The sequence below is a fragment of the Phocoena phocoena genome, chromosome 1 (assembly GCF_963924675.1).
Source record: "Phocoena phocoena chromosome 1, mPhoPho1.1, whole genome shotgun sequence".
Classification (NCBI taxonomy): Eukaryota; Metazoa; Chordata; class Mammalia; order Artiodactyla; family Phocoenidae; genus Phocoena; species Phocoena phocoena.
The window spans coordinates 31,511,402-32,062,730 of record NC_089219.1 but is presented as its reverse complement, the minus strand read 5'-3'; the positions used below and the strand labels follow the sequence as shown (position 1 = coordinate 32,062,730).

The 551,329-nt window shown below is 45.0% G+C and overlaps 7 protein-coding genes, 1 non-coding gene and 3 pseudogenes across 14 annotated transcripts; 4 read left to right on the top strand and 7 right to left on the bottom strand.

Annotated features, from left to right (window-relative positions):
* The first annotated feature begins 16,290 nt into the window (after positions 1-16,290).
* Positions 16,291-29,746, top strand: HEYL (hes related family bHLH transcription factor with YRPW motif like). Of its 2 annotated transcripts, none has more exons than XM_065892066.1 (5): positions 16,291-16,375; positions 23,226-23,288; positions 24,333-24,416; positions 25,647-25,728; positions 28,535-29,746. In XM_065892066.1, exons 2-5 carry the CDS (start codon positions 23,226-23,228, stop codon positions 29,191-29,193), a joined length of 888 nt encoding a protein of 295 aa, XP_065748138.1. In that variant the 5' UTR covers positions 16,291-16,375; the 3' UTR covers positions 29,194-29,746. The 2 variants fall into 2 exon arrangements, with proteins under 2 accessions (XP_065748138.1, XP_065748128.1); XM_065892056.1 differs by having other exon boundaries at positions 16,296-16,375; positions 23,222-23,288; positions 28,535-29,193.
* Positions 29,747-61,831: 32,085 nt separating this feature from the next.
* Positions 61,832-76,549, top strand: PABPC4 (poly(A) binding protein cytoplasmic 4). 4 transcript variants are annotated; one of them, XM_065886866.1, is made up of 16 exons: positions 61,832-62,155; positions 64,945-65,138; positions 65,864-65,979; positions 67,224-67,363; positions 67,724-67,818; positions 68,484-68,621; positions 69,231-69,326; positions 71,050-71,322; positions 71,673-71,760; positions 72,190-72,261; positions 72,812-72,898; positions 72,993-73,120; positions 74,494-74,587; positions 74,702-74,832; positions 75,096-75,198; positions 76,238-76,549. In XM_065886866.1, the coding sequence occupies exons 1-15, from the start codon at positions 61,963-61,965 to the stop codon at positions 75,183-75,185; spliced, it is 1,935 nt and encodes a 644-aa protein (XP_065742938.1). In that variant the 5' UTR covers positions 61,832-61,962; the 3' UTR covers positions 75,186-75,198; positions 76,238-76,549. The 4 variants fall into 4 exon arrangements, with proteins under 4 accessions (XP_065742938.1, XP_065742927.1, XP_065742948.1 ...); XM_065886855.1 differs by having other exon boundaries at positions 61,963-62,155; positions 71,673-71,745; positions 72,190-72,309; positions 75,096-75,155; XM_065886876.1 differs by lacking the exons at positions 72,812-72,898; positions 76,238-76,549 and adding exons at positions 72,054-72,056; positions 72,345-72,350 and having other exon boundaries at positions 61,963-62,155; positions 72,190-72,309; positions 73,005-73,120; positions 75,096-75,185.
* On the top strand, positions 69,597-69,731 carry LOC136141008 (small nucleolar RNA SNORA55). The gene has a single exon (XR_010657694.1). It is a non-coding gene; the product is annotated as a small nucleolar RNA SNORA55 (small nucleolar RNA).
* A 901-nt stretch (positions 76,550-77,450) lies between the features above and the next one.
* LOC136137516 (peptidyl-prolyl cis-trans isomerase E-like) lies at positions 77,451-99,655 on the top strand (annotated as a pseudogene).
* A 5,512-nt stretch (positions 99,656-105,167) lies between these two features.
* BMP8A (bone morphogenetic protein 8a) lies at positions 105,168-140,867 on the bottom strand. Its single transcript, XM_065895914.1, is given in 8 exon segments — positions 105,168-105,317; positions 107,543-107,653; positions 108,211-108,290; positions 109,073-109,100; positions 109,102-109,268; positions 122,546-122,694; positions 123,134-123,323; positions 140,531-140,867. Coding segments are annotated over 8 exon segments (1,212 nt in total).
* On the bottom strand, positions 119,276-120,863 carry LOC136137494 (succinyl-CoA:3-ketoacid coenzyme A transferase 2, mitochondrial-like). The gene is given in 2 exon segments (XM_065895908.1): positions 119,276-119,671; positions 119,673-120,863. Coding segments are annotated over 2 exon segments (1,587 nt in total).
* A 5,077-nt stretch (positions 140,868-145,944) lies between the features above and the next one.
* Positions 145,945-487,709, bottom strand: MACF1 (microtubule actin crosslinking factor 1). 3 transcript variants are annotated; one of them, XM_065881162.1, is made up of 101 exons: positions 386,081-386,189; positions 365,092-365,153; positions 352,140-352,229; positions 350,293-350,388; positions 348,176-348,253; positions 343,016-343,108; positions 318,783-318,949; positions 317,882-317,994; positions 317,674-317,780; positions 317,134-317,253; positions 316,893-316,988; positions 315,784-315,911; positions 315,608-315,701; positions 315,256-315,410; positions 314,296-314,572; positions 313,193-313,321; positions 312,401-312,478; positions 311,518-311,679; positions 310,057-310,161; positions 309,183-309,278; positions 307,565-307,690; positions 304,944-305,096; positions 303,340-303,494; positions 299,754-299,880; positions 299,172-299,355; positions 298,586-298,755; positions 292,811-292,989; positions 290,890-291,028; positions 290,031-290,224; positions 288,635-288,797; positions 287,739-287,822; positions 284,521-284,628; positions 284,234-284,332; positions 282,225-282,377; positions 281,830-281,918; positions 278,775-278,910; positions 269,795-275,230; positions 269,109-269,258; positions 267,579-267,794; positions 267,339-267,491; positions 264,086-264,319; positions 261,709-261,858; positions 260,552-260,785; positions 259,253-259,456; positions 256,494-257,012; positions 255,531-255,707; positions 255,153-255,276; positions 254,141-254,349; positions 253,443-253,760; positions 242,479-242,645; positions 241,076-241,232; positions 239,052-239,169; positions 235,504-235,566; positions 234,606-234,847; positions 233,663-233,792; positions 232,749-232,948; positions 229,366-229,861; positions 227,214-228,685; positions 199,129-199,290; positions 198,785-198,955; positions 197,985-198,151; positions 194,565-194,724; positions 193,893-194,219; positions 192,868-192,952; positions 192,124-192,365; positions 190,904-191,110; positions 189,414-189,533; positions 188,865-188,972; positions 187,694-187,912; positions 186,300-186,503; positions 184,401-184,632; positions 183,557-183,783; positions 182,345-182,467; positions 182,146-182,247; positions 181,223-181,324; positions 180,956-181,129; positions 180,708-180,863; positions 180,347-180,544; positions 179,664-179,792; positions 178,687-178,860; positions 176,110-176,265; positions 175,799-176,005; positions 175,541-175,660; positions 174,954-175,123; positions 173,789-173,948; positions 172,509-172,703; positions 172,052-172,180; positions 170,734-170,877; positions 170,080-170,268; positions 167,450-167,570; positions 166,731-166,894; positions 165,177-165,339; positions 163,007-163,161; positions 162,044-162,118; positions 160,957-160,974; positions 157,913-158,030; positions 157,017-157,085; positions 150,908-151,119; positions 150,277-150,387; positions 147,626-147,755; positions 146,225-146,481 (listed from the first exon to the last, which is right to left on the bottom strand). In XM_065881162.1, the coding sequence occupies exons 1-101, from the start codon at positions 386,187-386,189 to the stop codon at positions 146,225-146,227; spliced, it is 22,635 nt and encodes a 7,544-aa protein (XP_065737234.1). The 3 variants fall into 3 exon arrangements, with proteins under 3 accessions (XP_065737242.1, XP_065737249.1, XP_065737234.1); XM_065881170.1 differs by lacking the exons at positions 150,277-150,387; positions 157,017-157,085; positions 160,957-160,974; ... (5 more) ...; positions 350,293-350,388; positions 386,081-386,189 and adding exons at positions 185,577-185,585; positions 487,490-487,709 and having other exon boundaries at positions 145,945-146,481; XM_065881177.1 differs by lacking the exons at positions 150,277-150,387; positions 157,017-157,085; positions 160,957-160,974; ... (57 more) ...; positions 365,092-365,153; positions 386,081-386,189 and adding exons at positions 185,577-185,585; positions 206,118-210,242 and having other exon boundaries at positions 145,945-146,481.
* Positions 279,409-281,391, bottom strand: LOC136130119 (cytochrome c oxidase subunit 7C, mitochondrial pseudogene; annotated as a pseudogene).
* Positions 487,710-520,905: 33,196 nt separating the features above from the next.
* Positions 520,906-524,263, bottom strand: NDUFS5 (NADH:ubiquinone oxidoreductase subunit S5). Its single transcript, XM_065896952.1, has 2 exons — positions 524,048-524,263; positions 520,906-521,127 (listed from the first exon to the last, which is right to left on the bottom strand). Exons 1-2 carry the CDS (start codon positions 524,261-524,263, stop codon positions 521,029-521,031), a joined length of 315 nt encoding a protein of 104 aa, XP_065753024.1. The 3' UTR covers positions 520,906-521,028.
* Positions 524,264-527,326: 3,063 nt separating this feature from the next.
* On the bottom strand, positions 527,327-527,869 carry LOC136128144 (rho-related GTP-binding protein RhoG-like; annotated as a pseudogene).
* Positions 527,870-535,536: 7,667 nt separating this feature from the next.
* On the bottom strand, positions 535,537-547,635 carry AKIRIN1 (akirin 1). The gene is made up of 5 exons (XM_065878325.1): positions 547,309-547,635; positions 543,097-543,237; positions 540,667-540,801; positions 539,262-539,333; positions 535,537-538,596 (listed from the first exon to the last, which is right to left on the bottom strand). The coding sequence occupies exons 1-5, from the start codon at positions 547,526-547,528 to the stop codon at positions 538,586-538,588; spliced, it is 579 nt and encodes a 192-aa protein (XP_065734397.1). The 5' UTR covers positions 547,529-547,635; the 3' UTR covers positions 535,537-538,585.
* Positions 547,636-551,329: the final 3,694 nt, after the last annotated feature.

Genomic DNA, 551,329 nt, shown 5'->3' with positions numbered 1-551,329 from the left:
TTATTAACAGCACACACATCCTTAAGTTCTAGTTTCTACCTAAAAGCATCTCTGTACCCTCAATTTAGCACAAGATTTAAAATGAAGTCTCGACACATAGTAGGCTTGTATCTACCTGTCAGAAGCCCTATTTTTTTTTTTTTTTTTTTGCGGTACGCGGGCCTCTCACTGTTGTGGCCTCTCCCGTCGTGGAGCACAGGTTCCGGACGCGCAGGATCAGCGGCCATGGCTCACGGGCCCAGCCGCTCTGCGGCATGTGGGATCTTCCCGGACCGGGCACGAACCCGTGTCCCCTGCATCGGCAGGCGGACACTCAACCACTGCGCCACCAGGGAAGCCCCAGAAGCCCTATTTTACACCATTTGGTTTATGATAGGTCTACTTCTGTCTTTTGTAAACATGGGCTGCCCTCGTCTTCCTTATAACCTAACTTCTCTGGGTTGCTTTCCATGGTAAACCCATAGGTGCCTCCTTAAACAGTTGGGGCCTGTGTTTCTTCATCTGTGGGACTTCCCTTGCCTGGGGGTGAGACTGCTCACACTTTTCCCAGCTGGGTCCCTCTGTGGTCTGCCCTCAACCTCCAAAGGCCCCAGCTCAGTCTGGCTCTGCGGCATTTACCAACTCACACAATACAGGGTGCTACGTGCTGGTCAGTGTGGATCCCTCTCACTACTCATTCTTGTCCCGTACCTAATGTTACGACCTGGCCTTCTGCTTCTCAAAAGCCATTCAAATAAATAGAAGACTTTTTAAAATAAACTTGGGTTGCCTTCTTGTCCCCCCTCACAGTTGTATTCATAAACTGGCTTAGGGTCCCTTTAAGAAATGCCAATGGGAAGAGTGGATATATGTATATGTATAACTGATACACTTTGCTGTACACCTGAAACTAACACTACATTGTAAATCAACTATACTCCAATAAAAATTTTTTTAAAAAAAAAAGAAAGAAATGCCACTGGGGACGCAAGGAGTGAGCAGGCCTGGGATTGGTTCCATCCGTGGGTGCCAGTGTCTCTCCGTAGACCCTCCCCACCCACAGGAAGGCCACCCTGAGGTGAGATTCTGTGATGGACAGCAGCCTGAGCCCATCAGAAGGCAAGCTTCCTCCAGCAGTGCTCTTGGCGTGGACTCAACGTCCCCATCTGGAACTACCAAGGCGGAGGGGCAGGGGGATGCAGTGGGAGGAAGAAGAGGCACTGAGAAAGCATGTGAGCTGGAGGACGAAGGGGCTGACTCAGACTCCAGCCTCAGCCCTCACATCGTCCTTCCTCCTGCACCTCAGCCCCCTCCACAACAAACCCAACCTAGGGCCAACACCTCTCTTCCATCCTGTCCATCACCCTCATTTCTCCCACGCTTCCCTTCACCTCCATCCGCTGAGGCCCCGTCAAGGCTCATCTCACACACAACTTCCTCAACTAGGCTCCCTCAAAACTGTATCATGAGGGACAGATCACTTCCTCCCTTGAACAATATTGAGGTCTGCGGTTCTTTCTCCCATAGCCCAACAGAGTATTAGTTATGGGAGCCAGACTAAGTGGCTGTGAATCAACCTGCCTATAACTGAATGATTGAATTCGGAGCTGATAGGACTGGGCCAGTTGTCTGCAGCCAATGTCGTTTCTGAACTGGTTGTAAAGTATTTTGAATATCTCTCTAAAAAGTAAACCAAAGGCATGGGAGTCTTACAGTGGATTAGTTATCTGTTGCTATGTAACAACTTAGTCCAACACTTAATTGCTCAAAACAACAAACATTTATTATCTCACAGTCTTACAGGGCAGGAATCCAGAAGCAGCTTAGCTGGGTGGTTCTTGCTCAGAGTGTCTCATGAGGTTGTCATCAAGCTGTCAGCAGGGCTGCAGTCATCTGAAGACTTGACTGGGGATGGAGGATCTGCTTCCAAGATGGTGCACTCGCATGGCTATTGGCATGTGGCCTCAGTTCCTTGCCACAGGATGGCCTGAGTGTCCTCCCAACATAGCTGTCGGCTTCCCCCAGAGTAATCCAAGAGAGAGCAAGGCAAACTTGCTTTAAAAAACTGTCTTTTGTGGTACATATATACAATGGAATATTACTCAGCCATAAAAAAGAATGAAATTGTGCCATTTGCAGAGACGTCGATGGACTTAGAACCCTCATACAGAGTGAAGTCGGAAAGAGAAAAGCAAATATTGTATATTAAATGCATATTTGTGGAATCTAGAAAAATGGTATTGATGATCTCATTTGCAAAACAGAAATAGAGACTCAGACATACAGAACAAACGTATGGATACCAAGGGGAAAAGGTGGGGCTGGTGGGATGAATTGGGAGATTGGGATTGACATATATACACTACTATGTATAAAATAGATAACTAATGAGAACCTGCTGTAGAGCACAGGGAACTCTACTCAGTGCTCTGTGGTGACCTAAATAGGAAGGAAATCCAAAAAAAGAGGAGATATATGTATATGTATGGCTGATTTACTTTGCTGTACAGCAGAAACTGATGGCAGTATAAAGCAACTATATACTCCAATTTAAAAAAATTAAGTTTTGGGGGCTTCCCTGGTGGCGCAGTGGTTGAGAGTCCGCCTGCCAATGCAGGGGACGCGGGTTCGTGCCCCGGTCTGGGAAGATCCCACATGCCGCGGAGCGGCTGGGCCCATGAGCCATGGCCGCTGAGCCTGCGCGTCCGGAGCCTGTGCTCCGCAACGGGAGAGGACACAACAGTGAGAGGCCCGAGTACCGCAAAAAAAATAAAAATAAAAAAAAAATAAAAATAAATAAAGTTTTGAAAAGGCAAAAAAACAAAACCCAAAAAGTCTTTTATGACCTAGCCTCAGAAGTGACATGTTATCATGTCTACCGTATTCTACTGATCACAAAGGGCAACCTGATCCAGTGTGAGAGGGGATGACACGAGGGTAGGAAATGCCAGAGAGTGGAGATAGTCAGGGGCTGTCTTGGAGGCTGGCTCCCACGTATTATTATACCCCCATCAGCCTGGTATAACTAGGGGCCTCTACATTTATCTTAATCATTTCCTTTCCACTCGTTAAGACTAGACCCAAGTGCAAAAAATAAAATAAAATTTTAAAAAATACTTAAAAAAAAGACTAGACCAAAAAGTGCCTCCTTGATTCTCCAACCTGAAGTTCCCCACTTCCCACCCAAGTCACCAGGGATAAGGAGAAATGTGACGCCTCGTCTTATTCCTTCCTGATACCCCCCATCCAGCATACTCTTTCAGGAGCCCTTGGGTCACCCACTTGGACACGTCATGGAAACTTTGTGTTCTGAGACGTCTTGTTCTCACTGTGAAGTTTTTACAATGTCCGTAAGGCCGGTGGTTACACTGGTTTGTAGCCAATGGACCATGTTTAAGGTGAGGGGAAGGGCAGAGGTGGAGGGAGGGGAGGAGAGAGGGGTGGTGGCCTAAAACCCTTTCCTACCCGGACCTTGGATGAACAGACTCAACCCTCTGGTGCCAGAACTAAATCTTCTATTTTCTGACATGATCTTGGACCAGATTTGGGAGCAAAACCCCCATAATATGGTAGAGATGTGGCTGTGGCTTAGAACAGAAAAAGAAGGAGCAATGGGACGGAGAAATAGAGGAAAAAAGTCCTTCTCCTCCTCTGTGCACCCCCTTTTCCACTTGCAAAGCTCTTCCAAGACCTGAGAACTACGTGCTTTCTTTCTTTGTCTTTTTTTTTTTCTTTTTTTTTTTTTAGAATACTTTAAATTTATTTTATTTTATTTTTGGCTTGTTGGGTCTTCGTTTCTGTGCGAGGGCTTTCTCTAGCTGTGGCAAGCGGGGGCCATTCTTCATTGCGGAGCGCAGGCCTCTCACTATCGCGGCCTCTCTTGTTGTGGAGCACAGGCTCCAGAACCGCAGGCTCAGTAGTTGTGGCTCACGGGCCTAGTTGCTCTGCGGCATGTGGGATCTTCCCAGACCAGGGCTCGAACCCATGTCTCCTTCATTGGCAGGCAGATTCTCAACCACTGCGCCACCAGGGAAGCCCTTTTTTTTTTTTTCTTATTGATGGTCAGTTTTACTTGCCCATGAGTCATTTTAAAAAAAAACCATTTTTTATAAACAGGTCACTCAAGAAATAAAACTACAAATTCATGTCTTAACAGTGAACAGAATAGACTCTGTTTTAAACACTTAATCCAAACCAATTCATTTCATCTTCACGATAACGCTATGAAGCAGTTACGACTATTATCCTCATTTTACAGATGAGGAAACTGAGGCTCAGAGAGGTAAGGTAACTCACTCAAGGTCCATAGCTAGTTAATTGCAGAGCTTAATTTAAACTCAAGCTGTCTGGCTCCAGACTGTGTATCTTAAGTGCTACACTATACTGACTTTCTCATGTACATTTTAAGATTAAACACACATAAGAAAATTTGAGCTTACATTGTTTTTTGTTTGTTTGTTGTTTGTTTGTTTTTGTCCGTGCCTCGAGGCTTGTATGTGGGATCTTAGTTCCCTGACCAGGGATTGAACCCAGGTCCTCGGCAGTGAGAGCACGGAGTCCTAACCACTGGACCGCCAGGGAATTCCCAGAGCTTACATCGCTAGTTTGAGATATGCCACCCTGAATCGCAGAGGAAGTACAAATAATTTTCTGCCATTTGGGTTACTCCAGGGGAAAAGTTTGGTCTTTAATGGGTACCGCTGTAAGAAGCCGAGCCATCTTTCCCAAGATAAAGCTATTGGTTCCCCTTGCCCCATTGTTTCTGGATCTGGGCAGGAGAAGCATGGGTGAGCTATTTCCAACCACATCAAGTAAAAAGTGAAAACGCAGTCTTAAGAGATGGGAAGCAACTTGTCTGAGGACACATATTAGTAAATGCAAAAAGGAAATTTAATGCCAGGCTGTTGTTCCAAATTCAGTGCTATTCTCTCTGAAACACAATAATTTCACCCAACTTTACCCGAATCTTCATTCTTTCATTTGTCTGACAAAGTCCCCCTTAGAAGCCCTGTGAAGATCCAGGTGGCTTAAAGCTCACCCCTGTGTCAGGATACTGCAGCCACAGCCCAGGCATGAGAACTTGTCAACTGCTTGCTGGGCTGGGTGACCTTGCAAAGCACGTACCCTCTGCAGCTACCAGGAGGGTACATCACTGTACCTGCCTTCGAGAGGACTGGCTGCAAGGAGTGTCATTAACCCCTTCAGCTGCTGTCTCTGTGGGTCTGCGTATAGTTTGCATTCCCTAGGCTGCTCTGGGTCAGTGACTGGGGCTATTTCTTCCCTACATGAGGCTCCTCTAATGCACAGTTTTTACCCTGTGCCTGACCAAGACTTTCTCAGAGCTGCATTGCAGTCTGGGGCTCTTCCTACCCAATCCTCCTGCTTGCTCCCTCCCCTTCACAGGTGTCGGACTATCACGGTCAGAAGGCTCTTCCTGCTTCCTCCTGTTCTTTCCCTCTATCCTTACAAGCCATTTCCTCAACAAATCTCTTGCACCTCTAATTCACCTTAGCATCTGTCTTCTAGAAGACCTAAATGACACACCCTCTCCGGGCCGTAAGCCCTACACCCATCTGCCCCTCAGGATAGCTTGTCTGATGGTCTTACAAGTCTCCATCATTACTGAGTGGCGGAATAGAAGTGTGATTTCCATGTCACCGCTAGGGGGCATGGTGGAATCCAATTACAGCCGTAGCCAGAGGTGAGGGACAGCTGCTTTCCAAGCCTGGGGCTCCCACCCAACCCATGCCCGGCCTCGACCCCATCATCACTTCCCAGCCTCCAATCCTCTGTCTGGGAGGGAGGTTCAGAGTAGAGAAAAGGGCCTCGGGGCTTTGGACTGGGGTAAGAGACCTCAGTTCTAATCCTGTCCCTGCCGCTAAGTTCCCTTCTCTGGGCTTCAGTTTTCCCCATCTGTACAGTGGGACTTTGGCTTGGCTGGCCTGGGTGGGGAAAGGGGGATTTAAGGGCTCTGGGTTTAAGAAATGCCTTGGCAGCTGGTGAGGACTAAGCTATTTCTTCTGCTTGTTAAGACCAGACCAAAGGGTACAGGTGGGAAGTTCTACCCGGCAGCATTAGAGCCGAGGCCAGAACTAGAGCCATGTCCTGATTATGGTCTGACACCACAGGTTGCAGAGTGCTGTGCCTGGGCTCCTGAGAGCCCACCCCAGGGAGGACAGCTCTTTGAGGAGCCACAGTCAGGGGAGGTAAGCAGACAGCAGCGGTATGGGGAGGGAAACACAGAGGTACAAGGAGGCAGTACCAGTGCCCAAGGGAGGTTGGACAGGCTTCCTAGAGAGAGAGACTTTTGTGCTGGGCTTTGGAGGCTGAGTAGGAGTTTTCCAGATAGAAAAGGGAAAGACTTTCAAAATAGACAGAATACAAAGACTCAAAGACATGAACCTATGTTATGTGTCCTAAAGCATAAGAGAAATGGCAGGACTGGGGTGGAGGTCAGGGAAGTAGTGAGTGAGCTGTACCCAGACCATGAAGGACCTCCATCAAGGCTGAGGATTTTACAGCCTTTCTATTGCCCTTAGACAGTGGATGCTAGTCTTAGTTCCATTTTACAGATGAGGAAACTGAGACCTCCAGAGATGGTGAGGGGCACGAGAAGGCACAGGGCAGTGTCAGGCCCTAGTCAGGCTTGGGAGCCACAGGCCAAGTCGCCCTCTCCTTATTTGGTGGGCAGTACCAAGGACCAGGCTCTCCCCCACCCCACCCCCTCATGGCCATCTGACTCCAGGGAGCACGGTGTCCCCAGTCCCTCCCCTCCCTCCACTACCAGTGTCCTTGTCCTGCTGACATCATGTACACAAGGAAGAGAAATCTGTGGAGATTCCAGAAAGGCCAGAGTGTGGGAACCAGGACAGATGCCGCTGGCACCACCCCAGCAGCGGAACCTCTGGAAGCTGCCAAGGGGGCTCTGGGATGTGTCTGAGGTCTCCGGATTCCTCTGTTGCAGGCCACCCCCCAGGGCCTGAGAAAGCTAGGAAGGCCCTAATCACCCAGCTGGACGTTCTGGCCCCAGGCAGCCTCTGTGGATCTTTGTGCTGCCTGCACACAGGCATGGGGAATATATGAGCATCAAGACAGCTGGGCCAGCCCAGCCTGTCTGCTTTCAGGGGTCCTGAGCTGGGGCCACTGGACCCCTGTAGATGGAGCAAGACCTCCATGAATTCTGCAGCCTGGGGATGGTGAAGGGAACCAAAGCAATACTGTGCACCACTTCCCCTGAACAAGGAGCTGTGGATTGTGTGTGTGTGTGTGTGTGTGTGTATGTGTGTGTGTGTGTGTGTGTGCTGTACGCAGACAAACAGACACAGACAGATGGTCCCAGCTCCCACCCCCAGTGGCCCCAGGGGTGGATGTGCACCACCTGTTCCGCACATGTGGCTCTCAGCAGCTGCACATTCCGTCAGTGACCAGCTGTGGTGGCAGCTGGGGAGGTGGGGAGTGAGCACGGATGGGTCCCAGGGGAGCAGGGGAGGAGGGCAAGGGGAGGACAGGAAGGGCCTGGGGGGAGCAGGGGTCAGGAAGCACGGGAGGCAAGGAGGCTCAGTTTGTTCTCAGGACAGAACACTGAGCAGGAATGTGGTGATGGGGGTACCTGACATCTGGGCTGGAGGCTCTGTCCGTGTGGGCCTTGGCAAAGAGAGCCTGGGGGACATCCAAGGCAGGCCTGGCACACCCGGTTAGATCTTGGCGTATAGGTGGGCCAAACTGAGTGTAAGGAGACAGACGGTGCAGTTGGATGAGTCTGAAGCTCAGAGAAAAAGTCTGCATTAGAGATAAAAACTGGGGAGTCATTGGCTTATAGGAGGTAAAGGCATGGGAGTAGATGAGTCACCTAGGAAGAAAACACATGGAGACAGAGGCTGAGTCCAAATGCTAACATTACCAAGTGCTCTTTCTCAACACCAGGCACGGGACTTCCCTGGTGGCACAGTCGTTAAGAATCCGCCTGCCAATTCAGGGGACACGGGTTCGAGCCCTGGTCCGGGAAGATCCCACGTGCTGCGGAACAACTAAGCCCGTGCGCCACAACTACTGAGCCTGAGCTCTAGAGCCCAGAAGCCACAACCACTGAGCCTGCGTGCCACAACAACTGAAGCCCGCGTGCCTAGAGCCTGTGCTCTGCGACAAGAGAAGCCACAGCAATGAGAAGAGTAGCCCCTGCTCGCCGCAATTAGAGAAAGCCCGCACATGGCAACGAAGACCCAATGCAGCCAAAAATAAATATAATAAAATAAATAAATAAACTAAACTTTCAAAAAATAAAAACATAAAAACACCAGGCACTGTGCTATGCATCTTACCTCATCTAATCCTCACAACAAGCTTACGGAGTAGCTTTGTTATCATCCCATTTTACAGATGAGAAAACCAAGGCACAGGAAGTCCTTTCTTATCCTGGCTCACCTCTTGCCTCACTGTGTGGCCCTAAGGATGTTTTGCTCCTCTCTGGGTCTCAATGTCCACAGACACAAGGAGAGGGGCAAGGGCCTAGAGAGGGAGAGCTGAGTGGCACCCAGGTGCTCCAGCCACTCCCCCCAGGCCCTGGGCCAGGATTCTGCCTATTGTAACTCTGCTGTTTTCCCTGGGATTGGGCACCACCTCCTCCACAGAGAAGGTAGAGGCCTTCAGGAGCCCCCCAGCTCCCCCCCCAGCTCCCCCCCATCACTAGTCACTCGCCAATATTTACCAAACACCTACTACATGCCAAACACTGCTAGGCATGGGGAGATGATGGGGAGCGAACAGCTTGGGTTTTGCCTTTATGTCCCAGAGACAGACATAAATTATTGCACAATTAATAACTACCAACAGCTGCCCGGAGCATCTCTGTGACAACCATCCTCTCCCCTGGGACCCCCAATACCTCCATCACTCAGCAGTTAGGTGCTCAGTGTCTGGCCCAGCAAAGGGCTCTGGAACCCTGTTCCAACATATGGTCCACATGCAACCCAACCATTGGCACCCAGGCCCTGTCAGTCTACTAATCTGAATACCAGCCCTGGGAGAAGAAGGGGGCTGACCTAGTGTGGGATTAGGGATTGAGAAAGTGTCGCTGGAGCTGAGACCTGCCCCTGAAAATCTCCCCTGCTCATTCTGCTCTGGGGCAGGGGGATGGGAGAAGTGGAGAGGGTACAGGTTCCCTCTCTGCCTCCCTCCCTTTGGACTGAGGCTAGTTGCTACTTCTGGGCTCACCCCTCTGCCTCTCCCTGACCCCTCTCCATCAGCAAGCAGATTCCTCCTGAGGACTTGCCGGCCTCTGCAGTTGCCTGTGTTGCCCTCTCTCATTCACCTGCTCCTTCTTCAAACCTGCTTCTGCATCCTCCACAGACACTTCCAGATCCCTGGGGTACGGCCCCTGCCTCTGACTCCTGTATTCATGCCAAGGCCTCTGTGACCTCATGTTTGCAGGTCTTCCTCTTAGAGCCCCTGAACTGGCCACCGAGCCCTTTACTCGGCATTCTCTGACCTCGGCCCCAGGTGCTCTATCCTTGTTCAATTTTCCTCCTCCTCCCAGAGTTTCTCTGGCTGTTTTTCTCAGGGTTCTATGCTAGGTTCTCCTCCTTCTTGCTCTGCACTAGCTCCTTGAGTTACCTCATGTACCTCATGGCTTCAGCTACCAGTCCCCAAATCTCTACTCCAGCCCAGACATCTCCCCGGGCTCTCCTCCTGGGTGTCCCATGGGTCTCACAAACAGCATGGCCACACTGAGCTTACCTTCTCCTGTGTTTCCCATTGGTGCCTGTCACCTTCACCCATCAGTCATGCAGACAGGAGCCCAGGATCACGTGAATTCGTTCTGTATTCTTCCCCTCTAAACCAGTCCCTATTGCCTGGCCTATCGTAGGAGGCTTCTGATTGGTCTACCCCACTCTAAATGCACAATGCCGCAGTTTCCAGAAAGAATCTGGTGCCGGAACTTCCCTGGCAGTCCAGGGGGTAAGACTCCTCGCTCCGAATGCAGGGGGCCTGGGTTCGATCCCTGGTGGGAGAACTAGATCCCGCATGCTGCAATAAAGATCCTGCGTGCCGCAACTAAGACCTCATGCAGCCGTAAGTAAATAAATAAATAAATATATTTTAAAAAACTGTATTGAAAAGAAAAAAAAAGACTCTGGTGCCAGCCTGTCTGGGTGGAGTCCCAGCTCTACCACTTACTAGCTGTGTGATCTCTGACAAGTTGCTTAACTTCCCTATGTCTCAGTAAAATGGGATTATAATAGATAATAGTAGCAACTTCTGTTATAGGGTTGTCGTGAAGTTTACATGAGTTAACACATGTCAAATAGTACAGTGCCTGGTACATGGTGCAGTAAGGGTGCAATAAGAGTTTATTTTTACCGTTGTTATTATTATCATTTATTTATTTCACAACAATGTTTAATGCTTACTATGCGCTAGACACTTTACTAGGCACTGAAAGACATAATAATGAACAACACAAATGATTCCTACCCCCAAGAACTTCACAGTCAAGGTGGAAGCCTCTTCATAAAATCCCACAGAGGGATGGTTTCCTGCTGCTTGGACCATGCCCTACTCACTTCCATTTTAAAACAAAACGAAAGGGCTTACCTGGTGGAGCAGTGGTTAAGAATCTGCCTGCCAATGCAGGGGGCACGGGTTCAAGCCCTGGTCTGGCAAGATTCCACGTGCCGCGGAGCAACTAAGCCCGTGCACCACAACTACTGAGCCTGCGAGCCACAACTACTGAGCCCGTGTGCCACAACTACTGAAGCCCGCGTGCCTAGAGCCCATGCTCTGCAACAAGAGAAGCCACTGCAATTAGAAGCCCATACACTGCAATGAAGAGTAGACCCTGCTCTCCACAACTAGAGAAAGCCCGCGCACAGCAACGAAGACCCAACACAGCCAAAAATAAATAAATAAGTTTATTTTTTAAAAATTCTCTTTCAATAAATAAATAAAACAAAACAAAAGCAAAAACAAACAAACCCAGACTACACATCTCCCTCCAGCTATTGTCCTAGCTTACTTTCCCATCACAGTCAAGCTTCTTAAATGAGTTTATTCTGCCAGCAAGTACTTATTGCACACCTACTGCATGGCAGGCACTGTACTAGGTGCTGGAGAGTCAGCAGGGAAAAGGAGAAACCAGTGTCTACCCTCAGTGAGTTTATCTTGTGGTGGAGGACCCAGATGATAAATATATCAACAGATAATGTCAGTGAGGTTAATAGATGCTATAAAGTATTGGGTTGGCCAAAAAGTTCCTTTGGTTTTAAAGTAAAAATAAAAGACATTTTTCATTTTCACCAAGAACTTTATTTAACAATGTATTCACCGTTTTGTTCCACTACCTTCTGCCACTTTTCAGGCAACTTCATAATTCCATCTTCCCAAAACGTTTTATCTTTTTGAGCAAAGAACTGTTCCAGGTGCCTTTTATAGTATTCCAGGGAACTGAATTTTTTTCCATTAAGAGGATTTTGTAAAGACCGAAATAAATGGAAATCCAAAGGTGCAGTGTCTGGTGAATACAGCAGATGAATCGGAACTTCCCAGCCCAGCTGTAACAGTTTTTGCCTGGTCATCAAAGGAACATGTGATCTTGTGTTATCCTGATGGAAGATTCTGCGTTTTCTATTGACTAATTCCGAACGTTTTCGTCGAGTGCTGCTTTCAGTTGGTCTAATTGGGAGTAGTACTTGTTGGAATTAATCGTTTGGTTTTCTGAAAGGAGCTCGTAATAGAGGACTCCCTTCCAATCCCACCATGTATACACATCACCTTCTTTGGATGAAGACCGGCCTTTGGTGTGGTTGCTGGTGGTTCATTTCGCTTGCCCCACAGTCTCCTCCATTCCACATTGTTGTACAGCATTCACTTGTCATCGCCCGTCACAATTTGTTTAAAAATGGGACATTTTCATTACGTTTCAGTAGAGAATCGCATGCGGAAATACGGTCAAGAAGGTTTTTTTTTTGCTTAACCTATGTGGAGCCCAAACATCAAAGCGATGAACATAACCAAGCTGGCACAGATGTTTTCAGCACTTGATTTGGATATTTTATGTCCGCTATCTCCCACGTGGTATAACGTTAATTTTTCTCAATTAATGTCTCGATTTGATCGCTGTCAACTTCAACTGGTCTACCCGACTGTGGAGCCTCGTCCAGTGAGAATTCTCCAGCACGAGACTTCCCAAACCACTTTTGACACGTTCGATCAGTCACAGCACCTTCTCTATACACTGCACAAATCTTTTTTTACGTTTCAGTTGTCTTTTTACCTTTCTTGAAATAATAAAGCATAATATGCTGAAAATGTTGCTTTTTTTCTTCCATCTTCAATATTAAAATGGCTACACAAAAATTCACCAATTTTGATAAGTATTTTTTTAATGCATGCTGATATGACAGCTGTCACAATACAATCTAACATAATTGTTTCGAATGAAGTTAAAGACAACTAAGCGCTACTAGAGCCATCTGACGGAAAAAAACAACCGAACGAACTTTTTGGCCAAACCAAATAAGATGATGTGAAACGGGACACAGAGTGAGCAGGAAATCGGTCGCTGTTTTAGACAGAGGGTCAGGAGAGTTCTCTCTAAGGATGTAACATTTGAGCCAAGACCTGAAGAGAGTGAGATAATTAATCTGAGACCATCAAGGAGAAGAGGCTTCCAGATAGATGGAACAACGAATTCGAAGTCCTGCAGCAGCTACAAGCGGGAAATTTCGGTGGAAGGGCGGGCAGGAAGGCTCTAGTGGCTGAGTGAGCAGGGCAGGGGCAGGGCCCAGGGCTTAGGGTGGCCATACATCCAGTAATGCCCTGGACTGTCTTGGCATAGTTAGTGTTGCCTCCTTTCACTCTCAGAGGTGCCCCAGGCTTAGATGATAAATTATAGAGTCACCCTATGTATAGGCCACGGTAAACAGTTGGCATTTCATTCTCAATGTGATGGGAAGCCTATGGATGGTTCTGAGCAGGAAGTGATGTGATCTGACTGACATTTTAAATGATCATGACCGAGTACTTGCAACGCTCTCTGGCTCCTGTGACACCCACCCTTGGCTCTCCTCCACCTCCCGGCTGTTCCTTCTCAGTCTCCCCTGGCAGCTCTTTCTCTTCTACTCAACATCTAAATCTTGGGGTTTCTCTAGACCCGTGGTTCTCAACTGGGGGTGATTTCTCCCCCAGGGGACATTTGGTATTATCTAGAGACATTTTTAATTGTCATGACTGGGGCAGGTACTACTGGCACGTAGTGAGTAGAGGGCAGGGATGCTGCTAAACATCCAACAATGCACAGAACAGCCCCACCGATAAAGAATTTTCCAACCCAAAATGTCAAATGGGACTGAGGTCAAGCCACCCCTGTACTAGATTAGCACCGTCCAATAGAAATAGATTGGGGAGGAGCATAAACAATTAATTTTAAAAACAACTAAAAACAAGTGAAGTTAATTTTAATAATATATTTTATTTAATCCAATATGTATAAAATATTATAATTTCAGGGCTTCCCTGGTGGAGCAGTGGTTAAGAATCTGCCTGCCAATGCAGGGGACATGGGTTCAAGCCCTGGTCTGGCAAGATCCCACATGCCGCGTGGAGCAACTAAGCCCGTGCACCACAGCTACTGAAGCCTGTGCGCCTAGAACCCGTGCTCTGCAACAAGAGAAGCCACCGCAGTGGGAAGCCCACGCACTGCAACAAAGAGTAGCCCCTGCTCACAGCAACTAAAAAAGCCTGCGTGCAGCAACAAAGACCCAACGCAGCCATAAATAAATAAATTTTTAAAAATATTATAATCTCAACATGTTATCAATATTAAAAATATAAATGAGAACTCGCCCTTTCTCCCTCCCTCCCTTCCTTCCTCCCCTCCTTCCTCTCTCTTTCTTTCTTTCTTGAATCCGGCGTGTATCTCACTTATTAGCAAAGCAACTCAGTACAGGCACATTTCAAGCGCTTAGTGGCCACACGTGTCTCGTGGCTATTGTATTGATGGCACACCTCTAGGCTCAGTACTAGATACTATAGCCTGATGTTTAAGAGCTATACAGGTAGTAAAGCCTGGTGGTTTGGCTCCGGAACCAAACTGCCTTGTTGAATTCCAGCCCTTCCGTTTACCCTCTGTAGAGTTACTCCACCTCTCTGTGCCTTTTTTTCTCATTTACAAACTGGGGATGATAATAATCTTACTACTTTATAGAGTTGCTGAGAATGAAGTGAGTTAATACTTACAAAACAGTTTCAGGTGTTATAAGTGCTTACCAAACGTTAGCTATTTAGCTAGGCCCCATCCACACTTTCTTTCTGGGTAATCTGTCTACTCCTATAGCTTTAAGTGCCACCTATTACCTAATGACTTCCAAATTTAAATATTCAGCTTCGACCCCTCTTCTGAGCTCCTATTTATCTGTGCACTCCTCTTTTTGGGGGGGGGCTTCGTTGCTGTGCACGGGCTTTCTCTAGTTGTGGCGAGCGGGGGCTACCCTTCGTTGCAGTTTGCAGGCTTCTCATTGCAGTGGCTTCTCTTGTTGCAGAGCACGGGCTCTAGGTGTGCAGGCTTCAGTAGCTGTGGCTCGTGGGCTCTAGAGCGCAGGCTCAGTAGTTGTGGCGCATGGGTTTAGTTGCTCCACGGCATGTGGGATCATCCCGGACCAGGGATCGAACCTGTGTCCCCTGCATTGGCAGGCGGATTCTCAACCACTGTGCCACCAGGGAAGTCCCTATGCACTCCATTTTGATGACCCGGGGCATCTCACACGAACATACCTACAACGGAGCTTGATCTTCCCCTGCAAATCTGCTCCACCGCCAGTCCCTGTGACCTCAGTCACACGCAGGGCAGATCTCTGGGCAACATGGCTGATTTCTGCCTTTCCAGGGAATGCAGAGTACACGGACTGCACAACTTCTGTGTTGGTTGAGGTTTCCACTCCACAGGTACATGTCCATGGAAGTTATGTGAGTGCTGAGGGCATCTGGAAAAAGAGAGTCCATAGGTATGGCTGGGGTGAACACCAGGGCCTCCTGAGGAAGTCCAAGCTGCAGGTCTGACTGCGCATGCCAGCTGTGTACCCGTGCATGTCTATACCTACATGTCCATATACTTGGCCACGTGGTAGTGTCTGTGGACACGTGTAGAAGCGGGCACGGGATTGTTCTGTCCCACCACCGTAATCAAGTGTCCCCAGGCAGCTCTCACAGTGGGAGTGGAAGTGCAGTTATTCTCAGATGACTAACCCCACTCTCCCAACTGAGGTGATGGCTTCCTCTGTGTCCTGGGGGGTGAGTCAAAGGGAAAGACTTCATCTCTGACCCACCACATGGAGACCACCTTCCCATCTCCTCCTCCCAACTCATGAAGTCCACCTTCCAGGATGCCCCCGTTCCATTTCCTTCTGAGCTTTGGGGGGGTCTCTCTGAGGCACTGGCCCATGAGGATCGCAGGTGAATCTCAGAATCTTCCTTGAGTCTCCCTCCCTAGGGGCAGGGCAGTCAGAGCCCCTACCCAGTGAACAGTTTGGTCTGTTGTAGGTGGCAGGAGGGTCCCAGGAAGGGAGGCTGGAGGGTGCCACCCACCCCCTTTTGAGGCCCTGCAGCAGCTTCAGGAATGGGCCCTCTCCAGGCACTCTTGGCCTCCCAGGACAGCTCTGCCTCTGGTGAACTGGGAACTAATTCCCAGGGACACCCACGATCAAGACAGGTCTTCAGGCACCTTGGCCAGAGCTGGTCCTGTGCAGGTAGTGCAGCCACAACTTCAGCCATCCCTTTTGGGGATGGCCCCCTCACCCACATTCTACTTGCTCTGGACCCCTTTGGGAGAAGCTGCCAGAGAATTCTGGCCGACGGTCAGGCCACAGCCACTCCACTGACCTCCCCAAACCGATGTGTCTGCCGCCCCCAGAACCCCAGGAGGCAGGAGCCGGCGAGGGGACCTCTAAAGAGGCTGGGGCATAGCGGAGCGGCGCCTCCACAGGCCGACAGCGCCCCGGGGGCGAACCAGGGACAGACGGGGACCCCTTGGCTTCCCCAGGGGCCTTCAAGGGCACCTGTCCAAGGCCACCCAGCGCGCGGCGGCCGAGGGAGCAGAGCCGGACCTCCCTGCCGTCGGCGGGGCGGCGACCTCCCGGGGCCTTCCCACGGCTCGGCCAGCGCGTCACGGAGGGGGCGAGGGGGCGCCCGGGGCTGCGGCTGCGACGCAGGAAAAGGCCCTGGGAAAGGGCGGTGGCTGCGCCCCCGGGGCGGGGCCGGGGCGGGGCCCGACTTCCCGGCTCGCCGCCCGCGCCGCCGGCCGGGGACCCACGCAGCCCGCGCTCACGATGAAGCGGCCCCGGGAGCCAAGCGGCTCCGACAGTGAGTCCGACGGACCCATCGACGTGGGCCACGAGGGCGAGCTGAGGTAAGGCTGGCTGGGGGCGCTGGGCGCGCCGGGGCGAGCAGGCTGGGGAGCAAGCCGACGGGCAGGCGAGCGCGGAGCCAGTCCTGGAGCGACCGGGGTAGACGCAGGTGTGGCGCCACCGTTACGCGCACGAGTGCCCGGGATCCTGTGCGCTCTCGGCCGTTTAGGGCTCGAGATGCTGGGACGGAGGGAGAGTTCAGCTCGGGGTCTGAGGTCCGGTTGGAGATCTCTTTCTGTCCAAGTGAGGCTACTGGCGAGGACTTTTTTTTTTTTTAATTTATTTTTATTAAATTTATTTTTGGCTGCGTTGGGTCTTTGTTGCTGCGCGGGGGCTACTCTTCGTTGCGGTGCGCGGACTTCTCATTGCGGTGGCTTCTCTTTGTTATGGAGCATGGGTTTCTAGGCGCGTGGGCTTCAGTAGTGACACGTGGGCTCAGGAGTTGTGGCAAATGGGCTTAGTTGCTCCTCAGCATGTGGGATCTTCCTGGACCGGGGCTCGAACCCCTGTCCCCTGAGTTGGCAGGTGGATTCTTAACCACTGCGCTACCAGGGAGGGCTTTTCCCTGAAGATCTTAGGAAACCCTCATGAACTGTTGGTATCACACCCCCGGTCCTGAAGTAGAGTAGTCACTACTCTGCAGTGACTATGCAGAGTAACCATACTTTCTTAATTTTACCCTAGATGGGGTGCACTTTTCATAGAGTACACACGCAGACACAAAACTTCCAGGGGAAGAAAATCTTTGGAATTAAGGTTTTAATATTGAAGAAAATAATCGCTGACTTGCCCATGGTCCTTGCAAGCGCCTAGACTCTGATTCCAGTGCTCTTTCAACTGCACCAGTCTGCTGTCAGTATCTTTTAACTCTTGGTACGTTTTCTGACCCTGCTTCAAACCTGTAGAACAAACTGAACTTGTATAAGTTCTGTTACGTCCCAGTTCTGTGACCAATCTAAGCTTCAGTTTCTTCATCTGAAAAATGGGTATAAATAATAGAACTGACCTCATAGGATAATTAGGAAAATCAGATGAGATAACCTATGTCAAGGGCTTCACACAGAGCCCAGCACGGAGCAAATGCTTAAGAAGTATCAAGCACCCAATATGTGATACTCAGAACCCTGAAAGAGCAGTAGGGACTGACTGGGAGTCTGCAGACTTGGGTCCCAGCCCCAAATCTGCCACCAAGTTACCGTGTGACCTTGGGGCATTGCTTTCCCTTTGTGAGCCTGTTTTCTCATCAGTAAAATAAAGGAGAACAGGGAGTGGGAAAAGGAAGCCTATCTGGTCCCTCCTGGCTCATCCAAACCTGACTCTCTAGAATAGATTTGAAAGGGGGATTCAGTTCATTCTTAGGGATGTTTCTGAGGGTATTTCATACTTTCAGTGATATCCAGTTTTCTGAGACCAGGGGGTCCTGCCTCAGTCACAAGTCCCAGTAAAGTGCCCCCAGTTTCCAATTCTTTCTAGCTTCTAATAGGAGGTAATTTCCTGTCCATGAGGTTTTGGGGTATATAATAGCATTCCCTATGCAACTTAATAGCCTTTTAAAATTGTTTAGCAGAAACTGCTCTTCAGAGAATCAATTCTCTGAGTCTGTGCCTGCTAGGAGCAGGGGAAGGGCCCAGCACCATGGGGTGGGGGGTTGGCGGGGAGGTGTCTCAAGCTCAGTGTCATTGGGTCTTCATGAATCAGAGGCATGAAATTGGTGTCAGAGAGCTGGGCTGATAGGAGCTGCCTTCTGTCCTCCAAGAATTTGCAGCCTGGTCAGTGACCTGCCAGGTCACACAAAGTCCATGGACAGGATGGAAGATGGAAGGAGAGACAGACTGTGGGCTGTGAGGGCACCTGAGCAGGGAGAGGTCACTCACAACCAAAAGTGCAGGGAGGGCTTCCCTGGTGGCGCAGTGGTTGAGAGTCCGCCTAACGATGCAGGGGACATGGTTTCATGCCCCGGTCCGGGAGGATCCCACATGCCGCGGAGCGGCTGGGCCGGTGAGCCATGGCCGCTGAGCCTGCGCGTCCGGAGCCTGTGCTCCGCAACTGGAGAGGCCACAGCAGTGAGAGGCCCACGTACCGCAAAAAAAAAAAAAAAAAAAAAGTGCAGGGAGAGCTTCCTGAAGGTGGTGGCGTTTAGACTGTGGCATTTGGACTATGGCATAAAGGATCAGTAGGCAGTTTTTTTCCTATACATTTTGTCCTTTCAACTAGAGCCCATTTTTTTAGACTGTCTAGATTCTTAGGCGAGCAGACCGCCCCCCCCCCAGAGGAGAGAAACAGTTGGACATCTGGCAGAGGCCAACTTATAGACCCCTCTTTGTAGCACTCACCAAAGGGCCCTCCCCCCAGCAGACATCAATGCTTCAATTCAGGGAGCGCTGAACGATGCCTGCTGTGGCCCAGACCCTGGGCTGGGCGTGGGGGGCCCAGATGTATCCTGCTCAGCCTCTGCCCTCAGGGAACTCCCAGAGAAGAAGAGCTTCATGAACAAAGAAAGCCAGATGAACATTGGCAAGGGCCAGGGGACTGGAGCAGCCAGCCTCCCCAGGGTCAGAGGCAGGGTGCAAATCCGCCCCCACCCCCCGTAAGAGTAAAGAGCAGGTTGTGTTCCATTGCCACTGTAGGCATCTGCCTGGTGGCAGTGTCCTGCCCCATATATGGGAATCACCCTGAGAGCTCCTATCTGAACACAGCCCCCTGACACATGGGGGTCCAAACTGAGAATATTGTCTCCCCCCTCCCTCTGCAAAAATTTAATGAGCACCTGCCACGTCAGGCACTGGGTCAGGGTCTGTGGGTCATTTAAGGCACATGGTGGCCTTTGAAGTCTCACCACCATTAACTTGGGTAAGTGACTACCCTTTTCTGAATTCTAATTTTCTCCTTTACAAAATGGGGATGCTAATACCTTACCTCATAGGGTGAGGCTTTGATGAGGTAATGGACTTAAGGCACACAGCTCCCTGCTTTGGCACAAGGCAACTTCCAATGAAAGCTGCTCTCTAAGGGGTCGCCGTTCAGTTGGAGGGTGCCATGTCCGTGAGGCAGCATGGTCTAATGAAAAGCCTGGACATCTGAAGACTGGACTTTGTGTCTCTGTCACTCCAGCTATCAAGTGATTATTTTTCCTAAGTGTGAAATGGCCCAATAATATACTTAACTCATTGTATGATAAATGAGACAAGTGAACGTGGAAGTGCTCTCTAGAACAAAAAGTACTGGCTATGAAATGTACATGGGGGGACGATGGCTGTATGGGGAGCACTGGATGAAAAGCCAGTAGACTTGGCTCCAGTTCTGGAATTTCCTCTAATTTGCTGTGTGGCCTGGAGCAGATCGCTTCCCCTCTCTGAGTTTCCTCCTTTTACAAGTAGGCTCAGTGCTCTCTGAGAGCCCTTCATTGGAGACATTGTGATTCTGCCTTTGGTTGATGGAAAATGAGCGGGGTCACCTGCAAGGGCTCCTCGGCGGAGTTCCCAAAAAGGAAGTGAGGGTGAGCGCTGAGGGTAGTCAGGACTAGCAGCCAGACCACCTGGAAAGCTGCGCCTCCCCCAAGAGGCCACCCCAGAATTCTGGCTAGGGACCCCTTGAGGCCCACGGAGCAGATCTTGGGGGTCAACATATCTTCCCTGGGTCCATGAAAATCTGCCTTATTTTCAGACTCTCAGACAAGAATCTCTCACACCCTCTCCCAATGTCAGGGCCAGATCCCAGCCTGGAAGAGAGCTAGCTCTGGCTGAGCTCTTGGGAGCTTTAAGGCTAAGGGGACTGGAGGGCTATTCAGACAGACAGGAAATAGGAATCAGGAGGGAAAACAATGTTGATTTTGAAGCCAGAAGATGTGGATTCCCATGCTGGCTTTGCTCCTCAGCAGCTGCGTAGGCTGGGCAAGCTGCCTTACCTCCCCAGTGCCCGGCATCCTCATGTGTAAAATGGGGCTTCCCCTCAAAGGAGGAAAGTATATGTAGGGATGCCGAGAAAGCTGTGAAGTGAGGTTTGCCTGTGGGATACGGGAGTGGGGGGAGAGGGATAACACCGCAGAGACCCAGGAGAGTGGAAAAAGGGTGGCTGAGCTGAAAGGGGTGTGTCAGCCTCCAACAGATGGTCCCTGAGGAGGAATCAGGCTGAGAGGCAGTGACGTGAGCAGTGGTAACCCAATACCCCGGGAGACACCTTATCCAAGCTGCGGGGACAAAGGCCGTGTTTCTTAGTAGACCTTGGCCCTTGTGGCTTGTCCATACTGAAGCTTTGTAAACAAGCTGCCCTACAGATCTCAGGATCTGGCCACCTGAGCCCTGGATCTAGCTTGCTGACCCATCCCTCCCACGAGCTTTCATAGGCCTCTTACATTCTTGTCCAGATGTTTGGATGGAGATATCCTTTTCCAGATGTAGCTAGATGAAGCCAGGGACATAGCAGTGGGTTTGACAAATGTTGATCTGGTCTCCCATGCAACCTTATCTCTTTAAGCAGTTGATGAAAATGATCCAACCTCTAATGCCAAGAGGGTCGTCACGTGGGCTGGGACCCTCCCGGTGAGCCACACATGCCCCCATTCCACAAAGGCCTCAGACATAGATTTTTTTTTTTTTTTAATATTTGTTTATTTATTTGGCTGCATCAGGTCTTAGTTGAGGCACGCGGGATCTTGGTTGAGGCCTGCGGGTTCTTTCGTTGCAGCACATGGGCTTCTCTTTAGCTGTGACATGCGGGTTTTTCTCTCTCTAGTTGTGTAGTGCAGGCTGCAGGGTGCGTGGGCTCTGTAGTTTGCAGCGCGTGGGCTCTCTCGTTGAGGCGCACAAGCTCAGTAGTTGTGGCGCGCAGGCTTAGTTGCCCCGAGGCATGTGGGATCTTAGTTCCCCGACCAGGGATCGAACCCGCATCCCCTGCATTGGAAAGCGGATTCTTTACCACTGGACCGCCAGGGAAGTCCCAAGACATAGATTCTATGGTCTCACCTCTGTGTTCTCCGGTGATGCCAAAGATGAGGGCAGGAGGAGGAGCTCAACCACGAGCTCTGTCATGTCACTTGCTGAGTACTGGGTACAGCTGTGAATGAGACAGATATGGTTCATGGCCTCATGGAACTTACAGACTTGATGGAGAGTTAGACATTCATCAAATAATCATATAAATATGGTGTGTACCCAACAAATGGGTTACAAATGCTATGAATGCAGGATGCTAGGATAGTGTAAAGCAGGGGGTATCAAGTGGGACGGGTGATGACATTTGAGTTGAGATCTGAAAGGTGGTAGAAGTTACTAGGCAAAGGGGCTGGGGCTTGGGGGTGGGGAGAGGGAGTGGACCAGAGAGTTCTGTGCTAGGGGAACAGTATGTACCACCACAGGAAGGAGTTAGTGCATTCACAGGCTGGAGCACACAGAGCAACAGAGAATTGAGTCTAGGAGGTGACAGGGGCCTGTGGGGCTACCTGGAAGATGGTAGCCTTGATCCTAAAAGCATTGGGAAGGCCCTGCAAGAGAGTGACACGATCAGATTTGCATTTAGATGATCACTCTGCCCACTTGTAGGAAGTAGTGGGTGTAATAGACTCCTGCAGTCTGGAAAGATGATGGAGGCTTGGTCCTGAGATCGGCAGTGGAGATAAGGGGGACAGGTGTGAGATGTATTTTAGACATGGAATGGGCAGGTTTTGATGGGGTAGGTGAGGACAGAGGAGGAATCAAAGATGGTGGCCGGGTGTCCACCTTGCAGAAGTGGGATATGGGTGCCTTCGCTGAGATGGGAACCTAGGCAGAAGAGGAGAGGTGGAGGCAAGCTCTTGGGTTCCTGTTCAGATGGGTGGCATTTCGCGTTCTGAAATAGCAGGGGAGTCACCTTGTCTAAAGTTATTTGTGGCTGTGATGTCTCCAGTGGGAGCTGGGCTCTGGAGGGCTGGGGCCTGGCTGAGGGCATCCAGTCCAGCCCTAGGTCTGAGTGGGGCCTCTGGCGTGTTGGCCAAGTGAATGATCCTAAGTGCAACCCAGAGAATCTCCTTCACTCCAAGAGAGCCTCTGAAGTGGGAACCATGAAAAGGGCAAGCAGTTGGGCTGAGGAGGATTTGGTCAGTCTGGGCAGGAAAAGCCCCAGAGGGCTGAGCCTCCTCCCGGTTATGGGAACTCCTGGGTTGCCAGCAAACATACATCCTTCAGCCAAGCCCGGGGACCGGAGGCCTGACACGATGCGGGGCTGGAGCCTTCTGGGGAGGCTGGGGCCACGTCCCGAGAGTCCGAGAGGGCCCTGTGACCCAGATGTCGCCTCCCCCTAGCCCGGGCCGCGCAGCGTGGGAGGAGGCGGCAGCTGCAGGCCGGGTGGAGGGCGGGCGACCGGCGCGCCCGGCCCGTGGGAAGCGGCGGCATCTGTTCTTTCCACGCTCGTTCCCAGCGGCTCCCTCTGAAACCTAACCCGCAGGCCCGGCCCCGCCGCCGCCGCCCGTGCCCTCGCCCGCCCCGCCCGGGGGATCGGGTTGCAGGAGCGGGGCGGCCGGGCTGCGGTTCCCCCGACGGCCGCGGCAGCAGCGAGGGCGAGGGGCGAGGGGCCGGAGGCAAGGCCGAGCGGGTCAGGTCGGGGCGAGAGCCAAGCCCCCCCACCCATGGCCCCAGCCGCCGGCGACTCTGGGGCAGGAAGCTCTGTGCAGGGGAGGACTTGGCCCGGGGAGAAATGAGCCCCCGGGGAGAAGGGGAGAGAAGGCGTCCCCACCCACGCCTGCCCTGCGCCTCTTCCCGGCCTGGGAGACCTCGGCCGCCTGGGAGGGGTCTGTGCCCGCCCACAGCCGGCCTCCGAGGTCAGCCCAGGCCAGGGAGATGGTCCTCTGAAAAATCAGTCTTTCTTTTCCTCTCCAGCCAGATGGCCCGGCCGCTGTCCACCCCCAGCCCTTCACAAATGCAAGCCAGGAAGAAACGCAGAGGGGTGAGTGTGTATCTCAGCAGAGCTGCCCTGAGTTCGCAGGGGCCTGGCGCAGAGAACCCTGGTCAGAAACACCACCAGGAAGCGACCCTGCCTGGGTTCAAGTCCCAGCTTTGCCAGTAGCTAGCTGGGTGACTTTGTGCAAGCCACTTAGTCTCTGTGTGCCTTGTTTTTTCATCTGTGTAACTGAGATAATGACGGTACCTACCTCAAAGGGTTGTTTTGAAGTGAATTAATGTAATGCGCTCAGAACAGAACCTGACGCACCATTAGCCACCATCGTTTATTCCAGCCTCCCCCTGCTTCTCTCTGAGCTCAGAACTTTCCTTCCCTCTTAGTGTGCTGAGGGGTAGGGAAGGGGGACAGAAGAAGGAAGAGCCCGTCCTTGCTCTTGGCCCTCCTTTTCCCCCAGGATGCAGCTGTGCTTCTGCCCTGGGAGTCCAGAGACCGGAATGTGGCAGAGACCAGCCCTGCCACTCACTAACCAAAAGACCTTAAGCAGCCACACCCAGCCAGCCCTCGTTCTCTTTATCGGTAAAATGGGTGTTGTCATTTCTGTCCTGCTCTCAGTATTCCGCTGCCAGTATTGTGAGATGAGAGTGAGCTTGTGGGGATGAAAGGCCTTCCCAGCTGGAGAGAGCAATGCCTGGGACTCCTCAGACCTCATGACCCAGCACCTCAAGGGGTCTCCCTGGCCCAGGAGGGGCCTCCAGGACCTGCTCCAGTGCTGTGGCTGGTGTTCCTGTGCTAATTGGTTGGTGCCCTGCTGTATCAGTGGTTAAATGTTTTGGATACCACCCCTTAGATCAAGACAAGAGATCTGAGTTCTAGTCCCAGCCTCGCACTTCCTTGCTGTGTGACCTTAAGCAAATCCTGCCCCTCTCTGAGCCTCGTTTTCCTCTTCCATAATATAAGAATGGATTTATCTCCCTGACAGAAATATTGTGACGGAAGATATGAGTCAGTGCCTGTCGAGGCATGTTGGAAACTGTGATGAAGTGCCTACTTGGTTTTTGTTTGTTTGTTTGTTTCATCATTGTTTTTTAGATCATAGAGAAACGGCGCCGGGACCGCATCAACAGCAGCCTTTCTGAACTGCGGCGCTTGGTCCCCACTGCCTTTGAGAAGCAGGTATGTGACATTGCTGAATGTGCTAGAGGAAATGCTGTGCGGGTGGCAGATAAGGGTCACTTCTCACGGCATCTCTTATCGATTGGTGGCAGCTGCCTGAAGTGCTGTGATATCATTTACTGATATCTGTTGATGGCCAAGAATAAGGGGGATGGAAATTCATATTTACTGAGGTGTCTCAGGGGTTGTGGCTTTATGTCCATCATCTGGTTGCACTGAATGCTCAGAATGATCCTGAAGGGTAGGGATTATTATGCACATTGCACAGGTAAGGAAACTGAAGCACAGAGAGGTGAAGTAACTTATACCAGATCACACAGCTAGTAAGTAGCAGAGCAGAACTGGACACAGACTGTGTGATCCTAAAGTGCCTTATCCCTCTGCACTACTGACATTTCCAGAACTATCTGAAAGTAGAACAGGCCACTTGGGGAGTGAAGTCTCTGTCATTGAACATGCTGGGGTGGAGGGACTCCAGTGGAGAGTCAGACAGTTGAATCAATCAGACAGCCTCAAAGATTCTCACCGTGTGCGCCAAGCCATGGTCATAGGTCCTGTGTCTTCCTTTCTGCTGGGGAGAACAAGTCAGTCATTCCACAGACATTCACTAAAACCTTCACAAGTCCAGCCATGAACTAGACCTGGTACCTACCTTCAAGGGACTCACATGGAGAGTCCGACCCTCAGGTTTCATCTGGGAGACCAGGTGATGCTGGAGGCTTCGGAAACACCCCTCAAGAGGAGAGAATGGAGGAAGAGCAGATGCTTTGGAATAAGACAGTGAGCCCGATCTTGGGTGTGTGTGGCGAGTGTGAAGTTGGATTCCCGGTAAAGCTGGTCTAGGAGGCAGGTGAGGATGCAGGAGTGACATTCTGGTGATGGTGCCTGAAGCCATGGAGGTAGAGGGGACCCTCTGAGGAGAGCGAGAAAAAAGTGAGCCATCACCCACTGGGAACACCACCGTTTTAAGAGACAGAGCAAGAAAGCAGGGGAGGGGGGCTTTCAGGAAGGATGGTCAGCAGTGTGGTGGACAGGTGGGCTAAAATGAGAACTGAAGAGAATGGGTTAGATTTGGTGGGCTTGGCTAAAGCAGAAGCCCGATCGCAGGCAGTGGTGGAGTGGGGGGAGGAGGAGAAAACTGAGGTCGTGAGTGCTGATGACGCCATGCTGGGGAGGAGGGCAACAGAGGTCAGCTGAAGGCCGCCACTCTTCTGTCTTCTGTACACACAGGGCTCCTCCAAGCTGGAGAAAGCCGAGGTCCTGCAGATGACGGTAGATCACTTGAAAATGCTCCACGCCACTGGCGGGACAGGTACTGATGCTCTACTTTCCTGGAACCATTCCTGCAGCCAATATTTGGGGGCTGGGCCCTGGGAATACTTTGGTGAGCAAAGTAGATGTGGTCCCTGACCTCATGGAGCTCACAGTTCGCAGAGGGGCTGAAGGAGATCCAGGTGGAACGTTCGCAAAGCTTGTCTTTCTTCTTTTGGCATTGCCCTCTGGGCTTTTATTGTCTCCATGTGTCCTAGCCCTTTCCTCAACTCCACTCCTTCCAGCCTTGAACCTTGGAGGAGCTCTTCTACAACAGATTACTGATCCCCCTGCCACCAGGGCCTCGTTGAGCATCAGCCTGAATGAGCTTATTTTCACTGTGATCCCAGTGGGAGAGACATGCCTGAGATTTTTAGCCACAGCACTTCGCTAGTGTGCCAAGCCACCGGTCTAGGCTTCTGAGCTCGTGTCCTTGGCAGTGCTGGGGGGATATGTCACGCTCACCGCTGAAGATCAGTCGTGGGATTTTAGTAGGATGCGAATTTAGTAGGATGCATTCTGTTATTTTGAGCTAGTCCACTACAAAAAAGTCACGGAATTGTGGCTTTTAAAAGACTTCTGGACAGATGGAAATTCTGTGTGCCTGAAGCCGCTCTGTGTGGTTCGGTAATTTCACAATTGGGAAACCTTGAAAGCTCCGCTGACCTTGGCTCCAAAGCCTTAAGTCTTGAAGCCTTAACTTGCTACCCCCTCAAGGGGATGGTTGCATGTGAAGCAGCCCAGCCTGGTGCCTCTCGAGCCTCGGCGGGCAGCGGTGTCATGTAGGGGCTGACAGCGTCGTGGGTCACAGCCCAGAGATCCCGAAGCAGTAAGTGTGGATTGGAGGTTAGGAATCTGCCAGTTTAGCAAACACGCCCGATGATGCTGCTGCAGGTGGTCACTTGGAGAACTTGTGCCAAAGGAATGCACAGCCAACGGTGGAAACTGTCTCTAATCAACCAGTGGGGGAGGAATTTCAAGCTACATTTATATTTATCCAATTAAAGGAAAACTAGTGACTAATATTTGGGCAGCATTTTATAGTTTTCCAAATGCTTTCTCTAACGTTATCTCATTTGATTCTCACAAGAACCTCGAGGGTGGGTGTTGCTGTCCTCACTGTTTTCTGGCTAAGGGCTGATGGGAAGACAGAGAATTGGCTTGGAGCACTGGCTTTGTATGTGAACACTGAGTTTACTACTTACTAGCTTTAGGACCTTGGACAAATGATTTAAGCTCTTTATTCCTCAGTTTCCTTATCTCTAAAATGAGAATAATGCTAGGGGTTTTTTTAATATAAATTTATTTATTTATGGCTGCGTTGGGTCTTCGTTGCTGCGCATGGGCTTTCTCTAGCTGCGGAGAGTGGGAACTGCTCTTCGTTGCGGTGCGCGGGCTTCTCATTGCAGTGGCTTCTCTTGTTGTTGAGCACGGGCTCTAGGCACGCGGGCTTCAGTAGTTGTGGCACGCGGGCTCAGTAGTTGTGGCTCGTGGGCTCTAGAGCGCAGGCTCAGTAGTTGTGGTGCATGGGCTTAGTTGCTCTGTGGCATGTGGGATCTTCCTGGACCAGGGCTCAAACCCGTGTCCCCTGCATTGGCAGGAGGATTTTTAACCACTTCCCCATAATGGTTACAATGATAGGTTTTTATGAGGTTTAAATTAGCTAATGCAAATTAAGTGCTTAGGAAGAACTCAGCAAATGTTAGTGAAAAAAGAACAGTGAACAGAGAAAGGTGATGGGATTTGCTCAAAGTTGCACAACTAAGTAGACAGCAGAGCCAGGTCTCACCGCCTAGGAGGCCTGGCTCCAAACATCATCTCCTGCCAAGCTGTTCCTCTGTGGGGACCTCAGCCGTGAACCAGGGACCCGATATTTGCTACCATGATCATGAAGCCAGTGCTCACTGGGGCTGTTCTGTCTTTGCCCAGAAGGTGGTCGAGAGACGGGCAGGTGTGGAGAAGCTGTGAGAATGTGAATACTTCTGCAGGCAGTCCCCCTGGTCATCCCACACTGAAGTCAAACCAAAGACAGGGTCCCTGGCCTGAGGGCAGCAGCTGAGGACCAGAGTGGGGTCCTGCTTTCTAGACTGCCCTTTGGGCTGGGGAACAAACTCCAATGCTTATGGGGGCCAAACCAGTCATATAAATGATAGCTAACTTTTCATTTGTTAAGCATTTCTGTGCACCATTTCATTTCGCCCCCCCGCCCCGTCTGTACATGGCAGGGCCTGTTAATATACCCATTTCACAGCTAAGGAAATCAAGGCATGGAGAGATTGAGACTTGTCCATAGTCAGGGCGCTAGTTAAGTCCATGGTCAAGCAGCTGGCCCCCAAAGACCTCATGCTTCATTGCTACCCTATGCTCTCCTCTCCAAGGAGTCTCCCAGCTCTGATGGCTGCTGCCACCACCTCCCAGCATCTGCCCCCATCAACAGGCAGGGTTGTTCTACACCTCCACGTGCACAACGCTTTCACATCTGGCAGGTGTCTATTTAAATGAAGTTATCTGGGCCGCAGATTTCCTTCTTTGGGTTAATCATGAATGGTGATGAAGTTAACACTTTACATTTTATAATGCTTCACAGTTTAGTGAACTCATTTGATCCGCACAGTCCACCCGCTCTACCCCAGTAGGGATGATTATTCCCACTTTAAGATGGTGAGACTGGGGCTCAGAGAGGTGAGGTGACGTGCCCAAGGTCACCCAGGGGGTGAGTGGGGAAAGCAGGTCCAGAGCTCAGTGCTGACCCCAGGCTCAGTGCTTGTCTCCTGCCTGGCATGCCCTCATCGTGCCTCACTTTGCAGGATTCTTTGATGCTCGAGCCCTGGCAGTCGACTTCCGGAGCATCGGTTTTCGGGAGTGCCTTACCGAGGTCGTCAGGTACCTGGGGGTCCTGGAAGGGCCCAGCAGCCGTGCAGACCCGGTGCGGATTCGCCTTCTCTCCCACCTCAACAGCTATGCAGCCGAGATGGAACCTTCACCCACGCCCACTGGGCCCCTGGCCTTTCCTGCCTGGCCCTGGTCCTTCTTCCATAGCTGTCCAGGGCTATCTGCCCCGAGCAGCCAGCTCGCCATCCTAGGAAGAGTGCCTGGCCCCATCCTCCCCGGCACCTCCTCTCTGGCTTACCCCATCCCGGCCTTCAGAACCAGTCCCTTGCGCAGAGCCACTGGCACCATCCTGCCAGCCCGGAGGAATTTGCTGCCCAGTCGAGGGGCATCTTCTACCCGGAGGGCCCGCCCCCCCGAGAGGCCAGCCGCGCCCCTGCCCCCCAGTGGCAGGGCTGCCAGGAGCAGCCACATGGCACCCCTCCTGCGATCCTCTTCCCCCGCCCCTCCTGGCATTGTGGGGTCTCCTGCTTATGTGGCTGTTCCCGGGTCTTCCCAGGGGGCAGCTGGGAGGCCAGCAGGAGCTGTGCTCTGCCACTCCTGGGTCTCTGAAATCACTGAAGTCGGGGCTTTCTGAGCTGGCTTTGCCCCCAGGAATGAGGAGAGTTCTTTTTCCAGGAGCTCTAAAGATGGCGTTGCCTTTTCTGCTCTGTTTTCCGGACTGGTTCATATATGAAGGTGTCTTCTTCACTCAGCAGAGGCCCCCTTCTCCTTTGGCCCCTCTCCCCTCCTCACTGCTTGTCCCAGCTTCTCCTGGGGCTGTTCTGATCTCAGAAGCTTGGTCTCATGTTTTCCCTGGAGAGATGAGTCCCAGGAGAGCCCCCCAAGAGCTGTACCCAGACCCCTCTCCTGCCCCAGGACACATGGGCAGTAGGCATTAATCTCAGGTTGGGGAACAACGCTTTAACCTAAAAGGCACAATGACCTAAGGCACGCTGCTCCCCTAGAGATCAGACCCCAGCCAAGAGCAGTGACTGCCTGGCTGCAACCTTCCCAGGCCCCCAGGGGTCGGAACATAGTGTCTGTCTCACTTCCTGAGACAGTAACCACACAGGGGCCACAAAGAGGTCTCCTGGGAACCCTGTCTGCCCCAGCCCACCTGTCTCCCGCCCACTGCAGTGAACCCAGAACAGACCTGCTGTCCACCACGGCCAAGGCTGGGGACTGGGAGCCCAGCAGGGCCCATTCCTGACCTCTTGCCAGCTGCCGACACCTACCCTCCAGCTGACCAGCAGTTCCCTGCACACAGCTGGGAGGTCTCTGGGCTCCGTGACAGGGTGTACTCACCACCAGGCCTCGGACAGCGTCCCCAGACAGGAGCCAGGCTTGAGCCACAGAGAACCCAGGTCCCTGCCTACCACACGGTCACCGTCCTCCAGGCCTGTAGTCCCGTCAGATGCACAGTGCGGAAGGCCATGTTCCCACGTGATGGCGCCCCGAGAGGAATCCTCTTGGGATTCAGCACCAGACGTTTGTGCTGCCTGTTTTGCATCCGACTCACGGGGCCCAGACTGCGGGGACCGCCAAGGGCTGTCAGGCTGGACGAAAATAACTGCGAGGAGGGGCGAGAGGAAGGACAGTCAGAGGCGGCTCAGCCCTTCAAGGTCACACAGTGGGTCGAGGGCCTGAGATCCTGTTCACCCGGGATTCCATGCGGCTGGCTCCGCTCAAAGGCCATGCATGGCGTTACCCAGCTTCAGCCCAGGCCACTTTCCCTCTAACAGAGGGAACTAATGGCCCAGAGACCTTTCCCAGTGGAGCAGCAGGAACTGGACAAGACAGGGGCAGACCAGAAGCGACACACAGCTGGCCCAGTGCTGCCAGATGGTTGTTAAAATGTAGAAACACTTCTGTGCTCACTGACAAAACCTGCTTTCCCTGAGTGTTCCCACCACATGGCTTTTCTCCCAGGACCCCGTGCTGGTTAATGCCCGGCCGACCCAAGGCCGTGGGGCCCTCCAGCTGGCAAGTCGTTGGTGCTTATTCTGCACTGGTTATTAAATGCTTCTGATGTCACCCCTGGAAGAGTCTCCCACTCCCGTCCTTTGATGGAACTGCCCTCCCCAGAGGCTGAATTGAGGAGACTCCATGAGCTCAAAAAGTAGAGTCTGCAAAAGCCCTGGGGAAAAAGGGCCCTTTCAGAGAAGTGGGTAGGAGGGCAGAGATCATTTAAATGACCCAGAAAGCTCTTTTGAGAAGGCAAATTCCTCAAGGAGGGATAAAGAACTAAAGTCGTTCTTTTACTCCTCAGTGTGAGGTCGTTGGATCAGATATTGCTCTCCTCCTGGACCCATCTGCGTGTCCAGCAGGGAGGAGGTGTCATTTCAGGGAGTGGGTCACTGGCCAGGAGTGCTCCTGAGGTAGACAGAGATAGAGGGAAATAGCGAGGGAGGGAAGGCAGTCAGCAGGCTCCCAGGATTTGGGAGGGGGGGCAGAGGGAGGTGGCAGAAGGCAAAGACCAACTTCACTGTTTTCACAAGGGGCGGGAAGAACGGTGCTCCCCACCCCTCCCCCTCCTCCCCTGCACTCTCCCCTCCCCCTCCTCCCCTGCACCTCCCCTCCCCTCTCCCCCTCCCCCTCCCCTGCACTCTCCCCTCCCCCTCCCCTCTCCCCCTCCCCCTCCCCTCTCCCTCTCCCCCTCCCCCTCCCCTGCATACTCCTCCTCTCCCTCCTCCCCTGCACTCTCCCCCTCCCCCTCCTCCCCTGTACTTTCCCCTCCCCCTGCTCCCCTGCACTCTCCCCCTCCCTGGCCACTGCAGGTGGTGCCTCACTGCTCCCAAGATACCAGGGCAGTTTTCCAGTCCTGCAGTTTGACCACTCCCTAGCCCAAGAATCCAACATTACTCATGGCGGGACGGTGGGAAACACATTTTCATATTTCAAATACCCAACTCCAAAAGAACCAGTTGACACCGTTGAATGAGGGGGAAATGGCCCAGAACTTTGAGCATCTTAGTTGCTCTTAGGTTCATTCTCCCTGAGAGATTGTGCGGGGAAAGGTGACTGTGTGTATTGGTTTCTGTGGTTGAGAACTCATATGTTTGTTTATATTCCCAAGCCTTTCTGGTGCCCCTGACTCCCACCCCATCACTGGGGTTGTCGCAGACATTCAATAAAGTTTTTTTTTTCTTTAGCTCTTCTGGAAACCTCTGCAAGGTTCTACTTCTTAAATATCTCTGGAGTCCATCTACTTCTCTCTGATCCCACAGCCTTCACCCTGGTCTGGCCACATCACTTCTCCCCAGATCACTGCCCTCCAAAAGGTCGCTTTGCTTCCTTCCTGCTTTGCCAATCAGTTCTCAACACAACCAGAGAGAGCTTTAAACACGCAAACCGTATCATATCAACTCTGGTTTAAAATCCTTACCCTATTATTCTAAGGATAAAATCCAAGCTCTTCCTCATCTGGTCGCAAACTCACTTCCAGCTCTTTTCTTGCCAATCCCAATCTTGTTCCCTGTGCTTCTGCCGCCCTGGCCTTCCTTCATTTCTTCCACATTCCAACCTCATTCCCACCTCCAGGACTTTGCACATGCTGTGTCCTTTGCCCAGAATGCTCTTCCTCTGCCCTTTGCAGGCTGAGCTCTTCATGCCCTCAGGCCTTGGCATAAATGCCACCTCCTCAGAGAGGCCTTCCCTGACTACTGGGCTTGAATCTATCTCAACGTCCTCTATCTTTTTGTTGTTGTTCTCATATGGAAATGACCATTGCACATCCATTTGTGTATTTACTTGCTGGTTGCTCCCCCACCAGCACGTAAGCTCCGTGAGGCCAGGGACCATGCCTGGTTTGCACTCCACCCTGTATCCAGTGCCAGCCATGGGCTCAACGTCAGGGTTCAATATATATTTGTTGAATAAATGAACTGGGGGAGGTGAGGAATCTTCTAGACTCGTGTTGTTGGATGGTACACGCTCCTCTAGGGGTGAATCTCCTGCTGGCCAACTTTAGGGGGGGGCTGGAGAGCAAAGTGAGAGCCAGGGCCAGGGGCCTGGAAGTCCTGGCAGATGGTGAAGGGATTCTGGCCAAAGAAAAGCACGAGTGTGCTTGCTCTGGAGTGCACGCTGACAGCTGAGAACAGGCGGGCCGTCCCTGCCAGAAGGTCTTGTTCTCCACTCTTGGCCCAGCTCTCCCCCATGGATTTGGCTTGCAACAAACCCAGGCAACCTTCGCAGAGGTCTGCTCCGTGCCAGGCCAGGCATGGCAGAGCCAGAGGTGAGGAGGACTCTGTCCCCCTGAGGGGGTGCACCCTCTGTCTAAGTGACAGTTGGGTGGGATGAGAGTGGAGAGAGAGGTCTGTTGAGAAGGCTGAGGGGTATCAGCCTCTGCCTAGGGGGGTCATGGGGGAAGAGAGTGCTGGAAGGAAGCCTTCCCGGAGGAGGACGAAGGGAGGCGTTCTAACTGCCGGGGTGGGGGTGGGGGGACGTCGTCAAGGGCAGCTCTGGAAGTTGGCCTGAGGTGAGCACTGGCCTTCAGTGGCAGAGCGAAAGGCAGGCTAGTCTGGGCACTGAAGCCAGACTTCCTGGGTTGAGGCCCCATCTCTGTTCACTTATCAGGGCTGAGGCCTTGGGCGAGTTACTTAACACCCCTGAACCTCAACCCTCTCCTCTTTAGAACAGGGATGATGCCGTAATAGCTACTGTTAACTGAGCTACACACCAGACACTGTGCTAAATGCTTTTCTTAGAATGTCCCCATTTTACAATAAGGAAACTGGGCCAAGACATATTCTCCTAAAGTTAGGTGACAAGTGAATGGGATAGCGCATATAAAGCCCTTGGTACGATGCCTGGGTCAAGTGAAACACTCAGTCCATCTTAGCCATTAGTGTCATTAATGGAAAGAGGCTGGATCCAAGTTGTGAGTGTCATGCAGAGTTTAGACTCCAGCCTGTAGGCAGTGAGAGCCATGGAAAGTGTTGCCAGGTGAATGCCAAGTCTAGACCTTGTTTAAGAAACTCCTGTTTGGGGTGGTGTGGACGACTGGGAGGAGAGTATTTGGACTCAGTGCCACCTATTCATTGGAAACACCTAGATGCTTTTGAGACATATCAGTGTCCAGGCCCTAGAGGTGATGATTGAACTCACCTGCAGTGGGGCTCAGGCACCCCATAAGGAAGTGTGAAGACTCAGGATTTCTTTCCTAGTCAAGGTGAATTTCAGTTCCATTATTGAGCTGGACTCCAGCTTATGAGCCTGAAGAGGCTGCTGCTTTCTGAGAAGTGAAGCAGAACTTAATTTCCACAAGGGCATGTCTGTCCTCCAGCCCCATCCCAGTCTTGGGCCTATAGTAGATACTTAAGAAACTTTATGTGTTGAAAGCCTTAGGAACTTGTGCAGTTGGCCCTATGTGTTTGTGGCTTCCGTATCCACAGATTCAACCAACCACGGATCAAAAACAATTTTTTTTAATTCCAGTAACTTCCAAAAGGCAAAACTTGAATTTTCCCCAGCCAGCAACTATTTACATAGCACTTACATTGTATTAGGTATTATAAGTAATCTAGAGATGATTTAAAGCACACAGAAGGATGCAGGAAGGTTACATGCAACTATTACACCATTTTATATAAGGGACTTGAGCATTTATGGATTTTGGTATCTATGGGAGGTCCTGGAACCGATCCCCATGGTTATTGAGGGATGACTGTAATTCATTCAAGAGTCACTGAATATCTTATGACTTCGTGGAAAACTCAAGACATTAGCTTCCTTCCCTCCTTCCTGTGGAAAGAGGGCAGGAAAAATCAGGTTTGGATATCACCCGATCTCATTAATAGCAGCAAACATTTTCAAGCCCTTGACCTACATTATCTCATATAATCATATGAGATGATATATATTTCATATAATGGTAGGTTCTGTTATCCCCGTTTTACAGAAGAAGAAATTGATACTCAATTTGTTGGTGAAAGCGCCCAGAGTTTGTGACGCTAGTGAATGTCCTAGCCAAAATTAAAACCTAGGTCTCAAAAAAAAAAAAAACCTAGGTCTCTCTGATTCCATCTTAACCAATACAGTACACGGCTTCCTTCCCCAGCTGCCTCTTGTAATACAAACCCGAAGCCATTCAGTGACAGGTCATACAGGGCTGGTGGACTGGACTCTCATGTTAGCCTGGGAAGCCTTCAGCTTGGCCACGTTCTTCTCCCCTGTGCTAGTCAGAGCAAAGATCAGCTGCTGTAACAAAGAGGCCCAACAATAACTCAGTGGGTAAAGGAAATAGAATTTTATTTCTCTCTCATCTAACTGCCTGGTGTACATTCCAGGTCAGCCAGAAGCTCTAATCAATACAGACATTCCAGATTCCTTCCGTCATGATTCCCTGCCATTCCCCAGAACACTGTCCCTGCACCATTAAACTAGGTCTCCATGGATTCAAGCCAGCAGGAAGGGAAAGAGGACTTGGTGGAGACATGGCCACAGACTTAAAGCCTAGGCCCTGAAGTAGCACATGTATGTCCAGTCCATCCAGATTCCCCTGGTGAGATCTTTGATGAGTGGCCACATCAAACTGCAAAAGAGGCTGGGAAATGCATTTCTGCCCTGTTCTCTGAAATGAGTGTGAATGGGTATCGGTAGATAGTCTCTATCACTTCACTCTTGCCTCCCAGCCTGGGAGGTTGAGAGGAATGTGGGAATCAGAGTCATCAGTAGCTACCACCCAGCTTGTGTGTGTGTGTGTGTGTGTGTGTGTGTGTGTGTACATGATCTGGAGGGCAATTTACTTTGAGTTGGAGGAACCAGGTATAGGGGCTCCACCTATCGCTCTCTGATGATACAGGGGTAGGTTGGATACTCCTGAATGGAGTTGTATCTACTGGACCCAGCTCCCTGGAGAATTCCCCCAGGGAACACAGTGTAAGAAAAGAGGGTTTGTTGCTCTAGGATGGCCAGTGAGTCCCAAGCTGACTGATGATCAGCATTACCTGAAGGGATTGTGTATCACATGGTGCCCAGAGGGCCTTTCCCCATCCTGGCTCCCACCTGGGGAGGCACTGACAGATGCTCACACCTTCCCTGACCCAGACGCTTGTCACGCTTTCTTGTCTTCCCAGCTGCCAGGGACACAACCAGCCCAGGAGCTCTGGGCCTCACAGGGCTGTGGGTTCTGTTTGTCAAAGTTGAGCCTCTCATGAATAGGGCTGCTGAGATGCCCTTGTTAGTTACTTGACAGTGGCAGGTGAAAAGGGGCCAGGTGTTAGGTCTCCAAAGACAGACACCCAGGCTCCCTGGACTCTTTTTTTTTTTGCTTCACCTAGGAGTGAAAAGAAGGAAGACTGTCATTCAGGCCATCAGTCTTAGAAAGCTGGCTGGCTGACCAATGCTGCCCAGAGCCCGGGAGCCATTTAAATTCAGGTTTGACTCAGGCCTTTGGGCAAAATCTGGATTCCACTGCTCTGTTCAAGGAAGTCCAGTGTGGCAACACCCCATCCCAGGCACCCCAGATGTTCTGTTGGAGCCTCTGACAATTAACAAACCACTCGTTGCCTACAACTCCAGCAACCCTGAAAGGAACCAGTCAACAAGCACGAGAAGTGATGATCCTTTACATCGTACAGCAACATGACATTTCAAAGTGCTTTCACATGCATCACCTCACTTACAGCTCTCAGCAGTTTGGTCAAGGGAGTCAAGGACAGGAATTATCTCCATTATGCAGATGAGAAACTGAATCTCGTTTCAGGTAAAATGATCCACCCCAGATCAGAATAATAGTAAATGGCAAAGCTTGTTTGGACAGTAGTGGAAAGTCACAGATTGTAAGCAGGCACAGAGAAGTAATATAACATGATCCGATCACTACTAAGCATGCACTATATGCGGGCCCTGGACCACGTGCTTTACATGCAGAGTGTGGGTTTATCTGTGTAACTCCATGGTTTAGATTTTGGTTCTATCATTATCTCCATTTTACAGGTGAGGAAACAGGCTCAGAGAAATTAAGTAACTTACCCAAGGTAACACAGCTATTAAGCACCATAGCTCTTAACTGTCAGATTCTACAGCCTACCAAGCGCTGTATCTTCTGTGTCACCCCTTCCAGACCTCAGATGGGGTATCCGGGCCTCTACCACAGCTCCTGGCTTGCACCTCAAGGCTTTGGCCTCAGACCCATCAGGATTAACTCAGCCACCCCTCAGGACACAGACACCTGCTCTGTCTGGCTTTACAACAACACTTAGGGAGCTCTGACCATGTACCCAGCACTCATCTAGGTGCTGGAATTCAGCAGTGGATAAAACAAACCCCCAGATTCCTGGAGCTGACTTTCTCATTGAGGGAGATAGACGATAAACACCCAGACAAAGACATACATGAAATGCTTGATGGGGAAGCAGGATAAGGTGGCTGAGAGGACAGAGAGTGATGGGGGAGAGGTACTATTTTACATAGGATGGACAGGGAAAGCCAGGGGGAGCAGTTTGAACAGACACTAGAGGGAGGGAGGGAGCCTTGAGGCCATCAGTGAGCAGGACGTTCCAGGCCAGGAGCATCAAGGGCTGGTCCCAGAGGCCAGTGTAGCTGGAGTGTGGACAGCAGGGGGAGAGTGGTGAGAGATAAAAGTCTGAGGGGGGTGGGGGGCAGCTCATGGGAGGGTGTTAGATTTTACTCTGAGTGAGGCAGGAAGGCGTGGAGGGTTAAGTGTGGAAGAGACGCGTGATCCCATGTACACATTAGGAGTCATGGAGTGAAGAATAGACCTCAAGAGGGCCAGGGTGGGAGCAGGGAGACCATCTAGACCTCCCCATTTCCAGGGACCTCCTTGACACCACCTAACTGCCCACTCCCACAGAACTTACCATCCCCCCAAATGGCTCCTCTAGGAAATCCTGATTTCACACGTCCCATTCTCCAGACACTACATACTCTCCTCCAACCTCCCTCTCCTCAACCTTCCCGTGGTAAAAACTCTCAAACTTAAGAAGATCTTCAAATCACCCTACGACTCCCTCCCCAGCCCTTGGTCATTTACTGGCTTGGCTTCACTTCTTACCTAGCTAAGGACCCACGGACCCTCATGTCCAAAATCACCCCTTCAAACGCCCTTACTCCTTGTCCCATCCCTGTCTCCATTGCAGTCACCAGGTGTGGGGACAGACTTTAGAGTGGACCCCGTGACCCCACCTCCTGGTGCCCACACTCCTGTATAATCCCCGCCCCTTGAGAGTAGGCAGAAACTGCAACTTGCTTCTAGTCAATAGAATATGGCCAATGTGAGAATTGTCACCCCTTGTTTAAGCTACATCATGTGGCAAAAGTGGTGGGCGGTCACTCCCATGATTACCTTACCTTATATAAGACTGTGTTGTTGTTTTTTTTCCACCCTTTAAAAACTTTTTAATTGAAGTATAGTTGATTTACAATGTTGTGTTAGTTTTTGGTGTACAGCAAAGTGATTCAGATATATATATTATATATATCTATATATCTTTTTCAAATTTGTTTGCATTATAGTTCATTACGAGATATTGAATATAGTTCCCTGTGCAACACAGTAGGACCTTGTTGTTTATCTATTTTATATACAGTAGTTTGTATCTGCCAATCCCAAACTCCTAAATTATCCCTCCTGCCCCCTCCTTTCCCCTTTGGCAACCATAAGTTTGTTTTCTTATGGTTGTCTGTGAGTCTGTTTCTATTTTGTAAATGAGTTCATTTGTATCATTTTTTGAAATTCCACATATAAGTGGTATCATATGAAATTTGTCTTTCTCTGTCTGACTTACTTCACTTAATATGAAAATCCCTAGGTCCATGCATGTTGCTGCACATGGCATTATTTCATTCTTTTTTATGGCTGAGTAATATTCCATTGCATATATATATCCATTTACCCATTCATCTGTATAAGACTGTGTCTTATGTGAAGATCAATGACGATTCTACATGCCCAGAAAGTAGAAGGTACTCACTATTATTATTGGCATTGTTTTGTCTACACTGGCTAAATATTACTCAAAATGGCAGAATATTGGTCAATATTAAGGAGAGTGTTTGCTCACATGTTATGAATCGTGTGTAATGACTGGTTATCATTCTCACTTAAACAATGAAGCAAATACAGGAAGTACCTTGGTGTGGTTAAAAAGATCCCTGGACTAGGAATCAATTAATTTAAATTCTAATTTCATTTTTGCTACCAATGGTTAAATACGTTAACTTTTGTGGACCTCAATTTCCTTGAGCTTAAACTGGATGATCACTGCAGGACTTTCCAGCTGTAAAACAATTCTCATGGTCAGATACAACTTACTTTTTAAAAAAAAGGAGTCTGTCTTAGCCGACTGGTGGGAGAGGCTCTCCCCTCAGGCTTGATGAAGTAAGTAGCCACTTTGGAGCTGTGTATGGTCTCTAGGGCCTCAGGGGCGTCCTCCAGCCAACAAATAACCAGGGCCCCATCATCCTTCACAGGATGAATTCTGCCAACAGCTTGAATGAGGTTGAAAGTGCATTTTCCCTCAGGAGAGCCTCCAGATGAGCCTGGCCAACACCATGATTGCAGCTTCCTAAGACACAGAGCAGAGGACCCAGTTAAGCCGTGCCAGGATTCCTGACCCACAGAACCATGAGGTAATAAGTGTGTACTGTTTAGTGTGCTAAGTTTGTGGTCACCGTTACACAGCAATAGATAATTAACACATCAGGCAAAACCTGAATCTTGGTTACAACCAACTTCCTGCCTGTCTTACACCTGCTAGAAAAGAGTCATTCAACCGACTAGAAAAGCCCATGATTTGATTTATTTCATAATCAGAAACCTCAAATGAGGGGGGCACCCTGCTCCTCCACCAGGCTGGCTCTCCGGCTTTTCAAGATAACTACATTATTACTTGGCCTCTCTCCTCACAGCCCCATTCCCCTTCCCAGATCATTGCAGACGGTGATCCGCAAAAAGCAAAACAAACAAAATAAACAAAAAACCAAAAACAGAAGAGGATGGTCCTACTTCATTCCTCACATTGAATACGGAGGTTTGGGGCGACCTTGAGAATAGTATTATTATTATTATTATTTTTGGCTGTGCCGCACGGCGTGCAGTATCCCAGTTCCCTGACCAGGGTTCGAACCCGTGTCCCCTGCAGTGGAAGCGCAGAGTTTCAACCGCAGGACAGCCAGGGAAGTCCTGAGAATAGTATTACTTTCTAAAATCAACAGTATTGAGGTGTAATTTACATACAATAAAATTCACCAGTTTAAAATGTACAATTCGGGACTTCCCTGGTGGTCCGGTGGTAAAGAAGCCGTCTTCCAATGCAGGGAACGCGGGTTCAATCCCTAGTCAGGGAACTAAGACCCCACATGCCGCAGGGCAACTAAACCCATGCGCCTCAACTAGAGAGAGAAGCCCGTGCACAGCAACGAAAGATCCTGCTAGCCACAAGGAAGATCCCGCGTGCCGCAACTAAGACCCGACGTGGCCAAAAATAAATAAATATTTAAAAAAATAAAATAAAATGTGCAATTCGATGAGTCTTGATAATGTACACATGCAGGTAATCACCATAATTGTGATGTAGACCATTTCTGTCGCCCAAAAAGTTCCCTTTTACCTCTTTGGAGTCAATCACCTCCTCCTACCCCAGCCCCTGGCCATCATTGATCTGCTTTCTGTCACTACAGTTTTGCCTTTATAAGAATTTTCATGGGCTTCCCTGGTGGCGCAGTGGTTGAGAGTCTGCCTGCCGATGCAGGGGACACGGGTTCATGCCCCAGTCCGGGAAGATCCCACATGCCGCGGAGCGGCTGGGCCCGTGAGCCATGGCCGCTGAGCCTGCGCATCCGGAGCCTGCGCGTCCGGAGCCTGTGCTCCGCAACGGGAGAGGCGTGTAACAAAAAAAAAAAAAAAAAAAGAATTTTCATATAGATGGAATCATACAGTGTATAACCTTTTCAGTCTGGCTTCCTTTACTTCGCATCATGCTTTAGAGATCCGTCAAGTTCTGTCAGTCAGGTGTTCCTTCCTCTTTACAGCTGAGTAGTATTCTACTCATTGATGGAGCATTGATGGAGCACAGTTTGTTGATTCGTTCACCTGTTGATGATCATTTGGGTTGTTTTCTGAGAGGATGGTTTTTGAACGCAAAAAGACTATTTACAAGTTTATTTTGAGAGTACACCATTCGTTTCTATTCATTAACGTTACTAATTCAAAGCACTAGTTCTTTCTTAACCTTTAAAACGTAGCCTACAGGGGCTTTGCTGGTGGCGCAGTGGTTGAGGGTCCGCCTGTCGATGCAGGGGAGGCAGGTTCGTGCCCCGATGCGGGAAGATCCCACATGCCGCGGAGCGGCTGGGCCCATGAGCCATGGCCGCTGAGCCTGCGCATCCGGAACCTGTGCTCCACAACGGGAGAGGCCACAACAGAGAGGCCTGCGTACCGCAACAAAACAAACAAAAGAAAACTTAGCCTACCAATCATGTTTGAGAATCTAGCAGATTTTAGCAAATGCTCCTAAAGGGACTTTTTACACACTTGCTTCTTCAAACATTTTCAAGTGCATTTGTAAATGAATAGCTTTGATTTCCTTTTTCAGTACCTCACTTATCTGATAGAAACAAAACCTTCCTGAAGTTTCATTCTTATAAATCTAATAAATCCAACTTATAAAAATTGTTAACCTTAAGTTCTTTTAAAATTATATTTATATAAAAAGCTCAATGTATGGAGATTTCCTCTTTAAACAGAAATATTAATACTCAAGCTCTAATTCTTGGTTTAGCATGATATACTTAATCCTAAACCTTCTGAGGTTAAGTTGTATATCAGGTACTCTCTAAGGAAGAAAATTCCATCCAGGTAGCAGAAGTTAATTAATTCTTCCTCTTCCTAGGGCTGAAAGATGTATTTCTGCTTTAAAAAAAAAAAGACCACAGCCCTCTCATTCATTGAAGTCACCTGTCCACTAAGAAAGACATCTGTGGGGCTGTGGTCACCAGCCACATCCTCGCCGGGGCCCCAAATTCTGTTTGTGAAGTTGAATCGCTGATTCAACCAAAAGGGCTGCTGAGAGGCACTCATTATATAGCTGGTGGGATGAGTGAAACAGTGACAAGTATTGGCTTTGGGTGCTCTTTCCGTTTGATTCAGGAAAGACTGAAAGCTTCTCACTCAACCTGAGAATCTCAGGAAGCTGGCTGACTGACCACACTGCATGGTGGCCCAGCAGGCCCTTTCAAGCAAAAGCCTATGAGTATTTGAAGCTCAATTAGGAATAACCAATATCTGCTACATGAGCAACTACTCCCCCATCCTGACCCCATGGCAGACATTGCTAATCAATCAATGCACCCCTTCCCCGCTGTTAAGACAGCACTACCCAGGGCCAAACCTAATTAATTGAGGTTGGCATGTAAGATGCCTTCCCTGGACTAGCCAGCTTTGATGAGAAAGTGAGGCCTGTCCACTTGGCTCTTACTCAGGGCTTGGTTAATGGGTAGCTGGGTTTGGGGTTTGTTCCTGTTTTCTGTGAGTAACCGTGGCCTGCAGTGCAATGACCTGTGAACAGCGGGGAGGAGGCCTGGGTGTTACCCACCCCGCCTCGGGCATGGAGGTCGGTGCTTCTGTTGGGAGCCCCCGTATGGGGAGCTGGGGGCGCTGCAGCAGCCTCCCTAGGACACAGGCCACGCTTGAGGTGCAGAGCGGAGAACTCAGGCCCTGGTCCTGGGCAGAGCTCCGCAGCCTCCCTGTGTGGTCATGGGTGAGGCTGGCTCAAAGCTGCCAGAGTTACATCTCCAGCCCAGACCGCTGAAGTCCAGATCCGGAAACCCAACAGCCAAATGTCTCAGAGGCATCCAAAACTAATAGGTCCAAAAGCAAACTCCTGATTCCCATCCCGCTCCCCTCCCTGACACTCTCCTCCCCAGATCCTCAAGGTCTCAGGGAATGACAGCTGTGTCCTGCAAGCTGCTCAGACTAAAAGCCCTGGAGTTGTCTTTGACACCTCTTTCTCTCACAGCCCACATTGGGTCTGTCAGCAAATACTATCATCTCTGTCTTCAAAATAGCTTCAGAATCTGGCCACTTCTCACCGTCGGCACCTTTATCCTCCTGTCCAAGCCCTCAGCACGTCTGCATCTCCCCTCCGGATTCCATCAGCGGCCTCCTCCCTGGGCTCCTTGCCTCACCCTGCCCTGCAGTCCATTCTCCTCACAACAGCCGGAGGGGGCTTGGAATACAGAAGTCAGATGAGGTCACCCATTTGTTCAGAACCTTCCAATGACTTATCAGCCCACATACAGGCCAAAGCCCTCCCCAGGCTACAAGGCCCCCCATGGCTGTCTACCTATTTCCACACCTCACCTCTGGCCCCATTTCATAGTATTCACCCCATTGCCCACCATCTTCTGCTACCCTGGCCTCTTTGCCATTCCTTGAAGGCGGGCATCACCCCATCTCTGGGCCTTTACCCTTACTCTCCTCTCTGCCCAAATGCTTGACTTCCAGACATCCACATGGCTCCTAGATATCCAGAAGGTGGCTCCCTCTGCTCCTCTGGTTTTTGCTGGATGTCACTTCAATGAAGCCTTCCCTGACAGCCCCCATTTTATTTTCTTTCTTTTTAAAGATTTTTATTTTGATGGGGAAAGTCTTTATTGAATTTGTTACAGTATTGCTTCTGTTTTATGTTTTGGTTTTTTGGCCCCAAGGCATGTGGAATCTTAGCTCCCCACCAGGGATCAAACCTGCACCCCCTGCATTGGAAGGCGAAGTCCTAACCACTGGACTGCCAGGGAAGTCCCTGACAGCCCCATTTTAAACTGCAAGTCCTCCTCCAGTCCCAGCTCTCCCTGTCCCCCTTCCATGCTCTATTTTTGGCCATCCTCATTACTTATACTAAGACAAATAAAAACTTTTTCTTATTGTATTTGTTGTTGCTCTCCCTCCATAGAATGTAAGCTGCAGGAGGCAAGGAGGTGTGTGTGTGTGTGTGTGTGTGTGTGTGTGTATGTGTGGTTGCTCCAACCCTGGTAACCTACAATGGTGGCGGTATTAGAACACAGAAGCCACTTAATAAATACTGGTTGAGTAAATAATAACAATAACTGAAATGCGTTAAGTACTTACTAAGTGCCAGACGCTGTTCCAAAAATACTTTTCATGTATTATCTCATTTCACTTTTGCAATAGTTTCACGAGGTGAATCCTAATATCCCCATAGACAGACAAGGAAACTGAAGCACAGAGCTCTTATGGTGCTTGCTAGTATGTGATGGGGCCAGAATTTTAATCCAGATGGCTGACTCCAGATATTAAATTCTTAGCCACTCTGCTATATTGGTCTCAAATGCATGAATGAATAAATGAATGCATGAATGAAAAAAATGAATGAAAGAAGAGTAATTATTTATTGTACCTGCACCAGAACAATAAAGTTTAGAATTAGACAGAAGTAGGGTAAAATTCTAGATTTTCTATGTACTAGAATACAAGATTTGGATAGGTTTCTTATCTTCTCTAAATCCCAGGGTCCTTATGGGCCAAAAGGGGGAAATCTACCTTTTTATCTACCAAGTGTTAGCTGTTTCATACAGTATAGATGTTTTTGGTCAGTTACTGCCCTCTAGTGGTCGGTTAAAATAACTCATACCTGCTCTGTGAAATACGGAATCCCTAAATGGTGTAGCCCCAAAGCCGATAGTTTCTGCAAATAAAATAGTTCAGGATTCTTGGTTCCTTTAGTCTCCTGGATCCTATTAGTCTTCAGGGGCTAAATGAGGATAAGGCCTCCTCAAAGGGAAACAGGAAGGACTAGCCCAGGTGGGTCCCTGAAGGGCAGAATGGCTCCAAGGAAATGATCCTCATGAAAAATAAGTTACCCAATCTCCCTGCCCAAACAAACACACACAAAAATGATGACAGGTTAGGTAGGTTTCACAGTTGAGTTTTCCACACCTGCCAAGAACATATCCTCCTTATGTGACAGTTACTTTTATGCGTTAACTTGACTGGGTTACAGGATACCCAGACATTTGGTCAAACATTATTCTGGGTGTGTCTATGAATTTTTGGATGACATTAACATTTGAGTTGGTAGACCGAGTCAGCAGATTGCTCTGCATAATATGGGTGGGCCTCATCCAATCAGTTGAAGGCCTGACTAGAGCAAAAAGTCTGAGTAAGAAGAAACTTGGCCTGCCTGACAGTTGGGCCAGGACATAGGCATTTTTCAGCCTCCAGACTCAAACTAAAACATCAGATCTTTCTGGGTCTCGAGCCTGCTGGCTTTTGGACTGGAACTTATACTATTGGTTGTTCTGGTTCTCAGGCCTTCAGACTCAGAGTGGAACTACCCTAGAAGCCCTCCTGGGTCTCCTGCCTGCCAACTGCAGGTCTTAGGACTTCTCAGCCTCCATAATCACATGAGCCAATTCCTAATAATAAATCTCTCTTTCCCTATAGATAGATAGATAGATAGAGATCGATATAGACGTAGATATAGATACACACACACTCACATACATCCTATTGGTTCTGTTTCTATTTCTCTGGAGAACCCTGACTATTTTATACAAACTGTTTTAGGAGATGGAAAAAAGGGAAAGCTACCTAACTCATTTTCTAGTATTAGTATGACCTTGACATCAGGCCCAGGCAAGGGCAACTAGAGGTAAGAACCTTATAGAACAAGCTTAATTGTAATTATAGATGCAAACATCCTATATAATAAAACAGAAAACAAAATCCATATTGTATAGAAATATAAAAACAGGGACTTCCCTGGTGGTCCAGTGGTTAAGACTCCGTGCTCCCAGTGCAGGGGGCCTGGGTTCAATCCCTGGTCAGGGAACTAGATCCCACATGCCGCAACTAAAGATCCTGCGTGCCGCAACTAAGACCCGGCTCAGCCAAATAAATAAATAAATAAATAATTTTAAATGTATATAAAAATGCAGAAATATATAGTAGAGTTTAGCCAAAAATGCAAGGACAGTTTAACACCAGCTAACAACTCCTGTATTCTGAACCTTAATATATTAAGAGATAAAAAGCGTATGATCACTTTAATAAATGTGTAAAAGTCATTTGATGAAATTAAACACTCATATTTTTTTTAGTTTTAGCAAATTAGGATTAGCATGGTAATACGTCAACCTGATAAGGATTTGACCAAATGCCTAGACATCATACTTAAGGGTGAAACTCTAGTATTCTAGCATAAAGATGGAAAAGAAAGTAAGAATGCTCTCTAGTCTCAACTTTACTGGCACTTCTAGCTAATGTAATAAAAGAAAAAAAGTAGAGGTTTAGAAAAGAGAAAGGAAGAATTACACTATCCTTATATGCATATGATTTATTTTCTTCCCAGTAAATAAAGGAATCTACCTGCAAAGTATTAGAACTAATAAGAGTATTTAGCAGGATTGCTGAATACTAGAGCATCCTACATAAATCAGTGACATTCTTTTTTTTTTTTTTTTTAAGAACTGGGGCTTTATTTATTTATTATTTTTATTTTTTTGCGGTACGCGGGGCTCTCACTGCTGTGGCCTCTCCCGTTGCAGAGCACAGGCTCCGGACGCGCAGGCTCAGTGGCCATGGCTCACTGGCCCAGCCGCTCCGCGGCATGTGGGATCTTCCCGGACCGCGGCACGAACCCGTGTCCCCTGCCTCGGCAGGCAGGCTCTCAACCACTGCGCCACCAGGGGAGCCCGAATCAGTGACATTCTTATTGAATGCTTACTGGATTAGCAACAGGAAACAAGAAAATATAATTAAAATGTAATCAAAAGCTATTGTTCCAATAGCAACAAAAATTATAAGGGACCTAGGAATACATATACAAAAGATTTCTAGATGTTTTGTCGGGAAACTGTAAAACATTTTTTAAATGTAAAGAAATACAAACCAAACATACTTTTTTTAAAAAAATTATTTATTTTATTTTTGGCTGCACTGGGTCTTTGTTGCTGCACCTGGGCTTTTCTCTAGTTGAGGCGAGCAGGGGCTACTCTTTGCTGCGGTGCACTGGCTTCTCATTGCGGTGGCTCCTCTTGTTGCGGAGCGCGGGCTCTAGAGCGCAGGCTCAGTAGTTGTGGCGCATGGACTTAGTTGTTCCGTGGCGTGTGGGATCTTCCCAGACTAGGGCTCGAACCCGTGTGCCCTGCATTGGCAGGTGGATTTTTAACCACTGTGCCACCAGGGAAGCCCCCAAATGTACTCTTACCATACGACTTAAGAATTGTGTTCCTTGGTATTTACCCACATGTGTTGAAAAGACGTCCATACAAAAACCTGCACCCAGGTGTTTATAGTAGCTTTTTTCATAATTGCCCAAACTTGGAAATGACCAAGATGTCCTTCAGTAGGTGAATGGGTAAACTGTGGTACATCGAGACAGTGGAATATTATTTAGCTCTAAAAAGAAATGAGCTGTCGAGCCTTGAAGACATAGAGAAAACTTAAATGCATAGTATTACTAAGTGAAAAAAGTTAATTCTGCTACATACTGCATGATTCCGACTATATGATGCTCTGGAAAAGGTAAAACTCTGAAGGCGGTGAAAGACCAGTGGTTGTAAGGGTTTGCGGGGAGGAGGGTATAGGGAAAGGCAGATCACAGAGGACTTTTAGGGCAGTGGAACTATTCTATATGATATTATCATGGTGGATACATGCCATTAATACATTTGTCAAAGTCCATAAACCGTACAAGACCAAGAGTGAACCCTAATGTAAACTACCGATTTTGGATGATAATGATGTGTCAGGGCAGGTCCATCGATTGTAACAAATGTACCACTCTGGTATGGGGTGTGCAGACATGCAGGATGTTGGCACTGGAGAAAGCTGTGCGTGTAGGGGGAAAGGAGCCTATGAGAGCCCTCTGCACTTTCCACTCAATTTTGCAGTGAACCTAAAATTGGTTTTAAAAATAAAGTCTATTTTTGGACTTTTCTGGTGGCACACCGGTCAAGAATCCTCCTGCCAATGCAGGGGGCATGGGTTCAAGCCCTGGTCCGGGAAGATCCCACATGCCACAGAGCAACAAAGCCCATGTGCCACAACTACTGAGCCTGCACTGTAGAACCTGCGAGCCACAACTACTGAAGCCCACACGCCACAACTACTGAGCCCACATGCCGAGGCTACTGAGCTCGCGTGCCTAGAGCCCATACCTGCAACAAGAAAAGCCATCACAAAGAGAAGCCCACACACCACAACGAAGAGTAGCCCCCGCTTGCTGCAACTAGAGAAAGCAAGCACGCAGCAAGGAAGACCCAACACAGCCATAAATAAATAAATAAAGTCTATTTTTAAAAGTAAAGGAAGATCTATATAAATGGAAATATATTATTTGTTCATGGATGGGAATACTCATATAGTAATGATGCCAGGTCACCTGCAAGTAAATCTATGATCTCAGAGCTGTTCCCATCAAAAATCCAACAAGGTTTTTCATGGAACTAGACGAAGTGATTCCAAATCCATATGGAAGTGTAAAGATCCAAGAACAGTCAAGAAAACACCGAAAAGGAAAGGAAAGAAGGAATGAAGAGAGGTTAGGAGGCAAGGGAAGCAAAAGAAAATATAACCAGAAATAAAGGAAACACCACTGCAAATTAAAACGGCACAACCATCAGATGGGTAAAAATCAAAGTCGGATAATGACAAGTGTCAGTGGTAAGGACCTGTGGAAACTCACAGGCTGCCTATGGGAGTGTAATTGATACCACTGACAATATTGTGAAAAGTTGTACTCCCTACCACCCAGCAATTGTATACCCTAGAGAAATTTTCCCCAAATGTGCCCCAAGAGGCTGTCAAGGCCATTCATGGGAGCACCGCTGACAGAAAAACTGTATCACTGATAACGCCCACTAGTAGAAAAATAAACTATGGCATGTTCCTCCAATAAAAGATAATTGAGCAGTTAAAATAAATGAACCAGATTTACACGTATCAATATCATGCTGAGAGAGTAAACAAGGTGCGGAAATGTATCTGCAGTGTGAAAGCACTTAGGAAAATATTTGAAAATCACATTCCGTTTTTCTTATTATTGAGATAAAATTCACATAACAAAATTCACCATTTTAAAGTGAACATTCAGTGGGTTTTATTATATTTGCAGAGTTATGCAACCATTGCCACCATCTAATTCCAGTACAATTTTTTCTTCTTCTTTTTTTTTTTTGCGGTACACGGGCCTCTCACTGTTGTGGCCTCTCTCGTTGCGGAGCACAGGCTCCGGATGCGCAGGCTCAGCGGCCATGGCTCACGGGCCCAGCCGCTCCGCGGCATGTGGGATCTTCCCGGACCGGGGCACAAACCCGTGTCCCCTGAATCGGCAGGCGGACTCTCAACCACTGCGCCACCAGGGAAGCCCCTCCAGTACATTTTTATCACCCCAAAAAGAAGCTCCGTACCCACTAAGAAGTCACTTGTCACTCCTCCTTCCTCCTCACCCCGCCTCCGGCAATCATTCATCTCTTTTCTGTGTCTAAGGATTTGCCTGTAGATAGGGACTCACACAATATCTGGCCTTTGGTGCCTGGCTTCTTTCACTGATAATGTTTTCAAGGCTGGTCCGTGTTAGCACGGTAGCACTGCATTTCTTTTTATCGCTTATTCCATTATATAGACATACCACATTTGTTTATTTGTTCATCAGTTCATGGATATTTACTTTGTTTCCACTTTGGGGCTATTGTGAGCGGTGCTACTCTAAACTGTACATTCTGTTTTGTGCCAGAAATAGATTAGAAGGATACACATCAGATTAATAATAACAACCGTGCCTAGGAATGAAAGGGAGGGAGAGGAATTGGACTGGGGAGAGGAACGGAGTGACCTTCAGCTTTATCTGCGATGTTCTATTTATTTTATATAAAAAAGTCTATCTGAAGCAAAAATGTTAATAGTTGGTTATGCTGGGCGATGAGCACATGGGTGTTTGGAATATTATTCTCTGGGCTTTTCTGGAATATTCTTAAATGCTTTAAACTGAAAGACATATTCTGGACCTAAACCCTCCTGCAGCAAGGGTCTGGCATCTGGGGGCCGCGGGGGCAAGCACTGGGGGGTGGGGAGAGGCCCGGAGGAAGAGGCCCAGCCCAGGCCCAGGGAGGAGTGGCTGGAGGCCCACGGAAGCCTGGCTCAGAAGTCCCTGACCCTCCCAAATGTCTCTCCTGGGCCCCCCGGGAAGAGGGCTCAGATCTGCTCTCCAAGACCTCTCGCTGGTGGCAGAGCCAGGACCAGGGAGGGAGAGAGGGAGGCTGAAACCCCATCTCTCCTTCCTTCTTAGCCATGCTTCTGGAAGGAGTCCCCACGCCCCCCCATCCCATCCCCCATGTCCCCACTTCCCAAACTCCTCCACCCTCCGCTCAGGACCAACTCATTTGTGAGGCCAGCGCACGATGGCAATGTGGAATCCCTCGTTCAAAGACTGGTGAGGGGCGATGCCTAACTCCACAGAGGCAGCCCCAGCTGGGCGGTGTGAGCATGCAGGAGCCTCTAGGTCACTGGGTTCATTCGTTCTCTCGTGCATCCATTCATTCAGATGGGTGTTTAGTATGAGCCTGGCGTTGTGTAAGTGCTGGGCTTACAGTGGTGAGCCAGACACATCCAGCTTCAAGAAGCTTACCTTCTGGCAAGGGCCTCAGGTTTAATCCCAGACACAAAACAGATCGTCACAAACTGCAGTTCGGAAACACTATGAAGGACAAGGAGGCAGGCCTGACCACGAGATGCCCCCACGAGAGAGTGACACTGGAGTGGAGATCTGGAGGATGAGTGGAGTTATCTTAGCAAAAGGTGGGGGCAGTGGTGCGGGCTGAGGCTGGGAAGAACATTTCAGAACATTCCTGGCAGATGAGGGGGTGACATCTTCAAGGACCTGCAGGGCGATACAGCTAGAGCCAGGGAGGGAGGAGTGAGAGGACCGGATGAGATTGAAGAGGGGCCTTGAGATCGAGCACCCCCTTCATGGGCCTCCAATTGTACTCTCATTGCCTTAATTTTTTCCTTTAAATTGGCTTCCTTTGTATCCTTACTCTAAGCACAAATATTCGTGACATCAAAGAATTGGCATACCACATCTTTTTCCTAATACACAGTTGCAATAAAAAAATGTTCCTCCATGCCTTACCTAACATCATCCCCCTTCCCACCTCAGTTTGGAAAACACCATTTTATCACCAACTCTATCTTAAGAGCCATGGGAAGCCTTTAACAGGATTTCAGCTGTGTGAGGCCAGTGACGTGTCTCATTTACATTTTTTAAAACGCATTCTGGCTGCCCAGTGCAGGGTGTATGGCAGGGGCTCCTGAAGGAGATGTATGAGGGAGTCATTGCCGGCATCCAGGGACAAGCCATGGGGACCCGAGGGGAGAGGGAACCAGCCCTTCCCACCAGCACTCAAACGAGCCCCACCCTCTACCCAACCCAAAATCTCCTTTCTTTTATCTCCCTGTGCTGATTCATGGCCTTTCCAGATAAGTAGATTCTTCTGTGATCCTCCCATCTCAGTATCAGCCCCAGGATTCTGGACTATGTGTCTGGTGCACTCACGAGAGCCCAGCTTCCTGGGCCAGTGCAGGCTGATCACAGTTAGGACTTCGGGGTCACATCTCATCAGGTCCTGTGGCCTCCAATCCAGCAACAAGGGCTCCCGTGTATGATCACTCGTGCTCAGGAGCTGAGCGGGTTCCATGAAGGTGGCTTTCTATCACCTATATCTTGATGACTTGGACCCCACCCTTAACCACTGGACCGCACTGCTTCATTCACCCTCATGACCCACCCTCTGTAGCCTGCCTCACTCGAAAGCTTTCTACCTACTGGAAGTCTTGACTCCCTCTGCTGCTACCTCCCACCCCCACTGAGAGTGGTCCTTCCCCACAGGTGCTGGAAAACCATTACTCCTCCACTCTCCTGCAAAACAAAACTGCCCTCCGTGCCTCCGGTTCATTAGCTATTTGATGAAGGGGTTGGGGAAGGAGGATGCTCTGTGCCGCCTTGTGCTAAATACCAGGAGTGTGATGGTGAGGAAGGTGGACAACCTGGCACCCCCAGGTGGTGGGGGAGGAGCCCTTTCCAGTACAGCCACGTGAGGAAGGAAAGGGACAGAGTTCTGAGCTGGATTTCGAAAAGGCTGGAGCTCTACTGGAAGGCAGAGGGCAGGGCTATGGGGCAGGAGGAGAGGAGAGCAGAGGCAAAACTTTGGGAAACTTTTAAGGCATTTAAAGTGTATTCCAAAGGCAAAGAAGAGTTCTGGAAGGGGTTGAGCAAGGGAGGGGCAGGGCACGATTTGCACTTTGGAAAGACAGCTCTGAGCTGAGAATGGGAGGGATGAGGAGGACCCCCAGGCTGAGAGCCCAGCAGGAGTGGAAGGGAGGGTTGGTAGGTCTGGAGGTTCTAGTAGGTGGGACCAGGGTCCATGACTTGGTGTTTGGCTGAAGGTGGTTGGGGCAATGGGGTGCGAAGAGACACCGGCTGATGCCTGAAATGGGAAGGGTGCAACTAGATGAGTGGGGGGGGGTGGCACTGGGCACCTGCTGTATGCGAGGAACTGAAGATACAGGCTTGCGCAAGACCTCCAGGCCTGCCCCACGGAGCTCACAGTCACGATGAATGGTGCCTTCTAGACCTTCATTCATTCTGGGAAGGAAGAGCGCCAGGATAGAGAATTGCAGAGGCACCTCCTAACAGAGGTGGTCTCTTGCAGGAGGAGATACCTGAGCTGAGACCAGGAGAATGAGAAAGGTGCCTGCCCGGAGAAGTTGCAGCTAATGCAAAGGTCCTAAAGGACCAAGAGGCCAGTGCAGCTGGGGTGTATGTAGGAAACTAGGGAGGACTGCTTCCAGAAGAGTCTGAACAGGAGCCCTGTCCTCTCCTCCTAAGGAGGGACCACGGAGGGGAGTGCCATTTCTCGGTCCCAGGCTAATCCCTACTCTAGAGCCACACCCCCTCCTCACCAGGCCACACCCCCTCCTCATGCCGTGGGGACCTTGTTTCATGATTCTTCGCTCCACCTGGGAGCTTCTATTTCTTCCAGTGGCTCATCTTCTTCAGTAACGAACACCTCTAGGCACCACCATCTTAGGAAGCCTCCCTGGATGGATTTACGGTTTGAAATCCCAGCCAGCGAGCACCACCGTCACTGTTCTCACCTCTCTGGATCCTCCTTAGTCTCCTTCACTGCCCCTTCAAAGTGGATGCTCCCCAGGGTTTCGACGTCCTACCTTCTCCCCTCCACCGACTTCCTCCGTCATACTTATGGTGATGACTCACAATCCCATATGGCCTTTTGTTCACTCAGCCAAAATTCAGGGAAGCCTACTCCAAGCCAGACATTGTGCCAGGCATTGGGGATACAAGGGTGGACAAGACAGACACGGCTCCTTGACTTGGTGCAGGTTATAGTCTAGTAAATTGGCCTTACTAGAACTGACAGACAGTGATATGGGATGTGAAGGAAATTGACAGAGTAAAGTGGTGGCCATGCTGCCTTAGACAGGATGGACATGAAGGGCCTTTTGGGGGAGGTGGTATTTAGGGTGGCACCTAAAGAATGTGAATAAGCCAGGCAGGGAGTCACTGGGGGGAAGAGCCTTCCAAGCCCAGGGAGAGCATGTGCAAAGGCCCTGAAATGGGAAGGGTTCAAAGAACAAAAAGAAGGGCTGTGTGGCTGGAGCAGCTTAAACAAGGCATGAGGTGAAATGAGATTGGGGAGAAGGGTGTCAATTAGCTCGGTGCAGGGCTTTGTAAGTTACAGCAAAGAGTCTGGTATTATTTTAAGAGCAATGAGAAAACTCGAAGAGTTTTATACAGGGGAAAAGATTTTTTAAAGTCTACACTGGCCGCTGTACGAAAAGTGGATTGGAAAAGCAACAAAAACTGGAGCAGGCAGCCAACTAAGAAGCTATGGTATTGGTCCAGGTGAGAAATACTGGCCTGCAACCTCTCTTCTGCGGGGCCACCTGGGCTTGTATACCTAGCTCTTTGCTGGGCATCCTCCCTCCCCACTGAGTCCCCATCTATCCAATACCCTAAGCTGGAAGTCTGGAAGTGTCTTTTTCTCCCTCACCTTCCCTTGCATTTGTAGGGGGAGAAAAATAATTTTCTCTCTATCCTACCGAATTCTGGGCTGAGACCCCTGTAATAAAAGACAGGTTAAAAAGGGAAAAACAAATAAGTTTATTAACATGCATACCTCAGGTACACATGGGAGACACCCAGGGAAAAATGAGTAACTCCCTGAAGTGGTTTAGAATTTAGGCTTAAATACCATCTTAACAGAGAAAGAAGAGGGGAGATCTAGGCCCTTTAGAAGAGAGAAAATGATTTCTAGGAAAGTGAATGGGCCCTTAGAAGATGGAAGATATAACAGTTTGTGACGAAGTTGGTCTCGGTGCAGTGTTGATGTCTAGTGTCTTCTCCTATGATGAGAGTCAATCTTTCCTGGGTGATGAAATGTCCAGGGAGTGGATTTTTGACAATCCAGTTCCTTCTGGAAGATCTGTCTTTAGGCAGATAAGGGGAATTCAGAGAAAGCCTCTCCCTGCGTTTACTGTTTTTCAGGTGCCTACAGATCAAAATAACCAATATGCCAAAGTAGCATATTCTGCCACCCTTCACATTCCATCACCAACTCCTGTTGATTCTACTTCCTAAATTTCTCTGGGATGCATCCTTTTTTGTCTGTCCTTGCTTTCACTGTCCTCATTTGAGCTCCATTAAACGGCCTCTTTATGAGTACCCTTTTCCCATCCTTATCGGTTGAATCGAGTACCCCCTCTCCTGCAAAAAGCTATGTTGCAGTCCTAACCCCCAGTCATTTCAGAATGTGATCCTGTTTGGAAATAGTTTCGTTGCAGATGGAATTAGTTAAGATGAGGTCATGCTGGAATAGGGTGGGCCCCCGATCCAGTAAAGTTGGTGTCCTTATAAGAAAAGGGAAGATGATGTGAAGATGGAAACAGAGGGAGAATGCCATGTGAGGACAGATTTGGAGTGATGCATCTACAAGCCAAAGAACACCAAAGACTGTAGGTAGGTACCACCAGAAGCCAGGAAGAGGCAAAGATAGATTCCCCTACAGGTTTCAGAGGGAGCCTCCAGAGCTGTGAGACAAAAAATGTCTGTTTTTTCAAGCCACCCGATTTGTGGTACTTTGTTACAGCAGCCCTAGGACACTAATGTACGCACTGTTTCAAACTCCTTACCAGCCATCCAGGTAGAGGTGGCTCTACCACCTAGGGGATAAAGTCTAGGGATTCTAGGGGTATGGCATGAAAACACTTTAAAATCTGGCCCTCTATCCACATATCCAGTTTTATCTCCTGCCATTCTCATCTTTCTGCAAAGTTATCAACATTAAACCACTTATAATTCTCTCAACAGATTTCCTCCTCTGGGTTCTTTGCACAGACTCTACGCAGAATGTCTTCTGCTAAGGGTCCCATTTGCATTGTAAATGCCATTTGCTTGTTTCAAACACAGGCTCAGTCAACTCACAAATAAAGACAAGGAAATGCCAATAACCATATGAAAAGACAGTCACCCTATTAGCACCAACAGCATAACAGCAACAAAATACCATTATCTATTAGACTGAGGAAAATATTTAAAATTGATAACATTCAGAGCTGGCAAAGATGCAGGGAACTGGGCCTTTTCATACATTTCTCTCGGGAGACTGAATTACAACAAACTTTTGGAAAACTCTGGTAGTGCCTGTTAAAATTTAAAATACATGTACTCTTTGACCCTTGCAATCCCATTTTTGAGACTCTATCCAGCCAAATTAAAGGCCCTGGTAATTAAGGTCAAGATGTTCATGGCAATATTTTACCATGGCTCCAACCTGAAAACAATGTGTGTCTGTGAGTAGAAAATGTTTGAGCAAATTATGGTTCACCCTCATTAGCAAGGAACAAGTTAGATCTACCTGGGTTGACCTGAGTGCATGCCAGGTCACACATGACACAGTGCCAAGTAGATGTACATTTCTATGACCACAGAGAGAAGTATAAAAGAAATCCACAAAACAGTGATTCCATCGGGGAGAGGGAAATTTGCCTTTATTTTTATTCTCTTCCTCAGAGTTTAGTTTGTTTCAATAAGCAAGCATTGTTCTTTAGTTTGAAAGGAAAAGTAGGTTAGATCAGAAAAAAGAGAAGGGCCCAGCTGTTCCCTTTTGGAGAGACCCTTTCTGGCCTTTTTAGTTAGTTAATTACACCCCCGCCCACCCTTGGACTTACACTATGTCCTCTCCAAGGCATTTATCATGCTGTGATGGAACTTATATGTTTGCATGCCCGCCTCTCATCTATTCATCTCTGCTCCCCATATCCAGCATATAATAGGTGTCAGGCAATTACTGGATAGATGAATAGATGGATGGATGGATGGATGAATAATCAAGTTACTTCTCTCTCTTACGATCTGCCCGACATGTTATCTGTACCTAATTTAGAGATCATTATCCATTCATTTCTGGATTTTTGGTTTCTTATGCCTGTGTCATTTCTTTCACTAGACTGCGAGCTACTCAAAGCTAGGGTCTGTGCCTGCTCCATGGTAGCTATTCTTGCAGAACCAAAGCTCTATACGCATGGGTTTATTGAGTTCTCACAACAATTCTTTGAGGCAGACCCTTTTATATATATCCCAGTTTCACTGAGCTATAATCCACAAGTCATACAATTCACCCACTTAAAGTGTGCAATTCAGTTGTCTTGAGTGTATTCACAGAGCTGTACAACCATAATCACAATCAATTCTAGAACATTTTCATCAACCCAGAATGAAACCCCCCATCTGTTAGCAGTCACTCCCCATTTCCTTCCAGGGTCCTCCCACCCCCAGCCCTAGGAACCACCAATTTACTTTCTGTCTCTATGGATTTGCCTCTTCTGGACATTTCATGTAAATGGAATCCTACAATATGCTATCTTTTGTGACTGACTCTTTCATTTAGCCTGATGTTTTCAAGGTTCATTCATGTTGTAGCATGTACCAGTACGTTATTATTATTATTCGCTGAATAATATTGCATTGTATGGATATCATAAGTGCCCGGGGACTGGGCCAAGCAAAGTGGTGGTGAGTAGGACACAACAGTATGGAGCTTCTACAACGTTATTGGGGATCTTGATAAAATGCAGATTCTCATTCAATAGGCAGGGGGTGTGGCCTGAGATGCTGTATTGCTAAGAAGCTCCCAGGTGATATCGAGAGATGCAGAGGGTTTCTACCAGCAAGGCAGGGGATTTGGGCTCTTCCTCATACACGGCACCTACTGGCTTTAACCCTGCTAGCCACCAAGATCACCCCTTTCTGGGTGGGTGAGTTCTTTCCCAACATCAGAGATTTCACATGAGGAGTCAGCATGGTGAGTGAATTAGAGCAAGGGCAGCTGGCTACTTTTGAGGGATGATTTCGTCCAGCTATGAGTGGAGCCTGCTGAGGCTTCCTTCTTTTCTCTGGACCTATTTCTGTGTCAAAGCCAGACTATGGGTCAGGAAGCCAAGCTGCAGCCTGCAGAGCTACCCTGGGCTCTGCTGACTGCAGCACACACATCCATATTCCTCCTGGGTGTCCATTTCCCTGCTTATGGCCACCAGGATTTCATGACAGGTTCCTGTTCACTGGTGCTCAGACACAGAGTTGCTGAACATACTTCTTGCAGACATGAAAGGATTAGTGTGCGTGAACTGCTTTGTCAACCTCAGGGGTCACCCGCAAGAGGCAGGATTGTTAAGAGTCTGTAGCACATGGTCGGTGTGTTAGAGCTTCGAGAGGCAGACACCAAGATGGGATTAGGTGTGCAAGAGATTTATCAGGAAAATGCCAATGAAAGATAAAGGAGCTGGGAGTAGAAGCAGGCAGGGAGAGCCTTCAGACCATGATGTAGATCTGACACCTGGTGGGAGAGTGGGAAGGAAGGATTGGGTAGGAAAATCTTCACACTACAGCGTAGCTTTGAGAGAATCTTGGCCAGGTAGATGGGGAGTCCTAAAGCTGAGGATATCCTGTAGGAGAGACTCATGCTAGGCAGGAAGAGGCCGGCACTCATACGTCCTCCATGCTCGTCATTGGCTGTGGCCCCGGCGTGAACACGATGGTGGAGCCAGAGGGGCAGCAGCTGTCAATCAAATACACCCCTACAGCAGGCTTTCTGGAAGGAGTTAGGATGGCATGTTTCCATGGCTCCCAGTGTCCCACCAGCTACCAGGGGTCAAGCCGCGGACAAGTCACTCAACCTCCCGAGCCTCAGTTCACTCATTTGCAAAGTGATGGATGATAGCACTGACTTTCTATGACTGTTGTGAGCATGAAATGAAATGATGTGTGTAAGCCTCGATACATGTTAGTTATCATTATTAGTACAGGCAGACCTTGGAGATTGGGTTTCAGAGCACTGCAATAAAGCAAATATCACAATAAAGCCAGTCACATGAACTTTTTGGTTTCCCAGTGCATATAAAAGTTATGTTTACACTATACTGTAGTCAAATGTGCAGTAGCATAATGTCTAAAAGAACACTGTAGGGAGTTCCCTGGTGGCCTAGTGGTTAGGATTCCTGGCTTTCACTGCCGTGGCCCGGGTTTGATTCCTGGTTGGGGAACTGAGATCCCGCAAGCCACGTGGCACAGCCAAAAATTAAAATAAATAAAAGAACAATGTACATACCTTAACTGAACAGTACTTTATTGCTAAAAAAAATGCTAACCATCATCTGAGCTTTCAGCACGTCATAATCTTTTGGCTGTCATAACATCAAAGATCACAGATCACCATAACAAATACAGTAATGACGAAAACGTTTGAAACACTGTGAGAATTGCTAAAATGTGACACAGAGGCACCAAGTGAGCAAATGCTGTTGGAAACATGGCACCAATGGGCTTGCTTGACACAGGGTTGCCACACACCTTCAGTTTGTAGAAAACTCAGTATCTGTGAAAGTGAAGTGCAATGAAACAAGGTCTGCCTGTATTATTTTAGACAGCGTGAGATTTAGAGCAAGAAAAAACTTAAGCCTCAATCTACTCTTGCCAGCTTTTTCATCTTGGCCAGTTACTCTACAGAGCTTGGAATACTGCCTGGGGTGTAGGAAGTACTGTGCAGTGTTAGCTGTTAATGTCATTATTTCCAAATAATAGTATTTATTGGATCAATTACTCCTGGGAAATGCCACACTCTAGAATGGCATTCAAGGACCTCTGCAAGATTTCAATTCTGTTTTGCAGTTTCCTTCCCCACTACACACACATACACACACACACACACACACACCCCTACGTTCTAGCCTCATTGGGCTACTCATAGCAACCTTGAAAATGTCATGTTGTAATAATACAGTATTATATTATCCACTGTCTATCAAATACTTCTTGTATGCCTGGCACTGTGTAAAGGTATATGTATACTATCTCATATCATATCTATTCTACCAATGAGGAAACTAAGCCCCAAGAGTGTAAAATGACTTACTAAGCTAACAAATGGTTTATCCGTCTCTGTACTTCTGTCTGTAGAATGATCTCCCTGCCTCCATCCATTTCTACCTTCCAAAACACGACCTTCTTTTAAAGGTCCAGCTTCATTGCTACCTCCTCCAGGAAGCTTTCCTTGGAGGATAGGAAGGGAAGAATATCTTCCCTCTAGTGGGCAGATACTGGGCCCCTCTTCCTTAAAGGGCTGACTGAGCCCATCATACAGATGGAGGAGGCCCAGAGATGTGACAACGGTCCAAAGTTGTGCTGTCTTTTGCCTGGACCAAACCTCCAAGATCTCAAAGACCCTGTCTGTGGACAAGGAAGGGTCTTCCTTCCTGAGGGGCAGAGCCATTGTTGCTTATAGGAAATAGAGCTTTTGTAGGTGGAACTGACCTCCTGCTGGGAGGATGGGGCTGGGTTTCCCCTGCTCTTACACTCAAAAAGTCTCTAGATTCAAAGCCCTTTTCACAAGTTCTATACACACCCGTATTTGCTTGCTTTTCATCTCTCTCCTTCATAAGGGCAGGATGGTCCATGAATGTTTAGCTCGCATGTCTTCCCCAGCACTTGGAACAGAGCAAGACTGGCTCTTATTTTTTTTTTTTTTTTTTTTAAGACTGGCTCTTAGAAATGCCACATAAAGTTTGTTGAATGACAAATGAACGAATCCAGAAAACAAAGCTCTGACATTCCTGCTATACTACAGAGACCTCACCTGCAGCCATGTCCTCACCATGAAGTTTTTTTTCCTTCCTCTTCCCAACCCTGGACTCATTCTTTCTCTTGACAGATCATACCATCTATCCAGTACAGACCCACTGTGCTGGGATGAACAGTGCTGGCAGGCTTTAAACCACTGGGTGGTCTAGGAAGTCTTCCCTGAGGAGGGGATCTACCTATAGATGGAGTGCTCCCTAAATGTTTCTTGATTTAATACACTAACTAGAATATAAACTTCATGAGGGAGAGAGGGACTTCCTCTGCCTTGTCCATCATGGTATCCCCCAGCACCTTTATCTGGTATTGACAGAGAGTGAGCCCATTTCTTTGAATGAATATATAATACTAATATTTCTTCATTCATTTAATCAAATCAATGCTTTTCAATGGGAGTGTCTGTGTGCTTTTAGTAATTTCCATTTTTGGTCATCACAGTGATGATGAGGGTGGTTCCTGGCATTTATGGAAGAAGAGATGCCATCTCTATTATATCTTGCAATGCACGGGGACAGGGCCACATGGAATAGACTTGTCCCATGTACCACACGGCTTTCTAATGACCTGCCAGACCCTCATGCAGATGAAAAATCTTTTCATAACTATCAGAGCTTAGACCCTGACTCCCTTTTACATGGGAACAGAACATATTTTGTGCCCTTAAATATCAACTAAATTTCCAGGAACACCACTACCTTGTAAATAGAAAGATGATTGTATTTTGTTTTATTGAAGCTTTCCCCAAATTTGTTCATCTTTCCAGAGAATCCCGTCACCCACGGGCACTACTGCATTAGTAGCTGTCGTGTTCCCAATGATTCTACCTTTAGGTCCCAGTATTCTAAAAACTTCAGAACGTCTTCTCCGTTATTTGGGCCCAGTCATTTACATAGCGGAGCACCTATTATGTAACTATAATTTATCTTATGTCATCTTTATTTTACAGTTAGGCAAGACATCGATTATAAATATGATGCGTGCCGGTGGGTAACTTTATCCCTGGGTTCTAGTCCCGGAGGGGCGGGTGATTTACTCTCTACCCACTCGTAGGGAAAGCGGCCGTTGGGTCCGGCGGAGGCCCCAGCGGAGCGGTCCTCCGCGCGCCAGGGGTCGCTGTGGCGCCGCGCGGCCGTGCCGGGACCCTCTCGCGTGGCCGCCCCGCCTCGGGCCCCCGGGCCGAGTGGGCGGGCACGACTGCGCCCAGGTCGCGAGGCGCCCTTCGACCAGCAGCGCCCGGGGCGGGCGGGTATAAATGGAGCGGTGGCTCCCCCGGCCGCCTCTCTCCGCCCCGGGTCGCCGCAGCCTCCGCCGCTTTCGGGCCTAGCAGCCTGAAGGAAAAAAAAAGAGAAAAAGATAAAAAAAAACCCCGAAAACCCTTTAAAATCTTAAAAAAAAAAAGAAAGAAAGAAAAAAAAAAAGAGCGAATCCTCCTCGGAGAACCCGCGGGGAAGTCACTTTTGCACGCTTCCGGCCTGCCCGACGCCGCCGCCGCCGCCGCACCTGGGCGTTCGTCGGTCCCCGTCCGTCGGTCCGGTGGTGAGCCGCTCGCGCGCCCGCGTCCACGCGCCTCAGCCCGCCTCTCGGCCGCGCCGCGTGGCAGCCCCGCGCCCGCCGCCCTCGCCCCCCGCGCGCCGGCCTCCGCGCTCCACGTGTCCGCGCTGCCCTTCGCCGGCCCGGCGTGGGAGGCGGCTGCGCGCTTCGGCTGCCCGGGGTTTGCCGAGTCGGCACCGACAAATATTTGGTTTCCCTCTTTCCTGGGTTGCTGTAATCTTAAACCGTCGGGAGCCCGAGGCCTATATTTATAGAGAAACGCACGTTCCGGAGGCCGCCGTGGGCACCACTGGGTTGCCTCGGGAAGAATTTTTGTAATTTGGAGGACAGTCCCCGTTTTCATTGTTTTCATTTTTTGCAATTGGGAGCTTCCAGACCAGAACAGCTGAAAATTAACAAACTCCCAGGGAGGGCCATATTGTTTTTGAGAGCCTTTTGTCTGCGGGTGGGCAGTCTCGTCCGAGCCGTCCCCGCACTCCTCTCCGGCCCTCGGAGCCGACTCCAGCTTCTCTGAGCTTCACTGCCACCTGTGGGCCGCGGCTCGGAGCGGAGCCCCCTTTGTCCTGTGTGGCCCCCCCTAAGAAGTCCTCCTGGCGGGGCTCGGGGTGCTGGGGGCTGGGGAGATGAACGCTGCGGCCAGCAGCTACCCCATGGCCTCCCTGTACGTGGGTGACCTGCACTCGGACGTCACCGAGGCCATGCTGTATGAAAAGTTCAGTCCTGCGGGGCCTGTGCTGTCCATCCGGGTCTGCCGCGACATGATCACCCGCCGCTCCCTGGGTTATGCCTACGTCAACTTCCAGCAGCCGGCTGACGGTGAGTGTAAGCGGTGGCCACAAGTCCGTGGGCTCTTTGGGGACCCTAAGATTCCTTCTCCGGGCAGGTCCCCACCCCCGTGGAGAGGGCATCGCGACAGCACGTTGCCACAGAAGCCCTAGTCGGGGACGAGCCATGGGAGTTGAGAACGCGGGATCCTGGGATCAGACGACCAGAGTTTCAGTCTTGCTTCCACAACACTTGCTAACAGGGTGACCTTGGGCTAATGGGTGCTGGTGGGGTTGGAGCCCAAGGAGGCTGTAAAACAGGACCAGAAGGAAGTCGCTGTCATTCCGTATGTGGGCGGTTTGCTCTGTGAGCCTTGCCTGGTCAGTGGCCAGGTGTTCGGGCCCCTCACAGGCCTGCGGAAGGGACAGGATGATTGAAACACAATTACTTAAAAACTTTTACCTAGGCAAAGCTGTTGCCCCCTCCCCTTACTGTACCCTGGGCTAAGAGTCTTTGACTTTGTGCTGGTAAGGGGTTTTTTCCGGTCAGGTAGAAAGTAGGGGAACAGTGTTGTGTGTTGAACTTGAGCAGGCACTTGTGTTAGCCCCACCAGAGAGTGTGTGGTGCTGGGCCAGCTCCCTCCTCTGCGTGTTTGCCACCGGGGCGGAGGAGTTCTTTCTCTGGACAAGCCCTGGGCTGTGGAGCGTGGTCCGCAGGTAGTCTGGGGAAGCGCCTCTTGGAAATCCGCTAGGCTGGTGGGGATTATGGCCTCAACCTGTGCACAGTGCTTTATACTTGACAAAACCCTTTTACTTCATCCCATCTGAAGAAAATAGGACTTCTGAGGGAGAAAAGCAGCTGCAAAAGGTGGGAGGCTAAGCTGGGACTGTGGGTGCAGTGCTCTGCCAGCCCTGACTGGGGCCATAGCCTGGAGCGTGGAGAGGTATGCTGCAGGCCTGGCCCGAGTGAGGCCAGAAGAAACCTAATCAGGGGCTGCACGTGACTCCAGAATAAAAGGGAACAACTGTAGAGACCATTACTGGGAGAAACAAGCCATTCTGTGGCCAAGGATCTCCGGGTCCCTATTTTTGTCACCACTTTGTTCACTGTCCGTGAAGCACAGAGAATGTCACTTGCCCAGGATGCAGCTGAGACCAGAGAATTGGACTTGTTGAGAGACACAAGGCACTGCTCCCGTCAGTTCAGTGTGCTCTGAGTTGTGTCTGGCCACAGGGCACAAAGAAGGTAGCTGAGTGTGGCCTTTTAAGGGGGGAGTAGTGGGCACATTGGCTGTTGTCTGCCTCCTTGACTCTTCTGAGCAAAAGTCCCGTCACTTAGAGATAGTAGCAGAAGCCATTGGTTAGTGTGTCTGCCAACACATACCTCTGCAGGACCTCTCCCTGCTATAAATAAGTGCAGCCAGATTTGTCAGACTAAGCCGAGTTGCCTTGTGCAGCCCTCTCCGGAAATAGACAGGAGCTGTGTTGAAATGGGCTGCTAATTCACGCAACACAGTTAGGGGTCCCAGGCTGTGGATCACAGAGTCCTCACAAGCAAGCCCTTCTTTCTGTCCCGGACTTGCACTGACTTGGATCTGCCGTCCCCACTTTCCCTGATCTCCTCCCCTCTCATGCTGAACCAGCCCACCTGAGGAAAGTGGGAAAGATGGTTGGAAATAGGGCAAAAGAGATACCTTGCTGGCTGACTGGACAGCTGAGCCTGTGGAGGGGCAGAGTTACGGATTGTGTCCCTGTTTTAAGTGAGATGGTGCCTTGAGGCGGGAGAAACACCCTCTACCCCCATCCCTTGATGGAGGAGGAGATTCTGGGAGATGTCGGTGCATAAGTCAGGGGAAGTGGGTGTGGGTCCTTTTTACTACCAGTAAAGAGAAGTGTTCTGCTGACAGGTAAGGGTTATTTTGGTCTCTGGTTCTTTAAATGGTCTCCGTGGTGTATACATGGATTGGGTTGGGAAGCTAAGGAAGCATCCCCAAGCGCTGGGTTGAGAACTTCGTTGGGCACCAGGGCGTTTGAAAGTCCTGGAATTCCGTAGAACGCAGATGAAGACTTCTAGGTAGCCTAGAAACCACTAGGTGCAGGGCCTGCCTCCACTGTCAACTTAGGCAGAAAGGGGTTGCAGTTTCATCCTTCTTGTCCTGATGATACAAAGAACATTTCCATGTGTGGCCATCATTTTGATGATTGAGGCTTTTTTGTCAGAATCGATTTCTGTTCTCAGAAATTGAAAATATAAGAAACTGGGCTGAATTTGGAGATAGCACATTTTCCCCAATCGAATGCTCACAGGTTTTTTTAGTCATTTGTCTCATAGACAGGCTGTAAACTAAGTGACAGCTAGTTGATGATGCTGATGCAATACCTTACTGAAAAATAATCAGAAAGTCTGCCATTAGTTTCTTAGTCAGTAGTTAGCTATACCGTTTAGCCATCCTGAACATAAGTTTGTCCATTTTATAAGAGGGATCATTTCACCTCTTCCACCTCCATCCTGGTGGGCACTAGGCTGCAAAGTCCTTTATAAATGATAAAGCTTAGTCAAATGTGAGGCGTTACTTGATCCTGGTGCTATAAACCCATTTAGATTATCTTGCATATAACCTCCTTACCCCAGAGGGGTTGAGACTTCTGCCACGAAGGAGGACGATTAGCTAGAACTTAGCCTCAGTAGCACTGCAGCCTAGAGGAATCTGATGTCCTTTAATTTTGATAGAGTTGAATTTCATCAGAGTGCTTACCTTGAAAGTTCTGGAGTTATCTGTTCCTGGGATGGTGGCAGGTAACGTTTTATATCCTTGACTGAAATATGTTTCTCTCTTGCAGCTGAGCGGGCCTTGGATACCATGAACTTTGATGTGATTAAGGGAAAGCCAATCCGTATCATGTGGTCTCAGAGGGATCCCTCTTTGAGAAAATCTGGCGTGGGAAATGTCTTCATCAAGAACCTGGACAAATCTATAGATAACAAGGCACTTTATGATACTTTTTCGGCTTTTGGAAACATTCTGTCCTGCAAGGTAAACACTGATTAAATGATTTCAGCAGAATAATTACAGAATCATGAAAACAAATACCAGATGGGGAATTGCTTGGAATTGGGTGACCGGGTATGATAATTTCCAAAATGCTGGAAATGGCTCTGAAGTCTAAAAGTTCACTGCAGCAAACCTCGGTGCCACAGCCCAGCATAAACCAGCAGGCGCTTTCGTGTCTTTGTTTATTCTTCCCTCTGCCTGAAATATCCTTCCTGTTTTCTAGCTTTGGAAGGCATCAAAAGGTTTCTCCTGGGGAGTCGGGGGCTGGAAAGTACCAGAGCAATGCCTCTGGTCTCCAGGAAGCTGTACTTAGTCATGTTAGAAGCATGAATTCACCCTCTTCCTTCTCCACGCACCTGTTTATGTGGAGCATTTTGTACAGCTCGTGTGGTGGTGGTTTACATGTCTGACTCCACACTAGACTGAAATTCTGTTGTGGGCTTGGAAACTGGTTTGTCATTCTGTAGCCCTGTGGTTTTGCACCCAGATCTTAATATATTTTTTTAATGAAGTAAGAAAACATTTGGAATAGAAGGAGCTTAATGGTGGCTACCATTTTTAAATGGAACATTATTGGGTACCTGCTGTAGTCTCCTGCCTTTTGAACATGGATGAGCTAGAGGCCTCTCAGACCCAGGAGCCCACACGGCTCTCGAGTCTCTGCAGCTGGGCAGTGGCGCTGAAGTGGCCCGCCTTGTTTTTGACAGGTGGTGTGTGATGAGAACGGCTCTAAGGGTTATGCCTTTGTCCACTTCGAGACCCAGGAGGCTGCCGACAAGGCTATCGAGAAGATGAATGGCATGCTCCTCAATGACCGCAAAGTGTGAGTGTCCCAGTCCGGAGCAACAGCCGTCGCATGAGCCAGCCGTGGCCCCACCTCGGTATTAACTGGCACACACAAGGCGGCTACTGGTTCTCGGCCCAAGTGTGGCCTGCTCCTACCTCTCCACTCCAGGGCTGGTGAGTCTCCCTGCCCGAGCCATGGCAGCCCTTTTGACTCGCCAAGGTGGGCTTTCTGCCCAAGCCATGGCTGGCCTGCCGCCTCTCCCTTAAAAGCATCCGTCTGTGGGTTTTGTGAGCGTCGGCAACAGGGGCTGGCTGGAAGGCAGCTCTTAAGCCCACTCTGAGCAGGGGTCTTGGCCAGCAGCAGAGTGGAGAGGGCCCTGGACTGACCAGGAGCTGTGTACTAGTCATGTGACCTTGGCCTTCTGTGATTCAGGTCTTTCCGTGGGGTCACTCGCTAGGGGTTGATGCAAATTGTCCCCTCCACGTGGCTAACTTATGACTCAGTGGTCTTCAAATACAAGGCTGGCTCCACAGCAATAATTAATTTGGTTACAATGAAAAGTCTTATCCCATTGCAGAAGACTGTTCGTAATAGACCTTGTTGCTTTGGTGTGGTTATTTCAGAATGGAGAGATGGGGATCTTAGTTAAGCCATGCAGGGAGAGAAGGGACAATAAATCTTGGTTGTGACAAGCAAGAGTCCTTTCTGTCCTTTGTGTTACCGCACAGACCAGGGGATGGCTTGTGTTAGTGATGTGCGTGTGCCCAGTGGTCAGGTCTTCTAAAGGTATCACTGGAAAAAAGCCTAAAGGTTTTTCATGTATGGATACCTTTCCCTGTTAAGTGTAAACAGCACCAAAACAAAGTAAGAAAAGCAAAGGCTACCTCTTAGTTCACTCCGACAGTCTCACTCCTAGGATTAACCACTGTTAACAGTTTGGTTTGTATCCTTCCAGACCTTTTCTATGCATTTACATAGATGCACAGAAATGAACGTTTTAAAAACATGGTCTTCAGGTTTCTTCACGAAGGCAGTGTGATGTGGTAGGAGGAGCCCTGGCCTGAGCCAGGAGCCCTGGGGCTGGTCCTTGTAGGACAGTCCTGCCTCTTTCTCTTTCTGCTGGGGAGTTGGGACGTCTCTGAGCTTGCTCTCTTGGTGGTTGGATGGGAACTCGTGTGTTTTAACCTCTCCTGTCAGCCTTTAACCTGCGTTCCTTCGGGCCCCTGGAAATCGTGTTTTGTTCCTCTGAGTGATCACTGTTTTTCACGGTTTCTTTTTAGGTTTGTGGGCAGATTCAAGTCTCGAAAAGAGCGGGAAGCTGAGCTTGGAGCCAAAGCTAAGGAATTCACCAATGTTTATATCAAAAACTTTGGGGAAGAGGTGGATGATGAGAGTCTGAAAGAGCTATTCAGCCAGTTTGGTAAGTCAGGGTCCTTTGTCCCATGTGTCCCCTTTCACGGTCCACCAGACCTGGAATTCCTCTATTTTTACTTAACAGATGAGCCCACCCAGACCCAGAAGTAAAATGCCTTGTATGACAAAGGCCACAGGGTAGATAGGAATAGACTCCAGGCCTTGGCTCTTGGCTTCATCCTACTTTGTCCCATCCCCAAGGCCATCTCAGCAGCTTGGTCAGAAGTAGAAGGCCAGGCATGGTGCCTCTTTCTTAGAGTCCATCTGGGCTCAGCAGGAGCTTGTTTCAAGTGGGCTCCTAGAGAAGCCTTCTCTCCTTGAGCTGTGATAGAGATGCTGTTACTAATAGTTCTGTCTTTGGTAACAGGTAAGACTCTAAGTGTCAAGGTGATGAGAGATCCCAGTGGGAAATCCAAAGGCTTTGGCTTTGTGAGTTATGAAAAACACGAGGATGCCAATAAGGTGAGAGCACCATGAGGGTCGGGGAGGATTTGTAGGGAGTGGCCCTAGTGTGTGGACAGGGCCTTGCCAGCACATGGTAGAGCTGAGCTGTAATTGTCTGAGTACCTAGTAGTGATGCATGGTCACTGTGCTCTGGAATTGTCTTCCTGAGGGATTTCACATTAACTGTTTTCAAAGCACTTGGCATGTGCCCATCACCTCAGCTGTTCAGCCCTGTAGGTTGAAAGAGTAGGGCAGGCATTTGTTCCCATTCATAGGTGAGGGAACCAAGGGCCCCGAGTTGCTGATCTGATAAAAGAACAGTAGCCGCTTCCGGGAGAACCATTGTGCTAGGCCCTCAACGTGTATCACTCAATACCCTGAAAGAACGTAAGGAATTTAGTGGCAGCCAGATGATCAACCTAGGCTCATGTCTACCGTGCTTGTATTTATACAGCTGTACAGTTTTTTCACTGAATTATCTGGACCAGTGACCCATTTAAATATTAGCCCCATTTTACTGATGAGGAAGTTTGGATTGGCTTAGCTGACTTCAGAGTGAAATTAATTTTTAGCCCTGTAGGGAAGATTTTTTTCTCTCAGAATATTTGGTGGGACTTAACAGACCTCCAGAGCAAGGCCCCTGCCTCTGCATCTTGATTTAAAATCATGTATTTCCTCTTCAGGCCGTGGAGGAGATGAATGGAAAAGAAATCAGTGGGAAAGTCATTTTCGTCGGCCGTGCACAGAAGAAAGTGGAACGGCAGGCCGAGTTAAAGCGAAAATTTGAACAGCTGAAACAGGAGAGAATTAGTCGGTATCAGGTAAGAGGTGGTCGCAGCCCAGCCTACCAGCAGGGGCTGTACCACGAGATGTTGGCAAAAGCATCCTTAGTTTGGCAGGCTTTCTTTTTGGGGACCATGAGTCTCCTCTTCTCATTTCTCTCAAGATCATCAGGTTTAACAGGATGTACCTACCAGATACAGCAGCGGTTCTGGAACAAGGATGAAGATAATTTATTCATTTAGGGACTCTATTCTGGAAGCCTCAGCCTGTTCTTAGTCATGTGCGTTCTGTTTACTTAAATGATACCACTTTGTTTGGAACGGTGTAAGGAGAGCCCTGCTAGGTCAGTGGTCAGCCAGACCAGCTGTGAGAAAGGCTGGGACTGTATCGATGGTCCTGTCAGAGTCTTCAGCAGTAGATTCTCAGCCTTGAGCCTGCATCAGAATCCCCTGCAGGACTTATGAAAACAGATTGCTGGGTCCCACAGCTTCTGATTCATTAGGTGTGGGTTCTGGCCTGAGAATTTACATTTCTGACAAGTACCCAGAGATACTGCTATTGCATGTCTGGAGCCCATATTTGGAGAACCACTGTCTTAGGAAATGTGTGAGGTATAGAAGTGCAATTAACAGATCTTTCTGCTTCAGGGGGTGAACCTCTACATTAAGAACTTGGATGACACCATTGACGATGAAAAGTTAAGGAAAGAGTTTTCTCCTTTTGGATCAATCACCAGTGCTAAGGTATTTTATACTGAGATGTGGGGATTGAAAGCAGAAGTTGTAAACTTGCAGAGGTTTATTGCATTTGCTTCATTGAAGGAATAGGATCTAAATTTTCATTTCTGAGAGTAGCTACCACATTCATCTAGCAAATTCATCCTGGCATTCGGTTACCCATCTGAGTATATGCTCTGGAAAATGACATTTTGTTAGGTTAACATTGCACTGTCTCCCAAGTACTGGGATGTGGAGATGCATCTGACTCAGTGCCTCCCTGCCAGCCCCCCAAGAGCACCTGAATCTTTCCCATTCTTTGCTGCTTTGTGCTGGTGTGGGGACAGATGGTGCCACAGCATGAGCAGGGGAAATCCAGACGGGTTGTCTTTCACTTGTCTTGAGGCCTGTCTCTACAACTCTGCCACACTTATTCCTTGAACGAAGGTGTTTGAGGATTTTGGAGCTGGGGTTGGGAACTTCCATCTGGTGTCCTAAAGAAGGAGAGGGGAGTGGAAAGTTTGTTTTTCCGTGTTTTGCATTGTGCGTCATCTGCTTGATTTTCTTTGATAATGATAGCAACTGAGTTAGCTGGGGGAGTAAGTACAACCCCGCTTGTGAAGATAAGGATGAGAAGGGAATGCTGGTTAGGTGAAGAGTTGTATTGTGTGTCCTTGGTGCTTTGGGTGTGTGGTGGGCACTGATGGCATCGGAAAGTTTTGGGGCATAGCCTGTTGCAGACTCTATACCTGCTCCACAGAGGTGAGGCAGATGTCACAGAGTCCTCCAGGGGATGAGAAAGGAGGTCAGCGGGCCGGTAAAGACTTGGTGACCCTGCCCTGGCCCTTAGCTTGTCACTCACAACCCAGGAGCATTATCAGTGGTCGCAGGGCGTTGGCCAGAAGCCACCCCCAGGAATTACCTCAGTTCCTCACCCCCTCCCTCCTGTCACCCCCGTGACGGGCCTCCAGCAGCACAAGGAATGATAGTCTCTCTTAGCGGACCGGCACAGGAGTCAAGATGGCATTTGCAAGAAGAGAGCAAAAGAACCGTATCTTGAAGTTTCCCGGCACCATGCCCAAGATCAAGGTGTCACATTACTTTCACACACCTTACTGGTCCACCTCGTTGGTAGACAGGTGTTGGGTTGATACACATCTTTACTCCCATGTCCTCCACTTCAGGAGGCTCACCAGGCGGTGAGCTAAGACATGAGTGAAATGTAGAGATTACAGAGTGAGACTAGAATCCAGCTGCTTGTCTCCCGGCTGGTTGTAGTTCTGCTGTGTTTATTCTCATTGAATTAATGGTGGCAGTCATTGATTTTATGACTCCTGCCCACATGTATTTCAAAAGCATGTCCTAACCTTGCTAAGAGCTTACTAAGTTTTGTTCACCAAGGTCTTGGGCAGATGAGTTTTACAAATAAGTTGCTTGATGCTAATGTCCAGATCTCTGTGAGTTCTCAGAGATAGCTATGCTTCTAGGTACGAGGAAACATCTTCGGGTTCCTGGTTCAACCATTAGCCATATCACAGTATTTGGGAACTTGAGTCACGTGGGGATCTAAAAAGGAAAAAGCTTAGTTTCTCCCTTTAGACTTTGTGATTCAGTTGGTGACTCAGTTGGTCTGGGGTCCATTGTGGGACTGGACTGTGAAGCCTTGACCTAGACCTGGTAACTCTTGGAGTGGAACCCAGGTTTTAACACACAGACACCTTTGTGCTAAGTGGCTGGTCTCGTTTTGTAGGTGATGCTGGAGGATGGGAGAAGCAAAGGGTTTGGCTTTGTCTGCTTCTCATCCCCTGAAGAGGCAACCAAAGCAGTCACGGAGATGAACGGACGCATCGTGGGCTCCAAGCCACTGTACGTCGCCCTGGCCCAGAGAAAAGAAGAGAGAAAGGCTCACCTGACCAACCAGTATATGCAGCGGGTGGCCGGGATGAGAGCGCTCCCCGCCAATGCCATCTTAAATCAGTTCCAGCCTGCAGCTGGGGGCTACTTTGTGCCAGCAGTTCCACAGGTGGGTATGCAGTATGCTCATGTCTGCTTGGAACCTGCCTGCTGATAGCTGCTCCTATAGTCCGCAGTGGTTGGGGAGAGGGAGTTTTGGATATTGGATTCTAGAATGTCACAGTAAAGATCCTTCAAATAAAACAAGGAAGGACTTAACTCGTGGTTGTGCACACACAGTGACAGGGGTAAAGTAAGAGTCCCTGTTAACTGGCTGTCCCTCCCCCAAGCTCGAGTAGAGAGCGCCTCTGTCCTGAATAATTAGCCTAGGGCCCGGTAGTGAGATGAGGTGAGATGAGATACTTCTCGAGTGTGGCTTCAGGTCCTTAAATAAAAGGGCTTGGCTGCTCTTTCTTACAGGCTCAGGGAAGACCTCCATATTACACACCTAACCAGTTAGCACAGATGAGGCCTAATCCACGCTGGCAGCAAGGTGGGAGACCTCAAGGTAGGTGGTGGGGAACAGTGATTTGATCGCCCAGGATGTACCTGTCCTGGCCTCCCCTCCCTGCCCCCTCTGAGGCACAGCCTAGGTTCGGCTGTGTCGTTCATCAGTGACGTGCATTTTTTAAAATTTATTTATTTATTTTTATATCTTTATTGGGGTATAATTGCTTTACAGTGGTGTGTTAGTTTCTGCTTTATAACAAAGTGAATCAGTTATACATATACATATATCCCCATATCTCCTCCCTCTTGCGTCTCCCTCCCTCCCCCCGCCTCCCTATCCCACCCCTCTAGGTGGTCACAAACACCGAGCTGATCTCCCTGTGCTATGTGGCTGCTTCCCACTAGCTATCTGTTTTACGTTTGGTAGTGTGTATATGTCCATGCCACTCTCGCTTTGAGTGACGTGCATTTTTTGTCTCTTCACCAGGCTTCCAAGGAATGCCAAGTGCTATACGCCAGTCTGGGCCTCGTCCAGCTCTTCGCCATCTGGCTCCAACTGGTAATGCTCCGGCCTCTCGTGGCCTCCCTACTACCGCTCAGAGAGTCGGTGAGCAAACTGGCCTTGAAGTGTGGCCCGGGGAGGAGGGAGTCAGGACGACTAGGCTCTGCTCAGGGTTGGTCAGTTCGTTGGGCTCACCGTGTTGTCCGGTCCTGGTTCTTTACTCTTAGCTGTGTGCTTAGGTGGGTACTTAAGGAGCAGGGAACCAGTATGAGTTCTGAGTGTTGGTTCCTTTTAATATTCTTTGCCTCATCGGTGACTCACCTGAACAAGGTCAGTTGTAGAAATTTGTTAGCTGAATGACGACAGAGGCAGCCTGTTCTTTGGGTGGGGTTGGGAGATTCAAGGGACTTTTTTGCAGATTATGTCCTGTGTTCCAAGAGGTGGCAAGAGTTGTATGTTTTCTGTTGGCTCTTCCTCGAAAGTAGCGGTAGTGGCCCCATGTGTGATGTGTGCTGTATGAACATGCTTTGGAATTGCTCCTTCCGTGGGACGTGGCCAGTTGGACATCTGCTGCCAACACTGATGTGCATTTGCTGGTCTGTTGTAGGGTCTGAGTGCCCGGACCGCTTGGCTATGGACTTTGGTGGGGCTGGTGCCGCCCAGCAAGGGCTGACTGACAGCTGCCAGTCTGGAGGTGGTATTGGATGCACACAGAATGGGGAAAGATGGGATTTGACGGGTCTTTGCCCAGACCGATGGGCTTTAATTTTACTTGTCCTTTTCCTAAGGTGTTCCCACAGCTGTGCAGAGCCTAGCGCCTCGTGCCGCTGTTGCCGCCGCTGCTCCTCGGGCTGTTGCACCTTACAAATACGCCTCCAGTGTCCGCAGCCCTCACCCCGCCATCCAGCCCCTGCAGGTGAGGTCCATCAAACAGAACCCTAGAAGGGTCCCCCCTGCTTCCACGTGATTCAAAAGCTGCCTTGCTTGGATTCCCTCAACGGGTATTAAATGCCTGCTCTGTGTCAGGGAGCCGTGTCCCGTGTGGTGACCCTGCCCTTGGGAGACTCTCTAGTGGGAGAGAAGGGGCTTGCACGTGTTCTTCTGATAATGGTTGGCTTAGTAATGCCCCCGAGGAGGCAGCTGTGCTTCCTGCTTTCCTCACCGCGTGCGTGGGCTCTCTCAGCTCTTTGAAGCTTCCATTTCACTTTCACATCCAGTGGTCGAATTGATCCTTAGCTGCTCTCCAGGTGACTGGGTGGCAAAGAACATCTTAGATGAAAGGTTCATCTTCAGAGGTATTAGGCTGGGTGGAGGAATTGGACCTGGATCTCAGGTTCTCTAAGCTGGAGCTGCTATCTCTAGAGTTGTGCCTCTCAGGCAGGCCAAGCAGCGAGCTTGTGGCAGAACTCTGTAGTTTGCTTGGAGGAGCTGTGCTGGGCCTTGCTTCCTCCTGCTCTGTGCTCTGAGTTGGAAATTTCCCAGAACTTGGCACTATGAGAAATATTTTTGCCTATAAGACCCTACTTTTAGCACTGTGACTGGTATTGACGGTCCTCAGCATTTAATACAATAAAAACATGCGGTTCATGGGCTTCCCTGGTGGCGCAGTGGTTGAGAGTCCGCCTGCCGATGCAGGGGACACGGGTTCGTGCCCCGGTCCGGGAAGATCCCACATGCCGCGGAGCAGCTGGGCCCGTGAGCCATGGCCGCTGAGCCTGCGCATCCGGAGCCTGTGCCCCGCGGTGGGAGAGACCACAACAGTGAGAGGCCCGCGTACTGCCAAAAAAACAAAACAAACATGCGGTTCAGTGAAAGTGATACAGGATGTAATTATAAGCATTTTCCTATTCATGTCCTTTGACCCAGTCTCTACTGGGAATTCACCCTAAAGGAAAACTAACTTTCAGGAAAGGGCTACACATACAAATGTTCATGGTATCTTACTTATTAACAAGGCTTCAATGTCTTGGGCAGCCTTGGGTAAATTATGATCGTTGTAGCCTTGAGTAAAGTAAAATCATTTGGTAAATGACTGTGTAGCATTGTAGGTTTTTCTTAGTCATTTCCCTTCTCCGAATAGCACGTGGCATTTTAACTGTGGTTGGTTGTGTTTTTTGCTCACACCACTCTGTTCCTCTCCCTGAATCCCCAAGACTGCAGTCAGTTCCCTGACAGCAAAGACAACTACCTCCTTCTCCTCTTTAACTCAGTAGACCCGAGTGGTTGTGCACATGACCACTGTCCCTGTACTTACCCGGGTGCTAATCCGCCGCCTCTCCTGGTTCCCAGGCACCCCAGCCTGCGGTCCACGTGCAGGGGCAGGAGCCGCTGACCGCCTCCATGCTGGCTGCAGCACCCCCGCAGGAACAGAAACAGATGCTGGGTGAGTGACCCACGTGCTTGCAGAAGAGGGGGCCAGAGCTGCTACTGACCTGGACACCAGCGTCCCTTCTCTACTGGGATGCCACTGGGTTTTTCACAGAATACCTTCCCACAGGTGAACGTTTGTTCCCGCTCATCCAGACGATGCACTCAAACCTGGCTGGGAAGATTACGGGGATGCTGCTGGAGATTGACAACTCGGAGCTGCTGCACATGCTGGAGTCCCCCGAGTCTCTCCGCTCCAAGGTGAGCAGGTTCCCAGACCCCCGCGGCTTCCGCTCACTCGGCTCAGGAGGACAGGGGGTGGCCTTGGACACCCAGGGGTGGCAGAGAGAAGGGTCTGCTGCCCCTGTGACCTCCTCGTGCCTCGCCTGTGACCTGAGGGCTGCTGGCGCGTGGGTATCTGGGAAAGCGGTCAGCACCAGGAGAGGCCACCGCTGGGCCTGGGCGCCAGGGAGGGGCGGAGGGGCTCTCCTCAGGTGTCACTGACCACCTGGAGCTTCTCACAGGTGGATGAAGCTGTGGCGGTCCTACAGGCTCATCATGCCAAGAAAGAAGCTGCCCAGAAGGTGGGCGCTGTTGCTGCTGCTACCTCTTAGACAAGGACAAACCGTATGTTTGGCTCTTTATTTTCTGCAATGGTTATGACTCTTGAACCATCTCCCTGAAAGATTAGGGGCAATGTATATGTAGAGTCATGTTTCTATCCCTTAACCTGATAACTTGGGCAGGCTGTCACCTGGGTTTTTTCTGTCACCTGGATGAGTTAATATGCAACAAAGAGAGTCCTGGTGGTAAATTAGAAGACACAAACAACAGTTTTCTCCATAAAGAGCACCTGGTTAGATCTTTCTCAAGAATCACCTTGTCTGTCTCGAATAATGGTGGATATATGAGGCATTGTCGTAAACCGATCCCACAGCCTCATTTTGGCTTGAGGTTGTGAGGTCAGTTGTGTGGCATCCACAGTTTAGCTCTGGAAACACAGCGGGCAGAGGCCTTGGTGTCAGAGTGAGAGAGACAGACACACCTGGCTACAGTTACAAGGTGTGTTCCCATCGACTTCTGCATTTGGGGGCCAGGGCCTCTGTCTGCAGGGACTTGGGGCAGTGAAGCTTAACTAGGACCTCTGACGAGGACTGGTGGTTGCCTCCAGATGGGGAAAAGAGAGGACCAAATGAACATGGGCAGAGGCAAGGGAAAAGAGCACATGGTAAGGGCCAGAGCTCGTGTGTTGGTAGGGTTTGACTTGGCATAGTCATAGCCCCTTGTCAAGGGCCTGAGCCCTGTCATTTTGAGTTTAAGCAAGGATGGCCAGGAAGGGTCAAGGTTGGGGCTTTACATACAAGTACCCTCGAAGGCACTGGTTCTTAACCAGGGGTGCCTTCTCAGAGGACATTTGCCAATATCTGGAAACATTTTTGGTTGTCACAACTGGGAATATTACTGGTATCTAGTTGGGAAGAGGCCAGGGATGCAGCTAAACGTCCTGCAATACACAGGACAGCCCCCACAGAAGAATTATCTGGGCCAAAATGTCAGTGGGCACCAAGGCTGAGACCCTGCTCTACAGTACTTACATCAGAGATTTCCGTGCATCTCTGAGGTTTTTTTGATTTTGTATTCATAGTGTCGGTGCTTTTCTTTTCAGGATTCAAAAGCCAAATAAACCCTCATGGAATTCAGCTCAAGGTTTGAAGACGTCCTAGCTTGTCCTATGGACCTCAACACCAAGAACCACAAATTGCAAATTTAATAGGTCATTTTGTATCAAAAGGTCAATTATGAAGCACCTAGAATTTTTCAATTAAAAGAATATATTCTCTGGGTTCTGATATGGCCCAAACAGTGTTAACTTTTTTTTTTCTATTGTGAGTTTGATTTTTTTCTCCCCAGAAACTGGTTTTATTTGATGTACCCAAGTTTTAAGTTTCTCAATAAAGAAAAAATCTCCATAAAACTGCCTCTGTTTTTCTCTGACCACAGTTTTCTGTATAAATTCCAGTTTTCACTGCAAGTAATTTTTGGATGTAAATAGGGTCAAGTGAAGTTCTGTATATCTTGCCATCCTTTCCTGATGGTTGTAAGATTATTTTGGATTAGCAAGGTGTGCAGAACTGTCCCATTGTGTTCTACTGTGGGAGGACCTTTATAGTGGGAACAGAAGTCTAGTACAGCCACAGCAGACCTTGGGTCTGGCACAGGAAAATCGGGTAAAGGGTGGCATTGGCGTGCTTTCCAAGGACACGTGGTGAGACACGCAGAACCTATCTTGCCTCTCCCTTCTTGGACTGTGTTGCTCGGGGTTTGCCAGTCCCCTCTTATCTCCTACTGTCAGTTTATCCTGCAGGCAGGTCCACTTGCTCAGATTCTGCAGCTGGCAGTAGGAAAAGTTTCCAGAGATCCAAGTGGCTGGAGGCCTAAATGTTCTGTGGTTCCTTCAGTCCTTGAAGCGACCTTAACCTGGTCAGGGTCAACTACTCTACTTGCCCTCCCTGTCCTGCAGCAACACTTTTTCTTCCCTTCTTGAAACTTAGCAGGCTGTCCTTCCTCAGGGTCTTACCCAGGTGGTCCCTTTCCCTGCAATGTTCCCTGGTTTGTGCCTCTTGGTAGGTTCCCCCTTTTTCTCAAGGTATGCTTTCACCTTAACCGATGTAAAGGCCCAGTCTAATGTAGGTTCCCCTGTTTTCTAGTGTCCGCAGTTAATGCGAGTGTGTGTGTTTCTTCTATTAACGTCAGACTGTCCCTCCAAACCTAGCTTCCTGGGACCTGAGCAGTGTGGGAGCCTGCGTGCCAGCCGGTGAGGGAGTGGGGCGTAGGCGGGGCCCAGGTAACGGCTTCCGGCGGAAGAGCCGAGGAGCAAGATGGCTGCCACCAAATGGGTCCTGAACTAGGGTGAGCTGGCGTGGGGTTGAGGCGGGGCTCGGACTGAGTCCAAGTTGGGGGCCGTGTGGACTGGGTGCAGGCCCAAGGCCCCAGGCGACATGTGGCAGCCTGGGCCGGGGTCTCTTGTGGGGGTCTACCCCTCAGCTTGTGAGCAGCATCTGTGACCTAATGGCTTTGCAGGCCCTAGCTCTGCTCAGAGCCCTTTTCCCTCTGACCCTGGACCCTGGGAGGTAGTGAGATCTGTTATTGCGACCTCAGACCGCATCCCAAACTGTCATGCTCATTCATTCCCTAAATTCTGCAGCCCTGCCCACTTAGGTAAAGGAACTCCAAGAATAGTTGGGAAATTACGGAAGTAGCCTTGCTACGCGGGTTGGTGAACTCTATGATGCTATTGTATGGCAGTGTTAACAAGAGGCGGGTTGGGGGTTTTGGGAAATGACCACTCCATCCAGAGAGGTAAGGGCAAGCTTCCTGGAGGCACAGGGGCCAGAGATTTGAAAGATTAGCAGGTAGCTAAGCTGGAAGAGGCTGTTGCTTGAATGGAGAGCAGCGAGAGTGAAAGCCCAGAGGGATGAAGCAGTCTAGCACTTGGGGCAAGTAATTTGCATTGGGGAAGCAAGGAGAGAAGAGGCTAGAGAGGTGGGCAGGGCTCAAGTTCTGAAAGTCTTACGTGCCATGCTAAGAATTTGGATTCTGTCCTGTGGTCATTGGTGAACTTTTGGAGACTATTTGGCAGGACAGTGATGTAATCAGATTTGCCCTTTCTTGGAGACATTCTAGTGGCTGTGTAGAGAGAGAGAAACTGGAAGCAGTCAGCCCATTTACAATAACCAGGGGCTAGATGTAGGTCTGAAGAGGGATGGGGAGAGGAGTGTACCTCACAAGTCATTTGTATACCCAAAAGACTATAGGGACCCCTCCTTGCCCTCCCTGTGGCTGTCTTGCTGACAGGGTGTTACAGCAGCTGTACCAAGAGTGTGGGGGACATCGGTTCAGAAAGCACTTGGTGTCTTTGCAGGTGGGCTGGCAGAAGAGATGGATGGCAAAATTCTTCGTGCTGCTTTTATTCCTTCTGGAGACATCACAGATACTCAGATTCCACTGGATTATGAAACAGGTGTTTATTCAGTGTCACATTCAGCTGCCTAATGCCAGGAAAAGAACTTGAGACATTTTAAGTCACGAACATTCTGCGTATGGCTGGTATGTATTGAAGTTCAGGAGGATATCTCTCTAGGCCAGTGTGACTGTGATCTTGGTGATGGAATGTTCTGAGGACAGCAAGGCCAGGATGGTGGGGTGGTTATGGGCTGAAATTGACAGAGATTGACAATTTGTTGGATTTGAGGAAAGGCTTTCTCTACCTTGGAATCATTTGGGGGCTTTGATTTCTGATCATTTAATATATAAACCATATAGTAAGAACCAGTGGTGGGGGAGGGGGTGTGGGATGAATTGGGAGATTGGGATTGACGTGTATACACTAATATGTATAAAATGAATAATAAGAACCTGCTGTATAAAAAAATAAAACTCAAAAAAAAAGAAAAAAGAGCCAGTAGGAAGATAATCTTAGAAATATCTTAAAAGGTCTGGGTGTTCTATCACCCCACCGTCCCTGTTGACCAGACCTCCCTTCTTGGCAGCTATGCTTTTATTTTTGTTTTTATTTTTTTTTAATTTAATTTAATTTATTTATTTTTGGCTGCATTGGGTCTTCGTTCCTCCACACGGGCTTTCTCTAGTTGTGGCGAGCAGGGGCTCCTCTTTGTTTCAGTGCACAGACTTCTAATTGCGGTAGCTTCTCTTGTTGCAGAGCACGGGCTCTAGGCGTGCGGGCTCAGTAGTTGTGGCTTGTGGGCTCCAGAGCGCAGGCTCAGTAGTTGTGGTGCACGGGCTTAGTTGTTCTGCAGCATGTGGGATCTTCCCGGACCAGGGCTCGAACCCGTGTCCCTTGCATTGGCAGGCGGATTCTTTTTTTTTTTTTTTTTTTTTTTGCGGTACGCGGGCCTCTCACTGTTGTGGCCTCTCCCGTTGCGGAGCACAGGCTCTGGACGCGCAGGCTCAGTGGCCATGGCTCACGGGCCCAGCCGCTCCACGGCATGTGGGATCTTCCCGGACCAGGGCATGAACCCACGTCCCCTGCATCGGCAGGCAGACTCTCAACCACTGCGCCACCAGGGAAGCCCGGCAGGCGGATTCTTAACCACTGCGCCACCAGGAAAGCCCGGCAGCTATGCTTTTAAATAGCAGAGGGCAGCGGACAAGCTTAGCCTCGGCAGGGGAGCCTTGGCCTCTGCTCACCTGGGTGAGTTTTCCCTCAGTTGGTGTCACAGTTATATGCACGTTTCTATTTCATCCTTGGCTGTTATTTTCTAAGATAGGAGTTTTAGACCCAGCCTTGCCACTAACTTTGTGCGACACTTAAACTCTCTGAGCCTTCATTGCCTCAATGCTTAAATGAAAGGATAAGATTGGCTTTTTGGTCCTTCTACCTCTGAGTTCTATAAATTAGTAACTCCTATTGCTCTTGCTCTCCACCAACTAAATTAACTTTTTCCTGAGGCCAAGCACTGTGCTTTAATAGTCACCTAACCCGGTAGTGAAGTCAGTGCTCTGTATGCAGTTGATGCTCAGTTGGAATGAGTAATTGACAGATCAACAACTTTTTCTACTTTCTGTAAGTCTTGTAAACAAAGATTCCCAAAATGCTTGGAAAGTAACTTAAATCTTTCATTCTCTTAGTGGTAGAATTGAATACTACAAAATTTAAAAACTTAGTTCACTATTTAGTATGTTTGTTAAAACACACAAAATGACTTTAATATTTCTGGAAACATTGTTGAATAAACCAAGAAAAATGTAAAAATTAGATTTTTGCTTTTTGAATGGCATCTGGATATGGCGTATTTCCTCCTATTGCCCACATATTAACTACCCATTTCTGCTATTATAGAAAAGCACCGAGGATTTGCTTTTGTTGAATCTGAGTTGGCAGAGGTAAGAAATTTTCCCTGGTTAGTATTTGACTAGTGTTGCTGTTGTCATTGGTTACAAAAGGTGCCACTCTCCATTTGAGCGGATGTAGTAATTTTCTGGGGCTGCCATACAAATTAGTACAAACTTTGTGGCTTAAAAAAACAGAAATTTATTCTCATAACTTGGAGTCTAGAAGTCTGAAATCAAGGTATTGGCGGGGCCGCGTCCCTCTGAGGAATTCTTCCTTGACTCTTCCTAGCAATCCTTGGCATTTTTTTGGCTTATAACTGCATCACTTCAGTCTCTGCCCCCGTCTTCACATGGTCTTTTCCACTGCGTGTATCTCTCTGTCTTCTCTTCTTATGAGGACACTAGTCATTGGAGTTATGGCCCACCCTAATTCATTATGACCTCATCTTAACTAATTTCATCTGCAAAGAGTATTTCTAAACAGGGTCACATCCTGAGGTTTGGATAGACCTGAAATTTGGGGGGACACTATTCAACCCTCTATAATGGCTTGGTGGTGACAGTTGCCAAGAGACAGGAAGTTCTGGTTGAAGGAAGGCCCACAGGCCCTGGTTGAGAGTTCTCTTCATGTTGTCAGAATGTGAAAGATAGGCCCTGCAGAGCCCTGAGCCTTCTGGCCTGGCACTGCTCTTTCCTATTTCCTGTGTGTATTCTGTCTCCATAAACTGAGCACCCATCTTTACACCACCAGCTCCAACAAGCAGTTAGTACATGCTGTTTGTTAAATACATACAATCTAGGCCATAGCAAGGGAAGTAGCATCTTTTTTTCCAAAGCTTGTGGTACTGAGTTTTAATTTGCGTGCTAGCTACAAGAAGAGTTGAACTACACACATCAACTTTTCCCTTGTATTCTTTTGGCAGGATGCTGAAGCAACTATCAAAAACATGGTATGGCTGAGAATCTTGCTTTTCACTGAAGCTGTTTTTTGGTGCTACATGGGACCCTGATGCACATATTGTGTTTCCAGTTTCCACAGTTTCAAAGTTATAGAGGAAGCAGAAGTTGCCGTTATTTGAAAGTATTCACTAGGAACTGGCTGCTTATAAAATTAACTCTTATTCAGAAATCCTCCCCATTTAACATTTGTATAAATGTCAACCATCTTATTGGCCAATCTCTCCCTGACATTTTTATATCTATGTCAAGAGTCAGCAAACTAAGTCTATGGGCCAAATCCATTCTGCAGGCTGTTTTTTTGTTTGTTTGTTTGTTTTTGTTTTTTGCAGTACGCGGGCCTCTCACTGTTGTGGCCTCTCCCGTTGCGGAGCACAGGCTCCGGACACGCAGGCTCAGCGGCCATGGCTCACGGGCCCAGCCGCTCCGCGGCATGTGGAATCTTCCCGGACCGGGGCACGAACCCGTGTCCCCTGCATCGGCAGGCGGACTCTCAACCACTGCGCCACCAGGGAAGCCCTGCAGGCTGTTTTTTATATGGCCTATGAATTAAATGGTTTTTATACTTTTAAGGGTCATAAAAAAAAAAGAAGAAGAAGAGGAACATGCAGCAGAGACTGTATCCCACAACGCCTGAAATATTTACTATCTAGCGCTTTATAGAGTTTGCCAACCTGTAGGCTAGGGCAAAATACTGCAAATAAGAGTGTAACTTGACTGCAAGGTGAAATGGTGAATCTTGTATAAGAGGCAGGGTCTCATGAAGCGTATGGAGGGGATTGTGGAAAACTCCTGTAGTTGGCTCTAGTCAAAAATGTGAGGCTTTTTTGAGCCATTGAATAGTGATGCTCTCATAAAGTTAAACCAATTAACAACTGAGAAAGAGAAAACCCATAGAAGGATTATGACAGGTTGGGTACTTCAAAAGAAAAGGATTTGAATTCCTGTTGCTGAATTACCACAAATTTGGTGGCTCAAAAACAACACTAATGTGTTATCTTACAGTTCTGGAGGTCACAAGTCCAAAGTGAGTCTCACTTTGGAGCTAAAATGAAGATATCAGCAGAGTTGTGTTCCTTCTGGGGGCTATAGGGGAGAATGTTTCTTTGCCTTTTCCTCAGCTTCTAGAGAATGGCCATATTCCTTGACTCTTAGCCCCTTCTGTCTTCAAGCTGGCAATGGCAGGGTGAGTTTTTTTCACAGCGCGTCACTCTGAAACAAAGTCCTCTGTCTCCCTCTTCACATTTAGAGGATCCTTGTGATTATGTTGGGCCCATCTGAATAATCCAGGATAATATCCTTATTTTAAGGTCAGCTGACTAGCAACCTTAATTCCTTTTTGCCACATAATATCACATATTCATAGGTTCTGGGGAGTAGGTGAACATCTTTGTTTGTTTAATATTTATTTATTTACTTAGGCTGCACTGGGTCTTAGTTGCGGCACGTGGGATCTTCACTGAGACATGTTTGGTTGCAGCATGTGGGATCTTTAGTTGTGGCATGCGGACTTCTTAGTTGCAGCATGCATGTGGGATCTGGTTCCCTGACCAGGGGTCGAAGCCGGGCCCCCTGCATTGGGAGAGCAGAGTCTTACCCACTGGACCACTAGGGAAGTCCCTAGGTGGACATCTTTGGGCAGGCCATTAGTTTGCCTGCCATAAAACCCTTAAATGCTTTTGCCCTTGTTAAAAACCTTTGTGATCACTCTTCATGACTAAATGTGAAATAAGGATGTTATTTCATGCCATCATTCAGCTTTTCTTAATCACTAGAAATAAAGTTAGTACTTCATTTGTCTGTTTCTAAGAACAAAGACATAGCTATAATTTAATCTTATTAAATATAATTTAATCTTATTAAATTAAGGAATCCTTTTTTCTTTCTTTTTTTAGTTTTCATGAAAAGGCCCCAAACAAAACTTTTTTTTTTCAAGTATTTTATAAATTTATTTATTTATTTTTGGCTGCATTGGGTCTTCGTTGTTGTGCGCTGGCCCTCTCTAGTTGTGGCGAGCAGGGGCTGCTCTTCGCTGCGGTGCCCGGGCTTCTCACTGCGGTGGCCTCTCTTGTTGTGGACCACAGGCTCTAAGCACTTGGGCTCAGTAGTTGTGGCTCACGGGCTGTAGAGCTCAGGCTCAGCAGTTGTGGCGCACGGGCCTAGTTGCTCCGCGGCATGTGGGATCCTCCCAGACCAGGGCTCGAACCTGTGTCCCCTGCATTGGCAGGCAGATTCCTAACCACTGCACCACGAGGGAAGTCCCACAAACCTTTTTTAAAAAGCTGTCTACCCACCTTTTCCTGGTATCAGTTATTCTTGGATTTTGAAATATTCTTAAACATTATTCCATGTTACCATGTTCTCTGTCATTCTTTCATCAAACATGCCCCTCAACAGTCAGCAATACTATCATTTTCCAGTTCAGTACTGCTCTTGTCTTTTTAAGGTGGACTCAGGTATTTGGTAACTGCGTTTACCCTTTTAATTTCAGAGTCCTGAGCTCAGATCCAAAGCTTATGCCATCACAGACCTTTCTGTTGTTGGTGGTGAAACAGAGGAAGTGTGTGGTGGCCCAGGGGCTTTCTGTGGTGAGCCTTGTGCTTAGCTGGCCATTGGAGGTTGCAGGCTCCCAACTTAGGACTAATCATGAGCGAGTCTCAGGCTTCTTAGAAGTAAATGGAAGGCTGCCAGGTCTTCTTTCAGCCTAGCAAGGTTTAAGCAGCTGAGTTGTATTGCACCCTTTTCAGAATGAATCTGAAATGTTTGGGCGGACAATCCATGTCAGTTTGGCCAAAGCAGTGAGAATTAAGGAAGGCTTGTCCAGACCAGGTAAGTGGGGGCAACCACAGATACTCCATCACGTCCTCAGCTGTGGCCTCTGTTGCATCTTTATCTCTGTCTTACTTCCTGCTGTGGGGTAATGTGTACATGAGTAGAGTGGTGTAGAGTAGAGAAGAGAATGCAGCACCTCCAAGGAAATAAAGAGTTTGAGTTTCTCAGAAAGCTAGAGGCCTTGTCCCCATGAAAGTCTTGCTTTGGGACATAGACATAGACTGTGCCCTTCCAGCCTTGACAAGGGCTGGGACTTCCCCTTTTGACACAGCTGAGTCCTTCCTCCTTATTCTCACCCACCTGTGCTAAGAGCTGGACTTGAAGGCCCGACATTTCCCAGTGACAGCTTTCATTGCCCTGGGGAGTTCCTAAGATGTAACTTCTTTTCTATGACCTGTGAGAGCCACGTAGTGTGTCCATGTAGTGAGTCCACGTTATGCATCCACGTAGTGCTGACCAAAGCAGCAAAGAATTGGACGTGGCTAATGAGCACTTGGCTGATAGCTTGAGTTTCTTAACATCTGTTTGATTCTTCCCTTTCATTTTTGTCAGATGATGACTGGTTGAAAATGTTTTCTAGGAAGACTCTTGAAGAGAGGAAAGAGGAAGAAGGGTCAGAGCCTCCCAAAGTGGAAACCCAGGAGGTGAGATTGCAGGCTGCGCTTCCAGAGAGGCTGGCGCTCTGCACCGAGCACACTTCTGCTGTGGATGGTGTTGGGGGAATTGAATGGAGAAAGTGTGGGTGTCTTGTCCTTGTAGGGCACTGGGTGAGAAATGCCTTATGTGTGCTTGGTGTCGATTTGTGACGGCTGTTCAACGAGGGGGTATCTCAGATGAGAGAGGACACCACCAGTACCCGTCATCCACCGATCTTGCCCGCTCCATCGCTGAAGACTTTGGCTCCAGACTCCCTGTCTTCCTGCTCCTACCCTGATTCCACAGAGGCCCTCCCCCAGGTCCAGGGCTCCCCACGCCTGGGCGCTTTCTCCTGCTTCTTGACACACATCTTGACCCTTGCTCCTCAGAATAATACAGGGGCTCCTTCTCCTCTGGCCACCCTTTCCACAGTGGTGTTTCTCTGAGTTCCTTCCGTAACGCTCGCCTCCTTTCTCCACACCGTCCTTGTGCATTTCAGCCACTTTTCTCCCTTGTCTGAGGTTACCACAGCCACTCAGGCAGGGTTCTGGTGATTTCTTTATCTCTTGTCCTAGCCCTGACCTCTCTCCTGGGTTTCACATACTCCTGCCTGAATGTCTCACAGTCACCATAAGTAAACAAAGCACATCCCAGGTGGATTTCCTCTTTCCTTTCACTGTGGTCTCCCTGAGTGCCTGATTTTAGCTAATTTTGCTGCCTTCTGGTCACTCAAACCAGAAGCTTCAGTTTATTTTAATTCACACATGATGCGTTGCCATATTCTGCTTTTATCTTTTAAGTCTTCCTGACTCTTGCCTCTCTCGTTTGTTCCTACTACATTACCTTGGTTTAGCCTCCATCTTCTGTCCTGTGAATAATGATAGTAGCTTCCTAACTGGTCTCTCTGTCGCAGGCCTGCTTCCTCCTGATCTGAGTAGCCAGGAGGAGCTTTCTGAAGGATGGATCTGAGGATAATTGCTCTCCACAAGCATTTTAAGGACCTCCCTCATGTATAGGATTAAGTCTGGGCTACATCAGAGGCACAGAAGGGCTCTCCATGTTCTGACCCTGCTCATCTCTTTATATTGTAGCCCATTTTGCATTCTAGGAAACAAGAGACTATAGTTACCTATAAATCTGTAGTTATCTACAAATTTATAGTTACCTACAAATCTCATGTGTTGTTTTGTTTTTTTAAATTGGGCCACGCTGCGTGGCTTGCAGGATCTTAGTTCCCAGACCAGGGATTGAGCCTGCTCCCTCGACACTGAAAGCGCGGAATCCTAACCACTGGACCGCCAGGGAGTTCCCAAATCTCTTGTGTTTCTGCATAAGCAGTTCCTTTGCCTAAAATGACCTTTCCAACATAATCTGGCTAATTCCTACTCACCTTTCATCCCTCCCTTCTGGGCTTGCATGGCCTCTGGGCTTCCATGGGACCCACTATCCTAGCATTTACTGCATTGTTTTGACATTACTTATTTAACGTATTTTATTTTATTATTATTATTTTTAAACAGAGAACAGGAGTATTTATTTATTTTAAAAATTATTTATTTATTTTTGGCTGTGTTGGGTCTTCGTTTCTGTGCGAGGGCTTTCTCTGGTTGTGGCAAGCGAGGGCCACTCTTCATCGAGGTGCGCGGGCCTCTCACTATCACGGCCTCTCTTTGTTGCGGAGCACAGGCTCCAGACACGCAGGCTCACGGGCCTAGCTGCTCCGTGGCATGTGGAATCCTCCCAGACCAGGGCTTGAACCCGTGTCCCCTACATTAGCAGGCAGATTCTCAACCACTGCGCCACCAGGGAAGCCCTATTTAACGTATTTTAAATATTGCTTACTCTTTGCCGGGCACTAATGGCTTTACAAATATTTAATCCTATTGGCAGTCCTTTGAGGTAAGTACTATTATTATCCCCAAGTCTAGGTGACAAAACTAGGGCACAGTGAGGTCGAATAACTTGTGGACGTTACATAGCTCAGAAGTGGTGGCGCTGAGGTTTGAACCAAGGCTGTGGGGCTCTAGGATCTGTGTACCTCTCACAGTTGTGGCTGCCCCTCCCTCACTGAGTAGCCAGTCCTTCAAGGGCAGAAGCCCTATCTTATTTAATAACCTAGGGCTTGGCCTGAGAGCTTATACCTACGTGTTGACCTAATCCACACTACAAAGAGGTCAGACAGAGACAGTAGAGTTTTCTCTGTCAAACAGGTGGGAAGGTTTCTATTGAATGTTTTATCATCTAATCAGCCTTGTCCATTTGGAGCACTAAGCAAGGCCCAACTTCCTCCACTGTCTCCTCTCTGAGCACTTAGGCCCTCCTTGCTTCCACTGCAGCCAGCCTGTGGATATGCAGGGCTAAGCATAGAGGAAGGGGGTGGTGTTGCACAAGTGGGTCCGTTTAACTGACTAAGGTGGGTGGGCTTGAACTGGAAGTTGAAGTTGTTGAGAGTTGTGTGTTTTGAGCCAGAAAAGCGTTGTTCTGTGACTGCAGGGGAGAGTGAAGGCGAAGCGAGCTGACGTGTCTCAGGGAGTGAGATGAGATAAAATGCCTGAGGGGTGGGGCTCCGGGTAGACAGTGCTGAGGTCTCCTGTCACTGGGTGTCTGGCTGGGGGCCGTGGCCATGGCCTCCGCCTTCTGCAGCCCCATCAGGGCCTAAGGCCTTTCCTGTCGGTGCCTTGCTCAGCCCGCTCGCTGCAGTGGGTTCTGGTGTGTCTTCAGAAGAACACTCGCTCTCCTAGTCAGGGAGTCAGGCTGTTCTCTCTAACCTGGCCATTTCTCCTGCGTCTAGGGAGAGCCCGCTGTAAAAAAGGCCCAGTTAAACCCTCAGGTGTACATGGACATCAAGGTCAGGAACAAGCCAGCAGGCCGCATCCAGATGCTCTGCGTTCAGACGTCGTTCCCATGACAGCAGGTGAGCAGGACTCCGGTCAGGATGGCCGGGAAGCTAGTGGCTGAGGAAGCTGCCTGGACTCCTGGGCCCTTGACTATTTCTACCTGAGTCTATCTGAGGCATCTTAGATCCCAGCATCTAGTGACAAATGAGGCAGAACAGGCTTTTCTTTCTTTTTTTTGCCACGCCACATGGCTTGTGGGATCTTAGTTCCCCGACCAGGGATTGGACGCATGCCCCCTGCAGTGGAAGCATGGAGTCCTAACCACTGGACCGCCAGGGAACTCCCAGAACAGGCATTTTTGAAATTCCATAAAGGCTTAGGACTGTTAGAAAGAGTAAGCAGTTAAAAGTTTTGTGATTTGTTTTAATTGCTCTCCCATTTGATTTTATTGGGGTTTTTAAAAATAATTTTGTTTTGATATATTTTCAAATTTACAGATAGAATAAGAATTCTATACGAATAGTACAAGGAACTCTCATATATCCTTTAACTGTTGATTAATTTACTTTTTTGTCCTTATGCTTTATCATTTTGTTTATATACATACATACATACATGTATTTTTTTACCCCCATACTAGTTGAGAGGAAGTTGAAGACATACATCATTCTTCAGTATGAATTTCCTAAGAACAAGAATATTCTCTTACATAATCATAGTACAGCTATCAAAATCAGGAAATTTAACATCAGTATAACACTATTAACTAATCTTCAGGTCATATTCAAATTTCATCACTTATCCCAATATTGTTCTTTATAGTAATGTTAACAATTTCTGTTCCTTGACAAGGAGTCACACATTGCATTTAGTGGGGGGGGGGGGTGTCTCCTTAGTCTCCTTGTATTTCTAACAGTTTCTCAGTTTTTTATTGTCTTTCTTGATCTTGACATCTTTGAAGAGACAGGCCAGTTGTTTCTAAGATTGTTTCTCGGTTTGTCTTTGCCTGGTACTTCCGCGTGATTAGATTTAGATTATGTGTTTCGGCAGGAATACCTCAGAAGAACGTTGTTTCCTTGTTAGTGCATCGTATGAGGAAGTACTTGAGGTCAGTTCCAATGTTTGTGATGTTAACTTTGACCACTTGGTTAAGGAGATCTCTGCCAGGTTTCTCCCCTGGAAGGTTACAATTTTTAAGTTATAAATTAAAAGCTAAAATTTTTCTCCTCACTCTCTCCAGCCCATCTCACAGAGGTAACTACTATTGACAATTGTTGTATGTTGCCTATTTCCTTAAATATTCATAATTACTCTTTTTACCCATGATCCTTTTTTTTGTTTCAATCTAGCTTTTTTTTTTTTTAATGCTTATCAAAGTCATAATTGCATACAGTTTAAAGAAAATTGTTCTTTGGAGTTTGTTACAAAACATGACATTCTTCTGCTCCCCCATCGTCATAATTTTTCTGCCCTGCCAGAGGCAACATTCTTTTCTTTTAGGTGATTATTTTGACTTTTATTGCTCTATCTCTGAAAAATATATTCATGTTACTGCTACTTGATTTTTCTCAGTTTTTGGCTGTTATAGGTCAGTTTTTCTGGGAAACAGACTCATGGAGAGGTGGATGCAGGAAGTTTATTGGGGAGTGATCTCAGGAACAACTTCTGTAAGAGAATGAGTGGAGTAGATGGGGCAAAAATAGAGTAATTGACCAGCCTTGCAGTCACACAGAGACCTCAGCTGATCCCATGGGGAGTTTGGGAGCTTGGATATCCCTCCAGAATGTCCAGCTCTGAATTTTAGGCCAGGGGGCCAGGCTTTTGTACCCTCATATGGACCAGTCATGAATTCTGGCTGATTCCCAGGAGTGGTGAGGCAGCTCTCTTTGGCCAAAGGCATTTCCTGGGTGGGACCCATCCTGGGGCTGGTAGCATCCAACACTCCTGGGAGGTGAGGGGGTGAGGGAATGCGGGTCTTGGTCTTGGAGAGGATCTGTGGGCTTAACCACAGCATCCATTGCAGTCCACCCATCTCGCAACTCAGATCCACTTACTTCACCTGGGAACAGCTCCTCCAGGACTCTGGTTGGTCTCTTTTTCTGGGGAAACTTCTAGAGGAATGTTAATGGAACTATAATCCCATTGCTGCTCTTGGTCTCAGAACCACAAACGATACTTGTCATCTCCCTCCTTTACTTTATTCCAGATTCCTCACCCTCACCTCAGCTGGCTTCTCTGCTTGTCTACATGGCTTACCTGATGAGGTGACCTAGACCTTTATCCAAGGGGATTTGAGCTCCTGGTCATTGTGCCCTTCCCAGGCCATGGCTGCCCATCAAGATTGGGCAGGGGAGTACAAGAGAGGTCCCATGGGTCCCCCAAACGTATTCTGACCAGCCCTGTTGTGTAACAGCAGACCTACCTCCTAAAGACCAAGGTCAAGAATCTCGCCAAGATCATGACTGCTTTTCTTTCCTGCTTGTCACCTGGCACAAGGAGCCTGAAGTGATCACCCAGTGGCATAGCTTAAAGTGTAATGGGAGTCTGGTTGTCTCCACTGGTGAAGGTGTGCCCGCTAGGAACCAGGACCTCTAGATCCATAGAGGCTTGAGTTGCAGGGATAGAAAGTAACAGGAGTGATGGTAACCAGGACCACTCCAGCTTCTACTTCTTGGTTCCTGGACCCCCAGGGACATAGCACTCGCTAATGAGCACTGATTTAGGGCTGTCCTTACAGGAAATCTTTTTTTTTTTTTTTTTGGCCGAGGCATTCAGCATGCAGGATCTTAGTTCCCCGACCAGGGATCAAACCTGTGCCCCCTGCACTGGGATCACAAGTCTTAACCACTGGACCACCAGGGAAGTCCCCAGGATATCATTTCTGATATCCTAATACTGTCCTTCATAGAAACCTTTCTCCCCCTAATCTAGAATCATGCACTGTGTTTGTTGTGTCAGTTTAATCTCCTTTAATCTGGAACTGTTCCTCAGCCTTTGTCTTTTATGACATTGTCGTTTTTGAAGACTCCAGGCCAGTTGTTTTATAGAATGTTCCTCATTTGAATTTGTTTCCTCACGATTAGATTCAGGTTATTTTTGGCATTCTTTGCAGTACTCCAGAAGTGACTTGTCTGTCTCCCTGTCACTAATGTCGATTTTTCCATTACTGGTGAGGGTTACCTGGTTAAGGTTGTGGCTGCCAGTTTTTCCCCACTTACAAGGTACTTTTATTCCCCTTTGTAATTGATAAGTGACTTTTAAGGAGATACTTTAAGACTTTTTACCTGGTGATTTTTGGTATTCTAGACTAAGTCAATTATTACCGTGATGGTAATTTTCTAATTATTGCTCCCTCTGTATTAAAAACATTAGCATTTCTACATTTATTCTAATTAGCCATCTGCTCTGAATAAGAGCTTTCTCTTCTTCCTTCCCCCTTTATTTGTTTTGCGTTAGTAGGTCCGTGTGTTAGTGTACACTCGTGAGTCTTTTTATTCATGTTCTACTCCATTACACTCACTCACTTGTCAGTTGCTCAGACTGTCCTAAGTTTGGCCATCAGGAGCCCCCTCAAGTCTGCTCCTATATCATATCCATTTGACACTCATTTTTTGAGCATTTCCTTACTTTCTGGTACAATAAAAAGATCTGGGCTTATCTGGTACTGTCTCTGCTCTGACCCTGGAATCAGCCATTTCTCCAAGAAGCTCCTGTTCCTTTTAGTAGGAAATAATAATTAGAAATCAAGATCTGGGGCTTCCCTGGTGGCACAGTGGTTGAGAGTCCGCCTGCCAACACGGGGGACACGGGTTCGAGCCCTGGTCCGGGAGGATCCCGCATGCCGCGGAGCACCTGGGCCCGTGGGTCGCAGCTGCTGAGCCTGCGCTCTACAGCCTGTGAGCCACGGCTGCTGAAGCTCGCGCGCCTGGAGCCTGTGCTCCGCAACAAGAGAAGCCACTGCAGTGCAAAGCCCACGCACCGCAAAGAAGAGTAGCCCCCGCTCGCTGCAACTAGAGAAAGCCCATGCACGGCAACAAAGACCCAACACAGCCAAAAATAATAAATAAATAAATAAAATAAATTTATTTAAAAAAAAAAAAAAAAAAATCAAGATCTGGATCCTGAGTAGGTACACTGCTTCTGGGGTGTCACTGAGCCTAGGCCCTTTCAGCCTTTCAGTAGGAAGTGTGTGTGTGTGTGTGTGTATGTGTGTATGTATATCTTTAAGTCATGAATTCATACTGATACTCTAATTTCTGTCTAATACTACATATTTATATCACCTTTCTCCCACAGCAAGAGCCTTGGCTCCCAATAACATCAGTATATTCACATACTGTTCAATCCTACAGTACAAAATAGTTTCAGAATTGCTACATTTGTACCACTACCAACAAACAGTTTTTTTGCAGTTCTTCTTCTTCAGTCTGTAAAGGGTCCAAATACCGTGTTCAAAGAGTTCTTAGATTCCTTTCTTCTGTATGGCTAAGTTATCCATTTAACTTAAGTTCTCACTTGTTTCTCTTTGTGTTCCATTTTAGGGGTTCCACCCCCACCCCCGGCCTTATTGATTTAGTTTTATTTCTTGAATAAACACTGACAGGCTTCAGAAATCAAAACTATACCAAGAGGCACACATGGAGTTGTGTCACTCCCTCCCACTCCCTCTGCCCCTATTCCCACCCACCTTCTATGAGTAACCAATTTCATTAGTTCCTGGTTAATCCTCCTTTTGTTTCCTTTTGCAAAAATGAACAGATATAGGAGTATTTCCTTATTTCCTTCCTTCTTTCACAGCATGTAGCATATTGTGTATTCTCTTTTGCACTTTGCTTTTTTCACTAAACAACATATCCTGGAAATCACTCTGTATCAGTTCACAGAGATCTCCTATTCTTGTTCATAATACTTCACAAGGTGGACATACCATAGTTTATTCAACAAGATTCTGGTGCTTGGGCATTTAGGTTGTTTCCATTATACTGCCGTTACAAATAATGTGTATGTGGATTTCATATCGTTGGAGGTATACCTTCAGGGTCATTCCTAAAAGCAGGGTTACTGGGTCAAAGGGTAAATGCACAAGTAGTTTTGTTAGATATTGACAAATTCTCCTACAAAGAGGTATCATTTTGCATTCCCTCTAGTAATGTGTGGGAATACCTGTTTCCCTGACTTCACTCACAGATTGTGTTTTTAAGTTTTTGAATTTTGGCTAGTCTGATAGGCAAGAAATGGTGTCTCAAAGTATTGATAGTTTTAATTTATGTTTTTCTTATTATGGTTGTCAAAGAATATCTTTTTATATATTTAATGACTTATAACAAAAACTGTCCCCCCAAAATGATTTTTTTATGTCTTCTGTCGCTTTTTCTGTTAAGTTTGATCCTTTTTTTCCTTCCACTTTTTAAGAGTTCTTCATATATGGGGATATTAGATTTTCTGTGGTATATGTTGCCAATGAATATTTCTCCCAGTTTGTCATTTTTTGTTGTTGTTTTTACTTTGTTTATAGTTTTTTTGCCATGCAAAAGTTGTTGAATTTTTTTTTTTAATTGCCCCTGGGTTTTGAGTGATAGTTGGAAAGTCCTTCCTTACACCCAGGTTATAGAAGAATCCAACCCATGTTGTCCTCTAGTACCGATAATTAATTTTTTCTTTACATTTAGATATCTGATCCATTTATTCTTGCAGTGAGCTAAGTTGTAAATCCAGCTTCACCTTTTTTCAAATGTTTGTTCATATGTCCCAGCACCATTTTAGAAAATGTCCATTTTTGCCCCAACGATTTTAAGATGACAACTTTTATGAAATACTGAATTATATGTACCTTGGTCTGTTTCTGGACTGTCTGTTCTATTCCCCTGGTCTGTTCAGTCCCTTTGTGTGCCATACCACTAGTAAACGTTTACTTCAAGTGAAGGTAATATATACTTTCTTAGATTCTGAGAGCTGGAGGTTTAACTCTCCAGTTAGATATTTTTAACCTGGGTACCTTTTCCTTTCTCGGTGCCAGAGAATTTCCGCTGCCTGTGCATCCATGAGAAGGGCTTTGGCTTCAAGGGCAGCAGCTTCTACCGCATCATCCCCCAGTTCATGTGCCAGGGCGGCGATTTCACCAGCCACAATGGCACTGGGGGCAAGTCCATCTACGGGAAGAAGTTTGACGATGAAAACTTTATTCTCAAACACATGGGACCAGGTGGGACCCGATCGGTGGGAGGTGATCGGCGGGCCGGGCTGGGGCCAGGTGGCTGTGCGGGGGGAGTGATGGGCTGTGGTTCTTTTCTCCAGACTGCCACCCAGTGAACGGAGGAGAGGCGTTCAGCCTGGCTAGAGCTTTAGGCTTCTAAAGGTTTTTTGTTTTTATTTTGACTTACTCAAGTTCATGCTTGCCTCCTTTTAAGAGGAAAAGGCACCCAGTGAACGGAGGAGAGGCGTTCAGCCTGGCTAGAGCTTTAGGCTTCTAAAGGTTTTTTGTTTTTATTTTGACTTACTCAAGTTCATGCTTGCCTCCTTTTAAGAGGAAAAGGCATATAGCCTGCTCCTGCTGCCACAATGATGTGTTGTTACTGTTTTTGTAACTTTTTATTTTATATAATTTCAAGTTTACCAAAAATTTACCAGAACAGAACAAGGAGCCCCTGCCTGTAAACCTTTATATGCCGTTCAGCCACATCACCAGTTGTTTGCTGGTGACCATCGTTCCCCACTTATTCTGGTCTCTTTCTGTATATATTTATAGACAATGCCTATTTGGGAGCAGCCATTTGCGAGTAAGTCAGAGACCTCACGCACTTTCACCACTAAATACCTCACTGTGTTATTTCCTAAGAACAAGGGCATTTTTAGTATTACCACAATATATAGTTATCAAAAGCAGAAAATTAACACTGATACAATACTGTCACCTACAGTGCATATTCAGGTTTCATCGTGGTCACAGTAATGTCCTTTCTGAGGTATTTATAGTTGAAGTGTATCATCTGCTCACACAGTCGTGGCCCAACCCCTCCCCTCCCCAACCCCCAAAACACTGATGTTTGTTTGCGTCTGCCTCCTCATTTCCCGGGCTCCGTCACCAGCTGTGCTTCCCTCACTCGCCTTCCAGCCACACTGCCTTTGCTTGCTCTCTCCTGCTCACCTGGTACAAAACTCCCGTGTGCTGGAGAAAAGCACGTGCCCACGCACCGGATCCCCTTCAGGCTGAGGAGCACGCCCAGCAGTCCTCGCAGGTCACTGATTGATCCTCACCCACAGGCTGAGAAGAAAACACTCCTTTTCCTCGATCCTCAGATCTCCAGCGTTGCCCCCTCCACTCGCCCTCCCAGCTAATGATCTTGCTTCTTATTTCACTGAGCGGTAGGAACAATGAGAAAGATCTGCTGTACTCTCTTCTCAGTTCCCATTAGACCCTGGGTCCTCCCCTCCCTTTACTGCCTCCTCCAGTCCCCCTCATGCTGCAGTGCTGCCAGCCTTCAAAGAAATAAAATAACTCTCCCTCGACCCTGTGTTCCCCCTCCAGCTTCCACATTAATTCTCTGGTCCCTTTTTAGCAAAACTTCTTGAGAGTTGTGTAAGCTCATGGCTTCTGTTTCTTTCCTCAGCCCCCTCCAGTGAGACTTCCTTCCCCACCACGCCTTGCTCTTGTTGAAGATGCCAACAGCCTCCATCTTGCCAGCAGCCAAGGCTCGGCCCTCTTTTTCCACCTCTAAGTAGCACTTGATACTATGAATCACGCCCTTCCTGAACCCCTTTCTTCACTTGCTGGCAGAACACCTCATCTTCCGTTCTCTTTGTGCCTCATAGGCTGCTCATCTTCAGTCTCCTTTGCTTTCTCCTCCTCCCCACCTCCAAGTTGCTAGAGGGACTCAAAGCTCAGCCCTGGTTTTTCTTCTCTGTCTACACTTACTCTTTACTTAACGGTGCTTAACGCGTTAGCCTCGTGCCCACCTCTTAGAACTGATACTTTCCTATATGCTGAAATGAAAGTCACAGCTAATATATCCTGCCAATACCTAATTTTTAAAAAGTAGTATTATAACATAAAGGAGGGACTTCCCTGGTGGTGCAGTGGTTCAGAGTCCGCCTGCCAGTGCAGGGGACACGGGTTCGAGCCCTGGTCTGGGAGGAACCCACATGCCACGGAGCAGCTAGGCCTGTGTGCCACAACTGCTGAGCCTGCGCTCTGGAGCCCACAAGCCACAACTGCTGAGCCCGTGTGCCACAACTACTGAAGCCCGCCTGCCACAACTACTGAAGCCTGTGCGCCTAGAGCCTGTGCTCTGCAGTAAGATAAGCCACCACGATGAGAAGCCCGCGGACTGCAACAAAGAGTAGCCCCCACTCCCCACAACTAGAGAAAGCCCACGGGCAGCAACAAAGACTCAATGCAGCCAAAAATAAACAAATAAATAAATTTATAAAAAAAAAATAAATAACATAAAGGAAAGTAATTTAGAATAAAACAGTATGCATTTCGGTATTTAGATGCTTGGACACAACTGCATGTATGGAATATTTAAACACATGAACTTCTGCCTGGAGCAGGTTAGCAACGTGGACTGACACTGGCATGTCATGTCACCAGAGTCACGGCAACATGATTTTCTGAAACAGTGAAAATCTCTTGGTAATATTCTGAACGAAAAGAAAGTGACTCTTCCCTCAGTTTATGTGGTAGGTCCATTTCTGAAAAAATTCTACATAATAAATCTTTGGATTTACATGTAAAATGGAGTTAGGTTCTAGGCTTAGATCATTATAAACAGATATTTGTCATCTGCATGAATGTTTGTCTGGGCATTGAAAGTCTAAGAGGATTTAGAATAATTCTTCATTAGGTGGGACATTGCAGGACATGCCTGCTTCCTCCCCAGTATTACTGACAACCAAAACCATGCCTTGAACTTTCCAAATAGCCTCGAGGGGGCAGCATTACCCTATTTAGAGTCACTGCCCTAGACAATCCTGTCTCGTCCCGGGGCTTTCCCTCATGTCTGCTGAATTTCTCTCGGCCCCGTGTATGTCTCGCTGCTGCTCTCCAGCTGTCTTCCCTGGACATCCCAGCGGGGTCGCAGACCTCACGTGCCCAAGCAGCTCTTGCTCTTCACCCCCGAGCGCTCCCTCGCCATCTCCCCTGTTTCAGCCACCGTCTACCCGGCTGCTAGGTCAGAAGCTTAGGACTCATCCTTGCCCCCCTCCTCTGTTGCCTGGATGGCAGGTCCATCTGTCTTCTGTTCACCTCCTGGTGCAGCTGCTCTTCACCTTCCTCCACCACCACCAGCGTCCCCGAGCTTATCTCCCTCCTTCCACTCTTGCCTCTTCCCCCGCAGAGTCTAATCTCTGCAAGGTGGTCAGAGCAGTCCTTTTTAAGAGTAACTCTCATCACGTTGCTCTCCTGCTGACAGCCCCCCCGTGGCGCATCTCGTGTAGCGTCTGGTCCTACAGGCCGGCTGCCCTGGGTCCTGGCCCCTCTCCAAGCTCATGGACTGTGCTGCTCACCCTCTCTGCCCCCACTGCCGTCTGGCTGTTCCTCAGACACCCAGAGCTCACTTGCCACAGGGCCATGGCAGGTGCCAGCTCCTCTCCTGGAGGCTTCCTCCTCCAGCACCCACAGGCTTCACCCCTCATCTCCTCTGGGCATCGCCCACAGGTCGTCTAGTCCAAGAAGCCTGTCCTTGCCTCTCTGTCTAAAATGGGCTTTCCTACCATCTTGCGCTTCTTTTTAATCAGCTTCATTTTTCTTCACGCACTGGTTACTGGTTACTGGAAATCATATTATAAATTTACTCTTTTACTTAATTATTGTCTTATTTCTCCTGAGAATGTCAGCCTCATGAGGGCAGGATTTAGTCTTTCTTGTTCACCATTGTATTCTGGAACAGTGTCTGACACATAGTAAACCTGCAGTAAATATTTAAATATTTAAAACAGATATTCACAGGGCCAGTCCATTATGTGTCAGGCACCCTGATCAACTCCGGCCTGAAAGTAGAGTGGGACTCAGTCCCCACTTGAAGGGAGTACACGTTTTAGAGGCCCAGCCACGGTGGGTGGAGTTTCTTGTTGCCACAGATGAACTGCAGCTCCTCATGCTACACTCCATCAGCCCCTGCCAAACCTGGGCCTTTTAGACTAAACTCGGATGTCACTTCCTCCAGAAAGCCTTCTGTGATACTGTCACCAGTGTGTGTGTGTGTGTGTGTGTGTGTCTGAGGTGACTGTCTTTTGTGCTCTCATTCGCTGAGCAAACATCTCTGCCACTAGGCTTCACTATTTCAGGGCATAATTATCTTTATTTTTTAACAGTTTCATTGAGATAGAATTCACGTACCATTCAGTTCACCCATTTAAAGTATACATTTCGGGACTTCCCTGGCGGTCCAGTGGTTAAAGACTCCACGCTCCCAAGGCAGGGTGTGTGAGTTCGATCCCTGGTTGGAGAACTCAGATCCCGCATGCTGCATGGTGTGGCCAAAAACTAAAAATACACATTTCAGTGGTTTCTAATGAATTCACGTAGTCACGTAGCCATCCCCACATATAATTTTAGAATGTTTTCATCACCTCCAAAAAGAAACCCCACACTCTTTAACAGTCATTCCCTAATCCCCTTGTCCCCCAGCCCTAGGCAAACACTAATCTTCTTTGTGGATTTGCCTATTATGGGCATTTCATGTAAACAGAATCATAAAATTGTAGGCTTTTGTGACTGGCTTCTTTTATTTAGCATAATGTTTTAAAAAATGTCCATCTACAATATAGTGTGTATCAGTATTTCATTCTTTTTGTATTGCCAATTAATATTCCACTTATGGGTATACCACAGTTTATTCATAAGTTGATGGACATTTGGGTTGTTTCTAATTTTCGGCTATTATGATGCGGCTGTGAACATTCATATCTAGGTTTTTGTGTGGGCATGTGTATTTATTTCTCTTAAGTATATACCTAGAATTGGAAAACTATGTGTTTTTTTGTAGATATCCTTTATCAGATTAAGGAAGTTCCCTTTTATTCCTCGTTTGTTGGGTGTTTTTATCATGAAAAGGTGTTGGATTTTTTTCCTGCATCTATTGAGATTATTATGTGGTTTTTGTTCTTTATTCTGTTGATACGGTTTATTACATTGGTTTCTGGATATTAAACCAAGCTTGCATTCCTGAGATGAATCAATATTTAACTTGTGAGTGACTCTTTTCCGCTAGACTGTGGGCTCCACCAGGCCTGGGACCAGTGTCCCCAGGGTTCAACAGGTGCCTGGTTATGAAGTAATAAGTATTCGTTTAATGAATTAATGAAAGGACAAACTAGTATAAAATGATTGAAACAGCCATGCGTAGAGTTTCATTGACTATCAGTTGAGTGGAAGACAAGGCATCCAAGACTCCGTACATCCCAGAGTCTGAGCCTGACTGAAAGGCTGACAGCAGTGTGCACAGACACCCTCTGAGGGCCAGACATCCCAGCAGCATTTACACTCCTCCCTCTACTACCAGACAGTCCTGAGGGCCGGGAGCAGGGTGGAGGGGGTCCATGTGGTTGTTCTCTCCCCCAGGCCTGCTCTCCATGGTCAACTCTGGCCCAAACACCAACGGCTCCCAGTTCTTCCTGACGTGTGACAAGACGGACTGGCTGGACGGCAAGCACGTGGTATTTGGGGAGATCACGGAAGGCCTGGACGTCTTGCGGCAGATTGAGGTGGGCGGCCGCCCGGGCCCCCGGTGCACAGCCGTGTGGGAGGGCAGGAGCGGGGGCTCCGGGGCCTGGAGAGAGAGGCCACGGCTGCTGCTGCTGGGGGTGGGGGGGCAGGGGGCGGGGCGGGTATCCTGAGCTGCCCTTTCCTCTCCACCCTCCCTCCCTCCCCTGATTCCTCCTCTTCTGTTTTGCCTGCAAGGGCCCAGGGCAGCAAGGATGGGAAACCCAAGCAGAAGGTCATCATCTCCGACTGTGGGGAGTATGTGTGAGAGGGCAGCTGTCAGCCCGGGGAACCGGCAGCCAAGGTGTCCCGTTTGCAGCAAGCAGGGCTTTGTGTCCTGGCCCTTCCTTGGGGTAAGCGTGGGGCAGCTCCTCTGCAGGCACGGCCTGGGCCGCCTCTGGCTCTTCCCCAAGTGGGGCCGTGGGCCAGGGTGCTGCCCTCCCCACCGTGGACGGCTGTGCGTGCCCTGTCCAGGCCAGGGCCTCTCCTGGGCCCGCCTGTGTGGATCTTGGCTGTGTCTTCTGGTAAAATTAATCCTAGTTCTTGTACTGCTGCCACGCAGCCAGGTCCCAGGTGTTTTCAGAGGTTGCACCTGTGACTGACCTGTCCTGCTGCAACGGATGACAGACCGTAGTCCCTCCCGTGCTGCTTCCCTCCTCTCCAGGCTGGCCCAGAAGGCACACCCTTGCCAGACCTGCAGGTCAGCTGAGGTCAGAGCTGCTGCAGCAGTGCCTCTGTGTCCAGTCTCTGACCTGCTGCCAGGCGGGGGGAGGTGGCTGAGCCAGGCCCCGTTCCTGCCCTCACACCTGCTGGTCTTGAGTCTAATGGGCACAGTGGTCCGTCTCAGCGACCCGTTCACTTATTGTTCATTCGGTGAACCAACAGTCAGAATTGTATTACAGCAGAGTCCAGGATCCTTCTTTTGCCAGGCCATGAGCTTGGTGCCGGGGAGATACAAGAAGCCAGAGGTGGTTCCTGCCCCGCCCGCAGTCCCACCTGGAAGTTGCGCTCTGACGCTGCGGTCTGTCACTTGCTCTAGGCTCGCCTGTCACCCACACCATCCAGGCCACCTCGCAGCAACCCGCTGTGCCGAGGCTGAGCCCCGTCAGGTGCTCAGTCACCAGAAACCTTGTCCAGGGCTGCCACCCGCTCCCCTGCCGCCTGCGAGTGGCTGTCTGGATCGAGTCTCAGCGTTCAGAAACTGCTGCGCTGGGCTGGTTCCCTCAGCCTTTGTCTCATTTTGGGCTGAGATCAGGTTGAGTCGGGGGTGGGTGGGGCAGCCTGCTGGCCCCAGTGCCCCCAGGTCAGTTCCTGCGGTGGGACGGATGCCAGGCTTGCCTCTGCCGCCCTGTGCCAGCCTGGCTTTCTGCTTCAGGTGGGGCTTCATCCCCTTTGGCTGGCTGGGGTCCACTCCCGTGGCTGGGATCCACTGCTGCAGTATTCCTGGCTGGGGCCCTCACTACTTAACAGAGGTGTCCCTCTCACTGGTGGTCAGCTGTGGCTGTCAGAACACGCAGCAGTGAGGCCAGGAGAATGCCAGCCACTCGGGGCTGGTGTGATGTCCAAGAGACAAGGGAACGTGTGTGAAGTACTCAGGAGTCGGCATGGCTGGCCCTAGGGATGATGTGGGGATGGGCAGCAGGCTGGCCTGAGGCCCCAGGAGGGAAGACTGGTCACAAAGCCCTTGTGAAACAAGGGCAGGGTGGGGGCAGGGGGACTTTGTCACTGGACCTCCCTGATGGCCCTGGGAAGGGGGGACCAGTGGACCGGCCAGAGAGGCTGGTTGGGGGATCATCAGGGGCCGATTGCTCACCCTGGCCTGTGTAAGGGCTTCCCCAGAAACTACTGCATGGTCGTCACCTGTGACCCTTGTGCAGGTTGTGACCTGAGCCTCAGAGCTGAGGTTCCCGGCCCAGGTGTTCTGGGCTAATGGCCAGCCTGGTGGCCGTGCCCTGGCTCCCTGCCTTCCCGATGCTGGGCCAGGGCTGCAGGTGACAGGATCAGGGGGCCGCACACCTGCCCTCCGGGGAAGTAATAGTGAGCCCTGGTTTGTAAGTGACAAAACTAAGGCAGAGGTCAAGGGATGGAGTGCTACTGCAAACTATGTTTCCAGAGAATATTTAATAAGAGAAATGTTCAAAATATGTCATAGATTGAATAATTCAGATCACCAAGCAGCACATAGAGTACGATCCTAACTTTGTAGAATACCCATATATTACATAAAGAGACCGACAGGAGTGTGCTAAGGAAAGAAGCCTGGAAGGAATTACTAACCCCGGTGGTCTCCACGTGGTGAGATTGTGTGTGTTTGTATTCTGCTTTTGATTTTCAAGAGCGTCCCCGACACACATGTAATATTTTAAGTGAGAAAAACTTTTTTTTTTTTTAAAGAGGGCCAAATGCTTGCTCAAGGCTTCCCAGTGAGGAGACAAACCCCAGGAAGTTTCCCCTTGAGCTTTACTAGTGAGCAGGGCCGTGGGAGGACAGAGAGGGGGCAACGCTGCCATGTCCCCTGCTGGCCGCTACGCCCCCCCCCCCCCCACGGAGGGGTGGGCAAGTCCACACCTCACCCCAGGAGACTACCAAGTTTTTATTTTTTTAGGAAAAGCACAGCTTTGAAGTAAGTACAGCAGCACCTCCAAGGACACATTCTGGGAGGAGTGGGTTTTAATAGGAAGGCACGCAGGAGAGGCCCACATTTGCAAACTCATTTAAAATAAGGCCACTAGGGCTTCCCTGGTGGCGCAGTGGTTGAGACTCCGCCTGCGATGCAGGGGACACGGGTTCGTGCCCCGGTCCGGGAAGATCCCACGTGCCGCGGAGCGGCTAGGCCCGTGAGCCATGGCCGCTGAGCCTGCACGTCCGGAGCCTGTGCTCCGCAACGGGAGAGGCCACAACAGTGAGAGGCCTGCGTACCGCAAAAAAAATAATAAAATAAGGCCACTAATAATGCTATTCATTCAGCGCAGGTGTGCAGACCCAGTGCCGAGTGCTCCGAACAGACCTGCTCCCCGCGCTGGCCTTGCCAGGGCAGAGCCAGTAGCCCGTTCTACAGAGGGAGGAGCCGGCTTCCCGGTGCGCAGTGTGGTCAGATCAACAAGAGGCAGAGCCAGGGCTTGTTGCCAGCGGGTCTGTGAGCTACAAAGCTCACCCTCTCCTGTCACAGCTTCCTTCCCTATGAAGTTACAGGGAATTTCTTGAAGAATGTCACCTACTTCCCTACATAGAGATACACAAGGATAGGGCTTCGCCCGATGAGCTGGCATCTGGGCCAGGATCACGCTTCGGTTATGAAGATGCGCACCAGGGGTGAGGTGACAGAGCAGTGTGCCCACACAGCGTGGCCCCAGGCGCTGCTGTTCCTTTGGGCCCACCCTCTCCGGCAGTGCTTACTTTGCCACCAGTGGGCCTGAGTTGACCACCCTCATTTATGCTTCTCATGTACAGCCTTGAATGTGACCCAGACTGCCAAGGGCAACCAGATAAACGAGGTGGGCCTAGTGACTGACCACTGCCACCTCATCGGCTTTCCGTCCTTAACTCCCTTCTCTGAAGCCTCTTCTATTTGATTTCATTTGGTGGCCACCTGGATGGCTGAAGGTGCCAGAAGTGTCAGGAAGGCCGTGACTGCTGGACTGTTGGCTTTATTGCATGAAACGGGAGTCGTGTCACAATCCTGTGTTCCTTTCGTTCTACACCTCTGAGGGCAGGGCAGTCCACATCTTCAACACATTCACTTCATAAACTTTCCTGGTGCCCCAAACCATGCCAGGTTATGTGCTTGGGCACTGAAGAAACCTAACACTGACATTTGTCAAAAGTTTCTAAGCCTCCACTGCCCTTGATGTTGGGAGGAGAGAGCTCTGAATAAGGCCCTGAAATGGCAGGTTTCAAGTCCTAGGACAGCTGGGCACTCAGGCCATGTCTTGGCTCTCTGAGAAGAGATGGCCAGAGTGGCAGGCGGATTCTCTGGCTGGAACGGCCTTTGGAGACGTCAGAGTCCTTGTATGTCCTCATGCCAGAGACAGGAAACTGAACCCTGAATCAGGGGGCACTTGCCCAGACATCAGTGGCTGAGCTGGAGCCAGAATACGGGTCTCCTTACACTTGGGCTGGTACCTGGTCCGCTCACTGCCAGCCTCAGCTCAAAGCCCCAGGCTAAAGAGGAGACCACCAACTTCCTCTGTCCATGGGGAGGGTCACTTCCTGTGCCCTGGCTCCCAGAGGCCCTCCCAGGTCCAGGCGGAGGGGCTGCTGTCCTGCAGCAAGGCCCCAGCCTCCACCCCTCCTGCCAGACCTGCGCTCCCGGAGCCCCTCCTTGGGGCGCAGAGTGAATTCCAGGGCTGCACGTCCTGGGCTGTGCCTGTGGGTTGGGGCGGGCCCAGGCTGTGCTTTTAATGACACAGTATTTCAGGGTTCGGGCAGCTGGACGCAGTCTGCTCCACCAGGTAAATTACAGGCTTACCAAGTCAGAAATCAAATAAACACTCCAACTGCCGGCAGCCGCTCCAAGGAGAGCAGTGGTTTCCGGGAACCGCCCCACCCAGCTCAGCTTAATTGCTGCCTGTCACTCCCCTGGGACCGGGGTCTTTTCTCTGGCTCACAGGCCCCAAGAGACAGGACGGGGCTCCTGGGCACACAGGGTGACGCAGACTTGGCTGAATAGTCTGTTTCTGACAGCTTCTGGACACGGGCAGGTGCTAACAAGCCTTGCCCTCGCCCCACGCCTGGCCCCAGGCTGCCCCGTGTCCCAGAGCACTGGAGGCAGGAGATGGCGAGAGTTTTCACTCCACATGCCAACTCTAACCTGTTGGTGGTGGCCACCTGGAGTTCTGTGCTGGTCATTTTGAAATTCCAGATTTGAAAGAAAAAATATCAAGGTTGATTATTGATGACTGCCGTGCAGAAGGTTAAGGGAAACTATGTCACCCGTGCTGGGCATTGTCACCCTGGGCCACCCGATGTAGCCACCATACTTGGCTCAGCAAAAAGATAACTTTTCCACAGACCTGAACTCCTGATGGTTCAACATGGTGACAGACAGACGGGGTCAATAAAGCCCCCAGGATTTTTTGTTTCCCTAAAGTGTCCGTGCCCTGCACGTCTTCCCCAGACAGCAGAGGCAGGTCAAGGGAGGAAGACAGGGAAGATGAATGCCATCGGCCTTGGCCCTAAATCATGCTGTTCATTTAGCTCTTTCTGGAGGCGACCCACACGCCTCCTTGTGGCCAGCGGTTTGGTAATTCAGATCCACAAATATAGCCCACCAAGGGCAACTCCACACTCTAACAGAAGTGACCAGAAATGCCCAGTTTTGCACCTGGGAAGGGCAGGCATCTGGAGATGGACCAGGACCTGTCTACACATCCCCAGACCCTGTCGTGGACGGTGAAGGGCCTGAGGTGGCCATCCTGGGCTGCAGGTGCCTCTGAGTTCGTCCCACATCCTCCCACAGCTGGGCCAGCAGTGGACAAGGGCAGGTCCTCAGACAGGACTCTCTGCCAGCCCCAAAGAACGGTCAGCCCGTGCCTCTGGGGAGGGGCTGGGGTAGGACCCTGCTGCGGACGCAGACCACCAGGCCGCAGTTCCACCACCGCCTCAGGCGCCGGGCGGGGGCGGGGCAGAGGGGCCTGGGGAGGACCAGCCCCTGGCAGGATGTGGGCAGCGGAGGGGCGCCCTCGCTGCCGCCCTGCCTGAGCTGTGAGGGCGCTGGGGGGTGCCCCCTGCGGAGGGCTGACCTGACCCGGTAAGGGCGGCGCAGCAGGCGGGGCGGGGCCTCAGTGGCAGCCGCAGGCGCGGACCACCATGTTGCGGTGCTTGCGCAGGATGACGTTGTTGCTGCTGTCGTAGTAGAGCACGGAGGTAGCGCTCAGCTTGGTGGGCGCGCAGCACGCCTTGGGCACCGCGTCAGGCTTCATCAGGTGCACCTGGCGGGGAGGGGGCGGCAGGCAGAGGCGTGAGAACCGCGGGGACCTCGTCCCAGCCCCCAGCTCCTGCCGCCCGGGCTCCTGCCGCTCGCCCCTCCCCGGCGCCATCTCGCCCCGCAGCCCGGCAGGTGCTGGCGCGAACTCTGCCCCGGCCCCGCCCCCTTGGCCACCCCCCCCACCCCTCCCCCAGCCCCGCCGCTGCCCTCAGGCCCAGCCAGGGCACCTGTGGCTTCTGTCGCAGCCCCTCCCGTCAGACAGGACGACCCTTACCCTGCTGGCCCCCGGCACGTGTCCCAGGTCCTGCCTGCGCCCCTGCAGCGCCCCCCCCCGGGGTCCCCTCTGCTCCTCTTTTGTCCCTGCGCTTCTGCAACGTCCCTGATCGTGTCTTGTCCGCATGAGCTGTTTCTGGTCCGTCTCCCCCTCCAGACTGGGAGCCGGTGAAGGTCCGTGTTACACCTGCTAGCGGCCAGACTTCTAGGCTCACCCTTGGGGTGTCCGACACTGTTGTTCCTCAAAGCACCTCCACCCTTCCTAACAATTTCTAGGCAGGGATTGTTCTGGGCAGATGACCACTGAGGGCACAGGGACCGAGTCACCTGCCCAGTTCCATGGCTGAGGCCGAGGCCGCGGCACGACTGGGACCTGGCACGGGGATCTCGCTACCCTCCTCCAAACAGCTCTACCCCTAAAGACAGTCCGACTGAGTGAGCTCTTGCAGCCTCTACAAAAATATTTATCTGGAGACTCGGCAGGATGAGCTGCCGTTCACCCTGGACTCTTCATCGGGGCCCCACATGGTAGGGCCCGGAAGGCAGCCCCCCAGCCTGTCAGGGGCTGGAGAGAAAAGGGAACCTGCTTCCATCCACCGGGACCTCCCAGGCCTCACGGAGGCCGCTGAGCAGGACCTGGGCGAAGCCGTCTCATGGGGGGCCCTGTCCGGCAGCCTGGCCCCCGGTCCCCAGAGCCCAGCCTTACCCCAGAAGCCCCAGCTCTGAGCAGCCTGCTGCCAGGACAGGCTCCATCACCCCTGACCTTCTTCAAGGAAGGCAGCTCCCCAGGGGTCCAGCAAATCCCATGTGACCATTGGGAAAGGAGGCATTATCCTGGGGTCCATGCTGCCTTAACTCATTTGCTCTAGGGCATCACCTTGAACAACCTGTAACTACAGTGTCCAGGTCAATGTTCTAGAAAGAAGCCTCAGCACTAAAAACATTTCAAACACTTAGCGGTAAGCAGCAGCAACAGTGTTCCTGTCAGAAACGTTTTCAGCGTTTAAAGTTTCCCCAGACACCGGGGCATCAAAAGCCTGAAGAGGCACAAAGAGCCCAGAGGGACCCAGAAAAAAGAGGCACGGGAAAGGAACAGGAGGGGAAACCAGAAGGGCACGGGGTACCTGGGGACTCGTGCACAGGAAGAGGGGGCAGAACCCACACGTGTGCCACCCCGACCCTGAGGGCGTGTGTGACACACAGGAGGCCGAAAGTGCCAGTGAACATGGTGCACGTGTGTGTTCCGAGGGCACAAGTAGCCGTGTGGGATGCCCGCCTATCATGCACGGGCTGTGCCTCTGACCACCAGCAGGCGGGCCTTTGTAAGTCTGGTACCCACCGCATGGACGTGCAAGTCCCCCACGTGCACGTCTGTTTAGGTGCACGGGTTGGGGGTGGCCCACACGGGGACCAGTTTCTGCAGGGCTGTGGGATTTCACTGCACGTGCACGCAGAAAGGTTTTTGTAAGGCCAACTGGCCTGAGGCAGCGGAACGCAATCAGACTCACAGGTTGCAGCCGACCGAAACTTTCCGGACCACCCAGTTCCAGGAACTGACCTGGGGACTTTCCACCCGGCCCAGCCTTCCCGCCTTTCGAGGGGCGGGACTAACGGTCCCTCACGATACCGAAAAGACCACCAAATAAGGAATACCCTGCGCACTCCCGGATTCACCACACCCCTTTCCCTTCTTCCCCTATAAATTCTGCCCAAACCCTCGCCCGGGGCGCGACTTCTCTGGCCCCTTTCTCTTGGACCAGTGAACCTTGCCCGGGAGCGTACCCCGGGAGGAGAGCGTGTTTAAGCTCTCCTCCGTTTTTGGTGCCGTTCCTTACAGTTTCCATGTAGAGAAAGCTCCCTGACACAGCACTGCTGCCATCACCTGCTGGCTGCACGCGCCCCTCTCCTCCGCAAACCCCTCCCCTGGGCGTCCAGGCAGAGGGACGCGGTACTGACCAGGGACTGCAGGATGGCGTGGTTGGTGGCGTTCATGCAGGAGTCCAGTGGGAAGGAGCACTCCCCTTCACAGTAATAGGCTGAGTAGCCTTGGGGGGCGATGACCCAGTCCTGGGGGCAGGTAATGGGAGAAGGTGAGTCCCATCCATGTGCCCCTCCCGAGCCCCCCAGTCCAGCACCTGTCACAGCACAACTCAGGGCTGCCCCTTACCCTCCCTCAGCCTCAGGGCCCACCAGCCCACCCTCGGGCCCCTCCCAGGGCAGTTTCCCCCAGAGGTCTGACAGCCACCGGAAGACCCTCAGCAGACAGGGCTGGGCACGATCTCCGTCCCCCTCATGCGCCATCAGCGCTCAGCTTCATCCTCCCCAGCTCACCCCCAGTCACAGCAAAGGCCAGAGGCACTGCCCACCCTGGCCTCAGTTTTCCTGCTGCAGCTCTGACATTTTATGGCTAAGGATTCAGACAGTCTCCATTTTCATGGTTTTCACAAAAAAGCACTTTTCACTACAGAAGCAACACATTCTCCCTTTAGAGAACTTGGGAAAACACAGAGGAAAGTAAAACAAGAAAATGCAAATCCCCCATGTTTCTACCTCCTCTTGAACATACACTTGCCATCATCAAGGTGGGGACTGTCATTTAGGAAAGAAGGAGAGTCAGGAATTACCAGCCAGCCAAGGTCCTGGAAGCTGACATAGAGCTCATGCCGACGGCACACCTGTCGGCCGTGGGAGCCGTGGACGTCGTCTGCGGGGGACAGAAGGGGCAAGGTCTTTGCTGGGGTTCCTGCTTTGTGCACCTACCACGGGGAGCTCCTGGGGCGGGGGACGCCCTGATGGGCTCATTTGTTGAGTAAATGAACGATGGGAAACTAACCCATTGGGTCTCATAAAGCCCATCTCTGCAGCTCTGCTGGCACCGTGACCCTGGTCAAGAACCTTCGATGGCTCCAGATGATCCCCCGTGGTTACAGTCACCCCACGCTCAGCCCAGCCTCCCCTGACTTTCAGCCTGTGACTCCCCATGGTCCACTCAGCAGCCCGGGGACCCTCTGCTGCCCAGCAGCCCCTCCTCCTTTCCTCTGGAGACACCCCCGACCTCATCCGCCTCTCCATGCACGCCCATTCCACAGGACAAGTGGCTCCCACTGAGGCCAAGCAAAGCCTGGCTCCCCGTGAAGGAAAGGAGGGCACCAGGGGGCTCTGATCCCCAGGGGCTTGGCCTGGTAGGGACACCTTCACACAAACGCTTGGATCCTGCATGGCGCCCGGGGCAGCACCGAGGGCCACCAGGGGCACCTGATTTTGACGGGGGGGTGGGGGGGGTGGGGGCCTGGTGAGCCAGGGAGGACAGGAAGGGCCTTCAGGGTGGCGAGGGCAGATGCTCAGAGCCCTGGAGACCGTGCCGTGGCTGGTCCCCAGGGTGCAGGGGCAAAGTGGTGTCAGGAAAGGTGGCTGGGTGACGGACAATCAGCCTGACCCCACTGAAGCCAGGAGGGTTCTGTCCCCACCACCTGGTCCCAACCTCACCGAAGATCCCCGGCAGTTTGTTTTGGGGGCGGCAGCTCGTTGGTTCTTTTCGGCAGCCTCCTCTTCAGGGGCCTCACCGCCCGAGGGGCTCGGACGGGGCCGGGGCTCGCCCTGAAAAAGGTGACCACGAAAGGCTGTTTGGAGCGCGGTGCCTGTTGCCCCAGCAGACCGGCCAGGCCAGGATCCACGCTGCGCCCTGAGACGGAGAGAGCAGAGAGGGCGGTCACTCGAGGGTGGGGCCCTGCATGGGGACACAGCAGGAACCTCTCTGGGGGCGGGCCAGGAGCACGGAGCCTGAGGCTGCAGGGGACCCACTGGGCCTCGGTTTCCTCCTCTGAAGACCCGAGTCCCAAGTCCAGCCCCAGCCCCCAGCGGGCAGGTCTGCAGGAGCGGGGGAGGGTCCTCGGGAGCACAGGCTCGGGATTAGTGATGGTCCAGGGCACCGCCTGTTGGGACAGCGCTTTACAGCTTTCAGTCAGTTCACGTGATGATCTCAACCAGTCTTCATGGTGACGCCAGACCCATCACTTCACTGAGAAGCATCAGAGCCCCTCGGTGACGGCTCAGAGCACCACTACCGGGGACTCTCAGAACCAGGGTTCCCATCCATCTCGGGGCCCCGAGGCCCGAGTTCTACCTTCCACCCCATCCTTTCTGGGGATGAGTGTAGGATTTACAACACCCGGCTGGCGGGAGCGGCTGCCAGGACCCAGTGCTTGCTCTCCTGAGTACCGCCCAAGAGTAGGCCACTCACCGATGCCCCCAAACGAGACCCCAGGCTCCGCGGGCAGAGCCATTTACCCCAAGTCCACGTTCAGACACGTGCACCTAATTCCAGAGCCCTTCTTATCCATTTAAGTTCTCAACCAGTGGGTTTGTGGTTTGAAAAGGAAGGAAGAGAGAAAAGGCTGTGGGCAGAGACATGACTGGGGCCTCAGCCTAGGAGTAGTGATGCTGGTAAAGCTGGGATTTTACCCGCAGCTGCTGAAGCCTGAGGAGGCCGGAAAAACACGCTGCTTCTCCCCGGAAAAGTCACCTCCACCAGTAGAACTATCTTCCTGTACCTCTTTGCAGTTCCAATGCCCTCTTGTGTTTTAATTGTCAAAGCGATATATAACAACTGTAAAGAACCTTAGAAAAAATATCACCCATAAAACCCCTCCCTTGCTACAACGCATCATTTTCATTTTTCTGGGCTATTTTCATGTTAATTTAAATTGTGAGCGTAAGAAAGAAGTCTATATTTTTCCCCAATTTTTCTACATAAACTTTTTCTCGGTTGTTAAGTCTCAACTATGAACATTTCAAATGTATAAAATTCCTTTGAGTAGATACATCTGAATATTTAGATATTAGTTCATCTTTAGACATTTATTTCCTGGCTTTCATCATAAAGATGAGAATGTTCTAGAACCTCTTCCTTTCCTTTCCCTGTGGAATTTTCTCACACTAAACAGCAGGGCATGACTACAAGCTCACTGTTAATGTTTCTTAAAACCCAGGGCCGAACATCCCACTTCCAGCTACATTTCACCCCCGTGTTGCAGCAGTGATGCACAGGCATAGACACACATGCACATGTATGTATGTGTACACACACGTGTGCATTTATACAGCTAGTGTACACGTGCACATACATAAACATGTGTGTTCTATTCGTGGGTCTCATGAGCCTCCACTGCACGTTACAGGTCAGGGACATCACCGGCCCTTACACAGTTGTGCTTTAGCCCTGAGTCCATGGGCCAGGGTTGACTAAACAACCTTTGACCTATGACATCACCTGCCACAAACATGCACTGGGCCCATCAGAGGTGCCACTCAGGGATGACCCTGCTGAGACAGGAGCTGACACTGGAAGGGGCCCAGGGAGAAGCCGTTCGGGGAGTTTGGGTCATGGCAGGTTAGGGTCACGAGGAAGAACAGCAGGCCCGTGAGGAGGCAGAGCCACAAGACACACAGCAGCCCTTCCACAGAGGGAAAGGCTCGTGAGGGCACCAGGAGGAGGCCGTGGAGCGATGGGGGCAGGCGGGCGGCTGTCCACGCGGCACTGGAGCAGAGCTCCACACCTGGTGGACGCATGGGGTGGCCTTGGCCCGGCAGCCCTCCAGGCTTGCGTGTGCAGCAGCCCTGTCCTGTGAGTCCCTGGAGAGCCCTGTCCACTGAGAGGGCAGGGAGACCTTCGGTGCTCCCGAGGCTGTGCTCACTGTCGACTTTTCTTGTGCAACTGTCTGGTCAAGGATCGTATTGGGGTCTCCTGGGCGCAGAGAGATTGGGTCACAGGGCAGGCCCCGGCTGTCCAGGAGGTGGCCCCCAGGCTGCCTGGCTCTGGCGGGACCCTTTCCAGAAAGCAGAGGCAGGAACTTCAGGAACCTCTGAGGCCCAGGGTCCCTGCCTCTAGACCTGAACTGTGAGGGTGCTGGCAGGCATGCTGTCCCCTTTGTGAGAGACGTGGGGTGTGTGGCCACACCTCGAGATGGGGGCCACACTGTGGCCTCCCCTGGCACGCAGACCCAGATGAAGATGCTGCTCCTCTGGCCAGGAAGGCCGCTGACACCTCCAGCCTCCCCCCATTTCTGAGTCTACCCCATCAGGGCCCGGATGTCTTGGCAGCTGCCCTGCCCTGTCCCAGCCCTGGGGATTCACGCCCCCTCCCCTGGGCCAGGCCAAGATTGCTCCCATCTCTCCGCAAGGCCTCTTTCTGCTCTGGGTGCCACCTGCCCCTTCCCTGCAGCCCCTGCCCCACCTCAGCCTGCGGTCATGGATGTGACCCTAGTGCCGCGTTGAAGGACAATCAGGACGCCTGGCTGAAACCCTTGGAGGGGAGCCAGCTGTGACCAGGTGTGCTTTTGTCCCACAGGGTATTTATTTCCTCACCGCATGAGAACTAGGAACTCAATGCTTTTCCTTCTTGCTACTGTTGAACAGACCTGTAACTCGTCTGCCTCTGGAAACCTCTGCCTGTCCCAGGCTGATGCTGGAGGATGTCTCCCACCAGGCAGGGCAGATCAGTCCTCCTCAGAAGCCCCAGAAGGTGTTGCACAGTCCACTCGATGGCGTCCATCCACTGCCCGCCTGGTCACGGTCCCCTGACACTCTGCGGCTGTCCCCTCAGGTGCACTGTCTCTCCACTCCAGGATCCGGGCCTCCCGTCAGCGTGAGGCCGCAGGGAGCCTCTCTGAAAGGCCTTCCTTGACCAGCTGGAGCTTCCTGTTCTTACCCACGGGCTCCCATCCATTTTGTGCAGCCCTAGAGCCGCACTGAGAAAGCGCAGCCTCCATGGCAGGCCTGGGTTTGAAGCCCACACACGCATGCACGCACGCACACACGCACGCAAACGGAAACTCATTTTTTTCTGTTTAGTTTGTGAGACTGTGGATTCAGGATGAAGTACGTCACCGCCCCTCATGGGTTTCAAGGGAGTATGAACAAGAGGCTGGTTTAGGCTCCGTAACAGAGAAGACGGGAATAACTGTCTGATCTGGACGACACAGGAACGCTATGATTTAAGAGAAAACCCATCTAAGTCCACCGACCGGGTTTCTAGAACTCCTCCCATCCTAAGCCTCAGCCTTTGGCCACACACAGGCGGCCGTTTATTCACAGAGGAGACTTCTCGGAGAAATGTCTGCACCAACGGTCTCTCCCCCTTCAGTTGCCCCTATTACCAGTTTACTGGCCGCCTAGACGGTCTTGCTTCCCTTCTAGAGACATCTTTTTAGCTACATGGAGGAGAAATGTGAGAGGCAGAGGAGGTGAGGCTACAAGGAAACAAAACTTAGCGACAAAATGAAAGTCCCCAGAAGGAAAGTCAATAGAGCCAAAGGAAAAACATCTTACATTCAGACAGCGTTTCTCCCAGTTACAAATTCACATGTAAGCGTGTATGTTTTTATGGTTCTAATAAAACGGTGCCTTACATAGACTCTGGGTGGAGTTGTTCTGTAATAGGGGTGGGGCAGGTGCAACCTAAGCAGTCCTGCTCAGCCATTGGTCAGTGCCCCAGTGAGCCCTTCCCCCAAGCAAGCAACTGTCAACAAGTGACCGTTAGTGGTCCCGCTAAGCCATTGGTTGGCACTGCAGTAGTCCCCTCCCTCTCCTCTTCTGTATAAAAGGAGCCCAAATTCGGACTGGGACAAGATAGTTTTTTGAGACACTAGTCTGCCATCTTCTCAGTCTGCTAGCTTTCCAATTAAAGCCGTTCTTCCTTGTCCCAACAACTTGTCTCCTGATTTATTGGCCTGTTGTCTGCTGAGCAGAGTGAGCTTGGGCTCGGCAACAACTTTTGGTGAGCCGGCCAGGACCCTTGGTGCTTGTGGCTAGTTGGCCTCTGTTGGGGAATTTTCAGGCAAGGCCCTAGCAGCCACCGGGACCATTTGTCCTGAGGATCTTTCCTTCAGAATTCCCTGAAGTGGCACCGGCTGCCCCAGCGCCGGGCAGCTGAAGTGGGGAATCAACATTTGGGGGCCAAATGGGTCTCACATAGTAGGGTAAGTAGCTCCAGTATATACAACTGGGAACATTTTCCCCTCTCAGTTTGGGCATTTTTCCTTTAAGGGAAAAGCCAATTTGTTCATTTGATTGGGGTACCCTGCTGGAGAGCGGAATCGTTGTTGGACTCTACCTACTTTGTAAACCAGTTTGTTGGCTTTTGTTTTGCATTCATTCTTTTTTTTTACATCTTTATTGGAGTATAATTGCTTTACAATGGTGTGTTAGTTTCTGCTGTATAACAAACTGAATCAGCTATACTGCATTCATTCTTTTTTTTTTTTTTTTTTTTTTTTTTTTTTTTTTTTTTTTTTTTTTTTTTTTTTTAACGGTACGCGGGCTTCTCACTGTTGTGGCCTCTCCTGTTGTGGAGCACAGGCTCCGGACGCGCAGGCTCAGAGGCCATGGCTCACGGGCCCAGCCGCTGCGCGGCACGTGGGATCTTCCCGGACTGGGGCACGAACCCGTGTCCCCTGCATCGGCAGGCAGACTCTCAACCACTGCGCCACCAGGGAAGCCCCTGCATTCATTCTTGATGGAATCTCTTTGTGCTTTTGGTATTAGAATTTGCTTGTGCTTTTTGTGTTTTGTTGTTCTTGAACTTTTTAAAAATTTTATTTATCTAATTTATTTATCTTTTTGGCGGTGTTGGGTCTTTGTTTCTGCACGTGGGCTTTCTCTAGTTGCGGTGAGGGGGCTGCTCATTGTGGTGGCTTCTCTTGTTGTAGAGCACAGGCTCTAGGCGTGTGGGCTTCAGTAGTAGTGGCGTGCGGGCTCTAGAGCGCAGGCTCAGTAGTTGTGGTCCACGGGCTTAGCTGCTCCACGGCATGTGGTATCTTCCCGGACTAGGGCTCGAACCCGTGTTCGCTGCATTGGCAGGCAGATTCTTAACCACTGTGCCACCAGGGAAGCCCACTGAACTTATAAATATGGGAAACACTCCATCTGTCCCTAAGGAAAGCCCTTTGGGGCGTATCTTAAATAAATGGGCAAAATATAGCTGTGGGTCTATGACTAAAGAAGAGATGATATTTTATTGTAATAGTGTGTGACCCAATATATGTTAGGATCAGGACAGCAGTGGCCACTGAATCACTCACTTATTATACGATCTTGCAGTTAGAATTGTTTTGTGAAAGAGCAGGTAAAAATGATGAGATTCTGTATGTAGAAGCATTTATGCTATTGTAACAGGAGGAAAAGAAGTCAGACTGCTGCCACCTTATGGTACAGCAGTCGAAAGAGAAAACCAAGGGAAAACCTGTTCTACAAGAGGAAGGGGAGAAAGTGAGAGTGGGGACATGTTATTTTGAAACTTACACCCCCCTGTGGCCAGCCTGACTCCCCCACTGGCCGAGCAGACTGCACCAGCAGTTGTTCTGGCCACCCCCCGCCCACATGCCACCAACATATTCACCGCCTCCTGTTTCATTTACTTATGGGGACCAATTAGAAGTTCCTATGCTAACCTCCGGGGCACAGGGGCCAGGTTTGGTGTCACCATCTAAGACCTGACAGGGCACCCAGTTTGGACTAGGAGCCACTTCTGGAGCAGGGCAGTTTCCCTTGCACCAATATCCTATAGGAGGCCTTAATGCAGATGCGTTTCTTAAACCAGCTGGGTTTCTACGGATGCACAAGCCATTCTCAACATCAGATTTGTTTAAATGGAAAAACTATAACCCTACTTACCGAGAGGACTCCCTCCACATGACTGAAATTTTCACTTCTATCTTTGCCACTTACCATCCCTCTTGGGCATTCACACTCGTATGAATATGATACTTACTGGGGATGAAAGAAGGATGGCCACTGACAAGGCTAAAGAGGAAGCACACTAGCTTCATCCAGCAGATCCAGATGGAACTCCAGAAGCAAATCTGACAGTTCCTGCCGCTGAGCCTGACTGGGAGCCTAATAATGGAGGTATCCTGCTCCTAAAGCATTATAGGAAGTGTATCTTAGTGGGTATTCCAAAGGGAGTACCTAGGCAAAAGAGCTTAAACAAAATTCAGGAGATACAACAAAAACCCACTGAGGATCCATCAGAGTTTCTAGAAGGAATTTATCAATCTTATAGGTGCTACACTGATGTAGATCCTGAGACCCCTGAAAATATGAGAATGGTAAATATGACCTGCATTGGGCAAAGTACCCAGATATAAGAAGAAAATTACAAAAGTTAGATGGTGCAGTTGGAATGAACCCTTCTCAGTTGGTAGATGTTGCTTTTAAAGTGTTCAACAACAGGGAACAACGACAGAAGCGAGGGGATGCAAGACAGAATGCCACTTTTCTGGCAGCAGCACTGCATTCCTGGAAGGCAAGTAACTGGAAGGGAGGTAAGTCACCACTGAGGAGGGAACAGTGTGCTTACTGTAAGGAGGAAGGGCATGGGAAAAAAGATTGCCCTAGACTAAAGAATAAGAAAGAAAACAATAAATGAAAGATGGGAGCCTCTCATATGGTAGAAAGAGAGGAACACTGATGATGAATGAAGAGGCCTGGGGGCTCCCTTGAACTTGAGGTGTCCAATTACAATTTCCCCACAGGAGCCCCAGGTAACTTTGATAGCGTGGGACAAGTTGATTGACCTTCTGGTAAATACGAGTGCAACAAACTCTGTGATAAACACCAAGGTGGCACAGAAAACATCTCAATCCATCCAGTTCATGGCAGTTTCTGGAGAAGTACAAAATTTTTCTTTCTTACAACCTCTATGCCAATGAGGGGACCTCACCCTGAAACACGGTTTCTTATGTATGCTGGTGTGTCCAATCCCTCATTTGGGCTGAGGTCTCCCTTGTAAGTTAAATGCTCAAGTAACTTTTTGCCAAGACAGCTTGACATCAGGGTCCCACCAGCCCACACTGTAAGCCTACAGATGGCATTCATGGATGCCCCAGAAAAGGAGACAGAGCTCTTCCCCTGCACCCACCAGAGGTCTACGAAAAGGTAAGGCTGGAAGTGTGGGCAGAGGTCTACGAAAAGGTAAGGCTGGAAGTGTGGGCTGATGGCACACCAGGGAAGGCCAAAAATACATGGCCAATACAAATTCCATTAAAAAGGCACACTGGGACATCTAATCTAAAACAATACCCTCTTTGGCAAGAGGCCCAAAAGGGAATTTAGCCAGTTCTCAAAAAGTTTGAAAACAGGACTGGTTAAACCTTGTAGGTCCCATTTAACACCCCTTTCCTCCCAGTCAAGAAGCCAAACTCAACAGAGTATCACTTTGTACAAGACTTGAGGGCTATTAATGAAATAGTCCACGATCTGCGCCCTGTAGCATCTAATCCATACACTCTGCTCACAACTATTCTGGGAGAATTCAGCTGGTTCTCACTTTTGGACTTGAAAGATGCTTTTTTTCTGCATTCTTATTGCAGAAGAATCCCAGAAGCTGTTTGTTTTTGAACGGCAGGATCCAGAAGCACAGTTACTCCAACAGTATTGCTGGACAGTCCTGCCTCAAGGATTTAAGAATTCCCCTACCTTGTTTGGGGAAATGTTGCCTAGGGACCTTAGAAACTTAATATTGGATGAAGGACTCTTACTCTAATATGTGGATGATTTGCTCATAGCAATCCCTGCATACGATGCGTCTACAAAATACCATAAGAACCCTGAATTATTTGGCCAATTGTGAATATAAGGTCTCCCAGAAAAAGGCCCAAGTATGTAAGAAACAAGTCACATACCTGCGTTTTGTCATTCCTCCAGGACAGCGGGGTCTTTTGCCTGATAGAAAATGGGCAATTGCAGGCTTGGGAACACCCAAGACTCACAGACAAATGAGGGGGTCTCTGGGAAGGGCAGGGTTTTGTCGGATTTGGATCCCAAACTATGGATAGGCTCATACTAAAGCTCCTCTATGAGGCTTTAAAGGAACGTGAATTTGAGCCCCTTACTTAGACTACAGAGTACAAAAATATATAATGGGGCCTAACCTACAAAGGACCAACCAGCAAGTCACTCAAAATTGCATGATTTGTGCTAAAAATAACCGAAAGACTGCTATCAGGCCTCCCCAAATGGGAACTCAACACAGAGGAACCTGCCCCACTGAGGACTGGCAAATAGACTTGACTCAAATGCCTCAAGCCACAGAAAATTTCAGACACCTGCTAGTATTTGTGGACACTTTTTCAGGATGGGTGGAGGCATATCCCACCAGGACAGAAAAAGCCTCTGAAGTGGTTAAAGTCCACCTTAAGGAAATTATCCCCCTATTTGGACTGCCTAACCCCCTTCAAAGTGAATAATGGGCCTGCTTTTGTCTCTACCATAACCTAACAAGTAACTAAAGCACTGCGAATGAACTGGAAGCTACATTCATCCTGGTGGCCACAATCAACAGGAAAAACTGAGAAAATGAATTACATATTAAAAAGGAGCATTGCTAAAATATGTCAAGAGACTAATTTACCTTGGGATAAGGCCTTGTCAGTTGCCCTGCCACGGATCAGAGGGGCTCCCAGAAGCAGCTCAAGTTACGCCCCACTGAGACATTGTATGGTAGGCCATTCCAGGTGTCTGCCGGGGAGGGAGAATCTATAAATGCTCTAAAAGATCTAGCAGTTGCCAGTTATGTTAAAACTCCGGGCACTATACTAACCTCTGTTCATGAGTTTGCTTCCAGGAGGTCTGCCTATCCAACTGAGGTAGCCTTACATCCTTTCCTGCCTGGAGTCCTCCTTAAAATCTAGAGAGAACAAAGCCCTGAGCACCATCTGACTACAAGGTGGACAGGACCACGTGTGGTATTACTTACCACGCACTCATCTGTCAAGTTAGCTGGAGTAAAGTCATGGATTCATCACGCTTGGGTTAAAGTAGCCCCACTGTCATCAGAAAATGACCCAACTCCTGAGAGGCCTAGAGAGCAATGGGTTTGTGAACCCTTAGAAGACTTAAGGTTGCTCTTCAAAAAGCATAAGTATTGAGATTACAATTTCATTGTAGAAGAGATTTCATCAGGTTCAAATAGTTGTCGATAAAGAAAGAGAATTGTATTGCTCACTAAAAATTTTAAGGAATATTCCTGACCCAAAACTGATCAATTCCATTTCACAACTACCCCCTCATCACCGCTGTTCAGTGGGAAGTAGCCAGAAAGATCATTGCCCCTTTTTCCCACAAGATCGTATTAAAGGAGCCTGAATTGGGACTAGGACAGGATGGGTTTTTTGAGACGCTAGTCTGCCATCTTCTCCATCTGCTAGCTTTCCAATTAAAGTCGTTCTTCCTTATCTCAACAACTCATCTCCTGATTTACGGGCCTGTCATGCAGTGAGCAGAGTGAGCTTGGGCTCGGTAACAGTTCCTCCCCCATCACTTTTCCCTATATTTCATTATCCACTCATGAAAGTAGGCACTTCAGTGAAACCTTTCCCATGGGATCATCTCAAGCTGCATAGAATTTAATGTAAATACCACAGACAGGGAGGAGGGTGATTGGAGCAGAGCTTTCTCAGAACTCACAGGACATATAAGGTCAGTGCCTCTGTTTTCCTTTTGTTTTTAATTAAAAGCATGTCCCTCTTGAGAGAACAAAGCCTATCCAGTGGCAGCCAGTCTGGGATGGCAGGAGAAAGCCGGCCAGATGCTGGTGAAATGCAGAAATGTGATTGCGGCTTTCTCAGGATGCAATCCAGGAGGTTAAAGGGAGAAGCACACACTCTGGGACCAAGGTTCATTTTCCGGCTAGGTTTAGACGTGCTGCATGGGGCTGAGATTCGGGGAGATGGCAAAGGTGCTCCCCGTGCTCTTTTTGATGTCCTCCACCATCAGGCCATCCCAGAGCTCAATCAGGGTCAGTCCTCTCACGTCAAACACGGCCTTCTCGGTGATGATTTCACCTTCTCTGTCAAAGCGGTCCACGCACCAATTCCCAGTCAACAGTCTGGTGCATTTCTCTAAGATTTTGGGTTCACTGGCCTTGGTGGAGTGCTCCATGGTGACCATCACTCTGGTCTTGGTACCGGACACCAGATCCATCGTACCCCCCATTCCTTTCACCTTCTTGCCGGGTATCATCCAGTTAGCCAGGTCACCATATTTGGAAACCTGCATGGCTCCCAGCAAGGTTAGGTCGATGTGTCCCCCCTCGAATCATGGCAAATGATTCATCGCTGGAGAAAAAACAGCCCCCAGGAAGAAGGGTGACTGTTTGCTTGCCCGCATTGTTGAGACCTGCGTACACCTCCTCTTTCAGTGGAAACGGACACAAGCCCAAGATTCCATTTTCACTGTAAAGATGAACGGTTATGCTGGGGCTGATGTAACTGGTGGCCAGAAGAGGGATTCCTATGCCCAAACTGGCATACAGGCCGTCCTCAAAGTCAAGAGCTGCCTGCTTGAGGATCCGTGTCCTTATACTATCTGCAGACTTGCATATTTCATCATCCTCTTTCCGGATCATTAAATGCTCGTTTCTTTTCTCATATTTTCCCCCCTGTATTCCTCGACCTAAGTAAATGTTAGGAACATGGATGTCCTCTAAGTAAATGTTAGGAACGTGGATGTCCTCTGGGGCAAACGACACCAGGTCCACAATTTCTTCAATCCCCACCACTGAGGTTCTCGCAGCTTTGCACATGGGCACGTTGAAGTTCCTGGCGCTGGCCCTGAAGACGACGTTTCCTGCCCGGTCGGCCTTCCACCCTTTCACCAAAGCAAAATCGGCCGTGACGTCGTGCTCCAGAAAGTACTGCTGTCTGTGGAACTCCCTCACCTCCCTGGGCTGACTCAGGATGGAGATGTGGCCGTCCTCTAAGTACTTGCTGGGTGCGCCTCCCTCCTGGGCCAGGGTCCCGCAGGCTGTGGGGGTGTGGAAGGCCGGCACGCTGGCTCCCCCCGCGCGGATGCGCTCGGCCAGGGTGCCCTGGGGTGTGATCTCCAGCTCCAGCTCACCTGCCAGGTACCGGTGCTCGCAGAGCGAGTTCTCCCCCAAGTACAGGCAGACGATGTGGGTGATCTGCTTGGTCCCCAGGAAAAGGCCGAGCCCGAAGTTCTCCTCCCCCACATTGCTGCTGACCACGGTCAAGTCCTTCACGCGGGTCTTGAGCAGCGCCCCTATCATGTTCTCCGGGATCGCGCAGAGGCCGAAGACCCGGACCATGATCCTCGCGCCGTCCGGGATGTCTCTCACGGCCTCCACGGGGTCCGCGTAGGACTTGGCACGCGCGCGGGCTCTACTGGCGAAGCCGCACACACCGCCCGTCGCCAGCGCGGGCACCGAGCCGGGGGCGGGGACCCGGCGCCCGAGCGCAGACTCCAGGAGCCGCAGGGCTGCCATCGTCCGCTCCGCTCCGGCTAGGGCTCCGGCCCCGGGCCCAGCGGGGACAGGCGGCGGCTGTGCGCGCCCCGCCCGCGCGTCACAGGGCAGGGGGTCCCCAGCGGTGACGCGGCCGCCCGGCTGGCTCCCCGCCGCCCCTCTCCGTCTCCGCGCTCCCAGGGCCCGAGGCGCCGAGCTTCCCGGGCCGCGAAGGCGGGAGGCGGGACCGGTCCGGACCGTCAGGCGGGACTGGAGGGATCTGGGGACTGGCGCACGGAGGCCCCGAGTCGACGTCCCTCCGGGGAAGCCTGGGCGCCGTCTCCTTCCTCTTCATCGTCACCCTTCCTCCCCGGCGCGTTACTCCCGTCCCCCTGCCCCCAGATCCACCTGCACGTCAGCCGTTCCCACACCTGTGTCCCCAGCACGTACTGTCCTGGAACCACATTTGTCACAACTAATCAACCAATACTGGTATCTTATTATTTACTAAACATCACGATCTACTCAGATTTCAGTAGTTTTCTCCAGCGTCCTTTTTCCAGGATCCCACCCAGGGTCCCACATTGGCATATAGTCATCACAACTCCTTAGGCACCTCTGGGCTGTTACAATTTCTCAGACCTCCCGTGTTTTTTTATGACCTTGACAGTTTTGAGAAGTACCGGTCAGGCAGGTGTTCTGTAGAATGCCCTTCAGTTTCAGGTCGTCTGATGTTTTTCTCATGGTGAGACTGGGGTTCCGGGTTTTGGGGACGAAGACCATGGAGGTGAAGTGCTGTTCCCACTCCGTCAGATCAAGGGTGTCTGGGAGCTACATGACGTGTTCATGGGAGCCTGAGCACCCAGCTGAGGGGTGCCGCTCAGGTTGCCCCTGCAAAGGTACTGCCCCAGCCCACGGCATACTTTGGGAAGCAAGTCTATAAGCGCAGCCCACACTGAAGGAGGGGGAGAGATGCTACACCCCCTTGAGGGGGAGTGTCTCAGAGGGTTGTTTTATAGAACGCTGAATCAGATCCTGTCCCCCTCCACTGCTATTAAATAAGATGACATTTATTTCAGAGTTACTGTTTTGCCCACTTCTCTCAGCCTCCTCACAGCCGTTGCCTAGCCCTCTGTGTTCCAGCCGTGGTGGCCCCCGCTGTACTGCAGACACACCAACCCTGGGCCCACCAGGAGGCTCTGCCCCAAACACCCGCTAAATGAATGAAGGTGTGAATCCTCATTCTACAGATGAGGAAACCGAGGCTTAGGAAGGTAAGTAACCTGCCAAGGTCACCGAATTAGAAGGCTGCAGAGCTGAGATTCACACCCAGGCCTCTGCCTCAGAGCCTGAGGGTGTGAGCGCTTCCCCTCGCCCAGCCCAGGACGGAAACTCCTGGTGCAGAAGGCAGCTCTGTAGAGTAGAAAGAATCTCCCATTTCTTGGGGAGGGAAAACGTGGACTCACTCTGAGCAACACAGCTGTTGGTCCTGCAGAAGGAGAGGAGGGACTCTCGGCTGGTAGGGGGTCTCCTGCTGTCCTGCACTGCGGAAACCTCACTCTCTACGCACTGAGCCCCCGCGTAGGGGTGGAGGTATCCCCCAGCAGCACAGGTGGAAAAGGCCAGGCCTCCAGGGCCCCGTGAGGGCCTCGAGCTGTGCCTGCTGCCAGCAGCTTCCTCGGAGGAGCCCCCAGGGGAAGGTTCGCTGCTGACCCGAGTCTTACCATCATCTGTTTCCACATAGAGGCGGAGTCCCAGGTCCTTGTTATGGTTCAAGAGCCAGCGGTCACTGGCTGCTGTCACGTCCAACACCAGCCAGCCCTCGTCCCCAGATCGGAGCGTCTGAAGATCCAAAAAGAACAAGTCAGACTCCCTGTGGACACGAAAGAACAATTAACCGAGGGCCGGCACAGCTGCCTATGTGTTTCCAGTGCCCTCCTGGGGGACCATTAGTGGGGCATCTACCCCGCCTGGCTCTGACCTGGGTGCCTTACATGCCTTTTCTCACTGCGGCTACTGTACAAAGGTGTTACTGTGCCCGTGTACAGATGCGGAAACTGAGGCTCAGGAGCTCAGTGACCTGCCCATGTCCCACAGCTCGGACAGTAGGGTGGGGACTTGAATCCAGGACTGATGCTGGGCCTCTCCCCACGGTGACATGAGGCCTCGGGCCAACCATCTTTGTCCTTTGAGGGTGGGCTGCCCAGGAAGCTCCCCTTCTGTCCTCTGGGAAATGTACCCCCTGGCACCCAGGGCTGGGCCGGACCCTCCAACAGAGGCTTGAGTGGGCCCGTGGGGCTCAGGGCAGGCACCTGTTGGACTTCTCCAGGACCACCTCGAACATGCTGACGTGGAGGGTCCAGTTGAGCAGGTGGGTACTGGGCAGCTTGTAAATCCGGAACTCCGCGGCCGTGACGGCCTCCCCCGCCGGGATCTGGGTCAGGTCAAAGCGGAACTCCTTCCACTGGGGCTCCTGGTGGCCCAGGGTGCGGTCCCGCTCCACTGCAAGACAAAGTGGGACTGGCCGTCACTTGTGGTTCCAGCTCGGGCTCCGGGGTGGGCAGGGCCGGGTGGGACCTGGGGGCCCGGGCAGTCTGGGTGGGACCGCTCCCTCCTCGAGAACAGGCTTGTCCCAGCTCTGCCTCCTGGGTGCCGAGAGGGCTTGGGGAGCTGTGTCGTGAGGCGCCTGGCACGGCACCTGGCACACGGCGGTGCCACAAGGGCAGTGTCCATGTCTGGTCCGCAAGCCCCAAACCCAGCTTGCCCCGCTCAGCACCCTGCTGGCTCTGGGACCCACAGATGGGGCACAGGACAGGTCCCTCCTCTGGGGAGATGGACATCAGACCCAAGGCAGGAAAGCGCCACGGTGGCAGCAGGGACATGGCTGAGTGCACTTGGGCAGGACGGGGCTCCCGGAGTCAGCCGGTATGTGGATGGGAGTTGAGGGGAGAGAGGGCTTTGGAGCTGGGCCTTGAGGGGTGAGAGTGAATTTGCCACGATGTCAAGGGAGAAGGATGCTGCAGAGGCAGGGTCCAGCCTGAGCAAAGGCCTAGAGCCAAGGAACAACAGCACCGGCAGGGAAAACAGCAGCCATAAAGCCCAGCAAAGGGTGAAAGGACGGCAGGACCCTCTTTGGAACAAGGGGAAGCAGGAAGGGGGGCCGGAGGGAGACACGGAAAGAACCAGGAAGAGGCGAGGTAGGATGACAGCTCCTGGAGATGCTGGGTCAAGTGCTGGGGAAGCTGGAGGGTCCCACGGCATGATCTGAGCAGGCTTCCCAGAGGAGGTGACGCCTGAACTGGCCTTGAAGGATGGGACTGAGTCTTAGTAGGTGGATAAGGTGGGGGAGAAGACATTCTAGGCAGAGGTCCTGCACAGGTGTGAGGTGCTAGGGCCGCCCATCATCCTGCAATGTGCGGCTCAGGGCATAAGTCTGGCTGTGGCCTGACTGCGGAGAGCTGGAATTCTGGCCTTGGAGCGTGGGCTGTGCTCTGGCCAGTTGGGGGGTCAGGGCTCTGGGCAGGAAGGGAGTGTGGTTTAAGGGTAGAGTGGAAGCTATGTGTGGAGGCGAGGGTAAAGCCCAGGCTGGAGGGGACCCGAGGCAGGCCAGTGGCAGGGCTGCTCTAACAGTCTGGGCAAGAGACCACAGGAGCAGAATAAACCCCATATTTCCCCAGCTGCCCGGAAATGCCCAGGACGGTATATTTAGAGCGTCTCACTTTAGCCTCCTGTCACTTTCAAACACTAAAAATCTGTATTTCCGCAAAGCAGAGGCGGAAGCCTCCCAGAGCCTTCCCCCAAAACCAACACTGAGATTTTAATTACATGTCTGTGAGTCTGTTTAAAAATTCTCTGACTACTGTACTCAGTGACCACAAGTCACCAGCCTGGTGGTGGAGGTGGATGGGGGACCACTTCCTGTCCTTGCGGTGGAGACCTGGTCCGGTGATGGATGGGCAAACAGCTGTGCTGGGCGGGGCCAGTGGACACATGTTTGGGCAGGAGATGGGCGTTTCATCCCCTGACCAGGGAGGAGGGAAAATAGAACCTCCATCATCTGACAGGGTGCTGGACCCGCAGTAAATGCCCAGCCACGAGCCAGGCTGTTCCAGGGGCAGCGTGACACAGGACGGATCCGGGTCCTCCCATACAGGCAGGGCACGGAGGGCAGGGTTCTGGACGTTTGCCGAGTGATGCTCGCCATGAATATCACCACACGAGTCCCCTCCTCCCTACACACTCCCACACAGAGCTTTGGGGACAATTTCCGTGGATTCGGTAACTGCAGAGACCACCTCGGTTACGTGACTGTGTAAGCATCCCTGATCTGCAGGATGAAATAGGTCCAGGCTGTTGGCTGTCACAGGGTGTGGCCCCAAGAATACGGAGGGGTCACTCAGCCATGCCCTGAGCTTGACCCCTCTCAAAGCATTCTTAAGTATGTCTGCCCCCAAGGCACAGTGGGTGACCCTTGGTGGGTCACTGGGAGCCTCTGTCTGCAGGCCTGACACTGACTCATGTTGGATCCAGGACTGAGGGAACAACCACAAACCTCCCAGCTCCTGCGGGCACCAAGCTCTGTGGCCTCCCTCCCTTGCTGACCTGGGGGCCCGCCTGTGCTGAGTCGAGCCCTCTTCACCTGGACTGACCTCAGATCCAAGCTTCTGTCCTGTGGGTTCGTGAAATCGATACATGCCCCCCCCAACCCCCCACCCCTGCCCAATAGTTCCAGCACGGGAAACTGCCTGCCCCAGTGTTCCAGGCAAGCATGAGAGGTGGGACATTTTTAGGAAAATGATTTTCGTCGGAAATTGATAAAACTTCTGGGAGGCGTCATTAAACTGGACATTACTGTAAGTAGCCGAAGGAGAGCACTCCATTTCTTTGCTGGAACCACGTGAATGTACAGCTTTTCAGTAGTTGCTTCTGTGGATTAGGGGAAGATGTTTCTCAAAAGCTGGTGTTAAGAAACAGCATTTGTTGGGACCTAGATGTCCCCTGTGGTAGTTCCTGGGCTGGCTGCCCCTGCTTTAGCCACTAAAACAGCATTGAGAAGGGTAGATGCTCTGACCTGCAGCTGGGGCTTCTGGTCCCAGCCCTGACCCTGTCAGCAATCAGGTACTTACCCTGGGTGGCCTCAGTCTGCTCATCTGGGAAGTGGGGATCCTAGGATCCTTTCCACATAAGGCTGTGAAAGGGCTTTAAAAAGGACAGGGATCATGGGATAGGAGGGATGGCCATTCCTTAGGGGGTGGGAGGGGTGTTGACCTCTAATTTCCAAACTTAGTTGACATGTCAAAGTAATAACATCCTGCCAGCACCATTGGGAGTTTCATGTGTGAGACTCAAAAGCCATGGAAGAGAAAAGAGAGACATTCAGTTTTCTTCCTCTAAATAAAAGTACGAAATGAAAGATTATATAAAATAAAAATATATCAATGCATCTGAACGGCATTTGGATGGCTTCAAATTGCCTCCTTTCCACCTGCCTGACCTTTCTGAAGACACTTGATCCTGTGGGCCTCGGAATCCACATCTGCAAAGTGTTTGATACAGAGATGAAATTGAAATTAAAGTGTAAGAAGCCCTATCTGCTACCGTGGCCGCACTTGGTGTGGTCCAGCAAAGGCTTCTAACCTATTATTCAGGAGCATTTCCTTTTTGGTGCACATTGGTGTCCAGTTTCCACCTTCCCCTATAACCAAGGTCTGGAATCTCCCAAACATGCCCAGGCCTGGAGAGGCAGCCCTTCAGCAATGCCAGTGGTGCCGTCCACTGTGTTCCAGCTCGGGCACAAAGCAAAAACGGATCCCTTCTTTATGAAAGTGAAGATTCCAAAACATCAGAGCTCAAGGACAGATCACTGCATACAGTCTCCTCTCACTTTATGCACACGTGGAGACAGATCCCAGGAGTCCTGGCTCCCATCTGGGCTCCTTTTCACTGCAGTGGCCCTCCACCGTCCAAGGCTACAAAACAGCATAAGCCCTCCACCTTGGAGTTGGCAGGTCCCTGCTTCCTGCCCCGCTGCTACTGTGGGGTGCTCTGTAGAGGGAGTTTAGGGGAAAGGCCAAGGTCTGCACAATGTGATTTCTTGGGTTTTCCTGGTAAAATTTGCTGCAGGTTGTGGAATTGGGAAGTTCATTCCCGGGTCCCCTGGCAGATTAAGACAGGCTGGGGGGTGCAGGGAAAGGGGTGCTCCCTGCCTGGCCTATGTTCTGGATCCTGGCCATCTAAGTCCTGCCAAGAATCTTCTCTCCGTGGTCGTCCTGGGGGGACTGCTGAGTCTGAAGCAAGAGGATAGTAAATTACTCCCCCTCTCTGCAGAATCTGGTGGTATCTGCCAGGTATCTTCACTGTAATGTCATTAGTTTTCTTTTGGAAATAATAACTATCTGTAGGGAGAGATTCTGAGATTTGCACGTATATTTCTCCTCAAACTTTTGCCCACTAATTTGAGCAATTATTACTGTCATGTCTGCAATAGTGATTTTCTATTTCCTTCTTTCCCTCGACTTTTATTAACTGGAATTCTTTTGAAAGGAAGACTTGCCCTTCTTCCCATAATTATTGTTATTTATTTATATCATTATGGGTTCACGGATATTTCATTTATTCTGCAGGTTATAATCTAATACAATTGCTGCTCAGATTGTTCTAGCTTTGCCCATTGGGAGCACCTTTGGGTTGGCCCCTTGTCCCTTTGACATGCCCCCCCTCATCCTTTTTTTGAGTACTTCCTAATTGTCTGGCACCACCAGATGCTCCAGGCCCATCTTTTGATTTCCCATTCCCCGCCACTGACATCAGTCACTTCTCCAAGGAGCTCTGGTTCATTTCATTTACCATTTATAAAATGGGGATTTAAACACCAAGCTCTGAGCACAGGGTGTGCTCATTAAAATAAAGTGTCATGCTTTTAGGCGCTCTCAGTGGACAGAGCTAGGAAATATATGTGTGTATACTAACCCAGGCATAAACACACATCTGTATTTATTTCTATTTTTTCTGGATATAACTATTTTAAAAATTGGAGTTATACCTTTAGTTCCAGTTCAGTGTGGGGTTACTTTATTTTTTTAAAAAATCAATTTATTTATTTTTGGCTGCATTGTGTCTTCCTTCCTGCACGTGGGCTTTCTCTAGTTACAGTGAGTGGGGGCTACTCTTCATTGCAGGGTGCGTGGGCTTCTCATTCTTGTGGCTCCTTTGTTGTGGGGCACAGGCTCTAGATGCACGGGCTTCAGTAGTTGTGGCATGCGGTCTCAGTAGATGTGGCTCATGGGCTTTAGAGCGCAGGCTCAGTAGTTGTGGTGCACAGGCTTAGCTGCTCCATGGCATGTGGGATCTTCCCGGATCAGGGCTCAAACCCGTGTCCCCTGCATTGGCAGGTGGATTCCCAACCACTGTGCCACCAAGGAAGCCCCCAGTGTGGGGTTACTTTAGATGTGGTACTTTGGAAAAATCTTTCCAGAAAGACACTCTAAGACTGGATCACGCACTCGTGCATTGCTGGCAGGAACGCAAAATGGCATAATCCCTATGGAGCGGAATCCGGCAATATCTAGCAAAATTATACATGTTTTGACCCAAACATCTCATTTCTAAGAAATTGTCCCAAAGACACACTCACAAAAATACAAAAAGATGTACATACAAGACTATTTGTTATGACCCAATTTTGTAACTTGTTACAGAAAAAGACTGGAAACAACCCAAATGTCTATCAACAGAAGATGGAATAAGTGAACCACAGTACCTCTTCATGATGGGGTGCTAAACAGCTGTAAATTAGAACAAAGAGATCATCTATATTCTGCAATAAAGTGATCTCCAGGAGACAGTTTTCTTAAAGAGAGCTAAAGTGGGGCTTCCCTGGTGGTGCAGTGGTTGAGAGTCCGCCTGCCGATTCAGGGGACACGAGTTCGTGCCCCGGTCCGGGAAGATCCCACATGCCGCGGAGCGGCTGGGCCCGTGAGCCGTGGCCGCTGAGCCTGTGCGTCCGGAGCCTGTGCTCCACAATGGGAGAGGCCACAACAGTGAGAGGCCCGCGTACCGCAAAAAAAAAAAAGAGAGCTAAGGTGAACAGTACAGATAATATACCTTTTATCTAAGAACAGATCAAAATACAAATATTATAAAAATGCATACACATCATAGGTACGTATATATGTAATTGTATTTTTAAAACGGAGATAAACTACAAACTAATAAATTAATTAAGAAATAGTTGGAGTGGGTGAAATAGGTGAAGGGGATTAAGAGATACAAATCTGCAGTTATTATAATAAATAAGTCATGGGGTGTAATATACAGCATAAAGAATACGGTCAATAATATTGTAATAACTTTGTACGGGGACAGATGGTTCCTAGACTTACAGGGATCATTTCATAATGTGTGCACATGTCAAATCACTATGTAGTATACTTGAAACTAACATAATATTGTATGTCAACTATATTTCAACTTAAAAAATGTAGTTATCTTTTGCTGGAGGAAGAGAACAGAGACAGAGTGTAGGAGACAGGCATGGAAGCCAGGCCTCTCTGAATGTCCCTTGCTTTGTAAATTTTGTAAATATTTCACATAAGTATAAAACAAGAATAATTCAAAATACAAAAGCAAAGAGTAATACCTAAGACTAAAATGCAGAATAAATAAATGGTGGGTATATTGAGTTGGTGGCTTACCCACACAGTGAGGAATTATTTCAAGTCATTTTCAAACAGAGTAATTTGACTGTAAATCCCTAGTGGGATAGCTTAAGGACAAAATAAACTAAAAATAAATCTTAATTTTTCAGTAATCGTATTGCTATGATGACGTTATTCTACACCTATTACACGTGTAGGATATGTTTGATTATCATATTAATGTTGTTAGGACCAAATTATTCAGTGCAAAAGAAAATAGAAATATAAAATATAAAAAAAAGAATTTAGGGCTTCCCCGGTGGCGTAGTGGTTGAGAGTCCGCCTGCCGATGCAGGGGACGCGGGTTCGTGCCCCGGTCCGGGAAGATCCCACATGCCGTGGAGCGGCTGAGCCCGTGAGCCATGGCCGCTGAGACTGTGTGTCCGGAACCTGTGCTCCGCAACGGGAGAGGCCACAACGGTGAGAGGCCCGCATACAGCAAAAAAATAAAAAAAAATAAAAAAATAAAAAAAAAAGAATTTAAGTAAGTCTATAATCCTAAGCTTGAATTGGAAATATTAGTTTGAGGGATAGATTGGGAGTTTGGGATTGACATATACACACTGCTATATTTAAAATAGATAACCAACAAGGACCTACTGTATAGCACAGGGAACTCTGCTCAATATTCTGTAATAATTTAAATGGGAAAAGAACTTGAAAAAGAATAGACACGTGTATGCATAACTGAATCACTTTGCTGTACACCTGACAATATTGTTAATCACCTATACTCCAATATAAAACAAAAATTTAAAAAAAGAAATATTGGGCTTCCCTGGTGGCGCAGTGGTTGAGAGTCCGCCTGCCGATGCAGGGGACACGGGTTCGTGCCCTGGTCCAGGAAGATCCCACATGCCACGGAGTGGCTAGGCCCGTGAGCCATGGCCGCTGAGCCTGCACATCCGGAGCCTGTGCTCCGCAACGGGAGAGGCCACGACAGTGAGAGGCCCACGTAGCGCAAAAAAAAAAAAGAAATGTTTGGGGACTTCCCTCGTGGTCCAGTGGTTAAGAATCCGCCTTCAAATGCAGGGAACGCAGGTTTGATCCTTGGTTGGGGAACTAAGATCCCACATGCCGCGGGGCAACTAAGTTCACTTGCACAACTACTGAGCATGCGGGCCACAAACAGAGGAGCCCGCGCGCCACAGCGGAGGACCCCACATGCCGCAATGAAGATCCCGCGTGGGGCAACTAAGACCTGACGCAGCCAAAACTAAAATAAATAAATAAATATTAAAAAAAAAAGAAGACGAAATATTAGTTTGGGGAATTCCCTGGTGGTCCAGTGGTTAAGACTCCGCACTTCCAAACTCCGCATGGGTTTGATCCCTGATCAGGGAACTGAGATCCTGCATGCTGCCTGGCGTGGCCAAAAAATAATAATTTTTTTAAAAAAGGAAATATTTGTTTGAACTCATGATTTTTTTCTCTTAGAAAATACATATTCCCTAGCTCTGTCCACTGAAAAAGCCTAGAAATGGTGGCCAATGAGGGACAGTGGGGAGCTCTAATGCCCCGAGTGTAGTCTTAAATGATCAACTCCACCACAAGGCACCAGGGCTCTTAGAGAAATGACCCATTTCTGACCCAGGGCAGGAAATGCGTAAGCACAGCCTGGAACATCTCATCCCAGAAGGCAAGGAAGCTCCCTGAACCTCCTAGAAGAGAGTTAAAAGTACTCTGAAGCTAACCTGAAGAGGCTTCATAATAGCCATGGAAGGGACAACTTGAGCATCAGAGAGAACTGTAATAGATTGAAAAGTATCACGTATATTAACATCCATTAGGTCATCAGCAGCGACACTGGTCATCTTTGGACAGAATTTCTCAAACTTGGCACTATTGACATTTTGGGCCAGATAATTCTTTGCTGTGGATGACTGTACAGTGTACTGTAGAATATTTAGTAGCATCCCTGGCCTCTGCACTCTAGATGCCGGTGGCACCACCTTCCCTTCCCCAGCTGTGACAACCAAAAATGTCTCCAGATACTGCCAAATGTCTCCTGGGAGACTGAGAACCACCGCCTTTGCAGAATGTTAGGAATCAATTCACTCTTCTAAACCCTAAATGAGGGAAATAAATAGTCAAGTCTGGAGGAGGAAGAAAAACCAGTCATGTGAAGAGGTGGTGGAAGAGCCTTCCAGGCAGATGGAACCACAAATGCAAAGGCCCTGAATCTTTGAGCAACATCCAGGAGGTCCACAGGGCTGGAATCTAGTGGTCCAGGGTCTAGGTGTCCAAGATGAGGCTGGAGTGAGAAGCAAGGCCAGTTCATGTACAATAAATCCTACTTCTCAGCCTTCAAGAATTCATCACAGTGATTCAAAGAAGTTCTGTGACCTAGGAAGAATTTAATAAAGTTCAACTCTTGCTGATGCTATGACACTTCATGACCCTGTGAGGTGGGTTGGAAGCCACTTGTAGTTTCTTGAAGCCAACAGAGACTCTTGACAGCCAGCTCCATTGAGATACCTGAGTGGTGAGGCATGGGCCCAGCACTGGGGACGCACGATGCCACGGCTGGTTCCACAGGTACCTTCTTTTCTACAAAGCTCCACTTGGGGAAGCAGTCAGAGTGTTTACTTTCTTAACCCCTTATTGTGGCTCTAGGAAAATAAGCAGTCTCAGACACTCGGCCTTCTCCTCCAGCCTCTGATAAAATGGCCTCCAGATCCCACATTTGCAGAAAGAGCCTGCCGGGGGCACGAGGCAGCCTCCACCACCACAGCCACCATCCATGTTCTGCCTTCCCATGTCTGAGGGCTGCACCCTCCACACAGGCTAGATCTCTAGATGCCACACCCTGTATCCGCCAGCCTGACACCAATAAAGGCTTGGGCTATTTTTGTGCCCTGGACCAAATTTAGAGTCACTGAGACAACCCAAATCTGTCTTGTTTCTGACTAAAATTTATCGTTTCAAAAGACACCCTCTTCTTCCAGTTCAGCATGCCTATTAAGAGAATGGGATCTGCTTCCCTGGTGGTCCAGTGGTTAAGACTACGCGCTTCCACTGCAGGGGGCTTGGGTTCGATCCCTGGTTGGGGAACTAAGATCCCGCATGCTGCACGGCACAGCCAAAAAAAAAAAAAAAAAGAAAAACCGAATTTTTGGACAGCCACCTATGGACTGGGAGAAAATATTTGCAAATGATGGGACCAATAAGGGCTTAATTTCCAAAATATATAAACAGCTCATACAAGTCAATAACACACACACACAAAAAAAGCAACAACCCAATCAAAAAAATGGGAAGAATACCTAAATACACATTTCTCCAAAGAAGACATACATCCAATAGACACATGAAAAAATAATCATCATCACTAATTATTAGAGAAATACAAATCAAAACTACAATGCAGTACCACCTCACACTGGTCAGAATGGCCATCATTAAAAAGTCTACAAATAATAAATGCTGGAGAGGGTGTGGAGAAAAGGGAACCCTCCTGCACTGTTGGTGGGAATGTAAATTGGTGCAGCCACTGTGGAGAACAGTATGGAGATTCCTCAAAAACTAAAAATAGAACTACCATATGATCCAGCAATTCTCTTCTTAGGCATATATCCAGACAAAACTATAATCTGAAAAGATACATGCACCCCTATATTCACAGCAGCACTATTTACAATAGCCAAGACATGGAAACAACCTAAATGTCTATCAACAGATGAACGGATACAGAAGATGAGGTATATATATAAAAAGGAACAAAATAATGTCATTACAGCAACATGGATGGACCTAAACATTATCATACTAAGTGAAGTAAGTCAGAAAGAGAAAGACAAATGCCATATCACTTATACGTTGACTCTAAAATATGACACAAATGAACTTATCTATGACACAGACTCACAGACATAGAGAATAGATTTGTGGTTGCCAAGGGGCGTGGGGGAGGGAAGGATTGGGAGTTTGGGATTAGCAGATGTAGACTATTATATATAGGATGGATAAACAGCAAGGTCCTACTGTATAGCACAGGGAACTATATTCAACGTCTGTGATAAACTATAATGGAAAAGAATATAAAAAGAATATATATAACTGAATCACTTTGCTGTACAGCAGAAATTACCACAACATTGTAAATCAATTATACTTCAATAAAATTTTTAGAAAGAGAGACAGAATGGCATCTTCTGATCTGACAGTCCTTCCTGCCCTCAAACCCTTCCCCAGCCCTTCAGGGCCCATGGGAGGGTCTTACGCTTGGCTCTGCTGTCCAGCCTCCGCCCCTCACCCACACAGGCTGGCCCTGCCCATCCTCACGGCCTCCTGGGCCTTCTGGTGCAAACACCCTCCCCCTGGAGTCCCTCCTCGAAGCCGCTCTCTCCGGGGTTGCCCCATCCCGCCAAGTATAAAGGCTACTTTCTTCTCGGTCCAGCTGTGAAAGCCCCCTTGCCCGCCTCTGAGCCCACACACATCAGCCTGCCGGTCTCTCCCTGTCCCTGTCCCGGGGGTCCCCGTCCCTGGCTCTTCTGCCCTCTGGACGGTGACCACTTTGAGGACAGAGACTGAACAATGTGGGGTGGAAACGGGAGGCCTCAGCAGTCTGCTCATCCCGGGGGCCCAGAGAGGGGAGGCCCGGCCCCTCATCCCAAGGGCTCCTGGTCCCCAGGACAGCGGCTCAGCATACAGCAGCGCAGCCCCTGGGCTGGGGCGTCCTGCTGGTCTGGGAGTGGCTTCCACGTCACCGAGGGTTTCCAACCCAAGCCACCCATGTTCTCACTTTACTGTGGGACTCGCCTCCGTTCACGGCCCGTCCCCCGAGGTGGAGGACAGGCTCCCTTGGGGCCCCGGAGGCGGATGGGCTGGGCCCGTCTGGCTGGTCCTGCCGGTAACAAGGCCGAGGGGCCCCTCAGACCTAAGGAAACACCCGGATCTTTGCGGCCCGTGCGGGTGTCGAGTGAGCTGTAGAATCCATCACCCCCACGGTTCTGCCCCTTCAGGGCTTCCTCCCGCCCAGGAATCTCAGCGCTGCCCAGAGCAGGCCCCCTGCTTCACTCCTGGGGGTATTTTTAGTCAGTTCTCATTACTGACTTTTTCAAGAGCTCTTTCCATAAATGGCTCTGTGCTTATAATTACTGGTCCAGGCCTCGGCCGGCTTCAGAGCCCAAATTAAAAGGGAACAACCTGCCCACTGCACCACATCAAGCCCGCCAAGGCCAAACATAGATCCAAGGAGATGTGAGCAAGAAGGATGCGGTTCCTCCAGTTCAAACCCAGGAAAGGCCTGAACTGTGGGGCTTTCCAGAAGGACGTGGTCACGGTGACACATCCCCTCTCTCCCGTGGGGAATGGGTGCCCGTGAGGAGTGGCGGGTGTCCTCCCGCCCTGTGCCTCAGCCCTGGAGGAGCCCCATCAGTGGGCAGGGAGGGTGGGGGACACATTCTTTTGTGGGAGCTGGAAAGGGCTTCGTGGCAACCCTGCGTAGATGGGAAACTGAGGCCCAGAGGGGCAGAGACTTGCTGGGGGTCACGTGTCAGGTTAGGGGCCCTTCACGTGGACTTGCAGACTTGGAGCCCATATAAAATGAGTGGCCCTGGACTATCTCTGGGTGGCAATTCTGAGATGGGGGGGTCACCTGTTCACAAGATTCTTCCGTCAACAGGTACCTGAGAGGTGGCCTGCTGAGGCCACTGTCCCCCAGGCAGGGCCCTGCGGGGACTCAGGTCCCAGGGGAGGGACAGGGTGATCTGCAAAGACGGGGAGGCTGGCCCTGCTTCTGTGCCACCCGCCAGGCCCAGCCTCCTCCGCCTGGCTCTGGGCACTCCCTGCTTTCCCGCCGCCTTCCTCGTTCCCTCAACTTTGCCAGGCTGCCCTGTGGCCATGCGGGGGCGGGGGGTGCAGTCTGGGGGTTGCCGTGAGACGCATATTTGGCCCCTGTTCTCAGGTTATTCATGGTTTCCTGGGGAGTAGCAGAAAGAGGGGTTAGATGTGCCCCCAGATCAGACAGGCAGAATCCTAAAAGGAATCCAGACGAGCAAGGCTGAGGGCTCTAACCATGGGAGGAGTCTGTCCCTTCGGAGGAGGAGCCGTGGGAGGAGTGAGGCTTATGGAAAACCCTGCCCATCCCTTTTAAAAGAAGAAATGGGGGTGAGTATATTCTATGCAGAGGGTCCAATGTGAGCAAAGGCACGGAAGTCGGACGCAATATATCAGCTCCCATTTATTATTCTCCTACCGTGTGGCAGGCATGAGGCTGGCCTGACTGCATGTTTCACTTAGTCCTACACAACCCTGGGAGGTAGCCCTTATGAACCTTGTTTTAAAGGTGAGGGAATGAGGTGCAGAGACTTTAAAATGAAACTGTGTGATGTCTCACAGCTCCCCAGTGGCAGAGTCAGGATGAAAATCCAGGTTTAATATATCCACAGAGGAATGTGTACAAGCACGTCCAGATAGCTTTATGAACAACCAAAAACTGGAAACAACCCGAATGTCCCTTAATAAGAATGGTTTGCAATGCAAACAACTCACTTATATGAGAACAACATACATAACAAAAGCATGGATGAATTTCAAGAAAATATGTTGTGTGAAAGACTAGACCCAGAGTAGGGAATGTATGATTCCATTCACACGAAGTTCAAGAACAGATCAAAGGAATGTTTCGTGATAGAAATCAGAAAGTGGCTGCCTGAGGAGGCTGGCTGGTAGAAATAGGGTTCCCAGGGGCACTTGTGTTATATGCTGCTCTGTGGTCTGAAGTTTGTACAATGGGCATGCGTTATTTGTAAACCCCAAAGCAATAAAGACACTTTCAAAACAGGATTCTCAGTTTACAACACACATTCAACACAGTCACATTCAGCGGCATGTACTGCACCTAACGATGGCCCCTGGACTCGGGGGAGAGGACACTTCGGTGTAGGACAAGAGCAGAAGATGTGCAGGCAGGGAACTGACCAGTTGTGTGGCCTTGGGAAAACCACCTAGCTTCTCTGAGCCTCACTGTCCTCTTATTAAAGAAAGATGTGACAGTAAATGTGAGATGAGATGAAAGGACAGACAAGGAGGTTCTGGGCATGTGGTCATCCCTGTGTGTCATCTCACACAATCCCTGAACAGCCCCTAGGGTGGGTACCATGAGTATCTCCATTTTACAGAGAAGACTGAGGTTCCTAGAGGTGGACTGAAAATCCAGATCACACTGAGAGTAGTGGGTGGAGTCATGATGCAAATTCTGTTGAGTCCCAGGCCAGAACCCCCAGCCCGGTCCTGCCTGCCCTCCCACTGTCCATCCGCTCCCGGTTTCCAGAGAGAGGCGTCACTGTCTAGACCACGTGACAATCACCTGTGGCTGATGTACTGTTATCTGTCTCTCTCTCCCACTGGAAGGTCAGCTCCACAAGGGGGGACTTAGTTTCATTCCCTGTCATATTCCAGGAACTAGAACAGAGCCTGGCACAGAGCAGGTACTACATGACAATTTGTGGAGTGAATTCAGGAAAATATGCAAGAATTGCCTACTAAAGAACCAAAGAAAGTGACCCCGGGGCTCACGGAGGTGAAGGTCAGGGGGCTGAGCAGGACCCGGGCCAGGTCCCTCGCTCACACTGAGCCCTGCGTCTCCCGAATCCGACAGCCTCAGCTCATCCCCACCCGTGTCCTCAGCCACCCAGGATCACGGGAGTGAATCAGTCCAGTCCAGGGAAGGGTCAGGACAAAAGTGAAGATGGCCCATCCAGTTCTGACTACACTTCTGCCTGCAGTGCTGTTTGTGCCTCAGTTTCTCACTCTAGAGCATGGGCACCTGGTGCTCCAAGGAGAGGATGCGGAGAAGGGCTCAGGAGGAACATGCAGAGGTGGCCTCTGCTGCCTCATTCCTCCCTCAGGGCTGGCTGGGCCGGCTGAGGCCCTCGGGGGTCCAGCCAGTCACACCGAGCTGGGTGGAGGGATGGGTGGTGGTGTGAGAAGCTGCCTCCGAGGAGCCACAGGGCCGGACAGGAAAGCAGAGGCCCAGAGAAGGGAAGGGATGTGGCTCGGGACGGGCAGGAGTCCACGGCAGGCCCAGGAGGGACAAGAACCTGGGCGCTGCCTCCCAGATCAGGGCCTCCTCCCCTGAGCTCAGGCGGCACCAGGGACAGACTCCGTCCGCACCTCGAGGGCACCGGCCCCGTCACTGTGTCCTGGCCAAGGGGAGCCAAGAGTCCACAGGCGGAGATCGACAGGCAGGCCAGGCAGGGCCCAGCTCTGACTGCAGCCCTGGCCCCCAACACAGGCCCTGTCAGTCATGACACGGCTCCTAAAGCATCTGCTCAAAAGCAGAGGCCTGACCCCTGGACGGCAGGCCCAGGCCTCTGGGTCCTACAGGTGCCACTGACGGTCAGGGGCCCGGCAAGCACCAGGCCCGACTGGCTTCTCAGGAGCTGATGAGGCCAATAGCAGAGGTGGAGCTGGAGCCAACAGGTGTGGGAGCCTCGGCGTGGGCGCTGATGCCACAGCGACTCTGCTATTAGACTCCACGGTGGTTCAGGGGCCGCTGACCTTCAGGGGCCTGGAGCCGGGGCCTCCAAAGGAGGAAACAATCCTGGTAGGTTCTAATCCCCCACATCAGCCTAGGTAATTACCAGTTAAAACTACTCAAACTGAAGGAGTTTTACTAGTGCAATTAGTACGTGAGAATAAAGAAGGCCCTCAGACAGCTGGCTGGACTGCCCACAGGCCAGGCTTCCACTGAACAAAGATCTGCTTGTTAATCCACAGCGTCAGAGGCTTTAGATCTTCATGAAACACACAGAGGTGGTGTGGGAAGAAACTGGGATTTGGAATCCACAGCCTGGATTTTGCCATGGACGTGCTGTGTGACCCTGGGTTGGTTATTTAACCTCTCTGAGCCCATGAAATGAGGCTGCTAAAACAGCTTCACAAGTTGCTGCATGGGTGAAATGAGTATTTATAGGACTATGGAACTTCAAATGCTAGTTTTTATTCAAAAACAGATAAAAACACCTTTGGCTGACTTTAAAAATCTGTTTCTGGGTTTCACATGTCTATAAGACATGTGGGGACATTTCCATCACATCCACACCAAGGCTGAGCAGCAGCTGGGAGGGTCTGGTATCAGCACTGACCAGGGCCAGGTTCACCCTAAAAAGGGGGCTGACTTTCTGCCCCTCCCCCTCTATCAACCTATCACACAACAACTCTGAGGATGGATCACTAGGAGCCCCATTTTACAAGCAGAGATCTGAGGCTCAGAGAGGGCAAGGGACTTCCCTAAGATCACAGAGCAGAAGCTGGAGGGCAACCAGCTCCTCCTGAGCTCAGGGTGCTGCTCGACTCACAGCAGCAGCTCCCACCAGGGCTGTGCACCCCTTGCCCCAGGGGATGCTGAGGGAAGAGGGGCATGGGCTAGGCGGTGACTCACTCAGATGGACGGCTCCCCTGGAGGCATTCTCAGGGTGACTGCATCCACAGCTCTTCTTGGTCCTGAGCCCGGGGTCAGCTTGCCCCCAGCACGGAGCTCCAGCCTCAGTTCCACATGTGGTCGCCTCTGTCCCAAGTCCCCACCCCTGCCCTCTAACCAGGAAGGTGGCATCTAGAACCCGCCAGCCCAAGTCCTGTGCCTGGCACTGGGCTCTCCGCAGAGGTTAACGGCTGCCTCCTGCTGCTCGCTCCCCCACCTGAGCCCATCACAAGCTCTGGTTTGGGGGAGACGGGCCTCCTTTAGGCAAATGGCTGAAGACCCACAAAACTTACTGTCACTCTGACCCCTGGGTTCCTCTCCCGAAATCCCTCTGAAAGCTCTCTCCACCTTGAAAGCCTGCCCTCCTGACACAGAAACGTCACCTCCTTGAGCACTGGATGGAGGGCCAAACAACTTGGGCTTGTCCTGGCTTGGCCACATAGAGGCCACATTGTCCTGAGCAAGACACTGCCTTTCTGAGCCTCCCTGTCCTCATCTGGGAGATGGGGATGAATGTCATGTTGCTAACAAGGTTGCTGGGAGGGTTAAGAGCGGTGCTGTAGGTGAAGGGAGGCTGGTGACCATGGCAAGGGTCCTCTCCCTGCTCTGGGTCCCACAGCTCTCCCCACCTGAGGCTGAGCTGTAGTCCTTGGGTCCCCAGGTCCATCCTAGTGTCTGCCTCAGCCCAGACTCCTGCCCCTCACTGGCCACAGACAGGAGGCAAAGCAGGTGGGGGACATATGTTCATGAATGTAGATTAAAGAGAGTTTAGTAATGGAAAACTTATCTTTGAGAACTTTAAGGGTAAATGGCTCCACGATTTGGAGTATAATTTCTGCAGAGAGGAAAAGCTGGGCTTTACGTGGGAGAACAAAGAGGGTCCAAGCTGCCCATCAGGTCATTCAATAGCCTGGACACTCATTCCATGACAAGCCAAGTCCCGGGTGTGAGCCCAGGGTGACATGACCACAGTCCCTGCCCCGCTGAGCTCAGAGTCTACTCCTTCTCCACCGTCCCACCCCGCAGCAGCACCCCACCCCTAGGCGGCCCAGGGAAGTGGCTGCTGTGGACTCAGAACATCTGGGTCCTCATCTCTACTCTGGTGCTTTGATGATGTGACCACGGTTTTCCACGCTGAACTTTGTCCCTCTCTTCAGTACCGCCCTTATCAACGTGACAGCATCACAGCCTCTGTTTACTCATCTGCCTCCCTTCCCAGTACCAGACTGTCTTCCTGGCACTGCCCGCATCCACCCAGCACTACATGAATCTTACCATCGGGTGTGTTTGGCCGCGGGTGAATGTACGCCTCTGGGACTCACATCCCTCATGTGTCCCTGCTGGATAAGCAGCTCACCACCCCCCACCCCCCTGAGACTTCACTGCCCTGACCCGGGTGGTTTACCCTCCTGCGGTACCTTGTCCACGACAAGGGGATTCCCCACTCCCAGCAGGGCGCTCGCCCTGCCCGAGGTGGCGCACACGCCCCTGCAGCCCGCGCTCAGCCTCCGAGGGGCCCCTCGGCCAGACGTCCCCAACGCGCCTTCTCGCGGGGTCGCCGCCGCCCACCCCGGGCCCGCTCTCACCCATGTTGACGAAGCTCATGACCAGGTCGGCGCGGCCCAGGCGCCGCTCGGGGGTCCCGCCGTCCTCGTCGTCGTCGCCGGCCATGGCGCGATACAGGTCCAGCATGAAGAGCGGCGCGGACGCGGGCAGCCGGGCGGCGGCGGGCGGCGCGCGGGGCCGGGGCCGCCCGGGCAGCCGGAGCACCGCCAGGATCTCGCGCTGCAGGTAGCGGCGCTCGCGCGGGCCCAGGCGCCGTTGCGGGCAGCCGGGCGACGGGCGCGGGCCAGAGGCGCCGCCGCCGCTCAGCGCGCACAGCGCCAGGCCCAGCAGCCAGAGCGGCCCGGGGCGCGCGGCCATGGCGGGACCCGGGCGGCCTCACCGCGCGCGCATCCGCTCCCGGCCGGGATCGGGGCTGGGGCCGCCCCGACGGCGAGCGGCGGGCCGGGCTTGGGGCCGGCGGGACGGGGCGGGCGTCGCCCGCGAACGCAGCGCGGTCCCTAGAGCGCCCGGCCCGCGGCGCCTGTCGTGGCTCCGGGTAGTCGGATGGGGCCGCACCTCCTCGGGCAAGGGCTCATCCGGGGACCGGGGACCGTCGGCTAGTCTGTCTGTGCCGCCGCGCCAGACAGTCCGGCTGCTGCCGAGGCAGCTCAGCTCAGAGGCGGAGGGCGAGCTCCCGCCGGGCTCCGGGAGGCGCGGACCCTCAGTCTGTGCCGCGCGCCCCGGGCCGAGGTGGCCTCTCTCAGTCCAACTTGCAGCCGTCGGGTCCCGCCCCCTCCGAACTCGACCAATGGGGGCACAGCGGCGGGACCAAGGCCGCGGAACAGACGCTCCAGGAAGGGGCTCTGGATGCCAGGTGTTGGCGACCTGAGATGCGACCCGCTGGTAGGTGGTCGGCGAGGAATCCCTAGCCCAGCCGTCGGGGGCCTCGAGGTCGTCCTGGGCTCCCCTCCCGCCGCTGGCCGCGCTGTCGGGCGGGCGCGGGGACTCGGCCTGGGGACCCAGGATAGCGGAGCGGTTCGGGGAGATCGGACCCTGCCCTCCCGCGGGGCGTGTCCTTGGTCTCCCTGCCCGGGTGGCATCCCAACTCTCGGTCCGGCCCGAGGACTGACCCCGCAGCCCCTCCTGGTGCACGAGTGTCGCTCCAGGACCGGAAATGCCTCCGTCGGGTCTAGAGGTAGAGGGGCCCCGCGGGTGACAGGCAGGCCCGAGAGTGGGGCGCATCCCTCTGCTAGCAGCCGGGCCCGGGTTCCCAGCCACCGCAGCTCCTCGCCGGCCTCTTGGTGCCTTCTCCGCAGTCCCCTTGCGTGCGCCTTTGGGAGCTCTTTCCCGGACACCTGACGCCTGCTCCGTCACTGCTCCTGGCGCGCCCACCCGCCTGGTTTCCGCGCGCTCCCGGCTGGCGCCTCCGGCGGGCCACCGCTAGGTCTGGCTGGGCGCCCTTCGGATCCCGGTGCACGCGGGGTACACGCACCCGCTTCCCGCCTCCCGCCGGTCAAGGAGCTGTGGTGCCCTTCCTGAGCCTTTGCGCATCTGAATTGTCACGGCCCTCAGCGGCTTGCGAGAGAAGGCTCCTCACGGAAACTCCTCCATTGACTAGCCCCGATTTGCACACCCTGCTCTTCCCTAGGCGCCTTCTCACCGCATTTATTCGTTTATGGTTAAGGCGCCGCGCTGAGAGGAAGAGACACTTAGACTGAGCTCTGAAGGCCGGGAGGAATTGGTTGGGTTGAAGGAAAGGTCAGTGGGAGGAGAATGTTCCAGGCAGAGGAAATAGCTTGTGCGAAGGCGGAGACTCCAAGAAGCACAACAGTGGCAGGTGACAGTGAGCACTGTCCATGTGCCAGCCGTGTTCTGTACCATTTCTTCGTGCTCACACGTTGTCATAGGGTAGATACCTAACCGCCCCTCCCCCACCTCATTTAACAGACGAGGAGACTGAGGCACACAAGGGTTAAGGGACTTCCCTCAGGTCACACAACACCGGAGCTGGGCTGCAGCAGGTGGGCACATGCAGGTGAGCTGTTCATGAGCTGTTCATGTGAGGCTCTCATGGAGAGCCTGGGGGGCAAATGGCCAGGTGAGGGGCTGGTTATGGCGTCCCAACGTGGGTTCAAGATTAAACTTCAAAATAAAGGTATGATGTCCAGTAAAATTCACATTTCCCCAAGATCACTTCAAACTTAAAAAATATCAAATCTTAAATCCAATCATTTGCTGGTGACTTAAGTCTATGCCTAGTCTTCCTTCTACTCAACAGGTAAAACTCCACCAGGCTGCTGAAGCTGGATGAGAATGCTACAGATGAGCCAGTGAAAGTTCTCAAGAAAAGACCAGAGCCTGGATGCAGAGGGGACTATGGATTGGAGGGAGGGAGATTGGAGTCAGGGCCCACAGCTGGAGACAGGTACAGTAATGGGAGGGGTCGGGGGATGTTGACAATGATCCTCTAATGGAGAATCATTAGAGGAATGGAGGGCAGAGAAGTCTCTTAGGAGGGCAAGTCCACAGGGCTTGATGACTGCATGCAGAGGCAGGGGGCAGAGTCAAGGGGGTGTTCCCTTGTCAGAGTTGGTCAGGGTCTCTGAATTTCCTGCCCCCTTCACTATCCCTGGGCATCCTTCTGCATTCCCCCGAGTCCACACATCACTGGAGGTCTCAGATCTAGCCTGTAATTCTCCAGTTGTGTATTGTAAACTGCTGGCCTCCCAGCAAGACTGCAAGCAGCCCAGTGCTGGTCTGATTCATAGAAGTCATTTATCTCAATTTAGGATGAGTGAAGATGGCTGTGCTCTTTAAACAATGGCTTCACATTCCCATAAACCAGTGGTGCTGCTCCGTGTTGTGGCCTGAGCCAGAGATGAAGCTGACCAGCTCCCTGCCCTCTAGTGGCTCCCAAGGGTCACCCCAGGGGTGACAGGTGAACATGCAGTCTTTTTGAAGGCAAAACAGAGGTTGTGCTCTGACAGAGGGGCCGGCAAATTGCCTGGATGGGCAGAGGAAGTGGGGACAGGCGATCTGTGAGTGGAATCCTGGAACTCCTCAACTGGATGGGAACTGACATGGGGAGGGTGTCTTGGAGAAAGTTCTGTCAAACAAGGGCTTCCCCAGCCACCTGGCAACTCTGTGACTTTGGGCAAGTTACTGAACCTCTCTCAGGCTGTCTCTCATCTACCAGCGAGGCTCACGATTGTAGGACTGTGATGGGAATTACATGAGAATGTACACAGAGCACTTAGCACAGTGACTGGCACACAGGAAGCACTCAATACATGTTAGCTATGGTTATTCAAAGCCCCAGAACCTGCCCTCCTCTATCCTAGCAGACACCAAGTTTGCATTGCTTATTTAGCACTTGTATCACAGAACTGCAGTTTTAACCCCTTTCCCGCCATCCCTATATTTCCCACATGGTCTTGCACACAGGTGTTCACTGAATGGAAATACACTTCCTGCAGATTGCACCACTAGCTGAGCTTTGTTGCAAAGACTGAGGGAAAACCTGAATTACTTGGTAAGAAAAACAAGTGACCACGGTCCAGACTTTGAGAAGATGGAGGTCAAGCTCCTTTCAGCATGCTTCTGCAGCCAGAAGGCCGAGAGGGGGAAGCAGATTTGGGTGGAAACGCCACCCTACAAAGTTCTGGCAGCCTGAAGTTATCCAATTCCATGGAGAATACAGTAAGCACTTCCTTCAGAATCCATCAGGCTGCACATTCCTTCTAATCTGGGTATTTGGCTTCCAACAGCTTTGGCAAACATGTGTCCATCTTACCAAACTCCCCTATCACAAGGGGAGTATGGCCTAATGACGAAGAACACAGGTGGCTGATGTTCAACCCCTCTTCTCTCTCAAGTTCCCTAGTTATTTCTTAGTCTAATTCCTGTCATCAGGATTAGTTAATATTTGGCCATTCTAAATATTATAAAGCCAACCAGGGACTGGAGGGAAGAGAACTGCTTGACTTGGACAGGGAGCTGAGGACTAGATTCAAGGTCCTCTTCTGCCATTTATTCATTATGTGATCTCAGGCAGATGACTTTCTCACCCACTTTCCCATTCGTTTCTCCTTCTGTAAAACAAAGGAGGTAAGATTTGATGACCAAGTTTGTTTCTACCTCTGAAATTCTACCACTTAACCAGAAATAACAGCATACTGTGAGAAACTGGCCCCATTCTCTCAAAACCCAGGATGTGTGATTTCTAAAACAAATATCTTCTTACATACTGGTTATTTGTTTAATCACATAAGTGGGCCAGACAGCCCTACAGATTTACATAACAACAGTCTGATCCTTTGTTCCCTTGTTAAATAAAATTAATGAGGATAAAATATATAAGAAGAAATCTATTAATGAGCTCCATAATTTATCCATCAAGATATCTGGATTTGAATAATGCACCGAAGTACCTACAAGAGTAATGTTATACATAAGGTAATGGTTCAGAAGTAAAGCAGGAAATACAAAATATTTGTTACTGCAAGCAATTTTAATACAAAAGTGTGTCTTGTTTTTAAACAGTTCATTGGTAGAGCTTCAGTTTCTGCCTCAATTAAAATCAATTGAGATAATCACACAGCAACATGGTCGGAGCTGAAGAGGAACAGCAGCTAAAAACCAGGAGCCCCAGACAGCCCCTCTTCATGATCACTTGGGCAGCTAACTTTATTACGCACAAAAGAAAAGACGGAAGAAGCAAACGGGACTTCTTAACAAGTGTGCTGGTGAACTCCTTTAAAGGACGAGCGAGTGTTTTATGTCCACATTTTCAGAATAGGCTTGTGGAATTCATTCCTCAGTTTGTGGGAAGTTGATCGACTGTTTTAAATAAATAGCAAAAAATGCAGATAAACAAATCTGTAATTCATGATGCCACCAAGGAGTCTCCCCTTGCCGACGGCCTGGGTCCCGGTGAGCACAGGAGTTATTGGTGGCTGGGCTGGATAGGAAGTTATAAACCAGGACTCTTTTTTTTTTTTTTTTTAAAACCAGGACTCTTAAAAACCCCAACGTTCTCACGTTTTCTGAACAGTTATATTTACCCCTGAATTCTAGCAGCTATTTGTCCTTTAAACACCTAGTACTGAAACAGTATTCAAAGACAGTATTGCAATGAACTCCTTTTGCTGTATCATGTGCAAACATTACCTAGATGAGGTTCCCTCTCTTCAGCTAAAATTACACAATATTAAAAACAATGGAAAAAGCAGTCAGAAGTGCCCTCCCCTCAGTTCTTGCTAATTGAGGTGGCCATGATTTACAAAAAAAGAGTTCCTTAAACACTGAAGGATTCTTATTTTTTTTTAATATAATTTATCTTGCTGAGACAGCAAGTCAAGTTTATAAAGAAGATGCATTTAGGAATAATCCTAAAAGATAAAGCAGGTTTACAACCCTGCACCGCACAGAAACCCTATTTAGAGGCTTTTTAAAATTTTAATACACATTTGCATCTTGATCTTTTCGCTTATTTTTCTCAAATATTTCATTTCTGGACCCCATCCATTACAGGGTTACCAGGAGGCAAATTTTATCTACATAAATATTCACATGAAAATAGTAACTTACAAAAAGAAAAAAAATAAGGCAGCTTCATAACACAATTATTCTTTTACACTTTTAACAATATAACTTCTCCCATTCAGAATAAATATACACCCAATGTGTGGAGCAGGATTCAAAGTGGACAGAGGCTTGGGGGTGCTTGTGCAGTGTTACCGCTTGGGACCCGGAGTCCTGGGGGAGGCAGTGGTGGTCTTCTTAGACATGGTGGGGATTTTGGAAGGCTTGTTTAGCCCTCTCCTCGAGCTGCCCTGGCCCCCTGCGGCACTGCTCTCTGAAGTGTCTGAACAAGCAGACTGCGTCTCTAAAAGGTCAAAGTCAGAGGCATCGCTTCCTCGCCGGCTGCTGGCCCGACTCCCGGCCCGACTCCCGGCCCGACTCCCAGGGCGACTGGCTGACTTTTTAGGGTCTGGAATTTAAGAATAAAGCCACAGACTTTAATAGAGACAGCACTGGAGGGGGCGGGGAGCTGGGGGGTGGGGAAACAAGTTACCAGAGGCCGGGGTTCTTTTTTTTTATTTTTTTAAAATTTTTATTAGAGTATAGCTGATTTACAATGTTGTGTTAATTTCTGCTGTACAGCATCTCCTATTACTTATTAATTTTTAAAAACAGCTTTATTGGAGTATAATTGCTTTACAATGTTGTGTTAGTTTCGGCTGTATAACAAAGTGAATCAGCTATACGTGTACATATATCCCCGTATCCCCTCCCTCTTGCATCTCCCTCCCACCCTCCCTAACCCACCCCTCTAGGTGGTCACAAGAGGCCAGGGTTCTGATCCTAATACCACCTGATATGCTGTGTGACCTTGGGCAAACCACAGCCTTTCTGAACCCCGGTCCTCTCACCTACACAGAAGTTGCTGACACCCTTTCTGGCTTTGTGCTTCTACTTGAGAAGCGTCCTGAGAATTAGAAACCAGCTTCTATCAGCAGCACTGTTAGCTCACACGCCCCATGGTGGAGTTGAGCAGGGCTGTCCCATGGCCTCGGCACAGAGGAGAGAGCCTGCTAGTTGCATGGGCAGACTGAGAATGGGGGCGAAGGGATGGCAAACAGAGAGCAGGAAATGGAAGCCAAATCCCTAGGCTCCCAAAAGGAACATCAACAGGTGAGCAGATGTAATCTTTCCCTGACTTCCTCAGCTCCCCGGCAGCGATAATAAATATGGGGTGTCGGAAAAATTACTAGCAAACTGCCAGGTCCCATACTGGACGGGCTTCTGAGGAAGGCCCCGCTGCAGGAGGCCCTTTTCTCCTTCTACTTTCAAATACTATCATGTCTGATCAAGAACAGGTGGTCTGGCTTTGGCTGTGAGAGCATCTGCTCTCAGAAGGCAAGGTTCGAGCTACTTGTACTGACAGGAGAAGAAGTCAAGGTCGGCAGGATATCTGCAGGGCTGTCTTTCAGCATCACACCTCAGTGCTACTCTCATTATTTGCTCCTTGGGGAGCAGTGAAGCATTGCTGAGAGGCTGCTGTTTCCAAATTCCTAGCCTGGCCACTCGCCTCACCCTCATCCTGATGCAGAAGTGCTGGGGCAGGTACTTACCTGCCCGATTGGTTTTGGCACCTGTGGAGGCTGGGGAAGAACTATTGCTAGTATCGCCAGCAAGCGATGTTCGACTTGAATGAAAAGTTGGTGTTGGTCGTTTCAACTTGCTGCCTGTTGATGGAATAATCTTAAAAAAATAAAAATAAAAAGGTCATATTTACTTGGTGTAATCTTTGGTAGAAATTCCACTTTCAAAGGTCTACTTAAGCCCTCCTTATGTCTAATCAATTGAAAAGCCAATTAAAAGTCCAGGAAAACAAAGATTTATTTTGAAAGTGTCCTAGGTCATGTATTTTGAGGATTCCCAAAATAAAGGTTTCATGTCCCAATTAAAAGTTTTAAAATGTCTTCCAATACCTTTTATCTTACCGACAAATTTCTACTAAAAAAAAAGATCCTCAAATGGTAAGATTATAGTAGTTATAACAAACAGAAACATGGTAAATGAGTAAAGGAAAATAATCCAAATACTCCCAAGTATCAGAGTTTTGGGGTTAGAAATGTGACATATGAGTTCTAACCCCAAATATTTAACATGGAGATCCAAATATTACTCCAATCCCTACTAGATAGATGCAGTAACTTCAGTCAAGTAAAGATCTATTTTCGCACTGGCAGAATGCAGATTAAATTACTTGACTTGATCGAATAAGTGATTAGGAGAAGCACACATGAGTGGGGCTGTGATATCAGGAACAAGGCTCTGAACAAGGAGCCAGAAGAACTGAGCTTGGGTCTGGGCTCTTGGCTTATCTAAATTGGCATCTGTGCCTTCATTTCTCCCAGTGGAAACCAGAGAAGGATCCTGCCTCTGAGACCTCATTCCTACCACACTCCCTCTCGTTCAGTCCACCGCTGCAACTGGCCTCCTGGCTGTTCCTACTGTAACAGCCCAGGAAAGTTCCCTGTTTGTTGCCTGAATCTCTTGTATTAAAGCAGAAACTCCACAAAAGCAGGGACTTTGTTTTGTTCCCTGTCACACCCTTGGCACCTAATACCACGTCTGGCACAGACAAGGGGCTCAATAAAAACTTGTTGAGTAAATAAGTCATGTGTGGAAGCACTTCCTAAACTGGAGAAGAGCTGGATAGACGTACATAATCATTACTGCTGCTGATAGGAGCTCCATTTCCCATTTGAGTGTATTTTTTTTTAAAGATTTAATTTGGAGAAAGAATATTTTAAATCTGTTTTAAGTATCACTCATGCCACAGCATGCTATTCCAATTTTTCTTTGAAATCAATCGTGCAAATTGTTTTCCAGGACTTTTAAGATGTTTATACAAAGAGAAGAGTAAAGCAACCCATTGCATGGTGTTTCTTATATCTTCAATTTATAAAGAAAGAGCAAAAGCGACAGAGAGGGATTAACATTCCAGCACAAACCCTCCTGGCCCACACAGGAGGAAGAGCACAGCACCAGTTTCAGAAGCTACTGCTGCTGGGAAGACGTGGCGCCAGAGATGCCGGGCTGGGCGTCCGCGTCAGGACACAGCCTGCAGAACACCAGTGGGTAAGGAAAGATGAAACCTCGAAATGAAATGAAACCATAGGTAAAACCTTAAGATGAAACAAAAATGCTGATCCATCAGAATCCTATGAGAATTGGCACTTCATAATTAAAACATTAAAAATTTTAGAACTTTTGAGACTTTCATGAAACTGGAGCCATTTAAGGAGAAGAAAAGCAGGATAAGCAGGTTGAGTTGTGGGGTTTTAGTGTCAGTGGGTCCCCAGATCATGTTCGAAGCCAGATGTATTTCTGAATTGGAGTGGGATGAATCCCAAAGCAGCAAGTCCATTCGTGGGCATTGGCTTCTTGTGCCTCCTGCGTTTATTGGCTGAAGCTTTACATGACTAAAGGCAACGCTACCTTTTGCGGCACAAGAACCCAATGTTTCCCAGCAGGAGCTAGAATGCAAACTGTAGTGCTATCACACAAGCCTCTAGTCCACATTTTATTTCTGAAACACTGCTCTTCCAACAGTACTTGGGCATTTTAATGACTGTACTTGAACATGCTTAATTGCTGGCATATGTATTCAAATCAAGGCTATAGAAACCCAAGTGCCTAGGCCAAGGAATTCGAAGCTAAAACCTGAGCCTCAGAGCAGTGTTCACTGATACTGTGTTTGGCTGAAGGAGACGGCACCCACACCCGGATCACTGTGGCGATACCACCATCCCGGGGATGTGGCTCGGGCGGGGGGCGGGGGCACCAGCCACTCTTCTGTCCTAAGCAAAGATAGAACACTGTTGAACATGCACCGTCGTTGAATTTCAAGTGTTCGTAACTCGTCTGTGTCAGATATGACGTTTGGAGGCTCCAAGAGGCCTGATTATAAACAATATCAATCAACAAATCACCACAAATGACCATTGTTTCTCACCCTGAACAAATATCATTCTAAAGACTGTTAGGAAGTTGTTAAACAATCCAGTCTTAGGCACCTCTTATTTATCTCCAATTTTGGTGAATCCGAGTTAGAAACCCCTGAAAAACACTGGACGAGATGAATCAGCTGTGAGAGCAAGCACCACAGAGATGGAAAAGAGCACGGACTCGTGTCAGGAAGAAGAGCTGGTCAAGTCCTCGGCATGAGCGAGGGCCTGGTCTTGACTGTGTCCTTAGCAAAGCCATACTCTACCTCGGGGCTGGGCAGCTGGAGGTCAGGATAGTGGCTGTCCCTGACAGGGGTGCCAGCTTTACTGTTTACCAACCAGGGTTTGTCATAACAGCGAGAGAACTGAAGTGGAGTCTGTGAAACGGAAATCCAAAGGGAAGGACGGGAATAATTGAAAATGGAACAGAAAGGGAGCAAATTGGGAACATAAAAAAAAAAATAAATAGAAGACACTAAATTTTAAAGAAATAGAAGACAAAATAAAATGCGCATCAGTCTAACGGGATGAAAGGGACCAGGCAGAAAGGCAACAGCATTCTTCACCCATCACCCGTCGTAACAACAAACTTCTCTGTTAGCTCCAGCAGCACAGATAGTGCCTGGATTTTCAAGATTAGTAACTGGATGGGCTCAAACTCAAAATGGGAATATGTGGAAAGAAGCGCTTTGGACTTAACAACCCGAGTTCCTATTTAATAATGTCCTCTTCAGTCATGTTAAAGGTCCGGATCTGTGTACCACTAGGGGCTGGCCAGCCTGGTCTGCATGTCTTCAAGTGCCTCTCCTCACTGGGGTCTTTCAGAGGCTACACTGAACAATGGACATCCGCAAAGCTGGGAGCGGGGAAGGAGGTCACACTGCAGGTTGTACGTACCTTGGTGCCACTGGCTGGGGTGGCTGGAGAAGACGGCATGGACGTACAGCTGTGGTTACTCTGACTAGCACTTGAGCTGGAGCGGGTAGGGGAGGCTGCCCGGGAAGATGGTTTGGACCTTCGGCCCCGTGATCGGAAAGGGGTCATTCCCTGGGATGCCCCCTCAGGTAGGATGAATTTCTCTCTAAGTTCGATGTTAGTTCTACCTCGTGCTAAAAAGGGAATAAACACACACATACAATAACAGTTAACCTTGAAAAAAATATATCTTTGATGGTCATACAGATGCTTGGCCCCATGATAGCAGTTGTATAATTTATAGGTTTAGTACCATCTGTGGATTCTTTTAGAATAGGGATAAACTCATGATTTATCAGCCTTGTCATGATTCTCACCCACAGCAGACACACTAACTAATAAGCCCCTTGGTTTGCTGTAATAAAGAAGTCTTTGTGTACAAAGCACCATCCCATGCTGTGGTCACGATCTTGCCTTGCCACTGTCCCCTGGGGTCAAAAGAAAGCAGATGAAGCAGTTCACAAACCTCTGAGGTTAAATCAAAACCCCTCTTTTCTCTCTCATAGTACATGTGTACTTTTTGCTCAACTGTTGCAGGATACACAGTAATGAAATAGTAGAGAAAAACAGATCATTGAAATTGACATCACCTAGACTCTTCTATTTGAATTCAGTCAATAATATTATTAAAGAAAGGGGTCCAGGAACTCAGGACAGTAAAAAGATCTGGACTGAATCATTAAGAAGTAAACATGTGGGAGGAGAGAGAGAGATCAAGACCATGCACAAAACTTGCCAGTGAGAAACCGTTAAGTCAAAAGCTGAAAGCAATGAGAAGCTGAAGGCACACCTGCAGTGGGAGAGGAACATCCAGCTGGAGAGTCTGGAAACACCACTGAAGGCCAACAGTGCTGTCCTGGGGCTTCCTGGAGCCATCAGACCAGAACCCAAAATCTGGATTCGGTCAGAAGATACCAAGTACAGCCAACACAAACATTAAATGTGAAAGACGTTATGAATTTAGAAGAAATAATTCCTCTGGAATGTGTTCTTAGATTATTCCTCACTGAAAGGTGCTATTCTGCAATCACCTTCTGTCTGCTCATTCATCCCCAAGCTGCTCACTTTTTAGGATGTACTAGATAGATCTAGACAAACAGGACTGCTGGTAAAGCCTGGGAAAAGGGAACCATTAGAAACAAAGTATTTGTCTTTCTTTCCTCTATTAGATTTTTTACTTTGGCCAGAAACTACAAGTTTAGAAAATTTCAGGTAATTGTGCCTACCCTCTCCTGCCCAACTCCACATGTCCTCAAGAAATTTGAGGAATCTTGGTAGAATCGGATTTTAAATCAGGTTGCGTGAGTGTCCAAGCAGAGAGGTTCTAAATTCTTAAATCAAATCAAAATTCTTTTCAATACACTCAGTTGACGTAACATATCAAAGTATGAGGTTAAAAGGACTAACTTGCATCATCAAAACCCCTGAATTACAGTCCAGGCTCTGCCCCCAACTGGGATCCTTCCCGCTCTGGGCCTCCGTTTCCTCAGGCTCACTAGAGGTGATCAATCAGGCTCACTGATGTCCAAGAGTCCTTCTTGTCTAGACGGTCTAGGATTTTTGGTCCCTGGAATGCTAAGCTGTCTCCTCCCTTCTTAGGCTCCAACAGAACATGCCCTTCAAGGTTCATTCCTTGGCCCTCTGTTCCCTACTCTAACCAACCAGGTTACTCATCCATTTTCCAAACAAACTCCAGCACTTTCCTCCATGTCCAGTTCTCAAAGGGAATTTCCTTCAGCGCTAACCTGGGTACTTCAGTGAGATTCCACGTCGCTAAACACTTATTTATCTTATGTTTGCTAAAGGGCCAAGCACAAGGGTGGACACACAGCAAGCACTGAGTTAACAGGGACAAATGGAAATCATTACTCAGCTGAGGACTTGGACCCCAGAAGAACTGTTTATGGCCCTAAGCCATAAAGAACTTCAGACATGTGGTTTAAACCTAGTAGAGATTTAACAGTTCACTGAGCCCACCCTCCCAGAAAACAACACAGTGATACAAGAGGAAGACTCTGAAATGGCATCGCAGATGAGGGCAATGACATCTTAAGTGTAACGATAATAACATGTTCCCCATGCACCGTACAGTTTACAGAGTGTGATCACGTGTAATACTGCACTTGACTGTTATCAGCGACCAGTCAGCATCCCCATGTCACAAAGGAACCGAAGCATTCAGAGGCTGAGGTCAAGGGACACTGTGGCAGAACTGGGACCAGAACCAAGGTCTTCCACCTGAGCTGCCTTCTGCCCGGCCCAGCTCCTTGCATTCATCTACGCTAGCTCATCCCACTCCGCCTTCCTTCCCCACCACACTACTGTCACCACTGGCAAAGGTTACGGACAACTTCTGCCTTAGGGGGATGCTTTTAGATTGTAGAAAGGTTGAGATCTACAGAAAAGTACAAAGAATAAAAATTGCTTAATCTTAGGGGACAGCACTATTAAAACGCTGGTGTCTTTATTCCTTTGCACAACGGTGTGTGTATATGTGTGTGTGTATATAAAAGATACAAAAATATCAGAAACATTCCTCCATGCCTGAGGAATAACTTGCATAACTCCAGCTAGCTGAAAGTATTGTTTCATCATATCGACAGAATTTATTTCACCAACCTTGTATTTTGTTCACAATTTTTAAAACACTGTACACAACGCTGCGACAAACTACTTGTAAAAAGTTTTTGTGCCCACCCATGATGACTTCCTTAGGATAAATTTCTACAAGTGGATCTGCTGGGGAGAAAGGATACACACTTAAGGTTTTTGATACTTGTCAACTGACCTACAAAATTTTATACCAATGTACACTCTCAAAAATAATGTATGAATATATTCAATTTACTTCACTCCGGCCAATGCTCTCTGTATTAAGAGAGAGAGAGAGTGTGTACACATATGTGTGAGGTAAGAACCCCGATAATCTGACAGGTAAAAACACCTCTCTGCTGTTGTCATTTGCACTCGGGGGAGTTACTATTTTGTTCTTGAAACACTCTCCTCCCTCAGCTTCCAGGGCCCCCGCTCTCCTGCCTCTCCCCCTTCTCCCGACTACTCCATCCCACCCACTTCTCAAACGCCGATGTTCCCCTGGTTCCATCCACAGTCCTGTTCTCCCTCTTAGACTTCTGACCTGGTGATGAGTTCATGCATCTGAGACTTCAGCACCATCATACGGTCCTGCCTAACTCTCAAATACATCCCCAGCATAGACCTCTCCTGGATGCCAGAGCCTTACACCCAACTGATTAGACACGACTGAAGCCTGACACCTGGTTGTTGACGTAGGTCCCTCCCTCCTGATGGCAGTTCAGTCTACTACTGATTCCACCTTCTAATGCCTCTTGAATCCCTGAGCCCTCCCTGTACCCCTTACAATTACGTGGTTCACGGAGTATCTCCTCCACCCCGGACCACTGTAACAGGCTTCCAAATGGTCTCCTTGTTTCTCATCTTAACGTCATCCCTCCCTCACTCCTCATTCCCCACACTGAATTTCTAAATAAAAACCTGATCTCTCTGAACAGCTCCAAATCTTTCCATGGTCTTTCACTGCTTACAGCAGAATTTCCCAAACTGAGGGGTTTCCTATGAAGAGGAGTTTCGTAAACACTGGATTCTACATTTCTCTCCCTAATGCAATCAATCAGCATTTTATAAGCTCTAAGAAGTCCTGCAGCAAAGAAACCTGTTTAGTTTTAACTCAGTGTCTTTCAAACGCATTTGACCATGATTTTTTTGGTTTTTTGAAGATCACATTTTGGGGTCCAGACCCCAAAGACAGCCATTTCAAGTTCAGTTTTTCAACCACTGGCGAGACCACCATTTTCTAAGAGACTGACCACCGATGTTGGCTGGAACAGGCTTGTTAGTTAAAATTCAGTTCTATTGTTTAATGGGGAGAGTTTCGGTGTAACAAGATGAAGAGCTTTGTGGATGGGTGACTGTGATGGTAGCACAACAGTGTGAATGTACGTAATGCTACTGACCTGTACACTTAAACACGGTTAGGACGGTAAGTTTTTATGTTATGTGTATTTTACCATAATAATAAAAAACCATCAGTTCTAAGCCAAATTGTGTCTTCTAAATCTTCACAGAGTTTTTCTAGATTTTCAGTAAAATTTGGGGAATTAATTTGTCTAATGCTCAGAAACATTCACGGAACCCTAAGGTAAATGTGCACCTATTCGTTAGGCAGGGACGTTGTTTCACCTCCATCCAAACATCACGATTTCCTTTGCCATGGCTCAATTCAGAAAGTGAAATCTCCAGTTCTGGCAGTACCAGGAACCTACCTAGTTGAATACTTTTACCTTTTACACTTGGCTAAAGCAACGTGCAGTCTGAGACAACTTTCATCTTCTTCAACAACTGTGTAAAGGCAGATAACACGATTGTGCAACACTGGTATTATAACCCCGTCATACATTTGGTACTGTCCTCAGAATAACATTCTCTATGGTGCAGAGAGCCAAGGAAATGCAACCCAAATGAATAAAAAAAAAAAAAATCCACCCCAAGTGGTGCTTCTGTAAGCCACAGTAATCCTCACAGAACCCTAGGTAGCTTCAAGGAACTTTTCTCTTTGTGATGTTCATGCCCTTCTAAGTCATGTATTACATCCACCTGGGCCTTTAAGTGTTCCCCTCGTAGCACAATTTTTTATGTGCTTAGATGTAGCTCATCCTGTCCCTCACTAGTATTATGAGGGATTATGATATCTAAGGATTACGATATCTAAGACTGCTGGGAGTTCTTGACCCTGGAGTCAATGGAATTGGGATGAGGGCATTCCTGGAAAGGCACAGGGGAAAAGCCTTACCTTGTTTGCTCCAAGGGATGCTGAAAAAGGCTACTATGTTCCATAGAAAATAGCTCCTAGATGGCCCTCCCAAATCTCCTTGGGGTTCCAATGTCTAGCTAACAAGATAAGGAAAAAGCAAGCAGTGTTCTCCTTGGCCAGCAGCACGATGTTATCGTAAAGAGAGCAAGTACAGCAGGCAGCAAACAGGCAGTCAGAGACTCCAAAGTGTCACATGCAGTATCTCTTCTGTTTAGTTCAATCACACACAGCATGAAAAATAAAACCTTATTAATAGACTTGGAAAGGAATAATGTTGCTTTACTGAGTTAAGGTTAAAAAGATATATATATATATAGCTCCTCATTTAAAACAATCAGAGGGTACTTTTATATCAAAGAAATTGGTTTGCAATAGAACTAAGTTCTAAAACTAATTTAACCCCGCTCTAGTTTTTATCAGAATAGGTGTTCGTAAGACTACTTTATAAAAAGGAAATCCTAATGAAAATTATTACTCTATTTTTATTCTGGTTTATTGGAGTAAATGCAGAATGAGTTAAGAGGAACTAATTCATGAGCGTATCTGAATTCACGTGAGAACCTTTAGCTTCAAATGCTTCAGATTCTGACTATAAATCACTTCCAAAGAAGTGACATAACAGTATTGTAAACATTTCTGCTCAGTTTATAAGTAAGCCTTACTAACTTAATTATGTAGTTGGAACCAGTAAAACACATGTAAAAAAGGGTGGTGGTGGGTATGTTAGCATCTGAGACACAGCATGGAGGTCAGGAGCCAGACTGTGTTGGATGTGAATCCTGTCTCCGCCATTAGCTGCCTCTCCTCGGGCAAGTTATGTAACTTTCCTATGCTTCAATTTCCTATTCTATAAAATGGAGATAATAATAGTAGCTACACCTCCTAGAGGTGTAAATGTGTTATTATTATTTGTAAGGTCTTATAATAAACAGTGTGTGGTATATAAAGCTATAAGTATTTGTTAAATAAACAGAAACTCAGAACAAATTCCACAGGTACTGTCTCAACAGGCATATTTTGTTTCGTCAACTTATAATAGTTAGAAAAGCTATGGTTTGGCTATTTCAAAGCATTCATAAAGGCAGCAGATACCACAGAGCCAAGAGATGCTACAGTTTAAAAAGCAAAGCCATTCTCAACGGGCTGGGATGTGGGTAAGAGGGACAAAGCTTAAAAGCCAACCTATGGGAGACTGGCTGGAAATCGAAGAGCTGGAATCAGAGCGCTTTATTTTACTCCCAGGATGGTGAACTAGAATAAAAAATATATAAACACAAAGAAACAGAGCAGGAAACGCAGAAACTGGTCAAGAAAGACAAACTGGCAGACAGTGGGGGAGCCTCCTGTGTACCCACATGCAGCTTGGCTAACAGGAGGAAGGAAAGGAGCAGTTGAACGGGATGTAGCAATTGGAATCTGATCATCCCCTGCTTGCTGCGGCCCTCACACGCCCCTAGCTGCAGATGCCATCACTCACATTGAGTTGACTGTTATCTTTGGCCTTTGGGCTAAAAGAGTAGACCATTCTCTTTGGCCTTTGGGCCTTTCTAGGTTGAAGCAGACTGAGACCCCATGGACTTACTTAGGTGACCGTATGCCTCACAATGCAGTGCCCAGGCTCACTGCTAGGTGCTCTCTATTCCTCTCCCTGGTTAAGGGAGCTCCCAGCCCTCCCCTGCCTAGGAGGGGCCCAATACCCTCTCTGAGTTTCAGACACAGGAATGACAGGCAAAGTCATCTGCAGCACTAACAGGGAACCGACAGGGCTTTATAGGGCTTCTTTCTAGGCTGGGGTTAATTTAACCCCTCACACAGAAACATCTGATGACACCAATAAATTCCCAATTCTCGTTAGTGTGTCCCTGGAAACCCGTCTCCCCTCACAGCATCAAACCCTCCTGCTCTCTCTCCCTGGTCTGCCCTGCACCCAAGTCCCAATCTGTGCTAGTGGGATGACACCTGGCAGCTTAACAACAGAATCAACAAACAGACCCCACCACCAACACCCTATGGAAGCATGAAAGATCAGCGGCGAGGGCGTAGCTAACAAGTAACACGAGCTCAGAACGGCTTCTTACCTCGGCAGGGGTCATTTTTCACGAGGAATTCATCCAGGGCCATCCATCCTCCCCCAACGCGGACCATCACCGTGCTGCGCAGGATGCGGACCAGCCGCAGCTGCTGGGAGTCCCCAAACTGCAGGGCCGAGGGGAAACGGTGAGCGAGGGCGCCCAAGAGCAGGGCTAGACTTTCCTTCCTAAGCAGACTGTATTCAGATAGAATGACAATTTCACAGTTTGGGGGCAATTTTAATTCTCACTATTTTGCATTTTTCACAAAAAACTTAAAATATGGAAAAGCTAAAGGTCATTATCTTGACGTTCTTTCTGTTCGGATAAAGTTAACTGTTGATGGTTGCGACCTTGCTCCAGAGGGGAGGAAGGAGGACAGACAAGGCATTAGCTCACTCTGATTCTTTTAAAGATTCTGCCCAAATTTAAATCCAATGATACAATTCTTTGTTAAGCTAGCTTGTTTCCATAAAAGAAAAGGTAGCTCTAAGGTGGATGTCAGCTTCCGAATACAGTGTGCTCAAAAGTTAAATGGAGAACAGCAAATCATATTTCAAGTCTCAAGGAAAACCTTGCAAAGCATCATCATTATTACAAGCTTAGAAAGAAATTTGATTTTCCACATCATTTTCAGAAATAAACCCCTAAGTATTCTCTAATTGTGTTGTCACCAGCAGAAAATTTTCTTCAGCTGAACAAATGATTAGTGTTTACACTAAAATTTAGTTGAAGAAATTAAAATTTATATCTACCATGCTGATTGTAAGTAGTTTTCAACAATCATTTTGGGATGTTAAAACAAGCATGATTTTCTGATATTTATTTTTCCTTTTTTTCTTGCCAAATATTCCTACTTCCCAGCCCTATCAACATCTGGAGTTTCCCACTGCATAAATTATCCTCTTCCCAAAATAAAAGTTAAGAGGTAACAAAAGAGAACCATGCTGAGATCTCAAAACAAAAATCAAACATATGGTTGGAGAAATGGAATTCCTAAAATTGTTTAATTTAAGGAGAATGCTGAGGGGGGTAATTTCATCACTTAATCAGGATTTTCAAAGTTATAAAGGAGAACCATAACTTTGAAAGAAGGCACAAAAATTAAAAATGCCAGAAAGGATGTTTAAGAAGGACCCGTAACCAACCCTCGTCAAAATTAATATTTCTGTGGTAATTCTCTGTATTACTTTGCACTGATTCAAGCTCACTGTTTATACAGGCAAGGTGATTGAAAAAAATATCATCCCCCACCCAAGCCCTTTTCTTTGAAAATAAAAATGGTCCTACATCTTTCATCTCATGCAGGTTTTAGGTTTTCATACAAAGTGACTGCAGCCACAGCATGGTGTAGTGTAAAGAGCACTGAAGTCGGGACCCAGAAACATGAGGGAATAAAGGTCCTGTCCCGGGAAGGAAGCTGCCCTCAGACACTGGCCCCTTGGCGTGGGAACGGGGAGGCCCCTTGGGAGGAACTGAGGATTCCACCAGACCCAAGGGTAGTGCCGGCCCGAGTCACTGTTTGGGGTCCTCTCTGGATAAGTGAGGGGAAGAAGGAAATAAGGGCCTATGTGTCCTCCAGAGGGAATCAGGAAGGAACCCCAAGCTGTACTTTATTCTTACATTACTGTGCCCTGTAATTTATTTGTCAACCTTTAGAATTAACTCCACTGATTTCATTCTTGTTTCCCCCTTAATTTCTTACTAAAGCTCTCTCTGAAAGATTCTAACTTGCTTTTACTGAGCTATAGGGAAAAGGAGGTTTGACCCAAGCCGGGGGCCAAAGTGTCTGGGGGAGGCGAGAGAGATGAATGTGGAAGGAGTTATAGCAGCTCTAAAAACAGGGACCTGCAGAAATCTGGCAGAGAGGGGTTGCCAGTGAGGCAAAAACCTCCTAACAGTCTTACAGGCAACAACAGTAAGCTCTGTTTCCTTCTCTGCGTCACTGCTCTAACATCTGCTGTGTGACTGTTGGCACAGTGGTCCTTAAGGCCTCAGGTGCCTCGTGTATAAAGTGAAACTTCATAATTCTGTTCCAAACATTGGAACTAACCCTCTGACCCTCTGCTGGTCAGTGGAGTAGAGGACGACATCGGTGCCACTTCAAAGGGGCCCCTGGTACCCACATGCAGTCATTAGCAAACAGGTACAACCTTTAGGTACTACTTGGCACTCTTATGCAATGACTTATTTAAAGCCAGTTTGACTGTTCTTGTCTTTAGTTTCTTTCCATCCTTCGTTCTTCCCACTGGCCCAGAATGTTACTGTAGTTGGTGGTTAAAGCAGTGCCTGGAACTTTGAGTGAAGACTTCAAATCAACTATTAGTGTTTCTGATTTCATATCACAAGACAGATTGTACCCATGCAACTTCCTTCCACTTTAAGACATAGGACCCCAGAGCCCTCAAAAAGATCTAAAAGGTTAGAGTTACCAAGTGGAGTCAAAAGCATTCAATCTTTGCAAGTCTAATTTGATCCCATTAGATTATGCTGGCTGGCCATAATCGGCAAACGTCAGGCTACAAGCCAAGTATGAGTTCCACATTCCTTCTCACATCCCTTATGATTATAAAATGTAACGTAAGCACAGGTAACTAAAATTTTAGTAAGGTATTTAAACCAAGTATCTTAAATACCCTAAGACTTTTCTGACTTAGTGTGCATTATAAAATTTGTGTTAACGGTCAAAAGACTTGGGTGTAAATCAGAACTGTGCTGTCTGGTATTGACAAGACTGGGCTCTTTTTTAGAAGTGGGATGGATTGATACCATAGCTTTAACTTCCCCAGAACCATACTACTTTTAACTCAGCCCACCAAAATATCGTCTTCAGCCAATCTAATTTTAAATGGAAAATTATATATACTTATATCCTTTTGCTTCTGAGACAGCTTTACAATACTAGCCCTGCTATCAGTTTCTCCACTTGGTAAGACTACCAGACATGACCCAGGCATGCTTCAGATTACGTCCTCTCCCCATAGCAAAGAACAGGCAGCATTAGCCACACAGACTACTTCCACCAAAAAGAACGTTTGCAAGGCACACTGTACCTGATTGCCGAGGAAGAACTACAGACAGTAAGAGTAAAGGATGGAGGAAAAGGAAGAAAAAAAAAAAAAAAAGAGAGAAAAGAACGTTTTGTCAAATTAACACTAAGGAATGAAAATCACGTAATCATATTACCAGTTCCAAGCAGAACAACACATACTGACCATATGCTTTGTTAACTCATTTCTCTCACAGGTAATTAAAAAAAAAGAAAGAAAACCATTATAAGATTGCTTGGAGCCTTATTAACGCAAAACCCTGGGCTGGATCCAAGGCAGAGTCACCCAACACTCCACTCCCTGGCTCAGAGCAGCACAGTGTGGCTCTGCTGGACCTTGAAGACAGTTGTGACGTGCCAATGGAACCTCATTTTCCTGTTTCTAACTGGGTGCACGTAACTGTGCTATCTGGCCATCTAAATCCTCTTTGACAATCCTAGATCTTCTTTAGGACTGTAGAGAACCCTGACAAACTGCTGGATACATTTTAGGGGTCCTGTCATAGATCCCTTCTGTGCCCCACCCTGGTCCCCAAAGAAGCTAAAACACAGCACAGTTCACTCAGTTATGGCCTCGCTCGGCACAGCTTTCCAGGGAAGACTACTGAGCAGGCTGAGCGTCCTGTGGGGCCTGGACAGAGCTTCTCCAGCCCTTTCTGAGCCTGCGAGCCACTTGGGCTCACAATGACCAGCTCTCTGGGGGCAATGGTCAGTCATTAGATAATTGTTTCCTTATCTTATGATAAAGGTGCCTCCATTTCCTCAAAGACCTGTTTGGCAGTGAAGAGAGGGCTCTGAAATGTCTCCTATGTTGGATCCCATACAAGCTACTGCTGGCTAGATACGGCACTATTTTCCAGATACAACTATGTGCGGCACTAAAGCTCAGCCCACAGGACACCTGATAATTGACACCTACAGAGGTGAGGGCCAGAGACTGATCGCATTGCAAGTCTCCACTGGCTTTGGTACTCCAAGCATCGGTAACGGGAAGGTGGGATCAGCCATCTGCTGTGTGTCAGGCTGCTTTCACCTGTAAGGGCCACACAGCAGGAATGACCACCACAAAGGACTGGTTTTCTCTTTCTTACCCGGTATTTATTCTCTCCAATCTGCTCCACCTGAAACCTTTTTGCACATTTACACTGAGCCACTTGTCTTGTGACCTATTGGTTGTGAACAACAGAAAAAGAGAAACGTGTGAAGGGTAAAGCAAGACTTCCTCTGCAGAGAAACAAAGATTTTTATATGTCATCAGAGAAGCTCTTCATTTTATATTTTTTAGGCACCTCAGGCTTTTGACACATGTGTTTATCTTCTATTGTGAGTCTCACTAACTGGGATACTCAGACGCTGAGTATGAAAGAAATTCCCCAGTAATGATACAACAATACATTCTTCCATCCTGCTTCAAAATTTCCTCAAATGTGCTAATACGCACACATCAATATTAACCGACTAATAAAGCAAACTATGAGCTGATTTAAATTTCAACCTAGGAGCCCAAATTCCCTGGAAGTCAGTCCTGGGGTGCTCCAAGCCACTCTCCAAGACCAGGCCCACTGCCTCTCCCATCCCAGGATGTGCTACCAATGGATTCACACTTTTTGGTGTGATACAATTTTCAGTGTGATACAGTTCTTAATTAGGCAGAAAGTCTGGTGGGTACACATCATCTTAAACATTACTTTTATGTTTCACCCCTTAAATGCTACACATGAAGACGCTCTCCTGCATCCCGAGGTAGGATCTCAGGACTGAGAGATGAGTCTCTTCTAAGCAACATGGTGCCCTGGAGAGGTTCTCTGCAAGCTGCAGAGCACCACACGGAGGTGACTCACTTAGGTAACAATTCATTGACACTGAGCTACAGCTCAAGAGTCGGACATCCACTGGGGCAACACCATCCAAAAGGGGATCCCCCAAAAGAACTCCAGATAATCACCTCCCAACAGACACGCTAAAGGGCTGATACGGCAATTACACCCAACCAAATTCAGGACAGTAGTAACCTATGGCCAAAAATGTACTCCAAATACAACTCTTTCCCGTACCTCATCTTCAATTTTATCTGCATCAGTTGTTGGTCGATAAGCATCCTTGTTGGGATGGAGAGCAGCCACGAATTCATAGTAATCAATGTAGCCATCCCCATCGCGGTCAAAAATGTCAGCAACAGCAGTCATCTCTAACTTGGTAGTAGGGAACTCTGGAGAAAATTAATCACATTTTGGAACGTTAACTAAGAGGGCTTACTTGGTTGGTTGGTGGTTATATAAATACTTCTTTAAAAAAAAATCTGTCTTGATTTTTTTCTAGAAAACAGTACATAGTCCTTTTAGAAAACTTAGAAAATATAAAATATTATAAAGAAGATAAAAATCACCAAAAAAAAAAAAATTACACAGAGCATACTCAGGTTTTTGGCATTTTTGCTTATAGACTCATCTACCCCCCTCCCCAATGCAATTTAAAACCAGAGGCCTACCAACAAACTTCAGAATCTACTTATCCACTCCACTGTTGTTGGATATATAGATTATTTCAGGAGAGCGACAATATGGAATTAATAGGATAAAGTTTTTCTACATTTAGATTACTGCCTTGGGTTCTTGACAACTGCTTTCCAGAGTGTGAATGTTTACAATAGCCAGAGTGACTTATCAAAACGTAAACTGGACTATACTGTCTCTCAGATGGAAACCTCTGCTGGCTGCCCACTGACTTTAGAATAAGATCTGATCCGTTCATGATGGCCAACAAAGCCCCGCATTAATGGCTGTTTCCTACCTTTCCAACTTCACATCTTACCATCTCTAAGGTCATGACACTCCAGCCGTGTTAACCTTTCCACTCCTAGAACATGCCAACTTCATTCCCATCTCAGCACTTTATATCTGCTGTGGCTCTGCCTCTATCTCTCCCCCGAAATCTTGACATGGCTGGAACCTTATCATCACCTAGGTCTCAGCTCAAATATTACCTCCAGACAGGCCTTCCTGGGCCACCCATGTGAAGTAACACAGATGTGAGATGTGCTCTGTGATCTTGGCAAGTCACTTACAACTTTATGCCTTATTCCTTCTGCTGAAAATAAATGCGATCATACATTTTGTAAGCTGTTATGCAGATGCCAGAAACTGACATCATGAGGGACGTGATGTACGACATGATAAATGTAATTAATGAGCACTGCTGTATGTTACACATGAAAGTTGTTGAGAGTAAATCCAAAGGGTTATCATCACAAGGAAAACAAATTTTTTTCTATTTCTTTAATTTTGTACCTATGAGATGATGGATATTCACTAAACTTATTGTGATCATTAGTTCATAGTCTGTAAATCAAAACATTATGCTGTACATCTTGAACTTACACAGTGCTGTATGCTACTTATATCTCAATAAAACCGGAAGGAATAAAAATTTAATCTGAGAAACTGATATTGTAAAAAACTTATTTTAAAAAACATTTTACAGGCGTATCTCATGTTACTGTGCTTCGCTTTACTGCACTTCACAGATATTCTCCCTCCCCCTTTTAAAACAAATTGAAGGTCTGTGGCAACCCTGTGTCAAGCAAGTCTGTTGGCACCATTTTTCCAACAGCATTTGCTCACTTCATGTCTCTGTGTCACAGTTTGGTAATTCCTGCAATATTTCAAGCTTTTTCATTATTATTATATTTGTTATGGTGATCTGTGATCAATGATCTTTGATGTTACGATTGCCAAAAGGATTATGACTTGCTGAAGGCTCAGCCGATGGTCAGCATTTTTTAGCAATAAAGTATTTTTAAATTAAGGTATGTACGTCGTTTTTTAAGACATAACACTACTACATACTTAACAGACTACAGTATAGTATAAACAACAGTTTTATATGCACTGGGAAACAATATTTGCTCTATTACGGTGGTCTAGAACCAAACCTGCAACATCTCCAAGGTCTGCCTGTACTTAGAACCTCGTTATTCACAAGAGTTAGCTTCTTTTCTATACCTCGAATGTGTTTTGCTTGCCATAATGTGTCAAACAAGACCTGCATTTTTTATTCCTAGCAAAATGATGGAGGTTCTTCCCTCCATCAAAACAATAGACCAATTTCAGTCAGCAGGTACATTACTTCTTCCCTAAGACTACAGCTTTAACTTGAGAAAGACTGTTTAGCCAGAATTTAGCCTGCTTCTACAAAGTAGGTGCAAGGAATTATAACTGGACTCACTGGATGCTAGAATGCCATCGATAAACTCCTGACGTGTTATCTTCCCATCCTGGTCCTTGTCAATTCGCCGGAAGAAATCCATCACCCGAGACTTTTTGTGATTCATCCAACGCATATACTTTTTCCTCCAAACATCAAAGTCAAAGTTGGCAAATTCCTTCAACTAGACAGAAATCAGAGGTGTCAACAAGACCTACTGTTTGGCCTTCAAACCTGCCCAGAGCATACGAAAACTTTCAGACATCCAGCAAAGCCATGCAGGCCTTTCAGGGGGGGACCAACAATGATATCTGTGTATTGCATCTTTTGGGAACGCACACTCTGGCTCCTTCACTTAAAGCCATGATTATTTACACAAGCTGTGGTAAAATGGAGCAGCGAGAGAAACGGTAACTGAACAACCACCATGGAAAATACGGAGCACGCAGAACAAGAATGGGTGGAGCCAGCCTTGCTTTCCCTTGGCACTTTTTCAAAAGATCATCCCCTTAGATGTAAGAGAATGGATTCTATCCCAGAAAAGACGTCCTTAGCACTCCTCACTTATGTGATTTTGAAAGGAACTATAATCACACAGAGGCCTATGTTTTCGAGGCTCAGCCCCCCTCCCCACTGGTCTTCTGAGATAATTTGAGTTCCGGTTGGAAGCATCAAGAATCCAGTCCTGCACCCAAGCACATTTCTTTGGGATGGCAGCAGAGGGAGTGAACTGTCCTTCTGACTCCCATTTTAAATATTTGGCCCTGGTAGATGGCAGCAGGTCTACGCAGTGGGCAGAATGATGCTGAGCTACTTGGACTATGTCAGCGACACAGACTCAGAATGACTTCAACAGTGCAGCGGTTTTCCCCCTGGTCTTTCAAACTCCAAAGTTGGAAGGAATGGGGAAAAAAGAAAAAGCCAAAACCAAATATGCTTAAAACTCAACCGGATCTACAGAAATAACAACAAAAAACACAGAACACTCACTTCTGGGCATAGCTGCTTTGATACGCACAAATAAAAAAATATAAAAGATATTAGAAATTTGTTTTAGAAACTAGGAAGTGAAGTACTTTATTTTTTAGATTGGTTAATGATACTTCAAAAATAGATTCGCTTTTCATAATCTACTGAAGAAAAATACTGATAGAATGACAGGACGATAAAAAAATCACTCTTTTCAGAAATGGGTAGCTTATATCTACACAAAAGGCTCAGTAATGGTCATTTTTGTGAGAAGCTCCACACTTGGCAGTAACCTTGCAAAGTTATGCCCCTTGATCCTCAACCAAGGCCAGGTGCCGAGGAGGGTCGCGTCACAGGCTGGACCCTCCTGGACTGGCTGGCTGCCTGCTTTCCACCACCAGTGCTACGGCCTATCTGTTGTTGGTTTCCTCACATGTGTCTGTCCTCCCAGGGGGCCTGGAGGACAGAGTCCTGGCCTACACTGCTCAGTTCCTCCTTCTGCATAAGGGGGTCAAGGCACACAGGTGATGTTCAGAGGGCCTCGGAAGGGCTGTGTTTTGATAAAAGTCACCTCCCTCCAGGGAAGGCTGCTTGGCGGGGCCTCACCTCCTCCAGCCTGTCCAAGGCGTCGTTCAGCTTCCGCTGCCGCTCCAGTGCCAGAAGCCACACCTGCTGCCAGCGGGCAGAGAGCTGGTTGATCCGTGGGTTTTTTGCTTCAGATTGTGAAAGGATTGGCATGGGAGGAGGTGTGGGCTGACTCAAAGACTTTCCTGAAAGGAAAAATAATCATGAGATTAGAAGAGCTGGTTTAGTCAGTTCACAAAGAGAAACTGCCATCTGTGTGAACCTAGAAGATCTTCATAATGACGTCTGGTCAGTAACCGAGAAAAGGAAGTCGAGACCTGGCTACACTTAGACATGGAAGCACACTGACTTAAAAGCTATCGGTGCTCTTCCCCAGTCAACAGGTACCTGTCTCATACCTTCAATCAATTCTGTCCTACCTTAGCGAACTGAGGAAATGTCAGTGGTTCTACAGGAGCAGATTTATTTTATGATGAAATTAGCGCAACAGTCAGCACTGATGACCCAAACATGGAAAGGTCACTGCAAAAGAACCTGCTTCACCACTCCAAATTTCTACCAATTCAAAAAACTGGAGTCTAGTTATTGTTTGTCAGTGTAAGAAAAGTGAGTTTCAAAAAAGATTTTTGTTCAAATCCAATATGGTTTTTGAAAATGGAAAAGAAATTTCTGCTGGGCACTTGGGAAGCACTCATCAGTGAGCAGGAAGGAAGCATCCTGCACAACAGGCGGCCACGTACTGCTGCCACCGCGGGACTTCTCCATGAAAGGCGCATGGGCTGGCTCTATGATCTTCCTTTTGTACGTCTTGGTGACCCGGTCCACGTCAGGCTGTTTGCGAGTCATCTCCTCCATAAATGTCTGTTAAACACAAACAACAAGGAAAAGGGTTGAGAGTTTTCCTGGACTAAGATGGAATTAGGCAACTTCTTACTAACAAGGGCCAAGCCTGTGACAGATGGAGCAACTGCAAATGCCTTCGTACACGGCTGCACTCCTTTCAAGAAACATGACTGTGGCCTTGAGTGAGGCACTTCATCAGGTTCTGGAGACCTGAAGGAATAAGACATGGCTCTGACTTCCAGGAGCTCACAGCTGAGTGAGGAAACCAGGCAGTCAGAGCAACGAGTGGCACCCAGGGCTCCGAAAGAAGGCCTAGGACAGGCACCCACAGCCCGAGGTGGGGAGGAAGGCTGCCCGGAGGCTGGTGCCTGAGCTGTGTGCTGCGGGATGAAGAATGAGCCAAAGCGGGGGCAGGGCAGTCCCACGGAAGCCTGACAGCGGAGCGAGCCAGAGCCCTGCTGATCACTGGCTGAGGATACAATCAGAGGAGAGGCAAGAGGGACAGCTGGAGAGGTAGGCAGGAGAAGGGTCCAGAAAGGCCTTGTGTCAGGCTAAGGGACTGGGGTTTTATTCTGAGAGCAATCTGTGTGTGTGGGGGGGGGGGGGGGGGGCGCGGGGGAGGTGTTTACGGGTGGGTGGGCAACTGAAGGATTCCGATCTAGAGAAGAGACACAATCAGATCTCTGTTTTAGAGCTATCACTCTGGCCTCAGTGTAAGAGGGAGGATGGAAAGGGGGGAGGCAGGCAAGTTGGGAAGCCATTGCAGTAATTGAGGCAAAACACAGTGAGGGCCTGAGCCGGGGCAGGAGAGAAGGAGCCAAGAAGTATTTTGAAAGTAGGACAGGTAAGACCTGATGACTGGCTAAATGTACGGGGTAAAGAAAAAGGAGTCACTCCTGTGTTGGGTGACTGGGTGGATGAGGAGAGAGGAGGCAGGTGCGGAAGGGAGGGGTGGGGTCAGGGCCAGGAAGCAGGGATGAAATGGAGTTTTAGAGCTGCCTCTAGCTTCCTGCATGCTGCAGACAAGCCAGGAGATGTGGAAGCCCTGGGTGTACAGGTGCTGGCTGAAGGTGTCAGGCCAGATACAACCTCAGGTATGAGAAGAGGGTCAAGAATGGAACTTTGGGGAACAACGTTAATTAACAAGTGGATAGAGGAAGAGGAACCAGCTAAGAAGACTGAGAAAGAGTTGTCAGAGAGATGGGGGGACACAAGAGGGGGGAGCTTAAAGGCACAAGGAATGAGAGGTGATAACAGAAGGGAGAGGGACTGGCCCTGATGGAAGAAGATAATCTCACTCAGGAGAGAAGGGGTCAATGTAGGTAAACTTGATGGGAAGTACAGGGAGTCCTCACTGGCCAGGCTAATTACATATGCTAAAAAGACCTTATGTCCACAGTATAACTAGGCAAGATCCATGCTTGCATTTGGTGTAAATTATCATGGTTAAAAACCAAATTTGTCTCCTAACTGAGCTTTCCTCTGTTCAGTTTAGTTTGATGTGTTGTCTGGCCCATCTCTGAGTACATGCAAGACGTCTTTCTGAATCCAGGTGTAATGGGATAGGTCCCAAGTAATGGGACCTTGGCACAGAGGCAAGTCAATAGGAACAGGATGTGGCAGGCAGATTTCTAAGCCAGGCCCCAAGACTCCTGACATACATGTCCTGTGTACTCTCCCCCTCAAGTGTGGGCAACACCTGTGCAAAGCGTGGGCAGCCACTCCCTGGATTATGGTTTTTTTTAAAAAAAATTAATTAATTAATTTTTGGCTGAGTAGGCTCTTTGTTGCTGTGCGCAGGCTTTCTCTAGTTGCAGCGAGCAGGGGATACTCTTTGTTGTGGTGCGCGGGCTTCTCACTGCGGTGGCCTCTCTTGTGGCGGAGCACGGGCTCTAGGTGCACGGGCTTCAGTAGTTGTGGCTTGCGGGCTCCAGAGCACAGGCTCAGCAGCTGTGGCGCACAGGCCTAGTTGCTCTGTAGCATGTGGGATTTTCCCGGACCAGGGCTCAAACCCGTGTCCCCCGCGTCAGCAGGCGGATTCTCAACCACTGTGCCACCAGGGAAGCCCTGGACTACGTTTTATCATATAAGATCTGTCAGAGCAGGATGGAGGGTCTCCTGCTGGCTTTGAAGACAGATGCTGCCATACTGCGAGACTGCTGTGTGCCTAAGACCTGAGGGTGGCCTCCAGGAGCTGACAGCCAGCGAGAAAAGGGAGACCTCTATCCTACACTGCAGTGAAATGAACGACACCAACAACCTGAAAGAGCCTGGGTGGGAACTGCAGTGTTGGCCGACACCTTGATTTCAGCCTGGTAAGACGTCCCCTGGTCCCCTAGACGGGGAACCAGCTACTTCAGGCCCAAAGTCCCGCCCCACGGAAACTCTGAGACAGTAAGCATGTTTTAAGCTGCTAAGTCTGCGGGAGTATGTTCAGCAGCAATTAATACACGGATGCACAGGGCCAAGGAAACGGGCTCCATGAGCCGTGCAGGAAACACGCGACCACACCATGTGGTGAGGATACCTGATGCTCAGCGATAAGGGCTTTAACTCGGTCGATGTTCTGAGGGATAGGCTCCTGATCCCGTTGAATGAGGGTGGTCTCGGCCCACTGGATCCATGCCAGAAGTTCTTCCAAGAGCTCGGCGTTGGCCACCAGTTCTGACAGGGCGGCTTCGAGGCGCTGCTGGTGCTGCTTGGCCCACGTCAGGACCTGCGGGGGAGGGAACCCGTCGGCTCTCAGCCAAGCACATCCCTCGTTTTCAAAGCCCTTTTTTCTGTGAGCCTAACAATGACTTTTAGGGGAAAGACCACCCAAGCAGTCAAGAGGCTTCACTCTTATTCTGGAGACAGAGCTGGAATAAGAAATCAGCTCCCCCGAAACCACATGTGGCACATGGTATTAGACACAGAATTCTCAGGAAGGAGGGAAGAACACACCACGTGTCCACCGGGCGTCATCAAGGAACACATCACAACACCAGCACCATCCTTCCAGGTTTCTGCACATTATCAAGAAAACAGTCACTACTAAAATGCGAACAACTTGATTCTTGTTGAGATATTCACAGTGAGTGAAAGATTCCTTACGTGGGAGTGGGGAAGCTCTGGAGTATTTTACTGCTGTTCACCCATTTTACGGGGCACGTGCGGTCTTCCTCTAAAACTAGTAACTCACCTCCTCAAAGCGAGCCCGGATGATGGTGATCCAGTGTTTGATGGTGGTGATGCAATCAGGATGGCAGACCACCAGGATGACTTCTCCCATGGCCACTGCTGTGTTAACATCCACGCGCTTTTCTTCCACTTTCTTCATGAATTCCTAAACAAACAAGATTTGAAATCAAAACCTTAAACCTAGTCTAGCAGCGCTGTTAGTTTACACTGAGAGAGGTAAACAACTTTAGTGTGTTTTTCGACTCTATGCTGACACAGAACTCTAAAAGCCTGCATTTAGGCATCTCTGTCATTTTCTTTCCAGTTCTCAGAGGTGGGGGGAAGCGAGGGATTTCACAAAGATGACTTTCTCTGCACAGATGATAAGGACTAGAGAGACACAGGCATGACCCTATTCCTGATCTCTCACTCTTTTTATAAATTCCTGCTTGGATTCATTTCCATATGTGTAAATGGTGTTGTCTTGGACACATATAGTGAGAGCTACAAAACAATACGACATTTTTGTCATTGTTGTTGTTGAAGATGAGATAGGAAAAAGATTATGAATACTACTAGAACAGAAGGCAATCGAATGACCATAGCTTTTCTCCTGGACTCAGAGACCAAGTGTCCTTCCTAACAACCAGAGAGGAAGCTCCTGAAGACACACGTCTGGGAGTTCCACCAGCTCCCAGCCCTGTCTTCCCATCAGAATCACCCCAGTGCCTCAACCCCCTCTTCCCAAACTTCATATATGCACATTACATTACAAATTTCAAAGGCAAATAATCTGCTTTGTTGCCAACACTACAACATTTTAAAAATACCTACAACACAATGCAATGACAAAACCATGATTAAAATCTCTCGGTGGGAAACACCAGAATTAAAAAAGGAAACATTTCCCACCTTGTTAGCACAGTCACACTGAAGCCACAGACACTGTATTATATTCTGCAGCCTGGTGAGCAGTTCTAGGGGCACAGATCAGGGCCTGGAGCTGGTAACGTAAGGCATGTCACACAAGGCGTGTGCAGGTGGGGCGTAAAGGTAGAGCAGCCCGTGTTCTCCTCTATAGTAACACCAGCTGTCTGACTTGTTTACAACCAGCATGTGCTACTTTTATAAGAATGAGTGGATGAGTGGTCTTTAAGGGGTCACAAAACCCACCAATCGTTGCCCTCTCATTCCTGATAATGAGTAAGCTGGGCCCATTCTGGCTTTGCTCCTTTTCACATGAGGTCTAACGTTTCTGAACAAAAGCTGCTTTCCGTTGCTGGCGTGGCCACCCTCCCCATGTGGGTGGCATGGGTCCCTGCACCCGGGGGATGGATTACCTTATGAGTGTCGATGAGAGACCGCAGGGCCTCTGTGTCATCAGGAAGTGCCCCCCGAAAACGCAGTGTCTGCTCTGCTTCAGAAAGCCACTCCAACAGCATGTGAATTGTGTCCCGAAACTCTTCTGCCTGAAATAACCAAGCACAAGAGACTGAACCTCTCTCTGCAGCCAAGGTCCTGGACATGGTATGCCAGGGAACGGTCTGGCCTGAACTCAGTGGAGTACCACGGCACTTGAAGGCTCTATCAAAGCCCCACAAAGGTCACCTTTCATCTGTGCAACTTGAAAAACCAACTAAATTCATTATTTCTCTTATATGGATGTGGGTTAAAATCTTGTTGAACATTTAGAATATCAATTTTTGACTTTGTGTTCCTTACAAGACTGGCTGAAACCAATCCTGATAAAGAGGCTAGACTGACTCTGCTCAGGCCCACCCCCAGGTGCTGTCTGACCTGCTTCAAGGCCTGCTCAAGCCGGCTCTGTTTGCAGACAGAGAGTTTACACACGGTGTCCCAGCGAGTGCTCAGTTCCTGGAGCTGCCCTTTCACCCAAGTGGTGTCATCTCGACTGTTCTCAATCAGCTCCCGGCCTGATCGCTTTAGGACCTGAACGGTTCCCGTTCGCTTTCCCAGTTCCTTCTGGAAAACCTGGAAAAGAAAACAGGAGAATTAGTTTGTCTTACAAATGTTTTGAATTCAAGAAGTAAAACCACAGAGAAAGTAGTCATTTCCTTCAATTCTCCTTGGTAGGTTCCAATTGTGTGTCTTTTATGCACAGACGGAGGTGGGACCACAAGTAAGAAGGAGCCACCACAGGATGTGGCTCTGCATGTGAGAGGCACGACTTCGGGTAAGCTGCTTAACTGGAGCCCCAGTCTCATCTGTGGAACAGGAATTATGCTGTACTAGCATCTCCAGAATTGGGGGAGTCTTTTTTTTTTTAATTAATTTTTATAGTTGATTTACAATGTTGTGTTACTTTCTGCTGTACAGCAAAGTGAATCAGTTATACATATACATTTATCCACTCTTTTTCAGATTTTTTCCCCATATAGGTCACTACAGGGTATTGAGTAGAGTTCCCTGTGCTATACTGTAGGTTCTTATTAGATATCTATTTTATATATAGTGGTGTGTACATGTCACTTCCAATCTCCCAATTTATCTCTCCCTCCCCCCTTCCCTCTTGGTAAGAGCCCACCTGCTACGCACATAAGAATCTGGTGTAACTTCAAGGTAAAGCTCAACGCTTCGTGCTGAAGCAGGAGGACAGTATGTAGTTCAACGTACAGGTGTAGGTTACACTAAATGCTGGTGTGCACGGAGCGGGCCTGTCAGGTTCAGAAGTAGTTTAAAAAACACTTATTTTCATTTTAAGAATCAGTGGAAATGGATATCTTGAGGGTCTCCTGAATTTAAATCCATTTTGACTCAACTGAGAGATATAAACAGGAAACTGGGGGGGGGGGGGGGGGGGCGGCCCTCAATGTGAAGTTTACACACTGGCAAATCTGAATCAAACCAACTTTGGTAAATTCCTTGTGGCTGATGCAGAAACCCTGCAACAGTTTGTTTAAACACACAGAGCAGGGAGCTGCCTCTCTGACAAGCAGAGACACAGGCTCTTTCAGACTTTCTAGGGGAGCCGTAGAAGGGTACCATGAGCTGAAGGCACACACAGGTGCAGGACCCAACGGCTTTGCCCTCCACGCAGCCCAGATCTCGCCCCTCACCTTGTGGGCATCCATGAGGTTCATGACGAGGTCCAGGTCCCCGTGCACAGGCTGGTCCTCAGCCAGCTGCGGCTCTACCTTGTACAACCAGTCCACCAAGGCCTGCAGAGCGTCCATGAACTGGCCCGAAAACAGCAGGGCCTCCTCCAACTTGTGCTGCCTGAGAAAAGCACACAAACTTCACTGGTTTCAGAGGTTCTTTTATGAATGGCTCACAATTCTGACCACTGAACAGGAATACTGCTTGAACTTTATCTAGAGAGGGACTGCTGTGTTAGAACAGTTAGAAATACTGTAAAAAGTGACTAAGAGATGTTTAGACATTTTAAATTAAACCACTCTCTAAAATGGATTAAGCATAGTGCAGGAGACCGGTGTAGATGCCCTTCTGGCATTTTAGAGTCCAACTGCTATGCACACGGTATGCTATGCACACCCTACAAGCCAAGGTCTTTTTATTTACATTACACCACTCCAGTAGAGGGTGGTGGTTCTATTAATGATTTGGAGCCAGGAGTTCAAGTCCTAACTCTCCACCAGTTGTGAGACTCTGGCTGTCTCTTTGAACCTCAGTCACTTCATCTGAAAAACTGGGAGTACAAATAACACAGAGGCATAGCATAACTGGTACAAGTGGATAAAAGTACAACTTTTAGAACCAAATCTCAGCTCTGCTGCTTAGTAGCTGAGTGAGCATGCCGGAGTTAAGAAACCTCTTTGTGACCATTTCCTCATCTGTAAAAGGGGAAGAACAGTACCCACACCTCAGTGGTTGTTGTGAGGGTTAATGAGCCTCAAGACGGTTAAATGAGATACTACATTGGAGGCTTTGTACAGTGTCTGACACAAGAGACACTCAGTAAGACAGCTACTGGCATTACAAATTTGTGATTTACATGTATTTACAGTTACAGATCTTCTTTTACTGTTGGCCTGATTTTATAGGCTTCTCTCTGTAATACAGTAAGGTTCAAGTTTAAAATATGATAATTTTAATATATTTGATTCAAATTATTTCATAACTCTCACTGAATTAACTGGAGATAGCAAGATGCTACTGTTACTGATACATTAGCTTTATTACCACTTTCTAGAATCCTGTCACTGTCTCCTGGTTACTTTGGGGATAACACACAGATCCACGAAAGGGACATTTCACACTCACCTCTCCACAGACTTGCCACAAACAGTATCCCATTTGTCTCTGACTTCTCCCAGTAAGTTGTCAAGTTTCTGAGTATCATCAGGAAGCAAAGTCTTTTCTTTCAGTGCTCTGCCTGTTCTAATTGTGGTATCATACACAGGCTGTTTGCCACCAAGAGTTTTCTGGAACTCCTGTTCTCAAAAAGATTAAAAAAAAAAAAAAAAAAAACCACGCTAAAAGTCAGATGACATCGAGTTTTCAGGTGGGTAACCAGTAATAGTATGAATGTCACTACTTCTTGAACTAAAATTAACAACAGCTTACCCTGAAGAAATTTATAAGGTTTTGTCTGTGCCACATACAGCAGTGCATGACTATTTCTAAAAGCCCACAGTTTTAGCTGGTTACTCCCACAGTCACTTTGTTTGAACTCTTATTTAAATGAGCAATTGTCATGGTTAGACACTGTCCAGATACAAAATGGCTCTATGATCTTGGCTGTTTAACATTAACCGATTAGTTTTCTTTTGACTAGTTCTGTGTTTTTATCAAGCTACAATCATCAGTGAACACCAAGCTTAGGACCTAAGAGCAATGAACTGCTGTACCTTATGCTTTGAGAGCTGAAGTTTAATTTTGTCTGGGTCGTTGGATATCTCCAGTTCTGAGTCCAGGTGACTCTCTGCATCTTCTAGCCAGTCAATCAGTTTTTTCCAAGCTTCATGGAACTAAAATTATGTAAGAAATACGTTATAACAGGAATGAATACGCACACTACACAGCACTGTTATGTGAACCAATGCGGAGACTCAAAACATGCAGCCCAAGGTTGTCCAGTAAATTAGTATCTTCCTTTAATAACTTACTTGTTTTGCTCGCTTTCTGGCATCATCCAGCAATCGTCCTCTTTCAATAGATCGCTGGACAACCTTCTCCCATCGAGACTGGACGCTAACCAGCAAATTTTTGATCAGAACAACGTCCTGTTTCTGGCTAAGGAACTTTAACTGATTCCCGGTTTGATCCAGCTCAATGATCTGGTCTCGATGAGCATTTACTTCATTAGCAAACACCTGAGGGGAAAATATTGCTCTTTTTAAACTGGAGATAAGATCAAGGAGCATCACTTTCAATTGGCGCTTTCAAAGGGAAGGCAGCATCGTAATGCCATTGTTACCTTGTGCTCCTCTATCTGGGAAAGGACGGTGTTTAGAATCAGGCTGGGAGGAGAAGCGATGTTTAAACTCTGCTCTGCTAGAGTGAGCCAGTTGATAAATTCTTGCAGGGAATTCTGGAATTCTGTTGCCAGGTTGAGGGCCTCTTCCAGCTTTGACTAAATTTTAAGTAACACACACACACACACACACAGAGAAAAGTGCCAAATTCAAGAATTATAGTTTTAAGGACAAAGGCGTGAATTGTACACCAAATGAAATGACTTCTAAGAAGGAAGCCTCATTTAATCAACCTCCAAACATGCCCTGTTTGCAAAGAAGGGGACATTTTAGTGCTAGTGTTTGAAACTGAAACAACTGTGCTTGGAAAAGGAAAGAGCACAGTTTGCAGCTAAGTTGCTTTCTCTGCCATTCCCCACTTCCTGAGACATTAAAGAACAGGAATAAAGGCATTCAAGCCATTCAACAAATGTAAGTGAACAGACCCTTTAGTGGTGACAGCTGCAGGATCTGCAACCTACTTTGGGCAAAGTCTCAGTTTCCTTTAATGTCCTTTTTGTGGCATAAAACAACTAAATGAAAAGCACTTGACTGTGAAGATGACGGTCACTGCAGTGCTCTCTATTTGAATATGTTTTCAGAAAATATGGCACTTGAAAATGTCTGAGTCTGAAACTTATGCTTATGCTACAGCAACAAAGGTAATAAAAGCCAGAATATTTCAAACAAAAATGTGACAATTTACATAGATGTAAATTTTTAGTCATTATGATCTAAATCAGAATGACAAAAAAGAGTGGCTCATTCAGGGTGTGTGCTACTCTCCACGAGGACATCCCAGTTCCACAGTCTACAAGCTCCATCCTCAGAGACCTCTATCCCGAACATCTGGGTGATAGCCTCTGACCCTGGCCCGTCTACTAGGCAGGCAAAGTAGAATAATGACAGGTTGTTAATAATGAATATATGCAAAATATTCACTGAAAGAAACCCCAGAAGTACACTAAAAATGTTCATTGCCGTTAAATGGGCTGTGTATTCTTTCTACTTTCCTCTTGGTATTTTCAGGTTACTTCTGTAACCTAAAAAACACTGTGATGAATGTTATAAAAATGCATAGACCAGACCAGTCTAAACAAGTTCAGTGGACAAAGGATATCTACCTCAAATCTATCATAGAAATGCTTAGCAATAAATATATTGCAAGTTCCTACATGGCAGGAAATCTTTCCACATCATTTTATCTATATAGTCTTCAACAGGGCTTAAATAATTTTAGCGATCCTGGAATGTAATGTTCTTACAAAATCAGAAATAACTATCATTGACAGCTAGCCTTTGCTCGATCAATTCACCAACTAAAGCTGACCCCTTAACAACATGGGTTTAGGGGTGTCGATCCGCCGAGAAGCTGGAAATCCGTGTGTAACTTTAAAGTCTGCCCTCCACATCCACGGTTCTGAATCCAAAGATTCAACCAACTAGGGATCATGTAGTACTGTAGGTATACTTAGTGAAGAAAAAAATCCTGCATACAATCAGACTTGCGCAGTTCAAACCCATGTTGTTCAAGGGTCAAAACTATATTCCTTGAGGCAACTTGTTCCACTGTGGCAAAACCCTCTAGAAACTACTTGATTTTGAGCCAGAATCTACCTTGGTTTCTTTAATTAGTCTTAGCTCTACATTCAGCAGGAATTATAGACAAGACCCTGTCCAAGAATTAGAACACAGCCATACACTCAGGTCCTCTGCCCACTCTTCATGTAACGAAGTTACCAGACCCCACACTAGAGGGACCCTAGGAAATTAATGCTTCTCTCAAAATGTTCATTTATATGTGTGAAGATGTGGTTTACTTCCTTCTGCACATTAAAGTTCATGATGACAGAGTTCATGCCTTTATTGTTTTCCACTGTACACCTAGCACAGTGCCCGGTACATACATGCTTAACGACTACTTGTTCAATGGATGTGGCCAATGGATTTGGACACATAGTTTACCGTTTCAGCTGCCCAGCACAGAAACTCTATGCAGAGTGATATTCTAGAACTCTGTACTCATAAAAAACAATGTTTGGGGGCAAATGCCTTGATCTCTGATCACTTTTCGTTTGAGGAGAATTTGACTTTTTGAGGAAGAGTAAGAAGAGGACATACAATTTACTGCTCTTGAGTTTTAGTAACTAGACATCAAATTCCGTGTGAGGAATAATTAGTGATACTCCCTGCATGCTGTTCCCAACCTCCCAACTCCAACAAAACCTATTTTTAAGTCCATCACTGAGCAGTAACAGGCAGTAATGCCTTAACTGGTAGATGCAGAAAAGGAATGCAGTATTATAAAAGCAAGTATCGGCAGAAACTATCAGCATCAATGCAATTTGACATGGATGGAAAATAGAAATGTAATGGCAGAAAAGATGGCTTGATTTAGCACAAAGCCAGTTCTGAGGGTATCAGTTCTGCTAGCTTGCTACAATATAATGAAAAATCTTCCATGGAAACTAGATGATAATTGCATGTAATCATTAAGCAAACTACTCAAACAGTAATCAAACTGAATTTTGTGGTGATACCTTTCTTTCTTCCATCTTACTGCTGACCACATGCCACTTCTGTTCCAAGAGTGCTACGCTCTGTTCTGTCTTTGAGCCAGATCCAGAATCATCACGGCTGAGAAGCATGAGCCTGCCCTTGTCAAGCAGTTGATTGTAAGTCTCTTCCTTGGCTTTGAGCTGGGAATAGAGTTCCTATAAGGGCAAGAAAGAGATCAGTAATGCCAATTCCCTGAAAGACACCCTCACAGATTTACAAGCACAGTTTGGGAAAGCCAAGAAAGGTCTCATTTTGATTAAAATCCTTTCTTTTGGATTCAATTCAACTGCTGAACAATTAGGAAATGAAACCCACCATTCTTCCTTAATATAAAAATAATTTTGTCACCAACAGAATTTTTAAGGATCAGAGATCACAAAAATAGCCCCCAATAATTTATTTCTCCTTTTCCTGAGGGATATGCCTAGAAATTATGTTGCCCCTTGTCCTCAGCCACTTTCTGCAAATACTGTCAGCTTCTACTGGATTTCCCTAAATCCCCCCTCAAGTAGGTTTTTCCTTTAGTTTTTTGGCTGCTCCATGCGGCATGCGGGATCTTAGTTTCCCAACCAGGGATCGAACCCTCGGACTCTGTAGTGGAAGCACAAAGTCTTAACCACTGGACCGCCAGGGAAGTCCCAGCAGTCTTTTTCTTAAATACAACCATATCTGTGTCACTATTTGTCTTGATGCTCTCACCTTCACATCAATATTCTTGTGCCAGTCAATCTGATTAACTCAAAATCTGCCAGCTCCCCAGGGCATTTCTGGTTCACTCTTTCCTGTCGCTGCCTATCGCAGGGTGTTAAAAGCCTGTACCTAAGCAGCAATCCCCAAGTACTATATTGTCAGTAAAAACGCACTACTTTGTAGACTCCCAACTACATATATGTCTGTGAATTCGGAAAGGAGATACTGAAAATGCGATGCTTATGCTCAATTTCAAGAAATCTGTTACCATATGTGTATCAAGCTGCTCCCTAGCCGTTTCAGGAAGTCCTCCTGTGGGCTTTGATGCAGAAAGTTGGGTCTCCATTCTAGTCAGTTCCAAGAGGAAATCTTCAATTTCACTATGGAAACCCTGCGCCTTTTGAGAAAAGACATTAGCAAGGTCAGTAGTCAATTCTAGTTTCACAAGTAAACTTTCTAAATGACCACATGAGGAATCTCTTTGAGGGAGGAATTTTAGGCTGCTCTCACGCAGGGCTGTTCTGTTGCTGGATGATTATGGGGCCAATGTATTTACCTATTTTCAGAATTGAGCAGAATCCTTCAGACCTCACTGTAACAGAGATGCCTGATATAACCTGATGAATTGACTGACTAAGTAAGGTACCGTTGAATATGGATTCGGAGGGACCTGACTTGATCCAAAAAATAACTCAATCTGTGAACAAGGTTCGTTACAGCAAAGATCTATTAACTTTGAATAGTAGATAGAGGGACGGGACCACAAACTAATCCAAAAAGAATGACCCAATTAAAGGTTGTTCTTTCCAGACAAGTCCAGCACAGAACTGACCCTCAAGGCAGAGGGGGTTCTACCCCAAACTGCTTTTCTTTTGTCGACTTAGATGGACTTCCTTCTGAATGGTGTCATGTGCACAGCCCCACCCACCTAACCTGGATAAGTGCATGTACCTGCTGCAGCGTCGACTGAAGCTGCTGCTCCCTCTCCTCTGTTTTTTGTAACACTGACTCCCAGCACTGGTTCATGGTTTCTAAACGGCTCCTTAAGCTGCTGGCATCATCTCCAGCGCTAGATTCAAGAAGCTCATTGCCAGCTTTGTTGACTGTTTCCACTGTGGCTTGATGGGCCAGAACATCATTTTTTAGAACCTAAAAAATGTTGAACAACATAATTTACCTCTCTAGGTATCATTAAGCCTGGCTCTCTAAGGTACACACAACATCAAAAGGTACAGAAACATCAAAAAGCTTCTGATGGCAATATCTGGTCTCAAAACCAATAGGCTTAGAGATGAAAAATGAAAATACTTACGTGGTGCTTTGCGAGCTCAACTTCAATGACTTTTGGGTCTCCACTTATTGGTCTCTGAGCATCTAGCAACTCTTCAGTGTGAGTCAACCAACTCATTAGCTCCTCTAAGGCATGCTGGAACTGGCCAAGGGCCAAGAGAGCACCTTCCAGCTTATGCTACTCAGAAAATGATTTAAAGGGAACGTTTGTTAGGAAATTAGAAAACAGTAGATAGTAGTCCACTTTATGTACTCTACCATTTGCCTTACCTGTCTGTGAGCAATTTTCTCACCCAGGTTCTCCCAGAGGTGTTTAAGTTCCGTCATTGGTTCTCGTATAATGTCTCTGTCCGTTTCATCAGTAGCTTTCTTTAACATCAGTTCACCCTGGTGATTGAGCTTCTCCATCTCAATTTGCTGTTGGTAAACTTCCACTTTGAACTCCTGTCAAAGACATAGTGAATGTTAACATCAAACCAAGTCTTTAAAAATGAAAAAGAAGCAACCCTTCTTCAAAAACCCTTCCCAGGTACAAACCTTCATTTCATTTAACTGATCTTTAACAGTGTTGAGGTCAGTGCCGACAGGGGGCATTGTGCAGAGTTTAATCACAGTGTTATCTAGCCAGTCAAACATAGCCTAAAATAAACATACAAATAAACAGTCAAAAAACAAAACCATGAGGACTTGGGAGACAATTAGCATGATCTCTGCTAATACAAGCAGAGATAAATCAAAATATCAATACTTTGTGCTGTTTGTGCTCTGAGGTTGGGGGCAGAAATAAGGGATAATGATCTTTATTTCAGTAATATGGGGACTTAAGGATGAAGCCAACATGACTGGAATAATGTCCAAAATAAACTACTATTTCTTATGGCCAGCTAGCAAGCCCACAATGTGCTGAAGCTACCGTACTGTGCTGTGCTTTGAGATAACCTGGGTTGGGACCTCTAGCAAGCAATGACTTTGACAGCAAGGCCAGCTTTACTCTACAGCCACTGTGACGATAGATAATATGATGAAAAACACGGCGAGAAGACTAGAAATTCGGATGTCAGAACTTTTCTTGCTACAAGTGGGAAACTTTGGCTAGAAATAAAGAAATAGCCTGTCTTTGGTTCAAGAATGTTGCAGTCCTGTGAAGATGACCAACTCACGCTGGACTCAGAATATGACAGAAACCACGGGGGGCTTCCCTGGTGGCGCAGTAGTTGGGAGTCCGCCTGCTGATGCAGGGGGTGCGGGTTCATGCCCCAGTTCGGGAAGATCCCGCGTGCCGCAGAGCGGCTGGGCCCGTGAGCCATGGCCCCTGGGCCTGCGTGTACGGAGCCTGTGGTCCACGACGGGAGAGGCTGCGGCAGTGAGAGGCCCGCGTACCGCAAAAAGGAAAAAAAAAAAAAAAGAGAGAGAGACCACGGAACCTGTGTTTCCGTGGTGGTCACCTCATGGCCTCTCACCTGAAGAGTGTCCTGATACTGCACAGCGGCTTGCATGGCATCCTCAAGCTTTTCCAGTCTCTCTCTCCATGTTTTGTTTAAGTTCTCCCAGGCATTATTCATCTAGGGTAAAAACAGTGGATCAGACTCTCCAATTAATCCCACTCTTAGTGTGAGTCCAGTAACGTTTTGTCTGAACCCCTTGTCCACTTCTCCACACCTCATCTATGCTCTTCTTCACTTCCGGCTTCTCAGTTTCTCCACAGGCAAAAATCAAATCTGCTCCAAGGATTCGAATAAACTCCAATTCCTCATGCAGACCATCTGTCTCTTCCTTAATAGTCTACATGTAAATGAACAGAACATAAGCCAAAACAGAAAGCAGAAGAGAACTTCCCAAACTTTGCAAATGTAATTTATACCCCCATCGACAGCAGATGTTGAACAGAACGGTCAATTTCATTCAAGTCTTCCAGTGTTCTTAATATTTCACTCATCTAAATAGTGAAGCTTCAGAGTCTGGTTATTTTTCTTATATATACATCAAATATATTTTTATATATTAACAATAAATACATAAAACAGTCTGAGAAAGGTGCAATGAGCTTCAATAATTTACCAAAGGTCCAAAGAGATTATAATCTACAACCAGAAGTCTATTACAGAGAAGAAAATTAACTAGGATAAAATAATAGAGTACAAAAGTCACATATCTAAGAGCTGGGAGATGAGCATAATAGGAATGCTAGGCTATATAATCTCAAAGAAAGTCAGTTCTGTGCCAGATCCTAAAACATGGTTCATGGACTGGCAATGACAGGGGTGGGGAGGTGGAAATGGCTGAAGTAAAAGAAAGATATGAGTGATAAGAGAGAGAATATAGAACAGCAAGACAGTCTTGCCTAAATGGACAAAATGAGGTGAGAAATGCATTTAATAAAAACTAGGATCCCCAAAAAGGCTAGAAAAAGGTATGTGGAAGTAACAATTGTTATTTCTGGATGATGAGTCCAGAATTTATTTTTTCTACTTTCTATTTTTCTACAGTAAATAAATTTACTCGAGAAATAAGTACACCAAAGAGAAGACTAAATTCAGAAATGAAAGCAAAACTGGATTTTTAAAGCACATGCTACTAATATGAATTAAGTTTAAAATTGATGACAGAATTACTTTTGTGTGATGGATCTGCTCTACATCATGACCAGTGGAGGTTGTACGTACCTATACAAAGTGGTAAAACTTGTACATTAAAAAAAGAAAAATCTATAACGAGCAGGTATTTTTTTTCTAGTGTAAAGACATACTATTAAGCTTAAAAACAAAAAAACCTTTTAAGGCACTCAGCCTGGCTAAGCAGTTAACACAACATAGTTGGATACAGTGCTTTCCCATAGGACAAACACACGAGAGAAGGGGTTTTGTTTCTTACCTCGGCGGCTTCAACCTGTTGTTTGATAATGGATGGGTCAATGCCAGGGCTTTCCAAGTCATGGACGATGTCCTGGGTGTCTTTGATGGTGGTGAGGAGAGCTGCCATGTCATACCAGAACTTCTCTGCTAGTTCAAGGACATCAAGGAATTTAATTTCTCGCTCTTCAGCCCGAGCTTTGATGTCCTCCCAGAAGAATACCATTTGATCCAATTTGTCCTGGATTTCTGAGGGGTACAGAAGAGTGAACAGGCCTTTTCTAAGGACTTAAAATCAGCCTCATCAGGTATTAGATCTAATTCTATTTTCACTGAAATTATCCTTAAAAGGCTCTAAAAATGTATAACTGAAGGATCGTTTTCTATCTTAGCTTTATTATTAATTATTTCTATATTCTCATTTATCACTTACGTTGGTCTCCCACATAAAGAGATCACAGAGGTAATCTGGAAATGAGTTATCATCTACTATAAAAGTACTGCTAAGACACTTATAAAGGGGCTGAAATGAGAACTCTGTTTCCAGTCTTCTGTGTTGAACCTGCTATGTTTCCCATGGAAAGTGTTATAAAAGGTAGTTATGTTCTACCCACTACTGGTACTGCAGTTTCCTCGTACTAGGGGGTAAAGGAGCGTTTGTTTCCTGGTCTGGGAATCTAACTACCAATTGTAACCTTATTTCAATGGGGAGATGTGTTCTGAATTCTAAATGACTTCGTGGAATACTCATTACTTGGGAACTGCCTTTGCATTCCATGAAGTACATCTGGTGGGATGCTGGAGGTTAACCACAGCCTAGAATTTATTCTATCGACTTTTAAAAAATGATTAGATTAATCAAGCACCTTTTGCAGCCAGATCCTTGTCAGCTCCCTGAGATCGCCCAATGAGCTCTTCTCCACGGCGCTTCAGGGCCTCAAAGGATGGCTGCAGTTTTTCCAGCTCCACAGTGGCACTCTTGTTGTCACTGATGCACTCTCTGATCTTGTCTACTTCAGCAGGGATCAGGGGTGGCATACGCAGGCGAGAGGAAAGATTCTCCAGAGTCTCCAACATGGGCTCAATTTTATCATGGAACTAAACAAATATTGGACCATTAGCCATCACAGCAGTACTTCGTCACACTTCTGGGGTAAATGTTAGGGATTAAGGCCAGTGTATAAATCTACTACTGTTTAGGATAAAACCTATGCTCAGCCTAGCCCCATGGCTGTCAAGTGTTGGGTTTGTCTAAAAAACTGTTTTGGGCATAGTACACCAGAGCTGGCCCATCAGAAAAAGTAAATGTTTAAGAATCAAAAAGCTATTACCTACTATACGAAAAATCAACTCAAATCCTTAATGCTGCCACAATACTTCCCCAATTCCAACTAACGTGATGAAAAAGGGACAAGACTATGAAATCAGTGAGAGTCAGTGTGTCAACATCTCAGATGACAGTTGCATGCAACAGAGTAGACCAAGAAGTTAGATGCCCTCCACCAACTGTATAAATGGATGGGGAACTCAATATGCTACATGACTTGGAGTTTAAAAGCATCATGGCATGCAGTCTGACAACCCACCAGTGTAATAGTAAGAAACTAAAATGTCGGCATGATGAAAGATAATTAGGGAAGGCCAAATCTAACCTTATTCCGAGAGAACTACTGCCCTTTCCACTTTTCTGGTACTTTGAACAACATATCTATAATTGTAAAATTTTAATTTGTAATATGAAGCAGGGAGGGGACAAAAGGGAGCAAAACAGACAAGTCTGCCCCCTAAAGCCAACTCTGGATTCATTAATTAGAATAACGCTTACCAACTGTTAAATGTCCTATAGGAAATAACATGGTAAACAAACAAAATCCCTTCCCATCACTCCCTCACATCTAGGTTCTGCCCCAAATGAAACTGGCATAATAAACTGCATTAATAAAATTCATTCCACTAAAGTTAAGGGAAGTTTCCTTATAAATAATCCTCTCAATTCTCAGCTTCATAAGAACACCCTAATCCCAAGGGGGTGGGTACCTTACCTCTGTAATCTGTAATGGTGGGCGCGGTCAACACAACAATGAAATGTGACGATGTGGGGAAGACAGGAGCAGGCAGCAACAACACAAAGTAACACATTCCACAATGTGAGTGAGAGATGGGACGGAAGGTGGGGGGGAAAAACTTGAGTAAGTACAAATATTAACCAAGAATATTGACCAAACATAGGAATAAATTACCCAGACATAACAGTAATATATTAGTTGGAAAGTATGTAGTTACATGCTTTAAACTCCACTGCTGGTGGTTTGTTTCTCCTTGACTCTACCTTCTCCCTAGTCAAGCATCTTTCTCTGAACTAGGAGCTAGCTGGTGGCCTCGTGAATAGGAAAACGAATGTGCTGTCTAAATCTCGAAAGCCACAGGCCCAATAGGAATCTGACTTCTTGAGGCATTTGTTGCTTCAAGATGAATTTACCCAAAATCATCCCTGCTAAAGGATTATCACAATACAAAATTTTCAAGGAAACCATCAACAGGCAATATATACCAGCCAAGATGCATTTCACCCTTCTTATAGTTGTCAGTATAACCAATGCTCCCTGGAATAAAAATGCAGACATGCAAAGGCTCCCAGTCTCCTGATAATGTATCACCAGCATACTCGTCTGGACATTCCTGAGCACAGGGGCATACTGATACAGAGCCTCTTGCTTAGACTAAAGGACAGTTGAAGGTTATATGAGTTTAAGACACACACATACCTGAGCTGACTGGGAAATAGCCTCGTCCAGAGCCAGGGCCCGCTGGCGCACCTCCTCTTTAATTTGGGCATACATATTTTCTGCTTTCTGGTATTTTTCTTGCACCATTTCCCCCTCTTCAGGGTTTAACTCCTTTAGTTGAGGGCCTATCTTTAGCAGCTTATCGATATGAGGTTTGTGTTCGGCAATGGATTCCCTTAGTTGCTATGCAAAGAAATACGGATTCAAATAAAATGAGCCTTCTTATACCAGTTTGTTTAAATACTTTGATCAGAGCTCATACCAAATGAACAAACTGAGTTACTAAAACCCAGCAAGTCCCACCATCTCACCGTTTATGGAGGGAACAAAATCTAAGTCTTGGACTCTGACTCTAATTCTCTTCAGTTTCAAAAGCCAGTTCACATGTTCCGCCACCCAGGAAACTTCCCAGAAATCGTCTCTCACTCTCACCCTCCAATACAAATGTATTCCACTGTCTTCTGTACTTGTAAATACTTCTCTGTACTCCACTGTAGTTTGCATGATTTAATGTCTGTCTCCCTGCCCAGACTGGGAGACACTAAGCAGGACCAGCTACAAACAGCAACATTTCTGGTAATCCAACCGCTCCTTGACTATACTGCTGGCTACTTCCAGTTTACATCCTTCCTCTTACAGGAATACAGAGATAGCAATAAACATGAGTCATACACCACAAATAAAATAAACATTAAAAAAACTATCTTTAATGGTAACAGCATCAGTTGAAGTGTCTACAAATTTCCCTTTCATCTCAACTGTAGGCAGCAAATGCTTTCTGATACTCCTGAGTGAAGGCTCTCACTCCAGCTAGGGCCTAACCACAAGGAAAGGGCCACCCAACCACAACCAAGTAACACCCCACTGTCACTGGGAAAATTTTAAACTCCCTTGATTTTTACGTGGTGCTTTGTTTACTTCTGCAATACCCAGGTGCCTGACATTTCCATAATCTTTTTTTTTTTTTTGCGGTACACGGGCCTCTCACTGCTGTGGCCTCTCCCGTTGCGGAGCTCAGGCTCCGGATGCGCAGGCTCAGTGGCCATGGCTCACAGGCCCAGCCGCTCGGCGGCATGTGGGATCTTCCCGGACTGGGGCACGAACCTGTGTCCCCTGCATCGGCAGGCAGACTCTCAACCACTGTGCCACCAGGGAAGCCCCATAATCTTATTCTTTAACTGATTCATATTAAAGGACAAAGGAAATAATTCAGATATGTATTTTTACTGTGCAAAAAAAATTCTAACTGGTTAAGAATTAATTTCATAACATTTACTTATACTCAGTAGGTACTAATAAATAGGCTGTTTTTGAATAAATTGTAGAGCCCATTTTCAGTTCTGTGATTAAATAAAACTCGGCATGCTCCTTACCCTCATTTCCTCTTGTTGCTGCCTGAGCTGCTCATGATCAATAGCCGGAGGAGGTAACTGTGCTATTAGTGTCCGAGTTTCCTCAATCCAGGGGCTGAGCTCCTCATATGTTTCCCAAAACTGGTTCACCAAGACCTGTGCCCGTTCTAGGCGGGCGTAACGCTCTGAATTGAGCAGACTAATGGCTTCATACTGTTGTATTAGAGACTCTGTCTTTTCCTGTGAACAACAAAAAAAAGTAAGCATTATTATCATGATGAACCCTTCTTTAAAGTAAAAATGTAAGTATATATAGGTGTGTATATATATATATATATATATATATATATATATATATACACTAAAAAGTTTAAAGGAATACACACTAAAATGCTAAAAAATATGGATTAATCTAGTAAGATTACAAGTGATTTTTATTTTCTTTATACTCAACTGAATTTTTCTATCATACATAATTTTATAATTTTTAAAATATGAAAGTAGTTTCACAAACAGTAAAATAGCACAGGCACAACACACCAAAATTAACCTTTTAGTGAATACCTTTCACAGCTTTAGATACAGCACTATTGTAACAGGCCAGTTTGACTGAATCTCTCAGGGGCTAAGATGGGTATTTGCTCATCAAGTTTCATTTGTCTTTTTCCCTCTGATAAAAGTCTCCACAAACCTGGCATTTATGCTTTATATGTTTAGGATGAGCAGCTCAACTTATGAAGACTTCTGAGGAAACAGTGGTTACCCATACCCTTTATAAAAAACAAAACTGGTGTACAAACGGACTCTGTTGGTCAATTCTTTTAGAAATGGGTAATGATTTTTCAGAAGGACCTGAAGCAGGAATTAATATCTGCACACGGTTCTGAAAAATATATCTACCTGGAAAGGTAACTCAAAGATAACTCATTAGGGACTGAGGATGAGTAGCAATTCCTCTGTTATAAAGAAGATGGATTTGCAGTGTATTTCACATTATACAGTACGGCTGTTTAGACATCTGTGAACACAGGGTTAGGAGTCTCAATGCCCCAGAACATCAAGCTGGACTTAAGTTATCACTACCAGTAACAGAGGGAAAAAAAAACTTCTTAAACTATCATTTCACAATTGTACTTCTAATTTACCATGATCAAGATAAGAACAATATGGTGAATAAATAAATGTAGTTTACCTGTAACATAGCTTTTTGCTCCTCCCCACATGTGCCAAAGATTTCACCACGATGACTGAATAGTTCGTCCATGGAATCTTTGTGTCGAATGATGTCAATGGAGAAAGCCTTTGAAAAGTAAACTATTGTTAAGTCAAGAAATGTAAGAAGCCCGCACCTGTGTTAGTGAAAAGTTAGACAAACCCTATGAAAAATTCTTTGCTTTAAAAAAGCCACATCAAAAACCGTTCTTATAAAGTTTGACACTTTGCCTATCCACACAACTTCAATGCTTATCTTTTAGTAGCTTACAAGAATATCTTCCCTCCTGAAAACCAGGAAGAAAATTGCTAACTACTCTTTCCTGGATTAATGGGCCTATTTCTACCCTTTTCACAAAGCAAAAAATCTCTTCCTCATCCTAACCAAATATTTATATAATTAGTCTCTACCCACCATCATGACACTGACTCATTCTACTTTACCTGGGATAGTCAGAAACTCTCTGCTAGTCACTCTTAAGAGACTGATGATTCTTCTAGCTCAGGACACAGTGAATACGTCACTTACCTTCTGTACCTGCAGCTGAGCTGTGGTCTGGTCCTGTTCCAAGCGGATTGGACCCAGCGCCAGCAGTTTCCGTTTTGTTTCAGCAACCCAAGCTAGCTCTGCATCAGCAGCTTGCTCATACTAACAGACATATTGAAGAAAAATGGACATATTACAGCCAACGTCCTCCTTCTGAGAATTCTAATTTATTCAACATAGAAAGGCCTAGATTTTCAGTAATACAGTTTACATCTCACAAAGTAAAGCCAAAATTGGTGAGAATTTCATAAAATCACAAATCAAGATGCAGACAATTTAGAGTTGATTATACTTCAACAAATATGAGTTGATCTTATTTCAACTTCTTTAGAAAGACGTTACAGAACCCAGTGAGTGGTTCTACAGCTAGAAACAACCATGGAAACCAAGACTCTTCAAAAGAAATACACTTTCTAATGAGAGTACTTTTTTGAGGCTGTGCTCTTTTTCTGCCAATCCTCTTTCCTACCCATGCTCTAAACAGTAGCAGTCATGTGTTTAAATACAAACTAACATGGCGGCAGAGGGCTGAGTCAAGTTAACTTGAAGTACTTGCTCAGCTGAAGAACCCCAAGGCCCCAGAAGAACACCAAACCTTTAAATAGAATGCAATAACGTATGCAATGCCATCAACAAATACAAAACCTAGGAACATGTTCTATGTGACCATTGTTTAATGAGGTCCCTCAATCTTTTACCTCTTCCTCGTCAACGTTGCCAAATTACACTAATACTTAAAGGAAAGTGAGTTCCCAAGCGTGGTAAATTTCACACTGAAATATCTGGCCAGGATGAGGGATATTAATTAAGACATAACAGGAATGCACCTGGCATCAGAGCAAACTTCTCTGTGGTTCAGAAAGCATTTGCTTATCACTATGAACTCAAGGAGTCATGTTATATTAATTTATTTTTTGCACCATGGCACATTAATAGGTGCATATCCAACTACAAAGAAAAGCAAATAACTTTTCCCAGAAAGTAGGAAGGAAAAAGGATTGAGGGAAATATGACACCTGTGTTTACTTGGGAGGGTTCTATTTTGGATGGCTCTGCTATTTTGGTTAGCATATTTGATAGTAATTATAGTTCTTGGTTCTGTCCCCTTTTCCATCTAATGCTAAAACAGCTGATTATGTCAAACTAAGATTGGGATGCACTTGGACCTTTCGGATCTACATATTATCTACCCCCATCACCATCTGCCTCTTAGCAGGGCAGTAGCAAGGAAAGGGCTCACACACTCTCTTCTCCAGGTTCTTTTCTGCTCAAAGCGGTCAAGTATTTTTGGTCAAACCTAGATCCATCCTCACTTACCTTTACCTAATCAGTTCCCACCACTGAAATGATTCGTTGCATCAGATTTAGCTTGATCTCATTTATTCCTATTCCTGAGCCCGTATTTATGTGGGTCATAGTTTTGTACTTCACGCTGCCTAAAATATTAATGCAGAGGTGTTGATAAAGATTACCTGTTGTGATCTCTGAATAGCAGCATCGATTTCATCCACCCTTTGTCCAACAGTGTCACTGACCAGCTTGTACTGCTCATTGGCATCAGACACAAGTTTATCCAGCCCTTCTCTGGCTCTCCAGGGCACCAGCTCTAAGAGAGCACGGCTCACCTCATTCACTGTGTCCAACACCAGCCTGTGCTCCATGACCTCCTTCTTTAGCTCCTAAAGAGGGAAAAGAGTTTTCAGGCCATCCCTTGCTAAATTAAGCCCATTAGCAGCTGTGCTGGGTGGAAAGTGCTCTCTCTACCACACATCCCAGCAGGGTTCTGACCTCCTTCCTTCACTTATTTATTTTTTTTCTTGTCTCAGATTTTTCAATCACTCCACAGCCTGACTTTAGGCTTAGCCGCTTAGAACTGTCTGCAAGACTTCTCAAGCCAGACTGTCGCTGGGTAACATGAATGGTGCTTTTTGCTTTTTTTCTCCTTATTTCAGTAGGAATGATAAATAATGCTTTAATCATAGGTATTTACCTCAACAAGTACCTACACAGTATTTCTGCACATCTAGAACTGCACTAGATCCTGCAGGAGAATCAAACATAACCATGAAGTACTCTTTTAGAGAATGAACTATGACAGTAAATTCTAAAATGTTGCATATAAAGCAAGCTTCTTACGGTTTTTTTAACAGTTTTTTAAAACATTAGTTTTATTTATTTATTTTTGGCTGCGTTGGGTCTTCACTGCTGCGTGCAGCCTTCCTCTAGTTGCAGCGAGCGGGGGCTACTCTTTGTTGTAGTGTGCGGGCTTCTCACTGCGGTGGCTTCTCTTGTTGCAGAGCACGGGCTCTACGTGCGCGACCTTCAGTAGTTGTGGCTTGCAGGCTCAGTAGTTGTGGGCTTAGCTGCTCCACGGCATGTGGGATCTTCTTGGACCGGGGCTCGACCCCGTGTCCCCTGCATTGGCAGGTGGACTCTTAACCACTGCGCCATCAGGGAAGCCCTTCCTAGGGTTTTGAGAGTCAATCTTTTCTCTTCTTCAGACCATAACAAGTGCTCTTATATAGGTCTGTATATCAAATTTTATTTTCCAAGAATAAACAAAAAATGAGGCAGGCAGAAATTTTTGGTTTACACTTAAGGTATAGATAGTTGGTATTAAACACAAGAATTTGAACTTAAGTATTCTAAGAGGAAAAATTTTTTCCCTTTACAGTGTGAAATGACAGCTCACCTTCTGCCTTTGCTGAAACTGGGGTATTTGCTCCCCTGTGGGAGACTGCCCTCCACTGGCTGCCAGCTCCTCCTCCACTCCCCTCAGCCACCAGGTCAGTTCCTCATACGTGGACTGGAACTTGGCGGCCAGCTGCCGAGCTTGCTCTAAGGTTCTGAGGGCCTTGGAGCTAGTGAGTGTTATGTCTGCATAGCGAGTCTTTATGCCATCCAGTTTCTCTTGGATAAGCAATACCTCTTCACCTGTGGGAGACAGCACACAATTATTCACATTTAATAGGATATGAGGGAGCCCTCTTAACCTCCCTTTCTTCAAATCAGAGCTCAACTTTTATAGATGCTCTCTCCCTATGGCAGTGGTTTCACCTAGCATCCCACACTAAGGGAGGTGGGAAATACACCTTCAATCAACAGAAGAAGTGACTTCTGAGATTATTAAGATCTGAGTTTGACTGCAGGTGTTCCTACACATTCTCAGCACCTTTCAGTAAATGCTGGCATTCACCATATTGGAGGGCAGGGGGAGCCTTCATCTATAACCAGATCTGAGACAACAGTGTTTTAGTTTTCAAAAATTGAGCAGGAAATAGGAAGCCAAGCTGCCCGTCACCTGGGAGCACATGGTAATACAATCTTAGTGAGTACTAAGCTCCTCCTATCTGCAAAGAGAAGTGGCTACTGCAGGGTGCTGATGTAATTGTCTGTGGGACCATAGAGGTGCTAAGAGATGCACTTTTCAAAGTACCTGTGGTTTGTTTTAGAAGAGCCTGGCCATTTTTAATAGCTTGATCTACATTCTTCTTTCTATTAACAATTTCTTCATTTAAAGCCTGAAAGGAAAGAATACCATTAATCCTAAAACTATGGCACAACAAAGGGAAAGAAATGTGAGCCCTTTAAGAGACCAAATTTAAAGTAAAGAGATCAATACCAGTTTAGTTTAAACATGAGCTATTTGATTCCTTCATTTTCTCTTTCGTTACCCCCTTCTTTAATTACTCAAAACAATGAAATCAGCTACCTGTAGGCAAACTTTCCTTTGATGAGAAGAGATTTAGGACTAAATCCACTTTACTAATCTATTGGTACCAAACGTGAACCCAAGAAAGGTAGAAGTAGAATTCAGCAAAAATGTCTACTATGTCCAAAATAAAGAATAAGGCGGAAAGTTCAACAGAAGAAAGTCAGCAAGAACGGGCTGACTTAAATCAGGATCCTGGTTAAAAACTCTCAATACCTGAAGTCAACGAAGCAGAACAATCTAAGATTATTAAAACCAAAAAACTGCTTTGCTGATTTTTACCATCTCCAAGGAAATGTCACAAAAACGAAAACAAAAAGGGGCAAATTGTTGTTCCTACTCAGATGACACAGAATCCCTGGAATTCGAGTATATAAATTCTAGAACCATTAAAAAACCCTAGGCACTACTATTTAGGTAATCTGGTTTTGTTACAGAACATTCTTTCACATAACTGCTCAAGTGGAAACTGAATGATAATTCCTTGATTTTGTAAAACACGAGCTGGAATCGAGATGGCCCGATTACATTCTGGATCATCTTCTAGGATTATTGATTCAGTCTGTTAAGTACAAGTATTTCCATGTAAATCATCAAAAAATAGATTAGTCCAGTCTGTAACTATGCACTTGTGTATAAAATAAAGTTGAAATGTTTGGAATTTAAAAAAAGAGAGAGAAATGAAGAGAAACATGAATCAAAATTACAAAATAACTTAGTAACATAATAAGAATGGAAAACACGAATACCAGGTGGTCAGCATGCTGCTTCTGCAGGACATCCTGTCTGTAATCCTTTACGAACACTGAACTGAGCTTGTCCTCAACCTCAGCCAGCCAGTTGAGCACCTCCACCTCATCCTCCCCGAACAGCCTAGCGTTAGACAGTGCTTGTTCAAGCAGGGCTGCTTTCCGACAGCACCGGTCTTGAATCTCACTGAATCGGGCCTGCAATGAGTCTAGCTTTTCAGACAGTACACCCTGCTCTGCAGAACATGTCAGGGAGGAGAGGGACTGCCCAATTTTGACTGCCTGGTGCACATCTGTTGCATGGCTTTCTATTTCTTCCTCCAGAGCCTGGAAATCCAGATGGAAAAAATGAATAACAGAAACAAAATAAATGAAAAGTAGACATGAAACAATGAATCACAAATGATATAATAATAATATAAAAGTTCACCTACTGAAGGGCAAAAATAACATAAAAACAGAGAACAAAAGCGGCTTTTCCTGATAGCAGCCTATTAGGCCATTTCTATTTTTACTTCAAGAATGTGACTAGTCCAATTAATAACTGGACCATATTTTAAATTAAACTTATTAAACCCCCCCCACAAAACACATCTTATAGAATGCTGCGGGCAGTTTTCTAGGCTTTCTGGTCCCAGTTCTGTGTTTCCATTTACCGTAACTACCTCCTACCTTGTGGCGAACTATCTGCTGCTGTACTTTGGCGGCCTGAGTGCCAACAGGCTCTGAGTTAGCGAGCTTTTTCTCCGTGACAGATAAGAAGTCAGAAATAGGCTCAGCTGTCTCATGGAATTGTTTGGCCAGAACCAGGATATCTTCCAGCTGTTTTTGCCTACACAAATATATAGAACAAGCTGCTCAGGCAAAAAGTCACATTAAGACTGATAATAGAACTATATTCAGTAAAAGACCAACCTTAATGAGGCACATTTGAAATATCAATAGTAAACAGAACACACATAAACAGCACTTTGCTGTTTTAAAGGCTTTCATAAGCAGTACCTTATTTTGATTCTGTCATGCCCTTGTAAGGTAGGCAGAATTATCCCACTATTACAAAAGAGAAAAACAACCCTGAAGGCTTAAAGAAAGATCTGTCCAGGTCGCCCACTGGGTAGCAATAGTACAATGAGGATTATAATCAGACCTTCTACTACTCTTTCTCCTATTGGATGTGGTACGTGCATCCTCTGTAAAGGTGACCAAAATAAAGTTTAAAGGAGTAAAAAAAAAAACATCAGTTTTCATTTCTCTTTCTCCATCAATGCTACCTTCACTTGTGAGTGAAGAGAAGAGAGAGCATTTGAAGAGCAAAGGCAGACCAAGCTATGAATGAGAACCCCCCTTCCTATCTTCCCCAATCCAGTCAGGCTTCTAGTAATTTCAAGCCCCAGAGCATAATTTTGAATTCTGATTCAAGGCAAAAAATGACCTCAAACTAGCTGAATTTGCCAAGGCAAACAGCAGCCAAAAGATCTATGGACTTTATAAATGGAATCTTAAATCTGGAATCTTAAATCTTATTTAATGTAACATCCACACTTAGCTTGGATTTCAAATACCCTGCAGATTAAAATCAGCAAATTACAAAAGGAGAGAGGAAGCCTGAATGCTGGAGGCAGCCTAATAAGCAACAGACAGAAAAACCACCGCAGAACTGCCTGAGCACACAGATTAACAATCAAAGGCCATGATGATGACGTTGGAGCATTAAAAACAGACTCAGTGCTATGTCATCTGAAAAGGCCCTGGAAGCATGTGACTTTTATTTCAGAAAACCTTCACTGAACACCTACTCTGGACAAACTTATCTTAATAAGAAATGATTTAATATAAAGATCTGCCATCTTAATTATCTGGAAATTTAATTATGCTCGAGTATAAAGAAAAATATATTTCTAGATGCTATTTTTAAATGTCAATATGAAGTACAGAACTTCCTTTCTTAGTTTATGTCCACTTGCAAAATACATCTTGAATTAATAATACAACTAAAACATATAATCTTAAATATTATTAATCAAGAATTTCATTTTTAAAATATTGCCTGGTGGGTTATTTTAATTGGTTAATGACCTGCTTATAGATTTTATTCTTTTTTTAAAAAAAGAATAAAATATTATATTTCATACTGGAGTATAGTTGAGTAACAATGTTGTGTTAGTTTCAGGTGTACAGCAAAGTGATTCAGTTGGACATATATATGTACCTGTTCTTTTTTAAATTCTAAATTAAAAAAGTTTCATTCTTAAAAAAATTGCCCCTAATTTCTATGTCTTTCTTACTCACCTCTGATTTTGGAATCTGTAAGTTTGAAGAAATCAATGTAATAGGATTTGGGGTAGCAAAGAGAAGAGCTAAAATAATTCAGAGGCATCGAAAATCCAATATTAAAGAATCTAAACAAAAGTCTTTAGGATGTCTACAACAAATGACACTGCTCTTGGTATTTCTCTTTAAAATATTGGCTCAGAAACTGTGTTAGACTAGGAGGATGGAAGCAAGTAGGGTAGAAGGAAAGAGTCATAAAAAGATACATTAGGAACAAACCAAGACTTCAGTGAGCTTAAGGATCTAGGAGATAAGTACATAAACTAATGACCATAATACAAGGTACAGATGATGAGTTATGGCAGTTAAGAGGAAAGTGAAATTGTTCTATGCTAGGGGAATAAAGAAAACCTTCATAAAAGCAGGGGAGATGAACAGAAGTATTTCATGGAAGATGCAACACCATCAGCAAAGACAGAATTAGGGAACTGACAGAAGATACTGAAGAACCGAATACGGTTTACTGTGCCCACAAGGAATGAGAATAGTGGAAACTAAGAAAGATAGGTTAGGGCCAAACAGTAGAGGGCTTTGAATGTTGGATGAAAGAGACTTTATTTTATAGGCAACAGGGAGTCATTAAATGTCTCTGAGCATGCAAAGAGGGGAAGGCCTGAGGGTAAGCAGCAGTACAGTGATGATCAGGTGAGCTACCTCATGAGAACTGGCCCAAGTGAGAGTTTGTAAGTCATGAACTGAGGCAAGTGGGAATTAGAGAAATGGACAGAAAGGAAAGACACTGTAGAAGTGAAATGGACAGAATTTAGCAGCCTGATAGATATGGGACACAAAGCAGGGGGGAAAAAAAGGGTAAAAAATGAGGTTGAGGTTTTAAGCCTAGGAAACTGCAAGGTTAATGGTGCTATTTATTAGTGGAAATGGATGGAGAGGCAGAAGAAAAGTGGTGCAATTTGGAAATGAAAGTAAGTTGAATTCTTTCATTTGTTTCTCCCACTAACGTGGAGCAAGCAAATACTTTGTAGCTCAGACAAGAAATAAGCAAGCCACGGATGGGTAGAAGTAAAGAGACTGAAGAGGAGGTTATCTGAAGATGGCCCGTGGCTACCTAGATAATACATGATCAGCTCTACAACTCTCAACCTGATTTCTGATTAGTTATCATTTACTTTTAAAACTGAGAACAGTATAAGGTAAAAGTAAAGACATGGTGTGACTTATTAAAAGCTCAAGTGACACTGGGCTAACTTATAGCTATGGAAAGAGAAAGCACTTCCTTGGAGGAGAAAAGTATACTGCCTGTCTTGTGGCCATTTAGTGAAGAAAGTCCATGCATCTCTTGAATGCTCATTTAACAGAACCACAGACCAGCTCCTAGATATAAGAACATCTAATACTAGGATACGCTAACAGAAAAGAACATGATAAATTTCAATTCCAAGTATCGAAAACATTATTTATAAATAGGAATGGAAAAAATCTGTTTCCAAAACTCAGAAAATAACTTGGCTGGATTGTAGGATCTGCGTCTGCTGTTTGGAACCAAGATCATATTGCAACAGAACACCACCAAAGAGCAATGAGTCTTCCAGGTCTCAGAAATTTATGGAGTAGCTGAGGCTCATTTCCTGAGTTACTCTGGTTATGAGGATCACCTCTAAAAACTTATCTCTCTTCAAGACAAAAGCCGTTAAACACCTACCAAAGCACTGTATGAATCATCCAGGGGCTTTTAGAGCACCTCAGTGATACAAGTCAGAAACCGCCTCGGACCTATATTCCTCAAAACCCCAGTGGCTTTACCTGGCTGCTGCCTTGCTGAGTAGTCCTGTCCATCTACTTTCAAGACTCTCCAACTGCCCAGTGATCTTCTCTCTATCAGCCCGCTCAGCTGCCTGGGCTATTCTGCCTCCTTCTGCTTGAAGCATGTCTACTGTGGCCTTTCGATCATCTAGGAGCCGCTGGAGCAACTGATGTACATGTTTAAAAGGAACGAAAAGTGATAACATGGGGTCACTTTAAAATCTGAAACAAGGAAAACGAACAAAATCCAAAACCTCACCCCACTGAGCCCTACGTTTAATTGAATAATGAAGTTTTTTTTTTTCATCCTAAGGCAAAACATGAGATATAATTCCTACCACCCATATAAACTTTTCATACACTTAGGGTTTTAAATGGAGCAGTGACTATCATTATGTGACTGATAGGGAACTTAGTTTGAACCAGGAGAAAAAGGCACTGTAATGGAAATTAAACCAAAAATATATACATATATAGATAGAGCCTTATACATGATATACATTATTTAAATATTGCTGACCCAAAAAACACTAAAAACCTCTTAAGATAAAGTGGTGACTGAAACACTGAAATAGGATAAGTGAACAAGCAAAATGGTTCAGTTCAATACGTGTCATGGTAATCTAGGAGATTATAAAGTAAGATGATGAAAATCAATTTCTGTCTTTCTTTTCTGGATCACACAAGGTAGGTTAGGATTCTACCAAAACTCCTGAATATGCTCCTGAAACCATAAGCAAATGTGTTGTCTGTCATTCCCTACGGCTGTTACAGTTCACTGCCCCAACATTCTCACTTACCTTCTGTTCTTGGATCTGTGCTTTCACCACTTTATACTCAGCAGATGGGGGTTTCTGATTGGCTATGAGCTCCTCAGTGTCTGCCAACCAGCTGAGCAACGGCTCCAAGGCATCTTGGAACTTCCCACAATGCAACAAAGCCTCCTGGAGTTGTGCGATTCTTTGTGCAACCTGTATCACAGACATGGAGGTTCATTACGAGAAAGGAGAGAGCTTTTAAATGACTACTCACCCCTTTTTGTAACTACAGACTGGAACTGCAAATTTTTATTTGCATTCAGGTGCCAGGGAAACCAGAGATTGCAATGTCTCTTTCCTCTGCCCTCCATCCCCAGTATACTCACCTTTTTATTCAGTGTGTTCCACCGAGCGTTGATCTCTTCCATGTCATGTTCCAAACCCTGCACATCACAGTTTTTTCCGGCACTCTGGATCAAACCCTGGCCGAGTCCATTCACCTGCTGTAGTTTCAACTGAAGAGGATCCACCTGTTCTTTCTGAAACATCTAGATAATTGTAAGCCAAAGAAGATTTAATCTAAAGGCAATGAGATCCTCTACACCACACAGTGACTGGTTATTCTTGGGAGATTTATGATTTAACAAGGGAGGGCCAGGAATAACAAGAGAAAACGAGCCATTTGTACAGGAAAGTATCAAGGAAACGTGGTTTCATATTTCAATACATACATTCTCTTATGGACAAGTAATTACAGAGAGTTACAGCACTACTTAGGCATTTAACTCAATGACTCATGGTTTGTTTTTGTTTGTTTTTTAATCTTCTTAATTTTTAATGCAAAAAGCTATAGAGAATAAAAGCAGCACCAGCCTCAAGATATCATGAAAGTGTGATGCATTATCAGTCCTAAAAGGGAAGACTGACTAGTATTTAAGATTAAAAATACCTTGGGGAATAGCTTTAATTGACCACTGATACATGCAATGCTCTTCTCTGACTTGGACTAATAACTCAATTAGTCAAAATATATTAATGGTGTGAAGAACACCAACCTCATAGCTTAATCCCCCTGTGGCTATTTAACTCCATTCTGTTCCAAGGCCATAGACCACACACGGCCAATAATCTTGAAATAGTATTCTTCTGATTACAAAGGGAAATGGGCCAGTAATACTGGGAGATGTCCTTAACAACTTCAGGCACCTACTCTGAGTAAGATGCAGGTATACATAAAATACTTTTAAAATAATGATACTATATATCCATGTTCACCATGAAACAATGGAATTTTAAAACAATATGAACAAGTGTAACAAGCAATGTGAATGTTTCTTTCTAATGCAGTCAAGGTCCATTATTACTCGGAACTTTCTAAAAGGAAACAAAGAGTCACAAGAGAACAGTACTTTTGCCACTCTAATGGCATTAAGGAAAAGAATGAGATAAATATTCGTCCCTAAGATCAGATTTCTCTCAATTATCAGAGGATAAAATGAGCCATATTTCCACTAGTCTAGATCTATTTCCATTCTTTTCTCTTCCATAAAAAGTTCCTTCAGTTTCAGTGAGACAGGTGAGCCAATTAAAGCCAAAGAATGACAGAAAATCGAAGAGGACAAAAATAAATGTGAAAGAAAATTGTAAGTTTGGGTAAGACTAATTTTGGCCTATGTGAGACCACAGATCACACTAGGATTAGGAAACTGATTCTAGCAAGAGTGGTCTGTGGCTGAACAAGTGAGTCACCAGGGAGGAAAGGCTCCAAGGAACACTGAAAAAGGAAGGTTATACAGGTACTCACCAGTGGGCTTCATTTTACACTATAATCCGACTACACCATATTTTGTTAGGCAACACAAGGCAGTTCAGTTAAAAATGACTGTTGCTCCGACAGCATGGTTCCCAGAGAAAGCAAGTGCTATGTATGATTCTATTTTGCGTTAAAGATGTTTTCACTGCAGAAAAATCAGAGCAGAGGGGGGAAGAAACAACTCCCACGGCTTAAGCTGCTTGAGTGCAACAAAACGGCTGTGGGGCAGGGGTTGGAAAGGCAAAGAAAGCAGAAACGCCTAAGGTACAGAGAGAAGATGTCAAGTCCACACCGAAGAGCCCCCTTTTACTCGGTAATTAAATCCTGTCTCATGCTATGACTGACATTTAATTCTTTCTCTGTTGTGCCAATATGGTAGCCAACAGCTACTTGTGGCTCTTTAACTAGAAATTCAGTTCCTCGACCACACTAGCCACATTTCATCGGGTCAACAGCCACGTGTGGCTAGGGCCTAATGTATTGGGCAACCCAGAAAACACCTCCTCTCCTGGCAAGAAGCTCTATGGGCTATCAATGTAAATGACACAGAAAAGCAAAAATAAAATTTAAATAGCTTAACAATCTCTTTCATATAACACAGCGAATTCTTTTCTTAAAATTTGGATTTACTTTGTTCGTGAACATTTCACATAGAAGCATTAGAGGTTACTTCATTTCCCATGCCCACTCTATGGATTAAGTTGACAGGGAATGGGTATTTGTCTCATTTTTTTCCCCAGAAGTTAAAAAATATATGAAAGTGCCTCTAGATACTAAGTACTGTTTAAATATTTATACTGAACACCAGTGAAGAGAATGTTAAAGAAAGTAAATTTGAAAACACTTGCTCCTTTTCTCTCAACTCCCAAATAAAGCTGTTGTGCAAAACCAGTGCTTTTAAGGTACATTAAATTCCTACTCCTTACTATTTCAGTGGGACTGTGCCATGTTATTAACTAACCAGTGCTGGCAGACATTTCCCAGAGCAGAACACTAGTAAAAATTATTGCAAGGCCGTAAGATGCAACAGGGACATAAAACAGAAAACTTCGCAAAGAACTTCTTCAAATGCTTTTATCTTTGGTAACACCACAGTCTCCCAGTTTTCATCCTGACTGATCCTTTTTTGATGTCCTTTGCCCGCTTCCTCTTCTACATCTCCAAATGCTAGCCTTTGTGGGTAGGGATAAGAGTAGCATGTCAGTCCTGAGCCCTCTTCTCATTCCACACTCTCCTCTAGGCAATTCTATCCATTCCTACGGCTTTAAATGCTTACCATGATAAATGCTCATCACTCTAAAATTTATATGTATCTTTTGAATTTCAAATCTGGATATCCAACTACTTGCTTAATATTGCCATACAAATGAATCACAGGCATCTTGAACTTAACCATTCCAAAATCGAACCTGCTAATTTCCTCTTCCCCAAGTCTGTTCTTCCCTAAGCAATTTACTACTGCCCCCATTGTATGGCTGTGAGCATAACTGACGCCATTTTGGGCCTTTAGAGCTTCTCGCGTCCTTTTGCTGACGCAACCCAGGACTGTAACGTACAGTAAATCACTTCTCTATTGTCACAGGCTTTGTAGATAATAGATATTGTTTAATAATCATCAGGACCCAGTAGCCCCTATGCTCTGTTAGTCCCCAATGATGAAAACCTTCGCTGACATATATTCCTGGCACCCATGAGACTAGTACCCATTCATAAATCTTGACTTAGGAATGCACGTCCTGTTTCCAAGCACCTGCTGCCCCCACCCCATAAACCCCAAACCCTAGGTTAACTGCAGAATTGTCCCAGTGGCCCCCTGGGCGGGGCAGAGTGCAGCTGCGAATGCTTCGAGTTGTCTGTCTAATCCCACCCTGACAGTAAGTTACCCTATAATAAACTGATCCATTGATTATATGGAGCTACCTGCCTCCGTTTTTGGTCTCAAGATGCCTTCTCGGTTTAATGAGTACTTTTTGTTCCCTCCACCCTCCAACACCCATCCACTCAGTTGTGCAAACCAGAACTAGAAGCCATCCTTGATAACTCCCCCTCACTCCCTCCCAATATGAAAGCCATTATCAGGTCTTATTGATTCTGCCTCCAAACTGTATCTTAGATCCATCCAATTGTCTTCAAATCCACTGACATCTCTCTAGTCCAAGCCACCTGGACAATTGCAGTAATCTAGCAGGCTTCTTTACTCTGTCCTTGATCCCCTGCAATCCACTCTAAACACAGTAGCCAGTGTGATTTTTTTTTTTTAAGTTGCAAACCACTCTGTGTTTTCTGTATTCCATGTCAATAATCATAATACGAACTAACAAATATAAGACAAAAGAAATCTGAGATTTATAAACCCCGGATAATGTTGAGAATGTTTATTGTCAGTGTGAACCAGTTTTCTCTATCTTTAAGCTGAGAGCCATCTTTTAAAAAATGTAAATGAAATCATTTCACTCCCCTACTTAAAATCTTTCAATAGCTTCTTACGGCTCTTAAGGTAGAAATCCTTTTGAGGACTTCTTTCTCAGCCCCTGCATCATCTGGCCCCTTCCTAACTCTCCAGGTTTACTGCAAGGCACTCTTGCGGAACCCTTGCTCACTGTGGTCAAGCCACTTGGCTTTCTTTTAGCTCTAACATGCCAAGCTCTTCCCAGTTACCATTTCCTTTGTCTGGAATGCTCTTCCCTCTGACTCTCTAAGTAACTAAATAACTTATCCTTCAGGTTTTAGTTTTAAAATTCCTTCCCTGACACCACAATTGAAGTTAAATACCCCTATTGTTTCTCATCATAACCTTTATTTTTTATTCAAAACATTTGCCATATGTGTAACCATGTATTTGTGTCATTTTTGCTTAATGCCTGCCTCCCCTACTACAGTATACGTTCCACAAGGGCAGGGACCATGCCGATGCTATTCACTGCAGAAGCCCCAGTGTCTGGCTCAGAGTAGCTACACAATAAATATTTATCCAGTAAATGAAGGAATCCTTGCATAGAAATGGTGTTAGAGAAAGCAAACAAATCCATAAAAGTTCTGCTGATCAGCTGAGTATTCAGACACTGAAGTTGCGGGGCTCCCCAATTTTTGCTTAAAAAGACTTTCTTGGCAAATTTTAATTTTATAGAACCACTGTTTTTATACAAAAGGTTTTTTTGTTCCATTGAACCAACGACTGGAAATAAGACTAAGGAAGTCTATACATGAGGAGAGGGCTTAAATAACGACATATTGTTCTTAGTGGGCCTAGGATCCCACTACAGAAATAGCAAGCAAGTTCTGGCCTTTTGTTTCCTCTATCACACCTTCTTGTCATTGCAACTGGAAAGCTTATATCTATTTTAACCATGTATACATGTGCACATTTGTACATACACATGCAGAGGATCTAAAGCAGTTCATTTTAAATCATAGATTTTGCAGCTGGGCTACTATTTCCTTCTCCTGTCATTTATATCAGGCAATATTTCATAAAATGACAACCTGCTGTAGCTGGAAGGATCCTTAGAGATTACCTAGCCCCACCTACTCATTTTGTAGATGGGGAAACAGAGATCCCAGAGACTGATATTAAGGGTTTCTCTGAATATTCTTCCTTTATGCAGATTTGACTGGCTCTTTATAATGTAATCCCTATATTTCATTGATTATTGCTGTAGGCTTTATACTAGAAATATTCTGTATAATCAAGAATGCTGGTGACTTTGGATAGGTTGCTGGGATCTTAGTGTCAATCCCAAATTCAGTAAAACTCTGAAAACTGAATCAAATCCCTCAATCTGAAAGGTGATGCATTCTAATTTGATGGGATGCCTAATTACAAAATAACTGGTGAAGCCCAGGTGACACTACCATCACTCAGCTAAGCAGGAGGATCTGTGGCACAGTTGTCGGCTTATAGCCTACTATCAAGACGATTTTTCATTGCTGGCAGCTGCATGTTTAATTGGTCCGCCAGCTAAGGCTGCCCTGAAAGGTTCTGCAATGGGGTGAACCCATCTTTCTTGCAGCATCCATGGATATTCAGGAGATTAATATTCATCCACTCGCAACAGGGAAGGCATATTATGAAGAAGGCACTGTTTTGGGTCCCGGGGATGGTGTAAAATCAAAACCACCTCCTCAGTCAGTAACCCCTGACTGTATTTGACTAAACTTCTAACTTCTTCACTGCTTACCAGCGACCAAATGATGACAGGACAGTGAACTGCAGAAAGCTGCCACTCTCAAAATCCTTTGACTAAGAATGCTCAAGGATAGGAAACCTGGGAAGAGGGTTCACAACACATTCTGTTTTCTAACATCAGGAATCTCAAAATCCTGGAGCTAAGAGAGACCCAGGAGGACATCAGCCCAATTCTCATTTTATGGATTAAGAAACAAGAGGCCCAGGAAAGGAAAAGTGATTGCTTCAGGATACAAAGTTTGACAAGATGACTAAAATGCCTCTTTTTCATAAATATTATTGTGCCTTATTAGGCTTTTAAAAACACACATTTGTATTAAAAAAACTGTTATTCACACATCTATATATGGCTTTCCTCCAACCCGCCTTGGTGAATTCTTTCAACTAACCAACATATCTGTTTGAAAGGGAAAGGGAAAGGGTAGGGGGGCTTCCCTGGTGGCTCAGTGGTTAAGAATCCGCCTGGCAATGCAGGAGACACGAGCCCTGGTCCGGGAAGATCCCACATGCCGTGGAGCAACTAGGCCCCTGCGCCACAGCTACTGAGCCTGCGCTCTAGAGCCCGCAAGCCACAACTACTGAGCCCATGTGCCACAATTACTGAAGCCCGCGCGCCTAGAGCCCCTGCTCCACAACAGGAGAAGCCACCACAATGAGAAGCCTGCACACCACAACGAAGAGGAGTCCCCACTCGCTGCAACCAGAGAAAGCCCGTGAGCAGCAACAAAGACCTAACGCAGCCATAAATAAATAAATAAATAGATAGACAGATAGATAGAAAGGGAAAGGGGGGGAGCATATCGATAGTAATTGAAATCTTCTGTTTGGTGCATTGAATGGATTATCTCATTTTATCCTCACAACCCTCATAGGGTTCTTCTGCCTTAACAAATGAAGAAACTGGAGCCTCAGGACATTTAACTGTTTCAGAGTGGTTACAAAGTACTCCAGGTCTCACTCCAAAGTCCACATTCTAGCCTCTACCTGACTGCTGACATCACCGATGAATAAGCAGCCTCTTGATTTAGGAAAGAACATGCTTATTGTAAAATTCAAAAGCAGAATCACCCTTTCTTGTTAATAATCTTTTTCAAAATGTAAGCCAAAAACTGTTTACATCCCTGTTTTCTTTGGGTTTTGCTTATGTCTGAATTAAAAACAATGAGAGAGTCTGAATTATGAAGTTTTTCAGCAGATAAAAACACATTTTCCCCATAAACTCAATAAAAAGACCAAAAAAGCCCAAGAAAGCCCAGACACCCCAAAGGGAACCAGAAAGAACAATCTGTGCCCTTTCTAATCACCACCAAGTCAGAGAACTTGCCAACCTCACTTTACTCTCCAGATCCTTCCCCAACAACACGAGCAACAATTACCTCATTTGAATTTAATCCATCAACTGCAGCCAGAGGCACTTTCCCATGCAGCACTGTGCCAGTCACCTCTTTCACTCCAAATGCTGGGGAATCAAGGTCCTCCTTGATCCACGTTCCAGCAGGGGAAGCCTCCTCTAGAACAGGACTTCCTTCTTCTAAGACAGGCACTGAGTCAGTATGGGCAGTATCTCCCTGGAAGGGTACGCCAGCAGGGAACACTTCCTCCACAGCAGGCACTGCAGCAGCCGGGGCAGCAGGCTCCCCTGGGGTGGGCACTGCAGCAGCTGGGGCGGCAGGCTCCTCCGGGGTGGACTCTGCAGCAGCTAGGGCTGCAAACTCCCCTGGGGTGGACACTGCATCAGCTGGGGCTGCAGACTCCTCTGGGGTGGGCACTGCAACAGCTGGGGTGGCAGCCTCCTCTGGGGTGGGCACCACAGTAGTGGGAGGTGCAGGCTCCTCTCGGGTGGGCACTGCAGCAGCAGGGGCAGCAGGCTCCCCTGGGGTGGGCACTGCAGGAGCTGGGGCGGCAGCCTCCCCTGGGGTGGCAGGCTCCCCTGGGGTGGGCACTGCAGCAGCTGGGGCGGCAGGCTCCCCCGGGGTGGGCACTGCAGCAGCTGGGGTGGCAGGCTCCCCTGGGGTGGGCACTGCAGCAGCTGGGGCTGCAGGCTCCCCTGGGCTGGGCACTGCAGCAGCTGGGGCTGCAGGCTCCCCTGGGGTGGGCACTGCAGCAGCTGAGGCTGCAAACTCCCCTGGGGTGGGCACTGCAGCAGCTGGGGCTGCAAACTCCCCTGGGGTGGGCACTGCAGCAGCTGGGGCTGCAGGCTCCCCTGGAGTGGACACTGCAGCAGCTGGGGCTGCAAACTCCCCTGGGGTGGGCACTGCAGCAGCTGGGGCTGCAGGCTCCCCTGGGGTGGGCACTGCAGCAGCTGGGGCTGCAAACTCCCCTGGGGTGGGCACTGCAGCAGCTGGGGCTGCAGACTCCTCTGGGGTGGGCACTGCAGCACCTAGGGCTGCAAACTCCCCTGGGGTGGGCACTGCAGCAGCTGGGGCTGCAGACTCCCCTGGGGTGGACACTGCAGCAGCTGGGGCTGCAAACTCCCCTGGGGTGGGCACTGCAGCAACTGGGGTGGCAGCCTCCTCTGGGGTGGGCACCACAGTAGTGGGAGCTGCAGGCTCCTCTCGGGTGGGCACTGCAGCAGCTGGGGCAGCAGGCTCCTCTGGGGTGGGCACCACAGTAGTGGGAGCTGCAAGCTCCCCTGTGGTGGGCACTGCAGCAGCTGGGGCAGCAGGCTCCTCTGGGGTGGGCAATGCAGCAGCTGGAGCAGTCCCCTCCAGGGAGGATTCTGCAACAGCTAGTACATCCTCCTCTGTGATGGCCACTGAAGCAGGTGGAGCAGTCCCCTCAGGAGCAGGCACTGCAACAGCTGGGGCAGCAGCCCTCTCTGTGGCTGATACTGCAGCAGCTGGGACATGTGCCTCCATGGTGGCCACTGGAACAACAGGTATACCCTCCTCTGGGAAGGGCACTGTAAGAGCAGCTACAGCAGTTCCCTCTGGGGCAGGCACTGCAGCATCTAGGGCATCTTCTTCTACAGTGGGCACTGCAGCAGTTGGGTCAGGCTTCTGTGGGATGGGTATCCATTCCTCCAAAACTGGTTCCGTATTACTAGCCTTGGTAACTTGTTCCTCCAGAAGGATATTTAGCAATGAATCTGAATCTCTCATTTCTGTTTCCCCTCCCTCCAATGAGGCCACATTCAGCTTGGGCTTTACGTCATTCACAGTTTCCACTCCATCTCTGCTACGTCCCAGTCCTCCAACCTGCAGGTGCAGACTCAGGATCTCTGACTCTGGGGACTTCCTCTGGAGATCCTGGGAGACCCACTCTGGGAGGTCTCTAGGAAGATGTGCTGGGGCTCGGTCCTCCAGCCTGGCATCATAACCCAGTGCCTGTGCTTCACCATCCTCATCACAAGCTCCTTCCACGGACAACAATTCACAAAGGTCCACATCTCCCAAGGAAGTCAGACTGTTATTTCCTTGATTAATAGCTCCTTTCTCACCTTCCCAATGAATCTCATCTGTTAGTAAATGTGAATCATATGGTAACGCCTCTACTTCAGATCCTGAGGTAACATCTATTAGTTCATAGCTAACAGCAGAACTGAGGGGGACTCTGTCCACACACTCCTCAGCATTCCCCTCAACTTCACTACAGTCCAGCTGGGACAAACCGCCATTTTCTTTGGCCAGCTTGGCTTCAAAGCCTGATACATTTTCTTCACGAGAAGCCCTGTGATCAGAGTTGGACAATCCTCCTGTGTCTGGCTTTCCTGGTGACTCCAGATCAGCTGGGTGTCTAAAGTTAAATTCCCCTGCAGTCTCGGGGCTAAAAGGCACTTTTTCACCCTCCTCCTCACTAACAGTGGAAGCGTCCCTCACGGTATCAGAGTAGGCAGTAAGTTCCAAAGTATTAGGCACCTGAGAAGAATCCAGGGCATTAAAATAGTCACAATCCAACCCAGGATCAGAGTCCTTTGCTCTTACATTTAAAAGGCCTACATGCTCCTTTTCTAAGGCAGCCCCTGGGAAATGACTAATTACAAGTGAATTTTCTGCATCCTGGGATGGGGCCAGCCCTTCAGAAGAGGCTTGAGTCTCCAGCTCAACTAAAGGAGTTACTCCTTCTTCACATAAACACTCCTTTTCAAGTTCAAGAAACATCTGCACTGAATCTGTGTCAGAGAGCTGCTCTGAATCAGCAGGACCAACAGTGCATTCTAAATCTGAAACAAGACCCTCTAGCCCCTGAGCAATTCTGTTTCTCAGTTCTCCTACAGCACTCTCACCTGTTAGGACACAACTGTAATCAAGCGATGCATCCTTGAAAACAGACGCCAAAAGGTTCTTAGCTGGCTGTGCGTCATCAGAACAACAGATCTGACCAAGAGCTAGGTGGTCAAAAGTCCCCAAGACAGCAGCTGAGAAGTCGGCTCCATCCTCCACCACTGCTACAGTGTTTGCTTGCTCTCTTTCTTGGAAAACATCTGCCAGGCTGTTCTTTTCCTCATCTGCCATTAGAAAAGTCTTTCCTCTCTCTGACAGTTTCTCTTCCTCCCACTCCTCCTCAGCCTCCATCATGATCCATCGCTCATCCTCCTCAAACTTCAGCTCAGACTCTGTTTTCTCTCTCAGGCTGGGGATTATGAGAATATGCAACTCTGGATCCAACAGCTCTTCACTCAGGCAAGGGGAGAGAGGTGGCATTTCTACAGTGCAACCTGTGTCCTGAAGGGGGTGCTGCTTCTCGCCAAAGCCTCCCTTAGCCAAACTTTTCATGGCTCTGGGCCAGGTTGCACTTGAGAATCTGTGTTCCTGCGTTACATCTGTGTTACCACTTGCTGCTGCAGCTTCTGACTCTAGAGGCTGGAATTCACGGGGAGAGATCGCACTGTGCTGCTGAAATCTGAAGTCTTGGCAATCTCCACCTAAGGTTTTCACATCCTGCCCTTCTGGAATACCTATGGATTTGGACACATGTTCCAGAGTTACGGACTCTGACTCAGGTTCCCTGTGGTCCAAATGACCAGAACTTTCTGTTAATGCAGAACTGGATTCTTTCTTCTCTTGCAAGCAAGGATTTGAAGCACCAGCTTCGGAAACCTCACTGAGAGAAGCTTCCATCCTTTCTGCAAATTCTGGGAAATTCGGTGGCATGAAGGACTTCCATGATCTCCTGTTAACATTGTCTTTGCGTTCTGCATTTGGCCGCCTTCTGGGTGGCACAGGTGCTGACTTTTGCACATCACTGCTTAGCTTTAGTGCATCAAATATTATTCTCTCATCCAACTTTTTGCCTTCTGGTGCTCTGGATTCAAAAACATTAGCTGCTGCTCCTAATGTACCATTGCTGGATATAGTACTTCCTTCTATCTTTTCCATGGTGCTTTTTGAAGTCTGATTAAGCTTTGACCCCTGGTCAATTTGTTCATTTATCCTCATTGTATCATATATAGATCGCTGCGGAACATAGCAATCCTCTATATAGCCATCCTCTTCCTCTCCTTTCCCCAGGCAGATGGGGTTCTGCCTTAAACAGTCTGGCCTGCTGAGTGGCTTACCCATATTTTTCAAACAAGATGAACCATCAACCTTTAAAAAGTTTCTCAGGGGTTCCCCCAAAATGCATTCTGCATAAGTTAAAAATCCTTTTACATGTTCGTAACCTCAAACCACCAATTGGAACTTCCCTCCAGAAAGGCCTGAAAGTCCCACTTTGAAACCATTCTGAGAGACGCTCTAAGAAGAACAGCTTTTTCCTCACAGGTTAGCAGCCTCATAGTTGCAGGCAAATAAGTGGTACGTACAATGTATTCAACAAACAAAATAATTCCTTCTATGGCTTTTTTGTTTTTTTAAGAGCACTGCTCTTTCCAACTTAGTTAAAAAAAATCATCTGATATTGACAAGTCTTATTCAATATCTAGTTCCACTCACTTCTCACCCAAGCAGAGTTGGAAGCAGAGGATTTATATCGATTGTGTCCTTTAATAACAATGGCACAACCCCTCTGGTCTTCAAGTATGGCCCAAGCTCCTAGGAATTCCTTTCATTTTATCCTTAGTTCCAGCCCTGGAGAGTCCAGCTGGTCTGAATTAGCCATTCGTCCTCCCTACTTCGGGTGTTTGCATTTGAACTGGGCTGGTCGGCGGATATTCCTGCAACTTTAAACACAGGAAGTCCTTCATTCGCGGCCAGCTTGGGGCTTCCTGTCTCCAAAACATCATGGCATTGTTGTGGCTCCCAGAACAGCCCTGCGCCGTGGCCGCCAAACAAGGCGAGTGGAGCCCGGTGCCGGGCCTTTCAGAGGCCGGCAGGCTGCAGCGGCGGCCGAGGGTCACTCGGAAGGGCTCGCTCAGCGCTGCTCCCCCGCGCCGTGCCGCGCGCCCCGAGGGCCAGGGTTGCCTCACCGCAGGCTGGCAGGTGGCTCCCGGCCGCGCCGGCCTCCGGTCCCGCGCTCAGGAAGTTAGTTTGTCCCTCCGGCAGCTGAGTCCCGCATGCTGTGGGCACCGCCTCCCCCGCCGCCTCCAGTCCCCGGCCCGCAGCCGCCGCGCCGCGGGCTGCATGTCAAGCAGCCGCCTCTATTCTCCGCCGCCGCTGGCCCCGCCGTCCTCCCCGCCCGCAGCTGTCACGGTCCCGGCATGCAAACTTCTGGCTGGGAACAAAAGGCTCCTCTCGGGCCGAGCGGGGGCGAGCCCTCCTCCCTCGCGCCGCGCGGCCAGCTCGCCCGCCGCTCGCTGGAAGTGCTCGGCTGGCGGAAGGCTCTCCTCCCCTTCCCCGCGCCGCCCCGCCCGGGCAGCCCCCCCTGGACGCCGGGGAGCGCGACGCGGACAGCTAGGGGAGGAGGGCAGGGGCGGAGCCGCGACGGGGAGCTGCCCGAGCGGGAGGGAGGGGGCGGCGGAGGCGATTGGAAGCCGAGGCACCGAAGGAGGGGCTTCTGCGCAGCTCCGGGCGAGGGAGCCCAGCGCCGGCCGCTCAGCTCACAGGCCCACACCCACCGCGCCCCGCCGGGCCGGAGGGAGAGCCCCGCCCCCCGAGAGGGCGAGGGGCGGGGAGCGACACCCGCGTGAGTCTCGGCCGCGCCGCGCAAATCCCCTGACAAAGGAAAGCCCCGCCCTCCTGCCGGGGGCCGAGCCCCCGCTGCCCCCGCCGCGTACCAACCCGCCGGGCTCCTAGCCCAAGGGCGAGCGAACCCAGAAGGGGCGCTCCCGCCGCCCCCCAGCCAGCCGGCTCTGGCGAGGGCCACTCTGGGCCCCATCTGCCGGCAGGGTAGCGATGCCGCCCGCATCGCTCCCGGATTCGGTTCTGCCGCCAAAGGGGTGTCCCTAGTCCCTCCAATGTCACCTTTAGCGCGCCTCTGCCGGGCCCAAGAACACTCCAGCCTTAAACCTGGCACTTAAAATTCGGACCGAGTTATTGGATAAACTCCAGCACCTTCTCTCTTCGGCTCCTCACGTTACGTCAGGTCTTGTTCCATTCCCCCACCAAGATTTCTTTGCCCACAGATGTGAATGGTGTTGATGACTGAGGAGTAGGGAATTGGGGGGCCGCGCGACGGTGGAGATGCTGGCAGCAGTGCCCCACGCCCAAATACCTGGGCTCCTTTATTGCTGGGCACATCCAAGGAAACGTGAGCTCCCTGGGGCCAGCTAAAAAGCATGGGTATTTCAAGTCTCAAGATGGAAAATACTAGAGAAAAGTGGCCCACAATCCCGTCCACAGCTTTTTGGCTTTTAGAAAAGCCATCTAGGACTTTCCTGGTGGCACAGTGGTTAAGAATCTGCCGGCCAATGCAGGGGACACGGGTTCGAGCCCTCGCCCGGAAAGATCCCACACGCCGCGGAGCAACTAAGCCCATGCGTCAGAACTACTGAGCATGCGCTCTAGAGTCCGCAAGCCACAACCCCGCGAGCCACAACTACTGATGCCCGTCCGCCTAGAGCCCGTGCTCCACAACAAGAGAAGCCACTGCAACGAGAAGCCCACACACCTCAACGAAGAGTAGTCCCTGCTCTCCGCAACTAGAGAAAAGCCTGTGCGCAGCAACGAAGACCCAAAGTCGCCAAAAATAAATAAATAAATTTATAAAAAGAAAAGAAAAGCCATCTAGTCATCTGGTGACCGTTAAACAAAGAAAGTACAAAGGGCAACCCACGAAACTGTCCACCAGAGGCAGCTTCATATCTGAAGGGGTGTAATATGCTGCTCCCTTTGTGATGGTCATTTTCTGATTTTATGAAGGAAAAAAAGTCTATTAAAATTACTGAATTGACCAAGTGGTCAATACAGATGGTAAAACTTACGGAAAAGTTATTTCTGTCCTTTACACAGACAGTAAGTGAAGCCAATAGTTGGTGTATGGAGATCTGGCAATGAAACCCTGAGCTGAGCCTTAGGCTTACTTGAGCCAGAGAGGTCCTTGACAAAAATGAGGTGTCAGCTGAAGCCTGTGATCAGAATTAAGCAGCCAAAAGACTGGCAAAATGTCTTACACTTCATTTCTCACTTTGAAGCTGATCGATTTCTGCCTACTCAAATCCAGAAGACTCTATCTGTAACTGAAAGGGAGGATGTGCAGACTAGATTGTGTCTTGACAGCCTTTCTAACTTGAATATTCTTTAGTTCTAAAACTGTTAAAGGAGCTGCCCCAGAATCCTGAGTCCTCCTGGTCCTATACTGCAAGACACTAGAAACACTGTCCTCTGAGGAACAAACAGCAGAAAGAACCAAGAATGCTTGACCTAGAGAAGTTTCCAAGCAGTATGATGAAGTATCTAAAGGGCTGGGAAGTGGGAGGAAGGAAGCTTGTTCTGGATGTCTACTGAAGCTGGCACACTAAGATCCAAGGGCAGATTTCAAACCAACAAAGAGCTTTCTCACAGCTATTCAAAGAATAGGGTGTCCCCTAAAGGGATGACTTTTCTGACCCTGGAGATGTCTAAGCAGAAATTCAAGCAATCACTTGGCAGAGATTTGGGGAACGAGATTTACAATTCCTCTAACAGTTTGTTCAAGATGAATTTTAAGGTCCCTTCAAACTCTAACACAATGTGCCTGGAAGGCTTGATAAGCTTACAGATCTGATACTTTACGTTTCAGGGAATCTGGGTTTTAATCTTCCTTTAATTATTAAGTACAACTAGAAAAACCCAGGAAAGGCAAGATCAATTTCACTAGCAAATCTCCCTGGCCAAATACACTCACTTATGTGTTGAGATATCATAACAGACTGTTTAGTGTGCCAGGGGCCCTCTGGTTGGAAGAATCTGAGCAATTCTGGCTCTGGACTAAGGGTGGGTGGTTATTCTATTATAAAGAATGATATTGATGTGGAATCACAAACTTCATGGCCAGAAATTCCTTTCCTGTTTCCTCACCGAGGCAGGTGCCAGTCAATTCAGTCTTTTCTTAATCCCTCCCCACACCTATCTACCTCATTCTCACCACTCTCACCAATGCTCCATATTATAATACAAATAAATAAGCAGAGCATTTTAGCAACTATGAAGTTCAGATTCAAATTACTTATCAGCTTAAGTCACACTCTCTGACTAGCGTATTAGGAGACCATTACAGATAAATCTCCCCAAAATTCAAACACATCCCAAAATGCAAACACAGCCTTGTGGAAAGGATTACATAAAGTTGGCCAATTATCCCGCCCCCCACCCCCGCAAAAAGTACTTCGCTCCTTGTGTAAAATCATCAGTTTGTGTTTAGAAGGAAAGGAGGCACAAAGTCTCTTTCCTCCATGTCTTTTTTTTTTTTTTTTAATCTGTTCATGAGTTTCTCCTTAGTTTTGGTATGTGGAACTCTGCCAATAGCCATCTCAGTGACTGAAATAAATACCTGATACAGCTTTCAACTTCTTGTTACCCTGACAGCTCCAACAAAAAAAAGCATCTGTTCATTTCACATGCTGTGTGTAAACTTTTAAAAAGAGAAGTACAGGGAGCACCCCTTTGGATGCTTCCCCCCTTCCTATAACACAAATATCTGTGCTGATGCCAAATTTCAAATTAGTTTCCAATTAGTTGATTACAGAGTTCAAAGAATTCTCTACTCATTTCAAAATTCCTAAGAAGAGAATTGGTGTCAGATTTTCCTTTGGTGAACTTGGAAGAAAGAACAGTCCTGGCCTTTCCTGCTGTCTCCTAATTAAAACAGCAAGGTGGAATCTCCTCACAGCCTAACACAGCTCCCTTTCCAAGTTTTGGACTTGGCACTTTGCCTTTGTCTGCTCCTGACTTTTAAACCACCAGCCTCCTAGGAAAATCTGGAGACCCTAGATCCACACTTCCTCAGATTCTATACTGCCTTTTCATCCACCTCTCTCTCGGAGGATTAGTGCTGACTAGAGGAGGGGACAGAAGACTGGTTGGATCTTGCACATTTAAAATTTACAAAATGCCTTTCATCTTATGATCTCTAGACTTCACAAGCGTTTATTTAGTGGCAAGTGGAAATTCCACAGTATTCGTCTGAACCTGTTGGGCATCCGTCACTACATCCTTTTATTACATAAAGATGGCTACAGAGTGGCTCATTAAGCAATGCAGCATGATGTGAAGCTTGCTTTAAATGGGATACTAAGGATTTTGATGCGGTTTGAGTTCTCGTGTATTTTTGAACTCATGATAAAACTTTCCACACACTCTTCAGGAACTCTCATGACCTCTGTAAGCCCTTTCCTGCTTGTAGACTTTCCAAAAGACAGTGTATTAATCCCTCTTTAGCCACTCCCCAAGACAGTAGTGATGACAAAAGCACAGGGCTTTGTAAGTGAGAAAAGGCCTAACAGAAGCACAGGGCTTTGTAAGTGAGAAAAGGTCTAACAGAAGAGTGGGAGGAAGGAAAGCAGGGGATTATGGAGGGAATCACATTTACTCATTAGAATCTGGATATACAGAGACAGTAAAGAAAGGATTTCTAAGTGAAGGACTAGAGGCAGGAAACCTAAAGAGGTAGGGACCCTAAAGAAGCAAATTCAAGGTTATCATGGTTTAAGTTATAGGATATATGCAAGGGAAAAATGAAAGGTCAGAATGCTAAGTAGCTCAAGGCCAGTTCACGAAGGCCCTTGAATGCCAAGCGTGAACTTTTGCTTTATTCAGAACACCATGACTACACCAAGACTTACTTATTTAACTTACCAGGGGGTCATGCGAGTTATTGAGTGGTGTGTGGAAAGTTTCCTAAGAATTTGAGCCTGGCTGCTCATTCAACTGCTGTTTAATATATATTATTGCATTAAAAAAAATCCAAATCCTTAATTTACAAATGACGCTTGGGGTGCTAAACTTACTTTTCCAAAGGAACACAGCTATTAAACACCTAAGCTCTTAAGATTTGAGCCTAGGTCTGCTGATACTGCACTGGTATCAATATGTATAGAACAGAGCATAGTTGGGGAAGATGGAAGGTGGAACAATCAGCTAGGAGGGTTACACAGTTTAGGTTAACAGGTAACAAAAGCCCGGACTCATGAAACTGAAGAAGGGCGTGGTAAAGAAATTGCAGAGGCAGACGATTTGGACTTTACAACTGATCTGATAGAAGGTAGAGGTTGGGGAAAAAATAAATTTAAAATAAGGCTGTCACATTACTCTTGGATGACTGAGGGCACAGTAGTACTGTAAGACAGCAGCAGGGAGGAAGAAAACACTGCAGGAGACAGCACATTCCATGTGGAGCATACTGAGTGTGAGGGACTCAAAGGCTACCCATGTGGAGGTGTCCAGAAAGACTGAAGTTCAGGGCAGAGATAGACACGTGCAAACTTTCTCTTGTAGAACAGTGAGGGGTTGGACATCCTGGGGCTGAGTGTGGAGAGAGGGGAGAAGAGGGCAGATGACGGGATTTCAGGCACCACATGTTGGGGAGGTAGAAAGACAAACCAAAACAGAAGGCAGAAGAGCAGCCAGAGAAGAAAACGGAGAGAGCACAAGGTCAGGAAAGTCAACGGACAGGAGGGTTTTAAGAAAGAAGATATGATGTTAAATGGTGCACAAGGAATGAGGAAGACAATGAGTTAGACAAGGCCACTAGCCTTGGCAACTAGGACGTCAGGGGGTACTTCCGAAAGAATGGTTTCAGTGAAGCGATGGGGGCTGGGTCAGACTGTAGGGGATTAAGGATAAGCAGTGGTGAGAAAGTAAGTATTGGTCCTCCCTTATTGTGACTCTTCTTCTGGCTTCCATGACACTGTGCTATACTGATGGTACCTTTCTAGCTAGTCCTTCTTTTGTGTCTTTGGGCTCCTCTTTCCCATCCTCTTAAGGCAAGTAATTCCACAAGGTGTAGCCTTGGTTCTTTTCATTTGTTCAACAAATATTTATTGGGATCTACTACGTGCCCTAAACTATGCCAGACACTAAGGGAGAAAGTGATGAGCAAGACATGATCAGGAGCCTACGTTCTAGTAGAGGAGACAGACATTCATTTTAGTTCAATTGCAATAAGTACTCTGAAGGAAAAGCAAACAGTGCTATGGGAGCAACTGTCAAGGGCCCTGATGTGGTCTGGAGGTTCAGGGGAGGCTTCCTTGAGAAAGTGACCATGTGGGCTTTCACTTAACACCAAGAGTAGCCTTTCCAATTCTAGGATGGCATGACTTCACAACTTTCACAAAGTAGCAACTTCACAAAGGTGCTTAGCTATTTCTGTGAAACATATCCCTGGGCTGAATCTCTAAGGAATCTTGCTGTAGGGGTCCTCTCTCCAATGTTAGAAAAGGAGGTAAAATAAGTAATACAGAGTCAAGAGATTTTTGAAAACTCTTTCATTTTGTTACTAAAGCTATTCTTATCACTGATCACAAACAAACAACTTAGGTTTGAATTTAAAGAATTAGACCCAAATCAGAGCTCTTTCTCTGGGAGTGAACTGCAAGATGAGAGAGATATTAAATGGTTTACTTGAATGGATGCAATGAATTCAAGCTGGAGAAGACCTAAGACAGGTTCAATTTCTTTGAATTCTTATCTTCTTCTTCCCTTGCTCACAAATACACGCAACCAAATACTAGAAACATATATTTGCTGAACGCTTTTCTGTAAAACATCTTGATCTGGTATATGTGCTTGGCAGAGAGATTAATTATATCTGTGTTTTTAAGCTGCTTCCTCTGAAATTAAGCTGATATTTTTTCCCCTCACATCTTAATGTTTTAATTAAAGATTGATTAATATTAAGAGGTGTCTCTCTCAAAGATGCTGACTTGGTAGTTGCCATTGTATGGCAACAGAGGAAGGTAACATGGTCTATGCTAAAAGCTAATTAGGCCAAGGACCCTGAGATCATTAAAGCTGATCTGCTAGGTAACTGAGTGACTGGGGAAGTCACTGAGCTGGTAATGGCTTCCGGTTAATTCTGGTTAATGATTTGAAAATAATACTGATTTGTAGAGCACATAAACCAAGGTCAAAATGGTCTCAGAGAAACTTGCTGGCTGTGGGATTCTGATATCAATGAATGAATAAATTAATTAATAACCATGTATATGTATGTATGTGTACATATAGTATATTTAAAGCTGTGTTAAGGAGTCATGACCTAAACCTGCCTATGTATTGCTGGTATAGGGCTGGAAACAAGCTCTTCATTTGTTCCCCAGAAAAACTGCTCAGGAAGGCTCTTTGTCCATCCACCTGTTTCACTGCTGTCATCAAACTAATTTACTTTATCTTCCTCATTTCCATTTTTTCAAGAAGAAAAAGAACTAATTTAATCTGGTGCTGGGTCTTAGATCAAATCTTCTAGGGAATGATCAAGCTGTAGGCACCAAGGGAATAACTTTTGTTATTAAAAAGATTTCATAATATTATAATTTGTGTGTCTGGATAAACTTCTTAAAAGAATATTATCATTTACTGAGCATTTAATATCTGCCTAGGGTTTTCATCTACATCACTTCATTTGATTCTCATAAAAACCCTAAAGGTAGGATTTACCACTGTTCACATTTTACAGTTGAAATAACTATACAGAGAGGTTAAGTGATTTCCCCCAAGGTCACTCAGCTAGTAAACGATAGAGCCAGAATTCAAAGTTGAATATTTCTGACACAACCTCGTATTCAGTTTTTCTCACTACGCCAAGCTGAATGAAGTATGAAGATTCTTCTTGGTGTCAACTGGTTGAGTAAATGACAATGACTCTAATGTAATGGGTAACTACAAGACAGTATTTCAGAACCTGGCTTTCTTCAGGTGCATCTCAAGTAGTAAACTCCTTAGTTTTACTTTGTTCAGGCTAATACTGAAATGAAACTGTGTTTCTTTAACATATGCTAACTAGTAGAGAAGGAAGGGAGCCCAGAGGCAAGATGTAGAGGTGAGGAATCCAGGTTAGGATTAGAATTTCTCAGGACACACAAGGATTTACCTCAAGTGTTGCGGAACAGTCAGCACTTTGAATCCTACAGTTCACGTGGCGTAAAGAGCATTCACTCAATCAGTCAAATATTCACTAATCTCCAACTATGCATATACCCATATGCTAACTACTTTGAGAGACACAAAAATGGATATATTAAGATGAGGGATGGGACAATACATATAATCATTAAACGCCAAAATTAGGCAGTATATGATGAAGGCCAAATGAGTTACACATATTAAGTGATTTAAGAGAACGGGAGAAGTAGTGAGCTAGCCCGGGGGGTGGGGGTGGGGGGGCGATCAAGAAGGTTTTGAGGAGGTCAGGTATGAGTAGAAATCAAATAGGTAAAATGAATAAGAAGTGTTTGGGATAAGTGGATGGAGTGAATGGTCTATATAGGAAACAAGACTGGATAGACAGTAGGGATCAAAAATGTGGTTCCTAAGACTGGAGAAGCAAAAAAGTGGAGGCACAGATACAGACCAGTTTTGCAGGATGCCACCATTTAATCCATCAGATCGGATGCCTCCTGCATTGATCTGGGGGAAGGATAAGCACTCACAGAAAGAAGGGTGAATACAGACAGATGCTAAGGGAAAACCACCTTGGAGGCCCAAGTATTAGAAGGCTACAGCACAATTTATGTCTGTTTTTTCCGTGGGAACCATGTGCATACACGCTAGCTGTCCAATCACACTAGCTCTCTGCATTCCTAACAGAGGATCTTTTGTTCCAAATAGCAAGGCTCAAAAGAGACAGTCTGATAAAATCACACTGAGGTCAGTACTCCCAGCTGGTGCAGGGCTGATGCCATTCCATAACACACCCTACAGGAAGCAGCTTGAGATACACAGCTGATTGATTTCCACAGCAGGAACCTTGTGGCAGGCAGGGTGGGGTGGGGACTGGTCAAGCATGGAGAGAATTCTTTAGCCACTGACTCAAATTAGTTCACCAAGATCCTGACCTGATCCAACAGATCTGTACAAGTCATTCTCAGAACCAACACTGTTTCTTAACTAAATTTTGAAAAAAGGGAGGAAAACCACGAAGCTTCCCCAGGCAATGGGACTATTTCATCAGTTAACTATTACTTGTTATGGAATCTGAAAAGGGCAAAATATCAAAACCCCCTATATCTCTAGAATAACCCTTTATTGTAAGGGGCTATCCTGTGTATTATAGGAAATTTAGCAGCACCCGCTAGATGCCAGTAGCAGCCTCCCCAGTTGTGACAGTAAAAAATGTCTCTAGACATTGTCAAATGTCCTCCAAGGGCCAAAACTGCTCCTCCCACCCCCATTGAGGGCCACTGGTCAAGCACGAGCTTTGGTGCCAAACAGATCTTTCCAATCCCGGCACTAACATTTATTTGCTCTGTGCTTGAACAAGTTACTTTAACATCTTCAAATCTCAGTTTTCTTACCTGCAACTGGGATTTTAAATGTCTGATTTACGGGGGGTTAGGATCAGAGATAATTTAGACTTAGGTCTCTCTTACTGTTCTTACCACTATATCACCACCACTGCAATTCTTTGTGCCTGTTTCTCCTACTGCACTGTTAACTAGAGACTATCTGAGACCCCAGCTCTCACCACAAGGACTGGCCCAGAGCAAATGCTCAGCAAGGATGGACTGAAAGGAATACAGAGCCCCTTCCTCCTAACCCCCCAAAAGTGATCCACGGACCATCACCTTGCAGCCCAGCACTTATTCTCATCCCTGGGTGGCCAAAGTTCTGAAAGGTCCACATTTCAAATCACAGTACTGGTGGTAGGAAAATAGCTTGTGAAGGCCCAGGGGTTAAGTGTATCCCATTAATCTGCCACAGCCACTAACAGAGACTGGTATTTGAAAAGTACTCGGTAGTGGCACTGGCAAAGTAATAAGGAAGGTGGGGAGGGAGCACATTCTCCCCATAGCTAGGTTTTTCCAACCAGGACAGCTGAGACTTGGGAAGAGTTTGTCTGGCAGAAGACAGCCTTTTGGTGCAGTAATGCTTTGGTGCAGTGACCTGACCTGACCTGACTCCCTGTGGGACTGATTTTATTCCTGGTAAACCAACCACCTCTAACAACAAAACGCCCTTAAAAGCAACTCATCGGGGCTTCCCTGGTGGCGCAGTGGTTGGGAGTCCGCCTGCCGATGCGGGGGGCGTGGGTTCGTGCCCCGGTCTGGGAGGATCCCGCGTGCCGCGGAGCGGCTGGGCCCGTGGGCCATGGCCGCTGGGCCTGCGCGACCGGAGCCTGTGCTCCGCGGCGGGGGAGGCCGCGGCAGTGAGAGGCCCGCGTACTGCAAAAAAAAAAAAAAAAAAAAAGCAACTCATCGTACCTCCTAGAGAATCACCACTTATGGCTCGTGTGCCAGCCAGCCAGCTGGAAAGTGCCCAGGACTAGGCTAAGGCTGAGACCACTTACCATGCATTCTAGACACAGCGAGAAACAGCCCCGCTCTGCAAGTCTGTGCTTATCTCAATCATGTCCACTAATCAAAACTCAACAATAAACACAAGTTCTGCACAGGATAAATTCTAGTTTTTCTGGACACACATGTTTCACATGATGACCAATCTTGGTTGCAAATGCTACATGTTGACACTACATGTGGAGAATTTCAGTAAACTCAAAGAGAAACTCCTCACTCCTTCCTTCTGGTTGAGGATATATTCGCTTTTGCTTTAAGATCTTCCCTTTGCTATCAAAATTTCCAGATGGATTTTTGTGAAATCCATCAACACTTTCTTGACGCCCTTCCATTTGATTTTACTACCGTCACTGAGGCGTGAGGCTCCTTCAAGATGATGTAATGGCTACAATCTTGGGATTTTGCTTGTGGTGCTGATATTTAAAATATTAATGGCAATACTTTAAAATGGGGCTGGAAAAAGTTCAACACGAAGCAAACTTAAGGGTCTTAAAGGCTCCTTCACCTTCTCCCCACCCAGCTGCTACGGTGTGGGTGGAGAGGATTATTACAGAGCATTGGAATTCTTGGGGGGGGGGGGAGGTGCAGAGGGGGATGGTCACATAAGGGTTATAAATATCAGCAGCAGAACTGTGAGCTCCTGGGCTGAGGACAGACTGTAGTCTCCCCTTAAAGGCATAGAGCAAGGAAGCTCCCTCAAGTATTTCCACAAAGGAAGTTCCTCTTCTCCACAGAAATGCTCAGCTGAACACCTGCAACCACCACTCTACGCAAAAGAAACCGCAGATGCCAGGAAAAGGGACGAGACTTTTTTAAACCAAACACAGATCAGCACCAGCAAAAATAAAGAATCCAGGGCCCGGCCTAAGGGTGTTGCTAACTACACAGTCATAACCAGATTACCACAAGGTAGCGTGCCACGTCAATATTTATCTTAACGAGCACCTTTTCCAACTGAGTCCTAAATTTCCCACATACAGGTGGCACTTTTCTCCTATCTAGGGCAATGGTTCTCAACTAAGGGAAATTTTTTCTTTCCAGGGGACATCTGGCAATGTCTAGAGGCATTTTTGGCTGTCACACTGGGGAAAGGTTGCTACTGGCATCTAGTGGGCAAAGATCAGGGATGCTGCTAAACATCCTCCAATGCACCGGACAGCTGCCCACAACAAAGAATCATCCAGCCCAAAATATCAGGAGTGCTCAAGTTGAGAAACCCTGTTCTAGGGCATTCGTTTTACTTCCTTGGACCCCAGTAGTTCCTATTGGAGTAGCCTTGTTTAAGGAAGAAGGAAAAAGCCAAGGCAGGCCAAGGGTCAGCACAAGGCAGAGCAGGCAGGGGTGGTGAGGGTCTACTCATCTTATCCTGACGGCTGTAAAGCTGGAGATACCTAAACCTCCAGTGACAGACAGGTCACACCAAGTGTGATTTCCTTTCTCTCCAAGGGCAGGTAGATAATGCTAACCTCACTTGCTTTCTTCTCTGGTAAATCTAACTGGCAAAGACAAAGATGAGCTGATACTGTCTTTGTAATTATTTGAAAGTAAGGAGTGAATATCTATCATTGTGCAAACTGGCAGTCTCTCAGCTCCATGGCAGGCCCTGTCCTCCAAGGGTTTTCACATGTGCTCACAGTGAAGCTTATGCTTGCTTTCCATGAGGCCAAAAAATCAGATGAACAGGTTTATGGGGCTTTCTTGTTCTGGCTTCAAAGTAGGATAGAGGTCCCCAGACAGAAGCTGCAAGTGTATGCAGTCCCTGACCCTGGGCTCTACTCAGACTGAATCAGGACTGAGAACAGTCCTAAGAAAGCCTGCTGCCCTACCTGTAGCCCACCAAACCCCAAACCTCCACACGTCCTGACTGAGAGGCAGGCGTGGTTCCTGAGGGGGGTGCAAGGGAGGAGCTGGTGTAAGACTCAGAATGATCTCAATTCTTGGGCTTCCCTGGTGGCGCAATGGTTGAGAGTCCGCCTGCCGATGCAGGGGACACAGGTTCGTGCCCCGGTCTGGGAAGATCCCACATGCCGCGGAGCGGCTGGGCCCGTGAGCCATGGCTGCTGAGCCTGTGCTCCGCAACAGGAGAGGCCACAACAGTGACAGGCCCGCGTACCGCAAAAAACAACAACAACAACAACAACAACCATGATTTCAATTCTTGATTACAAAACCTACATAGGGAATTTCAAAATGAGGAAAGCTTCTTGTTACCATCAGACTTAACAGATTTCTTCTCCAAATCTGGAGTCTTTCTCTTCCCTTCCTAGGAAGGTCACCCTGGGGGAATTCTTTGACTTAAGTTTCAGTGAAATAAAGGTCCCTCCTTTCTTGTTAGACTCTAGTTATATATATACAGTTCCTTTTCGTCACTAATCAGAGACACTCTTGTTCAGGAAAACAGAATTTCCTGAAGAGATTAGCCAAAAGTCTTTTCCTTCCAGTTTTCTGCAAACATGCTCAATATCCTCTTTCGTGATTCCTGGAATGGCTTCTTCCTTTCTACTTCCAACAGAGAGCAGAACTCAGTAAAGTGCCTAACTCAGGAGGTTTGAGGTTTTTGCTTGTTTAGTGGGAAAGGACTCTCTTCCATTCCCATCTGATAGGTCCTCGCTGGCTGTCCAGATTCTATCAATTATTCAGAAGCAATCGAGGGAAGTCTTTCCTAGGAATAATGACTTTCAGTTTTTCACATTCATTTAAGAAGGAAGTAACTTTTCCCAGAGGCTAACTGCCTTTCCTAGCATTTTTCAGCACTGTTGCACAGTCCCAAGTAAGCCTGGGGTTCTCCACAGACCTGACTCATTTCTCTATTCTGACCATCCCCCGTGGAGTCAGCTAGGTCAAAGCACAGCCCACGTTTCCGTCTCACAGATTTCATACCCTCTTCTCTACAGCAGATTCTGTGCTGAGAGCGTGATCCCATTGTAAAAAGACAAGAGTTGAAAACTTAAAGCGAACACTGTTTTTAAAATACTTACCTTCATCTCTGCTTTTTCTTATTAAAAAAAAAATTGAATCTGAAAGCAGAGTCACACTGTCTGCATCCGGCCTGCTGCTGGTGTGAGGGAAGATTAATCTATCGCTGGACTACTCCGCACATCAACCCAGGAACTCAACGCTCAGATCACGAAAATGACTCAGTCCTCAGAATGGGTCCAAAAGGACCTTCCCTTGGCTCAGCCTCTAGGGAACTGTGAACTGACACACAGAGCTTTTCCCTTCTCATTGTTTTCACTTCCCATGAGCTCAGCATGAGCTAAGCCAGTACTGTGTTCCTCCCCTCCTGCCTCAAAACCTTTGCTGGGAGGAGGCAAAAACTCTTCCCAAAGCCCTTGACTTTACAAGGTGGACCTGTGGAACCAGGCTTCTGATTTGTACCCCCAGCTGGAGGAGGGTACACACGGGCACTCAACTTCACCACCCTCCTTCTCGCACTCATCTTCTCATCCTGCCTTGTCACCACCAGCTCCCTGCAGATACACACACTGGCCCCAGCTGCCATATCCACAGTATCGGTGGTGGGAGGCTTCTTCTTAGAAAGCAGCAGAACAAGTCTGTTATCCCAAGCAACTAAGCGGCTACTGAACCCTGAGTGCTGCTGGGCTACACACTAGGATACAAATAAAATATGGGAATGTCCAATAATTTCTCAAAAGCTTTCAGCAGCGTCAAAATTCTGAATGTCTCTAGAAACCAAGGATTAAATGAAAAGGAAACAATCGCTTGTCCTCAAATCCAAACGTTATATATGCCTGCCTGTGGATTCTTTTTTATATCCTAGGTCATATTTAATACAATTTTAACAGGCTTGTTTAGTTTTCTAGCTCACAGAAGATCAGAAGGAAGGGACAGACTGCTCAAGGCAGACTCAGTGACAGCAGTGAAAAGTAAAGCAGTGAGAAATAATACCTGATAGCAGGGCAATGGGGGAAAAGGCAGAAACTACATCCCCCCATGTATACATACACATACACATACATCCAACCCAACCAGTTCAGCAATTAGAGGCCCTAAACAAGGACTTCAATACAGAACTCAAACTGCGTGGTAATTTAAGAACATTTAGTACAAAGCAGCCTCACCACAGTAGAGAACAGTATAATCTGTTTAGTAATGTTAACCAGCACTCATAAGAACTTACATACAATATAATGTTTAGGAAATTAGGCAAGTAAAAGTTAAAATAATTCCATATACACCAGAATCTAGTTTGATAAAACTACTTTGGTGCCTCAAGGGATAAGCTTCACTTTTCTAAAAAATTCATTTAGTTGGTTAGACAGTTGATTCTAAGTAACCCAGATCCAAGTAAATCAGATAAATGAAGCATGCCTGTAGCAGAGCCTCTCCTTTTGAGGGGCTTACAATGGAAGAGGGAAGAGAAGCCCACGTGGTGAAGCAGGAAAGGCCACCCAGCCACTGGATTAGGTGTAGGCATTTCCCAGAGGATAACATGTGGGCTCATGGCTTTGAACCTTCTCTACCTACCCTTTCTTCACCCGGTGCCTCAAGAATCCCAAATACGATGACTTGTGTTGCTCCACATTGCACTGTAAGGGGGTCTTCGGCCAATGTCTCACCTTAGTGTGCTAAACATCCCCCAAGCTAGAGGGCCCTTCTGAAACAGCCATCTTTCTACATCTGGATCCTGCCTACAAGTTTGTGATCTTTTTCGGGACCACGTGGCTCTGGCCTGGTGTCAACACCACCTTTCCATCCATGTTTTTAACAGAAAGAATCCTAACAGGCAGGGGCTCTGAGAGAACAAAGTAACTCATGGCAGAGTGTTACTGTGTAAGTAGGAACAATCACCACTGGTGATGGAAGTAAGGTATCCTTTCCAAATCTACTCCAGGCACCAAGAAGGAAGGAGCAAGCAAACAGGCCTCCAGCAGGGAAGCGAGGCGCTTTTCGGTTAAGTCTTGGGGTGAAAGGCTCATGCAGTGAGAGCCAAGACCCAGCAGACAGCCCTGGGTTCCAAACCCAGACCTGGCAAATCTGCGCTTTTGAGTCAACTCCTCTCATCTTCCCGGCTGTTTTAATATAGACTCACAAAATCTCAGGACTGGAAATTCTGACTCAGGCAAAGAATCAAAATATTTTTGCAGTTAAGGCAGTGCTTCTCAAACTCTCGTACGGGCAGAGAACTTGTGCTCTTGAGGAGTCTAAGGTGTAGTCTTAAGCACTACGTGCTACAAGTGGAAAATTTCTTTGAAGCGTCATGTTTGGTCTTAATAATTCATGAGAATTTTTCATTTTGTCTCATAATACATCAATAACACATCAATAATTTTCCCTCAAAATCTGTGAAAAAATCCACACTTTAGCAAGATGAGCCCATGTTTATCTTACGGATTCTCATACCTCGATACGAAAAACAGGGCCCTCAACAAACATTCACTATTGTTACAAAATTGGTTAATCTGAAATCTCAAGAAATCATAAGAGAAGATTCTTAGAGTAAGAAATAAGGTTTGGACATTTCTTTCTATACCCTTAATTGTTTATAAACATTAAAACAGATTACAATAGAAAAATGTTCAAACCTGTTGCCCAGAAGTCCAAGAGACTGTCTAGTCTCCAAACCGTGTGCTATGGTGGTGATAGAAGTGAGAATAATGAAACCAGGGACAGAAGTTAAGATGTGTACTCAATCGGTCTCCAAGTTACAAGAAAAGAAATACACATATTAGACAGAAAAAGATTAAAAAACAAGGGTAAGACTTACTTTAAAATCTGCTAATTGTTGGTTGATGACATCCACCTCGGTCCCCACTACCCACTGGAGCGCCTCCCCCTCCTCTGCCGCTGTGGTCATGTCATTGAGTGCTTTCAGCTTCCGATAGAAGTCCTCAACCCGGCCCAGGGTCAGCTCCAGCTGCTCCTGCCGGGCTTTACTCCTCTCCATCAGTTTGCCACACTGTTTGCTCAGGGCTTCTAGCTCCCTCTTGAGTCCTAACAAGTCCAGAGTCCCTTCTTCCTCCAGCATTTGTCGGCACTCTGCTTCAGAGTCTTCTATGTCGAACTTGAGGGCTTGGATTCTGTTAAGGAACAGCCGTACATCCTCGATCTGGGACTGGAGGCTATCAGTGTCTCTGCCGATAGCACCCATGCCATCGAGCTCATCGTCCAGGTCTGCCAGCTGAGAAAACATTTCTCGGACTCGGCAGTGAAACTGGCCAATGCCCTCCAGCTTGCTTTCCATTGCCACGCAACCACTGTTCACTCTTTGCTTCACTTCTAGGAACTCCTGCTGGGTGACCTCAGCTTGATGCAGAAGTTGGGAAGCATCAGATCCGTCCGGGGCATCTTCTACCAGGCCCCGAGTGAAGTTCCTCAGATAGTCCACCTGTGGCTCCAGGGTCTGCAGCACTTCCTGTTGAGCTCTTAGCTTCTCCAGGTTCTTGTTGCTGCAGGCTTGAGAGCCAAGAGCATCAAAGATCTCAAGTTGGTGTTTGGCCCCTTCAACTTTCTTTTCAATATTCTTAAAGCTTTCCTGGAACTCCTTGAGCCTCTGAGTCATTTCTTCAAGGGACCCTGTCTTGGCCTGTAGCTCTTCTGTAATGGAATCCATGTTCTGGTTGATCCCAGCCTTCTCATCCCGGATATCATCCTCATCTGTTTCTGAAGAGTTGATCAGAATGTCAGCAGCACTGTTCAGGATTTCTAGCAGGGAGCGGCGCTTTTCCACCTCACTCAGCATAGCCCTTGATCTCAGGAGACTGGACTCCAGCTGCACTGGATCCAGAGTGACCCGCAAGTCAGACATCTTGACCTTACAATCTTCTATCCATGGCACGAGATCTTCTACGTGCCACTGATATTTCTGAGCTTTCTGCAGACAGTCCTTGAGCCTGGACTGTCTGTCTGCAGTTTTTTTACTAAGCTCTTCCCAATGGCTTTTGAGCTCAAAGAGCTGGTTTTGTAAAGTTTTCTTCTCTTCTCCAGGAGGTACAGAAAGAAGCAGAGATTCTCCTTCTGCCACGATCACCTCATAGGAACCACTGTGTTGGTTAAGGTTCTTCTGAAACTCTTCATTCTCCTGTAGCTGAGACTGTAGCCGCTCTAATTTTGCAGAAATTGGGCGGTTTTTTGCTTGCTGGCTTTGTTTGTCATCCAACCAGGTTCTCAGCTCATCAAACATTTGCTGGAACTGCTGGGTGCTGGCAAGAGCTGCCTGGAGTCTGTTCATGCGATCAGCTGAAATGAGAAAATCAAATTTAAATCAAGTCTGAACATGGCATTTAAAATGTTTGCTGAGAGTACATGGTCTAATCTTAGGAAAAGGAAACTAATGCTAATTGAGGGCCTACCATAAAAGAAGCACATAGCGAGGCTCTTTCATTTACTATATCCTATTTAACCCTCACATCAACCTTGTAAGGTGATATGAGTAACAGAAGTAAACTTTTAACTTCTAAGCTGGTAAAAAGCCATAAATGTTTCTAGAAAAAGAGGCAACAAATAAATGACAAATTTTTTCTTGTGTAAGGCCATCCTAAAAAGTCTAGAACATGTTCTAATTTTGTATATATGGCATATGTGTGTGTGCGTACATATATAGTATGAAGAAACTAAGTGAGTATCAGTGAAAGTATGCGTGTAACTCTACCTATAAGTACCTCTAGGAATCTCTACCTGCTGGCTAGATTTATATTAGTGTTCTTATCTCTTAGATTATGGTGTGTAAAGCTTCACATATTGCTAGTGCCCAATCAATGTGTAATGACCACGGCAGTCCTCACTGTAGGTGGACAAAGGGATAGAGTAACACTACTCTGAGTCCAAAAGCTACTTAAGGGTCACCCTAGATTCTTGGGACCACTAATCCACTCCTCCATTTGGCTTGCCACTAATAATGGCAGCAGTGTATCCCTCACCTGCAAGGTCCTCTAAACCTTGGAGAGGCAGGGCAACAGTCTCCAAACGCTTCTTCAGTTCATCCTTGAGGTACTGCTCTCCAATGAGCACTGAAAGTTCATCGCAGAGTGTCTGCGCCTCCTTAATCTTGTGGTCCAACTGCTCCACGTCAGATCGAATCTCACTGGTCTCCTCCAACTGCTGCTTCACAGCCTCAGGTTGGGTGCTGATGGCTGACTGGCCACTCAGTCGCTGTCTGACTGCCTTCACTTTCTCTGACAAGTCCTGGAGCAGTTCCTGGTACTGGGTGCTTTTGACAACAGCTTGGTCAATTTGGCTGGAACGGGAATTAAGTTTGTCAGTCAGCTCAATCCACTTCTGATTGATGCTCTGGAGCTCCTTCTGTACTTGGCTGGTGGAAGGAGAGACATCTCCAGGGCCTGTTAGGATGCCCTGAGCTGCCTCGTTCAGCTGCTCATGCTGTTGCCTGCGTGCTTCAAATTCCTTCAGCATAAACTGTAATAGAAATGACACCACGATGTTTAGAGAGAAAAGACAGATCTGAAAACACTGTCAAAACAAAAACTGATTTTGGATTGTGCCAAGCAGTGCCAACTCCTTTTGAAAATACACCAGAAAACTCCAAAGACCAGGCTACTAGGAAAATGCAGTATCACTTTTAACAACTGCTTAATAAAAACCTGTTTTGAAAGGATCATTGATTGTGTCTATTTTATTTCTTTTCCTTATTTGTCCTATACCGTTTCAACATCAGTTACTAAGGTTGGCCTTGGTTGGGAAACCAAAGTTTGTTTACTGGATGGGCACTTGTCAGCTTTGCCAGGCAAAACCCAGGCCTCTGAATGGGGAGTTTGGAACCCTGGGTCCCAAAGTGAGCTATATTACTGGCTGGGCTTGCCATTTCAACTCTTAATGTCCTACTTTTCTTAGTTCCTTTCTCGAATTTCCACCAGCACATAGAATCTGCACATTATAATATAGCACAATTAGATAGAAAGCTTCTTTAAAGCAAGTACCATTCCTTTTTATTTATTTCTATTCACTGTTTCACTCATCAAAGAAGTTGAGATTACAGGCTCTGTAGTTAGACACCTGCGTTCAAATCCTGACTCCATCACTCACTAAACTGTATAAACTTAGGCAAGTTTTTAAAAGTTCTCCAAATCTCAGCTTCCTTATCTGCAAAAAGAGGATAGTAAAGTACTTACTTGCTGTTGTTAGGATTAAACAAGAAAACTTATGGAAAGTACTCAGCACTTACACTGCATAAAAATAAATACAACAGGACCTCAAGGACTAACAGATGTGCAAATAATGAACTATAATAGAATGTAACAGAAGTTAAAATGATAAAATGCTGATGTGAACATGGAATTGTGAAAGCAAGAAGTAAAGGTGGTAAATTCCTCCGGGGATGACAAGAGCAGAAGAGGGAAATCAGGAAAGGCTTCACAGGTGACACAATAAAGAATACGTGAGTTCTCCAAGAGAACAGAGAGTAAGGCTGGTTCAGAGAAGGGCCTGGGATTAGCAAAGGCACAGAGATCCTGAGATCTATGAGTGCAGTGTGTTCAGGAAAGAACCCATTATCCGGTGTGGGAAGAAGCCCAGGTATATGGGGGAAGAGCTGGCAAGACAAACTGGGACCAGCCTGTGAAAAGTCTCATGCACCACAGTGAGAGGTATTTGAACTCTGTTCAATAGGCAGCCAAGAGCTACAGAAGCATTTTTTTTTTTTTTTTTTTTTTTTGCGGTACGCGGGCCTCTTTTTTTTGAGGTACGCGGGCCTCTCACTGCTGTGGCCTCTCCCGTTGCGGAGCACAGGCTCCGGACGCGCAGGCTCAGCGGCCATGGCTCACGGGCCTAGCCGCTCCGCGGCATGTGGGATCTTCCCGGACCGGGGCATGAACCCGCGTCCCCTGCATCGGCAGGCGGACTCTCAACCACTGCGCCACCAGGGAAGCCCTACAGAAGCATTTTAATATATTCAGATATATGATTTAAGGGGATAACTTGATAATTGTGTAGAGGATAAGCTAGACCAAGAGGTCCTTTAGCGGGCTGCTGCAATGGAACAGGCCCAAGATCCAGCCTACCAGCATGTACAGTGGAGAAGAGAAGCTTAGAACGGTGGTTCTCAAATTACGGTCTGGTGGCCCCTGGCAGTCCCTAAGCCCTTGCATGGGGTCAGTGAGGTAAAAACTATTTTCATAATAATACTAAGATGTTATTTGCCTTTTAAAATTCTTGTTCTCTCACGACATCCGATATCACAACAGATTGACTGCAGAAGCAGATATGAAAATCTGTGAGACTGTTCTATTAGTCAGACATTTTTATTTTATTTCATTTCATTTCATTTATCGCTATGCCTTGCAGGTCTTAGTTCCCCGACCAGGGACTGAACCCAGGCTCTTGACAGTGAGAGCGTGGAGTCCTAACCAGTGGACCGCCAGGGAGTCCCAAGCCAGACATCATTAAAGAGATTTGCCAAAGATATAAAACAATGCCACTCTTATTCAATTTTTTACATTTTGGAAAATGTTATTTTTTCATAAAAATGTTATGTATGTTAGTGTTATGGTTGTATCATCATAATTTTAAAAATTAATTTATAAATACATACTTCAAAAATTCCTCAGTGTTTTAATACAGTTAATATTAATAGATATTAGTAGATAAACACAAGCTCTTTGGGATCCTCAATAATTTTTAAGAGTGTAAAGGGTTTTGGGATCAAAAAGTTTGAAAACCACTGGATTAGAAAAATATTTGTAAGTAGACTAAATAGGACTTGATAAATAACATGGATGCAGGGGCTAAAAGAAAGGGTTCTTTCAAAAACTACTCTTAGGGGACTTGGTGGGTGGTGAGAAGAAACAGAACAAGTTTAGGGAAGGCTACGGAACAAGGAAAGGGTCTAGGCAGGATTTCACTGGAAATGACATCACTGGACCAACCTAAATTTCGCAGATGTTGGGTACTGAGATCTGATCAGCAGAAAATCTTTAAGTAAAGCTGGCAGATATAAGATACTGCATGAAGTAATGTGGATCACTACCACTGGGGATTGAAAATAAAATATGATTCTATCATTTAGTCAGAAGTTCCCTGTCTCCCATCTGCGCATCTTACTGCCTCAGTCAACGATATTAATAATATAGTTACTGACATTAATGCTATTAACAATACTGTTTGCTATTTGACAGGCACCATGATAAAGACCATACAAGCATCTCATTTAAAGTGAGGAAATGGAGACTCTGAGAAGTTAAATGACTTGTCCAGGGTCATGTAAATCTACCTGTTGAGAGCAGCATTCAGACCCAGGTTCAAGTGCCTCTGATTTCTTTGCTCGAAAGCTTTCAGCCATACTGCTCACCTGGACCTGCTGCTTCTGTGCATTCAGCATGTTGGGGTCAATAGACAGGGGCCCCAGCACCCCCATCATCAGCTCTTTCTCCATTAGCCAGGGCCGGAGCTGGGATTCTGCAGCCTGGAAGCAGGCCAGATGACTTGCGGATTCCTCCAGCTGCCTTTGCCGAGCCATTGTCACCTCAGTGGCCATTTCCCATCGGGAATCTGTAGAGAGGAAATGAGAGAATGTGTTCTTTTACCCTCATCAGCCACTAGCCTGGTCCCTAAATCACGTTCCTAATATACTACAGGAAATGACCCCTGGAGCATTATTTAATATTTTTTTAAGTTAAAAATAACCTGCATTTAATTTTAACTAAAGTAACAAACCGTTTTGTATCTTGACTGCGGTGGTGGCTCTATGAAACTACACATGGGATAAAACTGCACAGAAGTACGTACATACATACGCTACATACATACATACACGACGCATGTAAAATGCCTTAGGCGACATATATATTATTTTATAACCTGTCTTTAAGCTTACTAATTATGAGCATCTTCCATGCCAATAATGTTTTCCATACCAATACACATTCACCTGCATCACTTATAGTTCAATATTATGAGTACAGCATAACTTAATTCCTTCACACAATGTTAGATTATTTCCCACTTTTCATTTTTATCATCAATGGTCTTTGTCACAGCAGATTGTCAGTATGACTTGCCCAAGAAAGCCAATACTGATCCTTTGAGTGGAATCTCTAAACTTTTTCCACAATCAGGCTCATTCTCTAACCCTCCCTGCCCCTTCTTGCTAGCTTATGACAATTAACTAAAAATCACTCCTGCTTATTGGGTATGCCGAAAGCCTGTATTTACTTTGAAGACAAGGAATTTAGTGAATTTGTTAACACCCCAGTGATAACATACTGAGCTCCTCTTGCATTTTCTTCCAGTTTTCTGCTTCTTGTGAGTTGGGATACGTCATCAATAATCCAGACAGGGCTTCCTTTACATTTTGGACTTTTGGAGAATTCTGTTCCAATTCAGCCAGGAAGGCCTAGGAGAAAGAACATCATGAATGCCATGAGATTTCTGGACAGGAAACAAAGCTGTGAGTGTGGAGGAAATGACGGGAAGATGGGGCAGCAATTACAGGCCCGACTTCTGATTCTATCCATGATTGTTTCATGATTTTAAGATACTTAACCTTTCTGCTTGAATATTTAATTAAAAGGAAAATCTAGATGGCAAGATTCGAATTTCTTTTATGTACAACACATCAGTAACCCAATAAGAAAACTGCTAATCCCTATAAACTAAAAGTGTCAGGAATGGATGATGACGATGATGGCGATGTTTATGCAGCTGTAGGATATGACATGCTAGGCCTCAACAGGAATACTAAAATTTTTGGCAAAAAATTTTTACCAGATTTTCTACATGGTATTATTTCTTCTGACATTTTCCCTAGGCCTACATGTCAATCTTTAGAATGAACTGCAATCACAGCTGTTTAGACCCCTCCAAGAGTTGGAAAGGTGCTTTGACGGAATGATTTGGCTTATACCATCACATTGAAAATGAGATCCCATTCTCAATGAACTGATGCTTCTGAAGAGAGCTATTCTCCTCCTGCAAACAGATCTGGTTTTGTTTCTCAGTCTGATGTGTAACAACTTCTAATTTCATAGGTAAGAAAATTCTCTGGGAGAGTTTAGGCATACTAGTCATTTGAAAGTCAAACATGCTGCTCGTAACGACTGGGTGGTTGGCCATGTCTCATTCTCAGGCCCCCGGGCTCAGGCGGGTACACTGGTACAACCGCCCCTTCCTCTTAGTGCTTGAGATGCAGCTAATGGGAACACAGTACCTTGTTAGATTCAGCTTGGGCTCTCACTGTCTCTGTCTTGGTTGGAGATGAAGAGGCCTCCATGCCTTTCAGGACTTCCTCTTTTAACTCCAGCCACTGCAGCACCAAGCCTGCCTCCTGCTGAACTTCCTGCATTCGGCTGAGGACAGCCTGAAGACTTTCCCGGCGTTCCCGAAGCACTTCCCCAAGTTTCTCATATTTCAGGTTTACATCTGACATGTCACACTGGATCTCCGTCAGATCTAGCATCACAGAAACAGAGATCAGACTGGGAATAGCTCTCAAGCATCCCCAGTGGTTCCTCACTAAATTATTCATCAGGATTAAGTATCTCTCCCACTCCTTCTAGTGAACTAGAGATGATGTTCCTGCTAAATCACACAAAAGTTCCTGTTTACATACGAAAAGCAAAAGAGCTCTCATTAATCTGATTTCTGATTTTGGCATTATACACTCAGATGTATAAATAAAATGCTAAGCAAACACGGGAGCAGCAAAAGTGAAGGGAGTGAAGGATTTGGGGCATTCTTCTACTTCCTCTTCTTTAAACCGCAGAGAAGAAAACCTAGCTGGGAGGCTGAGGGCTAGATTTAGACCACCTCTAGTATAGCTTCTTTATAATTCAAAGATTTGCATATATTTTCTTCCAGGTCTTTCCTTATTGGTCTTATCTAGTGGTCCAGTTTATTTGCTTAGTAACTTTGTTTCACTGGTTGCCAACCTGTTTAGCCTCTAGCTAGCAACAAAGAGGCATCACAGTTGCTTCTCCCCAGACTTTTACCCTCACACCCATCCTGGCAGCAATCCTTCCACACATATGGAAACATACACAGATGCAAACATGAACACTGTCCTAACACACCCAATGAAGAGGCACTGTTGAAAATGGCATTCTCACCTTTGCAGGTGTGGTATCCGTTTACACTGCCTACAGAGCTTCCTACAGAGGGCAGTATGGAACCTGAGCAGAAGGACAGAGAGACAAACAAGGCAAGACAAGTGTGTTAGGAATACATACAGGCACCGAATTTATCCTTTGGCACTCACTTTAAGCTCAGATATCAGGAAGTTAACACAGCACAAGACAACATACTCATGGAAAGAGACAAATCATTTTAGCTGCCGGGCAACAGAGTCACTTGGGAGTTTCAGCTCCTTAACCCTAACCCTAACCTTTTCTAGAGGAAATCCAAATTCTCTTCTTAAATCTCCAATTTGGATTCTTTGGACCTTGCCCTAATTTTGTGAAGCAAGTATTAGTAGAATGACTAAGGCATTCGACATACTTAAGAACGAGGAGGATTTATAATACAGCCAAAAAGGTTCAACTTTAACATCAATGTTCTTCAACATAATAAAAATAAACAATAAGTACAATTAAGGACATAAAAAGCAGCATTCTTTTAGTAAAGACATTAAAATGAGCCTTTCCTATATTGTTTCAAAAGATCCCGTCTTTTTTTTTTTCATGACTTTCTGCTCCCCTTCCCCCACCAGAAAACAGAAATTCTAAGCGCCAATAAATCTGGCTCATAAACATTCCCATAAATTCTGTTTAGGGTCTTTGGTTCTGTTTCTAATTACCACAATTTCACCTATATTCTCCCCAAGTTGATTCCTTGTGTTTCAGGAGTATCCCAAATAAGTAAAAACCAGATCGTGTAATTACAAAGATTATAAAGAAATCTGAAGAACAGTCATGACATAATGTAACATTCAAAGGGCAGAATAAGAGTCTCACATGCACTGATTTCACTGTGGAAAAGGTCAAGTGCAAGGTTCTATATTAGACAATAATGACTGTAAAACTTTGAAATGCTAACACTATTGTATTTTCAATTTAAAAAACGGATCAAACCAAAAGATCATATTCCACTGCAGTCTGGTGATGACCAAAAAGAACCTGGACTAGTAATTTGGAGAAGACAGCCGTAGCCAAGACTGTCACTAACTCAGTACATGAGCCCTAATCTATGGACAGACCTCGGTATCTTCTCTGGGATATGAAGATAATACTGCCTATCTTGTCAGCTCTCATGGGGTTACTGGTGAGAAGTAGTGAGGTAGTGTATGTGAAAGCACTTTACGAAACCAAAAGAACTCCACGACCATAAGGAACTAGAACACGCGTGGGTTTTCAGAGATGGAAGAGAACTTTTTAAGAGCACTCAGGCTAGTGATCTTCAAACTGGTTTTCAAAGCACCCTGAGGAGGTGCTTTAGAGACTCTGTAAATGTTTGGTTTAATTTTAATATTCAGAATGTATTCCTAAGTACTTAGAAATGGCAGTAAAACATGCACATCTCAATTATGTTGAACACCACATTTTAACCCAGTAGATATAGCCAATTTACGCTGCTTTTTGGAGAGAATAAAGTAGCTCCTGCACCTCTGTGCATACAGTTAAACTTCTTTCTGAGTGTCACTGATGGGAAAAGATGTAGTTCTTCATTAGCACTCTATAATTTTCAAACCTACATATGTCCACTCACATACAAAGAAAAACATCTACAGCACATATGAATTCCATTAAATAAAATGACAAAAAAGGCTGAGGTATATCTACTCAGAGCAGGCTCTCATCAGGGTAGAACTGTGTAGTAAGAGAATTCTTAACACTTCAGATTGTAAAGTGAACTTCTAAAAACATTTGCCATCATTTGCAACTATTTATCTGTGTGAAACGTATTTTCTGGATACAATGCAACCAAGGAAAAAATTGAGAAATAAATAATAAAGCTGTCATTCAAAAATTCTTTTTTCCAAATTTTCATATTCACTAATATAGCCTCAATATCATTTTTTAAAAATTAATTAATTTATTTTTGGCTACATTGGGTCTTCGTTGCTGTGCATGGGCTTTCTCTAGTTGTGGCAAATGTGCTTCTCATTGTGGTGGTTTCTCTTGTTGCAGAGCACAGGCTCTAGGCGCACAGGCTTCAGGAGTTGTGGCACGTGGGCTCTAAAGCGCAGGCTCAGCAGTTGTGGCGCATGGGCTTAGTTGCTCTGTGGCATGTGGGATCTTCCCGGACCAGGGCTCAAACCCTTTTCCCCTGCATTGGCAGGCAGATTCTTAACCACTGCGCCACCAGGGAAGTCCCGATAGCCTCAATATTCTCATTGATGAATTTCATAATAGATAAACGCTATAAATTCACTTATATTTTTATTTGTCTTATAGTTCTACATGAAATTTATTTTTAAAAAAATTACAGTACTGTAAAAAGTTCGAACAACCACTGATCTAGTCCAGAAGTCAGAAAACTTTAGTGCACCAGCCAAATCTGTCCCTCCGCCTGTTTCTGTATGTGAAGTTTTACTGGAACACAGCCACGCCCATTCATTTATATATTGTTTATGACTGCTTTTGTGCCACAATGGCAGAGACATGTAGTGTGACAGAGACCATATGGCCCACAAGCCTAAAATATTTACTCTATGGCCCTTTATAGAAAAAGTTTGCTGGGTGATGTCACACACTAATAAGTCAATGAACTTAGAAATTTAAGTGTTAGAATATAAAAACCACCAATTCTCTGAAATGTTGTCACTTCTAGATAGTTCCAAGACATCTTTAAACTTCAGGATACAATAGGAAAGTAGCCATTCTCAGGAGAAAAAAAGAAAGTAAACTTTGCCCTTACTATTTAAGTGACTATAGGAATGCATTAACATAGTCTGGTAATAAAACCTAGGAGATCCCAACTGACAACCAGCAAGTGACTGTGAGCTCAGAATGCCTTTTTTTTTTTTTTTTTTGCGGTACGCAGGCCTCTCATTGTTGTGGCCTCTCCCGCTGCGGAGCACAGGCTCCGGGCGTGCAGGCTCAGCGGCCATGGCTCACGGGCCCATCCTCCCAGACCGGGGCACGAACCCGTGTCCCCTGCATCAGCAGGCGGACTCTCAACCACTGTGCCACCAGGGAAGCCCTCAGAATGCATTTTGTTTGCAAGACTTAATTTGTAGGCAGAGATAATTCATATAGTTGGGCACAATCGTTGTATGCACTTCTAAGAAGTGTGTCAGTTCCTGGTGTACCAATACTGACTCCTAAACACTTAGCCTCTCCCAAGATATCATGCTCATACCCTCCAGGGCTGACCCTAATTTAAAGTTAATGCATAGCCATCCATTCACATATTTAAAAGACAGAAATTCCTCAAGATGGAAAATCCTATTTTAATTCTTCTATGTTCATGTCACAGTTCTAAGTGGGCCAACTAGTCCCTTTACTTTTTCCCATCACAGGAAGGGGTTTTGCAAAATGGAGCAATGTTACAAAGGAAATGGGAAAACAGATCAGGTTGAGGGGAAGACTGCTTCATGAAGTATCCTTGGTTTTCATATCCAACCTTGATTCTAATGTTTATTCAATAAGCGGTCATCACCAAAGGGCAAAGGGAAGAATGATGTTTATTCACTACATTTTCAAGAGCCCACACTCACCTGTCTTGGCTTGAGAATCAGGTGCTGTGATCTCCATGATGAGATTTTCTAAAGAAGTACCTTTGCAATTGATTTCTTCTACCAAAGTTCCCTTACTTGTCCAGTCATCTAGGAGACCCTGTTTAAAGAACAAATTAGCAAAATGTAGTATCTGGAGGCTTTCTCCTCATAAGTAGGGACACCTGTTCTACATACACTCCCTAAAGTTTTGATAAGCATTAAGCAATCATCCTCATTTATTCAGCCATTTCCAGAACTTGGTTTAGCCAGCCAAGATGTGGGAGAATGATATCCTGGAATATTCAGGCCCTTCCCATTCATTCATTCATTCATTCCTTCATCAAGCAAATATTTTTTGAGCACTTACTACAGGCCAGGCATTGTGCCAAACACTGGGGATACAAAATAGGCTTATGACACAGTTCCTAAAACCAAGAGCTCAGATTATCGATGGCATTATAATGTGATAGTGCTATTACAGAAATATGCACAGCCACTAGACTCTGAGAGCACAAAAGGAGACACATCAACTCTGCCTGGAGAGAGGTAAGATCGGAGTTAAGGTAAGAGTTTGACAGGTGGACAAAGGGAATACCATGCTTGTAAAGAATATAAAGGAAATGGTAATTGGAGGGTAAAATGAGGAGCTAGGTATTGAGATGTAGAGAAACATACAGAATCATAGGCTACACTTTGCCTTTTCAAGGGAATTTTATATTGGGTTTGAAGTCAGAGCTCAAACCGCCACAGAAAGCTGTTAGGAAACAATGGCATTTACTCTAAGACAAAAGTATCTGGTCATGTTGTCTCTAAGCTGGGAACTGCCTGCTACAGAAATAGAATTTTACTCTTTTCCAAGCTGGGACACCATCCTAGCCTTCAATCCTTTCCTCCATCCTGAATCTCCCTCACAATCTACTTAGTTTGCTTTCGACCTCAAGCTGCAAAGCAGCAGCAGAGAATGACATCGAGCCATGAACATCTGGCAAGCTCATGCTGCCCAGCTTCAAACTGAACCTTGCCAATTCAGAGTGTGTCAGTTCTTTTATTAGTCACTCTTGATTCCAAAGAGCCAGCAGTTCCCAAACTATGCACTGACTCACAGGATACTTTAAATTTTTGAGGGAAAAACAGTGACATCTGTTGGACACCATGTGAACAACTACCGTTAAGCTGTTTGGACCTGACCACTTAGGAAGTGAGGTTTTTCAGTTTTTTGGGTGTTTTTTTGTTTGTTTGGTTTTTGCCTTGAGATGCCATGAAAAATGTCTTGAAACACAAAGGGAACCATGAACCAAGAAATCAGGGAACCTCTGTCCTAGGGAACTCCCCACAGCAAATGCTCCTGGCACTCTCTCTGTGAAAGCTCTTCTCTTTCATCTATCCAAGATAAATCATGTTTTACTAAGAAAATAAGGACAAATGCATGGGCGTTAGTTGGAGACTGGTTTCAACAAAAATAAGAAACATGTTAGAGGTGCAAATAGAGCTGGATGACTATGAATCAAATATAGGAGAGAAGGGATTCTGCAACAGATGGGAGAAAGGCTGATGCTACCCGTGCAGGTACATTCCAACCATGTGATTGTAACTTTTCCTTTATTAGTTGCGGAGAAATTCTCTCCTCAATTTTCTGATCACATATCTGGTCACTTGCTCACATATAATTGTCTAATTCTCAAACATACAACGAGAGTGTAATCTTCTCAAGACTGGACTCTGACAACTGTCTTTTTTATGACCTGCCACAGCATGACAGGCATCCCCAAGACAGCTGAAACTTTATAGATATCATTCCCAGATTACTTTTTTGGTTTTGGCTTTTAAATAGGAGATGTTTTGGTGCTCAGTGCTTGGGTAAGGGTAGGTTGGACTCACATGGATAAAATGGAGGAACTGCTATTCTGATACACATGGATAACTTGGATTTCTCACACCATTTGCCCACCACAGGTGGAAATGAGTCCACACAAGATTCCAAACTGCTGTCCAGCCTGATTCCTGGAGAGACTCTGTTCACCCACCTTCAGGTGTTCAATGTGTTTTTCCAGCTCTTTAGTGCTCGTGAAAGTCTCTGTAGGTGGAATACTGCCTTCGGTTTCCTTCAGCCATTTCTGGAAAGTCCTAACCAGCTTCCGGAATTCATCTAATTGCTGCTGGCAAGATGATGCATCTTCCTCTCTGTCAACAGAGACAACTTGTTACTTGCCAGACTAAGCTTGTAAAGAAGTCAACGTGAACTTCAACTACATTCATTCTAGGACTCCAGGCATCAGTTTCCTAACAGGGCCTTTCCTTCTCATAATCTTTTCCATGGCAGCTTTGGCTAAACAACCACATATAATGTAGGAGAGCATCAAACTAAGGAATCTGTTGCCCTTGTTTGGACATTTCTGGGGAAAGGAGTCTTCAATCTTACTCTAGGCTAAAGTGAAAATGAGAAAAACTAAAGGGAGCCTGCTATTTAGGTACTACGATACAATGGAAAGAATGCAGGCTTTGGATCTCAAGGCCAGCTCTGCTACTTTTTAGGTATTTGACTCTTTCAAGGCCCAATTCAAATGCTAATTCCTTTAACAAGGAAGATGCCAAAATTGAGGCTCAGAGAAGTTAGGCTAAGCATACCAATGAGTAAAATAAATCAAGGAGAAAGGAGAATTCAATTCTGAAATTAAGTTTTGGAAATGGTCACATCTATTAGACTTCAAGCCAGAGATCCTGGCTCTTTATATAGCTAAATAGCCCTCAGCTGAGGGCAAGAAAAACAAAGCCTTCGTGGCCTGTGTCCTGTCCCCTTCACCTGCACTAAATAAGCGCTGAGCAACTGCTTTCCCCTAGTCACTAAAGCCATCATCTGCTAAATCGAGACATTTATGGCTAAACCAAGAGAAGTCTTATCAAGCTTTTAAACCCACATGAGGCTTTCTAATGGAGGAATTATGGCTTTTCAACTGTGAGCTAATAACCTGAAATCATCTACCTTTGTTGTGTATTCCCATGTTTGCCTTAAAAGAAGAATCCAGAAACTCCTCCGAAACAGCAACTTAAATGTGGTCAAAACAAGCAGTGTGAGTTCCAACATAATCCTTAATTATGTCTGGGAAGTCTCTTCCAATTTTTCTCATTATTTCAAATCCAACTTGCTGCCCCAAATTTGGTCCAGGTGACCTGGACTTTTGATTGTACTGAGGGGGAACTGAATCCCATTACTGAGAAGGAACTCACTATTTACTAACTGAAAGACCACTAAGCATTCAGTAGACTGAATAGCTTTGTCTGAAAGAGGCACTTTCCAATCTCCTACGGCTCAGTAGCAGAATTTTGATGCCATCTTTTCTGGTGAAGAAGGAAGGAAGAGAAAGTCATTTCATTCAAAAGCAAGAAAAAATTAGCTCCATGACACTGATCCATACATATGAAAACTCACCTTTCTTTAACTGTCTTCTGTAGCTCTGTGAAGTCCTTTTTGAGGTTCTGTACCCTGTCCTGGTGCTGGGACAGGTCCAGGGCAAAGCCACAGGAGCTCAGGTCAGTGACCAGGTACTCAAGAGTGTCCAGGTTCTCCTGTTGGTCTTCCATTTCCAAATTGAGCTCCTGTCAAGGAAACAAGGAAATGTATTCAATCCTCTGGTCCTTGTAAATAATGACTCTAAAGAATGAAAGATATCTAGATTAAAGCTGGGGCATGTTCTCCCTTACTTGTAGAAAAAGAGGGAACAAGAAAAGAGGCATGGGGCTTCCCTGGTGGCACAGTGGTTGAGAGTCCGCCTGCTGATGCAGGGGACGCGGGTTCGTGCCCCGGTCCGGGAGGATCCCACATGCCGCGGAGCGGCTGGGCCCGTGAGCCATGGCCGCTGGGTCTGCGTGTCCGGAGCCTGTGCTCCGCGGCGAGAGAGGTCACAGCAGTGAGAGGCCCGCATATTGCAAAACACGAAACAAAACAAAAACAAAAACAAAAAAGAAAAGAGGCATGTTCACCGGGTCAACTGCTAGATCAAAACATTAAATATGTAGGATTTCTCCAATCCACCTGAGAGTGGCTGGAAATTACAAAGGAGTCTTATCTCCTTTAAACAAATCTTTAAAAATTCCAGAGGCAGCATGAGAGAATAAAAAGAATGGAAGTTTCTGGAGTACAACAGACCTGAAAATCAATCATGGCTTTGCCCTTTACTAGCTTGTGATCTTAAGCTACTGAACTTCTCTAAGCTTCTGCAGTCTGTCTCTTCTTTAAAACAGGCAAACACACTCTTCACTATTATTTAACACTGTATTGACAATATTAGCCAATGCAATTAGGTAGGAGAAGACAATTTGTGGCATAAGAATTTGAGGAGGTACAACTATACTTGCAGATTACATGAAAGTGTATTTGTAAAACCTCAGAGAATCAACAATACAACCAAATTGAACAGTGAAGTAATCCAATAAGCAAGAATATAAAATCAACATATAAAAATCAAGAATAATATAATAGCAACACAAAACGTACAATTTTAGGAACAGTACAAAACCTTTATGAATAAAACTTTGACTTCTGAAAGACATGAAAGCAGACCTGGAAAAAAAGGAAGGATGTCCATAAAGCTATGGATGTATGTGTATGTATGCATCTATGTGTGCATATATGCATGTGTAAATGAGTAAAGTAATGTGAGCCAAACAAATATACCAACTCTTTTCTCTAGGACTGATAAAGTTGATTCTAATGTTCATATGGAAAAATAAATGTACAATTATAGCTATGAGAAATCCTGAAAAAGAAAAAAAAAGAAATAAGGGAGATTAGCCTTACCAGATAGTAAAACATACCCAGCAAGCCTCTGGAATTAAAAATAGTATGCTATTCTTAATGAATAGAAAGACCAGTGAAATAGAATAGAAAATCAAGAAATAAACTTCAATACATAAGACATTTTGTATGTGATAAAGACAGATTCTCAAATCACTGGGGTAAAGATAGACTTTTCAAATAAATGATATTGGGAATAACTATATAGAACTTTGAAAAAAGATGAACTTGAATTCATAGCTCATACTATACCTCACAATAAACTTAAATTGTTAAAGTATTCAAATGTAAAAGAAAAAAGGAAACCATTGGGTAAATTCCATCATAACCTGGGTGTGGCAAAAGGCTTTCAAACTATGACTAAAATTACAACTTCAATGAAAGAGTGATATCTCTGGTTTCAAGCTATACTACAAAGTTACAGTAATCACAACAGTATAGTTATACTACAAAGTTACAGTAATCACAACAGTATAGTACTGGCACAAAAACAGACATATACATCAATGGAACAGAACAGAAACCCCAGAATATAAATCTAAATGGATAAAGAAGATCTCTCTCTCTCTCTCTCTCTCTCTCTCTCTCTCTCTCTCTCTCTCACACACACACACACACACACACACACACACACACAGACAATGGAATATTACTCAGCCATAAAAAGCATGAAATCTTGCCATCTGTGACAACATGGATAGATCTAGAGTATATCATGCTAAGTGAAATAAGTCAGAGAAAGACAAATACTGTTGATCTCATACTTGAAATCTCAAAAACAAAACAAATGAACGAACAAACAAACAAAAACATACTCAACACACTCATAAATACAGAGAACAAACAGGTGGTTGTTAGAGGGAAGAAGGTTAGGAGAATGGGTGAAATAGGTGAAGGGAATTAAGAGTTGCAAACTTCCAGTTATAAAATAAATTTAAGTCATGGGGATGTGATATACAGCATAAGGAACATGGTCAATAACACTGTAATAACTCTGAATGGGGACAGATGGTTGCTAGCCTTACCATGGTAATCATTTCATTATGTATTTAAATGTTGAGTCACTATGTTGTACACCTGAAACTAACATAATATTGTATGTCAACTATATTTCAGTTTAAAAAAAGTGATAAAATCTATTGTGTAAAAATTTTTTTAAAAAAACAAATTTTATATGGCCAAAAACACCATAAGCAATGTCAAAAGGCAAAGGACAAACTGTGAGAAAATATTTCCAACATGTTATAAAGGACTAATTTCCCTAATACAGAACTCTTGTAAGTTGAAAGAAAAAAAAGATCAAACTCTTGACAGACGAGAGCAAAATACATGAACCAATGATTTACAAATAAATGTCTCTTAAATGTATAAAAATATATTCAACTTAGAGAAGAAATAAAAAATTAAAACAACATTGAGATATGTTTTATTAATCAGATTAGCAAAAACTCAAATGCTTGACAATACATTCTATTGGTGAGGCTGCAGGGGAAATACATAGTACTGTCATACACTTCTGCTAGGGATGCAAAACGGGGAAATCCTCATGGAGGGAACTTGGCTACATCTAACAAAACCACACAACCGTTTACCCTCTGATGCAACAATTCCACTCTAGGAATTACTCTGAAGATACACTTCCAATAATACAGGGAAAAAACACAGAATTATTCACTACAGTGTCATTTTTAATAGCACAATTTTGGAAATAACCAGAACAAGAGTCTGGTGGAATAAACTACGGTTCATCCTCAAAATGAATGTATAGTTTAAAAACAACAAAAAAAGAGGAGGATATCTATGAATTAAGTGATTTCTAAGACATATTAAGTATAAAAGGAAAGTGCAAAAGATTATGTATTGTACCCCCTTTTGTGTAACGAAGAATTGGAAATGGTGTGTTTATTTTGGAAAAAATAAATAGAAATAATAAATGTGAAATCCACTACCTCTGGGGGTGAATGGGATAGAAGACACATGGAAGAGAGTGAGAGTATATCCTTATTCACTTTCCTACAGCCTGAATATAACTTTTTGAAAAGTTTTGACTTTTGAGCTATCTTTTTCTTTTTGAAATTTGAATTTTATGTTTTTATACAGCAGGTTCTTATTAGTTATCCATTTTATACATATTAGTGTATATATGTCAATCCCAATCTCCCAATTCATCACACCACCACCACCCCCTGCCACTTTCCCCCTGGTGTCCATACGTTTGTTCTCTATACCTGTGTTTCAATTTCTGCCCTGCAAACCAGTTCATCTGTACCATTTTTCTAGATTCCACATATATGTGTTAATATACGATATTTGTTTTTCTGTTTCTGACTTACTTCACTCTGTACAACAGTCTCTAGATCCACCCATATCTCTACAAATGACCCAATTTTGTTCCTTTTTATGGCTGAGTAATATTCCATTGTATATATGTACCACATCTTCTTTATCCATTTGTCTGTTGATGGGCATTTAGGTTGCTTCCATGACCTGGCTACTGTAAATAGTGCTGCAATAAACATTGGGGTGCATGTGTCTTTTTGAATAATGGTTTTCTCTGGGTATATGCCCAGTAGCGGGACTGCTGGGTCATATGGTAATTTTATTTTTAGTTTTTTAAGGAACCTCCACACCGTTCTCCAGAGTGGCTGTATCAATTTACATTCCCACCAACAGTACAAGAGGGTTCCCTTTTCTCCACACCCTCTCCAGCATTTGTTGTTTGTAGATTTTCTGATGATGCCCATTCTAACTGGTGTGAGGTGATACCTCACTGTAGTTTTGATTTGCATTTCTCTAATAATTAGTGATGTTGAGCAGCTTTTCATGTGCTTCTTGGCCATCTGTATGTCTTCTCTGGAGAAATTTAGGTCTTCTGCCCATTTTTGGATTGGGTTGTTTGTTTCCTTAATATTGAGCTGCGAGAGCTGTTTATGTATTTTGGAGATTAATCCTTTGTCCGTTGATTCGTTTGCAAGTATTTTCTCCCATTCTGAGGGTTGTCTTTTCATCTATGTTTATGGTTTCCTTTGCTGTGCAAAAGCTCTGAAGTTTCATTAGGTCCCATTTGTTTATTTTTGTTTTTATTTCCATTCCTCTAGGAGGTGGGTCAAAAAGGATCTTGCTGTGATTTATGTCATAGAGTGTTCTTCCTATGTTTTCCTATAAGAGCTTTAATAGTGTCTGGTCTTACATTAAGTCTCTAATCCATTTTGAGTTTATTTTTGTGTATGGTGTTAGGGAGTGTTCTAATTTCATTCTTTTACATGTAGCTCTCCAGTTTTCCCAGCACCACTTATTGAACAGATTGTCTTTTCTCCATTGTATATCCTTGCCTCCTTTGTCATAGATTAGTTGACCATAGGTGCGTGGGTTTATCTACACTTTCTATCCTGTTCCACTGATCTATATTTGTTTTTGTGCCAGTACCATATTGTCTTGATTCCTGTAGCTTTGTAGTACAGTCTGAAGTCAGGAAGTCTGATTCCTCCAGCTCGATTTTTTTCCCTCAAGACTGTTTCCGCTATTTGGGGTCTTTTGTGTCTCCATACAAATTGTAAGATTTTTTTGGTCTAGCTCTGTAAAAAATGCCATTGGTAATTTGATAGAAATTGCATTGAATCTGTAGACTGCTTTGGGTAGTACGGTCATTTTCACAATATTGATTCTTCCAATCCAAGGACATGGTATATCTCTCCATCTGTTGGTATCATCTTTAATTTCTTTCATCAGTGTCTTATAGTTTTCTGCATACAGGTCTTTTGTCTCCCTAGGTAGGTTTATTCTTAGGTATTTTATGCTTTTTGTTGCAGTGGTAAGTGGGAGTGTTTCCTTAATTTCTCTTTCAGATTTTTCATCATTAGTGTATAGGAATGCAAGAGATTTCTGTGCATTAATTTTGTATCCTGCTACTTTACCACATTCATTGATTAGCTCTAGTAGTTTTCTGGTGGCATCTTTAGGATTCTCTATGTATAGTATCATGTCATCTGCAAACACTGACAGTTTTACTTCTTCTTTTCCAATTTGTATTCCTTTTATTTCTTTTCCTCCTCTGATTGCTGTGGCTAGGACTTCCAAAACTATGTTTAATAATAGTGGCGAGAGTAGACATCCTTGTCTTGTTCCTGAACTTAGAGGAAATGCTTCCTGTTTTTCACCATTGAGAATGATGTTTGCTGTGGGTTTGTCATATATGGCCTTTATTATGTTGAGGTAGGTTCCCTCTATGCCCACTTTCTGGAGAGTTTTTATCATAAATGGGTGTTGAATATTGTTAAAAGCTTTTTCTGCATCTATTGAGATGATCATATGGTTCTTCTTCTTCAATTTGTTAATATGGTGTATCACATTGATTGATTTGCATATATTGAAGAATCCTTGCATCCCTGGGATAAATCCCGCTTAATCATGGTGTATGATCCTTCTAGTGTGTTGTTGGATTCTGTTTGCTAGTATTTTGTTGAGGATTTTTGCACCTATATTCATCAGTGATATTGGTCTGTAATTTTCTTTTTTTTGTAGTATCTTTGTGTGGTTTTGGTATCAGGGTGACGGTGGCCTCATAGAATGAGTTTGGGAGTGTTCCTTCCTCTGTAATTTTTTGGAAGAGTTTGAGGAGGATGGGTGTTAGCTTTTCTCCATATGTTTGATAGAATTCACCTGTGAAGCCTCTGGTCCTGGACTTTTGGTTGTCGGAAGATTTTTAATCAGTTTCAATTTTACTTGTGATTGGTCTGTTCATATTTTCTATTTCTTCCTGGTTGAGTCTTCGAAGGCTATACCTTTCTATGAATTTGTCCATTTCTTTCAGGGTGTCCACTATATTGGCATAGAGTTGCTTGTAGTAGTCTCTTAGGATGCTTTGTATTTCTGTGGTGTCTGTTGTAACTTCTCCTTTTTCATTTCTAATTTTATTGATTTGAGTCCTCTCCCTCTTTTTCTTGATGAGTCTGGCTAATGGTTTATCAATTTTGTTTATCTTCTCAAAGCACCAGATTTTAGTTTTATTGATCTTTGCAATTGTTTTCTTTGTTTCTATTTCATTTATTTCTCCTCTGATCTTTATGATTTCTTTCCTTCTACTAACTTTGGATTTTGTTTGTTCTTTCTCTAGTTCCTTTAGGTGTAAAGTTAGATTATTTGAGATGTTTGTTGTTTCTTGAGGTAGGCTTGTAATGCTATAAACTTCCCTCTTAGAACTGCTTTTGCTGCATCTCATAGGTTTTGGATCGTCGTGTTTTCATTGTCATTTGTCTCTAGGTATTTTTTTATTTCTTCCGTGATCTTTTGGTTCTTTAGTAACGTATTGTTTAGCCTCCATGTGTTTGTGTTTTTTACGTTTTTTTCCCCTGTAATTGATTTCTAGTCTCATAGCGTTGTGGTCAGAAAAGATGCTTGACGTGATTTCAATTTTCTTAAATTTACTGAGGCTTCATTTGTGACCCAAGATGTGATCTGTCCTGGAGAATGTTCTGTGCGCACTTGAGAAGAAAGTGTAATCTGCTGTTTTTGGATGGAATGTCCTATAAATATCAATTAAATCTATATGGTGTATTGTGTCATTTAAAGCTTGTGTTTCCTTATTAATTTTCTGTTTGAATGATTTGTCCATTGGTGTAAGTGAGGTGTTAAAGTCCCCCACTATTATTTTGTTACTGTTGATTTCCTCTTTTATAGCTGTTAGCAGTTGCCTTATGTATTGAGGTGCTCCTATGCTGGGAGCATATATATTTATAATTGTTATATCTTCTTCTTCGATTGATCCCTTGATCATTATGCAGTGTCCTTCCTCGTCTCTTGTAACATTCTTTATTTTAAAGTCTATTTTACCTGCTTGAGTATTGCTACTCCAGCTTTCTTTTGATTTCCATTTGCATGGAATATCTTTTTCCATCCCCTCACTTTCAGTCTGTATGTGTCCCTAGGTCTGAAGTGGGTCTCTTGTAGACAGCATAAATATAGGTCTTGTTTTTGTATCCATTCAACAAGTCTGTGTCTTTTGGTTGGAGCATTTAATCCATTCACATAAAGGTAATTATCGATATGTATGTTCCTAGTACCACTTTCTTAATTGTTATGCATTTGTTTTTGTAGGTCCTTTTCTTCTCTTGTGTTTCCCACTTAGAGAAGTTCCTTTAGCCTTTGTTGTAGAGCTGGTTTGGTGGTGCTGAATTCTCTTAGCTTTTGCTTGTCTGTAAAGCTTTTGATTTCTCCATAGAATGTGAATGAGATCCTTGCCGGGTAAAGTAATCTTGGTTGTAGGTTCTTCCCTTTCATCACTTTAAATATGTCGTGCCACTCCCTTCTGGCTTGTAGAGTTTCTGCTGAGAAATCAGCTGTTCACCTTATGGGTGTTCCCTTGCATGTTATTTGTCATTTTTCCCTTGCTGCTTTCAATAAGTTTTCTTTGACTTTTATTTTTGCCAATTTGGTTACTATGTGTCTCGGAGTGTTTCTCCTTGCGTTTATCCTATATGGGACTCTCTGCGCTTCCTGGACATGGGTGGCTATTTCCCTTCCCATGTTAGGGAAGTTTTCGACTATAATCTCTTCAAATATTTTCTCTGGTCCTTTCTCTCTCTTTTCTCCTCCTGGGAACCCTATAATGAGAATGTTGTTGCGTTTAATATTGTCCCAGAGGTCTCTTAGGCTGTCTTCATTTCTTTTCATTCTTTTTTCTTTATTCTGTTCCATAGCAGTGAATTCCACCATTCTGTCTTCTAGGTCACTTATCCATTCTTCTGCCTCAGTTATTCTGCTATTGATTCCTTCTAGTGTAGTTTTCATTTCAGTTATTGTATTGTTCATCTCTGTTTGTTTGTTCTTTAATTCTTCTAGGTCTTTTTTACACATTTCTTGCATCTTCTTGATCTTTACCTCCATTCTTTTTCTGAGGTCCTGGATCATCTTCACTAACATTATTCTGAATTCTTTTCCTGGAAGGTTGCCTATCTCCACTTCATTTAGTTGTTTTTCTGTGGTTTTATCTTGTTCCTTTGTCTGGTACATAGCCTTCTGCCTTTTCATCTTGTCTATTTTTCTGTGAATGTGGTTTTTGTTCCACAGGCTGCAGGACTGTACTTCTTCTTGCTTCTGCTGTCTGCCCTCTGGTGGATGAGGCTATCTAAGAGGCTTGTGCAAGTTTCCTGATGGGAGGGGCTGGTGGTGGGTAGAGCTGGGTGTTGCTCTGGTGGGCAGAGCTCAGTAAAACTTTAATCCACTTGTCTGCTGATGGGTGGGGCTGGGTTCCCTTCCTGTTGGTTGTTTGGCCTGAGGTGACCCAACACTGGAGCCTACCTGGGCTCTTTGGTGGGGCTAATGGCAGACTCTGGGAGGGCTCACGCCAAGGAGTACCTCCCAGAACTTCTGCTGCTGGTGAGACACAGCCACCCCCCTCCTCTTCAGGAGACCCTCCAACACTAGCAGGTAGGTCTGGTTCAGTCTCCTATGGGGTCACTGCTCCTTTCCCTGGGTCCAGATGCACACACTACTTTGTGTGTGCCCTCCAAGAGTGGAGTCTCTGTTTCCCCCAGTCCTGTCTAATTCCTGTAATCAAATCCCACTAGCTGTCAAGGTCTGATGCTCCAGGAATTCCTCCCCCGTTGCCAGACCCCCAGGTTGGGAAGCCTGACGTGGGGCTCAGAACCTTCACTCCAGTGGGTGGACTTCTGTGGTGTAAGTGTTCTCCGGTTTGTGAGTCACCCACCCAGCAGTTATGGGATTTGATTTTATTGTGATTGCACCCCTCCTACCGTCTCACTGCGGCTTCTCCTTTGTCACTGGATGTGGGGTATCTTGTTTGGTGAGTTCCAGTGTCTTCCTGTCGATGACTGTTTAGCAGTTAGTTGTGATTCCAGTGCTCTCACAAGAGGGAGTGAGAGCATGTCCTTCTACTACGCCATCCTGAACCAATCTCCAACCTCCGATACTTTTTAATTCCCAAAATAGTTTTTTCAAGGTAGATATTATTATTCCATGAGAATTTAGTCAACTGTTGATCCTTTAGAAAGCAGTCTTGGAAAATCTGAGCTTTCTTAATGTTTCACATATTTAAAAATAAAACTTTACAAAGAAAAATAAAATCCTGGAGTTGAATACAAATAGAAACAAAGAAAGCTAATTATATAAGAAATTACAGGGAAAAAAAAATTCAGGTAACTTTGAACATAGTATACAGTAGGTCAGAGTCTCAGGACAAAAAGAAATCTAAAGAAATCTTGAATTTTACTTAGTAAGTTTGTTATTGGTAGAAATAATAGTGTAATTCCAAAGTGATCTTATTGTAGGATATAGCAAATAATATATTAAGTTGTTGGAAACGAGGGTTCTCCCTGTGGGCAGAGGAAGATACAAATAGAGAATGGAGGGAGAATCCTATGGTGTTGAGTTGGAGCTGGATTATCAGTATGAATACATGATATAAAAAACTTTCAAGATTTCCTAATCCTATCCACATAAAGGACCTAGAAGCAATGACACCCTAATGGCTCATCTAGTTATCTGGATTTTGATATCTAATTACACTTCCCCAGTAGAAATAGGGCTCCTTGGAGAAACAGGTGATTTCAGGTATGGGACAGGGAAAGTACGAGGTGACCATGACACATCTTATTGTGCCAGAAAGTAAGAGAGTGCTCATATACTGGTAGGGACATGTCAGAAAGACCAGGAGACAGCTTAAAGGGGCACCCACTGACCAAATTTGAAAACGTTTGAGCATAAAAAAGAACAATGATGATAATGAAAATGGAAGCCCATAGTGATACTCTTTTATATATTTATAAAGAGAGAAAAAACAGCAATTGGTGGATCCAGGTGAAAAGTATACTGATGTTTATTGTGCTGTTCCTTTTACTTTTCTGTAAGTTTAAAAAATTTCAAAACAAAAAGCAAAAAGTTAGGAGAGCAAATCAAACAAAACAATGAGATTGCAGTACAATACGGAAAACGTTAGATAGTTGGATAAACCCAAGGCAGCGATGTGAGAATACAACAATGTTGAGGTACTACAGGTGGGAATGTGGGCAGGTGCAGCCATTCTGGAGCTCAAGTTAGCTACTACTTGGTCAAATTAAGTACAGGCAGGTACTATGACCCAGCAATTCTGTTCCTGGATATACAGCTATATCTACGGGAGGTAATAACTCTTCACCAAAGATTTTCAGCTCTGCACCTACTAGATATATGGTAGGATTACATTTCTCCACCCCCTTGAAAGTCAGCTATGGTCATGTGAAACTTGCTTTGACTAATAAAATGTAAATGGATATGATATGTCCTCTTCCCCTTGCAGTAGTAATCGTGAAAACGTATGTCAGGATGAAGTTTCCATCAACTTGAAAGACTGAGTGACCTTGATGAGCTAAGTATTCCTGCTGATGTGGGTTGAACATGTAATATGAGTGAAAAATAAATCTAGTTGGTGTTTTTAAAAAATGAACAAATAATATCTAGCTTACAGGATGGCTGTGAGAATTCTTTAAGACAATGCAGGTAAAGTTTCCAGTACATTGACTGACATATTATGTGTTCAGTAAATATATTTTTTTCCTTGCCTTTCTTTCCCCTTTATTCTGCCCATCTGGCAGATATATCCTTACCTGGATCTGTTGGAAGAAATGTGCAATATCTTGATCTGGCTGATTCCCAGAGGCCAGCAACCGACTTTTGTTTTCCATGAATCGCTGCAGCTTATCAGAGAGATGCTCAAACATCTCTGCCTGGGGCAGAAGCTTCTTTAGGGAGCTCTCCTTTTCTTGCTGCTGTAGCCGGAGCTGTTCGAAGCGCTGGCTCACCTCGGCCAGTTTGCCCTGCAGCACTGCGGCCGAGTTGCTGTCTGCTGTCTCCATGAATCGGGTCACCATCTCACGTGTGGCCTCCAAGCTGCTCTTCTGCCGAGCAATGTCCTGCTTCAATTTCTGTCATCAAGAACACGTCTGTCAGCTCCTGGCTCACTTATTCCAGGATATCTGAGCCACAAACTAATAAGCTTCTAGTAACTACATGCTCACCTCCTCAAGGAAGGTTGGAGGATTGCAATTGAAACTTCAGAATACCATCAATACCCTTAGTTCTCCACCCCATGTGACCAGTGACTTTGCCATCACCACTTTTCCTCAAGCTTACCAATGGTTTGGAAATTGGGTACACAAACCTTTACATGGATTAGTCAACATTTCTAAGTCTTATTAGAAGATTAATGGAAATGAATTCTTTTCCTGATACTTTTTCAAAATGATATCATTATGGAACATGGCAAATATACCCTCTATGCTAACTCTTGGGGCACAGGTCTCACCATGTTAGTGGCCAGGGCCTCCTGTATGACTCCTGATGACAGCGGTGCCACCTTCTCCTCTTCCAGGTTATTTTCAACTTCACTGATGGACTGCAACAAGCTGTCCAGGCTTTCCTGGACACTCTGAGACTGGGCAATGGCTTTCTGCAGCAGAGCAGAGCGCTCTGCCAAGCTACTGGAGAGGCTTTGGAAATGGCTGAGTATGGAATCTGGAAATTCAAGGCCATGAGAAGAGAGAGTGGGGACAATTTTTGTGTTGCACTTTAAAAAGAAAACATATTTAAATTGTACATGTTAGTTATAATAACAACAGAAATCAAGACAAACAGAAAGAAAAATAAGCCTAAATACATCACTATTTGAACCAAATTCAAGAAGCATTATATATTTAGCACCTACTAAGTGCCAGAAATTGTGCTCGATGCTGAGGACTAAAGATTATTATGATAAAGTCTCTGCCTTCTACAAACCTTAAAACTCTAAAAGAGAGCATAGGTAGTGGAAGGCACATCAACTAACCACAATAATAAAATCGTAAGTGCTATATTGGTACTAGGAGTACTGTACTAGAGAAACCCGAAGGAAGAATGATTAGTTCTTATCTTTTACTTCTTCTTGGGGGTCGGGGCGGGGGTGGTGTCAGGACTTTACAAAGGAAGTAACTTCCCGGTTACATGAGCAAGATTTCATCATGCATGGTAAGGACTCAATAAATGGTAGCAGCTAAGCAATAGGAAAAACTTTAGGGGTAAAGTAATGAGGAAATGACTTGGGAAAGGAAAGAAGTCGGGTGTGGCTAGAAGGCAAGTGCCTGGGGAAAAGAGGTTGAAGTCAGACCATGAAGGCCTCGTATGGTGTAAGAATAAAGTTCATTAGAGGGTGAGCTATTCGTGTTTATATCCACAGCCCCTAGCTAGCACCACAGATACTTGTACAACACAATGTGATATATTACAGAACAGAGGCACATACTAGGAATTAGGGGAACACTCTGGCTATCGCTGCTTCATACCTGTAGTTTCCTGAACATGCTTGTGGTCTGGGGCTGGCTCCCCTTCAATTTCCATGAGGTCATGAGCTACCTTTTGGAGCTTTTCTACAGGTACTTGATGCTCAGCCAATTCCTCCTGCAACTGCTGCTTATCCATGAAAAAGGACAAAAGAAAACCATCACAGTGCATAATCAAAGCTGGTTCTAGGGCTTGAGAGCTACTGAGCAGCTTTATAGAATAAATTCTGTTTATCCATAGCCACAGACATCAGAATAAAGTTTTTAGGAATCATATGTTGTCCACGGCATCCCAACCACTGCCTTTAACCTATGCAAGCATTTGCTTCGCTTTGAAGCTACTCTAAGCCATGCAGCACAACAGCTTGTGTATTGGCTCACCTTTGTGGTCACAAGCTGCTGTTGCAGGACCCCAGGGTCAGAGGCAACAGTTTCTGAGAGGAGCTTCTCCACGTTGGCCTCACAAGCTTTCATCCAGGCCTGCAGGCTTTCGGCACTGCTCTGGAACTGCTGATACTGGCCTAGCAGCAAGTTCAGGTGAGCGCCCAGTCGTGTACACTGCGCCATAAGAAAAAAAAAAGAAGGGAAAGCAGACTTAAGTGGGTCAGGCCAAGGGCAGCAGCTTCCCAGGCACAGTCCAAAGAGCTCTGGCTATGTTACAGGGAACTGACTGTAACTACAGTTAAGGTTAGTGTGGGCCCCCACAGATAGACGGTAGCAACAATTTTCTGTAAGTGGGGTCCTGACTGTTTGATCCATACTATCCACCTCCACTTTATTATATACCTGGGAAGATTTAGTTGTATGACAAGCCACCAAAGAAATATACATCAGGTTGCAGGCAAAGGTGGGGACTGAGAGGTACAAAATGTGTTCCTTTTGGGGGTGAAAGATGTTGGCAAAAAGCACAAAACAGGTAAGAAGAACTGACTGGATTCTATATCTTGGGAGCTAAAGGGAATTCTTTGATAGGGAGGAAGATAAGGGTTTACCCTAGATGTTCTGTCCAGTAATAAAGACTGTGTATTTGGTTTAAGTCTCCCTGTGCTCTGTCTCTTGGGAGGCCATGGCTGCTGGCCAGGACACAGGGAGGTGAGCACTTCTACCTTCACCACTGCAGTGAGACATACCCCTGGATATTGCTCAGATCAGGCATGAGCCCCTGGGCCTCTATATTTTGCAGTTTTTCAGAACTCATAAACACTCATTCTACCCATGGTCAATCTACAAATCAGCTTGTTCACTGTGTCTGAGGTTCTTATTGTAAGCCCCAGAAACCACCCACAGTTGTGTGAGGGCTGCCATGACTGTTACACCAGGGGCTGCCAGGAACCTCTCCTCTACCTTTGAATGGAGAGCACTGTATCTTTCTGTTGCATCCTTCAGCTTGTCCTTCACTAAGGTTCCAGTTGCTGATGGTTCTTTGCCTTCCTCAAGGCTGTTTTCTGTGTCCAAGACTTTCCGTCCTGAGATAGTCACAAATCTCAAGTCTCCTTTGTGGGAAATTACGTCCTCCGAGAAGCTCCCCTGTCGCTTGAGTAGGGCGGGAAGGGCCTCGGGGCTGCTGTCTCGCTTGTGCATGTTCTCCAGCTCTTTCTCAGACCGTTCCAGCCAGTTTTCAAACTCTCGATGATCCTGCAGAAACTTCTGCAGCTCATCCCGTAGTGTCTGCACCTGCTTCACTTCTGCCTCTGACCGGGCCAGGGAAGTCACATACTGCTCCTTTAGTTCTCCGAGCTTTTCTTGCAGCATCTGCTGCTCCTCGGGTGTGAGATTGTGGCCATGCTGGTCCAGGAAGGCCTGAGCAGACTGGGTGGCCAGGATGAAATTTTGCTGCTGCGACAGCAATTCTTGGTGACGAGCCTGGCAAAAATCCCCACAAACAAAGGACAATCAGTAGGGAAACCACAATAACTTGTTTATGTCTACAGCTAGAAGTAGGGAGAGATCTCAATAGGTCACTTTTCCAGCTGCTCAGAAATCATTAATATCTCTCACTCTCTATGCATTATGCCATCTACTAATCCCAGATGAACTGACTCATCTAGGATCTGACAGTTTTCATGTATTATCTCATAATACTCGTGCCACCATCTGTAGTGTAGGCCGACCATATAATTCCCATATCAAGGATGGGATAACTGAATACCAAAAAGGTGTTGTATGTCTTGACTAAGGTCATGCAGATAGTTAAGGGACAAACTGTGACTTGAACCTGACTCTCTTCATCACTAAACTACCCCAGATCTAAGAGAAGGTACAAATGGCCAACTAAAACTACCCACACTGATGGAAGGAGACAGTAAGCTGCATAAGTCATACATATGACGGCATAAAAACTGCAAATGCTAAGCTGTGAAATGTGTCATTCACATATCCTTGAAGACTGTCCCTACTAGAAAAAATGTTGGAAAATTAATTCATTAAATAAACAATTTGTATATTAGTGAGAATAGACTGTATTTCTGGATAGTACAGGTAATCTGTATGTTTTATTTGTATGTGTTATGTCAAATATGTAGACATGTAGACCTTTTTTCTGTTTCAGTGGAACGTAAGTTCTTTTAGGACAGTTGTGGTTGCTTGGTTTTGTTCCTAAAATGTTCTTCCTGAGTCTAACAGAAGTCACTGGGAGCTCAGTAAGTGTTCTTAACTATCTATACTGTTTATGCAACTCCCTAGAGAAGGACAACAGCAACCTGATAGCTTCAGCTTCCGACGTTATCTCAGGGAAGCTGGGGTGACAAATATATCCTGCTCAAAGAGACAGTAAGGGACAGTACTACAGCTTGTCTGTATACTGCCCAGATGTCCCCACTCTCATCCACCCACAGGTAAGACAGTGTCCTTCCTAGATGGAGCTGCCAGCAAGCAGTATCCGGAAGCCCCTGTGACAGCAGGACCATTTCTGCTCTGTGCCAAGACTGCCATGGCTTTAGGGTACACACTACAATGGATCTTCCAAGCACAGAAGTAGCATGCAAGAGGCAGAAATCCTATGAATACAAAATAAGGCAATGGCCCACACAGGCTGTTCAACAGAAGCATGTCAGCTAAACCAGTTTTGTACGCTATAAAGGTATCACTAACGTATGTGATCTGTGTGTCTTCCAAGTTCCCTAAATACTCTTTCAATCATGTAATACAATATACCTGCATATATCAGTTAATGTCTTGGAGATGGTGGATCTGGCTGGTTCACTGGTTTATCTCCAATACCTGTCATGCATCAGGCCCTCAATATTTGCTGAATAAATAGATGAGTAGAGATGAGTAAGAAATAGTTTCCTAAGGGCAGCAGGGAACTATTAAAAGGGTTAAGCAGGGACACAGCATCTTAAAAAGATCACTTAATAGTGTGGGAATGGATTGGAGGGTAAAAGCCAAGAGTCAAGGAGACCAGAAGTTACATAACACAAGTGAGAGCTGATAGCAGTCTGAACTGCAATTAATATCTCGATGGAGATAAAAACGTGTGGATGATTTTAAAAGAGCTATAAGAAGCGTGGGGTTTGATGACTGATTCAATATGGGAGAGTGAGGGAAGCAAAGGAATCTAGGGTGATGTTTAGTCCAGGCAAGTAAGTGGGAATATAGGAAGGAGAACATGTTCAGTGGGGGAGGGGTACTTTAGAAAATAGGAGGTCTAGTTCTCAGGTTGAGGTGCCTGTGGTTCCAAGTTGCAAATAGGCAGATGGATTTATACACTGGTTTGAAGCTCAGAGCAGGCATCTGGGCTGGAGACAAATATATACATGAAAACCACTAGTACAAACGGGAAGTGAGGTGTCGTGGGTGGATGAGAATACCCAAGGAAAATATATTCTGAAAGACGAGAAGAGGCCTAGGCTACAACCTGGAAGCATATCAGTATTTCAAAAGCTGGCCAGAGGAAAGGGAGGAGGATTATCAGGGCAGATAGTGCTATGGAAACAAGGGAGGAACTATTTCAAGGGGAGTGGTCAAGACTGTCAAGGCTACTGAGAAATCAAAGAAGATATGAACTGAGAAGTGCTCACTGGACTTAGGGCAAGAGGTTATGGTGACTTGCCCAGGGCAGCAGAGATTCACCCAGCATTGTAAGAACAAGCTAACATGCTCACCTTCAACTTCTCACATTGCTTGTCCAGCGTCTCTGGGGCTTGGTTCACCCCCATGTGACCATCAGTGGTATCCAAGGCTCCTTTCTCCAGGTTACCTCCTGAGACCGGCTCCATCTGTCCACCCAATGATCCCACTGAAGTCAGCCAATCCAAGAGAGCATCGATCTTACTCCTGTTCTCTTCCAGTTCCTTTGCTGCTTTACTCTGAAAGCCACAGGGGGAGTCTAGTGAGAAGGCCTTAGATACTCAGCTATGAACCAAAGGTTAAGTAAAGGGGAAGACATTTAGGCTTAAAAAAAAAAAAAAAAAAAAAAGAAGAAGCAGCTCTAAGGCTGGGTATAAACAGTCTTTGCACCCACAGAGAAAAATAAGCATCTTCTAAATCTGTTGAAAAATAATTTAAAACAATCCCTAAATTTGATCTATATCTCACTGCTTTTAATAAAGGAGCAGGAGGGCGGCAAATCCCAGGATTTGAAAGGGCTTTGTCAAGAGATGATTTAGTCCTGGCACCTCCAAGCTTTATGGAATCCCTTCTAGGTACGCAGAAGTTATACACTGCCTTGGTAGGATAAAAAATAGCACAGTCACACTCAATTAACTTTCTGTTCTTCCTTAAGGAAAATGCAGACTACTCCCAGCGTTTTCTCTGCCAAGTAGAGCACTGAATTCTGAAACTTGTCTCTCAAATTCTATTTTCTGACTCTTCAAGTACTTTAATAAAACAGGTTATGCCAAGTGATATATTCATGTATTTCAGAATTCATCTTCAGGTAACTTACTTCTCTTTCCACATTCTCTACCTCCCTCATTAGTGTACAAGTTCACAGCCAGAAAAAGAACTTTGATTCAATAAGCCAGTGCTGAGTGGGGTGCAGCAGACCATGAGACTTTACCCTCTTTTAGGTTTATCCCAGCGCCATGACTTCCCACTGAAACTATAGTGGCAGCTTGAGGATAGCTTGTGGCCCATTAAGACTGCCCAGGTATTTTCACTAGTACCCTTGGATCACCAGTCCAGATTCAGGTTAGAAATATGCCATTTGCTTTTTCCCCAGGGATGATGATGATGATGGTGATGATTGGGAATATGAACTTACTACCAACTATTCCTGACCTAAAGTCCTTCAGGATGTTTCTTATAAAAATAAATATTGGCTCACAGATCTGCTCCTGAATTAACCCTTTTTTGTGATTCTATGCTCTCTGTAAAGCAGTTTCCCTTCATTACCTTTTATTTGTGTAGGTACCAAAATTTTCTTTTTTGAAAAATACCAAGCATCACAGCAGTCTGGTTACCTTTTCAGTCTCCTGCTGTAAGGCTGAGGTCACCACTTCCTCCAGCTCCTTCTGGGCCAGCTTCGTCCTTTCCTGGAGAGCCTCATACTGCTCCTTAGCCTGATGAAGTTTCTCCCAGAGAGCTGTCAACTCATGGCGGCTCAGCTTAGCGTGGTTCTCTTCCAGGAACCCTTCAGTGTCTTTGACAACACTGGCAAATGAGGTGGCATGATTCTGAATGTCACCCTGTAAATCCTTAACATACGAAAACAGGATGGCAGAGGCTTCAACTTTAGAACTTCTAAGACCTCTCAACAGCATGAAGATGAATGACTAGGATGACATTATCTGCAACTGACGTATGTCCCTGAGTATAATTTGCTTAAGGTTTATGCCTAAACCAATGGAGATAATAAAATTTTAAATGCTTCTAAATTAAAGAAACTTTTTAAATATTTAATTTTCTAAGAAAAATTTAAATTTCTAAGAAGATATTTAGTGAAGACAAAAAAGGAGACCGCCCATAAACATGATTTTTATTCTGCAATGAGTTATCCTCAAAGAGATCATTCTTCTATAAAGAAGAGTTGACAACAGGATTCTAGTGGAGTTAAGGCCTGGTTGGTCCTTTATAACTCTCTTGGTTATGACCCCTTAATCCTAATGTAGCCTATAAGGCCCAGAGTGATCTGGGTCCTACCCTCCAGACTCATCATTCACTAATCTTCCTTTTCTTCTTTGCAGTCCAATTGAACTAGCTTTCTTTCAGCTCTTGAATACATTGTGCTCGACCCCATTCCCACCTCCAGACTGATGTACAGGCCTCTGCCTGGCAATTTTCTTCTTCCTCCCACACCTTCATGCATCAACCCCTATGTACCCTCTGTTCCTCAGTTTAAGTGACACTTCTTTAAGGTAATCTTGACATCCAAGTCAAGACTGGGTCTCTCTGTTATATGTTCTCATGTAACTTTTCCTTTATAGATACAATACTGAATAAATTACATGTTCATTTTTGTGATTATTTGTGTAATGTCTGTCTTTTCCAAGACACTGTAAGCTTCATGAGAGCAGGGACGTTTACCATTATGTTATTGGCACTAAGCACTGTGCCTGGCGCATAGCAAGCCTTTATAAATACTTGAAGGAATGAAAAAAATGAGTTAACTCTTACTGACCTTCAAGTCACTTTGGTTCTTCTGCAAAGCAGAGAGATCCTGCTGGGTGGCTCTACCTTGATGGCCAGCCAATGCTCTTTCTGCCTGTCCTACCCAGTTGCAAAGATCCTCCAGTTTCTGGTGACAGGTATTTTGTTGTTTCTGCAGGGTCTAATTAAAATGCAAAGGGGCCAAGAGACAATTAATGATTCTCATTTTATAAATACAAGATAACTCCCTGAAATGTAAAACAGGAAGGTTATATCTCAAGGATGGAAAAGTTGGTGGGAGACTAGAGGAGGAAAAGGCACAGAAATCATATTCAGAAAGCTCCCCTCAACTGGATCGTCTGTTAATCTGGGGCTATGGTCGGGATTATAATCGGGGTGATTTGGGATGAGAATGCTCCCAGGTTTTGGTCTGGAAGCTCCTTTGCCAGACTGCTGTTATTATCCTTGGAAATGGAGAACAGAGAGCCCAGATGCTTAAAATCCACAGATGATATTGGTGGTAATAATAAATTAGTGGTTCTGATCAATTCTACTGGAACTGGATGATACACTACACGTTAAGTCATAATATGGAAAATTAGAAGGACTAGACAAGGAGTAAAAATCAGGAAACTGGATAATTTATAAGCTAATTGAGTTTCTTAGTAATTGAGCTGATTTTATATAAATCAAACTTCTCACAAATGCAGACACCCATTAAATGGAATGATTACATGCCAGGCATGAAGGGCTTGGCTATTTTGAGAAGGGAACTGCCCCAGAATAGCAACGGGCTCAGTCCTTCAGGTGTCTATACCATTACCCAAGAGAAAAGCCAGCCCAAGGGGAGGAGGGAGTACGCTTCTGTGCCTGATCCTTTCTCCAGACCTCTCAGTCGCATGACACTGAAGCACCTGATTGAGCAATTGAGCATGATGTGTTCTCCTGACCATCCTTCTAGAACCGTTTTCTACCTTCTGATGGTGTTTTAGTCACCTGCACTTACAAACAGGTGCCCAAATTGGCCCTCTCTCCCCCTCTTTAGGACAAATAGAAGGGCTCTGGAAGAGAACTCCTAAGAGTTCTTCAGCTGTAAAACAGGATCTTCATGGGTTAGGATGGGTGCAGACTGAATCTGAAAAAAGCAAAGCAAACAAGTTAACACACAGACATACACATGCATTCAGGGCAAATATAGAGAGAAGCAGAGTATTTCTGACAATAATAAGGTTAATAAACATTGTGGAATTAATTACACACTTAGAGAGAATGTTCACATGCAACTGTATCACCGTCTGCAGCTCAGGAGCCTATCCTGGATGCGGGCTGTTATTATCTTAAGGTGGCCCAGACCAATGCTATTTCGTTAATTATCCATAAGCTACACCAGGCTATATAGATTCCCAAGTGAGGACACTGCAAATTTCCAGATATGGAAGGTAACCTAGTATTTTACTTCAAATTCAATAGAGCTGAAACAACTAAGCAGTAATAAGGGACATACAGACTTGACTTTAAGCCTTTAATACCCTTTAAGCCTGACTCAAAAGCTCAATTCTACTTTGCACAATATTTAATAAAAGAGACCCTGAGATAGTTTTGCTGGTGACAAGGACAATTCTAGTATCATCTTGCTGAATTCCAACTTATTATTCAAACAGCAGAAATGGCATAAGCATCATTCTTGGTATTATACGGTTATGATGTTACCATTAATGCAATTATGTTGAGTCCTGCAAGAAGAGGCTTGTGATAGAAGGTGGTGAGATGATTAGTTGTTTCCCCCCACCCCCCAGAATGTATCAAGAGTGCTTCTACACACCGTTTTCCAATAACTGAATAAGCACTGGGCACAAGAGTGTAAAGAACGGTGCTAGAAAATAATAATTTCAAATGTGCTAAAAAATTAATATGATTCTGATAAAAATCTTTTTGTCAGCTGTTTGAAGGTGGTCAAGGAATCTTACTGTTAATCATTTGAAAAGCCCCAGAATAAAATTGATTTCAGGACCATTCTTCTCAAGAGCTCAGAGTACCTAAATGTTCCTAACAGTCCTCAAAAGAATACTGAGGGAGAGAGTAGGAGAAATAAGGGCTAGGGATAAAATTTTCATTTGAAAGTCAGAGACAGTGACAGTAGAGTCTCACTAAAAAGAAAACGCTTGCACATGCATACACACGTAAACACACGTATTCTCTCTCTCACACACACACACATAAAACCAAAAACACAGCAAGAAAAACGGCCAGAAGAGCTGCCTCCTGGACCAGAACCAAACTGGCCTGAACCAATCAAAAACTGGTAAACGCAGGCTCCTGGAATCATGACAAATGGACTCTGGCCAGAAAACCCAAAGATAGAGGACATCCCAGAGACCAACTGAGCCCAGCTTCTGGTTCAGCCTGACCTTAAGCCGGGCTGCCTGCTCCATCTGTTGAAGACGGCCCTGCAAGGCATCCACCTGGGCTGTGGTCCGTTCCACATGGTCCTGGAAGGACCTCTGCAGTTCATTCAGAAGCCTTAGCATCTGTCGGTTCTGCTGAGGAGGCAAGTCCTGGGCGTGCTCGGAGATAAAGAACTGAATATCAAAGGCAAGTGCATCCAGCTGAGATTTCCTCTCAGCCATGGGCAGTTTCAAATCCTAAGGTAAGTGGGGAAAGGAAGAAAAAGAAAAAAGAAACTTCTTATTCTCTGTAGAAGCAGAAGCTGTTGGTTCTAATCAAAGAATCAACATGATCAAACAGAGGTTAATTTCTTGCATTTTTATAACTGACACTGATAATTTCTAGGGCCAAACCGAAGTCTCTCTCACTTCTGGCCTCTCCAAACCCCTCGCATATTACAGTTAGGTTTTCTTTACTAGCCCTTGATTTCTAAATGCACTAAGCTTTCAATTATTTATAATAACAGAATTACAGTACAGCTAATCCCAGGTGTCTGTGAAAAAATGTATTTTTTTAAGTTTTGGAAAGTATAACATGAATTTTTGGTCTGAGATATATCTGTCTAATTGTATTTTCTTAGATTCAAATACCTATTTGTATTTGTCTAGCCCTAGTACCTGGTAGGCCAGAAGTGAGAAAATATTCAATTTATTTTTGGTTCACTGAAATTTGACTTTTAGAGTAAATAATGTTGCTTACACATTTTAAAACTGTAAAGGATTACAGTCAGACTTTCTTATATAATAGTTATATTGCTTCTTTAAAGCAGTAGAAAACTGCCTAAACACTAGAATTTATCTGTTTTCAGACAATTAAAAAGCATGCAATTTTCCCACAAACATTTAGTGATCATCAACTATGTTACACTGGATGCAATAAAAAACGTAGAAACAAGTAAGATATCTACACATCTATCACTTTGAAATTGAGCGTAGTCAGCAATCTTGAAAAGCAGGCTGGGAGGAGGGCTTCTAGATATTTATCACAAGACTATACTTCCTTCATGTGTGAACACATGGATTTGGGAAACTGTCACTAAGGAAAATGAGGCTTAGGCTGTGGCTCTCTTTCTATAACAGAATTTGTATAAGGTATAACTAGGCAAGGATCCCAATGCATGAGATGCTCTGTTTTCATATCTCACACTGTATCTTAGAAATTTTTCTCACCCTTGCTTCTCTTAGTACTCTGCCCGTGAACAGATAAAGTCTGCTACTCATTCCTCCAATGGTATATATATGGATAAAAGGCTATGAAAGAAGGCGGCAGGCCAACTCTTGCAAGATAAAGAGGGACGAGCTTGCATACAAGGAAGCCTGACCACAGACAACATTTAGGTCTGTATCTCCTAAGACTGGGGAAAATGAAGAAGATGGAATAGGAGGGAACATCTCTAGTTCTGCTCTGACTTTAGAAAGAGTTTTAGGAGAGGAATATCTATGGCAGACCATGGATAAAACAACGTGAGTATCACCTGATATTACTTTAAGTATAACCAAAAGAAATAACAATGTTGGAAGTGGGGATGGGGGAGAGAATCCTCGGCTCATATGTATCTCAGAATCTTTAACCTTCTCTCACTGACTTATAAAAAGAATCACGTAACTTGGAGTTGGACAAAAAGAAAACCATCTCTTGAGATCAGAGGTCGGCAATCTGCAGTCCCCGAGCCAAATCTGCCTGCCACCTGTTTTTGTAAATAAAGTTTTTTTTTTTTAAAATAAGTTCATATTTTCCAACTTCACTTTTTTTTTTAATTTATTTTTGGCTGTGTTGGGTCTTTGTTTCTGTGCGAGGGCTTTCTCTAGTTGCGGTGAGCGGGGGCCACTCTTCATCGTGGTGCACGGGCCTCTCACTATCGCGGCCTCTCTTGTTGTGGAGCACAGGCTCCAGACGCGCAGGCTCAGTAGTTGTGGCTCACGGGCCCAGATGCTCTGCAGCATGTGGGATCTTCCCAGACCAGGGCTCCAACCCATGGCCCCTGCATTGGCAGGCAGATTCTCAACCACTGCGCTACCAGGGAAGCCCGTAAATAAAGTTTTATTGTAACATGTCCACAACCATTTGTTTATGTACTGTCTATGGCTGCTTTCATGTTTCAACAGTAGAGCTGAATGGCTGCCACAGAAACAGGTCACCTGCAAGGCCTAAAATATTTACTATCTAACCCTTTATAGAAAAAGTTTGCAAATCCATGCTCTAGCTCACTGATCAAAGCTGGTGTGTGAGAGGAAAACATAGGCAGAACACTCTAAGACATAAATCACAGCAAGATCCTTTTTGACCCACCTTCCTAGAGAAATGGAAATAAAAACAAAAATAAACACATGGGACCTAATGAAACTTAAAAGCTTTTGCACAGCAAAAGAAACCACAAACAAGATGAAAAGACAACCCTCAGAATGGGAGAAAATATTTGCAAACGAAGCAACTGACAAAGGATTAATCTCCAAAATATACAGCTCCTGCAGCTCAATATCAAAAAAACAAACAACCCAATCCAAAAATGGGCAGAAGACCTAGACACTTCTCCAAAGAAGATATACAGATTGCCAGCAAACACATGAAAGAATGTTCACATCACTAATCATTAGAGAAATGCAAATCAAAACTACAATGAGATATCACCTCACACCAGTCAGAAAGGCCATCATCAAAAAATCCACAAACAGTAAATGCTGGAGAGGGTATAGAGAAAAGTGAACCCTCTTGCACTGTTGGTGGGAATGTAAATTGATACAGCCACTATGTAGAACAGTATGGAGGTTCTTAGAAAACTAAAAATAGAACAACCATATGACCCAGCAATCCCACTACGGGGCATATACCCTGAGAAAACCATAATTCAAAGAGTCATGGGGGCTTCCCTGGTGGCACAGTGGTTGAGAGTCCGCCTGCCGATGCAGGGGACACAGGTTCATGCCCCGGTCCGGGAAGATCCCACATGCCGCGGAGCAGTTGGGCCCATGAGCCATGGCCGCTGAGCCTACGTGTCCAGAGCCTGTGCTCCGCAATGGGAGAGGCCACAACAGTGAGAGGCCCACGTACCGCAAAAAAACAAAAAACAAAAAACTAAATGTAGCTGACTTTCTCAAATGGAAAGTCAGACTTTCTAAGAAAGGCAAGTACAGACACCAGTTTGCCTAGCAGAGAAATAAAATTGATAAAACTCAAAAGGACAAATGAAACATGCTCGAGAACCGGTGGAGTGCTTACCTCACACTGTTGGAGATGGTGACTCAGGCTGTCGATGGCATCTGTTTCATCGACATGCTCCTTGTTGTTCAGAATAAGATGGGTATTGCCAACCCAGGCTCTCAGATCTTGAAGTTTGCCTTCTAGCTGTTCATACTGATTTAAAACTCTAGTCTAAGAAATAAACGGCAAATTAGATAATAAAATTCTCCAAGCCTACCCAGAGTCTGTGAGCCTTTGTGAATAAAAACAAGAAGCTACCTTTTTTACTTCTGCAGCATTCTGGAGGTGGAGTAGTCTGGAACCCCAGGTGTCACTCACAGAGCTGAGGGACTTTTGAAGATTCTTGGCATCTTTTTCTAGAGCCTTCAACAGTTGAGCTGGGACTTCCTGAGGCTGGCTGATGATAATCTGATTCACACATTCCAGTTCCTGACTCACCACCGTGGACAGATCCTTTAGCTCCCTGTCTACCACCTGAAGGCATACAGTGGAGTTACCTCCAAAATCAAGACTAGAAATCTTGCTGTCTAGGAATCAGCTGTGAACACATTTTTCTGTCACCTCAAGCCTACCCAGGCTTTAGGGTTTATAAAGTGTTTTTATAGACATTCACTAGTTTATTTGGTTCTCACAGTAATTCTTGAAGTAGGCAGAGTAGATATTATTATCCTGGATTTACAGTAGAGATGCCTTAGTGCTTAAAAATGTGAATTTGTTTTCCCCTGAGGTCGCCCACCTGGTAAGCAAGAGAGCCAAGACTTGGATTCAGGTTTTCTGACTCAGTGCAATGCTCCTCGCACTACAACTTGCTGCCTCTCCAAGAACAGAGCAGAAGTATATGTTATTTTGTATATGTGTCATTATGCTTTAAATAATGTTATGCAATATAAGTCAATCAAAGGACAAGTCTTCCACTCCAAAGCCCAAGGGAACAGAACCAATGCATATAAAAATATCCCAAGCCAGCTTTCCCACTCAGCTACTCCTCAGTAGAGAAGCCAGAAACCAGCTGTGGAAGAGCTTGGTAGTTGTTCTGGGCATCATCCTCATTTCCCCTTCAGCCCCCCCCTGCCCAAGGCCATACTCTAGATACTGAGAGAACTGGTAAACCTCTACAATCTCTGTCCTCATCGTGGCTCCAATCCTGTGACAACTCTCAGCCTCCAATTTCAGTCGAAGAGCTATTCCTCCTCCCGCTCAAGGCTGTCTTAAGTCTATGTCTTTCCATGTCCTCAGGGACCTCATTCCACCAGTCAGCACTTCCTCTCTCCTCTAACTTCAAATTCTCCTTTTCTATTGGTTCTTTCTCCTCAGCCTAAAAATCCACTCAAAACGTTCCTCTTTTAGTCCATCTCCTCTAGCTAGTGTTCTACCTCTCTTCCCTTGCCTGCACTATCAAGCTTCTGGAAAGAATGACATACATTAATTGTCCACACCTTCCAACCTCCCGTTTATTCTCAATGCAACCTAGTTTATATCCCATGACTCCACTGTAACTGTTCTTATCAAGGTCCCCAGCAACTCTCAGGCACTAAACCCCCTTTTAGTCCTCACTGTACTCGGTCTCCCTACTGCATTTAACACTGCCGACTACTCCTCCCTTGAGTCTCTTCTGCTTTGGCTTTTGTGAGACTAGTACTCCCTGGTGTTCTTCATAGATCTCTAGTTACACTTTTCCAATCTATTTTTTGTCCATTAAATGGTAGTGTTTTTGAACATGTTTTTCTTCCTGAATAGTCTTTATTTTCTCCACGCTGATGGGCCTGGAGGAAGTCTCTGGGAACCTACCTTGGCCTGACACAGCAGATCCTGTAGCTCTGCCAGATTTAGCTCTAGAGGTTGAATTTGTTTGGTCCTCATTTCAATGTCTCGTAATAGAGACAGATAGGATACCAACTTCTCATCATGTTCTAGGCAGAGCTGCCGGTTAAATACATTCTGTGGAGCCAAAAAGAAAACTCACTCAAATCTGACATACTCCTTTAAGTCTGCTTTTTAAGCAGGCAGGGTCTTAGAATAGAATAGAAATTTTTACTACACGTTGGGTGGAATGAAATAAAATATGTTATTTTGTCTAAACTGTCTCAAATCAATAGACAAAAAAGTGATTTTATTATATTTCCTCAGGGAGCAGAAGCTCAAAATTATCAATCTATAAGCATCATTTTAGCGAAACTTCCAAAACCTATTCTGACTTCAGGTACCATAGCCTCAGTATTTTAAATTAGCTTCAATGTTAGTGTCTAACTTAAAACCCTTGCAAATTTCAGAAAGACATTCAGAGCCACTGCCTAATTTTCCAACAACTATGTTACAAACAGATGATGATGAACTAAGTTATATCTTAGAGAATCATCTAGTGCCCTGAAGTGTATACAGTTATACACATGAAAACTCAGTATCTTGTCAAGAGTCTTGGCATGAAATTAGCTATAACAGATACACACACACAAACACACCATTGGGTAACTTACTTTGGTAGCCCTGAAGGGCTCCGGGTTCACACTCGTTCCCCCCGGTGCAGTCATGAAGGGGGTTTGTTCACTGCCAGGCTCTGAGCTCTTTCTGAGTTTCTCCTGTGGTGTTTTCTCATCCATCTTCATTGTGGGGTATGATATTAGGGGTACCATCTCTTCTTCACGGGTTTCTGGAATAGGACTAATGGTGGCATCCTCTTGTCCTGTACTCTCTTTTCGAGATACATCTTTGGACAGTTTCTCTGGGAGAAGAGACACTGAAACTCTGGGAACTCCCTGAGTCACTATGCCTTCAAAGGACCCTGCTTCTGCACCTGTAACTATAGGGATTGACAGTTTTAGAAATTTCTCCCCCGTTATTTCCTGAGTTGTTACTATTTTAGATTCAAGAATTCCGCAACGTTCACCATCACTTTTGCTGTCCTGAGGATGAAGGTCCTTTCTGTCTGCGAATTCCAAATAACTGACATCTTTGGAGCCTACTCTAATTTCTTCCAATTTAACAGCGCTTGTTGAGTCAAAAGGTACTTCTTGGTATGATTTTTCTTTACTTTCGTTAGATAAGAAAGTCAGATCTTTGGTTTCCCTAATCTTAAAAGTAACACAAGAATCTTGATGATAATTGGTCTCCTGTCTGGTGGTTCCTTGGAAAGACTTCTCTGTTGTGAAAATTGGGGATGTGTCTGCAACTTGGGCTTCTCCAACTGGTTCCTGGTAGCACAATCCTTCAGGTTGTGGGATTAAAGAAGAGAGTATTTCACTCTGGGTCCCAACAGTAACTTCTTGAGATAAATTTTCTTCTGGTTTTAAAGTCAAGCAGAGGCTTAAATTTTTCACATCTCCTTCACTGACCTGATTAGAGTTGAAGAATGTTAAAGCATCTTGATTTCTTACAGAAATTCCTTTGGGTATCATTTGGGAAGAAGAATCTTCAGCTTCACCAACAACAGAAAATCCCAGCTCCCCATCAGTTTCTTTCTCTTTTTCACTTATAGTTATTTCCACAGGCTGACTCTCTATATTAGAGTCATGGTCATCTCTAATGGCAGTTTCCTGATTCAGCTTTTCTTCTGAAAGAACTGCTGGTTGGCGTGTTTTGACACTTTCTTCTACAGTCATCTCCCTCTTTCCTCTCTTACCTTTCTCCCTGGTTTTCACTGGTTTCTGCATAACCTGCGGACTAGGCAATTTGCCCGGAGTTTCACAATTTGATTCTTGTACTTCTGAAATAACTTCTCCTTGGTTTTCCCTTATTTCTTTAGAATCTAGACCTGACATAAACTGTTTCATTTGAGAAATAATTTCTGTCTGTGCCACTATTTTTTCTTGCTCTTCATTTGTATTTTTTTCCATGGTATTATAAGCCACCTCTTTGGGGTTCAAATCACAAATTTCTGAGCGAGGGTGTGTCACTGAACTTTGGCCCAATGATTTACCTTTACCATCACTAGAAATTATGACACTGAAAGATTCTTTAGCACCTCGAGAAGATCTCCTAACCTGACCCTTGCATTCCAATTCCTTTAATGAGATTTCCCTGCTCTTTTTTGCCTGTTCCCCATTAGAAACTCTCACTTTAACCTTTTTCTGTGCAGATTGGTTTTCAATTTGAAATAATTTCTCACTTTCTCCTTTACCACAACTCATTACAGCAGTCTGACTGCAAGCAATTAACATTTCCTTTCTTAGAAATTCTTTCTTTAGTTCACATACTTCAATTCCATCTTGCTTTTCACTCTGAGCCTGGTGATCACAGGACTCGAAGGTATCTACTTGGATTATAGTTGCCAGTTCAGGGCTAATAAGTCTTTTCTCAATAGCTTCCTTTAAAGTTACTCTCTGATTATTAAATATGTCAATAATTCCTCCATCTAACACCTGACGGGATGCAATAATTCGGACCATGCTTTCATCCACTAATTTCTGTTCCAAAGCTGATGCCAATGTCAATCTTTCCCCCGTGGCAGTGTCTATAATTCCTCCAGCATTTGCCTGAGCTTCCAGAACCTTCAGTGTAGCTGCAAAATCTACTTTTCCAAGCTGAATTGCTTGAGACAATGTAAGTACTTTGTCACTTGCTCCATCTTTAATGTCTGAGAAGGGGATTACTTCTAGATACCTCTGTCCAGATTCAATATCAATCTTACACTTTTTTACTAATTCTGCATAGGGAACAATGCTGTAATTCTCAGGATCTATAATCCCATTCATCATTCCTGAAGACAACATTTCTTTATTAGTTAAGAGTCCTTCTTTTTCAGCTTCTGCCAAGGTCAATCTCTGGCCAGAAATGAGACCTATAAAGCTTCCAGTCAAGGCCTGAATTTCTTGGATTTCTCTCTTCAAGTCTGGGGTAACAAGATCTAATTTTATGGCTTCAGAGAGGGAAATAGTTTCCTTTGTTTCAGGATGAGAGAACTGATGGAGGCTTAAGCTCTCAACTTTTTTGAGCTGCTCGGCTAAATCTTCATCAATAATGCCATGTTTAAAGGCACTATCAACAGAAAGTCTCATCCCAGATATATGGTGAATGATACCTCCATCTACCACCTGCTTTGTCAACAACTGCATGGCCTCATCCCTCTCCAAAAGCCCTCTGTCAATGGACTGCACAACTGTTAAAGGGGCTTTGCTGTCAGGGTCCATAATTCCAGTTGTTTCCAATTGTAAGCTAATTAATCTCTCTCTAACTGCTTTTTCAGCATCTCTGCCTTTAGAAGCTTTCTCCAGATTTATAAGCTCTGCCTGGTCAGCACTGTCCACCAAGCCAAGATTTGAGGCCAAAGTTACTGAAACCTTTTTGCCTCGTTTCAGGTCAACAATTCCACCAGTCACCACCTGCCCCTCTAAAATTCTGGTGGCTGTTTGTGTGTCAAGAAGTCCAATGGCAACTGCTTCCTTCACAGAGCAGAGTGTGTGGGTACGAGGGTCTAAGACACCACTTATAGCTTTGTCTGCCATGAGGACATTGCGTAACAATTTCTCATCCATTAGACCTTCATCAATGACTTCTTCAGTTTTCAAAGACTCGCAGGTCTGAGAGTCAAAGAAGCCCCGAAACATGTTCAGCTTTCCCAAAAGTTTCACAGCAGTGTGACTAGGCACAAGGCCTCGGGCTACTGCTTCATTTAGTAAGAGCTTTTGACCTGTCTGTTCATGAAAGATACCGCCCTCTAGTAATTGTGTAGATAATATATTTAAGGTAGCTTCTTCAAGCAACTCTGAAGGATGACTGCATGACAGGGAAGTTTCACTGCCATTAGCTTCCGTGTCTGTCTTTTCTAACAACCTCATACCACCACCTGCCATGCTGTGTCCTTCTGGGCTTTGTTTATGGTCATCCCTACCCAAACAAGTCTTATTTAATGCTTTCTTTCTGCCCAGATGAATATTCTTATCCTTTTCAGACTTTAGTTCCGATTCTAAAACTAGAGCTTTCTCTACCTGAAATTGTGACTTTTTGCTTTGGGGTTTTATGAGAGGTCTTCCAGTTTCACCTAGAGTATATTCAGTTTCAAGTGTGTCTGCTTGTTCTTTCTGACACATAAAGGAAGTCTTTCTGAGAGTCTGCCATTCTTCCTTTGGTGACTCAACAGGAAAAGGATCTTTGTCCTCCACCAAAGTCACATCTTCTGCTTCCTCAGGAGGTACCATAAGGAGAAATCCTTTGTTGACATTTTCTCTGGTAGACACTTCTATTTGGTCTTCCTTTTTGGTATCTAACAACTGCCTTTTAAACTCTGACTTGACTTTATCTATGACCTTCAAAGTATCAACATTTGGATTTCCCACTTTTTGTTGCCCTACAAACAGGTCCCTTTTGGTGTTCTCTTCTGTTTCTACAATGGTCTTTTTGCCTTTTGCTTCAGTGCAATTTGCCTGATCAGGATCTTCTTTGTTCTGAGAAGAAAGCTGGAACTCATGTGGCCTCACAGTCAGCCCATCACAGAAAGTTTCTGTGATTTTCACATTCACCGATTCTTGTAATTTCTCAGGAGCATCTAGTCTCTGGTGCCCACTTCCAAACACTTCTGGAGGACCGGCTTGATCACCTCTTGCTGTTAGTGCCTCTATCAGCTCATTGTCCAACAGGAGCAGCCTCTGTCCATCCCGCACATTAATATAGCTGTGAGTCATCAGATGAAACAGCAGCTTCTCGTTATGGCTTGCGATGCCCTCAGTTTGGCCCTTGCTACACAGCACACCTGCCGCTCCAGGATTCGTGTTCAGTTTGCTTCGTTCTAAAGAGTCTGCTAATTGCATGTGGGGCATCACATCGGGGATACAAATTGACTTCAAGTTATTGGCAAGATCTTTGTCTAACATACCATCTTCTACTGCTTTTTTCCAGGACCAAATCTCTGTGGTTGCTGGTAGAAATAGGGCTTTAATATGCTGTCGGCCACTAAGGATTTTATGGGCTAGTTCAGTAGACACAATACCTTGTTCCAGGGCATCTGTAATTGGGAGAATCTCTCCGGACTCGGGCCATAGCAACCCCATGAATGACCAAAGGGACTCCAGAATCACAAGTGCAATCTTAGCAGCTATTAGATCATTGCTCACTGCTTCATCTACTGTCAGCCTATGCCCAGTGACAGCGTCTATGATGCCTCCTGTCTGAAGCTGCCTTATGAGAAGAGCACAGGCCATATCTTGGTCAATCAAATTATGTCTCACAGCCTCTCCCACTGTAAGTCTGTGTCCTGTTCTTGGATCTACTATGCCTCCAGCAAAAAGCTGAGCTTCCAGCACCCGGACAGTGACCTGCCTATCTACGAGCCCTTCCTGAACTGCACGGAAAATGCTAACCTTCCGGCCTGATTTCAAGCTCACCATTCCCCCTGCCAATTGCTTGACAGGCAGCAATTTCAACCCTGATTCCTGGGAGACAATACATCTCCTCATCAGATCCAGTAAACCGATTTTCTCAGCTGTGTTTGGGTCTATCAGGTTCTTGGATGATCTCAGGTGAGACTCTAACACTGAGTAAAGCCAAGCAGAAATGAGGCCTTGGTGAAAAGCCTCCTCTAGGTTAATACAGTTCTCATCAGGGGGGAGACTGAAACCTCCAGTTGCCAGGTGAGCTTCTAAGATTTTCAGTCCAACTTTCTCATTGATTATTTTCTTTTCAATTGCTTCCACCACAGAAAGAGGGCCTTTGTTCTCAGTAAGCCTGCTGATTAAGGACAGGGCATCCTCTAGTTCCTGGAGCTGCCGGTACATCTGGGGATTAATGAGGTTTCTGGCTAGGCCCTCCTCCAAAGCCAGCTTTTCACTGGTCTCAGGGGCAATGAGGCCAGACATGATAACCTGGGATTCCAGGAGCACAAGGCCTGTGTCTTGGTCAATGAGGCCCTTTTGCATGGCTCTGAAGATGGGAAATATCTCCACTGTGCCTAGGTCAATCACCCCAGCAACTGCTCTGCAGCCCTACAAGAGAAAATGAAAAAGAACACTGAATCAGAGAAGCACAATTGTTGAAAAGAATCGTTCAAAGAACTACAGTATATCAAATTCTGACCACAAGAAAAAACCCAGCCTGGATGAGCCCCAACCTGTAGGAAACATTCTGAAGCCTGGCAGTGTTAATGCTAAAAAAGAATTTTTCTAAACTACAGAATGTTTAACATGGCCAGAAGTTCGCAGATTACTCAAGGGATGGTAGCATTAAGCATATCTGAGTGACAAGCTCTACAAAGTAGCAAGCAGTGAAAGTGAGGGGACAGCTATTTATAAGACTAAATCACCACAAAGGCTCCTACAGACACATACCAGCTCCCCCAAAGTGAGAATTCAACCCCATACAACAACTTCTCAGTGTTGCAATCCACGCAGAAGACTCTTGAAGTAGGACCTCCCTGCCGATGAGTTCAGCGCGATGGGTCCACAGGATTCGAAGAGAGACGTAAGCAGCCCAGCAACAGCTGCACAGCTCACTAAATGGCCCTGTGTATATTACTCAGGCAGCTGTTTAGCAACTGGAGCGGTCATACTCTTGGTGGCCAGTGCTAGCGTGTCCCATGGCAATGGCTCTGAGTTAAATTAGCTCTAGGAATTGGAAGGAGCAAGTCAAGGAAGGAGCAGACTAGTCAAGCAGACTTGACTCTGGCAGACTAGTCAAGCAGACTTGACTCTGGAACCACTAATAACTTTTCTTCTAGTCCAGGCTAGAACGGGTAGCACAATCATCATGACGACAGCTACTACTTGTTGGGAACTTAATATATTTATTAAGCACTGACACCCCCACAACAATCCTATGAAAGCAATTAATTTTTAGTTTGCAGATAAGAAACTGAGGTACAGAGAGATTAGGTAACTTGTCCAAGGTCACAAAATGAATGAGTTCCAGAATCACACCAACATCTTACTCTAAATCTCAAGCTATTATACTGCCTCCCCAGTCAGATCCGGAAGAGCAGGAAGGATAAGCTCAGTAGAGCTGCATCTTACACAGGAGTTAGGTACTAACGACAGAGAATAAGGCAAGCCTTAACACACTGTCAAAATTACCCTCACAAAAAAGCCTGAAAACAGCTTCTGAAGAATTCCTCTTTTGAAGCCTTTCATCGCAATACGATGTTATTCGGAAATTAAATCTTTCCAGCGTTCTACCACTTAGGACACTTCATCACTTTTATTAATCTCCAACTTTCCACTTCTTGTTAGTGAGCATTATCTTCGTCTTCTATACACGCTTTCATCTATCCCTCTTTAGTCAGTGTTACTTTTTGATCCTTATTTAACTCAACTTATTCATGGAGGATCTTATTGAGGTTAACTGCCAATCACTTCCTTGCCTCCTATATAATGCATTTCATTTCTGTCTCAGTGAGAAGTAAGCTCCATAAGAGCAGGTACTTTGCCCAGTGGATGTCCAGGACTAGTACCAGCAGTTAAAGAAATATTTGATGAATAAACAAATAAGCTGATAAATAGTAAGGAAATCCTTAAAACCATTAACCTATTTCCCGCAGATTTTAAAAACATGCCCTGAGGACTTCAAGCTTGATTAGCTGCACACTATCGGAGACGCAGAACAGACAGCAAATGAGGAAGTAGATCTGGGTCGCATCTTCACCTCACTGTATTTGTTCAAATAATGGAATAACTGAGACTTCTCCGCACTATTTAAAATATTATGTGTTATTCTTCATCCGCCCTCTGTTTTCTGACCCAGAATGTAGAGTTTAACGTGTATAGGGTAAACGTATGCTACGTGAACCTACAAGTTAGCTAGTCTTTATAGATTGAAGGAAAAATCCCGCTGGCATGTGACTCTCTGAAATATATGAAAAATTCCTTTTACAAAATCCACGTAAAGACTATGCAGAAGCAGACAACAGGACAAAGGAAAAGATTCTTTGGGGAAGCCTCTAATTTCTTCTGTGAGTTCACAGAGTCTCAGAAATGCTGGTATTGAAAAAAAGGCCTGGAGTCTAACCAAAGAGAAAAGACTGTTCTTTCTAACACCCTCGTAATTGGAGGAGAGGCAGGAATCACTGTATCGGGAAATAATCCGGAGAAATTCATTTCAGCCCCACCAAACATGGGCATTCTGACCTAAACAAGCAGAAAAAGAGGGAGAAGAGGAAAGAAAACATAAAAGGCTTCTACTTACCAGGGTTGCAGGGTGTGCCTTGGGCAGATAAGAGAGAGAGCCTTATGGAGCAGCTCAGCCGTATCGCACACACAGTGTAAGCTTGGTGTTAGCGTCCAGCATGCGACTGTTTGTTTTTTTGCAAAAAAGAACCCCAAACAGGTCGTCCTCTTTTCCCTTTGTGCATTTGTGCTTAAACTCCAAAGGGTTAGTGAAACTTGTAAGCAAGGATGTCAGTTAATCAGAACAATACTTCACATGAAACACACAAACGGTAACAGGGGACACATCATGCTCAATGTAGTGGTGCTCAGCAGCTTGACTTTCTTTCTCTCCGTCTCCCCTTTTTTAACCTTTCAAAATGAGAACTGAATGTTCTCAGCAAGCAATTGTTAAAACTCTTCACGTACTCCCGTATATGGTGAAGCGATGAGCCATTAGAAGTGGGCTACCTCACACAGAGCATGTTAAACCAGCACGTTCTTTTGGAAATCTGCTCTCAAATAAATCACAGCTGGTTTTGCATTGTGGTCTTTAAAACTCTAGCTCCCGTTGCACAAATTTCATGACCAGAGTCAAAGCATGTTTTGTATGAATATCATTTTGAGCAACATCTAGACCAAATCTGATTGCCACAGGAGCTTCACTTCCGGCCTGCCCCACGGAATTCGGCCATTGCTTCACAACATAGGAAACAAGCAGGCAAACACACATATATATCCCAGAGACACATGTATATAATATGGTAAGTTTACATATACACACACGTATCCAGGAAGAACTGAGGACAACCAGCAGGAACTTAACAACTTCCATATGGTCCAGGAAATGAACATGAGAGGGAACTGGTAAAGATGTCACATGATGGGGCGACAATGGGTAAGGGGAACCAGTGTCTCAGTCAGTGCAGCTAATCCACCAGTTTCTTTTGGAAATTAACATTTCTCATTTATGTAGTAGACAGGGAAAAAAGTATGGGGGGAAGAGGTTCACAGCCTTTACTTCCCAATATTCAGAACTCTTGGCTATCAACTTTTGAGTGACAATGCCACAGAGTAACCTTATTGCCTTCTGATCAGATATAATATAGCATTTAGGTTCTCCTTGACTGTGGTCTGCCACAGAATGGAAGATCAAACAACAGTGAACCAGGTCTAACGGGTTAGCCGTAAGCACCTTCTAGTGATTTTTGACTGACCAACACATCGTGGAACCCCAGTAAAGAAACACGAGACACATGGCTGCTACAGTGAGGTTAAAAATTAAGTCACACTTGTCATGGAAAGCTAGTGATCATGACTCCCAGTCAGCAAAGCTGCCTGCATACCGTTCAAAAGGTACCCTTCCAACATTTGGAGACAAAACTAAAAGTACCTTTTGTTCTGTCTGCTGGGCCAGCTGGCTCTGAAGCTGCTGAAGCTGGTTTGCTGAACCATCACAAAGGTCATGGTAAGCCTTATTCAGGGCATTCAATTGCTCAGATATCTGTTCCTTCTCTTTTTCTGAGAGCCTGGAAGATGAAGCATGAAAGCTCTTTCAGAGAAAAACCTTTCCCCAAACTCTTCTCTATTGCTTCAAACTGACTTCGCCACCTTGGAGAGTACTCTCCTTCATCACTGTTCATGATGGATCATCTGGTCACTCTTCCATACTTATTGAACACTTTGGCATCCAGCTCACAGCTTTCCTGTCCATCTCAAACCAAGTCATGATTCTTGGTTATGTCAATGCTCACGTCACCAATTATCTAACACCCGGTGCTTGTAGTCCTGCGACCTTCTCAATCCAAATGCGCACCACGCCACTTCAGCCCCACCCACACATGGCAAACTTGGATGCTACCATCATCTAAAATTATTCCACTTCTGAAATTTTATTTTATTTTTTTAAGGATTTATGCCAGGAATTTATTTACAAACATATCTAGGATGCTGAGTTCAAGAGTTTGATCCTTTTTCCAAAGAGACTGCACATCTTAAAATGCTCCTCTTCGTATCTGTCTCACGGATTATTTTTTAAGCAGTTGGTGTCTTACTATATAGAAAGGTGCAGCAAGTCAGACCCAAAGTACAAAGTCATCATAGCTAGTAACCGCCATTTGTTTTCCACTGAAAATGGTAAATTCTTCCCTGGACCCTCCTCACAGTGGCTCCTATGGGATCACAGAGGTTGTGAACCTCTGGATGCTTTGTCCCAACACAGCGCTGTCAGAAGCCCTGCGAAAGGCGCAGAAACTGAAGGCGGAAGAAATGGCGGCAGCACACCAACATTCCTTTCCTCAAGACCTTGTTCCCCTGTGTGCAAGGACCGTCCACTTCTGAAATTTTAAACTTCAAGAATCTACTATCGGATTGTAACTTCTGATTATAATCCTACCTGGCTAGTTTTCCTTCTTTACTCCTACAGCTCTTCTCTTTTAAAAACCAAATCTCTTAAAGAGACAAAAGAGAAGAATAAAATATACTCTCACTTACTCATTACCCAACTATCCAACCTTACCAAATTTTATTGTAGTATTTTACCAAATTTTCTTCAGATCCTTTTCTTACACATAAGACATTACTGATAGAATTAAAGTCCCATGTGTATCTGTCACCAACCCTGTTCCTATCCCTCTCTCCCCAGAAGTTATCACTATCTTGAATTCCTTTTCTCATTCTACATGGTGTTTCTGAGACTGAATCCTGTGATTCATCTTACAAGCATCCATCAGCTTACTGAGATTTCCCAAACCTTCCTTGACTCCTCCACCTCTCTTAATCCATCAGTCCTCTCCATTTTCTTCAGTTTCTTCTCTTTGGAGTCCAGACCCACAGGCCACCATCTCAATTAGTCCCTATTATCTTTGCACTCTCTCCTCACTAACAAGACTCCAGTCCCAGATCAACCAAACCCCTGGACTTCTCTGTTCCCACATGCAGCCTAAGTCTATCTAGTGGGGGGATTCCAAAACCACGTATCAACAGAAGAGGTCTTCCTGGTTTCTAACCTCTACTGGACTTCCGTGCTTCCTGACAATCCTCTTGGAGGCTCCCACTCTAACTTGCAGCAAACAACCTCTCTCCCTATTTCAAAGAGAAAATACAGACTACTGGGCACTAATTCTCTCACTTTCTGACTTCACTTCTGACATATTTATCTGTATCCATACCTTTCCTAATCTCCTTTTCCCCAGACCTCAGAGGAGAAGGTGTCTCAACTCCTGTTTAAGGTTGTATTTTCTACCCATGGATAAATTTTATCCTCTCCTACATCCTTTGCAACCCCTCTCCTATGACTTCAATTTCTCTCTCCCTTTCGGTCCTTGAGACTCAGTCCATAAACACAGTTAAGTCTCCCCGATCTTTTAATAAAACAAAACCTTTTCTTGAACATAAATTCTGCTCTAAGTACTTGCTGTATTATTTCTCTCCTTTCCCATGGCCAAGCTCCTTGGAAGAGTAGTCTGATTTCATTATCACTACCTTCCATGCCTCGTGTGCTCCCTATTACTCTAAATCAGACATCATCCCCCAGCTTTTCACCAGAGTCACCAAAAGCTTCCAACTCGCCAAATTTAATAGCCATGTCTCAGTTTTAACTTTTCTTGACTTTTGACCACTTCCTTCTTTTTGGAGCCCTGTTCTCTCTTGGGTTCTAAGGTATCACTCATAATTTCCTCTTACTTCTCTAAGGCTTCCTTTATAGGCCGAGAAGCCCTTGAACCCTTGTAAGCTAATCCAGTCATGGTTTCTTCTATGCTGACGACTCAAATCTCTGTCACTTCAAACATCTCTCATTAATTCTAAATTTACACATAAAGCTGCCCACTGGACAACTTTAGTGGAACTACATAAGGCATAAATAATGTATCAGGTACTTCCAAATACATACTGGAAGCTTACCCTCTGATGTCCGGTGGGTTCTTCACATTCATAATGTCTGAAACTACAGCTGCCTCCTTCTTCCTCAACCCATACTTTCTCCTGTATTCTGTCTTGGTTAGCAGCATCACCAAATACCCAGTGGCCTAAGCCAGAAACCTGGGAGTTATATCTGATAATTTTCATTGGTCACCAAACCCTGTAAGTTCATTATCCATATACTATCTTTTGAATCTTTGTCCCCTCTCCATCTCTCATCGTTTCTTGCCTGTATTATCAGAACAGCCTCTTAACTGGTCTCTCAGGCCTCTACTCTTGTCCCATGTCTATCCCTTCTCTATAAAACTGTTCTAGAAACCTTTATCAACGAAGTCCAATCATGTTTAAAATCTTTCCCCGTAGCCAGCAGGTAGAATGCATACTCCTCAGGATGAACTACAAGGCTCTTCCTAATCTGGCTCTTGCCACCCTGAAGTCTCCAGCCCAAATCCTGATCATGACCTGAAGTCTTAGTCAGGTAGATCCAGTTCCCCCAGATGAGCTGTAATCTCTCATTTAATACTCACTTATGACCATGCTTGGCCAAGAAGATCTGTGAAGTTTTAATGGCCTCAGAGACTTGTTCCCTCTTGGTTGTTAGCTCCTCTGCCAGAACCTATGCAGTAGAAGAAAAAAGTTTCAGAACCCAAGATATTAAAGAACCAAAAATCATTTGAAATAACTTAAAATAAAATCCTAGGGAAAAAATTAGCTTAGGTAAGATGATCATTACCACTATATACAGTGATCTAGAAAGCAGAAGTACAAATAAGATGATGTCTTAAGTTTCTTTCAGTCCTGGAAGTTAACAGTTATTGAGATCATAATCGTTCCTGGTGGCCCATATGTGACATATTATTCCACTTAATGAGTAATCACATATTATGCTACCCAGGAAGTGACAGATGGACCTTCTACTCACCTGCTGTTCTAAAATAGCTTTTTCAATGTCTGTTGATTCTTTGGTCTGGGATGAGGTAGCTTTGCTTTGTGTATTCTTTGCTAGGGTAGACATCCAGCCCAAAAGTTCTTTAACCTTCTCCACATGTTCCTGTTTTTCTTCTTCTACCACTTTCTAGAAGAGGAAATAGAAAATCAGTATCTTGGTCAATGTCTTACTACACCAGCCTGATTCAGAGTTCCTAAAACAAAGACATGAATGTTACCTAAATCATAGCTAAAATAACCCCAAGTTAAATATAATTCACCCAGCCTACAGCATGGCTCACCAGTGCCTGGGTGATACTAATAGCTAAATTCATTATATCTAGGTTAGCACTTTTCTAAAAAAGCATGCTGTTTTAATATGTGATGGGCAGTCAATAATTATTTACTGATTTTAAAGAGCCCTTCATGGGCTTCCCTGGTGGCGCAGTGGTTAAGAATCCGCATGCCAATGCAGGGGATGTGGGTTCGAGCCCTGGTCTGGGAAGATCCCACATGCCGCGGAGCAACTAAGCCCGCGAGCCACAACTACTGAGCCCGCGAGCCACAGTTACTGAAGCCCGTGCGCGTAGAGCCCGTGCTCCGCAACAAGAGAGGCCACCGCAATGAGAAGTCCGCACACCACAATGAAGAGCAGCCCCCGCTCACTGCAACTAGAGAAAGCCCACACACAGCAACAAAGACCCAACACAGCCAAAAATAAATAAAATAAATTAATTAAAAAGCCCTTCACATATAGCATCTTACATATGTTCATAATTCTTAGATTTACAGATGAAAAGATGGACATCTACAGAGATTAAATGAGGTAGGTACTGACAGAAAGGAAGTCTTTTGCTAATTTACATGGGCAAAAGTTGGTATGGGTTAATGTTTCCAACAGCATTTCTTTTATAAGTGTTATTGAATATGTGGAAACTTATTTTGCAAAGACATAGAAGATCTTCATAATTACAAAAAGACTGCATACTCATTACAACAAATTCAAATAATCTGAAATTCATAATACATGTTCCTTTAATCTCATTTCCTCAGGAATTTGGTATATATATTTCTAAACTTGTTTGTATGCCCATACTGTCCCTTTGTGGTACACACAGTTTTGTTATTACTGAAATCATAATTATACATAGTATTTCAACTTGTTTTTTTCCTCAAAAAATATATTATAAATATCTTTCCTTGTTGGTTCATTTCAATCTATTTCATTATTTTTAACAGCTTCATAGCATTCCATCATATGGAATTTGGATATTTCCACTATTTCTCTTTAACAAATTATGCTTTATTAAGGATCTCTGTTCATATCCCTTTTTTCATGCTTATAATGTTTCTGTAATAAAGATACTTGCAAGTGGGAGTGTCAGACACAAGACAGTCTGTCCTCATTATTCACTAGAAGGCTGTGATGTGCCTTATGGAGAAAATGCGCTTAATAAGCTTTATTCAGGTGTGAGTTATATTGCTCTCGGCCATGAGTTCAATGTTAGTGAATCAATAAGATATATTTTAAAATGTGTTTTTAAACAAAAACACACATAAAACCAGGTTGTGCATTATCCATTGACAAAAATGTTGTGATGTGACCAGAAGCTGGCAGAAACCTAACCCTGTGTTCCCCTGGATGCATGAATTCAGAATTTGCTGGCACAGGGAGACCAGCTCGGTGCTCTGTGACCACCTAGAGGGGTGGGGTAGGGAGGGTGGGAGGGAGACGCAAGAGGGAGGGGATACGGGGATATATGTATAGCTGATTCACTGTGTTATACAGCAGAAACTAACACACCACTGTAAAGCAATTATACGCCAATAAAGATGTTAAAAAAAAAAGAATTTGCTGGTGCAGTGTGTACAGTGCCTTCATAGAACATGACTACTGTGAACAATGGACATCGGCTGGCTGTGTGTGCATTTTAAATCTTGACAGATGAGGTTCAAAATTTTTCATTCTACTTTCAAGATGATTTAGGACCCAGTTGCCCTCACCTCCTCCTCCTCCAGCCGCCGGAGTGCATCACTGATGTATTTCACGTGCTGAGTTGTTAAGGTCACCAATGCTGTGTAGCGAGTCCTTAAGTCCATGAACTACGGTTCCAAAAAAAAAAAAACAATTTAGATAAGTTATCTGCCAGAAAAGTCAATTTAAATAGTTGACAATAAGAGGAAGTTTTCATGAAGTCACACGCTCGACAGTAATCAAACTGTAAGGCCTCGATGAGCGAATCTTTCCTTGAGGGAAGACAGCGGCACACGTCCTTGCCCCACCCTTTCACCTCTTGCGTGATGGCATCTGAAGAGGAAGGCATGCGACGGCGCTTGCCCGGGGATTTTTGCTGTGATTCCACAAAGGCCTTGTATGTCATCAGTTGCAATTCATAGTCCTGGGGGAAGAAGACATTGAACTACGTTTACACAGGGCTTATAGCTCACACTGTCATGCAGTAGCATCACAGCATTTCAATGGTGAAAGGCATTTTGACGATCCTTTGGAATAGAGGTTAGCAAACTTTTCCTGAAAGTTGTACTATCTCAGTCATGGCTACTCACCTCTGCCACTGCAAGTGAAAGCAGCCATAGAAAGTAAGTAAATGAAAGAGCATGGCTGTATTATGACAAAACATGACTTAGAGACACTGAAAGCTGAAGTTCATATAATTTTCATATGTCGTGAGGTATTATTCTTCTTTTGATTTTTTATAGGCATTTCTCATGGGCCATATAAAATAGGTTTGCAGGCCGGATTTAGCCTGTGGGCCACAGTTTGCTGCTCCTGAATTTGCAGTTTGTTGTGTGCTGACCCCATCCTTTCATCTCACACATGGGGCAACTGAGGCCAGGAGACAGGAAGTGAGCTTCCCTAATTAACTCAGTGGGTGAGCAACACAGTCAGGATTGGAATCTGCCTTCCGTCCCTAAACCAACGCTCTTCTCATGTCACCATGCTATTCTGTCACTTCCTCTGCAATCCTGAGAGTGCTGCCTTGGCCCAGGCCCTCTTCATAGCTCACACGACAGTGCAAAATAGCCTCTTACTCTCCTGCTTAGAGTCTCACCTCCAATTTATTTTCTGTCCTGCTACTAGCATAACTTTTCTAAGTCAAAAAGGTGACCACTTCGTCCCTCTGTTTGAAAGTTCTCTGTGACCTAGAGAAGATCTTCTCAAATATCAACATTCACCTGGGGATCCTGTTAAAATGCACATCCTGATTCAGCAGGCTGAAGATTCTGCATTTCTGACTAGTTACCAGGTGATGTCGATGCTCTTGGTTCACAGACCATGTTTTGAGGGGCAAGAACAGATTGGGATTGACATATATACACTAATTTGTATAAAACGGATAACTAATAAGAACCTGCTGTTTAAAAATAATAATAAAATGAAATTCAAAAAAAAAAAGAAATCCAAAAAATAAAATGTTATTCAGATTATTTATCTTAACTTCTTACTATTTTACTTCTTGGCTGACTCCTCTATGTTCTTAGAATAAAATCCAAATGTCTTTGAGCCCCAGCCAGCCCTCAGTCTACACGTTCAGCTTTATCTGATGCCACTCTTCTTGCTCAGGCTTCCCAGGCCATAACCTGTCAGTTCTGAGAACCCGTTAAGCTCTTTCTTATTAAAACAAAACAAAACAAAACAAAAAAAACAGATGGTAAAGACAAAGGAACTGAACAAGGCCTTTCAAAGGTTGGCCCCAATCTCCCCTCTCATTTTCCACAATCACTGTTTCTCATGTAAAGTACACCTTCTAGCTATACCAGAATTGCTAGAATTTGCTATTTCCTCATATAATCATTGGATTTTATTCCTCCGTGCCTTTGATTATGCAGTTCCTTTTGCCTAGAATGTCTTGCTTTCTATTGTCGACTTTGAAAATTCTAGGCAGGAGGAAAATACTGAATGAGTTCCATAAGCAGTCTATTAAAAAAAATAGTATCAATAAAATATTAATAAAAACACGTGCTACCATTTACTGAATGTATTTTAAGTTTGAGGCATTGTCCTATGTATAAATTATCTCACTTAATCTTTGCAAACACTTTGCAATCACAAATGAGGTAGCTATTGTTCACATTTTGTAGATATAGCAACAGAAACTCAGAGGCGCTAAGTGTTTGCTCAAAGTCTTAAGCCTAGAAAATGGTGAAGCTAGGATGTGAACTCAATTCTTTGTGACACCAAGTCTCCTGTTATTAACTGAAGAAAGGTATTCATTTAAAAAACTATTTGTTGAGCACTGACTATGTTCTTGTCAGAAAAAACCTTGCTCCCCTTGAACTTACATTCTCGTGGGAAGGCACACGTTAAACAAATAAATATATGAGAATCTCAGGTAATTTTTTTTTTTTTTTTTTTTTTTTTTGCGGTACGCGGGCCTCTCACTGTTGTGGCCTCTCCCGTTGCGAAGCACAGGTTCTGGACGTGCAGGCTCAGCGGCCATGGCTCACGGGCCCAGCTGCTCCGCAGCATGTGGGATCTTCCCGGACCGGGGCACGAACCCGTGTCCCCTGCATTGGCAGGCGGACTCTCAACCACTGCGCCACCAGGGAAGCCCTCAGGTAATTTTTTTTTAAAGACCTTATCAGAGAAATAGGGAGTGGGGAGCCAGATCTTGCATAACCTCATAAATCACAAAAGGATTTAAAATTTTAGTACAAGTATGATATGAAGCCATGAGACAGTTCTGAGCAGAAGAGTGACAGGATCTAATCTATACATGTTTTAGCTATGGTAAGGTACACATTTCCCTCACATTTTAGTATCTCTAAAATTTGCAATATGTCTTACTTGACATGTGCATAATTGCTGGAGTTTCTCCCTTTTGGGTAGTGTATAAAATAAGGTGGCTTATAATCGATGGTGTCTGAGGTTCTGTGATGTGTGGTATGTTCCTAAAAAGTGAGTCTGGCTACTGTGTGGGAAAATAGCTTGTGGGGGCAGGAGCAGAAGCAAGAGAGCAGCGCAGAGTACTGGAGCAGGCCATGGAAGATTCTTCACTTAGATGTGAACCAGGAAAATGGGGGAGGGAGGGGCAGCGACGGGTAGTCAGATCCGGGACATACTGGAAGATGAAGCAACTTGTTCCCAGACTGTTGTTAAACATAAAGTTTAAGGTAAAGAAAAGAGTTAAGGATGTCTCTTGGGTTTTTTTTTTGCCTCAGCAGCTAGGAAAATGGTGACACTATTTCCTGAGATATGCAAGATAGTGAGAAGCATATTTGAGAAGAAAACCCAAACATTCTATTTTTCACATGGTAAGTTTAAGAGGCCTGTGGGTCATCCAAATGGAGACTCCTCAAATCTCAGCTGATGTCTGGTACCTCTCTGAGCATCCCCAAATATGTGGCCATGAGAAGCACACATCTGCATTAACCTAAGGATGGAGGAGAAGAGCTCTGCTTACTTGTCCAAAACCAAAACCTATAGTGACATGCAGATCTTCCTAAGCTGGAGACGATTTACGTTCCTTCTGGGATATGGTAGCATTACCTTTACAATAGTGGAGTATTGCTGGGAAAATTTTTGACACTGGTCCAGTTTTGTCTGATTTCTCTCGATTTCTGCAAACAGCTCCTGGGAACCAAAATATCACAACCTTATCATTGTCATTATCATCACTGAAACAGCTGAGCATTTACCATGTTCAAAACTTAACTGCATCAGAATCACCTAGAACACTGGATAAAGCATAGATTGCTGGGTTCCACCTCCAGAGTTTCTGATTCGAGAGATTTGGGTTCAGGTGTGAGAACTCGTATGTCTAACACGTTCCCAAGTGATGCTGATGCTGCCACTCTGGTTGTCCACACTTTGAAAACCATTGTTCTAAGTATTTTCATGTATCATTTCATCTAATCCTAACTACAAAAACCTCGGGAGGGCAGTTGAACAAATAATGGACTATGTCTGTTTTATTGTTAAGGAAAGTAGAATACTAAGAGACTAAGTAATTTGCTCAAGTTCTCATAATGAGTGAGGGAGCCAAAAAAAAACCCCAAAAAAACCCAAAATACCAACAAATAAAAACTGCTTTGAATGAAATAATTTTCTTCCACTCATAGCTTTCCCTGGGTTTTCATTCCCCTATATTCTAATCCTAGCAAAACAAAATGTAATATCAAGAAACGAAATAAAGCAAGATAATTCTACTCTGCCCATCTAGCGCTTTCAATATATACTCACAGAAACTCAGGACTGGAAGGGGCCTTACAGGTTACCTGGCCTAAATGCAAAACCAGTACCTAGAGCCCATCCTGCTTAAACCCTTTTCAGAAGGAGCTCAGAATGTCTTAACATTGGAGGGAAGCTAATTGCTAGCATATCATCTTCTTTATGATGAGCTAGCTTCCCCCGTGCAACTTCCACTCGGCTACGGCCACACCCACCGTCTGCTGGCTGAGCTGCTCGGATAGCACTCTGCTGTCCTCAGCCTGGCCTGGCTTCATCATTTCCTGCTGGGCGGTGGTTTCCTCAATCCAATTGATGAGAGTTCCATGGCAGGCTCGGTAATCTCCCAGAACTTCCTGGATACTTTCTAGCTCAGATTGGCTACAGAAGCAAAGGGAAACTGCTATCAGTTATCTTGGTATAAATACAATTAAGTAAATGAGGCAATTCCCTCCAAGCCCAGTTGGGCTTAACTACAGAGGATACATCTTTATTTTGAGGAAAGAGCAATGCAGCACTGAGTGGGAGCTATGCATTTACCCACTACGCTATGGGGTGAAAAGTGAATAGAAGCCAGTCGTGCCCTGCTAGGCCTGGAATCGGCTTTGGGGCCTGGCATCCCATGATAATCCTTGTCAAATTTTTCACCTATGTTGCCAAGGATTACCACGTTGCCAATAAGGTAGTACTGCCTGTACACTTTTGTCTCCTGATGACAGAGTACCTGTCAGAGTACTCCAGCTATGATTTATGAATCACTGTAGTTTCTTGGGGAGAAAAGTAGGGGTGGAGTGGGTAAAAAATAGTAGTAATTAACTGTTAATTACAGTAACAGCTTCCTATACCACTACTGTTAGTCTAACTAGCCTTGGGATAGTAATTCAATTATAGAGAATCAGTCCAAGCTTATTTGAGTCTCTATAACCCCACTTCCTATATATTTTCCTAACTAGCCTAGTCTCAGATAGGTAGTTTCCTATCTTTGCTACTCAAATCAGTCATCAAAAGCAGGACTTCAAATAACAGATAAAACCCGCTAAATCAGCAAATGAAAAGGAAGCAAGAAATTCTACAAAGCCCCACTACAAATAATAACTCATATTAAGGTTCAAAGCTAGGGACTTCCCCGGCATGGCAGTGGTTGAGACTCTGCACTTCCACTGTAAAGGGGCACAGGTTCAATCCCTGGTCGGGGAACTAAGATCCCGCATGACGTGCAGCGCGGCCAAAAAAAAAAAAAAGATTCAAAGCTGGTAAAACAAGAGCTAGAACTCAGGTTTTGTCCTTGAGAAAAGATCATTAAGTCACCTTTCCAGTCTATATTCTAAGACACCCACTGTCATCATGGCTTAAATGGGTTAAGACCAGGGACACAGGAGAAGCACTGCTAATAGGACCATCACTGCGCCCCAAAAGTAAGCCTCAGGACTGCTTTGGGGTTGGTGGTCCCAACCTCCCGGCACTTACGTTGTCCAGAAGGTATACTGTCACTTAATTTCTACCCCTCCCTATCAATTCCTGCCTTTAAACAAGCATACACAGAAATAACTCTATTTTTGTTTAAAACCTGGTTCCTGAACCCTAAGAGAAGAAAAGGGTGGGGCCACCACTTACCGGGTGTCGAGCTGGGCAATGACCCGGTGCCAACGCTCCTGCAGCTGGGAGCCCTTCTCCTGATAGCGTTCCAAATCCAAGTTTCGCTCTGGGGTCAGACGACTCAGCTGCTCTGCCACCACCTTGGCGTTCGCAATTTCCTCATCCAGGACTGAAAACACTGAATTCTTGTCCTTCGCATCACTGAGCCAGTGCTATAAAAACACAAGCACAGCAACAGGTTCAATATATTCCACGCTAAAAAAGGACTCAGACTAAGGTAAAAAACAAGGACGTTGTCTACAACCAGCTCCATATTACATCTGTGGTTTGGAACCTAGACTCTATGCTGTTTGTGCCAGAAATGCCTCCACAGTCCTCATGCAAACTGGTCAGTCAGTAGAGTACAGAAAATGTGCAAAGAACTTGTGTCTGAAACCTGGCTCTACCGCTTATAAGCTATGAAACCATGATAAGTCACTTAGCCAATCTGAATCTTGGTATTCTATATGTAAATAGAGATAAAAATCCCTTCTCTATCTACCTCACAGAGTTGCTTGTGAGAATCAAAGGAGATAACAGCTAAGTGATTTACAAACTTACAGCACAACCACTGATTATATCCAATTAAACTATGACTTTACTGTGGAGAAATAGGAAGAAATAAATAAGAGAAGCATATTCCTTTATCTCCCCTTTCTAGCTAGACATATTTCTCAATCCTTTCTTCTTTGGACCCACATCAAAAGATATTAAGTATGATATTCTGCCTAATTCAAATGCAAACTTACATCAGTGTCATGCCATCCAAAACTGCATTTCTCTGCTAACCCCAAGCTATGGATATGTTAAGTCAACCTAAGAACTGAGAACAACCAACCTGTAACGTAGACCGATGGGACTCCAGAGCTGAGAGATCTGCTGGTACTGCTTCTTCTTGACTCAGCTTGATTTCATAACCTTTGACTAAGAGTTCAGCATCCTGGATGCTACGCACTATAACACTGATTGTCTTTAGCCTGTGAGGATAAAATCACTTCCATTAATATACACATTTTAAAAGCTGAGCTACAGACCTGGAGCACTACAGAGAGATTCACCAAACGTAACTGTCAAAATCAACTTCGCAGGCTTCCTTGGTGGCACAGTGGTTAAGAATCCGCCTGCCAATGCAGGCGACACGGGTTCGAGCCCTGGTCCGGGAAGATCCCACATGCCGCGGAACAACTAAGCCCGTGCGCCACAACTACTGAGCCTGCGCTCTAGAGCCCACGAGTCACAACTACTGAAGCCCACGCCTAGAGCCCATGTTCCACAACAAGAGAAGCCACCGCAGTGAGAAGCCGGCACTCCACAACGAAGAGTAGCCCCTGCTGGCTGCAACCAGAGAACACCCGTGCGCAGCAACGAAGACCCAATGCAGCACAAAATAAATAAATAATAAATTTATTTAAAAAAAAGATCAGGGCTTTCCTGGTGGCGCAGTGGTTGAGAGTCCGCCTGCCGATGCAGGGGACGCGGGTTCGTGCCCCAGTCCGGGAAGATCCCACATGCCTTGGAGCGGCTGGGCCCGTGAGCCATGGCCGCTGAGCCTGCGCGTCCGGAGCCTGTGCTCCGCAACGGGAGAGGCCACAACAGTGAGAGGCCCGCGTACCGGAAAAAAAAAAAAAAAAAAAAAAAAAAAAAGATATAGAAAAAAGATCAACTTCGCCGTTACTAAATAATGACAGGGTTTCATAAAAACAAGAAAGCATGGTGTAGTGCCGCCAATTTAAGCCAATTAAAAATGAAGTTCTGGGGCTTCCTTGGTGGCACAGTGGTTGAGAGTCCACCTGCCGATGCAGGGGACATGGGGTCGTGCGGTCCAGGAAGATCCCACATGCCGCAGAGTGGCTGGGCCCATAAGCCATAGCCGCTGAGCCTGTGCGTCCGGAGCCTGTGCTCCACAACGGGAGAGGCCACAGCAGTGAGAGGCCCGCGTACCACACACACACACACACACACCCACACACACACACAAAATGAAGTTCTGGGTGCCACTGGGACACACACATACACACACACACACACACACACACACGGTGGTCTCATGGGAAAAAAGGCATGAGGCCAGAAATCCACTCAATATCATGAAGACTCTAAGATCTTGCTTCTCAAGGTCATGGACAGGGATGGGTGGGTAGAGGGAAGACCCTCAAAGCCTAGTATTTAGTTTAGATGAAAATTTTTCTTTCTTTACTGTCCTTTTCCTTTTTCAAAAGAGGTATCTAATCAATCAGAAATGTGGTTCAAGGGCTTCCTTGGTGGCGCAGTGGTTGAGAGTCCGCCTGCCGATGCAGGGGACACGGGTTCGTGCCCCAGTCCGGGAAGATCCCACATGCCGCAGAGCGGCTGGGCCCGTGAGCCATGGCCGCTGAGCCTGCACATCTGGAGCCTGTGCTCCGCCATGGGAGAGGCCGCAACAGTGAGAGGCCCACATACCGCAAAAAAAAAAAAAAAAAAAAAAAAAAGAAATGTGGTTCAAAATAGTCCTAAAACAAAAAAACAAAACAAAACAAAACAAAAAAAAAGACCTAAAACTGTAAATCAACTCCCCTTCTGTATTCCTGGCATTTGTTCATTGCAGACCAAATGAACCCACTCCCTGTTATTTGAAACTAAAGCCAAGGTCTCTTTTTATGGGTACAAGCTCTTTTTATGGGTGCACTCTCCCTGAACTGTTCATGAAACATTCCAGGCACTTTTTTTTCCATCTGAATCGAAAATTCTGCCCTCTGGACCCGAATTCTCAGCTCACTCACTTGTTCAAATAGACAGTGGAGAGACCATACACATGCTCCATTTTCTCCACCAGCAGACTGAGTTCTGAGCGCAGAGTTGGGACACTCGAACCAGATGGGGACTGATGGAGAAAGCTGCTGCATTTCGTGGAAACAGCATCCAAGTCTGACCTCAGTAGCTGCAAATCCTCCTGGGTGTGCTGTCAGGAACAAGACACACAACAAACACAGAGAAAGAATTGAACAAAGAAGTTAAAAAGAAGTCCTTGTTCATAAGAGCAAAATATTGGAAACAAACCAAATGCCATATATAGGAGAATGATGGAATCAACTAGAAAACAGCAATGCAGGGGGAGCTGGGGAAAGAATACAGACAAGTAACTTCTGAACACAGAATTGACTACAAACATACCTTCAGGATAAACACAAAAAGAATTACATTAAACTCTAGTTAGTAGGTTTGCTTTTTGTAATACTATGAGTTAGCAGTTCTGAAACCATTATCTGTACATGTTAGAACTGAGCAATAAATAAATGTACTGTGGATAATGTGAAGGAGGTTTTTTATTCTTGGGGGAGTTACGTATTTGGAAAAAGGAAAGAACAGAATAAGCCCTGAGGTACTGGTTTGGAACTGGATGGAAACAGATACATGAATTTGTGATCACTTGTATGCTCTATCTGCTAAGCAGGCCTAGAAGTGGACACGCCAATAAAAATGAGCACACTCAGCACCTGACCTTGGTTTCTAAATAAAGGAACCTAAAGGAAGCAAGATTCCTAGAAGAGACGCTGATTCCAGGGTTGGGGTTGGTAAAGGCAAGAGGAACCCAGAATATCCTGTTTTATTGAGAAATAAGAAAGCACTCAAAGAATGATAAGGGCATGTTAAAATGACATAGGGGCTTCCCTGGTGGCACAGTGGTTGAGAATCTGCCTGCTAATGCAGGGATATGGGTTCGAGTCCTAGTCTGGGAGGATCCTACATGCCGCTGAGCAACTAGGCCCATGAGCCACAACTACTGAGCCTGCGCGTCTGGAGCCTGTGCTCCACAAGAAGAGAGGCTGCGATAGTCAGAGGCCCACACACCGCGATGATGAGTGGCCCCCGCTTGCCACAACTAAAGAAAGCCCTCGCACAGAAACAAAGACCCAACACAGCAAAAATAAATGAATAAATTACTAAAACTCCTACCCCCAACATCTTAAAAAAAAAAAAAAAAATGACGTAGGACCCAGCTTGAAGGGGCTCCCAATGGCTGAATTTGGGAAATTTTGAACATCAAAATAAAGACAGTAGCAAATTATTATACAAACCACTGAATTAAAATAAGAATCCATAAGTTCATACTGACATAACAAAGGAAGAAAGGAGGGAACGGGGGAGGCAACCGCATCGCTTTTGATAGAATGGAAAATTTTAAATGTAAAAGGAATGACAGAATTAGAAAATCACCTTTTGGCAAAAGTCATACTAATAATTAATTTGGTCAGAAAACTACCAGAACTAATCAATGAATTTGTTAAGGTTGCAGGATACAAAATTAATGCACAGAAATCTCTTGCATTCTGATATACTAAAAATGAAAAATCAGAAAGAGAAATTAAGGAAACAATTCCATTCACCCTCACAACAAAACGAATAAAATACCTAGGAATAAACCTACCTAAGGAGGCAAAAGATCTGTACTCAGAAAACTATAAAACACTGATGAAGGAAATCAAAGATGACATAAAGAGATGGAGAAACATACCATGTTCTTGGATTGGAAGAATCAACATTGTGAAAATGACTATACCACCCAAAGCAATCTACAGAGTCAATGCAATCCCTATCAAACTACCAATGGCATTCTTCATAGAATTAGAACAAAAAATTTTACAATTCATATGGAAACATAAAAGACCCTGAATAGCCAAAGCAATCTTGAGAAAGAAAAACAGAGCCGGAGGAATCAGGCTCCCTGACTTCAAACTATACTACAAAGCTACAGTAATCAAGACAGTATGGTACTGCCACAAAAACATATAGATCATCGGTACAGGATAGAAAGCCCAGAGATAAACCCACACACATATGGTCACCTAATTTACAACAAAGGAGGCAAGAACATACAATGGAGAAAAGACAGCCTCTTTATTAAGTGCTGCTGGGAAAAGTGGACAGCTACATGTAAAAGAATGAAATTAGAACACTACCTAACACCATACACAAAAATAAACTCCAAATGGATTAAAGAATAAATGTAAGACCAGACACTATAAAACTCTTAGAGGAAACCATAGGAAAAACACTCTTTGACACAAACCACAGCAAGATCTTTTCTGACCCACCTCCTAGAGAAATGGAAATAAGAACAAAAATAAACAAATGAGACCTAATAAAACTTAAAAGCTTTTGCACAGCAAAGGAAACCATAAACAAGACAAAAAGACAATCCTCAGAATGGGAGAAAGTATTTGCAAGTGAAACAACAGACAAAGGATTAATCTCCAAAATATACAAACAGCTCATGGAGCTCAATATCAAAAAAAACAAACAATTCAATTAAAAAATGGGTGGAAGACCTAAATAGACATTTCACCAAAGAAGACGTCCAGATGACCAGGAGGCACATGAAAAGATGCTCAACATCACTAATTATTAGAGAAATGCAAATCAAAACTACAATTGAGGTTATCACCTCACACCAGTCAGAATGGCCATTATCAAAAAATCTAGAAACAATAAATGCTGGAAAGGGTGTGGTGAAAAGGGAAGCCTCATGCACTGTTGGTGGAAATGTAAACTGATACAACCACTATGGAGAACAGTATGGAGGTTCCTTTAAAAACTAAAAATAGAACTAATATATGGCCCAGCAATCCCACACAGGCATATACCCTGAGAAACCATAATTCAAAAAGAGACATTGTGGGCTTCCCTAGTGGCGCAGTGGTTGGGGGTCTGCCTGCCAATGCAGGGGACATGGGTTCGAGCCCTGGTCTGGGAAGATTCCGCGTGCCATGGAGCAGCCGGGCCCGTGAGCCACAACTACTGAGCCTGCACATCTGGAGCCTGTACTCTGCAGCAAGAGAGGCTGTGATAGTGAGAGGCCCACGCACCGCGACGAAGAGTGGCCTCCGCTTGCCGCAACTAGAGAAAGCCCTCACACAGAAACGGGGACCCAATACAGCCAAAAATAAATAAATTAATTTATTAATTTTTTAAAAAAGAGACATTGTACCACAATGTTTATTGCAGCACTATTTACGACAGCCAGGACATGGAAACCACCTAAATGTCCATCTGACAGATGAATGGATAAAGATGTGACACATATATACAATGGAATATGACTCAGCCATAAAAAGAAACGAAACTGAGTTATTTGTAGTGAGGTGGATGGACCTAGAGTCTGTCATACAGAGGGGAGTAAGTCAGCAAGAGAAAAACAAATGCCATATGCTAACACATATATATGGAATCTAAAAAAAAAAAAAAAACCTAGTAGCAGGGCAGGATGAACCTGCTAGCAGAGCAGGAATGAAGACAGAGACATAGAGAATGGACTTGAGGACACGGTGGGGGAGGGGGAAGCTGCAGCGAAGTGAGAGTAGTATCTAGTATAGACATATATACACTACCAAATGTAAAATAGTTAGCTACTGGGAAGAAGCAGCATAGGGCAGGGAGATCAGCTCGGTGCTTGCAATGACCTAGAGGGGTGAGATAGAGAGGGACAGAGGGAGGCTCAAGAGGGAGGGGATATGGGGATGTATGTATGCATATGGCTGATTCACTTTGTTGTACAACAGAAACTAACACAGTGTTGTGAAGCAATTATACTCCAATAAAGATTTATTTAAAAAAATCAAAAAAAAAAAAGAATCAACAATAGATACTATAACAGTTTGGTGAAAGTTTGATGTAAAACAGGATATTTACATAGTCTCAAAGTATCCCCTCACAAGATACTTAGTAATCACAATGAGGAAAATAGCAACAAGTGATAAAAGCTATCACCAGTAATGGGACAAATCAACATCACATGCCTCCTGATAGGATGCACCAAGGACATACTATCACTTCTATGGTATTCCTGCCAAAAATGTGTAACCTGTATTTAATCTTGAACAAGCCTTAGATAAACACAAATAGGGGGACATTCTATAAAATAAATGGGCTGCACTCTGCAAAAGTATTAAGGTCATGACAGATGATGAAAAATCAAGAAATTGTTTCAGGTTAAGAAATCTAAAGAGACACAGCAACTAAATGCAATGTGGGATACTGCACTGAATCCTACACCAAAATATTCTTTTTTGGGGGGGGGAATTATGGGAGTGGGGGTACTACTCAAAAAGGCATTTATTAGGTCAACTGAAGAAATTTCAATTAAGGTCTTGGATAACAGTATTATACCAATATTCACTTCCTGATTTTAATCACTGTCCCATGGTTATGTGAGACTATCCTTGATTTTGGAAATGCACATTGAACTATACAGGGTAAAGGAGCACCATGTTTGGAACTTACTCTCAAAAAAAAAAAAGATTATTATCAATATTGTATACATATGTAGAAAAAATGATAAAGCAAATGTAGAAAAATGTTAACATTTATGGAATCTAGGTGACGGTTATATGAGAATAAAAACTTTTCTCTATATCTGAATCTATTCCAAAATAATTTTTTTTTTTAAAAAAGGTCCTTTAGAAGAGCTCAATATTAACCTGTATTTCTTTGACTGTCCTATTTTGCATGACTACAGAAGAGTAAAAACACTTTAATATGAGAATTGCAGGTACATATGACATGCCTCACACAGACATATTAGATCCTTCTTGACCAAAAGAAATTATACTGGGCTCACATCCTCTTCTTCAGGCTTAGGAATTACTGAGAAATTTCTCAAGTTGAGAAAACTCACTCCTCATTAGGCATTGCTTTCCATTTCCTTTAAGCTCCCAGATCAAATCTAACATTCTTCATAGAGCTCCCTCATCACACCCCAAGTAGAAATGTTCCAGTAACACTCCACATTCCTACAGCAATGTTTGCTTGGCAATCTGGAAGTACACTAGGTACTATCTTATGACATCTCTTATACTTGAAGTCTCTAACTGTAACTTTAACCTTTTCTTCTTCTTTACACTAGGAGCCCAAAGCAAGGAGCTTTGGCTTACCTTCTTTGCATGCCCACGAGAACTTAATAAAGCAATTAATCTTTGCTGCTTTTATGTCAAGAATACAACCCCACATTTTTACAGCATTCTACTTTTCCAGGAAGCTCATGATATGTACTATATCACTTAATTTTCAAAACAACTTGTGTGACTCATATATTACTATCTCCATTTTATAAGAAAGGAAACTAAGGAAGAGAATTTGCTCAGTCACAGAGAAGTGTGTACCAGAGCCATAGTAGAATCTGAGTCTTTCCTTACTATTTTTGGAGTCATGTGACTGACAGTAACAGTGTCACAGAATATAATACACGTCAATACATATAAGGGAGAGAGCAGAGAGCAGCATCTCTACTAAGTAGTCTTAAAATATGTAGTCCAAAAGCAGCGCTGAGAACAATTTGCCAGTGTCTGCCTTCCCAACTGTGGAGGAAACTAATCAACATTCAGCAATATCCTGGGAGCTTTTCCATGGGTGAAAGGCATTTACAGGCTTCAGGGAAGAATTCTGGAGTAGGATTGCCATGAGCCTGCTGCCTTATTCCTTAGGATCCAGACTCTCTTGCCCTCCAATTCATTCTGAAACTGTTTACTCTGCATCCAGCACCCGCTGCTCTTAGGGCTTACCTCTTGCTCTGCGATCCTTAATGCACTGTCCTGCCGGGCATCTCTGTCAGTCCTAGAGCTGGCAGGGGATTGAATTCGTTTGATTAGCCTCTGTTCACAGTCCTCCAGGCGCAGCCGGATATTCTTCAGCTCTGAAATGTACATCTTGGCCACAGTTTCCTCTTTGTCCTCTGTGAATGCACAAGCACAGAAGACCATTAAGCAGGACAACAGAGATCAGCAAACCTGAGAACAACACTGGTTCCAGCAGACCTGATATTCCATGAATGAAAGCAAGGCCTTATGTGGGGAACCTTCTGCCTGTTCCCAAACTCCCTGCATTATATACTACCCTTTAAGGATCCAAACACGTAATTTCCACAGGAAAATGTGATAGGTTGATAAGCAATAATGAATGAAATATGGCCTCTTCTTCCATGATCTCATTTTGAGAATTCATCTCTACAAGTTTTTCTCTATCTCAAGTTTTTTAGCAACTCAAGTGGTAAAAAGGTGGTGATGATGTTGTCTAGAGTATATGAAGGGTCCAGCAACACCCTTCAGGGCTCCCATTCCACTTTCCTCTCCCTCTTCCCAAGGCACACACCATTCTCCATGGACTTCATCAGGTGCTGGAAGTGGGTTTTACAAGCCTCCACCTCCTCTTCCAAGCGCAGACGATCAGCCACTGAGAACAGCGCTGAGTCACGGCTCTCCTGCAGAAAGTCTTCGTAGTGGGCCTGCAGGTTCTTCATAACCTGGTGGTACTCCCCAGGTGCTGAGGAGCGGAGCTGCAGAGAAAAAGCCAGAGGACATTTCAGTGGAATGGGAACGTAATACAAAATAGTGCACAAACCATAATTATAAACATGCTGACTTTTCCCAAATTGAACCTGTCCATGAAATCAGCATTCAGATCAAGAAACGGGACGTTACTAGTATCTGAGAAGCACTCTTTGGGCCCTCTTGGATCTAAGCCTTAATGATGGTTAATTCACCAGTATTCCCCTACTCCACACACTTATGCAAAAGTTTCTGGTTCCTAAGAGCCTCAAGCCCCTAACCCCAAAACAGTATCCCTGACTCCATTTTACACCAACTGGGTGAGGAGGAGTCTCACAGTAAGAAGTTCCTTCTGAAAAAAACCTGCCAATAGGTTATGAGCCTGCGGTAAAGCTGTCATAATTACCTTTTCCAGGTTCCAGGTCTTTACAAGGTCAAGGTCCTTCCTCAGATAGTTCCAGGAGATAAGGCTTTTGGTGTTAACATGTAGCTGATGCCAAAGGGCCATCACCTTCTGATAAGACTGCTCCACCCTACAAACAACACAGAACCTGGCTATAGCTTTTCTAAGGCTTCAGCTCCACACTAGAGACCTTCTAAGGAAAAAATGATTGCCTTAGCAGAACTGAGCTTATATGCTGAGCAGAGAAAGGCAACAAGTCAAATACTAACAACACAAGAATCTTTAGACCTAAATAAATTGAGATGCTCAAGCAATCTGCTACACTATTATATACATTATGTCAGCACATATTTAGCAATCTCATAAATGTTACCTGAATGTAATATAATTATGAGAAGTTAGAGAGAGGAATACCCAGGGAAAGTAATGATAGAGAAAAATAGAGACAAAATAACTCCATTTGAAATTGCTGAAAAATGACAACAATGCTTAAAAAGCGATTTGCTGTGTTCTATATTTTTACAAAACTGCTAAAATGTTTAGAAGTTAATAGCAATTTAAGAAGTTCACCTGGCATATAAAACGAAACTTGTAGTGTGAAGGGCTTGAGAAGATCTTTTTCTTAGCATCCCATGCCTAATTCAATCTCAACTTACGGATGACTTACAAACTCAGATACACGGACACACTTGACACACACCAAATTACCTTGAATTTCTTCAAGTTAAGAAATGTAAGATATATAGAATAGGATGGAAAACTAGAAGCTAGGATGTCAGACATTAAACCCATTTTCCAAAAATCCCACTAAAGTGACTGTAAGGTTGAAATAAAAGTTCAGGAAATCTCAAAGAAAAATACAAAGAAATGAAAAACAGAAAGAAAATAAGAAAATGAGAGAAACAGTTAGGAGGTCCAATAGCTGATAAATGGGAGTTCTTGAAAGTGAGAACAGAAAACAAACATAGAAAAGGAAATAATTAAAGAAATAATCCAAGAAAAATTTCCCCAGATCCGAAAGATATGAGTTTCCAGTTTGTGTTCAGGGTTAGCACAAGAAAGGCTCACCTGAAGACACAGCATCCCCTTCAAAGATTAAAGACAGAGAGGAGTTTAAAATCTTCAGAGATAAAGATTTCATTCAAAAGGTTAAAGTGTCAAACTGTCCTGTATCATGACTGTGATAGACGACACAATTCTATGCATTTGTCAAAATGACAGTATTGCTCATTACAAAAGGGGAATATTACAGTTACATAAACTTAAAGAATGATAATCGTACTGTACTTCTCAACAACAAACCCTGGACGCTGGAAAACAGTGGGACAGTGCCTTCAAGGTTCAGACTGAAAAGAATTTCCAGAAGAATTCTGTAACTGACCAATTCATTATGAAGGGAGAAGAAAGACATTTTCAGATATGACAGGATTCAAAAAATTTACTTCTCCTGCACTTTTTTTCAGCAAGCTACTGGAGAGTGTACTCTCCCAAACCAGGGAATAAACCAATAAATAAGACTTAGAATCTAGGAAGTAGAGGGTCCAACACAGAAGAGATGTAAAGGGAATCTTCAGAGTGAAGATGAAGGGAAATGCCAGGGAGGCAGTAATGAAGCAGGCCTACAGAGCAGGTTCAGACTGGAAAAGGAAGACAGAATGGTTCAGAAGAGACGTTTCCAAGAGAAAATAAAATTGAAAATTACCTGGTGTTTGGCCATACTAAGAAGCCTTTTACAGTAAAATAGGAGAGTTTGGGAATAAATTCCTAAGATACAAATAGACAACTAAGCAAACTTAAAAACAAAACAATTATCAGCTCCAAGGAAACATAAAGTTATACAAAATAATTTGTTCATACATACATTCAATCACCTAACTCGTTCATTCTTTTCTTTAACAACCATGTATTGAGTACCTACTACATGTCAGGTTCTAGGTGATGAGGATACAGAGGTAAACAAAACAGACAAAAATCTATTCCTTTAGAACTTCTAAGGGGAGGGGAAAGGCAATAAACAAATTTATAATCTTTTGGACAGTACTAAGTGTTCTGGAGAAAAATAAAGTGTTCTGATGGGGAGAGGAGATACAGAGTGCTAGGCAGTGAGTGAGGTGGTAGTATATGAATGTGATTAGATGAACTAAAGATGTGAGGGAGTGAATCACGTCAATATATGAAGCAAGCAGAGGAAATGCAAAGGCCCTGAGGCAAGAGTATGCTTGTGGTGCTTGAGAAACGAGCTGAGCGCAAGCAAGGACAGTGGCAAAGGATGATTTAGAGAGGTAAGTCCTGCTTGGGTAAGGCTTACAATATGCCCTAGAGTACTAAGCGGTTCAGCTGTAAACAACTTAATGTAAAACTAACAAACAAGATACCGATTTTAAACAAAAATCATGACACAACTACATTTGGAAGATGGGTAAAGGAGAAGTGAATTACAGGTGTGTAGAAAACCATTAATTTCCTAGAGTAAGAAGTCAATAATTTCCAAAGTTGAAAAAAAATTAAGTAACAGGAAAAAAATCACATTATTTAGACATTTGATGTTAAAAACCAGAAAAATCTGCTCAAAGAGTTGAAACTAGTTCACTCTGGGAAGCAGAACTCTGGGGTGGGGGAGGTGATTGTTAGTTTTTACTATAAGTTTTGTGGTATAATTCAACTTTTTAAAATCTTTATACGTATTTCAATAAAATATAAAGAAGAAAGTTAGCTGTCAGTACAAAAATCAACTATTGAGAGTAAACTGTTTATAACCAAGAATTATTTAAAAAAGAATTATCACTGTTCTTTACCCATTCACCTGTCGATGGACATTTAGGTTGGTTCCATGTGGCACATATACACAATGGAATATTACTCAGCCATAAAAAGAAACGAAATTGAGTTATTTGTAGTGAGGTGGATGGACCTAGAGTCTGTCATACAGAGTGGAGTAAGTTAGAAAGGAAAAACAAATACCGTATGTAACGCATATATGTGGAATCTCAAAGAAAGAAAGGAAGAAAAAGGTACTGATGAACCTAGTTGCAGGGCAGGAATAAAGAGGTAGACGTAGAGAATGGACTTGATGACATGGGGTGGGAAGGCGAAGCTGGGGCAAAGTGAGAGTAGCATCGACACATACACCCGACCGAATGTAAAATAGTTGGCTGGTGGGAAGCAGCAGCATAGCACAGGGGGATTGGCTCGGTGCTTTGCAATGACCTAGAGGGGTGGGATAGGGAGGATGGAAGGGAGGCTCAAGAGGGAGGGGATATGGGGACATGTGTATGCATATGGCTGACTCGCTTTGTTGTGTAACAGAAACTAACAAGGTATTGTGAAGCAATTATACTCCAATAAAGATTTTTTTTTTTAAAAAAAGAATTATCACTGAATATATCTCAATTGACCATAGCATTTACTGAAAATCTACTACGTGGCTGGCAGTGCAAGACTTGATATCATAATAGGAGGTCTTTCCCAAAAGAATCTTCAAAATTTGGTCTCTCTGTTCAAAATCACAAACGCAGATTCATAACCTCCATCAGTTCACCCAGCCAAAGAGCAGAGGTGGAAGTACAGAGTGGCAGTTGAGCTGAGTTACCTGCTGGCCATCTCAATGGCATCCTTATTGGGTGGGGGGATAAGGAAGCAGACTGATGGTACCATTGCCTCATTCCCTGTGGGGCTGATCACTTTCCACTTGGTCCTCTGTGAATTATCTTCCAACACACACTCATCATTCTTGCAAATAGTGATCTGAAGAGACAAAGTTACAAATCATTGCTAATGGATAAACCAACAACCGATTATTACCTGGTGGCTGATCCCAAGGCTATGAAATCCTTAAGGCAAAATTGTTTCGGAGATCTCCAATCATTTGGAGATCACCTAGGGAGAGTTTCTGATTTAGACAAAAGGATAATGTGTATAAATAAACAACCTAGGGAAGGTTGTGAAATGAAATAAATCAAGTGTTTATTAAATGCCTGTTACATGTCAAGTAACACAGTATATGAAATTTATAAGGAGACTGTAAGACCTGCAGGAGCAATCTCTCTGAACCTACAACCAACAGGGTAAAACTTAAAGGGACATAATACTCACAACTTTGTATTTCTGATACTTCTTCCTCCTCCCTTCCTCTCACCCCACTCAAATCCCTGAAATATTTAAGCCTTTGAAATCACCGATTCTTTCTCTTAGGAGACGAGTAACCAACAATATCATCTCTATTTTATAGACAGAAATACTGAGACAAAGAAAAGTACAGGAAAAGTTCATTTGTTCCTTTGTGTAACAAATATTATTGAGCCTATTATGTGCTTGGACGTATGCTACGCCATTAGAGGTAAAAATGGTAAGCCAACAACCATGGTCTATATTCCACATATTCTGATGCAGTATTTGGTTACAACACTGTATGACAAATGCAGTTTACCAGGGAATGCGTGGAAGGCCTTGGTTAGAGAGGTAAAGAGATTATTCAGGAACTTAAAGCCACATTAAGGAATTTAGACTTTCTACACAGAAATGGGGAATTGTTGTAGGACTTAGGCAGGGGGGTGATGTTTAAAAAAAAAAAAAAAAAGTCACGCTGGACTTCCCTGGCGGTCCAGTGGTTAAGACTCTGCGCTTCTACTGCAGGGGGCGTGGGTTCAATCCCTGGTCAGGGAACTAAGATCCCACATGCTGTGTGGCGTGGCCAAAACAAAACAAAATAATTAATTAATTTTTAAAAAGACCATTCTGGTGGTAGGATAAAGAATGCATTGAATGGGTAGGCTGATGCAATGATCCAAGTGAAAGAAACTTAGGGTCTAACTTGTAGTAGCAGCAGGGACAGAAAGAAGTACACTTGAGGGATACTTATTTACAAGGTATTGATACTACTGACTTGATAGTCCTACTAGCTGTGGGGACTAAGAGGGGAGGAGTCATGGATCTCTCCCAGGTGCTACAAAGCACAGTTTCTATCTACACTTAGGCAACTGGGTGGATAATGATGCCAATTACTGAGGCAGGGAGCAGGTCAAGATCATAGAGTTGAGGCTTATTTTTTTCATAATAGAAGAGATTTGAGCATGTTTAAGTTCTAATAGAAGAACTCTATCATTTGACCTTTCCCTGTTATCATAACCCTAACTGAAGGCTTCCCTTCTCCCTTGCTTCCTTCTGGAGCGGGAAGTACCCTTTCCACCTCCTCACCTCGATCTGCCGGTAGTCACAGATGGCCTTGATGGAAATGGTGCTCTTTAGCACGTGGTCGGGACTACGTGGCTTTAGCTGAACAATGGATTTTGATCTCCCAACAAGACTGGCAACGGAACTCTTGGACTGTATAAGCTGCTCCTTTTCATCCTACAAAATGGGAAGAAAACGAAAAAGACATTAATGTTGCTCCTTGGGAGACTCAGTCAACAAAGAAAACTGAATGCTCCACTCCCTCCGAGAATGTCACTTCTCGGTTAAGTAGGGATCCTTGGTGGAGCCATCTTAGAAACACAGGGATAAAGAAAACAGGAGAGGATGCTTCTGTCTGCTACCAAGTGCTTTTATACTCAAATTCTGCAGCTTTCTCCCTGTGTCTTTTTCAATGAGCCATAAAGCCACATGCAAAAACAAATAATAAATAAATTTAAAAGAAAAGAATTTCTAGCTGCCAAATACAGCTATACAGCTAACAAAGGATTTTGCCAAATAAGGTTCAGAGAACATGGAAGTTAAAAACAATGATAATAACCAGGCTGTGGTTGTTATTATTATTAAATTTCTCACTGGTAGAAGCCAGTTCTTGCCTCTCTGCTTAGGAGAAGTTAGAGTTATACTCTTTTACATTTTTTTTAATAATGTTATCTCCCAAGCTCTATTACAAATATTTTACTTTATTAAATTGAATCAAACTTTCTAGAGAAAGATCTTAGCTCTTCAACCAACAATCTATAAACCAATGCTGTTGGTGAAGGTACTGGGACAAATGACTTAAGGTTTACCTTTTAGAGTCTTGCTGTGCTGTATTTATATAAATTTGATTGATTTGAAAGAGGTCTCATGCAAAATTGAAATACTCAAGTCTCTGCAAACCCAATTTTCTTAAAAACTAATGAACTTCTTGTCAACGAAATGGGTAGCAATCTACTACCAATTCCATTAAAGAGTAAAAGATAAGCTTTATCTCTTAACCAGGATGTTTCAAGCCCATTTTGAGGTATAAAAAAGTCCCCAGAAGAGGGCTTTCTTAGGGTGGAAGTAGATGTGATGAGAGTAAAGAGCTAATAATGTTAAGAAATGCCATCAAAGAATTAAGAATATGCAAGTAAATAAAAAGAAATGCTTAAATAAACTACCTGTGCCTGTCCCCGGGAGCATGATTGGAAGAAATACAACTTTAACTTATTAGTTAAGAAAGAGGAATGGAATAGGTCAGGGAGACAGCCACACTGTTCCATTCTTGAGAGCTGGCCTACCCATTTCAGTTTCCTTGCAATAAAGATGTCAATTTCTGTCTAACCCACAGCCAAACGTCTCAAGCTCTAGAGACCAAGTGCTCAGCGTGGTAAAAGGTCTGAAAAGAACCAGAAGCCACGACAGATGCTCCCGAACCTGACGGACAAGCTGAGGACAAGCTGAGGAGCAGACCCAGGTGACTTCATGCCCCGATGACGCCGCCAACCCGATGCCCCTGACCTGGAGAGGAGGGAACAGAGCAGCGACCCTCGAGAAGAGAAGATATGACAACAATTGCAGAGGAGTTACCCTATGACAGGAAGGTACTCTGTGGGAGGGAGGAGATAATAGCCACGGATTATTAGATTCCTCCTTCATACTTGATGTACCTCTAAGAGCAACATTCTAGAGACAACATCGGAAAAGTCAGGTCTTTACCCTTCATTCCAAATTAATTAAATTCACAGGTTATTTGCTCAGGTGAAACACTGAATCTAAACCCACTCATAGCTTTACAATACCTGAAAGTGTTTTTTAAAAAATCAACTCATGTTCACTAATTCCCAAGTCTCACCCACGAATAAAATGACACTGTTTTGGGTTATTCTGGTTCTCTTATTTATAATTTTCTACTGAAATGTGAGACTACCCACATTTCTCACACAGGAAAAATAATTTCCCTATTACATATACATTTCCATCTTAATCAGAGTTGTAGCTGGAGCCCTGCCTTGTGAACTCTGTGTAATATATGCTCAATAACTATAAGTAGTCTGTTGGTGATTTTACTACCACCACCCCTGAAGGAACACTTCACTGGAGAAAATAAATGTAAAACTGATTTGGATTAAATACTACTTGCAAAACTATTTTTAAAAAGTTAATACCACTACGTAAATAAACTGAGCAAATACTGCATTACACCTACATAAGATTTTAATGTTTCAAATACCTCATCATTACCAAAAGAAAATTCCCAAGGAGGAAAAAATTGGCTCAGGTCTAGTTCATTGGTGTTTTGTTTTATTCTCTTGGTGTCAGCTAATCCCGTCAACCCTATTTTTCATGCTCTACACCCCCATCTTTGGCTCCAATGACTGAATTAAAATAGGAACGATGCAGAGAAACTCTGATGAGCACTACGTGGCTCAGGGGCACATGGCTAGGCCCCTACTTCAACAGCATACCCAGAGGACTCATTAGCAACTTCTTTACGGAAAGAAAAAAGGAAAAGAACACCACAGATTAAACTCTAATTGAATGTGAGCCAAACTTTGTAATGGTGACCCACAGCCCTGGCGCTTTCAAGGATATAAAGAGCAGCAGCTGAAAGGGTTTACTCTGTTTCTCAGAAGCAATCATCCCACTGATGCAACACCCACCATGGAGTCCTGCAGCAGGTCCTCCAGGCGGGACAAGCTGGTGCTGTGGTCGCAGGAGTACTTCCGTTTGATGGATTCTTGGAGGTTCCTCAGGAATGACTCCAGGTCTCGAGCGTCACTGAAGAACTGTGGGGATAAGAGGGAGGGGTGCCTTGTGCTCAATACATCACAACACCAAGATGATAATGGAGAAAAAACAACCTTACCGTGCCTGCTGATTACACAATCCTGGATTACAAAATGCCATGCCGGGGAAACAGTAGTGACAACTGCCACAGAGCCCACTGAACCCAACAGAACACTTAGTCTGCTTCACTCCTCAGAAATCACTGATCTTTCCCCTTGAGTTCTGGCTATGGCAGCTCCTGACTGTCAGGTTTATTTCATGAAAAGCCTAGAGGTTGAGTATCTCAATTCATTGATATGATTACAAAATGATCAGGGAGCTTATTTAATTAAGAGCAAATCCAAACAGAGATAACAGCTTATTTCCTCTTCCCACCCTCACCTGAAAACAAGCAGTATGTTTTTTTTTTTGTTTGTTTTTTTTTTTAATTTATTTTATTTATTTATTTTTGGCTGCATTGGGTCTTTGTTGCTGCATGCCGGCTTTCTCTAGTTTCGGTGAGCGGGGGCTACTCTTCGTTGCAGTGCGCGGGCTTCTCATTGCGGTGGCTTCTCTTGTTGCGGAGCACAGGCTCTAGGCATGTGGGCTTCAGTAGCTGTGGCACGTGGCTCTAGAGCACAGGCTCAGTAGTTGTGGCGCACGGGCTTAATTGCTCCATGGCATGTGGGATCTTCCCGGACCAGGGCTCGAACCCGTGTCCCCTGCATTGGCAGGCAGATTCTTAACCACTGCGCCACCAGGGAAGCCCAAGCAGTATGTTCTTCATGTAGCAACAGATTAAAGAAAAAAAAAAAACCAAAAAAACAAAAAACGGTTCTAATATTTTACAGCCCCTCCCATAAGGAGGTGGAGTCTATTTCTGCCCCCCTCCCCGAAGCTGGGCGGGGGAACATCACTTGCTTTAGTCAACGGCACATTAATACACGTGAGAGCAGAAAAAAATGCTTGTGCACCAAGGCCTGCCTTCTCTGGCTGCTTGTGGAACACAGCTATTCTGTGAAGGAGCCTAGGATAGCCTACTGGATGCTAGAGACTTGCATGTGGACTTGTACCCCATCACCCCAACCAAATGTCAGATGTGTGAGTGACACCATTTGGGGCCAACCAGCCCCCAACCTGCCTGCCCACTGCCTACAGCCACGTGTAACCCAGGCAAGATGAAAAAAAGCCTTCAGCTGAGCCTAGCTCAGACTGCCAACTCACAGAATCTCGAGCCAACGGTTGTTGCTCTAAGCAACTAACTTTTGGGGTGGTGGTTTATACAGTAAAGGGTAACTGATACAGATGTGTTTCTAACCTCACCCCTCCCGTGTACATGCTTGCAGGCACACACCAACACACGCAATCACACTCACAATCTCTTGCCTGAATGAAAAAAAATATTCTCCTCATCCTCTCTGCGTGCGCACGCACGCACACACACGCACGCACACACACGCACGCGCACACACACACACACACACACACACACACACACAATAGCCCACGTACCTGAAAGTAAGCAGTATTCTCTTTCACATGCTGCTCGACACACAAGCACAGCTGCTTCATCCACTGCAGCTGGGACTGGACAGCAGCGCTGTAAGCCTGCAACAACCAGGCACACGGACAGAAGGGCAAGGGGTTAACAGACCTGCTACCTATGTGCGATGCACTCTTCCAAGTACACCTCTGCTAATGCTAGACAGGCCAACAGAAGATAAGTGGAGATACCTGACTGGCATCTGCTCCAAGCTTCCCACGAGACAGAGGTTTGTCTTTCATCCAACATGGTTTTGTTAGAAGGGGTTACCCAGAAAAGGCCTCTTCCACACTCATTTGCAACTAAATGACCTGGTCAGCAAAACCCAGGCCTAAGCCAGTCTCTCCTGGCTTCCTCCACTGAATCTCTTCTCTGAACACAGGCACCACACTAAAAGGCACGCAGGGTCTGTCTAGACAGTTATCTGAAAAACTATGGTTCAGAATTCCCTGGCGGTCCAGTGGTTAGGACTCCACGCTTTCACTGCTGAGAGGGCCCAGGTTCAATTCCTGATCAGGGAACTAAGATCCCACAAGCCTCACGACGTGGGAGAAAAAAAAAAAAAAAAAAAAACTTAAAAATAAGAAAAAATACGGTTCAAGTCACTTTCCCCGTGAAGCGAGGAGTCAATATTGTTTCTGTTGTTTCTCGTAGTATCTTCCTTAGACTATTAACAAAACTGTTTGCAGTCTTTTGGGGGCTGGGAAGAAAAGGGAGAAGACCCAAGACACATGATTCCCTGACACTTGCTCCAAGTCCCTCAGCAGAGCTAAGTCTCTGATTTGAATACTTGTATAGTAACAACCTCTGAGCACTTGACCCTCACACCTTCAAGTCACACACCTCCACAGTCTGCTTGGCTGGGTGGTTCTCAAGTGACAGCAGCTCAGCTGTATCTTGTAGAGACCGAAACACGTCCTGTTTCTCCTCCAGTTCCATTGTCAATTCCTGAAAATTGAATTCAATTTTATTCAGTAAGTGCTGTTAAGGGAGGAGTAGCAATAAAAAAAAAACTGTGCTCCCTGCCCTACTTTATAGGAGTCCGCAACCCAGGGTTAGTGCCAAAATGAGAGTCATAAACAGTACACGCCAGAGGATTTCAGAGAAGAGCAAAAGTGCTGGAATTACAGAATGATTCAAAAGGATATGGGATCTGAGCCAGGCCTGAGTAAGTGGGGTCACACAGGATGAGACTGAAGGCAACAAAGGAGGGAACGTGGCTGGCGTGGATGGTTCAGGTCAGCACCCACCGAACACGGTACCTGATCCGTGTCCCTGACTGGCTGGCTCCGCTCAGACTGTACCCTCAGCTGCAGTGCCCTGCTCCGGCTCTATATTCCGTTAACACTTCAGGACCTGGTTTAGATGCCAGCTCTTCTGTGCAGCTGGGTACTGATCCTCTCTATCAGATTTGACCCCTTCTCCTCGATGCTCCCTTTCTTTACGTCTCTATCATAGCCTAATTTCTGTTCTCATACAGACTGTTTATTGTATTATAGTATCTATTGTTTCTTCTTTACTTCAAAAGAATCATATACAACTCTCTAATGAAGTTTTAAGTGCTATTAAAAATCTTCCTATTTTCATGGGGTTCATAATATCCTGAAAAATTCTCTGAAATGTGGGCAAACTGAAAATAACAGGAAAACAATCCTACTTTCTATCTTTCACTGAAAAGCATAAAAAGCATTGTTGCATTGGCTAATGCTGAATTTTCCTTCCCATTTTACAAACCAAGAGATGGAGACCAAACAATCGTTGAATGAATTAAAGAGAATTCAGAATTTGTAAGAAGCCAAGAATATACCTCAGTTAAACAACATTAAGCCCTATACTAAGTGCTTTGCTATATTAACTTACTAAATCTTACTTAACCTTTTACACAGCGCTTTGAAGTGCTACTATTATCCCATTTTACAGAGGTCTAGGGAGAGTAAATGACTTGCCAAGGTCACAGAGCTAATAAGTGGAGGAATAAGAATTTGATGTTAGGTCTACCTCATTCCAAAGCCTATAACCTTGACCACAATGTTATACTGCTTCTGAAATGATTCAATGTGCAGACTGCTGCTCTCTTCACCCAAGACACTGCCTTTCTAAATGCATTCTAAATAAATTCATTCAAGGGCTCGATTTCCCCTCTTCTCCATATACACTTTCTCACAGGAACAGATGCATTAAGCAGGGTCCCTATTTCTATCTAACAAAATGCAAATCCAGAAACCCAAGCTCTCAGCAGACTAGCCCCTCTGGCTCCTTCTGCTGCTATTACAAAATATGACAGGTCTGTTGTGCTAGACTCACAGAGAAGTAATTTTTCTTGGCTGAGATACTGGGATTGTTGTCACTCCAATCATATGCTAGTTCCTCCTCCTCTTTCTCATTCAACCAGATCAACTCAGCTGTAGCTCTGGAGACAAATTTATGCAGGCTCTGAAGGTGCCTCATCCGGAAGCTAGAAGTTTCCTAGACAAAGACAGGATTACAAGGTTAGACTGCTAGGCTTTCATCTGTACGATATATCACATTTGACATCAAAGCAAAGAACAGCTGAGAAAATGAACTTAGCCTTGATTTTTCAATCTCTGGGTGCTTCTCCACAGACTTAAATTTAGTACAAGTTTGGTATGGGACTCCCAGAGAGCCCGTGTCAATCCCACGCCAGGCCTGTGTGGGGCTCCCTGGATAAAGAATGATCCTGGAACTGTCCTACTCTGGACATCTTGAAAGACAGGAATGAAGAACAACAGACAGAAGAGGAGTCCCCTCCCTGTCAATCTTAAACTTTTGGTTTTTGGGAATTCCCTGGTGTTCCAGTGGTTAGGACTCCAGGCTCTCACTGCCGAGGGCCCTGGTTCAATCCCTGGCTGGGGAACTAAGATCCCGCAAGCCATGCAGGGGTGGCGGCAGGGGGAGACTTAGTTTTGATGCCTCAGAGCACATACACCCACTGCTTTGATGAAGTATGATAACTAGGATAAGCTCTACTTACTTAAAACTTTCTGGAGCAGTGGTTTTTGATCCATTAAGAAAATTGAGAAAATGTTATGATACATATGAACAACTGCACAGTGAACAATATAAAACTAATAAACAGAAAACCCAAACAGGCTCAAACCAAGAGCTTTCTGAATTAGGGAACCACATTCTCCATGAACAGAACAAAAGAGAGTTAGGCAAAACTCACCTTCAATTTACAATACTGTGTCTCCAGCTTTCCAAGAGTTTCAACATAACTGGTATGAAAATTTTGGGACATTTTTCCCTGATAAGAAAGGAATGAAATAAAAATATATTAGAGAAAGAGTAAGTAAACTATATCTACAGCATGATTTCAACTATGTAAATATTATGTCTGCACATAGACAGAGATTGGTTACTCTGAGAAAACAGAAGCTTGCACAGCAAATCTCCAGGTGAGATTGGATAGCTCAGAGCAGCACTGAGTGAGCAACAGTCCAGCAGAGTGAGCACAACTGAATGACCTCATGGTCTTGTGCTTCCAGTAATTCTGGGAGGTTTCTAAGCAAAACCTATACCTGGTGATTCCTCCAACTACTCAGCTGCTTTTTGGAAGAGGAGAGCTGAAATTTAAAATGGGAAGATAGAAAGAGTGAGGGAGAGGAGAGACCAAGTGAATAGTTTTTCTCTCCAGTTCTCTATTGCAGGGAGATGGTGAAGTGGAAAGAGCATGAACTTTTGGAGCAGAGGGCTTGAGTTTGGAAACTGCATTCACTACTTACTAATTCTGACCTTAGCTTTCAGTATCACTATTCTTTCTACTAAAAAGGGGTTAATAAAAAACACCTTTCTCACAAGGTTATTTCAGAGAGCAAGAGACGCTTCATGTGCTGAGGGGACCTGTGGTCAAGTGCTGCTCGTGGGTATCCTTCTTTTCCACAGGGACAGCTGCGCTGTGCACTGTCCCATCGCGCACAGCCACCCCAGCCTCCCATAATGGATTCTGAATGCCACACACCTCATATAGCCTGGCCTCTTTGACACTTGAGCCCAGTTCTTCCACACTGGCGTGGATGTGCTGCTGTGCTTCCAGCTGCAACTCCACACTAGGCAGGTCATTGCCCCACTCTGCTCGTTCCAGTTTCATCTGAAAAAAATTACAAATATTATTTACTGCTAAGTTGGCAGACAAAGAAAACTGTCACGATCAGTTTGGACAAAGGGGCTGGGGAGAGGGGATTGAGAAAAAGGACATCTAAACTATCTCCATTTTGGTCTCTTACAGGAAAGTATGCCATAACCACCCCCAAGGAGCTGGAGAATAAACCCCACCACCTATAGCAGCAAAAGCAGTCTTTTGCTGCTGCATTATGGGAATACATCCCTGCATTTACCAACCAGACAGGCATTCCCACAGGCTGAAATGCTTAACTTTATAGTTCAGGCATCTCCCTTTATGGGGTCTCTCCATTTCACAATCAGAATGGAGATAAGAAATAAATATCGGTAAATACTAAGCTTCATTCACGCCACCAACTATTGGCCAATGGAAGATAATTGTAAAACAGCTTGCCTTTGAATATTTTTATTTATTGGTACATGGAAAATCCATCATCCAACGATGGGAAGAATTTAATACAAAACAAAAGGGTTAGAGGATAACAGGAAAATCTTGAACTTGAAACATTATCCTCGAATACATGTAAATAACGTCCCTGAGAACTGTGAAACACAGCAGTCTTGCTTCCTCTTAAGAGCTGAGACAAAAACAACAGTAGAGAAGCAGCTCCTCTGACAAGGAGAGAATTTCAGAAAAGATAACAGATTTACAGACTCTGCAACTTCTTCCACCAGCTCCCACTTAGAGCACAGCTGGCTGAAGGGAAGAGAGTCCTGAAGGGCTTCAAATTAGAAAAGTCCATGCATTTAGTATGGGATTCTGAGGATCTGAACTGATCCTATCCTTTCAAAATTTAATAGAGAAGGAGGCTTGGGTCCCAGGTAGCAGCAATAATTGAGGGGATCTATACAAGGGGCACAGAGCAACCTAACCCTCTGAGACAAGCTGGTGTATCCAGTAAACCTCAGTGCACTGCATAAACACTTGGAATGTACACCCACCTGCATTTCTTCCACCCAAGACAGTAGTTCATACACAAATCGGAGGTTGCCTTCATCTTCAGAGGAGGAGATAGACACAAGTTCAGCCCGAGTCATGGGCTTTCGGAACCAGGAGGTAGAAGAAGAATGGGTTCCTCTGGTCAAGGGTTCTGCCTTCAGATGAGTAGTGGTTAAAGTAGAGGGTGGAACCAATTCAAGTGAAGTGAAATGGCCCTTCCGATACAAGTTTGTGCACTCTAGACGCAAGGTAACCAGCTCATCCTGCAAACGCATGACCCTGAAATGGAAGACGAGAAGGAAAAGATTAAATCTGTAACGTGCTTTTTAAGATAAAATCTTCCCTACCCATTTGACAAAGATGAGGTAAAAATAAAACTGAGATCACATTAGGAAAAGTGTTTTGAGAAAGAAAACGTGTTCTGTGAATGCAAGGTGATATTATTAACATCTTCATGGTTCAGAGCTGTCACTGAGGCAAATGCCAAGTCACAGCATTAACTCGAGGCAATAAATCAATACCAGTTCTTATAACTCTTGGATGATATAACAGAATAAACCATGGATTAGGGGTCAAAAGATGCGGCTCTTAGTCTCGGCTCTGTACAAAGATCCTCATCCCCTCTGTGGGTGTTGGTTTCCTCCTCCATGAAATGCTACATCGAATCACCCCAGCAGTTCTAAAGCAGACGTGGTCCCACACGGCTGCAGTTACCCTGAAGCATGTGGGGGCGTTATAAGATGCCACACAAAGATTAGGGAACCCTACAGGTACTTAGTGGGCAGGGCCAACAGTAAAGGGAGACTGTCTTCTACCATGAGAATTTTCCTGCCCCAAATACCTATAACATCCCCACTGAGACGCTGACCTCTAGCATCCAGGTTACAAGATTCAGTGCCCGACTCTTGATCCTTGAGCCTCAGCAGTAAGCAAGCCCTCCATTTAAGTCCCATGTTTCTCACCTAAAAGCCAGCTCTTCTAGCTGGTAGTAATTCTCATCCCTTAGGATCTGGAGATCCACCTGCAGCTGTCTGATGAGACCTTCACACTCCTGAATGTACATGATGACATCTGACTCACACTGCACTGGTTGTCCTGATTCCAGGTGAGCAGCGTCCTGAGAGAGAAATGGAGAAGAAGAGTGGGAAAACTCCCATTGCTCCCACCCACTAGGACCAAGGGAGCCACGCGGTCCACTGCAATTGCAAGAGAAAGGAAGCTGGATCCCTTAACTGTTGACTTCAACCATTAGAGCACAAGGTTAGAAGTGGAAAACATGTGACATAAGAAGTGAGATAGAACAGTCAGACTTACAGCCTGCAGTGTATTCTTAGCTAATGTCAGTTTTTCTTCACAGTTCAAAGCACCATTCTGTATTTTGTTTGCAATCTGTAGCAGCAATTCCAGCCTAAAATGAGATCAAGACCATAGTCAAATGCAGGCCTCAAAGCAGCCCAGTAAGTAATGTCACCTTCAGGCTCTGGACCCACCTCTCTACAGCTGGTCGAAGTGACTTCTCGCGCTCCAGCATCTCAATGATGAGTTTTCCCCACTCTTCTTCCACATCATTAGGGTGATAACCTTGAGGCAGTTTAATTCGGCCAAATTCAATCCATACCTAAAAAACCCAGAGATAACCCTTTTAGTCCAAAAACACAGCCATGCCCTCAGATCCCAGTTTTAATTAATTTTTTGCTTCTTTACCCAGCCATTCAGCAGTTTTCTCATAAGAGAAAACAACCAAATATTTTAGCAGTACCTCACCTCTAGGTGAGAAAAAAAAAATCACCTCTAGGGGGCTTCCCTGGTGGCACAGTGGTTAAGAATCCACCTGCCAATGCAGGGGACACAGGTTCGACCCCTGGTCCGGAAAGATCCCACGTGCAGTGGAGCAGCTAAGCCCATGTACTGCAACTACTGAGCCTGCGCTCTAGAGCCCACAAGCCACGACTACTGAAGTCTGTGAGCCCAGGGCCCATGCTCCGCAACAAGAGAAGCCACCGCGATGAGAAGCCTGCGCACCACGACAAAGAGTAGCCACCCACTTACCACAACTAGAGAAAGCCCATGCACAGCAACGAAGACCCAACACAGCCAAAAATAAATAAATAAATTTTAAAAAAATTACCTCTAAAATACAGAGACCATTTGCTTGAAATCCTTCCATTCCTTCTATACTTTCCATAAATCCTCCTGTCCTCCCCATACCCCTCCCCACAACTGTGGAAAGGTTAAATGCCCATCTCTACAGCTTCAAATTCTCTAGGAATCAAAATGTGAAGGAAAGTCTCTTTTCTTTCTATCCTAGGGAAAGAATTAGCTTCCCTCTGAGAAACAAGAAAACATGTATAAAACTCAAGGTTTCTGAATAAGTGTATGCCATTTTTCAGCAGGCCCTTTACAAAACAGAGATGGCTGATACTTCCCCTTCACCGTAAATTCTCAAGAGCAGCCTGAGAGTGATGCTCGACTTGTCACCCTGAGAATATTGCTGTTATAATGAAGGTTCGGAAGAAGATGCAGGGAATCTGCCTAACGAAGAAGCAACAAAGAGCACACCAGCACACCCTAAGTCTCAGAAAAGGATAAGTTTCCTTACCTCTAATAATTTATATAATTCCTCAATTCTTCCTTTTTCTCTCTCCTTGGCCAGAATTTCTGTTTCTTTGAAGTGTATATATTGATTATAAAGTGCCTACAAAATTAATATTTGGTGAATGAATGCAAGCAACCCGGTCTAATTTTTCATACCACCTCACCCAGGAGCCAGCAGCAACAAGCTCTGAGACTTACTCCCCAGAGTGAATTTACAAAAAAACAATTTAAGTCCATGACTTTACCTTTAGTTCAACAGGGTTCTGGGGAAAAGATTTATCTGACATCAGTATTGTATGCTGTTTGATCCAGGGAATGAGGGAGTCCACTCGGCTTTGGTATTCTTGCCACCTGGCGTCTACTTCCTATTGCCAAAAGGTAGATATCACACACCTTCTGGTTAGCAGTATGCAAGACAAGCACAGGAGAAAGTAGCTCAGGCCATCCCAAACCACATAAAATCTTTTCCTCTAATTGCCTACACAGACACCGCCATTCAGTTTAATGCTCAGAGACCCAGTTTCAAAGCTCCTCAAGGACTCTCAAGATGGGATTTAATTTCCTGACACCTAGAATAGCCTATGCTGGACACTGCAAAATTAGTGATATCTAGACTCATTCCCACAGACCAAGGACAATAACCATGTATCAAGATGATGTGGATTCAGTTCACTCTGTTTAAAAGTGCTCTGTATACACTGAGTGCTTAAAAAACCTACTCTAATCAATACATTCCACCCAAACAAATCATAGCCAGAAGGTATTTTAGGAAAGTGTTCTTTTACCGTAGCACTGATGCCTTCTCCACCCTCAGGGACTTTAGGGAAGGCATCATAAATAGAAGACACATAAGTGATTACAGACTTTTCATCTGGAGATGGCACATCCACATCTGAGAGACAAAAGGCAAGAAATTTCTTAGAACAAAGGAACCCGCTGGGGGAAGGAATAATGAATATATGTCAAACATCATCAACTTCAGTCAGCTCTCACCTTCTGCATCCAGTAACCGGGTGACGCCCAGTCTTTCTGCTACTTCGAAAGCCTGTTCCAGGTTCTCTCGGTTACTCTGGATCTGTACCCTCTCCATATCTACCAGGTCAGGTCTGTAAAAGTCCACCAAGGTATATGAAAGGCCCTCAGATACATAGCACATGGGAGTTCACACAAAGAAACCCTCTTAAAAGTACTCAGAGCTGAAAAACACTGGATGAGTTAGAGAGAAAGCAAGAGGTTTAGAAGCGCACTAGTCCCACTTTTAATCACACTCCAGGAGCCCAGTGCTCCATAATTCTAAACTTACATAATAGTAGGTTTGTTGGATTTCAAGGGAAAGGTATCAACTTTCCCTATGAGTGTTATGACCACTAAGAGTACAATAAATTTTGATTTTCATCATTCAGAATTCCTATCTTCCTCACCCACTCCAAGCAAGTCCCCCACTACTGGCCCTTTGCACTTGTTATCTCCTCCGAGTGAGACACGCTGAGCCTAGAGACCTGCATGGCCCACTACTCCTCATCCATGACTCTGCTCCAACATCTTCATCAGAGAGACTACCTCTGACCACCCTGTCCAAAATGCCGCAACCTCCATCATTCTCTTTCCCTCCACTGCACTCACCACTGTAAGACAGCATACACTTATTTGTTTACTGCTTATCTTCCCCACTGAAAAGTAAGCTCCATGAGGGCAAGAATTCAGCTGTTTTCTTCACTGCTATATGAGCCCAGTGCTTGGAACAGGAGGAGTTCAATACATATTCCTTTTTAAAATAAATAAAATGAATCAGAGGCTGGATTGTTGGTTGAGGGGAAATGTGGCATTACAGCTGATTACAAATAAGAGATGAGAAGAAGCCTCTCCAGGCCCACTGAAACTCCACTGTATTTACCTGTATCGGTGAATAAGTGCATTGAACATCTTCCCATCACTCCAGCAGGAGGAAAAGTTGGTGCATTTGACTCCTGTGTAACCAGCTGTCACTTTCTGGGTCCACAGGAGCAGCTTCTCCTTAGCTGACATGTCCCCTGATTCTCCACTAATGTAGATGTCAGAGATCTGCCAAAAGATAGGATATGAAGTAATTTAGTATAAATAAGATGAAGCCTTTTAACCTTCTCTTCATACATTATGGCTCTTAGAAGAAGAGGGAGATCCAAGGCTGGCAGCACTTCAAGATGACAACTCCAACATATATTCACCCTATCTGGTAGTCAAAGAAATGGAAATTAAAATTTTGAGAGGTCACTTTTTTACCTGTCAAATTAGAATCGTTCTTCTTCTTTTTTTTTAATGATACTACTCAGTATTGGAAAGAATATCTGAAATTGGGTATTCTCATACATTGCCACTTGTGAGAGTATAAAGGGCATAATTTCTCTAGAGGACGGTTTTTAAGAAGTCTTAAAATACACATAAACTTGATAGGAAGTCATTAGAGAAATGTGCAAAAAATTTTATACAATAATGTTTATCAATACGAAAAAGCAAAGGCAACAAAGGCAAAACAAACAACTGGGACTACACCGAACTAAAAGGCTTGTGCACAGCAAAGGAAACCATCGACAAAATGAAAAGACAACCTATGGAATGGGAGAAAATATTTACAAATCATGTATCTGATAAAGGGTTAATATCCAAAATATACAAAGAATTCATTCAACTCAAAGCAAAGAAACAAACAATCAGATTTAAAATTGGGCAGAAGATCTGAATAGACATTTCTCTAAGGAAGACATACAAATGGCCATCAGGTGCACGAAAAGGTATTCAACGTCACTAAGCATTAGGGAAACACAAATCAAAACCGTAATGAGTTATGACCTCACACCTATTAGAATGGCTGTCATCAGAAAGACGACATAACAAGTACTGGTAAAAATGTGGAGCAAAGGGAACACTCGTGCACTCTTGGTGGGATTATAAAGTGGTACAATCACTCTGGAAAACAGTATGAAGATTCCTCAAAAAATTAGAAACAGAACTATCATATGATCTAGAGACCTTAATTCTGGGTACATCCAAAGGAAATGAAAACAAGATATCGAAAAGATATCTGCACTCTCAATGTTCACTGCAGCATTATTCACAACAGCTAGGATATGGAAACAACCTAAGTGTCCACCAAAAGCTGTGGTATATACAACGGAATATTATTTGGCCATGAGAAATGAAACCCCGTCATTTGTGACAACATGGATGAAACTTGAGGGCATTATGTTAAGTGAAATAAGCCAGACAAGGACAAATACTGCATGATATCACTTATATGTGGAATCTAAAAAAAAAGAAAAGAAAAAATGTCAAAGTCATAGAAACAGAGAGTAGAATAGTAGTTGCCAAGGGATAGTGGTGGGGGAAATAGGAAGAGGATAGAAAAAGGGTATAAACTTTCAGCTATAAGTTGAATAGGGTCTGAGGATTTAATGTAAAAGATAGGTGACTACAGTTGATAACACTGTATTGTATAACTGAAATTTGTCAAGAGAGTAGAACTTAAATGTTCTCACACACACACACAAAAAAAGTGAGGTAATGGATGTGTTAGTAGTTAACTAGAGGTGGGAATCCTTTCTCAATATACACATAAAGGCATACCTGGGAGGTACCACAGGTTCAGTTCCAGACCACAGCAACAGAGGAGATATCAATCACAATAAAGTGAGTCACATGTATGTTTTGGTTTCCCAGTACATATAAAAGTCATGTTTACACTATACTATATTATCAATACATACGCGATAGCACTATGTCTTAAAAAAACAATGTATACTCATTTAAAAATACTTTATTGCTAAAAAGTGCTAACCATCATCTGGGCCTTCAGCAAGTTGTAATCTTTTTGCTGGTGGAGGGTTTGAAATATTACAAGAAGTGAGCAAATGCTGTTAGAAAAATGATGCCAGCAGTCTTGCTCAACGCGTGGTTGCCACAAACATTTGTAAAAAACGCAGTATCTGTAAAGCACAATAAACAAGGTCTGCCTGTGTATCAAATCACCATGATGTACACTTTAAATATGTCACAAGAATGCTTATCAAAATATGATAAATATTTTATAGCAAAAAGCTATAAAGAGCTTAAACTAAAACGAGGGATTGATTGGTTATAAATTATAGCACATATACATGGTAGAATTCTTTGTAGCACTTAAAAAGGTATGCTTTAGTAAAAAAAAAAGAAGTAACTGATGAGGAAAAATAAACAAAATGAAATAAAATAAAATAAAAAAGGAAATGTGTTCTCAAATAAACTGGCTGGCTTTGCTAAGTCTTCCTCTAGTGTAAAAATACTCTGAGATATTTCTACCATATAAAGTTTGCTGATTTTATTACCAATAAAAAATCTTATTTAAGGAAAAAAAAGATATGCTTTAGAAAACGTTAATGATAGGAAAATGATCACCACATTTTACAAAAAGAAAAAGAATACAAACAAAATAATATATAATAACACTGATTTTACATGAAAAATATACAATATATAGTTAAGTGGTAGTCATATATATGCATAATGTATGTGACAGATGCATATATGTATGTGTATATATACCAAATTAGTAATCATAGTTATCTCTAAATGGTAGCATTATAGATGATTTTTATGTTTCCCAAATTTTCTACATTATGTATACTTTTATATTTAGAAAAAAGTTATTTTAAGAAACCTCCAAAATCTAGCACAGGACCTACTTTGAAGAAATGTCAGTCTGAGAGAGGAGAAAAGTGCATGCCTTTGATTCCACACAAGCCTAGGTTTGAATCTCAAGTTCACCAACTACAAGCTGGACCTTGGTTATACCACCTGTAAAGTGGGAACCACACCAAATACCTTTTCAGGATAGCTGTGACAATCAACGATATTATACAGTGAAGTGCCCAGCCCAAACACGGGGCTAAGCTCGACAAAGTTCCCTTCTCTCTTCCTTGTATAAATGGTGGTTCTCCTTCAGTTACTGCTGTCTAACTCCCAAAGCACTGTCAGTCTGTATCATCAATTAAATGCTATCTTGCATTATTGGCTATTATTTAATGTATTTTTATTATTTAATATCTCCCCAAGACTAGGTTTCCTGAGGTGCTGATACTACATCTTAACTATCAGAATGACCTAAAATCATAGCAGCTGCTATGAAGGAGAGCTCCTCAACACAGGATATGTCCCAGCAGAAGCTGGGATGCATCTCTGAGACTCAGTGATCAAGGTCCTTCTGTATTGCACCTAGTGTTGTACTGGTCATATGGTGGACACTTAACATGTTTTAATTAATAATCACTTGGTTAATAAACAAAATAATAAAAATAAACAAATAAATGTATTTGGGGGTAAGACCCACCTAGAATCCTGAGACCCATTACTTTATCGACAGCAAACTTACCTAGCAAATAACGTATATAATGTATATAAGCAAACAAGCCAAGGACCCAATGATGGATTATGGTGCCCACGCCATCATCCTGTGAGTCCAGTGTAAACAGCCCCTCACCGGTACCAATTCTCTGCCAGTTCTCCTCAACAACATTTCTAGCTATTTATTTCAGTGGCTAAATGCCGCCCACACTGACATATCCCAGTTCTTCCACTGTAGTGCTTCACATACATATTAAGGCAAAACATTGCTGGGAACAGGAGACAGATTTGTTGAAGTGAAAAGGGACAGAATTTGAATAAGCAAAATGAAATGTGAGTATTTGGGTTCTTTACCCAAAAAAGAAATTCCAGTTAGTCAACTGATATTGTATCTCCACAATATCACAGTCAATATCTCCGATGGCATCTCCTGTCTGCCAATCACAGTATCTTTGTATACTGCATTGGAAACTGTTCAATGAACAGTTCAGATTTTCCACATAGCTGTAATGAGACAGGGAAATATTTAGATCCCTCAGGGGTAGGAAAAATACCCTGTTTGGATTAGGGCCTTTCCTAGATTGTAAACTGGATGAGAAAAATGGGATTATCATCACAATCATCTCAATAATTAAATTTGGCTTTTGCCCATCTTTTCATGTAATATTCACATGTGATTGCACAGTGCTGTCCTTTGGGATATGTAGAAGCTTCTACCTTAATCTCCCAAATGGAGAATTCCAGCTTCAGTGTCAGGGAGCTTTCTCCCTCATCTGGATGTTTAAAAGGAACCATTTGGAGAGACAGCACAGCCTCATTACCATCTCAGAATTCCTTCTCTGAAGCATTATCTAGAAACTGAGCATGTTCCTAATAAGTCAGTTAGTTTTTACTGAACAACATCTCATCAGTGCTTCACACTATGTCAGACACCATATGTTAGGACGAGGGAGAAGAACAACAAAAAAAAGTCAATCACCATGGGACTGACTCATTCTGTTGTTATTTCTTGAGCAATACCTATGTTCTAGGAGCTGTGTTCAAGTTCTTGGTATCTCAAGACAAAAGCACAACCTTGGGCCTCAAGCTCAAGCAATGTAGTAGGGGAGACAATATACCAATCAATGAGAGATCAATGCTGTGACAGAGGTAAGCAAGTAACCCAAACTAGCAGTGTCGAGGAACTTTGCAGAGATGATAAGACAACATCTATGCTGAGTTTTAATATCTAAGAAGAGGGTTTCCCTGGTGGTGCAGTGGTTAAGAATCTGCCTGCCAATGCAGGGGACGCGGGTTCGAGCCCTGGTCCGGGAAGATCCCACATGCCGCAAAGCAACTAAGCCCTTGCGCCACAACTACTGAGCCTGCGTTCTAGAGCCCGCGAGCCACAACTACTGAAGCCCACACGCCTAGAGCCCGTGCTCCACAACAGGAGAAGCCACCGCAATGAGAAGCCCGCGCACCACAATGAAGAGTAGCCCCTCCTCGCCGCAACTAGAGAAAGCCCACGGGCAGCAACAAAGACCCAATGCAGCCTAATTAATTAATTAATTAAAAATAAAAATTTCAGCATGTTAAAAACAAAAGACATGAAAGCTCAAATTGGGAACTGATATAGGAGAGAAGATTAGAGAGATTATGGAGGGGCTGGAATACCAGGCTGAGGATTTTGGACTTTGTAAGTCTACATAAGTCTCTGGGAATGAACTAGATGTAATGAGCTAACAGATACTTGATTCACATGTCCTGAAGTTTCTAGCTGACTTCATCCCGCTACAGTGAAGGCATCAGACTTTGAAAACTTCCATTCAAGAAACAGGTGAGGGCACAATGCAATAATTCATTACAAATGCCTGGCTAGAAGGATCTCATGGCAGCTGTGTTTCTTACCTACAGAAGAGTTAGATAAAGATCAGGGGTACTCCTTTCAATATTCAAGTTCAGAGTCATGGCGGTCTCTCTAGGGCAGGGGTCCCCAACCCCAGGCCGCAGGTCATTACTGGTCCATGGCTCATTAGGAACTGAGCCACACAGCAGGAGGTGAGCGGCGGGCGGGTGAGCGAAGCTTCATCTGCCCATCACATTTCGCATTACCACCTGAAACACCCCCACCCCCTCCCACACCCCTATCCATGGAAAAACTGTCTTCCACGAAACTGGTCTCTGGTGCCAAAAAGGTTGGCGACTGCTGCTCTAGGGAATACAATTAGAACGGAAATCCTAGGTCACAGACTACTGGCATTTTTAAATTCTCCTAAATACTGCCAAACTACTGTCAAATAACAATACAAATTTATACTTCTATCCACAAGGGTGTGAAGCGGTTTTTCCATTATTCTGCATCTTCACCTACACTCTGTATTTTCAAACTTTTTATTTTCTGCCAGTCTGAGGGGTATAAAATGGCATCCTGTTGTTGTTTTGAGTTTTATATCTTTGATTACTAGTGAGAAAGACTCCTGCGTATGAGGCATTTGGGTTTTCTTTTTTTATGAACTGCTTATTCCTGGGCTTTCCCCTATTTTTCTACTAGTGTGTTTACCTTTTTCTTATTTATAGGAATTATTTAAATAATAATATTAATAACAAACATCTATTGTGTTTTGCTTGAATTTACTCATATAATTCTCACAACAACCCTACACTGAGTACATACTATTCTTAACCTCAATTTACAAATGAGGAAACTGTGCCACAGAGAATTTAAGTAACTTGCCCCAAGGTACATGGCTACTCAGTAGTAGAGCTGGAATTCAAACTCAGCCAATCTGGCTCCACACTCTTAACCACGTCACCTATACTACACTTCATATATTCGGGACATTAATCCTTTTTCAGTATATGCACTATATAATTCTACCATTATTTTTTTTTAACTTTCCATCTCAAGGAACTAGAAAAAGAAGAACAAATGAAGCCAAAAGTTAGTAGAAGGAAGGAAATAACAAAGATTAGAGCAGAAATAAATGAAATAAAGACGAAAAAGACAATAGAGAAGATCAACAAAACTAAGAGCTGGTTCTTTGAAAAGATAAACAAAATTGACAAGCCTTTAGCTAGACTCACCAAGGAAAACAGAGGAGACAAATAAAATCAGAAATGAAAGAGATGTTACAAGTGATACCACAGAAATACCAAGGATCATAAAAGACTGCTATGAAAAATTACACACCAAGTTGGACAACCTAGAAGAAATGGATAAATTCCTAGAAATATACAACCTACCAAGACGGAATCATGATGAAATAGAAAATCCGAACAGACTGATTACTAGTAAGGAGATTGAATCAGTAATCAAAAACCTCCCAACGAGGGCTTCCCTGGTGGTGCAGTGGTTGAGAGTCTGCCTGCCGATGCAGGGGACACGGGTTCGTGCCCCGGTCCGGGAAGATCCCACATGCCGCGGAGCGGCTGGGCCCGTGAGCCATGGCCGCTGAGCCTGCGTGTCCGGAGGCTGTGCATCCAGAGCCTGTGCTCCGCAGTGGGAGAGGCAACAACAGTGAGAGGCCCGGGTACCGCACAAAACAAACAAACAAAAACCTCCCAACGAACAAAAGTCCAGGACCAGACAGCTTCACTGATAGACTCTATCAAACATTCAAAGAAGAATTAACACCAATACTTCTCAATCTCTTCCAAAAACAGAAGAGGAGGAAACTCATCCAAACTAATTTTATGAGGCCAGCATTACCTTGATAACAAAACCAGACAAAGACACCACAAGAAAAGAAAATTACAGGCAATATTCCCGATGAACATAGATGCAAAATTCCTTAAAAAAAATATTAGCAAACCAAATTCAACAATACATTAAAAGGATCACACACCATGATCAAGTAGGATTTATTCCAGGTATGCAAGGATGGTTCAACACCCATAAATCAGTCAATGTGATATAGCACATATTAACAAAAGGAAGAATAAAAATCGTATTATCATCTCAATAGATACAGAAAAAGCACTTGACAAAATCCAACAGCCATTTATAAAAACTCTCAACAAAGCAGGTATAGAGGAAATGTATTTCATCATAATAAAGGACAGAGCTAACATTATACTCAGTGATGGAAAGATGAAAGTCTTTTCTCTAAGATCAGGAATAAGACAAGAATGCCCACTCTCTCCACTTTTATTCAGCATAATATTGGAAGTCCTGGCCAGAGCAATTAGGCAAGGAAAAGAAAGAAAAAGCATCCAAATTGGAAAGGAAGAAGTAAAACTGCCACTATTTGCAGATGACAGGATATTATATACAGAAAACCCTAAAGACTCCTAAAGACATCAAAAAACTATTGGAATAAACAAATTCAATAAATTTGCAGGATACAAAATCAATATGCAAAAATCTGTTGCATTTTTATACACTAATAACAATCTATCAGAAAGAGAAATAAAGAAAACAATCCCATTTATAATTGCATCAAAAAGAATAAAACATCTAGGAATAAATTTAACCAAGCAGGTAAAAGACCTGTATATAGAAAACTATAAGACATTAATGAAAGAGATTTCAGACACAAATAAATGGAAGGAAATTCTGTGCTCATGGACTGGAAAAATCATTACTGTTAAAATGTCCATACTACTCAAAGCAATCTACAGATTCAGTACAATCCCTATCAAAATTCCAATGGTATTTTTCAAAGAAATAAAACAAATAATCCCAAAATTTGTATGGAACCACACACACACACACACACACACACACACACACACACACACACACACTGATTAATCAAAGCAATCTTGAGAAAAGAACAAACCCGGAGGCATCATGCTCCCTGATTTCCAACAACATTACAAAGCTGTAGTAATAAAACAGTATGGTATTTGGCTTATGGAACTGAAGTGAAAACCCAGAAATAAACCCATGCATATGTGTTCAATTAATTTACAAAAAAGGAGCCAAAAACACACAATGGGGAAAGGACAGTCTCTTCCATAAATGGTGTTGGGAAAACTAGACAGCCACATGCAAAAGAATGAAACTCAACCACTGTTTTACACCATACCCAAAAATTAACCCAAAGTGGATTAAAGACTTGACCGTAAGACCTAAAATCATAAAATTCCTGGAAGAAAACATAGGCAGCATTTCCTTGACATAGATCTTGGCAATGATGTATTTAATCTGACACCAAAAGCAAAAGCAAAAATAAACAAGTGGGACTACACCATAGTAAAAAGCTTCTACACAGCAAAGGAAACCATCAACAAAATGAAAAAGCAACCCACTGAATGGGAGAATATATTTGCTAATCATACATCTGATAAGAAGTTAACATCCAAAATACAGAAAGAATTTATACAACTCAACAGCAAAAACACAAACAATCCAATTTAAAAATGGGGAGAAGATCTGAATAGATATTTTTCCAAAGAAGTCATACAGATGGCCAACAGGTACATCAAAAGATGCTCAACATCACTAATCATCAGGGGAATGCAAACCCAAGCCACAATGAGATACTGCCTCAAAACTATTAGAATGGCTCTTATCAAAAAAGACAAGAAATAACATACACTGGCAAGGATGTGGAGAAAAGCGAACCCTTGTGCACTGTTGGTAGGAATGTAAATTGGTGTAGCCACTCTGGAAAACAGTATGGAGGTTCCCCAAAAACTTAAAAATGGAACTACCATACAATCCAGCAATTCTACTCCTGGGTACTTATCCAAAGAAAATGAAAACACTAACTTGAAAAGATACATGCACCTTCACTGCAGCTTTGTTTACAATAGCTAAGATATGGAAACAACTGAAGTATCCATCAAAGGATGAATGGATAAAGGAATTGTGGCACATATACATAATGGAATAGTATTCAGCCATTAAAAAGAATGAAATCCTGCCATTTGCGACAGCATGGCTGGATCTCGAGGGCATTATGCTAAATGAAATAAGTCAGACAGAGAAAGACAAATACTGTACGATCCTTCTTATACATGGAATCTTTAAAAAAAAAAGCTCATAGATAACAGAGAACAGATTGGTGGTTGCCATAGGTACATGTGGGGATAACATTTTTTAAAAAGACAATAATAATAATAGTAAAGATAATAATAAACACATTACATGTTAATATAAATAACAATTTGACAAAAAATACATTTTCCAAAACAAATTAGTGAGAAGAGCAGCAAAAAGCAAATCAAAACCCAGAAAAACAACTTTCCATTTGAAACGGAAAATATCAAATATATACAAAAAAAGGCAGAATGGTATTATGAACTCCTATGTACCCATCACCCAGTTTCAACCATATCAACTCATAGCTAATCTTGTTTCATCTACACTCCACCCACTTCACCCCTCCCCTATTATTATGAAGCAAAGCCCACATTATCCTTTCCTCCAAAAACACGTCAATATGTATCTCTAAAAGGACTCTCTTTTTTTTAAACATAGCCACAACACCATTGTTACACCTGAAAAATGATTCTTTGGTAATATTTTTAATTAAGTAAAATTTTTTGAAAGGAACTTCTCTCGTGGCGCAGTGGTTAAGAATCCGCCTGCCAATGCAGGGGACACGGGTTTGACCCCTGGTCCGGTAAGATCCCACATGCCGCGGAGCAACTAAGCCCGTGCGTCAAAACTACTGAGCCTGCGCTCTAGAGCCCACAAGCCACAACTACTGAGCCCATGCGGCACAACTACTGAAGCCTGTGCACCTAGAGCCCGCGCTCTGCAACAAGAGAAGCCACCGCAATGAGAAGCCCGTGCACCGCAACGCAGAGTAGCCCTCACTTGCTGCAACTAGAGAAAGCCCGCGGGCAGCAACAAAGACCCAACGCAGCCAAAAATAAATAAATACATTCTTAAAAAAAAATTTTTTTAAAGAAAATTCCTTTCTTAAATGAAGCTCTAATTGTAACTTTAACTGCTACATTCCTCCAATAGTATCATCTGGTTAATTTTGCTTTCTTCTTGTAATACAAAGCCAATTTTAGTAAAACTACTTTCCTTATAATGAAAAGAGGAGAAATGGGAAAGGGATACTTATAACTGAAAAGGCTCAGCCCAGAAAATAATATACCAACTGATTTCTTTCTCATCATTCCTAGCCCCAGAGTTATCTGACTATTCACCTGAAATCTAAGGATTTGTGGCAAGGACACTGGTATAACAGCCAATTCTCCATCAACACAATCCACTAACAATTGGCAGTGGAGCCAAGACAGAGAAAAGAAAGGGATTTTCAACAATTTTCCTTGTTCCATTAAGCCAGGTTTTACGGCTATTGATGGCAGCTGGGAGTAGGGAGTCCTCCTGAGAGATGGAATGGACCAGCAAAGGCCTTTGTCTGACATCAAAGTACAACTGCTGTTAACTCGCTCCCATCCGGCTCCAAATCTGAGTCTACTTATTCTGAAAACCATTTTTGTCCCCTGGCCCCTGTCATCTTGTTTCTCTTGTTAACTGTTTCCTGTCAAGAGAAGAATCAGCTCTACCAGGTGAACAGAAAATCAGACCATTTGTCTTCTATTACCTAAACCCAGCACTCAGCAAGCATCAGAATCAGTTCCCATTCCTCTCTATCCTGAAAAGAAACAAACCCACTGCCAAGTTTCTGTGCAGCCGGAGCCTGGCCCCACTCCCATCACCATGCCCTGGAGTGATCAACGGGAAGGACAAGGCGGCCTGAGTTATGCCAAGGACAGACACCACTCTGAAGCTCAAACTGTTTCTACGGAGGGTTACTACCCTGACATGTTAAAGACAAAACAAAACGAACACCAACAAACAAACAAACAATCAACCCTGTTGAGCGCCTGCTGCCCCTCTCCGCGAAGGAGCTGGTGTGTGACCAGCAGCGGCGGGCTCTTCTGACCCCCGTGTCCTCCCAGGGCTCTCACTCCAGTCAGATGCTCTCGCCTTGTGGTTCAATCCACATTTCACAGGAGGTCTGCAGTGTCAAAACACACTGCCCTGTCTCTCGAGCTGCCGCTGTCCCCAGGCCGTGTGAACAGCCTGTCACGGAGGGGGCAGCTCCCTGAAGACAATGCCTTCAGAGACCAAAGAGGGTTTGAGGCCGCTGTGACCTTAAGGACTTTCATCCTGAAGGGATTTCACATTTATCTTGAGAAGTCACTTCTTATCTGTCATACAGAATGGTCAGTCAGTGGTCCCTGCATCACCTGATGGACACAGAGCCTCAGAGACGTGTCAGCCTTCTGAGCTGACTCTGGGCCACCTAGTTTTTCTGCCTGGGCCATCACTGAGTAGTCTGGTTGTGTCTCCTCTCAAGGGGTAGCTGGGACGGGATGTAGAGCCTGGCTGCCCAGAAAACGCCACACACCAGTATGATTCTCATACTGAACAGCCCGAGAATCACACTGCTGTTGATTCTGTTAAACTACAGATCACAGTCTACTCCCACCAACCTTCTCTTGGAGACTCCTCACAGAGTTGTCCAGAACCTTCCCGCTCCAGGGTGGAGATCCCACACCAAAAGCACCACAGTCACTTATGGGCCATTATCTAGAACTGATTTCCACTAGGAGTCCCTTCACATTTTATACTCCAAACTTTCTGAAAGTCTCACACTGAATTATGAGCACGTATCCTAAATCATCGTGATGCCTCCACAGCTTCAACTTTAACCCCAGGAATATCAAAGAAGCGGTCAGTTCAGCAGTTGGTTCTGCCACAATTACTCTCCATCTGTTCTGTACAAAGATAAAGGCTGACTTTGACATTCCCTCTTATCCGATGAACCTCAAATACACCCCACCCCCCAGCAGCCTCACTGCCTCCCTTCCCGCTTTAACACACACACACACACACACACACACACGCACACACACACACATTTTTATATGGAAAAGCCCAAGGATGCCTCCTGTCCAACCGCATAACAAATATTTTTCAATGGCCATCTTTTCCTCCAACTGTTTGGAGTCTCCAAACTCTATAATAACAAAGGGCACTGAAATGGGCCTATCCATGGGGGAAATTCATCACCCAAAAGGTCATTTTAAGCACAGATCACCTTAAAATTTACGTCTCTCCTCAGCCTCATACTGTTGATGATTAGCAGGGCACCTGTAGGTGGGCCACAGTGTCTGCTCTGCAGACATCAGGGCAGCTGCCCACAGCCTAGCAAGGAAAATGCCACGCTCCATCTTCCACCTCTTGCCGCTCTGGGAGCCTAAGTTTTTATTTCTTCTGCTGCAGAGACTGACATGCCAATAAAAGTTCTTCAGTCACTGATGAATTATAACTTTAGTCTCCTACACAATCACACCCCTATGTGACAGACCAGAACCTGTGCCACCCAAGGTCTTGCTGAGTCTCCTTCCCTCTCAGTGTTCAGAGCTCTTGAATTCTCACTTGCTCCTTGACCTCTCACAGCCCCCACCACCTAAAACTACCACCACCTCCACTTATGTCTGAATATATATCTCACAAACAAAAACATGTTAGAGCCAGAGACAAGTCCCATCAGAAAACAAACTGCTTCTAGCCTTGAACTTTCAAACTGCCCTAACTCCCTCTTTACCCCCTCCCCCCAGCTCTAGACTAATCCCCAGATAAATCCATGCCCCTCTCCTCTAATGCTGGAATTAGGAACCAAAGGAGGACTAGCCTCTCCACCTAAACACATATTGAATGGGTGTTGTCATTAGCAGTGTCCCCAAGGGGGGGAATTACATCACCTCCAATAAGAACATCATTCTCCAGTGGAGAAGAACAACCACACCGAAGTCAGGGCCTCACCCCTCACCCCTTCCACGCTCATCCTGGAATCAGCTAGGCCTCCCCATCACCTCCGTGCCATACCACAACCTCCTACAGCAGGGACACTAATAAACAGACCTGCTGAGAGTTAAGTATTACCCAGCACTGCACCTGGAGAGATAACCCCACCAGATAGCTCGAGCAATTATATAGCATGGTTACCCAGAGTCGGGGATCCCCCAGAGACAACAAGATAGTTTCAAGCATCAAGGGGCAGACCTGAAATAGATTTTGCTTGCCAAGCGCAGCAGTCGCTAACTACTAGTACTTGACTAGCAGGTAAAGTTTGAGGAGCAGCACCAAGCTCCTCACTGCTCGCCACATTCCACTTTCATAAGTTTGAGGCCAGTAATACAAACCGCTGTGTAACTACCCATTGAACATGCCCACCTACCTCCTCCAGACACCCTAAGGGGGTGGGGCTTGCCCCCAAAGAAAGGGTGCCATCCTCTTCTGAGAAGGACGTGGAGCTCTTTTCAGGCTCTGTATCTTTAGGCTGGACCCCTCGTAAGTGCAGCCCATCGCTGCCATAGCCAGAGGAGGAGGGCAAGATGCTCTCAGTCAGGCCACTGATGGATAAATCACTCTGAGAAGCAGGCAGTCTGGGAACCTGAGGGGGCACTCGACCCACGTGGGCAGGCTCTGTGCAGCTCTGGCCTCTCGGCTGGGCCAGGAGTGACGAAGGAGAACGCTCCACAATCCAGGCACCTGTCTGAGGGGCGCTTAAAATACCCTTGGTTCCTCCCCCTACACTCCATCCGTCGGAAAGATGGTCTTGATTCCTTGTGTCGGTGGGGCAGTCTGTCCTGGGGAAAGTGCTGCTCCCAAATCCAAGCTGAGTATCTTTCTCCACCGCAGTCCCTCCATGCAAAGGCAGCAGCACAGCCCTGCTGCTGCAGGACGCTGTCCTCGGAAATTCCACCAGTTGGCTCACTGACTTCTCACAGCTCCTTTCTGCGGGGTTATCGAGCAGGTGAGCGATGACAGTCATCCCCTCTTCCAGGGAATCCCAGACCCCTCTGGCAACTGATGACTCATTCTCTAACAAAAGCTGAGCAGTCTGGATCTCCCCCTGGAATCTCTCTTTCACCTGCACGATCATCCCGTGATCTCCCACCCTTGAGTCGGGGGCCGAGTCCCCAGGCAGTAAAATGTCTGTGGGGGGTGGCTCTACCCCTCCCACTCCTTCCTCCTGTTGGAGACTCACTGTTAACTTCGTCAGGGTTTCCGTCTTTTCGATGACTCCAGTTCCTTGTAAGGGTTCTTCCTCACGAGAGACCTCTGGAGTGGGGGTTTTCTTCCCCCTCCACTTCCTTTTGAACCGAACCCTTTTCTTAGGAGATATGGGAGTCTTCTCAGGAACAGCTATTGAATCTTTCGGCTCCTTAACGCAGCCCAGCGAATTTCCCATTGCTTTCCTCTCCTAATCTCAGCAAAAACGCAGCTAAGCCAGTCCTGGGATCCCAGAGAAATCCCAACCTTGGCTTCATCGGATTAGATGCACATTTAAAAACATGCACTATGCCGGCGATCCCTCCAATTCTTCCTCCCTCCCCGCCTCTCTCTGTCTCTTCCAGCCGCTGCCGATTCAGACAGCCATCTTACAGGCTCAGAGCTGCAACAAGACAAATTCAAAGCATCTCACTGCAGTTCAGAAATCACTTGACCTAAAAGCAGACAGAAACCGGATTGGCTACAGCTTCCTCTCTCCAAATATGAGGTAATTGGAGCACTGCCTTCAGAAACACAAACAGAAAGCAAAAAGGAGCTAGAAACCAGGGGAGGGGAGGAATTAGGGAGGGCAGGAAGGAGGGAGGGAATGTAAGAGTAAATGGAAAAGGGAGGGGGAAAGAAAAGAGGCCCTGGGAGAAGGTAACGTGAAGGAAGGAGGAGGAGAAAGAGGGGAAAAGCAAGCCAGCGGCTGGTACCAACCAGGAAGGGAAGGGCCAAGAGGAACCAGGGCCGGGGACGATGGCCCCCAAACTGTGAAGTGAAACAGATTTCAATTGCTGCAGCAAGATGTCCAAAAGAAAATATCAAGCAGGATTAACATACTCTCGATTTTTTCAGGTCACAAACAATAAAATTATAACCAGAAGAGAGACCAGAGCGTAATCCTCATAGTTACAAAAAGAAACACAAGCTTTAAAGATCTAGTCTCCTGTAGCATTTATTTCCCTACTTTTGAGAGAGAAAGAGAGAGGGAGAGAGACATCTGTTAATTCTGCTGGCCAATGACACACGGAGGAAAAACCCGGAAATCGGCTTTGAGTACAATATATGGATGCTCGGTAAAAAGGATACCACTTCCGTATACAACAGAGAAGCAGCGTTTCTGCTGAACAATACTTGACACGAATGTCCAACAGTAATTACTGCTGCTACTGACAGCTAACATGTTTTTAGCATTTGTCATGTGCCACGCCCCATGCTAAGCTATAGACTGTCTCACTTAATTCCCACAGTAACCAAATGAAGTCAGAACTATTATTTTACACTTTAAAGATAAAGAAACTGAGGTTCAAGAAAGTGGATTCCTTTGCTCAAGGCTACACAGAGTGGCAAAGCCAGAACATGAACCCCTGTTTAAGACTTTGAACTTCAAACTCTTGTTACACTGCCTTCTACCTGCAGCAGGGATGGAAGTCTGTACTCAGTTAAGTAAAACAGGAAGATACTCCACTGTTTTGAATTGGCAACTAGACTCACATGGACCAAGGGCTGAAACAAAAAGATAACTCTTGCTCTTTGGGAGTAACAGAGGAAGTCACTAAAATGAGGCCCAGATGGTTTTTACTCAAATTGCAGCAGGGCAGGAAGTCTGAATTAAATGTCTAAAAAGTTGGTGGGACCTCCCTGGTGGTGCAGTGGATAAGACTCTGTGCTCCCAATGCAGGGGGCCCGGGTTTGATCCCTGGTCAGGGAATTAGATCCTATATGCATGCCGCAACTAAGAGTTCTCATGCCACAACTAAGGAGCCCGCGAGCCACAACTAAGACCTCGTGCAACCAAATAAATTAATTAAATAAATATTTTTAAAAATAATTACAGGAATTACTTTAAAGCTCATCTTTAAAAAAAAAAAAAAGTCTAAAACGTTGGATTCAAAAACCACCCTGTTGTACCAGTGGGATTTGCCCACCCCAGTGTTTTTAGCATAGCGTGTGACAGGTGAGATAACAGCACAATCCAGAGGGCTCCAAATGCAGTGGAAGGACAGAGCTTATATGTGTTTCCTCCTGGTCAAATCTATTTATTCTATACCGAAATGATCCAGACCACACTGCAGAGAGAAACAGTCGGCCTGGCTCTACGTAAGCCTACCCACCTCTCCTGGAGACCTGAAAAATGCCCGCCACCAAAGGAAAGCAATAAGAACCCCTAAGCAACAGCTCTTCCACAGCACTTCTGAGACCCTACTGATGCCCCATATGCCTCACCATTGCAGGAGGTGCCCTTTCTCCCCTAAGCCTTTACAAAGGCTGACTGGGAAGCTGCAGCACCATCTGATGGCCATTGTACACCACAGCAAGAAACAAGACAAGGAGGTTAGCGTGAGAGAGAAACTCAGTCAGACTCCAGAAAAATCACTTAATCGGCAAAAAATCTGATGTTACAATATAATTCTCCAGGCAGGTACCAGGCCTCTACTCCTTCAACAAAGAGCGCTGGAACTATGGAACTTCTCAGATGTACACCCCAAGGCTCAAGCTTGAATTTTGCTCATGAAATACAAGCAAACTCAATTCCTGAAAACAATCAACTCAGGGGCAAGACAGACAGCCTCTGGATATGACTGCTGCTGCTGCAGTTTTCTCTGGCAGACGGGCCTGACAGAGCTGAGCAGGTTACTTCTAGGAGCCTTTTCTTTCTTAAATTTCTGCATATGTTGGGCAAATCAGGCTTTCATTTCCTTCTGCTCCAGAGGAAAACTGGTCTAGGAAACGAGCAGAGTTCAGCAAGGTAGACCTAGGTTCAAATTCCCAGTTCTGTTAACTCAGTAACTAAGTAACTATCCTGCTAAGTGATTCAGTCTCCTTACCTCTAAAACACGGATGCTACCCCTTACTTAATGGGGTTGTAGAGAGGGTTCATGAGATGGTGTCTTGAAAGTGCTCGGCTCCCTGCCTGGTCTATGTTAAGTCCCTTTTCTCCTCATTTACTACTGGAGCTAAGAGGTATGAGGCACTCCACCACCACCAGGGTCCTAATATACTCTTTTTCTTGATTAGGCTCTAAGGAAAGTAGTAGCTATGTTCTGACGTCCAAAGTTAGGTGCTTGTTTTTCTCCATAGGGGCGCTGCTTCCCCTAGTTTACTGAGTAAGTTAACTCTGATCACAAGGACTTTCCCCTGGACCACCTTCTCATCTAGCCTGAACTCTCAACACATGGCCAGCTGCCTTCTGGGAGAGCAGATTTCTAGTGCCCACATATTTTTCATCTTTTATCCTTTGGCTTTTTCTAGTTAACTGTTTACTGCCCATAGGTCTCCCATAGAGACAGCGGGCATAAAAGACTCCAGAGCAAAAAAGCTCATTCATTCACTCTGCAAGCATGAATGATGCCTCATCTACATGCCAAGCACTACGTGTCATAAAGTACACACAAATGTAAACCCAACTAAGACCACTCTTGACCTAAACTCCCAGACTTCTTAAATTTCAGAGTGCTATACATACACTAGTATTTAATAAACATTTGAAAGTTGGAAAGCTAATTTTGTCAGATTTTGATTTTTAAAGAACTTATCTTCTAGAAAAATCATAGATCCTAACATGTACCTTGAAACAGGCCTGGACAAAACCAAGAGATAAGAAATCCTATTATTAGTATCTGGATGTATAACCTAAAAAAGTCAGTTGGCCTCTGTGTTTCAGTTTGCTCATCTGAACAATGGGCACAGGAAAACAGACACCACAGTCTATTTATCTGTTCTACCTACCCCACAGCTTCGAGGAGACCAATTTCATACAATATCCATTCATTTAACAAGTACTTATTGAGTGAAACAAATAACCACGTTACAAAGCAGTATGTGTCACACAACCCTGTAAGTCATACTGGCCTTCTCAGAGTGACTGAAAAAACGAAAGGTACACTGGAAAAGAAAAACAAAAGCATATATAAAAGCAAATATAAAATATTAACATCTGTTTAATTTTGAAGGTGACTACACACATGAAGATCTGTTATATACTTTTCTGTACTTCTCTGGGTAATTAACAATTTCATAATTAAAAACTAAAATCGGGACTTCCCTGGTGGCGCAGTGGTTAAGAATCCGCTTGCCAATGCAGGGGACTCGGGTTCGAGCCCTGCTCCGGGAAGATCCCACATGCCATGGAGCAACTAAGCCCATGCACCACAACTACTGAGCCTGCGCTCTAGAGCCCGCAAGCCACAACTACTGAGCCTGCATGCCGCAACTACTGAAGCCCACGCACCTAGAGCCCGCGCTCCCCAACGAGAAGCCACCACAATGAGAAGCCCGCACAGGGCAACAAAGAGTAGCCCCCGCTCGCGGCAACTAGAGAAAACCCGTGCGCAGCAACGAAGACCCGACACAACCAAAAAATAAATAAATAAAATCCTTAAAAAAAAAAAAAAGAATACATTCTCCTGCAAACTAAAACCACAAGGAGATACCATTTCACACCCACTATGATGGCTATAATCTAAAAGACAGACAATTACAAGGATATGGAGAAACAGGAACTCTCACAATTGAGCTAGTGGGAATATAAAATGGTTCAGCCACTTTGGAAGACACTTTGGCAGTTTCTTGAAAAGTTATATATAAACCTACCCTATAACCCAGCAATTCCACCCATAGGTATATAGCCAAGAGAAATGAAAACATACATCCACACAAATATTCAAATCAACGTTATTTATAATAGTCCAAAAATGAAAACAACCCAAATGTCCATCAACTGCTGAATAAACAAAATATATGGTATATCCATACAACATAGATGAACCTCAAGAGTATTATGTTAAGTGAAAGAAGCTAGACACAAAAGAGCACATATTGTAAGATTCCACTTAAATGAAATGTCTGGAATAGGCAAATCTGTAGAAACAAAAAACGTATTAGTGGTTGCCTAAGGCTGGGGATGGGAACAGAGAATAACTATAAATAGACAAGAAGGACCTTAGTGGGATGATGAAAATGTTCTAAAATTGGATTATGGTGATGGTTATACAACTCATAAAAATCACTGAATTACACAATGAAAATGCGTCAATTTTATGGTACATAAATTATACCTCAATAAAGTTGTTTTTAAAAAAGAATGTATTTTCTTAAACAAACAATAGAATGATAACCAAAAAATGTTTTAAAACAATAAGCTAACTATATGGAAAGGGAAGAAACAGGATGGAGGGGGCAGAGATGAAAGCTAGACTTCACTGAACACACCTTGTGTTCACTTTTTTAAATTTCCCTTTGGAACAATGTATATGGTCTATAAAATATAAAATAAAATTGAAAGGGAAAAAACAATCCCTAAAAACTGAAGGAATATAAAAACAAATGAACTTAATTGTGTACTGAATTAATGGCTTAACAACACAGAGAGAAGTTACTTCAAATGACTATAAAACAAAATTATTTGTACGTCCTTAGGAGATAAACACTAAGGACAAAAAGAACTGCAAAGAAATCACAAATTTTTCAGTAATTGTGTTGTTAATAATAACAGTCACTGTTATTTTGATTCAAATATATTACATATAATATATATGACTTTCTATATATGCTATAATATATATATGATTTTATGTATGCGTGCATCCGTGTGCTTATGTGTGTATGAAAAAGGGAAAAAGTAATGTGTTGCTTAGATAGCATCAAGATTTTCAGCATAAGAAAAAAAAGGATACAAACATAAAGTCAAAGAAGTTGAATAAAACTCTGTAATTCTAAGTATGAATTAGAAACATCATTATAAATTCTTGTTTTTAAAAGAGAAAAATACAAGTGTTAGCTAGCTCTGTCCACAGAAAACGCCTAGAGACAGTGACCAACCCGGTAGCACTCAGACTGTTGTCAACAAAGAATTTCAGTTCCTTGGAGAAATTGCTAATCCCAGGCCTGAAACAGGAAATATACAAAAAATATCTGGAACAGCTCTTCACACAAGAAACAAAGCACATTATCAAGACTATGGGGATCATGACAAAGGACTCAGAGTCAACTTGATAAAAGTCATTGGCCAAAGATGGAGCTGAGTATTAGGAAAAATTACAGCTGTATTTGATTAGAACACATTTAAGTCTGTTAAAAATCCATGAGTCACACTGATACTAAAGGAAAATAAATATCAACAAAGAAACTTTCGTTGGTCTTTAGAGAAACTTAGAGGATCAACTAATTATTCTGAAAACTGGTAAAACAGAGGTTAAGATGAAAGCATTAATCTTTGTATCTTGCCTTTCCTATAGGAGCTATCTCTCAGGGTAATGGATAAAGTAAAATTCTACTTTACAAAAGAATTATAGAATTTTGAGTATCACCATTTTGCAGCTTCTAATGAAATAATGGAACTAGCAATGACAAACAGTAGCTGCTAAAGTTTTAGGTGAAGAGCTAACAGTGAGTGGATCTACAATGGATGGATCAGGCTGATAACACCTGAACTCACTAATCAAGCTTAACATCACGAACAGACGGACGACAGACATTATGTGCCTTCTGACGTGTAGCAATAAAAGTATACAACTCGGGACTTCCCTGGTGGTGCAATGGTTTAGAATCCGCCTGCCAATGCAGGGGACACAGGTTCAATCCCTGGTCCGGGAAGGTCCCACATGCCACAGAGCAACTAAGCCCGTGCGCCACAACTACTGAGCCTGAGCTCTAGAGCCTGTGAGCCACAACTACTGAGCCCGCTTACTGCAACTACTGAAGCCCGAGCTGTAGAGCCTGTGAGCCACAACTACTGAGCCCGCTTACTGCAACTACTGAAGCCCATGCGCCTAGAGCCCATGCTCCACAACAGGAGAAGCCACGGTAATAAGAAGCCCACACACCGCAACGAAGAGTAGCCCCTGCTCACTGCAACTAGAGAAAGACCAAGTGCAGCAATGAAGACCCAACACAGCCAAAAAAAAAAAAAACAGTATACAACTCAACATCACCATCCTTGCCCGTCCCCATCCCCCCCCACAAAAAAGGGAAACTGAGTATGATCCAGCCTCAGGTCTAAAACACCAGTTTACAGGCAATACAAGAGAGGGATGGAGGATGCTGTTAGAAAACATCCCACAGATGCCACCAGCATCTTTACATAAATTGCATAGGACAAAAGACCTGATTTATTCAACAAACCAAAAGAGGAGAAAAAGAGGAGGGGAAAATTTAATACATGTGTGGACTCTGTTTGGATTCTGATTCAAACAAGCCATGTTTTAAATGAGATAACTGGGGAAATCTGAACAATGCTCAGATATTCAATGGTTTTAAGAAATTACTGATTTTTACAGTGTTATAATACTGTGGTTTGCTTAAATGAAGAGTCTTTAAGAGATACACACTGAAATATTTACAGATGAAATTATATGATGTCTGGGACTCCTTTCAAAATAATCTCCTGGGGGTTTGAGGAGTGGATCAGGATATAGACAAAATAACACTGGCCATGAGTACGTAACTGTAGGGCTAGGTGATGGGTACATGGTGGTTCTATACTATTTTCTCTGCTTTTATATATGTTTGAAATTTTTCTTAACAAATTTTTAAAGAGAGAGTGAGAGAACATTTTCCTGATGCAGTGTTCAGTTAAGGAACATTACCACCATCTCCTCTGTCCCAGGAAAATTTTAATTAGCCAGTTCAATTTTCATTCCTTGACCCCTGAATTTCCCTTTTGTTGAATTTAGTTGCAGTCAGGAGAAACAAAGACCCAGTGGACAGCTTCCTCTTACCTCACACCTATGAGGAATAACATTGGTCTCTCAAAGTGAAGGCAGGTCTGTGGTGAAATACAAACAACCAACAAAGTTTCTCTAAAAAACCCCTCTGTTCATAAGGGTGCCAAGAGGGTAACTCTATGAAAGCTCAGCAAAGTTCTTGTTCCCACCCTGCCAAGGCACACTGCCAAGTTCATGTTCGTGGTTATCCCTATATCCGAAGCATGCCTGAGGACATCCTGTGGTTCCACAAAAACACACGTTACCTCCACACTTTCCTAAGCCTACTTATGCTGCAGATTGCCAGCACTGGTTCCAAATCAGAGCGCCAAGAAATAAACCCTGAGCTCTCAGAATTTCCCAGATTCTCAGGAATTCTGGGACACCTGCTGTTCTGCCTTCACCCAGCAGGTGGCGCTGACTCCCCAACTGGGACATCACAGCAGCCACAGCCCTGGGAGTCACTGCCTTGAGATATTTATATTAGCCTTCTTTTCCCACCTGCTCAAGAAATGCTCCCCGGGGACTTTCCTGGTGGCACAGTGGTAAGGAATCTGTCTGCCAATGCAGGGGACACGTGTTCGAGCCCCGGTCTGGGAAGATCCCACATGCGGCGGAGCGGCTGGGCCCGTGAGCCATGGCCGCTGAGCCTGCACATCCGGAGCCTGTGCTCCGCAACGGGAGAGGCCACAACAGTGAGAGGCCCGCGTACCGCAAAAAAAAAAAAGTTTGTAGTAAAGAAAAAAAAGATCCCACATGCCACAGGGCAACTAAAAGCCCACGCCACAACTACTGAGCCCGCGCCCACGCGCCACAACTACTGAAGTCCATGCTTAGAGCCCGTGCTCCACAAGAGAAGCCACCGCAATGAGAAGCCCACACACCACAACCAAGAGTAGCAAGAGTAGCCCCGCTTGCCACAACTAGAGAAAGCCTGCGTGCAGCAACGAAGACCTAATGCAGCCAAAAATAAATTAATTAATTAAAAAAAAAAAAAAAGTGCTCCCTGTAATCGATCAGCCTTGTATATAGCTGTTGGGTACAGGAGAACTGTCTGAGAAATAGTTTTGTTTAGTTGAGCTAATGTGATTCAGGATAGTCTACTTATAAAAATAGGGCTGTGATTTTCCAATAGCAATCCAGACTTGAAAAGGATTTATCTTCTTAGGGGGGACCAACAGGAAGGCTGTGTGACCATGTGAACACTACCAACATGCCACTGTTCTTGGGTGTGATGGATGCTACAAGGTTGTGATTATAAACACATATACAAACCCAGAGACCAAGGTTCTTGCTATGAACTGAATGTTTGTGTCCCCTCGAAATTCATATATTGAAGCCCTAACCCTGATATGATGGTATCTGGAGGTGGGGCCTTTGGCAGGTAATTAGGTTTAGATGAGGTCATGAGAGTGGAGCCCTCATAATGGGATTGATGTCCTTATAAAAAGATGAAGGAACACAAGATCTCTTTCTCTGCATGCATGCCCCAAGGAAAGGCCATGCAAGGGCGTAACTAGGAAAAGGGCCCTCACCAAGGAGCCAACCATGCTAGCACTCTGATCTTAGACTTCCAGCCTCCAGAACTGTGAGAAATGAATGTTTGTTGTTTAAGCCACCCAGCCTATGGTGTTTCATTATAACAGCCCAAAATAACTAAGACAGTGCTACAATTAACTAGGCTTGTTTAAGATCATTAGAGATGAGGAAAAGTCTACAACAAAGAAGGATTATAAGGCTTCGCTCCACCCTTCTAGAGCATCAAATCCAACATCTCTCCCCACCCCTCACATTCTGAGTCCCTGAAGAGACAGTTTTGACTCAGCTGAGCAGACTTTTAATAACCAGACTGCCAATGAAAGGGCCAAAGCACAAACAAGTGAAAAATCCCATTTCATCATGCAAATGATGAGGAAGTTCTGGGTTTACACTGCAAGAGCTTTGCCTCCAGGCCACCCTAATCTTCCTTTCCAACTCCCACTCTCACCCTCATTCACTGCCAAATATGGAGAAGCAAGCCTCAGTGTGCCCTTGGAAGGCAGAGCAACCTCTAACTCTTTCTAGGCCATGTCCAAACCAAGCAACCAGGACCCCAAACTTCATAGACCCTACCTGGAAGTGCAAAATAATGGTCCAGATCAGGCCCAGGGTCAGCTTGGGGTTGCCGTCTGTGATGTCATCGTTGCGAATATTCACTAGTTTCACCTGAAAAAGAAACAAAAGCTGGTCTCAGAGCTCTGTGACTTTTTGGTTTTGATTTCATTTTTATTATTTATATGCAGTTAAATTGGTTTTTTTGCAGTTAAATTGGTTCTGAGTTTTCACACATGTACAGATTTGTGTAACTACCACCACAATCAGGATAACAGAACAGGTACGTCAACCCGAAAAGGTGATCTCAAGCTGCCCCTTTGTAGTCAAACCCTGCCCCCAGCCCTAAATCCTGGCAACCACTGATCTGTTCCCAATTTTGCTTTTTCCAGAATGTCATATAAAGGGAATCACACAGTATGTAATCTTTTGATAATAGCTTTTTCTCACTCAGCATAATGTTCATGAGACCCCCATCCAAGTTGCTCCATGTAACAACAGTCTGCTCCTTTTCGTGTGGAGGAGTGTTCCACTATCCCGCTATACTACACTGTAATTATCCACTCATCTGTTGAAGGACATTTGCGCTGTTTCCAGTTTGGGACAATTATGAATAAAGCTCCTATATTCATGTACAGTTTTTTGTGCGAGCACATGTTTTTATTTCTCTAGGGTAAATTCCTAGGAGTGGGATTGCTGGGTCATATGGTGTATGTTCAGCTTCATAAGAAACTGCCCAACTGGGCTGGCCAAAAGGTTCGTTCGTTTTCTTCCGTCAGATGGCTCTAGTAGCACTTAGTTGTCTTTAACTTCATTCAAAACAATTTTGTTAGGTTGTATGTGACAGCTGTCCTATCAGTGTGCATTTAAAAAAAGACATCAAAATTGGTGAACTTTTGTGTAACCATTTTAATGTTGAAGAAAAAAAGCAACATTTTGGCGAATAATGCTTTATTATTTCAAGAAAGGTAAAAATGCAACTGAAACGCAAAAACAAATTTGTGCAGTGTATGGAGAAGGTGCTGTGACTGATCGAACGCGACAAAAGTGGTTTGCGAAGTTCTGTGCTGGAGATTTCTCGCTGGATGATGCTCCATGGTCAGGTATACCAGTTGAAGTTGACAGCGATCACATAGAGACATTAATTGAGAACAATCAACGTTATACCACGCGGGAGATAGCTGACATACTCAAAATATCCAAATCAAGCATTGAAAATCATTTGCACCAGCTTGGTTATGTTCATCGCTTTGATGCTTGGGTTCCACATAAGTTAAGTGAAAAAAACCTTGACCATATTTCCGCCTGTGATTCTCTACTGAAATGTAATGAAAACGTTCCATTTTTAAAATAAATTGTGATGGGCAATGAAAAGTGGATACTGTATAATAATGCGGAACAGAGGAGATTGTGGGGCAAGCGAAATGAACCACCACCAACCACACCAAAGGCCGGTCTTTATCCAAAGAAGGTGATGTTGTGTACATGGTGGGATTGGAAGGGAGTCCTCTATTATGAGCTCCTTTTGGAAAACCAAACCATTAATTCCAACAAGTACTGCTCTCAATTAGACCAAGTGAAAGCAGCACTCGATAAAAAGCGTTCAGAATTAGTCAACAGAAAACTCATAATCTTCCATCAGGATAACGCCAAGACCATAAGTTTCTTTGATGACCGGCAAAAACTGTTAGAGCTTGGCTGCGAAGATCTGATTCACCCACTGTACTCACCAGACAGTGCACCTTCAGATTTCCATTTATTTAGGTATTTACAAAATTCTCTTAATGGAAAAAATTTCAATTCCCTGGAAGACTGTAAAAGGCACCTGGAACAGTTCTTTGCTCAAAAAGATAAAAAGTTTTGGGAAAATGGAATTACGAAGTTGCCTGAAAAATTGCAGAAAGCAGTGGAACAAAAGGGTGAATATATTTGTTCAATAAAGTTCTCGGTGAAAACGAAAAATGTTGTCTGATTTTTACTTTAAAAGCGCACGCACTTTTTGGCCAACCAGTATCTTCCAGCGTGATTGTACCATTTTGCAATCCCACCAGCAAAGCAACCTTGCAAGCACATGCTATTATGAGTTGCTTTTTAATTAAGTCACCACAGCCCTGACTTTTTTCCTTTTCTTTCTTATTTCTTCAAGGTTGAGAGAGCGAGATCTGCCCCTTGTCCCTTACTGGTCTCTGGCCTGCTCCCATCTATTTCCCCTCCTTTGTCGCAGACATCCCCACCTACCCACACCTCCCATAGCATATGCTTTACTCCTAAAATCTCATTCCAGCAACACGATGTGCACAGACACACAGGCCCTTCCCCCACCAGGGTGACCAACCATCCCTGGGTGCTGGAAACTGAGGGGTTTCCTGGGACGTGGGCCTTTCAGTGCTGAAACCAAGACTGTCCTAGGAAAACCAGCCTACTTCCAGTTCCACCTCCACCCCAGCGAGTGTCTGTTGTACCCTCACAGAGGTCCTGACAACTGTGGCAAACCGTCCTGAAGCTGCCCTCCCTTTATCTCTTCAATTGAACTGAAATCTTCATGTACTAAAGAACCTAGTGACCTCAAACAGAAGCCTCACTTCTCCCTTACACTATGGTGACCGGTGCTGTAGACTGAATGCTTATGTCCCTCCAAAATTCATATGTTAAATCCTAACACCCAATCTGAAGGTATATGGAGGTGGAACCTTCTGGGGGTGATTAGGCCTTGAGGGGATGCAATTAGTATCTTTATAAGAGAGACCCAGAGGGCTTCCCCGGTGGCGCAGTGGTTGAGAGTCCGCCTGCCGATGCAGGGGACACGGGTTCGTGCCCCGGTCCGGGAAGATCCCACATGCCGCGGAGCGGCTGGGCCCGTGAGCCATGGCCACTGAGCCTGCACATCCGGAGCCTGTGCTCCGCAACGGGAGAGGCCACAACAGTGAGAGGCCCGCGTACTGCAAAAAAAAAAAAAAAAAAAAAAAAGAGAGAGACCCAGAAAGCTCCCTCGACCTTTCCACCATGCGAGGTCACAGCTAAAAGCCATCTCTGAACCAGGACCTCACCAGATACCAAATCTGCCTCGATCTTGGACTTCCCAGCGTTCAGAACTGTGAGAAATAAATTCCTGTTGTTTATAAGCCACCAGGGCTGTGATACTGTGTTACAGCAACCTGAATGACCAAGACACCTGGGCAAATTCTTTCCCTTTTCTGTATCTCAGTTTCCTCTTCTGTATATTGGGAGTGGGACAACCTGCTTCTGGTCTGAGTGCAGGTTTTCTAATCACAAGCAGCCCACAGCTGGCAGGCTGGCAGTATCAGCCAAGTCCACGTTCCTCAGTCCCAACTCTGTCAGCTTTCCCCTTGTTTTCTGAAGTCTACCTTCCTTGGCCAAGCCACCTTCCAACCTCTGCCAACCTGTTCCTCGGAGACTTCACACCTAACTCCTACCTTTCCTACCTCATCTTCTACCAGCTTTCTTGATAACTGTCACACTCATCTCGATGACCTAAGTATCACCCATCTGTACAACTTGTCTGCCTTCCCACTTCTGATGACTTTCATTTTCACTCTGCTTTGGACACCTGCACAGCTACAACCTCACCATAAGCAAGAACTGCTCTAGAGCTCTCTCTGCCCTTCTCTGTGTCCACTGTTAACCGCTCACATTTTTACTGTAGCCAAGTAACCAATCTCCTCTCCATCCTTATTTATATTTCTAGCTAATCAGTTCTTCTCAATTCACCTTTTGCCCATTAAGGCCCTCTCTGGTTTCCTGTAACTCTACATACAGACATTCCAACGCTGCTCTCTCTGGTCCCCTAAACACGTCAGCCTCCAATTCTCCTACCTCTTTTCATTTATCAATTTATTCAACAAATATTTATTAAGTGCTGATTATGGACCATTCAGGATGACAGGTGATGAAGATAAAAATGTTAAGTACGATCACGTCCCCTGTCCTCACGGGCCTACAATGCATTACAGCAAACAGAGAAATAACAACAAAGTAATAAGTATTATATTAGAAGCAAACTGCTACAGGAGTACACAGAAAAAGAATTTCCCAAGTTAATGAGAATTACTGATAAGAGTGACAGAAATGAACTAACTCCAAAACTATGTGTACCATCTAATGTCATCGTGACCGGTGCTGTTGCCTGGCGACTGCAGCTATACCAAGTCTCTCCAAACAGCTCTCTAGGCAGATGATCTCTGACTCCCTCATCCATCCACCTTCCTCCTCTCCACAAACTTTCTCTTTGTCTTTATCCCTCCTTCCTTCCTCCTCCCTGTATCACAGAAGAGGCATTTTTTTCCTTTCTTTTTCAAAGAAACCACGTCAGCTGTGCTCTGTATCTCATCCCTCTATCCCTGGGCTTGGTTCCATCAATTAGGAAGCAATGGGAGGAGGAAACGTGTGTAGAAAGCAGCACGGAAGGAGCGTTAAACAAGTGTCAGGAGACCTCGGTGGAAGTCCCAGCTTTGCTCTACCTTGTGTGATTTGGGGCAGGTCATTTCTCAGTTTCCTTCCGTATGAAACAAAAAGGCTGGACTAGAGGATCTCCAAGGCACCTTCCGGGGTAACAGGCTCTGACTCGTACTCCTCCTTGCTCTCATTCTGTTCTCCTCTCTTCGTTGGCTTCTCCCCCTATGTCTAAAAAGATGTTGCCATCTTCCTTCTTTATCCTTCCTTCCTTATTTAGTAAAGAGGGAAAAGCTTCTTTACTATGTCCCAAACACTTTTCTGCTCTACTGAGGCTGTTCTCTTAATCACCAATGCTGCACAGCTGAGACCTTCGCCTCAGCTCCATGTGCCGTTCAGCCATCCTGACCATCCCCTCACCCAGTTCTCAAGATGATGGAGCACTCTGGTTTTCCCTCTTCCTAGACGATGTACCTTTTCCCATCTTCTGAGCTGGTTTATTTTTCATCTTCCCTTTGACCTCCACCCGAGGTGAGTCAATCTTTCATATCTTGCTCTTCTCTAAGACTCTCCCCCCCTCAGACAGGCCACAAACTCTGTGTAAGGACCACCAAATGATTTGTTCAAACACAATACAGCTGCTCACTAGCAAGCAAGACTCAGAACTGCATCGGTCAGATTTACTGAGGACATACCAGGGGCACTGAGAACACCTAGGGACCCGATGCCAACATTCCCTGGCAGAATGGGGAACACACGGGACACTCTTACCTGCCGCTGCTTTAGGAAGTCCAGGGCAATCTGCACGTTCTGCAGCCTGTGAAAACGCATCCTGCCCTTCTCCCGGGGCTGCAAACCAACAAACAAAAGGGACGTTAATTTCAGCTACACCAATTTACCCGTGCAGACCAACCACTTTCCTCTTTCATTTCAAGGACTAAAAGACCACAAAGAATTCCTCATGACTGAAGCCGGCGTGGGAGCATCCCATAAAGCACCCCCCAGGGCAGGACCTGTGTGTGTTTTCACCATGCTTGCTGAGGCCCCAGAGGCCTTGTTTACCACTAGGATCCCCGTGAACACACAGCCCGTGTGAATGCAAAGGCTTAGGTAGTGCCGCAGCTCCTCTACGGGTTCTTCTGCAGTCGTACGTGGCAGAACTTGAATCTGGATGTGACGTTAATGGGAACAAAGACTTGCCTCTATGGCTCCCAGAATCGCAGTTAAATGCTATTGTAAAGAACGGTACAAAGTCCTAATTGCATACTGCACAGTAATGGACACAGTCAACTGTATTAAAACCTGGCAAAAGAAACTAGAGGTAGCCAACTTTATACTAGGGAATGAGGAGTTAAACATGCTCAACAAGCAAGTGAAAAAACCTAGAATGGAAGGCAGAAATCAGGAAGAAACCTATTTTCTAGGAAGACGGGTGTTGGTGTAGCAAAGCCACCCTTTACCCCAGTATGAAATACCCAGAGCAAAAAAGACCTTGATGATGTAGGGCTGTTCAACACAGTCCTCCAAAGAAAGGTATTTCCTGCCAGTCACTCAGTCCTGGATGTCATAACAGCCACGGGGGAGAGGCCCACCTTCACCCAGGGCCCCTGGTGCCCGTCCCCACTGCCTCGTCCACTGCTCAACTCCTATCCATCCAGAAGTGCAGGAAGTGTTTCCCCAGTGGGTACAGGGACTGCTACCTACCTCTGGAACATTTTCTCCTGCTCACTTTCCAATGTTGTTTTTATTTGACTACAATTGGGACTAAAACATTACTTTCACTAGATCATACCCAATTCATTTGTACATGTCAAATTGGTACTAATTAAAGGCCAATAAAATACAAGGTAGCTCTGTTGTGGGCACCTGCACACAAGAAACACTGCCCCAGGTTGAAATGGGCCAAAAGTAACCCACCACATGAAAAGATCGGTGGAAGCATCTCTGTGGGGGTCCCCTAACCCTTCTAAGCAAAACTTCCAAACCAGAGTAATCGACAGAGAGGATGAGGCCTCTCTGTGAAACAGGATAACTTCATAAGTCAAAGTTTTAGGAAAAATCTTCTTAGTGAGAACCTCTTCTCAGTCATTTCAGCTAAACTAATTGTGACTATAGCTTAGAAGATGACAGAGCCTGTGAAACTGAAGACTCTAAGGCAATGGGAAGGGAGATCAATGAGGTGAAAAGATGACTTTAAGAGGACAGGGAATGGGGATATTGTCTAAGCCCTCTTTCTGGAGAAAGATCATAGGCTATAGCTTAGAGCCTGCAAGCAGAAAATGGCCTTCTTACACACTCTAATCTTTACTCCTAAGTACTCCCCACCAAACATACGCTTAAGAACATGCAAGTTAAATATCTGTCCTCTACAGCAACTAGAGATGTTATTGACCAAGCAGAGTATCTCCATGCAGTGAGTGGTTTGCAAACACCAGGCTCTTCTGAAAACAAATGACATGGTGTGCGGTGAGAACCTGGAGGCCAGAGAGATGGACAGTCCCCGTTAGTCTGGAGTGTGGAGTCATAAGCAATAACTGTCGTGCTGTCAACTAAGCTTTCCACGATTCTGTGATCTCGACTCAGACAACACAGCAAGGCCACCAGAAAGCCATGGGTCTCCAGGTCACAAAGGGACTTAATGCCACCGAACACCCTTATTCTTTTCGTGCCAGCTACTCTCAGATAAGCAAAACAATTCCCACTCCAGGATCATCTAACAGTGGCAAGAGGCACAATTAGTTTTAACCACTTTCTTTGGGACCCAAATTCCCAGGTGGACAGGGAAGAAGGCAACTGGTAACTGAGCTACTTGGAGGCCTAGAGAACCCCAAACTCTCTGATGGCCCTGCAGTGCCGGCTGGGATGCTGGTGGCCCCAGGAGAACCTACTACATCATCATCATCATCTTCCTCCTGCTCCTTGCTGTTTGTATGGCGCCAGGAGGGCATGCTCACCAGACGAAGGGTCTTCAGCCCTGCTGGCTCCTTTGGCCACCAACCAAGAGAAAGACATGACAGAGTAACAGGAAATTCACAACACATGAACGAAAAGGAAATGAATGCAGAAAAAAAAAAAGGTGAAAATAAATATGAAAATACCCTCCCACCTCCAGAAAGATGCAAAAACCAAATTAAGACCAGAGCAGATGGTTATATTGAACACTTCTTTTGTTGAAACACAGCTTTAATTCTCCACGGCCACCCACCCTCCCTACTTCTGTGAATCAAGTAAGGCAGAGAGGAGGATGAGAATAACCATGAAAGACATATTTGGGTGGTTTTTGGTGAAAAGATGATATTTTACGACTATCTCCATAAACACCTGTAGGTTTTCAAAGCTTAGAAAAAGAAATCAGATTGGAGTGGTTTTAAACTGTTTTTTAAGCAACATCACTGAAAAGAATCACTTTTCAATATAAAATCACTACAAGTTCATCAAATATACCAGCCAAACTGCCCAAAATATAACTCTGTGAGCACTGTTAAGTCCAGCACAGTGAAAGTAAAATTCTGATTACTTAGGAGATTTATAAATGAGGGCCAGAGAAGAACTAGAATTCATATGTACTGGCTATGTTAATAAAAGCATCTGTCAATTTTAGGCCATTAAACATTATAAAATTAATTCTACTGTAAGACCAAAAAAAAGTGAAACCAAAACAAAGGCCCCAGGGGAAGGCAAGCTCCAACCGTGGAAGAAGCTATTACTTAGGGAGTAAAATCTAATGTGCCAAATCCTGCTCTTGAAACACAACAAACAATGACTAAGAATTCACCAAAGGCGGTGCGCACGCTGGCTCCACCAGCTCCTCGAGCGGTGTGCCTCTCCAGAGCACTCCTCCCTCACAGGTGTTTCCAGTATTCAGCCCTGGCCTTTTCTAAATGAAAAGTACGTGGTCTACAACGCTCGAGTTAGAGCAGGGGCTGCATAGGATCACAGGCTTCCATTAGGCTCCCATATAGGAAACAGTGAGCCCACAGAGAGGTTACGCTGATCCTTCAAACAAAGTGAAGATAAGAACTCATGAGCCAAGAGGTTCAGACAGCCTTTGCCCTCAGACAGGTAAGTGTTTCCACAAGCCACATTTAATACATCTGGGGAGGAAGCAGGCATGTTTAATTATCCAAGGAGCCCAGATGTACTCCATCTGGGGCTATGCTCAGACAGCAACTTCAGCACTTCTCCAACCCTGTGAAAGACAGTGAATCCCAGAAGGGAGAAAGTGAGGTGATTTGGAAAAAAATGACTCTAAATACCTGGGCTTTTAAATGTAAATTTCAGGTCTTTGTTGAATATAGAAATAGAACAATTCATAGGTAGAAGCAAAAATAGGAGGAGTCTATATAGACTAGAAATAAAGCTGTAGGAAGAAAAATACACCTTATTCAAAAATCTTTTAAATCTGCTATTCCTGAAACACTAGCATCTATAAATAGATAAAGAACAAGTAAGGAGAAAACATGCAAATATGAAAGGAAGAGAACTGATACTTGATTCCATCAAGAAATGAGAATATATGATACATCAGGTTAAATTAAGATGAAATTACAGCATTTATAAAGTGTTAAGTCTGAGTTATAAATAAAGTCCACCAATTACGTCTTCTACTTTTTCCTCCCATGTAACAGAGTACACAGTGACAGTCACTGCCCTAGCACTCAACAAGGTGGACCCATATGTCATTAATAGGGCCACACCTGTGAGGTCAACTCATTAGGAGAAGAGAGAAGCTCACCAGTTTGATGCCTGAGAGGACCTCCAGCAGAGAGATCAGGTTATGGCCATCCCGCAGATCTTCATAAAGATCATTGATGTGCTTCCGGACCTGTGCATGAGAGTGAAACAGACTGATTTTTATTCTATCTTGAATTATTTTATTATCTACGCAAGAATCTCTGGTCCTAGGTAAACACAAATTAAAGAATTTGAAACTGGAAACAACAAAAAATTCAGGAATTTTCAGGTTGGAGTACAATACATATGAAATGGTAACACTTAACAGAAGTGTATGTGTGTTTTTTTTTTAATTGAGGCCAGGGACTTCCCTGGTGGTACAGTGGTTAAGAATCCGCCTGCCGATGCAGGAGACACGGGTTCGAGCTCTGGTCCAGGAAGATCGCACATGCCGTGGAGCAACTAAGCCCGTGCGCCACAGCTACTGAGCTTGTGCTCTAGAGCCCGCAAGCCACAGCTACTGAGCCTGTGAGCCACAACTACTGAAGCCCGCGCGCCTAGAGCCCATGCTCCCCAACAAGAGAAGCCACCGCGATGAGAAGCCCACGCACGGCAACGAACAGTAGCCCCCACTCACCACAATTAGAGAAAGCCCGCGTGCAGCAACAAACACGCAATGCGGCCAAAAATAAATATAAAATAAATAAGTAAATTTATAATTAATAAGTAAATTGAAGCCAGATCCATTACATACTCCAGCCAACCATGAAAAATACTCCAGAAAGTTTGGACTAGGGATGGGGAGTCTTAATCATCCTGAAACATCTCAGGAATTATTATGGACCAAAATGTGAAATGATGGCCAATGATGGACAGATGAGACCAGTCAGAGTCAGAAAAGCCTTCCAGAGTGCTACGAAGGAAACTAAAATGCTAGATACCCAGTATTCCATACGGTGTACCTTAATTTAACCCCTTTCTTACCAAATACTTTTTTTTTTTTTTAATTTATTTTTGGCTGAGTTGGGTCTTCATTGCTCCGTGCGGGCTTTCTCCAGTTGCGGAGAGTGGGGGCTACTCTTTGTTGTGGTGCATGGGTTTCTCACTGTGGTGGCTTCTCTTGTTGCAGAGCATGGGCTCTAAGCACGAGGTCTTCAGTAGTTGTGGCACGTGGGCTTCAGCAGTTGTGGATCGCGGGCTCCAGAGTGCAGGCTCAGTAGTTGTGGCACATGGGCTTAGTTGTTCCATGGCATGTCGGATCTTCCTGGACCAGGGCTTGAACCCGTGTCCTCTGCATTGGCAGGCAGATTCTTAACCACTGCGCCACCAAGGCAGCCCCTTACCAAATACTTCTAATAGTGAACTTGAGAAATACTTTCCTTTTGGGAAAAAACAATTCTAATTTTATAACTGAAACTATGCAAAAACAAATAGATATCACTTTAGAAAAATGTGTGGGTAATGTCAAACATTGTGCTAATGCTTTAGATGTTATCTCATCTATCCCTCATATCCATAAGGTAGGTATTATTATTCCTGTTTTACACATGAGGAAATGAGACACAAAGAGGTTAAGTAACTTGCCTAAGGTCACAGGTGGAAAGACGGGCCTCAGTTTGGTCTTTCTTTTTTTTTTGGCGGAACGCGGGCCTCTCACTGTTGTGGCCTCTCCCGTTGCGGAGCACAGGCTCCAGACGCGCAGGCTCAGCGGCCATGGCTCACGGGCCCAGCCGCTTCGCGGCATGTGGGATCCTCCCAGACCGGGGCACGAACCCGTGTCCCCTGCGTCGGCATGCGGACTCCCAACCACTGCGCCACCAGGGAAGTCCTGGTCTTTCTGATATAGGTCTTTGCCATTACTACAATGCTTTGTAATCAGACATAATCTCATTTTATTTACTTAATCCAAACAACTGCCCTGTGAAGTTTATTTATTACTCCCATTCTATAACAGAAACTGAGGAAGCTAAGGCTCTGAGAAGTTATGGTCACACAGCTGTGGGAAGTGCCTAAAGTGACTGATTCATTCCAAGTCTAGTGACAACTTCACCGAGTGATACGCTCAAACACAGAATCAGAAGACAATTGGAAATTACAAGGAAGAAGATTCTTTTCAACATAATTAATTTTCTAGACAATAAGAGAAAGGGTTTACTCTCAGAATAGTGGATTTCTAGTCACTGGAGTTTTTCAAGCAGAGACTAGGATATTGGAATTTCTACATTCACGTGGAAGATTGAACTATAAGTCCTTTCCAACTATAATATTCTAGCATTCAAAACAGATTGCAAATCAGAAAAGATAAAGGGTGGAAACATCTCAGTAAACTTCCTAGAAAAGAAAGGACTTGAAGGATTAGAAAATGTTTGATAGAAAGAAAGAGCAGGGGAAAACCACATAAGGCTAGGTATAGGGGTGGAAACATGCAAGACATGCATGTTTGTACGTGTGCGCGAAGGAATAAGAAGTTGACAGGTAGATAACCCAACTGGAGAAAATGGTTCATGATAAATTGAATAATAGGTTTCAAATATTTAAAAATTAAATATAGGTTTCAAATATTTAAAGAATATTTCTTCAGTTTTTTTGTGCTACTGACAATATGACACACATTTTAGTTTAATCTGCAATACTAACATTTTCTCCCTCACTTTCTTAAGTTTAGACAATGAATGAAACAATACATTTACCCCAGACTTGTATCACTTATGATTTCCATGGTGTAAATACTCTCTTGAAATGACCAATTTCAAGCTATTAATATAATATCACTAAAAGCAATGTTGGGAATAAATGTACAGTAGCACACCAATATATAGAATTTCCATCAGAGAGATACAACAGACATAACTGACCTCAAGAGCACAATGATAATAACATAGTAAAGTAACTGAAGTGAGAGCTTTGAATATTTATTACCTTTATTTTAAAGATAATTTATTTAATTGTAAGTTTACATAATTTAATTTTTAATAATGGCTGTGCTTAGCAAATAGCTCACAAAATTCCTGAAAGTTTAATATTTGGCTCTCACAAGCCCATGACAGTTGACTCCAACACACCAGTGGCTCTAAGATTTCAAGACCCCTCCCTCATGTGGGTCCAAGGGTTCAACCACAGTGCACCACTCAAGAAATTAGCAGGTCATAAGAGTTGGAAAGGAAGTTTGATTTGACAAGTTCAATCTGAAGTATGTTGAATTTAAAACAACAGCAAAGGAGCTACAAATGGAAATGTTCTTGAAGCAGCTGAAAATACCAGAATTTAATCTGGGGCAGATGAGAACTTACGTTTAGAAGTCATATGCATAGAGGTGCTAGCTAAAGACATGGGAAATGTTGGGCTTTCTGGGTTAGGGCAAAAAAGAAGAGCGGATTGCTAAGGACTGAGCCTGAAGGAATAGCCAAAATTAGAAGGCAGGAGATGGGAAAGCAATCAACAAAGGAGGGGGGGCGGGTAGGGGAAAAGGCAGTGAAAGAGGTAGGCAACAAACCAAGAAAGTATAATCAAGGAAGAGATGATCACCAGTATCAAATGCTACAGGACAAGGAGGACAAAGACTAAGAAAGGCTTTCTGAATTTTCCTACAAATAAGAGTGCTTTTTGTGAGAATAATTTTTTAGAGAGTGGTGGAATGGAAATCAGATTTTAAATGAACAGTAGGTTTTAAAAAGTCAGAAATTATTAAATACGTGTTATTAGGATTAAGAAGAGAAGAAACAGGGACTTCCCTGGTGGTGCAGTGGTTAAGAATCCGCCTGCCAATGCAGGGGACACGGGTTCGATCCCTGGTCCGGGAAGATCCCACATGCCGCGGAGCAACTAAGCCCATGTGCAACAACTACTGAGCCTGCGCTCTGGAGCCCACGAGCCACAACTACTGAGCCCACGTGCCACAACTACTGAAGCCCGCGCGCCTAGAGCCCGTGCTCTGCAACAAGAGAAGCCACCGCAATGAGAAGCCCACGCACTGCAATGAAGAGTAGCCCCCACTCGCCACAACTAGAGAAAGCCCACACGCAGCAACGAAGACCCAGTGCAGCCAAAAATAAATTAATTAATTAAATTAAATTTATAAAAAAAAAAAGAAGAGAAGAAACAATAATGAGGGATTTATTATTGACAGGTAAGACCTGAACATAGGGTATAAAAATCGGGAGTGGTCATCAAGTAATTATTTAAATAAATTACACAGGGTTGCGGACCAGGTGAGCTCGTGTTATCAGTAGGATACCAAACACCACGGAGTGCTGAAAAGAAAAAGGAAGTACTTGAAATGTAAAGTTAGTTTTACATCAAGGCCCCAATCTCCTTCTGAAAATTCCGGTTTATGTTTTACACCTGTGAATAGCAAAATTCAACCACCTTATAAGAAATTTACATGAGTCCTAGTTTACTGTTTCTCAGTCTTTGTGTGATTATAATAACTAAGTAACTATGAAAATCAGTAGAGAGATATAGACAAAAGTAATGGAGGAAGGGAGTGTAGTAAGATTTTTTTTTTCCTCAGATAATTTTCAACAGAGAACAGTAGTCTGTTTCTGAAGCATACTGAACACAGCTCTGCCTAGAGAAGGATAAAGAACTAGGGGCTTCCCTGGTGGCGCAGTGGTTAAGAATCTGCCTGCCAATGCAGGGGACACGGGTTCGAGCTCTGGTCCAGGAAGATCCCACATGCCGTAGAGCAACTAAGCCTGTGCACAACTACTGAGCCTGCGCTCTGAAGCCCGCGAGCCACAACTACTGAAGCCCGCGCGCCTAGAGCCCGTGCTCCGCAACAAGAGAAGCCACCGCGATGAGAAGCCCGCACACCGCAACGAAGAACAGCCCCCACTCAAAACTAGAGAAAGCCCAAGTGCAGCAACAAAGATCCAACACAGCCAAAAATAAAATAAAAATAAATAATAAAAAATAAGGAACTATGATAATTAAAAAAAAAAAAGAACTAGCTAACACTTACTAGTGCTTTTACATCAAAAAATTTTCAGATGCAGAGGGGGGATTTGGAGGGCTCAATTAACATCCCACGATCATACAGCTTAATGACCAGGCCAATCAAATCCAGGTCTGCCCCCTTCTAAAGTCTTCACCGTTTTTGTACATGCTACATTGCCTCTGAAGTTTTCCACAAATCTCCTAAGAAAAAGTCTGGTGGACTAAGCACCAGAAAAGTATTAGAGGCAGCCAAGTGAAGCCAAGAGTGCTCAGAAATCATCCATATATATGTTTCTTTCCAACAAATAATCATGCTGCTCTGTTAACAAACAAGATGAGTGAAAAACTTCAACTATCCAGGTCCTTACCTGTTTGTACTCCCTGTGAAAATCACCATCAAAATCAGTTCTTTAGAAATCTCCAAGGAATACGTACAAATGGCTACCAAACTCATGAAAAGAGGCTCAATATCATTAGCCATAAGGAAAATGTAAATCAAACTACAGTGAGATACCACTTCACAACCACTAGGATGGCTATAATCAAAAAGACAGATAGGGGCTTCCCTGTCGATGTAGGGGACGCGGGTTCGTGCCCAGGTCTGGGAAGATCCCACGTGCCGCGGAGCGGCTGGGCCCGTAAGCCATGGCCACTGAGCCTGCGCGTCCGGAACTTATGCTCCGCAACGGAAGAGGCCACAACAGTGAGAGGCCTGCGTACCGCAAAAAAAAAAAAAGACAGATAATAAGTGTTGATGAGGCTATAGAGAAACTGGAACCCTCATACACTCCCAGTGAGAATGTAAAATGATGCAGCTGCTTTGGAAAACAGTCTGACAGTTCCTCAAAAGGCTAAACACAATTTGCCATACGACTCAGTAATTCCACTCCTAGGTATATATCCAAGAGAATTAAAAACATATGTCCAGAAAAAAACAAAAACAAAACTGTACATGAATGAATATTCATAGCAGCATTCATTGTTCACAATAGCCAAAAAAATCCAAATGCCTAAATATTATGACATGTGAAAGAAGCCACTTACAAAGAACCACATATTGTATGATTCAATTTGTATGAGATATCTAGAATCGGCAAATCTATAGAGACAGATAGTAGATTGGTGGTTGCCTAGGGCTGGGGGAGAGGATGGGGGGTTGGTTAGGGATAATGATTAAAGGGTACAGGGTTTCTTTTGGGGGATGAGGAAAATATTCTAAAATTGATTGTGGTGATGGCTGCGAAACTCTGTGAATACAATAAAAGCCACTGAAATGTACACTTTAAATGGGTGAATTATGTGATATGTGAATTAAATCTCAACATAGCTATTTTTAAAAATTAATGAATGGGGCTTCCCTGGTGGTGCAGTGGTTAAGAATCCACCTGCCAATGCAGGGGACACTGGTTCGAGCCCTGGTCCAGGAAGATCCCACATGCCACGGAGCAACTAAGCCCGTGTGCCACAACTACTGAGCCTGCACTCTAGAGCCTGTGAGCCACAACTACTGAGCCCGTGTGCCACAACTACTGAAGCCCACGCGCCTAAAGCCCAGGCTCCGCAACAAGAGAAGCCACCATAATCAGAAGGCTGTGCACCTCAACAAAGAGTTGCCCCGGCTCACCGCAACTGGAGAAAGCCCATGCACAGTAACGATGACCTAACACAGCCAAAAAAAAAATTAATGAATGACTAAATTTTGAGACCAAGCCAATCCTCCCCAATCACCATGCATTAGTAAGCCAAGGAAAACTCTGCTCTCCCAATTTTTAGAAGATTGGCTTGAAGTTATGAAAAAATAAACAGCTTCCCCCAATTTCTAAGTGGCTTTAGCAAAGGGAATAAATGGCACTTAAGTGCTTGGAATCAGAATCTGAGCCCAAAGGGCTCAGTTTACACATGAGAAAAGCACTGTCTAGAGAAGTTAAATAACTTTGTAAGACCATTTAGCTGGAAAGTGTCAGATCACTGTCTCTTGACTCTGAGTTCAATGCTCTTTCCCCTCACAAGGCTTCCATGATGCTTGAAGGGTAGAAACAACATATTAACAACATTATTAAATTATAAGAGCCCCCCCACAAAAAAGGAACCAACGACTGTCATGCAGTATTCTTTAACACCTGCAGAAAGCCTGATCTAGAAAAGTTTTGCTCGAAGACTCTTAAAAGAAAACACAAGCAGCTCAACTTCCTTGATCCACATTATGTTGAAGAACAATATATAGGTCAGAAGAGAAAGTTTTAAAGAGAAGAGTATGTTATTTACTCTCATCTATACTTATTAAAAGATACAGGGAAAGTAAGAGTGAGCCTGGTAGCTTCAGATGGATTTCTGAATTTATAGATTTCTAAACTGTAAGAGGGAAAATTCCATACTGATTCCAAGGCCAAATTTATCCTCCAGAAAAGCCCAATACTAAAAAAAAAACAGGTAACAGTTGTCACAGACTTTTCACTCTGGAGAGAACTGTGCTCGAACACAGGGAATAAGAGTGGGGGCTGAGGGCCCCTTTTGGAGTAAGTAGAGTGCGATGGGGGGGCAAAGTGTGAGGCTCTTTGCAGATGAGAATCCTATCGCCTGTTTTGAGAGTTCCTTAACTTTTAAGAAATCTGACAGTGGTAACAGCCAACCCTGATTAACAAAGATTCTCTGCGGATGAGGAGGATTCTAAAATCCACCAAGGGTATCTTTACTTAATAGGCAGGCACTAATGCTCAGGGAGTAGAGAATCCAAGTCCCAATGTAGAACCAAAACCTTCAGTGGGGGTCGAGATGCATTCAGGGTGAAATCAAGCCCTGAAAACTCAGGTCTAGGCAGACATGGTCACAAACCACCACCATACAGTCACAGCTGGGCAACAAAGGAAACATTCCTCTCCTCAGCATCTGACCAGCACGACTCCATCAATCTCTTAAATTACACTCCACTGCCAGTCTCCATCTCATGTGGCCACAGCACAGAGGCTGCGCAAGAGAGAGTGCCTGGAACCCCACCCTGTGTTCAGCTAGAGAGCTTCAAAGAGGCGGAGAAAAATTGAGAACATTAGTAAAACTTTGGAGTTAAAAACTTTTGCTGGTTTATCTGGAATTCTTAACTAAAATTCCAGGAAGGCCAGTTGCTTCTAGACTGCATACATGACTAAAGATGGAAAGAATTAGTCCATCTGTTAGATTAAATGCTTTCCTTCCTTTCTACCCACTAGCCTCCGCAGGCAGTAGAAACTGACCAGAGAAAGCCTTCCTCCTCCTTTTCAGGAGCTCATGCTCTCAGTTCTGTCTCATTGTTTCAGCCTTTCTTGAAGTTCTCTTTGGGATACTTTATCAGCTACCAGAACCTAGAGATATATCAAGGATAATGTGAATAAAATCTCACTTAAAACTCTAGGGGTTTTGTTTTTTTTTGCAGTACGCAGGCCTCTCACTGCTGTGGCCTCTCCCGTTGCGGAGGACAGGCTCCGGATGCGCAGGCTCAGCAGTCATGGCTCACGGCCCAGCTGCTCTGCGGCATGTGGGATCTTCCAGGACCGGGGCACGAACCCGTGTCCCCTGCATCGGCAGGCAGACTCTCAACCACTGCGCCACCAGGGAAGCCCTAGGTTTTTATTTTTGATGGTTCTGGCATATGAGCAGAACTCTTCGATTTGTAGGACTTGTGTTCTAAATTAGGTTATTTATATATTTCAGATGCTTACATCCTTAAATCTCTTTTATGATTGGACCAACAGTGTTCTCAGCTAATAAAGAGGAATTGATTTGCTTATGCAAGAACAAACTGTTTCCTAAAGAGATACTTGGGAATCCAAGAGATTAGGTCAACTAAATCTAGCACTTGAGGGGCTTGGCTGTTTTGATCTTACATCATTCTACTTGCCAATGGCAACACTAATGTAGTTCATGTGTACTTGGGGAGCAAAGCAAAGGATGCCTGAATTACAAAACACAGATCTGATCCCTAATTCTCAGCCCAAAGTTCACAGAATTCCAACATGGAGCAATGATTCTGATGAGCAGTGAATCTCTGTGAAATATTCCAAGATGAGAAAATGCCATTGGAACTGTAAGGCTGGCGGCCTGAGAAGAGATGAAAAATTGCCAAGGATTTAAGTAAAGCTCTGGCTGGCCTCCAATTTCTAACAATGCTATGTGTTCGTCTAGTTTCTCCCTCCCTGGGCCTCCTGTCATCACACAGAACTGAGGCAGAAGTTCAACAGGCAACATCAGCTGCAAGTGAAGAGCAGGGAGGTAGAGCACTTGCATCCAACTACAGAGTTTAGGGGGGCAAGCTTGAGGCAGGATAAATTCAGCTCTTCCAATTGTTAAGAGATGAGGTATGAGAGCAGAGCAAGGTGGGGGCATATTTAATAGTAACAGCAAGTAATTCTGGCCAGAAGCCTCATGCCTGCTCTTTAGCTCCATCCTTCACTAGCTGTATGACCTCGGGAAAGTCACTTCATTCTTCTAATTCTCACTTTCCTCAACTGTTAAAACTGAAAGGATAAAATACCTTTACCTCCTTCAGGGTTACTGTAAGGATCAAGTCATATTAGAATATGCTTTGTAAGCTAAAAAGACTACTGAGCTATTATTTACTCAAGGTAACAAATCCTTACTGGATACTTCTCATGCTCCGGGTGCAGTACTTGGCTGACACAGTGCACAAGTCCTAGACCTCAAGGAGCAGAGGACAACAACGTGTGAACACACAAGCCCATCTCTTCAAAGTGGTGTGGCACAGAGATGGAGTTGCAATTAATTTAGTCCAAGGGATGGAGGTCAGAGCCTCAGGAAGGGGATACTGGACCTGAGTCTTGAAGGGTAAGTGGGTGATGGCCAGGCAGAGGAGGACAAGACATGCATTCAAGGGAGAGAGAAATGAATAAGCAAAGAGGTATGAAAGTACAGTGTTTAGGAAGCAGTGAGATGTTTCGTACGGCTACAGCACAGGCTATGCAGGGGACAATGCCTGGTTGGAAACAGGCTGTGAAGGGCTCTGCACCATGACAGAGTTATGTGCCACCAAACCAGAGGCAACTAACTGGTAAATGTTGAAGAAATTAGAGGAAAATTGCAGGGTTTTTGCTCCCTGTCTCTCTCCCTTCCTCCTTTGTCCCGACTGAAAAAAAACAGGACACAACATCAACCTTCAAGTTACAATCTGGCAGAAAGATGAATGTTGCAGGTGCTGTAACAGAAGTACATAACGAATACAGGGAGGGCACAAAGGAAAGGCCAGTCAATTCCAGGTGGGAGAGTCAGGAAAGTATCTATTGAGGAGGTGTTAAGTTGGTGTTGTCCAGGCAGAACAGAGCTGGGGAAGGTAATCCACGCAGAGGGAGCCCCATGAGCGAAGATACAGTGTCATAAATAGCATGGCAAACAGTTCAGCAAGAGCTTAAGGTCTGAGAGGAATATGACACCATGAGCCTGGAAAGGTAGGCAGACCGGTGTCAGCAGTGCAGAGGTTGAGAGCACAGGTGCCAGACTTTAGGCTGCCTGAGTTCTAGTATTTTAGTTCTTCTTCTTTCTAGTGATATGACCTCGAACAGGTTATTTAACCTCTCTGAACCTCACTGATAAAATGGGACTATTAATAGAATCTACAGCATAAGGTCAGTGAAGAATTAAATGAGATGATCCATATAAAAGACTCAGTACAGAAAGTCTGATTTACAGTAAGCACTCAATAAACTACTACCATTATCATTACATTTGTTCTTATAGAAAACTTTATTAGGAAACTATTATGGCCAAGTCAAGAGATGAAGAGGCCCTGGGCTAGAACAGAGGTAATGGGGATGGAGAAGAGAAACCAGATGCAAGCATCTTTCTGAGTTCGAAGTGATTGATTGTAGTTGGTGACAGGGAGAGATGATGGGCAGGACTAAATACAGTATGATTCTAGGTTCCTAACTTGGACAGCTAGGTACATGAGTGAAAATACTGGGCAATTTGGGATGTGTTGAATACAGGACATGTCTAGGTAACATCCAGATGACCGTGTCAATAACACTGTGAGATACAGGTCCTGGGCTTAGGAAAGAATGCAGGAAAAGGCTCTATCATCACCTCCTTATCTATATCTTGTAGTTAGAAAATCGCCCTCATTTGTAGTTAAACAAGTGGCCCTAAGGAGCCATGTTTGATTTATGTAACCATCTCCCCAGCCATAGTTTACGGAACTAAATAGATAGACCACCGACCCATGGAGGAGAAGAAAACCTCAGCCAACCAGACTGCTTGTGTTTGCATCTTTATTTTTTACGGTACGCGGGCCTCTCACTGTTGTGGTCTCTCCCGTTGCGGAGCACAAGGTCCGGACGCGCAAGCTCAGTGGCCATGGCTCACAGGCCCAGCCGCTCCACGGCATGTGGGATCTTCCCGGACCAGGACACGAACCCGTGTGCCCTGCACTGTCAGGCGGACTCTCAACCACTGCGCCACCAGGGAAGCCCTGTTTGCATCTTTAGAATCATGTAGCTGCAGGGGTTTACATTACCATTTGAGGGACAGCCACCGTGGCTCACACACAAGCAACGGCAGGAATGCAGAGAACTAAATGTAGGAGACACACAGAAAGATATAAAAATGAAGAAACACAAGGCCTCATAAAAAGAGAAAGAGAGAGTAACTGCCCAATAAAGTTTAGTTTTCATAAAGCTCAGATGCATCCAGACACCAGACTCTGGAGATCACCCTCTAACCCTTTCAACTTATGATTCCTTGCATTCCATGCAACCAAATGATCCCCGTGGCTAACACAAATGAGACTGCCAAAGAATACAGAGTAGAAAACAAGAAAATGGTTAGGACCCAGGGAACATCAACATGGAGGACTCAGAAGGAGCAAGAGAAGCCAGTGAAAGAGGCATTCATGGAGGGAAGAGGTAACTGAGGAAAAAGCAGTGTCCCAGAAGGCAACATAAAAGACAGCTTTAAAGGAGCAGTGAGGGCTTCCCTAGTGGCACAGTGGTTAAGAATCCGCCTGCCAATGCAGGGGACACGGGTTCAAGCCCTGGTCCGGGAAGATCCCACATGCTGTGGAGCAACTAAGCCCGTGCGCCACAACTACTGAGCCTGTGCTCTAGAGCCCACGAGCCACAATTACTGAAGCCCGTGCCCTTGGAGCCTGTGCCCTGCAACAAGAGAAGCCACAGCAATGAGAAGCCCGCACACCACAACGAAGAGTAGCCCCCACTCGCCACAACTAGAGAAAGCCCGCTCACACCAATGAAGACCCAATGCAGCCCAAAATAAATACATACATAAATAAAGTAAAGTAAAATAAATTTTAAAAAAAACAAAGGGAGCAGTGAGTTGGTCAACACTGTCAAATGCTACAGAGAAATCAAAAGAGAAGGAGATAAAACTAGGCTACTAGATACAGCAATTGAGAGGTCACTGGTAATCTTTCCCAGAGCAGTAATTTTTATAGCTCACAGTTATTTGAGTAATTATTGTAACTTAAAAACTTTGTTTTCAAATCTGACTGCCACATTAGTCATACTGTTTATCCTTAGGTGAGTATGTAATATGCCTCTGCCTTGGATTTTCCTCTATTTAAACATAATAATATAAAAATAATAATAAGATCTCCCTCCAACCCTAGCCATTTTGCTCTATTTTAAACTGTATGGGGCTTACACCTGAATATACGTATTTTAAAAATTCATTAAACTGATCATTCAAGATTTGCATACATTAAGAGAGAGAACAAAATCTCCTCTGCCCCATCCTTCCACATTAATCAGGTTAAAAAATTTACAACAAGAAAGGGGCTTATAAAATAGTATGTAAAGTTTGGTGCAAAGTGTTCTTGGAAATCCCAGGAATCACGCCACGGTATCCTCAACCTCAGCCTCCTCAGGTAATGGAGGTGTTACTGTCTTCACCAAGAAACTGATCAGTGGAAGTTTCCACGTTATTCGGACTATGTTAGATATTTAAAAAAAAAAAAAAAGTCATGCGTATCCCCATCAACTGGAGCACATGGCCAGTAACATGAACTGAGAGAAGGGACTGATAGATCCAGATCAGGAGCAGCCAGAGGGGCCAGGGCAGCATCCACGAAGGGGTCCTACCTTCATCAGGTGCTTGTTGACCCACTTGGTGAACGTCTTCTTCTGCACACGGTCCCGTTCATCTGTGAGGAAACAGGGAGAAGGCACTGGCTTAGCGCTACCCGGCAAGACGTTCCCCAACCACTGCCTTGCCCACACCCAGATTCTCCAGGACAGTGGAGACAGTTTCCGCAGACTATGAGACAGCGTCTTGTTGTTGGGAAGGTTCAGTCTGTCTGAACTTCCTCTGCTGTCCTTACCATATTGTCACTTTATGCATTAGACAGAATCACGTGCCTCAAGAATCTTGTCATGGCAAAGTCTCCTTCGCATCGTAATTCTCCGGGGAGCACAGTGATTCCCTGCTTCCCCTGCCCCCAGCAAGCTCCAAAAAGCCAAAGCTGTGAAAACCCCCAACAGAAGGGGTGGAGTGCCCTTGGCGTTCGGGACACCTATAGTGCAGGGTTACATCTCACCCTCCACACACTGGTCCTCTTGATCAATGCTCTCCTCCCACCCCCTCCTCCCCAGTACTCCCTCACTCCAGCTTCTTCCCCAGCCTCACCAACCAAGCTCTCAGAGCTGCCCACTATGCCCTGCCCCGCACATCTCCTGCCTCCCTCCCTTCTCCCAAGTCTTACAGAGCCCCACTTTTTTTTGTAGGCAAACTGTCTTTCATTCTCAATTCTGTTCACCTCTTTAACAGAAACATGACTGTCAACACTTGACAGTGACTGCGCCACAGAGGCCTGATCCTGCGGAGAACTCACCTTCTCCCACAACGCCACCTCCAGACCACTGATTCATCAGCTCCGTTCCTTTTCTACTTATTTGAAGCCCTTGCCCTCCACTATACCATCTTGTTCAAATCATCCTTTCTGTCATCGACCATTCCCTGCTGCCTGCCCCCTCCACGTGGCAAATCTACGTTAACTTCTCTTAACAACTTGGTTCACACTTACTATCTCCAAGGGTATCCTACGGTGTCATCCTCAAATTACTTCAGCATATGTGTGGACAGTGCATGTGAGCCTGCTTGGCTCCACTGACCTTCAGCTCCAATTCACAGCCAGCCATCACCATGCCACTTCCCGAGCCTCGTTCCTTCTCCAAACATACCTATTTAGCAGTCATCTTTATCAATCTTTCATAGCTCCTCATCATTCTCAACCCTCAATCACTCCCTTCTTATTTCACCCTGTTTATTAAGAACACCTAAGATCATCCCAGTCTGTGCTAGACAACATAGTTAAGCAATTCAAAGCTGCAGTCACTAAAGCCCCAGGGAGTCTCACCTGCCTAACCTTCTACTAGTATGTTCACCAGGACAATCCCCAAACCTGAATGACTACCAGGGCTTGACCCCTCCACTTCTTCTCCAACTCAGAGAAATTTCAGAAGAAAGTAGCAGAATTATATATGAGCCAGTAACTCTGGCTCACTAGTAATTCACACAAACTTCAGTTCGGTTTTCTCTCTCTACTGCCACAGTTATTCCCTTCTTACTGACTCCCAAGTAAAAGCCACATAGGTACCATTCCAAACAACCCAAAGGCTTTCTCTCCACTTCCAGGTGGATGCTCTATCTTCTTATTTTTCTGAATCTAGAGCCATCCAGTAAGTGCTCCTTCATCTCTTTCTCTAACCTTACCTTTACCACCTCTTCCTTTCCTGCTTTATTTGCAAGGAACAGTGATCTCTTCCTATTACAGACCACAGAACTTAGGAATTAGAATGGATTTAGTCTAATTCCCTGCTGATTCACAAATCCCCTCAACAACAAAGAATCATATGTTCAGAGTTGAAAGGTCTGTCCAAATCTTGCATACATCTACAATATTATTGACTCTTAAAACTTAAGATAATAGAGAATTCACTACCTCATAAAGTAACACATACTAATTTAATAGTTCCATAATATGTCATAATCTGCATCCTTATAAATTCTACCTATTGGCGCTCACTTGGAACCGTTGGGATTTTTTTTTTAAGTCTTGTCTGATTTTCACTTCATAGAGTGCTGCAAGTATTTGAAGCCAGAATATTTATTAGATGTGACCACTGTCATTCCAACATATTTTGATCTTTTGATCTTCTTTAGATGCTGATTCAGTTATCTGACCTCTTCATCATCCTTTCCAAGCCTCTATCATCTGCAGACTGAATCAGAATCAGCTTGCAGCTACAATCTCATCTAAATCATTGACATTTGTTTTCTCTTCATGGCAAGCTACTTTTTTCCTCTCCACCTCTCCAAATGCTATTTATTCTTTAAAATTCAGCTCATTCATTCACTCATTTATTCTTTGAATAAGTCCTTATTAAGGAGCTAGCTGCTTGGAATACCCTGTGCTACGCAAAGTCACAGTCCCTACCTTTAAAAGAGTCTAGCAGAAAGGAGAACTAACTTCAATGCAGCTTGACAAGTGCTGTTAACAGAGGTAAGCAGAGCACTCAAGAACGTAAGAGAAATGGCTAACCTGTCTGAGTAGACGAGGGACCCATGGGAGGTTAGTGAACGTTTCCATGTGAGTGACTAACTAAACCTTAAAAGATGAGTACAAGTTAGCCAGAAAGAGAAGGGACAAAGCTACTACATGAAGTTCTACCTAGTGCAAAGTCACGGAGATAAGAAGGAGCTCATGTTCAGACAACTGCACAGAATTAAGGATGGTTGAAAGACAGGACGTGTAATAGGTAGTGGTGACACTTAAAACTGGATAGAATGGCATGGGTCAAATCACGGCCTTTCATGACAAGCTAAGGAGTCCAAACCTTATCACAAAGAAACTGGTGAGGGGAAGGTAAGGGAAAGTATTGAAAGATTTTAAATAGAAGAATGACACGTGACATTTGTGTTTGAGAAAAATTACTCTGGCAGCCTTTCCTGACAATTCCATTTCTCAATAGTCTCTTTGTTCTCCAAATTTTTATGGTACTTACTATGCTAATCACTCAATCCATACTTATATAATTATATAAATTCTGATCTCTTAATATGCTCATTCTTACTCATCAATGAGATCATTAACTCCTTGAGGAAAGAGATCATGCTTTACTTTTCTCCATGTCCCATAGCTTCTAACATCTAAAGCTCTACATTATAAGACTAAAATAAATCCTTCCCCTTACCTGAAGTGAAAGTCAGCTTTTTAGCTATTGGAAGCATGACTGATGAGAAACCATCTGATTTCCCTAGTGCATTATCCCCATAGGAGGGCTTGGTAGGTTAACAGAATAACTATGGGTAGAAAATAAAGAAGACTCAATTGTGTTAATCCCATCTTCAGGTCTAAAAGAGCTGAGGCAGTGGACTAAAAAGAAATCACATGAACTCCACCTCTTTAAAATATTGGCTAGTTTAAAAGGAAATCTGTTAACTTTTTCTTTTCCATCTATGTATTGTTTAACCTATTATAGCAAGCCCATATTACTTTTATAATAAAAGAAATTCTATAAACAAAACCTGTTGTCTTCAGAGTGAGAACTTTGTAAAATTAGAAACAGACTATTCTTGGTTATAAGGGTAATAAATAGAGCAAAGCAGAGTGGACCTGGCATTGGTGAAAATGTGGTGGGCAGAACTTTTAGTTAGCTTTAATACTGTTTTTCCATTATGTTTGCAGGCCCCAGCAAAAAGGTGATACTTACTGGTGTATCTGAGTTTTTACATATTGGACTGGACAGTTTTTTTGTTTTTTGTTTTTTTGGCCACACCACGCAGCTTATGGGATCTTATTTCCCCTACCAGGGATCGAACCTGGGCTCTAGCAGTGCAAGCCCTGAGCCCTAACCACTGGACCACCAGGGAATTCCCTGGACTGGACTCTTATAGGTAATAAATAAACATTCTTGATTGGCCAATATATGACTAGAAGACTGGCTAAAGAAACACACAGAATGAAATCAAAGCCAAGCCACCTGTAAGAGTTCAGTCCACTGCCTCATTTCTTTTAGACCTGAAGATGCGATTAACACAATTGAGTCTTTTAAATTTTACTACCCATAGTTATGCTGTTCACCTACCGAGCCCTCTCATAGGGATAATGCACTAGGGAAACCGGATGGCCTCAAATCAGTCATGCTTCGAATAGCTAAAAAACTGACTTTCAATTCAGAGGGAAGAGGTCCAAGTACTAATTCTGAACGTAATTACTAAAAGCAGCGTGATTACAAGTCCTTCCCAAGAGCAGCTAGCCTGCTTAGAGCCAAGCTATAAGTTCCTCAGGAAAGGGTTTTATAGAACAACCTTGCCCCAAAGCTGGAGGATCCTTTTTTAGGATCCTATGTTGCAGACCAATCAATTACATGAACGTTCTCTCCTGATTTAAGCAGGATAAGAGGATACTGCAATGCCTGGATTTTAAGATCTTAATATCAGCAAGGAAATTCATCAGGTAAGCCAAAGAGCAACTTTATTACACAGACCTTCAGAACACTCCAGACGGCTCAGACTTTGAAAGTTTTTAATACGTTTTAGGTTTGATTCCCTATACATAAATCCTTCATTTAATTCAGGCCTAGTGAAGATCTTTCTACCTAACACTAGAGATAGAATTTTAAGAAGGTACCCTTATGTAAGAAGAAAAAAGTCAATCACAGGAAAGGTGATATTCCTCTAGATGCTCCTTGTAAGCTCAGCCTCACCGAAGGCTGTGAACTGACCACGAAGAACCCAACAGGCCACTGCGAAATTCTTAGATTGAACATGTTGAGGCACCAATTAATCATGCGAGGGTTGCTTAATTAGAGGAATTCACTACTTGTTTCCGACTTTATTAAGACCACTACAGGACACCAAGCTACCAATACCTACCCTAATTGTCTTTTAGTTTCATTGGCAGAGATGTCGCTCCTTGTTACCTAGGCAAGCCCTTCCCTCTGAAATCTGGATCCTGTATCTTCCCTTCTTGAGAACTTAATCCAACCACCACCCCCTAGCTTGTGTATCTTTAACTACTCCTCTCCTTTCCCCTGGGCTCCGGACCAGTGTGATGACAGCACTCACTTCTCTACTGCTGCACCTCCTGCTCCACCATGTGACCTGGCTTCCAGCCCCACAAATTCACTGCAACTGCCCTCCCCACAGCCACCTAGCTGCCAACCCAGAAGACACTGGTGACCATTCCTTTACCTTTTAAACCCACTCTCCCTCTTGATTCTGAGACTTCATCCTACCCTGGTTTCCCTCCTTCCCCTTTAACTGTTCCCTCTCTTCTGTTCACCCCTTAAATGTTTACTCATTCTTAGCCCTCTTTCCTTTTTATTCTGTATTACTACAGCTTCTTAAGATATCCATGGGCCTAAGGGTCCCTAAATGGATTTGTGGGGTTGGGGGGAGTCATAAACCACCTAAAATCGCATGCAAAATTTTTGGTGTTATGTACACTATGGGATGGAAAAAAAAAAAAACCTATAGATTTCAAAAAAAAGTAAATAATACCTGTTCTCTACATTCTCCCAGAATGATTTAATCTACTTCCACAGTTTCAACTGTAACCTGTACACTGACAATTCCCAATCCATATCTTCAGCTCAGGCCTTTATCCTAAATACCACTCTCATATGTCCAATTGACTCCTAAAAATTTCATGCTCATTTCAAGCTCAACTTGTCTAAAAATGAACCCTTCTTGTCTCCCTCTCTGCTTCTAATAGGTTTCCCTGCTATAATCTATCTGTCACTGCTTGAATGTCTGTGTCCTCCTGAAATTCATATGTTGAAATCTTACCCCCAATGTGATAGAAGTAGGAGTTGAAGCCTTTGGGAGATGATTAGGTCATGAGAGTGGAGCTCTCATAAATGGAATTAGTGTCATTACAAAAGGGACCCCAGAGAGCTCCCTCATTCCCGCTCCACCATGTGAGGGTGAAGCAAGAAGACAGCTAGCTGTCTATGAACCAGGAAGAGGCCCTCACGAGACACCAAACCTGTAGGTGCCTTGACCATGGACTTCCCCACCTTCAGAAGTGTGAGAAATCCGTGTCTGTTGTTTAAGCCACTGAGCCTATGGTTTTGTTACAGCAGCCCAAACTGACTAAGACACCACCCTCCTCAGTGCTGCCAGCACTGTGGACAATGCTGCCCACACTGAATCTTTATCCTAATAATATTAACCGATAACATTTACCAAGTCTCTACTTATATGCCAAGAACCTTACATATATTGTTTCCAATGCTCAACAACCCTGAGAGGCATTATTTTACTGGGAAGATAAAGCCCACAGAGGCTAAGTAACTTGTCGGAGATCACAAGGTAAGTCTGAACCCAGCTCTGCTGGATTCTAAAGCCTGATGCCTGCATTCAGGATAATATTTAAACTTTTTAGCTTGGGATCTAAGGTCCCATATGATGTGGCCACTCTTCCCTCTCCACCCTTTCATAAAAACCCTAACTTCCAGCCTTGCCGAATGTACCGTTTTGCCCAAATGAGGCATGTGCTCTCACGCTTCCATGCTTTGCATTTACTGTTCTCTCTGCATGGAAGATCGCTCCCCCATTTCCTGGACTACTCATTCTTCAGCATTCAACTCAGCTATCACCTCCTCCATCCCTTATATACACTAGTTGAGTGATCTCCCTCTTGTGCCTATTTCAAGGTATCATAGTTTGCTTGTCCATCTGTCCTACTCTACTCTACTTGGAGCATTTTGAGGATAGGCCTGGGGTCGGAATGAAAGCCTGCATTTGAGGCAAACAGTTTTGTGTTCTATTCCAACATAGCCCAACACAGCATCATGAATCATTAAAAAAGCAAAGAGAGAAGAGCCTCTGCTTGTTTCCCTGAGGGCCACAGAAAAATTACAAGTGGTTCAAGAAGCCCAAGAAGCACCAACCACCTGAAAATCTAAAAATGAGATACCTGGGACTTGCCTGGTGCTCCAGCGGTAAAGAATCCGCCTTACAACGCAGGGGATGTGGGCTCAATCCCTGGTCAGGGAACTAAGATCCCACATGCCGCGGGGCAACTAAGCCTGCGCACTGCAACTACTGAGCTCGCATGCCTCAACTAGAGCCCACGTGCGGCAAACTACAGAGCCCACGCGCCCTGGAGCCTACGCGCCTGAATCAGAGAAGAGAAAAATCCACACGCCACAACTAGAGAGAAGCCCGCTCACCACAACAAAGACCCGACACAGCCAAAAGTAAATAATATAAATGAATAAAAAATAAATCTTTTAAATAAATAAAGAGGGAAATAAATATATAGAAAGCTGGAATTGGCCTGTTCCTTGACCACGAGGTCAATCTAGTAGCAGAGACCAATATGTAAATAAATAATTAACAATAACACCAAGCAAATAGCACACCAGATACAAGCTGCACAAAATCATGCTGATAAACAAAGCTGATTAATTCTGACAGAGGGATAGGAGAAGAGTTCATGAAAGGTGTGGTATCTGAAGTAAACCTTGGGTGACAAGTATGATTTTGGCAGCCCAAAAAGAGGTTAAGGAATTCCAAAGTGAAAAATAAGCACGAGCAGTGACTTGGAGATATGTGAGCACACAGGATACACTGGAAGGAATGGTGTGGCTACACAAAGCGTACAGTTAGCCATGTAATGAGAAGGAGAGCTAACAAGGTCACCTGAGACCACATCACTCCAGAGAGCAGGAATGAGGAGTATCCACTTAATTCAGTAGATAAAAGGACACCACTGAAATTTTCTGAACCAGAGGGTGTTTTGGAAAGATTAATCTGGCACTGGACGGAAGGCCAGACTGCAGCAGAGACACACTAAGAGGTAGAAGCAATTAGAGGCCTACTGTGTGTGACAGACCAAGAAAAATCTAAGAGCATGAATAGGGCAAGGGCAGCCAGATCCCCAACTCCAATGTAGAGGAAGAAACAATAGCCCTTAACTACTGGCTAGATGTTAAAGAAAGGGAGAATTCAAGATAATTCTAAAGTTTCCAGTCACAGGGACTTCCCTGGTGGTGCAGTGGTTAAGAATCCGCCTGCCAATGCAAGGGACACAGGTTCGATCCCTGGTCCGGGAAGATCCCACATGCTGCGGAGCAACTAAGCCCGTGTGCCACAACTACTAAGCCTGTGTCTAGAGCTGGCGAGCCACAACTACTGAGCCCACGTGCCACAACTACTGGAGCTCGTGAGCCACAGCTACTGAGCCCACGTGCCACAATTACTGGAGCCCGTGTGCCTTAGAGCCCGTGCTCCACAACAAGAGAGAGAACCCACCACGAGAAGCCCGTGCACCACAACGAAGAGTAGACTCCGCTTGCCGCAACTAGAGAAAGCCCGCGCACAGCGACAAAGACCCAGTGCAGCCACAAAAAAAAAAAAAGTTTCCAGTCACAGCAACTGGGAGGAGTGGTACCTGGAGATAAGGAAAACAGGTGGCACAGATTGGGTGAGGATAGGTTGGGTAAAGTAGAAGAAACATAATGAGATGTCAGCAGGCCCTTCCTGCAGACAGTTGGAACCTTAGGTCTAGAGTTCAGAAGAGCAGGCAGAATTGAGGATACAGATTTGATGCTAACAGTTGATAGCTGAGGCCGTGGTAGGTAGTACAGCCAGCCTATTTCAACAAGTCTTCCTAAATCACCACTTTGCTCATATTACCCCTCTATTCAAAATCCTTTAGTGGCTCTCAGACAACCAGAGGCTCAAGCCCAAGTCCTTTGTTTCTACTGTCTACTACAACCCTCTGAAATTCAATTCCAGTTTTTATTCACTATGTATTAGGTGGTTGGAAGAGATAAAGATAAGACATGGCCTCTAACCTGAAGAAATTTACAACCTATCTACTCTTCCAAATTTATCTTTAGACTCTCCCCTGCATGACTCAACTGCAACCATTCTGATCTCAGTTTCCAAACATACCTTGCACATTCTTGCCTTTGTTCACCTATTTCTCCCTACTGAAACATCTACCCTCTCTTCTTGTTTTATCTAACTTACAGCCTCCTTACAAGGTCCAGCTGAAGTCAACTTCTTCCTTTACACCTTTCTGGCTATCCCAGCCATCTCTGGATGCCTGTGTTTATTTAATTTACTTGGCACTGAACATATAAAATCTATTGTTAGATATCTTTACATGTAAATCCAATTTCTCTATCTGCACTTTAGTTCTTTGGAGTCAAGAACCATGTTTTAAATTTCGTTAAATATCCAACATTTAGGACAATAGTAGGCACTCAGGAATGCTCATTTATTTAACCATATATACTATGTGAGAGCCCACTGTGTGCCAAGGTTATATCTATATGGATACTTTATGATGGTATTTTCAAAGTCAGACTAAAAATATTCTCAAATGATAATTAAAAGACTGCTTTTCAGCGTAGAGCAGGGATCTCCATTCAGACGTCCCTTCCACAGTTACAGCTTTTCTAAATTCTTCTTCCCACATCTACACCCAGGAGACTTCACACCACTTAATGTGTGAGCTCAAAGAAAATGGTCTGAAGTGGAGATCAAGCAATTAAAATATTTACCAATAATATACAATGGCACTAGTATTATAAATGATTCCTTTCCTTATAAGTATATAAGTCAACTTTGGGAGGTAAGAATGACCTCAATATTTATTGTGTTTACTCTGTATCAGGCACTGTGCAAGGCCTGTCTCATTTAGTATTGATATTTGACTTAATCTTCACAATTCTATCAAGTACACATTATTTATCTTCATTTCATAGTTCAAATTGAGGCTCAGAAATGCTTATTAATAATTTGCCCAATGTCACAAGGCTACTAAGTGGTAGAATTGAGATTCAAATCCAAGTCTGTCATGGACTTTTAACCACCACACTCTCCTGCCACTGTGAAATTATCAGAAGGCAACACAATATAGTCCTATATAATGAAGGGAAGAGGAGAGGTGCAAACTATAACTATAATAGGGATTCATGAAAGGTATCTGTCACCAAGACTTGGTGAAGACTCAGAATGTCTCAATGAGGATTGAGACATGGGAATTTAGGGAAGTGATAACTAGGGACTTCAGTGCAAAATTAAAGTTTTATATTATTTCTTAGGAAAATCTGAACTTTGTTACCAATAATTCTTTGCCCTACTGGGAATCAGAGAGTACAAGGCAGAAGTCAGATAAAGAAATAAGCCAGTAGTAAGCCTGGTGGCAAAAGAAAGAGCCACAGAAATAGAACGAGAGGCTTATACGGAGAAGGGAAGAGGGAGAAAAACACAATAGCTTCTAGAATATTTAATGGAGTATCACATTCAGAAAAAATAAAATACTTCACAGATACAAAGAGATATAGGGGTTAACGATCCTCAAAAAAATCATCTTAAAGATGAAGAAATCAAAGCCCAGATTTAAGAATTTAGATAAGGTTACAGAGGGGCAGAATCAGGGCTATAACTTGGATTTCCTAGCCTCTACTCTGTGGCTTACCTTATAGGATACTCATCTGCCCTCTGCGAGCCTGAGTTTCATCTATAAAGTGTGGAGTCTGGACTAGGTCAATGGTTTCCAAATACCAACTGTGAATCAACAATATCAAAATCAGCAGAGGAGCTTACACTGAGCTAAGCTCTTTAATATCAATATACTCCTCATAATGACTGTATGAATTAGGGCCTATTTCAATCTCTCTCTCTCTCTCTGTGTGTGTGTGTGTGTGTGTGTGTATATATATATATATATATATATATATATATATATATATATATATATCCAGGGGATTAAACAGAGTAGGATGACCTAGGAGAATGATGTTTTGCCCTGAAAATTTCAATAAAGATTCAACACTTCCTTATACTTTTCTGTTGATTACAGAAAAAGGGCCCTTTTATCTCTAAGCATTTTCAGATGCCCAAGAGTCTTTCCTCTAGATCTCAGGGAAGGAATCTCAATGATACTGGAAAGACAAAAAGCTAGACTCCATGGCAGTAACTGACTAAAACTGCTACTCCTTGTGCCCAAACATTATTATAGTACCAACTCTTTTTCTCAGAAAGCACTTAAAAATTTGGCAATACTAGTCTAGCAGTCAGGAGACAGGATCGGAACCCTGGCTCTGCTACTCCCCTTCTGAGATTTCTTCTGAGGTCTCCTCTTGGTCAAACAACCAGCAATCTCAATTTTAGTGAAAATCTGCCTGTTTGGGTCACAATTTTGTTCTGCTTTAGAGACTAAGAATACAAAACCAAAAGATATTAGTAGTAGTATCAATCCAGTAGTTCCTAAACTTAGATTTCACAAACGGGTAAATATTCCAAAATAAATTAGAAAACCTAATATAAAGTTGTCAACTTTTTATTTTGCTAAGTAAAGATATCTAAAAACAAACTACCATCTGACAATTCTTTCATAAAATAATGGACATTTTAACATCAAAAAAGTAGAAAGGGCACTTTCAGAATAAAGGACAGTTCTTTAAATAAGTTTATCTTTATGAAAAGCACACTACATTTTCCTTATCTTTTCCATTTTACCGGAAATTGATGACGATACCTCCAGCATCAGTCTGTACATCCTCCAGTTTGGAAGCCAAGGAAACCTATAGCCAAAAAAGGCTAGGCCACTTGCTCAAGGTCACAGAACATTATCTAAATGAACTCCTCTCCTTTATCAAGAGAGATCTAAGCCAACAAGACTCTTTTCCTAGCCTCCAACTCTTCTTAAGATCCCCATCCCCAGACCACTTTCAAGCCTTTTTCCCTCCTCACAGCTGGCAAGAGAGTTAAACGTAAGAGAATTAGCAATCAGCCCCAAAGAGGAAACCTGGGTCATGACTCCACCCTCCCCCCCTCCCACAATCCTGTCTGCTCAGAGGTGGACTCTGTAACCAACCAACTTCTCCTAAAAATACGCCCTGGACTTTCAGAACTATGCAACATAACTTAAAAGTGGTTTCCTGATACAGACAGAAGCATGAGCAAGAACTCAGTCTCTCTAAAGAAGTGCCACACCCAAAGCTCAGGCTCTTAACTGCCAGTCACTACAAGCTTAAGAAGTTCCCCAGAAAGTCGGGCACCCCAGTCTCTCCCACTGCACGTTTTAGCAAGCCCCAAAGCTGTAACGCCTCCAAGGCTTCAGAGCCCATGCGTTCTTATGAGTCAGTGAGAGTAAGGGCTATTTGGGATCCTCAGGCCCAGACAAGGAAAAAAACTTCACGTACTAACCCATGCAGCACATGCGGCAAACCAGGTGGCTGCTGAACTCGTGCTCATCTTGGTAACTGGGCCACATGTCGCCAGCGTCTGCTGACCCTGCCTAGAAGGAAGGTGTGCCAAAGAAGCTCCGGCTAGGGGCCTGTGCACGCCCTGCAGCTCCTTAAAAAAGGCTTCGAGGTGAACAGAGACAGCAGAAGTTCGGAGAAGTGGCTCCACCCACCACTTCCTACTGACCTCCTCCCTCCCCTTGAGGTCAGAGAGGAAGCTCCTCCCTGGGGCACCTCCAAACTGGGTCCAGGTCTTCATGCAAGAGGCATCCTATTCAAAAGCGCCACCAGCTAGCTCAGTGTTTTCAGACCAACAGCAGCAGGCGAGGTGGGCGCTTCCGATGCAGAAGTCCAGCCGAGTTAGTGAGTGAGTAAACCTGCGCAGGCAGAAGCTGGTCTTTGAGGTACCCTCCACTTGCAGAGCAGAAGCTTGTGACCCGGTGAATCTGAGACAGTTGCAGGAGGCCTGGTGAGGTAAAATGGCTTAACTGCCGAGACAGACCCAGTGCATCCACTGCCCAACAACCTGTTGCTGGGGCTGGACTCTTCTCAGGCTGAAGTGTGTGTAAAGTGTTAACCGACTGAGAAAGCCCCACGGTCGGGGAGGCTATCACGGGGCAAGCCCACACGCTGTCCGCTGCCAACGGATTTCCTAGATTCCACAGGGAGCTTCATGTCCTGACTTTGAGCTGCCCGAAGAGTCAAAAGTCTCTCCCCAGTGATTCCACCTCCTTATAGAGTAGCCCAGCCCCAACCAGCCTCTAGGAGATCTGGCACAGCAGATTTCAACAGCTTCAAAAATACGATTTGCTTGTTTGCTCCATTCTTTCCCCTCATCCAGCCAGGAATGTCATCCCAAAAGGCACCTTCCTCTTCCCAGACCCTCCCACTTTGTCTCTGCAGTCAACGCACTTAACTCAGCTGTGCCAGAAATCCCTTTATCCTTCAGTGGAAGGCTGCTTGCTTGTTTGTCCAACTTGTTTTCTGAGTCTTGGCTAATTGTACCAGACACTGGAATGCTGAAGAAACACAATGAAGGGCTTTTTCATTCAGATGGCCCGACCCATCAGTGCTTCTTCATAATTGTGATGCAACCAGGGGATAGAAAAAGCAGAGCCTCTGTTGATGTCAGGACAGATGCTCTGATCCTGTCCCCACACCACTCAGAAAGGCCCCACTGCAGATAAGGGCCTAATCACTGGCCCTCTGCTTTAGCTCCCTAAATAGAACAACTTCTTCAGGCTAATGCTACTTCCAATCCCGTTCCTGAAGACAGGGAGGGAGGGGCAGCACCCAGGAAAGCAGGTTTCCAGAAATTAGCCCAAAAGACTGCAAGTGGGGAAAAAAAGTAAACACAAGTTTACCTAGCAGGTCACACAGTTTAAACAAGCCCTGTGACCTGCTTCAGTTCCCTGACAGTTTCCTTACCCCCTATTAGGCATCTCTCTGGTAATAATCCTGTTACTACTTACTAATAACGGGACTAACAGCTGACTTTATCCCTCCTTGACTAAGCTCCCAGTCACCCCGATAACCTGTGACAACTCTACTCAGTTTGTTCCTCTTATTAGAGCCTCCCTGGTCACTCTTGGAGGAAGGGTCCTCCTAGAATTTACCTTAACCTAGGAAAAGAAATGCATAAAAAATAGGGAAGAGAGAATAAAAGGGAATAAAGATTTCGATTCATATTTAGTAACCTTTTCCTTTATCAGATTTAAATTCCTTGAGTGCAGGGACTGTCTTCTTCATATCCTAGTCTCTAACACATTTAGAAGGCACTCGATAACCCAATTAATTAATTTTAAGGCTAAAATTAATTGAGCACCTACTGTTACTGTTAGTTCACAGGCAATGTGCTAAAAACTTGAAATATCATTTCATTTAATCCCAACAATTCGCTAAAAAAAGGTATTATCAGTTCCATTTTAGAGATGAAGTTACTTTTAAAAGGTTAAATAACTAGACCAAGATTACATATCCATCTGTCCTGCTCCAAAGCTAGGCCTCCTACTACACCATGCTGTCTTTGAGAGGGACCTAAACCAGAGTAACTAAACTGGGGTAGGGAAGCTGTATATGTAAGGAGGTAGAATGTTCCTGGCAAGTTAAGAAATAAAAACACCTACGGCCAACTGAAGATTTAAGGCATATCCCAAATGAGTATGTAGAGCAACTTCTAGAAATACTAAATAATTTCACAGTCTCCAAAAATCAAAATAATCATTACTGGGTAAGGTTTAAGGAAGGTGAACCAAAGCGTGCCCTTTTTCTCACTCCTCTGGCATCTAGGCAGAACTTATTTCCCCGGAAGGTACTACAGACTGAGTAAAGTAGGAGAGAGTTTTGGGGACAATGTCAGTCTAGCCACCAGGAGACAGGCCTTTCCTTTAGGATCCTAGGAGATCCTGAGCCTCAAAAGGGAAGCCGCTGCTAACAGGAAAGAGAGGACCCTGATGAGGACAGTCAGCTGTTAATTACCCAGAGGAAATCAGCCTGTATAGTGATTACCTGGGCCAGTCCACTTCCTTTTTAGCCCAACGTTGAGCCATTTCATAGTTCACTATAAGTCCAGAGATGTGAGAGGCAAGAAAAGGTGAATCTGGCTGCTACCTGCAGATTCGTTAAAATGCGGAATGGAAGGAAGAGATTCAAGCCAATATTTCCACACATGGCTAGAAGTTATCTAAGAACTTACAGCTACTGGCTTTCTTACTAGTACAGAAAACTGACGCTATACGTTTAATTTATTTCCTAAAACATCAAAATCACCCACTATTGAGGCTAGTAAAGCAGACGTAGTCTTTCCTTCTAATGTGTGAGATAATGATTCATAATATATCACTAACTTTTTAAACACTTCCACATTGGCTTCTACCACATTTTTAAATTCCCAACTGTAAAAATAAGCATTTATATTTTGTCCCAGGAGCCCACAGGAAAGTGCAATGTCTTCACTGATATCTTTTGTTTCGTTTTGTTAAAAAAAAAAAAAAGTATAATGATAGCAAACAATTATATAGTCCTTAACCATGTGCAGAATATATTCTAAGAACTAGCTCAAAGCAACCATGCAGTATTATTAACCCTATTTTACAGATGAGGAAACAGAGGCCCAGACAGATTAATGTCACTCTGCCAGTAAGGGCAGAGCTAGGATGAAAACACAGGCAGTCTGACCCCAGACTCTCAACAAGCTCTCAACCACAATTCCATACTACATCCAAGTGTCGGCCAGATAATCGTACTGCCAGAATTGCAGAAAACTAGAGACTTTAGTCTTTTTTCTTCTCATGCCAATTAGAAATTCGAAGTCCAGAGGAATTAAGTGACCTAACATCACACAGTAGTAAGCAGAAAAGCCAGGACTTAGAATCCAGATCTTCTGACTTGAAGTTCAGTGGTCTTCCTACACATTGAACAATCTAGAAAAAAATAGCTAAGGAAAGAAAAAGACTACATCTTGACTACAACACCTATTGTTTTAGTTATTTGAGCGAAGATATATCAGGTATATGACCATTTGTTTAAATATTTGCATGTCTATTACATGCGTAACAAAATTTAGGTACCACAAATGGAGGATGCACAGCTAAGTCATAAATGGAGGAATTAAAATTCACAGCAACTGCAAAAATCTACACCAAATCTCATAGGACAAAATTTAACTAGGATGCCTTTAAGTCTTATGCTGAAGGTTCAAGAAAACCAAAGGAACAGCAGCCTCTGGAGGGGAGACAGCAACAGTTCATGCACGAGGTCTGGCCATTTTATAACTTGTCTTAGGTTAATGAGACTCAATAGTGTAATGGAGCTGCTTAAAAAAAAAAAAAAGGGATGGTACAATTCTAGATTGTACTCCATATGGTCCAGATCCAGGGATTATAGCTGGTCCTCCTAGTGGGATGCTGGAAATACAAAGAACCTTAAGAGATTAGATTGTCCAACTCGTTCATTTTACAGATAAAGAAAGCAAGACCTTAGTTGTCCTTTCACAAACAAAAACTTCAAATGTTCTTCTCAAGTATATAAATAAAGCCCTTTTCTTATTTACACTACCACGACATGGATATTAATAAACTAATACACAGGGCAACTCTGTATTATTCAGTTAACCTATACTAAGCACTCACCTCAGGCCACACATCAAGCTAAGCCAAGCCCTGTAAGTATACACATGAACAGGGCATGGTTCCTGTTACAGCTTAATCTAATGATATCTTAATTCCTTCATTTATTTGTTCAAGTAACATTCATTGACATCTATTTTGTCACAGACACTTGAGAAACTGAGATGAGTAAGAGTTCCTGTTCTTAAAGATCTTACAGTCTAATAAAATCTAATTAGTGGGGAAAGAAACAAGCTGAACAAGATGACCACACAGGTTTGAACAGGAAGTATTAACAGAATGCTACTGGAACACAGAAGAGGAACTTTTATTCCAGTCAAGGAAGGCTCTCCAGAAATGATAACTACTTACCTTGAAGGACAAGCATCAAGTTGTTAAGAAGATACAGGCATTTCGGGTAGTGATCTACAAGTTTTTAAATGATGCTTGAGTACTGAGTACTGCTTGTAAGGCCAAGACAGGATGTGAAACTAGTGAACTAGGCAGGGGGCAGATCACGAAAACCCTTTTATCTCCTGATGAAGAGTTTGAACTTTCTTTTAAAAGCAGAACGAAAGCTTTAATGGATTTTAAGCAGAAGAGTGACACAGACAGCTCTGTAGTTTAGAAAGATCATTCTGGCTACAGGTAGAAGACAGACTAGGGGCGAGAGGGTGGGGGGAACACAGAGAATGGGTGAAACATTATTTCAGCAGTCCTGGAAAAGAAAAATGATGATGCAAGCTAAAACAGTAGGAAGTTTGGGGAACAATGAGATAATATATGTGAATGCAAGTGTGGACAGGGTGTACTGAAAGCTATTTGAAATTCCAAGTATTGATACTAAGTGAGTGCTAAATTCTGTCTTACAGGTATTATGGCTTCAGTACAAACTGTGTCTTCCTGTTCTTGTTTACATCTGCTGAAGAGATGGTGACTTGGGAACACCGTTGTTAAAGCCATGTACTTAATATCATATAACTAGATCTCACCAATGGACTCCTAACACCTAGAAAAAAATAGCGAATGAAAGCTAAGAAATAGTAATCAGAGATTCCTTCCCCACATTCCTGCTGTACTCCCCTCACCTCTCTACACACACGCGGCCACCACATTTTCAAAGCAAAAATAATCAATTTAACTGTCCAAAGGGAATACTAGAATGATAAGGGGTTAGGAAATTGTATGTAGTATTAGAAAGGGAAGTGTCTAGGCTAGCAAAGATAGCCTTCAAGTATAAGCAAGCCTGACACCTAGAAGAGGGAGGACAGATCTTCTTTATGCTGCAGTTACATTCCGATAAACCCAGAGCAGGTTAAAAATATCCAAAGTCGAAAGTGCATTTAATATATCCAACCTACCAAACATCAACTCTTGGCTTAGCCTACCTTAAATGTGCTCAGAACACTTACATTAGGCAAATCATCTAACACAAAGCCTATTTTATAATAAAGTGCTGGATAACTCTTGCAATTTACTGAATACCATACTGAAAGTGAAAAACAGAATGGTTGTATGGGTACAGAATGGTGGTATCAGTTGTTTACCCTCGTGATCACACGGCTGAATGGGAGCTGCGGCTGCTGCTACTACCCAGCATCAGGAGTTATGTACTGCATGTCACTAGCCTGGGAAAAAAATCAAAATTCAAAGAATGATCTCCACTAAATGCATATTGCTTTCACACCATTGTTAAAGCCAAAAAATCTAAGTCAAACCAATCTAGTTGGGGACCATCGGCATACTAGATCTTTGCCAGGCAGAACTTGGCTGATGGGTGTAAGTTACAAAGAGGCAACTTTCAGATTAAAAAAGAACTTCTCCATTACCAACATAACAAATAGTCCATCGGTTGTATGTTCTACAGAGGCCTTCAAGCAAAGGAAGAATAACTTCTGACAAGAGTGGTACTAAGTGAGAGGTTGCGTTGGTTGATATGTAAGGTCCCTTCCAGCTCTAAGAGCAATATAGAATTTGTTATCAACTTTAAGAATGGAAGAAATCTGAAATCTATACAAACACAATGAAGATTTACTAGAACATCGTATCTTAGAACCGTAGCACTAAAAGGAACCTAGCAGTTTTCAACTCTGACAGAACACTTTTTTTTTTTTGCGGTACGCGGGCCTCTCACTGTTGTGGCCTCTCCCATTGCGGAGCACAGGCTCCAGACGCGGCCGTGGCTCACGGGCCCAGCTGCTCCGCGGCATGTGGGATCTTCCTGGACCGGGGCACGAACCCGTGTCCCCTGCATCGGCAGGCAGACTCTCAACCACTGTGCCACCAGGGAAGCCCGACAGAGCACTTTTTAAAACAAATCTTACATGGAACTCAACATATATAACATATAATTTCAGTATTAAGTAGCATAAATCAATTTTATACATTCAAATTTATGTTACTTATTTTAAAGCCAAATGACATAACCAGTCAGGTAATTTTGATTGAAATTAGAGATTACTTAATTACAGTTATATCAGTCTCAGCATCTTGTTTATTTCTGTACTGTGCTTTACTGTAGGGAACCATTTTTTAAAAAACTGTTTTATACAAATAGAAACAAATAGTAACAGTTTCATAGTTTGCCTGTAACCTCAGGATATTATTCAAATAAATTAATACAAGAGCATGAAGGAATTGCAGAAATCTTTGTTTCAAAGTTAAATACCTTCAATATCTAAAAACTATGTTCATCCTATAATATGTAAATATGACTAGAAAAGTGGAACAAGCAGCACAAAACCTTGTAGTACACACTAAGCCAATATTACAATGTTATCACTTAACAATGTGTTACCCACTAACTATTAAGGACTGAACACCTGAGACTTGCCTAGAATTTATTAGGCACAGGACCTATGTTGTACAGTATGTTCTGCAATAGTGTACACACCTATTAGGGGAAGAAGAAAAAAAAAATAGAAGACACAATCTTCACCTTTTTTAATCAAGTATACAGAGATGGCGGAGGAACTTTATTCTGGTGATGTCCAGCTGGCAGGTAGTACAGTAGAGTATACACGTCATTTAAAAACACATTTTAACAGATAAAATACATCTTAAACTTGAAATTAAAATAAAATGGGTACAGAAGCTCTTAAGTACTCCTGTGAAAGTTTTAGAATCCATACTCTCCAATTAAAAAAAACACTGCTCTAATTTTACAGATAAACTGAACATAGCACATTCCCAATATAACTATTAGGTACTAGAATCAATATTGTTTCATAAAAATAAAAAGCTTTTACAACCTATTTTTCTTCTGTTTATTTCAATGTTATTTACAGCTGTTTATGAAATTAATATTCTAAAACATAAACAAGAAAGCACTTCAAAGATAGGGCTACGACTTCTAAGTTCAATAGCAAATCCTATACTGAGGATAAACTTCTTAAAATATTAATCAACTAGTGGTTTAGAAACGCCATTACCATAATGCACAGGAAAATGAAAGCAGCAACCTTTGCCTAAATAATATTTACTTTCTCATTATATATGACACAGTATATACAGCCAAATAACTCATGCCTGTCTACTCCTTTCCTTATAAGCTCAAATACAGGCTTACATTTCAGGAAAGCCACTTTGAGCTACCTTTTAAAACACACCACTACACAACCAAACATATTTCTAAATGTTTGTCTGCTTTTGCTGATACAAACACACATGGGATCTGAGTATTTAGTCATAAGCTTTTCTGGGACTTACTGGAAAGACACTGGGGGATGACTGAATCTAATTCTAATTCTGTCAAGCATCCATGAACTTCTAATAAGAAACTAAGTAATGTCATCAAACCTCCATCTTAATCGTAAGATACAAGTAACAAGTGTCTCATTAGGTTGGCTTGAAGGCAGTAAGCAGGTCACAAAGACAGGACTAAATGCACTGAGATCCAAGGGTGTACTCCAGCAAAAACTGGACTTTATTATTCCTCAACTACGGAGATTTAGAATCAGCTAAACACGGGGCTGATCCCAGCACTGGGCGTTTAGAAGCCAAAGAAATATAATGTAACAAATAATAAGGAGTGGGGGTGGGGGGTCTGCTACCACTTAGAAAAAAATTTTAATATCAGGATCCAAATATTCGCCTGGGGGAAAGAACAGTTAACTTCCTTGCATTGAACAGGATGCAGGATGGCTTGGATACACAGCGAGTAAACTGTGTAGCTGCCTGAGGGGAAAGGAACAGTTTCAACCCTATCAAAGAGAACAGAGGCACCTCAGCAAGGACACCCTGTGACCCTTTCCTCTCACTGACCTTTCCTCCTCTGCCTTTTCTCACCCAAATATACACCAAATCTAGAAACTTCTCTAACCCCACAAGTTCTCCCACATTTACACCTGAAGGAGGGTGATAGAGTTACTCTGTTTTTGGTTTTTTTTTTAAAAAAAGATCAAAAACCACTTTGAGACTGAGAAAGTAAAGAATGGAAGGGGTTGATTCTCTGAGGAAGGACAAAAGTCAGCACAATTGCCACTTCCCTCAGCCTCCAGCCCAGACATCACCTCATCCAACCAGCACCCTCCAGCCAGACGAACCTCACGAAACAGTAAAGGGGCCAGGTCCCAAACTGGTCCCAGGACAGTCTGGTTTCCTCAGTAAATCCCACTCGCACTCAGGTCTGACAGCACCCAGCCCAGAGGCTGTACTGGCCCTTTAAGGAAGGCAACTGGGAAGGCCTCCGTCATCTACCCCACCCTCGAAAGCCCCACAGCAGATTTCAAGAAGCACTGGGCACCCATTACCTGCTCTGCCTCTGGCACATCTCTTCCAGTATAGAACACCGGCAATTCCAAGAATGTGCGTCAAAATAAAGATGGTTGGTGGCAAATAAGACGAATCTAAGAGAGGCATTTCCAGGCCCGTCCTTTCTCCTCCCCTGAGTTAGCCACAAGCCCACAGCTCAGCGCAGACTCTAAATGCCTTTCTCCTGAGGTTACTGCTGTCCTGTACTATCAGCACAGAGGCAGAGGCCCACAGCTCAGTGTTGTCAGACACTTCCTGGTGGCTTCTCCTCCATCACGCCTCTGTCTTACAGCAGGCAGTAGTAGATGGGGACTAAAACTCTACAGTGTGTCTCAGACAAAGCCCAGGAAACAACTGGCCAGAGGGGGAGGGGAAAGGGAAGGAGGAACCAGGAGAGCAAAAAGGGGCGTCTAAGCTACTGCTGAGCTGACTCAAACTCTATGTTTGGCATCCTCTGTTCAGCTTAAACAAACAAGCCTCAGACCCTTCTACAAGAAGGGAGGCTGTCAGAGGACGCCACACTCTTAACTTTCCTCTCCCAGCCTGGCTGGGATGGAGCCAGAAGAAAAACGTTGCAGAAACACTAGGGAACCACTTGCAGGGAGGAGGCGAAGTACGCAGGGATGTGTAAGTGTCCACAAGTTCCCTGGCCTAGTCGGAGGGCAACCCTTCCACACCCACAACCCGGGAGGAGGTGGTAAGGGACCCAAACATCACCACAGAGAGGATCACGTGCAAAACAAGCTCCACAGAAAAGAATGCCTTCAACAAAACTAAAGCCTGCTTGCAAATGAAAACTTGATATGGACACTGTAGCAGCAACTGGAAACACTTTAACACTTACACACCCAGTAGAATGAATAAAACTAAGAGTCCTGGCAAGATATAAAGCAACTGGAAAAATGTGTCCACACAGAAACCTGTACGTAAATGTTTAGAGCAGCTTCATTCAGAATAACTAAAACTGAAAACAACCCAAATGTCCATCAACTGGTGAACTAATAAAAACTGTGGTGCATCCATACAATGGACTACAACCCAGCAATAAAAAAGGAACATACTCCCGATACATACAGCAGCATGGATGAATCTCAAAAGCATTATGCTACATGAAAGAAGCCAAACACAAAAGGCTACATGCTGTGTGATGCCATTTATATTACATTCTAGAAAAGCAAAACTATGGGGACAGAAATCAGATGAGTGGTTGCCAGGGGCTCAGGGTGAGGGAAGGGAACAGACTACCACGGAACACAAGAAAACTTTATGGGGTAATGGAAATGTTCTATTTGCTGACTCTGAGGATAGTTCCACGACTGTATACATTTGTCAAAACTCACAACATTGTAGACCGAAATGGATGGCTTTTATTGTACATAAATTATATTTCAATAAACCTAAGGAACACATTTAAAGACTAGAAAGAACTTTGTACAACCTAGGCTGAATATGCAAAGTTCTTGCAGTACCACTGCCCCTCTTCTCATCTACTTTTCTATGAAGAGATACTATATAAAATGAAGTGTGGACACACAAAAACACAGAAGACCCAACGGCCAAGAGTACATCTAACACCCAGGACCCTTCACTCAGAGAAGGGTTATGGCCTCATCTTTCTACCAAACTACTTTTTTATTTATTTCTACAGTGCCTTTTACATTATGGTATACAAACATGGTGTCTTACCACAAAAAAGCTTTAAAAATACAACCTGCTTTAATATCTCTAAAGTTACCCCCTCTTTTTTTTTAATAAAAGGGAAGGGTTTTAGATTTGAACAATCTACTAACCAGAAAGATGACAAAGGGCCCTTGATGGGGGAACTAATATTTACAATGTGTATGTTGTAATCTGGCATCAAGACCATCTACGATTTTGTGTTAACCTACATTTTATTCATCAAATATTTACCATGTACCAGGCCCTGCTCTAGGTACTGGGAACTGAGTAGTGAACAAAACAAAGATGTTGCTTTCATGGGGCTTATATGCTAGTAGGAGAATAGGAGAATACACAAAATAAACATAAACAAGTAAACATATACTGAAGGAGATGAAGAGGAGAAAGGAGAGCCAGAGGGGGGATGTTTACAGTTTTATGTACAGGATGGTCAGGGAAGGTTTCTCTACTAAGATGACATTACAAACCAACAAGTCATGTGGCTTTTTAGAGAAAGGATAAGCCCAAAAAAGAAATGAGCAAGTACAATGTCCCTGAGGCATAATTAGGCTTGGTGTGTTCAGGGGACATCAGGGAAACCAGATCGGCTGAAGCTGAAAGCGAAAGGGAGTGTCAGGAGATGAGGCCAGAGAGAGGTCGGATCATCTATGGCTGTACAGGCCATTCGTAAAGAATCTGGTTTTTATTCTAAGTGAAATGGGAAACCTTTGGAGGGCTTCCTGTGAGCAAGTGATAGGATTTAACTTAGGTTTTAAAAGGATCACTCTTGCTGCTATATTGATAACAGACTAGAGAGCAACAAGAGCGGGAGCAGGGAAACTAGTTATAATGCCATTACAATAATCCAAGTGAAAACTAGTGCCTGAGAAATAACTGAGACCAGGGTGCAGTGGCAGAGATGGTGAAATGTGGTCATATTCTGGACAAATTAAAGAGTCATCAGGGACTTCCCTGGTGGCGCAGTGGGTAAGAATCTGCCTGCCTATGCAGGTGACACGGGTTCAAGCCCTGATCCAGGAAGATCCCACATGCCGCAGAGCAACTAAGTCCGTGCGCCACAACTACTGAGCCTGTGTCTACAGCTCGCGAGCCACAACTACTGAGCCCACGTGCTGTAACTACTGAAGCCCGCGCACCTAGAGCCCGTGCTCTGCAACAAGAGAAGCCACCGCAATGAGAAGCCCGCGCCCCACAACGAAGAGTAGCCCCTGCTCGCCGCAACTAGAGAAAGCCCACGTGCAGCAATAAGGACCCAACGCAGCCATAAATTAATAAATGAATGAATGAATTTTTTTAAAAATTAATTTAAAAAAAAAAAAAATATATATATATATAAAGAATCATCAGGATCTGCTGATAGACTGGATGTGGGGTGAGCAGGGAAAAAACAGAGCTGAGAATGACTTCCAGGTTTGGGGCCTGAGAAATTAAAAGGACCGAACTGCTATTTACTGAGATGGGAAGGGCAGCCAGAGAAACAGAGGGTTTGGGGTTTACTGGTGGTTGCAGTTGTTTGGGGTGGTTTTTGTGGGGAGTGGGGTAGGAATTCCATTTTGGATACATTAACTTTGAAATGCCTAGTAGACATTCTAGTGGAATTCTGAATAAGCAATTTAATATACAAATCCAGAGTTCCGCGAGAGACCCAGGCTGTTGCTTTAAAGCCAGGAAACTAGATGAGATCACTTAGGGAGTAAACACAGAGAGAGAAAAGGTCAAGTTCAAGGACTAAGCCCTAGAAACTCTCCAACATTAGGTAGGGAAGAGGAAGAACCACCAAAGGAGACTAAAAAAAGAAGCCAGTGGATTAAAAGAACCAAAAGAGCATGCTGCCCCAGAAGCCAGGTGAAGGATGTGCTCTAAGTAGTAACTAAGCTGTTAATGTGTCAGGAAGAGGACTGAGAATTGACCATTGAATTTAGCAATGTGGAGGTCGCTAGTGACTTTAACAAGGGCAGTTTTGATGGCATGGCAGAGAAAAAGGTCCAACGGGAGTGACTCAAGAGAGAATGGGAACAATCAGTGACAGTAACTAACATCAACTCTTAGGAAGGAATTTTGCTGTAAAAGGGAGCAGAAAGAGGGATGTAGGCTCAAAAGAGAATTTTTCTTGGCATGTGAAATGTGTCAATAATTGTGCCTGCTGAAGGGAATAAGCACTAGGGAGGAAAAATTGATGGTGCAATCCAGTGGAGACTAAGCCAGAGCTCCCTCTGGAGCAGGGCTCTCTTGTGAAACAGAGCACTTCATTCATTCATTCAATTTAAAATATGGAGCATTATGCTAGACACAATGGACACAAAAATGATGATGACACCCCTCTTACTGTAGAGAAGCTCCTGAGCTGTGATGGTCAAAGAAGACAGACTTGCTTGGAAGGGAAACTGGTATTTATTAAGCAGCTACTAGAAAGCATCTTCAATCTGTTATTTCAATGTAATCCCTGTAATATCCCCTAAAATATCCCTATTTTATAAATCGAGAACTTGAGGCTCAGAAAATTCAAATTATTTTGCCCAAAGTCACAGTAAGTAAGAAGATGAACTGACATCTGAACTTTTATCTGTCTGGTTTCAAATCAATATATTTTAATCACACTGCCTCCCTTTGCTGAGAAGTTCTGGCAAAATCAGTATGTTAACCTGAAGCTAAACCATTTTAGATATTTATATGTTTGGAATACTTCCTCTTTGTACGACAAGAGCCTGTAAGTGGCTCCACCCAGCTCTAAGGGAAGAACCTCAACCTCAACACAGAATGTTACAGTGCTAGCGCTGTCTGTGTCACCACCGCGCCACACTTTTTGCAGTCTTATAAATAGCTCCACCATATTTTCATTTCCCAAAGTGAAAGCCATTTCTCTGCCTTATTCTGCTACCTGAAGCCACTGCAAAGCTGTCTTAATTAGAAAATCATATACCATGCTTGTGCCATTCAAAAACACCTAGGAAATTTGAAGGAAAAAAAAATTCAGGGACTCAAATATCAAGATACATTCTGAATCTACTGTTATTATTAGAGAAGACAATGAAAAGCACCCAAAGTAATTTATTCTTCATAAGATCTTTATAAGATGACATGATATACCTTGGATACACCATTTTTCTACATATGACAGGTTAAAACGTTTGTTTCCAGCCTTTGTGTATAGGTATGTATGCATGTTTGAAGGAAGAAAAATGAGCAGGGAAACTGCCTTTGTGAAAGTAACTTTTTCACTCAAAAAACTAAGATGGATCTGTGTGCTGTCATTTACAGGAAGTAGTTAGAAGCTGGCAGGAGGGAGCGACTACTTTTCTTTTTAGAGATCATTTCATATACAAAGAATAGGCCATTTAAAGACATATGTAGCACCCCCCAGGATATCCCTTGCTAACAGCCAATGGGAAGGGCCCCAAACCATCAGAAAGCCTTGTAAAAGCAAGACTCTGAACTTCATTAAGACTTGAGACCTGCCTTTCTATCAGATTACTTCACTCCCAAGAATTTAGGATGGTCACCCACAACCATTACCCACAAGAAATCTTGGGTAACACCCCAGAATCACTTTAGTGTCTGAGACTGAGATGAAAGCAAGCCTGTGAGAAAGGAGGCTGCATGTTTTATTCAAACTGTCATAGAGTATACCTGGTCTCAAAATTAACTGACATCCACAAGCATCAGAACTTCAGCAGATACTGACTGAAAACTTAAGACCCATATGATTAAAAGACCGAAATTTAGAAAAATAATGCGTACAAAGAGAGACTTTAAAAAAAAAAAAAAAATATATATATATATATATATAAAACTGAGATTAAAATGTTGGTGGCGAGACTAGCATATAACTAATAGGATTGGAAACCGTGGACTTCTGGAAATGGGAGGTCCAGGCCTCAAAATCTGGCCTGAGCGCTTGTCATCTGTTTCATTCTGTGAGTCCAGAAGGCAGAGGATGTGGGCTTCATAGGAGCTAATTAGGAGACATCCATGACTCCTGTCTCTAAGGTTTAGCAATATGGTATTGAGACAACAATAAACATGCAAAGGCTCAGAATGCCTGCAAAGAATTTTCTATATACCCCAGAGTTACCAAATACAATTAAGTTAGGAAAATATCCAAATTTCTTGCTCAGTAACCTAGATGCCATAAGTATTTTAGTAGAATGGCAATTACAGGCCCAATCTGAAGCCAGGCTGCTTCAGTTCAAATCCAGACTCTACTATATATGCCACATTAGCACCTGTGGGCAAGTTACTTAAATGACTTCAAGGAACCTCAATCTCCTCACCTGTAAAATGATGACAGTAATAGTACCTGCCCCACAGAGTTGTAGTGAGTATTAAATGAGTTAATGTATTTAAAGTGTTTAGATAGTGCCTGGCACATAGTATGTGCTCAATAAATATTGCCTATTATTATCATTATTTGGAGGAACAGCAAACAAACTACATCTGATCACAAGACTTCTGAATACTGCTCAGACTTTACAAAACCTTGGTAAACTGATACTTTACCTAACCTATAACCAAAATTACCGAATCTAATTTACCTGATCCCAGTCTCCAACCTGCCAACCCTATCCTCATTCATTGTGAGATTAATCTCCCTGAAGCATGCATAATGACTGGTGCATCTTAAGTGCTCAATAAATGCTCATTTGTAATTTAATTCTAAAGTTTTCAATTCTCCACAGTCAGCAAATTAAGTTCAAAACTCTCTGGCTTTACAATATTTCCCTCGCTTACCCTGGATTGTACTGTATTTCCTTCCCATCTCCGCAAGTCAAAGTCCCACTCCTATGGGTCAGTTTAAACCAGTACTTCCACAGAATTTTCCCTGGTGACTCCCTCCATCCCAGTTAGAAGTAAACACCTCCCTTGAATTTATACTTTAATGTTTCTCTCTCATAACATTTAGCAGTTTCTACTTTATAATATAGTTGTGTGTATATTTTGACTCCACTGAAGTTTTTGAAGTTAGATGAATGTCTCCTGTATAAAATCTCATCACTAAATAACTACTTGTGGAATGAGTGAATAAATGAATGAATGAATGAACAAAAAGCAAGAGGATCTGAAGAGCACTGTGAGGGCCAGGAGTACAAGGGGGGAGCAAACTAGAAAGAGTAAAACTGGGTCCAACAAATCATGAAGATTCCCAAAATATAAGCATTCCTTGAGAATCCATCTATTTTCACCACAAAAACATACACCAGAGAGCAAGTGCCTGGAAAACTGTTCATCTTATGGCAGAAATAACTCAATATGCTCCTCTAGTTTAAGAGAAAAAGTTAATTTATTGATTCAGAAATTCCACTTCTAGAAGTCTCTCCAGATACGGATCCTGTCCAACAGCCAAACTCTCCCCAAGACCCGTTCTTCTCTTTCCTTCTCTCTCCCTCTTCCCAGCACTCTAAACTTAACATAATCTGTTAGCCAAACCTCGACTCAAATTCTGACTTCATGGTTTCTAGCTGTATCTTTGGACCAATTACTTAATCTCTTTAATCCTCAATTTCTCCATCTGTAAAATGGGGATAATAAAATTACCTCTTCACAGTGTTACAGTGTGAATTAGGTGAGAAAATGCATGGGCTATTCGGCATGCAGTAAGCACTATTAACTATTTTTTAAAAATTAAACATTCCCTCATTAATGTTAACTATTGTTATCATTGTTCCTACACTAGAATATTTATGCCCTAGCAAAGCATCAAATCATCTTCAGTGGCCAGTGCAAGGAGGTAAGTCAAAGCAAAGTGGGTGGTATTTAACAGCTCTAAACCACCAACTCCATGAATAAAACAAATTGAGCTTCAATGGCACTGCTTCAGAAAGGAAAAAGACAAGAATATTAGTCAACCTTAGTATCCATATTACCATTTTAAATAATCCCTCTCTTTGGGGTTCTGTTTCCCCCAAGAAAGTAAAAATAATAAGATCTAGCCATTAAACTTTTTCCAGGATACTCCGAGAGTCAGTATCTTAAGTAAATGGAGAAAAGATGATACAAGAATAAGAAGCCCTGTCTATGGGGGTTGCTTGTGAATTTTGCCAAGGCTGTTATTTTTGTCCAGAAATATCTGTCATTCCAAGTAAATGCACACTGAAGCAGAGTTATCATCTTACTCATATCCCGCCTAAATGCATTTTTTAAATGCTTTTCCAGATAAAAACAAAAAATGGTCTCAATGGGAAATGTCTTTTTGTGTGGTCTGGCTAAGAACACGTGATCAACTTCAGTTTTCCTGAGATACCAGAAAATCAAGAACGCAAGAGTAGAATAAGCATGCAGCTGACAGAGGGGTCAGGAGCTCAACAATGATGTAACCGGGCAGGCTTGAGAATGCCTAAGGTAGCAACATTCAAGGCTCAGAAGAGTCCAGGCCAAGATAAGAGGTAGGTAAGAGAGACCAACTTAAACTATTTATCCATGGAAACCAAGCTTTGCACACAAACAAAGAGCTAATTTTAGATCTCTCTGAGACAGTTTTCCACATCCTGGCAGTAGCCCTAAGTGAAAAAGATGTAGAACTTGCCCACTAAAGACAAAGACAGATTTTTCAGCTTCTTTCCACTTGTGAACACTTGGAGCCTGCTCCAAACCCTAATTCAACACAAGAATTATTTTAGTCTTTCTCAGGAGAGTCTACCACCAGGCTCTGCTTACCTTCTAATAAAACCTTCTGCTCTCATGACCCCTTACCTGGGTCCAAGGACCAAAGTCAAATGAAACATGGCTAGTAGGATCTCTCCTGACAGTATCACTTCATAATTATGTGACCTTAGGGAAGCCACTTAATGTTTCTGAACTTTGGGTTCCTAATATGTACAATGTGTATATAAATCCTGTTTCTCAGCATTGTTGATAAGATTAAATAAGGCATATATGAAAAGTATGTAGGTATACATCAGATACTTAATAAACAGTTTTCTCCCCCATCTCCTTTCATTTTCTTTAAAAATTGCTCTTCAAATCTTACTCATAAAATCAATTCCATCTCAGCCTTTGGAATAATCTGCTCTTCAAATACTTAATGATCCACAACGTTCTTTTTTATAAAAATGTATTTATTTTATTTTATTTTTTTTTGGCTGCATTGGGCCTTCGCTGTTGCACGGGGGCTTTCTCTTGTTGCAGCAAGCGGGGGCTACTCTTTGTTGCGATGCGCAGGCTTCTCACTGCGGAGCATGGGCTCTAGGTGCACAGGCTTCAGGAGTTGTGGCACGTGGGCTCAGGAGTTGTGGCTCATGGACTCTAGAGCGCAGGCTCAGTAGTTGTGGCGCATGGGCTTAGTTGCTCCGCGGCATGTGGGATCCCCCTGGACCAGGGCTCGAACCTGTGTCCCCTACACTGGCAGGAGGATTCTTAACCACTGTGCCATCAGGGACGCCCATCCACAACGTTCTTAAAACAAGTTCACATCTTTTGTTTCTGCTCTAATATAAAAAAAAAAAATAGTAGTACTCTGTACAATAAAGACAAGGAATCTATCTGATTGGTCTATCATAGGATTAGGAGTTTCTCTCATTTAGAGCTTAATACCCCAGTGACCCCTACTGGACAAAGACAGATGCAGAAGACTGAATTTTATAACCAAGACAGAGACTGTGTGATTGCTTTATTCTAGTGAAACCCTTACACACAGAACTTAATATTACACAAGCTCAAGCTTGCCTCAAAACCCACATACACCCATAACATAGAAGACTGTCAGCTCATTCCTTTCACAGGAGACATCATCACCACAATCTGGTTGGCTTACTGGCGCCCCCAACTGGATGCCCAGTATTCACAGCTTTGTGATGAGTCCTTAAAGAGAAAAGCACAGGCAGAGAAGGAACAGTCACTGGCACACAACTCCTACCCAACCCCACCCCCACCCACCCCCCGCCCGCCGCCGCTACCCTGCAATTTTTCCATTCCCTGAGCTGACTCACTCTCACTCTCCCCGCCCGCAGCCAGGGCCACTGTGTGTGCCTGGTAATGCAATGCATCCTCCCAGCTGCCTCTGACTTAACGAGTAATAAAAGGAAATGTGGGTAACAGTTTTAATGGAAGAGAACACACAACACACACCCCGTCCTGGAAACAGTGATAGCTCCTCTCAACCCCCTGCAGGGACTCAGCTATAGTGAATTCCCTCCGATGACAGCCAAGTGGCAATGAAGAAACAGGCAAAGGCAGAAACAACCAATGAGTACATCTAAAATCTGAGAACCACGGTTTCTATTTTGGATAAAACCAAAAGGGATGGGCATGAAGCAGAGCCCAGCCCAGCCTACTGGTCAGTTCTGGTTCATTCCACCATAGACTGCTTGTCTAGCAACAGCTCTGCCCAATGGAGACTGCAAGCCAGCCCCAGCATCAGACCGTCTGCTATCATGCAGCCTTATACTGCGAGGCAAAGCACGATGAAAACCACATCTCAGAGGAAGAGGCTCAGCCTCTTAATTACCTGCCCATCCACCCTCAAGTGCCCAAAGTAGGGAGTGAGGAAAAGAATGGCACCTGGCTTTTTTGATTAGTGACTGGCACAGTTGATATTCAATAAATCCTAAATGGACCACAGCTATTGTTCAACTTTCTCCCAACAGATATTCCTAGATCTTCTAACCCCTTAGACAGGATGAATCTATGGAGCCATCTCAAACATTCTTGAAATGACTGCCAAGAGCTAAATAACTCAGTGAAATCAAAGAGAATCTTTGACACAGACAATCTACCTTAAAGTACTTCAAGCAATAATCCTTGATGTATTATCAAACAGCAAAACTTTAACTAGGACCCAACTAGACTGGGTCTGCCCCCTACTGTATGCACTCTACTACTGAAGAAGAAAAAGGATCACCCCACATAACATCGTAATCGGATTTTTTTTAATTTTCCTGAAATCAGGGCATTTTCAGTTCAGTTGCTTATATTTTTCTCACCTATAATCCATGGGTCCTGAGGCCTTGGAAGAAAACTATTATGCAACTCAATTTTTGACAAAATTCAGAATATTCAATATCCTGATTTGTCAAAAAAAAAAAAAAGAATGAAACAGAAAGTGCATTCTGGTTAACTCTGGATTAACCAGAATATTTAATTAAGCATATATCAGATTTTATCACTACATTTAGCAGTTTGAGAGCTAGATGATGAGGTTACAGCTCCAGTTCAGTCCCTAGCTTATTATATGACTCTAGCATCGTTTAATCACACTGGATCTATTTATTTATTCATAAAATGATTTGATAGTCTAGATCTCTAAATTCTTTTCCAGTTCTAAAATTCTGCGGTTCTGTGAAATATTTAGTTGCCTAGGTTCTATGTTGTTACCAACAACAGAAAATTTACAAACTAGTCTTACACTATCCTTGAAGAGTTCACAATCCAACAGGGAAGCGGTAAGTGCATAAAAAATGATAGTATAAGGCAATATATGCTTTGTCATGAGGAGGGCAAGACCACAAAAATTCAGTAACGGAACTTTAGTAACTCAGTCAATGGAATGGTCATTATGCGGGAGGGGGGCGGGGGGAAAGGCTTCCATGGATTGGGGGCCTGGAAGAATATGTAGGATTTCAACAGTCTGAAATAAGAAGAGTAGACATTCCAGGAGGAGAGATGGCACAAGCAAGATTATGGAAAAAAGGAAGAAACAAGCGAAGCTAGAGCACAGGGTTTGTGTATTTGAGAGAGAGAAGGAGAAGTTGGGAAGATTCACTTCTGCCCACCTTAGGTTACACATGGCAGACTTAATATGCAATTTATCTCCACTCCCTTCTGAAATCTCAGAAAAATGACAGTAAAGGAATAAAAATGGCACAAAACCACAGGAATAAAGAATTCAAAATATCAAGAGAAATTTGACAAACTGGAGAATGGAAAGATAAATGGTACCTGATTTAAATTTCCACTTTCTGTTTCTGCTAAGCGCTTGTGGGGGACGGGGTGGGGGGGTGGGGGGGCGACAAGGCAAACAGTGCAGCAGAACTCCAGAAAGACTCAAGAATTAGAAGCACTAGGTACCCCTGAAGGCCTGGGGGGAGGGGAAGAAGAGCTGCAGGGTGAGGCAGAACACAGGCTGGTTGAATGTCTTCAGGCTCACATGAGGTCAGAAGTGAGGCACCTCACTGAAAACAGTAACATTAAATGAAATTTGACATAATGAACAACAAGACTCTCCCCCTGCCCTATTGCCCTGCTTGGCAACCCCAGAGACCTGGCTTCCAGGCTAAAGAGGTCCCAGATAGGAGACCAGCTAGTTCCTCCCAGGGGAAATGGACCTCCCCTAGCTGGTCATTCAGTAGAGCATACCAGGCAACAAGCCCCACCAATCAGCTTTTTAGGCTTCCAATCAGCTTTTTTAGGGGCTAACTCTTAATTATGAAGATCACCAAGAAACATCAGACATTCAGAGTCTCTAATATGAAAGACAGAGACCAAAAGAACAAACAGAATGAGCTTGAGACAGAGACAATACTGGAAGCAGAGGAAAACACTGACAATTAATACCTTCAGAGTCCTAAAAGGCAATATTGCTATAAGACAAGAACAAGTATATAAAAAAGGAACATGAAGAGAATAAGGGGTGAAATGCTTAAAATAAAAACTACGAGAGAAAAAATAAATAATTCAAAGAAGAGTTGGAAGGTGGAGCTGAGAATCTTCACCATAAATAAGAACAAAAAGAGACAGAGGAATATAGAGTGGGGGGAGAGGACAGAAAATCAGTCGAGTCCAATACCCAACTAATACCAGAAGGAGAAAATGGAAGAGAGGAAATTATCAAAGAACTAATAAACGGAAGATGTGTTTTCAAATAAAGAAGATCCACAGAGAACTCAACTCAGCAAATGAAAAAAGATCCTCATCAATGTACATCATCATAATATTTCAGAATACCAGGGATAAAAATAAAATCTCAAAAGCTATCAAAAGAAAACAGATCACAAAACAAAAGTCAGGAACCAGAATGGCACAGGACTTCTCAAGAGCAACACTGAAAGCCAGAAGAAGGAACACCTTCAAAATTCTGATGGAAAGTCATTTGTAACCTAGAACCATGCCCAAACCCCTCATGAAATGAAAAGTAGAATAAAGACATTTTCAAATAAGCAAAGTCTCAAAAATATTAACCTCTCATGTATCCTTTCTCAGGAAGCTACTCTAAGATATATTCCAATGAAGAGATGGAGTAAACCAAGAAAACTGACTGCATGAGATCCAGGAAACATGGCATCCAATACAGAAGAGAGGCAAAGGAATTTCCTAGTATGATGATGAAGGGAAGTCTCAGGGTGACAGCTTTACTAAAGGCTACAGGTGGAGAACACAAAGCTCTTGCGGGATGTCTCCAAAGAAAATATTGAACCAAAAGATTATCTGACATGTTCCAACATACTAAGAGTTGTCTCAGAGTCCTGTAGGAGAGTGTGGAGATAGGTACATAGAACAGTAGGCAAATGATAAAAATAGGGCAATTATTAATTCCAGGAAAAAAATTTTTAAAGTTGGTCAAGAAAGGAAATGTAATTATAGAATACCATGTGGCTCAGCTTTAAGCAATGTTTATATAATCATAATAATCTAAACACTGAGTAGCAGGCAATGGTAGTAATGTATAACAGCAGAAAGAAGGGGGAGGGGACTGTGTAAAGGGGACAGGGATGAAAGAACTGAACCCTAATTTCCTAGAGTAGAACAGCAACAGATAATGTCTAAAACTGAAAATTCAAGAATAACTAGTAGAAGGGTATATTTAAGAAGTGTAGTGGAAAATGCTAAAAGAAACAGCTAGAAGACTTGGAAGCAGTTCTCAGACGTGCAGAGGGATAGAACAGATTACTTTTGTTAGAAGCCTCATAGTAATATTTGACCTTTTAAAATTAGAATAAATATCATTTTGCTAAATACAATTTTATAGAAAGTTGCACTGGATTATGAAAGGTCTTAAGTGACAATATGAGTTTGGATTTTATTTATTCTATAGGTGATGATGAGCCCCTAAAGGAGTCCTTTTCCTTCCCCACCAAAAAAATCAAAGAGATGTTTGGGATCCCAGCTCATACGTGGACTCTCTTAACATTCTGGTTAATTGGCATATCAGAATAGTTCTCCCTTATCACTGCCCAACCTCATGATTAAAGGCCTTGAGCTCATAACCAAAGGGAGAGAGGACCTGTATGTATTATGGGGCAGATATAAAGAACATGTTCAGGTCAAGACTGCTGCTTCTGCTCAGTGAGTCAGGTGGTGATTTCTGAAACACTGTCATCACAAATTATCCTCAAGGGGCTCCCATATCAAACCCACCCTACAGAATATTTTCCCCTGGGTTCTTTGGTACTTCAAGTTAAAAGTCTCTTCTAATGACTTGTTATTTCATGGAGAGATACAGAGAGAAGCACAACTAGCAGGGAGGAGGAATAGTGCTAACTGGGGCCCAAGGAAGCCCAGCACCCTTCTCTAAGAAACAAGCTGTCTGATTCATATCCTTCATACCCTACTCCAAAGATCAGCTTTAGTCCCACAGTGTATCTAGTAGTATTGTCCAAAAACAGAACTCATGATCAGCCAGAGGATGCAACAATTAAAGACAGCCCCAAGTAATAAATAAAGCTGTCCTCCCTCCCTTTCCAGTTTCAGGGGTTTTCTTTTTTGTTTGTTTGGGGGTTTGTTTTTGTTTTTGTTTTTTCTTCTTGCTTACGATATACCTTAAAGAGAGGCAATACCTATTTCTTGGCAGCATCCTATGCTACCTAAAGGTCCCCATCTCCACGCCACTTGCAGATGAACAGTACATAAAGCACAAAAGCAGAAATTGATATTGCAAAGCTGTCTCTCCCCAGATATTCCTTGAGACCTGAATCCTCAGGCAGAGTACTAGCAATAAATACCCTCTCTTTTACCTTTTTGTAAACGGCTGATTTAGCCTCCAACCTCACAATCACACAGACTCTGGTAGGTGCTAAAACACAGTGATGACAAGGAGCACTCCTTACAGTCTTAATGTAAATGGGAGCCTGAACCAACCTGAGTGCTTATATGAAAAGATTGGGAAACTTATCTATCTGTCCTCCTGACTGTAAGTTTCCCCCACTTACCAGCTTCATCCTACACACCAAGCAGGGGAACCAACTCAAAGAAGAAAAATAAAAAACAGGAAACTTAGCTAAAATTAGAGCAAAGATCCAGCCTTTGCCAAAACACTGGAGGGAACCAGAGCACTTCTGGCAATAAGATAAAGTCCCTGAGATCTGACCTTCTGATATCTAGGCAAGTTCCTGTATCTATTGATAATACCTCAGGGGAAATGCCACACCTCGAGCCACCATGAGCATGTGATTTTCAATTCTCAAGACACAGACCCTACAAGCCATGGAGCTGATGCACAGATTACAGGAGCCCATACACACCACACCATGTGTGAAATAAGTCCATGACTGGCACCGGATGTCATGAGATGTCTCACCCAGATAGAAACACAGTACACCTAAGACAGGCATAGACTTGCATGCTCTGAAAGCACTGAACAGCACTGCCCGCACCAGGGCTCATGAGAAAGGAACTGAAAAACAGGTGACGTTTCTTGTGATCCATGCCAGTCAATCATTCTGACTACCTTGGCAACCATACTACCCAACACCTCCCTCTAGCATCTCAATCAAGGTTCCTGTCTCCACCTGCTCCTCTGACATCATCCTGTCATTATATTTTCTTTGAAATTCCTCTGATGAAAAATGAGTCACCTCTTCCTGCCAACACAGGCCTAAGCCTCTATCAGGCAAGTCGTTCTCGTGTGTCAATCTTCTGGGGGCAAGGCGCCACCCAGAGGCTCCTTCAGCTACCTCCATACCTCCCAGGAAAGAATGCCTCAGAGCAAGATCAACAGCCAGGAGGAAAAATGAATCAACGAATCAATGAATCAATGAAAAGAATCAACGTTCTTGGTGGAAGTGGGAATGGGGCCTGGGACCCAAAACATAAACTAACTATTCCAGTGGGACACACAGTTGAGAGGATAAATACGCACTAAGGTAGGGCACAGACAGTCACACTTAAAACTTGCAAAGGCTTCAACCTCAGAACATTCACCTTAAAAGATTTGGTTCCTGATACAAAGTGCCATCAGCTATTCTCCTGCAAGAAATAATTGCAAATATAATTTCTCACCTCAAGTTGAGAAAGGCTTTCAGGCAAGTCACCTGCCCTATTTTATTTTCATTTTTTAACATCTTTACTGGAGTATAATTGCTTTACAATGTTGCGCTAGTTTCCCCTGTATAACAAGGTGAATCAGCTATACATATACATATATCCCCATATCTCCTACCTCTTGCGTCTCCCTCCCACCCTCCCTATCCCACCCCTCTAGGTGGTCACAAAGCACCAAGCTGATCTCCCTGTGCTATGCAGCTGCTTCCCACCAGCCATCCATTTTACATTTGGTAGTGTATATATGTCAATGCTACTCTCTCACTTCTCCCAGATTACCCTTCTCCCTCCCAGTGCCCTCAAGTCCATTCTCTACATCTGCATCTTTATTCCTGTCCTGCCCCTAGGTCCATCAGAACCATTTTTTTCTTTTTTTTAGATTCCACATATATGTGTTAGCATACGGTATTTGTTTTTCTCTGCCTGACTTACTTCACTCAGCATGACAGACTCCAGGTCCATCCACCTCACTAGAAACAGTTCAATATCGTTTCTTTTTATGGCTGAGTAATATTCCATTGTATATATGTGCCACATTTTCTTTATCCATTCATCTGTCGATGGACACTTAGGTTGCTTCCATGTCCTGGCTATTGTAAACAGTGCTGCAATGAACATTGTGGTACCTGTCTCTTTCTGAATTATGGTGGTTTTCTCAAGGTATATGCCCAATAGTGGTATTGCTGGGTCATATGGTAGTTCTATTTTTAGTTTTTTAAGGAACCTCCATACTGTTCTCCATAGTGGCTGTATCAATTTACATTCCCACCGACAGTGCAAGAGGGTTCCCTTTTCTTCACACCCTCTGCAGCATTTATTGTTTGTAGATTTTTTTTTTTTTTTTTTTTTTTTTGCAGTACGCGGGCCTCTCACTGTTGTGGCCTCTCCCATTGCGGAGCACAGGCTCCGGACGCGCAGTCTCAGCGGCCATGGCTCACGGGCCCAGCCGCTCCGCGGCATGTGGGATCTTCCCGGATCGGGGCACGAACCCGTGTCCCCTGCATCGGCAGGCGGACTCTCAACCACTGCGCCACCAGGGAAGCCTGTTTGTAGATTTTTTTGATGATGGCCATTCTGACCGGTGTGAGGTGATACCTCATTGTAGTTTTGATTTGCATTTCTCTAACATTAGTGATGTTGAGCATCCTTTCATGTGTTTGTTGGCAATCTCTATACCTTCTTTGGAGAAATGCCTATTTAGGTCTTCCGCCCATTTTTGGATTGGGTTGTTTGTTTTTTTTGATATTGAGCTGCATGAGCTGCTTGTATATTTTGGAGATTAATCTTCTGTCAGTTGCTTCGTTTGCAAATATTTTCTCCCCTTCTGAGGGTTGTCTTTTCATCTTGTTTATGGCATAACAGCTTTATTGAATTTCATTCACATACTATACCCATACCTTTTAAAGTATATAATTCAATGGAAGCATATTCACAGAATTGTGCACCACCACCACCGTGTAATTTTAGAACATTACCCCCCAAAGAAACCCTATATCCATCAGCAGTCATTTCCCATTCCACCCTCCCCTAACCCCTGGCAACCACTAATCTACTTCTTTCTCAATGAATCTGCCTACTCTGTAAATGGAGTCATACAATATGTGGTCTTTTGCGTCAGGCTTCTTTTGCTTAGCAGAACGTTTTCAAGTTGGCTCCTTTCTCTTAGCGTATTTTCAAGTGTGATCCATGTTAGCACCAATTAGTACTTCATTCCTTTTTATTGATGAATAATATTCCATTGTATGGATACGCCATATTTTGCTTATCCATTCATCAGTTGATGGATATGTGGGTTGTTTCCATTTTTTTAGCTATTATGAATAATGCTGCTATAAGCATTTGTGTACAAGTTTTGTCAGATATACATTTTCATTCCTCTTGGACATATACTTAGTGGAATTGCTGGATCATTTGGCAACTCTGCCTTTAACTTTTTGAGGAAACACCAAATTGTTTTCCAAAGCAGCTACACTGTTTTACATTCCCACCAGCAATGTATGAGGGTTCCAATTTCTCCACATCCTCTGTGTCTTTTTGATTATAGTAACCATTCTAGTGTGTATGAAGTGGTACCTCACAGCAGCTTTGACTTGCATTTCCCTAATGACTAATGATGTTGAGCATCTTTTCATGTGCTTATTGGCCATTTATATATCTTCTTTGGAGAAATGTCTATTCAAATCTCATGCCCGTTTGTGATTAAGTTATTTGTCTTCCTACTGTTAAGTTCTAAGAGGACTTAATATATTTTAGATCTAAGTCCCGTATTATATATATGATTCACAAATATCTTCTCCCATTCTGTGGGGTGTCTTTTCACTCCCCTAATAGTATCCTTGGAAGCACAAAAGTTTTTAATTTTGACCAAATCTGATTTATCTACTTTTTTCTTCTGTTGCTTGTGCTTTTGGTGTCATAGTCAAGAAACCACTGCTTAATCCAAGGTCACAAAGATTTATTACTAAATTTTCTTCTAACAGTTTTATAGTTTTAGCTCTTACACATAGGTCTATGAGCCATTTCGACTTAACTTTTGTACATCGTATGAGGTACGGGTCCAACTTCATTTTTTTACATATGGATATCCATTTGTCCCAGTATAATTTGTTGAAAAGAGAATTCTTCCCACATTGAACTGTCTTGGCACTTCTGTCAAAAATCAACTGACCATAAATGTAGGGGGTTATTTTTAGATTCTCAATTCTATTCCATTGATCTAAATCTCTATTCTTATACCATTACCACACTGTCTTAATTACTGTAGTTTTGGAGTAAGTTTTCAAATTTGGAAGTGTGAGTCCTCCAATTTGTTCCTCTTTTTTCAAGATTATTTTGGCTCTTATGGGCCCCTTGCATTTCCATATGAATTTTAAGATCAACTTGCCAATTTCTGCAAAAAAAAAAAAGCCAGCAGGGATTTTGGTAGGGACTGATTGATCTGTAGATCAATCTGGGGAGTACTGCCATCTTAACAATGTTAAGTCTTCCAATTCATGAACGTATAAAATAAAAAGGAATCTGAGCCACTGTTTTCTGATACTTTGAGACAAAACTACTCAAATTTCCTTAGACTCTATCAAATATTAAATATACTGGAGACACTTGATTTTGAAGATTCCTCCCCAAAAGAAGTGATATGCTATGCTGCGGAGCAACTAAGCCCGTGAACCACAACTACCGAGCCTGCGCTCTAGAGCCCACGAGCCACAACTACCGAGCCTGCGCTCTAGAGCCCACAAGCCACAACTACCGAGCCTGCGCTCTAGAGCCCACGTGCCACAACTACCGAGCCTGCGCTCTAGAGCCCACGTGCCACAACTACCGAGCCTGCGCTCTAGAGCCCACGAGCCACAACTACCGAGCCTGCGCTCCAGAGCCCACGAGCCACAACTACCGAGCCTGCGCTCTAGAGCCCACGAGCCACAACTACCGAGCCTGCGCTCTAGAGCCCACGAGCCACAACTACTGAGCCTGCGCTCTAGAGCCCACGAGCCACAACTACTGAGCCCGCGCGCATAGAGCCCATGCTCCGCAACGAGAGGCCACTGCAATGAGAAGCCCACGCACCGCAACGAAGAGCAGCCCCGCTCACCACAACTAGAGAAAGCCCACACACAGCAACGAAGAACCAACACAGCCAAAAAATAAAATAAAATAAGACAATATTAAATAAATAAATAAATAGAAGTGATATGCTAAAAGATACTGATTAAAGCCACAACATGTCTTTCATACTGCAAAGCAACACATTACGCTGTATAACAAGTTTCCAAAACAGCTGAGCACCCAAAGTCCTAAGACCTAGAGACTTAGCCAAGCATACTAGTGCTGAAAGGAACAGCAAAGGCCCTGTGCTCTGCCAGGCCCCACTGGCCTTGGCTCATTCCACTTCAGTAAAGGAAAAAGGATGGAATAACCATGAGCCACTTCTCCACCACATATGCCTCAAATATGACAAAATAAAAAGTGTTCAGAAATTAATATCTTCCTTTATATAAATTGGCCACAAATCATTCCTGAGAGAAATAAACCTCTGCATCAGTATTAGAGTAGGAAAACAGAAATTTTATATAAAATGGACTTGAATGTAGCAATCCAGTTGGAAGAAGAGAAGCAATCATAGTAAGTCTTAATTCTACATTTATATATAAACTCTTTTCCCTTAAATTTCTTTATTTAGAGTGGCTGAGGAGGGGGAGGTGATGAAGACTATGGGGAGGGGGGCTAAAGGCCCTCTTAGCTCTCCTTTGGGTTGCTACTACACTTACCAGACAGGAATAAAGGCAAAGAATAACATAACTTCATATTACAATATATAAACTATACAATTAACATGTAGTTAAATAGGCAAAAAGCTAATCAAAGGCAATCTAAACCCTACCATCAACTCTCACCTCTCCAGTCACACAGCAAAACTCCTACTTTTTTCCTTTTTCTTGGCCGCCTGGCATGTGGGATCTTAGTTCCCCAACCAGGGATCAAACCCACAACCCTGCAGTGGAAGCGTGGAGTTCTTAACCACTGGACTGCCAGGGAAGTCCCACAAAGCTCCTACTTTCAAACACAATTAAACGCCTACGGTGTGTGCCAGACAATGATCTTTACATACATAACTCTAATCCTCTCTAATTCTAACTCTTTCAAGTAGGAATTATCACGCCCATTTTATAGAAGACGAAACTGAGACTTACAGAGATTAAGTAACTTGCTCAGGATTATACAGCTAATAAGTAGCAGAGCTGGGATTCAAACCCAGGCATCTTCAATTCCTTATCTGGTGCTTTTCCCACTAGTCCAGTGGCTTTCCAAATATCCCAATCGCCTATCTGTGCTTTATCCTAAGACCTTCAAGGAAGAGAAGACACAGAAGGGAGTCCCACTCCAACTGTTCTGGGTGAAACTGGTTTTCCCAGACCAATTAAAGCAACATAGGGGAGGTAGGGAAAGAGGCAGAGGTGAAGTGGGGTGAGAGAGAAGGGGAGAGGGGGAAGGGGGAAGGGGAAGAGGGAGAAATATGACCAAAGACAAAGATGGACATCAGTAAAGAAGTATGTGTGGGAGTTCCCCTTACAACTAAAAATGAAACTGAACAAGGGCAGACAAACTCTGGCCAACAAAGATGACCTCAGTCAAACTTTCTTTCCTGATGATTTCCATTTCTCCCCTGTAAACAGGAGTTAAAATATCACTTAATCACTGCTTAATTATTCTCCACAAGTTCACTGCGCTTTAACTCCTTATATTCTGACAGTCTCCAGCATGCTCCTAAAACATCCAGGAAGGGAACTAAAGAAACCATCAAGAGATGGCTAAAGCTGACAAGAAAGCAGAAGGAAACTTTCAATAAGCGTAAGGCTCCAAAACCACTTTACCAAGCCGGAAGTATTATATTAAGCTCACAGGCCACCTGTTCCTTCAGCTTTCCAATCTGACACCTACTTCATGCCATGGCCGTGGCTCATGCAGGGATTCTATGAGTGAGACGCCAGACCAGATTTCACTCTGAGGGCCAGGGCTTTAAAACCGCTGGAATGTGCCCCATAAAGACGTGGGTCGTCTGGGCAGCTGAAAGCCCCCAAGGGAATTCAGTAAGGACAACTGCTTTCCCTCAGCCTGAGGTTATTAGTTTAAAAATAAATCTTGGTGACCCTCATGCCTTAAGAATCATTTGGGAAAGAATGTTGTTGAATCCAGCAACTATTTGTCCCGTTAGGGTGAATGAAAGAGAGGGGAAAAAGAGAGAAATGTTCTTGCCACCCCTCTCAAGGAGTCTGATAGGACACAAAGATGAGGGAAATCCCCAGTCGGCTTCCCCAAGAACAAAGGCTTACAGACTACAGTGTATTTCTATATTTCTTATATTTGCAGATTTTAGGAAGGATGTTCATACACGTGCAAATACTAAGATTATGTTCAGTATATAAAGTATTTCTTAAAGGAAACACTACAGTGTAACTGTAAGGCAGTACGCTGGCAGGCCCCTGCGGACTGCCTGTCTTACTGAGGACAGGGATACAACCTTAGGCCTCATGCTCCTCTCCTGGAATTTGTAAACAGAAGGCAGCCGGGAATAACTGTTTCCCTGACAGCCTAGGTACTGCAGAAATCCCCTTCTCAATGACTCCCATTTCTCAACTTGATTAAAATAACTACCACCCAGATTCTTGGAAATTGACATTTTCCTTATTCAATTGGGAGCTTTATCACTATGGCAGTGCAGCTTTTCCTTTGAGCCAAATAGCTAAAGGATTTTAGCATTATTCTCACCCAAATACTTCTGAAGACTTGAAGGACAGTGAGAACAGCCTAAGGGTACTTCAGAAGGCAATGGCTCTCCCATTCACACAGCGGCAGGTGGAGATAGCAAAGTAAACAGTGCACAGAGCAGAACTGAGACTGTTCCACAAAGTCACGTCTTGGAGCTCTCTGAGAGAAGGCTGCATTACGGATGCCAATCAGAAACTGGGCATGGGCCGTGCACCTACCTTCCTCTACATGACCAAACACTCCCATCACCACCACCAGCCCCTTCTCGGTGAACAACAAAAATGTTAAGAATGTCACATGGAGTGGTTCCTGGGCCCCTCTTCGATGTTCCCTTCTTGAACAGCAAAATGATGACAGCCAGAGCCTGACATAGTTATTTGTACATTAGCCATCAATCTGGAAAACTCCTGTAGTATAAGAAACCCCATTAGGTGGTCCAACACCAGAGGCTCCACAAGTCTATCACAGCTGTTGAAGTTTTTGTTTTATTGGAGGGTTTAGTTGCTCATCTTTTTGTTTTGTTTTTAGTTTTAACAGTTTTTCTGGGACAAAGAAGAAAGGTACCTGGCTGAAAATAACCCATTTTCCTTCCTTAGGATTGAGAAAACAAGGACTACAGCTTTGAACTTTGTTACAATGGGATGTTTTGAACCAACAAAAGCTGAAGGAGCTGGGCAAACTCACAATGGATGGCTGGGGCAGGGCTGCAAAAGTCAGAACAACTGTATGCTCCTCCCAGCCAGAAGCTCCTGCTGCCTCAGTGTCGGAACACACTGCATAAGCTTCTCCCGGGCCTGACTGACTGCTTGATTTACATGAAGCAAGGGTTATCTTTTGCAAATCATTTTTCTCATTAGTTATTTTCTTCTGATAGCCCCCCCCCACCCTCCGCTCAAAAGAAATAGTTAAAAAAAAATTTTTTTTTTTTTTTAGAAAGTACCTAGCTTAATACTTACCAGTAGAGAGGGGGAGGAAAGGGTGTAAAGAACTCCATTTTCCCCACCTAACCTTTTCACTGAGTAAATACAACCAGCCCTTGAGACCCTGTGAAACCCTACCTTGCCCTATTTGAGTACTAAACTAGCATTCAGTACCTTGTATTTTCAAATTTTTTCAAGGTCCCAATGAACAGCAATTCCATCTCCTCCAGTTCTGTGACCAAATCAGGACAAGAGAAATTACAGCCTCGCTGAGCTCTCTCTCTAAATACACATACTACCTTCCTTTCTCAAGTTGAACCAAGGGACCATGAGCCCCTTGAAAGCAGGGACTGTGTTGAGTTCTCAACACCTAGTCATGCACCTTGCAAAGAGCGGAATTCAACAAATGTTTGTTGACCTTGACTATCCTTCTGTGTGCCAGCTGATTCCCTACACAAACCCTCGCCCTCCTGGAACTATGGTCACCAAACTCCCTTGTCTCAAACCTCTATGCCCGTGACAGTGATTCCCAGTCCTAGAAGTCATAACACAGCTCTAAGTTTTTGTCAAGAGATGCCACATAATTCTCAAATAGATCCTTGACAAGGAACTAAATGTAACCCTCTTGAAGTTCATATTATCTAGCATTTTTGTTAAGGAAAGGAACTGAAATAAAATTAAACAAAAGAAAAGAAGTCACAATTCCCCAAAGGCTGGGAGAAGGGGAAAAAAACAGTTACAAAGGACTGCTCCCATCCAAGGCTTCAAAGGCAAGCAATGTGATTAGGGGAAAAGGAATTCGATTCCAAGTCAGGAACCTGGGTCATGACTTTAGCTTGTCAATAATCAGCTGTGTGACTTGGGGAAAGTGTCCTTTGACTTCTCTAGGTGGGCTGCATTCGTCATGTATCTCTTCATGATACTATGATTTGGGGGTTGATCCATGAACCAACTAATCATCTAGAGCTAAAACAGTGATGCATAGTAGGTACAACAAGAATTCATTTCTAACTGGCCTAACACAAGCAGAAATTTTCTATTGAAGAATGACGCAAAGGGGGAAGAAAATGAAGGAAAGAAAGGGCCTTATATGCAAGGGGTAAGAACTGTAAGTTAGCAGAGGACCAGAGCGGAGGAGAGTGGAAGCTATGACTACAGAATTAAATGAAGACTGTTAGAGGCCTTCCCCTCCCACTTGTGCTCTCTCCCCCAAGCCCCCTTTAAAGAATCCTGAACACTGAAAATAATTAAGAAATGCAACAAGCAGCCACACAGATAAGCATTTTGGATAAGAGAAGAATGCAGAGAGCTATAAAACATGTTTAGAAGAAGAAAATAAAGATTTAAAAAGTGAAATAAGAAAAACAGAAAGCACAAAAGGATACTGGAGAATCTCAACACACTTGTATTGAACTACAGAAACTTGATGAGAGAGAGAAAAATAATTTAAACACATGCAGAGGTTTACTCACAATTCCATTCAATGAGGTTTCACACCAAGGTGAGGTTATGTACAAGGTGAACATGAGGTGACAGGACTTGAATCTGAGACATCAGCAAGTCTTGGCTCCAGTGTACCTCTCACATTATGAGCACCTTGAATCCTGAATATAATTCTAGTGTTTGAGAACACTTATCCTTTCATATAAATTTCCCCCTGATTGCAGGCCAACTACTTCATATGGTGTTCCAACTCTCCTGGCATGTATACAAAACCGGGTATACTTGGATTTATGGATCATTTGAGATATTTTTCAAGGATAATTCTGATTATTTGGGACTTTCACTTTATGTGCTAACTTTAGAAACGAACCTCCTGCAAGAGGTGAGATGAGACTTCACCTTGAGGGATGGTGGTGGGGGGGAGACATGGAAATCCTTCCTAAAAGCTAAAGGCAATACAGACAAGGGCAAGAAAGAGACAACAAACGTAAATTTCTGTGTCACTACCTTAGCCACCCCCAGCAATCTGGGAAAGAAGGTGGTAGCTTTATAAAACAGCTCAGAGGCTCAGGGTGAGTCATTCAGTGGGTCGCTTACTTACTTATGGCCAGGGAAATGCAGTGGCCAGGCACTTTCTCGGAGCCTCCATTAATAACACTCCCAGACCTGGTACTAAAGTCACTGGGACCAGCCCAGCCCTGAGGATGGCCCCTTTCCCTACTAACATGCCTCCTGCTTCTCCCACTGCTGTATATTTGAAGGACCAGAGGCCCCTCCTCTTTAGCTTAGGTTCAGGCTCTCCTGGGGCGCAAGAAACCTCACTATCCTCAGTCAAAGACCAAGAAAGAAAGTCATTACCTGCTTTAGTCATGACCCACTCACTCCCACCCAACAAACAGGAAATGCTTTTGCCAAAGAATAGTAAGTTCCTCCTAATGAAATGGATTCCCTTACTGACATTCAATTAAGGACACACTGAGCCTCTAAGAAGTGTCCACAGAGAATAAATCTTTCCCTTTGCCTCTGACTGATAAAAAGATCATGCCCAATGGGAATGTTTGCCTCCTTTTCACTCTAAAAAGACAAAGGCCTGACTCTGACAGCCCTAGGAAGCCACAGCTGGAATCAGGAAAATAAAGCTACACTCAGCATTTGATACAGATAGGAGTAATAGTATTTACTGAGATAGTTGTTGATATTTACTGAGCACTTACTATGTGCCAAGCACTGTTCTAAGTACTTTCTACATATTACCTCATTCAATCCTCATTAAAACTCTATGAAAATAGCACTATTATAATCCTCAATTTGTAGCTGAGAAGCTCACCTAAAGAGAAAGGTTAAATAACTTGACCACGGTCACACTAAATGATAGAGTGGGATTCAAGGACGTCTGTATGGTAGGTCCTTGGGGAACTACTGTTTTGGATGGATTTCATAAAAGACAGGAAGAAAGAAAGGCTAGTAAAAGCAATCACCAAAAATTGGACTGACTTTATTATTTTTTTTTTTTTTAAATCTCTTCACAAATGGGTGGCAGAGCATGATTAAGGCTCTCCTGGTTCTATTTAGCTATCTTTCCTTCCCCCAAGCACAGCACCTTCAGAGGCTCTGAAGTCTTCTCACAGCAGCTTAAGGAAAAAAAAAAAAAAGAGAGAGAAGACAGCCTTAATCAAAAGCCCTTTTCTTCTGGCAAACAAAAGGCCTTGGTATTTCCACAGACAGACTGGTTATTCTTAACCCTAACCAAAGATTCTTTGGCAGAGAAAGAAATATGAAAATGTTAGGCTTGTTGGAATGGCTTGTGCTTTGGGCTTTTGTGTCCCACTCAGTAAAGCCAGCCCACTGAAACACAAACACAGCAGCCCCTCAGCAACTCTAGGCCAATTCCCTTAACTCCACGGTGTAGGGGGAGAGACAGCAGAGTCTCTATTCCTGGTGGTCTAACTCCTTTCTCCTCTACCTGAGAGGGAATGTTCAACAGTTTTAAAAGTACACTAGGAAAAATGCATCTGAAGATACAGACACATAATGGATCAAGTTCTGACAGTGAAAGAAATGCAACAAGTGGTAGGTGCAAGGGGCAGGGATTAGGCCTAACTCCGGCCCTCTCACCAACCTCTGTGCTTCTCACCCCAAGTCAACAACAATTCAGAGTTTTAGCACTTTCTTAAGTGTAACTGTTAAGATCTGGCAATTCAGTGCTTTCTCTACTTACACTGGATTTTAAAGACATAGTGTGGCCCTAAATGGCCTTAAGTGGTAGACATTTTCCCAGCGGGGTAAAGAGAAATTAAGACTATTTTATAAAATGGGTCAGTAAGGAAATAAAAAGGAGTGGGGGGACAGTCTGCCAGAAGACAAGAGGGTCCCGGCAGCACTAATCCCAGAGCTATCTGGGCTAAACTCAGAATTGACACTCCAGCCCCCATGCTTTGCATGAACATGGTAACTTCACTATAACGAAGTGCCTGAAGCCTTTAGACCCAGGCAACAGCACCTTCCCCTTGCTGCTTTGCCAGGATATTGTGAATAAAACCACTCTGAGGCCACAGGCCCAATGGCACATCTCCTAGCAGCCAGGTCTCTGTCACAATGGGGAAAAAGAGTAGCTGTGTATGAGGAGAACCAGCCTGGCTGTAAAATCCCCCGGAGGAAGCATTCCCAAACCTTGAGGTGTTAAACGAAGAGGTAATAAGGTCCTGTGTGGCTCAGGACTCTGAATCCTGATTGCCCTGGAAGCAGTTCCAGCATCTTGCTCCCAGGCAGGACCAAAGGCCTATAGAGTAAAAGGTACTGCTTGGCCAGGCTCAAACCACTGGCAAGCTTCAAATGTCTGGCATACAGTAGGCTCTCAAATATTTGTTGAATGAATAAATTAATAAAACATTTCATCTTCAACTGCTATATTCAGTTCCTTCCTACACCCAAGGGGGTGGAGGGAGTGTCAGAGAAGAATTCTAGACAGTACGGGAAAAAAAAAAACAAAAAACTTTCTTTTCCCTGCCATTCCCTGGTGATCAAGCTCTTCTGTTGCAAAGTACAATGCTCCCTTCTGTATAAAAATCATTTCTCTCCTGTTCTCCCTGAGAGTTGGCTAAGAGGCCACACTATCCTAATCGATGACAACGGTTCTTCTGCAGCTGGTGTGCAACATACACAGTCCTCTGAAAGAAGGCAGAACACAGTCAGGGAGACGTCCATTGCAGCAGTTCTGATAACAGCAACAACTTGGAAACAATCCAAATATTCAACATTTAACATAATGGCTAAGTGAAACCATTATCAACATTATAATGTAAAATTATAATTACTATAAGGAAATACTAAAAAAATCCTTATAATGTCACATGAAAAGGGCATATATATATATATACAACTAACTGAAAAGAAGCCAAATATAAAAGGCCACCTGTTATATGATTCCACTTACATGAAATATCAAGAACAGGCAAGTGAACAAGCAGATTAGTGGCTGCCAGGGGTTGGGGGAGGGGAGGGGAGGGGAGGGGAGGGGGAGGGGAGTGACTGCCTAATGAGTATGGGATTTCCATTTGGGGTCATGAAAAAGTTCTGCAACCAGGTAGTCACGATGGTTGTTCAACACTGTAAATGTACTTAATGTCAATGAATTACACACTTTAAAACTGTTACAATGGTAAATTTTATGTCATAAGTATTTTACCATAATAAAAAAACTGGATTGAAAACAAATGTATATAGAGACCAGCATCATAATTATGTAAAAGTAAATATGGATCAGAAAGGAATACTGACAAGTCCCAACATCTGTTAAATTAAAGTGGGACTTCGCTGATGTTAGATGATAAATAAAAATCAGGAAAGGAAAATAAAAATGCCCGAAGCATACAGCCAGCCCAAAAGCCACAATCACAAACCTGCAAATAAGTGCCTACCCAAGTGTGGGACAAGTTACATAGCTCATCAGGCGCCAAACAGCAGGTGTGTGTGCTATGGGGTGAGGGAGAGAGGTCTCAGGCCCTCTTCAGTCCAGTCCTCTAATCCCCCTTAAAAACACTCCCTAGGGCTGAGAAACCATCTGTTTCAACAAAGCCTAGAGCCCTACGAGCATATTAACTCCTTCACTGCTGACCTCTTACAGATGGGCTTCACCCAATATTAAGTGCTTTTCATTAAAAAAAATAAATGCCTCTAAATGTTAGAATATAAGCTTTACCAGGAAAGGGACTTGATCTTGTCTTCTGGTATATCCTTAATACCCAGAATAAATCGATATCAGTGGATACTCAGTAAACTATTTGCTCGAAGAATCCATTAAATGCCTCTGTCCTACAATAATTGTTTCATTTAGGCCTTGTTTTCTGAAGTCTCCCTCTTCTTTTCACTTGTCCTCACTTAAAGAGTCTGACCTGGTTTCCTCAAATTCAGTTGACCAACCAGTATTTATCTGCTTATATACAGTGTAACTGGTCTCCTCCCTATGTGGTTTACTGCTGGACCCCTGTGCATAGCCCAGCACACATGGCAGGTGCTCATAAATATTTGTCAACTGAAAGAAGGATTTGCTTTCGGTCACCACGCCTTGTAAGTGCTCAGTCTCCTCAAAAGGCTTTCAGTTTCAATAGGCAGACAAAACTAGAGTGTGGGGAAGTGACACATCGACATGGACAATGGTAATCACAGACGTCTTCGAGGAGAAGAAAGACCTGCAGTGAGGCTTGAAGGAATGGATGGATTTCAGTGAAGTAGAAAGAACCAGGGCACTCCAGGTAAAGAGAACCGCACAGAAAGGGCAGGAGGAGATGAGGAGGCGGATCTGTCTGGTGCTAAAGGTGTTCCAGGAAATCATGTGAGATAAGCCTTGATAAGGAGGAAGGGGGTCAGACCATAAAAGGTCTGTCTTACTTTGGGTAACAGAAAACAGTAGGAAGTAGCTGGCAGTGTTAACTGGAAGGGAGAGACAGGACACAGGAAACAAAATATGAGGCTGTCACAGTAATTCGGGCGTGAGGTAGTGAGTGACCGGACAAGAGTCTTGGCAAAGGGAACGGGGAGGAAAGGGCAAATTTAGGAGAAATTCTGAAGAAACAAAAGATCTCGATGACAGAATGAAAACGGGGGTTGATGAAGAGAGAAGAGTCAAAGATGTCTCCAGGGTTTCTGATCTCAGAGACTAGAGAATGTGGGCACAGTTGTCAAAAATGGGGAAGAAGGGGGGAAGCCAAGCTGAGTTCAAAGCAGTATCCAAGTATGGATGTCCTGTACACAATTGGAAAAAGAGAGATTAAAACCCTGAGAGATTTTTATACACATAATGGAATATTATTCAGCCTTTAAAAATAAGTAAATTCTTCATATGCTAAACATGGATGAACCTTAAGGATGTTCTGCTAAATGAAATAAGCCCATCACAGGAGGACAAATGCTGCATGATTCCACTTCTATGAGGTCTGACTACTTTAAGAAGCAGAAGGTAGAATGGTGGTTGCCAGGGGCTGGGGGGCTGGGGAAATGGGAAGTTGCTGTTCAACCAGTACAGAGTTTCGGTCCTGCAAGATGAAAAAGTTCTAGAGATCTCCTGTACAACAAATGTTCATACAGTTAATAAAAATTTGTTAAGAGGGTAGATTTCATGTTCAATGGTCTTTACTACAATTTTTTTTAAATTTTTAATTGAGAGATTTTAAACCGTAGAAGACAGATATGGGAGTTTGCAATTTAAAAGAAAAGCTGGAGCCAGAAGAAATGGCTAGAGAAGGAAAAGAAGGTCAAGGGCAGCCTACTAATAATGCCAGCTGTGTTTGTTATGTGTTTATGTGCCAGCCTTGTTAGCAGCTTTACCTATGCCATTACTTTAGCCCTCATAATTTTATGTGGGAGATATCATTATCCCTGTTTTACAGATGAAGCTCAGAGAAAGTGAGTAGCTTTTCTAAGTCACTCACCTGGTAAACGTAGTAAGTAACCCAACCTAGCCTGGATCCAAAGCCCATGTTCTTCCCACCTCCCCACACTGCCTCACCCCTTAGGAAACTATGAGAGTGAGTCAGAAGAAGGAAAAGATCCAGCAAAGGCAGACAAGCAGCAATCAGGTAAGTAAAGGAAAACCAAGAAATGCCCTCATTGAAGCTAACAGAATATTTTAAATAGGCAGGGATGTGATCAACAGTGCCAAACGCCAACACTCAACATAGAACGACGTCAACACATGAAATCTCTCTGTAGAGTCATGTAAAGATGGAGCCCTGGGCCAGGTACTGCAGCCCAGAGAATTTCCAAGAAACAAAAGTCCTACCCAGACCTAAATGGGCCTCTTCTCTCCCTCTTATCACTGACAGACACTTGGGGCTGCTGGTCTCAGCTACTCCACAGGCCTCATGCCAAGGTGCATCATCTGACCAGTCCCAGGAAATATCAACCCAAACACAGAACATTGCACAACCCGGGGTCGGGTTCAACTTGAGCTGTGGGGAAAGTGGATCTCCACTCAGGCTATAGTTCAACAAAAATTTGTTTGTTTCTAAAAACCAAACTCTCTTTTAGAAGAATTTCACATGCCTGCTCTCTTTATTTCTTCTCTTATACTAGACAAATAAAATCAGGTACATACAGCCCCACTTTAGCTGCAGCCTTACCTCCCTATAAGTGACCTTTCATTCTGCTGCCAGAGTTATACTTCTCCCCCACCAAAAAAACTCCTCTGTTTCTATCATTCCTTTGCCTTAAAAATACTGAGTGCCCCCTACTACCTACATTATTCCTTAGCCTTTTATAACAGAGGCTCAACTTTCCATTCTATCCTAAACAACTACCCATTCTCTCCAGTTTCCTACTTCATAACACTTCTCACCTTCCCCAGAGGAAACAGAGACCTTCATGAGTCTATTCCTTTGCACACCCTGTTGTCTTCCCAGAATACCTTTTCTTCCTTTTTGACTGGCAAACTCTATCTAAGTTCAAGATTCAGCTTAAATACCAACTCCACTGTAAAGTCTTCCCAATCCCCCACCATCTGCCCCTAGTAATCACTCCACCTCTGTCCTCACAGCACTTTGTTCATATTTCTATAATAGCACCGGCCACAAATGTGTTTACATATCTCCATCCCCACTAGGCTGTGTATAGGACTGACTACCCCTCAAGAACAGGGACTGTCATTTATCTTCATATCCCCAATGCCTTGTACAGGGCCCGGCACAGAGAAGGTTCTCAACGAAAGGAAGGAAAGAGACGGATATGGGGGCTTCGAGTGAAAGAGACAGGAAGCATGGAACATTATCAGCGAGTGAAATAGTTAATTGATAACAAATTGTAAAAAATGATCTTCCACAACAAAAGATTCCAAAATACATCAAACCAGTAAGTCTAAAAGGTTCCTGCCACCCCACAATGAGCAAAAGACGCTGTTTAGCAACTGGTATTCATTCAGAGGGACCATCCCCACAGTTGTTGTAACGAGGGACATACACAGTTAGGACAACTAGCCTGGGGTTTCTCTAGGAGAGTAGCCAAAAGAAACCGTGGCAGAAAAGTGCAGACAAGAGCCTTACCTTTCAGAACTGCCTACTTCAAAAAAACACAAGACCAAGGATGGGGGGGAAATGATAATTTATTCTTTGTTAGCATATAGGCTCACTCTTTTAGAAAGAGGGAGAATATAACACTCATCCCCTGTTGTAACCAAAAAAAAAGCCCCATCCCACCACAGAACTAACCCACACATTTGACAGTCTAGAGTACTAACCATTAAACCATGGAACCCCATATTCCCCACACATTTCAAACCAGCACAGAATGCCCCTCTCCAGCCCAGTGACAATCAGTAAGCCTAAAAATATACAATTAAGGAGGGGATAAACATTAACAGTACAAAACTGCCAAGCATCCAAAAAGTATAGGATATACTGAGGGTCTAGGAGGTGTAAAAGGTGTTGACAGGTCTCACCCCAGAAGCATGCACACTCCTGAATTCCTTGCAGAGGAGAGAACCAACCCATTGGGATAGGCTTGCTTAAGGGCTCTGGGAATGGGAGAGGCAGGCAGTTCTCACTGGGAAGGATGCAATCCTGGGGGTGACTCAAGCCATTTTCCACCATCCTGGATGCTGTCGGGATGTTCTTATTGACCCCCGGCACACAAAGCCCCACACATGTCTTCCTTCTCTCAGTCCTCAAGCTAATCTCCAAACACCGTCTATCCAGTCTATCATCAGCTGGAAAACCCCACATTGTCTGCTGCAGGATGTCAACTCCAAGTCAGAAACAAGACTGTACTCTCATCATGTCCATAATAATAACCCTAAGGGCTGTCAGTCCCAAGTAACAGAAGCCAATTTGCACTCGACTGCAATATGTTGATTTAAACACACAGCACCATTTCCATTTCTTCCAGAGGCAGACACCTACCATAAGCAAGCGTGATGAGACAGCAGAATTTGTCAACCTATTATATCAGGTTAAGCTGGCGCAATTTACTAGGTAGATGCTAGCTCAGTAAGAACAGCAAAAGAAAGAGAGAATCTCAGCCTTGTACCAATCTGGGGTTCCAATGTGGGATCTCTATACAGCACTGATTAGGTCATTCTTGGTACTATAGTTTCCAGATCCACATTATGGATCTCTCCTGATAGAAAAGGAAAAGGTACTACGGTGGGGAGAATCAATGAAGCCATTTTTCAATGAAGGCTGGAGCTGCTGGGGAAAAAGCTTCAGAGTAAGACAGTGCAGTGATGTGATGATGACATGTGGGAGCTGCTGACTAAGTGAAAGAGACGCTTGGCACGTGTCCCATGATGAAATTAACTGGATAATAAAACATCTGAACCAGCTGGCCACTAAGCCCGAAGACAGGGCTGCCCCTGGAGGGCAAGGACCAAGAGCTATCAGAAAGGTATTTAAAGGGTTACAGGTAACCTCAGTAGCTTTTAAAGGTGAAATAAAGTTAAAAACCAACATCCAGAGCTCTGAATATATGTATTAAGACCAGTAATTCCACTTCTAGAAATCTATCCAAAAAATATAATCAGAGATGCACAGAAAAGTTTTTTTACAAGGATGTTCATTATCATATTATAGCACTGAAAAATTAGCAATGTACACGCCCCACAACTGGGGGACGTTAAATAAATGATCCTTACATTTGATGAAATTCCACACAGCTTTTAAGAAATGATATTGCAGACAAATAGTTAAAGGCATTAAAAAAAATGCTCACAAAATAATAAAGGGCAAGACAGAACTAAATTACAATGATAACAAATATATACAAACACAACATTATATATACAGAGAGAGAAACAGAAAAAGACTTGATGAAAATATGATAAAATAGGAACATAGTGATCTTTGGGTTGTAGGATTTTGGTAATTTGGGTGTTTTGTTTTTCTATTCTTTCTATAAGGACAAAATACCACATCTATTTAATTGCGGGGGGAGGGGCGGGGGGAAATCTAAGGTTTTTTTCCTAGGGTTCTTTGTTAGTCACACTGAAGAGGGGAGAAAAGTCCCCCACAAAAGGCCACTTTGGGAGGGCACATGTCAGGATGTGAGGGCTTGTCCCGCTAGCACATATGTGCCAACTTGGAACAGGCTTCCAGGCTGGTCAACTGAGTGGATGTCCAAAGTAAAGCTGTAAGATAATGAGAAAGATGACTTGGCAAACACATGAGAACTAAGAGAACCAAAAATGAGCATGCCTCCTTAGGAGTCACCTAGTTCACTTATTCAACAACGTTGCCGCTGCCCAAAATATACCTGGAACCCCTCTTTTGGAAGTGCCTACAGACTAGTAGTACCATCTTTCCAACGTCTTCCAGAGCAGTACATTTCATTCTTTGAGACTGGAGTTAACGTTTCAAAGAGCCAATCTTGGATAATATCATTTTTTTTTAATTTATTTATTTATTTTTATATTTATTCGTGGCTGTGTTGGGTCTTCGTTTCTGTGCAAGGGCTTTCTCTAGTTGAGGCAAGCGGGGGCCACTCTTCATCACGGTGCACAGGCCTCTCACTATCGCGGCCTCTCTTGTTGCGGAGCACAGGCTCCAGACGCGCAGGCTCAGTAGTTGTGGCTCACGGGCCTAGCTGCTCCGCGGCATGTGGGATGTTCCCGGACCAGGGCTCGAACCCGTGTCCCCTGCATTGGCAGGCAGATTCTCAACCACTGCACCACCAGGAAAGCCCCAGATAATATCATGTTTTGACCAAAAATTAGGTACGACTATAAAATGAGTATGGAATTTCTTATGGGCATCACAATCTGGCCCTGAAGAGAAAAATTACAAAAAGGATTTTATAAATGTATAGAGCATGGGCACCACTGTCAGAGTTATTTTGGTATTTTTCTTTTTTAAAACTGAATTTGGTGACTACTGAAGGACATTTGGATACATGAGTTTAGTGTAATTCAGTTCTTCAAATGTTTCTTTCATGCCTAATTTATGCCAGGTACTACACTGGGTCAGAAAGATACAAGAATAAATGAGACACAGTTCCCACCTTTAGCAACAGTATAGCTAACATCTCCTGGGATCTTAATCTGTGCTAGATGTTATTACATTTACTGTCTCATTTAACTGGTGAGATAAATTCTATTATCATCCCCATCTTACAAATGAAAAAAAAAAAACTGAGGCTTACAGAAGTTACAGGAAACTTGCCCAAGAAGTAAAGACTAGCAGGAAAAATCAAATGTTTAATAAAGTAACTATACCATAATGTGATATCCTTAAAGTAAGTATGTTTAAAGTGCTATAGTAACACAGACGAGAAAGAGAGAATTAATTATATGTGGAACTGCAAACAAAACAAAACAAACAAACAAAAAACCATGGGGGGAAAGTAAGATTGAGCTAGGCACTAAAGGATAATAGAAGTTTGACACAAAGAGAAAAGGATAGTGGTCTTCCAAGCAGAGGAAACAGGACAGTATATATATGCAAAGGAAGAGAAGGATGAAAGTACATGGGTATTTTGGGGTACATTTGCTTTAAAAAGTCAGCTATTATCCCACAGACCTATCACAAACTTTTCTTAGCAAAGGCTAGAGAACCACTTTCTCATTACTCAACCTCACCTACCTCTCTGCCTCCCTAATTAATCCCTAATTACCAGCCACAGCACAGGCCTGGGCTCTGCCAAAGGGCGGGACCTGGGCCAACAGTTCAACCTGTCGTGCCCACAAAAGTGGTGCATCTAGGCAGAAATCATTCAACAGCTGCGGGTGCTGGCGAGCTTGACAAGTAAAGGTCAAAGCCTTCCAGAGGAAACAGCAGCAACGGAATATACTGCACCTCAATCCTGGCATCAAAGATTCACAGGAAATTGGAGACAGGAACTTGAAGACTTACACAATGTCTCTATTCTCCCACAGGGCTCCCTTCAACAGTTACCCACTAGATGGAGGAGTGGCTGCAAGCTGAACCATGTCAAGAAAAGCAAAGTCAGTAACTAAACAAAGAGGGGAGCCAATTACCTGCTTCCGTCAGGCCCTCCAGAATACACAAAGGTACAGGTGAAATGAAGAAGGGGAGTAGCTATTCACCATAATCAGGGGACAGTGGGTGAAACTCAACCCAGAGGAGAGTTTGACAAAGGCCACAGTTTGTGTCTAAATGTTGGCCTGTCAACTCAGAGTTGGGGGAATACTTATCTAACACCCGTAGCAATGTTCCAGAAATGATTATAAGGACTAAACCAAAACAACTACATGCCCTCGTTCCGGGCACCTCTCCCACCCGAAAAAGAGTCAGGTTCTGAGAGACAAGGGAGTTAATCAGATGCTTTCTTTGAGTGAACAGGACAAACTGCTGTATATTATACATTTTATGCCATAAAGACTATTATACAGTGTATATATGTGAATGAAGGATTAGAAAACAGAACACAGCTCAAGGAGGCTAGTGTGGAGAGAGAAGATCTATTGCCCTCACTCCAAAGCACCATACTGCTGCTGTCCCTCAGAGGAAGGTACCAAGTGTGTTGGTACCCGGTCAGACTTGGGTATTCTCCCTACTTCATATGGTCCCCAGTATCAGACAGCTATACAATACAACCATCTTGGCTGCTATACTCCCAGGCACTGTTATCTCCTTAGCAGGACAGATGACCCTGTTCTCGGGTCAGCCAAGCTTTGGTTATACCACTGTAAAGGGCCTATGTTATGGGAATATTATAAGCGCTGCATGGATTAATACAGGGAAGTGCTTAGAACAGTGCCTAGCCCATAACTAACATTTGCTGAGTGCAAAATATTTTTAAGAATATCACTAGTGCTGCTGTCTTCCAGTCTCAACAATCACTGAGATCAAGTAAGACCTGGAGCCAAACATGTGCATGGGTGACTAGGGCTACAACTCCTCAGTCAGAAGGTGCCCTGATCCAGCTCATCCTGGACCAGTGCAGGCACAAGACTCACTGTGATTCAAAGAAGTCTGTGGGAGGAACAGGAGAAAGAAGAGGCAGAACATTTCGTAAATTCCGAGCACATACCAGACACTGAACTAAGTGCACATGTCTTCTTACTTAGTGTCCACTGCAGTAAGTGTTCTGAGTTCACCTTAGACGTGCAGAGCCAAAATAACACGGCAGAGAGCCCCAGTGTCTGGGTAGGAAGAGTGGAGTGGGAGCTGCTGCTGTTGTGGTCATTTCTCTTCTCTGATTTCAGCCCCATACAGGACACTCACTATGACAGGGTACACCTAGTCTGTCACTCATTCATTCCTAGCCATGTTATTCATTCATTCCTAGTAAAAACAGGGCAAAGGAGAAAAACAAACAAACTTTATTGGTAAACTGAGAAAACAAATGATTGCCAAGCTGGTTTCAATATAACGTCTTCCAAAAGCAAAAATATATATGTAGGGTGTAACCTCAAACCTCTACAGCCCTGAGAAGATCAAATCAAGACCTACTTGTTCCATTAGTCCTCTGAGAAAGTCAGGAGAGTTACAGGAAACTGGGGACCAAAACAACTCCTATTTTGGGAGTAAACATCCCATGCATGTTTTATGGGAGGAGAACAAGAAGTGCCCCCGACCCCTCATACCTGCACTTTGTTCCTGAAGCACATACAGCAGAGGAAGACAGAGTTATGAGTGGTATGGTCTCCTGAGAACCTCAGGAATCCACTTAGGTCACTGCTAAACCTGATCCACATAGGCTGTGGCCATCCTATTGTGGTTCACTGCTCCTCTAAACCCTTGAAAAAAGGGGAACCAAAAGGAAAAGTTATATTAACCTCCTATAGTTTCCACCCACCGCCAATACGTCTTTAGAAAGTTCCGGCCTTTTATCAGAAGAATGACAGTAAGGATAACAGGGAATAAAACTAAATTAAGGAGATCAGCGTCCAAGGAGAGGCCTAGGATTCCTACTCTGAGGCTTTTCCTCTCCTGAAGGAATATGCAGGTTAATTAAGTTTGATAACCCTTCCATGAGTTTTGTAAACACAGGGGAAAAAAGACTCCTGCTGTTGGGTGGGCTTCAAGCCCAGGAATATAGAAGGATCCCCTAAGACAGGAAAGAGGGCAAGAAAAGGGGCTCTTGTATGGGACAAGGGTACAGTCCACCTTCATACAGACCGCAACAAGGCCCAGGAACTGGAAGAGTCACTGAGAAGCGCCACTGTTTTCTGTCCCCACCTGCCACCTCTTCCCAATGAGTCAGGATAAAGCAGTTCAGACTCTTCCTGTCCTCTCAACACTTCCTTTGACAGGGAAGCAACAGTTGATGTTGCTCATTCTTGCTAAGACCTGTCTGATGTGTGATGAGCTTGAAGAGCCCTCAACCTAAAAGCGACAGGCTCCAGCTGTCAGAAGTTCTGGAAAAAATGTTTGTATGGCATGCGGGGAGAGACAAAGGAAGAAAAGATAGAGATCAATGGAACAATACTTTTTAGTTGTATATCCCTTTGTAGCAAACAAAGCTCTTCATGTATATGTTCTCTTAGAAACTGTTCTTCTACAGATAATGAAAGAAAGTAAAGTATCTATAGACCCTGGCAGGATATGAGTCCAGATCGCCTGCCATTCCCCTCAACCCTGAAGGAAGCAACTTTACCCTTTTCCTCTATTTCCCCTGACTCTCTCCACACCCCATGGTCACTCTGGATCTAGAACCCTGACTGCCAATGGAAGAGGGATGGTTTGAGCACCTTCCTAAGAGATGGAAATAAAACTACCTCTTAATAAGAAAAAGGGAAGTAAGAAGAGTTCATTCATTTTCCTCCTTAATAGCCAAAAAGTCTTGCATTATCATACCTGGGGGCATTTTCCTCATGTATTATATAATGAGTGAAACGTCTGCCAACCACGCAAAGCAAACATTAATCCCTTTAAATACTATTTTAGTAAAAAGCTGGCCCCTTTAAAGTCACTGATTTACCCTTTACAGTGGCGTCTCTGCCCTATCAACCTGCATTCCTCCTCCCCTCCACAACCATTCCCGACTCCCTGTTCTCTCCTGATGGGGCTCTGACTCACTGTAGACACAGGCAAGTGGAAAATCTGGCCCAAGAACCCCAGCTACACCTAGGTGAGGCCGCAGGGCCCAAAGCAGGAGCCCTCCACCCACCCTGCCGGGAGCACCCTGAGCGCTGCTGAGTTCAAGGGGCGGAACGTGGCTTCAGTGCCCATTCAAGCAAGAGAACAGGCTGCGGCTGGAGCAGCTGAGAGGATTCCCTCCCGTCACCCACTACTGCGTTTACAAACTCTATCCCTTCTATGTAATTGCCCAAACACAGAAAAAACTATGGCCAGCTCTGAGTCAGAGGCCTTTCTAAGCCCCTAGGGATTGATGGAGAGTAAAGATCCCATACAACACACACCACAGCAAGTGTTCACACAAACAGCAAGGACAAAAGGCAGGGAGCCAGAAGCCCTGGAATACCTCTCAGGTTGTTGAGCCCCTCCAGGAACTTCTGGTACTTGTAAGCGTTCATGCCCCGGGCCTAGCTGTGTTGGCTCAGTGGCTGGAAGTAGGCACCATGGCACAGTGACAGCTGAGAAGGGAGAGCTCCACTGCCGTCTCCTAGCCCCCAAGAACTGGACTTTGACCACACTTGCAAGTGACGTCACCAGAGGAGCCTCATTACATTACAGTCCTTTGTGCGCCCTCATTTGTTGCAATGAGCGGAAATACCTCCCCAGGAGAGGCCAGCCCCTCCTTTGTGCAAATTAGTCGGGAGACCGCAGCAGCCCCTGCCTATCATCTGCCACCTCATCTGCTACCTTCTCTTTAGACCCCAGCCCAGGCTCCACTGGGATTACTGCTCCTCTGGTTTAAACTCTAGGGAGAGAGGCTTAAATGCTTCTCAGGACACCAGTTAGGGGCTCATCTAACATCTGAGAATGAAACTTTTAAAGGGCCACACTCAGGACAAGAATGTCACAACACGAGTTCCTGGGCAAATATCACATGGCAATGAGAAAGGTTTTACAAAATAAACAACTAACTCTGCACTCTGCTCACAGCAGTCACGTTTACAGACTGGAATACAGCTACACACAGAGGAGACACTGCATATGAACACAGTCCAGAGAGAAGCAGAAACTGTTCTGGGACGCCACGCCCCAAATGCTAAAAGCCCAATTCAGGGAGGCAAGATCTTCCCCAAAAGCAACAAGGGAGAAAATGCAGCCCAGACACCACCTGCATTCTCCCCATTCTGGGGGACTGTTTCACTCAACTAATTTGTTTTTAGTTTGCTTTAGTGATGTCAGTAGCTGATGCAAATTTCCTTCTACTCCATCAGCCTCAAAAAGATGACTAACCCCACAACTGTCACAGGCTCTTAGGATAAGCTACACAGGTTACAATTAGAGGAAGAAATTAGCAAATTTCTTCAAATTCCTTACCATCTTTAAATTTCTTAGCATCTTTGTTGTAAGGCAAAGTAGTTCATCTGCGCTGTTATATTCATCTTTGGAAATGTTTTTAGGAAAGTTAACATGTGAAAGTAACATACATATGAAAGTATGTAATTTTCATTTACAGATGAGAAAATACACAGAGGTTAAGTAAACTATCCAAAAGTCACACATCAGGCCAATAAGACAGCATGATAAGAACATACATTTCCCAAACCTGAGCTAAGTATCTACGAGCAACAACCAAGTCAGACTCCACTGAACAGCCCCTCATAAGAAAGACACCCCTCTCCCAGGTCTGAAGTTTTTCAGAGTAACCTGCCAGGCAGGCTGCCATTCAGTGACCTGGAAGAACTCACAGTGTGCCAAATACAATGTTCCACAGAACTCCCAATGATGCAGACTGGATGCAGGTGGAGAAACTGTGTAAGTAGCATTGTGAAAACAAAGAGAAAAGGGAGTATGTCTACTTGAAAAGATCAGGCTAAATAAAATTAACAGCTACTAATATAACGGAAAGGGGAAAATCTCTGGATAATAAAAATAACCAACCCAAGCTTTTGTGCCTTCCCATGCTACTAGTCAGTCAACAGTGCCAACAAGGTAGCCAGCCACTGTGCAGATCTTGAGTGTTAGGAGTCACGGGGCACACAACACATGGTTTCTTTTCTCAAAGAACCATTTAATGGGCAAGGTTAAAAGGAAGTTTGAGGGCTTCCCTGGTGGCGCGGTGGTTGGGAGTCCACCTGCCAATGCAGGGGACACAGGTTCGTGCCCCAGTCCGGGAGGATCCCACATGCCGCGGAGCGGCTGGGCCTGTGAGCCATGGCCACTGAGCCTGCGCGTCTGGAGCCTATGCTCCGCAGCAGGAGAGGCCACAGCAGTGAGATGCCCGCGTACCGCAAAAAAAAAAAAAAGGGAGTTTGAGGGCTTCCCTGGTGGCGCAGTGGTTGAGAGTCCGCCTGCCGATGCAGGGGACATGGGTTCGTGCCCCGGTCTGGGAAGGTCCCACATGCCGCGGAGCAGCTAGGCCCGTAAGCCATGGCCGCTGAGCCTTCGTGTCAGAAGCCTGTGCTCCACAACGGGAGAAGCCACAACAGTGAGAAGCCCGCGTACCGACAAAAAAAAAAAAAAAAGGGAGTTTGATGCTTACAGAGCATAACAGACAGTGGGAAACAGTAAACACATACACGCACGACACCAAAGATAGATTCTACAACATACTACTGTGAGAATCAAAGTGTCTTTGAGGTCACCTAGTCCAACAGACCAGGTGCCTTGGATTCCTAATCTGTGAAATGAAGCTGTGGATGAGAAAGGCAAACATTAAATGACAGTTCAGATCACATATGTCTGTTTCCTGGCTTTATTCTACTATTTCCCCTGGAAGAGTATGGATAAGAGAGCATAGTGGAAATAACTTTGGTTACAGAGTCAAGATACCTGGATTCCAGAGTTTATCTCTAGATCCAACTTTGCCGTTAACTATGTGAGCAGGAGCTCCAAATTCCTATAAAATGCTAGTTCTTGTTTTGTTTTGTTTCAGGCCACAAACTCCAGTCAGAATATGATGAAAACTAAAGATACTCTCCCCTAGGAAAAGGCACATATTCACCTACCTACAAACTTTTGTTTACAAGTAGATAGGGGTTAGTGAACCATAGGTAAAGAACCTCTGAATTGATTTCTAAGACCTCCTCTGTGTCAAGATCTGAGAGCAATTAACATAGAACAATGTGAATATAAGTACTGAAAAGAACAAGGTGTAAAGTAATGATCAATCAGGAGGGGAAGAGCTGAGCCCCCTTCCTTTAATGCGCCTGTAAAATTCTATCTGAGACTCCTCCCACCTAAGGGAGGAAAGCAGCCCAGACAACAGGAATCTAACAGCAGGAACAACTGACTTTTAAAATAGCCACTTGAACTAAGTACATTTAAAAGGCAACACATGCTAGTCTGTCATTTCCTGTGTGTTTCACCATTGAAATTGTTTAGTAACATTTTATCAGATAAAAATTAAACAAAAACAAGGATGTTTAGAACTATGAGGTGAGTGATGGTTCCAACTTGAGGCTCTTGGGAAGGGGGGAGGGGGGACAGTGGCCCAGACTCCAGTTGTTTTCTTGCACACCAGGGACCTCTCCCCAGAATCAGAGCATTTCAAAGCACCACAGTCCAACACTTCTCTGTGCTCCTCGTGGCCATTCATCTTTTATCCTCATAGGTCCCATGATGGCGAACAGTGAGAGGTAACCTCGGGTGGTAAGAGAGAGTCTGCCCTAAGTTCCAGACAGAGACAGACAAATGTGAGAGGCTCAGAATCTGGCCGTCTAACAGGCACTCTGGCCAGCTGCTGACAAGGGGGAGCCCTGCTGTCTCCAACAGCCTCTACAAAGGCGCAGACACCAAAGAGCTGAGTGGAGCTTGACTGAATGCAGATCAGGAAGTCCAGACTTCAGTGCATGAGGTGTGGTCCTCAGGGACGCCATGACAGGACAGTGACAGGATGGCAGCTAAAAAGGAATTACCTGCCCTGCCCTCGGGTGGGCTCAGGGACGCCAGAGCCCAGGTAGAGAGAAGGCCTGAGTCAGATTCAGGATATTACTCCTGAAACAGGAGGGCAAGTCCACCAGCAGAGTTTCAGCTGAGGAGCAAGTTCGAGGCCCAGAAGGAGAGAACAAGTCCTATGCTGGAGTTCCCCAAAGCCTCTAGAAATCAAGACCTTCCATATTCCTTTGAGGCAACCTTTCTCTTGAAAACAAAGGTTGTCCGCCGACAAGGCACCCTCACGTCATCAGGGTCAGTGACACTAAATATGCAGTCAGTTAAGGAATTCACCCATTCCACACAAATCTGTTGCATACTCACCATGCCCCAGGCCCCAACCTACGTGCCTGGAACACGGAACTCAGAGCCTAAGGAGAGAGCAGAAGGAAAAAGGAAGGAAACTGTCTCCTCAGACTCAGAGAAGATAAGGGTCACGGGTGGTCAAAGTGAAGGCCCAGCTGCTCATTCTCAACACCAGCCCTGATAGAGACATGAAAGGTAACGCTGCTTGGGACTTCCCTGATGGTGCAGTGGTTTGGAGTTCGCCTGCCAATGCAGGGGACGCAGGTACGATCCCTGGTCTGGGAAGATCCCACATGCCGCGGAGCAACTAAGCCCGTTCGCCACAACTACTGAGCCTGCGCTCCACAACTACTAAAGCCTGTGCGCCAAGAGCCTGTGCTCCACAACAAGAGAAGCTGCCACACTGCAACGAAGAGTATCCGCCGTTGGCCGCAACTAGAGAAAGCCCGCGTGCAGCCAAAAATAAATAAATTTAAAAAAAAGAAGAAAGGTAATGCTGCTTAAAGACATCATTTTCTTTGAGGCAGGACTGACACCCTGACAGCCAGTTGCTACCGTTACCCCCAAGCAGCTGCTGACCCAGGAAGACAACAAAAATGTTTCCAGTGACTTAAGAAGCCAGTAACAAAAGCAGGTGCCAGGTTCACAGTCCTATTCAGGGAGCAACAAAGATCACTTTCTTCATTGTCTCTCCTGGCAGCAGTGTCTGATGGAGCACGGGGTTGAATTACACCTTGTCCCACTGGTCCTATACAGAGAAAATGAGTTTACTCTCTGAAGAAGGGCTGTCCCCAGGGCCAAGGCTGTCTCTGCAGGGCTGAGGAACTGAAGACAAAAGAAGTCAGACCTCCTGCTTAGAAGGAAAGGACTGAAAGGGCAAGACAAAGGGAAGCTGTAACGGGAACTAAGTGCGGGTCGAAGGAGTTCTGCCCACCCTGCACTCGCCTGTGGCCTGGAGAGGTACTTTGTGTGGTCAGACCTATACTAAGGCCCGACAACAGGCTTAAAGGGGGTTTGTGCTTTAGGCCACGGACCCTCAAACCAGCTCCCTCTCCTTGATCCTTTTCTTCTTGGCTGTGTGGTCCATGGAGAAATGGGTGAATCCTATGCATCCTCTCCTCCCTACTGTGATTACGTAATAGTACAAGTCCAAACAAAGTAAAAAAAACAAAACTGAGCAATTGGGAGGGAAGGCAGAAATACCTGCTTCTAGGGTGAATCTGAACCTGCATGACCTCAGATTATAATAGCCCCAACTGAAACTAGGTTTATAAATTCATAAAATAAAAAACCTCACTGCTGGGCACTCTGAGGACCTACAAAAAAGGTCAGAAGCAAGAGTCACCTACCACTGGAACAAGGTTAGAGGTCTCCAGCAGAGAGATGGGAGGGAAGGAAATTTATTTCAACAAAAGGCTACTGAAACAGCTACAGGTATGCAGGTGTAATAGAGATCAACAGCTTCCCCCCTCCAAGAACAGTTTCTCTCATCAGCTCCATGAGAACCCAGACACAGCTGCACCTCCAAGTCAGTTAAAGGTAAGCGCCTGCTAAGGAGAACCACATTTAGTTATTCTGACAAAGCGGGGTGGGATGCTGTGCTTTGGCTCAATTCACCTGGGCTCCTCCACCAGCAAATAAAACAAGTCTCCAAAAAGGCCACCAACTTCCGGTAACATTTCTTTGTTGCTTTTGAGCAGAGAAAGGAAGCAAAATAAACATTTTTGAAAGTCAGATTGCAGGTACTAAAAATAACACACTGGAATTCTCCTCTGAGGCTGTCTTTTGCTAACAATGAGGTTATACATATTTTTTTAAGTTCAAGATAGACTGCTTAGTGGTGACTCTAGGATGGCAGGGTATGAGTTCTGAGAAACTTCTTACTCTGAGTCTAAGATAACATTCTGTTGGAGTACTCTACAATGTTAAGGAGGTACTAAAAGCACCTAGCAGACAGAACCTCAATGAGGGTGTCAGCACAACACCTGTTTAATGAGTAGTGGGTACATATGTAGAGGATACATATGTATATGCTACAGGATTATCTATACTTGTTTATATGCTTGAAATAGTCATAATAAAAAGTTAAAGCAAAGCATGAAACTATCCATCAACTTTACAAATATGCATACCCTTTGATCCAACAATTCCACACCTAAGAATTTTTCCTAAAGATATACATATGTAAAACGACAAGTGTACAACAAAGTTTTTCATTTTAGCATTTTGTAAGAGCAAAAGACTGGCAGCACCCTTAATGTCCATCAATAGGGAACTGGCTAAATAAATAATAGTACATCCATTCAATGAAATAATAAGCAAGGAGGAAAAAAAGGTCTATATGTGCTGATATGGATTAATCCTCAAAATACAATAAGTAGGGCTTCCCTGGTGGCGCAGTGGTTGAGAGTCCGCCTGCCGATGCAGGGGACACAGGTTCGTGCCCCAGTCCGGGAGGATCCCACATGCCGCAGAGCGGCTGGGCCCGTGAGCCGTGGCCACTGAGCCTGCGCGTCTGGAGCCTGTGCTCCGCAACGGGAGAGGCCACAACAGTGAGAGGCCCACGTACCGCAAAAAAAAAAAAAAAAAAAAAAGTTTGATATGGATAGCATGCAGGGTACACTCTGCCCTGGAAGAAGGATGGCAGGACATGTAAGCTTTGCATGCCATGCTAAAGAAACCGTATCTCACCCTAAAGACAATGGAAAGCCATTGAAAGGGTTTAAGCTTGGGAATGACTTTTTTTATGATCAGATTTTAATTCTAGAAAGAGCGTTTAGCAGCAGTGAAAAGGAGGGAAGCAAAACAGAAGGGAGGGAGACTAGTTAGGACACTGTTATGGTTGTATGCTGAGAAATAATAGAATCTGAACTAAGAAAGTAGTACTGAGGATGGGAAGAAATGAAGGAATGTGAGAGTAAAATTACACAGCATTTGATCACTGTTTGAGTTAGGGTGGGGTAGGGTAGATGGACCAAGAGAGGGAAGACTGTCAAGTCACTTGTGTGACTGGGTAGAAGACAATGCCTTAAATAAAGGGAGGAATAGCAGGTTTCCTGGAAAGAAGATGAAGGGTTCAGTTTGGAACATGTTGAGTAAAAGACACCTATACAGTATCCAAAAGAAGTCCTCCAGCACTCAGAGACTCGTGTCTGGAGCTCAGGAGAGAGATTAGGCCCAGCAGTTGAAGCCATGAGTATGAATAAGGTCACTCGAGAAAACTATGTAGAGGGCCAAAGACAAAATCCCAGAAAGCACCTTTATTTAATGGAAGATAAACCTGTAAACGAAGGAAGAAAATCAGGGAAGGATGAGGTCATAAAAGGTTAAAGATGGAGAGCTTTCAAGAGGACGGAGTGTTTCATTTCATGGTGTCAAGTACCACAGAAAGGTCAGGTAAGATCAGGGCTGAAAAATTACCATTGGATTTGGCAATTAGGAGATGACTGGTGACCTTGACAACAGCAATTTCAGGAGAGCAGAGGGGGTTAAAAGTTAAAGGCCAGATATATACTACTCTTAAGGATCTTGGGGGAAACAAAGAACAAGTAAAAGAGGATTCTCACTTAACAGCTCCTGCCTTCCACTTCCCCTCCCATAATATTGATATATCTGAGTATTGTTTTAAGAAAAATAAGTAGGAAAATGCACAAAAAATAGTGTTTGCACTTTATTAGGTGTTAGCTGTAGAATGATAATAATCCAGTGTATTACTACTACTACATTAAAACTGGTTCCACTTACTCCATAAATCACCAAACGTTTTGGGACACTTATGTGCCAAATACAGAGCTGGCAATGTTGGAGATAAAATGTAGTTTACAATATAGTCCTCAACCTCTAGGAGCTTCCAATCTTGCAGAAGAAAATAAAGCATATGTACAAATAGGATGTTAAAGTACAATATAAATGATACTTTAAAAAATTACCACTAGATTTTAGGAAACTAGGAACTAACTTCCAGTGGGGTGATCGGAGAAGGTTTCCTAGAGGACTTTGGGGTGGGTTATGAACAAGGGGTAAGATCTGTACAGCAGACACAGTGAGTGAAGACGCTCCAGAAAGACAGTCTTGTCGGGCTTCGATGTGAGGAGGTGGCTGGAGAGGATGCTGGGAAGGTTATTATGGAGGGCTTTAAAGATCAGGCTGAGGAGACTGAGCCCGGCCTCTCGCCTGACTGCTGCTCTGCAGTGCCTGCTGCCTGTGGGGCATTTCCACTCGAGCATGCCACAGCAGCTAGAACTCAAGTTATTAAAAGTGAATCCACATCTTTCCTCCTCAAATCAATGCCTCCTTTGAATTTCCCCCTTTGAGTAATGGCACCATCCTTTGCTCAACCCACTATCAAGTCCTATCGGTTCTTCCAAATACCTCTCAGTCACCTTCTCCCTTATTCAATAGTCAACCTCTCCTGTCTAATTCTCACTACCTCTCACCTGGATTGCTTAAACAGCCTTAAAAAGAAAAAAAAAGGACTTCCCTCCTTCTCACCCAATCCGTGTTGCACGTGCTGCTAGATCAGTCTTCCTAAAACACAGCCTTAATTCAATCATTCCAATAGATAAAACCTCTGACAGAAACACAAAACCTACCACAGGCAGAAAAAATCTCAATGAAGTATAAAAACTCAACCACAGGGCTTCCCTGGTGGCGCAGTGGTTGAGAGTCCGCCTGCCGATGCAGGGGACACGGGTTCGTGCCCCGGTCCGGGAAGATCCCACATGTCGCGGAGCGGCTGTGCCCGTGAGCCATGGCCGCTGAGCCTGCGCGTCCGGAGCCTGTGCTCCGCAACGGGAGAGGCCACAACAGTGAGAGGCCCGCGTACCACAAAAAAAAAAAAAAAAAAACTCAACCACATGGTACATCTTTTATGGAGAGGGGTTTAGCAAAATGTACCTAAAAATTTTTAAAGTGTCCAATAACTTCTGACACAGCAACTTCACGCCTAGGAATTTATATAAAGGAAATGTGGTTAAATGTGCAAATACACACACACACAAAATATATTCATCCCATTGTTTATAACACCAAATGATGCAAAATTACCTAAAAGTCCAACAATTAGGAGGCCATCTCAAGTCTCACTGCACCATACACAGGAATATTGACAAGGTAAACTATGATAAGAATATATATTTTTGACACTGAAAGATTTTCACCATACAGTAAGTGAAGAAAACAAGTTACAAATAGTATATTTTTACAAAATGTGTATTTATATGTTTGCAGAAGAAAATGTCTGAAAGAAAATACAGCAAAATACTTACAGTGGTTATCCAAAAGTGGTGGGATTTTAGGTGAGTTTAATTTCATAGTTTTGTTTATTGTTTTATAATTTTCATACAATAAACAAGGGTATTTTGTGAAATAAAAAGGGTAGAGCAGATTCTACCACAGCTAATATCCAACAGCAGCATAGCTCTTTTAGACTTTCCAAACATCCTTTATCTAGAGATAGCAAGACCTTTCTATACAATTCAACCAACCCAACAATTCAACCAATTATTATAGTACCCAAAAAAAAAAAAGGAAGAAGCACGGTCTGCCCTCAGTGAACTCATGGTTCATGGTCTAGAGGAGCCAATTACACAGACAACTGTAAAACAAGACAGTTAGGTACTGTCTACTAAGATAGGTACTGTCACAAAGGGATGTATAAAGTACAATGAAAACTCAGATGAGGAGGTAAGTTAAATTTTTCCTGGAGAGAAAGAAAGAAGCTGGAACATCATAAAAAGCTAGTTCATTTTAGCTGGGATGAAGATTACTTAACAACAAGAATAGGAGTTTGTGAAGCTGATAAAATGGAAAGAACATCCAAGGCACAGGAAACAACATAAACAAGGGATACAACTGAGAATCATACCCAAGCCAAGTCTGAACTTTACCTTGTGTAAGAACAGAAGGCAGTGAGCACTGGAGTTTTTAAGAGATACGGCATGATCACTGACAGCCAAAAATGATGAGTGCCTAAAACAGGGCAATGGCAGGACATGAAAGCAACCTAAGTGTCCATCAACAGATGAATGGATAAAGAAGATGTGGCAAATATATACAATGGAATATTAGCCATAAAAAGAAATGAAATTGAGTTATTTGTAGTGAGGTGGATGGACCCAGAGTCTGTCATACAGAGTGAGGTAAGTCAGAAATAGAAAAACAAATACCGTACGCTAACACATATATATGGAATCAAAAAAAAAAAAAGGTTCTGAATAACCTAGGGGCAGGACAGGAATAAAGACGCAGATGTAGAGAATGGACTTGAGGACACGGGGAGGGGGAAGGGTAAGCTGGGATGAAGTGAGAGAGTAGCACTGACATATATACACTACCAAATGTAAAATGGATGGCTAGTGGGAAGCAGCTGCATAGCACAGGGAGATCAGCTCCGTGCTTTGTGACCACCTAGAGGGGTGGGATAGGGAGGGTGGGAGGGAGACGCAAAAGGGAGGGGATATGGGAATATATGTATACATATAGCGGATTCACTTTGTTATACAGCAGAAACTAACACAACATTGTAAAGCAATTATACTCCAGTAACGATGTTAAAAAATGAAAATAAAATAGGGCAGTGGGTCCAGCCAGGATGGATGGGAGGGAAAGGATGGATGTGGAGATGTTTCTGCGCTAGAACGAACAGAACTTAGTGTCAGATGTGGAGAATGAAGGAAGACAAAAAAACAAACAAACCTGAATTTCCCAGCTTGGGCAAACAGGTGGAGAGTGATACTGGTATCTGAGATAGTGTATATATCAATAGGAAGCAAAGCAGGTTTGGGCAGGGAAAAAAAGGGGGATGAGGATAAACTTGGTTTTGGATACATGACATTAGAACTTCTATAGACTTCAAAGTGGAAAAAGGCAATAGTCGTCTGGAATACAATTCTGGACCTCAGGGGAAAGTTCATATTCAGGGATTTTGATTTGAGAGTCATCACTGTACACATAGACAATGCTGATAAATGAAATCACCAGAGTAGGTAAACTCGTCCAGGGAGAGCACACAATGAAGGGGAAAAAAGAGGCCCAAATATAGTGTCAGAAGCTGTGACAAGGGACTTCCCTGGTGGTCCAGCGGGTAAGACTCCAGGCTCCCAATGCAGCGGGCCCATGTTCGATCCCTACTTGGGGAACTAGATTCTGCATGCACGCCTCAACGAAGATCCCGAGCACCACAACTAAGATCTGGCGCAGACAAAATAAATATAAATAAATAATTAAAAAAAAAAAAAAAAGCTGTAACAAGGTCAAACATGAGAACTGAAAAGAAACAGTGAATTCTGAAGGTAGGTCATCATAAGTGAGAGCGATTTCAGCTGGGCCAACGAGCACAAAAGCCATGCTATTGTGGGTCAAGATGACTAAAGGAATATAAGAAAGGCTATTAAAGAGGTTTAGGGGTTTAAAAAAATAAAATGCAGAGTTAGGTCGAAGAAGAGACAGCTTAAAAGATGTTTCTCCCTTAGGCTGGAGAAAACTTATGAAGAGTCATGAGGTGGGGAGACACTAAGAATACAAACTATGTACATGCCCAGAGGACTGCCTCTGAAACAAGAGGGAATGAGGTGAGGACTGGGGAAGATTACAGATAAGCTGAGAGGCAGAGCTGTGGACAGTAAAAGGCTAAATGGCTTGCTGAGAGTTTACAAGATGGGGTGGAGCAGCAAGTTGAAGGAGAGTGGTGCAAGTCTGGAATAGCTGCTGTAAAGGAAAAGGAATGGGAGTCACCCAGGAGAGAACAGAGAGATTTCAGGGCAGGGTTGAGAGTCAAGCTATGGCTGGAGCTCATGAACCTGTGAAGGAGCCCGTCAGCACCATGCTATGCAGCAGAGCTCAGCAGCTCCGTGGGAAAGTGAACATGGGTCCGGCTCTGCCGGGAAGGACAGGAAGGTGTGGCAGAAAGAAAGAGACCTGAGAACGTCAGTGCAAGAGTGGCCATGTAGGACAGATGGGAGGACAATGACACCACGAAGAGGCCGAGAGACTACGAAATAAGCAGAGACCAGGCTTCCTGGGCATAAAGGGATGGGAAAAGTGGAAGAAAGGAGGTTGTGACCAGATTCTGGGATTCCTAGGAGGAGCGGGGGCAATTTCAGGTCACCTCAAATCTCTTCCCCAAGAAACTTAGCCATCTACAAGACCAACATTGATGCCATGCTGCCTTCCAAGCCCTGCTCTGATATGTAAACTAGTTCTTCAAATGGGACTGACACCTCTAAGGTTATCAGAAGGAATTCCAGGGAGAGAGTGGCAGGGCTGAGTTCTTCTCCTAAGCATCTTCCTTCCTGGACTTTAAGATTTAATCTGTATCTCTGGGTGCAACATCAGTAACTCTTCTTTTTATTAATAGGGCGATTTGGGAGTTGTCATGTGTGTGGAGTTGCTGAAAATAAAAGTTTAGGCAACAGCCCAATTGCAAGTTTAGCAATTCCCCCAGGGCCCTAGAGCCAGCTGATATAGGACAAGAGTCACTATCCATCTCATGTCAGGGCCTTGGATCCTTCCCCCAGTGCTAACTTACAACTGTAAGGGTGACAACTCGAGCATAATAATCATATTCAACAGGGAAGCAGAAGTTGGAGGTCTGGTAATAAGGTAAGTGACATCCAGGGAAGAGAAAAGTGAGTTCACTTCCTTTCACTTGCAAAAGCTGAATCTAAACCTTGTCTCACAAGGACAGGAAAACCTAAACAAGCTACTCACTTGTTGCCTAAAGATCTGGGCTCCCATCCAGCTTATTATCCCAGCCTGTACAAAAGAAAAAGATACAAATCCTCTCAGAGGGGCTACAAATGAAGCAGAATACTGTCACCAGAAGGGACTGCTGGCTTATAGCGCTGACTCACTGTAAGAGCCCCAACTTCCTTTCAAGCCTTCGCCTATCACCCAAAAGACAAAGGGTACAATCATTATAAAAGGCTCTCTCTTACACTAAAGTACATCGATGGAAGAAACGAGCATTCAAGGGTGGCTGCCTATCTTCATAAGCTTCTGGAACTTGGCCCCCACATCAGCCTGGTCAGCGGTTCCACTGGGACTGAGGTGGGTGGGCCCTGCTATGCGAGACACAAAAAAGTAACTCCCAATGTTTGTTTAATGCAGCTCTGGTTCACCTTCACTCGGGTCACCGCCTTCTTCTGCTCACAAACACTTAGTTGTCTCTGAAAAGTAGGTCATCGCCTTGTGGAACAAGCTGGAGGGGGAGCTAAGACCCAGCCTATCACTCCAGCAGGCCTGGAGAGGCCCAAGCCGTGTCTAGGAGACCAAGACCATCAATGGCGCACCATGCCGAGAGTGCTCCAGGCACTGCAGGAGGCATCCTGGCTACCGCCATTCCTAGGTGGTGATTCAGCAGGCTGGTGGAGCAGAAGACGCCCAGGATTTGAGGGTGAGGCTCATATCGGCCCAAGGAACACCTGTCCCACTGTGATGGCTAATACGGTGTCCCTGATCATCCCTGAATGGAGGGAGCAAGAGGTGAACAACGAGACTGCTAAGCTCTTCCCCACGGCCCATACGGTCCCTCTGTAGAATACCAAGCATTGCTCAACCATAAATGGAGCTGTCTGGGCTTCTCCCCACTCCTTCTCCCAAATATTTTCTTCAGGACACCCAAAAATAAACACTTCTCCTTCCTTACTCATGAGCTCGAGAGAGGCACATTCTTAGCCCTGTAAGCTGTCACCTGAGCATGCCTGACAAAGGGGTTAAAGTTTTTAAGCAGGATACATCTTGTTCCTAGGCCCAAATACTCCATCCATCCAGAATTCTGAGGTGGGAGAGACTCCCTGTCAATCCTCCTCCACCCCCTAACTGGCTAGTTCACTAAATATAGGATATGGCTTCAAAGTCGAAAAGAAGGGGCCCAGGGAGACAAGGCAACAGAGGGCTGGCAGTTGGGGAAACAATTACCAGAGGGTCAGCTGTCCAGCTGGCGCTGGAATCTGAAAACTTCCAAATCTAACAACTGCCTTTCTCAGCAAGAATCAAAAGTATGTGAATCAGCTGTGGAGGATAAAGGCTGCAGAGCCCAGTTCCAGAAGCCAGTAGCAAACCACTTCCTTAGCCACTGTTCCCAACAAAGAGCAAACTGCTAGCAGCTTCACCTTCAGACCAGCTACCAGCTCTAAGCAGAGAAATGGGAAAAGGAGTTCGTTTGCCCTCTGGCCAACAGAGTGCAAGCAGCTCTCTCTCTCTCTGTCTCTTTTTGTGTCTCTCAGTCTCTCTTTCTCTGTGTCTCTCAGTCTCTCTTTCTCTGTGTCTCTCAGTCTCTCTCTGTGTCTCAGTCTCTCTTTCTCTGTGTCTCTCAGTCTCTTTCTCTGTGTCTCTCAGTCTCTCTCTGTGTCTCAGTCTCTGTCTCAGTCTCTTTCTCTGTGTCTCTCAGTCTCTCTTTCTCTGTGTCTCTCAGTCTCTTTCTCTGTGTCTCTCAGTCTCTCTCTGTGTCTCAGTCTCTGTCTCAGTCTCTTTCTCTGTGTCTCTCAGTCTCTCTTTGTGTCTCTCAGTCTCTGTGTCTCTCAGTCTCTCTTTCTCTGTCTCAGTCTCTTTCTCTGTGTCTCTCAGTCTCTCTTTCTCTGTGTCTCTCAGTCTCTCTCTGTGTCTCAGTCTCTCTCTCTCTGTGTCTCTCAGCCTCTCTTTCTCTCTCAGTCTCTTTCTGTGTCTCTCTTTCTCTCTCAGTCTCTTTCTGTGTGTCTCTCTTTCTCTGTGTCGCTGTCTTTTTTGTGTCTCTCTCTATGTCTCTCAGCCTCTCTTTCTATCCCTCAGTCTCTTTCTCTGTGTCTCTCGGTCTCTCTTTCTCTGTGTCTCAGTCTGTCTCTCAGTCTCTTTCTGTGTCTCTCAGTCTCTCCCTGTGTCTCTGTTTCTCTTTCTCTGTGTCTCTCAGTTTCTCTTTCTCTGTGTCTCTGTCTCTCTCTGTGTCTCTCAGTCTCTCTTTCTCTGTGTCTCTCAGTCTCTCACTGTGTCTCAGTCTCTCTTTCTCTGTGTCTCTCAGTCTCTCTGTGTCTCTCTCTCCAACACCCCCACCCCCAATTCTCTGGTTGTAAAACAGAAACCATTGACCACCCCAACCTCCCTCAATTCTGTGTAATTTTCCATTACCTCCTCGTCCCGGGTACCTCTCCTCCTCCTGTTCCCTCACTGCTTCTCCAGCCCCACAGCATACACACACTTCACCTCTAAGGCCCTTGACAGTCAGAACCTCGTGAACTAATACCTAATTTCACATCATTTTATCATTTATTAGGTTTAAGTCTGTATGTCATTGGACTGCAAACTCTACAAAGGCAGGAACCATGTCTTATCACCATTACTGTAGCTAACAATGCACGTTTACTATGAACCAAGCACCATTCTAAGCACTTTACATGTATTATTTCATTCGCTCTCCATGAGAATCCTACCATGTAGGTGCTATCAGTGCAGACACTTTACAGATGAGGACTGATGGTAAACAGCAGAACTAAGATTCAAACCCTGGTAGCTTAACCTCAAGAGTCCATGCTCTCAACCCCTACACTCTACCCAAGTGGTCCCACACCGGCAGCATCTCCTGGGAACTTGGTTAGAAATATAAATTCTCAAGCCCCACCCCAGACTTACTGAATCAGAAGCTGGGGGTGGGGCCCAGCAATCTATGGCTTAACAAGCCCTCCAGGTGATTCTGATGTAGGCTAAAGTTTGAGAACCACTGCTCAATTCACAAGCTGGGCTGCTTCTGCTTGCTTTATTTGAGACACACCCAAGGCAGAAAGGAGTTCAGGAGGAACTTAACAGTGTAAAAATATCCCGAACAACTGATTGTGGCATGATCCTTAAGAGTACGTGGGGATTCTAGGGCCGACCGCCGGTCAGTGTAAAGCCCAGCTCTACTGCTTACCACCTGTGTGACCTCGGCACATCACTTAGCCTTCCTGTTGCTCAGTTTCATCAAGTGTAAAATGGAAATAGCAGTACCCACCTCATTTTATTGCTGTGAGGATTAAATTATTTGGTATCAGGCAAAGCAATTATAAAAGTGTGTGGCACCTGGTAAGTGCCATATACGCTCTTATTAACTATGGCCTTTGATTCATTTTACAATTAAATTCAACAAATATTTATTAGGCATCTATGTGCCAGGCATTGTGCCAGGTACATGCATTCATCAACATCTCCCCGACACATCATCAGCCTTTCAAATGTTTATCGATGCCTATTACATGCAGTACTCTGTGCTATGGGATTATGAGGACCACAAAGAACAAGGCGTTAACCCTTCCTTTAAGGACAGCACAAAGCAGTGCATCAGGCATGACATTTACAGAAGTAACTGCAACACATAGCAGCAAGTGATAAGAATCAGCAGATAGCATTCTTTGACAGAAAGAACGTTGCGTTTGAGGTCACAATATTTAGACTCAGTTCCAGCTATGTGTGACCTCAGGCAAGTCACCTTACCTCCTTGAGCCTTAGTTTCCAGGGCTGTCAAGCAAAATAACTACCTGTGAGGCACAAAAGAGCTAATACATGCGAAAGCATTCTGTAAAAGGCCGTATGAATGTCAGTTGTCAGTTGTTACTATTGCTATTACTTTTAAGTGAATTTCTTTCAATAATATTATGTAAGTTTAGAAAGATATGACTTGTACCTCAAGGGACCAGGAAATGTTGCACCAAAAAAAAGTGACATGAGAGATGGATGTGGAAGGACAAGATAGGGAAATGAAAGGAAAATCCAGGTAGAAGAAAGAGCACAAGCAAAGGCATGAAAACACAGGGCATATATGGGGGGCGGGGGGGGCCCACACTAGTTCATTCCAGCTGTAAGGAATAATGGGAGATAACATTAAAAAGGCAGGAAAAGAGCAAACAAGGGGGAAGAATCTGTTCACTGTTCACTTTTCCTCCTATAAGCATCTTTGGTACTTAAAGTAGCAGGAAATGATGAAACAGTGGGTTAAAATTAGTTTCAGGATTTATCTATGAGCCTGAAGTATTCAGCATGCCTCTGCTCCATTTTCAGGGGTCAAGAGCCAGCTATACTGTATATGTGGAAAATGGAATAACTATAATTATGTAGTTTGTGCAGGGGCCAGCTTGAAAACGATACTGTTATTCCTCATCAAAGCTGCTCCTCGGGAATCCAGGAGAGAGAGAGCTCACAAAGACTGGGCCTTTCGGACCATTCGACATCATTATTCAATTAAGACAAATGTTTGTTCACCTAACACCACCTACAAAATGAAGTGCAAAGTGTTCAACCCTCTTAGCCATTTTTCAAGTGTTTGCTGGTACCTCTATTTAAATACACATGAGTACATTTACTTTGGTTTTTTGTTTGTTTTCACTCATTGTTTTTGCAGGAGAAAGCGTTTAAACAAGATCCTTGAATGACCAGTAAGCGCATAATCTAGAGTAGCACAAATTTGTTGATACAGAAATTGAGGCTTCCAATAGATTGTTTCAGACAAATTTTTAAAGCTTTATATGTCGTTATAGTTGAATGAAATAATATAATTTTAACCTAGTAATTCTTGCTTGCCAAAGAGTATATGAAAGGAAGAAAATAAACTTAACAAACTTTGAAGAAAGTCCATTTTTCGTCAACAAAGGGTAAATATAACTTGTTGATCATGCCAAGTATCTTTATCTTTAAAATTCAACTGTCTGTTTTACCTAAAGAGGACTGCCTAAGGAAAATATATTAACTTTCCAAGGAACAAGTTAAAGTTCAAAAATCAAACTGAACACACTTGTGCTTGTCTTTACTCCACTGTCATACAAGTGCCCCCTACTGTCGTTCATATTTAATCTATGTTTCTCTAAAATAGATTTTTAAGGTTTATTTTTAGATCCTCTTCTGTAGCAGCCTTCACAAAGCATGACCATAATTCGTTAATCATAAGTATTTATACAACTGGAACTGAATAATAAGTGTGATCTTCATTAACTTAATATAGAATTAGTTCACTCACATTATATTGACAACATAAAATCATCCTGAATAGCTTCTGAAAGATAACTGGTATAAGACAATGAAGGTATGGAACAGGAAACATGCAGGTAGATCAACATGGGTGGAGGAGTGCACCGAGGGGATGTGCCCCTGTATCCCTGACACAATGGGGCAAAAAACCCCAATGACACTGAAGTCCCCTTAAGCCCAGGTAGGGACTGGGGACATATCAGTACAAACTGTCCTTTAACCCCTATAAACAAACAAGAGAGTCCACACAGAGGGATCCAGGAGTTTGGAGGGGCTGCCTCTCCTCGACCTCCACTCACTATGTCCAGCATAAGTGAAGGATGCAGAAGCCGGAGCTCTTGGACAAACTCAGGCCTGAAGATGGGCAGAGAAGTCAGAGCTGCAGAGTACTCTCTCCAGAATTTTGGTAGAAACTGCAAGAGACTATCCAAGCTGTCAAGACCACCATGCTAAGATTCTTGTGCTTCAATCCCCTTGGAGACCTCTCCCATCATCCTGGGAGTACACATTTTAGTGGTGGACTTGGTTCAGGGGAAGCCAAAGGAGAGCATGCAGCTTCTATATTGTGTCAACTGTCAATGACAGGATATGTGTGTGCATATACACATGCATATATATGAACACACACATATATATGTATACGTGTACACACATGTGTGTGTACAAATCCTACAAGCCAGGTTGGCACACAGCTGGCCGTTCATTGTACGGTCGTACAATTCCCCCTCAGGCCCTGACCTGTGTAAAACAAATTAAGAGTCTAGGTATGTCACAACAGCAAGAGTCCAGTAAGAGCAGAAGAGGGCAGGAGGAAAGGCAAACCTGGTAAGCTACAGGCACTGAAAAGCAGTCTATTCCTGGGGAAAAGCCTAATCTTTGCTTAGGCTAAGAAGCAATACATTTCCCCCTGGAGTTCTGCCAGACCTGGACCCTCTATATGGGCTCCAATCAGAATGGGCTCCATTATTTGTCAGCCTCCAATCAAAATATATCCTGCAACCAAAACGCAGAGAGATGACGTCGACACACAAACTGGTATCTTCCCTCACTTCAACCTGTTCCTCCCAGCTTTGGGAGTTCTAACTATAGAGAATCAATCCAACAATACTGTTACTGAAAATAATCACATTATTAGCAACCTAAGTGTCCACCAATGGATGAATGAATAAACAAAATGCGGTACATACATACAAAGGAATATTATTCAGCCTTAAAAAGGAATAAAATTATGACACATACTACAATATGGATGGACTTTAAAGACATTATGCTAATTGAAATAAGTCAATCACAAAAGTGTAGATACTATATGAGTCTACTTACATGAAGTACCTAGAATAGTCAAACTCACAGAGACAGAGAACAGAATTGTGGTTGCTGGGGGAGGGGAGGAATGGAAATTACTGTTTATTGGGTATGAAATTTAAGTTTGGGATGTTCTGCAGATGGACAGTGGTAATGGTTACACAACAGTGTGAATGTACTTAATGCCACTGAACTGTACACTTAAAAATGGTTAAAATGGTAAATTTTATGTACATTTTACCACATTAAAAAAATCATATTAGGACTTCCCTGGTGGCGCAGTGGTTAAGAATCCGCCTGCCGGGGACACAGGTTCAAGCCCTGGTCCGGGAAGATCCCACATGCTGTGGAGCAACTAAGCCCATGTGCCACAACTACTGAGCCTGCGCTCTAGAGCCCATGAGCCACAACTACTAAGCTCATATGCCACAACTACTGAAGCCCGCGCTCCTAAAGCCCATGCTCCACAATAACAGAAGCCACCACAATGAGAAGCCCGTGCACCACAACACAGAGTAGCCCCAGCTCGCCGCAGCTAGAGAAAGCCCGCGCCCAGCAACGAAAACCCAACACAGCCAAAAAATAAAGAAATTTATTTTAAAAAATTATTTTAAAAATCATATTTGATCATGACTCTTACTAATAAAAAGCCACAACTGCATACCTACAATGTGTCAAACAAAATGCTTTCCATATATTAATTCATTTAACCTTTATAGAAACCCTACAAGATAGTTATTATCACTAACATTTTGCAAATGAGGAGTCAGAAAAATCACACCCAGTGGTTAAGTGACTGTCCAAGGTCACAGAGCTTGTAAGTACCAGAACCAGGATTCCAACATTTACACCCTTTCCACTATAAGATGCTGCTCTCCACCCTAGAGGGGAAATTTATCTGATACTATAAAATAGCCATAAACCAGAAAGCCCCTAGAGCAAGGAGAAGGGTGACATGGTCAGAGGTAAAAGGAAGAATTTACTGTTAGAAGTCACAGCATGGGGCTTCCCTGGCGGCGCAGTGGTTAACAATCTGCCTGCCAATGCAGTTCGTGCCCTGGCCGGGGACGATCCCAAATGCCGCGGAGCAACTAAGCTTGTGCTCCACAACTACTGAACCTGAGCTCTAGAGCCCGCAAGCCACAACTACTGAGCCCACGTGCCACAGCTACTGAAGCCTGCACGCCTAGAGCCTGCGCTCCGCAACAAGAGAAGCCACAACAACGAGAAGCCTGAGCACCGCAGCGAAGAGTAGCCCCCGCTCGCCGCAACTAGAGAAAACCCGCAACGAAGACCCAACACAGCCAAAACATAAATAAATAAACATAATTTTTTTAAAAAAGTCACAGCATGCTCACTAATTCCACTTCTAAGGCTGTTCTTCCTCTGATGACCTCTAAGAACTTTAAATATACCAATCACCCAGTCATGTAAACCCTGGCACACTAAGAAAAGCTGTGTTACACACAAAACCCAGAAATGACATTTCTCATAACCTACCAAGCAATGTCCTATTTTGTAAGAATTTTTAAGGACTTCTCCAAAGTCAAGAAAAAATACCCTAAGAGTTAGTGTGCCACAAAATTAAACCCCAGGTCCCCAGACACTAAGCAAAACTCCAGGAGAAGCAAAGGGGATCACAGTGACTACCTCCCCACTCCTCCCTTTTCTGTCTTCTGCTCTCACTCCAGATGGATGAGGAGCAGGCCGGTCTGGATGGGCAGAACAGAAACAGCTGTGGGTCCACAGGTGGCCCCGCTTGTTAATGACCAGCTCCCACGCCACCAGAGAGGAAGCTGCAAGTAAGGACACAGGGCAGGAAATCTGGACGGCCAGATTCCAGTCCCAGCCTGTGTCACTCTGTCAGGGCTCAGGGGGGCATCCTGCCAGGTTCCATTCCAAGAATGGTGTCACTTCCACCAGGGACCAACAGTTGCTACCCGGTAGATTCAGGCACCAAAAGGGCTGACCAGAGGATGAGGCAAGAGTGGAATCCATGGCATGCCAGCCCCGTGAGGGGCCAAGCTCTTCTGGCCTAAGTGGGAGAAGGGGCTCCACTACCACAGGTCAAGTAGGTACAGCCCAGGAAAGGATTCAAAACAATCCCTCGGGGCCCTGTGTCTCTCCCAGGGGCACGGGGAAGCTTAGGTTTGTGTGTATGTATATCCCTCAGACGAAAGCAGTTCTGCTGAAAACAAAAGCGGCTTCCATCCCACCCCACAACCCAGATGATTTACAGCCGGCAAGTGTCTCCTGGTACTCAGAAAATATGCTATCCAACAGGAAATGAAAAAACTCCCATTCTTCCAGAAGGAAGGGGGAGGAATCACATCCCTATAGAGACAGGAAATCAGCCGACCAGGATCCCAGCCATGTCAGGGAAATGACAGCCCTCTTCTCAACGCTGGGGCTTAGGAATGCCAAGTTCCTCTCAAGCTTCAGTCACTACCTAGGTAAGAAGTTCCAAGCCAGGGCTGTTTTGTTATAGCTATTCACTAGTTTAGATAGTTACTAGTTAAAAGTGGAAAATGAAGGCCCCTCATGCCCTAATGCCAACCAAAAGCACAACTCCACAAACTTCCTACTTTTTCCTGATGTAGGAAAGAGCCAAAAAGTAATGCTGGCACAATGCTCAGAGAAACCACAAGGGACATTTGCCAACAGGTACAGGTGACCCCAGTATTTAAAGTCTGCATCCACCCAATCTGAGGCTGTGGCTGGGTGTGGGATACAAACCAGGGAAGAGGCTGAGACTTTCTGTTTGCCAACAGCAACCACCATAATAACAGCTTTATATTTCCACAGTGCTGGCTAGCAGGGTCTCAATGCTTTCTTTCCCATGCACAATCTAATCCTGATCCCCTCCCTTTGCTGAATCCCTCCATTTAAGAGGTACAGGCACGTATCTTTAGTCCTTGCTACAAAGAAGGTCAGTGACTGGAAGCCTCATGGAAGGTCATTAGCTAGTCAGATGCAACTAACGCTCAACTTTTAAATTTTATTTTATTTCTTTAATTTATTTGTTTGTGTGTTTGGCTGCACTGAGTCTTGGTTGCGGCATGTGGAATTGTTTTAGTTGTGGCATGCGGGATCGAGTTCCCTGACCAAGGCTCGAACACCGGCCCCCTGCATTGGGAGGGCAGAGTCTTAACCACTGAACCACCAGGGAAGTCTCCTAACGCTCAACTTTTAAATGCTTTCTCACATAATGGAAGACTGCAAAACAACTGTTTCTCAAGAAATTCTTCAGCAACAAAAATTTCCTATGTCCTATTCACAAAAATTCCTTTATTTATCTCTCTCTCCTATCTCCGCTTTCTACTAATGCCTCCCGACTCAATATGCCAGGCATGCATCTGCCGGCACACAATGCATTTAAAGCCTCCCTCCATTATTCAACTCAACATTTGTAAACACTTACTTCAAGTTGGGCACTGCGCTAAACTTTGGGGACAAAAAGATGGATGAGATGTTAGCTCTCAAGATGCACAGTCGAATGGGGCACAGAAAGACAAACAAATAACTGTTATTCAGAGGGGATCAGTGACATCAAAAAGGAAGAACATACGCTTAGAATGCTTCAGTTCTCAAGCCATAGCATCTAGGGAGAACTGGTGTGCCCAATGAAAGGAACCTTTCTCTCAAGGAACCTCTGAAAATATTTTTACTTTCCTCATTCCCAACTTGACACCTCCAAATGATGTTGCCCCAAACTCAAATTTGTTGCCAAGGCTATAAATTGGTATGGCATGTAAAAACAAGAACACTATGGAAGAGAACTCTTGAGTCAGCTCTCAGAGGAAGCTCTGCAGAACCGCACCCAGGAAATGGCCTGAACAATGAGATGAGTGTACAAACTTTTTTCCCCACTGTCCATCCCTCCCACAGCCAGAGAATGGGACACGCAGGAGGATTTATCTGAAGGGAAAGAAAGGAAACCCACATTATTCCTGTGAACCAAAACTCTCCCCACCAAGACAGTCTCAGTAACATCACAATGTTTGATGATTTAAAAGTCATTTAGTGGTCTTCCCTGGTGGCGCAGTGGTTGAGGGTCCACCTGCCAATGCAGGGGACACAGGTTCGTGCCTCGGTCCGGGAAGATCCCACGTGCCACAGAGCGGCTGGGCCCATGAGCCATGGCCGCTGAGCCTGCCTGTCCGGAGCCTGTGCTCCGCAACGGGAGACGCCACAGCAGTGAGAGGCCCGCGTAGCGCAAAAAAAAAAAAAAAGTCATTTAGTATTGTTATTCCCTCCAGATTAGTCCACAGCTAAATCATCCCACAAAACGTAGGGAGACATCTAGCCTAAAACAACGTATTTTAAAAAGGTATTTTTTAAACCAAAGCCCGACTTCCCTGGTGGCACAGTGGTTAAGAATCCGCCTGCCAATGCAGGGGACACAGGTTCGATCCCTGGTCCGGGAAGAACCCACATGCCACGGGGCAACTAAGTCCCTGCACCACAACTACTGAGCCTGTGCTCTAGAGCCCGTGAGCCACAACTACTGAGCCCACATGCCACAACTACTGAAGCCTGCGTGCCTAGAGCCTGTGCTCTACAGCAAGAGAAGGCACTGCAACAAGAAGTCGCGCACCGCAACGAACAGTAGCTCCCGCTCACCTCAAATAAAGAAAGCCTGCACGCAACAAAGACCCAATGCAGAAAAAAAAAAAAAAAAAAAGCCCGATCACTATAAACATACTAAGGTCTTAGCTATATTTATACTGTTATACTTTATACTCTGTTCAAAGCACTAATTTTCAACTTCTGATAATGAGAAACCACTAATGGAAAAAAATCAAGTCCAAGAGTGATCTTTTTCCCTTTGGGGGCAGGTACCAAACCCTCAACACAAGACTTTTTCTAGGTCCACATGACTCACAGAAAAAGAATGAAGAATGAAGTGAGACCTTTCTATCAACAAAAGAATAGATTCTTATATTAGGAGACCCCAAGACCCCTAAATCAAGCAATCAAAACATTCTGCCCGGGCTTCCCTGGTGGCGCAGTGGTTGAGAGTCCACCTACTGATACAGGGGACGCGGGTTCGTGCCCCAGTCCGGGAAGATCCCACATGCCGTGGAGCAGCTGGGCCCGTAAGCCATGGCTGCTGAGCCTGCGCTCCGCAACGGGAGAGGCCACAACAGTGAGAGGCCCTTGTACCGCCAAAAAAAAAAAAAAAAAAAAAAAAAAAGCATTCTGCCCTTGGGACTTCCCTGGTGGTCCAGTGATTAAGACTCCACACTCCCATTGCAGGGGGCACGAGTTCAATCCCTGGTCAGGGAACTAAGATCCCGCATGCCACACAGCGCAACCCAATAAAACAAACAAAAAAAAACCCCAAAAACCATTCTGCTCTCTAAGCCACAGAAGAGTTTAAACTATCATACTCTATTTCCTTTTCTCTACCTTCCTACCATTTGGGGAGAGCAGAGGAGTGGAGGATAGAAAGACAGATTACATTCAAGGCCTGGGCAGTTAACGGCAGAATGTCCACTGCATACCTGGGCCTCAGAGATGCGGCTGACGACTAGTGTGTGTGGTAGGCGGGCATCGGTGAAGGAAGAAAGAAAGATGGGCAAAAGGAAGAAGTAGGGGTAGAAATAAGAGGTTTTATACTACTCCAGTAGCAACCCCTACTAGCAAACTCAAGGAGATTCTGGCAGCCCCTAAGGTCCAGGGCTGGAAAGACAAATGAAAGGAATATCCCCACCCTTTTGCCCACTCTGACTATTCTGCATCTCTCTTGGATTTCCTAATTCTAAACTAAGTCCTCTCTCCAGACTCACCCTAATGAGAAAGCAAGTAGCTGGGTGGTACAGTTTTATGGCAAAGAAAATGAATGGCAATTAATAACTGGTTAGCACCAGAGAAGCTGGTTTACCTAATCAGCCTACGGGTTCCAAGAAGCTTCTCTCTGCTTTACACCATCCTTTTATTTATGTTTTTAATAAAGTCATATCCTCATATCTAATGATATAACATCCTCCCTTCCATCCCCTTGTCAGCCCTCCTCCTACACTTACTATCTCTTTTCCCCAATGTGTAGTCTGAATCCCATTCATGAGGAGGAAGCATAAGCTCTTGCACAAGTATTTCATCTGCCAACACTCCTCAGTGGCAAACACCCCTCGTGATAGGCAGCCAACGTGATGTCATCGGTTGAACGCATCCTCAGGCTTCCGGCTCTGAGCACCTGATCTTTAACAGGGTGTGAAGTACTAAGAAAATCCAATCGCACTGACATCTGGTGAATACCTGCTAAATGTAGGGCACTGTGCTAGGCAAAATGACAAATAATCTGTGAGCCCCAGGAGCACAATCTAATTGGGCAAATACACGGGAAGTTAAATAACAAATGATAAAATACAAGTGATGATATACATGGTCAACTGGCCAATGAGTGATAGAAATTAACACTGTGAGTTCAGAAGCAGAATGAGTTATCACAGGTTAGCGTGGTTTGCAAAGGATTAATGGGAAAAGGGAGGACTCAAGCTGAGCTCCAAAGACAAGGAGGATTTCATTAGGCGAGGTGAGAAAAGAACTTACAGAAAAGGGGATGGCTCTAGCAGAGGCACAAGTCCTAAATACCAAACGAAAGCCCCAAAGAAAGCCAGATATATGGCAACAAAAATAAATGAGGCAAATATATAAACTAAGAGAATATATCACCCAGCAGGGCACACTAAAGAATATTAGTACAGGGAGTTTTTCAGGCAGAAGGAAAATTATCCCAAATGGAAGACTAGACATGCTAGGAGAAAGGAAAAGCAACTTTTAAAAAAGGTAAATATTTGGTAAATCTAAATGAATATTGTCTGCATAAAGCAATAATAATCATAATGGGTTTTTTATTTACTTAATAAACATAAGAAAAATATATTAAAACATTTGCATTAAAAATAAATGCTATGGGCTTCCCTGGTGGCGCAGTGATTGAGAGTCCGCCTGCCGATGCAGGGGACACAGGTTTGTGCCCCGGTCCAGGAAGATCCCACATGCCGCGGAGCGGCTGGGCCATGGCCGCTGAGCCTGCGCATCCGGAGCCTGTGCTCCGCAACGGGAGAGGCCACAACAGTGAGAGGCCCGCGTACCGCAAAAAAAAAAATTTTTTTAATTAATAAATAAATGCTATGATTAAAAAAATAATATATGCATGCATGGAATATTAAAGCAGAGAGAAGAGAGTGGCTAATTCACTCACTGAAAAAAACTCAAAAAGTTATCATTAAGAACATAACATTTGGACTGAGTAAGGAAGGAAAAGTTTTTGAAGAGAATAGATTTAGGAGGACTCTGCAAACAGAGGCAGTAATATGAGCAAGACAAATGAACTAGAAACAATTTGGAGTGTGAGTAAACTGCATGCAGAGGGGTATGAATACAGCAAAGGATTACCGGGGTATAAGGCAAGAAATGCAGTGAGTAGCCAGGGTGTGGAGAAACCGTGTCTTCTACTAAGAAATTTTGGCCATATGCTATACTGGCATACAATCTACAGCCTATCTCTCCTACACAGCCCTTCCCAATAAAAGGCTGCTTTTCACAGGGTACGTAGGTGAATGCCACCCTGAGTAAGTAAATAAATAAATAATATAGATATAAATAAAATAAAGGTCAGGCTTTGAGATAAGAGGAGACATGACCAACATGAAAGAGTAAAGGAAAAAAAAAGAGTAAAGGAGGGTGAGGGGCAGTTTCCAAGTAAGCCTGGCAATTAAAAACAATGAAATAAAAAATAAATAAAAAGAATGAAATAATGCCATTGCAGCAACATGGATAGACCTAGAGATTATCACACTAAGTGAAGTAAGTCAGACAGAGAAAGACACATACCATGTGATATCACTTATAAGTGGAATCAAAAATATGATATAGGGACTTCCCTGACGGTCCAGTGGTTAAGACGCTGTGCTTCCAATGCAAGGGGCACAAGTTCAATCCCTGATCGGGGAAATAAGATCCCGTATGCCGCATGGCCCAGCCAAAAAATTTTTTTAAATATATATATATGACACAAATGAACTTATTTACAAAACAGAAACAGACTCACAGACATAGAAAATAAACTTATGGTTACCAAAGGGAAAAGGGGGTAGGGGAAGAATAAATTAGGAGTTTAGGATTAGCAGATACAAGCTACTACATATAAAATAGGTAAACAACAAGGTCCTACTGTATAGCACACGGAACTGTATTCAATATCTTTACAATAAAGTATATTCAAAAATAACATGAGAAAAAAATAATAATAATAACATGAGGGACTTCCCTGGTGGCGCGGTGGTTGGGAATCTGCCTACCAGTGCAGGGGACACGGGTTTGAGCCCTGGTCCAGGTGGATCCCACCTGCCGCAGAGCAACCTGGCCTGTGCGCCACAACTACTGAGCCTGCGCTCTGGAGCCCGTGAGCCACGGCTGCTGAACCCGCGTGCCACAACTACTGAAGCCCACGCACCTAGAGCCCAAGCTCTGCAACAAAAGAAGCCACCGCAATGAGAAGCCCACACACCACAACGAACAGTAGCCGCCGCTCGTCGCAACTAGAGAAAGCCCGCTCACAGCAACTAAGACCCAACAATGAAGACCCAATGTAGTCATTAATTAATTAATTAATTTAAAAAAGAATATGAAAAAGAATATATATGTATACATATATAACTGAATCACTTTGTTGTACACCAGAAACTAACACAACATTGTAAATCAACTATCCTGCAATTTAAAAAAAAAAAAAAAAAAGTAAGCCTGGCAAGGAAAAAGCTGAAAGAATACAAACTAAACTTAAACTCCAGTTACCCTAACCAGTGGCACTAGATGGAGAAAGACTAGAAAAGAGAACTTTTACCTTTTTCTTTGTACTGCTCAAATTTACAATAAGCACGTGTAATTCTGTAGTAATAAGAAAGAGAGTTAGATAAGCATAGAAAGCCTGTGTTTTTTCCTCTTCAGTTCTAGAACAGTATTTTTTGTTTTAAAGTAACTCACAATGTCCCACACCTGACTAGGGCCCCTTGGCAAGACTTAAACCACTAGGTAAAAAGTGCCAACTAAAGTCACACTCCCTTTCCCACTCACAAACAATAAGAGCTCCCAAGACTGCACGTAAAGGTCACTCCCCTGACCCTTCACTCGGCATGTTTCCAGAACTAGGAGTTTTTAGAGAAAAGAAGGAGACTCGGGCCAGACAATTCTATTCAAGGAGATGTATAATATGGTGGTTCACAGCCGGAGTTCTGTAGTCCCACAGAGTTAGATCTGAATTCCTACTCTACTGTTTACTAGATGTGACCTTGGGCAAATTATTTCACTGGCATGAGTCTCACTTTTCTCCTCTGTAAAATGATGATGATAAAAATAGCATCTACTTCACGACATTGTTATGAGAATTAAATGGGCTAGTGTATATAAAGTGCTTAACACAGTCCCTGTCACACAGTAAAAACTCAACTAATGGGAGCTATTATTATTATTAATCCATTCGGTTCATAAAAGGAAGACATCTCCCACCAACGCTATGTACCAGATCCATTTCCACTCTCTTTCCTAAAGGATGCCAAAACCAGAATTAGCAGGACAAGGTGTGAACCTGGGTTCTCCCTGTGTCCCTACCAAAAGAATCTTAGTAATAAGTGCTAAGAGACAAGCAAAAGTTAATTTCATACATGCTCTTCTCTCCAGGTTAGAAGTAGCTAAACTAAACTATCTGATACAGGTTGAATTGTGTCCCCCAAAAGATGCTCAAGTCCTACCTCGGAGCACCTGTGAACATGATTTTATTTGGAAATAGGGTCTTTACAAATGATCAAGTTAAAATGAGGTCACTAGGGTGGACTCTAACCCAATATAAGACTGGTGGTCTTACAAAAAGGGGAAATTTGGACACAAAGACAGACACATACAAGTGATGTGAAAGCACACAGAGAAAGGCCATTTACAAGCCAACGAACGCCTGAGGCTAGCAGAAGCCGGGCAAAAGGCCTGGAACAGATCCTGCCTCACAGCCCTCAGAAGAAATCAACCCTGCTGACACCTTGATTTCAGCTTCTAGAAATGTAAGACAATAAATTTTTGTTGTTTAAGCCACCCAGTTTGTGGTATTTTATTATGGCAGCTCCAGTTAAGTAATAATACACCATGATTTTTTTTAATTGGCATTTATCCTATCTATTATAAATAAACTATGTTGTTTTTTGGTTTTTTTTGTTTTTTTTTTCTTTGTGGTACGTGGGCCTCTCACTGTGGTGGCCTCTCCCTTTGCGGAGCACAGGCTCCGGACGCGCAGGCTCAGTGGCCGTGGCTCATGGGCCCAGCCGCTCCACGGCATGTGGGATCTTCCCAGATCAGGGCACGAACCCGTGTCCTCTGCATCAGCAGGCAGACTCTCAACCACTGCGCCACCAGGGAAGCCCTAAACTATGTGTTTTTTAAAGGAATTTTAATTTAAAATCAAAAGGTGGGTTATTTAAAAATGACAAGACCTGGGGACTTCCCTGGTGGTCCAGCAGTTAAGACTCCACACTCCCTGGAGGAATCAGGCTCCCTGACTTCAGACTATACTACAAAGCTACAGTAATCAAGACAGTATGGTACTGGCACAAAAACAGAAATACAGATCAATGGAACAGGACAGAAAGCCCAGAGATAAACCCACGCACCTATGGTCAGCTAATCTATGACAAAGGAGGCAAGGATATACACTGGGGAAAAGACAGCCTCTTCATAAGTGGTGCTGGGAAAACTGGACAGCTACATGTAAAAGAATGAAATTAGGGGCTTCCCTGGTGGCGCAGTGGTTGAGAACCTGCCTGCCAATGCAGGGGACACCGGTTCGAGCCCTGGTCCGGGAACACCCCACATGCCACGGAGCAACTAGACCCGTGAGCCACAACTACTGAGCCTGTGCATCTGGAGCCTGTACTCTGCAACAAGAGAGGCCGTGATAGTGACAGGCCCATGCATAGTGATGAAGAGTGGCCCCTGCTTGCCGCAACTAGAGAAAGCCCTTGCAAGAAATGAAGACCCAACATAGCAAAAAATTAATTAATTAATAAAATCCTACCCCCAACATCTTCTCAAAAAAAAAAAAAAAAGAAATTAGAACACTCCCTAATACCATACACAAAAATAAACTCTAAATGGATTAAAGGCCTAAATGTAAGACCAGACACTATAAAACTCTTAGAGGAAAACATACGAAGAACACTCTGACATAAATCATAGCAAGATCCTTTTTGACCCACCTCCTAGAGAAATGGAAATAAAAACAAAAATAAACAAATGGAACCTAATGAAACTTAAAAGCTTTTGCACAGTAAAGGAAACCATAAACAAGACAAAAAGACAACCCTCAGAATGGGAGAAAATATTTGCTAACAAAGCAACTGACAGAGGATTAATCTACAAAATATACAAGCAGCTCAGGCAGCTCCATATCAAAAAAACAAACAACCCAAGCCAAAAATGGGCAGAAGACCTAGATAGACATTTCTCCAAAGAAGGTATACAGATTGCCAACAAACACATGAAAGGGTGCTCAACATCACTAATCCTTAGAAAAAAGCAAATCAAAACTACAATGAGGTATCACCTCACACCAGTCAGAATAGCCATCATCAAAAATTCTATAACCAAATAATGCTGCAGAGGGTGTGGAGAAAAGGGAACCCTCTTGCACTGTTGCTGGGAATGTAAATTGATATAGCCACTATGGAGAACAGTATGGAGATCCCTTAAAAAACTAAAATTAGAACTACCATATGACCCAGCAATCCCACTACTGGGCATATACCCTGAGAAAACCATAATTCAAAAAGAGTCATGTACCACAATGCTCATTGCTGCACTATTTACAACAGCCAGGACAAGGAAGCAACGTAAGTGTCCATCGACAGATGAATGGATAAAGATATGACACATATATACAATGGAATATTACTCAGCCATAAAAAGAAACGAAATTGAGCTATTTGTAGCGAGGTGGATGGACCTAGAGTCTGTCACACACAGTAAAGTCAGAAAGAGAAAAACAAATACCGTATGCTAACACATATATATGGGATCTAAAAAAAAAAAAAAAGGTTCTAATGAACATAGGGGCAGGACAGAAATAAAGACGCAGACGTAGAGAATGGACTTGAGGACACAGAGTGGGAGAAAGGTAAGCTGGGACGAAGTGAGAGAGTGGCATGGACATATATAAATGTAAATGTAAAATGGATGGCTGGTGGGAAGCAGCTGCATAGCACAGGGAGATCAGCTCAGTGCTCTGTGATCACCTAAATGGGTAGTTAGGGAGGGTGGGAGGGAGACTCAAGAGGGAGGGGATATGAGGATATATGTATACACATAGCGGATACACTTTGTCGTACAGTGGAAACTAGCACAACACTGTAAAGCTATTATACTCCAATAAAGATGTTAAAAAAAAAGACTCCACGCTCCCAGTGCAGGGGGCCCGGGTTCAATCCCTGGCCAGGGAACTAGATCCCGCATGCCGCAACTAAGAGCGTGAATGCCAAAACTAAAAGATCCTGCAAGCCATGACGAAGATCCCACGTGCCACAACTAAGACCCGGCGTAGCCAAATAAATAAATAAATATTTTTTTAAAAAATTAAATGAGGGGCTTCCCTGGTGGCGCAGTGGTTGGGAGTTTGCCTGCCGATGCAGGGGACACGGGTTTGTGCCCCAGTCTGGGAGGATCCCGCATGCTGCGGAGCAGCTGGGCCCGTGAGCCATGGCCACTGGGCCTGCGCGTCCGGAGCCTGTGCTCCGCAGTGGGAGTGGCCACGGCAGTGAGAGGCCCGCATACCGCAAAAAAAAAAAAAAAAAAAAAAAAAATTAAATGATAGGGTTTCCCTGGTGGCACAGTGGTTGAGAGTCCGCCTGCCGATGCAGGGGACACGGGTTCGTGCCCCGGTCCAGGAAGTTCCCACATGCCGCGGAGCGGCTGGGCCCATGAGCCATGGCCGCTGAGCCTGCACGTCCGGAGCCTGTGCTCCGCAACAGGACACGCCACAACAGTGAGAGGCCCGCGTACCGCAAAAAAAAAAAAAAATTAAACAATAAAATAAATGACAGGACCTGACTATACGTATACTTTTTTCCTCTGCTAGTTCTCATCTACCAACAATGAAAATACCCTTGTGGGAAAAAGACACTAGGACCAAGACAGATTCTTACTCCTGCTTCCCTAACCACTGCTGGATGAAAAGAAAGAAGATAAGAGAACTCTTGTACATTGAGTATCTACTGTGTGCCTCACATGTTAGGTGCTAATACACATTATCTTATTCAAACTTCACAACATCCCTGCAAGGTATGAACTATTCTCCCCATTACTAGTGAGGAAATCAATGCCTAGAAAGGTTAAGTAAGTTGCCCAACATCATACAGCCATAAAGTGGCTGAGCCAAGATTCAAAACCCTTGTTTTTAACTAAACCAATCTGCTTGAACAAGTACTTTTGAACCAATTCCCCAGATATGATTTTCTACCAGACTTCTGATTTCAATCACTATGTGTTGAGTGCATCAATGAAGAGACCTTATAAATCCCATCTAGTTCTCCCAGTTTTACAGTAAGGCGATGGGCCCAAAGAAGTAAATTGACTTGACCAGAGTCACAACTAAGTTAGTGTCAGAATTAGGTATCCAACCCAAGTCTCCTGATTTCCATTCCATCACATAAGTTTGAGGACAACAGTAGTACATGAAAATAGACAGCATGGATGCTAGAATCTGACTACCTCAGTTCAAACATTGGCTCTGCAATTTTCCAACTGCATGATCTTGGGCAAGTCACTTAACCTCTCTGTTCTGTTTCCTCATCTAAAAACGGAGATAGTAATACCTATCTTACATGGTTACTCCTAGGACTGAATGAATATATACATAAAGTACTTAAAATAGTGCCTGGCACATTAATAAGCATTATGTTTGTTAACTACTTCTGCTACAACTATTATTAAATAATGCTAAGTAAAACACCAAAGAGTATATACACACTGACTATAGTTTTATAAAACTGCAGACAAATGCACTCGTTGACAGATAAAGAGAGAGAGGAAAAAAAAAAAAAAAAAAAGAGAGAGAGGAAAAAGAGAAAGAAGCTCTTTGTTCCTGTAAATTTGCCTAACTTAGTTATTAGTAATAACATTTATTACTTACTCTGTACCAGGCTCAGTACTTGGTATGTTACAGCCATTACTAAATTTCGTTAAATCTAAGACACCATCAATTGCAGAAAGAACCAATATTTCATTTACTCTCCCCAAGAGCACTATGAAGTAGAGAGTTCCCCTATTCTGCAGATAAGAAACTGAGACACTGAGAGGTTAAAGAATTCATCCAAGGTCACACAGCTATTCAATGGCCAAACTGGGTTTCAATCCCAGATTTGTCAGACTCCAAAACCCCTTACACTGAACCACTTTATTACCAACTCGGTGCTGCTCAAACTTTAATGTGCATGGAATCACCTGGGAATCTTGCTAAAATAAAAACTGATTTAGCAGGTCTGGGGTGGAGCCTAACATTGTGCATTCCTAACAAGCTCCCAGGTGCTACAGATGCTGCTGGTCCTGGATCACCACCAACTACTCTGCTTCCATTATGACAACTCCGCCTCCTCCCCCTCCTGGGTCTCCACCCTCATCGCAGCAATCAGCTAATGAATAGGATGTTAACTCCCAAAAGACAGAGGAACCTTCTAATTAAGCCTTTGTTTCTCTGCCACCTTCACTATTCCTTCCTCTAACCTCCTGGGCCCCTCAGCTCAGTCTCCACTCTCCTTTCTAAGGCAGGCTACACAAAGCTACCGAGAGAAGCTAATAGGGAGTTCAAAATGAACGGCTGCCGTACCTAAGGAGACCTCTAACGAAGAAAATGTTAACCTGACGGCTGGATGATCTGGGATGACAAGGTGCCACCTCAAAGTCCACATGACTACTGTGACTCTGAACAGTGAGCAAGTTTCTGGAGTAAACTGAAAACTAAGGATTATTTACTCCCATCATTTCTCCAAAGATAATGTGTGTGACCTCTCCCCACCCCCACTCTCAGCTCAGGTCTCTGAGCAATACAGGTAATTAAGGTCTGCCTACTTACTACAGAAACAGCTAGTTTCAATCGGGCTCAGTCCTCTCCTGCTCTACCTGTCCTACATTTTAGGCATTGTCTTTGTTTGTGCTCTTAGTGTTTACTAGCTCTACCAAACATACGCAAAAGTGCTGCACTGCACGAGCCTTTCTATAGTGGTCCTGGATGCCTGGGTTAGAAAACAACTGTGAAATTCAGTTATACGTGATGTAACTGAATGGAGGGATACAGCACTACCCAGAGCACAGGATTGTTTGTGACTCAAGAGCCCTGCAGACTCCTCTCTTTATTACCACGACTCCACTGTTCCACGGGGTTGTCTTAAGGTAAACAATACTGCAACTCTGTTTGAGCAGTTCAAATCAGACCATTTTCAAGAGTAGTCTGACTAGAAAATCTTAAAGCAACTTAGACTACAAAATCAAAATTTATACTGCCCCTTAAGGTAAAAGGGGCCAGTGGAGTTCAGCAGGCCTGGGTGCAAAACCCAGTGCAGTCACTTACCAGCTGTGTGATCCTCAGGGAACTTATTTAGGTTCCTAAAGCTTTGGTTTCCTCCTCTGTAATATCAATCAATGTCATTGGACTGTCATAGGATGCTATTTGTGATGATTAAATGAGATAAAGCACCTGGCATTTAGTAAGGCCTTAATACATATCAGTTTCCTCTCCCCACCCCTGCTCACAGGGATATACAGTTAAGCTGATAATGCACATCAGTAACAAATCACACAAAGGAACTGTGATTAAGCATGGTTTCATAAAAAAACACCACTCACCTGGTGAGATCTGGCTGTATGTAGCACCAATTGGTACATGGCCCTGAGCAAGTTACTGCACCTTTCCATGCCTCATTTCATTTCCTTCCAAGGAACAGGAGTGAGCTGAACTGATCATTTCCAGTTCACTCATTCAACAAATATTTACTGAGCACCTGCTATATACCAGGCACTCTTCTGGGTGCTAGGAATACAAGAGTTAATAAACAAAAGAATGCAGGAGCTTCAGCTCTGCTCTCAAATATGTAAACAAAGGGAAACAGCTAATAACAGCAACAAATATTTCCTGCCTTATTAGCTCCCTTAAAACTGCCCCCACACTATCTTCTCTTATTAACATACTACCAAATGTAATTAGTTTTGCACTTTTCGAAGTTTTTTTTCAGGTAGGAGTTTGGAAGAAAGAGTGACGTTGGAGCACTTAAGAGCAATCACAGCAGTCCCAGTAAGAGATAAGGCCCTGAACTCATCTATTAGCAGTGGGGCTGGAGGAGATGACAGGTGGAGAGAGTTGTAGGAGATGGAATCCACAGAACTTGCTGAAAGATTGGCCCCCTGGGCAGGATGCAGGAGAGGGAGGAGGCTTGCATGAAGCCCAGGTTCCTGGCTTGGACAACTGGGTGGGTGAGGAAGGCTTTCACTGAGCTGGGGGACCCAGGAAGAGAAGCAGGTCTGGGAGCAGGGAGGAGGACAATGATGCCCATTTGGGACGTAACAACTTTGAGATGTCTGTGGGACAATCATGTGGAAAAACCCATTGAGACGGGTGCTGGAAGCCGCCAGAAAAACAAAGAAATATGACCACCCCCACCATTTGCAAAGTGGTTCAGTTTGTGAAGTGCATCACATGCATCTCATTTGACACAATCTACACCCTGAACAAGATCACAATTAGGCTGGAAAGTTCAGACAAATATACACAAAAAGTTAAGTAACAAAAAAACCAAGAAATGCTACAAGGCAATTTTGGTTTGTGATGAATTGCAAGAAAAATATTTGTTATACTTAAACACAATAATCAAATCCCCAGGACTTCCCTGGTGGCACAGTGGTTAAGAATTCGCCTGCCAATGCAGGGGACACGGGTTCAATCCCTGGTCCAGGAAGATCCCACATCCCGCGGAGCAACTAATCCGGTGTGCCAAAACTACTGAACCTACGCTCTAGAGCCCGCGAGCCACAACTACTGAAGCTCGCGCGCCTAGAGCCCATGCTCTGCAACAAAGAGAAGCCACTGCAGTGAGAAGCCTGCAACCACGACGAAGAGGAGCCCCCGCTCGCCGCTACTAGAGAAAGCCCGCATGCGGCAACAAAGACCCAACGCAGCCAAAAAAAAAAAAATCCATCCCCACTCAGCTTTCTAATCTCTGGAGCTTTTATTTACTCAACTTTCCATATCATCACAAGCCTATTTGTTGAAGGTATTATACATCTTTACAAGTCAGAAAATGAGATGTAATCAACAGGAGGACGTAGAGGAGGAAAGAATGCAGGGGTTTTGGCTCTGCTTTTAGACAAAGGCAAAGGGAAGCAGCTAACGACAGCCACAAAGATTATACGCTGCCTCTATTAGCCCCCTTAGTATTGCCCCCCACACCGATGGTCTCTTATTAACATACCAACTGTGCCACAGCTCCGTCAGCTCCTGCCTCTCATCCCTTCTCAATGGCATATTCACGCTAGGGCCTCCACCGCCTCAGCCCTTCCCTGGAGCCGCCCAAAGACTGAGGAGGCCTGAGCGATGGGAATCTAATGCTCCCTCTAGCTTTGTCTTCCACAGGGAAGGTGGAGGGAAATTCCAGCCCCTCACAGACGCCCATTCTTCCTAATAAAGGCATTACTACATGAATAGTGTTATTATACTAATTAAAAATAATAACAATAAAAACAATGAATCAGTCCTCTGGGAGAGGTGAGGATCTCAAAGCACCCCACCTGAACTAGTCTGGTTCCTGTTCTCCGTTGGGGAAACTAAGCAACAGAGGCTGGGATGGGTCCTACATTCTTACCCCAGAGGTGCCCCAGACCAGGCCAGACCAGCTTCTTTCCAACCCAACACTAACCCCATGGCTCATTTCTGGTGTTTGTGTCCACACGAGCGTTTACAGTAGGTCTGGGATGAATCTCCTCACGTTACAATTGTACAGAGGACCCAGGTCTTCCGGGTGTTCTCCTGCCTACCACTCCTGCCACAGGTCACAGAGAGTGAGGTCCCCATTAGGACCCTGACCCAGCTGTATGGAGAGGGAACAGGGCAATAAGGTCCTGCCTGACTAGAAAGGACATTGAGAGCAACTGCCTGGCACCAAAGGGCCGTGGATGGGAGCTCCCTGTCACTCTGGTTGGAACAGAAGATAAGCGTGACTCTGTCAAACCCCTGTCCCTCTGCACGAGGTCACTTTTTAGGAAACCTTCTACCGGGAAGATGATAGCTGCATGAGGAGCAGCCATCTATTATCTGTTCAACTGCTTATTCATTCTTTATTGTCTCTTGTCATTCGTATCATCTATTGTATACTTTAACTCTCGGGGGCAGACAGAGGGTTTATGAACTCTACTTATTCAGTGTTAGATACTGTACTACATTCAAAGAGGCTCTTAACAGAGGCATTTTTGCTGATGGTGATGACAAGGATAGTAGAGGGCGTCCATACACGCAAAGCAGCCTGCCCTGGAGGAGACCGTCCACTGCACTTTGTGAAACCAGAGGCAAGGGACAAACAAGCATACACACACAACTCTTGCAGGACTTAGAGAGAAACTGTACCGGATCAGCCAAACCAGGGACAGAAATGAGATCAAAGATTCTCCAAATTAGTGGAGACACACCTTCCACTCCCAGGGGTGACTCACATCAAGTTTACCCAACAAAGAGTCCAAATTTACAAAACAAAGCAGAAAACAATTCACATGTGGAGAACATACCAGTTAACAGCTAAAGCAGGTAGAGTGGGTCAAAGAAGTAAGACCTAAGTCAACTCTGAAGTAACCTAACACACTACGAAATATCCTCTATAGTAGATTAAAGGTGAAGAACCCAAGCAAGTAGAGGACAAATGAAAGGGTAACTAATACACTTTGTAGATATAAAGGTCAGATAAACTCTGAAGGACACTATCATGATTTGAAAAGTAGTGATTATATTGAACCTGCTAAGGTAAGGCAGGGAAGGTTCTGAGTCATGCGAACAAATCCATCCCATTCGCTGTCCACCTGCCAAAATAAACAAAAAGGAGGCTGCATCCCCCACAACAGCCACTCTGTCTAGTCTTGCAAAGAACCTGATCTTCACAAGCCTGGTCCAAACAGAATAGGGAATACTAATCCTGCAGTCTTCATGGAAAGCACAAACATTCCTAAACTCAACTGCCCTGGGGAGAGTAAGTGAAGCTAGCCCCTGAGGTGTATGCTCACGCTAAGCCACTCTCCATATCAGACGGTGAGATGAGGATTAAAGACCACAGGTGACAAAAGCCTCTCTCTATGTCAAGAGTCAAGATGCCCCTGACCACAAAAGTCAGATTAAGTCAACAAACAGAGAAAAATCAATTTCTGACATGCACTTTAGTAAATGATATAAAAGAATACAAAAGTTACATATATGGTTCCTGCCCTGAAAGAGCTTACAATTTTGCTGCGGGCACAAAATACAAGTCAGCCAGAGAATACAATCTATAACAAAGCAGATGTTACTTTTTTTTTTTTAGAAAGACCCCTTATTCTGTAAGGACCCCTCATTCTTCCATCAAACCTACACTGGAAAACTTGGATCCTGGATCAATCCACCTGTCTGCTTTCTCAGTATCTACACTCAGGTTGTTGAGTGCTTCGGGGGCCAGAGGGAAAGAACGAACGAATGCACCCTTGCACTCGCGCACACACACAGCCCCTACTCTCAGCAGATAACTTCACCCCCTACTTTTAGAGAGAACAGGAGCCATCAGGGGAAATTCCCTCGCCTCTAATCAACCAACTTGACCACCTGCATTCTTGCCTTCCTCCCTCTTATCCTTCTCATCAGGCACATTCCTCTTTTGACTCCAGATTCCATGCTCTCATCGATTATTCTCTCCCTCCCTTGAATTTTATTTTTTCCTCTGCTGACTCTTCTCAAACAGCACTTAAACACGCTTGAAGTCTCTTCTGCGTTACAATTAACAAACAAAACGCCCTCTACCCTGCATCCCCCTCTACATAGTCATGCCTTCCTCCTCCCTGTTCCATCAAAGTCTAGGTTTCAAAACGCACTTTTCATTCACTCCCCAGCCCACTGCTTTCTGGACCGCACTTCCCACATTGCCACTGGAAATGCTCCAGGATAGGTGACCTTTCTATCAGAGCCTGCAGCCCTTACCTCGCTTGACCTCTATATAATCTGACAATGTATGGGACACCTTCCTTCTAGAACTCGCTTCTCTCCTCTTCCTCCTACATCTCTGGCCACTCCCTTTTGGTGGACCGTTTCCTTCACAGGATCCCCTTCCTCTGTTCCCCAAACCACCCTCCCTTTGGAGTTCCCCAGAGTTTTTCTGTCTCAAACCTCTTCTCACTGTACACACACTTGCTCAGCAATCTCCTGGTCCGTCCACTCCTATGGCTCTGATTCCAGAAGCTGACAGCTGCCCCATCTATAGCTCTCCTGAGCTCCACATTGTATACAACCACCTACTACAGGGCACCTCTGCCAGCATCCCACAGAAACCTCAACCTCAACGCAACCAGAGCTGAACTCAGTACCATCCCCTGCACCAGCACTGCCACCACGTCACTGGAAATAACCTTCCTCTCCTTACACTCCCAATTTTAGTTAATGACACCCCCCACCCACACAGAAAACTGCAAGTCATCCTAGGTTCTTCCCTCTCCCCTCATATGCCACATTCAATTATAGGTGTCAAAATACATGGGGGCTTCCCTGGTGGCACAGTGGTTAAGAATCCGCCTGCCAATGCAGGGGACACGGGTTCGAGCCCTGGTCCAGGAAGATCCCACATGCCGCAGAGCAACTAAGCCCGAGCGCCACAACTACTGAGCCTGTGCTCTAGAGCCCGTGACCCAAAACTACTGAGCCCGAGCGCCACAACTACTGAAGCCCACGCGCCTAGAGCCCGTGTTCTGCAACAAAAGCCGCCCCAATGAGAAGCCCGCGCACCGCAACAAAGAGTGGCCCCTGCTCGCAGCAACTAGAGAAAGCCCGTGCGCAACAACAAAGACCCAACGCAGCCCAAAAAAAAAATAAATATATGGATTTTACCCCTTAACGTTTCTTGATTTGTCCACTTTACATTACTAGGTCCACAACCTTAGTTTACACTCTAATCACTCCTAAATTACTGTAACAGCCTCCTAACTAGTCTGTCACTAGACTTGCCCCTCTCCAATCCTCCTTCACGACTCTGCCAGAGCAGGGATATTTCTGAAATGCAAACCCAACCCTAGTCTTCCTTGCCTAAGATCCTTCAATGGCTCCCAAAAGCCTGTAGGATGAAGTCTAAACTCTGCAGTATGATATACCCAGCCAGTCAGTCAACATTCTAGCTCTGCCTACTCTTCCTACCTCATCTCGTTTCTCCTTCCCTCACATCCTGCACTCCAACCTTACTAAGATTCCATATTTCCTCTCCTAAGGCTCTCTCATCCCTACTTCTGTTCATGCTGCCCAGAATGCCCTTTACCTGAACTTTTTGCCCACAGTTCTGAATTCTTTAGGTGACAGCTCAGTCATTTCCTCTTGGATGCCTTCCCTGGCCCTTTCCCACCCTGGCTGTCATGGGTACTCCTCTTCACTACCATGGCACCAGACTCATCTGTTCGATAGCACTCCCTACAATGGACAGTAATTGTCAGTTCACCAATGTTTTCCCTGTTAAACTGTTAGGTCACAGAGATGCAAGGACAGTATCTTTGCTCCTTCAGCACCTTGCCTATTGCCAGGTTCAGAGTAGACACATTCAATAAATGATTACTAGTTAAACGAATGAATGGATCCTCCAAACAAGCCCCCCGACACCCTGGGAGATTAGCACTTCAAGATATAATGGAAGATTTTAGAAGGGATTTAATAGGATTTCTTATGCAATTCTTGGCAGGTATTCCTAGAAGCATACAATGAAGGTTGTCCAGAGAATGGGTAGAATAGGTATTCTGAGGCACTCAGCATTGTTAGTTTAAATGAGAGGTAAAGACCAAGAAACACAACCTCAAGTCATAGGTTCAAAGGCACAGCCCTATCTAACAAGTTCAGAATGGAGTAAAATCTTTAAAAGAAGATTTTTATACAAGAACGAAGATTTTGTTTTGGAATAGCCCTGGCGTGAGGGGTAGTTAATTCTTTTTTTTAAGGCAGAATCTTCTAGAAAAGAGTTAGCAATGTTAGTATAGTATCTGAACTTAAGTCCCTGTACCTGCCCAAAATGTCTCTCAAATATGCCCCTCCCTCTTTAATAACCCTTAATCTAACCTCTTGACTCAATTACAACAGTGACCTCCTAGAGAGTCAGTCTCCGCTCTCATCCATCATTTACACAGCCACTACGTTAATCCTGTCCATTGCATAAAACTCAGGCTCCCCATATGAACATTCACAGGACCTTCTTTCCCTCCACCCCTAATCTTAATATTTTTTCAATGCTCCTAAGTGCCTCCCACCTCCCCACTAACACACTCCCCAACACAGTATCTGCTTATAGCTACTGGTAGAATACAGTGTACGCAGTGAGCTTATTCACTGTTAGTGACCAACTGAAAAACACAGCCAAAAAAAAAAAAATCCCTTCCTATATATCTCAATCCAACATGCTCCTGCGGGTTGAAACCATCTGAACTCCAAAAGACACTTCAAGCAAGCTTGTTCTTTTCATCAACACAAAGGAACTGTGTTTACATTTCTGAGGAAAAATGATGAGAGAAATTTGCTATGGTAAGAGGGAAGCCAGCAGTACAGCTGGCAAAGCCCTTGCCCAAAAGAAAGACGCTGACTGACCAATTAACTTGTCCTAGGCAACAACCCGAATCATTCCTGGTAACAGGCACACACCCCTGATGACTGACACACGGTCATGCGGAAGAAAGCAGTTTTGAACAGAGAAAGAAAAATAAGTGTTTGGGCCCAGTGAAAGCAGACTCACAATGTAAGACAAATGGATGGAACCAAAAGCAAGCTAAGGGTATCAGATCCCAGGCTGGCTAAAAAGGGCCTATCCTTGAGAGCTGCATTCTCTCCAGCTAAAGCACATCTAGCTGTTAACTGGCCTGCCTCTCCACACTCCCCACCACCCCCCCCCCCGACACACACACGGAAGGCATATTATCTAAAGTTCTATACACTGTCCTGTATTTTTTTACCATTTTCTACATTAAACACATACTACTTTTACAATATGAAAATAGTTTTAAAATATGACTTAAAAGTGCTATGACTGCCCTTTCTCTTGAGAGAAATTCCCTGCCGATCGACCACATGCAAAAGAAGTATAAAAAGTGCCTACAATGTAAGAGTATAAAACCTCATTAGGGAAACAATTCTAACAGACATGAGGCAATGCAAGAATAACACAAAACAGTATATAGTTAAAGGACTAATTATGAGGTAGACATTCTAAGAGATCAGGGAAGGGAGAGATGAATGTCTGATAGAGGAATGGAAGAAAGCTGCATGGAGGACACAGGGCTCGTGCTTAGCTTTAATTAAGAAGAAAGAGATAAGACTTGAAGAATCAGAGAGAAAGGGAGAGGGCATTCCAGGAAGAGAGAACAGAAAGACACAGAGGCAGGTATGAGGACCCAGGGGGAAGGATTACTGAGACCTGCCCAAATGAAGCAGAGAACCAATCACAGTGGATATAGTTAGGTATGCAGGACAAGTCAAATTATGGAAGGCCCCAAAAGCTGGAGACAAAGAATCAGAAATTCAGTGTAATTTATTCCAGGAACTGAGGAGCTCTGGAAGGAAAAATAATATTTTATTAGAAGTAGCAAAAAAAGTTGGAATAAACATTCTTAGATACTGCAAACCAAGCCAATGGGCCTGAAGGGGCTCCTACAGCCAGGAAATTAGTAAATGCCCCTGACAGAAGCAAGAGAACAGAGGCTTAAACTCCAATCAAAACCATGAAGAGCGGAAGCAGGAGCTTTAGCACACCACACAACCTAGCTGCAACGTGGCTCAACATATAATTACCAGAAGCTGAAAGGGCCAACCTTACTTAGTAAAAGGAGGGCCTGAGTGTTTTCAAGATCATTGAGAAAACACTACCAACTCATTGTGCAACCCATAATTGTTCACTTGTGACTTTGATCCTGTTCCCAGATGTGCACTCTGAAGTATTCTCTCTACTGCGATCTCTAAAACCTGAAACTGGCACTGAAAAGTATCAGGACAATAAGGCCTCAGCTGATGCATTTCCCTGGTGTTCATGATGTCACCTGCCAAGCAAGCAGTAGCTCTCATAAGCACTGTTAGCACATGCACACATTTTATGATTTCAACAGCATGAACGTGGCCAAAGCTTGTGATTTCCCAGCAGACGGACTTGACTCACTTTCTGAATTAACAGTGTTCATGTCCAAAAGTAGCAATTAGTCTATTGTTCTGTCTAGAAGCGATCCACTCCATTTCCATGGGCTGTGTTCTAAAAAGGAACTTAAAAACTGAGTGTACATTTAACCAAGAGGTTGCTTCAGAGTATCGCTTAAACAATACCAAATCCTAAGCCTGTATTTTCCAACCACTGCGTTAACAAAACTTTATCACTTTGCACTACACTGCTTTTGTATAAAAATTTCAAAGTGATTTATATACCATGAAACCTCTCCCATAATAAAAGAAATCCTTCACAGTTCAGAGATCCAGTAAGCCACATAAGGTGTGTGACTGTAGTTCAGAGGCTAAAAACTGGTAACAAGAATGATACTTATATACAATGATACTAACAACTAAAGCACTGTCACAATCAACCAAGTCACTGCTCTGATTTTTAAATTTCCTTCTATAATAGGAAACTATAATAGGAAATTATAATAGGAAACCTTCATCTAGGAGCCTGGATCCTCTGGCTCTTGAGCAATAATTTAAGTCTCTGCCTAAATTTGCCCAGGTGTATATATAACACTTTCTTTACAGGATATTATGGAGGTCAAATAAGATAATGAATATGAAGCTGCTCTGTAAAATACAAGGTACTATATACATGACGGTTTTTCTAAACATTAATGGCCTAATATGTGCCAAGAGCTCATTTATATTCTCATGAATCCCAAGGAGTTAGTATTATCATCCCCATTTTAACAGATGAGAAACACAAAGATCAGAGGTTCAGCAACTTTTCCAAGGTCACACAGCAGAAGGTAAGTGGCAAAAGTAGGACTGAAGAAATTCAAAGCCTTGTCTCTTTCTACTATATCACACTGCCTTGCTGGTTTTACATATTAAATAGTAGGTAGACCCTTCACTCCTAACTCTCTGTGCGGTAAGTTTTTTAAGTTCTTTTCTATGATATGATAAACAAAAATCAGTCCTAATTAGCTTCATATAACCCATGGCACCTAGTGAGAATTCTGAAGTTTTTAAGTACCAGACAGTCCATGTTACCAACGTTGAAATGTGAATGTTCTCTTTTATTCCTAGTCCAGCCTGGCATGTGAAGGCTTTTCAGTCTTTAGGGCTTTGTGAAAACAGAAAGTATAATTCCTCCTGAACCAACTTACATATTACCCATGCTGCTTAACCAACCACCTCGAATCCAGATTGTGTTTGTTTTTAAACCTCCTCCCTAAAACCTAAAACTCTGTCCATATGTGGCCTAGAATAGAGTTTGACTCTACACTAAGAAAAGAATCAGATCCGGGTCCTCCTACCTCTTCGACTACTGTTCTTTCTTAGTTTCCGTTGGTGTTCACAGTCTACAGAGCGGAGAACTTTGTGATGGGCCCATATCATCATCTGGATGAAACATGCCTCTTTTCTTTGTTTTCATGTTTACCAAGCAACCATCTGATTACAAGCTTCATAAGCACTTTGGTATAAGGAAAAGGGTGCTCCAGATAGCAATGTAAATATTTCCAATCGCTGCACAGGTATGTCCTCTATTATGAAGTAATAAAATTGGCATACGAATAGTTGCTTTTTTTTTTTTTTTTAACTTTCAATGACTGACTCCCCCAGTGCCTACGGAATAAAGCCACAAAAGAATCTTTACAAGCTGGACTCTGAGTTCTTTACAGTATCATCTGCTCCCACAAAACTCTAGCCCTTCAGTCGCATCCAACTACTCCTGTTCCTCGAACCGTTCATCCCTTCATGCCTTTGCACGTGTTATTTATTCCCTCTGCCTTCTCTCCTCCCTACCGGCCTCCATCAGTCTAAATCCCATTCATCCCTAAAGGCTCTCTCAAGTGTCACCACTTTTGTCAAATCTCCCAGTGAACCCCAAGTAGGGTATTCATCCCTCCTCTTGCTTCCATAGTACTTTATCCACACCTCTGTTCTAGCATTTATCATGTTTTGCATATATCTTTCCCGTGCTAGATTGAATAACCAAGGGCAGGATCCAGATCTCATTCATAATTCTGGCATCTCCAGTGGCTAACGCTGTGTTATCTCTAACAGATATATAACAATTGTTGGTTGGAGGACTGGAAGAATGAAGAACCTACCCTGACTCTGTCAGGGTGCTGCCCACTCTGAAATGTTAGGATCCAGAGTTATTACCTAATACCTCCTGTTTGCTGGCCAGTCAGGCTCTGAAAGAGGCTTTGGGATATTCAGGAAATAAAACAGAGTGTTTACGTCCATGCTAAATCATCTAATCCTGCCAAAACCATGCTCATGACCAACATACAGGAAAATGGTTGCCAAGCACAATTCTGGAAAACCAGTGCTCGACAACCATCCTTAATACAGCTGCAATACATACTGCTCTATTTCCTTCACAATGCAAATGCATCACTTCCCTTCTCATCTTTGCCCCTTCCAGGGCAGTTTACGCAGCTGAAAACTTTAGCTCTCCTTCAGAATACAAAAATCCTACTTCATTTGTAGAAATGAGGTGACTACAAATTAATAGCAGCAGAAAGAGAGATCCAAGTAATTTAGTGGCCAAACAGTGACTGTCTAGGACCCCATCATCATCAATATCTCTTTCCCCAAGTCTCTCCAAATCTAATTCCTGGCTTTAACCTCACAAACTACCTCCCCAGCTGACTCTATTGATTCCAGCTTAGGCAAACAGTTCTCCAATAAGGTAAGGGAATTTCTAAGTCTGGAAAATGCAGAAATTCCACACAGCAAAGTAACAAAGGCCAGGGTGCTAATCCACCCTGACCTCCCAGTGAGAATGGTGCAGTGGGGGGAAGAGAAATTCTTCTACACCTATCATAAAGCAGACTGCACAACAGACTCATACAGCTCAAGTTAATTTACTCTGGCCAACCATTTTTGACTCATTTTTCCCCTCAAGAGAGAGATCTGTGACTGGGAAGGACCAAATTCCTATACACCTGATCAAAGTCCTTCAGAGGAAGGCCAAACTGAGAGAGACAGCTAAAAGGACTGGACACAGGAGCCTCTCCTGGAATACGCTCTGCTTCCCCCTTCTTTCCTAGTTTCATATGGCAGCAATTCAACTTCCTTTCAGCTGGAGGCCACCAGCAATATGATTCATTGAGGTACTGGGATTTCTTCACCTACTTTTGTTTTAATTCTGCTGGTTTTTAAAGCTGTAACAGCCGAGACAGGCTCAGAGGGTCGTCCCTCTGAAGAATGCAAAGTTGCTCAAAAGCCTGCAAAGGAAACCAGCCACTTAGTAGTATTTTTTTTCAATGAAGTTCAGCAGCACAATCTAACCTCTTTGTGCTCTGAAATGAACCACATTTCTTAAAAGAAAGACCACAGAGGGGTGACAGAAAACTTGCTGCAGGCAGGAAAACCTGGACAGCTTACAGGGGCTAATGCAGAAGAGAACAAGTAGAACTCCCAAGCAGGTCCATTTCAGCATTTTACCTCTCTCTCTCTCTCTCTCTCTCTCTCCCTCCCTCCCTCCCTCCCTCTCTCTCTGCTGCATTCCCAAGCAGAACTCTAAAGGCATGAGAGAAAAAAAAAAAACGTTTTACAGCTTCTTCATTAGTTTCCCTTCACTGAGTAGCTGCCGTAAGCAAGTATGCTGGACTCGGTCAGAAGGGCTGAAGTTTCCTCTCCTTCAGATGAAAAGAAACTAAAGGCCCAGTCACAAGGGCCCCAGCTGAATAAAATAGGAGAAAGTGCTGCCTATGTAGTTTCTGGGAAAATCTCCATGTCTGTGGAAAGCACAACTACCACACGAAGCAAAACCCCAGAACTGGATGTTAAAGATCAAAGCAGGGGCCTCCTAAGGCCACGCATCCCTGGCTTCCACTAAGGGGCACCTACAGCAGTTAGGGAAATGCGGTCCACCGAGACTCTGGGCCTGTCAAAACTTTCTCTGCAGATACCCGGGCTTTGGATAAGGCATTAACTTGCAGAAGTGCTTAGCAAAAGAGCTTCCAGGGGCGGAAATCCGAGCTCCAAGACAAATCTTTGGGGGGGCGGGGAGGGGGGAGCATAGACCCCTGCCTCGATCAGGCTGGAAGCCCAGGGGCTGGGGGTGGGAGGAGGCCTCGCCACCAAAACTGCACATTCACCGACCCCGGCCGACGCTCGACCGCTGCCCCCCCGACCCCCAAGTCACCAAGGTGGTTCACAACCTCGGCTGCCACGCGACTGAGCGGAGGCCGAGGGAGACAAAAGGGGACGAGGGACCCTCGGCGGGCACGCGGAGGTCCGAGCCTCTCCAGGAACGGGAGGCTTCTCCCGCCCCAGCTCCTCCTCCTCTCCTCCCCCTCCCCGCACTCCCCGCCGCGTTAGGTCTCCGAAACAGCGCCCGGCCTCGCCTCCTTCCAGCGGGGGCCAGATAACAGGGCACTAGAATGTAACTAGTGCTGTGAAGGCGCCGTCCCAGGTGGGAGAGGGCTCGGAGGCTCATCTCAACTCTGGAAACGAGCCTGTCCCGGCCCCCGGCGGCTCCGGCCCGGCCCCAGCGCCGGAGGGCGCCACCCCGCCCGCCGCCCCACCTGCCGCGGGCCCCGGCTCCGGCCAGTCCCCGGGCCGCCCGCCCGCCGCCGCACCTTTGTAGCGCTCCAGCACATCCTCGTACGCCTGCACGAACTCCTTCTCCTGGCTGCGGTTGGCCGGCTGCTGACCCGGCACGTAGCCGGCCATGGCCGCCCGCGCCGCGCTCTCCCGGGGCCCCGGCGGGCGCCGCTTGCAGGTCCGCGCGCTGAGGCGACGGCCCCAGCCTCGGCCCTTTGTGCGGCCCGGGACGGCGGCGGCGGCGCCCTGGCTCTCGGCTCTCCGCTCCGCGCCTGCCCTGCCGGCCTGCCGCTCGCTCTCCGCTCCTCAGCCCGCTCGCGCTCCGCCGCCGATCCCGCTGGCGTTTCCGCCTCCCCACCCCTCGGCTCCGCTCCTCCCTCAGCCCACCCCGCCCGCGGCGGCGGCAGCGGCTCCTCCCGTCAGGAGCGCCAGGCCCGGCCCGCTCCCCGCCCCTCTTCCCGCCGCCTCCGCGGCCCGGAGCGTCCTCGGCCCCGGGGCGGCCCACCCAGGTCCCCCCCCCCCAGGTCCACCCCCCGCCACCACACACACACACCGGGGGCTGTGGACCTCCGCGCGGCCGGGCAGGGGAGGGGGCCGGGGTTGGGGGCCGGGAGGCCAGCCCCCACGGGGGCGTTCCGCCGGAGCCCCGCTGGGTGGGAGGCCCCTGGCGCGTCGGGATGAAAGGCCTGGCCGGCCGCAGAGGCCGCGAGAGGCCGAGGCCCACTCCGCGGGGCGGGAGGGCTGCCCCGCTCGGGGCGGACCCACACCCGGAGCCGGGACAAAGGAGGGAGCCCGCTGGCTAGAGAGAAACCGAGCTGGGCCTGTGCGGCGGCTGGAGAAGAACCCAGAGACACTGAACGGAAGGGAGCGAGCCAAAGACCTAGATAGATCGCAGGGCCAGACGCGGTCCGAATGAGGCCGGGGCAAGATCCAGACGGGCTGCCGGGTAAGGCCAAGGGAACACTCAGACCACAAAGAATCCCAGGAACAAAGGGTTTTCCAGAAACGGAAGAAACTGAACTCGAAATCAGAGAGCCTACCCAGCACCATGAAGTAACCAGGCCCAGAACGAGGGGCCAGAGCCTGAGAAATGACAACTGAGGGAATGAAAACAGGATTCTGACTGCACCGTGGGGTGAATAAGTGGAGAGACAGGAGGACACACATCTATGGGGAAAAGATGCAACAGGATTATTATACTGTGACAGCCTCAGGCACAGAAAGGCTTAGATCAAAAGGGAGAAATATGGGAACCTGAGACTGAATCAGGACTGCTATGGAACAAAGAAAAGAATTCTGGAGCATAGCTGCTCAGGGAAGAAAAAGGGAAGCCAATTATTCTCCGTCATCAGGGAAAAGGAAAGAATGAAGAAAGGACGCTGGTAAATATGGGTAGGGATGTACTGGAGACAATTTTGAGAAGGGAGTTCCCAGTATCCTCTGATCCTGCATTCAGTTGTGTATCCTTCAGACCCAATATTCACAGACTGCATTGGGGCCAAGAGCAGTGAACGAGGAACTCAGGTAAATGCAGGTGATTTTTTGCCCACATCTACCCCCATCCAGCCATTACCCTCCCCAGCCTCAACAAGCCTGTTGATTTGGGGGATGGGGGGAGCAGGTGGAAAAGTGGTTCTGGGTTAAAAGCTAGGCTGGCTGATCTCATAGTAACAGCACGCTAGCAAGTAAAAGGAGAATTCATGTGACACTGAGCAGACAAAACTGGGACTCAGGCTTCCACTTCAGTTCCCATTCTGAGATTTTTAAGAGAAGCTTCTCATCCCCAGGGCAAGGCCTGCATCTCAGTACGCTATGAGTAGTGCCAAGTATTTGGTCAATGCTCAGAAAGCACATTAATAACAAGAAGAGATGATAGGGCTTCCCTGGTGGCGCAGTGGTTAAGAATCCGCCTGCCAATGTAAGGGACACGGGTTCAAGCCCTGGTCCGGGAAGATCCCACATGCCATGGAGCAACTAAGCCCGTGCGCCACAACTACTGAGCGTGCGCTCTAGAGCCCGCAAGCCACAACTACTGAGCCCACGTGCCACAACTACTGAGCCCACGTGCCACAACTACTGAGCCCACGTGCCACAACTACTGAGCCCACGTGCCACAACTACTGAGCCCACGTGCCACAACTACTGAGCCCACGTGCCACAACTACTGAAGCCCGCGTACCTAGAGCCCGTGCTCCGCAAGAAGTCACCACAATGAGAAGCCTGCGCACCACAACGAAGACCCAACGCAGCCAAAACTTTAAACAAAAAGAGATGATGCTTTTCACTAATAGGCGCACGACGGTTGTTTCCACATCATACCATGATCAGAAATGGGGTGAGCAAGTCATTAATCATATCTTTTTCCATCAAGTTTTGCTGGCCTGCCCAAGTTCTAGGCATAGAGACCATACAGGGAAAGGCCTGAAAGAGGACGGACAGGGAGGATCCTTGGGCAAATGCTCATTTCCTTCCAGTTTAGTCCTGTGTGCTCAAAAAAAGCTAGTTTGCAGTTTGGCATCAGTGGCTAATGAGCTCAGTTTAAGAAAAGGAAAAGAAGAAGCTTGAGGTTTATTCTTTTTAAAATAAATAAGAAGCTTTTAGTAGAAAATGCAGAATGAAGGAGTCGGTGATTGATGGCATAAGCACATTTTTCATAAACAGCAGAGAATACAGAAATGCTAACTCTGAGGATCTTGACTGTATCAGTGCTGAGTCATCGGCATTTCCTATATTATTTTATACCAGTGGGGCTAGGAAGTCCCAGACACAGGCACACACCTCCACCCTCGCCCCCAAACAGACATTTGCCTCCTCATTTTCATCACAGTAAATAGGAAAGTCCCTCCATCCCTTCCTGGAGCTGCTACATTCACCACTTAGCAGGTTCCTCAAGAATTGTGAGTGAGGTTTGCCAAAGGTGAGCAAAGACTAGGGCAGGAAGGGAGTAACAGTCTGTTCTGGGAACCAGGCTTTGTTGAAGGCCTGGGGGCGATTTGGGGGAGAGGGCAAGGGGTTGAGATTACCATTAAGAAGCATGGTAATCAAGGAAGAAAGTTCTGGTTTGGGTTGTGGCTAGAAGGGCTTCTCAGACTCAAGTAGCTTTCTTGACAAGATTTGCATTTAAATGCTCCTAAGAGATTTCGAAGTAATGCATTCTTCTAATGAATAGGAAGGGGGAAGTCCACATGTTTGGCTGATGTTCCTGTTTTATATAGAGAAAATTTTACAAGGATAGAGGAACAAAGCGGCTGCTGGGGGGGGATGGGAAGAAGGAAGCATAGGAAGGGGAGGTTTTTGGGTTTTTCCAAGCAACAGTCTAAATTTATAGCCAGACCACACAACTGGGACAGCTCTGAGGCTTTCTCCTTTTGGTCTATGATTTTCCTTCGCTTCAATGGTGAGAATGCTGTTGCATTTCTAAAGAGGCTGCAATGGGGGTAAGCTGAAGGAGGCAGGGTGTACTCAGAAGGGCATCTAGTGGGGGGAAGGGGTAGTGCAAGTAAATAAAGCTCTTTCTCTCTGAGTGTCCTCCCCCACTTAAGCCTCACCAGGTGCCTCTCTCCCTGAAGCTCAACTTCTTTCAGCTCCTCCAAGGGACTCCCTCGCCTCAGGGCCTTCCCACCTGCTTTTCTCCCAGGCCAGAACCCTTCACTGCTCTCCTCTTTGGGCCTGGCTCACTCCTACTCAGGCCTCTGCTGAAAATCCCGCAGGGAAGCCTGCCTTCATCCCCCAGATTAGTAGGCCCTCCTGCCTCTCTACTCCCCTTTGGTAATAGCCAAAGTTATTTGGTTTGTTACAGGTTCAGTGTCTTTCATCCTTACTAAATCACTAAGCTCCCTGAGGGCTGCGGCTGCTGTGTGTCTTGTTCACCACAGGGTCCTTAGCATTGAGCAAAGGACCTGGCACATAGAGGGCACTCATTAAATATTTGTTTTAATTTTTGATTAAATGCATGAACGACTGAACCAGATGATCCTAAAATACTCAGCTGCCCGTAGCTTCTGACTAGCTAGAAGGCTAGCGTCTTTAAGAAGAGACTATGCTTCTCTCACAGCTTCCCTTATCTCTGCCTGGCATTCAAAGTCCTCCATATTTTGACATCTACCTTCCTTTACAGTCTGATCTCCCCTTATACCCTCACATTCAGCATCTTCCCCTGTAATCAAACTCGGAGCCTTTGCCTGGAATGTCCACCACCCTCAACTCCACCTACTGAACCCCTACCCATCTTGAAAGCTCACCTGAAACAACTTGAAGTTATTTTTAGTCAATCCAGGTAGAAGAGGCTCTTCTCCTCAAAATCCCAACTGCATTTTCTTTCCCCTATTCCTCGGGCAACCACACGCACTGTGCATGTCTGCATCGCTGCCTCCTTAACCTCCTGGTTCATAAGTTCTTTGAGGCGCAGGTATCTATTTCACCTTCTTCATCACAGGGCCTAACACAATGCTTTGCACCTAGTGGGTGTTCAGTAAATATTTGCTGAAGGCGTGGATGCCTCGCTGAAGACATATGGAGATGGGGGTGTGAGCTAGATCTGCGATTCAAGACAGTTCAGAGTCCAACATACTGTCCACTCAGTGGCCAAGAGCTGACGGCATTTCATGTGCAGGGAGGAAAGAGGGAAGTGCAAAATCATTTCTCCTGTTACTGCTCCTCTTCCAATCTCTGGAAAGTTTACTCCTAGCACTTCTTCAGCTTGGCGCATGTTGCATTATTTTACATGTGTTAATTGATGCTTTATAAATAAATTCTTTGCTAGTAGGGTGTGTGTGTGTGTGTGTGTGTGTGTGTGTGTGTTTTCTCTGTTCCTCTTTGAAGGGGTTAGCTGTCTCCTGTGCCCTAACAGTAGCTGGAGCCAGACAGCCAGACACTGAAGGGGCTGCCCCAAGCCCTATCCTTTGGCCAGCTCTTGGGAGAAAATCTAGTTCTAGGCTCAGAAGACCCGTCTCCAGGTTCAGCCCCACCATCCTTTTAGACACCAGCTTTAGCCAATCCCAGCCAAAGCTCCTTTTCGGCCCAGACCCTGGAAACGCTTGCTAAACTTTGCCTCAAGTTCCCAAATCTGCTCTGGGGTAGGAAGGCTTTGCCTACTATCATGCTGCCCTCTTCTGTTCAGAAAGTGAAAAACTGCTAATTTAAGAGGCCGGGATGGTGCCAGCCACCCAGGAAGACAAGATCCCAGCCACCGGGCAGCCCATCACCCTGTCACCATAGCAACCTTCAAAATGGTTACTCAGCCATCTGGGTTACCATAGCAACTGGCCAAGTCTCTCCACCTCAGCCTCTCCCTGGGCCTTCTCCCCTGGCTTGTCAGAGCCAATGCCAAAGAATCTTCCCTCTTTACTGGGGGAAATGAGCAGAAGCTGGACCCCTGATAGGCAGCTGTCCCAAAGGGGCGTGGAACACCTTGCCCGCCCTCGGCTTCCCGAGGCTCAGTGGAGATAATGGGTGTTAAGGCACTCTGTGAACCCTGAAGTGGCACACAGATGTTAGCTGTCATTAAACCACTGTTCCTTGTAATGGGGAAGGCAGTGGGTTGCCCTAGGCAGAGCTAGTGCCATTCCCAGCTTGGTCCCCTCACTGGCAGGGAGACCTTGAGCAAGTTACCCAACACTCTGGCTTTCTGTTTCCTCTACTCCAGCACGTCGGCCTCCTAAAGTTATTTTGAGGATTAGGTCAAACATAGCATGTAAGATCCTAAGCACAAAGCCCAGCATTTGGAACATATCAATAGTAGCTGGAAAAGGTACTGGCCCCTCGCCTATCTCCCAGTCTCTGTGAATATAACTGCTCCATTTTCCCTTTTTAAGGAATCAGGCCAACCTGAGCCCTATTTGCTCGACCGCACCCAACCTCCCTTCCTGCTCCGGGGCAGGGGAGGGCCTCATCCTGTGTGGGGCCTCCCGAGTTCCTACCAAACAGGGCCATGGGCAGTCTGTACCCTTTGGGGAATTGGGAGCTTCCCCAGATTAGGAGCTGTGGCTCGTGACCTACGAAGCTCCCTCCAGTTAACACAACATCTCCCCAACCAGTACTCCCTCAGGAACAGTTCACCAACAACAGGGCAGGCCTGGGGCATAGGCCCCTCCCACAAGAACAAAATTCCTTCCCTCTATGATTTAAAAGACTTCACTCCTACTGCATCTCAACTTCAGTCTCTCAAGACAGAATCCTCAAAATCTAGGTTAGGGGTACTTTCCTCAAGTACATTGGCAGGGCGCTGATTCAAACCCAGGGTCTGCGGATTTGAAGTGTTTTAGGCAAAACAGACAGACACATTCCTCAGAAACCAAGTTCACTCCCAGAACCAGGTATGCTCCAGCCTAGCTCTGTGTTTCTGGGAGTAGGGCATGAACCTCAAGCTGGAAGGAACGGAGGATCAGACAAGCGACACTGAAACACCCCTGGGCCAGGAGGCAGGATCCCTCCTGATATTTCTGCGAAATGCTTCAGTGGAACTTGACCAGACTTCAGATAGAACTACTGAGCAGATAAACTGGGGGAAAGGCGATATAATATCAGAGTTTAAAAGTGTGGGAGGTGCAAGTATGTGATTTCTGGAACTTCCACCTATGTAACTGGGGAGGCAGAATTGGGGTGTGTGTATGAAATAAGACTAGCCATGAATGGATAACTCTTGAATCTGGATGACTGATAGGGGTTCACTGTATCCTCACTACTTTAGTACACGTTTAAAGTGGTTCTGAAGAAAGCTGGGAACTTGGAGTCAGGCCAACCTGAACCCCAGCAATGAACAATTCCAAAGGGCACATGCCCGTGTTGTGTTTCAGGGGACGCTGTGCACATTCAGCAGTGCTGCATCCCAGCTCCACTACTGGCCAAGTGTATGAGCTCAAACAAGTTCCTTAACTTTCCTCTCTGTAAACAGGGAGAAGAGCACCTACTTCCCAAGGTTCCATGAGTTTTCAACGATATATGGAAAATGCCTGGCACACATCTCAGACTCAATACACAGGAGCTTTTCCAACTACTATTTACTAGGGGATCCCAGCTGGCATCAGCTCTCAGGAGCTCCTGGACTGAGTCCAGAGTTCAACTCCCCAGACTCACCTCTGGATTCTTTAACTCCTAACTCCCACCAGCTGTTCTCTCTTCATTTCCCTCTTTCCTTTCTATTGAGGCCAAAGAAAGGAGAGCAAGAATAGAAACAAGCAACAGGGACATGCCCTTTCTTTTCAGACTGTCCTGGCAAATTCCTATTTCTTTTCCAAGTCCCAGATCAAATGCCATCATTGCTCTAAGCTAGGAGGCAGGGCAGAAGTAGGAGGAAGCCCTTCCCTCTCAGAACGTCCTCACAACTCTGGGCTTACAATGTGCGCAGCTCATGTCACATCCTAGCTGCCTTTACAGGTGGGAGCTGCGTTCTGAAGCCTAGTCTGAGCCTAGCACAAAGCAGTCCTAGGAATATGTGTTAAACGAACATGTGCATGATCAGTGAATGAGCAAAGAAATGAATCAATGCGGTCATGAATTAGTGAACAAGTGTATGAGTGAATGAATGACATTAATGAGAAGAGCTAACACGTATCAAGTCTGACTGCATAGCAGGCATGGGCCAGGCCCCTCACTCCCACTATCTCATTTAACCCACTCTGCAAGACCTGGCGGTGGCACTCGTGCTCCCCCATTTTACCCGTGAGAAAGTATGGCTCAGTGAGGTTAGTAACTTCTCAGGGTCACCCAACTGATGAAGTGATGGAACAGGCACTCCAGCTGACTCCCAAAGCCATTCCCTGGAGTGAATGAATGGAAGATTTAAGAGGGAATGAGAAGGGAAGAGGATGCCTAGAGACACACCCACTGAGGCTCCAGGCAGAATCCTCCCCTTGACCACAAGGCAAAAGCCTGGTACCTTCTGGGGTAGGGGTGGGACACAGCTGAGAACAGAAACTTCAGCCCGTAATCACTCTTCAAGTTACAGGGGCTTCCAGACCTTCTCTGCAGCAGCAGCCTGAGTCGGGGCGGAGATTCGAGCCAGGGACACCAGTTCTGCTTCCGCAGGAGAGCCAAGGCAGAGCCAGGAAGCTGGCTGGCTTCTACCCGACAGGTGGCAACAGGCAGACCGGGGCCAAATCACACCAGGTCCTAGCCACAGCAACTGGCCAGGCTCAGGATAGCACTTTGGTGATGATGGGTTCTTAACACTCACACCCAGGTGTGTTCACAGACCTTTCCCCAGGAGGAGGACTGCTGGAATAAAAGACAAGTGCAGCCCCAGATCCTGCTGCACTGTCAGCGCCTCTGGAGGCATCAAGTCTCTAACCCCACAGATGACAGCTTTCCACAGCCCCCAAATTAACCCATTCTTCCCCCGCATTCCTAACCTCGGTCCTAGGCTGCTCCAGAACAGAAAGGCGTGAGTCAGGCTGACATTCCAAACCTGTCTTTGTGTCACCGGGGAAGTCACTAGAAAAGCATGATGGGAATCCAGTGGCATAAAGACGGCACCTTGCAATGTGACAACCACCTTCCCTGACTAGCTGCGGTCCCACAGGGACCCTGAGCCTCAGAAAAAGGATAGCTTGGCTGTCTTTTCTGCTGCCTGCACAGAATTCTGCCCACGTGGTCATTTTCCATCCCTGCAGCTAATGTGACCCACATTTACTTTCAAAGAGCTGGAGCTGAGCCGGTGGTGTGTAGCTGCAATCCATTCTGCCCCACTTTCAGGGGCTCTCTCCTGTTCATCTCTCCTGCTACGGAAACGGAGCTCCAGGACAGGGTCAGGGACTCTGAGGATATTGCCAGGAAGAAGTAGAGAAGCTAGAAAGGAGGAGGAGCCTTGGGCTCAGGAGTAGGGATTCCCAATAGAATTGCTTTTAGGGCTCCATTTTCCACCCCTGCATCCCCTTTTTCCCATAATGGCTTGGCCAGAAACACACACACACACACACACACACACACACACTCACACTTCCATCTGCTCTCTGACAAAGCCCTGGAGTGAACAAAAGAAAGGGACAGGACTAAGAGGCCTGGGGCCACTTCCTCGCTCACCTAGGAAACTACTGGCTTCCTGGAGTCCCCACTGCCTCTTCTAGTTGCCCAGGGAAGATACAAAGAATGACACACTAAGTGCAGTAATAGACATGTTAACCCATGTTTGTCTAGTATGTTCTGACTTTCATCCAATGATCATTCGAAGCAGATGTCATTATCTCCCCTTTACAGATAAGGAAACCGAAGCCCTAAGAAGTGAAGTCATTTGCCCAAGTTTTCTGACACCAGATCCACTTGTCTTCACAGTGTCTGGCACATAGCTGGGGCTAAACCCACTTTTTAAGCTGAATGAATGAATGAATGAACAAGCAGAGAGGCGCCTTCTGAGAGCTTCCATCCTGGAGGAGAGATGGGCACAGAGGATTAGGCTTCTTCCTCTGACCAGGCACAAGCTCTTAAGGCTATCTCCCCAGGAGTGAGCCCTTGAGTGACTCCAGCAGCTGAGCTTAGGCTCTGAAAGCAGGAGCAAACACCAGCATCCGAGCTGCATTTCACAGCCCTCCCTGAGCCTCTAGCTTCTAGAGCCCACGCTTTCAGAGTGAGATCCTGGGGCAACACCATGAAGGATGAGATGGGCCTCCTGACTACAGCGAGCTCTCACCAGCGAGATCTGGAGGGGGAAACATACGTGGAAACAATGAACTTTAATATAAGGCCAGCTGAAACAAGGGCTGGGTAGAGATACGATTGCTGTCTGACTGGAGAGATCAGGGAAGGCTTCCTGGAGGAGACCACGTTGAAGCAAATGTTGAGGATGATGACTTCACCAGCACCTGCTGCGAGGTTCCCAAAAACAAATCCTATAGATTTCTACTGGTTCACCGGGAGGCCAGTCCTTAGCCCTGAGTCCCTGTGCTCTCTTCTTTCACAATACATACAGGAATGTAATTATTCTGTCCCTTCTGTCCTCTTAACTAGACTGAGTTTCATGAAGAAGGGATCACATCTTCAGTCATCCTTAAGTATAAATGCCAAGAACAGGGAGGGTCTTGAATATGTGATGTTAAGATGGTTGAATACCTGATTGATAGGTAGATAAAGAATCCTTCCTGCACCCAGCCCTGCCAAAACAGGGTCCCTTCCTCCAGACACTTTACTGCCATCTGCAGGAAATTTGCCACAATACAAACCTACAATGACAAAAGTATGCATGGTGCCCCCTAGAGTCGTGCAGTGTACAACCATGTGACATGGTCCCGCACTCTTGTTTTTTCCCCCCACTCCTCATAAGCCCCAAGGGATACAGCCTTCTCTCCTCCCCCCCTGTTCTACGCTATGGGGTTGTGTTCCTTGCTCAAGTACCCTCCTCAGCTCCCCGCTTCCTATCACCCCACCACCCCACCAATGAATAAGGATATTTCCATTGCTATTCAATAACAGAGAGCTAAAGGGCTTCGAAGAGTCAGTTTACTAGATCTTTGTCTCTGCTTTTCTCTATAGGTCGGATCCTGAGGCCTCTCCCAGAAGTGACCAGAATGACTCTCTGGTGAGTCTGGAGACCAAGGCAGCTATTTAGATTGTCTCCTGCAGAAGTTTCCGGCTGGCCTGGTTGCCAGGTATTGCCTAAGGGAATGGAAATCGCAATGTACCCAGAGTTAGAAGATCTGGGTCTACTGGTCCTGTATGACTATAGGCAAGTCCCTTAAACCCTTTGGGCCTCAGATCATAACACGTGTCCCACCTAACGCACTGTCACTGTGAAATATCTGTGATCAACAGAAACAAGGTTTTCTCATTAATGACTATTATTCCACCTCAATGTGGCCGGGCTTAAGGAGTTGAGAACAGGACTAGCAAGGACGAGAGAAAGAAAAAATGGAGGGAAAGGATAAGGATGGGAAGAATAGGGTTACATCATGCGTGGGGCCCCTAGAACCTGTTCTGACTTTGTAGACTGAGATCCGCAGTTTTCCCCGCCCTGACATGCCTCTCCATCTGACACGTGTGATCAGCAGGGGTCCCCCATCCAGCCTCTCCAGCATAGGGGAGGCCCTGAGACCAGCGCAGGACACCAAATGGGGCCAGGGAAGGGGGCGGTCTGTGTAATTGGTGAGACTGATTCAGACACCCCTGCTTGGCTTCAGAACCCAGGCCCATGGGGAGGAGAAAACTGCACAGGCCACAGCTGGCTTCCAGGATGAGACTGACTTCATTTCCTCCCAGAATGTAAGTTCTAACTTCAGAGAGCTTCAGCGCACATAGGGACTCCCAGACGTGCCCTTCCTGCACCTCACAGGAAGCAATCCCCAAAGGAGGAAGGCTGCCTTTTTAATTACTCTGGTAGAACCCCCATGATGTTCTAAATCACAGGAAGATCTCAGCCAGGCCCTGAAGTAGCGGTCCCGCCTCTTCTCTGCTGCCTCTCTTCTCTCCTGCTAACGAAACACGCCCAACTGCCGCGCACAAGTTATTTTTAACCATGGCAGTCTCCCCGTTTTCAGCCTCACTGGCCCAGCCCCCTTCTCAGGACAGTTATGTGGCAGTGTTAGGACGTAAAGAAGATCAGCCACGGATGCCGGAAACAGAACAGCAACCCCCCATCCCTTTGCTCAGTGGACCCAGCAGCGTTCTGAGGGATTGAGCCCCCTTGGGTCCACTCCATTTCTGTTCTAGACTCGGAATGTTAAACAGCAGGCAAATCATCCCTTGGGGTTCTTCAGAGAAGACTGGAAGGGGAATTCATCACAAAGGGATCTGTAAGTACAGTCATCCCTCGGTATGTGGGGGGGGGATTGGTTCCAGAACCCCAGCAGATACCAAAATCCACGGATGCTCAAGTCCCTTATATACAAATTGATGTAATACAATTGATCCTCCATATCTGCGGGTTCCACACCTATGGATACGGAAGGCCTGCTGTGTTCATGTGTGATGGAGGATGGGGCTGCAGGGTGTGAGGAAGGGAGAAGGAGGCCTCCACTCTGGTGCCTTCAGGAGAATGAGGGGTTTGTGTGTCCAGAGGCCCCTCAGTGGGGACCCTTCAAGGCTGGAGACAAATAAAGCCCTTCCTGCATCGTAGGGACAGCTCTGAAACTCTATTGACTGCCTGATGCCATAGGCCCAAAGGCCTCGAGAAGGACTAAAGAGTCCTTCCTCAAGGGCTTCCTATTGCCCACAGAAGGGATTCAAGCTCTCCAGCCTGTCTTCCAGGTCTCCTCCCTTGAAGCTCACCCCCTCTCAAATCCTTTCCTGATTACTTGAGCCCACATAGCCCTCTCCCCGCCTAGCTTTCCACTACAGCCCACTGCCTGTTCCTGGATCACAATCGGTCACATATTGTCCTCTAAGCACTCCTTGCATTCATTCATTCAATACTGGTTGATCTCCAACATGCACAAGGCCCTGGGAAAGGAGCTGGGGGTAAAAACATAAACAAGACATGGTCTGGAATTGCTTATAGTCCTAAGGGAGTGAGGGGCACCCCCGTGGGATGACTGCTATGCTGTACCAGGGAACAGAGGAGAGAAAAGTATGAAATGAGAGCGGAGGAGGGAGCCCTGGATACCTCAGGGGGTAATAGGGAGAGGGGAGGCGGCCCTTACAACAGGAGGAGGGGCTCCCGGCACCTCGCAGAGAAGAAAGTTCAGGCATGGAGGCCTGATCCTGCAGGAGGCATGCCTGTGGGAGCTGAGGTACAGCTCAATGTGGCAGGGTGCCTGGAAGTAGGGCTGATTTTCATGGGTGTTTATGCCACAGCCTTTATTCCACAGGGATGAAAAGCCAAAGCAGGTGTGCAAGCAGCTGAGTAACAGGATCAGGTATGCATTTTTGAACAAAATACTCTGTCAGTCATGTGGAGGAAGTGGGGCAAGACCGGAAGGAAGAGAACTATCGGATGGAGGTTGGAAGGTCCAGGTGAGAGATGACAAAGTGGAGGCAGGCAGGGTGCCTTGTTTGAGGGACACAAAGGAGGTAGCAGGACAGGCCTTGGTGATGGACTGCAAGTGGGTGATGTCACTGAATTCACTACAGGCACTGCTTTGTCTGTCTTTCTGTCTGCACCCTGGCACCAGCACCTGCTGAGATGCCGAACACAACCCACGGAGGCAGCTCTGGATGCCTCTGGTGGAAGCAGCAGAGAGAGCACTTCCCCCTTACAGAGCCAAGAGCCGTGCGAAGAGCTTTACATACATTATCTCATCTAATCCTCAAAACAGCCCTGCACAGGAAGTATTCTCAAGATGAGGAAGGTGAAGCTTAGGCAGGGCGAGAGACTTGCCCACAATCACACAGCTGGTCGGTGGCAGGGCCACAATCCAGCACCTCCCCTCTCTGACTCCAAAGTCCGGGCTTGTGACCGCTGCACTGCACTGCTCTGCTTCTTGGCCAAGGGGCAGCAGCCCCAGCCCTTGCCCTGCAGAAAGGGGAAACACGGACCACATTTTTAGAAGGCAATGTGCGTGAAACTGCCTTCTCCAAGGGCTTTATTCCAAGGAAATAACTCAGTGGAAGTCAAGTATTGTTATTCATAAAGATGTTCGCTGCAGCATTGTCCATTGTGGCAAAAAAAAAAAAAAAGTGAAAAATGAGTAGGATTTTTTAAATCATGAAATATTACACAGCCTTTAAAAATGGTAACTGTAAAGCCTAAGATGTAACATGGAAAATCTTCGATGTAGGAGTTGTTAAGTGAAAAAAGTCAGATCCAGAATGGTACATGAGCCATGAAGGCGACTACACGGAAAATATAACTGCATGTGGACAAAGACAGGGAAGAAGATAAAAAAAGGAAAACGGGGCTGCCTTTAGCACACAGGCATTAGAAGTGGCAGACTTTCCTCTTCCAAATTTTTCTTTAATGTCTTTTCATCATCTTTCCAGCAGTAATAATACCAAATTGGACTCCAGCTGTCAGAGAGCCCGGGGAGGGCCCCTCCACACCCCCACCCCCATCCAGCACACCCTTGGTCTCCAGCTCCCTCGGGGTCTCCTTACCAGCGACTCTGACCACAGCACGCTCCGCAGGATCCAGCACCGAGTCCTGGCTTTTCCGCTTTTTCTGTTCATGCAGTGGCAGGTTCCAGGGTAAGGTGTCCCCCGGGGGACAGGGAGACAGGCTCCCTGACCGCTCACTCCTGTAAGACCGCTCGCTCCGACATGACCGCTCGCTCCGGCATGACCGCTCACTGAGCGTTTCTTCATCTGAGGAAGACATGGCCCAGGCAGGGGCTGCAGCAGAAGGGCCTAGGGCCCAGGGAGCAGTGATCTGTAGGGGAGAGGAGTGCATGTGAACAAACCGAAGGGGTCACAAAAGGAACGCTGGTACTTGGGAAGCGGAGGTTCTAGTCCTGGTTCTGCCACTGACTTGATTTCTTTACCTCTCTGAACCTCAGTTTCCTCATCTGGAAAATGGGGATAATTATACTACATGACAAAACTAACTCATGGGGTTTGGGGGAAATCACGTGAAGTAATATATGTGAAGGTGCCTGTAAATCTTAAAACACTACGTAAAAGTTAGCTCCTATTAGGGACTTCCCTGGCAGTCCAGTGGTTAAGACTCCACGCTTCCACTGCAGGGGGCACGGGTTCGATCCCTGGTCGGGGAACTAAGATCCCACATGCCACGAGCCTCTCCACCCCCACCAAAAAAGTTAGCTATTAGTAACCACTATTTTTGTTACTTAGTACTTGTGGAGGATTAAGCTTTCAAGTCTTACAGATAGATATGGATTCAAATTCTACCCCAACATTTACTAGCTGTGTGACCCTGGGGAAGCCATTTAACCTCTTTGAGCCTCAGCATCCTCATCTATAAAATGGGAATGTAATAGCACCTACCTCACAGGGTTGTTTGCAAGGAATATATGAGATCATGCAGGGAAAGTGCTTAACAGAGCCCAGTGTCCAATAAGCACTCAACAAACAGCATCTATTATTACATTCCTGTTCTACTTACCTCCTGGGAATGTTATAAGGATAAAATGGGCAACAGATGGGAAGTATTTTCAAAAAGCTAAAGCACAATCTCAGTGGTAGGCATGCAATAAAGCATGAGTTAGAATAGGCAGAAATTCTTGATTTCTCCTGTACTGTCTCTGGCAAAAGACAGAGATTAGAAAAAGCACTAAACTTGAAGTAAGACAGACCTGGGTATAGCTTCCGGTTTGGCCACTAAAAATTGGTGTGATCTGGGGCAAGTCATTTCACTTCTCGGAGATTCAGTTTCCCCATCTGCAAAATGGGGTAATATTTCAACTTCTAAGTTGACGTTTTAAGAACACAGCAAAATGCAAATGTAAAACACTGGCTGGTGCCATGCGTGGCACAAAACAGGCATTAGGTAAAATGTTCATTTGCCTATTCTATTCCAGGGGCTGTTGTGGAAGTAAGTGGCATAGCGTGGGGGTGGGCGAGGTGGTACAGAAAGTCCATTTTTCTGGTCAGTTTAGCCAATGGAGGGATCTGAGTGGAAATACAACCACTCTGGGGCCAGCTGGGCTCCACCAGCCAGACTGGGCGGCCTTCCCTCGGCCAGGCCAAGCTCACTGCCCGGAACCACATCTGCTGCACATGGCCCACCACCCCAACACCCTCATCAGAGCCCCCCGATGGCGCATGCCCGCAGCTACCAGCCTCCCTGCAAGCCCCAAATCCAGCCCAAGTAACCAACTCTCACTTTGGCTCCAGGGTCCAGGGAGGGCAGGAGACTATCGCCTTTCCCTTATGGGGAATACCTGCACACAGGGCTGTGTGGAGACAGGGAGGTGGCCTAAATGGCCGGACACCATGGGTCTCTGGGCACAGCCCCTCCCGGATTCTGGGAATCAGCCTGGAGGCAGCAAGGGTCGGAAACAACTCCTGGGTCACTGGCATATCCCTACCATAGGCACAGAGTGAGGAGAGATAACAAAAGAAACATCCAACGGTGCAGAAGGCTTCTAAGCAGCCTCCAGCAGGCAGAACAGCACTGCCAGGGCACCTCCTGTGCCAGCAGCATTTGGGCCTTCTTCCCGTGCAAGATCAAGAAGGAATCCAGCCCCAGAAGGCAGAAAGGAAAGGACCCAGGTCCTGGCACAGCTTCGCCTTTTATCCTAGCATGTAACCCCCATTACCTTCTGGTGCCTGCCTCCCACATCGTATAGCCTAGTCAGGTGCATGAATGAATGCCCCCATCGCAGGGAAATTCAGCCCGGGCTTCCACCCCTACCCTCAGCCCGGGGCAGGAAAACGCCTCTCCTCTCAGACCACCTGCTCCCTCCCCGAGACGCCCATTTTACTACAAAGGCCCGCTAAGCCAAGGCCTCCTGCCTGTGAACCCGTCCCTCCTCGGCTCGACCCGGGTCAGTCTCCGGACCCTCACAAACACCTGTTCGACCTCGGGGCTGCCGCCCCACCCCTCGGTCACCTGAGCCACTCCATCAATTCCCGATTTACTGGAGCGCGTGCCCACGCCCCCAACCCGTTCCGAAGGTCGCAGGCCAGGCCGGCGACGGGCACCTCACCTGGAGCTCTCCGGTGGCGGGCCTCCCTCCCTCTCGTCCCTAGTCCCATTCCCCACGGTAGGGGAGGGGCGCGCCAGGAGCCAGGGGCGACGCGGGTGGGTCCGCGTGCCCGCTGCGCGCGGCTGACAAAGAGCGGGGCTGCGCCATGCGGACGCGCGACCAGGGACCCAGCAGGCGCCTGGGCCAGCTGCCGAGACCTGGAACAGGGAAGCCACCTTCCCCGCCCGCCCCTGCCCGCCCCCGCAGGTCTCTCGCCCGGCCCGGGAGGGCTCGGTGTCCCATTTTCCCGGAGAACACGCCTCCCTTTGGCCCGGGCAGCGCCCGCCGAGGGAAACCCCGGGTCCGCGCGCTCGGCGCTGCCCGCCGCCGGGACTGCAGGTGCGAGGCCCGGACGGCCGCGATGCCTGTGCCGGTCAACCCGCCCTCCCGCTGCGGCCCGCTACCCGGGTTCGGGCGCGGCCGCCCCGCGAGATCAGGCACCGCGCCCCGGCCGCCGCCGCGCACCCCGTGCAGCCGGGCGGGGAGCCTGTCGCCAGCCCCGCGCCCCGTGCCTTACCCTGGGAGCCGGAGCGGCGGAGGACCTGCGGCAGCGGCACCGAAGGCAGCGGCGGCTGGGCGCGCCCCGGGCAGAAGCGCAGCGGAGGGGAGCGCCACGGAGTCTAGGGGAGCGGCTCCCACAATGGCCGAGCTCGCGGCGCCGAGCCCCCCGCCCCCCGCGCCCTAGAGGCGGCGGCTGAAGCGGAGCCGGCGCAGCCGCCCAACCCGCTCCCCCACCCCCGGCGCTGACGCCGCCCCCACCCCCCGATGCGCGCTCCCCGCCCTGCACCCCACCCGCGGCAGCTTCCTCGAGCCCGCAAGCCCTCGGCACTGACCCGGTGTCCTCCCTCAGGGTCCTTCCCCCCGTGACTCCTCCCTTGCGGCCGCCCTCGTCCCCGGGGCCAACTCACAAACCCACGTTCCCCGCCTTCGGCTCTGGCGCCCTCTCTGTGCCGGCCCCGCGGCCGCTCGCTGACCCGGGCCTGGCTCACGCGGCCCGCCCCCTTGGAGCTCCTCACCCCAGGTCCCCGGGTCGCTCTCCCAGGCTGCGGGGCTGTCTCTCAGCCCGGACCCGGTTCTCGAACAGCCCGTCCCCCTGCCTGCCCCCCTTTTGCCTGCTTCCCCTAAACCCATATTCCGTCCCTACTCCTGGGGCTCCAGCTCCCCCTCCCAGTGCGCCCTGCGGGTCCACTTACACGCCAGGCTTCGGGAACTGAATGTAGGAGGGACCAGAAGGAGGCCCCGTCTTCCCCGCGGGGTAAAGGGCAGAGGGGAACCAGGCCCCAGGAAGAAACTCAGACTCTGGTTTAGACAGCAGTAGCCCCATTCAAAGCCTTGGAAGAGGCTTCATCCACTGAGAAAACATTTATTGAGCTCCTTCTGTATGCTCTGCCTAGTGATACAGTAAATAAGAGCCAAGAAAGAGTGCCTTCAATGCGCTCCTAGTACAGATCCATGTACATGTCCAGAGAAGGAAGGGTATTTGTCTAAAGTCACTTCACTAGTAGTCTGCACAGCAACAGCTACCATTTGGGCGTGCCTCCTGGGGACCGTGCAAGGTGCTTCACCTGGGTCATGCCACAGCTAATCCTCACCATGCTATTCATTCATTCATTCAACAAATATGTACCCTGTGCCAGGCCCTGTGCCTGGCGCTAAGGATAAGTGATGAGCAAGATGCATATGGTCCCTGCCCGCAGGCTCCACTGGGTTAGCAATAAAGATGGACAATTAGCTGTAAATCATAGTGCATCCCATGAGGCAGTGTTAAGATCAATACTTCAATTTCTGGATGTGGAAACAGATTAGATGATTTATTCAGTCATCTGGGAAGAAAGGAGCCAATCCAAGACTGGAATCCGTGTCTTCACACCCCACGTCCTGTGTTCTTTTTCACTGTAACTATTGGGGAAATGTGAGTTGGTCCAAATTACTGAGGCCCTTGACCTTCAAGCTAAGAAGTTTGGTCTAGGGACTTCCTTGATGGTCCAGTGGTAAAGAATCTGCCTTCCAGTGCGGGGGATGTGGGTTCCATCTCTGGTGGGGGAACTAAGATCCCACATGCCACCTGGCAAATCCCCCTGCCACAACTACTGAGCTCGCACACCTCAACTATAGAGAAGCTCACAGGCTGCAGCTAACACCCAACACAGCCAAAAATAAATAAATAAAATATTTCTTTAAAAACCGATACTTAAAAAAAAAGATATTTGGTCTAAATTATATAGTTATGAGCAGCCAAGGAAGGTGGAAAGCAGAAGAGTGAAAGAAACCAAGGACAGGCTCAAGATTAAGTGTGGATGGTTATGCTGGGAGACTACTCAATAGTCCCAGCAAAAGGTAAGGAAGCTCTGTTCCCAGGTAGAGACAGTGGGGATGGGAAGGGATGATTTCCACTCACTGAAACCTTCTAGATTTCTGTTTGCACGCATTCTCCCCCACGAAATAAGGGAAAGGAACTATCACTTTCTTAACTCCTACTAAGAACTAGACAATGCCCTGGGTATTTTTGTATATATTATCTTGTTAAATCCTCCCCATAACCTTGAACAGTAGGTACCTTTATTATCCTCATTTTGCAAATAAGGAAATAGAGACTTTGAGAGGTTATGTGACTTACTAAAGCCCACAAAGCAAACTAGTGTTGAGGCTTGCCAGGCCTGCCTCCAAACCTCCTACTCTAACCATCAGTCTCCACTGTCTGAAGCCAAAGCAAGGAACCCAAGTCCTTTGACTCAGTCAAGTGTTCTTTTCCTTGGACCACAGGTACCGCTTAGACTTCCAGAGAAAGGTCAGGAGTCCACAGTTGTAACCTAAACGGTACCTGGGCCGGTAGTGCAGGTCCCTGTGTGGGATATCTCTCCACAGAAACCTGCAGAGGCCTCAGCCCAGGAGAATTCTTCAGCCTGATTCTAAAGTTCCTTTATGCCTTGAGGCAAAAAGCTGAAGAGGCAATAAAGGAATCACTCTCAACTTAGAAATGAGTGCAAAAACCCTTCCCTGGTGAGACGGGAACATGGGTGCCAAGGGGGAAGACCAGCTGAAAGCCTAGCCAGAGTGTGGGGAGCCTGGGGATGAAGCTGAGTCTCCATAGGTGCTGGGATCTGCGGGCAGGACCTCGGGCCAGCTGAGGGGAGCTCATGGGGGAGGGCTGTCAAGTCCCCTAGGACACCAGCAGTCCCAGCCTCTCTGACTAGAGAACATCGAAAGGTTTTCCTTCTCTCCAACCTCAGTGTCCTTCCCAGATCTGACCACCAATCCTATCCTGAATTAATTTCATGCTGTGGGCTGTGAGAAGGTGGAGCTTCCGGAACATTCAGTTGGAGCTTAGGACATTCAGTTGTGTCTCCCTGGGGCTCCAGCTCCAGCAGTGCTACCCTGGGGTTGAGTTGCTGGTGAGACACGCCAAGCTTTCTGCAGCTGGCAGCTGGCCAGTAACGTTGGGCTACTGGGCTTCGATTCATTTCAGCAATTTTTTATTGAGGAATACTATGTGCTGGGGACAGTTTTGAGTTCTGTTGGGAACACAGATGTGAATCCGATCAGGTCTTTGTCCTTGAGGATTCACAGGGTGATAGCGGGCGCAGGCATTTAAAAATCATTGCCTTCTACGGGACTTCCCTGGCAGTCCAGTAGTTAAGACTCCGCGCTCACAATGCAGGGGGCACGGGTTTGATCCCTGGTCGGGGAATCTAAGATCCTGCATCGTGTATGCCACACAGTGCAGCCTTAAAAAAAGAATTATTCCCTTCTGAAATGTCCTCTGGGCCCGATAAGTGTTCCCCTCTACTGTCCCTTATTTCACGAACTGGAGGTCTCTGCCAATTCCCTCCAGAAGTTAGTGGCCTTGGAACTAGGGAACCTCACACCCTGTACACCTGAGCAGAGTTCTCTCCTCAGAGGGTTGCCAGAACAACTTTTTATCCTATTTGGAGTCCTGAACTAGGTTCCCAGACTGCTGCTTGGGCCACCAGCTTTCCAGACACATCAGAAGAATGACACTCACTCTCCATTCAGCAAACACTAATTAAGCATCGACTCAGTGCCAAGCACTAAGCTTTGTGCTGATTCATTTTTAAAATGAACCAGAAGAACATGGCCCCTGTCCTTGTGTTGCTCACAGCCTAGGTGGGAGATAGACAAGCAAAAGGGCAATTATACTTCTACTGATTCACGCTGAGATGGGGAAAGTACAGGATACCCTGGAAGGGATCATAGAGAGGACACTTTCTAGAAGCTTGAGGCCAGGTATTTTTACCAGGCATTTCATCCGTGTCCTTCTAGGTTCTTGTTCCAGTGGAAAATTTCAGTCATCCAGCTTCATGCAAAAGCTTGCTCTTCAACAGTGGCTCCTCCTTCCACTGTTGTCCTCTATCCCCACCTGCTGCTCTGGACCCTCTGGAATTAGACAGGTGTCTGACTGAAGGTGAAGATGAAACATGAGCATGGGTAGAGGCTGGAGCCCTGTAAAGTTCAAGTATCCACATAGAGGAAATAGCACAGAATCCCCAAACTGGGTGGGACCTTACAGATTTCTAAGCTCTGCCTAGAATGTTTTCCTTCCATCTTTCTCTGATTGATTCCCCCCCATCCATACACTGATGACATCCAGACTTACGTCCCATCTGTAGCTCCAGCTCTCATCTCTCTCCTCCTAGCTCCAGAGTCACATCCAACTGCCTCCTTGACATCCCCATCACTACCTGGATGTCTCATAGGCATCTCAAACTCAAAATGTCCCACATAGAACTCTTGATATCTGCCCCCTACCACCTACAAAACTGTTTCTCTCCCAGTCTTGGCCACCTCAGAAAATGGCTCCACTACCTGCCCATTTACTCAAGTCAAAGATCTAGTAGTTACTCTATTTTTAAAAAAATATTTATTTATTTATTTGGTCTTAGTTGCAGCACACGGGCTCCTTAGTTGCGGTGGGTGAGCTCCTTAGTTGTGGCATGCGAACTCTTAGTTGCAGCATGCATGTGGGATCTAGTTCCCTGACCAGGGCTGGAACCCGGGCCCCCTGCATTGGGAGCACGGAGTCTTAACCACTGCACAACCAGGGAAGTCCCTAGTAGTTACTCTTGATTTTTCTTTCTCTCATTCCCCTCAGCCCCAACAGGAAGGTCTGACAAAAGGCCTCCACAATGTATCCTGAATTCATCCACTTCCTCCATTTTCCTCTTACTACCTTCATCCATCGCTCACCTGGACAATTGCGCTCGCCTTCTGAATCATCTCTGTTTCCACTCTGGCTCCCACCCCATTTCAATCCACGAAGCAGCCAAAGTGAATCTTTTTAAACATAAATCATGTCATGTCATACACAGTTCCAATTTGCACTTAGAATAAAATATCAACTCCATATAATTGTCCATAATGCTTTATACAATCTGGCCCTTGCTTAGACCTAATCTCAAGATTCCGTGGTCACTGGATTCCAACCAATCAGACCTTCCTGTTCCTTTAATAAACATCTCTTCTCATCTTAGGGCTTCACAAAGCTGTTCTGGTCACCTGAAATCCACCCCCCTCCTGCCTCCTGCCTAAAATCTATGCATCACTGGTGGCTTTTTCATCATCCAAGACTCAGCTTACAAGTCACCTTCACAAAGAGGCGTTTTTGACCACCCATCTAAAGTAGTGACTTCCTTTAAACCTTGTTTTATTTCCTTCACAGGCTCCAGACACACAGGCTCAGCGGCCATGGCTCACAGGCCCAGCCGCTCTGCGGCATGTGGTATCTTCCCGGACCGGGGCACGAACCCGTGTCCCCTGCATCGGCAGGCGGACTCTCAACCACTGCGCCACCAGGGAAGCCCTATTTCCTTCTTAACATTTATTATTTTGCCATCATCTTGCTTATGTGTTTACTGGTTTATTTTTTGTCTCCCCCTCCAGGATGCTTCATGAGAGGGAGGACCATGTCTGTGCTCTTCACTGCTGTATCCCTACGGTGCCGAGCACATGGTAGGCTTTCAACAGATACTTGTTGAATGAATGAAAGCTTGAATCAAATGGATCAATGAAGTGAGGACAGAAGAGGAGGAGACTAACCAGATCAATATGTACAAAGACCTGCAGTTGAGAGGACAGGGTGCTCAAGGAATTGAAGAAGTTCAGAATAATTGGCATAAAGAGCAATACGGGAATAAGTTGTCCAAAATGAGGCTGGAGAATGTTGGGTTTCAGACTCTCTTCCAAGTTCCATGGGAAGCCATTGGAGAGTTGATTTATTTTCAGCTTTATTGAGGTTTAACTGCAAATAAAATTGTAAGATATTTAAAGTGTGCATCATGGTGATTTGGTATACATATACGTTGTAAAAGGATTCCCCTCATTTATTTAATTAACATATATTGTAAAAGGATTCCCTGAATTTATTTAACACATCCATCACTTCACATATTTGTCTTTTTATTTTTTGGAGGGGTGAGAACATTTAAGTTATACTGTCTTAGAAAATTTCCATTATACAATATAGTGTTATCAACTATAGTTACCGTGTTTTACATTAGAGCTTCAGAACGTGTTCATCTTATAGCAGAAAGTTCGTACCCTTTTACCAACCTCTTCCTATTTCCCCCACCCCCCAGCCCCTGGCAACCACTTTTCTACTCTCTCTTTCTATGAGTTTGACTTTTCTTTTCTTTTTTTTTTCTTTATTTTTTCAGATTGAACATATAAGTGATGCTGTACAGTATTTGCCTTTCTGTCTGGCTTATTTCACTAAGCATAATGCCCTCAAGCTCCATCCATGTTGTCATAAATGGCAGAATTCCCTTCTTTCTCATAGCTGAATAATATCCCCTTGTATATATATATATATATATATATATATATATATATATATACACATCTTCTTTATCCATTTGTCTATTGATGGACACTCAGATGGTTTCCATATCTTGGCTACTGTAAATAATGCTGCAATGAATATGGGAGTGAAGATATCTCTTTTACATTCTGTTTTCATTTCCTTTGGATGTATACCTAGAAGTGAGACTGCTGTATCATATGGTAGTTCTATTTTTAATATTTTGAGGGACCTTCATATAGTTTTTCGTAGCGGCTGTACCAAATTACATTCCCATCAACAGTGCACAAGAGCTCCATTTTCTCCCCATCCTAACACTTGTTATCACTTGTCTTTTTGATGGTAGCCATTCTAACATTTGAAACAGGGAAGGACTTTCATCCGATATGCATTCTAGAAAACAAACCACTCTGGGTGCTGTAGGAGAACAGACTAGAGGGAGCCTAAATTGAGTGTGAGAAAGCCACCAATAGGTGCCAGTTAGAGGACATTTAAACGTGTCCTGGCGAGACTGGACAAGATCTCGGATGAGAGTGATAGCAGTGAAGATGGGGAGAAGTGCATAGAATCAAAGGTATAGAGAATGGCATCCACAGGACTTAAGGATGAAGTCCTTGGGGGGTGAGGGAGAAGAGGTGCCAAAGAGTGACTTCCAGATCTCTGTCTCAGGCAGATTAATAGTGTCATTCTCTAAGGTTACATAAAAGGAGAAGCAGGTTTGGGAGAAAGATGTTGTGTTCATTTTTAGATATGTTCCCTTTGAAGTGCCCTTGGGCTACCCAGTGGAGATCTCCAGGCCTGGAGCTCAGGAGAAAGGCCAGGTCTGGAAATAGATGTGGGAATTTGTCTGCATAAGGATAGAAAGTGAATCCATGTTGTACCCACCCAAGACAAGCATGAAGAGTGAGGAGAGAAGATTGAGGACAGAGCCCTGAGCTGTATCAACAGTTAAGGGTTAGGTGGAAGAGAAGAACCCAGAGAGGTAAGAGAAAAACTAGGAGAGTCATGGAACAATGGAAAGGCCACGTTTAGTAAGAAGGGAGTGGTTGAAAAGTTAAACTTGAAAAGCAATGAAGGGACTTCCTTGGTGGTCCAGTGGTTAAGACTCCGTGTTCCCAATGCAGGGGGCCGGGGTTCAGTCCCTCATCAGGGAACTAGATCCTGCATGCCACAACTAAAAGAGCCCGCATGCCACAGCTAAGACCTGGCGCAACCAAATAAGTAAATAAATAATTAATTTTAAAAAAAGAAAAGAAAAGGAATGAAATTGACATCACCTAACCCAGTCAGTGATGGGTTTTCCTCTGGCCATGGGGACTGGTTTTGGCATGGACCTGGGACCACTTTAGACCAGAGACACAAAGAACATTGGTAAAGATTCCTTACTCTCAAGAGAGTTACCAGGAGACACTTTTGATGTTGCTTTTCTTGCTATCATCATTTCGTTCCTGTCATCCCTGTTGTCATTTCAGTTACTTGACTCAAGAGACCTTTGGATTTCGTGACAATTACACTTATTAATTGATTAAACAAGTACTTATTGGGAGCCTACTGTGTGCCAGGTACTGTTAGAGGAGCTGGGGATACAGTGATAAACAAGACCAAAGAAATTTCTGCCCTCATAAAACTTAAATTCTAATAGGGGAGACAGATATTGAACAAATAGCTAAATTTGCAGTATAGTGCAGTTAATAATAACTGCTATGAGGAAGAATAAAGTAGAAAGGAAAACATGAGAGTGGGAGCTGCTTTTTCTTTTCTTTCTTTTTTTTTTTTTGGCGGTGCCATGCACGGCCAGGATCTAGTTTGGGAGCCAAGTCCCCTACCAGGGACTGAACCCAGCCCACAGCAGTGAAAGCATCAAGTCCTAATCACTGGCCGGCCAGGGAACTCCCATGTGAGCTACTGTTTTAAATAGGGTGGGTAGTCAGAGAGAGTCGCATGGAGGAGGTATCTGAACAGAGAGGAAGAGAGCAGCCCTGTGACCATCCAGAGCAGTGCTGTCCAACAGAAATATACTGCTGCCACACCTGCAATTTTAAATTTTCTAGTAGCACATCAGAAATGTAAAAAAGCAGAGTAGTTGCCAAGGGTTATGGGGGAGGGAGGGAAGAATACGCAGAGCACAGAGGATTTTCAGAGCAGTGAAACTATTCTGTATAGTGGACACATGTCATTACACATTTGTCAAAACTCATAGAACGTACAACACTAAAATTGAATCTTCATGTAAACTAAGGACCTTGGATGATAATGATGTGTTTATGTAGGTTCACTGAAGGTAACGGTTGTGGGATGTTGATAGTGGAGGAGATTGCACGTTTATGGGAGCAGGAAGTATATGGGAACTCTGTACTTTCCATGCAATTTTGCTGTGAATCTAAAATCGCTATAAAAAAACTATTTAAAAAATAAAAATAAAAAGCAAATTAAAAGGTAAAATTAACTTTAACAATAGATTTCAATAATATATTTCGAATATCAGCATATCGGTCCCCACAACAATCCTACATATCTAACATACCCCAAATATTATCATTTCAGAATGCAGTCCATATCAAAAGCATTCATTTGATATTTAAAATTCTTTTTTTGTGAACTGAGTCCTCAAAATTCCGTGTACATTTTACACTTATGGCCCCTCTCAATTTGGAGGAGCCACGTTTCAGGTATTCGGGAGCCACCAGGGGCTAGTAGATTCTGCACTGGAGAACATAGAGGAAAACCGTTTCAGGCAAAGGAAACAGTAAGTGCAAAAGTGCTGAAGCAAGAGTGGCAAAAGTACATTGTGTGTGTTTGAGGAGAGCCAGGAGGGACAGAAAGGAGTGAGGGGTAAGTGGGTGGTGTGACAGATGACGAGGCTGGTTGAAGAGAAGGGCAGGAGCTATAGTCCCTGGGAGGCCTTGTACAAGCAGTTTGAGGCTCATTCCAAGTGTGATTGGAAAACCGCTAAAGGGCTCTGAGCAGGGAACATATTCTGTCCCGTTGTGACACGAAATGCAGTGCAGATGTTCCTTATCATTCTACTGTTTCCTGTTACGGGGGAGGCAGTGTGGGGTCCTCTATCCCTCTTCTGCTGCACAAGGAAACCAGCTACCTCTCGTTTCTCATTTGTACACTAGAGGTCCAGAGACATAGAAGGCCTGCACCAGGATGCACAGCAAGTCTTCTATTGTTCTTGGTGATTGGGCAGGAGCAGGCTCAGCAGATTTTTTTTTTTTTTTCTTTTTTGCGGTACACGGGCCTCTCACTGCTGTGGCCTCTCCCGTTGTGGAGCACAGGCTCCGGACGCGCAGGCTCAGCGGCCATGGCTCACGGGCCCAGCCACTCTGCGGCACGTGGGATCTTCCCAGACTGGGGCACAAACCCATGTCCCCTGCATCGGCAGGCGGACTCTCAACCACTGAGCCCTCAGCAGAGTTTTGCAGGGAGAAGCCAGGCTGGAGCGAGTGGGAAGGAGACAGAGAAGTTTGGCAGTGAAGGGAAGGAGGAATGGTAGGGTAGTGACAGAGGGGATGTGGAGTTGGGTGTTTGTTTGCTTATTTGTTTTTAAGCAGGGAAAGATTTGAGCATGTTCAAGTATTGATCTGAAAGAATAAAGAGGTGGAAGTTGGAAAGAATGACGTACAGATGATGTGAGGCTCCTGAAGAAGCGGGAGGGACCGGCTGCAGAGTGGAAGAAGGGTAAGCAGGGATGAAGGTAGGGGACTCGGTGGCGGCAGGCTCGGCTGCCTCTGTTCCAGCCTTCTGTAGCCCCTGTCCCTTCGCCATCTGGATTCCTGGGACCCATGGGCTGTCTCAGCCCTGCTGCCCACTCTTCTTTGCTAGTTGCTCTCAGACACCCCCCAGAGCAGAGATGATCCTGGGAGGGCTGCTGCCCACCGTCTGCCGCTTCTCCATCCGCTCGGAGCTCCTGTGCTCCGGCTGGGGACAGCTGCCTAGAGCCTGCTTCTCCTTTACGCTCTTCTGTTCTCTTGCCCCAGTTCCTGCATGCTGAGTCACTCTCCCTTCCAAGCCCTCTACACAAGGCTCCTGGCTCTGGCATACAAAACTCAAACATCTACCGTGTGTTACTGTTCAGGCACAGTGCGGTGCCACACGGTTCGCAAGTATCAGTATATCCAGTCCTTACAGCCCTACAAGGTATGTGTTGTCATCATCCCATTTTACAGATGAGGAAATTAGGGCCCAGAAAGCATAAGTGCCTTGTGCAAGGTCTCATAGCTTGTAAGTGCCATAGGGAAGTCATAAGCTCCCAAAACTGACTACGTTCTATGATGCCACACGGTCTTTTAGGTATCAGGAATAAAGATAGATGCTTTGCAGATCTTTTCTCATTTGGGCAAAGGACTGTGGACATAAGCAGCAGAAAATGGGAGCTCAGCCATGGGGAATGGTTCCAAGGGAGATTGTAAGTCCTATGAAGGCAATTTGGGCCTGTTTGGTCACTGCTATACCCCCAGTCCCCAGAATACCACCTGGCACATAATAGTGCTCAATAAATATTTATTGAATGGATGGATGAATAGACTCTAGCCTCTGAGAGGGCTGGTCAAAGCCCAGAGGGAAGGCATTGAAGTGAAATCAGACAAGAGTACAAGGCAGGGACCAAGTGCCCGGAGCTGGCCCAAGGTAAGGCTTGGTTACAGGAAAGAGACAAAGGTCCAGGATTCAAGCTCAGAGCTTCTTCCCCAACCCAGTGGGAGGGATCTTGTAAGCTAAGCCTAAGCCAATCAAGACATTGCATTTCTTGACCACAATAATCAATTTATTTTTAATAAACAGCTGCATGTTATTCCATTGCATGGTTGTATCATAATTAATTTAACCAGTACCCTACTGGTGGACTTTTAGGTGATTTCAAATCTTTTGCTATTGCAGTGCTGCCATGAATAACCTTGCATGTATGTCAATTCTCACATGTGTCATATCTGAAATATAAATTTATAGAAGTGAAATTCCTGGGTCAAAAGGTATATGCACTTATAATTTTCATAGACATCGCCAAATTGCCTCAGCAATGAGCTTGTACCAATTTGTACTCCCTCTTGAAGTGTATGAGAAGATTTGCTTACCATATTCTGACCAATATTAGAATATTCAAACAATATTCAAACAATATTACCAAAATCTTTGATCCTTGATAGTCTGAAAGGTGAAAAATGAAATGCCAGTTTAGTTTTAGCTTGCATTGCTCTTACTGTGGATGAGAGTGAGCATCTTTTCATGGGTCTAAGTGTATTTCTTTTTTCTTTTTTTTTGCGGTACACGGGCCTCTCACTGTTGTGGAGCACAAGCTCCGGACGCGCAGGCTCAGCGGCCATGGCTCACGGGCCTAGCTGCTCCTCGGCATGTGAGATCTTCCTGGACCTGGGCACGAACCTGCGTCCTCTGCACCGGCAGACGGACTCTCAACCACTGCGCCACCAGGGAAGCCCTAAGTGTATATCTTTAAATCCTACTAGTTAAAAAAAAAATTCCCTAAAGTAAGAAGTAAAATTTGCCTCTAGTCCTAGATCCCCAAATCCATTACTGTCAAAGTGTTATTGTGTATCTTCCAGACTTTTTCCCAAGTTCACATATTTATATTTATATAGATAATTTCAAAGAAAATATATGCATGTAATATACCTGAACTCTGAAGCTTGCATTTTTTTTTAATCTTTTGCCAATCATGTTTTTGTTCGTTATTTTAGACGTCATGCATTTCTTTTAATGTAGAAATTTTTCAAGGTCTGCCTCTCCTTTTTCATGGCTACTTAGTATGACATTTGGGGTACGCCATAATCTATCTCACTATTTCCTCTTTGACATTTTGATTATTTGCAATTTGTTAAATCCAAACAGTGCTACAACAAATATTCTTCTACATGCATTTTTATGTAGGTATGCTATTATTTCTTTAGGCTCTCTTCCTAGAGTGGTCTTTGGTTGCTAAAATGATAAATTGTCTGAAGCTAAGTAGGTTGGTCTGGGACAGGAAAGGCTTCTATCTAAGTATTTTACCTACTGTCTTCATGTAAAACAAGTCCACTCACCAATTTGTTCTTAAATATGAACTTCCCTTTCATATCATAAAGAGCTGTGTATCCCCCTGAACAAATGGCATTACAATTCATCAGTGGCAAAGGATTCTTGAGTGACTGCTGTATTGTAAGGATAGAGAGGGTTAGAAAGACATCGGAAAGTCCTGCCCTCCAGCTCACAGTCTAATAGGGAAACAATACATAGAGAGAGAAATAACAACCTGAATGATACAAAGAGTAATCGCCCCTGGTCCAGACTTTCTTCTCTGATGTCCTGGAGCATTTGTTCTCTAGGACAGAGAGGATATAACCTAAGGTTGGCTGGTTTTATGTGCTTACTCTTTGGACCACAAGGAGAGGGAATGGCTCCAGATATGTTAGCAAGAGACAATCTGAATTATGCTATTATGGGGGAGGTCAGAGCCTCTACCTCCTCTCCACCAGGCCTCTACATGACTTCATTGGTAAACACTGACCTATTTGTATTCCCTGTCAGATGTTGGAGAGGCAAGGGAACCCTTGCATTGAAGCGCTCAGTAATAGATGTTGATTTGTAAGGTACTGGGTGGCAGAAGGTAGAAAATACCAGTGTTTGGTCTAGAAAAACTCAGGTTAAAAACATATTTTGTTTGGTCCACACACTTTTGTTTTTTTATTTATTATTTTTTAAAATTTCTATTTATTTATTTATTTTTGGCTGTGTTGGGTCTTTGTTGAAAGCCCCTTGCACGCAGGGCTTTCTCTAGTTGAGGCGAGCAGGAGCTACTCTTCATTGCGGTGTGCGGGCTTCTCATTGCAGTGGCTTCTCTTGTTGCGGAGCACGGGCTCTAGGCATGCAGGCTTCAGTAGTTGTGGCTCACGGGCTCCAGAGTGCAGGCTCAGTAGTTGTGGCACATGGGCTTAGTTGCTCTGAGGCATGTGGGATCTTCCTGGACCAGGGATCGAACCCGTGTCCCCCGCATTGGCAGGCAGATTCTTAACCACTGCACCACCAGGGAAGTCCCTATATTTTTGTTGTTCTTTTTTCCTACCCAGTGTTCCAAGATTCCTTCTGTTACTATTTCCTTTCTGTTTAGACAACTCCCTTTAGCAGTCCCTATAGGGTAAGTCTGCTGGAAATTAATTCCTAGTTTTCCTTCATCTAGGAATGTCTCGATATTTTTTCTTCAGTTCTGAAGATGTTTTTACCAGCTATGATTTTAGATTGACAGTTCTTTTCTTTTAGCATTTGAAAAATCTTGTGCTACTTTCTTCTGGCCTCTATGGTTTCTGACAAGAAATCTGCCATTATTTGAATCATTTTCTCTCTATAAATAATGTGTCATTTCTCCCTGGCTGCTTCCAAGATTATTTCCTTTGACTTTAATTTTCACAAGTTTGACTCTGATGTGTCTTGGCATAAATATCCCTTTTGAGGGTTGCTCAGCTTTGTGAATCTGTATGTTTATGGTTTTTTTGTCAAATTTGGGGGGAATTTCAGCCATTATTTCTTTGAATACTCTTTCTCCTCTTCTTCTGTGACTCTGATGACATGAATGTTAGATCATGTTATAGTTCCACATGTCCCTGAGGCAATGTATTGGGTTTTTGGTTTTGTTTTGCTTTGTTATTTTCCAGTCTATCTTTTTTTGTTGTTCAGATTGAGTAATTACTTTCTGTCTTCAAGTTCTGATTTTTTTCCTCTCTCCTCTCCATTTTGCTGTTGAGCCCATGCATTGAGTTTTAATTTCCATTATTGTATATTTTTATATCTAAAATGTCCACTTGGTTCTTATTTATTGGCTGAGGCTTTATATTTCTTTGCTGAGAGTTTTTATTTTTTCATTTGTTTCAAGTGTGTTTGTCATTGAACACATTAAAGCTTTTTTTTTTTTTTTTGCAGTAGGCGGGCCTCTCACTGTTGTGGCCTCTCCCGTTGCGGAGCACAGGCTCCGGATGCACAGGCTCAGCGGCCATGGCTCACGGGCCCAGCCACTCCGCGGCACGTGGGATCTTCCCAGACCGGGGCACAAACCCGTGTCCCCTGAATCGGCAGGCAGACTCTCAACCACTGCGCCACCAGGGAAGCCCCTAAAGCATTTTTATGATGGTTGTTTCAAAATCCTTTTCCGATAATTATAGTGTTTGTGTCATTTTGGTTTTGGGGTCTATAGTTTATCTTTTCTTAGTCAAGTTCAGATTTTTCTGGTCTTAGTATGACAAGTAACCTTTGATTAAGACCTGGAAATTTGTAATTTCCAGATTCAGAGTTGTAAGACTCTGAATCTCATTTGTATCTTATGTTTTAGGAGGTCTCCTCTAACATTGCTTCTGTGGGAAAGGGGGGATGCTGCCTCATTACTGCCAGGTGGGTGTGGAAGTCCAGGTTCTCCACTTGGCCTCTGTTAACACCTATTTCTGGGAAGGGGTGGGAGTTCAGGTGTCCTATTAGGTCTTCACTGATATCACACTGGCTGAGAGAGCAAAGAGGTCACCCTCACTTCCTCCATTGGCATTGCGGGGAGAGATGACCTTGTTATTGCTGATCAGTGGTGAAAATCCTGAGTGGATAACTAGGCCTCTTCTGGCACCACTCTAGAGGGGAGGGGAGATACCTCATTACAGCCTGGGGAGGGTAGAGGTCTAGGCTTTCCACCTGACCTTTGCTGATGGGTATAGAGGAGGGGCTGGAGTAGAGGGAATATTGTCTAAGGATTGTCTGTCTTTCTAGGCTTCTCCTTTTCTAGTACTTTGACCAGAGAAAGCAGGCTTTTCTCTTGGGACTTTTGCCTGTACCCACTGGCATTTTTGGGTTGCTGGCTTCTCCAGTACCCAGTCTGACATATATGAGGCAAAAAGAAAACTCAGGGAGCTCACTGCTGAGTCATTCCTTGGGTCTTGAGGTCCCTAGCCCATCGGCTTTCTTCTTTTTCAGAGTCTTGTGTTTTATAATGTCCAGGATTTTTATTTGTGCTTAGTAGGAGGAATAGGGAAAAGTATATCTATTCCATCTTTCCAGAAGTGGAAGTTGTTCCACATCCTTTAAAAAATTATAGGCAACACTTGAAAATCACATATTTCCCATAAAAATGTAGACTTCTGGTTTCTCATATAACACTGGAAGCTAAGTCACCCTGCCCTGCACTTCTGCTTGGTAACGATTGGCAGGAGCTAGGCATCCCCTGACCCTCTGATGAGCTTATGTAATGACACTGTAATGAGCTGACCACAGGTCCCGCTCCTCTTGCAATGACTGTATTTATACCGACAAAAGGCTTGTATTTCTAATTCTTACATTACCATAGGAGTTTGGACTTGCTATCTCTGTTTCAGAACTTGTGTTTGATTTCCAGGAAGTGTTGGCCACAACAAAGATTGGATGTGACACCAGAAAAGGAGCTATTGGCAGAATCCTTAAGGATCCTGCTACCTCACTGCAGAAATGTTCTCTCTCCCAGCACAAAACTCTGCTTTAGCACAGTGTTCCGAGTAGTTACAGTAAGAGAAAGAAAATTCCCCTCTCTCATCTCAGGAAACAGCTAGCTCATTCCTCCTCTTGAGAAACCCCTAATCAGGACATGACCCAGAGTTAAGCTCCCAGCCCATTCTTGTGGAAGCCCTACAGAGTGAGCCAGTTGGCCCATAGAAACATGTAGGTCAGCAAAAGCCTTAGATTCTCAGTGGCTGCAAAGTAAAGCCCCGAGGGGAAGCAGCTTTGTGTTCTAAAACAGCAAAGAATGCTGTGTTTGTGGCTCCAGCCAGACTGGTGATCCTGGTAATGTGAAAGTTTCAATAGCTCCAAGGAGAGGCATAAAAATGCTCTATTTCTCTTCATGGATTCAAACAAGTAGTTCTGGATTCAAACAAGAGCCTGGTCAGCTCTGCCATTTCAGTGCCCAAACCTGCAGGCACCAGTGGGGCAGCAGAATCACTCTCAAGGCAGATGTGTTTCCCTCATGAAACTGAAAAGTACTTTCTACCATGAACTGTTTATTTTTGCCCATATTTTCTCTCTCACTGTACTGTGAGCTCCATGAGGGCAGGGCCATTTAACTCTTCCACAAAGCCCAACAGAGTATCTCGTACTTGGTTTCATGCTTAATCCCATGTCTTGAATAAAAATATTAGGTAAATGAAAGTAGGTTGGCCAATCTCTTCTTCATCCTTATGGATAAGAAATTTCTATCTCTTTATTTTCCAAACTGTGTATAATAGAACACTGGACCCAGGATATGCTTCATCAAAAATGGGTTCTATCTCCAAATACAATAGGGCAACGCTATATTCTACCCTTTTCTTGGAGATTCACAAAACATATTAGCATAGTTAAGGTTCTAACACGTTCTACAGTTAAAAGATAATAACCCAGCTTACTCAGCATTAATGTATTTGACCTCTTACAACTCCCCCAAAGAATACCTATTGAAATCCCATAGAAGCAGTTCTTTACAGCACACTTAGGAAATGCTGTTCTAAATTCCTTTTGAAAGCCTGATCCTCATGCGACTGTCTTTCATATGACCAAGGATAACATTTAGAAACCTGCTTTAGGTCAAATACAGCACTGATGTTGAGTAAGACTGCAGCATCTTTCAGATCTGCGACCTTTCTCCCATAGGTAAGCACTAGTAAGAGGGACATGCACATAGGGAAGGACTAAATTTATTGCCTGTTTGCCTTCCTTCTGCTGACCCCTCCTTCCCAGGTATTTCTGGAACCCTGTACTCTTGGGTAAGAGTCTTCAGCCTGGCAGTCATGGCCCCAGGTGGGCCCCATCTACCTTTTTAGTTTTATCCCCACTGCTCCCCAACACACATCTAACCTTCACTCTAAAGACAGAGTTCTTGCTCTTCTCTGAGCAGAGCTTGTGCTTCCAGTGACCACACCTTTGCCCATGTGATGCTCGGCCAGAATAGCCATTCTCACAAGTCTACCAGTGGAAATCCTGCCCCGTCTTTCAAGGTCTCAATGCAACTGCATTGGATGAGCTGGGAGTGCACAGATCAATGAACTTTAGTGTTGGAAGAAAACTTAGACATGATCCACTCCAAAACCCCCTTCATGTTAGAACATCAGTCAGATAGGCTTAAGTGACTTAACTATAAAGCTCCATAGAGGGTAATTCAGGAAAAAGCTCCTCTTCAGAGCTTTTTAAAGTGCCTCTCCAAGGGGGTACTTCCCTGGTAGTGCAGGGGTTAAGACTCCACGCTTCCACTACAAGGGACACGAATTCAATCCCTGGTTGAGGAACTAAGATCTCACAAGCTGTGCTGCCAAAAAAATGAAAAAAATAATAAAGTGGCTCTGCAGTTGTATTTATCCTATTTTGTTTTGAATTATGGTTAAATTGGGAGTCCTTCAAAGGACAGAATTTATTTTTTATTTTCCATTGATAAATCATCAAAAGACACTATTTAAAAAGTGAATAGGCAAGCCAGGATTGGGAGAAATCTGCAAAATACAATGCTCTAACCAAAGAATACTGATACTATTTATCTGATCTGATTTATCTGTATCCGATTTATCAATTTTTTATAATGGTTAGTGATTTCTGTGTTCCTTGTCAGATATCTTTGCCAATCCCAGCCCACAAATATATTCTATTGTATATCTTCTAGAACTGTGCTATTTTTCTACCTTCAAGTTCACTGGTTCTTTCTTCTGTTATTTTCATTCAGATAGATAGATGTGGATTCAATACCTTTCAAAAATATAAGCTTTGGAGTCCCATAAACCAAAATATTTTAAAATTGAGGCAAAATTACAAATAAAAAGCACACATTTTAAAGTATATAGACCTGGGACTTCCCTGGTGGTGCAGTGGTTAAGAATCTCCCTGCCAATGCAGGGGACATGGGCTCGAGCCCTGGTCCAGGAAAGTCCCACATGCCGTGGAGCAGCTAAGCCTGTGCGCCACAACTACTGAGCCTGCGCTCTAGAGCCCACGAGCCACAATTACTGAGCTTGCATGCCACAACTACTGAAGGCCACATGCCTAGAGCCCATGCTCCGCAACAAAAGAAGCCACCGCAATGAGAAGCCCATGCACTGCAATGAAGAGTAGCCCCCACTCACTGCAACTAGAGAAAGCCTGCGCAGCAACAAGACCCAACACAGCCAAAATTAATAAACAAATTAAAATAAATAAAGAATATAGTTCTGTGAGTTTTCACAAATGTAAACATTCATGCAACCACCACCACAATCAAAATATAGAACATTTCCATTAACGCCAAATGTTCCCGCGTGTTGGTTCCCAGTCAGTCCCCTTCCCTCCTCCCTCCCACAACCACTGATCTACCTTCTATCACTCTAGGTTCCATTTGTCTTTATTACAGTTTTGTATAAATGGAATCATACAACATGCACTGTGTGTCTGGCTTCTTTCACTCAGCATAAAGATCTTAAGATTTATCTATGTTTTTGTGTGTTTCTATAGTTTATTCATTCTTATTGCTAGATAGTATTTCATTATATGGATATACCACAGTTTATTATACTGATGATCATTTGGATTTTTCACTATTATGTATAAAACTGCTATGAACATTCACGTTCATAGTATAAACGCTATGAACTTTGTTTAAACATATTTTCATTTATCTTGAGAAAATATCTAGGAGTGAAATTTCTTGATCATGTAGTAAATGTATGCTTAACTTTATAAGAAACTGGAAAATAGTTTTCCAAAGTGGCAACACCATTTTATACTTCTACCAGCACTGCAAGAGAGTTCCAGATGCTCCACATCCTCACCAACATTTGGTGTTGTCAGTTGTTTGTTCAATTTTGGCCATTCCAATGGGTGTGAAGTGGTATCTCACTATGTGTTGTTTTGTTTTGTTTTCTTCTTTTTGGCTGTGCCACACAGCTTGAGGGATCTCAGTCCCCCGACCAGGGATTGAACCCAGGCCACAGCAGTGAAAGTGCTGAATGCTAACCACTAGACCACCAGGGAACTCCCTGTCACTATAGTTTTAATTTGCATTTTCCTGATTACTAATGATATTGAGCACTTTTTATGTGCTCACTGACCATTCGTATATCTTCCTTTGTGGAAGTATTTATTCAAGTCGTTGGCCATTAACAAAACAAAACCAAGAACAACAACAAAAAACACCCAAGGTTGTTAGCCTTTTAATTATAGATTTGCAGAAATATAAGTAATATATACATATGTGTGTGTGTACACCAACCCCCACACACATATATACGTACCCTGGATATAAGACTTTTGTCAGATATATGTATTTTGAAGATTTCTCCCAATCTTGGCTTACCTACTCATTTTTTTAACAATGTCTTTTGATGAACAATGTCTTAATTTCGATGAATTCTGATTTATCAATTTTTTATAATGGTTAGTGATTTCTGTGTTCCTTGTCAGATATCTTTGCCAACCCCAGCCCACAAATATATTCTATTGTATATCTTCTAGAACTGTGCTATTTTTCTACCTTCAAGTTCACTGGTTCTTTCTTCTGTTATTTTCATTCAGTTGCTGAGGCCATCCAGTGAATTGTTTGCTTTTGTTACTCTATTTTTCAGTTCAGTAGTTTCAGATTGGTTCTTTTATATATTTCTTTACTTGCTGAGATTCTTATTTTGTTTCAAGGGAGTTTGCACTTACTTGTTGAAGCATTTTGATGACTGCTTTAAAATCTTTGTTAGATAATTCCAACATCTAAATTATCTTAGTGCTGGCATCTGTTGATTATGTTTTCTCATTCAAGTTTCTAATTTTGGGGATGATGAGTGATTTTCTATTGAAACCTGGGCATTTTGCGTATTATGTTATAGAACTCTGATCCTATTTAAATCTTCTATTTTAGCTGGCAGTCACCCTATTTAGTTTAGTGTGCAGGTCCTGGCTTAGTTTTGTGGGTTATCATTCCAAACATGATTTCATTTTCATAGTGTTTGAGTGCTATGCTGATCTGCTTCATTTGTGTGCTACCAGAGACCAATCTGAAAAGCTGCATGATATTCCACACTATAATTCAGTTCTCAAAATATCTGCCATATTGATTCTATTCAGTTTGACATGTGGGTCACTCAGGAGTCTGCCTTGGACTTCATACACAGGTTTAAAAACTCCATTCATCAGTTTCTTCTCTTCCAAAAATCATCCTCTGGATGGATGAGGGTCACCTTGCTACTGCTGGGTGGTGGCTGGGGAGGAGGGGCAGTGTCAAAGTCCTAAGCAGGTTAAAACGTGGGAGCTGGTTTCTTCAGAGTGAGCAAGTGAGAAGAGTGAGTGAGAGTGAGGGAGAGAGAGAATCAGCAAGGTGGAAGTTAACAGTCTTTTGTAAACTAATCTCAGAAGTGACATTCCATCACTTTCACCATATTCTATTTGTTAGGAGCAAGTCACTAAATCAGGTCAACACGCAACAAAAGGCGATTACATAGGGCATGCATGTAAGGGGATGGGATCACTGGGAGTCATTTTAGAAGCAGCCTATCACAGTCACCTTTAATTTCTCTCATCATCGTTTTGTAGTTTTCAGAGACGTTAAAGAAGAAAAAAGCTACCTTTACATTTACTCATATATGTACCATTTCTTAATTATTAATATGGTTGGATTTAAGTATACCACTTTGCTATGTTTCCTATTTATTTCATCTGTTTTTTTGTCCTATTCCTTTTCTCCTGCCTTCTTTTAGGTTAATTCCATACATACAGTGAATTGCACAGCTTTTAAGTGCAGTTTCATGAGTTTTGATGATTGTGTACATTAATCATCACTACAATCAAGATATAGAACAATCACCATAGAAAAGTTCTCTCATTTTTTCTCCCCCATCGAATCCCTATCCAATTGCTTCTCTAGGCAATTACTGTTTTGTTTTCTATTACCAGAGATTGGTTTTCCTGTTCTTGAAATCCCTATGAATAAAATCATACAGTATATATACTTTCTTGTGTCTGATTTCTCACATGTGACCTGAATTTGAGATTCTCTTATTGCCTTTTTTGCTATCCCTCTTTGATCTTTTTTTGTTGTTGTGTTGGGTCTTCATTGCCGCACACGGGCTTTCTCTAGTTGCAGCAAGCAGGGGCTACTCTTCATTGCACTGCCTGGGCTTCTCACTGCAGTGGCTTCTCTTGTTGCACAGCATGGGCTCCAGGCATGCAGGCTTCAGTAGTTGTGGCTTGCGGGCTCTAGAGTGCAGGCTCAGTAGTTGTGGCACATGGACTTAGTTGCTCTGTGGCATGTGGGATCTTCCCGGACCAGGGATCAAACCCATGTCCCCTGCATTGGCAGGCAGATTCTTTTTTTTTTTTTTTAATTTTATTTTTATTTATTTATTTTTGGTTGCACTGAGTCTTAATTGCTGCACACAGGCTCTCTTCTAGTTGTGGCGAGCGGGGGCTACTCTTTGTTGTGGTGCACGGGTTTCTCATTGCAGTGGCTTCTTTTGTTGTGGAGCACGGGCTCTAGGTGCGTGGGCTTCAGTAGTTGTGGCATGTGGGCTCAGTAGTGTGGGTCACGGGCTGTAGAGCACAGGCTCAGCAGTTGTGGAGCACGGGCTTAGCTGCTCCATGGCATGTGCGATCTTCCTGGATCAGGGCTCGATCCCGTGCCCCCTGCATTGGCAGGTGGATTCCTAACCACTGCACCACCAGGGAAGTCCTGATCTATCTTTAATGTCAGTGAAACTTTCTTTTACTGTCTTCAATTTGTTGCTATGCCCATCTAGTGAATTTAAAATTTTAGATATTGTAGTTTTGCATTCTAAAATTTCATTTGGTTCTTTTTCTGTGTTTAATTTCTTTTCTAAGATTTCCCATGTGTTCATGCACTATGATCATTTTTTCCTTTAAGCCCTTGAACATAATTTTAATACATGCTTTCAAGTCCTGGTCTGCTAATTGGACTTCTGAGTCATCTTGGGGTCTGTTTCTGTTGACTGCTCTTTCCTTTACTATGGGTTATGCTTCCTGTTTACAGTAAACATGTCTACTGTATATTGAACATGTGAATAATAAAAATTGTACAGACTCTGACTTCTGTTATTATTTTCTGAAGTTGATTTTTGTTTTGTCAGGCAGTTATATTACTGGTTGATTTCCCTGAATTTGTGGAAACTTGATTTTATCCAGTGCTAGAATGGGTCTGTGAAAAGACACTCTATATGGTAACTAGGGATCCAACTTCATTCTTTTATGTGTGGATTATCCAGTTGTCCCAGCACCATTTGTTAAAAAGACTATTATTTCTCCATTAAATAATCTTGGCATTCTTATCAAGAGTCAATTGACCATAGATATGTGGATTAATTTCTGGACTCTCAATTCTGTTCCATTGATCTAAATGTCTATCCTTACACCAGTACCACACTATCTTGATTACTGTTACTTTGTAGTGAGTTTTGAAATTAGGAAGTGAGAGTCCTTCAATTTTCTTCTGCATTTTCAAGATTGTTTTGGCTATTTTGCGCCCCTTATAGTTCTATATAAATTTTAGGATCAGTTTGTTGATTTCTACAAAGAAGCTAGCTGGGATTCTGATAGAGATTATACTGAATATGTAGATCAATTTGAGAAGTATTGCCATCCTAACAATATTGTCTTCTGATCCATGAATGCCTTTACATTTTTAAGATTTTCTTTAATTTCCGTCACTAATATTTTGTACTTTGAGTATAAGTTTTACCCTTTTTAAAAAAATTAATTAATCTACTTATTTACTTATTTTTGGCTGCGTTGGGTCTTCATCGCTGCGCGCAGGCTTTCTCTAGCTGCGGTAAGCAGGGGCTACTTTTCGTTGTGGTGCGTGGACTTCTCACTGCAGTGGCTTCTCTTGCCGTGGAGCATGGGCTCTAGGCATGCAGGCTTCAGTAGTGTGGCTCGTGGGCTCTAGAGCGCAGGCTCAGTAGTTGTGGTGCACGGGCTTAGTTGCTCTGTGGCATGTGGGATCTTTCCAGACCACGGCTTGAACCTATGTCCCCTGCACTGGCAGGTGGATTCTTAACCACTGTGCCACCAGGGAAGTCCCAGTTTTACCCTTCTTTTGTTAATTTTTTTTGCTTCATTCTTTATAAGGCTATTATTATAAATGGAATTTTCTTAACTGCATTTTCAGATTGTTTTCAAATATGTCATATGCTGTATTGTCTCTTTCCTCTCCTTTTGAGACTCCAATTATATGTAGACTGCTTTACATGCAGATGAACCAGCTCACAGTTAGGTGCAGCCAATAGAAAGAAGCTCTGTAGGACATCCATCTCACCCACAGGTACCTGTTGTCTTTCCTCTTAATCATGTGCCTTTTTGTCCCTGTGATGGTGGAGTTGGTGGACTCACTAGCGAATCTGTCCTACATTCCTTTGCGGAGCGATTTCCTGGAAACCTGGCGTTGCCCCACCACGGCACGTTGTCTGAGAGGAGGCGGTAAATTGTTCCTCTGCCTGAGATGGGGGCTTCTTTCCTTTCCTGGGGTTGTGAGAAAGCTTCTGAGACTCTGGGGCTTTTGAATTTTGGACTTGGCTCAGCAAAAACCCTGATGGTGTGGAACAAAGTTGTTTGAGCCATGAGGGCAACAGAAAGGAAAGTCTGAGATCTGCTCAGCCCAGTCTTCCACTTCTCCATCCCCAGCAGTGACTCCCAAGCCTGGTCAGTGCTTCCCCCAAGGGACAGTTTGGAAAGGGGTGGTGGGTGGCCTGGAGGGCACCCAGTTGTCACACTTTGGGCCTTTTGAGGATGTGGTGGACTTCCTGCCTTGTACAGAGTCCTGCACAGTGAAGAACTGGTCCGAGCCTACACATCACCTATGTAAAATTCTGGAACATTTTCATCCCCCTAGAAGAAACCCCACACCTCTTAGCAGTTATCCCAGTCCCTGCCTGGCAACCACTCACCTTTCACAGTCTCTATGAATTTGCCGATTCTGGACATTTCATATAAATGGAATCATACGGTAAAAACAACAACAACAACAAAACTGCTTTATATTATTCCATAGATAAGGGATTCTTTTTTTTCCCCCTACAATCTTTTTTCTCTCTCTACTTTAGTCTTGATCATTTTCATTAATCTGTCTTCATATTAACTGATCCTTTCTTTTACAGTGTCCAATCTACTGTTAAGACCATTCAGTGAGTTTATTTGACATTGTATTTTTCAGTTCTAGAACTTTCATTTGTCCATAACAAATTTCTTTATATTTACAATAGTTTGGTTGACTTTGTCTCCTTGATTATGGGTCACAATTTTCTTAAACTTTCATAAATTTCAAACATTTTCTTGCTTCTTTGCATGTCTCATAATTTCATATTGTATTCCAGATACTGTTTCTAAAAGAACAGAAGCTAATAAAGTATACTTCTTGCTTATTTCCCAAAAAGTAGAAATCCCTTCCTCTAAGCATTAAAGGAAGTGATCATTCAGATTCTACCTAGAGGAGGGTTGGAGCTGAGTGGCCACTTTAGATTGATTTCACCTGTGATTAACCTAAATGCCAACTTTCCTAGGTGCTGCTTTTTGATCTTGTTAGAATTTGAGCTGGGAAGGTGTTGGCTGCACTTCTAGATGTTTGGGGTTCATCTTTAGAGTCAACTCTGATAGGGTCCCAGAATGTAATCACCCCTGAGAATGTGCACAACTACATTATTTATGCTTGTCAGCGATAAATAATAAACCTCCTCAGCATTAAATCCAGAGGAAATATCCTTCCTCTCTTCCAGGATTCCAAGCAAGAGTCATTCATTGGCTCCAACTGGGTCATGTGCCTGCTATGGATCATTCTTGAAAATATAGTAAGGACAGAAAGCAAAATTCATGAACTACGTGCACAATTTGCTGCCATTTGTTTAAAAAAGGGCAAAGAAAATGTGTGTATGTATGTGTAGACACAGAATCTCTAGGATACTCAAAACACTGATTGCCTCTAGGGAGGGGAACTGGATGCCTGGGGAAGATTTTTCATTATATATCCTTTGTACTGTTTGAATTTTGAGCCACATAAATTACCTATTCAGAAAAATTAAATGAAAAATTGAAATGCAGTTGCCAAAATATTTAGTGGTTGCCTTTGTGGCAGTCAGGTTTAAAAAGCAGAGGCCAAAGAAATTATGAGTCCCATTTACCAGAGTGAAGAGAGGGGGCAAGGGCAGCAAGTAACTTAGTGTTTAATCATCAAGAGCAAAGCACCTCACAGCTTTCTCTCCCTCCTGACCCCCCAATCTCAGTCCTATTCTAGTCCAACGTAGTTGTTCAAAAAGATACAGTCCCAACTCTGCTTGTTCTTATTCAAATGCTTAAAGAATAGGGGTCTTGGAGCTGGCTCCTTGCTTTCACCAGTTCATAACACTGCTGTCCTACTTTCTCAAAAAAGCAATTAAGGCACAAAGTTTGCTAAATACACAAAGACAAGAGGCAGTGTTGCTTATCCTAGAGCTGTGTGTTTATGGGTATCTGATGTAAACAAAGGCTTCTGATATTCTGTAAACACATCAAGGCAATGCTTTCCAACAAACACAACTAAGTGTTCTCTATCACTCATTTTTTACCTTTAGGTAAATACAATCTTGTGGGATTTCCGTTCATTCTACAACCCAGAGCTCGAGAATAAAAGATATCTTTGAATGAAAGAGCATGTACCTACCTTAAGACTTGATTAACATTCTACTTTCCTCTCTGGCATTTCCAACTGGCCTCTGCTTTTCCATAAACATGCATGCACCTAAAGCCATTTGGGGCTTTAAAACTTCAGAAAACTTTGTGTGTTTAGAGCACAGTAAAACAACCTAACACAGGGCCACAGCACAGGATCTTGCTGGAAAGCCTCCAGCTTTACTCTCCATTGTGACTGATTAATGATTAGTTTAAGAAAACTCTGCTTAGGGCTTCCCTGGTGGCACAGCGGTTGAGAGTCCGTCTGCCAATGCAGGGGACACGGGTTCGTGCCCCAGTCTGGAAAGATCCCACTTACCACGGAGCGGCTGGGCCTGTGAGCCATGGCCACTGAGCCTGCGTGTCCAGAGCCTGTGCTCTGCAATGGGAGAAGCCACAGCAGTGAGAGGCCTGCGTACCGCAAGAAAATAAAAGAAAAGAAAAAAAAGAAAACTCTGCTTGGCTAACACAAGGAATAAGCAGGGCCCGCTCAAAAGCCAAATTCCCTATTTCCAATATTGAGACTAGGACACAACGTACTTTCCCTTTTGAGGAGAACTTACATTCAAGCCTTACAGCTGACATTTATGACTCAAAATGCTGTAAGGCTAACAATGATCAATCTGAAAAAACAAAAAAAATTGCAAAAACAATTCCATTTAAAATAGCAATTGCAAAAAAAAAAAAAAGGAAGAGATGGTTTGGGGCTTCCCTGGTGACGCAGTGGTTGAGAGTCCTCCTGCCAATGCAGGGGACACGGGTTCATGCCCTGGTCTGGGAGGATCCTACATGCCACGGAGCGGCTAGACCCGTGACCCATGCCCGGGGGGCCTGCACTTCCAAGCCTGTGCTCCGCAACAGGAGAGGCCACAACAGTGAGAGGCCTGCGTACCGCAAAAAAAATTAATTAATTAATTAATTAAAATAGCATCTAGGGCTGCCCTGGTGGTGCAGCGGTTGAGAGTCTGCCTGCCGATGCAGGGCACACAGGTTTGTGCCCCGGTCCGGGAGGATCCCACATGCTGCGGAGCGGCTGGGTCCGTGAGCCATGGCTGCTGGGCCTGCACGTCCGGAGCCTGTGCTCCGCCACGGGAGAGGCCACAGCAGTGAGAGGCCCGTGTACCACAAAAAAATAAATAAAAATAAAAATAAAATAAAATAGCATCTAGGGGCTTCCCTGGTGGCACAGTGGTTAAGAACCTGCCTGCCAATGCAGGGGACACGGGTTCGAACCCTGGTCCACGAAGATCCCACATGCTGCAGAGCAACTAACCCCATGCACCACAACTACTGAGCCTGTGCTACAGAGCACACAAGCCGCAACTACTGAGCCCACATGCCACAACTACTGAAGCCCGCATGCCTAGAGCCCATGCTCTGCAACAAAAGAAGCCACTGCAATGAGAAGCCCGTGCACTGCAACAAAGAGTAGCCCCAGCTCGTTGCAACTAGAGAAAGCCCACGGGCAGCAGTGAAGACCCAGAGCAGCCAAAAAAAAAAAAAAGAAAAAAAAAATAGCATCTAATAGCTAGTCAACAAGGACCTACTGTATAGAACAGGGAACTCTACCCAGTACTCTGTAGTAACTTATATGGGAGAAGAATCTGAAAAATAGATATATGTATATATACAACTGAATCACTTTGCTGTACGCCACCACTGTAAATCGACTATACTCCAACATAAAATAAAAATTTTAAAAATAGCATCTAAAAAAATGCTTAGGAATTAACTTAATCAGTTGAAAGGTTTGTACAATGAAAACTATAAAACACTGCTGAAAGAAATTAAAGACATAAATAAATGGAAAGGAATCTCATGTTCATGGACTGGAAGACTTACTAAGATATCAGTACTACCCTAAGCAATTTACAGATTTAATTCTGTCCTTGTCAAAATCCCAATTTTTTTGCATAAATAGAAAAACCCATCCTAAAATTCATATAGGACCTTAAGCAACCCTGAATAGCCAGAACAATCCTGAAAAGAACAAAGCTGGAGAACTCAAATCAGGAGGACTGTTGACTTTGAAACTTATTACAAAGTTACAGTAATCAAAACAGTGTGGTGCTGGCATAAAGACAGAAACATGGACAGACAGAACAAGAGTCCAGAAATAAACCCTCACACATATGGCCAAATGACAAGGGTGCCAAGATCATTCAATGAGGAAAGGACAGTCTTTTCAACAAATGGTGCTGGAAAATCTGGATATCCACATGCAAAAGAATGAAGTTGGACCATTACCTAACACTGTATTTTTAAAAATCAATTCAAAATGGACCCACGACCTAAAAAACATAAAACTTGGAAAATATAGGGCAAAAGCTTCACAACATTGGATTTGGCAATGATTTCTTGGATATGACATTAAAGGCAACAAAAGAAAAAATAGAAAATTGGACTTCAGGAAAAAATTTTTTTAAAACCCCAACTCAATTCAAAAATGGACAAAAGACTTGAATACACATATATCCAAACAAGATATACAAATGGTTGATAAGCACATGACAAGATTCAACATCACTAGTCATTAGGGAAATGCAAATCAAAATTACAATGAGGACTTCCTTGGTGGTGCAGTGGTTAAGAATCTGCCTGCCAATGCAGGGGACATGGGTTTGATCCCTGGTCCGGGAAGATCCCATATGCCACGGAGCAGCTAAGCCCATGCACCATAACTACTGAGCCTGTGCTCTAGAGTCTGTGAGCCACAACTACTGAAACCCACACACCTAGAGCCCGTGCTCTGAAACGAGAAGCCACTGCAATGAGAAGCCCATGCACCACAACGAAGAGTAGCTCCTGCTCGCTGCAATTAGAGAGAATCCGCACACAGCAATGAAGACCCAACACAGTCAAATAAATAAATTTAATTTTAAAATAATTAAAATAAAAAAACTACAGTGAGATACCTCACTTCCATTAGGTGGCTATCAAAAAAACCCAGAAAATAACAAATGCTGGTGAAGATGTGGAGAAATTAGAACTCTTCTGCAGTACTGGTGGGAATGTAATTGAAAGCAGGGTCTCAAGGAGATATCTGTACACCCATATTCATAGCAGCATTATTCACAAAAGCTAAAACATGGAAGCAACCCAAGTGTCTACTGACAGATGAATGGATAAGCAAGATGTAGTATATACATACAATGGAATACTATTCAGCCTTGAAAAGGAAATAAATTCTGATATATGCTACATGTATGAAGCTTGAGGACATTATGTTAGATGACATAAGCCAGTCACAAAAAGGCAAATAGTGTATGATTCCACTCATAATGAGGTACTTAAGAGTAGTCAAAATCATAGAGATAGAAAGTAGAATAGTGGTTGCCAGGTGCTAGGGGGAAGGAGGTACAGGGAGTTATTGTTTAATGGATATAATTTCAGTTTTCCAAGATAAGAGTTCTAGAGATGAATGGTGGTGATGGTTGCACAACAACGTGAATGTACTTAATACCACTGAACTGTACACTTAAAAATGGTTAAGACGATATATTTTATGTTATGTGTATTTTAACACAATAAAAAATAGTTTAAGAAATGCTGCAGGATATCTGAGGTTTCCATTATATTCTCAACACTTACATTAATTTTCTAGGGTTCACACCTTCCCTTCTACAACTGGAAACATGTTTCTAAGGACTCCCCTGGTGGCTCAATGGTTAAGAATCTGCCTGCCAATGCAGGGGACATGGGTTCAAGCCCTGGTCTGGGAAGATCCAAAATCCTGTAGAACAACTAAGCCCGCGTGGCACAAATACTGAAGCCCGAGTGCTCTAGGGCCTGTGTGTCGCAACTACCGAGCCCGTGTGCTGCAACTACTGAAGCCCACATGCCTAGAGCCTGTGCTCTGCAACAGAGAAGCCACTGCAATAAGAAGCCCGCACACTGCAACGAAGAGTAGCCCCCGCTCGCCGGAAGCAGAGAAAGCCCATGCACAGCAACAAAGACCCAACACAGCGAAAATAAATAAATAAATAAAATAAAAACAAAAACCAAAGAAAACATGCTCCTAACCGTGCCAGTTAGAAGTACTAATATACCACTAATGTATAACACACAACACTGATGGCAAATTGAAACAATGGTGTTGCCTCTTCAAAATGAGGTTATCTGAACTTGGCATTTTCTTAAAGCCTTAAATTTACACTTCACGGACCTTAGCGTAAACACACAACCACCCTCTGTACTGCCTCTCCCTCCCGGCCCAAGTTGGTGCTTTACAGAAAATAAACCAGAATCAAACACTGCAACTTCTTAAATGAGTTACCATATTTAAAGTACCTACATAGTAAGCGTTCGTTAAGTGCTGCTTATTATTCCCTAGATGCTAATTTTTAAGAGAAACGCATTTTCTCAAACTTAAAAAATAGGTTGCAACCTCAGTACAGAGAAGTATGATCCAAGAGAATATAGAACAAATAGGAGAGAGCAATCCTTTATTTTTAGACACTTTCACAAAAAGGTTTTCAGTACGTAAAGTTTCCAGCAGAGAAGAGAGAACGTGAAAATCAGCCTCCAGCCACCGGCAGCTGCTCTGCTCAGGGTCAAGGATCCTCCTTGCCCAGGTGCTGAGGTGGAGGTGTGTACTTCCCTTCCTTTATTAGCTTATCCCGCTGCCTCTTGATGGCACTCAGACGTTTCATCTGTCAAAGGAAGAAAGTATTTAAACTTGGGGGAGATATGCACTGGAAAGTGAGGGCTGGAGAAGCTGAATAAAAAATTGGTTTCATTTTTAAACTATGGAAGTCTTTCATCCTAGAGGGCCTCTGGGATAAATCCCTTCTTTAAAGAACACATTTCCCAAGCTTTTAACAAATAAATTTCTGGTATATATAATAATATCTCCTTGAAAACTAATAACTAAAATGTTCCTATGATATAGAGGAATACAGGTATTTACAAAAACAATACAGATCCAAAGGCTTTAAGAGGTATACTTGTGCATATTAAAATCTTTTAAAATATTAAAAGCTGAGATCATCTCACAGCTTATATATTCCTGACCTCTCTATGTGAAGGTGGCACTGCTGCTGGTGACTGTTCACTGGGTATGAATGAAGCAGAAATAGCCAAAGAGGTCTCTGGACCACACTGAAAGAAAGACGTGGTATGTGCTCAGCTACTAGTCACTCGGATAGGCAGAGCCTTGAGTTCTGCCTCTTCTCCTCAGTAGGACATTCCCAATAGAGGAAAGCCATGCTATTCAAGATTATATGAGAATCCTAATTCATGGATTCTGTGACATGGAAAAGACTTACTAATCCTGACTGCACTATTCCGTGGCTCAAAACCCAACGGCTTTCATCTTACTGAGAGGAAAAGCTGACTCCTTCCCTGGAAGGACTTAAAAAGCCCACATCTCTGACTTTATCTCTTAATACCCTTCTCCTGGCTCTCTGCTCCAGCTCAGAGACCCTTCCACTTGCTGTTTCCTCTGCCCGGAACATTCTTCCCTCATGTGCATGTGGTTCACTATCTCAAAGTCTCTGCTCAAATGTCTTCTATCACTGAGCTCTTTTTGTAGCACTCTATTTAAAAGAGCATACATGCCTTCTCCTGCTTCCTATCCTTCTGTTTATTTTCACCACCGCACTTACCAACACCGGACACACTATCTTCGCTTGTTTGGAAATTTTCTGTATCCCACCGCTTACTGTCACCCCCACCCCTGCCCCACTGTCCTGCATATAAGCTCCATTAGGGCAGAGACTTTTGCTTACTGCTGTATTTCCGGTACCTGGAATAGTTCCTGACAGAATAGGTGATCCAATAAATATTTTTTGAGTGAATGACTAGGTTTTCACAAAGGCATGAAGAGGTAGTATGTTCAATTAAACATCCCATGAACTTTAAAGAATTAGTTAGGATGTAACTTCAGTAGGAAAAGAAACTCTAGGTATCCTAAATACTAACATAAACAATAATCATTTTAAAAACTGTATTCTTAACATTTCTCTATTAAAGAGTCTCCCAACAGACTAGTCATGGCTGAGCTATCACACCATCATATGTCACATCTTTCTTCCACCTAGAACCAATCACCACTTGGTGTTCTGGATACAAGCACAGGGTCTGGAACCAGCACTGCCAGGTTCATATGCCATTTCCACCTCTTACTGGGCTATATGACCTTAGGTAATAGCCTTAATATTTCCCTGCTTCAACTTTTTAATCACACAATGGGGAAAATAAACGTAATGCATCTCACAGGAGATTACTGTGAGAAATATATGCATTATTACATTCTAAGAACTTAGAACAGCGCTTGATTCTAATTCCTTGATTCACTAGCTTCTTCACTTAGATGACCTCCAAAATGGTAACGTTATCTATTCATAAACGCACAGGATGAGGAGTGACCTTAGAGTAACACTTTATATTTCCAGATAAGGAAACCAAGACTACAAGAGAAATGACTTGCTCAAAGTCATGAAACTAGTAGTGGCAAAACCAGCATCAAAATCAAGCTCTCCAAACTCCCAATCTAATGTTCTTCCCGCCTCATCACACTGTCTCTTCTTGGTGTTAATTTTCCATAATGAGTAAAGTCTTAATCTGAGCAAGGAATAAGTGGGGCCCGCAGAAGACAAGTTAAGACACACTGAACTAAATAGCTGGTAGGTGGCCAACCGTGACCCACTCCTCGTCCCTCAGTAATACTACAATATTACTCGATGATCAATATTCCTTTAGAGATCAATACAAAATTATTACCTGACACCCCTTCATTCCTTCCAAATTTAGCTTCACATAATCCAAATGCCAAGAGCAGATTATAAAAAACAAGAAATTTTAAAATTTTGATACAGATAACTTTGAGAAACATTTAAGTGAAAATCTAAATTGTATGCCTGAACCCCAAGGAGTTAAAAGTAATAAAAACATTTATATTTGTTATATCTGGAGCACAGAAATAGGCAAAATGATGGCCCACAGCCAAAGATTTCTTCTCTAAGGGAGAACAGGGCCCTACATGTTCTGCAATTCATTCAACTCTTGAGGAAGCAGACACCATGCCGTTAACCTTTTTTTGCCCCCTGCATTTTTGGTCAGGCTCACCTAAAGCAATCTCATTAACACCTCCATCCTCCCCAGAGTAGAAATCAATCCAGAGATTGTTTTATCAGTTTCAATGTAATAGATCTACAGAATTTTAATCTCTTCCCCAGTGAGGATTGGATATATATATTGGGTTGAAATATATTCACCCAAAGATTTTCAAGGACAAACACCCCAATGCTGGTTAGTATTCTTTACTTTATAGTCTACGCAAAAATGGAAATATACACATGAAATTTCTAACCTGGTGGCTGCAGCAGGGTACAATGCTAAGGAAAATATGTGAGAACATTAGGAAGAACACTGAGGAATAAGAGGCCCTTGTCAGATCTGAAGGTTTTTAACTTCCTTGACATGGTACCTAAGTATGGAAGGAGTTTCACCACAAAAGTTTTGCCAATTCACATTGGGCAAACTAATGCCCAGTGACCAATTAAAAATACTTAAAAGTAGTCCCAAAGAAATGAGGAAGTAATTCAGTGCCTGTCTCCATCACTTCCTCACCGTTTTCTGTCGAAGTAGACACTCTACGAAATCATCATATTCTATCTTGCACTCTTTCTCCGCGCGAATACCACCAATACCATGTGCGCACTCTATCCATTCTTTTTCAAAAGCATGGCATCGACCTGGAATCTTGTTTGGCTGCTCAGCACTCTGGATTGTCATCCAGCGGTCTAAGTCAAGACCCAGCCTTTTCTGCACATCAAAGAAAGGCATGGCTGAAGTGGAAGAAAAAGAAAGAATGCCGTAAAATTGCAATCAAATGAGAAACTTCTGAGAAAAATGAAGTAACTTAGATACATAGCTCTCAAGAAAGCTATTTCATACTATTCTCCCAACTACTTCTCCTCAAACTTTTTCATTAGACAGGTTCTTCCAGTTTATGGTAGATGAGCAATTTCTGTGCTTTCACAAAACTCAAGGAAAAGACAACTAGAACTAAAAAACAATGCATTAAAATCCTCTATACTGATAAGGTCATTTTTATCAAAAGTTTAAAAAAGTGTTTATATTTTGACTCAGTTATCCCAATTCTTTGAGATAGATCTGAAGAAATAACTGAAATAAACAAAAAAGCACAAGCATGAAAACATTTCTTTACATTTTCCGATCCATATAATTTAGATGACACTTCTAAGAAGCCATCCTGAAATGGTTATGTCCCTCCTGTGTTAGCACAGCATCATCGACATTTCATAGTACTTCCCACACCCCTGTAATGCACTGTCTACATGAATGCCTCCCCCATTGAACAATGAGTGCCTTGAGGGCAGGGACCAGGTAGGAGCTCAGTAACTGTTGGGGGATAAAAAAAAAAAAAAGAATTTCAAACAACTTTAAAGTGCAACAATAGAGAAATGGATAATCAAATCTGGTACCTATCTGGTAGAACATGAAGGGAAAAGAACACACATGAAACATACACTTGAATATTGAATGAAAAAAAGGGGGGATTACAATAATGCCCCCCCCAAAAAAAACTTCTGCAAAAGAAGACTGGAAGGAAGCACAAAAAAGGGTCAATAGTTACCTATGAGTGGCAGATTTACAAATGAATGTAATCTAAAATTTTTCTACCCATTCTTTCAGTCATTTACTTAGTAATAACGTTCCAGACACTGGGATGGGGAGGAAAAGCATTGCAACCTAAGCACAAAAATGAGGACACACACGTGGAATTAGGAACCCAACAGAAAAGCACAAGAGGTAGAGCTCGAAGTAGGAAGCACCAATTCTGCCCATGAGACTGGAAAATGCCTTTGAGATGGGTGGCGCTTGCCAAATGAAGCTCCGTGAGCAGAGTATTCCAGTAGGGCACACACAGCACGAGTTACAGCCGGAGGTGCTGGGTATGTCTGGGGGACACTGAGCACCCAGACGTGGCTGGAGCGCAGAGTGCATGTCGGGAAGAAGAACGAAACGAGCTTAAGAGGTTGACGGGGCCCAAATCCCGCAGGGCCATGCAAGCCGGGACAAGGAGCGTGGACTTCAGGTTAAGAAACAGAAGGCCAAAGTATGAGTCCGCCACAAAGCTACGTTAACCTGGAGAGAGAGCCGAGAGAGGCGCGGCCTACAAGCTTCGATGACACTGGCTGTGTGGACCAAGGGGCCTGGAAAAGCAGAAAACACGGCCAGGGAGAACGGACACCCAGCAAGCCAAGAGGAAATCTGTTAAAGAGATCTCGGAAGGAAGCTCCTTAGGCTTAATCGTCCCGCAAACAAACGCAGCCCCTACCGTCCAGCAGCTGTGCCCTTGACTCCTTGCAGACCGCCGTTACTAGAAGATCCTCAGGCGACAATGAGGCCTGCCGCAAAGGAAGCCCGCAGCGCGACGCTTGCAGCGCGACGACGGGAGCCGACCTGCCTTCCGCAGTCGCGCCCTGGAACCATAGAAACCAAGCCTGTCGATCTGCGCCTGCGCGACCGGCTGAGTTGGCCTCCAGAGGCTGCGGATAAGCCGACCTTGCTTAGACAACTGAGTAAGAGGTGGCCCGGGGGTTAGTGATTTCCTGCTGCCTCCTCATGCTGTACCTTGGATTCTCACGACAGCAGTGATTGGTGAGGGACTTAACCAAGGGAGCCCCCCTCATCCCCCTCCAGTAGCGGTTAAGCTCATGGAGTGTGGACCCACCCAGGGTGGGTTCCAATTCTGGCTCCGCCACTTCTGTGTCAGCCTGGAAAAGTTTCTTAACCTCACTGTGCCTCGGTTTCATCTTAAGATAAAAATATCTTAAAAGACAATAATGGTACCTACAGAGTAGGATTGCTTTGGGGATTGAATGAGTTATATTAAAGCACTGAGGCGTTTCCTGGCACGTGGAAAGCGCTCTAAGGCAATTGCAGTTCTTTGATGTCGCAGTCTGTTTTTACTTTGCGGATTCGGGAAAGTCGTCAGAGACCTCCTCTGTTTCAGAAACTCCTAAGGCTCCCTTTGATTACAGCAGGGGCTCCGAAGTGATGGTGGAGGAGGAGGGGCTGGGGGGGAGGTAACATAGGCAATGTGTGATATGATACGTTGCGGGAGTGGGAAGAAAATACTAGAATATTTCTAATTTTTGTGTTTTTTAACTTCTTGTTTGTGTGTTAATGTTTATAAAGTGCATAATATTACATTAGTTGTACGTATAAATAACTTGTAAATATTTATTTTGGGGAAGTTTGGGCCGAAAACTTCTTTTCCTTTTTTTCCCGCTGGAGACAGGAGGTTTTATTGATGCTGATGGGAGTAGGTGGGGCCCCCTGGAGCCCGGAGGGGGTGGGGGTGGGGCCGAGTCAGTCAGTGGATGCAAAAGGCCTGAGCACTCGGGGGTTGGGGGGTAGGTTAGGGCACATTCATCTTAGGATTCTATGGCTCCTTCTCTGGGGAAGGGAGAGAGTATCTTGAGGGGGGAGCAATTTGAAGAGCAGCGAGGGAGAGATTAGGGATGGCTGAGAGCTCCTAACCTGAGAGAAGTCACCACAGTAGGCAGCAACATCTGTGTGGAAAGCAGGATCAACTGGTCAGTAGAGGAAAGTGGGGAGGGGGCGCTGGGTTGGCTTCTTGGGGAGGGGTCTGACCTTGGCCTGGGTGAGCTCTCGAGAATACCTAGTGTTCTCAAGCAGAGTGGGGCAGGGCCCAAAGCCCCTTTCCCTGTGGGCCTCCTTAAGGAGAAAAGGCTTTCGGGGAGCCCCCTTGGCAAGGGGTGCCAGAATTATTCGTAAAGGCACAGCTGGGGGCAGAGAAGGCACAAAGGCACAACTGGTGGGGGGCAGGGGCAGCCTCCAAGCTGAGTGTCAGGGTCACAAGAGGACACGGGACCACCCACGCTTGCTAGGCATGGGGTTGACCCACGGCCTGGACAGCCTCAGCAAACACTTCCTTGACGCCGTCCTGCTGCAGGGCCAAGTACGCGAGGTAGCGCACAGTATGGATCTGCTTGGCCAGCACCTGGCCCTGTTCCTTCGGGCGTCATAGGGTGTCAGGCTGGGCTCTCAGCTCCTTCTTGGTGCCCACCAGGAGGATGGGCACATCGGGGCAGTGGTGGCACACCTCTGGATGCCACTTGTGCCACACATTCTCATAGGAGGGCGGACTGGCAATGGAGAAACAGATGACAAACATATTGGTCTGAGGGTAGGAGTGTCCGCGGAGGCGGCCCTACTCCTCCCGGCCCGCTGTGTCCCACAGGTGCAGGTTCACCGTGCGCCAGCCCTGCAGGCGCTATAACTGTCAAACGCTGTGGGGAGGTACTCCTTGGGGAAGATGGTCGTTGTGTAGCAGATGAGCTGGCACGTCTTGCCCACAGCCCCACCGCCTACCACCCTACACTTGATGCTCTCCATGGTGGGTGCAGCTGCTGCGGTGGAGGCTATGCCTCCTTCCCCTTCTGGGCCCCTCTGGATGCAGTGACCTGGTGCCCTCCCCGCCACAGGGGAGCTGGGGGCAGCAGCAGCAGCTCGGGTCTGGAGACTTCTTTTCAAGTGATGTGTTCTCAAAACTGTTTAGAGAAGTCTGGTGTTCCAACCTTGCCAGCCTCATTGTCCCAAATCCCCTGCCTAATGCTCCAACCAAGAGCTTGCTCTTCCAGTGTCTTCCAGGAAAAGTCCTGCCATCCAGTCTCTTTGATTTTTTTTTTTCTCCCTTCCCCTGGAATGACACCATTCCCCCCATCCCGTCTCCATTTTTGCATGCCAAATTCCTGCTCTGCTTCAGGACTTTTGCATAGGTTTTCCTCCAAAATGGATTAACTGTCCCCAAGCCCCGGGTCCATCCACTCTGGAGAGAATTCCTAAGGTCCCACAACGTTCTGGTTTTGTTCCAGCATTCCAATTCTCCCTTCCTTCCCCCTCATCAGGTATAGCCCACCTGAGATCAGTTTCAGTTCAGCTAGAATTTCCTGGGCACCTAATGCATGCCCGGCACAATACTGGAGGATTATGGAATTGGTAACTCACGGCCCTTGCCCACGAAATACTAGAGGTAGCAAGGTAGTGATCACCACCACCCCTTCCACTTCTCCCACTTTCTTAAGTTGGTGATATCATCTTCCCAGCCATTCAGGTAGGAAACTCTGAAGTTGTATTTTGCCTTTTCCTCATCTTTCATCCAATATTTAATTACTGGCCAAATTCTTTCAAATATTCCTTCAATAGGTTTCCAATTTCTTGCTTCCTTTCTGCCTCCCGGCTCCTCACTTCAGTCTGTTTTGCACTGACTAATCTTTCTAAAATACTAATTTAATTGAATCACTCCTTGGATACCAGGTAGGATAGATTAGCACAAAGATGGGCAACTTAAACACCTCCAAGGCCAAACAGAGCTAGCTCACTGTAAATAAATGAAAACAAAAGCATCATGATAAATAGTAGCTGGTACTTGGCCTCAGTTTAAGGGATGGAAGGAGTGTTGGGGAATGTGACAAACTGAAGAGCATATGTCCTGTCTAAAGGGGGCAGCAGCTACTCAGCTCCGTTCTGTTGCTGTCAAGAATCAGGGCCCCAAACTGTCAAGTCTTCAAAATTTTCAGGAGAAGCCAGAAATCTTTTGTTATTGTTTAAGTGTGAAACATTCCACTTTAAAAATATGGGGCAATTAATCTTTTTTTTTAAAGCGCTGACCAAACAAAACCCAGGATGGAAATGGCCTTGAGCTGCCAGATTTCAACCCTTGGTTGGAGGGAAAATTGCAGGCTGGAAAAGCAATTTACTTTAAACTCTGATGACTTTTTACATCCAGCCTTGCTCTCTTCTTACCCTCTCTTCTTAATGTTGCTAATTGCTTTTCTAAAAACTGAAATCTGATCATTCAAAAAACACTTCCTGAGCTCTTATCACACGGCCATGATCCTTGTTGAGCTCTTGGGACGAAGACACAGAATGCTGTGGTAAGTGATAAAACAAAGATGAACAAAATAAGGGAGAACGCAAAGGAGGGGGTCATTCATATTGCTTGGTCTGCGTGTGAGGTGTATTCAAGAAAAGGTCCAAATTCTTGGGTTTGGTATTCAAGACCATGATCTGATTTCTTCCCATTTCTAAATCGTCAGATCCCATTGTTCACCAACCCCTACTCAATACCCTCGTGTTCTCAGCCATCCAGAATTGCTCTCATGCTTACAAACTTTGTAGGAGCAGTTTCTTCTGCCTGTAATAATCCCACTTGCTACCTTCCCACTGTCTCCCAGGCGAATGCGTAATCCGTCCGCATCGGTTATCGCACGGTTTTCTGTGAAAGCTTCCCGAATTCCTGAGCATTTACTAGGCCTTTGTTGAGGTCCCAGCAGCCGTTATATATTGTTTCCTATTATAGATGGTGTTAACACGCCGACCCCCTCCACTGGACCGTGCATTCAGACCCGGTGTCGGCGCGGCTGTGCAAAGATGTCGGTGACAGATCGTCTCCTCTCCCGCAAAGATGAGAAAACTACAATTCCCAGAAAACCCTACGTCAGAACGGAGCCTGCGCCGTTGCTATTCTGACAACGGGCGCCCGCTTGGATTCCTGCGCTTTGCGTTACGAGTGTTGTAACTCGGACGTTAGGGGCGAGTTGCCAGCTCTTGTAACGCCCGTCATTTATCTTTTATTTTCCTTGTTCTAAGATCCTCACGTGAAAGTGTAGTTTTACAACGAAATCAAAGGGTTTTATTCGCAGAGGCGCAAGCCTGAGCTGTCGCTTTCTTCATTCTGTATTCGGGAACCCGAAGCTCGGAGACCCGGTGGAACGGGACTAGGCGTTCGCCGCGGGGTCCAGCGACCTGTTCTTCCGCGACAAAGCCTTGCTCCCATCTTCAGAGTATAAGAGGATGGCTCAATGTTAATTGAAGGCCCCTATTCCCACTCCTCTGAAACCTAGCCTCAGCTGCTGCGTGGACGGTCACAGGCCATTTAACGTCCCCCTGGGTCTCCATTCGCTGGACTTCTGTCCTTGACCTATAGGATTTCCTCGTGTTTACACACCTCAGTCATAACCCGAGAAAAGCTTTTAACGCTACCTTTCTACAGGTAGGCCACCTATAATTTAGCACATTGGGAACTTTAGGTCTGTATCTGATACCACTGTCACACAGATTTGAATAAACTGGGTAGCCCGAAGATCCTAGCACATTTGGGGAAGACAGTGAGTTTGGAAACTTACCCCCCACCCTCACCCCCAAGTCAGAGCTATAGGATACTTTCAACAAAAGCAATAAGCAAAGTAATGTGAAAGAGAAAGTAATGGGTCCCAAGGCCTGGAATATGATGGAAATCAGAGTGACTGTTTAAGAAAGTTAAAAAGGGACTTCCCTGGCAGTCCAGTGGTTAAGACTCTGCGCTTCCAATGCAGGGGGCGTGGGTTCCACCCCTGGTTGGGGAACTAAGATCCCACATGCAGCGTCGTGTGGCCAAAAAAATAAAAAGTAAAATCATGCCATTTGGGGGTAGATAAAATATCAAGTCGAAGATGCAACAGAACCAAGAATCACTGAAGCAAACTGAAGTGGGGAGGAAAGGTGTGCCAGGCTTGTGGTAGGGGTAATCTGATGTTGGTAAACATTCCATCCCTAGAATTAAACTCCCCTCATTCTGATATGTGGAGCTATCTCTTGACTTCAATTAAGCTTCCCAAGTGACATGATTACATGAAGAAAACACACTAAGGCCAATGGGGAAGTCTACTGCACCTGACATATTTCTCATCATAAATTAACACACTGGAGTCTGGTTTTATAGACCAATATAGCTTTACTAGTCAGCTTTCCTGAGTACAGATCAAGGTAATTAAACTACCTGGAGGGAAGCTGCCGAGAGTGGCCTTCCCCTGGAAACACCCTGATTTCTCTGTCCAGGTGCACAGAATACTTACCAAAGCAAGTTTTATCACATTCCTGCCCAGAGACTGGGAGCCTCTCTAGGGTAAGGACGGCATCTCTCTTACCTTGGCTGCAGAGACAACCTGCAGAAGGCTTAAAGTAATTTGATCTGAGAGTTAAGGAAGTTTCAGGTAGTGCACTGACTACTGGAAAAGGGGAGGAGTAGCCACATAATTCATTTAGTCACTCATCATTTAAGAGCCAAGAATAGATAGATAATAGCTCAAGGTGCTACTAAGGGCTCAGTATAGTGGAAGAGTCATGTAGACCCATAAATGCATTACATGATTACCTTCCTCAGAAAGGTCTCTCTTACCACCCAATTTAGGCATCCAGTTACTCTCTCTCATTCCCATTTTATTTTCTTCAAACACTTTTAAATCTTGGATGAAACAGTGTACTAGTTTGCCTTTCTTGCCTCACAACAGTGTTAAGCACCGTGAGAGGAGGGACTGTCCAGCTCAGTGATATGTTCCTAGTGCCCAGAACAGTACTTGGCAAACAGTAGGTGCTCAATAAACATTCATCAAATGACTAAGTAACACTGCCTTCAAGAAGGGAGCAGAAAGACAACTGCCACTTGAGTAGGCCATTTGTCAAGTGAGAAGGCGTTAATTCCAGGCAGAACAGGAGCACCATGAAAATTGACAGTTGGAGAGGAAAATTTAATAATCCATGCCAAGAGCTAACCAGAACCTTTAAGAATAGGTGGATTGGGCTTCCCTGGTGGTGCAGTGGTTAAGAATCCGCCTGCCAATGCAGGGGACGTGGGTTCGAGCCCTGGTCTGGGAAGATGCCACATGCTGCGGAGCAACTCAGCCCGTGTGCCACAACTACGGAGCCAGCGCTCTAGAGCCCGCGAACCACAACTACTGAAGCCTGCGTGCCTAGAGCCCATGCTCTGCAACAAGAGAAGCCACCACAATGAGAAGCCCGCACACCACAACGAAGAGTAGCCCCCCACTCGCCGCAACTAGAGAAAGCCTGCGTGCAGCAATGAAGACCCAACACAGCCAATAAATAAATAAATTCTTTAAAAAAAAAAAAGAATAGGTGGATTTAAGAGAATCTGTGAAATACAAAACACAAGACAAAACCCATCAACAGCAGCAGCTATGGAATTGGGCTGGATTCGTTAAATTGGGGGCATAGACAAACCAAGCCAATAGAAAAAGGATCTTTGAAAATGTCCCAGTGGGAATGTGTGCCACGCTCTTAGCCAGGCAAAGCCAGAGCCATGTTTAATCATCCTTCCCAATCAATGTTCAGGCCTTTGTTATCTCCGACTGGACAAAAACAGAGGCCCTTAACTGGTCAATCTGTCTCTAATTTGGTATTTGCCCTTCTGTACTCACCTGTTTCCCCCAAACTCTTCAGATTCCTAAAGAGGAATGGTCAAACTCCTAGTTGTAAAAGGCCTTCATTATCTAGCCCCTACTACCCAGCTTCTAGCTCTTTTCCCAATCTACATGCATTTCCTACTCTGGCTGACACAAGAATGTTGTCCCTGCACACCAGCATGATTTCCCATCACCCAGCCTTTGCTTATTTCAAGCCCCAATTACTACTTTTGCCTGAGCCCTATTCACCCTTTAAAACCTCACTCCAATGGAGAACAGGATGGAGGTTCCTTAAAAAACTAAAAATACAACTACCACACGACCCAGCAATCCCACTACGGGGCATATACCCTGAGAAAACCATAACTCAAAAACAGTCAAGTACCACAATGTTCACTGCAGCTTTATTTACAATAGCCAGGACACAGAAGCAACCTAAGTGTCCAACGACAGATGAATGGATAAAGATGTGGCACATATATACAATGAATATTACTCAGCCATAAAAAGAAACGAAATTGAGCTATCTGTAGTGAGGTAGATGGACCTAGAGTCTGTCATACAGAGTGAAGTAAGTCAGAAAGTGAAAAACAAATACTGTATGCTAACATCTATATATGGAATCTAAAAAAAAAAAAAAAAAAGGTTATGAAGAACCTAGGGGCAGGACAGGAATAAAGATGCAGATGTAGAGAATGGACTTGTGGACACAGGGAGGGGGAAGGGTAAGCTGGGATGAAGTGAGAGAGTGGCATGGACATATACACACTACCAAATGTAAAATAAATAGCTAATGGGAAGCAGCCGCATAGCACAGGGAGATCAGCTCGGTGCTTTGTGACCACCTAGAGGGGTGGTAGAGGGGCAGGATAGGGAGGGTGTGAGGGAGATGCAAGAGGGAGGAGATACAGGAATATATGTATACATATAGCTGATTCACTTTGTTATACAGCAGAAATTAACACATTGTAAAGCAATTATACTCCAATAAAGATGTTAAAAAAAACAAAAAACAAAAAAAACACCTCGCTCCAAGTCTACCACCCTGAATGAAGCCTTCCCTGATCACTGTTGCTTACTTAGAACCATCTACCATCTTTTCTTTTCCTTGGTCCACTACCTGTACCATTTACCCAACACTTAGCAGCTTTTACCTTGCTTACCTTCTTTGCTAGATGGAGCTCCTTCTCAGCAGTCAAGATCCATCTGACTAAGTATTTATTTATGTTAATTCCAAGTCAGATACTGGGGATACAGGACTTCCCTGGTGGCACAGTGGTTAAGAATCCATCTGCCAATGCAGGGGACACAGGTTCGAGCCCTGGTCTGGGAAGATCCCACATACTGCAGAGCAACTAAGCCCGTGCGCCACAACTACTGAGCCTGATGCTCTAGAGCCACAAGTGCTGAGCCCGCATGCCATAACTACTGAAGCCCACACGCCTAGAACCCATGCTCCACAAGAAAAGCCACTGCAATGAGAAGCCCGCCCACTGCAACGAAGAGTAGCCCCTACTCGACGCAACTAGAGAAAGCCTGTGCGCAGCAATGAAGACCCAACGCAGCCAAAAAAAAACAAATAAAAATTAAAAAAAAAAAAAGATACTGGGGATATAAGACAGACTAGGACTACTTAACAGAACTTGTCAGGCTTTTAAAACTCAACTCATAGGGTATTCCCTGGCGGTCCAGTGGTTACGACTCGGTGCTCTCACTGCCATGGGCCCGGGTTTGATCCCCGGTCAGGGAACTAACATCCCACAAGCTGCTCAGTGTGGCAGAAAAATAAACAATAAATAAATTTTAAAACACATATATCTGTCCTTCATAAATACATAACTCAGAAGACACCAGTAATGCTTGCTGAATGACTGGAAAACATTCAAAGCCAAATAAACATGTCTTTCCCTACTTTTCTCCCATTAACATGAAGGCACACTGGGTACCATGCCTCAGGAAATGTGGATCAGCCTACTGCTAAGACCAACTAGACAACAGCTGCAATATAAAAATCATTTTCTTAAAAGCATAAAAAGGCTAACTAGGTAATGAGGAATTACTGAGACAAAATCTAGATAAGAACCCAGAGAGCCTAGAACTCAAAGCATCTCTTTCTCTTAAGGCATTTGCCAATCTGGAAATAGCCCCTGGGTGCCTGAACTACGCTTTTAGGAGCCTCATGGACTGACAGGGACAACTGCAGCTATAGGAGACTACACATACTTTGAAGGCCTTTTCAAGGGAAGAACCACCAGGGCAGCACAGAAGTCACTGTTCCTTAACAGTATTTAACAATCTTTAAACCCATGCTATCTGATAAAATTCTCACACTCACCTTTGTAACTAAAATTTCAAAATTAAGTATACTAAAGATACAACAACTGGTCATTCTAAAGAGTATGCTCCCTGCCCTCATCCTAGAGAATCATTCCTCTAAAAAGTTCGTTAGCTCTTTCTGTAAGATGTTCACTTTGGCAACCAGTTTACATTTGTAAGCAGAATTTTTCATCATACCTCAACCTGAGGTGTGACTCCCCCATCCATGATGCACCAAATTTGCCTTGTTTGTGAGATTTCTCAAGTGTCTATCAGTGCTACAGTGCAGGGGCCCACACACTTTTCTATAAAGGGCCAGAGAGTATTTTCAACTCTGTGGTCCATACTGTCTCTTGCTCTGGAGTTGCAGTATGAAAGCAGCCACAGATGCAAACAAATAGGCGTGGCAGTGTTCCAATATAACTTTATTTACAAAAAATAGGCCATAGTTTGCTGATCCCTGCGGAGTAACAAAATACAGATTCACTGAAAGGCATTACTGAATTCATTTGTCATTTACCTTTTATTTTTTAGTCAAACACTTAAAAAGTACAAATTCTAATAAGAGAATGTGAGATTTGATGTTAACAAGGGGCTATTTGTTCTGGAAAGTTGAGAATCACCACTGCAGAAAGAGGTTTTGGTCTTCAGATCTGATGAAGACCACTGTAAAGAAACCTGCTGTAACATTTTCAAGTGCATATTATATGCCCCAACCTGTGCTAAATATAAGTACTTTCTTTACATGGACTATTTAATCTATTTGAAAACAAACCCCAATGATGTACATACAATTAACCCTCATTTTACAGATAAGGAAACCGTGGCTCAGAAAGTTCAGTAGCTTGGCAAGGCTCACATAGCAAATTAGTGGCAGAGCAGACTAAACTCTAGGGCTACAAACATCCAAAGGCCATTCCTTTAGCTACTATTCTAAACAACCAATCCTCCCTGGTGGGCAGAGAAGATTCACTGTGTGTGGAAGGTTGGCCCAAGTTCATGTGTCTTCTGATGTTCTTCTTTTCCTGGGAGCTCTTGACAATTATGACTGCCTCACAAACTTTAATCTCCCCTGTACTCCTCTGACCTAGGTATGCATGGACACTTACTCCTTTCATTCCCCTTAAGGTGAAGACTTTACTTAAAGATAATAAATGGAATTCAAACAGAAAAAAATTTTAACTAGCTCACTAGATACAGATCTTCTGAGACCACAGGTTCTGGCCCATCCTTACGGTCTCCGTACGTTGACTTCTTCCCCGGGCCTTGACCTATTTCCATGAGACAAAGACACATCCCCACCTGGGAATGCCCCTATGTTCAAGCCCTAGAAATCAAGGTCTAGGAAAAAACACCTTTCACTAGTCTAAGGCTTACCTCACAGGTCCCCATTTTCTGACCTAGGAGTCATCTTCTCTCTGCATAAAACATTAAACAAACATGTCCAGTCCCTTTTGAGGAGATCCCAAAACCCAGCCATGGTGGCATGGTCTTACTCTGTGGCCCCAAAAGGCAACCATATGACAATAAAACAGCCTAACAACACTAGGTGCAGTGAGAGGGTGTCTGTCATTTTCCTTATAGAAACCTACTCTATTTCCCACCCAGCAGCCATTTAGTAGGAATGGGGCTGACAACTGCAAGAGTGAATGAACATATCACACTGATTCTCTAACAAGAAGACTTCAGTGAGGCAGCGTTCCCCATTTCTGGCCCATCCTTCAGGACTTCGGATGGCCCCCACAGCTGCCCTGCCCTTGTTTTAGGGTGACTATCCCACTGTAAGGCCACTCCCATTACAGCCACTGCTATTCTCCTCTTCCAGAAACAAGTGACTACCCTGGAAAAACAAGAGATGAAACACACTGCCCTTCAAATATGAAGTAAAAATAATTCTTTAATTATTAAAAGATCACTTCTGGGCTTTAAAAAGTCTTTAAATCTTAAATGTAATGTTGAAATAGGGAAATGGTTATAGCAGCCTCACATAAATTATTTGAATTAATAAACATTATCACAGTATTAAGAAGGCAAGGTAAACAAATAGCTTAAGTATTTTATTTGTTTGCAACTAAGCTTGTTAACACTATATAATGAAAATGTACAAAGAATAATGTTGCAGTTTTTGGTTAGATTTAAGTCAAAGACATTCATTAATAAGGAATCTTCGAATGTGAATATTCCAGAAACTTCTCTAAGCCATCTGATCAGGACAACTGTCTCTGAATATTACCTTACTTTGGAAGGTACTGGCATACATTTGAATTAAACACAGTTTTTTTCAAAATAAGCCTTAATTAAAAACACTATTCTATATTCAAACTAAAACAATTTTAATAGAACTTTCCTTTCCAGAAACAATAATAAAGGAAACAAGGCATTTTGTAAAACGTGGTCCTGAACAAGTCACAGTAAAAAATAAATGTATACTTAACTTCCACCTCCTCAAAACAGAGGTTACTTTCTGTTCCTCAGCCTTGGAAATAAGGTGAAGAACAGTCTGTAAGCAACTTCGGGCAGGGGGTTGCCAAAACAAAGCTCAAGCAATTGAACATGGACATCTCTTAAAAGAATTTGGGGGAACCTGACCAAAGGATCCAAATTCTATTTCTAATAAGTGATAACAAAGGTGAAGTGGCGCCTCCCAAGTAGCAGTGCCTCAGGGGCGTGGCCCAGCCCCATGCTCGCCTTTGTCATGCTCCCAAGCAAAGCCTGATGCTCCTCCTCCAGAGGAGACTCTCTTCCTTCTTAGAGGTTCAGTGTCCAGGGAGCTCCTTGTGTGAATGAGGTGAGCACAGACTCCACGTGGGTATTTTAAGGCTTGGAGTCAAAGTAATGTTCTAACACAGCTAGGCAGAGTCATGTGTCAAATGGCCTGTCTCGGGTTTGTTCTAATTCCTCACCACGCATTTGTAGACCTAGGACCACAGACCTTTGCTATGTCGTCATAATCATATCTAATGTCCATCCTAACTTATGATTCATATTCTGTGCCTGGAACCAGTCCCTGTATTTAACAATAACACCTACACAGAAAACAATCCACTGTTACAACTTATATGGTCACAAAACATTAATGATCTTCTGTAGACCAAGGAAATGTTTTTAACCATAATTGTCGTGCATCAAATTCACAGCCAGAATCCCCAAGATCAAAAAAATTTGCACAATACAAATAATAACTTAAAATACACATACACACACATACACACACTCTCACACACACTTCTTACAGAACTGTGCTTGGGGAAACTCCATTTGTTGAGTGCCACTGAGGGCATATTTTGCTAAACTGCTGCTCCAGGTATTTTTGTTTGGAAAATCTATCACAGTAGGGCACAGCTGTTTATTGGATGAGCAGAAAAGAAACATATGCTTGTGGCAACCGGAAAGTTTTAAGGTCTTTCAAGTTGTATAAAATGGACCTGCAGAAACATTTAAGTGTTCTCAGGATGCAAAGTTGGAGCTGAAATGTGATATCAAACCAGTTGCAAAAAGTGTACAGCAGCCATCTCTTGAGGTCAAACCTGGTACCCAGATATGCAAGAAAGCTTCAGGACACATCTATAAATTAGGAATAAAAAACAAACGAGTGTAAGAATACTAAAAATATAGTGTCATGCTTTTTAAATATTAACTAACGGTAAATGTGATAAACAGTAGAGGATATCAATCACCACTAAAGAGGTCCTAAATTCGCAAGAATTTAAGAAACTTGACTCAGACTCAGTTTACATATATAGCTATTTATAATTTCTGTTTTGAGTAACAGGTAGTTGCAAGATGTTTAGAATTAAGAAATTCTGACCACACACTTGATAAGCTGGCTTAAGGACTCAACTTTCATAAATTAACAATTGAAACTACCTTTCTGAGGGAAAAGCCAGGTATTAAACAAATTGGCACTGAAGTCAGACCACCTGGGGTTTTAATCCTGGCTGAACCACTAGCTGTATGAGCCTGGACAAATTATTTAAATTCTTTAAATGCTATCCTTACCTGTAAAATGGGACTAGGAATAGTTCCTCCCCCACAGGGTAATTGTGGATTAAATAAACTTTGTGAGGATTTAAAGGGTTTAGCACAGTGCTGGACATATAAGTATTCTTTAAATGTTATCTATTATTTTACTTCACAGGGGCTTTCTGCTCTCAGGAGACAAGGTACTCAGTGTCAAAATCTTGCTCTTGGAAGTTGAAAAATTCAATGAAAAACTTGGCAATACTTACAGCTTGTTGGCCTTGTCCCATATCGTCGCATAATCTGATCATGTGTGAATTTCACAAAAGATTCATATTGTTCTGTGAGGGGAAAGACAGTATATACTATCCCCAGAAAATCTCCCGCAGTTTTTCAAGAATCAAGGGTCAGAATCACATCTAGCTTCCCAGTTTATATTATCCACGCTCAGGCCTTGCTTGTAATGGTCACTCTGAGATCTGTTCCTTTCTCTTAGGTCCCAGAGCCAAATCCCTGGCTCCTAGGTTTGGTCACTGATCATCGCTAACATTTTCCTAATAATCTCACCCCTGCTATAATTCCATCTCCTGCTAATGGCTTCCCAAGATAGACAGCTGTTCTCACTACCACAAGCCAGCAAATTTTAGTATATCTCCTATAGGACATGAAGCTTGAAGCTCTTTTCTGCACTCTATCTTTTCTATAAATTTCAACATACAAACTGAGTGAGAGAGGTGGAATGGCTAGAAAGCTAAGAGAAAATTCCACATTACCTAATTGCAGACAGTTCCACAGAAGTACCTTCTGAAGGGAAACTCAGTAAAAAGACAGACATCCAAGAACACAGAAGTGACTTACAGCCAGCTGGTCTAAACAATTTTGGAGTGGGGGTAGAATAGGGGAATGACATACTACAGCTACTTCTTATAATACACATTGTTAGTATATTAAAGGATCAAAAAAATGTTACTATAAAGAAATTCATTTAACTCTGTTGTTAAATCAACAGTTCTCAATTTAAAGCCGACCAATTAACATTCTGTGGTGTGGGCCACCACATGAGGAAACAATACTTACAGGAAGAAGCTGTTGCCTAAAACCACTCTGATCACAACATCACCCTCTTTCACTAAACAGGTACTACTTCCTATTCCTGATTTAGATCTCTTCCTTTCACAAAAGGGTCTACTGGTTGCCATCACTAATCACTCTTTGTTCTAGCCTGTGCGGTGCTTTCCAGACTTTTAAAGTACCTCTAAATCACAGGATGCCTGACTTCCCACATCCATAAAGTGACTCCCACCAGGAAGTCTGAATGTGTAGACTATACTCTTCCCAACCACCTGTTGGGAGGTCAGCATGATTCCTACCACCTGTTTACCCACCAGCTTGCCCGAATAACCTACTTGATGCCTTTATTCATATGGAAAATTCCTGAAAGAAAAGCTTGGCTTATCTTGTTTCAGAAACGTAAATGAAAAGTCCTTCCATATAATGTATAAATAAAATGTTTAGAATGCAAAAGAGAGTAACCAAAGAGAGAAAATTAATACTCACGATTCATTAAACCTTCTGGAATTAAGTCTTACGCTTTTTCTAAGTTACCATTTACTTAACTGGGATTAATCCTTACAGAACCCTATTAACAATGGCATAGTCACTGCCTCAGCCTACCTGCTAGTTTGGTATTGAGGATTTGCTCATATTCCTCCCGAATTTTATCTTCATAGTCTTTTAAGAGACGCTCACATATTATTCCAACTTGTCGGAGGGTAAAGGTGGGCTGGTCCTTCTTCATCCAGGAGGAACCTGGCCAAAAGACATACTTAGTTTACATATACATTCTAGCTCTAGGGTTCTGAATTAGTAACTATGCAAAGAGTCCTAGGATATAAAAATTGTTTAGAAAAATGATATTTTCCACTGCTTTACATGGAATAGTTTCACAAAGTTCTGACATTCATTCTACAAGGCAAGGCTGAAGGTAAATTAAGAAGTAGGAGGAAAGTATATTCAGATGTGCTAAATGATCTGCACACAGAAAAACAGTTCTGATGCCATAACGATCCGAGCCCATACAGAATGCTCACTTGGTAAAGAACAAGAACAAAAAGGTTAAAGCTGATACAAAGCCTCTAGTCTGAATTAGAGAAAGTAGATTCACAATATAAGAGCTACCCAGATCTTTGGAGATCGTCTACACCTATGTTTAATCATGGTGGTGCATCATAATTATCTGTAGAATTAACAACAACAAAAAAGATACATATGTCGATTTAATTCTGGGGTAGGGCTTAGGCATCGTTTAAGTTCCACAGGTGATTCTGATAAGAAATGGTTGACTTCCCCAATATAAAAAACTGTTAGCTAAGTCTGACGAATGACAAAAGGAGATGATTAGGCACTACACATCTCATCCTTGATCCCTTTTGAAACTAGGTTGAGAAAAATGAAATGTTCATTAGACTGCAGCTGGAAACCAAAATTTCCCCTGGGATGCCAGATGGAAATTGGCTTCCTGATCATGATAAAAGCAGCAGCTCTGTTGGCAGCCCAGTTCTGAGTTTTCCTCAAAGCTCAGCCTAGAATCTGTTTCTTCAGCCCTCTTAGTCTATAAACCAGTTAACGTCTTGAAACAAATCGTTTTTTGCTTAAACCAAAATTTTTTCTCTACAAATAAAACCTGCAAAACATCTAGTCAGTAATTATTTATAATTGTTTCTCTACCCGTAACATATTTTATTACTTCAAAATGATATTACTAAAATCCGAAGAGAATATTAAGGAGAGACGTGCTAGCTACAACCATTGAAGGATCTATCACTCATGTATGGGCAAGAGCAATTAATTGGAAAGGGTGTTGTTTGAGGGTCAAGACCTTTGGGTTATAAGAGGACAATTTTTTTTTAAAATGTATTTATTTTTTATTTATTTATTTTTGGCTGCATTGGGTCTTTGTTGCGGTGTGTGGGCTTCCCACTGTGGTGGCTTCTCAGGTTGTGGAGCATGGGCTCCAGGCACACGGGCTTCAGTAGTTGTGGCTCGTGGGCTCTAGAGTGCAGGCTCAGTAGCTGTGGCGCAGAGGCTTAGTTGCTCCGCGGCATGTGGGATCTTCCCAGACCAGGGATCGAACCCATGTCCCCTGCATTGGCAGGCGGATTCCCAACCACCATGCCACAAGGGAAGTCCCAAGATGACAATTTTTAAAAAAATTATTTGTGGTGAAATTCACATAAAATGAACCATTTTAAAACTGAACAATTCAGTGGCATTTAGTATAGTCATAATTTCTACAACCACCACCCCTATCTAGTTTCAAAATATCTCCACCACTCCAAATAACACCCCTTACCCATTAAGCAGTTTGTCCCCATTCCCCGCTCCCCCTATCTCCTGGCCAACATCAATCTGTGTTCTGTAAGGAGACAAGTTTTAATCAAGGTAATTTTTAATAACTCTTAGAACTGTTATAAAGTAGAATATTCTGTGAGGAAACAAATATTCTCCTCTACTGTTAAAGTAGGCAGAGTCCACCACCAGTGGTGATGTTTGGGCCCTGGCCTGTTGACTATTTACAGGGATATGGCAGGCAAGACTCATGGCTGAACTATGTGACCATGAAGGTTCCCTCCAACCCTGAGATTCTATTTTTGAGCCATCCTCTCTGACCACCTGTCAATATTACAGAGCAGTGCTGTCACACAACTTTCTGCAATAACGGAAATGTTCTGTAGTGCTGTCTAATACAACAGTTACACGTGGCTACTAAGTACTTGAAATATGGCTACCACAGCAAGAAACTGAATTTAAATTTTAAGTAATTTAAAATTAAACAGCTACATGTGGCTACTGGCTACGGTATTATATGCTGCAGTTATAGAGGGTACTCTTGAATTGGGTGGAAGGAAGCCCAGTCAAATCAACCTAAGGTCTTTTGCAATTTCATGACTCCATGGTTTTAAAAGTATTTATAAGTAGTAATACAATGAATACACTTTATCAATTTTATTACTTTAGATGAAATCAATTCTGGTTTAGGAAACCATCATTTTAATTACCACTTACAAACTCTTAAATGGATGGTGCACACTAAAACATGCTTACCTGGCGAACTAGGTGCTGTGAGTGCTGAGGAGTGAGGCTGACTTTCCGAAGTACAAGCTTCACTCTGATTAAGAACAACTTCTAAATGTCTCCACCTCTGATAACGACTGTATTCTTGTTTTATGTTCTGAAAAATTTGCTCTAATAAAAAAGAAACACACTTGAGCATTCACTTTACTGTGTTACTTCTTCAAGCTTCTTGTCCCTCCTCCCATGTTATATTAACAAATGTGTTTATACCAGATAAAGCACTCCTCCTATAATCCCCAAAATGTTTCCTCTTGTTGCCACTATTTCAGTAATACATAGGATAGCAGCTATTTTGGCATAAACCACCCAGGTAGTTCCCTTTGCTTCTTTTCCTGTGACAATGAAGACCAGATCTGCTGTTTGCTGTAGGATTAAGTAGGACAACTTACAGCAACAAACAATCAAAACCATCCTTAGCTTCTTCACCTAATAAGAAGTAATTTTTGATCTCCTCTGAGTTGCACAACTTCACAAACAAGGGTATTAGGAACAAGTCTCTTACACCAAGGCCTTCTAACAATGAAACTCTTGTCCTGTTTGGGATTTAAGATCTTTGGAGAAGAGGAGAGCGGAAACCATTATGTTCACAGCCTGGACACTGACCAAGAGAAGACCTGAGGTTACTGCTTGGAACTGATGGTCAGAGCTTAGAAAAGAATTTTCTGATCCTAAAAGAGGCAATATTTGGTAGGATTCAGATGACTATTCTGTGTCAAGGTAATCATAAACTAATTTGTTAATGCTATTAACGGAGTCCAGGACATACAAATCACTAACCACCCTGAAGGCCACTCCTAGAGACAACACAGAATCTGGAAAGATGTGGTTTTCAACAAGTTTTTTGGGGTTTTTTGATAGAATATGTATTCACTTTCCAGATCATAAAGCCTCCTTATAAAAAACAAAAGCCAGGAAATTATATCACCCCCCCACTTACATTATTCTAATATATACTTTGCTATAACAATTTTTTTTTAATGGGGGGTAAGTGTTGATAATGCCATTTTGCTTCTTCCTATGTGACTGTGACCTTGGGAAATCATTCAGGATCTTTAGCCTAGTACTTCAAAACAAATGTTAAATGCCTACCCAATAAAGTTGTGAGAATCAACACCAAAGACATTAACAATGCCATAACAAGTGATGGTACAGTCCAGGGACTGACATGAACTCAAACTAGCTCCACACGTAGCTAAACTCCAGAACTCTCAAGCCTGAACACTGGAACAATGCAGGATTAGCAAAGCTTTCCTTTCAGAATGCTATGAAGTTCATATTTTAGATCCCTGAATTTATGAAGTCTTTGCTTCATCTTTAAAATGCATTATTCTCCAAGCACATACTTGCCAGAATCAATACAAGGATGTAAGGAACTGCAAAGAATTGAAACAAGAAAGGACAAGTATGAGGACAATGCTCATAAGAACAGAAGGTCTTTGATAAACTTCTAACTGCCTCCTGTACAGCAAAGTGAACAAATGGAAAGATACAACATTAAGGCTGGTAGAAGGACTGGGAAGTCCAAGAATCTAAACATGGTAGTATGCACAGGAGAAAAAGAAGTAGCTGTGACTTTCTTCCCGAGCAGGCCAAGGCATTTTTTTCTTTAAAAAGAAAAATGCAAATTTCTTTTTAACAGTGGATAATAATTTAAATTCTTGCCTCCCGTTATTATTTGAGGTTGTGCTTCCAGCTTATATCAGACTAAGCCCATCTTCAAAATTTTACAATGACTCCTAGTTGCTACAGACCAAATTCAAACTCTTGAACATGGCATTCCATGCCTTCCAAGACTGGGCCCCAAATTATTTTTCCAGTTCCACTACAACCGAGTTGCATTAAACTATCCTTTCCTTCACCTGTGGGTTTTCTAGCCTTTGCTCTAGCAGTTTTCCTTTGCTTGAACTGGGGCGGTCTCTCCCCCCAACATTATTCAAGACCCAGCTAAAATGCTACCTTTCTGGAAGTTATTCTCCAACCCTCAAGTCATGATCAATTAACTGCTTTGCATCTAGACTCCCTCCATGTTTACAAACATTTCCTGGAGATCAGCAAACCCCTTCCATGTCTGGTATCCATCTAGCTCCTTTAAGCAATGAAAGGCTTAATTTTATAGGCTCCTTCCATAAAAAAGTGCTATGACACATATCTTTTTTTTTTAAGTTTAGTAAGAACATAGTTTCTTGACTATTTCTGAGAGAACTTTTTTTTTTTGAGAGAACTTTTGAGTTAACAAGTAGGATATTTTGATATGAAGTCACTGATTTTTAAATTCACTTTTCTATTAGTTGGCTTTATTCTTTCTTTTTTTTAGCAATTAATATTTCCTCCCCCATTCTTCCTTTTTAATCCAGAAGGCATCTTTCTCTTCAGCCAAAGAAAGAACCAAATTATTCAGTTTCTTTCATGACAGAACCATAACTGATCAACCTTTACAAATGAATATTTTTAATAAAATATTTTAACACAAAATGACTAAGAAATCTATGCAAAAATTAAATTTTAAGATTAAAAAAACAGCAACGCCATTACAGCACCCTGCCATATTTAGGCTTCCAAATACATTGAACAATCACTTAGTAAGCACCTGCTATATTATGAACTACCATAAAATTAATCTAGAGGGTAGTATTGGAAGAAATAAAACATTTACATAAATTCCATTGAGACAGATAGGGCAAGTACTAATTCTATTTTGCAGAAGAGAGATCCAGAAAGATTATGTGACTCTCCTTGGGTATCTGTAGGAGCAGTGGAAGAAAAAAATATCACTTCAAGAGGACATCTATGTACCCTGCTTTTGCAAACATTATTTCATTCAGTACATAAGGCTTTGCAACAATAAGTGATCAGGGAATTTAAAGTAGAATAGAGTTCCTTATGGAGCAGGGTTAGTCAGGTAATGGAAGACTTGAAGAAATGACTGTATTTGGATTAACAAACAGAAGGTGAAAACATCATGATGGAAGACAGGATACAGGCACAGCCAAGTGGGTCTGGGGGAAAAGAGCAAAGGCATAGTTTGGGGAAAAAAATGTATAAAAGACTGACTAGGTAAGAAATGGTTAGAGTTGATAAATCCTTTGAATGCCAGGATAAAGAAGAGATAAGGTGAACACAAGTAAGGATACAGTGCCTAGGAGAGCCTGGCTGGCAACTGCTGGGATCTTGGTGTGAGAGGATGAGGGCCTCAAATCTGCATCGTGGATACACAGAAGGAGGAAATAATGGCTAAAGACACTGGTAACTGAAAAGGGGCAAGAAAGAATGATTTTAAGGCAACCTCAAGGTTTTGACAACGCTTGAGGAATAGAAAAACCCACACAAAGAAATGACTTGCCAAAGTCCAGTTTTGAGGCACCCCCCGCCCCGCATTTCCGGAAGCCCTTTAAAACTGCTAACTATTCATTCTGATGCACTTTCCCCTCTACTCCTGCGCAATGGTTAGGGGTTCGGGTTTTTTTTTTTTTTTTTTAACTTTATTGTCACACCAGTTCTCCTCCTTCCTTGGCCTATGTGGAATCCCTATTGAAGGAGAATCTCTCTGTTACGGATGGTTGAATTCCTGCTTCCGGAACCTCTGTATGTTTAAGGATTCTCAAATTCTAGCTAACGACCTACCGATTTCAAACCATATATGGTACAGGACCACAGCCATACAATAAAACAGGGCCAGTCTCTTAGAAACAGGTTGAAATCGGATTCCACGCCTTCGACGGCGGCCTTAAGTCCCTACAGACTTCTGGAAATCAGGTCTCCCTACAAGCCACAGCAGTGCTGCACAGCACGCACTCAGGCCCCCTCCCAGCAACCCGCCCCCAACCCCACACCCTCAAGGCCGGGTTCGTGAGCGGAATCCAATTTTCCATGGCCCACTGGATCTGCAGGGTGGCTCAGTGCAGGCGCGGGCAGCGGACGCAGGAAGGGCTACGGGGGCTGCCCACCCCCCTAGGCTCTCCAGCTCCAAGAAAACCGAAAACCGACACTGTGGCCACCCTACGCCTCCCGGATGTCTCCCATCCCCGGAAGCGACCAGGCCCAGCGACACCCCAGTTCCCTTTGCTCAGGGCAGAGAAGGGGTCCGCGAGTGAATTAGCCTAGCGTTCATGAGCTTCCCTCCCCCACCCCCTTCAAAAAAAATGCCTGGGCCTGGCTTCCTGCCAAGCCCGCAGCGTAGGTTACCCGGGGTTGGAAGGCGCCGCTCGCTGCCGGGCGGGGCGGGCTGCTGCAGAGTCGGCGGTGGGGTCTGCGCCTGAAGCAGCGGCGGCGGCTCGGCGTCCGGGGGCCTGAGGCCCGGAGTGGGGCCGGGCAGAGGGGCGCAGCGCCGCCGTTTCGGGGAGCCGGGGCTCAGCAGCGCCGCCTCGAACTCCATAGGCCGCTTCAACGTCGCCCCACACGCCATGCCGCTGAAGGGCCAGGGACCAGGAGCCGACGCGACTTTAACTGCGGCCCAACCTCCCGCTCCTCAGCGGAGCCCGCAAGCCGAGCCGGCTCCAATGGCGGCTCCAGCACCGGCAAAGGCGCTGGCCCCGCCTCCTGGGACGTCACGGGCCCTCGCCACCGCCCAGAACAGGGGGAGGAAGCCGGAAGGGCCGCTCTGGGAGGTCAGTGAGCACGTTCCGGCCCGCGGCGCCCTCTGCTGAGGAAATGGAAAGGCCTGGGCGGATAGCTTGGTCACCAAGCAAGGTCGGGAAGGCCCCAGCCACTGCCGCTCCCAGGGTCCCATCGTCCCCCCATCTTCCTGAGCAGACGCGCCGGGGTGGCATCTTAGGTTTTCGCACCTGCGCGAACAGGCATGGGGGAGGGGAGAGTTGGCGGGGCTTGTCCAGAGGCCGCGGGGTTCTGTTGTCTCCCGGTACAGTAACTTCGTTCCATCCAGAACGCTCTAGGCCCTGTGATGAGAGAGGGTTATTCTAAAAGGTCTGCAGGGGCATCCCCCGAGTCCAGGAAAGTCTTCACTTAAACATAACCCAAAGTCTGTGGGTGGACTTCAGGAAGTCCACCAACCCTATGAAACTGTGTGCAAAATAGCGTGTGTGTGTGGACGTATTTTGGGATAGATGACCCATGTGTTCGTCAGCTCATCACAGGGGTCTGTTACTCCAAACAGTTAAAGAACAAACAGAAAACAACCCACTGGCTTAAATCATCCAAGAATGGTGTCAGAGGGTTAAGAACTTCAGCTGATAACTGATTTGCCAGTCTCCCCGTCTGACCTGGCAGCCCAGATGCTTCCTCAGGTCTATCCGAATTCTTCAAAGCAGTGCCAGCTATAAAGTGCTTTTGATATTCTGGAAAGATAAATAGTTAACAGGAGGGTTCTGCTTTCGGGAACCGTATGTGCATGTCTAGTACTGGGAAGCAGGCTCAGTACTTTCAAGAGATCATCAAAGGGATCTTAGATCCAAAAAAGGCTAAAACCTTTCTATAACTATTCATATATATATATATATATATATATGTAAAATAATGGCCATGCCTCCAGGGATCTGTCCGCCTAACCACATCTCTGGAGTTTTCCAAAACAGTCCAAATTTCAGATACTCTCTTTTACTAGACCTTATGCCAGATCAATGTGCCCCAGTATTTGAGTTGCAGAATATGAGCGATACTACTTCAGTCCCATTCTTTGTCCCTTTTCTGTTGCTCTTCTCTGTCCTCCCCAGTTTCTCCAAATTTTATTAAGATCCAAACATAGGTTAAGTTTTCTTGCATTTATTTTTGACAACTAGCAGAAATAACTCTAAAATGACTAAGCATACCAAATGTTAAGTTTATTTTATCCCATTTCTTTTCCATAAGGACATAAAGGTTTACAATAGGCAAAACCAACCAACCAAACAACAGCTAGAAATAGAACATTAGGGCCAAAGAAAAAGGAGATCACAATTATCCTGGGGTTAAACATGACTGTGACTGAATTTGATATTTTAGTTCTCAGTTTTCTGGCTGCCAGGGCAAAAATGAAAACACAGTACATGTTGAATAGATTTTGTCATCTGAAAAATCAGTTTATCAGAGGAGACAGACCGTAGATTTTTTTTCATAACACTAAATTCTAAAGGTAGTTTCTCATGTGACTTTATTAGGAACCAATAAATGATGTAATAAAGCAGTTAAGAAGATTTGAACAACAACTGCCAAGGAAAAATTAAATCGATATTTCTTGTTATGTCCAATAAAAGCCAAGGACATAAAAGCAACCTAGGGATGGTTATTTTTTAAGGGGCTTGTCTAATGTGGTCCAGGCAGATTGCTTTCTTGTGGTCTGAACTGGTCCAAAGTTAGAGCTCAGAAGGTTTGAAAAGTGTGTCCCCTGGGTCATCATTCTAAATAGCATCTCTTCTAGTTAGGGTTTTGCTAAATGCTTTGATGGTCTCTACTCTGTGACCCTTTAAAACTTTGAGAGTGCCGTATAATATTAGTGTTTTAAAACAGGAAGTTATAATTTGTTTACACATCTGACTGTGCTTCAAATCTATAAATTCCTTGAGAATAATACCCAGGCCTTACTCATCTGTGTTTCCCCATGCCCAGTACAATGTTTGAATACAGGAGGTGTAGGCACAGAATAAATATTGTTTGAATGAATAAATAGTTATTATTTCAAGGTTGTTCTCTGTCCCTGAAAGCTGATAGTCCACATTGCTGAATGAGGGTGGATTCAGATGATTCAGAAACCAAACGAGTAGGTGGTATGTCCTATTATAAACTGCAGTTGACAGTGGCCAAACCAGAGGGATGTCCATGAGGGAAGCAGATAGGCTGCTCTGACAGCTTCTCAGTGTGATTTCTCCTTATGAGGTCACCACAGTCCGGGTCTGCTTTGCTTTGCGTATTCAGACACTTGACCAGTCACGGACATACACACACATTACTAATTACCTTTCATGTGCTGGGCACTATGCTATCATGGCTGAAGATACTATAAAAAGACATATGGTTCCTGCCCTCCTAAGGCTTCCAGTCTATTAGAGATGGCAGACATTAATCAAATTGTAATAACAACAACTGCATAATCACAAACTGTGACAAGTGCAATGAAGGAAAAGAACAGGATATTACAAGAGAGTGTAGCGGAGGTTTTAACCTGTCTTGGAGAGCAATGACTCCTCTGGAGAAGTGACATTTGAGCTAGGAATTACTAAACAAAAAGAGAATGAGAACACCCCAAGCGGAGGGGACAGCATATCCAAAGTCCAGTGATAGAAGACATATAATGTGTTGGAAGAGTCAAAAGAAGTCTCAAATGGCTGTGGTACAGAGGGCAAATGCAGAGTCAGGGGAGAAAAAACTGATGCAGTCTGGAGCTTGAGCATTTAACGCCTGTAGGCTTCAAGATTTTTTACCTTTATCTTAAGAGCAGTGGGAAGCCACTTCAGGGGTTACGGAGAGAACAAAATAGTTTTTAAATGATTTACATTTGAAAAGATTCCTGCCTGTTGTTTGGGGAACAGGTTGGAGGTGAGCAGGGGTAGATGGAGGATATGCATGCCTTGTAGCATTAGTTTTATAATATTACAAGGAACCTCCCACCTCCCCACACACACAAATTCTTTCATATCCCCACCTGGGGTGTTTCTATGATATTTCATTCACCCTGTGGATGCTCAGCAATAGGTCTGAGGCTCTGTTTACTGGTGCCAGCAATTGTCTGACCCAGGAGCATGGCTGGGCTAAAGTTGGGGCTGGGAATGCAAGGAGAGAAGGATATCATCTTCCAAAATCTTCCGGGATTCTTTACCCAGATTTCCCAAAAGAGTTATCTATAGTGGCTATCTCCCACCCACCATCTATCAACCCACACCAGTCTGATTTCACCCCTCCCATTCCACTAAAGCACCAATGATCTCCAAGCTATGGAGGGAAGTGGACAGACATGAGGAAAGTTTAGAAGATGAAATGAACAGATCTTGGTGAGGATTAGGTATGAAGGTAAGAGAGATGAAAGATTCAAGTGTGATTCCTAGGCTTCTGGCTTTCTCAGCACCATTTTCTGAGAAAGATTTCATTGCACAAGAACCAGACTAGGAAGAAGATACGAGTGTGGTTTTGGAAATGTTGAATTAGAGTTTCCTTTAAAGCACTACTTGGGTTTCTCAAGTGTGGAGTGTGTAAGTGTGTATGTGTAAATCTGTGGGTCTGGAATTCAGGACAAGCATGGATTAGAGAAAAAAAATGACAGTCATTACTGTAGAAATGG

Excerpts from the sequence above, each read along its gene's own strand:
- HEYL (XM_065892056.1), top strand. The coding sequence starts at position 16,296 with ATGAAGCGGCCCCGGGAGCCAAGCGGCTCCGACAGTGAGTCCGACGGA. Across the intron at positions 23,289-24,332 it reads CCAGGAAGAAACGCAGAGGG|ATCATAGAGAAACGGCGCCG; the intron begins GTGAGTGTGTAT and ends ATTGTTTTTTAG. Across the intron at positions 25,729-28,534 it reads CCACGCCACTGGCGGGACAG|GATTCTTTGATGCTCGAGCC; the intron begins GTACTGATGCTC and ends CTCACTTTGCAG.
- PABPC4 (XM_065886855.1), top strand. The coding sequence starts at position 61,963 with ATGAACGCTGCGGCCAGCAGCTACCCCATGGCCTCCCTGTACGTGGGT. Across the intron at positions 71,323-71,672 it reads TTGTGCCAGCAGTTCCACAG|GCTCAGGGAAGACCTCCATA; the intron begins GTGGGTATGCAG and ends TCTTTCTTACAG. Across the intron at positions 71,746-72,189 it reads TAATCCACGCTGGCAGCAAG|GCTTCCAAGGAATGCCAAGT; the intron begins GTGGGAGACCTC and ends TCTCTTCACCAG.
- MACF1 (XM_065881162.1), bottom strand. The coding sequence starts at position 386,189 with ATGCCTCTCTTAGATTCGTCTTATTTGCCACCAACCATCTTTATTTTG. Across the intron at positions 284,629-287,738 it reads AATACTCCACTATTGTAAAG|GACTATGAATTGCAACTGAT; the intron begins GTAATGCTACCA and ends TTCTTCCCCCAG. Across the intron at positions 172,704-173,788 it reads ACCTCATGGATGCCCACAAG|GTTTTCCAGAAGGAACTGGG; the intron begins GTGAGGGGCGAG and ends TTTCTTTTCCAG.
- NDUFS5 (XM_065896952.1), bottom strand. The coding sequence starts at position 524,263 with ATGCCTTTCTTTGATGTGCAGAAAAGGCTGGGTCTTGACTTAGACCGC. Across the intron at positions 521,128-524,047 it reads GTCTACTTCGACAGAAAACG|ATGAAACGTCTGAGTGCCAT; the intron begins GTGAGGAAGTGA and ends TTCCTTTGACAG.
- AKIRIN1 (XM_065878325.1), bottom strand. The coding sequence starts at position 547,528 with ATGGCGTGTGGGGCGACGTTGAAGCGGCCTATGGAGTTCGAGGCGGCG. Across the intron at positions 543,238-547,308 it reads GCGGCGCCTTCCAACCCCGG|AGCAAATTTTTCAGAACATA; the intron begins GTAACCTACGCT and ends CTTTTTTATTAG. Across the intron at positions 540,802-543,096 it reads CACAGCACCTAGTTCGCCAG|GTTCCTCCTGGATGAAGAAG; the intron begins GTAAGCATGTTT and ends TCTTTTGGCCAG.